Source organism: Pseudopodoces humilis, chromosome 9 (genome assembly GCF_049639895.1).
Source record: "Pseudopodoces humilis isolate 2021_Gansu_Grassland_sample_001 chromosome 9, ASM4963989v1, whole genome shotgun sequence".
NCBI lineage: Eukaryota > Metazoa > Chordata > Aves > Passeriformes > Paridae > Pseudopodoces > Pseudopodoces humilis.
In genome coordinates, this window is record NC_142208.1 from 10,312,284 (window position 1) to 10,888,999 (window position 576,716).

The 576,716-nt window shown below is 38.3% G+C and overlaps 1 protein-coding gene, 4 long non-coding RNA genes and 1 pseudogene across 6 annotated transcripts; all 6 read right to left on the reverse strand.

Moving 5' to 3' along the window:
- Positions 1-382: 382 nt before the first annotated feature.
- LOC148183764 (uncharacterized) lies at positions 383-22,645 on the reverse strand. 2 transcript variants are annotated; one of them, XR_015773236.1, is made up of 2 exons: positions 22,453-22,645; positions 383-1,264 (listed from the first exon to the last, which is right to left on the reverse strand). It is a non-coding gene; the product is annotated as an uncharacterized LOC148183764 (long non-coding RNA). The 2 variants fall into 2 exon arrangements; XR_015773235.1 differs by having other exon boundaries at positions 22,342-22,645.
- Positions 22,646-49,278: 26,633 nt separating this feature from the next.
- Positions 49,279-53,315, reverse strand: LOC148183765 (uncharacterized). Its single transcript, XR_015773241.1, has 3 exons — positions 53,123-53,315; positions 50,574-50,648; positions 49,279-49,765 (listed from the first exon to the last, which is right to left on the reverse strand). It is a non-coding gene; the product is annotated as an uncharacterized LOC148183765 (long non-coding RNA).
- A 9,090-nt stretch (positions 53,316-62,405) lies between these two features.
- Positions 62,406-81,572, reverse strand: LOC148183766 (uncharacterized). The gene is made up of 3 exons (XR_015773240.1): positions 81,442-81,572; positions 63,907-63,984; positions 62,406-63,422 (listed from the first exon to the last, which is right to left on the reverse strand). It is a non-coding gene; the product is annotated as an uncharacterized LOC148183766 (long non-coding RNA).
- An 11,436-nt stretch (positions 81,573-93,008) lies between these two features.
- On the reverse strand, positions 93,009-433,977 carry LOC102112051 (pro-neuregulin-3, membrane-bound isoform). The gene is made up of 9 exons (XM_005520469.2): positions 433,825-433,977; positions 293,645-293,774; positions 189,026-189,099; positions 155,689-155,715; positions 118,079-118,181; positions 112,901-113,027; positions 105,673-105,800; positions 98,463-98,633; positions 93,009-94,253 (listed from the first exon to the last, which is right to left on the reverse strand). The coding sequence occupies exons 4-9, from the start codon at positions 155,690-155,692 to the stop codon at positions 93,746-93,748; spliced, it is 1,041 nt and encodes a 346-aa protein (XP_005520526.2). The 5' UTR covers positions 155,693-155,715; positions 189,026-189,099; positions 293,645-293,774; positions 433,825-433,977; the 3' UTR covers positions 93,009-93,745.
- Positions 293,641-434,522, reverse strand: LOC148183767 (pro-neuregulin-3, membrane-bound isoform-like; annotated as a pseudogene).
- Positions 434,523-435,367: 845 nt separating this feature from the next.
- Positions 435,368-438,976, reverse strand: LOC148183768 (uncharacterized). Its single transcript, XR_015773286.1, has 3 exons — positions 438,778-438,976; positions 437,462-437,578; positions 435,368-435,646 (listed from the first exon to the last, which is right to left on the reverse strand). It is a non-coding gene; the product is annotated as an uncharacterized LOC148183768 (long non-coding RNA).
- Between the last annotated feature and the right edge of the window lie 137,740 nt (positions 438,977-576,716).

Genomic DNA, 576,716 nt, shown 5'->3' on the forward strand with positions numbered 1-576,716 from the left:
GTCCCTCTCAACTCTGGACACTACTGTCCTCAAACTTGCTCTCCAGAGCTGCTTTCATTTTTTACCTCATTAAACTGGCTGAATATGGCAGCACCAATATGAAAAAATTCTAACACAAGCTCCCATACAAGCTACTAACAGCTGCAGTAAAGGAAAAAAAGCCCAGATACAAGCAACATTCTGGTGTTAGCTTGTGTACAAACAATCAGGGGAAGCATAAATTCCACAACAACTGAAGAAATAAGTTAACCCCAGACTACATGACAGTGAAGGCTACTCAGATATCAAATGAAAACTTCCATGAAAACATGAACTACAAGTTCTCATCATATCTTCTGTTGTAAGAATTCAGCAAAGTTGGGAGGCAGTGAAAGCTGAAGACTGATGTAAAGAGGTTTATTGATCTCAGTGAAGTGTGAAGATTCACTGATACCCTCCTCATACAATATTTGGTTTTTGAAACAAATGGCTCAATGACAATTTCCCTTAGAGACACAGAATTGCACTAAAACTGCATGGTGTAGGGGATAGAATTTGCCAAGGTTTTCTATGATTTTTGCCATTTGTCAGCCATATCGTTTTGGTATCTACATCTTCAAGTGCTCATGAAAATAACTTGCATGTGAACTCGCCCCCTCTGCACGTAGTGTGTATGGGTGAGGGGGGTTTTACATGAAAGGAAAGAAAACCCCTCAGAGCAGCATCATGGTTTTGTTTTGCCTCTAGGCATAACACCCATTTTACCACACTGCTTCCTCATAAGACACTTACATCAGAAACTTTAGAAGTTGTTTCGGTCATGAATAGCTTTCACAGTATAGTCATGCTTACAAATTTTATAGAACTGCTGTGATCTGACTGCAGAATACATTTTTGATTAATCAGACCCAAGGCTTTAATAATGAAACAGCAGGTGGGGTAACTACAAAATTAAAACTCTTAACAGTCTCACAGAAATACAGTCATAAATATAAAAGAGTTGAAAACAGCTCATTTGCATTTTTGAAAAACACTCTCAACAACTTCGCATTTCTGTTCCCAGAAGAGGGCGATGTTTCTGCCAGCTGTGAGGTTCCTGCTGCCTTTCAGGGCTTTCAAGAGAAGGCACATCCCGTTTCACATGGCCGAGGGTTACCCTTCCCTTGGGAGGTAGCTGCTGCTTTTCTAGAAGCAATTTCTGGACCTGAACGATCTTATTCAGAGGCTGCAACACCCGCTTTGATCGGCTGCTGAACATCGGGTATTTCCCATTTGAGGAGAGTATCTGTAAGAAAATGGTAAAAGAGGTTTGTCATAACCTTGACATTTGAATGGTCACCTTTTGTTCCCATGAACATCTCTGAGCCAGTTCTGCTCTTTCAATTAGCAGCACTTCAAGATTTGGGATATACAGAGTTGTCTTTTTTTTTTTTTTTTTTTTAGCCATCTCCTCCATGTATTTTAAGGATTTGGTAAAAAAATAAAAATTAAGTCTGCAAATCCATCCTCACTATAATTTATACTGCTCAGGCTTAAACTGCCACCAGATTGACATTGTGTAACAGTAACTGACACCAATTAAACTGGGGGCTAAGAAGCTGTGCTAATGAGAACAGAATCAGTCTAGGTATTGCATCAATAAGATGTTTTCAAAACAGTGACTTTTTTATTTTCCTAGCTGAAGGAAAACTTCTGCTTCAAACAGTGATTGCAGAAACATTTCCAGGTCTAAACTGCTGCATCATAAATGAAGGTACTATGATTTATTCCTAGAATTTGTTCTCTTCTACCTTTTTCTCATTATATATAATACCAACCCTGAGAAAAATGCAAGCAGAGTCCAGAAAGGACTCTGTTTAATACTTTTTCCTTTATATAAGAATACCTACTACATATATATACACACATACATATAAATACCTTCTTCTCAGATCTCCTCATGAACTAATCAACTTTTAATGGAAGTTATTATTCAAAACCAAAATAACCTATTCTATTGACAGACTGTTAGTTGTATCCATAGCAGGGTTGAGTTTTACATATAGCAACTTTTTGCTTTTAGCCTCAGGGTTTCAGGAAAATAAACAAAAGCTTTTGGCAGCAAATTGTTCACAACACTGACATATAAGAGTTAAAAACCTAGAACATTAGACAGACAAGTCTCTTAAAAATAACAAAAGAAAATTTATTTGCTAAAGAAAGCTAAGTACTAAGAAGGAAACGTACTGAAGCAGAGACAATAAAAGGATAATAGAAAAGTTAGGCAGGGTGAAGAAACACTGTGAAGAGTGATGAGATTAGAGACAGGAAAGACTTGCCCCTGCTCTTCATAAGTATTCAGAACTGGGACCAAAGTCAGCATGGATCAGCTGATTCCATGCAATACAGCAGCAGAGGGAAAGATAAGTTCTTTAGGATATCTCAAGTACTCCTTCCATAATCCAATAAAAAAACCCCAAAACAATTCAAATTGAAAATAAAACCAAAATTAACTGAATCAAAACAGAAAACAGAAGGAGCTTCACATCAAAGGACCACAAAACCCACAGGCAATAGAGTCAACCTATGCACTTTCAGGAATCAAAAGCTAAGGATTTAGTGTGTTTACAAGGCTTGCTGTAATGCCATAAAACTGATGATCAGTGACTGACAGTTTGTCAAGGGCCTAGACATCCCTTGTTCTGAGAAATGGAAAAGCATGGGGGCAGTTGCCATGCCAAAATATTCCTTTTATGCTATTAGAAGGTTTATGTAATTGGTGGACTGTGAGTTTCTAAGAATTTTCTCTTAGAAGGGAAGAAGTTGAATTCTTTGCAGACTTATCCTAAAATATTCAGAATTAGAGGGATTGTATGTATGATTGACCAGACCAGCAAATAAAAACAGGCTGTCTCTTCTTTCAAGAGACAGAGCCACTGCATTGACCCTAAGATCCCTCTGGAAGTACCCAAAAACTCTGCATAGAGCATATGTGTCCCATCAGAATCCTGGTTTGTCTGTCCTCAGCCATTTCATCCCATAACTACTCATCTAGTGAGATTAAACAGATTCCCTCTACCTGCATCATACCAGTGCACTGCCCAACTGCAATTGCCCTGCCAAAGCAGATCCAGCTGTACACAGTCCAGAACCTCCCATGGAAAACACTTGTAAATTCTCTTAAAATGGGAGGAGACAATCAGGAAAGGAAGGGATAGTTAATAAAGTTTTGACTACTTTAATTGCAACATTCCTGCACAGGATAACTCATCCAGGAATCTCTCTAAATATGCCTGCAGGTAGTTAACACACCTGTATTAGCACAGGTATTAACACCTGTAATACCAGTAGATGCCATGGCAGGGTATGGGTTAGGCTTCACTAAGAGCAGTATATTGTGTATATATTACACAAGTGTTTACTCAGCTATTTCATATACTGGGATCACAAAAGTGGCTTTAATCTGATGTAAAGTAAAACTAGGTTCAGACAGCAAGTATCTTCAGGTGGGACTGAGGCTTGTGAAGGTACAGTTTGTGGTTTGTCAGGGGTGCAGCCAAGCAAAAGAATCTGCTAACAGAGGTGGAAAACAGAAATGCACCCAATTTTCCCATTTCATGCATTTTTAAGGAACTGAGAAGTTACATCTGAAGGATGTAAAAGGTTCTGCATAAAGAAGACCAAATGGATCCAAATCACTGTCTAAGTAGGAAAGTTAATTTCATTTTCAAGAATTCAGTTTAGTTCTAATGAGTTCTAGATGTGGAGATGGGAGAAGTGACTGCCAGATGGAATTTATTTCACAGTCTGAACTCTTTTCCAGAGAGCCACAGGATTCTTACCACAAGGGGAAAGAATATTAAGAAATAGAAGGGGTCTCATCTGTCCATTGTATTATATTCATTTAATGAAACTATTCTATTTTACTTTGAACCTGGAGCAGAATTCTGAAGGAGCTTTTGTTAAAAAATATTTAACAAATAAAAAAGTAAATGTGTATATTTACTCATAGAATAACCAGGATAGATTGTGTTTGAAGGTACAAACCAACAAAAGCCTGAGTAGAAATGTCCATGTAATCCATTGTTCAGCCTGTATCACTTCACCCTCATTCTTTCAATACTGTTGTACTCTTGGCCTCCTCAGAGACTGTGAATAACCACAACATTATTGATTAAAAGGATAAGCTAACTCCAATATGAGGAAGCAGGATGTAAACACCAACTCATTTATACAGATTATCCACGTGCTGGTAGCTGCCAATAGATTCTGATTATGCAGAAGTGACTGGGAACATTCTAAAGACCCCCCCTGGATCTGCATTACTGATGAGTCTCTGAGAAGTTCAGCTTTGGCAGAAAAAAGTCAGTCAACTTAAGTATTTCCTATGCTTCCTAAAGTAACAATCAACCTCATTTGGGAAGCTTCAGACCCGACTGTCAGAGGGTACAAAATGATACAGAGGAGCAGTGCCACAGGCACTTACATGTGGAGATGCCAGAGGAGACTGTACAAAATTGCAAGCAGCACTGCAAAATTTTTTGCCTCTTCACAGGAAGAGGGAACTCTGGCATTGAATGACAAAAGTATTTTTTCAAACTAACACAGAGAATCTATTACAGATCTGGAAATTAAATTCAGATCTCCTCTGGCCCTGAATCTAAACCTCTGTTGCTTCACGTGTTTGGTGTCTTTCAGGACAGCACATTTCCAGTGCCTCCACTTTCTATGTTAAAACAGGGATGTAGCCTAGAATAAAATCTTGAGTGCCTCATGTTCTATCAAAGGCTGTTGTTAATATAATTCCCTTATATCCAGATGGATACATCCTCATGAAATACACACAATGTGTTTATGTCACTACACTTCTCAAAGACAAACTGTATCCTTCTGGCTTCTCCAGAACATAAAAGGTATTTGTCAATATTACTTAAAACACAACACACACACACACACAAATGTTTGGTAACCACTGGCAGATTTACATGTCCAAGTGCTACCCTGGCAGCTGTAGCTGGGCCACAGGCCCAGAGAAAACAGCTACAGCATTCAAAGATACTGCTCTTGAAGTACTGAGAATGGTGTTCCACTTGTTCAAAGAGAGGAAAGATAATGGGAATTATATTTACTTCCCCGTAAGTAACTATTGCACTAAGTGTTCTGAGTGCAACAAGAGTGTAAAGGTCAAAAAAGATAATTGACTCAAGAGTAACAGCATTTCAATATTGTGCATTGCCAAGGCAACACCACAGCCTTCCAGTCACGATCACTCTTCACCCTTTGGCTCAACTGGATTTGGCACCACCACTTGCACAAAGTACATAAGAAAAAATGTGCCTGTGACCCTCAAGACCAATAGCTGTCATTTTTCAGAAGCAGACAGGCTTCTGTGCATATCACATTACAGATGCTGTAAAAATTTGACTGTATCCTGCAGCTGAATAGTCAAGCCTAATCACACATTTGACCTTTACAAATATACAAACAGGATGGCAGGAGAGATTGTTTTAATCAGATCTGAATGCATATGAGAGGCCAACATGAAACTTATGTGGATTATGCAATTTTGCTTCTATTTCAGCAGAAAGCAACAGAGATTCCTGTTGCAATTGCCACGAATCACAACAGCACTCAGATTATAATTTAAAACACAATTTATGAAACACACATAGACTTCCACTGGCAAAAAAAATAAATAGATTGACTTTTATAGATGTAACAGCACATGTCCTACTGCTGTGTGTCAACCAGAACTTCACAGGCTCACTGATCTTTACAGCACAGGGAGGGTACATTTGCAATTATTTCTGTTGTAAGATTTCTCCCTATCTCTGGATAGGGTGGGGAGCAGGAGCTCTGAAGCATGGTATAGAAAAAAAGCACACATTCTCAATACAGTGTAGTAACACAGAGAAAACAAAGTGTTTGTTGAGCTAGCTCTACCATCACAAACTGTGATCTCAGCCCTCAAAAAGCCTCCACCTACACGTTAGGAACCAGAATAGATGAGTACTGGATATGCTCGGGGTGACCATTGTGCAAGAAGGACAATGCTGAGAAGAGGAAACGAAATGAAGAGGAAGATGGCAAATGAAGATGGAAGATGCCCAGAAACAACCAATGAAATAAATAATTGAACCAGACAATGATTCTGTTGATTCCATGGTATCCAAGAGAATTATAACAAACCATTAAGGGTGGAAAGTAGTTCCCCAAGGGATGGACATAATTATGAGTATCACCGGGCAGTAACAAACTGAAGAACAACAGAGGACAGGATTAGCTTCTAGTCTTCAGGCTGATCTCTTGGCTGTGATGGAAAAGGCTGAAACACCATGTAGGTCAAAGCTGGAAAGGCAGCACATTTATGGGCTGGCAGGTCAGATAAGAGAAGTAAACTTATAATTACATTGAGTTAAATGTACATTGATATGTATACATAGTACAATGTATATTGTACTATATTAGGCTTTCACTTTCTTAATTTAATCAAGGCCCCACATGCCTACCTAAAATCTCCTACCATGTTCCTGGAGATACACCTTCCAGATTTTTTCTGTGGTTACCATAATGTGCAATATTCCCATGGGATCTCTGAAATTTGCATAAACCACACATCAGCTGTTGTTCCAGACCACACATGCTGATTTTACTGCTTTGCTTCTGCTTTTGATCAAGCTAAGTTCACTTTTTGACTCTTGCCTCATTTCTAATCCATTTTAATGATCCAATAGCACAAAGCCCAGTAATTATTTTTTTTTTCAGTCACACAGAAATGAAACTGTCTTCTGTAGAAACACTGTGTAAGTGGTACTAATATTCTTGGAAGCACAAATTTGAAATGTAATACATTTTTCTAAAACCACCATTTTGTTGAAAAGATGGCTTAAAGAATAAGGAGAACATAATTTCAAATGCAGGTTTAGGGAAATTTAACTTAAACACCTTTTAGGTATTTTGTTTGGTTTTATTTTATACTTTCCATATTGAAATACTGACTTATTCCAATAGTGGAAGAGGACATGTATTAGCTCTTTACTGTAGATACCATATGCATTGCATCTGAAATAAAATAAAAGGGGTTTAAGAGGATAAAAAGGAAACATACATTACACTGGGAAAAAGCCATTGATGGATAACTGTTATTGAACCAGAAAGAAATAACGAGGCCATGGCTAGCAAGTGAAAAAGATGGGTTTAAGAATGAACATTTAAAAGACAGCAACACGTTGCATCTGGATCCTTCTGTTCTTTCTCTGAGAATGGGAAAGACATAATAAACAAGGAAGGAGGAATTCAAGTATGTGAATCTAAGAAGAAACATGAAGTAAATTGCAGCCCGTGAGATGTGGTCTAATCAGGAAACTGACAGAACTGCTTAACTTCCCGAATACAGAAAGGATGGATTCCTATAGACAGAAAAGGGTGCAGAGATACACTGCAGAAGGAGGAGCAGCACATGGCAGAAGAAAGGAAAGATATGCATGCTGACTGCAGGAGCACTGCCAATTTGTACAGAATTGAAAGATACACGGTTGGAATATTATAGGAAATTGCAGTAGAGCTCCAGGGCAAGATAAGAAGCCAGACATGGCAATTTAAAGTAGGGGAAAAGAAAGAAAAGTTAGAACAACGATCAAGAAGGGTTTGGATAATGTACATCCCAGAGAGGATAAAGATTGCAGAATGATATTGAAAGAAAACATTTTTCCTGTGATTCTGAAAACACGGTCATAGCCACTTCCTGCTTGATATTAAAAAATGGCGTGTGCTTAGCAAAAGAGCAGGTAGCTGATCAAAATGTGATGAAAGCTAAGAGAGTTTGAAGACATACTTACAAGATGGCACTGCAAATTTATTTCATTCTCTTAAAGCAAATATTTTGGGCATATTTAAAATTGAGAGATTTGCCTGAATCAAATCCCTTTTAGGAAAAAATGCTCAGAATATTTACATTTCAATTGAATCAGCACTCAGGAGTGAAACAAAATAGAGAAAGCAGAAGGCAACCTCAGGAAAGGAACAAAGAATTGCAGGGAGTTTCTAGCTCTGAAAAAAAAAAAATAAAAATCCACGTTCTCTATGTTCTGTCAGTATTGGGAGATGGGACCTCAGACACTGAAGCACCAATGGCAAAGACAGAGGAGACCACAGAACAATAATGCTATTGGATAGAATCAGGATGCACAGTGGTGTTGGCAGGGGTTGTCTTCTCAAGTATGAGATGCATTCCTTCTCAAAAGGATCAAACCTGATTCTGAACTCACTCTGACACCAGGAAGATCAGCCTTCAGCCTAGGCAGTTCAGTCCCTATTAGCAGGGCCCAATTAATATTTTGCCACTTCCAGACTGATTTATAACCTGACAAGTTATTTGAGGATGCCTCAGTTTTATTTCTGAAGTTGGACTAACATTTCATTACTGAGTAGTTTTTCAGGCCTTCATTTGTTATTTTTCACCTCCCTTCAACACATTTAGCCAAAATAGGACAGCCTATATAAGAACAATAAGGAACTATCAGACAGGGAAAGCACCAGAGAACAAAGCTTCTCCATTACATTTCATCTACTCCACATATAAATTTCCCAGTTCATACGTGGTAACAAGATTTAGAATATCTGATATTTTGTTACTGGCAAAAACATACAGCAGCCCATTTACACAATTTTATTGTGGTAATATATTGCAATTTTAAGTTTGGACTTTGCTATCGAAGAGCAACAATGTCAAGTAAATATTTTAATTTAATAAAAATAGCATATATTTACTTTCTCGTCAAATCAAGAAAGCTTTTCCCTTCACATGTTAGCAAAACATTTGACTTAATTTTTTCTTGCCTATCATTCTGCAAAGCTATTTAAAAAACTGTCATCTGTGATCAGAATTGATGCTAGTTATATTCTTATGCCACAGTTGAAAAAGAAAAGCAAGTCTGGAGCAGTCCACCTACCAAGTTGCCTTGGAATCAGGAATCTTAAAAAGCCTGCAAGTTTCACCTTTCAAGGAGCGCTGAGAACAAGTGCCAGAACCCCCTAGTTTGTCATGTTCTGTTGCTTGTCAACCTGCCAGGCAGCTTGCCAAAGGCAGGAGAGCCTGCTCCAAACCCCACGGGGATCTGTCAGAGCCACACCTCATCTTTGCTGAAATGAAAATGTCTGCGCAAGCCATTCTGATTTCAGCAAGCCAGCAAATTCTACTGCACAGAGATTGGTCACCTGGAAAGAATGGACTATGTCTGAAGTTATCCTTTTCCATATTCCTATGAAGAAAGTATTCATGAGAATTTTCCTGGCCAGCCTTACTCAGTTGAAATCTGACAAGTCTTCCTCAGGTCACCTTCGGATATGGAAACCTGCACTACATTGTGAAAATGGATTCTTGTTTACAAATCTGTCTAAGCCAAACATCCTTTTCCTCCATCATAGTTTCCACTGAAGAAGCTCTGAAGGCTACCCAATTAACTCTGAAATTACTAAGACTGCAGGATTCGGCTCTTAAGAGGTCTTATCACTGCTATGAACGATGTACTAAGCTCACTGAGCTACATCAGTAATCATTCCGAGCTGGTTGGAGCCAGGGAATGCAACTGCAACCTCATAATGGAAGGCAGCTCCGAGGAGATGGGCAAAACCAGTGAGCTCAGGGAATATTGTAAAGAATGAGCATCAGTTATCAAAGCAAGCTGGAGTTACCTTGGTGCAAGGAACCTTTGGTTTTAGGGGCACTGCTGCACCAGTGGGCCACAGGTTGTGCAACAGCCTTTCCTGAGATAAGTGCTTGCTCTTTTCACAACCAGAAAGAAGAAATTGAATGAAATTGAGACCACCATAGAGAAAGGAGAAGTTTAGTTGATTTCTATGTCTTGAAAAACTAATGAAGTCTTGTATTTGAGAAAAAAGGACGTGAAGTTTATGAACTAAAACACACTTTGTTTTACAAAGAGGCTGTAATGGTGCAAAAAGTTATTCCATACTTCTGAGCTGGCACTAAGCATGTTAGATCTCTCAACTATTTAATAAAATTTATGGTTTCAGTACTCCTGAATAAACAGAGCTTCTGTTTTTCCATTACACTAACTACGATATACCCAAAATGCCAGCATCAGCATTCACCAAAATAGGATTTCCAAAAAAAAAAAAAAAAAAATATTTGAAAAACATAAATTTTTATGTTCTATAGAGAAATAAATGTTCATAGCAATTCCGAAGATATGTGACAGCATGAAGTGGAGTGGGTTGATGAAGAAACATTGCAATTATAAAACCCTGTAATCTGGAACAGGGATAGCTGATTCCTGTGATGGTGTAATTCTGCTGGTTTTAACATTACAGTATGTAGCTATGGTATCTGATTAGGTAATTTACATGGAGTGATTTGACAGGAATTTTAAAATATCCTTACTGCTTTATATATCTATTAGAAAGGGAACATTTCTATTTTTCTGCCTATGCAATGAGACAAGGAATCTTACATCTTTGAGAATATGAATACAGCAGACTAGAATTTAATTACAAAGTACTTGCTACAGAGCAGAGACTCAGGTGAGATTTTTCTTCAAAGTTGTCCAAAAAATTTCTTTATAAATTAGACGCATTCTTTTAAATGCCTAAATTTTATTAAATCAGTCCTCAGACTACATGAGATTTTCTGTTTGTTTAAAACTCTGGTCTCCAATTTCCATTTACTTTGGCCTTCCTTTAACACAACTATAATATCTTATTTTGTTTTTCCATTGCTGATTCTCCCGGACAATCTGCCAGAGCCTTACTTTTCTTTGTTTTACTTTGTGCTTTTCTCCAACCAATCTTACATGCACACAACTTTCACAAGTATTTCAAAACCTGCGTCTCACAGTTCTGCTATCTATTTCTGACTTTCTTCTTCAAACTAATATTTACCCTTTCTGTAGAAATATCTCCTCCAAGGTAGCACAGGTACTTTCAAAGGGTTGATGTCATCTACTTATGCACAGGTCTGCCTTATGCACTGCTTATAAATTCAGTGGGAAATTCAAGCAGAGAAGTTAGGATAGCAAGAATTATTTTTTCATTTCTCTATCAGCTGTTGCTCAACACCTTAGACCAGATTCCTAGATTTTAAACAAATCCTATCTAAAGGTACATTTACTCTAGCAAATTAAGCAGTGCCAGGAAAGAGATCACCAGTGTTAAGAGGCATTGAAACTTGTTTTGACCTTTGTATCTTTAAGTCCCAAATGCTTTTTGCATGTAGAAAATCACACCCCACTGAACAATTCCCTGGAGACAGCAGATAACAAGGATCGTTCCCAGAAAAAAAATGTGTCAATGTGAATTTTGCCCACCTGTTCCCTATGCTGGAGGGTAAAACTGTTCCATAATGCAGACATATTTTTTTCCATGCCAGCTGCCCTCACTGTCTGAAAACAGTCCAAAGCACATATAATTTAACTGTAGAGATGTAACCAGTAAGGCCACTAGTATTCGCTATCAATCCTGCCATTTTAAATGACTGTGGATTTTACTCAGGGGCAGGAGAGTGAGAAATACAAGAGTAATTTAGAATAAAATAGCTGAGTGTATCTTTAATTATTGAAACCTCAAGCAATGTCATTTGGGATCAATGAATGAGGGAGTTTGCATTGAACATCACATTAACTTCTCCAAGAACTTTATCTCCAGTGTTAATTTCTTTTATACAGTTTAACCACTGAAAGTTTATTTTAAAATGTTTACATATGGAACCAGGAGACAGCTACAAAGAGCAAACATGACTGAGGCATGTGAAACTTCCTACCTGAACTTTGCATGGGAATTTAGCATTCATGAGACAGCTGCAGTACATCTTTATTGCTGCTGGCATAGTGATAGCACTGTGCTATTTCACACTATTTCACGCAGCACTTCAGCAAGCCAGTATTCAGAGAGGTTGCAAGGATTCAGGTCAGGACTGTAAATACTATCTCCCAGGAGTTTCATGCTGAGCAGCTGACATTTCAGCAACTCCTCCCCTTCACCAACAGAGAGTTTAAATAATAAGCCCAGCAAATAAACCTTGCAAAACAACTCTGTCATTCGCTTACTTGATAAGAACTCGATGAAATACATAGATCTGATGAACACACACAGCCTTACAGGTGAGTGCATACAGGAAGAGTTTGACACCCTTGCTCTAAACCAGTAATATGCAGGCATGAAAAGATCTTAGAGCAAGTATATATTCCATGCTGGTTCTCCACAGCAGTTCCACAAGTGTTCAATACTAGACCTAGAAGGGTCAAACCCAATTATATACAACCCACTTTGCAATGTTTCAGAAAATTCAGGTTTTGAGTTTTTTGAAGCATTTAAGGCTTCCAAAATATTTTTCCAGTATTTGGTTGTATTAATAGCTGTACTGCCAGTTGTGAAAAGTGACCCATACTCCAGAATTTTGAACTGTGAAACTCCTGAACTGTGAAGAACCCTGGACTCCTTACAGGGCCCTTACCAAGATCCTTCTGCTGAATCACATCAGTCAGTGCAGTATCACCATTTTAAAATTTTGTCAGTAGAGGTAATTTATTTCCTTTCCCAAATCTAGCATCTCAAAAAGTATGGCCCCAGCTGCAGAAGAATCACATACCTGCATTTTATCTTTACGCAGTTTACATACCACACTATTGAAAAGTCAACTTTTCAATTGTTTTCAAAAAAAACAAGGAAATCCCTGCTCCTCTCTCATCACAATTAAAAGTTTCATCTTTTGCCCTCACAAAGGTTCTCGTATCATTCTTATTTCCATAACATTGAATAGTTCTCAAGTAATAAAAGAGATGCAACTATTTTCTGTTTACATACTACATTTAGCCTCACCTTTCCCCAAAATTAAAATCACAACTTCTGACTGCAGATGAAAAAAGAAAAAAAGAAACAGCTGCTTTTCCCTTAGACATCTTTGGCCAATGTCCAAAACCTACTGGCAGATTCAGGCAGATTCTTCCACCTCTAGCTGCATCCAAAACCCACCTTATTAATTCAAGAAGCATATGGTGAGAGATTCCTTCAGGAAAGACTATGGGGAGGAGGGTAACCCTGTCTGTTTAGATCCTTCCTTATCTAAACATTCATGTCAGGTTGAAGTAGTGCACTTTTTAAGCTACTTTGGTAACTGAGGCTGAAAAATAGCTAAGGCATTGTGAAAGAGGTGTGGACTAGCAATTCCTCATTTTTTACAATCTTGTACCGGTTTGGAGTACTCCCTCTATGAAATAAGTTCTCAGCATTGTGTAGTACCTTGCAGGTGACAGTCACAGAAAATGGACACACAGCTGTACACAATGGCACAGGTAAGAATCAGCTTGGACTTCCACCAAAGGTCACAGGAACTCAGGTGCAAAGCTGATGGAACCACGGGGGGAAATGTCACCAGCCTCCCTGGCTGATGTCCTCTCCATGACAGAGCCCAACTACTTATGGAGAAAAGCTCCCAATTAGCCCTTTGAAGACTCATAACACCATCTCAAATGAAGTTTTGAACCACACTCAGATCCCTATCTTTAAAAAACCTATTATTTCAGATCAATGAAACCCATAGGGAAATACCAAGCATAATACTAATTAAAACAGGAAAAACCCAAAGGAACTATCCTAGAAAGGACTGTGAAGAAAATACTTCATTTTTTTTCCATTCAAAAAGGGAATTGCCAATTTCAAATGAATACCAAAATAATTCCATGGAAGGCTTTAACTAGCTTTTGAATTTTTATTCATTTCTAATTGATAATCACTTAGTAGAGCAACAAAATTTACATCTACTACTACCTCTGTGAGAGAAACCCAGATAATTAACAATGGAGTGAACACATCATTTAAATGAGGAACTATGGAAAAAGAATTCTAAAATAATTAACAAGCCTGATCCTTGGAAAATTGGAACTGTTACGAGTCACTCGAAAGATAAGGTAACTATACATTATTTACATTAATCAATGACTAACAGTTCAATAAAACCTGCAGAAGGGGTAGTTTGTGAGAAAAGGCACCAACAAACAACCTGTTTGTGTTTATCTGAGTGATTCACTCCAAATTTGTTCACACCATGAAAATAAGGCCCTTTTGGATGGCAGAACCATGAACAATACCAACATTGTTCTCACAGTTTCAGGTGGTATAACAACCTAGTATTAACATAACTACCTAGGATGAAAACAAGATGTTTAAGAGCCTGAATCTACTAGTTATTTACAGTTTCCATCAGCAGCTACATAATTAAGATTAAAATAGCCCTCTGAGGGATTTCTAAAACTTTACAGCATAAATAGCTAAAAGAATTTTATGTTTAAACATATGCTAAAAGCAGGAAAAATTATAATCTGTTTGACTGAATGCCTGATCCTCAGTACATGTATACAAAATGTAGATCAGCTTTAAAGTCCAGCAAGGTACACATGTTCTACAGAAGTAGCATCCCAGAGATAGGAGACCGTATCAGCAGCTAGAACTAACCAGGAACAGAAGCACACAGGATAAATCAGCATGTCCTCAGGCTGCTGATTTTTCAGTGAATTAGAGAGAAACTTTCTATTCGTACATTTTGGGCTTTGGGCAGTTTGCCATTAAAAACAAAACCAGTGAATCAGTAAAATTTATGTCCCACAATCTGCATGATATTCATGCTAAATCTGTCCTCTCATCATGCCAGCTCCTCTAACACTGCTGCAGGTGTCAACTTTGTACATGACTGGCACAACTGAAGACAAACTGGAATTTTTTTCTGTTTTTGACACAGGATCCACTGATAGACAAGAAAAGCATTCAAACAGTAATTAAGTTCTGATTGCTTGACTTGCATAAAAAATATGAGAAACCATAAAAGCTAAACTTAGAATTTCATATTCCTTTTCTAACTAAATCTTTCACAGTGCCCTCATTATTCTGAACTCTTTTGAGCATAAACTAGCATGAGGGAAGAATTCCCTTTTGGTCAAACCCCTCCAAGCTAAAACTAATGCCTCATCCTGTTCCCACTTTCTCCACAATTTATGTCATTTATGAAGCTAGTCATTTACTCACACTGCACTTGCTACCTTGAGTTTGGGTTTTCTTGGCCTTTTAAACCCATGTAATGCTGACTTCATCACACATATCTAATTAATGATGCATTACCACAATCACCTCTCCACAGAAAACAATGTGGCACTTTCAGCTCTTGGGATTTTTGGAAGGTAGACAGATTTCTTCACCTTCCTTCTCATCTCTTCTGTGATTCAGCTTGAAGGGGCAGAACAAAGAGCAAGAGATGTTCTACTTGAGTATTGCTGTTCATCCTCTACTGGCTGGAGCTCTGCCTGCCAACCAACATGTTAACAAGTGTCCCCATCATTACAAGTGTAGTCATACCATTGCTTACATTAGTAGAGCATAAGGCACCAGATTCTGTTTATTTATATAGAACGTGCCACAGTAAGATGCCATTTCTTGTTTGGGATTTCTACAAGCTACTCTAAGAACATTTTTAACTTTTATTCCAATAACAAAGCATTTTTCATTCTTTCCTAAACAACTCGCTGTAGAAACAAAAGATTAAAGATTACTTTTTTCTTTGAAGCTAATATGTAGCAATGAATAAAGATACAAACAACTGTAGAAAGGAAATGTGCAGAGAGTAAAAGAGTAGAGGTGTTTGCCAAGAATATCAGCATGAAATAAGACTTCTAACACCAGTAGAATTCCAAGTCATATTCTCCTTCCAAAACTTACTACCAAATATAGTAAGTAGTAAGCAATGAAAATGCTGAGAAATGTCAAAACTTGAACACATTTTTGTCTCCATGTGGGCTTTTTGGTTTTTTTTTTTTTAATTGAAATCCATTACAACACTAGAATTCCTAGAAAATAAATTCTAGATTCCTAGAAAATAAGGTCAAAAAAACCAAAGGAAGAACTGCTCTCTTAGCCCATTAAATTTATTTCATCACCTGATTTAGGCCTGATACAGCTTAGCAAAGGAGAACCAGAAGTTTAGAAGTTGCGAGGGCTTTGTCAGATTTTTCAGCATCTGCCTCCTTCATATGCAATGATTACAAACAATTTAACCCAGGACTGCTATTTGAACTGGCTCTCCACTCTACTGGCTGTACACCACACTGTAACAAGATAAATTGCAAGCATCCTCCCACAATTAGCATTAGAAAATGGAAAATACCCATCCTCATCAATATTTGTACTATATCAGGAGGGAATTTTTAAATCACTGCCCTTTGAGCTATACCTATATTCCAAATTTTATTGTCAAATAGAGAGAAAGCAAGCCTGTGAGATCTTATTAAAATCAAGGATTGCTTTAGTCATACTATACAAATTGAATCTAGAAATGCAACCCATTCCATAAAGCTTGACACCGTAATTCCATCAATACTTGACACCAGAAGACAGAAAAAGTAAATCAAACCCCATGTCTAAAGCTAAATATTGCAGAGCATGTCAAATTAAAAAAAAAGCTGATTTTAATTGCTTCCATCTAAAAGAATTTTGCAAATGAGTACAGAAAAGTGACTTGTTTTATAATGATCTAGATGAAAATCAGCCAAAATAGCTTGACTACATATTAATCAAACTCATGTAAATGTTACATTGAATCATTTAGGTTGGAAGAAATGTGCAACCTTACAGAGCCCAACCATTAACCTGACACTAGGAGTCCACCACTAAACCATGTCCGTAAGTGCCATATCTTTTAAATGCCTCAAGGCTTTGGGGCCCAATCACTTCCTTGGGCAGTCTGTTCCAAGGACTGACAACCCTTTCTGTGAAGAAATTTTTCCTAATATCCACTCTAAACCTGGCCTGTTGCAGCTTGGGGCCATTTCCTCTTGTGCTGTCATTGTTACGGGGGAGAAGAGACCGCTCCCCACCTGCCTAGAGCCTCCTTGCAGGGAGTTAAAAGGTTCCTCCTGAGCCTCCTTTCCTCAACAACCCCAGTTCCCTCAGCTGCTCCTCTTCAGACCCTTACACCAACTTCATTGCCCTCCTCTGCCTCCTAATCTTAGATGTGCAAGATGAATGACAGAATTACTATTTGAAGAAAAACTAGCAGGTATCAAGTGATTAAATATAATGATGTTCATGTTAAATGAGCTTCTTTATTAAACCTCATGAATCAAAATAAATTGGCCAACACAAAAAAAATCTACCAGAAGACCTAATGAATTAATTAGGTTAGTGTGATCACTTAAGAGATGAATCAAGAATTAGTGCAGTAAATTAATGTTTAACAATATTTATTACTTCACTGAGCCCACAAAAAAGTTCAGAAGTAGGAATTAAAATCTAACAAATCAACAAATTTGTGATCCATGTGTGTCACTTCCAACTTATGATATTCTGTGATTCTATGAAATTTACCATGAAAATCATTATGCATGATCATTGATGAATTAGAGACACTCTGAAACATGGGGCAGTATTTTACAATCCTTTTCTGAAGCCACAAGACATCACACACATTCAGCTCTTCTAAGATTGCTTCTTAATAGTAACCTTTTGTTGTAGATTCCTCTACAACAGTGGAAAGAAACAGTTAATCACTTCCCTCTCAGTATCCTGACAATTATCAGAATTATAAGGTGGCTTTGGATGTAAATAACAAGGCTTATTAAATCAGCTTCCCAAATTCTCCATCTTGTGGAGTTAGGAATTTTATTACACCTCCCTCCAAAATTCAAAAAAAATATTCATATTTGTTAAATATGACAAATTTAACAAATTCTCTTTAGAAGCTATTGTGTTGGGAGGTCCTTACTAGGTAAGATACTCTGGTGCTTTATTTGCTGGCCATACTTATTTCTGAACTGCAACACTACTGAAACTGAAGGAACTGTTAATTCATGGTCTCAGATGAAATTGCTCTGCTTTACATTCCTAAATAATCACCCAGCCTCGAGCAGATAATTTTACCTGTGCAGTTCCAATACTGAGACAGCAAGTGCACAGAACTCCTTAGATCTATCTCAGTAAATAAGTCTTACAGTATCCACATTCTTAACTTCATCCCCAGCCTGGATACTCAACTCCTAACAATTTGATCAGCAGAGCTTTTGCTATTCTAACACAATGACCTGTTTACACTCATACATACAGTTGCCAAGATGCTTTTTAATAAACTCCCTTAGTTTAAAACTTACATTGGGCATTTTGCTCGCAGCAAAAACACTGCACAGCACCATCTACCAATGGAGTGACAAAAGACAACTCAAGGTGCTGCCAGTGATCAACAATCTCCTGTCTAGAGACATGCAGGGCCCTATTTCATTTCTGTTTATGCTAAATCTGTTTGGCAGCAGTTACAGTTATCACTCCCTGTACAGGGTAAATGCTAAAATGTGTATTCATTTTACCATTAGGTTACAATGATGAAAGGGATTCCTTAAAAGTAGCAGCAATTCCCACAGCTGCTTCTTCACTCCATTATATCAGGCTTATGACTGTAGCATTATTGACATCAAAATGGGCAATCAGACACTACCTTCTTCATCTACCAATAGTTGCTTTAATTAGGACTCAGTATATTAATAATAATTACCTGGTAATGATGTTCATCACCTATATGCCCTAATTTTCAAAGCAGTGCATACATACCACATTAAGCAATTAATTCTCAGAACAACTTTATGTGACTAGCAAATTCTATCTCCATTTAAAAGACAGGAGAGCTGTAGCTAAGTGATATTACCATGAAACATCATTTAGAATTAAGATTAGACCATGAATATGACAGTATACTCATGCTTTCATCTTCTGCCAATACAACACAGCTTTCAAGGTAAGATTTATAATGTAACTGTGCTAAAAGAGGTATAATTTGCAAGAAAAATAAAACAGAAAATTAACATATAATGTAGCTCAGAATATTATACTTTCAAATCATGATGGAAACCTTGCTTGGGCTATGTTTCAGCCTTTTACACAGCAGAAGCAAACCAACACCATGATTTCCCAAATATTCATTACAATAGTCACTCCCAATGTGACAAGTTACATGGAATCCACCACACTGAATTCAGTTTTCATTTTCACTCCTTAGTCATTCTAGTATTAGAGACCTAATTTCTACCCATATAAGGATTTTTAAGATATCTGAAAAAGAACACTGAAATATCTTCACTACTAGAAAATATGAACCTGTCCGGTGAATCTGTATTACCTGTGGGACACTTTGATGCTTTTTGGCTAGTTTAAAGGGAAGAGTGAGGCTAAGATAACTTAGTTACCATAGCAATACCCTTCCAGGAACAAGATTTTGTTGGAAGTTGTTCCAGGTTCTGCTTTTTTTTACCAGATGCTCCTCCAGCAGTGCCAGACTGAACAAATTTTGGTTTCGTAAGTGTCAAACATTTGACAGATGCTTCAGTATTTCTGCACTAGAATTGATGGCCCAGTTTAATCTCATCTTTTGCCTCTGTGTACAGGAGGCAAGCAGCTGGGATTAGCTCTATTTGTCATGTCTGTACCATGCAAAAGTAATTGACTTGCTGTAGTTTCTTGGTTCAGGATTGCCAGTTTCCCACCTGCTTCATTTGCAGGTAGATTCCCAGAGTCAGGTAAACCAAGACCTTTTTTTGTTGCCTTTTTTCCCCTCCTCTGATCCCAATATTATACAACATGCTTTAAAATTGAGCTCTATGATTTGTGCATCTCAAGCCACCACAAAGAAGTTCAGTGACTCTGAGCTTGAATCTCCTGTCACATATTCAGGCTTCCATAACCACTAACTCCAGCAATCTTCATTACCAGCTGTGACCATAACACTTCATTTTCTGCTGCAGTATTCCCGTAACCTTAAAATATTAAGAAAAATGCTTCTGGCTAGTCTTACTCACTAGGGAAAACATAAAGAAAAGGAAGCAGGAAACTGGACAGATATTTCTTCCACAAATTTCTTCACCTGTTAGCAATGATAGGCATATCTCTACAAAATTCCTCTTGAAACAAATAAGGTGTGGTGTTTGGTTGGCTTTTAGAGAAGAAAGCAGCCATAAGTTCTGTACCTTTAAGATCAATTCACCTTTTACTGCTTTACCTGACAGATTATTAAAAAGCAACAGTGCAAGCTAAATGATCGAAGCATGATATAAGCCCTGTTCTTCATGGAGTCACAAACACTGCTGGACAGGCTTTCTACTGCTCTTGTCTGCATGTTAGACACTTCTAACCCAGCTGTGCTGAGCAAGGTGACCACAGGATGGGAATTTACTGAAGACAGGTAACTGTCTTCAAAGACTTGTTGAACTTAGGTTATGAGCTTAGGCATAAGGTTATGGCTACAGTTCTTGTATTCCTTGTTTGGAGTCTCCAGCTGAAATAGCTGATCTCTTGCAGGAGAGGCTGACAATGCTCAAGCCTTTGGGAGGCCTTTTGCACTATGACCTTCACAGCTGTGTCCTCTCTTGACTGAAGTGAACTGTGCTTTAACAAGACTTCAGTCATATGATCTATAGCCAAGTACTGCATGACTGGGGCAAGTGCAGTACTACAGATCACTTCTAATGAAGTACCATGAAGAGATGCTACAGAAAAATCACAATTCATTTGAAAAGACATGGTTTTTCATACAAATTTTAATTTATAAATATAAATGTGGCTATATAACTGCAAATATGCCCACCCCAATAAATGAGAAAGAAGACAATGCCAGGTAGGTGACTATTAAAGAGAAGCAGTAAGCTGATGGACCTACATCTATAACATCATTCCTGAGCTTGCCAACACTTGCTGTCACCACATTTCCTTCTCTGAATCTCGCTAAAGCAATACTGGAGTGCCACAACACACCAGAAAACCAATTGGTCAGTAAGTCTGATTTGTGTCAATACCATCACCTTTCTCATCTCTTATTTTACCATCCTTCTCCAGAGCATTCAAATTGCAAATGATTGAAGAGGGAGAAGGAAGGGAGAAATTGGTTATGTGAAGAACAACTAAATCCTTTTTCTTTAGAATAGACAAAGGAAACATTTCACTTACACACAGATGGAAAACATTACAATGAAGGAAGTTATTTGGTGTAGATTTGTTTTTTTCCCCTGACAGGTAATCTGCACAACAGTTATAGACACTGTGATAAAATAGTTATCCAATGTAAAAATAAACTTCCATAACACTTTATTCCTAATTTTCTTTCTCACATTGAAGCAGGTTTATCACAGTGATATACAACAGTTGGAAGAAGACTTCATTATTTGAGTCATCAGGCAAACAATACAACAAAAAACAGAAACAAGAAACTCAGCAAGAGTTTCTCCTAATCAACATCTTGTAGCAACAACTCTAACCACAAGAGGAATACAGATTAAATCCCAGAAGCAAAGCCAACAGGAAATAGTGGCACAATTACTCCCTAGGTGGGCCTCAAAGGAGCCCTCTCCCAAGTCAAATGCACACCCCAATAAAACACTAGAGACGCTCCCAACACTCCTAGCTCAGCATGTCCTTTCCAAGACACTTTAGCTTGGAGCAGTCTCAAGTATGTGTGAAGAGCTGGGTGTCAGCTTAGTAACAGTCCATGCCTGATACAATCTGCACAACAGATGGTAGAAGACCCTAAAAGAGATTTTATGTATTGCCTAGAGACCTTAAAATACGATAAGTAGAAGAAATTGCAAGTTGGAGATTAACTAATGCTATTAAAATGGACAGTCATCCTAAGGGATAGTTTTGCACTGAAATTTTTAGCAGGTTTGTTTCTCTTTCAGCTGAAGCAAGAGCAAGCAAATCCCTGCCTGACATTAGGATAATTGGGACGTAGGAAAGTTTCATTAGAATGACAATCCAAGAGTGCTTTGTTAAAATACAAAACTCTATTTGCATATGCTGCTCATAACAGTATTGAACACGAACCAGATGTTACTTTCATATTCAAAATCTGGAGACTTTGTTTGAAGTAGCCACACATTAGGATAAAAGTTCACAAAACAAACCAAGAAACACAAAGAAAAATCCCCTCCACCACCTGACAAAAAAAATTAAAAAAGCTCCTATTTGGAATTCATGCTAGGCAAGACTTGCACTGAAATTATGTGGTATGGAGGTCTCGCTAGCATTAGTACCCAAAACTAGTGTTGGTACTGCAGAGAGAACCGAAGCAAGGAAAGATTACAAGGAATCACCCTTGGGTGCTCAAATCGCGGCCCTTCCTTCACCGCCCTGACCCGCGGGCGGCTCAGCGGGGTCAGCCGGACATTTCCCGATGCAGCAGCACTGCAGAGCCCCTCAGAGCCACCCAGTCCCAAGGCAGGGACGGCGGGAGCCCCGGCACAACAACAACCCGAGAAATCTCAGAACCCCCAGCCAAGACATCCCAGAAAGGAAAAACCGAACAAACCAAACCCACAGCAGCAAATTGGTTTTAATTCTACCCGTACGCACAGTGCTATTCCCGGGCAACACCTCCAACACTCCCAAGGCATTGCAAACTCGCAGCTATTACGAAGCTTCAATCATCCCTATTCACGAATTCTCATCGCTGCCGCTGCTCACCAGAGCTGGGCCCGCCGAGCATCGCGCATCACGCAGCTGGGAGAGCGCACGACGCCGTGGGAGCGCCGGCCTCCGAGCGGGCAGGGCAGTGCTGGGCTGGGCCGGGGCCGGGTCTCGGCTCGGCAGGGCAGGGCAGGGCAGGGCAGGGCAGGGCAGGGCAGGGCAGGGCAGGGCAGGGCAGGGCTCGGCTCGGCCCGGCCCGGGCCCCGCGCGGGCCCCACGGAACAGATCCCGCAGCCGCCACCAGTTCCGGCCCTGAGGGGGGAAAAGGCAGTGCCCGTCCCAGCGGCGTTTAAATAGGCCGCCGGCGTCACGTGACCCTGTCCGCCATTGCCGCCGTGCTGGCCGGGGCGCGGCTGCTGAGGGTCTCCTTGTCTCTGTAGTGGCAGAAAGCGCTGAAGGCACAAGGAGCCTCCTAAAGACTGCCAGGGTTTTAAGCTGGCCGCGGCAGCGTGTTTGGGGTGATCAGTACCAGCTCTCTGGCCCTCAGCCCTCCAGCACATGCTGGCAGCAGAGCTCTGGTTTCGTAGCGCTGCGTGGTGAAGTGGCGTTGTGTGAGATGATGGCGTGCATCCTCTGGAGGGGGATGAGCTACCTGGTATTCCGTCATGGAAAAGCCAAGCCAGCCCTTTTGTCAAAAGCTAAAGCATGTGCCAGAAGCTGACTGGCTGAAGGGTGACAAAACTACTCCATGTAAAAGAGCGGAGCTAGACCCACTCCAAAACTGAAGGCAAAGAGGGTCTCACTGACAAGCTCTACCCAGAAATCAAGTAGAGCTTGAAAACAGCTTAAGTTGTTATGAATAACCATCTGACCATAGAAGCTGATAGCATTCACCCATTAAATGTTCCTGTAAAATAGGAAATAACAAAGTACAGAACTCAATTTTTCTGCACCTCCCAGCATGCTGCCGCCAGGACTGCGCTCGGAACTGAAGGCACCAACAGGGTGCCTTCAAGGTTTCCTACCAGCAAAGTTTCCTTGGCACTTACATTTTTGATCTTCTGGCACCATTTCCCTTGAAGTAGAAGTCACCATGAAAGCATGTGGCATTTTTTAGGTATTAAAGGAACAGATTTAGGGCCAAGTGCAACAGAACTTACCTTTTAGGGCCTTTTCCCAATATTATGGCATCACTCAGTCACAAACCCTTTTATCTAACCTTGTCGATCCTTGAGTTCCCATACACACAATTGCACAGGCTCTCAAGTTTGGCTGCTCTGCGTGCACTCAGCCACCTGTGTGTGTCAGCACAGGTCTGCCTGGTGTCTGGGTTACGCTCAGAAACTCTGCCAGCGCCCACAGAGGCTTTTGCTGCCTGTTCTGTTTGCTGGGCAGATTCTGTGGCACACAGACTGCAATGGCACAGAGTCCAAAGGGGCTTCCTGACCCACAGGGTCCTGGCTGCAAAGATTTTTGTTAAAAATGCCAGAAATGTTTCTTCCAGACAAGTCCAAGCACCATCACACGATGGGGGAGACGCACTGCCTTTTGCCCAAATGTGCTGTATTTTCACACAAATGAAACAGTAATAATAGAGTCCTGGGGCTAATAACATCCCTATAAAAGCAGTGGCTTTCCTAAATAAAGGTCCCAGGTGAGCCTGCTGTAATATCATGACTCAGTCTGTAGAAAAGGGTAGAACACAAACCTTAATACCTGCTTGTGATCTGATGCAGATACAATTCCCATTTGGCTCCATATCTGTGCTTGGCTTTATGCTAAGTGGATTAGCAAAACACCAACCAAACACATCTGAATTTCATGCTCTTTGGTTTTTCTGTCAGCTTACTAACACAATTTCTCCAAAGAATTCAGATTTTCATCTTGTGTGAAAAACATAATACATCAAGTGCAGATTACTGTGTGTACCTTGCCAAAATCCTACCTGAAACTAAAGCCAAACTACAATGCTTCAGAGGTTAGTAGAAATACTATACTAAAGCCAAACAGAATATCAAACTAAATAAATAAAAAAAAATCTTCGTGATCTCTTATGGGTACCTTGGAAGAAACGTGGAGGCCTGAGATTAACATGGTGTAAACACAGTGCAAATGAACCATGTGATTTTGAGCCTTCTACTATAATTCTGCAGATACGCAAGTATAGCAGGAAACTAAACCTTAACAGACAGACTGAGGGAACAAAGGTTTTCTTAAGGATGGCATTGTTTATGAAAAAAGCTAATAACCCACTTCTCCTATACTTCCTTTCCACACCTTTATCTTTTAAATTAAGTTTCTTTAATTATATGCATCTGCTGGATTTGAATGCCCTTATTTATCCATCTCTCTAAATACAAACCATCAGGCCCATCTTCGTGACAACAGTTTCCCCAGACATTTTGGGGATGGTCCAGCCTGCCTAGCAGCACAGTAAGCCAGACCTGTCCCCTCAGAGTGAAGAGTGGCCCTCCAGTGTCCTCCTATCCTCTTACAATGAAAGGATGGATAAGGAGGGAGTCACTTGAATAGGACACCTTCATCCTACAGAACACACATGCAGGGAGCAGGTGATGGATGAGCCAGCACTCTGCAGATCAGTAGATGTCCCAGTCTCACGTCCTAGCACTTGGATGCCTTACAGAAGCACCAGTCTTAGGAACTTCTGGACACTGAGGTCTTCTAACCAAAAACTCTGCTATTCTACTGGTTTGTTCAACCACAGTTTAGGAAAGCACTGAGGGAATTTCATTTGAATGCCTGGGTTGACAACCTTTTCCACAGTAGACCTAACATTTGGCATACATTTCTCAGCTAGAAAATATGCTGCTGTTTCTAGAGGGTTTTTTAAACTATTCCTAAGCAATTTTTAAGTAGTTTATTTGTATTTGTGCTTAGAGTTCTTAAATCTTTGTGTGGAAATAGTATCTTCTTCCAGCAGCTTTGTGTTCAAACTACACAAAGGTTAGATTTGCTCACTATATTCAGAGAAAAGACGTTCAGCTGCTACAAGTTTGCTAATAAGAATTGACCGCTGGGCTGACATCTGAATGAATCAGTTTATTATATGAGATTGTTTTACTGGCACAAACATTAGTCAGAGATTACTTTCTTGTAATTTCCTGGTATGGAGGATGATTGATATCCAGTGTCATCTCACTTAAACTTCTGTTTTCCTTGCTCTCCCATGTTTGAGGGACTATATGTGGTATACTACAACAAAATCTGCTAATAGCTGACATTGGACCTATAGACTTCTTTTAATAGAATTATAAAAGCAAACTAATTGATATAACTTTAAAGAAACTCTCTATGGCAACATTTAAAAATTTTGAAGTATTCTTCTTTTGGATAACATGCTATCTTTAGAAGACCACATTTTTGGAGAGGAAGAAGAGAGAGCAGCCGTCAGACTTCAAAGCATTTCTAATATTTGGGATGAGGGATTGCATTAGGAAGCCTGATGATCATGAAATGCTTCATGAATATTGTTTCCTCTTTTCTTGTAATCCATGCTTGTTTCTTTCCAAAAGCTTTCCCTTCAGCTGTTTACAGTAACATAGTGGCACTGAAAGAAAAAGCTCAATTAGAGGTTGCCTATTCCTGAGTTGCTTTCATGTGTTTGTATTCGTCTTGGGAATTACTAAACACCTTTTTCCTCCCTTGCCTTGTTATTGTTATCTCTTTATTCTTCCTTCTGTTCTTTTTCTTACTAATTAGACACCTTTCACCTCCCACATTACAGAACTAAAGTGTTGTTTAACAGCATCTCATAATTCACTCTGGATGTGTTATATCCATGGCCATTCCATACATTTTGTAGAGTACCTGGGACAAGGTGAAGGGGCTCCCAGGCTCAGAAAGGATGTGCGAATTTTGGACGATGCTCCTTTTGCTCAGAAGGGCAGAATCAAAGGGATTGGCAGCATACAAAGGGGGCCATGCAGAGGCGAGGAACTGTTCTATGTGCCAGAAAAGGGATTAAAAAACAACTCCCAATGGTGCTCTTACTTTAGTCTTGTCAGGACTCAACTTTAGATCCTGCCAACCGTTTTAGGATAAGTGGGAGTCACAGTTGCTTCCTAGGCATTAGAGGAATTAATACAATCTTTAATAATCTATGCAAAAATAAGGCTCTGAGGTTTTATCCAGCACACATGCTAAACACTGAATCTGGATCAGGACTGATGTTTCAGAACTGTACATTAATCTGCTCTTCTGTAGGGTCATTGTTTTTAATACTTAGTGGGGTTTTGCAGCTCATTTAAAGAATAAACCTTTCTGATTGCTGTCTTTTTCTCCATTGCTTTTCTAATGCTGTGTTGTACCTCAGCCTTTCATTCAGGTAGCCTGGAGGTGAGTTTTTGAATGGCAGTTGCACACTTGGTTTTCTTTTAGGGTAACTCTGCAACCTTAATTGTGTCTGAAAGACTGAATTGGTTCCTGTGTGCTTTTTTAAGGTATCATACAGATTAGGAGTGGCTCTCATTTTTCATTCACTTGCTTCCCATTGGGAGAGCCTGCACAAATATTTTTTATTCATTGATGCTGAGATCATGTCTATGAGGAAAACAGGTGCTTCCTTGCACAATCCACTCTAATTTCAACTGACATAGTCTCCTCCCCGGGCATTTCATGAACTGGAGCCTCATGCAGTTAGAAGACACTTTGTCAAAGCAAGACAAAGAGTCATGCACACGCAAACACAAATATGTGGAAACTTTCAAGGATTTTGTAGAACCTAATAAAACCCCAAAATTAATTTAATATTAAAGACTCATTTGATAGATGGTAAGCGAAAAAAACCACAGGATGAAAATGATACCACAAAACACATTGTAGTGACACAGTCTTAGTAAGAACAGAATTCAGGTTTCTTAACCTGCTCCTTTAATTGAGAAATCAAGAAATCCCAGGGTTTGATGTGGATGCATCATTTTACATATACAAACCTTTTGAATTAAGTCTTCCTTAACTTACATCAATAAGTTCAACTTTGAATTGCTACCCTTAGGGGTATAGATTTAGGTTTGGAAGTATCTGCTTGCATTAGTTCGAGTGAGTGCTCCCTGGAAAGCAACATGAAAATCCCAGAGGAAAAAACATCCTCCACTGATTAGTCCCAGCTGCAGTGTAGGTGTGGGAACTCATGTGCATTTGTGAGCTTCAAAACCAGCATTTTCCTTCAATTCAGACTTCACCAGCTCACAATCTCTCCATGATCACTCCCTTAGACAAAAAGAGAAGTGCCATCAGACGCAGCCCAATTTCAAGTCAAAACAAATTAGTTCCCTCAAAGAACTGTAATACATGAGAATTAGCCTATGTAAACCACCCCATGAGCTTCCTCCCTTTCCCAAAATTAAACCTACCTCTTCACTCTGAATTTCTGTCTTAAATCACTTCCTCATCATTATTTTCACCATTTTCACTTCACAGTTCTTACAGCACTGACTTATTTTGCTGTCCGTCATGCCCAGGTGCTAGAGCTGCTCTATTGTACTGATGAAATGCTACTGGTGGTAGCCTGCCAATGAAACAGAATAGAGTGGACCTTTAAAATAATTCCTGGGACACTTCCAGGGATGAAACGGTATTTTATGGCTCTTTTTCCTGATATTACCTGCAAGCATATAGGTTGTCATGATTTTTCAGTAAAACCATTCGGGACTGGAAAATAAACTGAGACCCCAATTGCTCATCCCCCTGGAAAAATGAACAGTTCTGCTGGCTGAGTTGACTTCACTGGAATTCAGCCAAACAGAGAGAGATAAAAGGCTTTTATTCCTCTGCTAATAGTTCTGTCCACTTCTATCTTCATACTGCTTGAAGAAACAGAGAACTGCCTCACAGCAGTAGATTAGAACTAATGAAAGAAATGGAGAAAAATAAAAAAGGTTAAGAAGCAACAACTGAAAAATATAATTGTATTGATAATGAAAATAATTATGTTGATAATTGTACCTTGCACTGCTTTTTCACATTTTGTATTACCAACTTTACCTACACTTTAATCGGATTAATGATATCATCTACATATTTTAAATGCCAATAAGACTTTAATAAAATAGTCCCAGAGGAACTAATTGGTGGAAAAAAACTATCCACAGTTCATAGAACTACCAGAATACACTAAAGGTGCAAATGCCTTTAGCAAATGGAAATACACACTCAAGAGAGAAGCAAGGCAAATGAGTTAAAAAACCCAATTCCTTTTACAGAGAGAAATACATTTTTTAATGAACTGCAAATCTAAGTATTTCTAATCTTCTACAGCCTTTGTTGTCGAAGAGATCAGGTTCTGAAATCATGTCTGCTTTGCATTACAAATGCAAACAGTGCTTTCCAGTAGAGATAGTGCCAGGCAGTGCAGCTTCTCCCCCAGTCCTTGAGGATCGTCAGTGGAGGTGGCCAGCAGCAAAACCGGGGTCGCACATCCCTGGCATGGCTTGAGGAGGGACTGCGGTGCTGCTTCACCGCGGCACAGCCCAGGCCACACACTTCTCCCACACTACAGCAGCCTTAGTCTCAATAACTGAAGAAGCATTTTCTTGCAGATAAGAACAAATCTGAATTGCACAAACAGAATGAGGGAGCACTTTTATAGGAAGCAACAAATGAAAGAGTAGTCCAAAGTATCCAGGGTTTGTGGTGAGAAAGGAGGAGATGTTCTGTGCATAGTAAACGCTGGATTTATTGAAATTAATCCAAATCACTTGTGTGGGGAAGTGAGTTTAAATTGTGTTTCCATTTCTGTTCCCCAAAGGGTTTCAAATGGCTTTTTTAAAGGAAATGGCTTGACTTTGAATTTTCTTCCTAAAATCATTTGGTGTCAGATTTAGCTACTCATTACATATGAAATTCAAGATATGGAGGTCAGCTTCTAGTGGATGCCTCTCTGCAGCAGCAAGTGGGGTTCCTGAAGAGAAATAGAGCTTTATTAGAAGGATGGTGCTAGGAAATTTAGATTTTTGCTGATGGAAACAGAAAAATATATAGGATGTACTTCAAAACAAAGACATTCAAAAACTCTTTTTCCCTTTGTCATTAAAACATCATGCCAGATTCATAAAAATCCATTTTAGTTTATGCTTCTTACATTACTAAAAGGAAATAGTAGTTCTAAGCTTTATCACATGAGAGCTTGCATAAAAGAGAAATTTGACTTTGCCAGAGTAGCATCTTCTGTCTTCTCTGCATAATGCATTCAGTTCAGCTGCATGCTGCTCTTTCTCTTGGCAGTCAATATATGCAACAGTGTGTTTATGCAAGTTTGACCTTCCTGTTCTTCCCTGTCTCATTTCTGTTTGCAGGAGCACTGTGAGCTGATAAAGTGAAGCGCATTTTTAAGGACTCTCTATTTTGAAAAGCCTTGAAAAGAAGACATCTCTTTCTCTGACACAAAGCTGATATAAATAGACCAGACGTATTCCTTCCCAGCGCAATCATAAAGCAACAGTTAAAGCCCTTTGTTTGTTGTTCACGTGGGTGAATAGAGTCCAGTACACTTGTGCTGTGCCCAGCAAAGCCTTGGTGAAACACAAAGTAAGTTAATAAACCTGCCCTCCCTGCCAGCTGGACAACTGGTGGCTCTGTATGCACCTTAACCCTTGAACTTTTTAAGGACAACAGTTACCATAAACCCCTACAGAATTATAACCAAGGTTGGCTTGCTAATTTCCCTTCTTTTCCTCTTTAAAAGAAGAAAATAGTTGCTCTAAACACAGCTGATGCCATGCTCCCACATGTTTAGCCACCCTATGGCTCACTTGATTTTAATCTCATTTGATTTTATCAGAGTTTCAAATTATTTTTTCTTTAATCTACATCTGAATGTCCCTTTCCCCTAAGAAAGTTACTCCCATTAATTAACCCAAAAATTAGAATTAATTATTTCCACCAACTAACATTACTATAATATTGGTTTCACAGTTATCTTTTTAAAAGCATGTTCAGTGCAACTCAATTAAATAGCTAAATAAATAATAGGAAATTTTTCTTCTTAGTTTTGAGCCAAAAATCAGCTGATAATCAGTTATGAGAGGAAAGCCCAGCTGTAGCTTTTCTAAAAATCAACATGAAATAATGAGAAAGCTTTAATTTCCATGTTCACATAAATGTAGTTAAATGTTAATGTTTCCTAAAGACAAAAATACATTGAAAAAGATCACTTTCCCTGCAGAGTGACTCATAGGAATAAAAGGATTGGGCCATTTGATCAAATCAGCTGGTTTTCAAAATGTGTCATTTCTTTGAAATATATTTTGAAGATGGATGGAATAGTCCATACTACAAAAAATACAGGACATTACAAATGCCAAGGCCAGTTTTTCCTAAGTGGTTATTATTGATTTAATTGAACCTCCAAATCCAGCAGTGCTTGTTTCTTAACACTGTCATTTATGGGAACCTACTATCAGCAGCTTATGGCTTTGCTGTATTTTATATTAATATTTTGCATAAGCTTTACATATACCAGGAAAAACTCTTCTGTCATTTATCAGGAAGATTCTGGGGAGAAAGTTCGTAGGTTAATCTGCAACATAAGTAATTTAAACCTGTTTAATTGGGAAATTTAATATCCCTTCAGTTTGGAAAGTGAACTTAAAATATTGTGACATAAAAAAAGAAAAACAGCAAACAAAAAACCAACCAACCACCACCAAAAGACTCTTAGGGCATTAGTAAATTTTTCATCCACAGAGAGTCAGAGTGGTGCAGCAAAAAAGGCACTGAGGTCACACAATGAATGAGAAAGATGTAAAAAAATGTATTAAATAGCTAGCTACAGAGTGAGTGTAGGGCATGAGAAGAAAGAGCAAGAGCAGGGAATGATGCAGGAATCTTGTGGAAGAATAAAGCAAAGTGATTTAAATGGTGAGTTAAATGGTGAGTTAAATGGATGCAGTGATAATTTTGATATTCGCTAAACTCTTAGTAAATTCATTTTACATTATTTTCTTTGCCCTATCATAATAATGTCAGCAGTGCTATTTTCTATTCCACAGATTTGCTTTGTACAGGAAACACATTATATGCAGGCAGGTTTTAACAAATAGGTCAAAGAAAGTATAACAAAGTTAGAATCAACAAATGCTGTAATTATATTGTACTTTGAGAATAATAAATCACACTTAGAAATTCTTCAGCATATATATTTTATTTTTTCAACTCATGAATTTACTGTTCTTGCAGCACTCTGCTCACCAGGTTTTCTTTGTTAATGGAGAGTGTGAATAGGAAAAAAAAGAAGATAAAAAAGCATAGCTGAATTATTCATGCTAATGATTTCACACCTAAACATTATGTGAAAAACACTAACTATGCTGTTAAAATAAAAGGTAGCTTGACTTATTAAATGATTCTGAGAATGTTTCACCTGTGGAAAGGTTTTCTGTACATATTACTTGATGCAATATAATTGAATATTGTACAAGTTTAATTCCAAGGTCTTGGATATTAGAAGGCATTGGCAGGCAGTGGGTTTGCATTTATATTCCCTCAGGGGATGTGGACAGCCATGCAGAGATCCTTAAGGAGAAGGCAGCCTAATGACAGGTAATCTGCATCTCCCCTGGATAATTTTGGGAAACCTATAAGTCCACAAAAAGAACTGGAAAGTACTGGCTTGGAAGACCTGGCATGAGGTAGTGATTTAGAGGACCTGCACTTAAAATCCAGTGTGGGGCCCAGCCTCATAAGCACATGACCCACCTGAAACTGCATAAAACAAAACATGTGAATGGCAGTTTCACGTGAATGATCTTAATAACATCTATGAAAAGGTTTGTTCTAATTCTCATTGCATCTAATTCTCATTGATGAACGGGCTGAGAGCATAAAATCACCTCCAGAGAGGATGTCTATATCCAGCAGAGAGCATTTTGTGGAGTTTTTATGTTTGTCAAGACCTCTATGTTTCTTTTAACACAGCTCTTTCTACAGAAAAAGACATCCCTGCTCTGTTAGTGGTGGTGATCAAGATGTCCTGCATGTGCAGTCCTGCTCCCTGTTCCCAGTTCTTAAGACAGGGTGGCTACCATAGCTTGAGGCTGGAACAAATGAGAGGGTCCTTCCAGGTGGGATTTTGGTGTCTGCATGGCCCCACAGCTCCTCAGGAGCTCTTTCATACCGTGCAGTCAGGAGGCTGAAGCACTACTGCTGTCCTGATGGCAGCTGGAACCAAAGCAACACCACAGACTCAGGGCTGAAATGGATGCAATGCCGGTTCTGTGGTCTTTTTATCTTTCATGGTTCTGTTTTATCTTCTTTCCCTTTGCTGAATCCTGGAAAACAGCTCATATGGTGTCTTTTGGCTTTTTAGCAAAATGTTGTAGCTGAACTATTTTCAGCCTCAAAAAAATTTACGTTTTCAATGACAAATTTAAACTAATTGCTGGTTTTGCTGTTGCTTCAGAGTCTTGTTTTTTGTTTGATAGTTCAAATATTTATTTGTGAGTGCCACTCAGGAAGCAATTTAGCCCATCAGCTCTTCTACAGTTGAGTGCTGCAAATGTGGTTTTAAGCCAGAGGTTATCACCACAGAGTAAGTAACAAGCCTGAGTGGTGATTTGGCTCGGGCTGAGCTCTTCCTGGGATGTTGGCTCTTGCTCAAAGAGCAACAGTTTGGCATCCCATGAAAAGGGCAGCCTTATCTTACAACTACAGGACAGAGACATGTAGTTAGAACTCTACCTCTGTTTCAGGCCTGGAGACTGACTAACCTCCAAGTACAGGTAGAGAACTAAGACTACTGATGAGACTACTGAGACTACTGATGAGGCTTCTCATCTCTGTAGATAAAACTGTTTTTTACAACTCAGGTGGAATGGGAGAAAAAGAAAGTAAGAACTGGAAGAAAAGAAAATTTAGATTTAAAACAGAGCTTAGGTTAAAGGATGAGTTATATAGGCGAGTGACTGATTCTTCTGCTGCCTTACCATTTGACTCATCCTCTGTTGCAGACCATCACAGAACCTTCTGGGAACTTTGCTGGACATGTATGTGGGCATGGTGTTTGTGTGAGTTTTGGATCCATGCTCAAGAGCAAACCTTCAGCCTTTTAAGCCATTAAACTACAGCTTATGTTTCTGTATGCTAAAACCTGAAGACTGTTTTCCTTTAGTTGTTACTCAAACAGGCTGCCTCTCCTGGTGCTGGGAGCGTGCCTTAGTGAGAAACATCTGAGAGAAAATCAACTTGGTACTTAGATCACACACAGGGCTGAAGGACAGCAGGCTGAAGGCTACCAATGCGTAGCTATCTCACTGGAAAAATAAAATTACACCATTTAAACAAAGGAACTTCTAAAGGCTCCCCTGATTTATGGGAGATACACACGTATGTGCCATTTGAGTTTGGAAAAAAATTCCTTCAGTTGGAAGTCGGAGGAATTTAGCTCTTGCATTGAAAAATATAATCAATTTTGTTGTGATTGAAAATGAAAAAACATTTCCTCTTTAAATTTCATCTAGATCTTCTTGGTCATTATTTTATTTTAATAAAAAGTTCAATATGCATGAATAGAAAAGAAATAAGACTTGAAATTTAGTCTTTCTTCCTGCTAGGTTTAAAAGTGAAAAAAATTATATTTCCTCAGACAGACTCCAGGCCATTTTTTCTTTACCTCATTATGCATAGCATGTGTTTGTGTAAAGGAAAAAGAAATCCTGTCTGAGACATCTCAACTGAAATTTGGCATATAATTGGAAAGCTATGATTTATTTTTTTTAATTTTGACATCACAAAACGAGATGTATACATATTGTATCTGACATGAGAGAGACTAAGATGAGGCAGGCCTCACTGGGGCTTCCCATTCAACAATCTAGGAGAGGAAACAAAGGTGACTTCTGAGCTTCAGGCTGTAGGAGAGCGGTCCCATGGCAGCAGCTTAACTGCACTTGTGACAAAATGCAGAGCACAGGGTTGTTTTGCTAGAAAAGGGATTGATAATTCAGACTTTCATTACTTAAAGATAATATAGGAGGGGAAAGAACATAGAGGAGGGGGAAAAATGGTGAAAACACTAAGTGAAATTGAAGAATTTTTATATGGCAGGACAGGAATGAATTTTGTCCAGCGACAGAGACAGTGACTATAGCATCCTGCAAGAGGAGGGTAAGGCTCATGTAATCATCATGACCCAAATTTATCTTTCAGAGCCTGGGTTTTGTATTCTTCCCAGAACAATCTATAGCATGGCAGATGTATAGGTAGATCCAGGCAGTATCATCAGGAGCGCCTGAGGTACTTCTGCTGCAGCCTCAGTTCTGAGGAAGCATCCTGCGGCATGGGAGAGCTGTGCTGCAGTAGATGTGGAGCAGACAATAGACACATCAGAAATGCTCAGTAAATATGTAGTGAAGTAGCAGATCAGATCCTCTAGTTGTAGATCAGAAGCCTGAAAGCCTTTTGAACTCCAAAAGAAGAAAATAAGAGATGTTCTGTGATGTTTGCCACTCCTGCTTTTCTGAAGAAACACAGATCTCAAAACACACTGAGCCAGTGCAATCTCTTGTTATAAATGATCTACTCATGCAGGGCTCTGAGTGCAAGCCCAGATTTGGGAAAGACAAAGTGAGGCCTTGGTTATTCATAGAGCTCCAAGGAGGCTTTACAGACAGGCCTGCCTGCAGGATTTTGGGCCAGAGCTGGGTATTCTCTGAGCACATCTGTTCAATCCCCCTGGAGCTGGGACTCAGCTCTATTTGGGGAGAATGGAAGGCAATTAGCATTTTCATATCATCTTAAGTCAGGTCCTCAGAATTGATGGATGCTTGTCTGGGGACTCATATTCCTTGATAGAAGTTATTTTAATGAGGAAGAAAATACAAAAATTTGGTGAGGCCTAATCATTTGCCAAATAATCTGTTTACTTTCAGATGTGTGCAATAACCTTTGCAGTAGGTGCATATGAGAACATGACATTTTAGATTAAGAGGAGCATCATTGGGTTTAGCTGAAATGCCTTTTGGCAGGCAGTGAAATGAGTGGCTGCATATTTACATGCAAAATGTCATTTATATAAATCAAATCTTGAACACAAATACGTGGAGATATTGTTTTCTTGTTTGCAAAAGTTCATCATGATATTTTGTGTGTTCTTGAGTGTAAGGCATGAATTAATCATTTGAAACAGCATTCAGGAGTCATAGACAGTCACTGCTCCTATCTTGGGCAGCAGGTAGAGAAATGGCAAAATCTGTTCCCCAAGCCGAGGATTTTAAAATTTTGTGCCAGAATGTCTACTGTGTGAGAATGTCTTGCAGAGCAGAATCCTATGCACATAGGGACTCTAAGTTAGAAACAAGCTACTTAATACCTTAAAAAATAGCTGATCACTCCTGAGAGCTTAAAACAGAAAAGGAAAAAAAAAGGAATATCTTAAGTGAAAGAAAGTGATATAAGAAGTAATTAAGTACAGTGCTACTTAAATTCCTCATCTGAGATTAGACTTTCTGTTCTGTACAAATCTCTTAGGTTTAACACAGAGGGAAAGAGAGGAGATTCAAATCAGAGAAGGAGTAAAGAGGATATTTTTGAATGGTATGTGGATGCTTGAAGGTGAAGCTGGTGGCCTGGTGTTTACAAATCGTGAATTTTTAGTGGAGTGGACACTACTGACTCTGTTAGTTGACTCTTGACCTTTGATTTGATGCCTGCTCACTCTGAAAAGGTTTTAGTGCTGTTATTTGAGGAATATTCCATATGGGTTCCATGCCTGTGACAGCAGTTTCTACTCAGTTTAGCAGAACCTGAAATTTAGCAGTGTCTTCTTCATGTGAATATTTCAGGTTTTGTTTCTCCCTGAGTCATTCATTGAAAGTGGACTTCACCAAAGTACTGTGCACTACTGAGCACAGCAAGGTACAGAACAGGATCTCTTTTGTCTTATGTCTGTAATTTGGAAAGTCACCTGCAGGTTTCAGAGACAAACCACTGTTGAAATTTGTGGTTATCCTTAATGTAAATATAACCCTTTCAGATGACCATTGTAACACTTCTCTATCCTGAAGAGTATGAAAGGGAGGAAGACAGTCCCTTGGAATTAATCCTAAATTGAACTGACTAGTAAACTGTTATCAAGAAAAAGAAAAATTAGCTTTCCCCTTTCATGGAGGGAACTCTTAACTGCCCAAAAATAAGGTGGAATAAAATATTTTTGTGTCAAAATCTCTAGAAGTGACTGCAGTGACTACAATAAAAGTGGCTTGCTCTGTGGAACTCAGTTCTTTCAGTCTGAAATGTCTCAGGTGCTCAGATGATTTTAGACCAAGTTAGAGGCATTATCCTCCTAAAAATTGCTTCCTGTGAAATACTCAACAATTTCAAACTGGATCCAAAAACAACAGGAGATGTTTAATCCTCCCTGTCTCCTTAATGAGGAAAAATGGAGAACTTGGATGCATTTGAACAAGTGGAGAATGGTTACTACACTCTTAATTTCCATTCTCTGAGAAAGCCCACAGGCTTGATATGAGTGAGTTTCAATTGAATTTCCACAGTGGAGTCAGTTGTTATTTTGTCCATCTGACATACGGAGAGATTGTCTTGTCATGGTCGTTTCGTTCACAGACATCCACTCTTCACTCTGCTCCATTTGGTTTCACAAAATGTCTCGTTTCTGCAGGAAGGCTGGTTTTGCTTTTATTTCTTGAGCTGAATTGCCTCTTGCTGCCTTAAGCAATTTTACTTGGAGAAGCTGGGCACACAGGGATAAGGGATACCTCACTTTGCAGGATGCCTTCTTTGTACAAAAGATTCAAATCTGAGACTGGGTGATTTTTATGACACTTTTACATCTTTTTTTGTGTGCTGTTCTGTTAGCTACAATGTGATTTTATCAACAGATTGGGGTTCTCCCTGTGCTATGTTTTATGGGGAAAAGTCATAGCTTTCATAGACCCATCTGATACAGATAGGAAAAAGAAAAGTGTTTACTTGGGCCCATCACCTCTTTTCAGATCTGAAAAATAATTTGCATACTTTTAGGAAGAGTCCTAGCTATGCAGCTGTCTCTTATCACACACTGTTCCCTGCTTCAGAATATATGAACAAATGTATTTGGAGTGATGAATAATAAATAATCTTTATCTCAACACATTCTTTTAGTCCACAAAGTCTCGAGACACTTCACAAAAAGTAATAAACTTCCTATAAAGAATAAGGACCAATGTGCTGCCACCTCCACAAGGGGAAGTGGCATATCAAATATACACAGGCACTCTACAGAGGACAGATACACACTCTCACACAGAGCACTTGTGCGTTGAAGCATGCATAAAAGATAGGAAGAGTTTGCAGGGTTTTTCCTCATATCCACAAGCACCTGTCTGTTGATGAAAAGAAAACTGGAAATGAAAGATAACCAGCAACAAAGGTTGGATTATCGTGATTTCTAAATTGAAGTCTTAAGTAGATTTTAAAAATACAGTAACCCATATTTCAGGTGAACCTTAAAATAGAGTGGGACTGACCAGCTTGGCATTTGCCCAGAAGACCAATTGTGAGACACTTACCCATTGGGAAACCACTCAGTCCCTGTCAAACATCCGCATTTCTCGATATTAAGCAGCACAGGAGCTGCGGGAGGGCAATGCCCAAATAGGAAGGAACTGCATAAGCAGGGCTGTGGAGAAAAGCTGTGCTTTAGAGAACTGCCACCACTACCTTCTGCAGTACAGAAGTCAGCTGTGAAACCTGGCTGATTGCCCAAGCTGGTATTCCTTCAAGCAAGGCAGATTTTCTATTTTAAAGTAAGTGTCCCTTTCTTCCCATTTTCATGCTTTAAAAGCTTCCCTTTTAAAATCAGGGTTAAATCACAAACAAACAAATGCTAATAGAAAAGTTCACATGCATAACCCCTGCAGTGTATTTACCTATGTAAATAACATGTAATTTTCACTATTTAATTACTGTTTCATGTCCCATTTCCTGCTGTAGTCTATATTTAAATTGCATATTTACCTCCATCTACTTTCTCATCAATGTGTCTTGATATGAATATTCATGCCACCATTGAGTGGTTGATTACCTCTCTGCTAACCTTGAAAACACTTCCCTTGCAACACAGCAAACAGCCGGGTGCTGCGGTTGTATAACAGCAAAGAAAATAAAATACAATAAATAATGCTCAGGCTGTTTGGGATCAGACCATACTCTCCTTTGTTTTTTTCCTCAGCAGGTATTTTTTCCTCTTCTTATAAACTCAGCCAAGTTACTCCAGCCTATAATTCCCTGCATTATAACTCTGGAGACCAGGTTCCCATGGAAAAGGAGTGGTGCAAGTCAATAGGCAGTGCAGAATTCCTGCCCATGGTACAGCCTTTTCAGATGGGAGAGAAAAACAGTTTCTCTTGCAGCTGGGTGCACATTTCTTTTCAATCATGTGAAATTTGAAAGAGTGTTATTGTTGTAAATCAGAAATCAGTCTGGAGGAGTTATCTGAGGACAAAAGAAGGGAGCAAGACCAACAGAATTAAGCCTGATGAGGTAACATGAAACCAGTCTGAATTTGAACTAATATCCATTATGACTGGTTTCTATCATGAAAGTTTGATGTTCAACTTGTATTTCAAAACAAAGGCTTTTTTCTCTTTTTAGGTGAACAGAATTGAAGTGAACATTCATTTGGAAAATGAATGAAGAGACATTTTTTCAACACTTCTCTGTTTCATAACTCAAGATATAGGGAGAGAACAGTCTAATTTTCCCTGATTTCTTTTGCACTTTAGTCCCTAGGATGGGATGGGCCATGGCCGGGCAAAGCCTGTTTCCCCCTCACTGATTATGGAGAAAGTCTAGAGTCACTCTGAGCCTACCAAACACAGACAGGGTTTCTAGGTGTTTCCTGGGCTGGTGACTCTCCATATCCAGGACTATTACTTGTGACAGAAAGACAGACAGGTTTGCAGGTGGTGGAAAAGGGAATTATCTTCTGACAATGTCAGATTGACTTGACCACATGCAAAACAGTCTGTCACTCTTCTAACCCTCATTTACCTCCTTCTGAGCAAAACCTGCACACCTCAGGTTCCCCATCCTGCTCAGTTAATCTCCTTGAGGCTGGTTTAAGGATGCCTAGAAAGCAGCTGCTGTTCACCCTTGGAGCACTGAGCTCACAGCCAAGTAACCTGACCTGCTTTTTTTGTTTGAGAAGGACACATTACTTTAGTCTACACTGCTTATACCTTCACCTCTAGGGGTGTCTTCTCAGTATCTTCACACCTAAGGCATCATTCTCTGACAGCTTTGCAGTTATGACTCAGTGACTTCAGAAATTTCCAGCCTACAGAAGAGAGAGAACCGGTCTGAGGTATGAATTTACTTCTGTGAGAAGCCAGGGGGTGTCTCCTGCTGAGACACGATTTTATTTCATGGCCTCTGCTGGTTTATCACGCACTGTGGAGTGGTTAAGGAAGTGAGTTATAGCTGCTGAGATAATGCAACAAGTTTAGACTGATCTGGATCTACACCTAATTAATGTGCAGGGATTGAGAGTTTTCTGGACTCTGTTGTCTCTCCACTGTCTCCATTGCTGCCTGTAGAAGGCTCTTTGGATCTGCCCAGTGATGCAGTCCCACAGAGGCCAAATGTATTAATTCACATGAAGAACACAAATGGACACGATCAGCATGGCAAGATTTTGATATGGCAGCCTTTCTCTTGGGCCCTTCTCATCAGATTTGTTACAGCACTGGCTAAGGATTAGGCTAAAGGGTAGCCTCGCCCTTCCACACGTGGGGGTTTTGTGGAGGGAAGGGTGGACAAATGTGCCCTCACCATCAGCCCCTGTTGTTGAAAATCAGACCTTAATAACTTCGTTTTATGGACAGGTGAGAGCATTCTTTGCTGAGGTCCACTCCTTTCCCACACAGTACTTTTGAAAGAGTTCTACTGAGACATAAAAATGTAAAAATGCGATTGCTAAAGTTACTAAATAAGATCATTGTTACATAACATGCTGTCATTTTTTAATCTATGCAGGCTGCATCTTGCTCTTTTACACAGTTCAAAGTTGAGATGGGCAAACTTTAAGTAACTCTATAAGGAGCAGCAGGAAACTGTAAGATCCCATAACTGTTCTGAGCTTTAAATAAGTTTCATCTTTAATGATTCTGTTCTGCCTCCAAATAAACTGAAAAATGACTAGAATCTAAAGCTTATTTAGGAAGTTGCCATAGTAACAATTAACTACCTCTAAGCCCTTCAGCTTTATTTTATCTTTTTTCACTGAGTTGCCCTAAATTACTTGAATCCTGAATTTCTACAGTAATATATCCATGTCTTTGAACTAAATGACATGGTTTTGCTAGAACCCTCATTATGTGAATATTGATTGAATTTCTAATTGGGACTAGACATCATCTTGCTGACAGCACCACTGCAAGAAGCCATGTAAGACCAAGGAAGATGAACAGAAAAGAACAGAAAAAAAAAATAAGAATGTTTTTTCTCTAGGGAAGCAGCTGGGATGATCACATTGGGGAAACAGTGAATGAAGCAGAATTAACTGGAATGATTGAGTTTATATGGACAACAAACCTCCTCCAGATGCAGTGCTGTTTGTTTCAGCTATTATCTTCTTACACTCTATTAAATAAAAAAATATCAGAGGAACCCAAAGAGACTGATTTTGACCTGTGAATTAAATAGTTATTCATTACAATGCAAAGGGTCTATTAACTCTAATTATTATAATTGAGGTGCATTTTCCACCTGCTTTGTCCTGACACTGGCAGTCCTAATATTATAAATTGTTTCATGAAACATTGTGCCCTATATTTTCCTTTATTACTTTGTCTGTTGTCTTTTGACTTTATCCACAAAAACCAAGCATTTGCCCCCTATTTCTTAGATGGGACTCAAGTCTGTAGCATTAACATATGCTGCTGTTCTCATATTTGTTCTGCATTCACATATTTCAAATCACTCCTGCTTGTTTTCTGCATTGCCCTTATTTATTTATTGTTCCAGAAAAGAAGTTCATTTTCATCTTGTGGGATTTTTTTATCATGAAGACAGTGTGTTTCCCAAGTGAAAGTGGGAAAACAACCCTTATCCATGGCATTTTTCAAAAAGGAAGTAGTCTTTCTTACATCAGATAACTCCAAGCAGTAACTGATAAAAATTGAACTTTAAAGGAAGTGGAGGAAAATAATTCCAGGTTTCACTTGGTATGCCTTTACTAATGTCAGTCCTAAGGCAACAAGGAAAAAGCAGATGACTTTACTATTGCTTTGATGAAAACAATATTCATCTGGATTACCCTTAAACCTGTCCTGGGGTTTAATAATCACTTTAACTGCAGATAGCTTAAAAGAAATAGCTAAATTCTGGTTTCTTATTATTTTCTCCATGTCTGAAAAAAATCTCTGCAAGTCTGATGAATGCCTTTTTGATAATAGAAGAACAATATCCTAAAGCAAAGATGTTAGCTTCATTCCTATATCTGACAGGAAGAAACACAATCATGCAATGCAAATAAAATCTGGAACAAAACGGTAAGATATGGTCATTTCTGAACCAGAGAAAATGATTCAGCAGCCACAGATTTTTTTTGTCTGCACTGCATTTCTCAGAATTTTCATAATTTACATGACTAAGAGATGTTTGGCTGCTCAACCTTGTAATTCACAGGGAAATAGCATCTGGCTATTTAGACTATTATATTGACCTTGGAGAGTTTCCTGTACATATTTTTCTCCTGCAAAAATGCCTATTGCTATCACATAAAGCAAAATAGCAGTGACACCAGTCTTCAGAACATTATAGAGTATGAAGCAGATCTGGTTCCTGGACCATGTACTGTTCACACTCAGCATGGAGAAGACAGAATGGCAGAATAAAGGGAGTTTTCAGCCACAGCTACACTGTATCATGAAAGGTGCAAATTTGAACACTACGAAAAGGTATCTATCACCCTCACATGTTTAATCCAAATCATCCTTCTCCCTTATTAGTCAGCTACCAGTTTCTATTGTTTTGCTTAAAGTGTTCTAACAGGCTGTGGCTGCTAGGACAGGGGAGCTGGAGGTGGCTGACTGTGACACATCTGAATTACATGAATTACACGTAGGATGGATGAGTGGAAGAGGGAGAGCCCCCGGGGCCGGGGACAGTGTCAGTGTGGCACATACACAGTGGCTGTGGCCATTACTCACTGGCTAGCAGCAGGCTGCCTTATTGACAAGGGGTTGAACTGGACTGACAAGGCTAGAGAGTGCAAGCACTGTCTCCTCAGCAGGTGCTCAAGGAAATGTGGGGCTGGAAGTGGCTCTGAACAAGCTGACCCCATGTCAGCCAGCACGTGAGTGCCCACCCACTCTCAGCAGCACTGGGATAAACATCACTTCTACAGGCAGCTTCTGTGGGGGCAAATGAAATGGGAACAGCTGTAATACACACCTCGCTTATCCAGCAGCAATTTTCAGAAACTGTTTCTGATAGCACCTCCCCTTCTCCCTGTTTTTCTTCCCAGGATGGACAGGCTGTATTTTCTGAAAACATCTCACTTTGGAAGAACTTCTTACTACGTGCACTGACCTCAAAAGTAGCCACCACATCTTTAGGTCTTTTGGCCCTGGTTCCTGATGCCCTCTGATGCTCTGTTCTGCATCTCCTCTGCTCTTGCGGCTCGATGGGAGAGCTGTTTGCTGGTCCTTTCCTCTGAGACCTGTGTGGCAGCAGCACAGACGAGCATCACAGCCACAGAGACTTCCCACACCTTTTTTCAAGGAAGGCTGTGACAACTTGCATGAAGGGTCTGTCTCCCTCTGCCTGCCCTGTCTGCTCTGCCTTTCCTGGACAAGCTGCATGTGGCCTCCACAATGTGCCCCTTGCCATGTGTGATGCTCAACACAGAGCCTGAATGTACAAACATAACACATGGGGGTTTTTATACATATGCTTCATTTGTTCAACCTGTTTGATTCAGACACATTGATTCGTGCATTTACTTTCCTTGGAGATTTTAATACCAGATCATACATACAGAATGAGAGGAAAAGTAGCAATAGCATTGAAATTGGCCTCAAACAGATGTTAGTGAAGGTAGTCATGGTGTCTGCCTGGCATATGTCTTTGTTTCTTGGGTGATGTGAGTGGTAGAGAAATAGAGGAGAAAGAGAGAAGGATTGTAAACCTGAGGTGTATGTCTGGAAATGAAACAATTTTCTACATTCATTGCTTCTGTCTGGAGAGGAGACATCTTAAAACTATGAATTACACTCTGAACCTGAGGAGAAAGAGCTATACCTTTGATTTCTTGCAGAAATGTGCTGAGGTTTTTCTACAGTGAGCAGAAAGCAGAGTGCTTTCAAAAGTTAACTGGCCTCAGTTACAAAAGGAATCAGCTAGAGTCCAGCTGGAGCCTGGAGCTGAAAGGCAAAATGCTCTCTAAAAACCTAGTTTGTATCTTCAATGAAAATAGTCCATTTCTGACAAATGTACAGGTATTTTCCCTTGCTGTTTGTGAAAGTACATTTGCATTTTACTGAGGAAAGCATTTGTACTTACTAGACATGAGAGAGGCAGTAAAAGAATGACTGGTTGTCAAAAATCAAAAGGATGGTTAGGATCACTGAAGTACGGGCTTTCTCTCTCTTTTTTCCTTGCCTCTTGTTGCCATTACTTCTGCAGTTCTCAAATCCTAAAATAATGGGGTAATACCATAAACAGGTGCCTGGTATCTACACTGCAAAGATATTTTTGCTCTGTAGGTTTTATTATGAGTGACCAATATTTGTGAGCCTGCGAGCAAGTTTCTCTTCAATGTGATTTTGCAACCTATTTGAAAAATGAGGTGTTACAGTGGGAATAGACATATTCATGATTCATGAAAACTTTGGGCACAGATTCAGAAGAACACTTCTTAAATTTGGGCTGTATGCCACTCCCTGTTCAAATCCATTCAGACATATGCTTCAAGATCATAAAATTCAAAAGGAATTAAAAACCTGACAAAATACTTTCCTAAGAAGGCATTCTTTGGGAGTATCATGCTGAGGACCCTCAAAATAAAAATGCCTGTCTGTCACTTACTGTGATATTTGTAGTTTCACATCCCTCAAAACAATCTACAAGGTGTCCATAAGCTAAGGTCCATAGCTTTTGGAGCTGAACTTTAGTAACCAAATATTTAAAAACATTTTTAACATTAGTGGCAGGGCTCATGGGAATCAGAGGCATCTCAAATATTAAAAATTGATGAGAGGATATAGGCATTAATAGGTGCTTAAGAGCTTTGCCATGTCCAAGTATGAGTGTGAGGAATTGTGCTGCTAACAGGGCAGAGGAAGTTTGTTTTCATAGCAATTTGCTTGGAAATGGTATTTTTAAATAGAGTTCCTGGGCTGAATCAGTAAGTATTTGACTTGGTACCTAAAACTGCTTGCTTTAAGAGGGTACTTAATCTGCTTTTAACACCAAGGAATCTGAGTATTTTAACAGCCATTCTGCAAACTGCAGCCCGTTGCTTTCCCTCAGAGCTTGCAGCTCAGTACGCTGACATGGAGATAACGTGCTGCTCACGTGTACATCTCCATCATTTACCTGCATTTCCAAAGGCATCCCCAGCTGAAGCACATTATCATGCTGTGCTCATGAGTTAATGATCAGAGCTAGATTTGAAGGAGTCACTCCCACTTAGGCACAGCCTGGAGCGTTCCTTCAAAAATTCATTATAAGGATCTGCATGCCATTTTCCATGTGCTTTGAATCAAGGCTTGCACACATCTGAGCTCATCCCAGATCAGGGTCAAATAATATTGAGATGCTGACATTGTATCCCTGTGCACACTGTGCAAGTAGCTTAGTAATTTCTTGTTCATATTTTCTCATATATAGATTCCTATTCACATCCCTAGTGACTGTATATATTGGGCTAGATAGATTATCAGACTCCCCTGGGAGGACATGATTTATGTTGGTATGGATAGCCTTCCTCCAAGGCAACACTAGTTCCCAAGACATTACAGATATTAATCTCAAAAAGATGCTGCTCCTCTCCCTGGGGAATGTTGTTTTCCATACTGCTTTGCAGGGTAAACCCCACTGTCTGTTACAAGCAGGAAAGAAGCTCAAGGAAGAGAGTGAAAACTGATCCACTATGGGCTTGCTGGATTATTTTCTTTTTTTATGGCTTGCCTCCACAGTGGATGCTACCAACCTCAATTTAATTCAGTATTCTAATTTTCATTCTCTTAGTTACACACAGATGGTAAATAAATGCTTCCTAGTAATCAATTGAGTATACTGGAACTTGAACAACACCTGTTGCTAAATACAGATAAATAATAAATCAAAACTGATATAAGTCAGTAGAAAAAATATAGTGGCAAGATACTGTTTTTAACTACATAACAAACCAGATCCTAAATCACATTGTATATTTAGTTGTCTTGGACTACATTAAGGGAGCAGTTTGGAGACAGAAAGTTTCTCTCTTTTCCTGTTCTACCTCCCACAGTTCTCTATATTGGTGAATGACCCTTCATAACTTGGAATTTATACTAACAGCTGTGTGGCAGATAATCACTTAAAGAGGAAATGGAGGCTGGAAAATTTCCTAGAACAACAGAGGTAAAAAGATTTCCAGCTCAGCACACTCATGAGATCCTTATAATATAACTGGAAATCTTGGAAAAAATAAAGCAAAATCCAAAGCAGAGTATTGCTGCGGTTTTTGCTGAAAGGCAATTCACTTTAAAAAAATCACTTAGTGTTTATATTTAGCATTGCTTACCTAAGAACCCAACACTCCTTTCTGGTGTTGCCTTGCAAGGATATTATGGTTGTTATTGCAAGAAGTCCGGCAAAATTCTGCTGTTGAGTGTATTGCAGTTGATAATTGCTCCTTTATTCACAAACAATAATTATCTTAGTGTGCAAATATATTCATCATGGACCTCTCTCACCCCTCCTATTCATACTCCTTAGTATCAAATACAGCTTACAATTACATTTCTAACTCTCCCTGTTATAGAGCACTCCAGTTTCCTCTTTTTAAATTTGATTTTGGCAAGCTGACTGTACTTCAAACTCGTGTTCCTTTTGATGTTGTACACTCTACAAAATGGACCATTCAATAACATTTGTGTTTAGAAGGTTTCACAGTTTGCACAAAGTAATCCAGACAGAACAAAGAAGTAACCATCCAGAATTCTGATGGCACACTCATGAGTGGATTTTCCTCTGTGGGGAGGTTCATATTTCATACAAATTCAGAGGTTCCAGTAGTATTTGAGGTATCAGCAAATCAGAACAATGCCAAAAATCAATCAATTTCACAGAGAGTAACAACAGAACTGGAAGCAGCTCCCATAAGGCAGAAAAATTGGAGATAAAAACAGGGGAGTGAGATAATGTTAATTGGATCCTTGACATGTTACCATTTCCTGCTGAGCCAAGTTTCAGATAAGACATTTGAATGTGGATAAAATGTGATAAGCTAGTTTTGGATGAGTTATACAGAAATTACGTTTCCTCATCTACCTACATATCATTATGCCTTACCATTAAAAACAGTCTAGATGTATCTACAATTTAAATATTTGAGAGCTTACTACTGGTTGAAGTGTTACATAGCCTCAGATTTCTCACCTCTACCATAAGCTTCATGAGGAACCTGAAGAAGGAGCTGTTAAAAGCGACAGTGAGTTGTGTCATGCGTGTGAAGATATCTCTGTACAATGTTAAATACATCTCTGAAGTTCATCTTCTCCTGCCTAGAGAAATTCAGTGGTGAGAGGGAGGGGAATCTCATGAGAAATCATTCAGAGGATCTGATGTTGGATGAGAATCAAAGGAATCATCTGGAGATGAGTGCAATCATTTGTAAAAGATAACCGCTTTCTGTGAACACTTAAAACTTTGGAGAGAAACTACAGACATTCTAGATCAACGAGAACTTCTGTTCTGAACAGTAAGGACAGTGAAGGTCAGGGTGTGATTGCTTTCTAATACACCTTGGCCTGTAAACAATGGGCCTGGTGGGTCTTATGATCAAATGCTTTGGAAATGAATCGGTGGGTCTGTTGGAGCATGGATCCTAACTGAAGCAGGATTTTTGTTCTTGGTGTATGAAAGCATGAATATCCAGTGAATATTACTTATTCATTATCCTGCCTACTGGTTTTTAGCAGACTAGAAAAAAAAGTATTTTGAGGGCATCAAGGGCAAAAGTGAGATCAGAACCTATTATATATTATGGGATATCATAATGTATGAAAGCACAGCCTCCTTAAATCTCTTAAGGACTCCTAAATCTCTTAAAACTCAAAATGTTTTGTTTTACAAAACCTCTGTCTTTTCTCCCTAACTTTATTATCCTCATTCTCCTCAGATAGCCCAGTGATAGGGTAAAATAAAATATGATGCAATGACTAGAAGATTGATCAAAACAAGTGAAAAAATCAAATACAGAGCACTACTTTTTAAATTATGAGAGCTTTTAAACGTATTCTGCAAGAAGATGCAAAAGAGATTATTTGGTTCTTGGCTTTTCAGCTGTGACCAAGCTGAATATCATCCTCAAAACTTTGCTCCAAATCAGCCTCAGTTCATAAACTTGTTCACTGACAGGTGAAATGCTCTGGCCTCTCTTATGTAATAAGACTGGTTTGATATCCTATAGTCCCATTTTGGTCTTAAAATCTGTTAATATGTTTTCAACCATGTCAAGTGCAATAACTCTTCATACAAAATGGAATCTCTGTTGCCTTTATTCTCTCTGCAGTGGGTACTGTTAGCTACAATTTAGTTTGGCAAATGAAGAATCTAGGAGACTGACATATTAGTCCTTTTTAGACTGCTGTGTGTTAATTCCGAGAGACTGCCCTCTAGCCAGCCCTTGCATTTCGTTCGCTGTGTCTTGCATATAAATATTTTACTGTGCTCCACTATAAAACTTTGATGGAATTTGAACTGAGGAAGCACAGATGAGACAAGGATATTCAAGCTTATCTTTATAAAATAGAAATGGTTTTTATCCTGGCTCTCTTACTCAAGCACTTGGGAAGAAAGCGTACTTGGTGCTCTGAGTTTTGCAAGGAGAGAGGTTTTATATTCTCATATTAAACATGAAACACATGTTTGGATATTAAGGAAGATTGTTAAACTGTTTTGAGCCATAACTTTAGAAAGTCATACCTTCAGAGCATCTTTTCCACTGAAAAGACTGAAGTGTTTAGAGGGCAGGCTTTTGTATAAAATGATACTAATTTACTAAATGTCTCTGTGATAAGATTTTTCCCATTTCACAGGGAGCAGAACAGTGGAAGGAGATAGAAAAGAAGGTTTAGAAATAAATTAGTTATGAAATTCTGGGTATTTTGTTGATAGAAACAAATTATGAGCTCGTAGGTAGATAAATATACTCCAAGCTTGAAAGTATGGATTACTGAACTGGAAAATTGTATCTTGAATATAATGGCATAGCCCCTAAAAATAGCAAAAAGTATATTTGGAGTGTGGCGTTCCAGGAGTTTGAAAATTAACGACGAAGAAGTGATGTAATTGGGGACCAATATGTTTCAAGATATCAAAATGTGAGACATGTCAGGATTTTTCTAAGTAGAAACTGAAAAATGCTGCCTGCCTTGCAGTCACCATCTCTAAAATAGCCAATGCTATAAATAGCAATACAAGTTTATGTGCTGTCTCTCCCTTTCAGTAATGTTTTAATGCATCGGCCTTGACACCATACCCATACTTCTGTCATTTAACTTTGTTTTTTCCATTTCCAGAAACAAGATGCCTGTACTGCAAAATTTGCCCATAATAATCCCTTAAAACATGGTTTATTTTTTATCTTAAGAAAGAACTTTAAAAATTCAAGTCACTATACTTCCCAAACTGCTCCATGCTGTTAACATCCTCCTTTTGGCTTTACATCATATACAATAAGCGCTTCATTTGCCTAATGAAAAACATATTTAAACTAATGAGTACACAGTGTTTTTATTTACATATGCAATTAAAATTTACCACTATTAATAGCTGACGGAGGGGAAGAGAAAGTATGATTTATTCCAGTAAGTGCACACTCTTTCAAGAGGACAGCACTTCACAGGCAGTTTTAAAATTGTCAGCAGTGCAGAAAAAAACAGAATTCAGTGGTGTCCTTGTTCCTCTGGTCCATTTCTGAAGATGAAGCCATCAGCCTTTTCCCCCTTCTGAGGTGCACCAGAGTAACCATCCCCAGCTCACGTTTCTCCCGCATTCCTGCGGCTTCCTGGAGGAGTGTGGGTGGGTTCTCCCAGCCGTGGTTTATCCTGGGAGAGCAGAGCTGTGGGCACCAGTCAGAGCAGGAGCTCCTCAGAGCCTGGAGGGAGCTCGCCTGGGTGAAGGAGCACGCTGCTCTGCAGATCTGCAGGAGAGGAAAATAACACCAAATGTACACAGAGTGAGGCAGGAGAAACAGGGTCACTTGCTGCAAATTGCAGGAGAGTGAGAAACCTGGAGATGGGGCTGCCTGCAGCAGGCAGCGGCTATCTGACACTGACACAGTGAAATGAGATTAATCAAAAGGAGTCAGAGATACAGAGATCTTTAGCCCACCCCATTCTTCTTAGAAACAGAGTTCAAAGACAAGCATCAGACATCAGCTATCACAGCATGGACAAACATGGCAAAGGGTGCTAAATCTTCCACCTTTCTGCCGTTATCTCTCACAGATGTTACAGAGCCTGCCAGGGGAAAGCAGATTCCTGCTTCGAGCTGCACCATGTGCAAATGTGCTCTTGCTGAACAGCGCTGTTACTACGGCACACTCTGTTCTGGCAAGTGAGGATTTTATCTGCAACACTATAAAGGCACTCAGATTCAATCCATCTTTATTGATATGCACTGATATGCATTTTTCTAAACATTTTGTGAATAGTGTAATCAGAGCTGGGACATCAAAAATATTAGGAATATACATTAAAATAATCTTACTGCAGTTTTACAAGCAGCAATAATTTCACTTTGATTTGAAACTTTGGGTTGAGTTGCCCAGCTTTAATTTAAAGGAGGACATACAAAGAGACAGCAGAGAAAAGATGAAGCTTTAATAACAATATATGTCCTGAACAGTAGGATTTTTTTTTTATTTTTTTTAACTGGCATTCTTGATCAGAACCTTTTCAAGTGAAAAGAGAAACCACAGTTGAAAAATCCTGACTACAAAAGCATACCTGCTTATTGCAGCTGAATGTTGGTTCCCTTGCAGATGGCTGGCTGCAGTCACTCCGTATTTATGGGACGTGCTCCTGTGTGCAGGGAAAAAGGGCTGGCAGTGCTGGTACTAGGGCTGATCAAAGTGATCATTGCTACTTTTCTAACATAGACAGGCACATGCTGCAATGCAAAAATGGGTTGAAAAGATGTGGAAACTCCCAGTGGTAATGTCTAAAGAAAGGCTGTTCCTGTGGTGGCCTTCCCAGTGGATAGCTTTGAAAAAAGGCTGATACACAGAGATCTGCAGATGCATTTGCAGATCTGAAGCAGAGGTGAGTAATGACATTAGCAATAGATTTGCACTCACAGTCTTGGTGCAAATTGCTGGACATAAGCCTGGCTAAGCACTCCAGAGCCTTAGCTGGATCACACAGCACACCCTCTGTGTGCCCAAACACACTGTGTGGCTGCAGATTTAGTGCCTGTGACACCGGGGCTGGTACAAATGCTGTGTGGAAATGCGGGATTTTGTGCAGACACCTGTCAGTTGTGAAGTTCTTTTTAAAAGCTGAATCAGTTATTTACTACCTATGTTGTGCTGACTCTCGGCTCCGAGGTGCTGTTGCTGTTTACAGCACACAAGGAAACAAAAGGAGTATCCAACAATACCAAAAGGAGACTCACTTTTAGTTACACAGGCTGTAAGGAAACAGGCGAATGATGGAAAATAGGCAAGCAAATCTGTAACCACAGAGCAGAGGAATCACCAAGTGCTATGTGCATTATAAAGTCAACCCTCTCATTCACAATGCCACAAGACAGATTCAGGAGCCTGCACTTAGGTAACAACATCTCCTTTTCTTCCTCTTCTCTCTTTTTATTCATGGCCATAATGTACATGTTGGGGGAAGAAGGATCAAAAGGATGGCTATGTAAAAATGTAGTTTTTTACACACTGTACTGTGTAAAAGGTGAGGTAAAATCTCTGATTTGTCTCTTTCCAATGATGCAGTACCATGAGGCATGAGCAGGGTTTTCAGCACAACAGAGTCAATATTGCTGTGAAAGACTAAATTGTATTCTTTTCCACCTTCTGCTACATTAACAAAACTGCTTGCTAAGTTTTGATTCAAGGGCATTTGCAATTGCAGTAGCTGATGATGATGATGATGATGCATGAAGCAGAAAGAATATATGTTGATTTTTAAACTGGATTCAGTTGTTATAGTATGAATATTTTGAAATTATTATTTGCAAACTCTTAGGATTCATAGTGGAGCTCCCTAACTGTATTAATTATGGAATACCAAGATGTTGTTCTAAGAGAGTTAATTTTCCAACTAATCACCGCATTACAAGTGTGGTTATTAGATAGTTCTGGAATCTCTTGCCCCCTCCCCCGGCAATTAATTAGTATTTCAAAATTAAATAAATTGTAATGTTATGGTTAAGTGACTCAGGTTCTAGATGGCTGTAGGTGATACAGCTGTACTGACAGTCTGAGCTCTCAGGAGAAACATTAAAGAGCAGCTCAGTACATGGCTTATGTCTAATGATCATTGAGTTCCATGAAAACATATATGTACTGGTCTGAAGAAACACATCTTTTGAATTAGTATGAAGTGGCTTTCAAAGAGGAAAGAGCTACTCATTATTTAAGTTACAGCCCTGTCCTTCCTTTTCTTTAAGCTTCTGGATTCTTGTTAAGATTTCCCCCTCTACCCCCCAGAAATTCATTAATGGTTTTGCCTTTAAAATTCAGCCTAGTTTCACAAGACTCTTTTCCAAAACAACATGTAAAATATATTGCTGAAACGGAAGGATATTTCACACAAAAATAAACTGGCCAAATAATGTAGCTGTGCTGAATTATTCACAGCTATCTAGCAAGCATTGTTTGCAACAGAGCAACTAAGTAAACAGGATGGAAAATGAGTTTTGGCATGATTCTAGGAATTAGCATTCTCCATTTCTATGGTAACATTGATAAAAAGTTGTTACTAATAATAATGAAATACATGCAGAATAAAAACGAGCAAGCTAAATAGAAGACATCTATTGTAAGCTTAAGTGTTTTTCCCTTTTTACTGGGAAACACATGTACAAGCTTGCACACATCTCAACTTGGGTGCAGTGCAGATTATTGCATATATTATTAGCTCAGTTTGCCAGCAAGAAAGGACAGATGTTTGATGAATAGGTATGTGACCTAGGATAGCTGTAGGAAGACTATTAACACAGAAAAACCTATGAAGAGATTGTGTTTGTTTCACAGGCATTTTGTAGAATCAGATTCATTACCAACTACTAATGAATCCAGGATACATTAAAATTTTTGGCAGTTTTCTCTGACAAGAATGCCCAATGATAAAAAAAACCACAGAAAAAACTTTCTAAGATGAGAAAATTTGCCTAACACATTTATAGTCCTAGGTAGAAAATAATTTTCTTTACCTCCAGCTACTAATATAATGTATTATATAATTCTTATCAGTACACATATACATATTTATTTTTTTATTGTTTTATAGATCTGTATCTAGAAAAAAAAATAATTTTGCCTTACCAGGGTTTCGCAAATCTCAGTTGCAGTGGAAGGAAAATAATAAAAAAACATAATAAAAATCTTACTATCCCTTCCCTTAGCAGAAAACTTGTGAAGGTTCCTGATGACACAGAAGAGAGAAGTCTGATCCCATCATCAAATAAATCAAAATCCATTACAGGGAAACAAGGAAGAGCAGGAGGGATGAAGAATCATAAAACCTCATCTGCATGTTCAGCTTTGCCTCAAATACAATCTGAATGTGCAGCAAAGCTCTACCAGCTTTACATAAGCAGGGCTTCTCATTCATTTTCACAGGGTTCTGCATTTTTGAGTTCCAGAGAGAAGGAAAAAACCACTTTGAGTTGTCAAATATTTTCAGCTTCTGGGTGGAACTGAATGCCTGATCTGAAAGACAGATTTAACAAGTTTTCCAGGGCACACTCAAAAAATACAAATAATTTAGAGACACTGTGTGGGAGATGAAGTGTCTACGTGAACCAGCAGCAGCGAGAGCAGCCGGGGAAAGCATTGTCTAAATCATCTGGAGAAAAGAACAATACAACACATACTGCATGTATGCTAGGGGAGGTATAAACCGCTTTCTGCCAAAGTAAAATACATTTGGATCAAAGATGCAGTGTGAAACAGGACGAAAGCTGCTGAGAGCAGCTCCAGGCAGTGCTGTTAGTGAGTGAGTGTGTGTGTCAGCCTGTGCTGCCCAGGTGCCCTCTGCACCTCCCTGTGCTGGCTCATTTGGGGGCCAGACCCTCACTGTCACCTCAGGTCTATACCGGGGTTCACACTTGCACCCTGGATAATGGAGTTTGAAAACTCTGCCCACAGCAATTTTTTGTTTGATAGACTTAATCAGAGCTAGAAACAGGAGGCTCCTTTGAGAGTTCCAGCCAGGAGAGTGGCAGGGTTACTACTGTAGCTCCCTGTGAGAGCACCCTGCTTGCCTTGCACACCAGACATACCCCACAGCTGCTCAGCTCAAGGTAGAAAGTGAAACATTGCATAGTGTGCCCTCATTGGGCATAATTGCATAGAAGTCATGAGGTTATTTAATCCTGCTGGCTATTCAGATTGGTAGCTATTAGAAGGAATTGCATGACAGCATCTGATGTCATCCAAGTCACGCCAGGGTGGACCTGCACCAGGAGCACCGCTGGTCTGGACAGCCTGGAACAGTCAGGGCTCTGGAAAGAGGTTGTGAGCCCTCAGACCAGATTGGTTTGCTCTAACAAAAAGGGATGTATACACACCAGTGATAGCACAGCTTGGGGAGGAGCAAAGACCCCCACCTTGTTCCTTGCCTTTCTTGTCAAAGAGGTCTTGAGCCCAGCAGTTTTGACCTTAGAGATCAAGAAACATCAAAGACCAAAGCCACTGGAGACCAAATCATAACGTTGGGGTTGTTGGAGTCTTGATATTGTCCCTTGACTAATCTGTTTGATAAGTGCTTACTTTTCCAGTTGTTATCATTTAGATTGTCATGAGCTGCTTGACAAACAAGTGCCTGCTTGGAGTTTTGGAGGTTTGCCTGGTTTCTCACTCCAGCAGAGTAGTTCAGCAGTCATGGCTATCCCCCAGTTCCCTTATCACAGCAGCTGTGACAGTAAGGCATCAGAAAAGCTTTATTTCCTTCTGACCCCCATCATTGCAAAACCAGAGTTAACACAAGTGGTAAGAAAATGCTGGCAGCTCTGGGCTGCCTTGAGCTGGCCCTCCTGGCCAAGGCCTGTCAGGGGGTGCCAAAGATAAAACTTGAAGCAATAACAACTAATTAAACATGTTTAGTCAGAGCATCAGTCTCTGTCACTTCCCACCACACATCAGTGCCAGGTATTTAATTTCTCACATTTTCCCTGTGAAAGGAAACCTTTCCACTTTCTTTCCTGAGAATGCCATCTCCTAAGGAAGATGTTAGGAAAGGCTGAGGGCTGGGGAAATCATGGCAGTTAATATCTGAACTATTTGCAACCAGTATTACTAACAGGGTTAAGCTAATTTGGGGAATGAAGCACAAAGCAGAAATTACAATCTTTAATTTGCTCAGGGAAAACATTTCAAAAGACCATCCAAAATGCTCTTTGGTGAGGGATGTGGAACATCATTTAGATGCCACGTATGTCACACCAGTTATTTTGGAAATTCGAGCTGTAATTTTCTCTAGTCATAGCTGTACACAAATCAAGATAATTAAAAAATTATAATGCATAAGATATGGGTCTTTCAGGAATGAATAAAATGAATTTGAAAGGTAATTTTCATAAAAATTAAATAAAGAACAGATTAGAAGATGTGCAATCCATGAAATATTAAAAAGTTTCATTTAGGTACTTGCTATAGGACTTAAACTTCAAAAAATAATAAAAAAAGGTAATTTCAGAGATTGACTGGCCTCAGAGGGTGAGAGACAAACATTTGGATTATTAGTTCTGACAGATTTTTCATCTTGTTGTTTCTGCTTCATCCTTTTTCAAAATGCTAGTAATTTATTTTTTTTTACAAAATCTTTTAATACGTTCTTAGAATTCCTTATGAGGAGAGGTTTGTATTGAGTTCATTTACACCCTGAACATGAACAGACAGAATCTCCTCCCTTCCAGTATCACACTGTAAGTAATGCAGACTGAATTCACACAACAAGTCCTAGCTGGTGCCTTAACTGGTCAATATCCTTTGTGAATCTGGCTAATTAACAAAACCGAAGCCATATCGTAACCTCAGCACTACTTTTGTAAAGTTTTTTGAAAAAAAAAACAGATGAAAAGGATTGACACAAAAGGTAAGGCAGAATCTGACACACATCACTTCTGTGGTTTTTTTCCCCAGGACTTCTGAATTTGCTCCTCTGTACAAAATGACTGCTTTTGTCCCTGTTTGCACATCTGTCTCTATACATACTGATCTAGAAAAAGTGTTTCTATTTCTATAGATAATAGCCACACTTTAATGTTTTACTAGTACAATAATTTTTTTTCAGAGGAGCTCTGTTTATTCCAATTGTTTACCCTCCTAAGCACACCATTCTCAGGTGCTTCTTCCTAAATGCAGTTTTTTCATCACTTCTCAGCCATGCTTCTCTTGACATATGAACTCTTAAACCTCATGCATTAAAAAAGTTCTATTGTTACATCATTACTTTATTTATAAACATAGATTGAAATTGGTACAGAATTACCTTTTCTCTTCCTGTAACCCGTGCAGCCAGGTCTAGATTAATGCTGGAACTTCAGCACAGGAACACAGCCACAAATCCTAACATCCTAAGTATTTTCTCTTTTTAATCAATTTTGCCTTTAGCCAAAATTGAGGTAATGTAGAAATAAACCTGTCAGATGTAATTTCACTTCTCCAGTGCCTCCGCTGGAGAGCACAGAGCCGTGCTGTTCATCAGCGTGGGTAGAAGTGCTGCGAAGCCTCTAGCCAAAGTCCCTTTCTCAGTGTCTCTCTCCTTGCATGTTCTAATTTAAAAAGAGAGTATTAAACGAATCATTTAGATGTAGAACTCTTCCTCATATTCAGAGGGAAATATTTCATTGCTTAGCTCCCACGGCATCCTCTGGTCATCCCACGAAACACAGGTCCCAGAACGGGACATTTTTAAGCATGCGTTGATTCACTTTGCCAGAACAATTCTTTGCCATGATTGCTTCTCTCATGTAATTTATCTCTTCAACTAAAAATCAGAGTTATTCACCAGCTGAGATTTATTGAGCCTCACCTCTGCTGGAGCCAGCACTAGCAGAATTACAGAGAACCCTTCAGTAGTTAGAGGCCACTGTGTTAGCTGGAAACCCAGAGAGCTGGAATGGTGTGCCAAAGTTAGTCACTGGAGTGATTTATGAATAAAACCTGGGATTCAAGGAAGGGATAACTCTTATCAGGCTACTCACATGAGGAAAAAAAAAAAATCTGCTCTTCCAGGTGTATGTGTGACTTGATCTGACAGGGTTGTTTGCAGTCTGGCCTTTTTGTGTAAGAGCATCCGCAGGATCCCGATCCATGGGTGTCTGACTGTCACAGCCAGTGCTGCCTGCGGAGCCGCCCTGCCCTGGGCTGCCAGGGCAAGCACTGGTGCTCCTCACAGAGACTGCCCTTCATCTAAAATGAAGCAGAGGGGGACAGGCAAAAACCACTCCAAAAACATCGCAAACCTTTTAAACTGGCTTTGCCTTAAGCGCATACCTGGCAGTGATTTGTGGAAATGCTGAAGAGGCTGGTACCTCAGCGCAGTTCTCACTGCTGTACCTTGCACTTGGCACGTGCTTCCTGCACCTCACCAACAGCCCTCTCACACAGCTTAATCCTTATTCTGGCAGGTCTTACCTTGTGGATTTAGAGGACAGACATGTAGGATTTCTCAGTTAGGGCTATGTCATATGTACAGATTTTTTGAGGGGTCCCTTGTATCTCCTTTATGGGTGTAGTGCAAGGCAAAGATGCAGTGGCAACAACCAGAGTTTGGCCCAGTTAATTCACTCCTAAAAAAAACCAAGAAGCTTCAGAGTGCACTGAATGACAAGGAAATGTTTGTTTACTGGACTCAAGTCTGGAGATTTTTCCTTGGTGCAGACAATAGAAGCAGTTTTGTGGTGTGCCAGCCAAGAAGAACATCCATTTCTCAGCATGGCATCCAGCTAAACTAATCTTTGTTTTCCACAGGAGATGTTTTTTCAATAATTTCTACGAGCTAAAGGACTTCATTAAAAATCATGCAAGTGTTGATCCAGATGTTAAACATCTCTGTACAATGGGAAACTCTCTTGGAAAGCAGTAAAGAATAATGGGTCCATTGTTATCTGGTCTTGAGAAAAGAGAGCAATATTGCCTATTTATTAAATGTTACTATGTGGAGGAATTTATTTCATTGTGTGCATGCTGTTTGAAATACTTTTAATTATAATGGTTTTGTGTAATTAAAGTGTAGGTAAACACTCAATTTCAACCTATTATAGCACTGAAATTCATTATTGCTCCTTGTAGACTTTTCTTTAGTTATTTTTATATTAATTTTCTATCATTTTTAACCTTGGAAAATGATAATATTGTAAAAATAACTCTTAGGCTGATAAACACAAGCTCACAATGTTCAACGCCAGCAGAGACTCAAGGCTGAAGCCACGATTTCCTGCACACTGGACTGTGATGTGTCTGGCAGCCACCCACTACCAGTGGGATCCTTAGATGAAGGGCTCCTTCCCTTAAATAGAGAAGGTTGTCCACTAACCACATTAAAAGTCCCTGATCCTGTGCTGTAGGTTGCCTTTTCAGAAATTGGGGAGACCTTTCAGTGTGAGGATCTGGACATATTCACTCCTTGGAGCACAAGATTTTGTCTGAAGGTGCTTAAAAACCATAAGAGATGGCATGGTCAGAGCCCAAGATCTAGATTTGATACTGACTTTCATCTTCACTGCTTCTTTATTAAAAAAGCAGAAGAATAATATGTTTGAAAGTAATGAATGAGAAGATTAGGGGTCTGAACAAGTGCAAAGAAAACAAAACTTTCTGTAATTTGTAAAACTTGCCAGACTCTTATTCTAACAGGCAGTTTAAAAATGCTTATTAGCACAGGCAGAGAGAGACAGGAAGGAAAATGGTATAGATCTAGAAAGGCTATAGATGTAATTATGGTTGTCCTCAGAGTCTGACATGTTAGGCAATTTTGAAACAAATTCCTAATGGAAAACCTTTTAATGAAATATATTAATGAAATACACATTGATACTATTGTCGGGGTATAGGGAGAAATTTACTTAAAAGAATTACTTCCAAGCAAACAGTTTTTCCAATTTAATTTGGAGCTGCCTGAATTTGCTGAAAAGTACAAAATTGATTGATTTCTAAAGATCACATCTTGTGGAAAATGGCATTGTTCTGTCTGGGGAAGGAATTTGCCATAATTTCTGTCATGTTCTTGCAGGGCTTGGATCAATGCAACTTCCAGCAAGAGCCTTGACTCTGGCCCTTTTCCTGGAGAGGTCTCTGCAGACTGGGTCTGGTGAGGGGCAGTGCTCTCTCTCTCTCTCTCTCTAGCTGTGGGACAAAGCACATTTCAAATTTCTGTGCTTGATCTGGCCTTTTAGATTACTTTTTAAAGTATTTTTTAGGTGAAGGCAAGGAAAACATGGAAGAAAAAAAAAGTTCTGTTAGGTTTTGGGTTTGGGAAAGGATTCTTTGTTCTTTGTGGTTAGGCTGTCATCACTGTTAAACTTGAACCCTAAGCCACTTCTGATTCATGCATAATAAATGGTAACTGCTCATAACTATTAAAATCTAAAGGAAACACATTAACACTTCTCCCATGTCATGTCTAACAGGAAGAAATAGTGTTGGGAAGGCCTTCATGCATCTGCAGTGCCACAGTAGATTCAGGGAGCTGTATCACTCAAAAAACAACTCATGCAAATGCCATGAAATGACCACGACAGCCTTCAAAAGTGGCTGAGTGATGAACTCAGGTATCTGAACTCAAGCTATCAAACACCTCACTGATGACAAGACCCAGACAGAGGTTATTTATGTCAGTGGCAAGCTGTCAGCTCATTTCTGTGTCGCAGTAACAGGAGTTACCCTCCTGAGCACCATGGGAAAGAATAATTTTCCACCCCCCACTGTTAAAATGCAAACCCAAACCAGAAACCAAGCTGTGCCCTCTTTATACCTGCAGATCTGCCATGGAATTCTCACAGCTACCAGTAAAAAACTCTCTAAAAGTCCAACTGAATATTGAAAAGTGTTTTTCTGCAGATGACATAGATCCTGTAAGCAGTTAAAAAGCATTTGCTAGAACATGCATTTGCAGACAGTATTTGTATCTGCGTCTGCAAAAAGTTCTGAGCTATCAGAGGCATTCTTGATTATAGTTCTGCCCTCTGTAGTAGGAAGTGGGTATGTTACAAATTGCTAGGGTAGGGTTATAAATATTAGTCTTCAATACAACTCACTTCTATTTCAGGCTGCACACTTCCACATGTTAATTTTTAGCCTTCCAGCAGACATCCAGAGAAAGGCCCTGCCTTAGCTCATCAGCTGGGGCTGATATTTGATTTGCCTGCCAGTGCCCTACTGGCGCTTGTGGCTTTTTTTGTTATTACAATAGGCTTTCCAGTTCCTACAAAAAAAGAAAAAAAATTCACCTGACACATACTTTGAAAGAGAAAAGCACATTTGTTACTGTAAGAAATACAAAAAAAACCCTCCTCCACTTCAGACATATAAACTGAATTTCTATTAAAACATTTTCTTCACCTGACACAGGGAACTGCGGCCAGAAGGGATATTGATTGCTCTGTACGAATGCTCTAGTGTTGGCTTTAACAATACTGTCAGCCTGCTTCACCAATCATGCTAATACATTTAGCAAAGCCCCATCTGTAGTATGTCATTTACACAAGCACTACACATTCACTATTTTAAATTCTCATTCCATCACATTTATACAGTTACCTCCACAGTCCCCCTCACAGCACACATTGCCATATCCATTTGAATTTCTGAAGCAGGCAGAAAAAGCCTGAGGCAAGGATTTTAGTGGAGCCACACACACACCTCCCTATAAACTCCTTCCCCTGTTACTGGAAACCCAGCTTCACCCCTCCATCTCCAGCAGCCTTTAGACACAGGTTTTGCTGAGCAACAGAGCTCTGCCATTCCTGTTTTAGAACTGAATGTGTGGCTCATCAACTCTGCCAAGCCAACCCACGTCCAGAGCCAGTTCTTCGGTGAGGCCCTGGCCCCCCAGGTGAAGGGACACGGACCCTGCCCACCTCTCCTGCTGCCTCCTGTCCCTCCCACCCTGCAACCTTTTCTTCCTGTGCCACATGCCAGGAATGGTGACTGTTCCAGAGAATTATTGTCTCTGCACAATTCTTTCGGGAAGCATGTGTGTAATCAACATTTAAAGTGGGAATTATTTATAAAACAATCGTTGTGAGGGCTGAGGACTCTAATTATTCTGTGCAATTAGTCCCCAAGTAGCATGAGACTGCATTCCCTGGTGATCTGAGCTATGGAAACATTATGAGTGCCTGAGAGAAAATAGTTCTTGCTAAAAGAGGTTGGCTACAAAACGCAATCGCTTGGTAAAGGGAGGGAAAAGGACTGCAGGTAAAGGAGCAAGGAATTGGAAGTTATTTTTCCTATCTTATTTTGAATCCTCTGTCTCAAGGAGGATTCAAAAGAAGAATCAAGGAGAAGCAGACATCTGCCATGGGGTGAAGCAAGTGCTTTAGTTATGGCAGTCACAGATAAGAGCACAGAAACTGCTGTACAGCTGGACATCATCAAATCAGAGCAGGCTGGTTTCATGCCCTAAATACTGCTGCCATCTCCTCTTCAGTGGGCAGCCATTGGTTCACAGACTATTTTCCATCTTTCTCCATGTGAAAGATCCATTCCAAACATCTCAGCAAAGAAAGGGTTCATCTTGGAAAAGACTGCCTAAAATTTTGCTTGGGTTTTTAAATTAAAATATGCTCTCCTGCTCTACCTCAGTATTTATGACAAAACAACCATAAGATGAAGCATTTTTTTCCTAAGAAGTGAAGTCAAGAAATGGTAAATCCCAAATATGGCAAGGGGAATTTAGGAGTGCCATGAGAGCCACTAGCTCTGCGCCTTCTGGGATGACACAGTTTTCAGTGTAATGCCTGCCAGTCAAATGCATGGCATCTGCCCCCTGAGAGCAGGCCCAGCACAGCTCTTTGAATCCCTAATCCCTTCTCAAATCAATTCCTACTCTCCTGTTTGTTCTAATTTAAATTGGTGGCAGAAGTGAAGCATCTCCCCCTGGGACCTTGCCCCTCCCAGACTGTATCCCCACCACCAGAAACCCCAGCTAGGGGCTCAGAGAGCACCCAAAGGTGGTGCTTTCCACTGTTGGGATGATGAAGTGTCACAGATGAACCAAGTGAAATGTGGGTGGCTGTATGGGAAAATGTATTTTGTGTAAAGTGTAGATGCTTAGATGTGTTGCACCCTGTTGTTTTTAAATCTGTAATTTGAAAGAGTTGCTTGCATGCAGGATAGACAACACTGGCTCCCTGCACCATAGTCAAGGGAGACAAGAAAGGTTCAAAGGTTCTCTAAGGAATATTGGTCACTAGATGGGGAAAAATGTGTTTCCCAGAAGAATACTTCATTTGAATACCCTGAAAATGTTTAATTGACCTTGAGAGGAAGTAATACTGGAGTTAATTAGGATTGTATTAAAACTTAAATCCTGACAGTTTTGTCTGCTGCTTCTACTGTCAAGACTTTTATGTTTGAATTTACTTCCAAAAGCCTGCAGGTGATAGTCTGCACTTTGTCACAGTTCATAGGGTAGGTAGAAACTCAAAGAGAACCATGTCCTTGCAAGAATATTATTTTATCTGAAGTGTGACTAACAGGAAGGTCATATTCTACCCCCTTTCCTCCCCTCTCTTCCTTAAACACCTTATTTGCTGGAGCTACAGAGATTTAGAAAGAAAAATCAGGGCATCATATAATGATTCATAGCCAAGCACAGCAGAAGCATTAATCATTCACATCTTTAACTCTAAAAGCATATAAACTTCCAAGGATGATCAGTCAATGAGACGCATTTATATTTTAGCTGGAAATCGGATTTAGAAATGGAACATCCTGAACTTCTGACCAGAGAACAAAGTATATGAAATGCCACAGAGCCGTTTTCAAAGAGCCCAAACGCACGGCTTCTGCTCATGTAAAGAGGCAGCCTTTCATACAAGCAATCCTATTCTTTGCAATTCAGTTCATGGTTCAAGAAAATATCAGGAAAGATGAGCCAGAGGAGCAGACCAGAGCCAAGCACGCTGGGTCTGCCTGTCCCTCTTAACAAGAGAAGTAAGGGCGGGATGCTGACGCTTGACAGAAGAGTTGAAAACTTGGAAGAGACCTTGTATGATTCATTCTTCTGTCTGAATAGACCTTGGAGATCTTTCTGATGATTCTCACATATGTTTCTAGTGGGTCTACTGGAAATGCTGGAGGAGAATGCACTGAATGTAGGCTCTGTCCTGGGATATGCGGCAAAAAGAGAACATCCCTAGGAAAAAGAAAACCCAGCAGAGACAAATACCAAGTGCAAGTAATGAGCAGAGGACAGGACACGCTGTATGATTTTTTAATATGTATAGTAGCAATTTATAAATGAGTCTGGGTTTCACTGCCTGCAGGGGATGATGCAATGATAAAGGCAGGTGGCAACACTGGCACTGGAAATTCAACGTGTCCCTTCTCACATTCTGTATCTCCCTTTGTTTCTTCACAGGAGAAGGAAATGCCTTCATACTCTCCATATTCTCTTTAACAAAAGAACAACAATAATTTTAATCTGACAAAAGGAAAATCTTGACCCATAATACAGGCTGAATTTCTGGATAAATTAGAAACAATCAAAACTATTATATACTTATGGATTTCCCAACGATACAAAAGTCTGTAACTAGTACTAGGGGAGAGGGAAACAGAATAGGTGATAGCAAGACCATGTTAAAAAAAAAAAGTTAAAAAGAAAAGTTTAGAATCTCTTTATACCAGTAGGTTTCTGGTTTTAAAAAACCCCCCATTTTATAATGTGCCATTTGCATTATTTAGCTTTAAAAACAAAAAATATATTTAAGAACAAAAAATACATTATTTAGCTTTAAAAACATAAAAACATTTTATAACGTGCAATTTGCATTATTTAGCTTTAAAACCAAAAAATATCTTGAAAAAGCAATCTGTCTTTTTTCCTTCCTTCCTTCCTTCCCTTTCATGTTTACTGCATCAGTAAGTTAACATACCATGAGTCATATTTGAACTCTAAGCCTGTTGTACCTCTTTAGTTGTCACAACAGCAGCAGTATCTTCTGGGAACAAGGCTATAGGAAAAGGATAAAAGATCAGATGTATTATACTATTGATGTAACTTTTGCACAAGATACTAGAAATTGAACTAGGAACAATGAAATTTAAAACAAATTTGAAGAGGAGTAGCAGAGAAGTGGCTCAGAAGCCTTAGGAGCATATTACATTGTTGAAAGATTTTTGTTGGTACTCTCGAAGGGAAGATCTGGGAGAATTGATACCCCATGAACCGGGGGTAAGGTGAAGTCTGCATTATTTCTGAGCACTCCCCACTAGCCAGAAATCTTGCTTTGTTCCTGCAGCTCTGCATAGTGACAAACCCAGAGGGCAGCATCGCGGTAAAGCAGCCTCTTCCACACTCCAGAGATGTGCCCACTGCTTGGCATGCAGAGCGTGGGCCCCTCCCAGCCACGGACGCTTTAGCCACGCTGGCATTATCTTTGGAAAGCCAGCTTGCTTCTGTGACCGAGGGGAAACTCTTACAGGATAACAAAAAGCCACGAATTCAAGATAAGGACTGTTAGTGAGAAATCATGTGTTGAGGCTGAGAGCTGCCTTGGCAGCCCTGTCCTGCAGACGTGGCTGCTGGGGAGAGGTGATTCTGCTTTACATTTTACATAAAGCCACAATTCATCACTTTTCCTTCTGAGCTGCAGTTCATTTATCCCTGCGTGGTAACCTGTCATCTGTGCTCCTTTTTCATTTATAAGGAATGAGAATATGGTAAGATGGTAAATATACTGTCTTCTAGGATGTCACTCCATACTTATTAATAATACATGACATGTTAGCATTATTTAAAGGAAAACCAGAAATTTAGCATAACCTTTATCATAAATCTTGCTAGAAAAAAGGTCAGGATGGTTGGTGCCTGTAATGGTCAGGAGCCTCTAAGTAGCAAAGGAATTTAGGGCAAATTCTGCCATTTGAGGGAAAATAGCTAAAACAAAAAAAATCTTGATCTGACAGCATGTTATTAACAACAAAGCCTCTTGTTAAAAGTAGGTTTAGTGGCACAACTGTGCTTCAGGCTAAGGAAGCAGCTCTTTTCTATGGAAGAAGAGGTACACACCCTTTTTAGCTCAGAACCACAGACCAAACTGTAGGTCATTATTACTTTGTAGTACAGGGCATTTTAAACATCTCTGATAATATTAGGAATTCAAGTTTTTAAGATTCAGCCAATGACCTGCATTAGTGCCACTGGTAGCCATTAATTCAAATTAAAATTAACCCTGCTCAGACATTGGTGTAGCATTACAGGATGGCAAGAATTCCATTTATCAAACAAACTAAATCAAAACAAAGTGACATAAGAATTACTTCACCACTAGCATTTCATGTGCCTGAGAGGTGCACATTCAAATATCATTTTCTGCATTTATATGGAAATCAAGATAGCCTCCAACTGAACGGGTTATTGCATTCTGTTTTAATATACTGACCCTTGGCTTTCTGCTGTTATGAGCTTTGTCCCAGATAAGCCTGTGGTGATGGAAGTCTGCTCTAGAGGCAGAGAACACCTAAATGCCTCCACTCGGGTCAAAAAAAAGCTTCAGAAACTCTCAAAGCTCAGATTTCCATCAGAGAGAAGGTGGTTGAGGTACCTGTGCATGAGAGGAGGGATAGGAAAATAGTCTGGGAATACCCTGGGTGTCAAGGAGCCCTGCCAGGGGAGCCAGCAGCACTCCAGAATTCCCCTGGCATGGCAGGTCTGTGTCAGGCAGCCACAAGGCTCAGCTGATCCTCAGCCTCCTCTGCACAGCCACCTTTCTGCTGGCATTCAAAGGGAGTCCTTGTTGTGCCTGCCAAGAGAAATCTCCCTCGGACTGCTAAAAGCTCAGATGAGCTACTTCAAAAGAAAATGAGCGTTTGTTGTTCCCTCTCCAGCAAAAACATATCCTGGAAGCTCAGGTTTATTACAGACTCCCATGTTTGTGCTGCTAATAATACCCCTGGTGAATGGGCATTAACATGGGGAAAACCACGGGCAAAGCAGACAGAAACCCGAGCGCTGCGCTCAGGAGCGCTGCAATCAAGAGCTTCCTGTTGTCAGCAGGGATCTCTTGAGTGATTTTCATGAATTCTTGCTTGGAATTCATCAGTGTGTGGTGCCCTAGAGAGCACTAGGAGGGCTGTGTGCATGCTGGCACAGCAGAGCTGAGGAGGACAGGGAGCCCAGCCCTTCCCAGTTCACAGGTGACACGAGCCAAGAGGAGAGCGCAAGGAGCCCTTCAAACCCAAACTGCCTGAACAACTTGCTCCTTTAGCCTCACCCTAGAGGATCACAGATAGTGTCTTTAGTGAGTCTTAATGAGACTTATAAGTCTCGTTATCTTTTTAATTCCTCATTATTTTAGCTTCTTATTGCGATCCTGATCACTGCCATGATTTTTTAACCCATTAACCCACAGCTTTTCCTAATCCAGCCATGAAACAGAAGCCAGGCCCATCTCCTGGGGGTGCCCTCTCCGAGGCACACACACAGGGAACAATTCCTGTGCCCAAATGCGCTTAGAGGGGAGTCTCCAACGCAGGGAAGTTATTCTAGCATGTGGGAATATGCTTAACTTGTTTGAACATCATAGCTGAATACAGATTGTGGAGCCCTCAAGTTACAAATAAAGGATCTTCAGCATAAATCTTGGAATTTTTTCCTAAATCAGTTTACAAAGGAAACAATGCTGTGTGTGGCCCACAGGCAAGGATTCTCTCAGCTTTAGCAAAAGGTTACTGAATATTTCCTCCACCCCTATACACCTGCCTCTAGAAGATACCTGCCTGAGTCAGAGGAGAGTGCCAGCAGCACGCTGCCGGTGCACTGAAATTTGCTTTTATTTCTGACTGTTCAAATTGCATCTGCAGGAAGCAGCTGGACAAAAATAACTCGAGGTGTATGAGGCATTTGGAAATGAACTGACATGTTGATTAGTAAATCCTGCAGCCTGTGCCAACTGGGTTTTAATTTTTTTTTTTTTGCTAACATCTACAGTATTAATGAACTAAGTAGCAATTTCTCCCGTTGTTAACCTTCTCCTTGCAGCTACACAACACTGTGAATGCAGCTGCAGTTTGTGGGGTGTCCATACACAGCAGGACAGCTCCTGAAATGCTGTCACATCCCAGAAGGGCTTGAGACCTTCAGCAGCAGCCACATCACCTCAGGCTGTACCCACTTTTTAGCTCTTCCCACCACAGAACCCGAGGGGTGAGAGGGCAGAAGATCTCCATGTGAAAAACCAACCCTGTCTGTCAGTGCCTGGTGTGTCCTGCTCCCATCACTGACTGAGCAACACGAAGGAGTGAGGGGCAGATTGCCAAGCCACAGCTATGAAATCAAAAAGATGCTTCCCAGAGCATGCTACCCGTTATTTAATCCACTGTTTTGCTTCATAATGTAGGAATTTCACATGTGAGGGAATAATTTCTAGCGTTTAATGATTGCCTTCGTTCACCCACCCCACAGCTCTGGTTCCAGCCAGTGATATTTAGGGGGTTTTTTTGTGTGTCACTCCTATCCTGTTTCCTCAGCCCTAAAAAGGCTGAGTGGTAAAGGGAAATATGCCTATATGAGCTTTTATTATCTTTTTTTGCCTGGACAACATAATATAATTAAACCAGTAAATTATTACAGAAGCACATACCTGATTATAAAGCTCTTATGGGACAGTGAAATTAAATATCATTTGGATCTTCTTTACAATTACCTAGAGGAGAATCAGCAGGGAATTAGCAATGACTGATACCTGGCCTTTGCTTGGCTTTCCAGGGCAGGTTTTGAGTGCCTGGCAGTACGAGGGGTGAGTGCCTCCTTATCTAGGCTGCATTGGAGCCATATCAATTTTTAATTAGTGGGTATAAAAACCTGGTTTCCTGTGAGGTTGTTATCTTGGCTTGAAAGTGAATCAACACAAACTACATTTTAATACAACCTACTATAGAAGACCTGACAGTTTGTGCTGCTGTAATTAGAAGCTTCTAGTGCTTCCCACCCTCTTGAAAGAGCAGAGTTCCTTTCAGGAGGCATGCAGTCTTCTGTGTACAGCTCACATGGGCTGCAGAGTGCTGCTCTTTCAAAGCCTGAAAAATAACCAGGAAAGGTGGTTTTAAGCATGTGGCTGCACTACTGAGGAAATATATTAAGGGACCTGAACTCAACTTTAGCTATTAACAGTCCTCATCATATTTATGGTGTTACTGGCCTGTGAGGAGACAGAAAACTATGAATTTGTTTTTCTTATGAAATAATCTTTTGAAACTTTGGATTGTGAAGAATGCTGCTCCACGGGCACCTGGCTGCTATTTAATACAGGCACATCATCCTCTGCAGACTTTTAAAGTGAATCTACACTTGGAAAAAAAAAAAAAAATCTCAGGAGAGGAGACTCCTCATCTGTGATCAAAATTGTGAATGTCTGTACTGTGGGCACAACAAACTGACAAATGCACACTTGTATATACGAAAAACACATTAGCCAATATTTCTGCATGAGAGGGAGTCAGAGGCCTCAAATTTATAGCCAGGCATTAAATATAGAGAAGAGATTTCTTTCTCACCTGAAGCTATCTCTGACTGATTTACACCCTGAAGTATGAGCAATAGATTCTGCCTCATACTCTGCCATGCATTCTCTTCACTTATATCACTGAACTGCCACTACAAAACACATGGTGGAGGTTTTGCCTGGTGGAAGGAGAAGCCATCCCACTGCAGCTTTGAGCCTCAGCAAATCACAGTTGAATTTTAGAGGAGAAAAGAATTTGATGCCTGTGCAAGGTGATGCTTGTGGACATTTAGAGACTTCCCTCCCATGCTCCCCACAAAAGAAAAAGAATACACCTCAAAAGCCACTGAATACAGCATCAGGCTTATAGCTGCTCTGTTCAAAATTAATTCAGTATTAAGTCATGGGTGGAGAAATCCTCTGCTCACTGCTCTGGGTATGGAGGGAGCATCCTGCACCGGGTGGGGTTCATTGTCCTCCTCTGCAGATTCACATCCCTGAGCAGATCCCCCCGGTTCTACCCAGGCACCCAGGGGCTGATGGCACTGGGAGCACAGGAGAGCTGGGAAAGGGGACAACAGCCTCCTGCCTTGCTATTTCCCCAGGGAAAACCTTACATAATGGGAACAGCCCCGAGCTCCTGCTTCCAGCCCTTGCAGCAAGCGTGACATGGTTCCCCTGAAATAATCTGAACAGCATTTCCCTGGCACAGCAGTGCTGAGGACATTGTGACTGCAGCTCTGTGGCACCGTGCATCCCTGCTAATGTGCTCTCCTGCAAACAAAACCCACCCTCTCTGCTCCCAACATACCTGAAGAATCGGCTCATCCTTAGAAACGTGACCCACTGAGAGAACAGCTGAAAGCAATTCAGAGTTCTTTGTCATTTCAATTCAGTGGGTCATTCCTCTTACAGTCAAATGATGACATTTAATTTTCACGAGATTATGCAGTGCATGTTTGAATTGTGGGCACAGAGTAGTCAAAAACGGGGAAAGAAGACAATTTAATCTCTTTTTTTCCTCCTTTAGGTGTGTTTAAAATGAAACTCAGTTCATCAGTTGGGAGTCACTGCTGTGGTGAGTTAGACATAACAACTGATGATCAATTGTTGGTCTGTGACATTAAATGAACAAGAAAGGATACCTTCAACATGGAATATACATGCCATGAAACAAGTAAAAGCAAATAATAGGCATTTCTTGATAGCACCCTGGTCTTACCCAGAATAGAAAATGAAATTAGTCTTCAGTCACTTGGAAGAAATGCATTTTCTTTTCCAAAGGCATTCAAAATATTCCTGACACGCTTTTAAACCTGAATGTCTGTTAATACAAATAGGATGTTTCTTTCAGTTTAACAGTATCAAGACACTTTCCTTGTACTTAGGCAACACTGTCTTTAGTGAGAGCAGTTGAAAATACGATAAACAAGAGTATCAAGGAGAATTAACTAGTAAATAAAGTTTATCATTTATGTTTCAGAGGTTTTCAGTGTGACAGACTGCTTTATTTCTGTGCTTTGTTTCACTTTTCTGCCTTTCTTTTCAAGTGATGAAGAGGCAAAAACCAAATAAATATAGATTTTTTTTAAAAATAAAACTGCTGGAGTAGTCACATCTTTAGACAGCATATACCACAGTTGGAAAATTCATAAATAAAAGAAACATGAGATGACATGTAAAGAAATTCAACAAATATCTTCCATCTCAAAGTGCTCTGAAGCCTGATTTCTGCAAACCTAGCTTTGATACCTTTGCAGTTGTAGCCTTCCCTGATAATTGTATTTGACAGAAATTCCTTTAGAAGTCAAAATGAACCTACTACTAAGCACATTTTTCTACAAGGGGGACAAAAAAGCAGCTTTTACTAAACTATTCGTTTTTTTCTGCATATTTTCACTGAAGTGCCCCTCTCTCTCCATTTGCACAAGTATTCATAGCCTGTTTTTTGTTGTGCCATTTGGTCCCTGCCTGCTGCAGAAGGGAGGATTCTGCGTTTCCACTGCTGGAGTCACTCCAGATTTCAGCGCTCAGAGAACAAACACTGCACACACACCCACCTCGAGTTTGAAATGGTACCTTTAGCATTATCCACACAAACTGCAGCTCACATCCCACGGGGCTCCTTGCAGATAGCTGTCTGTGCAAGAGGCATCCTGAGCTTATTCTTGTTTAGGCTCCATCTTCCCTGCCTTAAAAACCTGGGGGTTGTACACTCATTATCGTCTGGAAGAGGTTGCAGACACCCATCATTAAAGATTCATTCCAGAAAAGCTTCAAAGGGAAGGAAAACTTCCCTGGTCTTTCTTTTCCCTAGCTGTACTGGCTCTCCTGATGGAATTTGAGAGAGCTTAGTTTATTCTGCTTCTGGATGCTCTGCCTACCATTTCTTTGATTCTCTGCAACAAATCTGCAGTCATAAAATGTTTGAAATCGGCCTCCAGCCAGAATCTGCCAAGGTTTTCCCAGGTGACTTTTCCTCTCCATTTAGTTGATATATACCAAACAACACTGCAAAGGCACACAAACACACCCACACCAAAACAAACAAACCCCAAACAAAAAACCAAACTAAAAATCCAAACCAAAGCAACAACAACAGAAAACCCAACCAACCAAACCCACCCTGCATTTTCTGTCACCGTGCCGTTTGAATGACAACACTGATCTTCAAAATGTGACATCAAATGGGTTTTCCCCCTTTTAAAATGAATGCTTTCCCATAGCCATATATAAACCACAAAACACAAACATACTTCACGCTTTTCCTGGGCCTTTCCTAAAAGTAGAGCTACCAAATCAGAGTTAAATTTTTGTTAGCAACCATTAAAAATACATGCATGAACAGCAATTTAAGCATGAATTGTAAGTATGAATTGCAAATCACCCATAAACAGGAAAATTTGAAAGTGAAATAGAATGCAGTAAGATTTAATTAAGGGCAAATTAAAGCATTGCCACCACTTTTAATACGATTCTTTGCTACCACTTTCTTTTGAAAAACAACTCGACTGCCAAACTGCTGAAATAATCCAACTGCTGAATAAATCCAATATTGAGGAGACATGCAGAGGCAAATTTTGCTGTGTTTTAACTTTTCTGTGCATGTTCTTTCCTTTTTTCTCCTGTTCCTCATCTCTGTTTCCTGACTTTGCTTTCCCTGCTCTCTAATATTCTCTCGTGCAGTTTTCCCAGCAGGCACTAAGTGCAATCCTGGGGCTGGAGAGCTTCCCAGGAGGAACTTCTGCTGAGAAAACTGAAGCTGTAGATCTCCAGGAGTTTCAGCAATCCCAGCAGTCTTTCTGTACAGCCTGAGATGTAACCTGTATGCATTCCTGAGCTGCAGTATTTCACTTACAGTCCTATAAAAAAACCAAACAATTTACCTTTTCTGGAAAGTAATCACTTCTTGTGAAAAGTAACATTTTCATTGGGCTTTGGCCACTCAAAGTGTTTAGAGGAAATCAGTGAATGTGTATACAACCCCATGTGGGCTAATGGGATGCTAAAAGCACACCTGACTGAAACCCCATCCTTGGGGCTTCAACATGCACATGTTTGAAAAATCTAGTCAAGTGTTTCAGGCTCTATTCCCTGGCTGCAGGGGCTCTATTTTCTGTGTGGTGAGTGCTAAAAATCTGTTTAAACAATTCATTAGCACCCCAGCAGATTTTCTATTAACTACTGAAATATAAACTTTGAACAGAAAACCATTCAGACAAGTAACCTAAAGTCCATCCTGGTTTTCAGAAGCATTCAGGCTTTTCTTTGATTTGTTTATTGGAAAGACAAGATTATTCTTCATCAGTGTGACTCAGTGATTTCCTGCTGAATGAAGCAGAAGAGGCAATCGTTCATACCCATTCAAGTTATGGTCCTGATAGGAAGAGTAGGTCCTCCCCAGCTTCCCACCTCCATAGGGAAGTGTATATAGCATCCATATAGGAATATCTCCAGTGTGCACCACCACTGCTGAGCCATGAGAATGCTAAGAAACACACAAGTTGAGCCTTTTTTATTGTTATTTTCAGTTTTCCCTAAAACAACTGTAGTGAAAAGAACCTCAACACCACTATGTCTTTTTTCAAAGTGTGCTACATGTTAGATATCCCAAGACACAAAAAGTTGTTTAGTGGACCCTCATTTTGCCATACTGTTAGTTATGAAAATTTATGGGAGAGGCTGCTCAGTCTTCTGTTCAGTCAGTAATTGTATTTAAACATTTAAAATGTCTAATAAATCAATCACCTTGAACTGCTGAAGAGCAGTAGCCACATTAAAAATTAATTTAAAATACTTTTTTCCCAACTGGAACTCCCACAGAGGACATTCAAAATATGAATTCCAAGAACATTATTTTGGGATGATTTTTGTTGGGTATCTGTGGAAATACAATTTTAAAGTACACAGGTAGTGTCATTTAGTGGTTTAGTGCATCTGTTCTTTGAAGTCTGAAAACCCGATGCTTTAAATCATTCTGCTCACAAACCGAGTGTTGTGCTGCTCACAAACCGAGTGTTGTGCTGCTCCCAACAGTGCCTGGAGTTTGTGTGTGGTTTCACCAGATTACACCAATTAATTGTGAGGCCTGGGGCACGCCAGGCACCTCAAGGGTCTGCCTGGGCAGCAGGAGCACCGCCGGTGCTGACCCAAAACAGATCCCTCACGCCTGCCAGCGTGCAAGAGAACTGCTTTATTTCCTTTGGTCTGTAAATGAAATAGAGCTACATGGTTTATTAGTGCCCACTGGGGGGATCTTTCTCAAGGCAAGCAGCCTCCATTTGATCTGACAGATTTCTGCTTGATTCTCTGCCTGTCAGGAGCCTCAAAACTTATGTTTGGGCATACTGGCTTCTGTATCCCTGCCTTTGCAAATGCTTCCCTTGGGCTTTGTGGAATTTGCCTTAGAAGACATTGCTCCAGCCAGTTTCTCTCCCAACAGTTTCACGTCACCTTTAAGAGCTCACACGTGGGCTGGAATCACTGAAACACTCAAGCAGAGTGGCCCTGAGAAATAAGTGAGGGTGGGCAGAAGGAGGAGGTCTGGCCAAACCAATAAGCCTCTTTTCTTAAAGGATACCAGAAGGCAGAGACTATTTGTGGTAACACAGAAGGAAATCAAGGTATTTCTGCTCTCCAATTCATTTATTCGATTTGTTAGGATTAAGTTTTACAAGTGTCTGCAGGCACTAACAATAAACATGGGTTTGTCAAACACTAACTTGTAGCAGTCCAATTTCCACCCCAAACAGGAGAAGAGACCTTGCAGGCAGGAAAACCCCAGCAGAATACGTGCTTTGATTATAATAAAGACTTTTGATACTCTGATATAACACAGAAAACATGGGCTAATGAAACCACTGAGAAATGAAGGCTGAATGGTAAAACAATGCTTTGCAATTATCAAGTTTTCATTTTTTAACTGGGGGAGACACTGGCTGAAGTCTTCCTTGATGGAAGGGAGCAAGGTGGCTCCAGAAAAAAAGCACCTGAGTAGAGAGATCTGTAACAGTCCTCAAATACTCACAGACTTACAGACAAAGTAGAAAATGGAAAACTTCTCTGCATGCCAAAGGAGAAGAAACCAAGTTAAGTCTTGCAGCAAAAGCATTAAAGGGTTAGAGTATGAAGTGAGTAGAAGGAGCTGTCCAGGGGAATTGCACAAGTTTTGAAGAGTTTGACAAGCACCTGTCCAAAGTCCTGCTTTTATTTTGGCTTCCTATTGTCCCTTTTCAGCCCTATTTCCTGAAGTTGCAGCACAGACTTCTTTCCTTAACCTAAGAAAGGGTGACTTCAAGTATGAGTGATGCTAAAAGTGACCAAAACCAGGTCAATTCTCAGCATCTTGGCAGTCCTTAACTAAACAATTCTAATTTGGCAGAATAATATTTATATGTCTTTGGGACTCCTATTTCACACACACACAAATGATTTTTATTACAGTCAACAATAGATTTGCTCTCAAAGGTTTCAGTGAATTTAGCATCTACAAAATCGCCCCTGTTAAAAATGCAGTATCTCTTTCCACAGCAACCTACAGAAGTAAATACTCTTATTCTTTAAGCAGGTTGATGAGAGAGAACATGCATGAACTATCCTGAAATTCTGCTGTGTTTGTGGGAGCTTAATATATGGCTACTGTATTAACAGGCTGAGACACATCACTTGTGTCTGATACAGCACTTGTTTACGATTCTCACTTCAGCTATTTGCAGTGGTGCTCAAACTCCCTGGGCTGATGTCCTGTAGAACATGCTAGGGGATAGCATGTCCCCTTCCATCTGCTCATTTTGACCACAAAATTAGATCACTTAAAACAAGGGTAATGATGAAATCTAGAAAGAAGCATGTTAGGACAATATGAATCAAGCAGAAGCAGAGGAGGTCAGCAATTCTCATAATAGCAAAAAAGTGAGTTCTTTCTTTAGGTACAAACACAGCACCAAACCACGCTCTCTCTCTGCTCAAAAAGCTGTTTGCTGTACCTCAGAAATCTGCCCTGCACTTGTCCTTCTCAATCTTGCCCATGACCACTAATTTGATGACTGCACTGCTGCAGAAATAACAAATGGGATTAGGATCTACCTTCCTCTGTGGGAAGCTCCCTCCACATCAGTCTTTCAGCAGACACTGGTTCCCATGCAGAAGGCCCAGGGCTCTGTGGAGCCCAGCTCTGGGCTGAGGAGAGGCTGGTGTGGCTGGTGGCAGAGCTGGGAGCTGCTGCCAGGGCACACACAGGATTATTTACTGCTGACAAAGCACTGGGACCCATCAGATGTGCTTCACTGCTGCTTGTGGTACTCCTGCAGTCTGCTGCCACAGTTATTTGCTACGTTGAGAAGGTTTGATTGTCCTCCTGCGTGGGAACAGAAGCCTGGGCTGCTCATTTCAGGACACAGAGGCAGGCACTGACTGGGGTCTGCCAAGCCTGGCTGCCATCCCCCTGCAGCCCATCCTCTGCAGCTCGTCTCTCCTCTCTCCAGAAAGTCACAGGTGCTGCTGCTTCAGCAATTGCCAAGCACACAGACACTCCAAAACACTCTCTCAGAACAATGGTGCCGCCACAAAAAGCCTGTTAAAGGTACCAAATGCTCTTTCTGAGCCTCATGGATAGCAGCACCCCGGTGGAAGGAGGGGCATCTCTTAAAGCCCACCTGCGGGGTCTGAAACAAAGGCAAGCAAGAGAGAGAGAGTATCAGTAATGAGGAGTAATAGAAATGGGATTCCAGTATGTGTTTTGAAACAGCAGCCACAGCAGGAGCACTCCTTTGATGCTGAAGCATATCAGCCCAAAGAATAAAATGGAAACTTGATTCAGTCTCTCCTACACACGTAAGGAATAAGAAGGCTGATTCAGGCAGAGCTCTGCTGCAGCAGCTGCTGTGACAGCAGGGCCAGGACAGGAGCCAGGTGCACAGGGACCCAGCATTGCTGCCACGCTGCCCTCACCAGCCCTGCTCACTCACAGGGCACGCAGAAGGGGAGACAGCACAACTCTGTGCACCAAAGAGAGGACCTGAGCTAGTGCAGGAAGCCTGATGAAATCCCCTCTGCTAACTTCAGGCTCCAAAATATCATCCCCATGTACCCTGTGATGGCAGAGAGTGCTGCTTTGATTTGGAGGAGCTCTTCTCAATGCAGAAACACATTTTAACAGCTGGCAAGCTACTTGTGTGAATCTGAAGAACCCAATACTCTGGGAAATGTCCCACTAATAATGAGAACAAGTACTGAGACCTCAGCAACCAATACATATGGCTCCAAAGAGCCAGAAAGGCCCTGGAAGACTTGGTACTGGGAAGATGCCATCACAGCTGGGGAAATGCCTTTTACAGACAGATGATCAGGATTGACACAAGTGTTCCTGCCCCACAGAGGAAAGAGAATACAGCTGTTAAATCTGTGCATGTCTTGGTCTCAGGGGGTCTCCCACATCTTTCAAGATGACAAAAACCTGCTTTTCAATATGAGAAATAAGGTAGGGGAGCCATTTCTTGTCCTCCTGTCCAAGAACCCTTCTAACCCCTTTATCTTTGCTTTCCCCACAGCCACAAAACTCTCCTGTCCACATCACTTTCAGTCCTGACTGTCACTAAGCTCAGTTTGTAAGACAAAGATAAATAAAAGGTTGTCTTTAGTTTCAAAGTAATGTTGTCCCATGCATCCTGAAACTCAATTGGAATTCTGTGTCCCTCCACAGTGTTTTGTGTGTTGCTGAGGGCCCTCCTTGTTACTTGTGGTTGCTGCTTCCTTGGGACTGCTGGGGCTGGGAATGATTTCCTTTCCCATGGTGGTTATTGCAAATTGACAAAAAATATCCTTGGCTTCCTTTCCCCAGTCTCCACCTGAATACAGATGAGGTGTAGCACTAGTCTTTGTCAAAAATCACCACACTTGGATTACAAATCTTCAAGTCTCACTCACATTCAGCTGAGAGCTGCTTGATTTTCCCCCACGTGCAGGGAAGTGTTTTTGGAAAATGTTTATTTAGGTTTTGCTATAATAATGTCAGGCAAACTGCTAACCCCCATCAAGAATCCAAGGCAAAACCTGAATTATTTGGGTAATTAGATATAAATTCCTTCAAGACTGATAAAACTGCTAGTACTGCTGCCTTTGATCAAGTTCCCAATTTTTTGCTAGCATTGTGAAGTTAAAAATAAGACTTTCTTTTGGTGGGGGGGAGGGAAGCAAAAAAAGAAAATAATCTGAAAACTAAAGCAAGAGGACTGCTTCCCAAACCAGGCATAATTTACCTTCAGTTTGACAGAAAGCACCCCCACCCAAAGTCTCTGGCTGGCTGGATTCACTACCTCTACAGGTAACTTCTTGTATTGTTTCTGGTTATTTTAGTTGCTTTTCATTTTTCTGCTCCTGAATCCTTCTTAAGACTTCACTACTTGTATCATAAATGGCCTATTATAGAGTACTTAAGAGAAAAATTCCGTATTTTTTCCCCCTTTACCTACCCCAAATACCCTAACCCCAATATGCTAACCATGAATCCTGTTCCTTATTATCTTCTTATTCCAGACAGAGAAGTTTACACATTGATTTCCAAACTGACTCTCATTTTGGTAATCTTGCCCAATACTGTTTTTTTTTTTGCAGAGCACAAATCAAACACCAGTCCACTCCACCATATATTGTTTGGGATTTTACATTGTCTAGATGAATTTATATTTTCCTTCAGAAACCTCCAATCCTTTCTTTTAGATTTTATTTTTAAAACTGTGTTTAAATTGTTTCTTAGGTTTTACAATCATGGATAAACTAATCACCAACTATCAGACTTCTGCACTCTCTGCTTTTATCACCAAATTTCATGCAAATACGTATTTGTAATACAAAATAGTAATTATTTTGAATTACACAAAGTTTAATCTAAGGAAAAATCCACATATTCTCCAGCAAAATACAGCAGAAGCAGCAGGGCAGATCATGCAGAGGCAGTGTCAGGGACCTCTGACATCTTTTTAATGAGCAGCTCCAGCATTAGTAGAAAGACCACATCCAGCTCTTGCTAATCAGTTGCTAAAGTAATGATGGTTTCAATCACCCTGATGAAGTTGATGACAATGATTAAGCTGGCTACTTAAAATGTCTTCTTGATTAAAGTGATATTTAATCCATAAATCATGAATTTCACTCCTGTTTGGTTTCATGATGCATCTTTCATGAAACTCAGCTGAGAACTTTTCTTCTCTGGTGACAAACCCCTTTGAGTTCTCCCCATTTAATTTCACAGGAATGGATTGAAGGAGGCTTTGCCCACCTAAGAAATCAGGTGTTAGACAATTAGCAAGGATTCAGCTAACACCTCTTCTTGCACACAACAGCAGCCCAACAGTTTTAGGCCTCTAAACACAAGAAGGAGAAATTCAGCCTCTGGCATTGTGAATTTTGGACCCTTGGGACTTCAAACATACAGTAAATCATAACCTTATTTTTCCATCATCTTCAACTAGATAAAGTATTTCTAGCACACAAAAGAAATCTAACAAATGCTGATAGTGACACTTCCTCTTCTCAAACATGCATGTGACTACCTCAGTGATAATCTAGGGGGAAAAAAGGAATACTGTTATGTTGGAGTATCCACAGCTCTGATAGTGCTGCTTGAAATTCTCTCTGTGCACTGTTACCCCTTCCCAGGATTTGTAAGACATTAGGAGAAGCAGTATATTTCATCAGAAGAGTGCTAAACTGTAAGGTTTCAAGTAAAACTGGTGTTGTAATTACTTCAGGTCACTGTAGCCATATAAAAATAGTAACTTATTGAGAAAAGGAATGAATAGCCCAGTACAGTAATATAATTAGTGATAGCTTTCTAAGAAAGGTTAATCCATTTAATTCATTGAGAGAAAAAGCTCTGTGCTAGAGAATTTAAACTACATTGGCTTAATTAACTGTATAGGAATAAGAAGGTAATTTGATGTGAAACCAGAAGTTATGTATCTATACCTTGGTGGTCTACATTTACAGTAAAATTATCACCAATCAACTTATAAGCACTGTTCAATTCAAACTAAGAAATCTTCCAGAGCAAGGCATACCCTACAGAGTTTCGGTCAAGAAGCCTGTGGTAAAATACAGGCTGCTAAGAGAAGAAAAGCACCAGATTTCCTGAAGACTTGGCCAAACCCAGAGCTATCTTTTTATTTTAAAGAAAGAAAATCCTGAATAGCTGTCATAGCTGTTATTCCTGGTATAAATCCCAACCCAGAATAGCAGCTCTGTTTTTAGAAGAACAGCAGCAACCTATCAAGCATGACATAGAGAAAGAAGTGGAGCAGGAGATGCCATAGGAGAAGCCCTGAGAAGGGCAACTGGCAACTTCATGTAGGACATTGGAGAGAAAAGCAGGGGACACACTGCAGCTGTAGGGATTTGTGTTATCTGTTGGGGGGAAAACCATATTTTCTCTATTCCCATCAGCCAGGTTCCCTGCACTGGAACATGTTCTGAAATAAGAGAAGTAATGGGAAGAGACTGTTACAAGAGAGAGACTCGGAGTGCAGCATGACAGGCACGTGTATGCCTGCAGCACCAGTGTGATGGGAGGATCAGCACCACCCCAGGCTACAGGAACTACTTTTAAGTTAGTTCCTAAAATTCAGTCCCTTAGCCTTCTCTGGCTTGACCTCAAGAGTAAAAAAGAAAAACAAGTAAAATAACTAATCTCTCAAACTAAAGAGCTTTTTTTTTTTTTTTTCCTTCCCTCCTCTAGTTTCTTTGATTCTTGAAAAATAAATCAGCTCTGCAGGAAAACACCATCTTTCCATTGGATTATTCATCCATCATTCCCAGCCCAAGCCACCTGTCTGAAGAGTTAGGAAGTACAGGTGTGGGTCAAGAACACTCAGGCACCACTAATCACAGCCTTCACCTGCAAATAGTCCCTCTCTGTTTTTTTCTCTCAGGTGATTATGCTGAGTTAAATTTATATTTGGAGCCACCTCTTTTTCTGGGAGATAATTATCAAGAAGTCTTATTCTCAGAGTAGATTCTCTCACCTAGTTCTGCAACCAGCTCCCCTTTACTGACCTGGAACTGTCCATCTGGCTTATACTCATCTCAATATGGAGCAGGTTCACAGGTTTTGTTCCCCAGGTCTTTGGCACATGGATATCCCAAAATATGTCTTCATCCTGAGACCCACACTTTCCCCAGGCCTTGCCTTCCTTCAATTCCTCTGCTATCCCCTGCCAGAGGCTCCCAAAATGCCAGATCCTTCTTTGCATCTCAGTAAATCTTATTGTAACAATGCTTATAAATAACAAAGAGAAAAGCACAAAGAGGGCAAACCCAGGATTTTGTGAGTGGTTGCTCTTTTGCTGCCTGCCCAACTCTGATTTCATCTCTCACTATACTGAAGGAGAAAAAGGAAAAAGAAACAAGCTCTTTGACTTAAGGTTAAAAAACATCCAGGACCTACAGACATAAGTGCACTATTTTAAGCAGTATTAAATTGGTAGCAAACATTATTTTGGGGAGGAGCACATGAACTAAATTAGTTTCATCATCTTTGCTTCAGCAGAGACATTTTGCAAGTAAGCAAGCACTTCACTGTGACCTGCTTGTGCAAGTCCTGAAAATAAAACATACTTACAAGTAAGACTTATTCTTATTTTGCATAGTACCAATAACATTTCTATAAGCATTTTGCTAGTAAGTAACTGCATAGCTTCCCATTAGCAGTAGGCATAACTTGAACTATAGCTTGAGAAGTAAATATTTTTAACAACTTACTATGGATCTGTGAAGGGTATTAAAAACGTTGAACAGATTTGAATTGAATTAAATTGAATTAAAAACATTTAACAGTAAACTTTTTGTTTTGCAGATGACAGCCTTAGCAAAGTGGTTTCAGGTATTAGGATACAGCTCATCACAAGGCATTCCTGATGCTGTGTGGCACCTGCTGCAGCCTTGCTTCAGAAAGCATTCTTAATTAATGTGTTTTTGGCAAAGGCAATACCATAAGAACATAAAATTTTAAGTAAGTATCAAACACGACTCTTAACAGGAATTCTGTGAGCTTCTCTCATCATTCTTATTTGTTATATTTGAAGTTGAACCCCTGAAAGTTCACTTTGCACCCAGGATGTTTTATGGGATAGTTGGGCAGCAGGCAGTGTCTATCATGGCATAAACTGTGCTCTAAATAAGCTTCATGTTTTTCCATTCTGGAAAGGAGCAGACAAAAATCTTACCCGTGTGTTTAGGAGAAATCTAAGGAGATTTTCTCTTAGCAAGCATGGAGATTTTCAAATCACCCATAGCTCTAAATAGCATAAATACCTTAATCCCTGCTCAGTCTAACAAACCAAGTTACTACACCACAGAATAAATAAAATACCTACTCTAGGAAATATTCAGCACAAAACAAAGGGAGAAAAACAAACAAACCCAAATGGGTTTAAAAAATCACATTTAGGAAAAAGCCTCCTACCACAACCATACCTCCAGAGCTGCCTCCTCCCAGCAGGACAGGACCCTTCTGGTGCAGGCACACCAGGAGAAGAAACCTGAAAGGTGGGGAGACAAAGGTTGTCCTCAGTGGTTCCAGCTGTGACTGCAAACCAGGTGAACAGCTCAACCCAACACAGGGGTAGGCTGCCCTTGGGTGGGAGCCTTATCTGGGGCAGCATTATACAACCACCCAAATCTGCCCTAGGCAAAAAGGAAAACCTTCTTCTTAACCCAGGGGACTTCAGCATCAAACTCACTCAAGTGACTGTGCCTCAAGGGTATGAGGTGCCTGGAAGAGCAGCTTTGAAAGTAAAATTCCTTTTTTTTTTTGCTGTTTTGTAACGTCAGTGTGCTCAGAAGCACTTGGACTAACACTGCTCATGTAAGGCAGATTGCACACAAAAATCATGCAGAAGCAGAAGCCAAGTATCAGATCCAGAGAGCTATTCTGAACCACACAGAAAAATAAAAGGAAAAGCCAACAGAAAAAGCCCAAGTGCAGCAGGAACATGGGGATCTGCAAGACAGCATTCAGGAGTGATGGGGGAGCAGAACTGAGCTGGAGGGGAGCTGGGGAGCACCCACAGCCCTGCACCTGCCTTCCCTTGGTTCAGGGAGCTCAGCTCACCGTGGGCAGAGCTGATGGTGTCAGGGACCCACAGAGCCTCGGGACTGAGGGGTCCCTGGCATCAGACGTTTTGGAAGCACTCAAGCAGAGAGGCTCCTTGAGATGTGGATGATGAAGAAGCTCATCATGGAGCGGTTCAACACAAACTTCTGGGGATGTGCTTGAAAACATGACGCTGGGCACAAGGGGAAGGGAGGGACATCCCTGCAGAGTGGCATGTGAGGCAGTGAGGAGGGGTGGGCACTGTATCCACTGTGGCAGCCCCTGGCTGGTTGTGGGTGTGTGACACTGAAATTCTGCCCCGTCCCCTTGGCTGATGCTGTGACACCTTCACTGTGCTCAGGTAAGATCCATTTTGCAAAGAACCTGTGCTTTATTTTTTTTGTTGCTGGGGCTCCAGGATGAAAGATGTTGCCATCTCTGCCTCTCTTCTCGGCTGATCCTCCTGGCAAATGTGTTATTTATAGTTTGGCCTTTCTACCTGGTTCATTCAGCCCAACGCTAACAGGGTTGCAGGTAAGACTGGAAGGCCTGACTTCAGCAGCAGAAAGCCTGGGTTTTCCTCTGTGTGCTGAGATGTCAGAGATCCCTGTACCTTGTTCTCCCCAACTCCAGCCCCCACTGCTCCTCCCACCAGAGGGGCTGAATGAAGAGAGCTGGTGTCTTCAGACGGGCCAGTCTCAACTCCCTTTGTGGCTTTGAGAACGGGTGAAACCTCCCCTTGGAGTGAGAGATGGCTGGAGACAGCAGGAACACACCACTTGAGCAGGCGAAAAAGACTGAATTCAGGAACGCTGTAAAACTAATTTGTGTCGCTAAATAGAAAAATGAATACTCTGTTCAGCTTCACTCACACATATGGTAAACCAGCCTGGGTGCAGGGAGTACAAAAACGAGTCAAAATACAGATTGATTCTGAAATAAGTTCTTTTTTTATCCTTTAGAACCATGGACAGGAATGTACAGCTCCACAAAAATGGAGGCCAAACATATCGAACCAAAACATTTCCTGGGATTCTGCGTGACAGTTTTTCTAAGGATATTTCCTTTCAACCACACTCAGTCTGAAAGCAGCTTCCATTTGCAGTTGAAGTAATAGTGGTACACATTGCACACTCCTTGAAACACAATCTTTGTCATAGGCACTATGATTATTTTTCTTCTCTTTTTATTTGTTTTTACTGGTGAAAAAATAAACACAGGTGAAAATGAACACCTTTTTTCCCCCCTACTTCAATGTGCTGACTATGTGATTAAGTGGATATTTTCTGCAGCTATTTAGATGAATCAACTTTAAGTTGGAGCATTCATTTCTGTGATCTAAAAGAAAGTTTGTGTATGTAGCTTTACATATATATATATACTCAGAAGTCCCAAATCCAACTCAAGTATTTATCAGTGATTTTATTGACAACAAAATCCATTTTGTTGAAATCAAATAGTTGTCTTATTTCAGTGAATGGTTCAAGACTTTTGGCTGCAAAAAGGTTTTCACAAGACTCTCAAAGCCCTATGCATTGAGAACACTGACTTTATGTTCACATTCGGTGCTGTTTCAGGCATATCTACAGATCAGTTTTAAGGTAAACATAATTTTATGTGAAATAGAAAAAAATCTAGTGACCAATAAAGGAAAGCATGAAATCAGGTATAACTTTAGAATAGAAGTTCATCTATATAAATGAAAAGCCTGATTGATTCTACTTGCTAAGTGCTGAGCAAAAAATCTGAGATACTGGATTTGTGACAATTAAGATTAGTACTGGGTACCAATCATTCCACTTTTATTTCTGGACATCTTAATGTCTTTGTTGACTAAATAGGGAGGACTGAAGAACTATTTAACCAGTAAATCAGGCACATGATTTGCAAAGGCAACTCTTCCCTTGCAGTTATTCCAACTATCCCAGCTGGATATTCACAGTGAACAAACCATGCTTCCATCACCTCTGTTCCATTTTTAAGTGCTTTTAGTGTAGGGATTTGCTCCAGGCCTCATCAGCAGCCAGTGAGCGAGGAGCGCAGGGCTCTGCCTGGTCTTCTCTCAGCTAATTAAGGAAGACAGGCAATGTGCTGGTGCCCAGATCCTACCCACAAGGATGGAAAGTTGCCCACGAGCTACAGCACCTTCCTAGAGCACAGCTGTTCCCACAGTGATGAGTTCTCTTTGCTCTCTGAAGCCACCTAGAGACAGCTTTACATTAATGGAAATGCAAAGCTACTCCACTGCTTACCAGAGAAACTGAAAAGAAAAGCAGCATTCTGTATGAGGTTAGACAGGAGCCTTATTTAAAAGGACTGTGATTTCCAGGGGGTTTTTCCAAGTTGCCCAAAAGCTTGGGAGAGTTTTTCTTTTTTAGCATCAGAGGCCTCCCCTACTGTAAACCTATTCCCTGCCTGAGGAAGGATCTGAGCTTGTGGGATGCTCCCTCAGCACCCAACCAGTGCCTGCAAGGCTTCAGGAGCCTTGACAGAAGGTGATGTGGGACTTGGTGCAGCCCCCATGGCCCTGGCAAGGGGGTGTCACTGCTGCCAGCGTCACAGAAACACCCATCAGGCAAATGAAACTGATGGAAGTTAAAGAGAGTGGCAAATGCTGTCCTGAGCTTTCTAAAAGTCTGCCCAAGATATTGCAAACCACAGACAACTTAAAACAGTTTATATATGTCACAGCCTGCAAATAAGTGTGACCAAACCATACAGAGTCATTTCAGCATCACCTGTCTGTGCAAATATTCATGGAATCAGCTGAAAAGGTTTTTGGTAATTAGCCCTTACTTATGCCACTGTCCCTTCTGCACAGAAGACAGAGCATATCTCCTGCCTTAGCTTTACTTAATGTTTTAGATGTTTTCAGGAAAAAGGGCTGTTGGAAGAAAGAGGGTTTCTTGGGAAAAGACAGAGATTGGACAAGAAAGCACATGGACAAACCCTGCTCAGAATAACTCTGCTCCCCCCACAGGCAGCTCAGAAATTTAGAGATGTCTCCTGACCTGCTTTGGAAAAAAAAAACACCATTGTTATCTGAAGTGAAAATGCAGACAAGCTGAATTTGCCTTCATGACTCTCTATATAACATCCAGAGAAGCAGCATGGAAATTACATATAAGAGTTAGCTTTGTTGAATAAAATTGATAATGTGAACGATCAGCCTGATCGTGCCAAGATCTGAATGCATACAATTGCTGCAGAACAAGCATGGAGAGTTTTGCTTGTGCTGTTTGCTCCCTGTGAGGATGGGGAGGCCCTGGCACAGGCTGCCCCATCCCTGGAAGTTTTCAAGCTCAGGTTGGATGGGGTTGGAGTAACCTGATCTATTTTAAAGTGTCCCTGCCCTTGGCAAGGGGAATGGAAATAGATACCTTCTAAGGTCTCTTCCAAACCAAACTATTCTGTGGTATATACATGATTTTGGACTGCAAGAGCCAGCTCTGATCTGTAGAATTGGAGTCAGAGCTGCAGCTGAGTGACCACAACTCTGGCAAAGACAGATCAGCAATGACAACTTTAAGACTTTGGAAGCAGCTTCACCTCTGCAATAATCAAGGAGAATATAAAGTGAAGTAAAAAAAAATGAGGTTAGTTGGAATCAAACTGCTTCAACGATGCTCTGAACTTACCCTGACAGGCAGAGATGTTTCTGCTTAAATTGCCCCAGCTCAGGTGGTGGGAACTAATGAATTAGGTCAAACCATGGGCCACAGCCTCAGAAATTGTAAATCAGCACTGCTGCTGGCACTCCATATAACCTGGCAATACCTGGGAGAACCCAGCCCATCAATTTTTAGCTCATATTATTTCATTTTGATTTAATGAGAGAAGCCTTCACAGAAGTCAGTGCTGACACCTGCCTTTCGGCACAGTCACTGGTGGAGGAGCTCAGACACCCTGTGGGTCACTTTTGGAAAGCAGCAGAGGTTAGCACTGCGCCTGGGGTTTATTACAGGCAGCTCAGCTGCTGAGCCACCACAAATATCCTCTTCTGGGAGCCTTCACGTTAACTGTGCTTGCAGTGAAACAGCTGCCACTCGTGCAACACCAGAGTCTGGCCTGGAAGTTTTATGTAGTCCAAATTTCTTATTTACCTTGACAACCCAAAGTTATCATTGATGCAGACAAAATATCCAGCTGTCTGTGGGCAATTTGAAAGAACTAACTTGAACGTGGTTAGCATAATTCAGGTCAGAAGGTCATCTAGTCCAACAGCCCTGCAACAAGCTGGGACACCTTCAACAAGATAGGAGAGAAACGTAAAACACAGACCTTAGCCATCCCCTGTTATCATTATGTAAAATAAAGATTCATTATTTAGGTTTCCAACATCTAATTTTAAAAAAAATAGTTAATGTAAAATACTAAAATGTAATGTAACAAAATAATGTAACAAAGTGACATAAAAATAGTTAACATGTATTTCAATGGTTTAAAAAAACTGCAGAAGAAATTTTACTTTTTTTTTTTTTTTTGGAAGTCTCTGCTCCCTAAATTCAGCATTTCAAAGGATTGCAGAATTTGGAAATCCCTAACTTAAAAAACAAACTAGTGCTGATGACCACACTTTCACTGAAATGAGAAAGATCTGAGAGAGAAACAAAAGGCAAGTTTCTCAGATGACACGATCTGGCCTGACACAAAATCCATCCCTCCTCACCCACGGAAGAAACTGTGCCACAGTCAGAGAAGCTCCCTACTCTATTCTCCAGTTGTTCCCAGTGTGTATTCCTGGGGTGCTGATGCTTGAACCACCTGCTGCTTTCCCCATCAAGAGCAGTGGAAGTCTAAGCTATTTCTTGAACACTGAAGTTCAGCAGATGGCTCCAGTCTTAATAGCAATTGGTTAAATTGTTGATAAAAACCAAACTATGTCAAGTATTCAAGTTTCTCTTCTTTTCTTTCTTGATATTCATTTATTCTTTCCTGGATGAGATCAGAGATAATCTAAAGCAAGAGAGTTTAACTTGAGTCAGAAAGCCAAAGTGAAGCCTGTACTGTGTTTCTGTCCTGCTTATGCTGAGGTATGCGATGCATAGGAGTGAATTTCATTAACATGTTATGAAAGAATCATCTTACTGTAAGCAAGGGAAACTCCAAGCCTGGGTTTCCTGAGAAAAGACATATGACTTATAAACCAGCCTCACTGAGTCTTCTTCATGTCCCTGATGCACCTTGATAACCTTCAACTGTGTATTTCAGAGAAGGCAAGGAACTATTTTTTATTTTAGAATATTAATTATTAGTAGTATTCTTTTATATTCCTCTATTTTTTTTTTTTGTATTTTTTTTTTGTTTCTAAATATTTACACAACTGGGAGCTTTTGTGCCATATTTCTTCAAAGCAAGACATACATTTTAAAATATTATCTGCCATATAACTCTTAATTTTATGGACTTTGGTGTTACTTATATTACATAATTTAACGTGATGCATATTAGAGACCTTAACCTTTGGAGACATTTTGGTAGTCAAGAGGCAGAAAGCTGCATCTGATGCTAGAGCTCAGGACATTGCAGATGACTTGTGGTCTTTGGTACACTAGAAGAGGTCTGGTCTGAAATCTCACAGTGCTCCCCAGTGCTGGCAGGGAGAATTCAGAGAGTGGCTGGCTCACAGCCTGGACATGTTGATAGTGGCACATATGAAGGAAGGGCAGGAAAGTGCCTTGCAGCACGGGCTGCAAAAATCCCTCTTCAAGGGAGAGATTTCCTGTCAGGTCAAACCCAAGCAGACAAATGTTAAGTGCGTTAAACTGTTTAAGGCCTTGAATTTATCCAGGGTCCCAAATGTCAGGCTGATACTCTTGATTCTGAGGGCAAGGTAAAACTGAAGGTGAATAAAGAAGCTGAATGGTTACAAATTCAGTGAATTCAGTGAATTCAGGTAGACCAAAGCAGGCATGGACAGCACAGAAGTGGCTCTTGCAATGCAGGGAATAAGGGCAGGGGCACATCAGTGAGTGCCATCACTACAGTGACGTGGTACAGACCGTGGCACCCCTCAAGGAAAGCAAAATTATAAATTGCATGTAGTCTCCTGATGGTGTGGAGAGAATGTATTATTAAAAGCTGTGGTACAATGACAGGATTTCCATGCTGCTGACATACATTTTATCCTATGGTGTATTTACATACTTCAGTCACAATAACCCTTCTCTGTTATAGCTATAAAATATTATATATCATTCCTTATATTAAAAAAAAATAGAATTATAGTTGGTCTTTCTGGATTTTTATTATTTGTCTGGGAAACCTTGCACAAGAACAGCCTCATGGGGTATTAGAAAATCACTCCTTGTTTACAGGAGTGTTGATCAAAGAGGAAACTGCTAAATCTTTTCAAGCAAGGAAGAGTCAGTGCAGGCTGTCAGTGAGGTGTGAGCACTCTGTCTCTGAAGCGCTGTAAACAGTGCTTTAATAACACAGAACCAAAACATAATTAGATTTGTTCCAAGGGATTGGGCAAGCAGGAAAAAATCGGAGATTTCTGCCCCTTTTCCTTTAATCAAACACTACCACTGTGGTCATTAATAAATTCAGGTAATTTACCTTTCCTAGCAGGTAAACAACTACTGGTTTTTACTACTGAGATGAAAGCACTCTTATCCCCTGCAGCAGACAGTGGATGACTGTTTCCTCCTCCACTGTGGCTTTTCTAGTTCTGGGCTACAGTGATGACTTTCCACTCTCTCTAAAACATTCTGTATTTTTTCCAAGAGACCATCAATTCCCACAGCACAATCCTCTGATTGCCATGGAATAAAAATTACAAAAAACCCCTCAAAACCCAAACAGAAGCCTACTTTATTAGTAATTTTACTGCTGTTGTAACTTTTTCATTCTATGTCATGTTTGAACTTTGCTATGGAAAACAGAAATCCTGCCTGATTTGAAAGTGCTAAGCCTAAAACTGAAAACTTGGCGTTGTTTTCCTGTAAGCAGACATCAAAACAAAGGAAGCACAACCTTGCAGCAATAATGCAGTACAAAACCCAAAAAAAGTTTGTATCACTTTACATTTTCAGCAAGATAAATAACTATATTATTCTATGAATAATTTAAATATAAAATTTAGATAAAATCTTGATCTCTTTAAGGAAATATAGCATTGCAGCTTTTGGACCACAAAAGAGGAGACTTTATGAATATGTGTCAGACAATACAGGTAATGGGTTCATTGACCTGTTGGGCTGCTGAAATAAAATTTTAAAAAAATTAAATCACAAAAGCTGAAAAATCTATACTAAATATTTACTTTTTCCCAATCTCCTTGAAGATAAACATTTTAAATTCATGGCAAGATAATAAATCACTTTATAAGCTCATTGTTTTCCCAAGGGGTAAAGAGTGTACGGGGAAATTTCATTTTATTGAAAGGCAATTGATATTAACACCACTTTAAAACCCAGTTTTTATTCCAGGTCTGCTCCTTCAAGCTTCAAATCTATTTACTGCAGGCAGGACTCTTTCAGAGTTCTTCTTTGGTAGTCATTTTCAGAATTTCTTATAAGAGTAAGAAACGTTCAAGTAATGTCCATAAGGAGACTACAGGAACCTGGGGACAAACTGGGAAAAGGAATCCAGATTTTCTCCCTGCTTACATGAGAAGCAGATGTGAATTACCTGCTAACATTTCAATTTGGGAGCATACTGAGCACATGCTTGGTCATAAGCACATGCCATCAACTCGTGGTTTTTTTCAGAATTTAAAGGTGAAGGATACTGCTGCATGGCTTTGGGATCAGCCACACTGCTGCTAGAGCCTGGCCAGGGACGCTCAGCCCAGTTCCAGATGGACCTGGAGCCCAATCCCTGGCTAAGGAGCCTCACTCCATGCTTTGCTGAGAGTGTTGTCGCTCTGCTGGGATGCTCAGAGGCGAAATAAATCAGAGTAGCAGTGCTCACGTCACACGGGAGACCGCTAGGCTTTGTGACCCCACACTGGACACCAGGTAGCAGGGATTTGGGATGTGATCCTCTCTTCATGTACACTGTCATTGCTGCACTGACTATACCAGCTGACAGCGTGGCCAGGCACCAAAGGCATTCTGAAGAGCTCTTGTTCCACAGAACCCTCTGTTGATCTAAACAACAAAAAAATTACAACGTTCGAGCTTTGGGCCTTGGGGTACTGAAGAGTTTTTCAATGGTAAACACTATGAAATGTGCCCATACTTACCTACATTTCCTATTTCAAATGCTGTTATTGTTCTACTGGTTTTTATTTTTTTTTTTAGGGCTATTTTGGATTGTTTCTGAAGAAATTCTAAAGAGAAATAAATTTTTAAAAAAGATCAGGATATACACCTCTCACAATTCTCCATGGTGTTGTGCTGGAGACACAGGCTTTCTCTCTGCTCAGTTCAGAGAAAGTTCAATTCATTTAGTCAGCTGCTCTCACAGTCTGCTTGAATGCAATGCTACGTGTGTAAATTTTCACACCAGACTACACCTGGAACTTCATAGGTCAGATAACATTTTTAATTATGATCCACGTAAACAACTGAGTTCAGAGCCTCTTCTAGGGGGATTACAGACTGTCTCCAAGGCTGGGAACAGGTGTACTTTTAGGAATGAATTGCATTTCTCAATGACTTGCATCCCTTCCAATCCACAAGTTCAGTGGGACCAGAAGTAAAGCAAACTTTGGCCTACCATGTCGGCTGTTCCAGTACGGCTTTCATTCGGATGCTTTACACAATTAATTGTCAGACCTCAGAGAAAATGTTGCCCCATTCACTGTAAAACAGGAAGGTCCACAGAGGAAAACAGCTGCATCAGAAAACCACACAAACAACATTAAGGCTGCCTAGTTGGATGCTTTCAACACTTTTTGTTTTCCTCTGCAAATAATGACAGTTTCAATAAGATCTGAAGCGATGCTCTGAACAAATAATACACTAGTCTGTCATTGGTTAATATTAACGTCTCTCTATTCAAACATGCTGAGAACTGAATAGAACAGTTAACATATAACAGTCACACATCCTTTGCTGAGTACAAGATCGTATCTCTAACATGAACCAAAGATATCCTCACCATTTCAGATCTTCAGCTACCATTCAGTAAAACATTTCATTCTCTTAAATACATTGCTCATCTCCTCTTTCTGGGTCTTTCGGGGGTGCTGCATGAACACATTCTCTCCCTAAAGGCATTGCTTATGACATGGTTCTTTCCTCAGCTGAAATCTTGCTGTGTGTTCCCATTACGTTGCCAGAGGTGAATTTGCAGATTGGGGAAGATCTTGCATCTGAATTGAAAAGATTTGATTTTTAAACATCAGTTTGAGCAGGATTCTGCATTGTATTGCAGAGAGACCATCTCGATGAAACTAATGGTGAACAATTCATTAATTGTGATCACCATTTGAAAATTGTTAAAACAGAGCTTTATATAGTACCCACTTTTCATATAATATGAAAATTCAGGTATGCTCACAGGGCTTATGGGCAGAGGCAAGCTCCCTTTGCTCATGTCCTGAGACAGGGGGGGGATGCAAATGGTGCTGACAGAAAACTCAAATGACGGTAGGGGAGCAAAGCTGAGCCCCAGCCAATGCACCCTGCACCTCAGAGGGTTTATCTGGTTTATCTGGGGCCATACCCACTGCAGTCAGCTCAGCTCATGCACAGTGAGGCTGTGCCCACCACCACATATGGCAGGAAAACGTCAGGGTGAGACCAAATCCCACGGGCATCCCACCTCACTGCTACAACAAAAGCTCTGTGTCTTTGCAGAAGGGAGTCTGAACAGCTCACACTCCGTCCTGGGGCATAAAACAATAGTTTGCCCTCAAATATGTTTCTGTTGAAAACACACAGCAAAGATTGCAGCCATAGAAAATTCTGTAAACAGGAAAATTTCATCAAGTTTATCTTTAAAAGAACCCCCCAAACCACAAAATCAACCCAAAATAAGACTTGCTGAATGAAGACTGTCAATAATAATTTTTTTTTACTGCCTTAACAAAAAAAATAAAAATGACATACACCTTCAGCATTTCTTTTCCAAATTTACTTGACAAAGGTTAAGATATTGCTTTATTCTGACTCAACATACAACAGCACTATGTGATTGATTGTGCTATTTTGGGAAGTCTTGAGACTTGTGAACTAGAAAGACTGGGGCACATTAACAAATCTAACAATTATTTTGCTTCAAAGGAATATTTAAATACATTCTGTATATACTCTATTTTTTAATTATTATTTTAATCAATCTCCAGGCACTAACCAGGGAAGGCTATTTAGCAATTATTTATTATAGTTGATTTTGTCCCCCCGAGAATAAGCAGATATTTTAACACTTATAAACCCAATAAGGTGTGTCACTGAACCCAATTCATTGCAAAATTTGCACATTTTGTTACAATTTATGGGGGGGGCGGGGGGAAGAGGGACTCAAAAGAAAGCTAATGCAAAAAGGGCTTATAATGTGATTAGGATGTGGCAACATCCTCTCTAAGGCCTTGATCCCCTGCAGGGAGTGACTTGGTGGAAACCATCTGCTCTTAGAAAGCTCCACTGGAGTCAGATCTCTGCATGCCTGTGGGTCTGCCCATACTGAACCATCTGCAGGGTTGAAGCTTTAAAGTTCACAAGCCTAAGCCATAGTTAATTAAAGTGACTGGAGAACTGAATGCAGGAACAAATTAGGCAGCGTGGACACTTACTGGCTGGATTTTGATCATACTGGATCTCCCTGACTCTTCTCTGAACAAGCCATAATAAAAAAATAAGTTTAAAAAAAATACACACACACTGAGAAGTGCTCCTTGAGAGCTTACAAATGCCTTTAAAGTGTAAAAGTTTAGAAATGTTGAGGGGCGCTAACAAACAACAGAGCTTATGTTTCCACTTAAAAAATCCAAACCAGAAACCAAAACCAAACCTGTTGTAATAGACATCTCTACATTTTCTCTTGCTCTTCCTCACTCTCCACCAAGGCAGCTCTGATAGGCAAAGCTCAGTAGAGGGAGCAGCTGTGGGCTCCTGACCACTGAATCTCTGTAGACCCCAACCCTGCTCCCACTCTTGGCCAATCCCAAAGCTCATAAATGATTCCACTGACTTTACTGGGGTGACTGACACATCGAATTAAGGTTGAGAGTCAAGCAGCTGCTCAATTCAGGGGCGTTGTCACCATTCCACAGCAGGTACCAGAGCTCAGAAGTACGTGTCTGTGTGCCTGCTTTTGTGGTGTGAACCAGGAATCGAGAGCAGAGGGGGAGAGGGGACTGGATCTGTGTTGGGCTCACAGGACGTGCTCCCCAGGCTCTGAATCCCTGCCCAGCAGCTCACTGCAGTGCTGCCCTGAAACCAGAAATGCATCTTAGAACGGTACTTGGCCTTTACTGAAAAAGAGATGCATAGCCTAAGCCTTCGGACAGCTGAACAGGACCGCGGTAAAATCCTCTGTAACTGAAACTGTGTAATCCTGCCTAGAAAGCATCTAAAAGCACGCTTCATCCCTCCTGGAACTTTTCCCTTAAAAAAATATTTTGTTAAAAAACACTATGATATGAGGGCGATTGACTATTTGGTTTCTTCTAAGTAGATGCTCTTAAATTAATGCATATAAATAATTTGTATTTAACTTCCTCCCTTCCTGTTTAGCAAAGCGTCGAATGCACAGACCTCTCGTTTCCCCTCCCACAACCCCCACACGGAGTCACTTGGTCAATACCGAGTCTCTTTGCATTTCACTTTTTAAGACAAACTGTGCCTCTCGCTCTGCCTTGGCCACGGGGCTCATGGGCAGGAAGGCCGTGTTCTCGCTCGCGCCGCTCTCCGCCTCCACGCTCGCCAGCTCAAAGTCCTCCGACCGCCGCGCGTCCGTCAGGATCCGGATCTGCTCCTGCACAGTTTCTAGCAATATTTTCACTTCGTGTTGTTCTGCTATTAGACAATTACTGACTGGGGAACTCACATTGACAAGTTCAGCAGAATAGGAGTTTTTGCACCATTTGATGCCTGTTACTTCAGGAACATTTTGCATCTGCATGCAGGCTTCGTCCAAGCCCACAGACGGGATGATGGGAACGGAGTTGGCCCTTGAAGAGGAATAGCCGACCAAGTCCTTCTGATCCACGTTATTAAAATATGGGGTTGTCTCTCTTGAAGGCAGTTGCATATTTATTGAAGTATTCTGAGGAGTTTTTAAACCACTGGATGAATACCTGGAAAGAGTAAAGAAGAGTTCTTGTTGTACATCAAGTGGTGAGATGCGACCAGAAGCGGGGACACTGTGTGAGATTCAGTGAACTGTGCCGAAGAGACACACACCATTTTCTCCTGAAATACAAGAGCACTTGGCCGTAGTGGGGCCCTGGGGAAAACAACAGGCTCTGGAGACTGGTTTTGATTCTCAGATCTGCCAGTGGCAAAGAACTGCTTTTTTCTCAGTCTCATTTCGCCCACCACGATATGAGAATAATGGAAATTTCTTTTTAAAACATTTCAGATATAGTTACAATGTATTATTAATTTTCTTCGAAAATAAATTTGGAATTCTATTTCCTCCATTTCTGACTGGGGAAAAGGATCGATATTTTCTTCAATGTCAGAACTCTCAGTCATATGGTTGTTTCAGGAAAACACTTTAAAAAGGTGCAGATAAAAAGAACATTAAACACTCATGGCTGTGTAGTCTTTATTTACATAGGAATGATTGTCTGTACTCCCCTTCAAACAAGCAAAGCATGTAAGTGCAGTGTACCTCTGAAAAAATATCCTTTTTCAATAGCCCATACTCATAAAGTTGGCCTGATTTGTTTTATTAGATTTCATCTGGAAATAGAGCTAATATATAGGACTTGAGCAAATGTCTGTGTTCTCTTGATACTGCAATACCATTAAAAAAAAAAAATCCTTTATCCTCCTCTAACACATATTATAACATGATTTTATTGATTGTGTGGCAACTTTGTGAATTTTTATCAACATTTCCATTTTGTTTCAAAGCCAAACTCTGCTTTGTTTATAAAAAATACTTTAAAAAAAAACAGAAATGAAAAGTGTAATAAATATAAAATAAACAATGACCAAAAAAATAAAGAAAAAAAGATGTTTCCCATCTGAAATTAGATGTTAGAAATTAGTACTTCTAGAAATATGGTGCTCTAGGAGTTACTGTATTACCAGTCATGATTGCTATGGACCACAGACATCACCTCAGTACCAGAACATAATTTATTTATAATCAGCTTATCACTATTTAATAAGGCAAGGTAATGGTGAATCTAATATGTTTTATCCATGGATGAGGACAGCAACACTTAGATCTGGTGTGGAAGCACTGACTTGAAGGGTATTATTCCAAAAGTTCCTTAAGCCTGCTGGCCCTCACTAGGAATATCCTTCTATTCACATGTGCCTCCTGTTTTTTGGCATCAGCAGAGAAAGAGCTAAGGAAGAGAAACTGAATCACGTGAAACCGCTGTAGTCCAGTATTGGCACAAACAGTGATTAACTGGGAAGGCTTCCTCTGGCCCCATGCTCCTGGTGAGGTGTCAGGCAGGAGGGAGCAGGAGACAACTTCAGGCTCGTTTCCAGCAGAGTGCCACTGACCTGTAATTAGCTGTGTGTGGTGGCACTGAGTTTGTCCAAGTGCTGCACACAGCCCCTGCCCAGGTGGAGCTCCGCACGGCACAGCACCGCTGCCATCCCCAGGAGGGGCAGCTGGGAGCTCTGTGCTAAGAGGGAAGGGCTGGGAACTCTGCTGCTGGGTGGGGGAAAGAGATACTGCTTTGGGAAGTGGCACCCAGGGGAATAATAGAGCAAGCAGCTTTTTGGGATGTGTGCTAGGACTTCCTGTCCGTGCTCTACAGCTGCAGCTGTTTTACATCTGAGGCTCAGCCTTGGCTGAGTGCACTGGCACTGTGCTCAGACACACCCATAGCCATTCCTGGGGGGCTCCCTACACCAGCTCTCAGGACTCTGGTCAGGGGTATTATTCCTGAGGGAGGACAATTAAAAAAAATAAATGAAAACAAAACAGTGCAGACCTTTGGGTTGTGCCCATTCTTGTTTCCTTTGCTTATATATAATTGTTCAAACGACTATAGCTGGAGAGATCGCATCAGTTGCATTAGTCCCTTTTTTGGTAATTCAGGCCCTAAATATATTCTGGGCTGCACCCTGAAAACAAAGGGAGTGAATGTTTTTAATGAATTTCACATGCAATGTAGGTATTATATGGATGATATATAAGCAAAAACAGGAAAAGACTGAATTAAAATGGGTTTGGTGAGAAAACAGTAATATTTGCCAGTTCCACAATAGAGATTCAATTATTCTTGGTATTTTGAAAAGTAGCTGTCAGCAGCAGTGACATGTAATGCAATGCCTGGCGTATTTCCATAATATTTTTTGAAATACAGATAGACATACCAATTTTATGCCAGAATTACATATTTCTGCCCCATGCTCACAGGGCTTTCAAAGGATGACTGAGGTTGAATTAAAGTGCATACACTGTGTGCAACAGGTGAGGTATTAAACTAGAAGGGATATTATATCTAAACCATGTGAGACTTGGCTTTTAGTTAATTACAAACTGATCCATGCTTCTGTGTGTGACACCAGACTGCTGCTGTTTTCAATAGACTGAGACTTAGAGCTATAATTGCAGAACCTTAATTACATTTTCCTATAATTAACTTTCCCAGAACCACAGTTCCTCCAAAGAAATATATCTGGGTTTTTATCTGAAAAATTATTTTGTCTGAATAAATTAATTCACGTGCATGTGTTTCAAAGTGCAGCTCTCTCTCCACCCTCTTCCTAAAACCAAGCAACAAAAGCAAACATTTATAAATATTCAATAGTAATTATGTTATACAGTGTGTAAGAGTCTAAATTAAAGAATGAAACTGAAAGAAGCACAATAATTTTATTGCCCCCATTAAAAATACACATCAAAGAGAGACAGAAGGGACTGAAACTGTAAATATGAAATGGGTCTTACTCAGCACAGTCCCAGCAGCTTTGCTGTAAGCCCTGTGGCTAAAGGTGTGCAGTGTACAAGGCTGCCAAGGTCCATTAAGACGGATGGGAATGATTGCAGTGGCTCTGGCAGGCTTTGGGGCAGCCCTGGAAGCGCTTACACTGATATACACACACCCCCATCCACACCTGGAGAGCTGACTGTGCCTCAGCCAGGCTGCTGGAGGATGAAGTTCAGAATGCACAGAATCAGGGAGACAAAGCACTTTGATTTGTGCATCCCAATGGGGAAAGATGGAGGTGAAAAAGGAGAAGAAAGGAAGCAGTGTGACTTCTGCAGGGGACAAGAGAAATTTTCGTCTGGGCTGGAAATCTGATGAGAACACCAACACTGTGAAACCAGCAGATATTCAGAGGGTGAACATCCTTTAATGCACAAAATATGGATGAAGTGCTTGAGTGGACTGAGGCCAGAAGGGGGCCCAGTCTGGTCCCAGTATCAAATTCTGCAGAACTGCAAATTTAAAATACAGGCCAGTACAAGCTGATACTTGTAAAACCACACACTGATCTCCTAGACATGAGTAAATACAATTACCCACAGCTTTGCTGTTTTGTACCTCACTCCTCAGCCTGGGAGGAGGCTGTGGCACTTCCCACAGCCTGCATCATATAACACTGCCAGCCTGCTCCTTTCTGCAAGGGCAGCAATTTCAGTAGGAAATTTTCACCAGGAATTATATGCACATATCACACAAATGAACAACAATACATTTACTGCAAGAGGAAATAAACATAAAAAATTATGAAATAATATAAATATAAATATAAATATAAATATAAATATAAATATAAATATAAATATAAATATAAATATAAATATAAATATAAATTTGAGGAAATAAATTTTTCCTCAGAAGAAGCAAATAGTAACAATGACACAAGTGTGAGTGAAACTTATGTAAAAGAAGTCACCAGACACACAACCCCACCAGTTTCACCTGTAAGTCAGAGAGAAGAGTTTCACTGTGACTTACAGGTGAAACTGGGTGGGGTTTTTATTCCATTTGAGATATATTTGAGATATATTTTTATATAAAATATGCTTGTAATATACTGGAAAGTCTCTGGAAATCTATAGGGATATGTAAATATTATGCAAAATATCTCAGCAATTGCAAAGGACTTCAAAGGCAGCTGCAGGTTCTCAGGAGCACTTCTGAAACCCAGACCTTATGTACAGCTGGAGCTCACAGTCAATGTTCTAATAAACTGAATTTAAAAAGGAAAGAAAAAACAGCCTATTTCTCGTGCATTTTCAAAACAAACCTATGTACGAAGCTATCCATAGAAAACCAGCTTTGCAATGTGTGTTATTTTATTTTAAAACCCACTATTTCAAAAGGCACTAGCTGGCTCCCTTCAGGTATGTCATTACTCACCCGTGACAAGGTATGGTGTCCTGGTCTGTGATCCTGGACTCTTCGAGCTGTTGATATGCTGGTCCTGTAATTCCATTGAACCTACCCCGAGGCAAGGGAGGAGTCCTCCGAAAGGCATTTCTATGGAGCATCCCACTTTTTTGTCCTGGGCTGCAGCATGAAGAGAGACTTCTAGGAACGACACCAAGAGTACAGTAAAAATTATCACACCAAAATCATAAAATTCTTCAAAGTAAAGGTTCAGGATTAATAATGCATGGATTACTATTCTTATAAGCTTTGCTGTGGCAGTCTATGATGTCAGCAGAAATTCTCTATGGAAATATAATAGTACAATCCACCATTAGCTGCTGTTTATGCCATTATTTAATACGTCACCTCTTTTCTAGGAATGAAAATAATTGCCCACTATATGAAATGTTTTCTTGCACTTGATGAAGGATGCTTCCCTTTTCTATGCTGCATATCATAATCCTGCTATAGAGAGTTGAATCCTCAGACAGCATAAACAAACAATGCAGCTCTCTCATACCCACAGCTGAATTCAAAATTAGATCCTAAACTGAAAGCCCAATATATCATCTATCAGCCTGCGAGGTGCTGCTTCCTGATACAAAACCATTAAATTGAGAAGCGTAAGTGAAGAATGTAAGTGAAGTTTATGAACTGCAGATTGAAGAAGCCATCTAAGCCAAGTTTCCTCCACTTGAACAGGATTTCTCTATTATTTTATTCCTGTTTTATTTACAGATTGCTTTGTTGTTTATTTACATTGATAAATTCTGTGCTTTTTCTTTATATGATATAACAGAAACTTGAACTTGATAAAAATAAGTCATAGTTTTCTACTTATTTTAGAAAATTTGTTTTGCAAATGTTTGTCTGGTGTTTTGGAAGGAGAATGGATTTTTTTTGTTTTGTTTTCATTTCATGCAGGAATGAAAAAAGTATCTAGAATCTACAGTTATGGTATATAAACCATAAATTTGCTAATGTAAAAATATGGGAACACAGAACTAAGGCAAGGCATAACCCATTTTTACTGCTAACAGGTCTCAGTACTGCATGGTGTGACTGAATATTCATTTCTCAGCTACTCATATTTCTCTTGGCATCTTCTGGGTCTCAGAAATGCGTGTGTTACCTCATATTCTCTTACATGTTTAATGATAACATAGGCTTTGTAGATGCCTTTTATTTTTGGCTGTGTGAATAATTCCAACTTGTGACAAAATTCAGCAATGCAAAAGACTTTTGATAAGTTTGCTTCTTTTTTGCTATTATAACGTGACTTAAAGGTAATCTGCATTTTTTACCTAGTGGGAACCTTAATTATAGTTAGGGCCACATCTACTCCCAGAGCAATTCTTTCTTGGAACATGTGCCTTAGACAAATTCTCTTTGAGTGTACATTTCCATTAAAATCAACCTTTCCCACCCAAAGTTAAAATAAGAAATAAATTCAACACTCTCTATCCTACTGCTCAGGCTAGCAGTGTTCCATCGCAGTCTAATCTGTTTTCTTCCACACCTTTACTTTTCTAGTGCTTTTTAATTGAAAAGACCAACAATCCATTGCAATAACATTCCTTCCAGGATTTCTGATGCTTCCTTAAAAAGATTTTTGCTTTGCTACTAAGGAGGCTGTGAAAAAACCTTTTTAAAAACCTGAAATACTGGCCTCTGTGTTCTGAAGGCTGAGTTCGACTTGCAAGTTACAGTTCACATTCTGTAAAATAACACTACCACATCACAAAGTAATTGACAATTTCTGCTCAGGAGAGCCTGAGATTAATACAGCAGGGGATCTCAAGAGGTGCAGGTGAATGAATAATTTGTGATGGATAATGAATTTTTTGGGTTTTTATTGACTTGAGCATAGTCATCAATGGAATCCAAAAGTAAAAAACAAACTTTTGATTGACTACAAATCTTTGAAGCTAGAAATTCTTATTGTTTAATTTGTGGTTGGTTTGATGCCCTTGAGCATTTTCCTTTTTGGATGAGAGTACATGATCTCCATATGCAAATTCACAAAAGCTCTATTTGTAATAGACATAATTTCAACACATACATCTATACCTAAGGTAATGGGTATAAACTGCAGAAATGCTGGGACCAAAGAGATCTGCAACCACAGAACAGCCAGCACTGACACAGCCTAAGCAACCAGTTTGTTGCTAATGTGAGGTTCTTACGCTTTCAATATTTCTGTCAGAAACAAACAAAACTGAGGGAAGAATGAACAAAAATCATTTGAGGTCATGGACAAGACAAATTCACTACAGATCAGGAAATACTCACAGACAGTGCAGCTGCAAGCTGCAGGATAACAGATGTTTCTCCAGGCACCAAAAAAAACCCTAAAAAATTCTGTTAAAAGTTCTATGGAGAAGGATCTCCACCACAAAGCTTTGCCTTTTACACAAACCTGGTATGAGTATAAGCAATGTAAATTTAATGTCCCTCTCAGACTATTGCTCATGTGAAAAAATCCTCCCTCTCAGGCAAACAATGATTTTTGGATTTCTTCAAGGAATTTATTTTCCTTTAGCCAACATTATGGTTTCTCCCTCTATGCACTCCAGTCTAACTGGGTAAAAGAAACCAGCCCACATAAGTGAGCCATTCAATAAAATAGACTGATACAGAAAGCTGCAGCAGAAATGTCCTCAAAATTTATCAATCAATTACTCCCGAATAAAAAAAAAATCAGAATACGCATGAAGTAGTTCACAAGCGATGCATAAACTAGGGAGAAATATATTTCTGATGAATTAATGTTTTGAAAAAAGCAGTTCAACCATCCTAAAGTTAATTAAGAACTTGGGATTCATTCTTGCCAGTTGTTTTCTGTGAGAATTTTCTTTTGGTTGAGCAACTGAATGAAAACAAAGTCTGATCCTACAGGTATTCTCCTCTTGGGGCACATACAAAACTCCCAAGTGCAGTTACCCATGTTCATGAAGAGAAGAGCAGCAGTGTTTTTACAGTAATTCTGGAATCCTTCTGAACTATTTTTGAATTAATTACACCCAGTAAATACATACCCAAATGAGAGAGCCAGCTGCCAGGCAGTGTCCTCTGATATTCCCTCAGAGCCACCTTTTTGGGCTGTTAGACAATCTACTGCTAACATTTGTAAGAATCAACTACCGAGACTTTCAGCCAATTTCAGCATTAATTAATACAGCCTACAGCTACAAATCTCCTCTTGGTTTCTGAAATGAGATCATTATTGATTCCTTCAAAATATTCTGGTATTTGGGAATAGTCTGCTTTGAGGCTACTCAGGGACTTTGGAGCTCTATGAAAACCCTTCAATGCTACCTTTGTCATCTGGTCACAATCCTGGTGATGGAACCATAGGGAAAGGGAACAGAGCATTTGAGCACTGAGTTTAATCATCTGCCATAACCTCAGCATATACTTCCTCCAGTGCATTGATCAACCTCCATCCCAAACTGATGATGATATCCAGGCTACTATTACAGAGAGTTGTTCTATACTGAAAGCTTTGAGACTTCAGTTTAAAATTATTTCTGATGAATATTCAGCTGGTATACGTGCCACCACACTCCTTCATTTTAAATAGGTCTTTTACTTCTGTAGTGCTTGCTCTCATGTGTTCATACAGCAGTCACACACCCTTTCCAGTCTCTTGAACTGAAGACTGACATAAGACAGCCTTCTAACACTTTCCATGGAACGTGACTCATTCACTCCTTGTTTTAGCTTGGGAGTGCAATTGGAGTCCATGGCAATTGGGAGGCCATTTGAACCAGGTGAGGTAACAGCGGTGCATTCTCACGCTATGCTGCCTTCCAGCTTTGTTCAATGGCACAAAGAAAGGCTGTCCCCAGTGCTGACTGACTCTTTAAGTGCTGCACTGGTGAAGGTCCTACCTTCTCAACACAAGTCCTTAATATCCCTCCCTTTTAACCACCTCTGTGCATCCTCATCAGAGTTTTTCTGCCTCTCCCAGCTTCCTCCCCTTAAAGGTGTTAGACACATATGGCAACAGTGACTGAGCTTGTGTGGAGATCTAACTCAGCCCCATCAAATATAAATACAATCATCAGTGCATATGTTGCAGTACCTGCTGTTGGTAAGATAGTAAACAATTTTTTGCCTTTTTTATATCTATCGCAAGAATCTTCTTCCCCCACATTTGTCCTAAAGTCTTGACTATTCAAATTTAGCATAGGTTCCTAGTTACTTTGATGAATTCTTCATCCTCCTAAATATTTGACACTTGCTAATCCATCATCTCATGTCACAGTTCCCATTTTAATAGATTTTTCTCCCAGACATGAAATTTTGTGAACTGGTTCTTTCAATTTTATTTTCTTGATCAAGATTAACCAAACCATCTTGAGAGCTTTGATTTCTGCATTTTACTTCCACTTTGACTACAGGAATGTCTATTTTCATACATGTGATTCTGTTCATATTTGACCTTTGTCCTCAAATAGTCATCCCAACTTTTTATTAAAAAATGAAATGTGTTAATTCAGGCTTACCCTAATTGCTTCAATTATGATCTCTGTCCCATCATCAGTTTTGCTTTTTCTTTGGGGAAATAGCAGATTCCTTACACCGTCTTCCTTTCAGGCTTCCTCTGCCTTTACATTCTTAGATGCTTTAGCTTATCTATGCTTGCTCTTTGAAATTCAATAGTTTTATTTTACAGAATAACTTTTATTTACTCTTTCCTCTACTGTAAAGTGAATCATTTACATTAGCATCATAAAGAGTGAAATGCTTACCAAATGAAAATAAAAAAGCTTTTCCATGTTTTTTGTGGTGTAAAAAGGTCATTAAAAATGAAAACACAAATTATTACTAATTTTAGGGTAAGTTTATCCTATTTTGGCATTTTTGTAAGACAATACAACTGCTCCAGGCTGAAAACTTCTGCATTTGGCTTTCACCATGGCATTCTCTGAAATGAATCCCTCTAAAATCAAGGATGACTGAATCCATGAATGAAAGTCACGATGACTAATTACCAAGAAAACTGCTATTCAATGGGCTCACAACTCAACCCATAATTAACAAAACTCTAATTTATTTCTATATATTGGAAAATAAGGCAGCATGGATTTCCTTCTTACCAAGATCAACAGATAATCCAAGACACATTTTTGAGCACATTACATACATTGCAGGAAGTTTACTGATTAAACACATTTGTTAATTTTGAATTCTGACAGTTCTAAGAGTTATTTTACATATGCAAGCAGAAGATGTAACTTCTACGATAACAGCACTGCACAATGCAGGCAAAATATTTTAGGATATTAATAATAACGCAGGGTAAATATTTTTTGAGATTAAATTTCAATTTTAAACCTAATCTCTGCATTAATTCTTTTTGTGTAGCTGAGGTTTGTTGAGACAGAAAATTGCTATTAGCCATAATCTGAGTGAAATAATTAGCTGGTCTCTGTTAGTCACATTTCAGCAACTCCAAATGATTCCCTACATTGACAGTCTTACTTCCAGGCCAAAATTTATTAGTTTCAGCACCTGAAACTGCCAGCTCCCGATTTTAAGAAATGATCACCCATCATCAGTGTCCTTGAAAACACCAGCAGACAAAACAGGTCTGGATGTAGAGCAAAGTATTTCCATAGCAAGCAGAAATAAAACAACAGAATTTAGAACAGCATAAAAGAGAGAACCTGCAGAGCTGATGTAATTTTTCCAGGCTCAGTCAGGTTTGGAATGAAATGAAGGGATATTTAGTATAAAATCCTCATTTGACCATTTGTCCACAGTGAACACTATTCAGAAAACAAATTAGGAAGCTCTCACATGGTGCATAAATTAAAGACAGTCTTGTACGTCTTAAACGTTCAAGTCTGTTGCATGTTTTATAAAACAAGGGCCTTGTATAATAAATCTTAAGCTTTAAAACGACAAAAGAATTCTTTATAAATTAACTAGTCATCCCACTTCTTAGTTCTGAAGCAAAGATGTTTCTTGGATTGTGCAATCACACTATTAAAAGGTAAGGGAATGTCTCTGAGTTCTTTTCCAAACTTCATGTTGTGACTAAATGGTGATAAAATTCTTCCCAGAACTTCTGTAGAAAGCATTCTAGGCAATGGTCCCATAGTTCATCTATGTTTAATAAAATTTTTAACCATGTTTTGAAAATTTCTGTGTAATAAGGAGAAATACCTAAGAAATGGATCTGATATGACAACTGACATCATATTGTTTTCATGCCAAATTAAAGGCTTAACTAAGGTAAAAGTAGAAAAGACCCAAATACCCCTTTCTGGCTTGTATGTGGTACTTGGTAGGTTAAGCAAATCACTTATTCAAATGAGAAAAACCACATAGATGGCTGAGAGAATGCACTGAAAGTGCACCAAGTACTACAGAAGCCAGATCATAACCTCATGCAATCTCAGACTTCTTTCTAAGTAGTTAAAAAAAAATAAAAAATTAATAAACAAGTCTACCACTTCAGATCATCCAGCTGAAAAAAATCCAAACTCATTTTTCTCAGCCTTTTTTCTCTCTCTCTGTGCACTGGACCAGATGTTACCACTGTCATTCCACCAACACTATTGTTTGCACCAGACTCCAGTTTGGTTTCTAGTCCTGTAATGAAGCACCTGCAATCTTTCTCATCCAAAAAAAGTTAGAAGCAAAATTCTAATCTGAATCTCATCCAGTGATGGGTGACATTTCTCTTTTTTTTTCCTCTTGGAAATGACCATCCAAACATTTTAAAGCCTCCTTTTCAAAGGCCACCATGTTTTCATAAACAAGTCATTATTCATTCCACATATCTTTTGTTAAGGGAAAGGGTGAAAAAGGCTGCAGGTTTGCAACCAAGTCTTTCTGAAGCAAATGAGTCATTAACTTCATGAACATGGATAAGTCTTGTTTTAAAGGCTGCTCCTCCTGCAGCTGTTGTACTGGCTGGGCTGTGCCCGCAGCTTGGGTGGCGCCTGTAAACGCTTCCCACGGGACTGGCGCAGAGGCAGGCAGTGAGCATCGCTATTACCTTTCCTGTCTGCAGCCAAGAACGTGCGTGGACAGCTGCTTAATAATCTGTCTGAGGCTCTGCTGGCACCAGGGCAGCCAGCAGCTCACCCAGCCCCAGCGCGCGATAACCTCGCGCACGTATCAGCAGTTCTGCACCCCCGCGCCGCGCCGCCCAGTCTCTCCCCAGACAGACTCTGCTCACCTGTGGTGCTTGATGGGCTGGGCTCCTCTGTCAGGAGACAAGGCCTCTGGGAAAGACTGAGGGCCTGAAAAACTAGACTCCATAACTTTGTGCAGAATAGGCCCCGGATGCCTATCTGGTTTTGAATACTGTAGCAGAGAGAATAAAATTAATTAATACTCACAAGACAAAGTACATTGTTGATGCTATTCACTCTGAATTCATATCAGAGCTGGGTAAGAAGTGCTCTAGCGCGTTTTTAAATCAAAATTAGGCATTGTAAATCGCACATTCATTCGGTATTGTTTACACAGCAGAAAGGGCTAGTAACCATTATCCCCATTACGTTCTGCACGTCAAAACGCTGGTATCAGCATTAGCACCAAAATTACAGACTGATCTGCCCATAATAATGATGCCTTTGACTGGAAGTCTGTTTTTGTGGCTGTCCGTGCAGAGACAGATCACAAAACACATCTCAGAGGACAGTCAGCAACTTCTCGGTCCTTTGGTGATTTCAGTCAAACACTGCATTCATCATCAGCATGTACAACTATGAAAACCAAACTGAAACAGCACCTGTGTCATCAGATAAGTAAGAAAAATATTTCAAACATATCCACAGAGCCAGATATCTTTCTGAACCAGCTTGAAACTTTTGACCTGGGAGTATCTGTGCTAGTAAGAACAGGGTAAACATAATTCTTCCTGTGGCAGGTATAGGCGTAGGGCAGTCTCTGGGCACAGAGTGAGACACAAAGGTCTGCAAAGCAGACACTAGACATGAAGAAGAACAGATTTGTCTTCTTGCTTTGTGATTCAACTGCAATTTCAAAAAAAAAAAAACCCACCAACCCAAAACCCAACAAAAAAGGTCTCTCAACCAGCGTGGAGCCATAAAGTTGAAGTATAGAAAAAGCTGCACTTGGGCTTGTAAGAAGATTCCATGTTATGTAGTGGTCACTGGGCAATATCTCCGAGATATGAGAGGTAAACTCACATTTCCACTCAAGTGTGAAAAATAAAGCACTTTTCAGATTTTTTTACATGGCATTACAAGCACCTGCACTAAAACTAATAGGTCTGTTTTCCTTTTGATTTGTATTTTTAGTACTGGACACCTAGATATCCATGCTATCTTGAAAACAGATTGGTATCATGGGAGCAATTACACGATTACATATTTTAGAAAGAAAATAAAAATTGAAATGTTTGAAAAAAAATCACAGTGGTGAAAATTGTCTTGTTATGATACAATAGCATAGAAATTCATGGAGAAGATAGTAGGCATTCCTTCAAAAGACAATTCTTCATAATTATTAGTTTTGTCTAACAAAAGATCAGTAACTGCTTAAAACAACAATTATTTTCTGACTCTGACTTTTTCTTATCTACATTTCTGTATACTTCAGCAAGATCAAAAAGGAAAGTCATACAAGAATATTCACTTTTAAAAATAGGTTACATGGACTTTAAGTACAGCCAGACTTCTTTAGACCAATTTCTATAGATAAAGTAACAGCTCTTCAGGTTTTTCTCCACTGCTCTTCTGCCTCTTTCTGTTGAGTGAAATACCCATGTTAAACAGGGTCAAAATCATTGCTTTCATGCTTCTGAAGGCAAAGCTGGGAGTGGCAATATGCAAAATGGTGCTGCATGCATGAAGTAAACACAACTGAAGTAATAAGAAGAAACATATTCCACTCCCATTTCTTTCAGTTACCATGATCTTAGATGTCACTTGTAAATGTTGTAGATAAAATATTCAGACAGAAATATGATTTTTAAGGTACTCGTGTCGGTGAAGGTTTTAAACTTTAATAGTTAGCCTGCCAGCTGCAGAAATGAAACTGGCTTTGATTTCTGACCTGAATAAATCAATTTGAGCTATGTAAAGAATGGCTTGCTAGTGCCAAGAAGCTATTTCTGTCCTTTCTTTGAGTTTGTTCATGATACAAAATTGAAGGCCTGAATGGCCTAAAAGTCCATGAGTATGAAGTGAATCACAAAGAACAGAGATAAGCTGTGCCTTTTGCTACATCCTTGCTTCAGGTGGATGTGGGCTGGAGTGGTGGTAAACAGAGCCTTAACTCTTCACAGCTGAGGAACACCAGGACCCCAGAAGCTGCTCTGGTGTCGATCATCAAACTTTAATGAAGGTCCAGCACCCAGCATCACTCAGACACAGCCTACAAAGGGCATTTTTTTCCCCTAACTGAACATTTTTCCCCTTTTCACATATGCCACTTAACACACAATTCCTGTAACAGTCATAACATTCATTATAATGAAAATGTGAATTACAGTTTAAATTGAGGTGTGAATATACAGGGAATTCTAACAGTGTAATTGAACATATCTGGATGTACTACATTATTCATACATTTTAATACATTTAAGCACGGGTTTATTCTCCTTTAGTTTAATTCCAAGAGCTACATCCCTTCTCTAAGATCACCTCTGGGGAAAAATACCATCATACTTCTGTGAAGAGCTTACAGCAGTATCAGTTGTTGCCCCCAGAAGTAGAATATGGGATCATTCCCCAGCAGGGCTCATCCTGCTGCTCTCACAGCTCACTTCTCACCTGGGCTGAGCTCCATGGATGCCTCTGACTGTTGTGAGCTGCTGAATATTCTCATGATGGAGAATAAGCTGTGAAACCCTTTCAAAGGCCAGTTCCAGTAGGGTGAAAGCATCACTGAAATCTTACCTGTATTCGGGTTTTTTAATGGTTTTATTGCCTTCTTTGTTAATTATTGGTTCTTTGAGAAATTACTGAAAAACACTGAGGCATATGGCTAAATAAATTAAAGAACAATGATAGATTTAAAAAAAATACTTTGCAAATTTCCAATTTTTCATTGTTTCAAGGAGAAAATAATCTATTACACGCAATTACTCAACTCTCTGACAATAAAAATTCCACCCCCTGCTAGTTAGTGCTAAGTGAATCTGTGAAGGCAGCCTGAGCCAGGAGACAAGAATTCAGCCTTTGTCACTGACCTGCTGCATTGCTGTGAGCACAATTCCTCTGCTGCACACCTTGAATCCCCGGCTCTGAAATGCAGGGCTCAGGGATGACCAAAGCCACTCGAATGCTGCAGGGCAGCTTGGCACTGTTGGCCTGGTGCTATGCAAACCAAAACACCCATCCCTCTCCTGGGCTTTACTTAGCTCTTCCCCCTCAGCAATTGCCCCAAAACAGTAAAAGGTCCAAAAATTCATGTGGCATTGGAAGGGAGGCGATGTGGGATCCCATTTCAAAAAGAGCTGAGAAGGCAGAGGGGTCAGCTGTAAATGACATTCAGAGAGGTTGCCTCAAGGAGGAAAAGAGCCAGTGATTTTTCTGGGGGCTCAGCTTGCTCAAAAGCTCACCAGGTGGTACATTTAACATCCTTACCCTTCCCCTATGCTCTCTATGTTTTGTTGCCAACACTGGCTCTAGACAGAGGGCAGTAAATTCAGGTTTGTCTATGCTGGCAGCTCTTCCTAAATAGTCATGTGATACAGAAATGGGAAATTTGCTCTTGATCTTAGCTGATAAATCAAATGGTAACTGAGGTAAAACCACAGAATAATCCTTTAAAAGATTTAAAGTATCTCTTGCTTGACATATATTAATTGCATTTCTATCACAGTGACTGAAAATATTTTATTTCCTACTACTATGAACAAAAGGCAACAAGATGCAAAAGGAGCATTTTTTGTCCCTCATTATAAGAATTTCAGAAACCTGTAGCTAGTGGTTGCAAGTCACTAGAAACAAGTGTAGTGAAAATGGAAACCACACAGTACAGCACGAAAAGCATATTAACCACCTCAGAGGGAAAGTGATGGGAAATTAATAGATCTCCTTGGTACCATGGGAGAAGGTATTAAAAACCACAAGGATGAAAAAGGCCACTTTAAAAAGCCATGCCAATTCTCAGAATCACTAAAGGAATGTTGAGGCTTCAGTTGACTCTTTTTATTTTTTTATTTTTTTATTTTTTTTCCATGACATATTTACCAAGTTGTGAGAATTTAAAAAGAAACCCTCTACTCTATGTGGAAAAAGCAGATAGGAATCAGGAGCCACCCCACCTCCTCCTTCATGGTGTGTGAGGGTGCACCAAGTACTTGTCTTTCTAGATAGGGAGAATGACAATTTCCTTCCTTTTGACTATGTGGAGACCTAACTGTTTGCAGCAGCCCTTTAAATATCTCTTGAAAGGAGGATGATCTCTTTGGGAAGGGGTACTTAATACTTGGGAAGCCCCAGGTTTAATGCATTAGGTGAAATTAATCTGAGTCTCCTGTGTACCTCAAAGATCCTGAATTAAAAGCTGGCACATCTATCTCTTCCTGGCTGAAGAATTATAGCAAGATTACCAATGCATTAGTCTTTAAATCCAAGAGGCAAGAAACCCTAGCAAGAATTTAAGTGTGTTGCTGCCAGGAATGTTTGGGAAAAGCAGTGGACTTGGAGGAGATTCAGGAAATCCTAGGAGCTGTGTTCAAACAGATATTTATGAATACCTCTTAAAGTACACAGTATTTTTCATCTAATTTGTACCTCTAGGAAAATAATGAAATTTGTACTGAGGATAAGACTTGTTACAGATGAGCACAATTACCAGTGATGAGCAGCAGGACTTCAGAGAGAACACAGCTGTCCTGACAAAATCCAACCCTTTATTTCACTTATATATGAGCAGAGGCAGGGAGTGGAGGACACGCAATACATTTGAGTGTGGGAGGAAAAATTACTTCACCGAGATTGGTCAAGCTCTTTATAGCCACAAACCACTTGAAACCCTGTCTGCTATACCCTGGGCCTTGGGAAATAAGTTAAACCTCCTTCTAAAGCAACATATTTGGAAAGATAGATGTACCTTTACTAAATATAGCAACCTCTCAGTCAAAAGGTGATGGTTCTTTCAGAATAGTCATCAAGAATAAGGAACCTTATGCAACTTTTCTCAGGTCTCCACAAAAGCATTCTCCTCTGGAGAAGAAGAAAGAGCTGTGTGAAAAGCCTGAAAGCATCACCAGGTCTATTCAAAAGAGACAAGAGAAAAATCCAGGATAATCTTCAAGGGAAAGACAGAAAGGTGACGTAAATGGGAAAACTCTCTTGCTTGTAGGGGGAGCACATGGAGTGGGAAAAGAAACAACTTCCAGGATTACCTAAACCAAAATGCCAGAGTGGGGGAGTAGTCTCAAAAAAAATAACTGTCCTCATTATTTAAGCTTATTTATTAGCTCCTGGTAATGAAGAGAAGTAGGATTTCTCCCCAGGCCCATGCAGTGGCAGCTGCAGATGGGGATAGCAGAGGGATCACATCCACCTGAGGCAGACAGCTTATCTCTGAAGGAGTCTCTCAGCCATTCCTACAAAATACCTTTCCAAAGTCCCTTTTCTACTGCCTCACCAAACCCCTGCCCTCCCCCCCAGACTCCAATCTGGCAAGTTTTGTAAATATTTCATGAGCTGCCTGCATGCATTCCTGCACTAAAATCTTCCTGATAATAGAAACCCTTATTACACTGTTACACTGCATCCTGCACAAGGTCATTCTGTTTTTCTTCCTTCCTATCTTCCCAAAGGGAGAATGCATTAATGGCAAGGAGAAAAGAGTTGTCTGCAAACAGCCACAAGAAGAAGAAAATGGTGTGTTAATTACCTGCACTCATAATGTCAGGCTGCACAGCATTAAAAACTGAAAAGCAAATTTGGATTAAAATAGTAAATATAATGATGGTGCTCAGTCACTACATCAAGAATCTATGTACTGCTATTTCAGCCACTATGGTTATGGCAAAAGAAAATGACAAAATATTGCACTGAATTACTGTGAGAAAATGGCAAGGAGCATATTCCTTGTGTTAACCAAGGCTTGTTTCACAGGCTGGAACAAAAGGATCATGAACTTCACCTGTCATTGCCATCATTACAACCAACAACACTCCCAACAGCTTTTTTTTTTTTTTGTGCTAGAAGTAATAGAAGGCTGAATGACTGAAAGTGAGAGAAAAAAATTGCACAAGGTTCCCCCAGCTTTGATTATGTCAATTGAGTGGAGCCATCTTCCTTCTTGAAAGAGTACATTTTTCCTGAATTACAAAGCCTATCATGAGCATATACAGGATGACCACAGTGGTATTCCTACAAAACAGAATTTTCAGTGAATACAAGCAACACTCTGACAGCCTCTGTGTCTTAGCAGGGAGGCTCTGCTTGCTCTAAATTGGTTAAAAGGGCTTATATTTATCTCTAAATTAACTGGATGTAAACTAGGAGTTAAGAAATCTTTGGTTAAGTGCGCATGAGTGCTCACTTTTGCTGAAGTCCCACTATTTTGATGGAATCTGGCAAATAAGGTAGTTATTCCTTTGAGCAGTACTAAGATACTTTTTTTTTTAAAAAAAAGAGTTAATAATTTAGAAAGGTTTTAATACATCTTTTATATTTTCCTATTATGTTGCTACCAGGATCCTCCTTCCAAAGGCTTTGTTCAAAGTAAAGACAGCACTAACTGTGTGTGACTGGGGGAAAGGGAATGACTTATACTGAAAATACCTTCCTAAAGAAAATACCAGGGCTAAATAAATGGGTTGTCTTCAAGTTCCTTATTTCAAACATGCTTTAAATATTTCATGATTGTGAGACTGTAATGACTTACATATAATTATATTCATAAAATTATTAAATATATTTCAAATATATTTTGAACAGACTAATTTCTTTCTGTAAACAAAAGTACCTTTAACTAAAGACCCAGAAAAATGAGACCATCTGCATGGTCTTCCCTTGGGCATTTGTTTACATGGGTAAATTTAGTTCTAGATTTTGAATTTACTCTGAATTAAATACTCTGTGACAAATCTCTATGTTTTTTTCATGCAGGATCATAAATTACTGGAAGGCATGACATCACGTTCAAGGACCCCCACTACACACAGAGACATATATGACCTCAGGTGCTGCTGGAAACTATAACAGTAATTCCCACTGCTGAATGCAGAGCTGGGGGGCTCAGCAAACTCTGCTACATGAACAAAATGCACCAGGATCCACTGAAATAACTTTATGAAAAAAATCCCAGATTTCCATTAAGAGGCCTGATAGAAAAAGCATTTTATGAAAGAGGTGAGAATTGTGGTTCCCATTGCTCAGATGTTAATAGCAGCATGACGATGTGCTGCCATCAGCAGCAGGAACTCAGCCAGGCTATTAAGTGCTGGAGCTGGCAGGATTACTTACATTTTGCAGCTGGACTTGGCTTTGTGCCATACACTCCGACTTTGCCATCATGCTGGAAGCATTTAGGCTGTAGGTTTTCCTATTCTGCGTTTCCTTCAGCTGTTCGTGAATTTGCTTTGTTTGTTTCCTGCAGAGAGAAATAAAACTCGTGTAAGAAAGAGCTCTCCTGATCTTCTGCTACAGCCATGATACTTTTATAGCCACATCTCCCTTTGTTCCAAACTTCACCGTGTTGGATGAGCCAGCTGAGCTAATTGACTAATGTGTGATACTTCAATGCAGCGGTTGTTTCCTGGCAAGGCTTAACAAAGGGGGGAAAAAACCCTCTCTCTTCTGTTTTAAAATACCTTCTATTCTCAGATTACTCTAAGAGTATGCTCCTTGTGCTAGTGCAGAGTTTTGTGAGATGATTCTATTGAGCATTTAACAATAGCTTGCAAGTCGGTCTGAATAATAAAAAAGCATTTTGCTCTGATTTGGAAAAGAGGTTTTGGCAAATAAAATGGGCATTAGCCCCTGCAGGCTACAAAAATTGATGAAGAATCAAAGATTTCTGCTGGCTGATTAGACTTGACCTATAACACATCTTGTGTAGAGCAGCTTCTGCTTATATGCTTAAACCTGGAAAAAATATCAGTATGGCCTCTGAGGCCGTGTTTTTGACTTAGACTATAATCCACCCTGTCAGAGCTAGGAACACCACAAGATGAATCCCTTGCATTATTCAGGAGATAACTATACTGCTAACAAAGACTTTGTGTTTCTGCCACACTGTATCGAGTGGGAGTGACAAACACTTTTTAAGTTCTGTACATGATAGAGGATACGAGACAGCAAACTTTAAATATTACTTTTATCTTGTGCAAAAAGTTATCTCAGCTGGGAAAAACTGTTAGCAAAATACCTTTAAGGACTTCTATCAGTTTCCTTTTTTTTTTTTTTTTTTTTTTGTGATAAGCTACATTATCTGGGACTATCAGTTTTAAACAATTATGAGCAAAAACTTCACAATACCATTTTAATTCTTTCCTTCCTTCCTTCCTTGCTTCCTTTCTGTCCCCAGAAGATGCATCTCCAGCAGTGAACCTACAATGGCCTTGGAAACAACCCAGTAATGTCAAGGACTCACCAGTAGCAGCATTTCATTCTGCCACCAGCAGGTTTTGGACAGCAACTGGTGCCAAGCCAAATTTCCAAAGGAAGTGATTTCTGGCAAATGTCAATAAGAGATAAAGAAAATATGGCCTTTCTATACTGAAAGTTAAATTTCAGCAAAGAAGCTTCAGCAGCATTTTGAAACATTTGTGGTAATTTGATTGTGGAAAGCCTTGTGACATCAGTAAGTTTGACAGGATCTTGGGTCAGGCAGTGAATTTGACACTGAATGAAGTATAAAATTAATTTTAATTTCTTATTCACAGAGGAATATGTGTCTACTCCTGGAAGGTATAAGAAAGCAGAAATGACTTGTGTATTCAGTGCAGTGAGAGAGAACAAGTTCCCTCAATATGAAAGTAAGTGGTGAGAAGTATCACAGTTCAAATATTCAATTTTAATAACATAGATATTAATAGTCTTTGAGTCCCTCAGTTTTGGTTCAGTATGACACAATGTAAGCATTTGCTTAAATTCAACAAATTGTAAGTACTTGCTTAAAAGCCTCTGTTACAGCTCGTTTCCTGAGTGTAGGTCATAAGCCATAACAAATCCAGGACTCTAAGTACCTCTTAGGCTTTCTACTTGCATCCTATTTTGAAGCAAATGGAAAAGAATGAATTTATATTGTAAGCATGTTATAAAGGAGTGGCATGTTTTAAGTATTGTCACCGAGGACAAGCTCATAATTAGTAAAATATGTGAATAGAGGTAGGTGAGGAAATAATTTCTCAAGCATAAAAAAACTTTCAAAATTTTCTTTAGCCAAACCTTGTAGAGTTAATACTGGAATAATCTGAATAGATATATAATCTGAAGGAATATAGTGTCAAATTAAATTAGTCAGTTGAGTCTGAAACATCTCTTTTAAAAATGTTTTAATGTTCATTAATTTTTGAATCCAATGAAACTGAATAATTTAATTTGTAAAATGTCTAAATGAGCTCTTCAGCTTCTCATAAAATTCCAGGGGAGATTCACAAAAGCAACTTTAGAGTTTTTATGTACAACTATTTTCTGACCAGCTAAATTACATACACAGAGGAAATTCCTATGTCCTACTGGAAAACCAGCCTCTTCCATGTTGGTCTCCAGAGAGGTTATGGAATATTCAGGAAATTTTTGCATGACTTCATATAAGTTATGAACAATGATAGTGAAACATGATCACAGCATCAGACTTTGGGAACCTCTCATATACATAAAAAATGACAATTTAATCAGGAAAATAACAAAACTGATTTTGGAATCTTTAGAAAAATAAATAGAATTATTTCTATGTATATAAACACGTGTAAGTAAACTGGAATATTCAGCTTCGCTACTGCAACTTTTAACACTACAATTGAAATTCCTGAAGGTAATTTGCTGAGAAAAACAATCCAATCATTAATTTGCTTTTATGTTCGTGCAACCTAACATTAATATCAGGTTTATGCATATTCATTTTGCAAAACTATAGGATGCACAGCTATAAAACTAGAAACCATTAATAATTCAAAGTTACTTGCTGATAAATAAATTTATTTTATAATTTTTGTTTTCAAAACAAATGGGCCTTATGTGTTCTACTATAACTATAACTAGAGTTATTTGGCAGTGAAGTGTTCTTACTTCAGCAAGAAATAAAGTCACTAGTCATTTGTAAAAGTGTAAGCTGTAAAGGGCAGCCCATTACTGTATTCTTCATCTGTTGCTAACACTTCCAGCACTTTCTTGATTAACCTAAAAGGAATAATTGGAAGGGCAGAGAGTTTAATTATAGTCCTAAACTTTCTCAGATTGAATTTATTTTAAAAAAGGACTTTTAATTCAATGGCATATAGGGAAGTGCCTGTTTCTAGCAGCTGATATTATGGAATTGTCAGACTAAGTAAGTGAGGGTTAGGATCTTCATGGAAACTTTTCTCTTAATGGATGCCCTCAGAGTTTCTATTTCTGTTAGCAATATTCTAAATTTCTTGTACGTCAAATGAAACCCCAAGATAACCCCCATGCAACAGGAATGCTTTGATAATTCTTAAGCACAGTCAGGGTACACATGCCTTAAAAAGAAGCTCCCAAAAACCTGCTGACTAAAAGCTAACATATGATAAGTGTTGGGGCACTTCAAATTTGTTGGGTTTTACACCCTTAAGACACTGACCAATGTTACATTTACAATTTTACCTGGCCCCCATGAGACCCAGCTGAGACACTTTTATTTCCTTTTTGGACAGCACCAGAAGGAGCCACAGCCAGGATGTTAGGGACTGAGCAGTCTCCTTACTCAATTCATACATTGTCTGAAGCCTCCTGACTGAACCAGGGGTGCTCATTTTCTCATAACTCTCCAAACTTCAGTTCCCAGAGTCTGGCACCAGCCCACTTCAACTCTTCTCAGTAACTGTTGTATTTATAATGCAGACAGACCCCAAACCCCTTGTCCTGTAAGTTCCTCTTTCAAGTGTTATTTCCAGTCATTATTTTCAGACATAACTCTCCTCACCTCCTCATCAAAGCCAGGGTGTTTTGGAGGCTGTTCCAACCCAGCTCTCACCACTCCCTACAGCAGGGCAAGACCAAGAGGGGCACTGAGAATAACAGAGGGGCTTTTTATTCACAGTGTGCTCAGACACTGATGGCATGTTCCTCCTCCTAACAATCCCATCCTGCCTTTTCTGAAACTCTCCTCATCAGTAAAACCCTCAAGCCTTCCCAGGAAGATTCTCACTCACTCTTTCTTCTAAGATCTGCAGATGTAAAATGCATAGTGACATTTCTAATGGCAGTGCCAAAGAGGCTGTCTCTGCTCACAAGTTACACTGCAGAGGAGTTTGCTGTACAGGGAGGAACTGTCCTGCCAGTCTGTCCTTCCCAGCTAGCACGACTGACACACTGGATGTCCAAAGAACAATTAAACAAAATCCCTCAAGACAATAGAGTAATTTAGAAAAAACGTGAACCAACTCAAATCTTCACTCATAACCTACCCCTGAAGTCTGAGGGGAAGAAAAAGGGGTAAAAAGGACCTGGTGACCTCCTTATCTTTCTTTTCTTTTTTCCCTCCCCCTGGATATAAATGTCAATTTAAATTTTTATTTCTAAATCAAATCCATTCCTCATTAAATTTCCTAGACATTAAAATAAATTCTAGAAAGGGGGATTCAGATAAACATCCAAACTTTTAAATAGTGCCAACTTTCACATTTTTGATGGTCAGCCACCCTGACTAGCCTCACACAGGTACCAGATACTTTTTTACATTGTGTTCTCTCATTAGCTCCAGGTGGAACAGGAATGAAGGATGACCACCACACAGAATATATTTATCGATACAGGAGCACTGACATGTGTGTCATGTAACTGCTATGAGTTTTTTGCAACTCAGATTACACACATAACAATAAATATTATAAATAAGTAAATATTATTACACACATAACAATAAATATTATAAAATAATATTAATTTGGGAAGATAAATATAGAGTGGACAGTATTTAACTTAAAAATAGTTTAGTCCAGATGATTTCACTGTACTTGGATAGGCCAAAGTGCTTCTGTGTTACAGATACTAATATGCACCTTCATCATGGGCTGCTGTATTAGCTACAGGTTACAGATATCTGCAGAGGACTTGTTTCTGCATTTCTAACCTTACTTTTGTTCTCAGCATGCAGAAATGGACATTCAGGGATACGAAATGAAATGCATAAAGGAGATGGTATGTTGAAGCTGTCATTTTCAGAAGAGTCAAGTGATTATTGCATGATAGTAAAAGACACAAAATTATTACTGTCAAATAAAAAAAAAAGAACTGGGAATGACACAATCTGTCCTTTCCTGATATCAGAAAATAGAAAGAAAAACACGTGTTGCTCCTGTTTATGTTTTGGGGTGGACTCAGTGTAGCCATGGGGAACTGTTGTGGCCAGACCAGAGACAGCAGCAACTTCAGAAGGAGGGCAGAAGCTGAAGAACCCTAAGGCTGTGAGAAAAGGACAGCAGCCAAACCCCAAGCAGAGCAGAGGAAGGCTCTTACTTTGTTTTGAAGTAGAAAGCTGCACAAAGCATGCCCACCACGACGATGCCAAAGACGATGCAGGCAATGGACAGCACCTGGCGCTGGTACACCTCCTCGCTCTCTGTGGGCAGCAAAGGGCACAGTTAGGAAAGCACAGCAAACAGCTCCTGCAAAAAGGGCATTGCAGCACCTCGTGGTTTCACTGATAATGGACAGATACGAGGGACTGGTCTGGGCCAGCTAATTCCTCCTCCTCAGAGCGGATGCTTCTCTGAACCTCTCCTCTAGGTGAGGTTCATGCACTTGTGGCCTCCTCGGGAAGTTTTAGAAAACGGCCCCAATACACTCTGAGAGATACATAATAAAGACAATCAGGACAGTTAAATCTTTTCTCTGCCCTACATGCTGGTTTTCAGCTTTTCTTAAACAAAAAAGAAATAAAATATTTTTTTCTTTCTAAAAAAGATTTTACCATCAATAGGATAAAGAGCTCTACAACCACAGCGTTTTTCTGGCTTAAGGAAAAAAGCCATCAGAGCTCTTGTAATATCCCACAAGAATCAGAGTTCTCCTTTAACTACCCCAAAAATGTAATTTTTTTTTTTTTATTTTTTATTTGGATGGTGATTACAATGCCTTACTCCCATGTCCTGGAGCTTATGCAAAACATGCCAGAATAAAAAATTAACTCAATGAACTGGCATGGAACCCAATGTCTATTTTACTAGGAAGCACCAGATATTGCTTTGTGTAAATAAGTGTTTATTTTTTAAAAAAAAACAAATTTTCTCTATAAATCTCATAATAGTCTAAGTAACTTTAAAACAGAAAGAGAATGAAAGTAAAAAAAAAGAAAAAAAGCTAAGTAAATAAGAGAAAACACTCATTCATGACAGCAGGCAGGAGCTGATAAGCAACTGGAGATCCACACATTCAATTCAACAGCTCCTTAAGTGCTATATTTTATGTTTATTCTTTCAGCCACTTTTCCAGTTCAAAGTGCTAAGATGCCAAACAGATTGCTGTTTTTTAAGACTGGTTCCTCCAAACATGCAGTATTTCCATCCACATATTCCAGGTGGAAAGCCAACACGTAGGATTATCAAGCACTGTGTGCCCACAAGGCTCCATTTCCTTCCCAGGCTGGAGCTCCCCACCGACGTGAGCACCAGGCACACATGCCAAGTATGTGGCAGCAGCTCCAAGGTTGTGACTCTCAGGTTCACAACAGGTAATTTGTGAATTGAGATAATTGCATGAAAACACCGAGGTAAATCTAGGCAAATCGCTGAAGACCATCTACAGTATCCTAATCAGTACTGATTATTAATTTTTCAAGAATGAATATCACAGTGCTGTTACTAAACATTTGGAATCTTAAACACAAGCATTTGTCTCTTGTAAGTCCTAGTTCTTTTTTTGTAAGCTATTAAAAATGAAATTACAGTATCAAATCTTGATTTTTTTAATTACTTGCCTACTTGCTTTCTCAAACACCACAGTGATCCAGAAGCCATTCCTAAGATACAAAATGTCCTCAGCTTCTGCTGACATTTCCTCATCATTTAAATATGAAATTATAAAAGTTGTACTTCTAAAACACTATCTTAAAAAGAAACAAATAGTCTTTTCACTTGTCTAAAATACAACTGGAAAAATTGTAATGCAGGAGGAAATCCTGTTTTGCACTAAAACTGATTCCTGTTCCTTTAGGCCTATTCCTCACTGGGAAGTAAAAAATCTGGATCTAGACAGTAAATCCTTATAGGTACTAAACTAAATGTTTGGGGTTTAATTTGTTTGCTATTAAAAGCAATTGTGCAAACACAGTTACCCACCTTCCATTTCCACAGTAATACACAAATCTAACAAATTTGAATTCCTACATTGATGTAATAACACTGCAACTCATTCAAATACTCTTCATTTCAGCAATTGTTAACCTGTTCTGCCTAAGTACTGATTTCAGCACCTACTGCCTAAGTCACAACCAAACCATATACAGTTATGAACTGCAGTTTCAATCAAACATTCCATATAAGTAACAATTAAAAAATCTGTTTATGAAAACAAACTCATTCAATTAATGTGTGCAAATAGGCTTAATTTTGATTTTCTTTCAACAGATGCCCTCAGTAAATACTTTATATTTTCTCTTGCTATTTGTTTTTGAGAAACTGTGAGTTTAATGCAGCTATGCTCTTTTGTTAGTCCTCAATAGTGATCACTGCCTTGTTAAAGATGATTTAGAATAAGCCTTACCAAGATAAAAGCAATTCAGAGACCAGACAATATTATCTTGCTGAAACAACTATGTGAAGATTTAAGTCTTTTGTGTAGTCAGATTAATCCCTGTCACCAGCTTTCAACACATGCTGATCAATATTTTCTTTCTTTTTTGTTTACTTTGTACAGTGCATATTTAAAGAAGTTCTTATTGATTAACTGCACTCCATTTCTCTAGACACCTTTGCTCATTTTTACATCTTTTAAATATTTATTTACGTATCGGATTCCACCATTTTTTTGTCTCCAACATCTTTAAATATAATCAGTTCTGCATTTTTTCATTCTCTAATCTTCCACACTGGCTTTATTTAAAATTCACCTTACTAACAGCAATGTAATCTGCCTTTCTCAGCAGGTCTCCTCATGGTTTGTTTGATTTAACCTCACTAATGTGCTGAGCACAGGTAGCACAGCTGAGATCCTCTCCAGACAAGGAGTATCAAAACCAGCCTGAATCTGGAGAAGGCTGTAGCCGAGCACGGCAAAGCACTTGGGCTCTCACATAACAGAAACCTGCAGAAATTCAAAGTGCAGAAAAGAGAAGAACTGCAAATTCCTTCTCCTTCACTCAAGGACTGGCATCAGCTGGTGCATGCACGTATTTACATACTGAAACTAACTTCCCAAGGTAAACTAAAGTGTGACTGAAATGATAAGTCTCTCTTTATTCACATATATTCATATATTCCTTGTGAAGTACATCGCCTCAATTACAGTCTGTTGAAATAAATACTCTCGGGAGAGGATTCCTCATTTAATGAGCAGCCAAGAAAATATTTCTGCTAAAAACCAAAATATAAACTGCCATGGATATTCCTAGATAATCCACTTGAGGATTAAGACTACAGAATGTGAATTTCACCAAGCATTCAAATTACAAAAAATACACAACCTCTACTGAGAAAAAATACAACCACAGTGCTGAAAAGTAACACAGCAAACTGTGTAGATGCAGACTATTTGTTTAATAGAAATGATGGAAAGAAAGGCCTTTTCAGAACATAAAGACAAGACAAACTCACACGGAACACGGTGCCTGTGGCAAGGCTGAGTTCACAAAGATAAATCCCCACTCACTTTGTGCCCCCTTACATGTGGAGCCCATTCTCAATTGTGCTACTGATTATTTCTTATTTTCCAACCTGCTACGAAATTTTTCTAAGCTTATCTCACTTGTTTGCTGCTATTATGAAACACAAGATGACTGCCACTAACCCATGGCTCAGAGCACAGTTAAATTTCATGTTCATTAGGAAAAAAAAGTACACGTTGTATTCTAGGGGGTTTGGGTATTTAAATTCCCTTGCTCTTTAAAATTTACTCTTACAGGCTGTACCCTTTTTGCTTTATACATGTGGAAAGACCTACTGAAGCATGAACATACATCTTTAGAGGATTAAAAAGTGTAGGGGAGAAACATTTTTCTCATGTCTCTTACTTCTAAAGGATATGGTAGGTTTTTTTTTGTTTTTTTTTATTGCACACAAGCTGAAATTGGCCTCTTCTTTGTGACTTTATTATAAAAGGAAGAATGCTGGTACAAGGTCCTTTAGTATGATTCTAACCATATTACTGAGGGGAAAAAAATGAGTTAATTGAAACTAATTATATAGGCTTTGTCAGCACCTAAATCCACATTATCATTACCAGCCATAATCACTGGATCCTCTGGTTCTATTGTGTGTTTTGTGTATTGTTGTGAGTTGAAATATCTTTGAAAGGGATTTCAAATATGAAGAACAGCATTGTGCATGTGACCTATACCAAACAATAACAAAACAAAAATAGTAACTTTCCCCCTTGTGCTTACTTCAATGGCTTTTGAATAAAATCTCAATATGGTCACAAGCATCACAGAGAATAATTATTGACTATTCAAACCAAGCCAACTGAGAAATTATGACATTTACCATACAAATGCATTACTTAACCTTTGCTCCATGAAGAAAAACTTCCCATGAAAATTAATAAATGTGGAGATTAATTTTTATGCTAGAATTTTTATTCCCAGCCCAAACAGCACAAACCTTAATGGCACTCAGCATCCCCTTACCTTCCTCACCCCTTTCTCCTAAAAGGACTCACTCTGCATTACTGCAAGTAACAACATGCTATAAATAAATATGGGAAACCCTTTATCTTGTCATTGGTATGCATGAAACCCAATAGCTTTCCATGTGCACAGAGCCAGCTTTTCCTCAATAGATTACAAGGCAGCATGCAGGCAAGGCTTTGGGGTTTTTTTTGTCCCCATGCAAAAATTGAGCCATGCAGAGGCAGCGAGCTGGGCACTGTGATCTTTGCTGTGGCCTCACTGCCACGCTTTTTGCATTTCCCTTCATGCCCTGCCCATGCCTTTCCTGCCACACCTCAATTCCACATCATACTGGAATATCCTGCAGAGCCAGTACCTCACTTCTGAAGTGAACCTCGATACTCAAACTCTCTTTGGTGTCCAGCAGCCTCAAAGTCCCACAGACAGCAATGGGGGATGATTACATGGAAACCTCATTCACAATATCAAGATTTTCAATAAAACATGGATTCCCACAAGTTAAAAGAGAGTAGTTAAAGCATGTTTCTCAATATACTCAGATTTATGTGTGAGAAGTACTGAACTATATACAGCATCCTAAATTTAATTCATGAAGAGAGTAAAAAAAGCCTGCATGTTCCACAAAATCTGTGATTGCCTCAGCATCAGACATTCCACTCTCCCAAGAGTTTTCTCTGTTCCTGCACTTGCAAAAACCTACTGTACAGATTCCCTGCCATATGCTGTGGCTTGTGCGAAGGCAGAGCGAAACACTTGAGATGCTACAAGGCACAGTTCACAAATTTCTTCTTTGACCTTGGCAAGGTCAAGACCCTTGTTCTTTCTGTAACCACAGGGATACTACCTCTCCCATTGCAGAGATTAACATGACAAAATGTAATGTAAACATATTAACCTTGAAAGGAATGAAGTCTTTGCAAATACATGAAATAGATAAACCCACCCCAGACAATCCTGTTCCAACATCTTTAAGAGCATATGGATTACTTCACATAAAATATCATGGTTTTTACTAAGTCTCAGCTACTTTTAAAATACACTGAGTTTTATTCCTTGAGACTTTCATCTGTCTGGGTAGAATTTCCCTTTTAAAAGGGATTCAAGACACTTAGGTCCCCAAATCAGAAGCAGAAGTTTTTATCTGCTATCATTTACAGAGAGGACGGAGTCAAGGTTAATTGCACAGATTCCCATCTCAGACTGGAAACAAAGCAAGCTGACTTCTGCTGGCAAAAGTTCATAAAACATTTCATGGTTTTCACAGTGATTCTCTCTTGGGAAGAACTGTTCGATAATTCTGATTATAACAAAGATGAACAAAATCATTTTCTTCTACAAGTGGAACGTCCACAGCACAAGGGTCTTAATGAAAGCAAAGCGAGACAGATGCAGCCTGCTGTATATTACAACTGCATGATATTTACATTGTTTGACTATTGGCATTTAACACTGGGGAGATCATTTCTGCACACACAGAAGACAGAAAAGAAAACACAGACAGTTCAACATGTCTGACAGACCTCATTTGAGTACATGATTCCACAGCATTGATGCTACATTGGCACTGGTTTTGCTTGGGATTAAAAATGGGGCAATGAATTAATCACCCCCCCAAGAACAAAAAAAAACCCAAACTGAAAAAAAAACCCCAAAAAACTACAAAATCTTATATAGGTCTTGTTTTGTCTATGGTTACAGCAGGAGTGAAGGTCCCAGTAGTCTTAGTAAGCACTACTGGTAATAAAGGGAAAATCTGATTAGCACTTTCAAACAGCAAGATCTTAATTCTGAAGGTAAATTAATTTTAACTTAGGTATTCTAAGAAACTATCTTTTCTGTTTATCTGCAGGGAACTTGGGATTTGTGCCAGCTACATCCAAACTCAAATCTAACAAACTCTCAAAGCCACTTTTAAGTACATTCACTGCAACATATTCATTAAATTTTAGGCTTGAAACAGCCCCACAGGAAGCGAAGGGATGAGAGGTAACTTTTTCCTTTTAAGAAAAATCCTTGTTACAAGTTCTTTTGTATTGACAGTTTACAAGTAAGACAAACCAATCCTATTACAAACTTTATCTATTTTCATTTTATTTCCAAGATGGATAAGGTCAGCCACTAACCAAATTCACTACCTAAATCTCATCAGTTCTCTGTGTGCAAGCTCTAATTTTCCTTACTGAACGATTCAGTTTTAGAATTTATTATAGCAATTCTAAGTTTTCCCAAGACTTTCTACTATTGCAAAAATATAGCAAGTATGCCAACCTGTAATACATTTTTATTATATACTAAATGAATTAAAGTTACATATGAACCTTTCTTTTTATCTTATTAATTTTTGATACAACCTGAATATACATGTTTTAACTTGAGCTTTCTAAGTATAAGAAAAAGATAAATATGAAGACCATTCTTCCTCCCTCCCTCCCTAAACTTAATTTTCAGTGTGGATATAAGGGAAAAAAACCTTATCTGGGTAATAGAGGCTGACAGCTAAAAATCTATGGTGATATTTTAGACAATGAGCACACTGAAAAAAAACTTATGATAAAAGGGTAAAGCTGTCTAAGATTGTGATCCTCTGGCAGTAATCTTCCTGCCTGATGGCTGCCTGCACTTTTGCTGATGTGTGGAAGGGATAAGCAGCTAAGAAACAGCCCCCTAAGGAGAAGGAGTCCCACAGGAGAGAAACTTGATAGCTGGTGGAGAGAAAAGAAACCACTAAAAGATCTGAAACATTTCATTTCTATTTTACATTAGGCCACTGCTGAGGACATTTCTACTAAAACATCAGGGCACTGAAGACATAGTATCATAGTAATAGGATGTGAAATGATGGGCCAAACAGCTAGGCCTAAAGAAGATGAACTCTTGCCCTAATCACACATGAAAGCTTGCAGATTTGAGATAGAAAGTTAAAGATTTATGCAAGATCCTCCTGGGCAACAAGGGCTGCACGTGGCTCTGTATGCTGTGGTACTCCAGCAGCTGAGTTGTAGCAGAGAAAAGCAATGAGCAGCTCTTGGAAGAAAAGGCAGGGAAGCAGCAGGGAAGCAGCAGACATTTTCAAAGAAACTCTTTTCCTTCCCCCCAAAACACCACATCATGTCTAAAATGGAGGGGGCTGGCACCCCACAGAGCACCATGGTTCTTTGTCATCTATTCAGTACAGAAGGGCATAGGCCAAAAATGACACTCCTCACTAAGCCAAGCATACCCAGCTCAGTTATAACTCTGTGAGCCATCAGCATTTAGCCCCATAAGCACCTACTGGTTTCTGAACACAAAGCTCTGCCCTTGCTACAAAAAATGAAAATTAAATAGTTTGAGGACAGCAAGAGGAATTAGACACCAGTGAATACAGACAGTCAAACCTTTCCAGCACAATGAGGCAGGACGCTTTGCCCCCTGTTCTTCCATTGGGAAGAAACTTTGGAGCCCAATATCCCCTCCCTCTGTGCTTTTGCTTTGTGTGTGTTCACCTTGCACAAGAGAGAGCCCTGATGTCAGTGCTGTGTGAGTGCTTTCCCATGGAATGAGGGGAGCAGGGAGAATCCACATGAACAGGACAGCACCAGCACCAGTGACTGAGGCAGCCACCAAAAAATGAATGGCAATGGAGCAATACCAAAGAAACCAACTGCAAAAGCACACTGAGAGAACATTTCAGAGGAACAGCAGGAGGGGTTTTAAACCTTTTCAGTGGTCTGCACAGTTAGGTGGTGCAAAGCCTCTTTATAGCACCCTTGCCTGCTAGCACCTCAGTACTGAGCCAGTAGCTAAAACTAATAGCTACTGGTTTTGGCTGGGACAGTTTTCTTCCTGGTAGCTGGTACAGTGCTGTATTTTGGATTCAGTAAGAGAATTATGTTGATAACACCCTGATGTTGCAGTTGTTGCTAAGCAGTGTACAACACTACTGAACTTACAGTTAAACCCATTTGTGTGCTAGGTACTGACACCTCTGAGTTAATATCTGAGACTTCATCTACTCGATCTACAATCAACTCTTTATATCATCTACTCCACTCTTTATGCCACTTTTGCTTACTGAAAATCACAGCTCCAAGCATCTCCAACTTCTACTACATGTCTTAGGGAGGCAAAAAGCTTCAAAGCATAAATAAACAAAAGCTTGAAGATTGAAAAATATTACAACTGCATGGTGATTTGTTTTTTAACAAATAATAAAAATAACATTTCTTCCAGAAGGATTTGGTTTTGGTGAAGTTTTTTTCCCAATGCTTAGGGTTCCACATACATTCTTTCAGGATATCAATTATTCAGCATGTCCTAGATGCCTTTCAAACCATAGATTTCCCACAGAAAGTGGATAATTCCATTATTCATGGAATTGGTAAGGCTGGAAGGGATCACTGGTGGGGTCACCTGGCCCAAGCTCCCTGCTGAAGCACAGGCACAGGATTGCCTCCAGCTGGTTCTCTTGCTCACTCTGACAGAACGTGTGAGCTCTACAATTCTGTATGAGAGCCTGAAGTATGTGTGGGAAATGGTGTAGTATCCTGCTCCACAATGATGACTCACTCCTTTTTCCCATCTTAATTTTTGGCTGCTTTTTGTCACTTCTCTGCATCTTCTCTAATTCTCTTACCTTCCCTTCTTGTCCTTATTTTTTATTCTAAATCTTATAACCACACACAGTTCTGCACTTTTAAAATGTCTCTGCTAACATATTTTTCCCCCCACCATCAGCATGAAAAATCTTCCAAAGTGAACTTCCATTCTGCCTTTATTCTTCTTGCACTATGACCTTCCATTTCTGCAAAATCCATGCTGAGCTGAGCTTTCCAGCTCTCCTGAGGCCCTTCTTCAGCCACGCTTAGTGCTGGCAACTGGAGGAACCAGGGGGAAGGATATTTAGATACAAACTTCCTGCTTGAGTTACTCTAGAGTTTATCAAGGTTCCTTTAGGATGTATACATATATACATGGATAAATCCAAAGACCATTAAGTGCAATAGGCCCTGGATAAGTGACATAATCATTTTCTATGTAACTCCATAAAGGTAGTTTCTGAGAAGTTTATTACATAAAAATATTATGGCTTTATAAAGCAATAGCATTCTTTAATTCTGCTTTAGTAATTACTTAGCTGATGAGGGTTGTTATTCCTAAAATCCTAGGCAATACTAACACATAATAACATCTTAATTTCCCAAATGATGTTTTACTTGATCTCAGCTTGCATTGCTCCTATCAACAAAGCCCTGTCACTGGAATTTCTTCCAATATCTTGCTCAATTGCTGGTATTGAACATTCCACTCAAATCTCAAGCTAACCTCAGAGCTGCCAAAGTGTATTTGACAGTTATTGCTGATGGCTACATTGTCAGGAGCTCGCAGCAAGTCAACCAATATCATAATTAAGTGCCATTTCTTTTGACTGCTACTGTTTTAACCAGGGTGCATTTATAGATTTTTTTATTTTTTTTTTAGAATGTGGTGAGAGCAGTGACAGGAAAATCACAGAAAATGATCGTTAATAACTTGCAACATATTTTGCTTTTCATACACTTAAAGAGAAATGTGATGTTCTGCCTGGAGGGCTCTGGAGGGTGAGGACTCAGAGGGCAAGGACAAGGGCTTTAGTCAGATGAAGAAAGATGTGACAAGGGACACTGTGTTCCCACTGAGGTACTACAGTTTCTGAAGAAGACTCTGCAGGCACAGGACTATGTATTTATGCAGTGCCTTCCTTTTGTTCCAAGCCTCACCTTCCCAGGAGCCAGTGCTCAGGGATGGATGTGACAAAGCGAGAGAGGCCGACAGAGTGCCCTTCACACGGAGCGGTGTGTCAGTCTGCGCTCCCCGTGAAGACACCTCCACTCACAGCTCCCAGCCACGGGGAGGACTGAAGGACTTTTGTGCACATTTCTTCTGCTGATTTTCCCTGCCTCCATGAGCCAGTGGCACTTTGAGACAGAGATCTGGTTCAGTGTGCTCTGTCCTCACCTCTACAGGCACACTGGCATCCCTCTCACCTCGTCACAAAAAAATCCCTTCACTCAGGTCCCCAGCACAGAAAGTGCACTTCTGCTCACCACAATGACTGCAACACTCAGGTCTAGGCTGGACAAATGATCAGAGAGAAAACCAGGCTGTGGTGGCAGAGAGAGAAAAGTAAATATGGTGTCTGTAAGCAGCTACACTCTTCCTTTAATCCTCCGGCGTTTCTGCCAAGGTGAGCGATGGCACGGAGCCGTTCATCCTGAGCGCTGGCAGGTGCCCAGAGTCTCCTAATGCCAGTAGCGGTGCCAGGATGATGCAGTGAAGCCCTCAGCCCACAGAACGTCTAGCAGTGCACTCCCAGCTCTCACCCACGAGGAGGGATCTGCCTCATGAGCTTGGCAGTGGCTGCAGGCTGGCAGCAGCTTCCAGAGCCGAGCTGCTCAAATGCCAGCTTGTCTGGGTGTGGGACTGCTGGCACTGCTGCCTGCGAGCCTCAGCACAGCCCTGTGCTGCAGAAGGACTACAGGAGGGCATTTCCAGCGACTGACACACTGCACGACAGCAATAACACACCCTAACTGTGCTCCCGGCTAAAAGAAAGTTTTATGGTGCTTGAGAACACAGGAATTACTCGTATTCCTCTTCCAGGCCTGCCAGCTGATGTATATGAAACCCAGTATATAGTCCAACTTCTCTGTACTAATATATTTAGGTGGATTTTAAACAAGTGTAAATTGCAGCTCAAAAGGATACAAACATATGTTTAAAGGCAAGCAGGTACATGCACAAGCTTTGTAAGCGTTGTACTACCCTTCAAGAGAAGATAAACTTTTGCCACTCTTTCCTTGACTAAAAATATACATTTTTTACTAACAGCATTTCAAATTTCAAAATCCCTTGCATGGGCTGATTTTTTTTTTTTTTTTTTAGCGAGTGAAGCACAGTAATTGTCAGAAAAAATCCATAGACTTGCTACTTCAAAAGGATTCATGGTTATATGGAACCATACAGTATAACATAATTTCTTATAGTCTACAGAATAATAAGAAATTAAACACAGCAATAGGAAAAGTATTGTCAGAATGACACACATAATGACTTTTAAGCTAAAAGTGACTTTCAAATAAAATAAATACCAAATTATCTCTGACTCTGAGGAGATTATTGAGAAATGGAGTCAGCAGCGCAGGGCAGAAGGATGAAACAAACTGTAATTGAAACAAGTTTCCCACTGGGTGTGAGGAAGAGCCTCTTCCCATGAGGACAGCTGGGTGGTGGGCCAGGCTGCCCAGTGAGCCATGCAGTGTCCATTCATGGATTCACAGTCACAGAACATTCTGAGTTGCAGAGGACCCACAAGGATCATGGAGCCCAAGTCCTGGCCCTGCAGAGGACCACCCCAAGAGTCACACCATGTGCCCAAGGACATTGTCCAAACGCTTCTTGAACTCAGCCAGCCTTGTTGCTGTGACCACTGGCCTGGGAGTCTGTTCCACTGTCCAGCCACCTCTGATATCCAACCTCAACCTGCCCTGGCACAGCTTCAGGCCGTTCCCTCGGCTCCTGTCAGTGTCACCCCAGAGCACAGATCAGTGCCTGTCCCTCCTCTTCCCCTCAGGAGAAAGCTGTACCTGCAGTGAGGTGTCCCCTCAGCCTCCTCTTCCCCAGGCTGAACAGACCAAGTGCCCTCAGCCACTCCTCACACGGCTTCCCCTCAGGGCCCTTCTCCATCCTCTGGCCTCCTTTGGACACCCTCCAGTAGTTTTATGTCTCTTTTATACTGTGGTGCCCAAATCTGCACACATCACACCAGTGCAGAGCAGAGCAGGACAATCACTGGAGGTTTTTGGCACTCAACCAATTGACTGTGGAGCTCCTGAATCATTTTCTTACTGCATGAAAGGGAACAGCTTTGCACAGTCACTCTGTGGCAAGCTGAAGGACAGATTACACCAATGTCAAATGTTTTCAACAAAAGCCTGTCTGGAGGCACCAGTAATAAACATGTCTACAAAGGCTGCCTGGGTGGGTTTTATGAGCCAGAAGCTGTCATACACAATAGTCATTCCAACAGCACAGGGCAGCTTCTGATGTGCTTTGTAACATTTCTGGTCATGATTTTTATCTAAAAAACTGCAAATGGAAATACCGTGCCAGAAGCAAGCACTACCTCTGGCTTATCACAACATTTTAACACAAAGCTCACTTTGCCAAGCAGTAATGGCCAAGTGTTTTCTGACTCAAGCTTTACATGACAGCCCTTTCTGCATCCCTCAGCCTCATGTCTTTTAAAAATATTCACATTACTCTCTGTGGCAGTCGTGATGGACAGCTCATAGCCATAGGTCCTGAGCCTTGAACAAACACTGCTGAAACACCACAGCTCTGAGTACAGCTTAATGAAAAGAATAAGCAGACTTGAAGAGGCTGAAGAGAACTCAAACAAAAGCAGCTGAATAGCAATAACTTGGCCTACTTGGGCTTGCCTGTGACCCAGTTTTCTTTCCTGCCTGGGCGAGACATATTTTGGAGAGCTCGGGTGGCACTGAGAGACCGAGGGCGGGCTGACGGCGAGGCAGGAGGCAACAGCTGCTGCACTGCCGTGGCACCAAAGCAAAAGGTGGAAGAACACAGAACAGACTGCACAAGACCCTGCCACTTCCAGTCCCAAGGCCGTGGACAAAGTGTGAGAGATCATGGAGATGTCTCTATTCCACACAAAAAGGCTTCTCTGCTGGCCAACCTGCTGCCTCTGGCTCTAAGTCGTTGTTCTCTCCCCAACATCAGAAGTTAATCATTTTATAATGAGTTACCTTCATATCTTTCCAGCAGCTTTAGATAGTTATGTCATCAAATCAGGAAAAATCCAGTTTGCAAAATTATGAAGGCATTTAGGTAAAATCTCTGCATATCTTAACTGTCTTTGAAGTTTTCCTTTGCCATCAGGTGTTGCAAAAGCCAAAGAAAACATACTGCAGTTCCACATTGCTCTTCATAAATCCTCTTTGACAGCTCCTATCTTTTTTGCCTCTCTGAGCAGGACTAGAGAGGAGATTCCTTCAGATGACCCCTTTCTAGTCATCATCTTAGGGGTATACATCTTATATCCACTCTAAGAAACAATCAGAAAACAACATGATTCTTCAAATTGCCTACATATTACTACCATCAATTTCACTTTTAACAATATTGTCAGAGAATGCAGAGGTGATATTCAAAAGTGGTAGCTATGAACTAAGATAAATGAACTTAATAAAACATTCCTAAGAAGTTAAAGATTTACGGATTCCTCAGTTGCTAGCAATAAATGAGACATCCTGTCTCAGCTTAGATTCTTTTCCTCTAAACCATTTTTGTTTATATATGTGATATATACCAGAAATATGTATAAATATATGTTTATGCTATGTTAATAATATGTGAACCCTATTCAAGAACCTTCCAGACTGACATTCCTCAACTCCCAATTATTCTCACTTGCAGTTTTTATTAAATCTTACTGGGTAATTCCCCCTTGTTTAGACTCATTTTTGACTTGGAAACACTTAAGAAGTACTTTTTTTATGGATTAATCTGCAAAATCCACCTGTGAGGAGTCTTGCACGGAGAAAATCACCAATTACTAGAAATAGTGGGACTGATTCTGGTCTATCTTGCAATATGCAAAAAAATTAAAGAGTCAGAGTAGAAACACAAGAACTGTCATTCACGTGTGAGGTGTCCTCTTATATTTTCTCAAATGGCTCTTATTGAACCAAAAATCAATTTCCAGGTATTCTTGACTGGCACAGGGAACATTAAATGTTCCAATAATGCAGAATTAGATCTTAGAAAAAACAGACAAGAGAATCAACTCCCACCTACGTGTTCCAATTAGGCAAAGCCTTCATTGATCATGCCTATTGGGAAACAACAGATTTCAGCCCAATAAGAGTATTTTCACAAATGCAGCTGCAATATTTGCCTAAAGGAGCTGTTTTCCCAGGCAGAGCCTTGTGATTCCTCCACCCAGACATTTTGCAAGGAATCAGAAATGCTGACCAGGATGCTCTATGAATATGCAGTGTTTTTATGCTCACCTGTTTCCTGCTCCATGTTTTATTGTTATCTGTCTCATAATGGAATTATGAGACATTCTAAAGTCATTCTTCCCCTAAGCTTTTTTGTTCATTTTTGACTGTGTTACAGTGAATGTTTTTGCTTCAGTGAATTCAAAAGCACAAGTCAGTCACTAGGAAATAATTTAGGGGTAACTCTTGCAGTACATTTGTAGCTTACTATCAGATTTATCCCATTTTTATATAAAGACCAGTATGTATGCTAAAAAAAAATGATACCCAAGACCTATTTATGTTAACCAAGGCCAAATCATTGAAAAGAATCCAAATTATTTTCAGTAGAATAATTGTATGAAACTGAGAACGATTTGCTCCGTAAGTTCTTTGACCAGCACAGAGAGGAGTTACTGGCCAAGTCTTCTCACTGAACTCCTTCTCATAGAAAAAAAAAAAAAAAAAAAAGCTTTAAATAGTTAAGAAATATGCAGGGATTTTTTGAAAGAGTCCTTAAGTTATATTCTGTGGATAAAAGCTAAACAAACTGTAGTGAAGGCTGTCATCATTTCCCTACCAGGCACAGAATAGCCACAACCCAGAAGTAGAAAAGGAACTTTGGAAATGCTTCTGAAATACTCTCTGAAAAATTAATTTCCAAAACATTTCAACTAACATCCAATAGCACAGAGATATGTGAAACACTCTCCAGATGCAAGATCAAAATTTACCCTGGATCAAACCCTAACCTTTTACACTTTCTGACTTGGTGTTGGGCTCACAACCAGGTAACTCTTCCAGGCTGTCTGGGAAAGGAAAGAGAACAGTGAAATCATCCCTCCCATCAGGGTGTTTTGAAAATCTGTGCAAATACTTATGAATCCTATTGCTACCTCAACTATCTTGTTTAAGTTCATGTGCTCTGTGTGTTGCAATTGCATACACATGCTAGCATTTCCCCCAAAGCTTCCAGAATGGTTAAAAAAAATTCAGATCTTGTTAATTAATCTTTAATATGAAATGGGTTGAAATAGAACAAGTTTGTGGCTGGCTAGGTACAAGTGATATAAAGCCCTCTCCCATGAATAATGGAGCAGAAACATCTGAGATAAAGAAAGTCTCAAAGTTTAAATATCTCTCTACAGGCATTTGGATTTGCTGCTTTTTTTTTTTTTTTTTTTTTTTTTTTTTTAATTACACTTCCAGAGCCTAAAAATAAACATTTTCATATACCAATTAAAAGACACATGTAAGTATTCCTCTACTTTAGGGAATTCGCTAGAGAGAGGGATGAAATGATTGTAAGATTAGAAGGAAGGATTTGAAGAAATGGAGAAGACTTGATTTCTCAGAGCTCCCCATATACATTCTGGCCACTTCTTACAATGCTGAAATGCAACAGACCTCTGCTTGCATCCTCAGTAAACTTCAGTTTTGATTTTAAAGAAGAGATGCTGAATAACATGCACACAACATGGACAAACATTACCTTGTCTTAAAGACTGACCGGATCTACCCAGTATGGGCTAAACCCCAGGATTTTTGCAGTAGGCATTATCAAGTTTTTATGAGCACACACACACACACCTCTCTGTCAGTCAAGTGCTCCTGCTCCTGTGAGCTAAACCTTCTCTGGCAATATTCCATGATTAATAATTAGAAGAGAGTATCCAGGAAGAAAGCTTATCCCTAGTACAATCAAAACAAGCAGTGCATTTCCTGAGAAAATAAATGGTCCAAAAAGCCACTGGGTTTTTCCAGAGGAATAAAATATTTTACTACCTCGAAAACCTCTGAGGTTTAGCAGAAATCCTACCTATGAGACCACGGAGATGCTGCTCTTAAGGACACTTTAAAAATCCCTCATAGTTTTGAAGCCATGTATATTTATCTTTCATTCAAACCTCTGGTTTCTGTGTATTAACCTATTTTCTTTTAAAAAAGGAATTAATAAACAACTGCAATAACTTCCAATATAGGGCTTATTTCTGAAGCTCATGGAAATTATAATCTATTTAGCTTTGCATTTAAGAATTCAATTAAATATTTTTGCTTGATTTGCAACAGAGCTGGATCATTTTGATATAGAAGTCATTTCAGGACACAAGGACCTTTTAAGAGCTATGAAGCCCTCATAGCCCAGAAACTTTTTTTGAGGTCAGAATTTGCTTTACTTCCTATCAATGATAATTTTTATTTATTATATAGGTGTATTCAGTATCAAAATACTGTCCCTAACCCAGTTCATTGTATGATTACAGTGGAAATCTTTACTGGCTGAAGAACTCTGTAATCTCATAAGATCTCTTCTAAAGAAACAAAACCATCTGCTCTTCCCTAACAGGCACAAACTACTCTTTTCATACCCTAAAAATTCACCAATGCAATCAAATGCAAAAAAGAAAAATAATTTTTTTTTTTTGTAAGATGCCATGAAATACAAGGAGTTTTACATATTCAAAAATATTCAGATATGAAACAAATCAAAAGCCTTTTTATGTTAATCAATTAGCCAAATGTCAGCAATAGCTCTGCTATTTAGCAGCTCATAGAAACTGCATTGAAAGAGAGAAAAAGATGTCTAAACAAATCCAGTCCTCCTCAGCCAAACTGTACCCTGTTAAAACTTCTCTACTGAAACATTTCAAGTCTATGGGAAATTATAAATATCACCATTAAATTAATTTATATATACATATGTATTTACATATCTGTAAAATAATGCCTAAGCACTGCTCTCTGGACCACTGAATATTCTTACATGCAACAAAATATTTTTTCTCCACAGAAAATCACAGTACTGAAAGAAAGATTTTAAAAAATTATAGTCATGTAACATAAAAGCTACTATGAAAAAAAATATTTTTTAGTCTAAATTGTAGAAAGTCTTAGCATGCAATAAAACACTGAACTGTCTAAGTGAAGTGCCAGGGGAGGAGAACCTTAGACAAATGCTACATTTGGGACATTTGGCTTTTTGTTGCTATTTCTGTGATGTTAACATAACATTTACAGCTTTTTATTCACCAATGAGCAGCAATTATCATTAATAAGCAAGTGAAATTATTTGGGAGATGCAGATAATCAATTTACCAGGTTTACCTGAAATGCATGGTAAACCACTTGGATTGTATCAAATAGCTTTTCTCTCTGTTAATTGAAAAAAAAAAAGTGAGCTCCCAATCCCAACCTCTATATTAACTGAAAAGAGGGTAAACCCAAGTTCATGTATTTTACTGAGAATTGCTCTTTACATATATTTAGAGATACTTGCTGTCTCATATCCTAATTATTTTTAACTTAGCAGTTACTGCACTCAGATAAGATATGCATCTCCTTCCTGTTTCTTTCTTTTTTTTTTAATGAAAATCCCTTTTCCAAATTGGATATTATTTTGTATGACCTTTTCAATATTTTTTTGAAGAGCAGGTTGATTAACTCAGATTGTGTCAAAATATTTGACTAAAGAAAAGAGTGAATTAACTTCAGTTGTATCAACTGAAGTAAAATTCAGTTTGTCTCAAAGTTTGCCCCTGCAACAGATTTTGCCTCTGCCAAGTCCATGACTTGGTTTACTCCCCATGCAGGTGAATATGTTAATGGCACATGATTAATAGAGCATCTCAGAGATAAATGCCACAAGACCAGCGATTCTCATCATCCTGCTGCTGCTCCACCTGAACACAGTAAGGAGGAACTCAGCTGATGAGCAGACAAAATTCAGTTCATGATTTAGGGAGCGCTGCTTTATACTGAGGACTTCAGTTAAGTAGTGCTTAAGCCATTATCCAGTTAGCTTCATGTAAGATATCATTCTGGTAGCATGAGCAGTGGCATCTGATTAGCTCTGATAATTTAAACACAAATCACTGATTTCTTTTCTAACAGCCAACTGGGCATAAGAGAATGCAACAGAGGAAGCGAGGATTTGAGATTATAAATAGAATACACACACACAAAAGGTAATTATGTTCTCTGAAATGTTTACTCAAGTGCTGCTAATGGTAGGAGCAATCTGGACACAGTGAGTGTCCAGATCACAGCCAGAGTAAACTGTTAACTCCACTGAATGGCAGATTTCAGTAGCTCTGATGTGATGAAATGGCTCAAGCCAAGTAACAAGTGAAAGATGTGCACTCTCTGGTTTGTGGAACTTTTCAGTAAGCCTGGGCAAGAGGTATCTATATTAATCCTATGAATAATGCATTTGATAAAGATCACAATATTTAAAGTTCTGTGGAAGGCACAGTGACAATAGTTAAAAAGTCAGAACTGATATTTATGTAAATTATTGTACCACACTGGGATACTACATCTTCAGTAAAAATTTGTACAGCAAACAAGCCTACCACTCCTCCCAAAAAATTTAAGATGTAAAACTTCAGTAAAAGCTCCAGAACTTTTCACTGTCAAGAAAAAAATAAACAAACAACCAAGAACTAGTGAAAGTATTAAGCTTTGACAGTTAAGATGAGATTTTTCAAGGAGCCTAATGAATGCTCCAGCTGCATTTTGGTTTAAGTTAAGTGGCTAATTTATGTTGTGCTTCTTTGTTAGCTGCTAGTGATGGGCAAGCCCAGCAGCACGGATGCAGAACGGCAGTAATGGACTTTGCATGACATGATTATTCACCAGTAAATGAGGCTGGGGACAGCCCAATACTGCTGTCACTTAAAGCTGTATTAAAGTGCTGACACGGGCATGTTTAACTAAACACTGAGATGGCAGCTCCCAGAGTGATCACTGGGACTGTGTGGTTAGGAATGGCAAGATTCAAACCACAAGAGATCTATTCAGCAGCAGAAACTCCAAATTCTGCCAACAGGCTTTTTGAAAAATTTCCTATTAGCTTCCTTTCAAATAATTATGTCTTGTCAGATGCTCTTGGGGTTCATTTCTTCCTTTACAAAGCAAACTGTTCTTACTCTTTGCAAGGCTTAACAGAAGAGACTGAGTACAAATGTCAAAGTCAGGCAGTAATTTCTCAGACACCTTGTTCCCACTTATGGCTAAGACTCTTCTGTGTTGAATAAAAATAATAAATGATAGGGAAAAAAAAAATGAAAGTGAACTGCAGGCACGGTCTGTGTTCCCAGATGATCAGATTCTTACTCAAAAACAAACAACCTGAGAGGAAAATACTGCACTCCTGCTATTACTGGATCAGTCTGGACCTTTTACTTCAGTTTGAGGTCAAGACAAATATATGTCTCTATATTTGCAGTGTCGAGCTTACATTGTCTGAACAACACCTAACACTTTGCACAATAAACTCTCCGGAGCATTAAACACGTATTGTGCTTAATGTCCTGGACTCTCACTCAGGCTCCCACATGCTACATAAAGCAAATAAACAGCTCTAAGGATCTAAAACATTTGAGGAAAAGCAGCAAGCAATACATTAGTCTCTCCACCTCAAGCTCAGTGGGTATTTGCTGGGGATGTACTTCACACAGATAGAGTTTCAAGTTCAGAGAAAGCTGACTAGAAGATAAAAGGTCCTGATAACCTTCAAAGCTCTGCATTGCTGTTGAAAAATGATCACTTCCCACAGAAGTCTCCAATGGATTAGCAGCTTTGTGGTGTGCAAGCCCTCCCCACGGCCTTTCATTATATTTCATAGTCACTTAAGCCTTTTCCTAATAAAAAGACAATGCCAAGGGTGAGATTATGAAATACCCCAAAGTTAAGTTGATAACAGTTTAATTAACCGTTGCTCCCTAACAACATTTCTGGCATGGTTCTGGCAATAAAAAGGAAAAGTGAATGTTGCAATTGCTTCCTTTGCTTTTCCCATGACACTGCCTTTCAGAGCATGCTGCAGAAGCTCTGCTTACATGACATGGTTGCTAAATTCAGTTTTACTCTGAGCACAAAGAATTCATTTTAACTTTGGGTTTGGTGTGGAGAAGGCTGTGTATGATCAGATTTTGTCTGCTGCTTTTTAATTAAAATAATAGGGGCAGGTCCTCAAAGGGAGGAAGCGAGCATAGCTCTGGGGAAGTATTTTCCAAGCCTTCCCTCAAAGTCAACAGCAAGAACTTCCTATTAAATCCACACTGTGCTTTCTGTAGAGATACACATCTCTGTACAGAGAAAGCTCATGGCACTTATAAGCAGGATTCATTCACTTACTCAAGACAATAAATGCAAATTCCTCTCCTGTAGTTATTCTTTTGGATGCTGCTTCATTCCTTCATGCTGCAAGCAATGGCTCCAAGTGCCAAGAGCCTTTCACCCTGCCAGTCACCAGTGATGGATAAGCAGATAAATGGTTTCCTAATACCTTCTCTATGATAGCTACTTCCACAGTGTTATATTTTTTATCTACTATATTTTTCCATAAGTAAACCAACTCTGATTCAACTTCAGCTTGGAAATTTTACTTTGGTAAGGGCTTGGGGTCAGTGCTTTATCATCTGCTGTTTTTGAAACAGGCAATGTGTGGCATCTACCAAAATCTACAAAACACCAGCTATTTTCTGTGGAAGAGATGAAGAGGAGGGATTATTTTTACATTTCCCCCTAAAATTGTACTGCTCTTATTGCTTTGAATTATATGACACAATGATCATGTCTGTTAAAACTCCATACATACTTCTAGTAGACTATCAGCACAATAATGCCTTAAACACTCAGAAATGAGGATACACTTAAGATTGTGTTAAATCAGAAGTACATGAGGGTATACAGGAGTCCTGTCAGTGCAAACCGGATTAACTGAATTAAATTAAAAAAGGGCATAATGTCACAGAAATTAAATAAGGAAAAAAGATGAGGTCATTTTCAAAAATAGAAATCTCAATAAAAATATGGACAAGGAACACTTGACCACATGAGAAGCAAAATTAATTAAGTCCCAGTGTGAAACTTTGCCGTGGTATGTTTACTAAGCAGCGTACAAAGCCATGAACTCTGAATCAGACATCCCGTATCACGCACAGAACAGCCAGAAAAAAACATTTCTCATGCCTGCAAAAGCAGCAGCTTGCAGCAGTAGTTCATGGCATCATAGGTCTCACCCACATTGGAACAACCTTCACTCCTCTCCTGATCCATAAGGCACATTTTATTGATGTTTCTCCCCAGACCAACACTCATTTTCTGACTCAGCTGCAGCACTTAGTGATTTGTCTCCTCAGCAAAACTCCTGGCTTCACTTTTGCCATGAGAACCATCATTCCCAGACTTGACTTTCAGGCTAACAACAGGAAACAGCTCCTTTTCCTCTACAGCAACAGCATCACAGTGTTTCATAGGATCACTGCTGCCTTTCCCAGCTGATTATGCTGTCTCCTAACCAACAACTGAACGTGTTTCACCTTGTTTTCTTGAAGAGGCACTGGACTTCCCCCTGCTTTTAACTTTACCTTTCCTGCCTACATCAGCTTCTTTCTTAAACGATTTGACATAAAAACATGGGTCAACAGGAGGGCTGACAGCATTTTACAACCCTGATCCACGGTTCCCCATGCTGAGCAAACAGCCCTGGGAAGCGATCCAGCAGACATGAGTGTTCTTCAGACACTACTTGTCTCCTCCCTAAAAAGCTGCAATTTAGCAGTAGGTGCAGATAGGCACAGCAGCAAAGAGAAGGGCTCAGACACTTCATACACAGTATTTTGGACAATAGAACATTATTTCTTCATTGCATTCATAACAAATGCTCTTGAAAACACCAAGTGCAACACTAACAGCTGAACATAAATGGCATTTGATTATTTTATAAAGGTTCCCCTGTGGTTTTGGACACAGCTTCAGTGTTTTATTTATCCCTACATAAGACAAGCTAGGCAGAACAGACCCTGATGTGTGTGGCAAGTGGGTGAGCAGCTCAGGCCAGGCCCCAAGCACAGCACTTGTGCCTCTTCAGGCAGGTGAGGAATACAAGCACTGCTGCCACAGCAGCTCTCACACACCGACTTTGCTTTCTCTAGTAATGGACTGTTTAAATGCTTCATCTCAGGAGCTGAGGTCTTCTGATTCAGTGACATTAAACTAATGAACTGCATCACTCCTTACCTCCGTGGTACTTTGGATTTTTAGAGTAGTAACAAACTTATTAACCAAGAATGATTAAATTTACAGTAAGAGACCAGAAACCTCTAGAACACTTCCTAGCAGTAGACAACCTGAAGTGGTTCATTTCTGCTTTCTGTTCCACAATGGTCCATATTAACAGCATTCTTAAGGAAAGGTACATTCATTTCATACATTGCTATAAATGTGCCTGGACAAAATGGGATGGATCATTACACAACATGTGATTAGATCAGTAAGTTAGATTGGAAGGAATTAGAAGTTGCGTGATTGTGCATAACACAAATGGAAAAAAAGAAAGTTATTTTAATTAAATGTGTGTGCACATGCTTTAGTGAAAATAGAAAACCAGAAAGGATTACAGAAATAAAGGAGGAAACTATGCCCTGTATAGCTGGTTTAAGTATTCACACAGACAAAAGGAATTTGCAAAACCAGTAATTTCCCATTTATAAATCTTGAGTTGTATTTTTGTTCATGGAACTTTGGATTTTAGAACTGATTCCTCTGAGATTTTCTGTCTTGAATTAAGATTTATTTTATCTCATACAGTAATGCATTTATATATTTAGCCACTTAACAATTTTTCATAAGATACAGGGGCATCCGTCAGCATTTATCTTTCAATCCCCCACAGTGTAAAACAAATCTTTGACAGACGTAATGATAAAAAGATGTGAATGCCAGATTACATAAAGAAATCACAATTACATTATTTCTTGGGAATTATTATTAGAACTGTAAGTTAGTATCCATTGCAGCACCTGGGACACAAAAATATGGTTTTCATATTTTTTTTAATCACTTATATTCATTTCAGATACAATACTGTCAACCTGTAAATGAGAATTATTACGTTACCTGAAATTACTTTTGTTCACTAACTATACAAACAGTTTCAAATCAGTTTGCAACCACAAATTTCATCGCACTGCACAAGAGAAATCTCACGTTAATATCCAGGAGCACAGCAGAATCCAATTCTTCAAAAAGACATAGATCTCTTCCTGGTTAAGAAAGCAAAATTATGGTCAAATTTTTTTGTTTCTTGCCATCACTCCTTCAGTAAATTCAAGCCCTCCTGCAACTCTGTTTCTGTTCTCAGCTGTGCTGCAGTAGCAGCTCACCTCTCCATGAGACCGGGGCAGTCACGGCTCTGCAGGGCAGCTCTGGCCTCTGACAGATCTGGGCTGCTCCAAACGAAATGGGTCAGGTATGATCAAAGATGGCAGAGGTATTTTACCAAATATTTCTAACAAGTTGCAGGGGGAAAAAAAAAAAAAATCAAAAAAAATACCACAGGCAATGAACCTGACAAACAGTGTTGTTGTTAAAAGCACAAAAGGTTACCTTTGGTTTCCAAAATGGAAAGATCCTCCGCGATTATATTTTTTCTGTTTGGCTAACTAAAAAAATCTCACATGGTTGCATTCAGGCTTCTTAGTGAATAAGAGAACATAATTCATAATCATTTGCTGAACAGAATGAAAAATAAAATTAATGAAAATTATTATGTCATTTTACATTCATGTTAGATGACAAAAAAAAGGTCAATATTCTCTAAAACACAAAGATAAGTAAGAGAGGAAAGTAAAAATAATAATCTAAAGAGGCATTTTAATTTATTTTAAAGTTATTAAAAGTTTCATAGAGTTCATGTATTTGGAATATATAATGCAAGAAAAGCAATTTTAATACAGACAATATTAGAAAGGAAAATGGTATAAGAGCATCCAAAAGTGCTTCTCATAGATTTTCACAACTGAGGTGGGAGTCACCTCAGTTTTTAATCCACTTTGAGTGTTCATGCTCCTCATTCAGATTATTGCAAAAGTATAAGTTAATAAAAGCACTTATGGAACAAAGTGTGTTTAAGTTGTTTAGTTAAATCCAAGCCTCATTTTGATGGCATTTTCTGATGTCTGTGACTCTTCTACCAAGACTCTTTGAAGAGGAGACTGCATTATGAGAGCTGCAGCAAACAGTTTCTGATTCTCTCATGCTAGACCCAAAGGATGTTAAAGAGTTGGATAAACTGCTGGTGAATGCTACGATTCCTCCTGTGACTGAATTCTGTTAAATGGTCAGAAAGAGGCACCACAGCAGGTTAAACACCATATTTCTGTAAACTGACAAGATTGTCAAACTGCTTTGCACATCTTTGTGGCCATTAGAAATCTCAGTACTTCCAGTTGTTCATTTACATTTTTGCCTAAATACAGAATTTAACGTGACACCAGGTACTAGGTGAGCAATTGTCAGTATCACAAACATACAGTAAATAAGCAAAGGTGTCTAGAACAGAATAACTTCCTGGCATTGCAGTTGGGATGATCTAATTTAAAACAATGGACTGCAACTCATTACTTTTAGAACTTGTTTTTCCACAAAGCTGATAAAATATCGTTCTCTAGACCTGGATAATTACAAAGCTGCAGAGGGAGGTTTATTTTAGAGTTACATCACATGCTTTTTCTAGCAGTAAAACGACATAAATAAATGAAGACTAGTATAGCTTCGACAGGACAAGAAAAATAGGACTCTCAAAACTAAGACTAAATTCTTTTTTACTTACTCAGAGCACAGCACTGTAAATAAGCGGAGAATTGAGTACCAATAAGCAATTATTTGTCTGAATCACAAAATATCAAGTAGCAGAAAACACATTATTCCAGAGTATTTCTAGAAAAATAACAAATTGAGCTATTTTATCTAAATATAAGGAAAATCCTTTACCACTAGAACCATCAATATTGGAACAAGTTGCCTGGGGAAGCCGTTCAGTCCTAGGTTTTTTAAGATTAATCTGGATAAAGCCCTGGCACCTGACTTGATCCTGCTCTGAGCCTCAGGTTAGAGACCTTCAGGTTCCAGCCTGAATCATGCAGGGGTTCTGGGACATCCATTTCACAAATACTTTTTAAATAAGTGGGAAACTCACAGGCACACCAACTACTGCTCTAGAGGACAGAAGTTTCAGACAGCAGGGAACATAAATAAAAAAGTGCATGTGGGAGTATAATAAGTGGCATAAAACAAACAAACAAACAAACAAAAAAGCTTTCAGAAAATTAATTAGCACCTCCTTGAAGGTAAAAAGGCAATAACTATAAATAAATAATCACAGATAAAAGATCTGAGAAAAGAATTGGAGAAAAAAGATTTGTATGCTAGTAAATAATATATTCTAGACCAAGAACCACTTCAAACTCATTGCACAGGGAGGCCAGTGCATGAAGACAGAGACAGCAAAGAGGGAAGGGATACTCTAAATTATTCTAACAAGTTTGTAGCTTGTTGCACTGCAGGGCCCTGCAGAATTAACTAAAAGACAGTTGGCAAAAAAAAACTCAGCATAAAATGAAGGCTCTCATTTATTACTGAATGGTAAAGGAGGTTCTAGGCTCTAGCATAAAAGAAATTAGAAGTTCTGAATAATAGATGCAGGTGTTCATATATGTCCTCATGAATAATTCAGAAAATTTAGCATTACAGACTTTCTTAAGGGAAAAAAGATAACATTGACACCAGAAGTAGCGGAGATACCAAAACAACCAGGGAGTGAGAGATGGCTGCAGAGCTGTGACAAACGATGGAAGGGGAAAGGAAAACACCCAGAGGAATAAAGAGCTAAAAATCTGTTCTCAAGAACAGTGACACCAGTAATGACATGGAGAGACAGACTCCTTTGAACAGCAGAGGACTTTGAAAGCAGGTTCATCAGCACAGCTCTGCTACCAACACGAGCATCCATATTTTTTAGACCACAGAGAGCAAAAAAAGGAAGGATAAGATGAAGGTATCAAAGTGACTGAGCAAGCAGTAAAGATGACAGAAGTAATCTTTATGAATGATTGATGAATGAAATGATTGATGGTACACACCTCGGCACCATTAAATGAGGAGTATAGAATGGGAGAAAAAGTAATGTTACATCAGGGGGGGTATTATGGGAAGATAATTCCCTGACAAGTGAATCATATGCTGCTATTTTCATGAATTTTTATTAGCATACTTTATTAAGAGAAGAAACTCTACAGATTTAAATTGAAGAAAGATTTAGGTAAATGGAACATATTTTGGGAACTGGGGAGGCAGAGAACGGGTTTCTTAAAAAGTGAACGGTTTTCCCACCACGTTCGTCACAGCTCCAAAAGGGGAACAGACTATGCCCTGTTTTTGCCAAACTAGCACCACCAGAACCAGGAATATGGGCTGTAAGTAAAAAAATCCAGTAAGTGGAGCACACTTCAATTCTGAATTCACAGGGTACTTGCCACAGTAAGAGTTCCACCTGCAAACTTACAGGTGATTCTGAATTTTCTTAGCAGAAAGACTGTTTGACTTTGGCTGCACATAGCTGAGCAGACTGAATGGGATGATTACCATACTGATTCATGGCCCACAGATGCTAAACCAAATCCACAAAGGTGTTGAGGCAATGAAACCATCAACAGAGCTGAAACATGGATACTAAAAACATGGTCTTAAAAAGTATAGAAAAAATTACAAATCACTTGAAAAAACAAGTCAATGTCACTGCATTACTCACACTTTTAGCAAAACAACTCCTGACATAAAAGTTGGATAATGCAACATCAGTGCCAAGGCCTACACTTGAATTGTCTTTCAGCTGTCCTCTATCCTCATCAGTTGCATCAGAGTCAAATAAGAACCTTTGACCCAATACAGACAAGTAAGACATTGGCCATCCAGTGTAGTTCTCACAAATCACCACTTGTACTCAGCAGAAAATAAATAATGGAATTTCCATATTTTTCCTGTGGTTTAAATGAATATTTTCCAGTTTTTTTTGGAACAAAAACTTGACTAGAACATGTGCTTGATTTTTTTTTTTTTAAAAAGCCACATGAGTACCTATTTAACTTCAAAGAAACAGTGTAATTTAGGACAATTACATCTACTTTTTCTCTCCAGTTCACCTTTAAGTAACTTTATAGAATAAATTTAAAGTGACTTGATTTTTTCTATAGGATTTCTATTGGATGCACTCACCTTCTCCCACCATTGGTCAGCCATCTTATTTCAAGACAGGATTCACTACTAATTGAAAGAATGAGATGCTCTGGTACCACCTCACCTTGAAAAGAAACTACATCAGGCAAAAGAAATCTTTAAAACACACCAGATAGATTCACAAGGAAAAACTGACTGAAATAAAATACTTGCTTGTTTTCCTAATTTTCTCTTCATCATTCATTAAACGAACACTCAACCAAGGACACTTTCTTGGTTTTGACTTAAGCACATTACCTGAAGTACAGAAGCATAAAAAAACCTTCATGCAGCAAAATTCAGCAGAAGTCACAGTCTCACACTCTCAACTGAGGGAGGCTGTTAAACTGAGTTTAATAAAGTCTTATATTGTTATGATACACTTCCTAGCAATGCACCATGTGCAACTATAACTACAGCTCAACAGTCTTAAAGGCTACTCTGCCAGTCCAATGTGCAAAATCTCCAGCACAGCTGGCTTTATATTCAGTGCATAGACTCTGCTTCACAGCCTCAAAGAAAAATATGGCACAGAAGACATCCAAACTTTTCCCATCAGCAGCAAATAGTCCTTGTCTTGAAAGCAAATTTAAATTATTTGAATGAGAGTAATGAGCACAGTGTAGAATAAACACAGAAAATGAAGTATCTGGTATTTTTCATTAATATGCCATGCATGTACGCATTATAGTGATAAATACATATTTTTTGGTTTTCTAAAGCTGATTAACTGTATTTAACACTGTATTCATTTCCTGAGCATTTATATTTCATGAGCTGGTGAAGTTAGTGTATATTGTGATTTCCATTTTTCAAATGCTGCATCACTTCTGGTACAGGAGAGGGCATTATGATAATAAACGAGTACAGCTCCAGTGTGAGCACGCTGTACTCTCCATTAAAGCTAAATAGAGCATTTTGTGATACCACTGATCTGCAGTCACTGCTGCAAACAGCAACACACTTAAACAGAGTAAGTTCATTGCTCAGTAGATTTATGAAACTAACACAAAAAGAAAGTCCACAGGGGTACATTAAAAAAAGAGAAAACAATCAGGAAGGTACAAAAGAGAAAAGGTAGGGAGAAGAAGAATGGAAGTTCAAGAGAGGAAACAAAGATACTCCTAGCTTTGCACAATTGCACCAAATTACTTGTACATACTCAATTTTGTAACTACTGTTGAGAGATATATCTGGGTTTTTAGATTTATTTAACTTCAAGCCGATCAGGAAAATAACATGCTCACTTCATATGTCAGTCTAGTCACACACTGGATCCTGATTTCAGGTTCTGTACAATATATTATAAAATATAGACTATTTTAGAAATAACAGATGTGATACCAAAATATCCACTGACCTCCAGTGTGTTTTAGTCAGAAACACAAGTAACACTCATTAAGTCCAACACGGCAATTCTCAAAGTATACAGTCAACTAACACTCTGAAAACACCCAAAGTCTTTGTAGGCACCAATTTTAAATACTCTTGGCTTGCATTGAGATACTGAAGTCTTTACAGCACTGAAGAACTTTATCTCACGGCACAGAGGACTGGCAAGAGCTGGAGGTGCACGAGGGAGGCCAGGCTTAGGCAGGCAGCCACCAGCACTGCCCTACAGAAATGCATCAGCTGCTTCACTCCGTGTTCCTTACATTCCTTAAAACCTTGAACTTTGGGTGGCTAAGGTCATTATTTCAATGAGGAAACAACTTACACACCTAGCAATTAACAGTAAGGTGTGGGAACCTACTAATAGAAGTATTAATGCTCTGAATGGCAAATAAACTGCTTTTTCTCTCACTTTCATCGCCTCTATAAACTGCTTGCCCTAATTAATTTTGTTGGGCTCTTCTCTGTTACTTTGTATTTCACTATTGAACAGTGAAATTATTATTAGTGTATTAGTATTAGTGAATACCCTAAATTGTTTTTGTTAATTCTGCTGAGAACTGATAAACTGTCCCATTTTATGCTCCTCCATTTCCAGGTTATTTTTTATATTTCCATTTTTATTTGAATGTGAAATGCAAAATTACCAAGAGATGTAAAAAAATAACCATAAAGTAATACTGTATTACAATAGAGTTTACTTGCTAAAGTAGGCATGGAGCAGTACATAATTAACTTAGCACAAAAATAAAAATCTTAATTAATATCGTAATTACAGGATGACTGATGCAACAGATATAAATGCAGTGAGTAAATTACATGAACATAGTCCAAAATGATCTGGAGCCATACTAAATGAAAATACCTCATGGTGATTTATTTAACCATTCAAAGAAGAATAATCAGCAGTGGTAAACAAAAAAGTTAATTTGTCATTTGAATGTAACGGTTTACAAGCAACTCCGAGATTATTTCCACTGTTATTAAGAACTGAGCATACAAGAACACCACCTGCACACTCATACACAGGATTTGTTTTTCCCTCTTCCTTTTGTGCTGCTCATGCTTGTGTCCCAGAGAATTGTTGGCTGGTAAGTCTGAAGCAATACTGGTAGATACCCTGTGCCACTGGACAGTGTTATTCATCAGAATCACGCTTGGAATGAGGATAAACGATGCTGATTGGAACAGGAAATGGGATCATGAGACAATTTTCAATTACAATAAAAATATCTTTATTAAAAGCCATCAGCCAGAGTAGGAATATTTCTGTGCTTCTCCGTGTGCCAATATCCTACAGCTCCTGCAAAAGAAGAGAAAAGGCAGTGCTGAAACAATATCTTAGTGCTCTACGCAGGACACTGCCAATTTTTCCACCCTGCTTACCCTTCTCCTCCGCTTCCAGCAATTACTGGCAGGACACCGACTCTACTCACTCTAGGCAGGACACAGAAGGACAGGGAAAGATTTAGTTCACTGTCAAAACCACTGATTTTTGTACAACTGTACTGTACATTACAATTGCACCACTGCCATGGAACATTTATTGAGATATTTACACTCTGCTTTCCAAATCCTTGCATCATTTACTGAATGAGACTTGGCATCTACGTAGCACCTCCAAGCAGCAGAAGGGCAAAGTAGCAGTGATTCACTGTGGCTGCATGAACATGGTACAGATCAGGTGTTTGGAGCCTCTCCTCCTGTGTCAAGATAACCTCAACACACAGTCAACAGCCTTCTACTAATAATAAATCCCCCCACACCCCAAACAACATCTCATGGACACGTCCAGATGGTACTCACTGCTTTGATGCCTCCTCCCAGTCCTCTCTCAAGTGGAAATACGAAGTGTCGCTGGCAGATCTTGTGGCAGCTGTCTGTAGCATCACCTTTGACACGTGGCTCTCACCTTTGCCCTGCTAGGCTTGTTTCAGCAGTGTACAAGTTACTGTCTACATATTTTTGCATCTGGTTAAACTGCAACTGAGCCCAAACAAAGGCCAAATCTCAACACTGCAAGTCATCTAATTGCATTAGCATACCGTCGTGGTGTCAGTTTTAACAATTCCTCAGGCTCAGCACAGCATTTACCTAAATACCATATTCAAAATGCAGGTTATGAGACTGACTGGGTAGAAGGTCACATTTAAATACACATCTGTCTGCTCAGTGTTGATGCCATCCAATTACCTGCATTTCATGATAAAAAGTATTTAACTCTGAGGCACACCAGCTGTGCAGGAACCAAGGGCACGTGCTCATCCCAAACCAAAATGTACACATAATATCTGTATGTAGAGCCAGGACCCAGCAAAGCCCCTCTGTGAGCAGATGAGATGTTGTGTCCTCAGCTGAAATTCAACCTGGAAGCACACACCCCTTCTCCCTGAGGTGCCAATGTTTTTGAAGCTGGCATGATGCAGAGGCTTGTACCTGGCACTAGGAGGTACATGGAAACTTACCCGGAGCCTTACACACAACATCCATTTTTGAGGCTTCAGAAATTCTCTTCTAGCCCACAGGTAACACTTGGACCTTGTTAGTGCCCCCTCAATCAGCACACAGTGGAAGTCAGTACACATTCACCACGGGAGTGACAGAATAACAGTCCTTACGTATCACTAGGGATGATGCACAACCCTTTTCACAGACTGATACACACCCCACCTAATGCAACTTTCTCCTCCTCCCAACCCAGACCCCAGCAAAACAGAGAAACCCAGACCAACCTTTTTACCAGGTTTTGTTTCTTAAATTTCCCTAAGTTTCATCCCAAATGATCAGGAGGTTCAGTTAGAGAGAACAGCAGAAACCAAATACTGGGGAAAGACACCAGAGTAAGTTAAATATATTAAAATTATTTTATCCAGCCAGTTCACGGAACTACTATTTTGATAAAGCATCACAATAAAGCAGTTAATGACACATGTAAGTTAACCACACAGTAGACCTTTTAAAAATAATGCAAGTTAATCCAACCCAGTTCACTGCCAATACAAAAAGTGCAGATAAATTGGAAAAAATGACATACCAAGAAAAATAAAGAAGGTAGCACCGAGCCATGGTAGATAGGTTACAAAACATTTAGGTAAAAATCTTCCCCTCTCAATTGAACTAGAACCATATGCCCTAAACTGAGCCAAGATGTGAGGCAGCCTGCAACTTATGCACCAGATGCATGCTGACTTTCATTTAGCAGATATGTTTTCTTAAACAGGTACAACCACTGGCAGAGCTTCCTGCAGCCCCCGAGGAGCCTCTGCTCCATCCACTGCTCTTACAGCGCTCAGGCATCAGCTGCTTCTGTAAAACCTCTCTCTTCTGCTGCTCATGTCTCTTTTCTCCAGAGATGATAAATGACTCTTCTTCCCAGCTAAGTGAATCCCATGGAAAGTGCTGAGGGTTTAAATCCATTTCATGCCTCAGGATGCTATTGTTATTTTGCAGCATACTTAAAAAGGACAGGTATTTCATAAGGCAAACTGAAAGATGAGGTCTCAAGAGCAAAGCCTTTAGTGAATTTGGAAAAGGTCCCGAGAGCTTTACTGAGTTTGAAAAGATAAAAACCAGAAGCAGGTAATGAAAATTTGAGGCAGGATGAAGAACAAAGGGATTCAAGGAGCAATGATGATGGTAAAAAAACATTCCAAGTACCAATGCCTACCACAATAGCCCTTCTTAGCTCTTCAGAAATTTACCAACAGAGTACAGATGATATATTTTAAATGCTTATTGATTAATAAAAATGTAATTATTAGAAAGATACGGTTTTGTAGTTCTGGGGATGATTGTGATCAGAATCTCCAATAAGATTTTGTGCAAACAGGAGCATAAAAGCAGTCAGTGTACCATATTATCAGAAAAAGATCTACCTGCTTTATACTATTAAAAATGAATACAGGGAAAACAGAACTTAATTTGTTTATTTTTTAACATATATAGTTTAGAACGCATACAGTTTTGCTCATGCAATAGAACATTCATCCTCTCTTCCAGCAAGTACTGGAGCATTACAGAGTTTATGACAGATTAAGAGTATGGTAACTAAGGCAAGGACCATCTTATTTATTGTCATTTTCTGGTTGCTGCTGCAAAACATTGAGTTTCAGAGGAAAGAGTCCAGGCTCACAGGTCTTGAACTGTGCACGGACTTTGCCTTTTTACTTCTGGAATACTGGAAAAAAACTAAGTTGTTGCACTATTGCTTATCCTGCCCATCAGCAAAACCACCTTTTGCAATTTGTAAAAATCAAAATGCACCAGTCACAGTGCATGACACAAGGTCGCAGAGTCAATCTGGTTACCTGGACCAGGTATTCCCAGAGTCTAAGGCATACATAATTTTAGCACAATGAGGAGGCAGTGAGAATAGGCACAGTGAAAATACAGCATGCACCATCTTCTCCAGTATTAACAGCAGCTCAGACTACAGAAAACTGAACACATTTCACATTGTAGTCGTTGCAAGGAGATATATAAAGTTTAATAGGATCCCATTCTTGACTTTATTACTCAGCTCAATTAAATGCTATTTAATGATTCAGCACTTACAAGTTATTATATACCATTCATACTCCATTGACTTCAGTGAAGCTCCTGATTTTTCCAGAAAAGATGAGTAGTTGTAAGGAAAAATACTAATTTTCTATTTAAGCCTGAAGAGTGAATAAATTAAAAGTAGTGACTACATATAACAACCAAGTACATTGGTTTTATGCAATTCACACATGGGGAGACTGAGATTGTCACATCAAAATTCTTTGCACCATTGATACTGGTTTAACTGGTAAACAGCCCAAGGATGAAGACTAGTTCATGTTATGTCTGTATTTCCATCAAAACTGCAGTGGCTTGGCTGTTGCACTTTATTGGAGCATTTTATTTTCAGCTGTATCCACCACAAATGACTTTTACAGCATAAAAGATCATCATTCTGGATCATCAGAGTAGGTGGTGTAGGCAAGTTGCTGACACAGTTGTGTTTGTTCATGTGTTGCAGCAGGTTATTCCAGTACTCACCTTGGTGTTTCATGCCTTAGCACACCCTAACTCTACCCATCCTCAGTGTAAGAAATGAGTTTAAAAGGCAACGCCTTTTCTGGGGCACTGGCTTGCAGCTCAGAACATCCACAGATGACTCTCAGGTAAGGATTTCACTCTGCAGCTGGGAGAACATGCACCAGGCCAGTCTCCACAGCAGCTCTCAGCTGCTGCCTGTTGCTCCAAAGTGCTCCATGTTTGCTGTCACAGATATTTGCCCTCAAAAACAAAACTTCCACCAGAAAAGTGAGCCGCTCAGTCCTGAAGTGCAGTTGGCCACTTAGGTAAAAAAAAGGATTAAAAAGCTGTAGATGCTTGTATCCACATTCTCTCTAATGCTAATGATATATCACTTAGTTTTTTCATTGTATAAAAGCTGATTATTTTGATAATTTGTTGCATTTTTTTTCTCACAATCTCTCTTCCTCGCATACGCATTACCAACCACAGCTTCCCATCGACACAGAATTGTTAATACAGCTCGTGTATTTTCAGTTTGTAAGAGCATGGTGACAACTTTCCCTTACTTTTGTGTTGGAAAAGTGAATGAAATTGTGTGTGTCCTGGCTGGTGAGCAGCAGAGCAGAGAAGCTGCACCGTGCTCTCCTGACACCGCTCTGCTCCCGTACCAGGAGAGGGGAGCACACAGCCAGCTCTGCACCCTCTCACACGGAACAAATGGTTTCTGTGCTACTGAAAGATTTCCCCCACAGAGCTGAGGAACCTAAATTCAGAATCTGAAGCACAGACAGATTAAAAGACCTTGCCCAAAGCCTGTCCGGGAGATTGCATCAGAGATGGATATTGAATACTGAATCAAGACACAAGACCTTTTTTTTTTTATGCGTTGATATACTAGAAAGTATAAACCATTTCCTTATCACCAGAAGTTTCATAAAGCTGGACCACTGATGACAATGCTTCAATCCACAACTTTAAGGACACAGTGTTCCTTGACACATACTTGGCTTTCATTTAATTCAGAAGGTGCTGCACATGAATACATCAGAACCATAAATTAATTGCTACATTTGCAACATTTTAAAACAGACGTGCCACATCAATATACCTGCCTTTGTCTCTGCTATCCATACAAAGAAACAGAGTAAATCAATATCAGCAGCAAGATTAAAGTAACAGGTGGTCAAGTTTTTGAATGCACAATATTGAATATTGCATGGAACACAAACCTGACAACAGCCAGATAGGGAAAAGGGATTTGAGACAATTTTAACACAAAATTCACTGTGGTACATAAACTGAATGCATAATTCTCGTGCCCAAAGTACTGTTTGTGAGAGAAAGCTCCAGCAGGAAGGAGATTTCAACAGGTAATGGAAAAGCAACAGACACTGTCTCTACTGAGCACTGGAATGGGCTGGCACAGGAGCTTGTGGGGGAAAACAGCACCAACTGCTTCACAACAGGATACACAAATTCATGTTCCCTAAGAGGACAGCAAAAGGACTGGCTATGTATATACACTTCATTGATCCCTGAGTGTCTAGCAAGAAAAAATAAAAGGAAATGACTACACTTATCTACCTGTCTTGGCAAATGTACACAAAAGCAGGTGTGTGGTTTCAGTGCACATTTCATCTGTCCCCTTGGACATACGACAGATGGTCCCACTGACATGAGCTTTTAGCTTTGTCTACCATGGAAGGAATTCAAGTTGCCCTGGTAATCCAAGTTGCCCTGGTAATCCAAGTTACATGGTTTACATGGTTTTCAAACAAAATTTATGGAAGGCAATGATGAAAATGGAATTTCTAAGGCAACTGAGGCCACAAATGCAATGAAAACATTAGAAAGAGTGTTCTACGGATTATGTACAATCAAAGCTAAGCTCAGCACCATCTCTGCATTGTTGTTTTCTCAAGCTAGAAAACACTCTTTGCAATAATTGCCATTATTTTCTACAGTACAGAAGTAAACTCATTGTAGAGGTTTTACAAGAGTGTTCCGAATTTGATGAGCATATTTTCACCTGAAATGTCTGTGCACAGGGTGGGGATTTCTACTTTTCTACGTGTACAGCAGTGATCCCATGCATGCTTACATTTCCTAAGCAAATCTTCATGACGACTAGAGGAGGATTTAAGAAGAACAAGCATTTCACTTTTGCATACGATTCCAGAACTTGCATTTTTCTAGCCCACAGGAAACAACTTCAAACCTCATTTTAGGCTGCTGTCAATATTTTCAGGCTCGAGACACAAGATTTCATTAATTTTTATGCCATCAGGATCTGTTCCAATATAAAACAAAAAAATCTGAGAGCTACTCATATGAGTGGACTACTCTGAGCCAAGATTTAAGGGACTGGCTTTAGTTCATGACTTAAAGAGATGCATTTAAAAAAAAAAAAAAGAGGAAACTGAAAGTCTCAATATAAAATTAAAATAATTCAGCTTTGCCTCTTGGGTAACACTTTCCTGCTTCTACAGAAAGGTTCACTCAAAGCATCCCATATATCTATACTCCTTATCCTCTTTTACCTATATGCTTGTCCTTCAACTTGTATGCCTCAAGACTGCTGCTCACAATTTAGGTTAAGCAGGAAAAGCAGGATATACACAGAGCTTTTCAAGTAACCATTTCCCAGCTTTGCTTGTCCACTAAGTCCGTGAAGACATTTGCATTGATTCCTCTGGCGCTTTTCAAGCCTCATACAAAGTGAAGTGAAACACAAAACTTCTGGACCTCATGAACCAATTCTCTAGAGAGAACAGTGCTCTAGGTATGGCACAAATCCAAAAGCAGAAAATCCCTGAAGCTGCTGACTATTCTCTCGTTACTGCAGCCTGCCATGCAGTTAATATTAATCACCATATTGGTTTCTTGACAATTTATACTTAACTGATCAACAAAATCCCCATGCTGTCACTTAAAATTGATAGGTTATAAAGCCCTTACTTTTAAAATCTAAAAAAATCGAATACAACTTAACATAGGGAAAGAGCACATTAAAAGTAACTGTTTTGGAACTTCAATAGGAATTTGCATGCTTTTTATTGTAGTGTTTTCAGTCATATTTAAAGGTTTGTGCAAGCTGTTCTTACACAAAGGACCACTAACTCTGTTAGGGATGGATCTCCTCAAGTCTGAAGATCACCAACTGAGAGGTGATCTGTTAAGCCTGTTATTCCATGAGGCTACAGACACAGAGCTGCAGCTGAGCCAGTAGAACATCATCTTTTCCTTTCCAAAGTTGTAAGAAGCAATTATTCACTCCTTTTTCAGCTTTTTCCTACCCGATTTAACTTTTCTCATAGAATGATGAATCTTTGACGCTTTTCTTAAAATTATTTCTCTGTTTTGAAAGAATTATCCTTAATAAGATGTTTCTTATTAAGCCTAGTTAAATTTAATATTGTAATTAACAACAAATTCTTAACAAAAGAAAAAAAAAATCTGATTTAAAACTTGCTTTCCTTTACATGAGAAAGTTAGTAACTCTACCCTAAAATCACATATAAAATACTATTCCTCAAGATGATATGGTCACATAACCTTTATGTTATGTTTCATTAAATACCAATGAAATACTAACACATCATTATGTAGGTTTTAAGCTCCGTAGAAGTGGACAAGAGAAAAATTAAACCTTCATATAATTTCAAATGTAATCAGTAAGTATAAAAGGAACCAAATTAAACCCAGTGGTGGAGGTCATGAGAGTCTTCCCATTAACTTCCATGTTCTTTGGACTAAGGAACCAAGATAAATATGAGCAAGTGAAAGGAAGAGAAGTTAAAACTTACCCATGAATTCAATTCCTAAATGGTCTGCTATACTCATGAAAGCATGTAAAAGAAAAAAAGAGAAAAGAGACAGAAATGTTAGAAACAGAGTGAAGTATAAATTAACCTTGATACAGCAGTGCTGCAGAGCAGTGTGGGGTCAGGGCCCACTGTGTGGGTACAGGTCCAAACCAAAGGCACAACCCTGCCCCAAAGGCAATCCTAAGGTGGGAATTTCGGGCACTCAGCCGTCAGACGCAGGGACGTGTATTTGGGGAAGGACAAGAACGCCTTTATATTTGACTTTATGTTCAAGCCAGCTACCTAAAGGGGTTTCATTTCCTGATACTCCTCTCTCAACATGCTAACCACTGTTCCTAGTTAGACAAGGTTCTTTCATTTTCTCTTCTCGTTCTCTCAGATGAATGGAAGGCTTTCGCTGAGTTTGGCATCTCTCACCACAGCTCAGCAAGAAAGAGAAGCCACGTTCCCAACTTGGCCATCAGACAGACAAGATGCAATAATTTCAAGACATCTCAAAGTAAAGCAAAAATTTTAATGCTTTTAGAATATTGACTGAATTACCACATGGACTTCTAAACATTTCAGGGCCCTTTATATCCATGATGAATTAGAGTTCTCCAAGAACAACACAGCAAAGCTAAAAGATTTTCCATAACCCAACAGTTAGTTTAAACACTTCATTTCACTGCCAGCTCTGGTACCTGTGATGAGATCATGGAATATTTGAGTTTCTGTTGAAAATGCTGGAAATTCTTCACCTTTTGCACCCTTTCAATCCACCCAGGAGAAGGCACTGAGCATCAGCTTGCTCAGCTCACTTAGCATACAAATCTATGCTAAACTCAGTATTTTATTTCCATGCAGAGGGCACAATATGCACTTCAAAAGCAAAGAACACAAGATGATGGTATATTGTATAAATACCTTATTAGCATGGTGTTAGGGGAGGCACATTATGCAAGTCTAGTGACAAATGAATCCTCCCTTTTGAAAATACATAACTCAAAACCATACATATATATGTGTTTTCCACAAAATGATCTTCTAAGCTGTATTCTGGGATTCAAATACAAATATCAGGTACAAACATCCCTTGTACGTTTGACAGAAATGTAAATTTTTATAAGAATGTAATTTTTATGAAAGCATGAGATCAGCTATATCAAAAGTGCATCAATCATACTATATTTACAGAGATCTGTAGCTTTTTTCCCTGTCTAATTTTCTGCACCTGTGAAACCTGCAAATGTTATCTATGTGCAATTCACACCTTTGCATTCTTCTGTAAATCAGATCAAAATGCAGTTGAAAAGTCCTTACTTTAAAAAACTACAGCAGAGATCAAAGCATCATAATGTGTTCTCCAAGGAACTAAGGATATTGACACATGGATGATCATGTAGCATCATCTTTTTAAGTCTATGTGGAACAGCTGGAAAAAAAAAAATTATCCTTCTTTCCTAACTTGGCTATACATCTTCTCTACGTTTTCCATTTGCAGCCTGCAGTTCTCCCTTTGAGTTGGCCAACATGGTTAAAAACCACTTCCTCAAAAAGTGGATATAAAATATACCTTTCCTTTAAAAAAATGAAAAAAAAAGCGTTTCAATTCATGTTCGAGAGGCTTACACATAAGTGAGAATCAAGGATATATGGAGCCTTCCTGGAAAACATGTTCAGCTGGAGAGGGTGGAAACATGTCAGGTGATTTATTTTAAATATCTCATGTGCCTGGAAAACAACGTCAGCAACCAGCAAAAGATATATTGCTGACAAAGCTGATTTCCCCAGATTACGATAAAAGTATGTCCAGAAGGATAAACCTTTACAATAGAATATGCAAGCTGCCAATCATTAAGTGCAGATCAACAAGCTCCTTGGGAACAGAAAACAAAGGAATGGTGACTCTGGCAGACGCAGCACGTGTTGGCACTGGCTATGACCGTCACTGGGCTGGCCCTTGGTGAGCAAGCTCCAGCTTTGGAGATGGGTTTGTCCCCCCATAAACAACAGCAAGGAACTCTCCCAGCAGGTCCATGTGAGAGACACAGGGCAGCAGGAAATATCCAGCAGGGTTGGGGTGGGTGGATGTGAGCTGTGGTGGTGACCTGAGACTGAAGCAAACACCAAAATGTGACGTCCTGACCCTGGCAATGCACGGTGTGACAAAGGACTGCTGTACAGCCGTGGTGCACGACTGATGCACTGCCTGCAGAGCACTTCCCTGGACACAGCAAGTGCACTGCCAAGTAATTCACCATCAAGAAATGGACTCTGGTAAAAAAATGCATGTGAGAGCTATAAATGTGCTGAAGCGTGGGCGCTGCTCCACAAGATGGGGTCATTAACCAAATAATGCGGCTCTATTTTACTTCTGTTGTGGTTTCTTCTTTCTGTCTGGTATTGCTATGTTCTTAGAAACCAATATATTTCTCAGATAGGAAGATTATTCACTTTTATTTTTTATTTTATCAGTATCTCTCCATTTTCATGTCAATGTGGGAAAAATAATGTGCCTTATGGTCCTTGCACTATGGTAATGTGTTGCTAGTATTAAAGCCCTTTTAATTTATACTGCCTAAATACATACACGCCTGTGAATACTCAATAAAGAGGAAAAGAGAAAATAAATTTGCAGTAACTAATGGATTAATTTATTAGTGCTTCACAAAACAACATACTGCCTTGTGTCTGGATTGTGGTTTGCTGCAGCTTTTTTCTTAGCCATATTAGCACCGTGAACAGAAATATAAACCCAACATGTAAATCTAACTGAAAAATCTTGGACATGAAAGTACCCATTTTAAACCTCTGCAGACATTTTAGTCTTTTCTAAGGACAAGCTGACTTTGTCATGAAGACAACTTTAGGAAATCGGAGCAACAGCAAAATATTTTCCTCTGCAAATGAAATTTATCATTTCAAATAAATTCGTAAGAGTTGTTAAATTGTCCTTGGTAGATGATTGTCTTGAACACAAAATGCAACATGATAATATGCTGGGAGAGCTCAAGTGCTGTGAACAGATTATCTGTCTAGAGGGAACAGGACTGAGTTTAACTTTTAAGTATTGGACCAGTAAAACTTGGTCTGAAATAAAGGAAAATCCATTCGTAAAGCAGCTAGATTAGGAGAATACCTAAAGATACAAACTGCTGTTCTCTTATCCATTGTGCTTTTTGATGTTTGGCAGCACACAGTTATCAGCCTATTTGTATATCTAATGAAGTGAAAACCATAATCAGTTATAGATGTATATATATACATATACCTGCAATTCTAGCATTTCTTTAAAGCATATTATTTTTGGTGCTTCATTTTGCATGCAAGCATAGAGTAATTGGAGAAGGGATTTCTCTGTTCAGTAGGAAGGGTTCATTGCTTCTGTCTTCTCTCATTGTGGGCAAACTGACCAAAGCTCTCAGTTTAATTGTTTTGTTGGGGTTTTTTTAATATCAAAAAGAAAAAGCAAAAGCATGTAATAATGTATTTTAAAAGTCTCAGTTATTAAAGAGCACAAAATCTGATTCTGTTTGCTTTAGAGAAATTCTAGTAATTTGTTTCTGTAATTAATTTACACAAAAGTACTCTTCAGAATGTTTGGTGGGGTTGGAAAACTGATTGAGACTGTTCAGGGCAATCAGAGAAATAAAATCAAAATCGTTCAACTACTGATTTTTGAAAATATCTTCACTGAAACACATGACAGAAACTTCCCTCCCTGAGACATTTAAAAATGGATCAAACTAAATCCTGGAAATCATCTTGAATCAGCTAATTCCTGGACCTTCCTTTTACCCTCTCTGATAAAGAGGACTACTAAAATTTTTCCAGATTAAAAATTTCCCTGGCAGCAGGTAGGCTGTTCACTACACATTGTACACTAACTGGTGTAACAGTAAATACACAGAATATTTTGGTAAATTGTCTATGTCTAGACACAATGATGGAAGTCATACATCCACACATTCCTTACAAGATACTTGGTCTGTGTTTGATGAAATATATAGAATATATTATATATGTAATATATATAATTCTATATTATATAATACTTAGATATAAAATATTCTATAATTATAGAAATTATAACAACTTAGAAACAAAGAAGGCAATAAATCCATAGAAATAACTTCACAATCTGCTATATTCTCAGTGTAAACAATGAGAGAACATTTACACTCCCAATTTCCATAGATGCAGTTAATTTTACTTTAAACCAAATTGAAGTCCTCAATGCACAAAAGTAAATATTGAAGACAAAATGTAAGGGGTAATTGCTTTATTCATTTATTTGTAAAGGAAAAAAAAATACAAAGGAGGGAAAAAACCCTAGGCTTGCTGTATTTGTGTGGCTGTGGAAAGATTATAACACAGCCTAAGGACAGGATCCCCTCACCCACTATCAATTCCATAACAAAGGAAAACTTGAAAAACATCCATCAAAACCTCTTGTTGTATAAATTACACACAGTGCTGAATAATGGAATAAAGAATTCATTTTCTTTTCCTTTGAATGACTAAAGCCTGTGGCTGTGATTTTCATTGCAAAAGTGGAAAGATTGTTTCTAGCTTCTGCAAATAAATAATAGCAATGCTCCCATCTTCAGGTTCAAGACAACTCAGAAATTTCAACTGTTTACCTCCCCTGCAGCATGCAGACTCAGAGGATTAAGCTTGTCTCTTTTCTATTAATTTTTAAGATCTCTTAAATTATCTCTGCAGCTAATAAACTAAATTACTTCTCTTTGAGGCACTAAGTTGGACATTAATTGAAAGAACTTAGTCTCACCAAGCAACATAAGCAATTTGTACTGATCTTCACAATACTGTAAATAGGTACTGATTAATTTTTCTACTATAGCTATAAATTCAGTAGAAGAAATAAACATGTCTACTTCAAATCAGTGAGTAGTCTATAGATATTATGATTTTAGACTTATTAAACACCTGCAGAATACATTTAAGAGTTTCAGGCCATTATTATTACAGGCCATGTATTTAAGAGATTCAGGCCAAAATGTTTATCATCAGATGTCAGACAAATGCAGCAGTTTTATATTTCTCTGAAAACCCATTGTTCTCAGCAATGAGATCAGAAAGTGGGTAGCTATTAAACGATGCTGTTATATGGAGACATATTTTTACTGATTTCCTTATCATTCAAAGATCAACACAAGTGCTCAACGCATACAAGGACTTTAATTCCTCCCAGAGTACCATCAAGTAAACAGGATCTCTGCACAAAACACTTTGTCTCCACTCAGACAACTGGGAGATGCTTTGTTACTTTATTTGCTAAAAACGTAATTCTGTTTCTCTGAAAAGTAGTAACTACATCAAATGTAAATGAAGCTGCCAAATAGACCTCATAGCTGATGGTGACAAGGTTATTTATGAGGTTTGCTCTAAATATATGTTGGAAATGATAAACCTGTGTGATCACTGTCAGATCAGCCTCCCCTGGCACAAGTCTGTAGTAAACATTGCACATTACAGTCTGGTTACTTGATTATTGACATCAGCATAAGCTACTATAACCAATGAGTCTGATAAATATTCCCAGAAAAATTAAGGTTTCTCTGATATTATGCAGTTTTGACAGATCAGTAAACCCATGTTAGCATTGTAATTGCAAAAACTGCAGTTTTTCTTTTGTGTTCCTGTTCCTGTTCCTCACATCTCATCTCCTCCATGCCTGCCTTTCCTGGCTCCACACACCACACCCGTTTTATATTCCCATCTAAAAGACCAACCCCACACACCAGTGGTTTTCTGACTGTGCTAAGGACTATGCAAAACCAAAACACCGATGTAGCTACGTGACCTACAATTTTGAACTCTTTTCCTGGGCTTCCACAGCAGATATGGCAATGACTGCATTTGTCCCACAGTCTCAGCTGCATGGTAGCTGATTGCAGCACAACTGAGGAACTGCTGGGAGAACTGGGCTATGGAGAAATAGATTCTTCTGTCCATCTGTGCCATTTCATTAACACAAAGGCTCCTGCAGAGCCCAGGCTTGTCCTGTGTGAAATCCTGGTCCAGCCTCTCAATGCTGCTCCAGGTCGGCGCAGTGGCATCACGCTGCCCCTGCAGATGGACCTGCCTTCACCTGCAGGAATGCTGATTAAATGCATTTATCTACGTTGAGCTTAGATGTTCTCAGTCATTAAGCACTTCCACTGAACTTCAGTAGCAATTGGCATGACTGGTGACTCAGAGTCCTTTGGAAATGCCAACCTCTACACTGGCAAAACTGGCCCTTCCCCAGCTCTTGTGTGACAAGGTCTCATAAAGCTAAACAGGAGAGGGAAGTGGAATCATATTTACTGTCAAAACCCGAAAGTACATTCATTACCTTCCAAAACATGTGATCTGGAAAGTTTTTGAAACCATGTGCATGAATTAGATTATTTATCTTGTCAAAGGTGTAAAAGATTTCACTTGACTGCAGTATTCTGTGGGTGAAACAATCCTGTTCTGGTTAAATAAGTGACACAAAATGTCTCTTAAGGTGGGATAAGCCTATGAGTTTCTTAGAAATTACTATAGGGATCTTCTCACTATTATTTCCAAATGGGTGTTTGGTAATATGGGTCTGTAAAATATAACCAGCCTCACAAAAAACATTAAATGAATTGCTAATAGCTCCCTCATCCTATGAATGTATGACATTTAATAAACATTTTTCACGCTAAATGTTACTTTATTCCTTCCACAGATCATTAAGCTGTCCTTCACTTGCCTACTACAAGAAAATGTTTCAGATGCAATCCTGTTTACTGCTCTCTAAAGGCACAGAAAATTTTGTAGGTTTTTGTCAATTTCTTAAAACTAATTACTTTCTTCGACTTCAGGATAAGGAATGTACATAATTTTGTGAAAAAAAAAACCCACAGCTTTATTCCCTAATGTTTCAAGTAATTTAGTTCTACTGCAGGCAAAAAACAAACAGTCAGAAGCAGAGTGCAGGTATTTACACCAAAATTTTACAATATTATCTGAAGGTTTTAAAAGCTGTGCATTGTACATCTCCAATGATAAGAAAGTTGACATATTTGATATCCATATGATCCACATATGATATCCATACTTTGTTGCCTAGATAGCTGGACTGAGTTTTGCAGCAAAGAACTCAAGAAACTCAGAGATATAGGACACACATCTTTTAAAAAGATTGTTTTTTATCTCTGTGGATTTGGGAATCTGCTTTTCTTTAGGAATCCAATTTTGACAATAACGACTATATTTGCTGTACACTTTCTTATGTTGCTTCATTTTAAGCAACTTAGGATGAAGAAAGAGAATTAAACTTACTCAAATTTCTCTGTGCATGTTTTTCACACATGGTGTAAGTGGCTGCATTACTGAACCTCATTTACAGCATCTCTGTGCTAGTGGCTCAGGAGACAATACAAGAGCATAAATTTTTCATCATAATTTTATCAATTTTTTATGAAATTTGCTGTCTTGCTGGGAAGCACTTCTGTGTGTCAGGAGTCTCTCAACCCACCTTCCTGAACCACCAGAAGTTTAACACCAAGATGTCAAATGCTCTTCCAAATTTTACTGAGTCCTTTCTCTAGGAAACCAGGCATGGGAGTGCCTTTATGCCTCAAATCCAGCTGCAGATAAGCAATCCACAAGTGTGGGGTGCTTAAAAGGGTTTGATTTAAAAGTGGTCATCCTCAGCTGTGTAAATCTGCCCTATTAGGTGAGGAAGAGCAGCATCACTCCTTTCAATTTCACAGGGACACATACTTAAAAGCCCTAAAGACTGCTGCAGTGAATTTTATCAGCAAACACAGCCTTTGTCTGACATCTCTTAAGATTCAAGGGAGGAAGTACAGAATGACAGTTCACAAAAATACTCCCATTACTGTGAAATTCTTCCATGCCTGAAAAATGTATAGCAGGGAACTGATGTGGTCCATCTCTCCTTTTTTCAATGCTAAGCCCCTCTAATAATTTTATAACTCAACTATAACACTGTGGTTTCTTTTGAAAAGCTGCTGCACATTTGCTTGCCATCACAGTGTGCAGGCCATGCACATACACAGCACAGCTTGCCCTGCATTTATGCTCTATGTGGTGTTAAACATTGCAGGGACAAAAGTTCAAGTATGTGTGTAAGTGCTAGAGAAACTACCTTTTTTTGGTTTATTTTTGTTAACTGGAAAATTTCTGTCAAGACATTTTGTGATTCCATGGAAACATTTTATTTAAAGCTGGTGAGTAAACACAGACTCCCTAGGTGCCATATAGTGTTTTCAGATTCATAAAAAGGCTCCTTGAAGGACAGACCATTTCAGTACTCAAATTTGAGCGCTCTCTCAAGTCACCTACCAGATGCCTTTGCCAATCTCAGTCCTTTGAGGCTGGTGCACTGCATGAGCAGTCCTAATAGAAATATATTGGCAATTGTCAGCTTGTTTTCGACATCAAATCCCAAACAGAAGATGGGAGCAGAAGAGCTCTGTTTTCCTCTAAGCTAAAATGCTTTCTTGACATCTGCAGATCATTTGTTCAAGCTAATCAATACAGAGGCAGGTCTGATGGGGAAGCACCGTGACTCGGACAAAGCTCTGCGGCTCACAGAGCGCTGTGTCGGAAATGCCAGGCTTCTGAAGTGAGATACTGAGATGAGTTATTTGTTGAGATGTGAAAGCTACAGAGCTGAGGTATCAAGGCACCAAGGAAAAGTCTCTTAGCTGGAGCTGTAACAGTTCAAATGGTGCAGCTTCTGTTTGACCGTGGGTGTTGGCACACACGTCCTGACAGCATCAGACCAACACGTGCTTCTGACCCCACAGAGAGTAAAAACAAATAATGTCCCATACCATGCAGTCATGCAAAAGTGGCTTTTTGCCATGCCTATCCTGCCTTGCTTATGGAAATATAGTCTGCTTAGAAGTCATTGGCTAATAATCTAAACAACCAAGTAGCAGCAAAAATGAACAGCGAGAAATTATTTTCCTCAGAGTCTAAGCATCTTGTGTAATTTTAGATGCAAACCATGAATTTATGACTTCAGATATGTAGGAAACAATGGGAAAGTTACTTAAGTGCTGATATGTTTGAACACTGTTAAGGGTTCAAATTCTTTACTACCATGAATACATTAGAACATTAACTACTATAAATACCTGTAACAAAGGTAGTCTGAAATCATTAATGTTGGGGATGAACAACATGACTCATCCATGAGAATTAAAACAGACTTTAGGGCTGTGATAAAAAGAATCATTAGCAGCTATCAGCAGCAATAAAAAATAGCATATTGGAACAAAAGCATATGATGTGCACACACCACCCAGAGTCACCTACAGCGAGAGCAGCAACATGAAAGCTGCTCTTTGCCCTCATTTGTATATGGTGATGCACTGCAATTAATTGTTAGGAATATGATGTGAGAATGGTGCCAAAGGGCCCCATCTATAGAAACACTAAACTCATGGAGTGTAGCTGCTCTCTCAGAGCTGTTCAAACAAACAAACTGCCTGTGCACAGACCAGATGCAAACCAGAACCAGCAGGATGGTGCCTTGTGCTGGTGCCTGCAGCACTGGCAGCAGCAGCCAGCCCTCAGGCCAGCTCAGCACCACTGCAGCACCCTGCAGCCAGAGCAGCACCGGACAAAAAAGGGACAGAATTCATTCCACAACCTTCATAAACACTAACCATTATTTAAATCCAGGCAAAGGGGCTTAGATGAACGTGCTACTTAAGACTTCACAGAAGACTGAAAGAGCTACTATGGCCTGTGAGATACCTCGGTAAAACCTGTGCTTCAGATGATCAAAGGGCACTTGTTTTCTTTCTTCTTGTTTCATCTCCATTTCGCAAACTTTAAGGCGCCTCAAAGAATTTAATAGTTCTCAATAAATCTCAGAGAACATTCCCCCATCAAAGATCTTTTTCCTTCCAGGTCTGAGACACTTTCTCTTACTCGGAATTAGATCTTAACAGTATTGAGGAATACAATATTTCCCTTAAACGACCTTTCTACTAGGGCATAAATTATTTTGACAAACAAAAACAGAGAAAAAGGAAGATCTATATTCTTTTCCACTACAACAAACTAGATGTGTCAGCAAGCAAATTAGTTTTGTAGGATAGGCTAGAAAATGGAACTAAAATAAAATAATGTTATAACTTGCTTAGATTTGTAGACTTTTTTTTTTTTTCATGGTTTGTTTCAAATCTTTGCTCAGAGAAAAGTTGTGAGCTGAAGTCACAACTTTTAACTCCTCTTTGGGCTATCCAACTTTTATAAACCATCAATGTGGAAAGAAGAGCTCTCCTTTTACATGCTTGGCTCCAGCTATGTACCTTCCCTCCATCATTGGTAGGGCCAGGGGTATGGAAATCACTTTTACATGAGAGGTAAATGAATTTTGAACCAAGGTATAAGAGGAAAACAAGTGAACACTACAACAGCTTCAACTTATGAAGTCTTTGGATAATGTGCTGCCCTCATGAAATAGGATTTCTCCCTTAAAATGTCCCACTGAGAAATGACACATGTATATGGTCACAAAGTAAGAATTATTGTATTTTGCATGTAAATTCCAATAAAATCTCTAAAAAACGCAACAAGCTATTTCTATCAGCAACACAGAATACTGTATTGAAAGGTCTTATCTTTTTAGCAAGTCAGAGAACCAAAGGTGTATGGGACCCAAAAAGAAGAAAATGCTTCCAAATTACAAGAGCAATACATAATGTATCAGCATTTCAGGAGGAAAACAAGAAATCTTGCTACCTATTTGTTAGATGCAACTGCATTGTGAATTCATTCATTTAGGAATACAGTTATGTTGACAATAAATGGGCTTGCATTTTATCTGCAAATATAGCCATCTAAACTGAGGCAAAAACTGGCAAGTGACCATGACAAGACCATGGCTACTGTGCTGGAATCCTCCATGAAAAAATCTGTTTTTTTGCAGTGGCATTATTACAGAGGAAACAGTCATAAAGGTGTGAAACACACTGTAATACGCTCACAAAGCTCAATATAATGAAGAGAAAAGAGACAACGACACACTTTTGCTGTGATTTATTCTTGAGGGTCAGAATTTCACGTTGGGAATAAGGTCAGTAGGAAAATTAACCTAAAAGATGGTGAAAAGGTGCCCAAGTTTAGCAGCACCATTTTCCAGTCTCTGCTCCAAACCCCACTGAAGCAGAATTGCTGCTGACCTGAGATGAAAACTATGATTTCACAGCAAGCTTTGGGAAGCTGAGTGTGCTAAACTCAAAAAACGAGTATCATCACTTTTCTTTTTTTAAATTTATTTAATTTTGCCTGGGTATGGTTTCAAAATCAGGAAGTCCAGCTGTCACCTCTTTCTTCTCTAGGCACACATCTATTTTACTGTGACATTGCTGGCAGTGCTGTGAAGGGGATGTAAAGGTGTTATAATCAGTAAGGAACACAAGTCCCCTGGCAATGGCATGGAGATGCCAGGCAGCCTAAACTTGGTGTTCAGTGAATAGATTCCACCTGCAACACTCTAATCAAATTCATTACTCAAATTGCCAAGACACTTTTGCTTTGGAACATGGCTGGGTCAGAAAACAGCAGAAAACAGCGTTCTAGAACATTCTACTGACTCAAATCCCCTCTTTCCTAGAATATTTAATGCAAGAGAATTATTGCTTTTCCAGGGGGCTGCAAGGCTCTAGCAAAGTATTATCTGTATTTTGTGGGACTCTGGCTGCAGATCTTCCCAGTCACTGTTGAAGTCATCACATTTACCAGAAGCAGTCCTTCTCCCTGGAATGCTGTACAGAACAACAATCTCATCCTGCTGCTTCCTCAGTCCATTAATTCAAATACTGTCTGAAATCTGTGTGAGACAAGGGACTGTATTGCTGCTTAAGCTGGCAACAGCAGCAGCAGAAACAGGTATTTACACTTCTGAGTAGCTTTATAAAGGATCAGAAAACACCTGGCATCAATGAAACAGTACTTCCTACTTTGCTAGGAAGTAAAACCATTACCTCTACCTAGTATGCAGATAAAGTGTTTTTTTTTTCTTCAGATATGTTTGTGAGGGATTCAGTAGCTTGTAATATCAGAGAACACTGTCAGCAGCAGCAACACTGCTCCCTCAAAGGAAAACAGTTGTCCATTGCAAACTGCTGTCCCCTCCTTTATTCTGCAGCATATAACTATGTGCACTGTAAGTATGTGCACTGCATATAACTAACTTCCAAGAATATTTTAAGCTGAGAAACCGCATCTCTCTATTTTTCATTTGCCAAATACCCTTCCCATTGAGGATTAGAGGTTTTCTTCCCTTAAATAAAACAGAAAAAAGAGCTTAAAAAGTGACTAAAAAAACCACTTTGGCACCCAAATACCTTTGTTTTACAAATGTAAAGGTACTGAGATCTTTTACAATGTTGAAGTCGCTTTTGAATTGGAAAGCAGACATCTTAGATTCATACCTCTTAAGAGCTCTTGAAAATTTTATTTCTTTGGGGTAACATCTAGATTTTGGGGACAAGTGATTCCTGCACCAAGGCTCACATTCCCTCGTTCAGCCAGACTGCAGCAGGAACACCTGCACGTAGCTACTGCTGCATGGAAGAACAGCCACGCATTAATTATCACAGCCTAAGAACACCTCGTGCTCTTGCAGCTGGTTCTTCCCTGACATTGCTGTTCCTGCTCCTGCCAGCCACTTCAGGTCAGCTTTCAGACATGTACATTTGCCCCAAAATATCCATTGTGCTGAGATATCTACTCCTGCTTTTGCCCAAAGGGCTGCATTAGCAGAAAGCTCGCAGGGCACCAACAGCAGGTGTCTCTACTCTCATGGGGGATTTCTTTGGAGATCCAGCAACTGCAGAAGGCCAAAGCCAGCTCATCTGAGCTGCCTGTATGATCATATTATGCTGCCCAGCTGAGGTCTTAAACCCATCTTAAGCTCCAAGGTGCAGAACCTGATTTTTCTAAGAATTTTCCTTGGGTTTTCAGTCTAAATTCATGCTGCATCAACTTAAACCCATTCAGTCTTGCACAAACACTATCTTTCAGCTTCAATCATTCTTATATTTCCTTTATATTTATCTGGTTGGCATATTTATAGACCCAATGACATCTCTGACATATTTCCCAGGTCATCATTCCATACAGCTGCAATTTCCTGACAGGCGTTGGAACATCTATCAATTACTGTACTGGATCAGCAATATTTCACTCAAAAAATAGCATTCAAATACTTTTAAAAAAAACTGATCACTGCTTCCACCACCACTTCCTACATTCCTATAAAATATGGCATCTTAAAAGAGCAAAAAATATATCATGTACCTATTTGGTGCTGCCAGAATCAGCAGACGCAAAACAAAAACCTCCATCCATTAAGCAGCATCAAGAAGGTAACAAGCTATGACTGGAGCCTTTGAGTCAGACTCCTCACAGGACAGGAGAACACAGGATCTGCCCTCAAAAGTGCAAGTTCACCCAAAGATGTCCAGCAAGGACTGTGCTGGCTGGCACAGCTGCTCGTCCCACTGCCAGTCCAGCTGTGAGCAAACTGTCACAAGGAAGCCAGAGATTTTCCTTAAATCCCTTATGCCTGTGAAGGAAATTTCTGCCCCACTAACTAGATTTTATCTTGAATTATAAACCAGAGAGAATGTACTAAAGGAAATGTGTTCCTGTCATATTTGTGTGACAGCTTACAGATAAAGTAAATCAAAACAGTTTAAAATCTAACTCCTTTCTATAACCAAGCTCTGCACCAAGCAACAATTTTTATAATAAAAATATTCTGGTTCAAGAAAGGAATATAAAATTCAAGACGGAGGTCTTAAGGCTGCACCTCTAAAAGCAACTTCTAAAAAATCACGTTGTGATAATTACAGGTTATGTACACACATAGTCATGCAAGAAATGCAGTCACACACTGTGCTTTTCTGTCTTTTGTGTAGGTGCTAAACACCACAGCACAGACATTATAACACAAATACTTTATTTCTAATGCTGTTTAAATTGCTTGGACAACTTACAATAGAAATTTTGACATCTCAGTGACTTCTCTTTCCTGTTCAGTCTGCAACTGCAGCAAGTTTAAATACATGCAGAGTTGGTAACATAGGAGTTGGTAAATACTTGCCTAACAATGGTCAGAGTAGCTGAAGAAATGCTTGCTGAGGAATTAACACAAGTTGAGGCCTGCAACATGAACCTTCTTTCTAGAAGATAATCTCAGCCAGTGGTAGAGTCATATATGAATCTCTAATAAGTTTCTGAAGACAGACAGATATGACAAATGCCATAAAAAAAGGCACAGAGCCCTAGTCTGCCTGACTTGCAGTCAATGTCACTGTGATGGAGCCTGATTAGCTGCTCTGCAATTGCACATTTTCATTTTCTTACAGCCCATTAGGCTGCTTTTAACAAAATTAAACACACTGCAGGGCAAAATAACCAAGTGAACCAAAACAAAACACTTACACTGTTTATAAACATTTTCTTAAGAAATTGCCGTTTTGAGGACAAATGTTTCCCTCTTGAGCAAACTCGAGACATTCTTCCCAGTTTCTGCCTTCTGACATCCCCAGGACTGGGATGGGGGAGAGCAAGCTATTTCTATGAAATGCATTCACCAAAAATACATCACATCTAATTGGACACTACTAAATAAAACACATGAAACCACAAAGGAAAACTAATCATAACAATAATAATACAAATCAAACTGCACCATGATGAGTCAGATGAATTAGATTAATTTGCATCAATCTCAGCTGAGTTAATGTTACAGGATGCTACAGCTTTGTATCCCATTCACTGCTTTTCTTGGGTTGTGGTAATTTCTGCTTTCTCTGCCCTTGGCCATTGAAGTCAGCCTGCTGTCTCTCTGTGTTCCCATTTATTTTTGTATCATTGGAACGTGGTTTCCCATTTTTTCACACATGTCAGCAGGAGAAAGCTGGCAGTGGCATTTTAAGCGTCTGCAAAAGTTTCAGTGTAGGGTGCTCTGCCCTGCCACCACCTCATCCTGCTTCAAGGGGGAGCAGCAAGCAGGTTCAACATGAGAATGGATGCCACACCTTGAGCCTGGCCTTGTCAGCCTCTGTCCCACTCTCACTGGGAATGCTAAGGAAGCAAAACCAGGAGAGACACAGCAGTGGGCAGCAGAAGGTGCTGGTAGCAGCAGATAAAGCACATCATTTGTGTGTGCTGGTCCTTCCCTTGAAGGGAGTGTTTAATGCAGCTGGAAAAGATGCTGTTTCTGATGGAAAGGTAAAATCCTTGCAGTTGTTCTGGATTGCAGTCTACAGTTAAATGGTGTATTTTAGTGCATCTTCATCTTAGAAAAATAGGTTGACTGCTTACACTTTTTTTCTCAAGTTATGCCATGAAGAAATATAATTTGCCTTTTAATAGAAATGTCAAGGACCCATTCCCTCCAATTTACTATATAGATTTTTAAATCCCATACAAAAAATGTTATAAGTTTAATTGGAAAAGACAGCATGACAGCATAATTTTATACAACTGGTTACAATTATTACAATAGCAGCTTCCACAGAGCTCTCAGTGATTTTTCAAGAGCATTTACAAGCATAAAGTGTGAGTTAGGGAAAAAAAATAGTAATTTGCTACAGCTGTGCAAAGTGTATTAAGGAAATCAATCAGCAGTGACACAGATATTGAGAAATGAGAGATGTTTTGCCCATCTGAGAGCACAACTGTAAGATCTGGTGACATTAATAAGTTTTTTTAAAATGGCCAGATTAAATAAAGCATTATATTTTAGCTCAGATATATGCCACATAAAAAAAAGGCAGACAAATGGGTTAGAAAACTATTTTGGTTGTTTTTTTCACGTAAGTGGAGAGTGAGATCAATACAACAAGAGTATGAGCCTAGGAAAAAATGATGACAAAAGGCACCTCTCTGGCAGCCACAGTGCTAGAGTTGTGAACAACTTCCTTCTGTTCAGACAAGAGAATTCGTTCTTTCTTTTGTAACCATAAGTGCATCAAAGATCTCCAAGTATTGCCAGCTTGTTTTCCTAACTGCTAATTTCACAGAACGCTCAGTTCTGGCTAAACCCTTGGGCCAAAACTAATGTTATTATATTCAACAGACAAAAAGCCTTTCTTCTAACAGATGATGCAGAATGGAAGACTAGAAAATCAAGCAAACTTATTTTCTAAAGAGCATATTGAACAGGATACTAAAAGGACCTTTGAGAGCATAAGGGCAATAAGAGAATAGAACACTTTACTTAATTGGACAATAATAAAAAAAGTTTATTAGGGAAGTTTAAGACACAGAGAAGTTTATGGAAGACAGCAACCCAGTTCTTTTACTGAAGTGATTTTATGTTGATGAAAGTTCTGCAGATTGATTATGCTCTAGATTTATTCTTTATTTACATTTGAAGATATTCTCATGAGCCAAAACACCCTCTTTGACCTTGAACTTCGTGCTTTTGTCATTAGATTTCTGACATACCCAAACCAGATCAGAATAATGCAATAAGGACAGGCTGTAAAGAAACTGGGCTGTGAATAATACATGTAAATTATGTTGGAAAGGGACCTGTGAGAGTTCCACCTGTGAGGGCGGAAGATGGACAAAATTGCTTTTCTTCTTTTGGGAGAGGGGTAGGCATACCAGTATTTATACAAGCAGGCAAATTAATTGGCTTTTGCTGAGCTCTGTGCTGCTGCAGCTAAACTGCTTCCACAACCTGACCTACATAATTTCAAATTTGCTTGGGTATTTCCTCATTCAGCCACAGGACAGCCCACCACACAGTGAACTGCAGAAATGATCCTGCAAAGTCATACAGCCCCACATGAAATAAATTTCTTGTGAGCAAATTAAAACTTCATAAAATACCTTTGCAGCACAAAATTATTCAGTCAAATCAGAAATTGCTGGATTAAAACTCATATAATACAGTCAGAAAACTGGTATAGTAATTTGAAAGAACTGCCAATGGCAATTAGCAATAAGCATCTAAGTTATAGGACAATGAATATCCTAGTGCTTGGCAGCAACACTTATATTTATACACTGCCAGTCTTTGTTATTTCTGCTGTACTCATTTCTCAGTCTCCTAATTTTCCTGGTACACTCAAACTAGGAGTAGCCTGTAAGTTATCCTGCCACATGAAAGACACAAGTTTATTTTACAGATGCCTACTCTGAAAATGCCCAAAAAGTAGCGACCACAATAGGTTTGATAGGAAAGAAGTCTCATGAAAGCAGAATTTCTAGATGGGCTTGGTTGAGCACTGGGCTCTGTCACATTTGCAGGATTTGCACTTAGAAACAGTCTCAATGCACATATGTAATTTGAGGACAGATTCCAGGAAAATTCTGTATAGTTTTGGGGGTCAAATGCTACTCCACAACTCTGAGTACATCTATAAAATCTTCCAGCAGCAGTCCCCCCTCTTGTGCCAGCCAGGTGCTGGAAAGGGAATCAGATACAAACAGCTGCTATCTCACCAAACAGTTTTCATCTCACCTTCCATCCATTACCAGCTTTCCAGTCCAGTGTTTGTTCTCAGATATCCTGTCCACTACCAAGATAACCAAACCAAGGCAACCACTAAAAATATCACTTGGGATTCAAAAGAGAGTTTTAGGGCTGGGAGGTCTTTCTCTATCTATGAAAATGTACAGCAGCCATTAATTTATTTCTGGGTGCTTCAGAGGCATTAAGAAGTTAATTTTCATACAAATAAAGTATAATTAAAAAAATAAATTACTTAAGGCATATAGGAGCCTAAATATTAATAAATATCGACAGATGCCAGAAATCCTCTAATAATTTTGCACTTTCTCTTTACTTTTTCCTTTTGCTTGTGAGATTTTGCATTCTTACAGAGCAGACACATTACTTTACATTCAAATACTGGTGCAGCTACTACTACCTAAGGCTTGAGAGATTTATGAAAAATAACACAAGTGCAAAATAAAAGAGTACATTTGGATGCATATCAAATGAAAGCTGCATCACTCAATCAAACTGCTGGACAACAGATTCCAGTCTACAGACAAATGTAAAACAAAATAAAATTCCTCAGTCAGACCAACTTCTTCAGAAAAATACATTACACATTTCCCAGTTTCTAGACATGGGTAATGCAGTACTTTTCTCCTTGACCACAGCATGCCACAGAATTTGTTTTCTAAGCCAACATGTGTTAAAGCAGAAAAGAATAGCCATTCTTCTGAACTGCAATCAATAAAGAAGTAGGAATTTTGTATCAGTCAGCTGTATAACTGTATCAGTCAGCCTGTGTAACAATAAAAAACAGATATGTATCAATGTCAGGATCTCAGCACATCCCACTCTGCACACAAAACATCCTCGGTTCATACACACAAGTCACTGTTGCAGGATGCACACCCTGCTGCTTCCCAGTCACTTCACTTATTCTGACATCTAATTTTTACTGTGTAAATACCACAATCTGCCCAAATGAAAACCCCTCTGTGTCTGCCTTTTTGTTGTGCACAAGACACCAAAATAAAGAATCAAAGCAGTCCCACTCAAACCCAACGACTTCAAGCACTTGCTTTTTAGTCTTTATTAATCAAAACCACTGAAATAAAAATAATGGTATAGAGGAGAGCTTTGAATTGAATTCACAATTGGAGATCTGTACCAAAAGCCAGCCTTGTCTGAACACAGCTCTCACTAACACCTCTGGCAGTAAATGGCATTAAAGTAAAGTGCATTTACCATGCACTGGGGAGGAGCAGATACAAATCTGGGCACCCTGTGGTCATCACCTCGGGATTAACATTCCAGGGCATTGATCAAGCTGCCGTGTCTATTCCAACTTTTCTTCCACTTCTAGCTTTCTATGGCCAGCAATTTAAGACACTCAGCAATCTCAGAGCATCCCAAAGTCCCTGCTCAGCAATGTGCCTGACCCCGGAGGCAGACCCTGAGCCCGAGGCAGCGATAGCAGGCAGGGCTCTGCAGACCTGAACACCAAGCTTGTTCACATCCATCACACTGAGAATCACTTTCCACCTGCTCCTCCTGGCCTCCCACCCCTGCTGCTCCACTGTCTCACACAATTAAACCCCCACAAAACTCATCTTCAAATGCAGTGTTTTTCTTGTATTCCCCGACTTGGCCTTGTGTTTTTTTGAGCCAACCATGTACTGCTGAAATATTTATCTACTCCTACCACACATAAGCTGCTTGTAAGGGATTTTGTGTAAAGAATAAAATAGGATGTGGTTAGGCAGTAATATTAATTTGTTCTCTGATCACATATTTTTCCAAACTCCATGCTCCTGAAGAATCTCTTAGCTAACACCTAGTACACAACTCCATTTACTACTTTTTAAACTTTCCTCTCGCTCTTGGCAATAACATTTCCTTTGCTGCTGCTTTTTCCTCTGCTCAGACAGGCCATCTGCCATCCTGCTCTCCAAACTATTTGTCAGCTCCAAGCTCTGTAGGCACTGAAGGATATTATAGGTGTGAATTATGTTCATATTGTTCTTCCTGTATTTTGGGTTGAGGACAGTACTATGTTGTAATGAGACACTGACTGTAGAGAAAAAGCAAAAGCCCACAGCAGTTAGGACAGAAGGTACATGTTGTAAATTTTCAATGTGCACTTCCTATCCCTTAAAACAAACTTACTCAAATTCTCCCCTGGCAATCAACTTTAAATGGTTTTCAGTCCATGGAAATGTTAGGGAAAGGATTCCAAGCTATGCACATTAGGTTTTCTCCCTAAAACTGACCAATTTTCCTTAAGCAAAGCAGAAAAGCTTTCTCAGTGAAAAATGTGTAGATGATACTGAGATTAACCAAACTGGAGAATCTCTGGAGTCATTTTAGTGGAGTAATTCTAAGGATTGAAGCTCTGACAGGCAACCTGTCAGCCAATTAAGGGTTGTTGAAAGTAATGCACACTGTAAATATGAGCTGGTCTTACTAAAAAATTTGGTTGATGTCAGCACATAAGAATTTATATATAAAAGATCAAAATGGGAAGAACTCAGCCTGGTTGTTCCAAACCACTTGATTTAGGGTTATGACTGTAAGGAAGGGAAGATCAAACCTCTTTTAATACCTTTTTACTTTTGACAACTCTAAACATCTTTTATTTTAAGGTTTGAATAAGTGTCATGCTCATCTTAGTAAATCTCATTCTGACTTTAAGCTTCAGGAATTTTCATTTTCATGACAAACTCAGCTGGGAAGCTAAAACATACAGGAGACTTCCAGGTCTTATTCTGGGCAAGCAAAGGCTCAATTAGAATTCATTTTAGCAAGTCTCTTCAGTTGAGCAAAAACTAATTGCACAGTACATAGAAAAAACTTTAAAACAATGACAGTGATGAAAAAAAATTCACACACAAGCAATTTTTATTTTTTTTAATCTCATCCACCTTATCCATCTTGAAGGTGCTATGCATGTAGAAAGATCTGGATTTTGCATAACATAAGAATAACAGGTTAACTATTAAAATTCTGCTGAGTTTTAGAAAGATTTTATAAATACTGAGCACTATTGACCCTAACAATATTGATCTGCCCTAACAGATACTGAAAAGTTCCCCTTTTCTAAGGAACAGACAGACATCGTCTATGACTCTGAGTCTTCACCAGTTTGTCTTATTGGAGCTTCCTAAATAGTTAGGAGACTAAATCTTTTCTACATATCACCTTATCTAAATTTGGTTTTTGCTTATTTGCCATATTCTAATTAGCCTCTGATAGAGCAGGAAAATACATCTCACCCATTTAATGTATAGGAAAGTTAAAGTTATCTTTATTCTTAGATATGCAGGGTGGTGACAAATCAGGTGGAGCCTTTGCTGCTTTCACAACAATTTCTGGTAAGAGCTTTCTGACTAACACAGGGCTGAGGAAAGCAGAAGTCCTGCAGGGAGAAATAGGTTACCCTGAATGTTCCTTGAAAGGCACAGAAAACAAGAACCAACTGAAATAGGTCATGATCTCCCCAAGCAGATGCATCTCTATATTTAGCAACCACTATTATAGTTGTTGACACCTTAGGAAAGTGTCCTTATCACCACCCCAACTGGGCCCAACTTGTCATCTTCTACTTAAAAATCCATGGAGTAACATTGCCCCTCAGAATCACACAATCACAAAATAGTTTGGAAAAGACCTTCAAGATCGAGTCCAAGCACTAACCAAGTACTGTCACTGCTACACCGTGTCCCCAAGTGCCACCTCCAGGTGTCTTTTTAATACCTCCAGGGATGGTGAATCCACCACTTCCCTGGACAGACTGCTCCAATGCCTGACCACCCTTCTGGTGAAGAAACTTTTCCCAATATCCAACCTAAACCTGCCCTGTTGCAAGATGCTGTTTCCTCTTGTGCTGCCACTTCTTACTCGGAAGTAGAGACCAACCCCACCTGTCTACAGCCTCCTTTCAGGATGTTGTAGAGAGTGGTAAGGTCTCTCCTGAGCTCCCTTTTCTCCAGGCTTTAGTTGCCAATGGCTATAAAATGAATAATAAATTACTGAGAATGGCATTGGTAAGTAGCATTTTTACTTGGAGTAGTCCAGACATCTACACATATGGCTTAACCCCGTTTCTTCTGAAATAAGTAATCTTTTCTCCAGAAGGGTACAGATCATATTTTAAGGCTTTAAAAGCATTTCAGTCTTTGAATATTTACTGAACATTAAACAAATCCTGACCACAAGGGTTGCCTAAAATGTGGAGACTGATAAATGACTGACAGCAAATTAATATGGCATTAATAGGAGACCAAACTGTGAAAGACAGCCAGATCACACTGGGACACAAAGTCTTCACAGAAACAAAAATACCTTTTGCTTTTATATATATTAACATATATACATATTTATATTTACAACTGCTAATCTCCACAGACCAACGAGCTCCTTCAAAAGGACACTCTTCCCCACCAGTGCCCTGCATTGTCTGCCAGATGCAGCTGGAGCCATTCAGGGGCAGCTCCTCCATCAGCAGGAGCCGAGCCCCTACATTAGAGCTGCTCAGCTTCTAGAAAAAGTCTTTTCAGAAGAACTCATTAAATCCAGAGTTAAAATGTACTTGGTCATCTTATGAAGAAAACTGAAAATTTGTGATGAAAACTACAAATTAATGCAAATAATTCAGCTGGATGCTTCAAATCTGCTCAATATATTTTATTTGAGTATTTTTCTTGAGAAACTATACCCATCAGTAGTCTTTTCAAGATTGAGACCTAAGTCAGTATCTTACATTTTGTAAACTCTAGCACCTTCTATAACACAGATGAGCATTAAGGCAAAATTCTGTGTTGTGCTCTGTCTATAAGGTAGGGCTATACTGTAAAAAAACACATTTCACTACAGTAGAAATTTCAAGTTTACTGACTCACCACTAGAGCTAGCTGGGAAATAGCAGAAAAAGCTTAGTCTTTCTCTCCCAGGGAAAAAAATCCACAAGCACAAACCCAAAAAAAGACACTGAATGACCCACTCCATTTTCTTTGCTGTGACTAGGCATTCACCTGTAAGAGAGCAAAATCAGGTCAAGGACTTGAACCTGTGTTTCACCTGTCATGGGCTGGTATTCTGTTCTCTGTTAATTCTGGGGTTTTTTTTCCCTGTACCAGATAAGGTTCCTTCTGAAAATGAAAAAGCTTTAACAATCAAAGCACTGCTGAGACGCATAAAACCAGACTGTATTGAAAATGCAACCTTTTCTTCAAGAAAAATTCAGTTTTACTAAAAGCAAACAAAAAAAGAATCCAAGTTAAATTTAGATGCTGCTTTTCACAAACAGCCCACACAGTGGATATTTTCTCCTGATATGCATCAGGTATTAACCTCTCCCTGTATCTTCAGAGATAATTGGAGCCAACTCCTTTGGAAGCAAAATGAAATGTAGACAGCTGTTCATTGTAAACATTTAAAGAACATTTTGGATACTAAATTAAACTGCAAATTATATTTTTTATTCCATTATGGAACAAAAGTAAACATTTTAGATAAAGAAGAAAGAGAAGCCTAAATAAGACAGACCAGACAGCCCACAAAAACCTATTTGTGATTAAGACATTTCATCTGGAAGACTGGAAACAGAGGACTCAAATTCTGGTTTCAGAGAGGGAGTAAAGGCCACACAGAGTGACAGTGTGGGAAGGAATCACAGCAAAGCACATGGCGAATTTTGAGTGATAGCAAAGACTAGCAGAAAGAGAAGACTCACTGTAAGAAATAGAATTCAGATGCTGAAGAAAAAAGCCCCTCACAAATGGGGAGGGACATAAAGGAGATATGTTGGGATGAAAGGTAAAAGATTAAAAAAACAAACAAACTGGTATTTTTGCAGCATATGTAGAACACTCAAATCTCCTCTTGCTAACTCAGCTGAGGTGTTAAAGTGGCTGGGGAAGACGAGGTCAAAGATGAGAATTACTTGCAGAAAGGCAATGGGCAGTGACAGGCAGGGCTTTGGCTGTTACTTGTTCTGTGTTTCAGTAATGTTTTTTTTTGTATGACCATCCAGAGCTGGATTATCATGCCTGTTACTCAGGCTGTGTGCAGAAATCACAGAAGAAACTTTGTTTCCCAGGCCCCTTATTAACTTGTGACTGGTGACGGCAGCAAACATTTCTACTTTTTCTCTACAGCAAACAGGTACTTGCAGTGAGAGCAAAGGGTCAGGAGCCCTGAGAGCAGGGTGCTCCCTGAAAAGGCTGGAAATGAATCTGGTCCTCCAAACAGTCTCATCAAGAATTGCCTCTTTGGGTCTGCTCTTTGGTTTGCTTCTGGGACAATACTGATCTGGTTTGTCTTCAAGAAATTCCTGCCATGAGCACATTTATCACTGAAGAAAATGAATGCCATGGCTGGCAATTTTGACTCCCTAATGGTTGATACAAAACCTACTGGAAAACAGTAGTCATACATGGCATAAAAGGACCTCCCATGAGGACAATTCAGTCTTGAAGGGCTCATTAACAAAAGTTTACCAGTCCCAGTGAGATCAAGATTCTATCATTTGATCTTTCTGATCCAGGAAAAAATAGCTACATAAATTACTGGGTTTGCACAGTAAAGTTTTAACCAGAAGCGGCTATTCCCTGTTGCTAAATGTGTTTCATGTTAGGCCTAAGAAATGTGCTGGGAAATGCCTTCAGGACACTCAGTGCTATTTTTATTCTTAGCAAAATATTATAACTTTGATGTGGTAATCAAACTCACAGTAAGTAATATTGACCCATAATGTTTTCAGTAAGATTACCCTTCTCGTAGGCAGGTATGTGCATACATACATTGCCCTCACAGAATCTGTACAGCAACACAGAGCACTCACTACTTTAATTCTGAATGATTCTTACTCCTCGTCTTCCTTCATGAGCAGAGGTTGTTCAAATTAGCTGAACCAACACTGATAGAAGCTCTAAGTGAAGTGAAAAGTCTAACAAAAATAATTGCCTTAATAAGCATCCTTTTAGAGGAGTAAGGACTTAATGCAAAGAGTGACGATCAGCTAAGAGCACAGAGGCTCTTCTGAGGTATTCAATTTGGGAAGATGATCAGCACACTCAGCAGAAATCCTCTTGGAAGAAGCTTTTGCTCTCATGGATGACCCTTAATGGTTTTACTCTCAAGACAGGGAGTGTGTGTAGCACTGAACCTCAGATTTGTGCTTCTGCAATGCAGAGTTCGTCTTCCTGCTGGTCACTGCTTATAAAACAGGACAGGACAGGTTACAGCACGAGGAGCCCCACAGCTCCAGGATTTACCTGCCCCCACACTACTGCATTTTTTACTAGAATCATTTTAACTCAGAACCACCCATAGGAGATGGCAAAACATTCACACTTTGAATATGTCTGTGTTAAATCTAAGACATAGGATTGACTGCCAGTAAGAGAAATCCATCTCTTTCCTCCAGGTATCCTTATTAGCTCCTGCAACAGGCAATGACATCTTAAAGGAACCTATGCCATGCCATCTCAGCCAACCATGAAGAATTTAACATCAGAAGTGTGATGCAACATGAAATAGTATTGCTAAAGTAAGATCCTGTTGGACAACTGAGTAGCTAATCTACAAAGACAAGAATTCAACAAAATGAATGCTTTTCAGCTAAATGTTTTGGGTAATTCTCCCATATGTCATTTCATGATGGCCCATTTTTCCTTATACTTTTCTCCCTGAGCATGAAGAACTATGGTCAATGCACTGCTGAATTCTCCTCTTAGGAGATCCGAAAATGTGATCTGACAAGGCAGTGATTGACTGCACCTCATCCATCCAGGCAAAACCAGGGAGGTCCTTCCGAAGGACCACAGGAGATTGACAGCAACAGTAACGTATCGTCAGCAGAAGAGTACACAAGTCAGAAAAGTTAGTTAGTGAGGGTAACAGGAGAAATTAGGGGCTTCCAGGGTGTCACAGAACATAGACTTCAGCTGTATTTGTACTTGCAGCTTTCCAGACACAAAATGGGCAGCAGCAGATTGAGGAAATGACAATGTGTCTGTAAGAGGGCTAGGAGGAGTTGCTGTTTCAGAGGCTCATCACTTCAGAAGGTGCTTGCTTCGGGAGAGCCGCACCGCCTCGCAGGGAGGCCCCGGGATGTTCCCGGCTGGCGGAAGAGCGGGAACAGCGATTCCCATCGCAGTCCTTATGTAACACTGTAACCTCCATCCACAGCCATCTGCTGGGGCCCTTGCGTAACCAGCCGTGGCCCAGACTCCGCCATCAGATGGTAAACTTCCCTAAAATACACGTGCAAAAATCACTACACAAAAACCTAGAAGTTCTTTAAGTAGACACAAGTCCCACATTTCACAGATGAATGGCAGTTTGGAAAGGCAGCCTTCAAACTTCTCTGCATGAGGTGGCTTTCATTTCCTTTCTGATTTACAGCAACTATGGTTTACAGGAAGACATGCTGATGAAAACTCCTTGTTGGCTGGGATTTGTATTGCTAGAGATCCCATTTTCTTTCTTCCTTGGGATTTCTACTGACTCCATATAAAATGAATTGTTCAATTTCATTATTATCCTTCCACAAACATGCAAATTTTAAAGAAGAATGAAACAAGTGGTTTTGAGGTTTGTTTAGAGATTTTTTTCCCCCGCTGTCAAAGATACTGCGTTTGCCCGATTCCAGCCTCTTTGTAAGAATGTCTACACAGATGCAGCCTGCACAAGCTGAATTCCAGAAGACCATCTATGGCCTAAAAGCCATGGCAAAACCAGACATAACTGAATACTTCAAATAAAAAAGTTTTGAAAATAAAAAAAATGGTGAGTAATCAGATGGCAACACATTCTTGTCTTCCAGGAGAAGAGATGAACAGAGAAGAATAAGGAACAAATGCTCCTTTAAAATAATAAAAGGATTTTGGTCAAATTCATATTGAATTTTTCTATTTTTCAAAAAAACCTACCTTTTTAATGTTATTTTAACTAATTCCTAAATAAAGATCTATATGAATATAGCAAAGGCTGACAAGTAATTTAGAACTGAAATATTAAATGGAAATAAACTGTAACCCACCCACCAATATTTTCAGAAAGAAAGACAGAGGGTGTGGGGAGCAGTTGTGCAAACCCACTGGTGGTTTGTTTGGTTTTTTTTTCTAAAAGGACTGGTAATTCAAAGAAAGTAGAGAAAAAACACCTGTTATTGCACACAAAAGTAATGAAAGCAATTCAGCTTAATATTTGGCAACAGCTCTCACACGAGCACACTTTTTTTTCTGTTTTGACTTGAGAAGAGCAATACAAATTTAGCATGAACTCACAATACTCTCTTCCCCATCAGACAAATGAGGATTCCCAATATCCTTGTGATTTGCAAAACCTATGTTACAGTACGGACAGAGAAAAGAAGACATTTAAAATAATTACTCAAAAACATCTATACTGGATATTCCGTACAAATCACTGTTACCTTGTCCATAGAATCAAGTATTATAAGGGGTTTCCAATGAATTTAAATTTTGCTTTTGGGATTGTAAGAAATAACATTATCAAAACTGGCAGTGATTTTCTTTGCCCATGGCATTAGTGGCAAATTTGTGACTTCAATGAATCTCTTTGACTTTAATGTTTCAGGACATCCTGATAACAAACACATTCACACTTCCAGTTATCACTGGTGAACAATTCTACTGAATCTTTGTTAGCGTCGCTCTTCTGGTTTGGAACATTCCATTCCAGTTCTGCAGAATAAAGCCTAAGTTCTTATTTTAAGGAAAAGAAAACAAAACCAGAAACCAGAGATCAAGAAGTTTCATACTATTTACAGAAAGTCAAATTTTACAGCTTCCATCCCACTCGAAAACACATCATCTTTTGTTGATCATATGCCAAGGTCTCTACACACCTGATCCAAGAGGAGGGAAAATGTCCCCCATTGCCCCAGGGATATATTTTCTCTATTATTTTACCTTGCTGATGTTTCATACTCCTCAGCCTGTCTCTCATTTGAGGCATCTTTTCTCACCTAAAGTCATTGAAACTTCTGGAGAGAATGTGTTACTTTTCCTCTTTATTATAATTTTAATTAAGGCGATTCCTTCCTTTCAATCCATGAATTCATCAGGACTAATCCAGGTTAATTTGTGATGCATTTGAGCTGGAGGAACCCCGGTTATACACCTTTATAAAGAGACTGCAGTTGAGAGAAATGTCAGATCCACCAGAGAGAGGCTAACAGATCTTCTACTAACTTGTCATTTTTGGGGACTTCTATGGACTGTAGTCACCACATCTGTAGCTCTTAAACCCTATTTTTACAAGCCAATAAAATACCACCTTTTGATTATTTCATTTTTGCAAAAGCTTAATATCCTAGAGCAATATTAATATTTCTGTGAACACACAGGTAGTGTGGCACTCTGCCATTAGTTTGATAAGACAGCATAAAATAACAGCCACTGTAAAAGAAGACTGATCTACAACCTCTCCCTTCATATGCTTTATCTGAATAAAAAAGTTTTGAACAGATTAAATAATTAATGCAGAGAGGCTTAAAACCTTTTCTTTTTAAGACTAAGTTAAGCCTCAAAATTCAGACTTAGATCTAGATTTCAAAAGTTCTTTCTAAGATTAAATAAGTCCCATGTTAAATCTGTTTAAGAAGGACTTGTCCTCCACAAAACTCAAGATATCCACCTCTGGGTAGTCTCCCACTCCTAACTGCCCCTATTTCCATGCAACCTTTGAACTATTTCCAGCAGCAAAATCTTCTTTTCTCCTATGTCTTCTAGAAATCAAAAAAGGAGGAAAAAAGCAAATTCAGAAGGAACTTTGAAAAATTCAGAAAGGTTAAGTAGAATTAACAAAAAAATTATTCAGGCCCTAGAAAATCAGTCATTCAGTAAGGGGGACAAGTTCCATTTTATGTATTCAAATTATTTGAAAATACATTTTAGAGGTATCTCACAATGGTGATGCTTTTTGTCCTCTGTTTAATAAAAGTCCATTTGCAAAACACTTTTGTGGTGTTCAGGGCCGTAGCACAGACTTCAAAGCCAACTCTGCTTAAGGCAGGAGGCTGAACTTCCTGAGTTCTCCAGACTTCTCTTTCAACATGAATTATCCTATGACCTGACATATGCAAAACTAGATAGGCGGAATAAACAATAAAATGAAGTTCCTAAGATTTTTGGTGATTTTCTTGGTGGGCTTTTTTTTTATTTTTTTGAGTATGTTAGTGGGGGTCTTGGGGCTTTGAATACATTTTTGGAATGACATTTTTTCATTTCATTTAACCTAGCTATAGTTGTTTTTCTTATCTACAGCCCCAGTCTTCCAGAAGAGGGAGTTTGATCCCTTGCTACAGAAAGAGGTAATCTAAGAATGAGCAACTGCAGGTTCCAGATATGACACTTGCAGGTTTCTCTTTGATGAGATTCAAAGAGAAACATGTGTACCATGTTGTCACAGGTTAAAGTGTTACAAGACCACAGGCTGTAGCTCACTCAGTAGGAAGAAGACTTTTGACATTTGAAAAAGCCAGTTTAACAAACCTGAGGCACAGCAACATGGAAACCAAGTAGAAAGAAAGGAAAAAAAAAATCAAAGTTGAAACAAAGCATTTTAATGAAGCATAAAATTGACACATTTTGGCCTAAGTTTTGTCTGGAAGCTGCAAAGTCTTGAAATTCTCCAAGCAGGGATGCCAAACAAACCCTGCTTCCAGTGGCTGGTTCACACTGATCACACTGGCTTATGAGTGAAGTATCATCAGATTACAGGAGAAAGAAATTAGGTGGTGGGGTTGACTGCAACAGCAGGAACATGGCTTGCTGTTTAAGATTTCCGCCCACTTTTATTCTTCCAGGAGACAATGCATTTATTCTGCAAAAAGGATTGGATAACATTCCCAAAATTTGATAGGAGATCCCTCTTTATTCAAGCTTCTGAGTCAAATGGGACAAATTGAATGTTGATATGGTAAGTACAAAATTAATACCAAACATTATAAAATTAAAATACACATTTTGCATAGAAAAGTAGCTTTCAGTGCTAAGAACAATATGCTTGTAGGTGAAATGGAGCAATTTGGTAAAATGAGGTAATGGGATAAACTCCTTTTCAATGCCTTGTTCCCCACTTTGGAATATGTCCACAGAACAGTCAAAGCCTTAAAGGTTTTACTTTGCCTCAGAATAAAAGCAGATTAAAAGAAATATCTGCAGCCCACATGCAACTTACCTTTCAGGACTCATTGGGCCAGGCAGGTCTACTCCAGAACATTATAAGGGATAGTACAGGAGTACATTTCTACAAACTATGTCGTAAATAAGTTCCCAATCTTTATTTTCTCCAATGCCACATAGGGCTACAGAAAAATATCTTGTGCATAAAGTTGTATTAAGGTTGTACTTAAAATGCTGAAAATGTAAGTACTCTACCATTGCTGTTAGCTGTATTTATAGAGGAGTTAGACCAGACAAAGAAAGCTGAAGTAACGTTCTAAATATACTCCTGTCCCTGTTCTTTTTGCCCCATTATTACTTCATCCATATAAAGGAGAAGATGACTGAGAGAGTGTTCAGGGAGGTCTGCAGTGTTTACATGGCTTACAGGTTTCCTCCTCTAGAGGGGCCTGTGAGCCTGGGTGGCTTTGCCATGCAGCCTTTTCCCCTTCTTAATTTGTAAGGTTCCCAAGTGTCTGAGGCTCCCACGGTTTAGGCAAGTTTCTCTCATATACCAAGATTACCAAACTTCTCAAACTACTTGTGCTTGGATTTTTTTGGATTCCTTTTTAACAACTTTCTCTCATAGCCAGAAAACCTTGTTAAGAGTAGAGATATTAAGGGAAGTGGATGGAAGCTGTTCCTGTGATGCTTAAAGGTCCAGTCAAAGTCTGAGCCTGGAGTGTTTTGATATTGGTCTGTGTGTGCTGTACATTTATTTTTCTTACGACTTTAATCCTATCTTTGAGCTGAAGGAAGGTAACAGGTGGTAGATCTGACTGCAAAAAGCCATGGATGCCAATTCAGGAACTCTGAAACACCATCAGGTAGTTTCAGGAGCGTTTCCTGAAAACAGAATCTTAAATACCTTAACCAGTTAGTTGAATTAAACTACATGTACATGATCTGGCATGCATTAATCCATATTAAGTATTACATAATTTGTATTAATATCTGTGATATAAAGTCAAGACCTGCCTAACATATATCTAGAATGAGGTAAGAAGCTGGTGTTAGAAATATTGCAGAGCCATAACACACTATTTTTCATGATGCAAATAATATGCAGATAATAGCTATGCTGAACAAGCTTGGTTTGTTTTAGCAGGCTATTTAAAAAAAACATTGTAAGAAGAGAAGGACCAAAAAAATCAAGATGCTTTGGCCCATGTACATAATTAACAATTTTATAACAAAATCATTGCTATTTACCACATGACTGGTGCAGATTCACTTCCCAGCCATGGCAAGGGTGTATTCTGAAAATACAACCTGTGGTATCACAGGCAAGGTAAGACAAAAACATTGCTGCAGTATTTCATGCATGCAAACTTCAAATGAGTTAGCTGGTGTATCATCAGCAGCAAATTCCCTACCAGAGCACCCTAAGCAATCCCATAAAACTCAAATGAGCTGGACTTGTTCATAAAGCTTGACTGACACCAGCCAGTGCTGGCTACGTGCAGCCTGGACACAGGAGCTCTCATCTCATTTTTCAGTTTTTGGAAATTTAGTGTTGCATCTTAAAAATTGTTTCCTTCTGAAGCCACCTCCAAATTCACCTTTCAGCCATTCTCTTTCTAATCCAAACACACTCAACCACAAACCTAAGTTTTGGCAGTGTAAATCCAGAGCCTTTGAAGATGATAATACTGCGCTTGACAACTGTGTCAAATACTTTTTACACTCCTCAGGTTGTGCAAATAACAAACATTCCTGCCACTGAGTGCTACTTATCAGTGTGGTATTATTTTTTTTTCTCTCTCCAGAAGGAAGATAACTACATTACTGACTTAACTCCAGAATAAAAGGTTGTCACTGTCCAGCTGCAGCAGAAAGTTCAATTATCTTCTTTCCAGGCTCAACATCCTTAGAACAAGTGCATGTGCACACACATACACAGAGATACATCACATTATGCCAACACACAGAAATGGACCCAAACTGGACCTGTCTTTTTCTCTTTTGAAAACAGTCAAAGCTCAAAGAGAAGTTAAATTTCAAAACTGACTAGAAATGTACCTAACTCATGTTAACCTTCTTCATTCAAACCAGAAGAGAGGCTCCTCCTGGGCCATGGGTGTGTCCAGTGGATCCATGACAATGTCCAGTCAAAGCCCCCTCTCCTTACATACTCTAAATAACATAATTTTGAAAGAAAACCTCAATAATGTTTTTTAAAAAAGCTGATGTTTTCAGAAGGTGTAAAAAGGATGTTTCAGCAGAACTTGGCTCACTGAGTATGATCATTTGCCTGAAAAGTGCTCTGGAAACAATAAAGCCAGAACTCAACTGGAGTAAGCATCTCCTACTAAAGAGAAGACCAACACAAAGAAAGAAACAACAATACTGTCTGCACCATGGGGCTTTTGGTCTTGTTAGATGCAGCTTAATCTGGGAGCCTTTTTGGGACTTTGTGTTGGTTGTATCTGCCTGGATTTAACCTCTGCTCTCGAGAGAGTAAAGCCAGAGTCCCCTGTGAAAAACAGGTCAGACAGGTACCACCCTGTCCTGTTGCTGATCAACTGTCCTTTCCCAGACTTTTAGGATACAAGCTACATTTTTCTTTGACATATAGTGACACATGCACATAAAACTTGGCTGGGGTAAAAGCTGCCTGCTCACTACAAGCTCTGCACTTTACCATTAATGGTCAAGCTAAGGGGAAAATAAACCAAACACAAAAGCAAACTGTAATGGGAGCTCCACGACACAGAGAACTACAAAGCAACAGGTGCCCTTGGAAACAGGTTTTCACATGGAAAAGCACAAGAAAATAAATTAAAAAGCACAAAGACTAGGAAAACAAGCATTGTTCTTCAAAAAAACAAAAGAAAAGAAATCTAATTTTAAAGAGCACCCAAAACCAGAAGACTTAATATGTTACAGTTCCAGGTATATGAACAAAACCAAGAGACTGGATATGACCCTTTGTTGTACGTCACTTCATTTAAAAATGTAAAATAAGCATAATTAAATTGATTCACCTTCAAAAAACTCATCTTGGATAATATTTTTTGACATTTTATTGGTCAAGAAAATTTAGAAAGGGAAACAGTGGAGTAGGAGAAGATATATGCAATGTTTTTCTGACATGTACTGGCCTGTGTACTAGAAAGTTACTTTGTCTCCACATTATTACCCAAAAGTACACCTCTGTTATTTATTACTTGTGAAAATAGACAACAAATCACTTGTCAAAGTGAATAATAATTAACTTTCATGTAAACTGATATAAAGTATTTCCAAGGAGATTATAATCTCTTCAGTGCCACACAATGTGCATTTATTTCCTTTTGAAGGAACCACTTTGCACTCTGTACAGGGCTTCCTTTTATATTATTTTATTTGCAGTTGAGTCAAAAGTAGAGAAACACAAATGCTTTGGCTCTAAGCAGGGACAGTATTATTCCAAAGCCTAAGGAATCACGTCCCCTGCTGGACTGCCCCGCTGGAGCAGCACGTGTGTTAGAAGAGCAGAGTCTGGACGATGCGGTTTTATCCTGCCAAGGAGAGCATCGCTGTTGTTAGCACACAGCTGCAGTGCCCATGGCACGGACTGACTGACTACAGGCAAAGGGTCATCTCACATGGCAAGAGCAGCCTCCAGCACGGATTGAAAAGAGAAGAAAAACATTTGACGTACTTGGATCTGACAAGATTGAGTCGGTTTTCGGCAAAAATTGGTCACAGCGGACTCCTTGGTAGCCCTCTTTGCACCTGAGAAAAAGGGGATAAATGACAAACATACGCATGCGGTAGTAAAAGGTTAATTTTAAGGTACCAAATCCACCCTGCCAACACTGCAAGGGACTCGCATACCTACAATATGCAAGTTATTTCGGCTATAATGGGGGCATGGTTATTACAGGAACACGACAGAAGCAGGTAAAATACTTTGTATTTCGAAATAAAAGTTCCCCTCCATCCTTTTGATTATTTTAGAAACTATGAAAGTAAACATCGTTTTAGCATAACCATTATTTTAAATATCAATTCAGTGAAACAACCAAAGGAAAAAAACCTGTATAAAATACACGCATTTGCAAATAAAATTATCTCTTTAGGTAACATAGCACTTTATAAAGCTTCCATACCACACAAATCATGAGACAGACAACTTATCTTTGGCTGTCTGAAAAAGCAGGGAACAGTTAGGTAGCCATTAATTTTAATACCAGTTTATACTGTGCTTAAAAGACAAAATGATAAACATCATCAGGCATTGTTTGCAAGCAGGAAGTTTCAGATGCCTGTGAGATTAGATTTTAAAGCACATAAACCAGAATAGCCTCCTGCCTCAACAAATGAGAACTGGCTTTGACTGAGATGGTAATACTATCATTTATCTTGAAGCCTTACTTTGAAGAAATTCCATTTACTGCTTTTGAACTGTTCTCAGAAGTCTCATTTCAACTAAGTGTATCAGAATCAGATCTTTAATTATTTATTCGTCAAGCAGTTTTTCAGAGGAAAGTGATGGACACTTTAATTATAAATGATAGCAACAGGGATTCCTTATCTCCCAAAGCTCTTGCACATCACATAAGCAATATGCTCAAATCAGCATCACCACCTTTCATTAGGGTTGACAACTGCAGCTTGAGTGATATGATAATGTCAGGAGAAGAAGTTATCTGCTCCTTCACAATGTTTTTACTCAGGCTTCCTCTAAATGTTGCCTTTTAATATGCTTTTGGTTTAATAAATTAATGGTTCAATGAGAAGTGCATCTCACCAGCATTGACTCAGGGATCAGCAAGAACATTAGTGAGAAAATATGTAAATTATGTTTCCATCAGACCTAAAAACGTAGTAAAATTCTACAGTAAGAAAAAGATTCAAAATCCCCATACATAATAATGTTTCAAAACCTCCCTTTTGGCCTTTATCCCTGATGGATATGATGGATATGAGGTACTACTTCAGCTTCCTCCCAGTACTCGCCTATCTAGAAAATAACTGACTTGAAAAAACTGCTCAGGTTTTATTTCATTCAGATCCCACGACAGTGGTCATAAGTTATTGGTCAAGGAAAAAATATTCTATTAACTAAAACTGTCCACTAGTCAGAAAAACTAAAGTAGTCCACATAGACACTGCTACATGCATCTTTTGCCTCTGATTATGAAACATCAGAAGCTGCCTCACATCAAAAAGAAACTCTTCTCCACGGTCTTGAGAGGAGTTGACAGACCTCATACCAAAGCTTAAGTATAACTTACGCTGGTGGGGATTCTTGCCTTTCTGTGAGCATTTTTTAATATCTTTTTGACAAACATTTGCACCTGTCTTGGCTATAAATACCATATTACAGACTTAAAACCCTCTATCCCAAACTGCTTGTCTTAAAAACATGTGAGGAGAGTCACAGATTGGTACCTCCTGGAAGAGCTGTGCCAAGTGCTCATCAGTGTGCAGACATTTTCACTTACCTGTACCTCTAACAAACATGCCACAAGGGGAATGTGTTTCTTTCAAAATTTAGTACAGAGGTGGATGATATATCAAAGAATAATCTTGTAACACCATACCCTTATGCTCAGGTAATACCTACTATGGTGAGGCTGCACCTTGAATCCTGGGTCCAGTTCTGTGGCCCTCAATACAAGAGGGACATTGAGGTGCTGGATCAAGTCCAGACAAGGGCAATGGAGCTGGTGAAGGGAGTGGAGCACAAATGAGGAGTGGCTGAGGGAACTGGGGTGGTTCACCCAGAGAAAAGGAGGCTCAGGAAAGACCTTACTGCTCCCTGCAAGTCCCTGAAAGGAACATGTAGTGAGGTGGGGGTTGGTCTCTTCTCCCAGGTAAGCAGTGGCAGGATGAGAGGGAATAGCCTCAAACTGCAGCAGGGTTTAGATCAGGTATTAGGAAAAAATTCTTCACTGAAATGGTGGTCAGACATTGGAACAGGCTGTGTGGGAAGTGGGGGAATCAGCATCCCTGGAGGTATTTAGAAGCTGTGTAGATGTGGTGCTGAGGGACGTGGTTTAGACATGGGTTTAGGTTAACAGCTGGACTTACTGATCCTAGAGGGCTTTTTCATATCAGTTATTCTATGACTTGATGGCCAAACATAGCTTGGTTTTTTTAAACTGCATTGTTTCTCAGCAGAGATAAAATTAAAGTCTTCTGGTTCCCTTAACAAATTCCTTTTAAAAATCTAATAATAGCAATAACTGCTCTGCCATCATGACACCCGAGTTCAAACTTTTGCATGTTAAGTCATTAAGCTTTGCAGAATATACATTTGACAGTTATAATGCTACAATAGGATGAAAGTTGATCATGTTGTGGCATCCCATAATCTTACCTAAAGCATCTGCCATGTGTCCTAAATAGGCAGATGTGATATGCACACATGCTGCTCATTGGTATCACACCTCTACGGAAGAAAGCACAATAACCCACTGCAGAAAACCCTATTAAAGCAGCACTGTTGTGACACATACAGAAGTTCTGGAAAGTCCAAATGAGGTCACTCAATATCACCATATGCAGTGTGAATGATCAAATACATACTTATGGATGCATTAAAAAAGCCATGAGTTATCAGAGAAACCTTGAGAAATGCTTAGGTGCAGCTCATGGTTTCAGAAATGATCACTTGATTCTGAAACAAACAAATGCTTATTAGAGATACCATAAAAAAAATATAGAAAAAGAAAAAACCACCTAGATAAGATATTGCTTATAGTGAAGCAAAAGCTCTGATCTGTGTGTGGGACCCCTGCAGCAAAGGCTGGAAAGGACAGCCTAATATCCCATGTGCACACCATGGCAAAGGGGTCTAAAAATGGTGTTAATTGCAGCCTCTGCAAAATAAATATGAAAAGGGAATTCTCTATTTTGCATTCAGATTTTCACCCAAATGAGTGTGTCTGTCTAGGCTCTAGACCAGAAATTTCAACAGGATTGTATCGTATAAGTGGAATTATTTAAACCCTTCTGATTAAACGGTATGAAAAGAGAAACACAGGTAAAGCTAATCTGCAGCTGCTAAAATGCTTGCAAACATATCCCTAACTGATAAGTGTTAAATCCAACTAAGATTACTTCATCATGTCTTCTTCACATCTTTTTTTGGCAATGTACTTTCCCAGATGATTTTTTAAGGTCACCAGTAAGAAACTGCATTGTGCACTGCACTTCATGAAGTCAGCCACAATGACCTCTGTGTGAAAACACACACACAGAAACACATCTCTCATTCCTCGTGAGAAGGCTTATCTTTTCCTTTCTACATAGGCACATTTGCAACTAAGTATTAAAAAGTAATTAAGGCATGAGACTTTATTCATTCTTTTATTCTTTATGCTAATGTTTAATAGTACTAATACATGTATGTTCTAGCCCAAGAGATCACAGACACTTTCCATGGACATCTCCCAGAACTGTTTCTTGTACAACCTTATGGAGCCAAGGGAAATTTCAAATAGATGGCTGTGTCACTCCTGAGACTAACACAGCACTTCAATTTCCTAGGTTTCAAGTTGGATACATTTTAAAAAGTAAAGTGAATGGGGGCAAGGATGGGGCAAATAGCACAATAAAGAAAGATAAAGAATAAAATAATAGATTTAAGACAGCAGAAAGGGAAGAAAGAGAACCTGCTGAGAAGACTTAGGGTAGGACATAAAACTAATGGCCAAGAAGATGATACTATCATGATTTACATTTTCCCCAAACACCTCCATATGGAGCTCCATGTCCCCATTAAGCCTAAATATTTACTTGTCAAGGGACAGCAAGGTAGAGAATGCAGGAGGGTAGCACCAGCAAACTGCAGAGGCTACAAAATATGGCAACATTATGAATCCACATCTCTTTCCTCCTTCTCTGTGATATCCATCCATCTGAAATGAAAGCAATTCCCCTTCTTCCCCAAGTGAGGTGATCACATTGCCTCTGACCCTGTGAAGAAATCTGCAGAAAGTAGCTTCTCTGCACAAAGTCTAGAATCTGGCAAACATATAATATATGAGTTCATCTGAAATGAAAATTTTGAAAATGACAGTTGGCATCTCAAGGACAGACTACAGCAGAAGAGAAAGCTATATATTCCTACACACCAGGGAAACAAGCATGTCCTAGGCCAAAGGTCATTTGTGACATTGAAAAAAAAAGAAGTCCTAATAGCGCAGTGCCCAAAAGGTTAACTTATATGAACCTATAATCTGATTCTAGTCTCATCAACAGGAGTAATCCAATTTGAAAGATGGAATTAATAGTACCTATGAAAAATGAAATTTAATTTTTGCAGTGAATCCAAATCAACACATGTTTCCTTCCCCTTGTAAAACTGCAAATTGGCAGTCTCAAAGAAGACATTAATTAGAATGATCCATCTCAGTGGATCAGTTGCAAATTATTTTCTCTTGACACCATTATATCCACTGTACTAACATTCAGATGCCAATATGAGAACATACTGCAGCTCTTATTTTTTCTCTATGAGAGAACTCCAGGATCATAATAAAAAAAAAATATTGTAATGGTCTATAAATTTCTATCAAGTATTTATTTTCACACAGAGAATGCAATACTCTTCATCCTGGGTCAGAGAGTCAGTTATACAATAAATCTATGATAGCAAACCATGACATTATATAGGCCATATATATATTTCAGCCACAGTCCAGCCTGAAATATGCTGTAGACAATGAAAAAGAATTCCTTTGCTCTGCACGTAAGCTAAATATGGATTTCTGTGCCTGCAGTGAGAATGACCTTAACTGGAATACACAGAAATTTTTATTTATTATTGGGATTGTTATTAGGTGAAGATTTTATTCACAAGGGAAGAAAATTTAATCTTAACAGTGAGGGTCAGACAGGATATCTTGTCATTTAACACACGCAGCCAGTGTAAGGAGAAAAGAAGCTTCCTTGGTTCCACAGATCAGGCCACCTAAACAGAGTGAGAACACCGTGCTCAAAGCCAGAGAGAAAATGAACCCTTCATAAAAATCAATAGTTTGCAGTCTGCTGGTCAGGCACCCACCTGAGGTGCAAGATTCACATTCAGTTTTTGGTGTGAAAATCAAGCATTAGAGACTTGAAGCCAGGCTTTCTATATTGCAGAAATGTCCTGATCCTTTGAGTGTTACCTATTCTGAGAAGGACTCCTTTCTTGAAGTTCTACCCCCTCAATGGTCTATGTTGTGCACAACACATAACCTACTAACTAAAACTAAACTAAATTCAATATGAACATAAAAAAAAATCACTACATTAAAGTAAAATGAATGCACGGCATGAAAAAGAACAAACTGGGGATCCAATAAGGAACTAGCTAAAGCCATGCTGCTTCTTGAGCATACTCATGAATCCCTTCAGATTTTCCAGGGAAAGCCTGAACAATAATCCAGAACACTCACCCTCCTATTTTCCTTTTTTTTTTCTTTCAATAAAGTTAATTTTAGATAATCCTCAGAACTGAGAGGCTACTTACTGTATAATAAAGGTTTCATACCAGGGTTTGAACATACTTAATATTGATGAGACCTTGCAATTTATTATGTGATTGAATTAAGATACGTATCTGTCTTTTCTTTTTCTTTCCTTAAAGAAATACTACAATTCTTACAATATGAACAGCATCAACTTCAAAAAGAAAACCAAAAACCCATTTGCCTGTCAGTTTTCTTGACAAATGTTGTAACTATTAAAAATAAGTAGAGCAAGTAACCAGAAAGGAAATTACGTTGAAAAAGTAGACAAAGAACAGTAAAAAAAGGGGAGATTTTAACATTATCTTTTGTAGAACCAGGCCACTTGAAACACTCTAACATCACAGAGAAATTACAGTCAGACTTTTAAAAATCATATTTATGATTGGTACCACTCCTCATATTTTTCAGTATGTAGACTGTCAGTGCAGCTCTCTAAAACCGGGAAGTGCTGTTCAGCTCTCGGAGTAGATGGCACAGAGACTAAAGGTCACAGCTACAAAACCCTGAGAAATTGCCTGGATTTAGATAATAAAGCTTTCTGCTAATTTGTTGACTCCAGTGTTTCAGGATCCTTTAGCCTTGGAGAAACTAAATGGGGACACTTTAGTAAATCCTCTGTAGGAACCACTGAACTAAATGAGGCTTTTAACATTTAAAAAGGAGTTATGTGGATTTGACTTCAATGTCTCATCCATAATTATGCTGGAACTACTGAATTATCATTCCTCTCCTGATACAGGTGGTTTGCCTTCATTATCTTTCCTAAAAGATAAGTCATAAAAAGAAATAAAAATTAACAAGATACGTTAGTAAAACCATTCAAGCCATCCAGACCTATGACAGCACCTGAACTAGTGATAATTTCCATCCCCTCAACAACAGACCATTTTGCTTTAATTTCAAGGTGTTCCCTTAGAAAAAAGAAAAAGAAAAAGAAAGTTTCATATTCTTAATCAATGCACATAGCCTAAGGAGAATTGTTACATAATGGTTCCAGACTACCAAATTCACTTGAAACACCGGTTAGGTTTCGTAAAAGATCTGTAAATATATTATTGATAGTTACTTGGTATCAAATTCATTTGTGGCACATCCACACGTAGATAAACATTTCACACTAATTCATGGGCTTTGTGCTTTTCAAGGGATAACAATTTTGCCATCTGCCTTCATCTCCTTAACAACAAACTTTCATCTGTAAACCACAAAAAGCATTAGAAACTGGGAGTAACATCTAATAAACCAAATGTTTAACCAACTAACTGAGCAATCATTTCTTTGCTGTTCTGAGTTTAACCAACCAGAAAAACTGAATAGCTTTGATTAAGTTTTTCCACAAGATATGTCTGTGATCAATGATTTACTATGGATGATAAATGAATATAGTCTTTCATTATGCATGGCATTCATCAGCCATGAGAAAGATTTTGACTAATTGGAAAGTGATTTCATATCATATTCAAAGCCCCACACAGCTATGGCATAGAGGAAAGCCACATTCAATACTTGAAATAAAAAGAAAATGAGACCCTGGCTTCATATTATGCCTGCCCAATATTACCAACTTTATAAATAAAAACCCTCCAAATCTCTTCCTGAAAACATTGGCCAGGGACTCGACTTAGGTAGAAAAATACCACCTAGGAATCAATAAAAAAGGACTAAAAGATGTAAGATTTATATTTGGTATCATGGTGTTTGGTGCTCTCCAGCAGGCCATTTGTTAAAGATGGCAATTATAACAGCAAATGAGGTAATTGTCAGGAGAGGTGAAAACTCACTCCTAAGTGGCTTAACAGGTTTGCTGGATGTGTCTTTTCCCACTTTCCTCCCCACAAATATTACAAGCCTAACATTAAAAACTTTTGCTTCCAGCTACTTAATAAAAGCAACGGCTCTGGACATTTTCAAAAACTGCCAAATCCATTTTTCCCTTTATTACATTGAATATTTCCCAATTCAAAAGAGAAAAAAATACTCAGAAAATTTAATTTTTTTTGTTTCAAGCCCTAGCTAGATGTACAATCTAGAAGAAACAAGCCAGAAGGATCCTTTGCTTATCATGGCAAAGGCATGCAAGATTTCCAACTTGGCCCTGCAGAATCAAGACCATTTTCCAAACTGCAGTAAAACTTTCTATTTAATTTTTTTGGACAAAATTTAAAATACACACAAGAATTCAGACACTTGCCTAGTAATAATATCTTCATTGAGTACTGCTTGTCACAGACTCCTCTCCTAAAAAAGCTCAAGGTCACATCAAGCCAGCGCTTACCTACAGAGACAGAGTGCCTCTGCCAGGAACTCAAAACCCCCCAGTAATTCAGTGAGCTATTTGCTTTGTACCTGTTTTTATACCTGGTTTGAAAAAAATAATTGGAGTCACTCGGAGGTGTCAGTTAAAATATCCTTAACTACTACCAGATGCTCTACACAAACGATGCCCTCTGACTTTATGGCAAGAGATAAACATGCTCTGCTACTGTATTTTCTATAGTCTGCACACATCGCATTTCAGAGATAAGAGCAATCTGACACGCAGTGTAATTGCCTACCAAAGTTCAAATACAGGAATGTTTTGCAGAATAACCCTTCCTTAGCATATTAAATATCATTTGGTACCCAGAGGAAGAACAGTTTCAAAATTCAAATGGGCCACTCTCTGGAGTGACTGGAAAATAAAAAATCTTAGTTTCCATGTTATACAGAAAGTTTTAGTCCTGTGCAGAATATTTTTTTTTTCTGAAGAGTGATATGTGTCATTAACATAAATTTAGCCATCTGAATGAGTTTCTTGTTTGACTTAACAGAACCTACACCATAAAAGAAGTACTAGTACTTAAAAAAAAAAGTACTATTTGACACTAGGGAGTCAAGTGGTTTTGTCCACAATGCAACTTTAAGTTTCACCAGCCAAAGCATTTGTAATTTAGTAGAGTTTGGACAGGTATGTTTCAGCCTATAGGGTATTAGCTGCAGGAAATACCTCTTAACTACAGATGGTACCTGACCCATCAGTGACATTATTATTTATTTGTGCAAAATGGAAACTTTTTTCCAATGGAAAACTAGAAATGTGGTTATTTTTTATATATAAGGTAAAATTATGCACAGTAAAGAGCAGCATTCACAAAAGGACCTACTACATTTGAATGAACAATTTTCATCTCTTCTCAATACTTTTTGTGAAAGTAGGCAGCTGCATGAGAAGCCACCCATGCTCTGTCTGCCACCACCTGCCAAGCCCAACAAAAAAGAAAACTTTAAGGATTGGAGTATTATGAAATAACAGCAACTCCAATAGGTAGCACAGATCTGACATGCTTTCTGCCAGAACATACTGGCCATACATACAAGGCTCTTGCCTGATTCCATTTTCAAAATAATGGCAGCAGAAAGCAACAATCAGGAAAGCCATTATGTCCCATTTAATATCATTTTGTGGACTAGAATTAGTCTCTGACAAGACAACTCTATGAAATTTGATGAATACATTTGCTTCTCTTGAATTCCTAATCATAAAGCAACTGAAGTGAACTCAGCCATGTGTTCCTGATAATTCTCTTCTGGATTCAGGTGAAAGAAAGGCAGCAGAGTTCACACTGCCTGTAGACAGTGCTACCAAATCCTTCCCATCACACACACACAAAAGGAGCAGAACAGGTCATTTTGATTGTATTATTCTGTTTCAAAGGACCTAATTTCTAAAGACTAAAACCTTTAGAAGGAAAAAAGCAGATGTTGCCAGCTCAGCAGCTCTGCTCCAGGAGCCACACCACTCTCCTCCTGTGTGACCTTCAGCCTGTTACTGAACAGCATCATCCTTCCCAGTGCTGCTGGAACAGCAGTGTCATAAGATCAGCACAGCCTTCCCTGTGGCTGGAATTTTGTGAGGTGAAATTACCAAGAGACATGCAATACTGATGGCAGTATAAACACTGAAGCCATTTGGGTAATAAAATAAATATACCTTTGTCATTTTCTGCAGAAAGCAGAAATCCTGTATTGTCAAGCTCACTTATTCATTATGTTTTTCTACAGAGAAAAAATATTTAGAATTTTTATAAAGTGAAGCTATGTTAATGAAACATGCATTAAACATTGATTACAAGGAAAATTAGGATATTCTAATTTTCTGGTTTAGACTGAGCTTCTAAAATATTAAAATACCAAGTAACAACAAAGCAAATCTTTCTATTTCCATCCTCTGTCATGCAGGATGTGAGCCCCTTTCTAGAAATGGGATATAAAGGCTCCTTGTGTTTTAGAGCACAGAATAGAAACATGCTGGCTTTGGCTGGAATAGAGTTCATTTTCTTTATAGTAGCTGCTACAGAGCTACATTTTGGATTTGTGCTGGAAGCAGTGTTGATAATACAGGGGTGTTTTCTCTTACTGCTGAGCAGCGCTTGCTCAGTGTAGCCAGGCCTTTTCTCACACTCCCCACCACTGAGGAGGCTGAGGGTCCACAGGGACTTGGGACAGCCAGGACAGCTGACCCCAAACTTCCTCAGGGACCACATGGTGCCATACTCAGCAACATAACAAAGCTGGGAGAAGAAGAAGGAAGAGGGTGACATTTGGAGTGATGATGCCTGTTTTCCCCAGCCATCTCCTGCTGGGCATGGCTGAACACCTGCCTGAGGATGGGAAGCAGTGAATGCATTCCTTGCTTGGCTTTGCTCACATGCAGGGCTTTTTCTTTCCCTGTTAAACTGCCTTTTCTTCCACTCACAAGTTTTCTCCCTCTTACCCTTTCAATTTCCATCCCCTCACTGGAGGAGAAGGGGCAGCTGCAAGTCTGGGGTTAAACCACAACAAACAAGTATGGAGGAAAGCCTTGTGCCAATGACCCCTGAGGCTGGATGGTGGCTGTCAGCCAAACCATGGATATGCCAAGGCCAGGATGGGTACATTATCCAGACATGCTCAGCTTCACCATCTAGCTTCAAGAGTTTTATTATTTTTCCTCCTTTGTTAAGGCCTTAATGCTAGTAGTGCCACAGAAATTCAGAGGAAAGGCTCTGCAAGTTGGTGTGGAGTAAATCTGCAGAGAAACAGGGGCTGCTGGAAGAAACCTGCTCCCTGCCACTCCACTGTTACTTTCCACCTGGGCAGACAAGGAGGAAAGTACTCAGCAAACCAGAAGAATTTTCAGGACTGCCTCTGGAACAGAGCACCCCAACAACAGAGCTGCAAACAGCACAGTGAGGGCTCCTGCAGGTACAATTGCCAGCTGGGTGCCCAAAAAGCACTTTAACAGCAGCAGTTCTGCATTTGACCCAGTCTTCAACTCGTCAAAGAGACAGCACTAGTGTCTTTATGACTTCCAGGTTAGCTACATTTCACTGTCAGGAAATTCACTGACTACACACCTCAGTCTCATCCCTCTACCTCTCCTGATACCTTGTTCAATTCTCTAAACATCTAAGAAACTAAAGCTTTTGTTGTTTCAGTGTAATGCTATAGTAGCTTATTCAAATGCTGTTGATATGTTTGTACTCTATGGCACAGAGGCAGACAGCTCAACAGAGATTTCTGCTCACAAATTTACTGCACTTTTTGGTAAAATTTGGCAGCCCAAGGTGTGTTCCATGATGCAGCAGTTGTTTTATTGGGATCAACTGAGTTAGCTAATCTAAGGTTACCTCGGGCATTTCTTCATTCCCTTTGTTACAGACTATTCTAAATAAAATATTGCCACCCTTGATATTTTCACACCATTGCTATTTACTGGCATTCCTCTCTTCATAACTGCACAGCTAAATAACTACATTTATAAAGAAACTGATTGTTCAAAAGTCAGACCAGCCCTGCAGTGAAACAGTTTATCACACTTTTGTGCATGGAATTGATATATGAACATATTTATACTATGACTGGAGTAATTACTCAATAAACTCATTATCATTATACGTTTACCTATGCCGCTAATGAGGCTTTTTTCCCCAGTTGTATGTAGTAAGTTCCTTTAAACGTCATTGCATAGATCAGGAAATAAAAAATGACCAGTCTTGCTTTTTCCAGTAATACCAAATAACCTTTTCCTTCTTGGTTGCCTTTACTATCTTTCACATTTATTAGAAAAGAGACACTCATTAATTTTATTTATTTTACCAACTCAGTGAGTTTCTAAACAGAAGAGAACAGCTCTGAAAAATATCTTCATTTTTTGCTTATTGCTGAAATATGCTGGCTCTTCCTTTTAGAAGTTCTTGCCCCTTTACTCCCCTCCACTACTTAGATGGTCTACATGGTAACTTTAATTTGGATTTTATCCTGCTAAGATGATTTATAGTATATTTTTCATACAAAACAATACTTACATTTTGAAAAATGGAAAAAAGCATAAAACCTGGTTTAGAGCTATGCTATTCCATTTTACAGAGAAAAGTAAGATTCTGTAACAAAATAATGCCTTATTACCACTTGATCCACTTGAAAAGCTGAAATCCATAGTTCTCCAGCCAAAATATGTTTCTACCAAGTGCTTAATGGGGAAGAAAACGTCTCAAAATATCTGGCTAATATTTTAAAGAAATTAATGTCGAGATAACCAGCATAAAGTGAGGGAAACCGTGTACTTGTTAGTTTAAAATACTCTTCAGTTACTTCATACACGGCTGAGTTCAAAATTCATAAAGAAAGAAACATTGACTGCACTTCAACTTGGTATTGCTTTTAATTTATTTTGTGCTAAATCTGTAAGCATTCACATGGGACTTACAGTGAAAGTAAGTTTCATTTGATTTGATATAAAACTTTTTAAATAGATCCTGATGCAATAGAGATTAATACAGCTGTGTTACCAACTTGAAGGTAGCACAATGACTAAATATCTCAAGCCTTAAAAATAACATTAAGGATGATACACACTGCTGTCCTTTTCTTTTATACATTTATTGAACTTCTTAAAGATTGCACTATTGATTTAAATCCTTGGGTTTTAAATCCATGGTCACATTAACTTGTTTCTATTATTCCTCCGAAGTTAAAAAACAAAAACAAAACCAAAATGAATGAAAGCAGATATCTCTGGGGCAAAAGTCCAGTTAAACACTGAGCTAGGAATTAGCATTTTAAAGTCTCAGGTTAACATGATCTAATGTAAAGCATAAAATTAATTACTTAGATTTGTTCATCACCATTTTGACACATCAGCTCCTGGCTTTATAATTTAACTTAACCTAATTACAAGCTAAATGTTGGAAAAAAACCCCCAACAAACAAAACCCAACCAACCAAGAAACTTAAACCCATCTTGGCTTCTAAATTAGGAAATTAACATTATTCCACTGATTTTAGAACATATTTCTTGCATTACAAAGCATATAGCTACTACACAAAATCAAAATAAATATACCTGCATTAATTTTAGCAGTTAGACAGGTAAAAATATTTTTTGTATTCCAAACATTGCTTTTCAAGCGTCTTAACCTTTGATGGCAATCATAAACCCAAGAAAATTGTTCATCTTCATCATCTATTGGTTATCTTATTGGTTTCATAAAAAATGGTTTTCCCAGATATTAAATATAAAATTATGCCTTATTTAAACAAACTCAATCTGCAAAGATTTACAATTTAATATAAAGGCTTCTGTCTCTAGAGCCGTATTACAGAAAATTAAATCCATCAATCCTGAAATTATTTTTTTTCCTTTGAAACTTCAAAATCTACTCGAGTCAGGGAAAAAAGCTTCAAGTAATTAGAAGAGTTTTGCATATCTATCACTGCTAATAACCTGAGTCCCAGAGTGCTGTGGAAGGGAATCAGTGAAGTAAATAAGTAATACGGGTGTGTCAGGGAAGAAATGCTTTCTTCAGCACCTTCCTGGTAGGCCCCAGGCCTTTCTCCCTCCACGTTCTGTAGTTTGCTTTCATCAGTTCTTGCAGTCTGGGAGAGAGAATCCCTGGTAGTAGGTTTGGAACTCTTCTTTCCCCAGCCTGTACTTGCAAACTGGATTTGTTCTTTTCCAAAATGCCAGCCCACCTCAGGAGCAGCACAGACTCTGAGGGTCACCATCAGGAGGGTCACCACCGTGAGGGTCACCATCAGGAGGGTCACCATCAGGAGGGTCACCATCATGAGGATCACCATCGTGAGGGTCACCACTGTGAGGATCACCATCATGAGGGTCACCATCGTGAGGGTCACCATCAGGAGGGTCACCATCAGGAGGGTCACCATCAGGAGGGTCACCATCAGGAGGGTCACCATCGTGAGGGTCACCTGGCCTCCACCGATGCTCTGCACCTCTCAAAGGCACGCACTCGGCAAAACGCCAGGTATGGAATCTCATCAACAGCATCAGTCTGGCACAGAAGGTGCTCTCAGGTGACCAAAGCCCTGCTGTGGCTGGGATGAGCAGAGGCCGAGATGACTGAGCTCCAAGACAAGGCTCAAGAGGGATTTTATTGATGTGCAGAAATGCCAGGGAGTGGGGGGAGACACCACAGAACACAGAAATAAACTCAGTGTTACCCAGTGAAAAGACAATGAAACCACACTGAAGAACACAGAAGACTCCATTTAAACACCTGTGGCTTACTTTGAGGGTGGCAAAACATTGTAACAGGTTGCCTGGACTATCATCATTTGAAATACGATGGACATAATTTGAAATATTCAAAACTCGGGTGGAAAGTCCTGAACAGCCTGAAGTAACTGATCTGCTTGAGAGGGGGTTGGACCAGATGATCTGTAGAGGTGTCTTCCTACCTTAACAATTATCTGATCAATGAAAAAAATAATTTCTCTGACAATTACAAGAGCTCCCACTGTAAAAAAAGACCAACCCCCACAGCAACCCCTTGTCACCCAACCCAGAACAAAATCTCCACAAATGAAATCAGTTCTAGAGAAACAACCTTTACTGAGGGCCAGTGTAATTCCTCAATCTCAGTATAATTGTTAACAATCATTCAGCATCATGAGATACAGATGAGAAAAAAAAAGATTTCCAAATCTGAAAAACACATCCTCTGCTTTGTAAGTGAAGTTCTCACATGATTCATGGAAATCAATCACAGAGGTTCCTTTACTTACTAAAGAAATCTAGGCTCTCTCTCTCTCTCTATATATATTATTTTCTCCCCTCCATGCCCCAGAGCTTGAGGAGGTCTGGTTTCACCACTGCTTTCAAAGTAACTCACCTTACTTAGAACCACAATAAAACAAATAAATTACATAAATGAAATGCAATGTATGAGCTGATTATATTAGTTCAATTTTTCCCCTTTTTTTATAAAAACTTTTGACCTTTTTATTTTGATTGATACAGTAAATTGCACCCTGAGGAGATAAAAAATAGGAAGCATAAGCTAAATCAGAGACAGAGACAAAGCAAAAGATTGCATACAGCTTAGAGAAAGCAATTTACAGCTAAGAAGAAGGTTGTAAAAAACAAGCATTTTTCTTGAGTCTAGCTGATGTGATCTGTACTAATTCACGACTAGAAAGCAACTACCCAACCCACCAGTACAATAAAAGCATAAAAACATTACACCTATTTTTTTAACCACCTCTGTAGGAGGCTTACTGAATTCTCCCTCAAGACACTTATTTCAACAATCACCCATAGCCCTTCTGCACGTTCCTGCTATCTGTATATGGAGCAGAGGATTTCAGAGGAAGGAGAGCCTTTGACAATTCATAAAAGGGAAGCAGTACTAGTTAGATTACAATGAAAGTACAGCAAAACCACTTCTGCAGTTCACTCTGTATGACTGAGCTTATCCAAGCCTTAGGCCTTCCTTGGGAAGAAGGAAAATGCACATAGGACAAAGGTTTCTCAGAGCAAGTGGAAATGAAAACAAGAATCAGTCTCGGGACTGCTCTTTTAATGTAGAGCCATAGCTTTTTTCACCTCCACCTCAGTGTCCAGCCAGTACCAACCATTATCTTAGTGAAACAGGGGGAATGAAATGCATTGCACAGCCACAGCCTTTCTACTGCTCCTGTATTCCCAGCAGGAAATACAGACTGCTCTCTGCTGTCTCCATTCACAGGAGGGGTCTGTGGATACATGTGCATAGTGTGTGGTGATGCCTGGGTTTTGGCTGGGCTCACACACCCTCCAGCTCACCCATCCACAGCAGGACTAAAAGGCCACTGGGATAAACTGCTCTTTTCTACCAAACTGAAGCAATCAAATGCTAACGCAATGCAAGCCTCACACGCTTTAAGCCCACGATCTGTTTTTTCACGCCCATCTCCCTACCAGACTTGTAAAACTTTTAAAACTCAAGCTGACTTCCAGCCACTGCAACTGAGACTACCAAACCACTCAGCACAACCTTGCATATCTTCAGGAGGATGAACAGCAGTGCTTGAAAAATACCTTTTGCACTCTAATCCCCTTATCTGATTTGCACTTACTCCTTCCTCCCCAGCTCACCACAAATGTTTAAGTAACCCCTAGATGTCCCAACTTCCACCTAACTCAATTTTAGGAGGACAATATTACCCCTTAAGCATTCTGCTCCACTTCAGATGCATCCACAAGAGCTACTTTCTGGTGGTGGGGTTTCAGTTAATTAAATCAGTGTTTCAGGACTTCGGGCCATCTGCTGAGACAATAAAATCTCCTTGGTGCAGCAGAGAGGAGCTGTGCCCAGCAGAGCTGTGTTTACCAGTGCAATGCCTCCTGAGTGAAACCAGTTCTTCCCTCTCAGCTTTCTTGACAAGCAGCCTGGCAAGACCTTCCTGAGAGGAAGCAGCTCAGGCCAAGAAACTCAGGCTGCTCTGAAGCAGAATTCAGTCTACGGCCACCTTTACCTTTTGGCACACCAAGAGTACCTTATTTAAGCTGCAAAGCCTGCATATCACAGGGGCAAATCTCTTTAGGTGTGATGAAGTCTAAAAATTAAAGCATACTGTGGACCCACACCTCTCATGGGAACATCAAGTTTTGGGAATCCAATAAAAATGCAGATATAGACAGCACCACCAGAGCTGTGGTCTAATTTGAATGCTTTCTCCTGCAGCCCATGCACTGTGCTGTGAGGCTGTGCACTTACACCACTCTCAATAATTGCAATAATTTCCTTATATGCTGCAGGGTGCATCAGGCTCCCTTCCTACTTGGTGTGAGACAGAGCCCTCTCCATAAGCCAAAGAACAAGTTCAAAAAAGAAAACTACAACTGTAGAGAGAACAAAAGACTCACTCTGTTTTTCTTCTCTTTTTATGCTAGCACTGTTCTAGCTGTTTGGCACTTTATTACTTTTGTTTGCTTGTTTGTGCACCTACTTGAGCTCTCAGTAAACACAGGTTTCACAACTATAAATAAAACATACATGAAATATGTTCCTGTCTACAGTTTCAACTCCCTTTGCACCTTCCTAATCTTCTGTATTTTATGCAGCCTATGTTCTGTAAACACAGATCCTGGGGCAGTTCAATACTCTTGTGGATGCTCCAGCAGAGGAGGACTGCTGTCATCCCTAACTATTTTAAAACTCTGAACAGATGTTTCACTGCACAACATAACAAATAACTTCAGACGAGTAAGATGAGATGATTTTTCCAAGACATTCATAAAATTCAATTTTTTTTTTTTTTTTAAATCCTGTAACCTGTTTAATCCTGTTCCAAAGCCAAAACCTGAATTTTTACAATAATGTGGATATTCTATAGCCCACCTGAATTTTTCATTGTCCCTAAAATACTATTCCTCTAGTGACAGAGCCTATTGGAATTACATAGTTGTCTTTTTAAATATAGAATAACACTGAAGGTCCCAAAAGGATGGCTTCAAAATTATTTATTCAAATCACAAAAGAAACAGCCTTTTTATGCATCTGAATTATTAGTCCTTATTTTTAGAGCTTTAATATGTGAAGATCAAGCAGTCAGTGGAACTGGCACTTGGCCTCAGAGGATGATCTTGTCACACTCTGAGCTTATTTTCTTGCTCTAAAGAAGCACACGACTACATGTAACTTTCAGTGTGAACTTTCAACAGAAGCACTCCCACATCAAAATTTAAGTGATTTTTGGAAATGCTGGATGAGTAACATCTCTTATATCTCAAAGTATTTCCTAATTATGAACTCCATCCCAACCCTCAACAGGACAAACTACAACTTCCCTGAGGGAAAAACAACTCCAAAACCCTCTCAAATTCTCAAAACTTGATGCAAATGTGTCCAGCACCCAGCTATCCTGAGAAGTGCATTGTACACATTTATATAGAGGGGAGCTTCCCACTGCTCCAGGGAAGATCCACAAGGCTCCTCCCAATAACAAAGCCTCAGTACAACCAAAGCCATACATCTAGGATTTACACTTAATCTAGGATCTAAGTGTATTTTAGGGCCTTAATCTAAGACTTAAGTGGATTGGACTTCACAGCTATTTCCTTACTTATTTCTGAATTTTCTTTGGATTGGACTTCACAGCTATTTCCTTACTTATTTCTGAATTTTCTCTGAGAAGAATAACCTCTGTTTTCTAATATTTATTATGCAATTGAGCAGGTAAACCAGAAAATTACCATCACTGTAGTCTAAGTTCAGCCACTTCCTAGTGTTTAATCAGTAATCTTTTCCTTAAATGGAAAAAAAAAAAAGGTCATGTTTACGTGTTTTAAATTAAATACTAAGTGTATTGATTGAAAATGGACCAAAATAACGCTACCAGACCTGAAATACACAAATTTAAACTACACAAAGGATTTTAGGTCATGTGAACTAACTCAGTGAAGCTGGTTTCAGTGTGAATACATGGGTATAGAAGCTCAGAAGTGCAACTATTTTGGGGCTAATTTAGAGAATTTCACAGAACACCTTGAAAGGAAATAACAATAAGCCCAGACAATATTGAAAAGATTCCCAAGAATGCTACAACTTTTTTTATAGAGCCTTTTATTTACAAAACCTGGGTTTTTTTGAGAATGCTGTCATCACTTTTTTCATCTTTTGTTAACAGAGAGATTTTCCTTGCTGCATGTAATTTAAATTAACATATTTGCTCTGCTGTATGTAATTTAAATTAAAACATCGCATGTCATAAGGTTCATGCTACTGTGGCTTCCAGGATATCAGAGGCCCAAGAATAAGTATCAACATATTTTCTTCATAAAGGCTGATATCCAGAAATAAGCTACAGCCCATTACTTATCAGACATACACAGAAAGACAGTAAGAATATTAAAATATAAATACATGGAATGAGGGTGGAAAGCACAATCAAACACTGGAATGCCATTTTCAGCAGTGATTGGCCACAAGTTGCACAGTTGGCTTTCTAAAACAGTAATTAAAAAAGAAAATGAAAAATGCTTGCAGCATGCTGAGTGATATCCTTATCCTGGGCTAGGAACCATCTTGAACAGTTCCAGGAGATCACGTGCCAAGAACAGCTGGATAGGAACCAGCCACCCAAACACTTCCAGTAATTCAAGCATGCATTCATATATTTTCGTTGCTTTTTAAAATATTTATTCATATCTTAAATGAAAAAAAAAAAAAAAAATCATGTCACAGACAGCTGGATTCCTCCCTCCCTCCACCCCAAATTTACATCATTGAAAGATTTGCTGCTCTTTATTTTTTTTCAAATGAAATATGGATACACAAAAGTGTGAATTTAGCACATAGAGGAAGTTATCTAAGCAAAAAATAATGATGGGAGGCCTCCCTCTTCCAGATAAATCCAGGAATAACTTAATGATGCTGCTTTTTTCTTGTTCTGATTTCAATTAATCCTATCATCTGCTAGGAGCCACTCTCAGAGCAGCAATCCCCTTGTTCATTAACTCCCAAAAGACCATCATCACCTTAGGCAGAATGAGACTCTGCTCTCTGTCTCTTGCTAACCTGGAATACGAGTGGAAAACGCAACACAGAGCGATTCTCCATTGCTACTCTAAAATTATCACTTGTCTATAAAGAAAACATACTTTATCATTTACTTCCTAATTTAGGAATGACAGTCATATTTTAAAATGCTTTCTGAGAAAAAAATAGCCTCAACAACAAATCCTTTTACATGCTTCACGGTTTTCTTACAAACCATTTCAATCATAAGTCTCCAACTCAGGAGCTCCACCTACACATTGGGCTGGAGAACATCCTCTCAATCTTTTCCCCAGGCCAATTATGAATTATTGAAATTCTTGCTCTATAAGAATTTGTAGAGAGACACAAAATAAGACAACAGCGAACAGGCTGATTTGTGGATTCCTGAAGTCTGGAGTTACCAGTCTGGATAGAAGAAGACAAAGAAAAGAATCACCTCACTGGCAAATGCTGCTGGCTGAAGGACTGATGTGGTCACCAGAGCCAGCGTCTCCTTTTCTCCTTTCCAGCACTGATTTTCTTGATTAAACTACTAGAACACCAGTTTTGCCTGTATCAGTGCTTTCATTCAGCCTCAGTTTTTTCTCCCAAGTTGTGCAACAGTATAACAGCCCCAATTATTTAAATAACACAAGTACCTCAATGAAGAGGATACAACCTTTACATCAATACAATTTCCAGATGGATGTACAGGCCAAGAAAAGAAACTGTGTGCCTAGCTTGAATTCTATTCCCTTAAAAGATCTGGTAGATATGTCCTCAATTCTGACATTAGTAAGAGACAGAAAACAAAATGTTGCATTTATACTTGTCTCTGAGCATCTTGTCAATTGCTTACTGTAAAAAAAAAAACAAACTAAATACCACTTGTCTGAATGAAAGGAAAGCAGAAGTAGGAAGCTCATTTGGGAAAAATAAAATTTCTCTATCACAGTGCTGTATTACTGGAGGCAAATTAAACGAAAACCAAATGCAAATCAAACTGGCAGTAATGGAAGACTGACACCCAGTAATCAGGAGAATCCCCTTTTCCAAGGGTTCCCTAGAAATTCACCACAGACCCAGAGCAGCTGAGCCTCCTGTGCATTGCAGCAGGGCTCTGCATGCCTGGGTGTGATGAGAATTACATGGTAACTGCACCAAACACAGGCTGCACAGTTAATATTAGTTTTATCCATGGCAAAAGCAACACCATTTTCACTAGCAGTTCTAGCAGGAATTTAAACTGGCTGTCATATATACTTATGTATATTCATATATGCATATATATACACACATACTCTCTGCAATTTGAAAGCACATAACTCTTGCAAATATCTCATAAGGACTGGAAAAAGGAGAAAAATTCCTTGTGTAAATGACTAACATGTCTCTGGCTTGCCAGCCAACAACATGGTTGTAAATGATTTAGACTTCCGCAATTTTGCAGAAGTTGTGTAGGTTTACATACACAACATCCATAAAAAAACCCCAAAACCACTGAACTGAGAAATACTACCCTATCATTGTATTCAATTAAACATAAAAATACTTCATCCTGCAGTCTTTCTTCTTGAAGAAAACATTTTATAAGGAGAAAGCGCTCACAATTTACTCTGCAAAACAAAATTGGCAACAACCTCCCCTCACTATCTTTTGTTAAATAAACTATAGGTTCAAACAAGAAACCACCATGATGGAACTGTGCTTAATTGATTTCTCTAAGGCTGGTGCTAGAGCGCTAACCATAGTTTACTTATAAGAAAATGAAACTATGACATTTGGTAGAAGCAGTGTTCCACTGAACATGCTCACAGCCTTTTGGGAAAAGGCAGGGAGGGAGAGACTTCCCGGCAAGTAATGGGAGTTTCATGTCGGTCAAGCCACCCCGAGATTCACCTCATGGTGCTTGTTTCACTGTTTTTAATTTTCCAAAAGATTACTTCCCATCAGCTCCCACAAACATAAGGGAAATAAAGGATTTCATGATGTCGAATCCACGTCACTACACATGGATTGATTTAATTTTGGCATCTCTGCACCATGACACTGCTAAAAAGCAACAGTGACTTCAGGATAATTAATTAATCCAAAGAAATGCATGAATAACTTCCTTCTTCACTGACAACAAGCAGACCCACAGAAATTTAGAACGTCTAAAACACCCTCAGTTTCAATCTGAAACAAATATTTGGCAATGATACAAAAGCTATAAATATTTGATTGTTTTGCCCTTTCTGCTTTTATCAGTTTCTATTGATTACCGCTTGGACGTGTCAATAAAACACACCGCTGATTTGATGGGGGCTGTGACACTTGTGTGGTTTTATCATGAGATGTTATTCCATATGCAGCACATGCAGGGATACAACAGCAGCTAATTGAAAAAGACAGCAATGCCTGGAAAGTCACCCACGTGGAATTGGTTAATGCCCTTTCTGCAGCTGAGAACCACAGGACCATGGCAGTGTACTTCTCTAAAACTCCCACCACGTTCAGCATTAGCAGGAAAGCATGGGTAAAGGGAAAAATGTAATTCCCTGTGGGCAGAAAGGGCTGTAATCATGCAAAGGATAGATTTTACAGTCACAGCAACAATATCCTGAAGTGAGAACGAATATCCCACTCTATTGTCCATGTACGTGAGAAGAAAAAGAATGTGCTCAGATGAAATGAGTATTCAGCCTTCTTTATATATCAATGTTATTAACAGATTCAGAAGCTGCATTTTTTGGAGAGAAGATTTGGCATCCTTGGCAGAATAATCCCTTTCAATATTACAAATCTATTTAATAAAGTTACTGTTTATCTGGATTTCTACAAAGCATTTTACATAATAGCACCTGACATACTTAGTAAAACTTTCCTTATGTGGAAGTAACTACTCATGTATTAGCTTGATTAAGAAGTGCCTCAGACTTTTGTGAGTAAAATCACTCAGGTGTTCTGCCTGCCTGGCTGACTATTACTTCTTGAGCTTGTCTGGGGAAAGAAACAACCTCTTGTGTCTACAAGGCACTTTAAAAATAAATAAATAAAAATAATACTCAAAATTTTGATGATGAAAAACAGTCATGGCATGGGAGAATTAAAGCAGGTGTCTTCGAAGGAAACTGGAGCTAGGAAATTATTAAAAAAATAAATTCTAATAGAGTAATAAGATTTTAATAAATTTAAATTCTGAATAAAATTCAATTCTGATTAATGAACCCTTTTATACCTCTGAAGGAGAAAACAATACCATTAAAAAGCCTGCTCTCCACATTGGAACGACTATACTGAAATAAGAAAGAAATAATTTGCATAAAATCATGTAGGCAATAATAGGCAAAAACTACAAGTTTTTCTTTCCAGTACGCTTCTCTAAGTTCTGTACTGCACAAATTCATAAAAGGTTTACAAGACAGAATAATTACGTTTTATAGCAATGTTGGAAATAATCTATTGCTATATAAAATCAAACAAGTCTCACTGCAGTTTAGCTGGCATTGTTTACAGTTACACAAACATTTAAAAGACATTTACTTGATGCATTTTATTCCAGTTCTAGATTACTCTTCTCACACTTAGTTTCCCATCCAGGAAAAACTGCTGCCAGAACTCATGCCAGAATTAGTCTTTCAGACTGGGTTTATGGAAATGGCTGAAAATGACTTGTTCATTATCACACTCTGATGACATTACAGAAAATAGGCACTAAAGGGTTATAATTGAAGTTTTAGTTGTCAATGCCCTTAGACAAGAATTTTACAGAGACAAAAACTGTCACCAACTACCTCCAAAGCAGCTGATGCCATAAAGTAAATCTTAGCCTGAAAGTCAAATCTAATATGGAGAAATTTCAAGAGGGAGTCAAAGACTCAAAAAGTCTAATCTGTTAATAAGAAAAGCCACTCATGAGAGTCGATCACTACGGATCTGTCATGTCAATTAAAGCTGAAAACATACTTAACCACTGTGAAATAATCCCATATCTTCAAAATAAATTGCTTTCCTGAGTGAATATAAATTCCAAGAGAAGACTAATTTAAGATGATTTACTTTAGGATCCCTAGCAGACTGATATTTTCTCTGTGTTTTTGGTAAATTCAGTCCTGTTGAAAAACAGAAGGAAAAGGTTAATGCTCACATGTCAGATGACAGATTAAATCAGCTTTGCATCAAATGGCAAAAAGAGTGGTTCTGTGACATTTTACAGTCCAGAGAAGGAAAAGTTTGAAAAATCAGCTTGACTGAGAGCAGTGGAACTGGGAGAGGGAAGGCTAGGCACGTGAGGAGACATGAACCTTAGCAGATAACAGGAATTGTTAATAAAAAGAAAGAAAATTGTGCTTGAATCTCTTTCTTGGGGAAAGAAAATGAAGTGGTGGAAAACATGTAAGAAGGAGAAATGATAGTATGAGGAAATAAAATTTGAACTTTAATGAAATAAGGAGAAAAAGGAATCCACTGCAACACACAAAGGCAGCGAGAATCAATGAGAAGTCGATTTTCCAATATTTGTAACTGAAGATAGAACCCATTCTTTTAGCTGAGAAGTATTGAGGACCAAACTCATTAAAAATAAAAATAATCATAAAGTCCTACATTAGTTCCACAGCTGTGACCTCTGAACAGAGACAGCAAAACCTAAGCAGAAAAAAATCTTCCATGAAATAGCTTGTTTTGTGTTCAGAAAGAGCTGTGTTTAGGAATCAATAAAAGCACAAGTTTTGTGAATGCAGATGGATCCCACCTCCACCAGAACACGAAGTGCTGCGAGATCAGTGCTTCAGCCACAAGTGTCTCCCCGAATCACAGAATGGGTGAGCCTGGGAGGGACCCCAGTGGCACATCCCAGAGCTCAGGAATCTTCATGGATGCACGTTCCTTGTTCCTTCCACTGGGATGCAAAATAACTCAATTTCCAGGGGGCACAAAATCCATTTTCAAAAGTGAGAGTTTAAGACCACCTGGTGCAGAAGGCTTTTTCCTTCCTACCCATTACACACAATAGAGCTCAAGATTTTGATGCAAAAATAGAAAAAGAAAAAGAAAATACAAAAAAGAATAGCCTGGCTCCTACAGAGCCCATGTTGTTGCTTGGCTAAATTTGCCACTGAGGAATTTCTATGCCCTTTAATAATCCAAACAGGTACAGAAAGATGGACATGTGAGAGAATAGGGTTTTGTCAAGGTTTATTTCCTTTCTCACTGACATTCAATAAAATGAAAAAGTGACATACTGGATTAAATGTCCTAATTGTATTGTGTGGCTATGACTAGTTTGGATTAAACATAAGGATATAACAAAACAAGATATGCCCCATGCAAATGGACCCATCTTACATCTTATTTTTGTTATGAAAACTCAAGAAAGTAATTATAGAAGATTTGGAAAATGTACTTTATAGTTCTCCAAATCCTTCTTATTTACAATCTCATAGTCTGAGTAAGCAATACCTTAAAGAGCAATATTGCCAGTCCTGCCAGTGGTTTGTTGTTTTGTTTTGGTTTTTTTTGTTTTGTTTTTTTAGCTTCAAGTAATAGAGAGTTCAAAATTTCTAAAAAAATAAATAAAACCAGCTCTAACTTTTAATTTTGTGGTTTGCATTAACTGACATCATCACTGATATTATTAACCTCTCACTGCATTTCTGTTGGCAAAAACCAACACTCATGTATAGCTGTCCTCAATCCCATATGGATAAAAAGAGAAAAGGTTCTTAACTGAAGATGTGGTGACACTGACTGGAATATTTCAACAAATTTGAATACAGTTTCCACATCTGTATCACCCTAACAGGAAAATATAAGTTGGCTGCAAATACAGTTGATCAAATACAACTGTACTCAGCAGAAAATTTTGCAAAATATTCATCATTTAAATCCTACTTGATCCCGAGAAAAGGAGAAAAGCAGAATGAGTCTACTGCAAAACTGATCCAAATACCTCCACAGGGAACAAGCAGTTAATAGAAGAAGAACAATGGTACACACATCATATAGAAACACTGCCAGGATTCTGTGCCTGAGCCCACTCCAGCCAACTCAAGGAACAAAACACTGAAGCAACTGCAGGACTGAGAGAGCAGCACGTCTTATTTGGCCAGACTGTGAACAAAATAATCTAACACTGATGTCTTTCCATGCAACCTTCTGTGACTAAGAGCCTGAACCATCAGCATTTACAAGCAAAACAGGTGTTTTTTTGCTCTGCGAGCAATGTCATTAAGATTTCAGCCTTGACCCCTCCATTGTTGAATGAATAAAGGGCAGATCATTTTAAAATGGAAAGACAAAGTGAATGAAGTAAAAACAAAGTAAATCTTTAATTAGGTAAGTCCTCTTGTGTTGCCTGGTTTGGGCAAAAGCACTAGACCATATGTTTCAAGTGTCTAAATCTGCCTTCAGGTTTTAGATAAATATGTCTCTGTGGGACTGTTTCTGTCAACCACAACATTTTTTTTATGGTTTAGAATTTGCTTGCTGGCAGCCACCTGCTAATAACACCACTACAAATTAGTAGGGTGCTTGGGAATTTGGACACAGATTAAAAAGTAATTGAGAGGGTGGACTAAATCACATCTAGAAACCATTGTATCCACTTCAAGCTACCTCCTTCTTGTTTTGGAAATAATTTCTCTTCAGGACATTCAAGCCATCAATTACTGAGTGGAAACATGGGCTGTTTTCAGTCCTGTAACTGAGCAGTTAGCAAACTCCATTTGCAATTCCCACTCCATCACCATGGCCACACGCCGTTTGTTCCAGGCATGCATAGATACTGTACCAACCTCAGGGGTGAGGATTACCAGGAACATCAAGCCATAATAAATTCTGATCTCTTCCCGTCACTGCAATGCCACAGCCCATCTAGAAGATGTAGAAATCTCACCATGACAGGATGCTCAGATAACCATGGCTGAGCACAACACAGGACCTCATCTGCCCCTGGAGACCCGAGATGCTCCCCATAAAAGTCTGTCTCTCCTGGCTGAAGTCTCTTTTCATTAGCTCCTTCCAGCTACTGCACTCCTTTCAAATCTGTTTTGACTTGTTCAGCCTTGCACTCGGGCAGGGAGCAGCACTAAGCAAAGGCACCATCACCTCACTGGGATTTACAGCTCCCAGCACTCAGGCAGTGTCCTCTCCCAAACCTCAGGCAGAGACACCCTGTGCACATGTTCGTGCTTTGCCTTGGATCCTCCCAAGCCTCGTTTCTCACACAGCAGCTATGTCAGGGACTGTGAACACCTGACAGAAAAGGAACTGTGAGACCTGTGGACTATTGATGTCCACATCAATAAATGTGGACATTTATTGTCCACAGTTAAAAAAAAACCAACTTATTTTTTTCTTAGTAAAAAGCACAGTTAAAAAAATCAGAGAGCTTTGGGTCTTTTGTCTTAATAGTATTCCAAGAAATATAGTGGCTTTGTAAATAACTGAAAAGGGCACCTTCCACAGTATTCAAGTTTCGTACAACTGCTACTAAGTGACTGTACTTTGAAAAACAGCTCCTTTAAAGTTCAGCAAGCACCTCAGAAACCTACAAAGTTTGATGCTCTGGGTTTTTTTATCTCTTTTTTTTTTTTTTTTTTTCTGTTAAAATCTAAAGGGTTTATCCTCCTGTAATAGGTAATAATGAAAAAGAATTCTTTAAAGGTCAGCAGGAAATGGTCTGTTTTTACAGAGCCAATGAAATGTAGCAGGTTTTTTATAGCCATTGATTTTTGAGGACTTAGGTAGCTATGGATAATATTTATTTTTAGCCATATTTATGTAATCATTTGTGTAACACCTGCCCACAATAAGGAGAAAAAACCCCACTGTTTCAGCAGTTTATATGCTTTTAATGTTTGGACACAGTCTATCTGGGACAAAGCCAGTGGTTACAGCAGCTTATACAGCACTAGGGTTTATTTTAGCAGCTCAATACTGCCCTGTGGTGCAGCAACCCTAAAAGAACAGAAGGAACAGAGACCATGGCTGTGTGTGACCATCCCTCATCCCTGCTGACGGTGATAGTGCTGCAATGACGAGCCCTGATGAGACCAGCTTCCTTAAAGCACAGCGTTACAACATTGCAGAATCTACACTTCCATCTAGAATTTACTTTTACCACTTCCACCATGACAACTAACAAATCTGAGAGCAGCAAAGTGCAGTTTGCTGAAGCAGAAGCCAAGTCCTCCACCCTGACATTGGCAGGAAATGGAGGGCACACCTCAGTTTGATTTGCTCTGCCTCCACTACAGAGGGCATTTATCACTTCCAGAAGGGGTAGGAACCCCTTGGTTCTGCTAAGAAGTGATCCCAATTCAATGTTTTTTCATCACTGTGTACACTGGACTTCCTCTATGATTTTTCATCTGCATTTACTCTTTTTCACATTTGGGGTCTTTGTATACCCAAACACATCTGAAAAAGCAAACCTTACTTCTCAGAAGAGAGCATTTGGGTTACTTTTTGTTTAACTTGGGAGAAAGAAATGCATCTCCGATAACTTTGACAAATTATTTTCAGGGAAAAGACAATTTATAATTGACACACAAAGAGCAGAGCTAAATACATGGATAAAAATGGGAGCTCCACCTTACTGAAATACAGACAGACACATGGGTCATATTTAATGACACAACTAAACTAGATGTAAATGACCATTTAAGAATAGTCTTTCCGATATCAGAATATTTTATCTCGGACCCTAAAGATCAAAATTGGGGTTTTGAAGCTCAGATCCCAGACCTTGATTGAATTGTGTTCCACCTGGGAAGTTTTAGAGGGAGTCAGAAACATGCTTTCATCTTCACACAATAGCATCAGAGAGACAAAGAAAGAAAATTTTGAATGCTGAAGTTCATTTCTATTATAAATCCTTGCACACAAAGGCTTATTCTTTGCTAATTATTGCCTTAGCTATGATGAAATGAATTCATTTGTAGTAGTAAAAAAATATTTTGGTAACACGACATGATTAACATTTAACTCCTCAGATCAGTAAACAGTGAAAATTGGTGCTAGAGTTTAAGTGGGTACTTAACTGAAAAGTAAATGAATACAGAACTTTCTCACTGCAGTACAACACACATTTCACTGCATTTGCACCATCATTATTCTTCAAAATACTGACATTAACAGCCATGCAAATGACACCATCATTTTCTGTCCCTTTACTGCTCTTTTCCTACATGATTTTCCTTGAATTGATAAATTAAACTTACAAATTCTGTAGAAACTTTCACTAAGAATGTCAAAGATCTTTACAAAGTGAATTCATCAAATAACCAGAGCATCACTGGGAGGTATTTTATGAAAGACTATAGAAAAATATGAATGCAAATCTGGAATACATATAAAAGGAATAAATTCAAATGTCATGATGAAAATTTTACTTCGTAATTTGGGTGTAATTGAGCCTGAAAATTGGTGAGGACATAAAAATAGAAGGGCTTTAGTGGGGGCTTCTTTTTCAAAAAGTAATTTACTTTTTAAAAAGTAATCCTTTATTTCAGCCACAGTACAAAATGAGAGAAAAATAAGGAAAAACAGGGCACTGGGAAAAGTCATTTCCATTCTTTATGTGATGGTCTTAAAGTAATCAGCAAAATCTATATCTTGAATAAAATGATCCCTGGGTACTTTGAGCTGTGTAGCTGATTATGGACTCTGCTTTACTGTTCACTTATTTACCTTTCTCTAAATCCTTGCAAGGACTGGCTGTGCCTGTAGCTCCCCTACAGCAACACAAAGTGGGGAGAGCTCCTCCAAAGGCAGTGACTTTGGGTGTATTTGGGACAGCAGCTGCACCTCAAGGCAGCCTAAGCATTTGGCATTCTGTCAAGGATAAACAGCAATCATTTAATTAATCAATTAAATGATTAATTTAATTAAGAGGCCTCATACCCATACTCATTACTTTAAGTACTGACCTGTCCAGAAAGCTGAAGTGGAAGAAACACACCTACCCCAGCTGCAAGCACAGAATACAAGGAGGCATGGAAGACATTCCATTATTTTATTTATAATACTGGAAAATGAAAATTGCTAATTAACTTCTCAAATATTCCCGCAAGTGTTGATATTTAATATGCAACTTTGCCACAAACACCTGCTGGTTCAACATGAAAAAATAAGGCTTGCTAATTCTCAAGTTCAGCATAGAAAATTAAGATAACTTCATTTATTTTTTTTTTTTTTCAAATTATATATTGAGAGGTATGAAAAAGAAATGGACAAGTTTATGCTATTTTTTATTATTTCTTTTTTCTAATAATGCTAGGTTATTACTGTAAGGATACAGCAGAAGTTTTCCCTATGAGCAGAAAGGAATCAAACTTGAAGGAAACCTATAGAATCTATAGTTCACCTTCTCTACATCATTATCTGGAAAGTTTATGTGGCTGCACAATTGACCAGGTAATGGGTTAAATGTGCACCACAAAGATACTTCTGTCTCAAATGATAAATCAAAAGTTTTCTTTTGCTTCTAAGGTGGAGTCTATGGTAGATCAAACCAAACTTGACAAATTTCTCATCACAGATATTGGCAAAATATTTAACAAAAGCATTACAGTGTGAGAGGCCACATTTAAAAAAAAAAAACTCAGCAAAATGTGTTAACTTCAAGCCTGTGAATCCAAGAGAATTAGTTGTTTTCTTTAAGTGACTTCCTTTGATCAGGACCTAAAACCCAAATCCCAGCCCATAGCTTTGAAATGTGCCCATGGTAGACTTGCCTTTAACTCTGTTTGCTGTGCATATCACACACACACACACCTTTCTAACTTTTCTTTATTTTGGCTGAGAGCAAATGATCAAAATTATTCCAGAAGAACAGACTGCACAACACTGTTATTCTGGGCAAGACAGAATGAAGTGTGTATCACTACACAGAAACCTTGTTTCAGCTAGCGTTATCCATTTTCAAAAATATGTTTCTGATTCATCAAGCGCTAATTATCTACTCCCCAAACCAAAACTATTTAGAATCACATTCATTTCATGAGTGAGTTTGTGAGTCACCATCACTCCTCCTGCTTTTCTAGGCACAGGAAAGCTACATCCAAAACATATTTACACTCTGCTGAGCAAGAAAATCATTGATGGAAAGCCATAAAAAAAGTGGGGTCTCCTGTACTTCAGCACTGTACTTCACAAGCAAACATGTTATTTAGAAAGATCTGACTAGATGTGCTTGCCCAAAAGGCTGCAATAAGAGACAAACTTCTTCAGAACAATAAAGCAAGTTTTTATTTCTCTCTTGTTTAGCCCCTCTCTCATTTAGCATCATTTCCGCTCTGCAAGGCGGGGGTGTGGGGAGCAGGGCATGTTGGACCTGCCACTGTGATCTACTCTCAGATATGGTAATATCTGAAACAGCAAGAAGAAAACTTGGGTTGCAATTCTACTTCAAAAACCCTGAAAGTGCAGAAATAATTTATTTATGTTGCAGAACTACTACCCACACACCCTTCCCCAGCTACAAATTTTGGCTGCCACAGAAACCCTGTCTCGCCCAGTGCTCTGAAACTCAACAGTGGCACCCAGCGGCTGCTCTTCATCACATCCAAGTACCTACAATACACCAGGGAGGTTGTGAAGCACTTAAAAGCAAATTTTTGTTTAAATATATATACAAATTATTCTCATAAAAAAGGCTCTGCTATCTCTGCCCCCATTTTATTAGAGTTAATTTTCTCATTTCAGTTTTCAATTTACTTTGTGCTCTATTTTCTTTTGCTTCTTTAGGTTTTTCTTATTTATTTTTTTAGATTTTTTTTTATACTACATCCTTTTAATCAGCTGGGCATTATTCTAACAGCCCTTCTCTTCTCTGTACAACAGTAGGTGCTGATTAAGCTTTCTCCCCGTTTCAGAATGTTTTAGATTGTTTAAATGTCTCTAGTCAAAACATCAGAGTACTAGAAGCAAATTCTGCATTTTAAAAATCAAATAGTAACATAAAAGCTCAGTAATACAGAGATTGATTTAATGTATTAAAATAAGAAAAAAAAATAAAGAGGGAGGGATGCTAAACCCTTTTTTAATATTTAAAAAAAAAAAATATGCCAGATCTTTCCTAGAATCCAAAGTTAAATTTTTGTCCATAGGAGTTTGCAGATAAGGCAGCAAAGTATGGGTCTTAAAATAAGACAATAAATATATATGAAGTATATATATATATGTATAAAGTATATATAAAATAAATATATATAAAATATATATCTGCACAAAGATGATGTACACATCACCAGTCTGAGCTTATTAAGTTGCATTTAGATGTGTATTTGTTCTAGAGTTTAAAAATTTACCATCATGCTTGAGAACAAGCTTTAAGCCCAGAACCCAACATGTCAGATGACAACAGTGCACACATCAAGGAAAATCTCTACTGACAACCCCAGCTCTGAATTTACAGTACAAATTTGCATTTATTACTTCCATATGAAGATGCCAGGCATACTTTTGCTTCTCTTGCTTTGTATCTGATTTCCTGAAATACCCTGTGGTTGTTGTGAAAAAACTCTTGCATTTAGAGGAGGACACAGTAAAATATCTTGTCATCATCATTAGTATTGTAACAGGACATTGGGAAGGGCTCTGGAAAGCTGCTGAGGAACATAAAGTGGTGCTTGGGGGTGTGAGAGAGAACTCTTTCTTCCCTAAATTTTACAGGGCATAAGAAGCTGCCCACAGTTTTAGCTGTGCAGGGCAGTACAGTCCCCTGAGCAACAGAAATGGCCTGCTTGCAGAAAGCAGACAATTCACCTGCCTGTTCTTCAGGAGGTCAGTGGCCAAAGCCTTTCCCCTGGAAGCTGTACTTCAGTGATAACCACACAAGAAAATAAAAATTGACCAAGGTTTCCATGGACACTGAGTGAAAGGAAACAGTGCCTTGGTGACAGAGCCATTTCTTCACCGAGCTTTCTCAGTCTCACTGCAGGTATTGAATGAGGGAAGCACCACACTATCAAAAAGCAAAGAATAATGGATTTACCTTCACTATAAATATTCAACTTCTCTGCTGCACTACCTGCTCCAGCATACCCCACAAAACCTGACCAGTGAGCAAGGTGCAGCAGGTCAGAGCTCCGAGAACACCCCACTCTATTCCAAGTATGCATAAGGACACAGTAACAACTTATCATAATATTAAAAATACACAGCCATATATAGGACAGCAATCTAAGGAAACACAGAGCAAGTGTGGTTTATGTAACTACCAAATGTTTTGGACATATGGTAAAATACTGGGCAAATACCTATCCATTTAAAAAATATTTTCCTGGAAAAAGATGCCTCTAAATCCATTGTAACCCCTTCAAGCATATACTAATTTTAGTCAGAACTTCTGCACTGGGTGGAACACTTATTACAGAATAAAAACAGCCACAAGAACCAAAACACCAGAAATCAAAGATGATGTAGAACCTGGGGAGCTGAGACCTAAAATTACAGACTTTCTGGTCTAAGTTTGTATCATGCTAACTGGCCAGCATTTCTGCCTGCTAAATCAGTATTTGTCTAATGCAGATGGCTGAGCAAAAACTGTGTTATTCCAAGAAGTCCTCAATTTTAGGTGTTAAATATCACAGAACAACAAAAGAAATTATTCCAGGCCCCAAGCAAAAAATATTCCATTTTTGACTGAGAATCTTAAATAAGTGTTTTGAGTTTAAATGCTTCATTTAATCCAAATCCTAGCACGCAGTGGTGGTATAGCTCTTATGTATGATCTGAGAAGATGCTTTTCAGGACATAAAAATTCACCTCCAGATTGACACTGGCTTTGTAGTCCCTTCCTACTTCGAATCACACCTATTTGCAGTGAAATCCTGGTAATTATTTCAATATCAGGAAAGGTGAAGCTTGGATTCTTCTCCATCCTCTATTTCCAGTGCTCCACCTCGTCCTAGCTGAGGACTAAGCCTTTATTCTTCTCTGAAAACATCATGTTTCAAAGGGGTTCATCAGGCTTCTTTTGCAATAGGTGCCACCCTTCCAGAAGCTGGCATCTACCCTGGAAAGTGTAAACTCACGTTCATGTTAAAAAGGAAAAAACATTAATTTTCAGATATGTTTTCCATATATGGCTCTGCTGAATCAAATAGTCCCTGTACTTCAGATCTCTTCTGCAACCTCTGGCTCCTTACACTGGAATACTGAAAACCCCAGCACACACCAGCAACCCCTGCCCTGGGTTTTCATGGGGCTGACAGGGTTTGGCTGGGTGAGGTGGTACAGAGAGATTCACTTAGCCAAAGGTTTGGAAAATTAGAGAAAAAGAATCATCTTCAGTGTTTCTTTACTGTCCATAGTAGCTCTGAGGTGTAACCAAAATTCAGTGATGTAGGTCCTTCCTGCCCTAAAATTATGCAGCAGCTGTTTTCCAGATGCTGTTATTTGGAAAATCCTATGCATTTGGAATAATTATTCCAAATATTGATAGGAGTTATTTGCTACGATTATAACAAAAAAAAAGAGAAATATTATTATTACTAGATATTTTTCCTTGAAAAAGCTACATCACTACTGCCTTTTGAAAGGCACGAAAACAACTCTTTACAAACACCTCTGTGTAGCAGGCTTGTGGACTAGGCTAACCTAACCTAAAGGAACTTAGCACACAGTTCCCATTGAGAGGCTGTGGATTTTTCTGAGAAGCCAGCTCCTAAACTAGCATGATCCACATTGCATTTGTAAAGATACATACAGATCTATGATTTTCTTAAATAATAAGTGTTGACATCACAATCTCATTCAAATAATCAAATTTAATTTAGCTCTTGCTTTGCACCAAGGCATATATAAAGAAACCCTCCATCTGTCACTGCAGGAATGACTTCTCTCCCTAAAATACCTTACATATCCACAGAAAACCAGGCCTAAATAATGATTCACTGCTAGATTAACTGCACAAAAGCCTGCTTTAGTATCTGCATGTAAGTACTCAAAATACATCAAAAAGTCCAGTGTGCATTTATAGGATTCCCAAAGGCATCCTGTTGGAAGTGGAAAATGCCTCCTATTAAAGCACTCCCCTTTCCAATTAAGGAGCAAATGCAAAATTCAGTAGGTGTCCAAGAATTTAGAGAGTACAAATAGAAGTGCTGTTTTCTGTTATGCTGATCAGTGGACAGCTGTGGCATAACCTGCTTGTTAGAAGAGAAATATCTTGCCCAAATGAACAGATCTCACACCTAATCTCTTGTACCACATGCACCAGCCTATTAGTGGGCAAATTATGGGCAAATGCAGGCAGCAGCTCAAACACTACTGTGTGCTTAGCAAAGCCATGCCTTCCAGTAGCTGCATTTAACAATGAGTTACAGAGATCCCAGACACCAACTGTTTGCTCAGTTAAAGCCTCATTTTGTTTCCATGCTGGTTTTACTGTACCTCAGAATGACTCGAGCTCTGGAAAATGTGATCCAGCCCATTCTTTCTCAGGCACAGCATCCACTAGGGACAATTCCAGCAGATGAAGAGACAGGTGAAAATATTAGTGGGATGAGAAGAAAGCAACACCAAACCTCCAAAATCTGATGATGCTCTCACTCAGGCTTGTCTCTCCTCCAAAAAAGATGACTCAAAAGCACCACAGTATTTGTTTTTGTCATGATTGTTAGAAGTCTTATAACTGAACAAAGCATAGAGAGAGCACACAGCATTGTGGCAATCGTGGATCTACTCATCTGCTTTCCTAGCTACTGTTTCTTCCTGCACTGTGTCCGTCACTGGATGGCTGAGGACAGTGCCAGCAGCCTCAAGGAAAGGATAAATGGGCTGCACAAAGCTCTGATCAGCTCCTCCTTGCCTTGCCCTGTCAGCACAACTCCTGAGACAAACCAGCTGTGCACAGTAAGACATCACTCCTCAGAAATGCCAGCATGGATCTTTCATGAGCACTAAATTCACTTGCAAAAGGGAAAGTCTTTAAGGCTCCCATGATGTAACTTTGCCTGTTGAAGATGTTGATTCAATATGATGGAAATGTTTCACACATTTGCATTCATATCATATCCTTAATGGCTCCAAAGAGTTATTTAATGTCAATTAAATGCTATTATAGTGTCAAAGGGAGTTCATTTTCAATAGGTATTATTCTTCCTTAATACTCTGTTGCAGTAGTTCTACACTTTTATTTCAATAATGGTACAGTGATGTTAACTGTCTACAAATGAACTGAAATAATGAACAAGAAAATTTTGTTCCCAAAGCAAATTATACTGGCACTTGTCTCCCCAGTCTAAAACAGTCTTTTTATTTTCCAGTGCTGAACAAACCATGAGGATTAGCTATGTAAGAAAATGCAATAATATATGAACTACAGTCTGAGTAGGTCCTCTTCCTCCTCATGTAATCACAATCTGAGGATGCATTTCTTCTTTTCTGGCTTCTACAGTTAGTTGCTAAGGATAAACTCATTCCTTTTTGCCTTTTTATTTATCAGTGCTTCCTTTTCCTACCCTTCATCTGGTTTTAGACTCTCTCTCTCATTGTAAGGATTCCTCATGTATCTTCCTAGCTGTTTCTTGCTTCCTGCTCTAATTAACAAGTCACAAGGACAGTTTTCCTCCCATTAATTGGAAGCCCAGGATTTTATATCACACTCAGATGCATTTTTTTGAGCTAAATCTAGTGTAATACCTCTTTCAGTCACTCCTTGCACTGAGACTCTCTAACAGACATGTGCTCTGCATAAATTTATTGAATTAAATTTGCATTTTTTGTCAGCTTTGTCTCAACAGCAGGACCCTGCTATAGGCCAGTACTTGCTTAGCAGTCTCCAATGCACCGTGAGTTTACTTTATCATTTATTTATAAATGCTTTCAGATTCGTCTCACATCTGTTCCATATGAATTGGCACAAAAATGACTGACCCTGTGCTGCAACAAACATGATTGAAAAGCATGAAGTTCTTTCCAGGTTACATCTGGTCTGATAGATGAAGGTTAGATTGACAGAGATGAGAGAACAAGACTGAGCATTTCTCTTCTATAAGCCCTAGGAAAAAAACAAAACCTGTTTAAGTGAGAATTTCACAATTTGCCATCCTCTGTCACTGCTAAGAGACATGTTTCAAATACATTGTCAAATACATCCTCCTTGTTTCATGTTTAGATGCACGTGCTTACCACAGAAATGCAGTTCTGGAGGGTGGCAGGGGAGCAGTTACAGGGAAAGGGTGGAGAGGGTCGGTTTTGCAGCAGAACTCCTCACCCACAGCACAACACCCCTCAGCATTGTGTTTTCCAGCAGAAATCACCATGCTTGGCAGGAGAGGAAAACTGAAAACAAAGCCTCACACTGACATACCACACTTCTTCTAAGCTGCAGGTTAATTAACCTCAAAGCTTGTGATTATCCTCTCTCTGGTGTCTTAGAGCTGCTGGTACCTCTTCTGCCTCAGGAATGTCACATATTTGAGGCTTCACAATATATGTGAGCTATTTTGATGGGGTCTATTCTAATTAAGTCACAAGCAATTATATAAAGTCTAATTACGTAACCAGGGTAGTCACTGTGTTCAGAGTTTGATATATTTTCCCAAATATTTTGTCCAAAAGTAACTTGCATTCCCAGGAACTTGCTCTCAGAATTTTGTACAAGACTTGGTGAAGGCTGTGCTGTTTTCCAGCAGCCCATATTCCCAGTCTCTGACTGAACTTACAAGATAGTTTTTGTCTCTGTTGCTTTCCAGCTTTTCTCTTAGCCTAGTACCTTGACTTCTACCCTTTTACTAGTGTAGTTACTAACAAAGGGTTTTAACAGTGCTTTATGCTGAAAAAAGCATAAATGGTGGCTGGATTGCTCAGTATCTTGAAGACAACCTGTGTTTGCCTGAAAACATCCCCAGTCATAGCATGTTCAATCACAGCAATATATAATTTCCCAGATGACTCAAACTGTAACATGAACACATTCCTCAACACTATGACATAGTAAAACAAAGACAAATTCAACTTAGAAAAAAACTATATGAAATTAAAGTGATAGGTATTTGTAAAAGTAACTGTGGAACTCAGTTTCAGACACAAAACTGATGAAAAGGAAATAAATCAGGAGGTCACTCTAAAATATTTATGCAGGAAGAAATGCCACAGCATTTTGTATTTGGACTTGCAAACAGAGAGAGGGTGCCATTTTCCAGAGGTGACTAAGAATATTAAGTATTAAGCGGTGATTATGGATACAGAAAGACTGCTCACAGTATAGCATGCAGCTAGAAAAATGTCCAAAATTTGAAATATACAGGATTAACAGTGACTATTTCAAGTATAATTTCACTAATTAAAAAAATGTCTTACTGACGCTTCTCAAGCAGATCAGGATATACCAAGGTGACCTAAAAGCTCACTTCTCTTTGGCCAATTATTCCTAAATGTGGTGCTGGGTCTCACAAATGTGCACACAGTAACTGGCTCTGTATCTCACAACCTGGACATGCTGGCTGCTACTTTATCATAATAATTATAAAATTCATGGCAAATATTTTAAATGACGAGAACTGTGATCTGCCTTATGCCTTGCAGAGAGATTTAGCAGAAATTAGGGTTTATTTTAAGCAGCAAAAAACATAGGTAAGTTAGTTGACCAAAATGAATATTTAATTTTGACATCTTTCATGCTCCTTTTAAAGTGTTTATGTTATTAAATATTTGGATTAACACCTTGGCTTTCCCTTTCTTTATTTTCATAATGAATTCCAAAAGTTCTCATTTAATTATCATGTACTACAAAAGTGACAACAGTAACATTACCAAGTAGTTTTTCCCAAGCTGAACAAAAGAAGCCTAACACTGTTTCTGGAACTAGAGAAACATTTTTTTCTCCTAACAATTCAGATTTCATTTCTCTGTAAAGATCCAGACACAGGAAAGTTAGACCACAGTAAAGAGGGAACCCTCATAAGCTTCAGCTTTAAAAGTAGCTTTCTCCATTTATATTTTTTTAATTTTTTTTTAATCTAGCTTGCTGTCAACCATCTGACAGCCAAGCACTCTCAGTGCTTCCCTATTCTTCCTGTGTCAGTGGCAAAAATGTTCTATTAATATAAAAATGAAACCGGGAAGTAGGCTCTAATGCAGGCTGCCTTTGCACAGCTCTGTCAAGAGAACAGAGGAGCAGAACAATCTTCTGTGCAGTCACAAACCACATGAAATAACTAAGAAAAACCTCCTCAGAAGAGCACAAAGGGATTTGCTGAATAAAGACAGCAGCCATGCTGCTTCCCTGACATTTTATGAAAAGATGACCTCTCTGAAAATTTCAGATCTTTCCTATGAACAAGCACAATTGTTCCAACCAGAATCTGAAAAGTCATGATTGCAAAAAGGGATAAAGACAAAAGGTTTTAACTAGCTGAGTCTGTATTTAATGCCTTAAAATACTTTTAGCAAATATATCATTCTGGCTCTTTGAGTCTTCACTAGGAAAAAAAAAAAAACACATTTTACAAAGCACACATAGGCACAATACCAAGCTTATTGCAAAGAAATACTTTTATTTTAATAAACTCACTGTATGTGTTCAAAACAACTCCTTAAGTGAATTTTCCAAAATTACAACTGAAATTCTACAAAGTTTGCTTATTTTCCCATATGCTGAAGTACACTCTCACCTTTTCCTGCTGTCCATCTTTTTGAAAACAGCAGTAATCATAGAACTGTGGAATGGTTCAGGTTTGAAAGGGACTTTAAAGACCATCAGTTCCATTCTCTGCCCAGCCTGTATTTGTGTTGGGGTTCCCCTGGTGCTCATGGAGGACCTTGCCCTTGTTGGAATTCCTGAGGTTTGCACAGGCCCACCTCTCCAGCCCCCTGTGGATGGCATTCCTTCCCTCCCATGCCATGTGCATCAGCACAGAGCCCAGAAGGATCTGCTCCATGATCTTTGATGGGCACAGAGCTGAGGCTGACTGGCCTGGAATTTCTCTAGTTATCCTTCTTTCCCCTTTTAAAAATGGGGGTTAATCATACACCATAATCACACAACTGGCCTTTCAAAACATAAGCTTTTCAAGAGCTCCTTTAAGCCACTGCTTACCTCAAAGCACACTTGCTAAGTCCTACCAAACTGGGTCAAACTCTTGGGATTTGGTACTACAGAACACAGTGCTGAAGAATCACCAAGAAAGGTGATTCCGTTGTTTTTATTCACTTACTGCCAGAAGCTCAGGTTTCTGATGTATGGAGCATATGTTATTTTAATTTAAACTTATTACTACTGAATATCTGCTGCAATGTTAATATTTTATTGTAGTACACAGAGATCTCCAAATATCTCAGGTCAACGTGACTCAGAAGGCTCGAGGAAAGTGGAAAAAAAACTCTGCCAAGAATCATAACAAGGGTGTCAGCATCTGTTGTTCTACTTGGTTTCCCATAGCAATATTTCATTATAAGATTGCAAATTACTCATGCATATGCTTTCTTCCCTATTATGGGCCTCAATTTTATGAAAGCCTCTCTAATTTTGAATGAGCAGGTTACCTTTTATATTTAATGCAAAATGAATGACCCTTAGAGAATTAATCTCCTGTAGCTCAAATCTCTTTTAGCCATACAAATTGACAGTAATATTATTTCAGGAATATTTCTGATTTTATTCTTGTGAAAGGCAATACCAAGGAAAAATCCAAAGGAACTGACAAGCAGTATGTATAAAGCACAGGCAAAAGGAATACTGAAGAAAACAACAACCCACTAGTAATGAAACACATTGACACAGCATATAGACATAGAATTCAAAAGTAAGGTCATGGACACATCTACTACATTTTGGTGAGAAGAAAGAACTTTGTTGCAATGTCTTTGAGGCAGCCACTAACAAATAGGATGAAAAAAAAAAATATTTAAAGAGTAACTTAACCTTTAAAGGGTAGGCTTGACTGTACTTTGTTTTAAAGCATGTGCCACATTTCAACATCACAGAAAGAGCTTCTCTACTAGACCTGGTACATCAAAATGTTCAAAGCTCTTAAAAAAATCTTGTTTCCTTTGATTTTCACATTTAAAAGTATAACCGATGCAGAATACCTATGCCACTAATTATCCAATGTGTATTTTTTGCATATTTTTGTAAGTTGAGACTGTTGGTTGAGCATCCTTTAAATGCAGAGGAGGAGGCAAGGTTGTTTGTGTGTGTGAAAATGCATCCATCAGTAGGATTGTTACAGTGTCTCTGGAGCATCAACTTTTTAGTTCCCCCTGAATTTGTACTGTGCTCCTAAAAACAAGGCTTTGTTCCAAGATTTGACTCCCTGAGGCCGTTTCAGTGTTAAACAAGAAATGTGTGTTCATGTCCGTACCACACACTATACAGATCTGTATGGCTGAAACTTACAGCAATTCCTCCCTGGAGTTTCTGCTTTAGTGTTTTTCTTCTCTCTCTAGCATGAACATCTCGGAATCAGTTTGTATTACAAGGCAGTAGATGAGTACTCAGAACAAACAAGAGCTCCAGTTCCAACCAGGCATGGAAGTCTGGAGCACTGAGGGACAGCAGGCTCACCCACCTGCAGCACTGAGCCCAGCGAGGAATTCAGAATCTCAACATTACAGGACAGAGGCAATGTTCTTTATGAAGTTACTGTCTGAATGCCTGAACCACTAGGATTCTTCTAGAAATGCAAATGGGCACTTCTGTGCAAAGACTACACTCTGCACAGCCTGTGAGTTATCTCTTCATAAGTTGTCTTCACTGGTAAGATTTGGGCTGGCTCAGCCACACAGGGTTTTCATGAGGATAAGCACAACAGAGACTGATGAACACAATGGTGAGACTAAGGTGACCAGGTAAAAAAAATTCTGCTTTTTCTATGGTTGATGCTGTTTTGGACCGCTGCCTAAACTCAGGGAAAACAGGAACATAAAAAAATTTGGAGCTTGCATTTCTTTGTGCCTTTGCTTTCTGAACTTCAAATGGCATAGCTCTTCCTCACTTTTGTTCTGAAGCAGTGAGGAAGCATTTCTAGGGCACTAAAAGCATATTCAAGTGCTGACATAAGCTGAGTGTTCCACATTGACATGTGGGGGCTTGGAGAGTATCAGGCTAAAGCTCTTCTGCGTCTGGAGGGACTGATTCCAGCAGCAAGGTTGTATCCCGTGTTCACTGCCTTAGTCCTAGAGGGACCTTCCAGATGCATTCCTGAAACTGCCAGGGCACTCGGGATAGAGGGAGACTGCTCTGCCAGCACAACTAATGGATTATATATTAATCAATTAGAACCTTTATAGGATAGGTAATTATCAGGACCTTCAAGAAGACACTAGAACATCCTCAACATCTGGAGTCATGGACTTGCATAGCCTGATACAGCTCCTGCAGGTGAATCAAATTTAACTTTAATGTTAAATTTGTTAATGTCTTTAACTATGAACCACAAATGGGCTAAGAACTACCCAAGACTTTTGTTTTCCTTTCCATGGAATTGCTATACTTCTGTCTAGAAAGACAATAAATTAATCTAATCAGGACACAAATATAATACAATTTTAAGTGCTTTTGCAAATAATCTTTCTCCAGTAATAAGCAGTAATCATCTGCTACAATTATGTATAGCTAGAAATATTAAATATAAATGTGTAATGTCAATGTTTAATTTTGTCTGTTCCTTTTGTAAAACATGCAGAAAGATTAATATTTTAGAGAACTCATAGTGTAGATACATGGCAGAAACACTCTTAAATTGTCAGATTAATGCAGAAGAAAATCAGACTCTCATATTCTGGTCTTTTTTCTTTCACATTCTTTTTATTTGGGTTTAAGCAGCAGTGTGACGTTTCTGTTCCACCTACCTGTCATCTTTCAAGCTGATTTTTAAATCCATTAACCGATTAGTCAAAGTAAATGGTAGCCTGAATAGTAATTTAAGCCCAGTGTAATATAATTTGGAGAATACAGAGTTTTTTTTAAATGTGAGTTCATGGAAGCGTATATGTCTCTCATACATACTAAAACAGGCATAAGCATTTTAAATTCTGAGGCTAGTTTTACATATTAATTTAGTCCGAGTCAGAAATCATTAGGGAAGTTATACGCTCCAAAAATAGATTTTAGGTAAGTAACATAAAAAATGCATTTATCAACTAAAAATATCCAAACATCTCAACTGTATTAAAATTTTAAGATGGGCAGATGTTTGATTTTGGGGCATAACTTTTCAAGACACAAAACAAGCATGCAAATAATGCACAACATCTTCAAGACATCGTTGACATGATCCTTGGATGGAGACACCACACACAACCCAGTGCTCCCTGGGATCTTTCTGCAAACCTGAGGTGGCCACATCAGTGGCTGCCTGAATCCTTTAGGAGATGCTGGACTGCAGTAATTTTAAGTTTCTGGCCATATGGAAGTCAAGATATAAGCAAAATTTATTTTAATAACAGTTTCAAGTGGAGAAAATTTTTTTTTATCCCTGTACAAACTCAGGGCAGTGCAAACAAAACACACGTCGGGTGTTTTATTTTTCAGCCACACAGCCCTTGGTGGGCTCCTGTGCCCATGGATTGCTTCACCCCTGCACAGAGCCTCTCTCAGGCTCTCTCCACCAGGATGAGGGGTTCTTTATAAAGAACATCTACTAGCCAGGGACATTAGACAGCACCAGAGATGAGATTTTAGGAGCATTCGCAAAATCTGCTTTGGCAGCCTTGTGAATTCTGGAAGCAGAACCAGAAAAACACAGGACTAAAATTTTTTGCTACTTCTAACTTCTTCATAAGGCCTCTCTTCAGAGGCCTCAATCTAAACTGCAAAATAAACTTAAACTGCAACTATTTCCCTTTGGATCAGGACATTGGCCTAAATACAAGAGGAACTATGCTGTAAAATTTGGTTTAAAGCTAATTCTAAAAAAAACAAAAGATGGTAATAAAATACCCCCCAAACTATTTTTTAGGCTGCATGAGTGACATATATTTACTCCACACACAGAAGCAACATTTACTAATACCCCTCCAAAGAATACTGTGCCTAATTTTTTTTTTTTCAATTTTGTAATAGTCATTGATTTGTATTAGAAACAGTTTTATTTTAGTCTTTAGAAATTGTATTGAGATCCTCCCAGCAGTAGAACAGTTGTCTCCCAAAAGAGAAATAAATGAGTGTCTTGTATAATGTTTTATACAACATTGGAACATATGGTTTTTAAGAAAGATATCTAATTTTGTGTAAAAAACTGGTAATTTCAGCCACTGGTCTCTGAGGCTCTAATACAACTATGATACTCTGAACTGTATTTCAGTCAATCACAAAAACTCAGAAATAGAGTAAAGCAAACAGTGGAGATTTAATAGCCAAGGGAAGCATGAAAGATAAAGAATTGCAAGGAACAAAGGATAACACTTGAGCCATGATGCCAGAGGAGACTTCTGACAAAAACAGAGAAGAGATTTTGTGTAAAGTCTTTTCCAAGTATCCTGCAGAGTTGCTCTATAGATTTTATAGAGAGGTCCTGCACTAGGGGATTCCTAATCCCTATCATCATCTTTACTAGAAGAGGTAAGAATACTCATCGGGATTCTTCTGTCAAATGAGTCCTCAAGTGGTCTATTTCTTCCTAAGATACCAATTGTAAAGAGAGTGCTGTTTTTTTCCACTGTAAGATTGTTGGAATCTCCAATCTAGATATTTTAAGAGCTCTGCTGAATAGATTCAGTTTTGAGCCGTAAGTGGATAAGAAAGGTCAAGTATGTCAGATGCAAGATATTTTAATGTCATAAAATAAGTAACAGCTCAGAAACGGTTTCACTAAAAGAATGATTAAATTACTACAACAGCTAGATTCTCAAAGTCCTTAGCAGAATGTTGGAGACAAATGCATTTATTTGGTAACACACACTAATATTCATATTCTACTAATCACAAATATTTCCCACGAAAATCTTCAAGGGGATGTATGTAAGGATGTAAACCTGCAATCCTGAGACACTGCTAGAATGGGGGCTGACAAAGGAATAAAAGCTTTATGCTACACATTGCTGAGCTCAGATGGGCACAGCCATGACCTGGGCTGTCTCACAAAGGCTTCCCTTTACCCAACATGGAAAAGTTCTCACAACAAACAATGCTCCACTGATATAATGCCACTGGAAAAGGCACCAAAATCCAGGTGATAATATGGCCCACAGGAAACTTGTGAGGAATCAGAAACTCTTCTCATTTCAGCAAACTGCAAGTGGTGTCTTGCACATCTCTAGCTGGAACCACAAATCAACCAGGAGACTGCAGAGACTCACACCACTCTTGCAAAAAAGCCCAGGAGAAAATGCCACTGAGGAGAGGTTTGTGCCCCAGTCACTGTCCTGCTGCTGCAGCTTTCTGTGCCACCCAAGAGCCTGAGCCGGCTCCTGAGCACACGCTCTTCGCAGCAGAAGCACAACTGTGATGGCAAATGGGGCCCAGCCAGCCAGACTTCTACTACCTGAAATATGAAGAGTTAATTTGCATCTTCCCAAATTGCTTTTGAGGTAAATCAATCTTTCTCCCTATTTTAATCTCACTTTGAAGCTAAAGTTCCTGAAAGAAACATGCCCACAGTAAATGTCTACTACAAAAAAGTACATAAATATCTGTCAGCTTCATCCAAACAGTCCTGCCTGGCTTTTTACTTACTGCTTCCTCAACTCAGCAAGACAATTACAGAAGTCACAAAGAAAATTTATACTATAGCTTTATAAATTACAGTACTCTCAAAGTCAGTTTAACTTTATCTGTGTGGACTTCCACATGTAGGTGCAGGAGATATCCACAGTGAGAGATCCATCTGATCCACCCTTCAAAGGAAGGTTTGAGTCCAGTGTTTTAAGAAGGTATCTGCTGTGTTTTGAGATGCTACAGAGATATTTCCATTTTCATGGATCATTAAGAGTGCTCATGGAGCACAGCACTGGGACTTTCTGCCTGAGCCCGAACATTTGCTACTTAGCTGTTCTTCCCAGATGATTACTGTTATTAGCTCTTGCAGGATGTATGATTGTCTATTTTAGTTGTGACCTGTAGTGGATCTAACTCTGTGTCCTGCAATATGATAGCTGTTAAAATGACTCCCTTACACTGCTCCACTGAATATCACTAATTGATTTTAGATGTGATGATCATAAGCTGTCAGACTCTTCCCTCTAGAGGTCTGACTGATTTAACAGCAGAATGACCAGGCTACAACAGATTCAATTTTTTCATAAGCTGATTAAGAAAACCTATATTATAAATAAAGTAGCATCTTCCACAGCAACAATATATATAAAAATGGTAAATAAATTTGTCAATTACTTCTTCACCTATTAAAAAATACTACTGCATAAAGCCTTAACACAAATCGAGAAGAAAAACAAACCAAAATCAACTCCCAAATCATGTCTCACTGCTATTGCTTTTCAGGGAGTTATGGACTAATCTTAGTGCTAACATGAGCTAACACTAGAATTGTGTAATGCTGACAACCATAATCAATGAACATTCTGTCACTGAAAAAGAGAAAATAGGATCATGAAAGAAATTAAAGGTAAAAAAAGAATCTGTGACTAATCACCAGAAATACATTGCTATACATTGTTTAGTACCAGAAAAGGATCATCATGAGTGATCGATGTTATACCTGATATTTGGGTAACTGCCTTAAAATATTAAACACAAGAAAATTTTCTTACTCTTCATTTTTGTTTTCTTTTTGATGGTGGATCTTCTCCTAATATCCAAACATCTGAGCTAGTGCAAACAGACAATTTCTTTCCATCCCACACACAGCCTTCTCAGAGAACAATCAATCACTTCACAAGATTATTCTGCATTTTTAAAGTTCTGCTCATATCCTATGAGGTCTCCTCTTCTATACAACAAGAAAAATGTAATCCTTTAAAATTTCCTTCCTTGGTTTAAATTGACTGTTGGTGTTTCAATGGAATTTATTCAACTATCAGATTTTATCTTTTTAAAATGGGCTCAAAATCTGGACAAAACCTTCCAGCTAAATAATGCACACCAGACTTTTGATGGTGTATCCTTGGAAGACAATTACTCCAGTTTACAACTTTGTTAACATTATTAACTTATTTAGGAGAGTCAGACATAAAACATAAAGAACCATTTTGCTACTCAGCACTGCTTACACTTCAGAGTTTATCCTGCAATTACAGCATTTTGTATTTTCAGGGACTGCCCTTTCAATCTGTCAGAATTACTACCCCATACCCAAAATGTTTACAACTCCTTCCATATTGGCATCATTCACAAATGCTAAGCTCCACTATTGCCATAAAAATAAGCCACTAGAACTAGATCAGGATGCTAATCTGGGTACAAAAGAAAACTGCTGACAATTACTCCTTGACATTAATTTCCAGAGGTGTGTCTCCTTCCTCATGTTTCATCTTGAGACATACCCTAATTTGCTTAAGAAAAGCACACACATCCCCTATCAAGACTCAGGTACTGAAACATAGGTTCTTCCAAGTTATTCTTTAAATCATATAAATATATAAATCATATAAAAGAGTTAATCAACTTTCCCAAAAGCATAATTGTACCAAAGCCTCACCAAAAGAGCTGACAGCAACGGTGCTGCTATCAGGACTACGATGTTCAACTCAATAAAGGTAAAATTTTTTAATGCTAATAAAGAAATCCACTACAAGCAAACTGGTTTTCAGCATTCATTACATCTGTATGAGCTACTGTCCTTTTTAGCAGAGAAAGTAAGCATGAATGAGAGAATACTTCTCAAATATTGCTCATTACCTGTATTTTACAGGCATTTTAAGAACAGATACGTATTATATACATCTCCAGCTATAAACTGGGCAGTCTTTTTTTATCAGCTGAAAGTTATACTTAATTTATTTTGGCTAAATGTTACATTTCTGTCAATTAAAATGACAAAGATGACAATGGACAAGATTCCTGTGGGTGCCAGGGATGGATATAATAGTACATCAATGGTAAATGTAAAAATGGAAATAAAACTACATTTGGCATGCTTCATGGTCCCATTAAAATAACTTCCCCCTCCACTAATAGGCACCTCAGTCCAAGTTTGTCCTTTTAAAGGAATCATCCCAGCATGTCTGTACAAGCCAGGTTTTCACTTACCACTTCTAATAAAATCCACCAACCAAAATAAAACTTGTGAGTGTCCTTTTGCCTTGAATTTCTTCACATTCCACAGGCAGACAACCAAATCTGACTCCAGATGGCTGCATAGATGTCACACAGTGCAAGAATAAACACAGAGATGAGCAAGGAAGGATGAAACCTCAGAAAACCTTTTTTGTGACTCCACAGTCTTTTAATTATACAACACAAAAGTAAAAAGGATGATATGCTGAAGACCATTTCAAAATGTTACTGGAATATTTGGTGAGGTTATTGCTCAGTTCTAGCTGTGATTTATTAGTCTTGAGCTATCTTCTGCATTCTCCATAAGCAACACAAATTACAACAGTGACTTGAATCAAGTATAATAGGTTTTTCAGATCTATTTTCAGCCTTCAAGGACCAAATATATGTGATGGATAAAGCCCCAGCTAAATGTGTACTCCCACTGCATCAATATAGGTACAGGAGTCACCTGAGAACTGAAATACTAAATAAAGAATGCAAACTCTACAGGACTGAGTTTGTTTTGCACAGTGTTCTATTGTTGCCATTATTAGTCGCCTGTCTGGCATTATCCTGTGCCTTCTCAATTAATTTATTGCTTACTGTGCACCTATGCAGATAGCCTGGCATTTGAAGAAGAGGAAAAGTCACACTATTTCACATGAGAAAAGGTAAAGGATCTCAAAGAACACCTTTTGGTGAAGAACTCTGTGAGCCCTTGGACCAAACAAGCACTCAGCCCTGATGGCTGCAGAATCTGTATCCTGCTCCACACAACTCCTTCCAGCCTGAACAGCAGCTCTGGAGTCAACAGACTGCAAAGAATGTCTAAGGAATGTTAAAAGTCCCCTATGGTTCAGGGGAAGTCTGAGGAAGAGGAAATGTCTAAATTTCTAATTAGAATTGTTCCTAACTCGCCCAGATCTTTACAGGCTGTAAGCTCAGTGATCCAGCCTCTTCCTCTGCTGCCTGTGGAAGAATTCCTCCAGCTAACAGATCAATTCTGTCCTTACTTCCTGGGTAAGAAGAAGTTATGATTTCTGGTGGAAAAGAAAAATTAATCAGAATTTCACTAACGTTAAAGTATGATGTATTTCACAGTAAAATTTGCTAGAATACATTTATGCAAAACTTCATAAACCCCTCAGATGCTACGCTTTTATTCAATTCTCTCCATCAAGCCATATTTACTCTCACCAAGAGTGTTTGTTCCAAAGTAAAGCACTTGATATCCTGATCTCCTAAGCATATGCTAGGTGGATGAAAAGTACCATGTGGCTAAAAAAAGCCTGCATGCAACACTTCTTCCACTTCAATGAGAGACGGGCAGCCTACCAAAAAATTCTGAAAATCTTTTCACAAAGAAGGACAATTTTTGTACAGAATTCTGAAGATAAAAATAGCAGATTAGGAGTATGTTTATACAGCAAAACACTCTGCTTAAGGATCCTTGTAGCAGATGAGGTCCACAGCACAGCACAGGGGCTATGCAGTATGAAATGGTTCTCCTGGTAACATGTCCAGGAACATGAAAGGCACAGGCATTTCCAAAATGGGTCCCACATGCACTGGCATGAAGAGTTCAATGATCCTCTACAAAATCATGTGTGAAAAGAATTGAGATGTCTCATGAATTCTGTGAAATGAAATCCATGTCTTGGACCTGTGGGTCGAAATAAGCATTTAGAGAGCACAAGGCTCCAAACACCCTGATCCCCTGGAGCGCAGCGGGAGAGAGCAGGAGCACTGTGCACATCTCCTCCCCAACTGCCCATAAAAACTGAGGTGGGTTTTACATGGCAGGAACAATGAGAGCAGAGAACCTCACACTGACTTGGCAGAGAAAGGGGTCAGAGATGCCCCCTTTCTGCTGTATTTTTTTTTTTTTAAGCACACAGTATTTTAATTCAACAAAACTCCCTGCTATCCTCCCTAAAGTGCAAAATTACAAATGGTGACGCCAAGCTAATCTTTGTGAACATTTAAAATGGGAATTTATAACAAGACAAATAGTTCAGAACACTCCAAATGTATACCATATATGAACAGAAAGAAAAGAATAGTTCCCTTGTCAACAGCGTGAAACATAGTGGATGAGATCAGGATTATGGCTGTCAAAACCTGTCAACAGCATTTAGAATTTTCTGTGTTCCACTGCATATATCTCTGTGTATCACTGCAAATCCAAATAACATCCTCAATGACTGGAGACCAGATCAGGATTTACAAATGTCAAAAAATGCTTTTTGCCCTGATCATAAGGAAAAGTTTATAAACTATGTATTAAATAAGAACAAATTACTGCAACGCTTTATAATTTCTAAATTCAGAATTTTATAAAAATTTGAACCAGAAATTATAAAAGGAAGGTCTCCTATTTCTTCTCTACTGTCGAAGTCAAAAGAAAATTGCATGTAGGAAAGGAGCATGTACCTGCAGCTAATGAACAACCTGCCTTGCAATGATGATAGAGTTGATACAAAATTGTCTGTCAGTTTTGCAAGACTATAATAATTTGGATCTCTAAGCAGCTTTCAGGACACAGCTTTTTGCACAGCATTTCTGTCTTTTCTCAGGAGAATGACATACACAGTTTTGAGATAAAATTTTGGGTTTGGATCACATCTTCCAATCTTTTCTGACACTGTACAATGCCTCAGAAATAGTCTCAGAAATCAATGGCTTTCATGAGCATTTTAGTCACTGCTGAAGGACTAACAGCTCCTGTGTGATCAATGCCTAACATTTCCAGCAGGACTGTGAGAGCTGAAATGAATTCTTAGCCAAAAAGTATTAATGTTAATAAGAAAACAATAATTTCTCATTTCTTTATCCATTAATAACTAAATCCTACATACGTGACACTGAAAATAGGCAGCAAACATTTATCATCCCTTGCCTTAGCACTGCCCTTCCCAGCACATGTTCTCTGTCTCTGTCCTGCTCTTTATACCATCACTTCATTATACAAGAAAATGCAGTGAAGTAAAGACTCTTGTCTGGCCTTATGAGAGGTACTTTCCTACTCTGAACTTAGGAGAGGTAGTTTTACATTGGCAGACACTTTTCACTCGAGAAGAGGAAAAAAAACAAAAAAAAAATCACTATTTTGATGGAGAACATCTCTCTCTCCCGAGGCCAAAGAAAATGCTTTCCTCTGCTGAGTGAAAAAGCTGATCCAGGAATGCTCAGGCCACTGCCAGTGAGTTTAAAAAATCAGTTACTTTGACACATAGAGGTCTATTAACTGAAAAAAGCTCAAGCTGGCTCTAACCTTGGGAAGGGACACAGCACATTTATTACAGTTCTCATAAGGAAGGACTAATGTTAACTGTGTGTGCTGCCACGTGATCAGGCAGGTTGATTACAAGGGAGGAACACTTCATTCAGAACAGGAAGGCAGTTACAAGTACAATAAAACAGTCAATAATTCTCAGCATTGTTACCAGTCCTGTGATTTTGAAGGAAACACACTGCAGGACAGCATAGATTACATACAAAGTTTGTTATGCTGGAAAAACAGAAGTTTCTAGAAAGTTGGAGATAGCTTTTTCAGGAAAAAAAAATAAATCTGCTTTCATTTCATATAGGAAGACATAATATGTTTGCCACTTAACAGAGCTTTAGTAGGTCTTCCAGAAACCCACACATTGGTGAATGAATTGTGAAGGAAACATTGAATTCATCGGAACGTTTCTTGAGAGCACAAGCTGAATATACCTGGCTAATAACAGCTATGGAAACAGAAGCCTTATGCACAAAAAGGTAACCAATAACTCATTGCAGATGAAACAGCAACATCTCAAGCCAAAAAGCCTGAGATTTATGATGCTTGTAGTGGGCTGACCTTGGCTGGTGCTCATCAAGTTGTTCTATCACTCATCTCCTCAGCAGGAGGTGAAGAGGAGGGAGAAGATGGAAAAAAGTCAATTTATTTTCTACTTCCCATCAATGAGGGATGTCCAGCCACTTCCTGGCAAATAGAGCTTCACTAGGCATTGCAGTCATTACAAAAGACAAATGTAATAATGAGTGTCCCTGCCCCCCTTTCTCTTATTGCTAAGGAGACATCACAATGACATGGAATATTCCTTTGGTCAGCTGGATCTGCTGTCCTGGCTGTGGCCCCTGCCAAGATTTTCCCACCTCCAGCCCACAGGCAAGGGGGGAATGGTGAAGACAGAGTTGCTGCAGTGCCAGAGCCAAAACACTGGGTATGAACAGCACCTTTCTAGGTAGCAACACAGCACAGCTCAGGGAGGAAAATGAGCTCCAGCTCAGCCAGACCCAAGACAGTGGCAGGAAACAAGACTGCTTTGGCTGATGGTTTCTCTCTTTCCCCAGCAAACCCCAAACACCTGCACTTCTACCTGTGTTACAGGTGACATTTTCTTGTGTCTCCTTCATTCTGTTTGCAGGACTTGGGCTACTTGGAAGGAACCAAGTGATGATTTCACATGTAAAAAGCTGTGGAAATCTCAAATTGTATATTTGAGAGATAGAATCTGTATGTAAAAATGGCATTTTCACAGACAGCTGCTCATCTGATACACAGCAATATTTTGTTACTTAAAAACAAAGCAAACACTTTTCCACTCTTTAGAGAAAAATTATTTCTCTGAACAAAACGCTCTCAAGTTTCACCAGGATTCTGAAATGAAATGAGATTGCGTTTTTCTATATAATTAATTGTAACACATAAGCCTAAATTATTTAGAAAGTTTCATGCACCTTTACAATTCATAAATATATTCCATACTTGTTTCAAGAACTGTTATAACAAGCACTGTTAATTTCTCTATTTTGATTAACAACTGTGAGGAAGATTAAAAAGCTTGTTTTTTTTTTTCCCAGGCACTTTATTCCCAGGCACAATTCTACTTACTCAAGTAAGCTGCAGCACTTGAATAAAGTGGAGATTTATATCCCAGGTTTCACAAGAGGAAAAATTGGAAGCGTCTCACTCTTTGCATATGTTTAGCAGGTTTCATTCTGATGTATTCTAATATATGATTCTGTTTTGTGTATGTTTGTACCTATACACTTATATAAATGTTTGTATATATACACACCAATTGTCACTGCTGCTTATTGTAATTTTACCTCTTTATTAATCAAAATTAATTGGAAAATATCCGCATAAATCCAACATAGAAATGTTACTGCTACATATGCTGTTATCTAAGATTTTTGTATTGTAACTTACTGCAACATTTTTTAGTGCTGCAACTTCATAAAGGAATCAAAGAGAGAATGCTGGGGCAGAACCCGGCAATTCAACAACTCAACAATATTTAAATTTACTATGAACCTATTATTTCTGAGGAGATTACTTGTTTTATCTATTTCACTCCCAACAACACCTTTGTTTGAACCATTAAGAAATATATTTAAGTGACAAAATTCTTCTACAGTTTCAGGAATCTGCTTGCTTTCAAAATGAAGTAATTGAATCTGATTTCCATTGTACAGTGGTTCAGACTGGGGAAAAGCAAAGTGTTTTACAAATAAAACACTTCAACAGCAGAGAACTGAAAAAATAAAACAAAATATAACTGAGTAATCATTTTCAAATACAAGTTCAAAATGAAAAAAAGTCACCATTCAGTACCTTTCAGGGACTGCAAACTTCTTATGAATACAAATCCATGGCAACTTTAAAGGTCTAAGAATATGAATTAAATTATTTACTTTTCTTCTTTTTTTTTTTTTTTTTCAACTTTTTCTTTTTTAATATTTAAGAACAGCCAGAAAGAATAGAGAAACTTTGCACAAATCCCTTTTGGCCTCAGCTTTCATTAGCAGGAGGGGTTTGTTGGTTTTTCTAACACTCTGCAGTGCAGACAACTGCTGCTCTGGTGGACCTGCAGTGCATTTGCTCAGCCTTTAATATGGACAATTGCAAAAAAACCACTTATTTTCTAGAGCCTTCCTGCCCTAACACACTCCCTCATGCTTCCTGGCAATGCCATTTAGCCAGCACCAGGCTGGAGCAACACTGTAAATAGAATGAATGTTTTAAGCTGCCAAGCAGCTGGTCCCTTACAGACACAGGTAATATGGGCCATTTGGGAATAATGTGGGTCGTGCCCTCAGGAGTGAAAATACCCCTGCACCTCCTCTCAGCAGCAGGAACATCACAGCTTCAAACTTCATTCCCTTCATGCACAAGAATTGCCTCACACCTGTTTAATGCAAAAGACAGCTGGTTCCTCTGGTAAATTTTTTTTGCTATCCTCAATAAGCAGGCTGCAAAAACTTCATGTCTGTGTTATAGATACATATATTGATGGCTTTGCGCAAATATTAAAATGAATGTTATGTGTATAAGAATGGAAATTTTTGTTGTATTAATATAATTTTCTTTATTTCTGTTATTGATTAAACTTAGAAATAGTGGTATAATACATATATGTTAAGCTATGACATAGTATTAAACAAAAACTACTTTTGTCTGTATAACCCAAAGACTGAAAAAGATAGCTGGAGACCCTTTTTTTTTTCTTTTGTAAACTATCTTATCCAGATGAAGACAGCAGTGACCAGAGCTCTGGGGGGAGGAATTTATTGCATTTCTGGTATCAGGGAATGTAAATCTCGATGGTGCCAAGAAGATTGATCTATTGGGAAGGGGGCAAGAGAAAATTAAACAGAAGAACACCAAAGATCCTAAGAAGAATGTATGAATATGTATGAGAATTTATGGATATGTAGTAGGGTTCTGTTTTTAAGAGACAATCCTTTGTTAGTAAGGTGTGCTCTCTTAGCTGAATGCAGAGACACCCAGCCATATCTGTATACTTTACTTTATTTTTTTCTCCTAACTGGCTTTTTTATTAAACTTTTAAATTCTATAAAAATTATGTGAACCTCGTTTTTCATATCTGCAAGGACTCCAATTCCAGTTACTGAAAAAAACTCAGAAAACTTGGATGAGAGTGCACCATAACATCATATCTGTTGAGTGATTCATCCTGAGATGTTCCTTTTTCACTTTCATTCTCTCACATCTGTGATGATTAAATAAAAAAATAAAAAAAAAAAAAAATCTGTACTATTATTTAACTACCCTGACCTTTTCTTATAAGAGTTTTTTTTTAGCTTTATTCTATAACTTTTGTGCATTCCATACCTGGATTCTCCATAATACAATTAATAGTAAGATATATAAAATGGAGGAGAAGAAACCTTAGATAAATCATATGAAATAGAATGTAATGAACAAGTCAGTGCTGTATTTTTCCCAGATCAATACTGTGACCCACCAGTTTCACTAATTTCCATACCATTTCACTTGCAGTTTTACAGGAAAATAAAAATTACTTTCAGTAACAAACATGATGTAAGATTCAGAATTCAGCATGGAAACAGCAAAACAACAAAACTAGATTACAAACCATTCAAAAATTGCTTGTACATGAAGATAGTACACTAAGAGACTGGGCATCAAACTCTCAATTCCTGAATCCATATGATGTAAAAGCATAACATTTTTAAAGTCCCAGCGTACCAAAAAGCTCAAAAAAAACTGAACTCCCCAAGAGAAGTGGGTAGAGACAAGTATTTCAAAAGATTCAGTATTTCAGAAAAAAATATTCAGAAGTCAGGATTCAAAGGAAATTATAAAGCAGAACTCCTAAAATTTTGGAAAAGAATGCATCAGAAATTATGGTACATAGATCAAAAACAAAGGAAAATTATTAAAAAAGGGAAAAATTCTGATGGGCAGCTATCTCACAGGAATCCTTTGAATCATTTCCTGATATGACTAAACTTCCGGGCACACATGCCCTATCCTCCAAAAGGTTTTTGAAAAAGTGCTTTCAATTAATGAAGTCCACTTTCTCAGCAGCCTTATATCATTTCACAGCTGAAAACAAAATGCACCAAAAACTGCATCAGGGTGGGTGGTACTTTTATCTCTTACCAGGTTGTAAAATGAGGGGGAAAAAAGACAATACAGACCAAGTGAAGATTATGACCTGAAATATTCTGAATCCATTTTACAATACAAGTTTTTAATTTCTTATGTAGCTTATTGCAGCTTCTCTCCTCAATTAACAGTACAAAACATAAATACATTGCCCAGAAATGCAGTATTTATTAGTCAATGTTGGCCATAGCTATGCTGAAGCATTGCAAGCTAATTCCAAAGCATCCCCAGAGTGGGACCTGTGCCTGTCTGGCTCAGTGAAAGGTTTTCACTCACCCAAACCTTTCAAGCAGTTTTAAATGGGCATCCTGTAAAATCACATACTTTCATATCATTAGAAAAATAAGAATGCTTCTTTTTCTATTAGGATGTGGTTCTTGCTTCTAACTTATATAGGTCAGGACAAAATAATGAAACATTATTCAGGGAAAAAGTTATTTTGAGTAGGTTATTTAAAGGTCTCAGAATCTTACTTTCCTTTCCCCTTCCCATCTCAGAAGCCTATATAATTGATGTATGACACTAGAGTACATTTTTTTACAATAGGAAGAATTAAAAATTGTAAAAAAAACCCCAAAACTTTTTCCATGTGCTAAGATATTTACAGACATTGATCAGAGCTTTAAACAAATATGGCCTCAAAAGGCAAGAGACTGCTGGTGACAATTGAAGACAAAACCATCAAAAACAAGTCGTCATCGACTTTCTTTCCATCTTTCCTCCTCCCTTCCGTGCCCCAACACCTCAGCTGAATGCTGTAAAGCTGATGGCATACACCTACTTCTCTGGGGAAATGCAATGATGCACTGTTCCAGTTTCATCACAGTAATGAAGCAAACCCCTGCTAATTGGAAACGTAGGAAAGAGAGGATGAAACTGGGAGTGGCACTGCATAAAACACACATAAGTGTTTTATGGTCATCTCTGTTAAAAAAAAAAATAGATAAAGAATGAGCTGACAAAAAGTCCATTTGCCAACTGCTTGATTTTAATGAAAATATCAGAGAAAAGTTATAATGCAAAAATGATGGAGAATAAAATGTTTCATATTCAAGGAAAAAAAAATCTGGTGAGATAAAAAGGACTACTCCATCTGGAACCTGTGCTACTCTAAAATAAACCATAAAATTTAGCTATTACTCATTCTGAGCTCACAGGCATTGAGTTTTGTTTGATATTAAAGTGATAATAATAACTGAGTTTTCCAGAGATACTGGAAAACATATTATGCAATGGTGGCTCAGAGCATTTCAACAGTGTGTAATGTAAGGGTAGCTAATTTAAGCTTCCCATAAGAGTTTCCATGAATGGAAAGCATTTTGTTGAAGGCTAAAACTTTACTGTTTACTATATTTGCTGAAAAATACATGACAAATATTTTGGGATTAAAAAAAGAGAAATGACAAGATTTAATCAGAGGAGGGAAGGAGGATTCATAACTCAGTACTCACAACATTCAGACCAACAGACCATACAACAGGTCAAGAATTAAAGTAAATAGTTCCTTGCATAAAGGGGAGAATAATTTAACTTGATATCTAACTGTGTACTTGCATTTCCCTCTACAGAAATGATTTTATACAAGCAAAGAAGCTTTTTGAACAAGTACTGTTGTGTTGTTTTGTACTTAGTGAAAGCACGATCCCTAATAACATTGTACAAGCAAATCTAACCACAACCCATAAAAGAAGTGGCATCTTTTTTTTTTCTGCAAATCAGTTGAAGAAATCTTGCTTTTAGGTGTGTTAAGACATGACACTATTAACTGAGAACCAAAACAAAAACTGGAAGTGAAGCCAGCACTGGAAAGAAATCATAGTTTTCTATTTTTATTCTATTCGAATGATGTGAAATGAGTAGGTATATCACCTTTCTGTTCTTGAACAGGCCTTTAAATAGACTTTTTAGGAATGTTTATAGTTGACAAATGTGGCAGGGGAATTTTTTTGGGGGTCTTAAACTTCAAATGATGTTTCCTAGCCATTCAATTTCTATAAAGGTAGAAATGCAAGAGCACAGTGGTCAGCTACAAGAAGTATTTGTTGTAGTTCAATACTTCTCCTCAAAACTTTTTATTCTCATTCATTAAACAAGAAAGCTGTGGCATTTTCCCAAGTTACTTGCTCTGAATGGTAACTGATGGGTGTTTCACACTTCTGCTCAAGGTGAACATTCTTAATGTCCACTGAATGTAAATACTCAAAAATCATTTCCACAAATTAATGGATTATTATTCATTTGGCCTATCAGTCTGGAACGAATGTAGCATTCTTCCAAATCCTGCACAATCTGTAGAGCAGCCAGTCAAAAAGACAGCAGGACTGTAATATTTTCCTTACTGAACACTGTATCATACAGCTGGCAGGTCAAACTGGGACTTCTCTGGCTTCTGTACAAAAGCATTCTGTGCTGATAGTATATAGTTCCTTTGGCTTGCAAAAAAAATACTAAACATTAGCCAAAATGAAAAAAAAACCTACTGTCAATGTTTCATACTAATGAACCAAATTACATGCAGGTTGTGAAATGATTATTCAAAATGGGAATATTTGCAAACAGGAGTTGTACATAAGAAGGGATCCATAATGCCACAAGGTAAGGCTCTTTCTAATTCCAAAGAGAGCACTCCATCAATTTACTGGTAACAAAGTTTGGGTATTTAAATTTTTGTTATTGTTACTGGTTTCCTTCTCTCCTGACCTCCTCAGAACAACCTATTCTCTTCTTCTGACTTTTGGAGTACCTACACAGTATTGCCTTCATTTCCCCCTTGTCCCTTCTTCCCTACAAACATGATTTAACACTGAACCATCTTCCTCCTTTACACTCTCCTCTTCCAAAAGTCCAGCATTCCTAAGGGTTTCTCTAAATAATGACTCAGCCATCTCTGGTGACCATGAAGCCTTAGCTAAAAGAAACTCACCATAAATTATTACCTACAGTGTGCCATCAGCAATGACCCCTCTAATCCAATGCATAACAGACAAGCATCATTAACTGAGGGATTATTTAATTAATCCTGAACTGGAGCTGGTGATAAATTCCCTTATATCCAGTTGGGCTGATATTCTGCATAGAGAGACATCTAAGAGGAACACATTTTGAAAAACAAGTTGTGTTTACTCATTTTTTGGTTTCTTTTCCTTTTTTGAACTCTGCATTAAGATTCTTTTACTTTCCTCCCAGAGCAAGCAACAACACAAATAATGTATATCTAATCTTGCACTGAGCCTTTTACCCTGCAGGAAGATTGTCTCGAAATATTTTCCTTACCCTTCCAATCTAACTCCACATAATCCTTTTGAAAAATTCCCCAGAGTTTTGACTTGGTGTGCGGCATGAATAACAACTCATGTGGTGTATTAATATATCCAGGAAAAAAATAAAGTCTACTCCTGATTGTCTTCAATATTCAGAAACAATAATTTTCCAAATGAATAAAATAAGCAAGAGGGGGAAATGAGAAAAATGTAAGAGAATAAAATAACTTTGGAACCTACAGCAACAACCTTAAAATCCGTCTTAAATATTAGCTGCTCTTCCACGTGAGACTAACGTAAAGATTAATAGTCTGAATATTATTTTACAAGTCTCACACAAGCCCATTGACTTCACTGGAGTCATGTGCACCAGAGCAAGACAGAACACAGTCAGTCTCATTATAAATACATACTGTAACATGCCCTGAAGTAAAAAGCTATGCTGTGGGAATGCATTAAGAAATAATGTACAAAAAAAAAAAATCTCAAATATTTAAAAAATAAGTATTCAGTGGTCTTTCCGTCTGAGCATTTCTTTCTGTGTTTTTAGACTTCTTTTTGAGTGGTCAGAGAGTCTGAGGTAAAGCAATTAAATGCAATCCAGGTGCAAACTCTGTAACTGAAAACAGAAGTAATGGTAATTTAAAATGCTGCAGTGAAGCACTGAAGTCTGATCTTTACTGTTAACAAAGTAATTATAGCAGGGCTAACCGTAGGTTTAAAATTTCATAGCTGTAATGAAGAAGTCACAAGTTAAAAAAATGCCTGACTTATACAAGTTTACTTTGCCTACAAGCTAAATGAGATTTAGAATATATTTATACACACAGGTATATATATGTGTACACAAACACACACATATATATATATTTCACCTCAGATTTAAGAAAGCCTGTATGTGCACACACATACTGACACAAACAGCCAAGCTGACCTCTAAGGAGTGCTTGCATGGAAAGAGATCTGAAATTAAAGAAATGCTTCTAATACATAAACACAGGGCATCAATGAAAAGTGTTTTCTGTTTCTAAGGTAGCAGAAAAGAAATCAGATTAAAGGCTGATTCAATGCGGGTGCAGGTGGGAGGAAGAAGCATTGAGATTGGAAAACACTAGTATGAATTTATAGGCAATTGAAGTCTTCTACAAGTGTTTTTTTCTTTTTCCTGGAAAAACATCTATAATGCAGACAGCATTTGTCAAATGGTAATTTTACAGATGAGTAAAATAACCAATTCAAAAGAGGCTATATATAAAATTATCAGAATAGTGCTGCTCTAACTCACCTTTTATTGTAAACCTCAGATTTTTTTCTACATTACTGGAACCCACCCCCTCATCTACTTCTCCAATCTACAAAGTGCCATTTAGCATCATACCACACTCTTAATAAAACTTACTTATCATTAAAACCGTGAAATAATCCTAAACTAAGTTCATCAAGTAGATTTCTTCACCCGAAAGCTGTAGGCTTGTTCAGTAATTTTTTTGTCTAACAATTTTAATGAATAGTTTCAATACCTATTTATAATTTTTGCATGAAAAGTACATATACATAGCACCTTAATTTTCTAAGTTGAAATTATATAGGACATGGTGGAACTTCCAGCTTGCTTCTCTGATTGCAGCATTCTGACAGTAATCACTGGGTTTTCACATGCAAATCAGGGTGCCAATCTTACAAACCAGCTTTCCACGGGCATTAAGATCCACATGGATACTTTTGGGCACAGCTGTATGGATCGCATGCAAAGAGCATGAATGGAACCAAAATCAAAAAAAAAAAAAGTCCCCCACAATTTTTAAAATATATATTACTGTAAGTACACATTTCATATCTGGTCTATTTCTAACATCCTTGTTTCTGTATGGAGAAGAATAACCAGAACTAATGGTCACACATTATAGTATTTTGAGGAGTTTATTTTATCATTCCCCTAATCCTCTGTTCCAAAAAGATGTCATAGTACTGAACTATTTTAATAGAAAAAGGAAAATTTACTCTTCGGTTTAATAGGAAAAAACAAAAAAACCCAAGCAAACCCAAAACATAAGGACAGTCCCAGACTGAATTGCAGGACAATGCTGATAAAAAGGCACACTTTTTAAACCAAGACAAAAGCACTGCATTTTCCTTTCAGTGAAAACTTGGAATGAAAGTTGCATGCCTTGTGGAAAACATTTGTTAGCCCATTTACTTGGATGGGGGAGACCTGCCCATTTTGACAGTGGGTGGACTTTGTTTATTCTGTAGGTGACCAAAGTTGAATTGGTGATTTAAAAATGTGGCCAAGTGCCAAACAAACACCTGCTTCAATTTCAGCCTCAGACCTGTCCACAGATTTCTGTCAGCATCTTTATCTCAGTGGAAGTTTCCTTTTTCTCAGTAACAGATAAAGGTCAGATAAGTGCAATATTTACAAGCTAACAGAGCACTCTGAGGCAATTTGGAGCCAGAAACACTACATGACTACTTCAGTGTCATCTTTCTGCAATTTCACTTCCAAGCTCAGTTTTACCACTTTAAGACTGTTCTTAAAGTTAGAATTTCAAGTAGCACAATCAGGCCAGTCACTTCTGAAGTTAAGTGCAAAAAATGCAAGGTGGTCTAGTTATTCTACCATAATTTTTAGTATATAGCAGAAGCTGGCCATTTGTCACTTACATTCTACCTGATATTCAATGGAAGCGAACAAAAAATATGCAGCAATTACTTCTTGTTCACTAAGGGAGAAAATAAGAGTCTCATCCATTTCAGTTACATGGATTGGATTTCTTGATATATGCTCTATCTTATTTTCCTTTATACGTCTTCTGACCTGTGAATCCAGAGAGACCAAGTAAAGAAACTGAAGTAACAAGAACAAAGGGTTGTTGTGTTAAGAAATTAGAAGGTTGTTCTGACCTTTAATTAAGTATCTGAGAGGATGGGAAAAAAAACAAAAACAAAGTAATTTTAGTTTTCAATAAAACCCTCAAAACACAAATGAGATTACCGAGAGGTCAGGAGCAGTAAACTTGATTTGCTCTTCCCAGGTAGGAGCATTGACATTTGCACCTCAAAGCCAGCTAAATCAGGTGTTGGTTTCCCTTGGCCGGTACAAAGAACATTAGGGACTTTTTATCTGGTCGTGTTTTGTAGCCACAGTTAAGAACACAGGAGCAGATGTGGCAGATTTGGGTACACTCACACCAGCTGTAATCACAAGAACTGAAGAATGTACGTGTCCTGCTGGAGACAACATGTACTGATGAAGTGTAAGGATGCAATGAGCTTGAGGATAATTCCATTGCTACATAAATCCTAAAACTGCCTGGGCTGGAAGGGACCCTCAAGATCATCTTGTTCCAACACCCCTACCATGGACAGGGACACATTTCACTACACCAGGCTGCTGAGAGCTCCATCCAAGCTGGCCTTAAACATCTTCATACCACTAAGAAGAAAATACATTCCTGCAGACTTCCCTCAGCTGATGAATACCATTCTAGAGCCTTTCTTTCTCAATGGGAACTACAAATTAGTGTACTTGAATAAAAATCAGATCTAAAGTACTAGGGGTAGTTTTTGAATTCTACATTCACCAAGTTAGTTAAGTTTAGCCACCCTGTTCCCCTGTGACAATTTAAACAACAAATGGAACAGTCACATTTTGCTCCCATACACTTTCACCATAGCATTATCATGAAGATCTCATGAGATGCCAAGTTTCTCCCAGTGTTAGGAAAAAAAGAGGCAACACTGGGCACTGAGTGGCCAATAAATGTCAGTGACCAATAAATGACAGATAAAATAAATATAGATGAAGAGGAAGAAATTCGAGTGGGGATTTTTTTTTTAATATATCAGTAGTTGTTCAGAAATGTAAACTAAAAGTTAGGAACTTTCAGGAAAACAACACAGAACTCATTTTTCTATTGTCTAAATCCATGGTCTGTCCACATCAATGCTGCCTGTCATGTTGGTCCCCTATCTCAAAACAGGACACAGCAGAGCTAGATTTGTAGAAGGGAAACCGAAGGTGGACAAAGTTGAAAGAACTTCTATACAAAAAGCATCCCTACATAAAGCAAAAAAAAAACCCCACTTCAGTCTCTTTCCAGAAAGACATAGCTCAGGGGAGAAATAACAAACACCTATAAAAACACAGTCCTCAAGGTCAAGGTGATAAAAATTGATTCTTCACTCTGTCTTCCAAAATAAGGAGCAGGAGGCATCAACTGAAACTAACAGGAAAGAGCTTCAAAACCAGATGATGTGACTCATCACCCAGCAAAGGGCTGATCTGTGAACTTCCTTGCTAATGGATGTTTAGAGAGGCAAAGGTTATATCTAGATTTAAGGAAGACTGAACACATTTGAGAAGAAGGATGTTGTTAAAGATTAATAAGTACACAGAAACTACATCCAGCCCTGCAGCACTTCATGTAAAGAGCAGCTGAAAAGGTAAAACAGATACTTCAGCCACTTTTCACAGCCATCACTGTACACAGAATCAGGGTTTAAATGGACCTCCAGACTGACCTGCTGGTCACCCTGATGCTATGTTGGATATAAAACTGTAGTATTCCAATAAAAGTGTAACATCCTCTCGTGCTATTAAAGGAAACTTAGCAAACCAAAAAACTGCTGTGTTTAATGTAGAATAGAATGGTAAACCGAACAGCTTGATAAAGCTCCAGCTGCAAAAGTATTTGGAAATGTTAACTCTTTGCCGTGTATTTAAAAATTTTATATTGCTCTACTACTCCCCAGCCATTCTAAACGTAGAATTTTAGGGCCATTACTACATAGCTGAAGTACTTAGGAAAAAGCTACAGATTTGCTCTTAATTTTTTGTAAGCAACATCTGGCCAATCTCTCATCACACTCCTGTATTCTGTACTTTTTGGTGGATATTTATTTCAGTTCTCTACATAAAATACCACAGAATCTATCAGCTCCTATTACATATTGCTTTTTTCTCTGTGATCGTATGTACAGTCTACATCCAGATCTTGCAATCTATCCAGGTAAGAAGCTACAGGGAGATGTTGGGATGATGGGATGGACAGGGAAGGTGCAACACAAAATAACATTTTCCAGTGAATTTTCTATGACCACATACTGTACATACTTCTAACTTGCAGAGCAAAAATCAATAGTCTTTATAAATTACTGATAAAGGTAAAACTTGATTTTCAAAAAAACAAATAAAGATAGATGGAATATTAAATCTCAAAACAATGGGTTGGGGTTTTTTTACAGGTTTTTATTTGGGTTTTGCTTTTTGTTTTTTTTAAAATCCATTATTTTTTTGGAGGAGGAATGAAGGCACACAGAGAAATATCTCCCCCAAACCCATGTCTTCTGGCAGAGGACACTAAGATGGATCATATTCCATCTGCCTGTCCATACCTCAAGTATTTTACATCTCAATAACTGCGAGACTGAATTCTGAAAAATATTCTACAGAAGATGAAGCAGTTTTTTAATGTTTTGGGGGTTTTTTCCCCTCATTTTTTTGTTGCTATTTTCTCTACCTAACACTATCGGGCATATGACAGCTGGAAACATCATGTTTTAGCCAGGAATACACATCTTGAAAGCAGATGGTAAATAAGCTTACTGCAGAGTCATAACAGACTGATAGAAATAATCATGTCAGCAAAGCTACCTCAGAGCCAGATAAACAAAAGAAATATTTTTATGGCAAAGTTTACAACTGAGAACATTTTCTTCGCATTACACTCCAGATCCTACAGCAGTGATAAAAGCGAGACATGCACACATTTGATAGTGTTTTTTGAGCAGATTGTGCCTGAGGCAGACAGGCCCACGGAGCTGAAGAGGAGGAACGAGCAGGACGGTGGCTGCACCCAGAGACCTTCCCAAGACCTTGGAAAAGCACAAGTGGATGTCTCTGCCTGGAGAAGCCCCTGCTCAGGCCAGGACAAGAGCTGTCCCTGCATGTGGCTGTGAAACACTTGCACACTGGTTAAATGCTGCTCTGTTGGGAAGGTAGAATTAGAAAGAAATTATAAATACGGCTCTTTAGCCAGAAAGGCTACGGAAGAAATACAAATGAAAGCACGGTTTGAATAATTCAAAGAAACCGGGCTGGTATGCCAGAACACATTCTTTCCTGCAATAAAACCAAGCTAAGACCCCTCTCCCCAGCCTTATAAGGAAAGGTCTGAAGGACCCTGAGATAACTAAAAATATGCAAAAAGCAGCGATTTCTATAGGTCGCACACAAATGTTACTGTATTAGTATACTTAGAAAGATTGGTTAGTAAAGGAATAGAATATTCAAATGTATAGATTATATAAGTAATTGTAAAAGAGAACTCTCTCTCTTGCTGCTCTCTTACTATGCTCTCTTGGCTCTCTCTCTTAGCCCTCTTGGTCTCTCTTCTGGCTCTCTTGGTTCTCTTAGTCTCTCTTAACTCTTGGCTCTCTCTTAGCCCTCTTGGCTCTCTTGCTACGCTCTCTCTCTCTTTTTTCCCGGCTCTCTCACTTCTGTTCTGTTACTCTCTTTCTTAGCAATCTTAAGTCTTGAGCTCATGTATTCATATTTTACCCCCTTTTGTATTGTTCTCTCCGAGCCTGCTTTGAGCTCTATCTGCTGGCTCATAGCAGGCTCTCTCTCTCTCTCTCCCACGCCCTGAAATAAACTTCTAACACCTAACTCGACTATAGAGGTCTTTGCCGTGTCTCAGACCGTCCCCAGAAAGCGTCTGCTACACTGCTCCCTGCTCCATCCCCATCCCTGAGCACCCTCAGTGCAGAGCCACTGCAGGAGCTCCTCCTGCAAAGGCCTCCACAGCCCAAATGCCCAAATTGTTACAGCGCACAGGAAGGAACGCCTGCCTCAGATCAGTAAGGCTCTGACAAACTGAATGTGCTTTACATATCAATTTTAATGCTCTTCTCTCAGCAGAAAAAAAATGTAACAATGCTTTTAAGATACCAGCTGATGATTAAGATTAAAGAGCTCCTCAGAAGGCTGTAAGGTTACTCTCTGTGTTAAAGAGGATCTGTCTGCCTACTTAAAGTACTCTCAAAAGTGGAAAAATTCAGACAAAGCTTTTCACACTCTCAGAGAGATTTATCTGTGCATCTCAGATAAATGAAGAGCTTGGTTTTTGTTAGCTGGAAATTTGAAATTCGTTTAGTGCAGCATTTGCCCATGGATCATTTGTTACAATTATGCTACTTAATGTATTCTAATAGGATTCATCTTCCCAAGGCATCTGAGTTGTTTACAAATAGCCTACATAACATGATGACAAATAATACATGTTTATGGAAAAAAATTTCATATTTCAGTTCAAGATACCTTATTATAACCTTATTAAAAACATCCCAAAAAGTCAAATTAATACACCACAGAAAGATGTTCTATTTAAATTAATCCACATTGGCGATACCTGCTGGAGATAAGTTTTTCAATGTTGAAACTATAAAGCACTAACTAGACAAGTAAAAGTGTTTTTACCTATGAGCCACTACAAACAATTAACAACACAGAAAAATGAAACCACAGAAAGTCCCTTTACTTCCAAGCTTTAGTAATTTTCATAACTTGCAAATGCTAAAAAAGCTTCTAAACAAAGGACTTTCTCCTGAAGCTCTTCTGAATCTTATTCGCTCCACCTTTTTTTTTTTTTTTTCCAACCTGATGGAAAACAATTTGGCTTTTGAGCTAAGATGGGGTTTTTTGTTATTCAACATGAGAAATGTACAGTTTACTTTCAGGGGAAAAAAGGAAAGAGTAACAGATGACTAACAAAGAAATGGCAAGATGGGAATGATAATAAAATATATAGAAATATACCAGGCCTATGACACAGGGCTGACTTTGACAGCATGGCAGACAGATGCAAAGTGAATTTGCCAGAACTACACAGAAGCTACTGCAACAAAAATGATGAAATCTATGCAATTAAAACAAGGAAAACTCAGAAAACATTAGCTCAAAAGAGCTACCTTTTCTTTTTCTTTTTAATTGCAATTTCTTACTTTAGACCCTGATATAATGAAATTAGTTTGGCTGAAAGCCACCAAATATTCAGATTGCTGCAGCACCTCATCTCTAAGGCTGAAAGAGCTAAAAGCCTAATTTCAAGGAAAACCCCTTTCTGTTTTCCAGCTACACAGTGGGAGGGTGTAGGTATGACTGTCCTCCACAGTGCAGCGTGACAGGATGAGAGACAAGGGATACAAGTTGGAATGTGGGCAATTCCAGATAGATACATGGGAATTTTGTTCCCCTTGAGGCCACCAACACACTGGAACAATTTGCCCAGAGGCACCATGGAGTTTTCATTTCTAGAGATATTCCACAGTCAGCTGGTCATGATCCTTTCAAATCTTAAGTTTTAAGAAAAAATCCAAACCAAACCAAGCCTGTCTGTGTTCAAGAAATGTTTGAACCACACTCTAGGGCACAGAGCAAGACTCTTGGAGAATCCTGTGTAGGATCAGGAGTTAGACTTGATGATTCTGATCATCTGGGTCCCTTCCAACTCAGCATATTCAAAAGAAAAACCAACCCACTTAAAAAACTAACATATTCTCGAGGACTGAAATGCTTAACCTCCAGCATTTTAGCAGGTGCTCACCAGTAACAACACGGTGTACTTGGAATTTAATTCCAGTGGATGGTTACAAACTTCCAGCTGTTCAGGTATGTGTTAGAAAGCAAACCAAGGCAAGGTGATAACACAATTTAGGTTACTAATAACACTGGACAAGCAGTGACAACCAGTCAATAAATCATAACAGCATGAACACATCTTTCTTCCTATGTTTTCCTAGGAAATTACTGTCAGCTTTCTCAAAGACATATCTTTGAGACAAAGAAAGTTTCTTCCTGCCATTTAAAAGAGGAGATGTGATGAATTAACTGATTCCCAAGTCTCTGCAACCATCTTGCAAACTGTGAGGATGGCACTGCTTAGCCAGGCTGGAGTTTCTGTTGCCACCTCGTTTGTTTGCTCTGTCTCAGCATTAGAATCATGGAAATCTGGAAATCCAGTGAGCCACAGAACCACACCTACCCCCTGCTCCACTAAACTGTGTGCTGGGTTTTGGAGGAAATGTTGTCTATCAGAATGAGTGGGAATCCAACGCCAAAACAAACTCTCTCACAGAAACCTCAAGCATATGGACCAGCAGTTTACATCACCCATTTCAACAGGATTCCTTAGAGAAAAAAAAAAAACCCAAACAACCCACAATCGACATGCAGAATTCCATATGGACACTAATAAAGCAGCAGAAGACATAGTTACTCTGGCTTGTGTTTAAACAAGGATATTGTATTATAAACAGCTTTCAGCATCAAGTCAAATAAAACAAAAGCTCAGACCTTAATATTTATTAAATTTGTTATACTTTTTTCCTAAGTTTTTCATTAAAATATGAAAAAAAGAAAGAAAACATACTTTTTTAGACAAAGGAACATTTGCCATATGCATTTTTAAGAATACCCAAGTTACCTAATATATTTTACCAAAAAACCCTGAAGTACTCACATGAATGGGTTAAAAACCAAGTTATACACTTCTATCACTTTCCAAAGAGTTATGCTTGCTTGGCATGAAAAAATAGCAATTACCTAGAATGAAATTCTCTCTTGGTAAGCTCTCTAAAAAGCTGATATTAACCTCCTCTCCTTTACATTACACAGAATTGCACATCTACATTAAAAACCAAAACTCCCCAAAAATAACCAACAAAAACAAAAAAAAACCTAAACAAAACAAACCCAAAAACAAACCTCAAAGAAACCCCACTGAGGAAACAAACAAGTGTTTCAAAGTATATGAGCAAGACTAATATTAAACAGTGATCACAGTTCATTTACAGCCATAGGTACAGAAATGCTTTAAAGAGCTTTTTTTTCTGTCTTACTGGATATGTAAAAAATTCAAAAGGATGTTTTAGCTTTTATGAGGAATATAAAACAGCAACCGCTAGTTTTGCATGCTTGTCTAAATGTAAATGTAATGGCATGAAACTATTACTGTTATGCATTCAAAGCCATTTTCTAAACCATCCCAACTGCCAAATCAATCAGTGTATTATTAATGTGTCATGTGTGATGTTTTTGAAAGGCTAAATATATCAAAAAAGTCTAAATTACTCTATTTTACTGTTCATGTTTTTATTATATATAATAGGTTTCAAGCTATTTCTAAGTATGAAAGTAAAGCTCTTTCAAGAAACACAACAAAGATGCTCTATATCTAAAGTTGCTGGAGTTGGTATGAATCTTGCATTTCAAGAAGTGAAAAAATGAAAAGCTGTCAGGTTAATTCCCTGCTGGTCAACCTTGCAGCCCCTGCCCACTGATTCACCTGAAGTTCCTTCAAGTGCCCAAGACTAAGCAGATACTAAGTATTGTCAAAGCTGAAAAATCCTTTTCCTTGTGTAAAAAAGGACTTTTCCAGTGATTGGATTATTCACTCAGCATATGATAAAAATTCAACAAGGAAAATATAGTTACTAAAATGCAATTATTTTTTGCTGGCTGAATATCATGAATTGCCTTGCTCACATTTTGCACTCAGCAGTCATTACTGGAAAGTTGTTATTTTATAATTATGACTTTAATATTGTAATTCAACATACTTGAAATACTTATTTCCTGCAATCTGATTCTTACATCTTATTGCTTTTGTACCAAATATACATCTGAAGAGTAGTATTAGATATGATAAATACATTTTTAAAAAGCAATTATATATATCTCATTGTCAAAACCAGTCACTGACTCTGTTATAAGATTCAACACAGTAAAAGCAAAAAAATTGGCACAAACTAATTAGAGTAGATGACATTTACAAAAAGAAAATAATTGTATGAAGACCTCAAGAAAGAAATTAACAAAATCATCCCATCCTTGATAGGCTGATAGACTTATCTAGGATAAAAGGAAGACATCGAAGAATTTAAGCTGGGACCACACAGTGTGATTCCACTCAATTGAGCTTACAATTATTGCCAAATGATTCTTTTCTGCTGAAGATAAAAATGATCTAATGGTATTGGCAAAACAACAGTCAGAAGGTTAAAAACGTAAAGAAAAAAATCAGTCAGATTCTTCTTATATGTATTATTGACAAAAGTAAAACCCCATGTCATGGCTTGTCAAGTTATTCGGCTATTTCTCAATACAGAAAGATTTACATACGAATACAGCTCTACAGAATAGGAGGAGGTTTGAGTGCACAGGTAATGAATTTTTTTTCTTTCTGCATTTTCCCACAAACCTGAAGATATGTGAATTAAAACACTACAAGTGACAAGCCAGTTTGGCAGCCTTTGCACGAGGGATTAAAAGTGACTCACGTGGTATTTCCGTCAGATGTACCTGAACACTTTACAGGCATTATTAAAATGCAAATTATTACATGTGAAATTCATGGCCCTGCTGGGAAAATATCAAGCTTGCAAACATAATCTATTGTTGCACTGCAGTAGCATCAAAAACCCCAAGTTATGTGACAAGAAGTACAAGTCAGGACTTAGAAAGAACAACCTGACCAGCCCTCCCTTCCTTCCTTTTCCTTCCTTCCTTTTCCTCCCTCCCTCCCTCCCTCCCTCCCTCCCTCTTTTTGGAAATGGTCTCTTTTGTAGGATTCCTTGAATATACTGATATTGCAATAACAAAAGTGAAACTGGATAAAAATGAAGCTTGATTAGTAAACGTAAGTATGGCTGGTTTCTTCTGCTTGAGTTTGGTCAAATATTCTTCTTATATTTACAGGTCAAAGCAATAGAAAGTGATTCTTCAAGCATCTGAAATTCTAGATGTTGTCCTAGAAGATTCAGAATCTTATTTCCAACCCACCTCAAGCAAACCTGGAGTCAGCCTCTTGTGCCTTAAGCTACACAGCAAGCTGGGGTACAGAACAACCACAACTCCCAGTGTTGCTTTTGGAATATTTTAATTTTATGGGTTATATTGATCCATCCTTAGTTTATTTAGCATAGATTTCAGACTGGTGTCACAACAGAGTAAGCAGAGCACTAATGGTAATAATGGCACAAATTCTTTAAATTTATGTAACGATAAGTACCAAGTAGGATTTTTAAATTTCATTACAAGCCATACAAAAATGACATCATCATCACTTAAAAACCTCAAATTATCTGTGGTCAAGGTGAAACAAAGGAAAGGAACTTGTAGAGTTCTTAAATCTAAACTATGAAATCTATGCTTTTCCCAACACCATGCCTATACTATTCTTAATTAATTTATGCACAAGAAAATGATTGTGATGCAGTAGCAATTCCTCCCAAAAAGATGGTTCTTTAAATAATAATTTATCTTGCCATAATTTATCAAATGAAGTACCTTAGTTTTCATGCATATTTTGACACTGTACTTCGTTCCCCTTTTTTCCACAGGGAAAAAAGAATGCAGAAAAATAGATGTTTGCTCTGTTTCCCTTATGTGGGAGCAAAATTCTCTTATCAAGAGCTGATTTACCTCAGGGCAACCTCTCAGATGGCCTAAATTCTGGATATTTGTCTCAGATACTCATTCTGTGTTTCCTGAAGGGCTTCTGGATTGAGGAGTGCTGACACAAGCTCCTTTAAAGGAAAACCTCTAATACTGACAAGCAAGTCAACAATTCTTTCTGTTTACCATCTCAAGCACCCAACTCCTCTGAGGCTTACCCTGCACTCCAAAGCAATTCTTGCCCAGATTTCAGGGCCTGGCTATACATTGCTTTAAAGCCCTTCTCGATGGCCCTCTGTGTGTGATTTAATGTCAATTTAATGACAGCAACTTTAGCAGGTGACACATTCCAGAGCTTAGCAGCTGCACTGAACAGCCAAGCAGCTTTTTAAGTGAGAACTGCATGGCTTTTAACTACAAAATTCAGCACATTTTGACTACACTTAGAGACTTAGGTTTCCAATATGTGGGATACAAACCTCCTTTTGAAAATGCACAACTGGGAATGCAGGTAGAAACCTCTCTTCTTTAGGGCAAGATAAAAAGATAAAGGTTTTACAAAGTGACCAAGCACCATGGCAAAGGCATTTGGACAGTGTGGTGTAATCTGCACCCCTCAGTCACCAAAATTCCACCAAAAGGGTCATAAGAAACCTGATTTTAACCTTAATAATGCCTGCTTTGAAGAGACATTGAACAAGATGTCTCTGACGTGAGAATGCCACGGAAGTTTTCCTAAGATCTTCCCAGTGAAAAAGTAAATACACAAAGCATCTCAAGCTGTGCTTCAAGTACAAACAATAAAAGATTTTGATCATAATTCCAGTAAATATCGGTATTTTCCAGAGCTTTATTTTAAGCTACAGATCATATACTAAAACACTTTCTGTTTGGAATGGAGATGTGCCCAATACTCCCTTGAAATGCTTTTCAAATCTGCTCAATGCCAGCCCTGCCACTCTCACTGAGCTGGCTGTAATTAAACAGACAATGTAATAGCTGTCACTATTGTACACAAAGCATCCGCTTGGAACCATACTAATAGAAAAAGCAGAACTCTATGTTCCAAACTGACCAGAAAACAGAATGTTTTATACTCTGCCATCTCCCAAAGTAATCGACATGTTAATTTTAAAAGAAAGTCAAATTCCTTCCCAAAGTAACATAGATGCTTTAAAAAAGAAAAAATTCCCAACCACTAAAGAACCAATCCTCTGATCAAATCTGTTTAATTTTTTTTTCTTTTTCTTTTTTTTTTCTTTTCTATTGCATGCTCCTAAGGTCTCTAATTCTATTTTTTTAATAGTGCTTCAGAAGTACAAGGTTCTGTTATTTCTACTTTGGTACTTCGAAAATGTAAGCATTTCTTTTCACTAAATCTGTCTTCTAAAAGCAAACTAATCTGTTGGCCTGTCAATGACCATGGAAATGCATTAGGGAAAAAAAAATTAAATGAAAAAAAATATGCTAATAGACAGCTTACATGTCTTTTAGAATCAAATAATTCTATGCCTTTGGCATTTAGCTTTCTTAATGTAAGATTTTAATAAATATTTCATAAGTAGAGAATTCCTATTCACACACAGAAGAAGTATTACTGTTTAATTTTGCATTTTTCAAAGGCAAAAGAAGCCTGCCAAGAGCTGGTTAGGCAACAGACTCAGAGCCCTCCTCTTCCTCACAATGGCACTGGGGAATATTAATTCTTCTGGTCACTTTGTGTCCATGCTTGTATTCTTTCATCATGGCCAGAGCTGCCTGACAGTGCTTTGCTTTGTTTGTGGAACTAAGTATTAGAAGCAAGATGCTCCCCATTAAAAACTGCAACACCACTTGTTTTTGCAGCCCTCTAGTAGCAAAGCAGCATTGGAAATTTGAGCAAGAAAGCAACTAGAAAGCAAAGTGGCATTTCACTGAAAGAATCAAAAAGGCCAGCTCACATAAACTACTGCCACTCACCACAGGATTTTCAAACAGCAGCCACAGGCCCACCCTGATTTTTGTTGTTTCATCAGAGACCACCTACTCAAGACCAGATCAGTTTACAAGGAGTTTTTTCATTATATTTATTTTCTTATTACTATTTTAGCCCCCATATGAGGAACTCATGTATAATTCATTCCCTTTCACTGAGGGAGTACTTAATCCCAGTCCTGTAGTTATCTTAAAAACTGTAAACCACAACCCTGATTGGCACAAGGATGCAGAGTTCTGTTCAGATTAACTAAAAAATAAAAAAAAATCAGTGGTGTTTACAATATAATTTTTAATAACTATAAAAAATGGCTTGAAATAGCTGAATAACTGAACAAAATAGTCATTATAAAAATCAAAGGAAATTAAAAACACTGCAGTGCTAAATGTCAAAGTGCATGGAGGAGAACAAAGTAGCAGGTAGCTAACTGAAATATCTATTATTACCCTTCAGGAAAGGAAGAGTTCCCAGCTATTTGCTTTGTTCAGTGCAGAGTTACATTGATATACAATGAACTTTAGGGGTAATTCGATTTTCTTTAACAATGCAAACAAAAAAGCCGGTGAACATTAATGTCCCCCCTTCCAGAAAGGTAAATAAATGTGTGGTACTCAGTTTCTCCACAGAGAACACCGCCCAAGGGCACAGTGCTGAGCACATCTGTGATCCCAGACCACAGGGAAGGGCGACAATCACCTGAACAAAATTCACTCCTGACAAAGGATCAAACAGAACTTCACAACCAAAGCCTCCAAGTTAAGCACCATGAGCTGCACTTGGTGTGTCCAGGCTTTGTGCTCCCTGCCCAGAGGAGCCAGCAGAGCCCAGCACACAGAATCAGAGAGATTAAATCACTCCAGGGGTGGAAGGCCTGGCTGAGCCAGCGGCACATTCAGCACATCAGGCTTGGGAAGGATCAGTATCCTCAGAACCTGTGTGCATGGCATCTGGACCTCCTCCCCTCAACTCCAGCTCAAAACTCTGGTACTTCCCAAATGGGCTCAGAATTGAAATGGGCTATCCTTTCCTTCCTAAATTAATCACAGAATTACCAGGCTGGAAGAAAAGATATCTGTGAAATTATCACCTCTGTATTTTAAACTCCCTCAAATACTAAATACAGGCCCAATGTCACTGTAAGGAGGAATTATCCCCGAACTAGGGACAAACCAGATCCAATTGTGGACACTACAGCTCCAGAAGAACCTCCCAGAACATTAACATTACTGCCATATGTGACATCAAAAGATACGCAATATCAGCCAAGTTTTCTAAACTAAGATTCCTGTATCCTTTTTAGATCTAATTTATACACTGACAACTAATTAATCTGCAGCAAACCTTAGACATTAAGCAATGCAAAGGAGCACAGAAACATGTACAGAGGTCAGATAACCTGAAAGAAGACTTAATATGATTTTTTTGTCTTTTGGGTGACAGACACCATATTTCTCCTATGGAACATTTACGGAGACCTGCACATATAAAAAGTGGAAATAGTTTTCTAGAATGCAGATCTGAAAAAAGCTTTAAATAATAGAGGAAAGGCATTAAATCTAAAAGCAGAGAGGAAAAGAGAGAAAAACATTGCTTCCAAGAGCAATTTGGAACAAGGTATCTTTAGAACTCATTGGTTAGAGGCTTTGATGGCCCTAAATAATCCTTAACCCGCAAAGCTAGACAAGAATAAAACTTCACTAAACTTCCAAGTGAAAATATATCCTAATCTAATTATTCCTGGTGCGTTCATAGAATTCTTAGGCAGCCTTGAGCTTAAAATATTTTGTGTTTGTGGCAGCAGATGGGCTCTATTTCTTGATAAGTTTGGTTTGGATGAAAGATAATGTCTAAAACTAGAACATTACAACACATACCTTTAAATGTAAAAATATAAGATGACCTTCTGTGTATCATGTCTGCACAATACACTGTCAAAGTTGTTTAAAAAAAAAGATGCAGAATGCAGGGAATAGGGTAAAAATCATATGCAAACCAAAGGCACACTTCTTTCTTAACACTTATAAAAGATACACACATTAATTTGGATATTCTGTGTCCACAGCAAGAGGTAACTTTCTATAGCATAAAACTTTGGCAAAAATCCATTTAGAGATACTATAGGTTTTCACAGCAATTAAAAAAATGGCAATATATGCAAAATTTTTGCAAAACACATTTTTATTTTAAATCAGAAGTCAATATAATACTGCTGATACATATAAATTATGTAAGTGAACATGATTCTTGCAGTATACTAATAAATATCATTCGTAATTCTGCTCAAAAAGCAGAAAGTACCAATAAAACCTATCCCCAAACTGTATCACCTCCAAAAAGAGGAAATTATCTGTGTGCAAAAACATTACCTACATGCTCTTGCTTTTCTTCATGTGGCAGAAGGATAGCTTTCAGGCTGTAGAGTTGTCAAAAATTTAATTTGTGACTGAAAACTAAATTAATTCCTGAAGAGGCTGCGGGGAAGACGTACAGGCTGTAGAAGATAGTGGCTGTTAAACACTACAGAATTCTTGAGTTTCTGGAACGATCCTACACACTGGAAAAGTTAGATGTGCTGTCTATCACATCCTGCTTCCCTGTGGCATAATTTTTTGCTCCCTGTAACCAAGTTACATGGAGCTCTAACAGCAAATCAAACTTCTTGCTATTCACAGCGTAAAATAAAATAAAAATCTCCACAATGACTGGCAATGCTAAAGCTACAAGAAACAAATGCCCCCAGGCAAGAAAGTCACAGCTCATTTTTTACCAGCAAAGAACAAGCTAATAGTGTCTAAAAGGAAGCCAACAGTCCATCAGAATTGCTGTTCTCAGCAGATGAGCGTGCTCACATCCATGGCTGGGCAGCTGCCCCTGAGACACACTGAATTTTACCATAATCAGCACACACAAGCTTGATTTTAATCCATTAAAAAATGCAAGGCTGCTGCACAACAGTAGCAGTGTCCTTGCCACATGGTTCATCAGAGGAATAAATTGAGTCAACTTTGGTAATAAAATGCAAAGTGTGAAGTAAAAGTTACAATTTACTGATATTTATTGCTTAGCATACCTTCTTCTTGAAGCAAAAATGGTTTGGTTTAGCGTTAATGGTGTGCTCAGCAGAATTTCAACAGGGTACTTTTGGCTTTAGGAACTTGAATCAGGCAGTCCTCACTATGTTCAGATTTGAGTAAGAATGTGACCACATGAGCCACTGTCCCTCAGAAACAGCCCCAGGCCACACAGCTCATGCTGCTAATGTAAATGTGCATCTTCATCCAGTTCTGTTAAATCATCATCCAACCTTTGCTCAATTCACCCTCAGCAATTTCAAGCCAGCTTGGCTGATTTTGAACAGATAGGATTTTTCACACAGTGCTCCACATCATCTTAATAACCACAACCTCTGAGCAAGGAGGTTTTTCACCTCAGATGTTTTCAAAAAATCTGCATGATCGAGCCCTAAGTAACTAAGAAAGAAAAAAAAATCAAACCTTCAGACATTCACTGAACCCTAATCTGGGCAACAACTCCAACTCAGTAGTTCAGACCCCATGAGCTCATAACCTGAGGTGATGGTAAGCCCTTTGGCAGTCACACTGAAACACAGAACACTGAAGGGGAGGTTTGCTCCCTTTGACCTGAATCAAACACAGGCACTGAAAAAAACCTGATTGTTTGAAATACATCAGCACAGGAAACATCACAGTCAAATCACAGCAACAAAATCTTGGAGGAAAGGCTGTGCTGACAGGGTGAAGCTCTGAAAGGCAAGGAGAAGACATCAGCCTCAGTGCCACTGCTGGATCCAGCGCTTTCCACTGCCTAGGAGCAGTAAAGCAAAGTGCAGAGCAGAGGATGGCAGGCACTGAAAGCCCTGCAGATCTCCAGCAGGAGAGAGAGGGAGTGCATGCTCCGCGCTGTTAATGAAGCTGGGTGTTGATCCCTCCCTTAAGTAAGCAGAAGAAATCAATGGAACTGAATTCTGTAGCTATTTCTGTGCTCCCAGCAATGAATCTGCTTGTGCTAAGGGCTTTCACATGGGGGATTACTAGAATTAAAACAGAAACCTTTTATTCATGAAATAAGTGGATAAGTGTTGAAATTATAACAGAAACCTTCAAGGTTGAGACCTAATAGTATGTCTGGAAGGAGCCCTTATCTTTTACAGTGTGAACTAAGTCTAAATTAAAATTATTCTATAGCTCAGGCAGCCCAAATCAAGTACCAAAGAGAATTGATTCCTCCTCCTAGTTGCAGTAATTCAGATCAATGCCAGTGGATAAAAGCCCAAACATGCTTTCTAATGAATAAAGCACCATGGGCCAGGAGGACTGAAATGCATCAGGTCTGACACCTCAGCCTCTGATGAAAGGGTGGATTCTTGCACAAGATATTCTCTTGACCCTTCACATCACTTGTACATGGCTGAAAATACAAGGCACCTAACCTATTATTTCATCTCCAGAATTGTTTGTGTGCTCTGAAAGAGAGGCAGGTACTTTCCCAGCAGAGGCAAATTACCAGGCAGCAATAGATACAATACTGCAAAGACACACAACAAACTGGCACACAGGCAAGAACCCTACAGAGAAAATAATAGTTTTGGGTCTAAAAGCCTCAGAAGACCATCAGGGTTTTGCACCAAAGAACAGCAACAGGAAACTAACTGTTCTGTAGCCTTGAACTCTTATTTGGCAGAGGAGGCTGGCTTATAGGTTACAAATTACACATTACACACTTACAACAATTTATTAAAATTTGCCTACAAAATAATGAATGTAAATTCTTAAACTCTCCTGCCTATCCAAACAGCAGGTTCAAGCTCAGCCCCTTACAAACTGCATCATTTGCCTCTCTCATACAGTGTGTACTACACAGGCTGGAAACCAGGGCTGAGGTATTCCAGGGATTAAAGAAAACCTCTGATCATCAGACAGAGCTCTCAGCCACCATGGGTGACAATTTATCACTTCTGCTGGTAAGGGAACGCAGAGGAGCGTTCTGGTAAAATGCTGTGTACATCAATAAAGAGTCAAAACAGAAATGTGTGTGATTCAAGTGCTGTTCAGCACACAGGGAAAGCTCTCCAGAATGGAAATTTCCACGTGTGTCAGTGCCTGCAGCTTCAGGTACATTTGGGAATTATTATTTTTTCCTTAATGGAAGAAAGACAAACAAAACCTACATGTGTGATACAGACCATTGAAAAATATGATTTGTTACTCATTTTTTTTTGTTTAGCTCAGACATTTCTACTGCTGACCTAACAGGACAGTCACAGCCTGATTATATGATGACAGAAATATGGATGGACATTTACTTGCCTTTAAGGGAGCTTTTTTTCCAGAAAGTTAAGCAAAAATAAATGTAGAATATGCATAAGCTCACACACAGATTTATTTTTTTTTAAATATATTTGTTGTGTTGTACACAGGAACAAAAAAATTCCAGAAGTAGATTAGGATGACTAAAACTTTAGTACAGGAAATAACCCAAAAGATTTCCTCTCTTAGTATTTCACATAATTGACTTCTTTCAGTAGTACATCCAAGCAAGAGTTGTTTGTGCAATAACAACCATGGTCAAAACTCAGGCACAGGTTCATAATCAACACTTGAAGTCCATTTTCTATGTACACTTTACTTAAGTTAAAAGAAAAAATATGTCAAGAAATCTTTCCAGCAGAAACACCCATAATTACATGCAGTGGCAACATACCTGGTTATCACACAGAGCACGATCAACAAAATAGTGCCTTTTCAAAATAGAGAGGAAAGCCCCACTACTGAACTGGCCAACAAAATGAGAGAGGAAAAAAGAATTTTAAAAAACATGGGAATATTTTCCACATTAAAAGGCCTCATCCCTTGATTATGTCATATCCTCCAATGTCTAACTGAATTCACAAAAGTCAATTCTGTGGAGAAGAAAGAAAAAAAAAAAATATGTAGACCAAACTCTTGACAAAGATATTTAAAGATTCTTGCTGAACACAGCCTAGGAAGAAGACAGTGGTGAGATTAAGATCATTCCAATTGCTTCAAACAGGTGTGGGATAAGGCGGAGAGTGAACACGGAGCATTCCCCAGACCTGATCTTTGGCCAAAAGGAAGAGATGTGACAACAGCTATGGACATAAAACTCCTACAGATGTAAAACCCCACGATTAAATTGTGGAGGATTTGGGGATTTCGACTGTCACCTGCTATCCCTGGAGCACATAAATATACTCACATAACCTAAGTTAAATCTTACAATTTCTTTGAGACAAGCTAGAACTAACTTTGTTAGTATAGTTAACTTCGAATTAAATGTTGACTAAATGTCATCATGTGGTGATGACACTGACAGAAATGCAAAAATATTTCAATTTCTAAAAAAAAAAACCCTCAAAATTAGGAACAAATTGAAACAATAAATCCACTTTATTAAGCCGATATGTTCTTTTCATAGTAAATCTAATTATATGTGTAACTGCAGCCACCATTGTCACAGAGTGTAATTCACTTAAAAAGAAAAAAATAATAATGCTTTTAAATTTTGACCCTGAATCATGAACAAGTAAGTTGTTTCTCTTTAATGAATGGTGCTACTAAAAGCAGAGGTGTATTTTCCTGAAGTGAACACAGTCTTTTCAAAGGTGGCTGCCACAGGTCTGGCCAGATGCAGCTGTCCTGGCATTGCCAGAGCAAGAAAGTGAACACCAAAACATCAGAAGTTGTATTTATTTCACAGGGAACCGCTGCTCCTTTATGAGTTTCCTCTGGGAGATTCACCTGATCAAATACACTCAAATCACACGTGATGGAACTGAGCAGCAAGGCAGAAATTTTGTATTAATGCTCCCTTTCTTCTTTCAAAAAAGACTGGGTAAGATGTGGGAATCAGTATCTCTTAGATAGAAATTCCTATTCTTTCATCTTTTCAGTGAATATTATGCATAAGATTGATTTTTACATAAATATTCAGCTGCTCTGGACACTCTCTGCATTAGAGTGGCAATATATATTTCCATCTGTTGACTCAAAGGACACCAAACTTTTGCAAATTGTGATTAAAGTAGATTTATAATCCTATCCATTTCTTTCCCCCAAAAAAAGAAAAAGGGAACCCTCCCTCCTCCAAGCTAAACCTCCAGTAACAAAAAGTAACAAAAAAGCTTTGGCAAAGTGGCAAGATGTTATAGACCTGCATTCCTCTGCAAACCTCGACTCTGATATTTCTTCCATCACTCATGTAAAGGAAAAAAATGAAATTTAATCCTATCAAATAATTAAGACCTATGGCTTCCTAAAGTACCTTATGCAGAGGGGATTATGCTGGACATCATGAGTAAATACTCTTCTGCAAAATAACATATTTGTTGCAAAGCCAGGAAGCTGTGCAGGGCTCTAAGAAATTCCTTCTTTCCATGTAAACAGCATCAAGGGGCTGGACTCTGCCTTTATGAAAAGACTCTCCAATGCTCCAACATAAAAGGACTCTGGGGAGGTGTTGGATTCAGTCAAGTACAGAAGTGCACAACTACCTTTAAACACATTTTATTTTCAGTGATACAGAACAAGCCACCTGTAGGAACTTACACAAATAATCAAATGATTTGCATTTTCCATTTTTCTTGAATACTTGCCCTGTAAACATCAGATGATCTCATTTATCATACTGAGACATCTTAGATAGCTGAATAATTGCTGGACTATAGAACTGAAATTTCTAAAATTCACTTTGGATTATTAGGAGTTAGAACTCAATTTCAAGTAAATGCTGCTTTCGAATTTACTAGCACGTCTTTCTGTTTCTTTTTTTGAAACCCCAGTAGTATTTCACAAAGAATGAGTAATAGTAAGAGGTTAAATTAGCAATAAAGGCTAGATTTCTTTAGGAGCCAGAGCAGGAAATAAAACCCAGGAGTCCAATGTGCTCATCAGTACTCAGTGTGTCAGACTGCTCAAAGAATAACAAGGGGAAAAAAATCAAAGTAAATGTAAATTGCTTTGCCTCAAATTAGATACACATACTGTATTTTTTTCCAAGACAGGAAACAGAAAAAATACAGAAGTTTCTTTTCAACAAACTAGACAGCACTACCCCTGGATTACACTATCTCACTGCACTCCTCTCCACAAGTGTTTTCTACACAGACACAACTCTATCAGAAATAACAGCTGAATGTAATGTCAAATGTTTGATCCCAGTTTTCTTTCGCTACATAATATACCAGGTGAAATACATATACACACTCAGAAATCTATAGTAAGTAACTTTACATCTTGTATCAAATAATTACTGAACATGAAAATACAACACTGAGAGAGGTTTTATAATTTTGAGGTTCAGAGGGGAATTTGTTCCATTTTAAAATACTCAATAAATACTAAATACTAAAATGCTAAATAAATACTAAATACTAAAATACTAAATAAATACTAAATACTAAAATAAAGTATTTCATATTACTATTCCCACCAGGAGCACCAAGAAGAGTCCTAATTCTCACATGGGCATCTCATTCTTTGTGCTCACTTTGCTTCTTTTCCTGAAGAAAAATTATCATCTATAATTTGTCTGTAAGAACCTAAAACTAATCTCAATACCTTACATGGAAAGCTGCTCAATGGGAGTCTCCCCCTGCTCCTATTTTAAACACTGGGTTTGAAATTACGCAAAAATTAAAAATTGTGTCCCCTTTTCTTGTTATTTGCAATAGGTTTTTCATGACCAAAATCTTGTCTAGGCTTCTTTTGACCTAAAAGTCATAGATTAAACAACTAATAGGTAAAATCAGCTTAGATGCACTGCATCTACCTTGCTAATTGACCAAGATCTGGATTAGAGATTGAGAATGCAATGGTCCCTTGTTATCCTCTCACAGCATTTGGCTTTAAAGCCAGATTACCTGATGTGTATCTCAAGGAACAGCATTGATACCAATCTATTACAAGGTTTAGTTATGTTTCCCTGGGAGATTCAGGTAGGGCTGTTAAGGAAATAGAGTTGAGAAGCATTAATGCAATATGATTTTGGAATTAGTAATTGAAACTAAATAATAGCAATTTATACGAAAGAATTATTTAATTTTACAAGCATAACAAAAATAGTAGAAAATCTCTTTAGGCAAAGGGAGAATTCACTTGACTGCAGAAGAAAGGACAGAACAGACTGTACAAGTTCCCCAGAAAAACTCTGCTGCCAAGGAAAAGCTGCAAACTGTTTTTGACACCTCATAACACTTCCCTCATACCTCTACTTTTTACAACAAATGATTTTTCCAGTCTCTGGAGACTGGAATATTGAACAGGGTCAAGCCTATTTGCACGGCAATCTTTCTCTCCCAAACCAGAAACCTGATGTGTGATTCTTCCACAATTTCAGAAGGCAGAGAGAGTTCTACAATGCATTTATGGAAATAATAAATTTCCTAATAAAAAAATCCCCTTTTAATGCTTGTAGGGGAAAGCCACAGCACGCACTGGCCATGAGTGCTGAGCTTTGTGCACACATGAACACGTGTGCACAAAGAGACTCATCCTGCTTATGAAAGAGATTGAACTTGTTCATGGCCTGAAAACCAGCTAGTGTTAGCTCAACATTTCATTTCTTCATGAAGACAGTGAACTTTTCTTTTTTTAAACCTACTGAAAACATTCCTTCGTTCTCATGTAGAAGGTTCAATTCAATGGAATTTACATAAATGGGTAAACTTGTTCCCTGCTGTAGTGTGAAACCCAGCCAAATCATCCCTACTGTTCAACCCTCAATTTTTAATTTTTTTTTTTGTGTCAATGAAGAGCAAGTAATCCTACAATCTGTAGAGAGGTTTTGCAAGTGTATTTTCATTAGTATCCACATTTTGTATGAACAATTGCTAGCTATGTCAATTTTTAAGGTAAAATCTGAGAGATAAAATGCAAAAAAAGGATGTAAATACCTATCTATAAAACATATTCATGCCCAGCCTCCCAATATTCTGGTTAAATTGATATGCAATTTCCACCTCTGTTTCTTTTTACTTTTAAAAGAAGAGCATGAAGTTCATCCTTTTCTAAAGTTCAGTATATCCATGTGTTAACACAGGTAATTCCCAATGGACCTGAGATTTTATTAGCAGCTGTTTAAATACTTACTCAACAAACTGCATGTAACTTGCTGAAGTGCTCTCTATCTGGTGATTGGATTTTTGTCTCTCAGTCACTCTATTAATTGCAGGAAATTACTGCAGTTATGAAGATTAATGAAAAAAGAGGGTTAGAAACTTCCTGGCATCAGACATGTATGGCTGTGTATCACATTGAGCCTTAGAAATTATTTGACAAGGAGAGATAACAAAAGTTAACGTGCATAGGACACGAGAGGGCTGCTTGGGAAGGGTAGAAAAATCATACATTTGCCATCAACATGTACAAAATTACCTTCCAAACCACGTTTGTTAATACCACTGCCGAGAGAAGATGGAATGCTTCTCAATATTTACGAAAAAGTGTCGGAAAAAACATCACTCACAGAAACCTGAAGGCTGTTTTCATATGTAGAAATTCAGCAAAATGCAAATACTAACTTTGTGTCCCATGGTTTTTAAGGCACATTGATGGTATTTTTCTAAGTACAAATATTAAAAGTTACAAAGATACAAAACTAACAGGACACTAAATGAAACAGGAAAGGATATAATTTTTGTTATTTCAACCTCGTTTTTTAAAGTCTCTTTTGTTACAATTAACATTATATTCTTTTTAAATACAGATTCTAAACTAAACCCAAGCTAAATTTTAAATACACAAGATTACATTGATGTGGATATTGTTAGCCAATTGATAAAAGATACTGGAAAAGTGATCATAAAATCAATAATATAAAAAGAAAATTCACTTCAGGGTTTGAAAATTCCTCCCTAAAATTTCTACTTTGTTTCACCACTTATTTATCTGTTCTTTGTTTCATAAATAACATGCTTGGTAAAGAGGTACCTTGTTTTATCCTAGCAAGGAAGATGGGAAGAATTTAGCAGCAGAAACTACATTCTAGGATTATCACACTGTTAAGTTGGAAAAATCAGCTCACAGTAAAATTACATAAGCTTTATCCTGCTCTGTAAAGATACAATTTTCAAAAATGTGCACATGAAGTTCTTGAAAGGACTTTTTCAGTGACAGAAGCAAGAGGTCACAGGATCCCATTAGAGGTACAACCACACAATCGCTTTATAGGTAGAATTCCAGGGTATGATGGATGCATCTTTGTCTCTCTGTTTTGAACTTCATTACAAAGTCAGGAAGAGACACTGAACCCTCCAGTGAGTTTATGACTGATTTGTTTCATTTGGGCAGATTTGTGTCTCAGAAAAGAAATTATGCTAACTTCTCGGTTGGATAGAATTGCTGCAAAAATCAGATAAATGGAAATAACTTGCATTCATTTTCATTCTGGTTTCATTCAAATCTGAAATTCTGTGAAAAAAATTCATACTGATGAGGTGTTTTATAATATATAAATAATCATACAGTACAAAACTAAGATCCCCATTATTAACCCAGAAAGCCCTATTTACCTATATGATTTCACCAAGACCCCCTTGTCCTGCTAACCAGCCAGTCCTTTGGAGATCCTGAACCCCTGCCACAAATGTTCCTCACTGGTTTAACATGAATAAAAATCTATTGATTCCATCATTCCATTGAGCTGCTGCCACTGAACTCAACAACCTGTTGTAGGGGCTGGATTCTCTGGAAACTGCAGTAGCTGCAGGTAGGTGTGACAGCCCTGATGGTGACACACATCAGCTGGTTTCCTCCCTGATTTTATTTACAAGCTGGATAGAGACCCCAAGTCCTTCCAGCCAGCCACAAGTACCACAGGTTTTTCCCACTTAATCTTCCAGTCAGCTGGGAACTCCCCAGTTAATCAGGATTGCTGATAAATTTGAAAACTTTTGTCTTACTTAATTGCTTTATGTCACTATGGGTATCTTGAAAACAGAATTTATGGGGTGAGCAAATAGCTTACAATGGTGCTACAATTTAGAGCACATGCAGAAATCTTGCTCAGTTTCAGATCTCTGTGGATGTGATTCAGACATTAAATTAATTCCAGTCAGAACCAAACACTGGATACTCAGAGAAGACTTTCAGTCTAAGCCAAGTGACTAAAGCATTTCAAACCGTGTGATGACCATCTGGAAACACAGGCAAAAGCAATTCAAACTTATTCAATATTGTCCTAAAAATAAGGTTTGAAGTTAAACTCAAGGTATCAATGGGGTGGATTTTCAAGCTCCTTTACTTTCATGCTCAAACTGAAACTGTAGTAAGTTTATAACTGTAATAAAGTTTACCTTCTCAACAGAAATGCTCTACTTAACTCATTCAAACAAGGCATGAAACACTATCATAAACTAATAATTATGGCAAAAATCAAGGCTAAATACTTGTAAAACTGTGGCCTACAATAAAGTTCTCTGTGCTACTTGATTTCCCTCTTCAGTGCCTTTTGGGCACCACCATCCTGACACCTTTTCAGGGCTAAACCAGACAATTTTACAAATGCTGCCCAGACCCACAAGCTTCAAAACAAAACAAGGACATCCAATGCAAATTCTAAAGTCAGCTGCCAAAAAGCTTTGCAAAATGATAAACTATGAAGAAAGTTGCTTTATTCTCTGAGCAGATATTCCCAATCAGGAGCAGGTCAGCTTATTATACTCAACCAGTATACTGGTTGTACAGGCTGTTCTGTACAGCCAGTATCATTCCTGGAAACACCTATGAGAGTTTTATGGATATCTGTTGCTTTCTTTTTCATCCTGCAATAAAGATCTGTGTGCAGGTCATGTTTTACTGCTTCAGGGATATCTGTTTTCTTATTGATTGAAAATTAAAATGGTAATTTATGCTTCCATACTGGACCACTGCAATGTTTTATTTCATTGATTTTGTGGCAGTTCTTTGCATGCATTTAACAGCTTATGTGAAACCCTGACAGCAAGGTCATTTCAAACAAACCACTCCCAATTCTGCTCCCTTCAGCTCCCCACAACACCAAATCATTAGCTTCTAATTCAATTTTATACATTTGGGGGTTTTATAATCTTTAAAAGTTCTTAAATATCAAGTCAAAATTTCTCTTTGTCCTCTGGTGAGTGCCCTGCTTCCCTCATACACCCAAGCCCAGCAAAGCTTTTCTTTAAAGGATTTCCCCATTGATTGAGTGATATTTTTTTCCCTTCTAAGCTTTTAGCTGCTGTTAACCTTGTATGTCAGGCCAACAATTTGTTACAATAAGGCTGACAAACTTTCAGCTTTTAACTTCACTCTCAGAGCTCATTTATTTGATCTAATGTAAGCTTAATTACCTGAGTTGCTAATTCTGCTAAAAAAAACCCTAAAAAACCCACAACACCAACCCTGAAATATTGTACCTGCCATGAAAAATCTTCCAGAAGTACACTGTGATAGCCTGATAATTGACAAGGCTTTGATTCTTCTGAGCTGTACTGATTTTGGACTCACAGGACCAAGATTAAATTATTATCATTCCAATAGCACAGAGGCTTGGACAAAACCACCTAGGAAAATAAAAGCATGAGTGTGGATAGTAAATAGCACGTGTGGAGTGAGCACATGGAACTGTCTGCAGGAGGTTCACCTAAGTCAGGAGGAGCTTCTCTCAGCCCCTGTGTTCAGAAAGCAGCTGTGTGACACATTAATGCACACACACACACACAGACACACACACACACAGACACTGCACTTTGCCAGCAATCCTTCACTGGATGTGTTTTAGCATTTTTCCTATTGCTATGAAAAAGTGTAATATTAAAACATTTGCCATATGCATAACCTGAACCGCTGGAAAAGCTAATCTTTCTTCATGTTAAGACATTCAGTAATTACTGAGATTATGTCACTTTGCTGCAGCATTTGGTGTCCAAAATTTAGGAATTACTTCTCACATAAGGAGCTCTGGAAAGAGAAAGTGTGATAAAGAGTAATTGGATCACTTTTGGATGGCTGTAGAGCTAATAGATGAAATTTTCTTCAACATATGAGATCTTGGTTGCTGTTCCACATATGCATTTCAGAAAAGGGAAGTGCTCTTACGTGCAATATATTTTAATACATTGCTTTTCATTGGCCATTTATTGTTTGTCACTTACTGTTTCTTTATGCTATCTACATAAATGCTAAACCAGCAGAAACTCATTGCTATGTATCAAATTTCTCCATCTCAAAATACAGCACCCAATCTTTGAAAGCTTGTAAATACTATAAGATTTAACAGCAGATCATGGAAATTGCCCTCCTTGACTCTTTCTGTCTTTGCTGCAGTTTGTCAGTTCCTGGACTTGTAAAAACTTTAATAAATATCATCCATCCCATTGGATCATTCATACTGTGAAGTCCACTCAAGTGAAATTTTTCTCATGGTTTCAGGAGATCAGGGGACACAATACAGACAAATGTGCTGAATCATTGTTTTGGTTCCTCATTCCTGAAGATAAACTTTCCTTATCTGTTTTGGACTAGGATTTTGTATAGGATTTGTATAGGATTGCTGCTCAGATAGTACATGCTGTTTTAACAGCAATAAAGTAATTATGTTTATTCAGGAGGGCATATCAACAAAGAGATGATATCTTGAGACTTCATTAATGGGAGTCTAAAAAGACAAGAGTCCAAAGAACATCCTCAAAATGCATTTTCAGCTGGATGGCCCTTTGCAGCTCTGCAGGAGTCTCTGTCCTGTACACAGCAAGCTTCTCTCCAGTGAAATGACTGAAAATAAAAATACTATTTGCTTTTACTTTAACAATTGCTCTTGCACATGAAGTGGATTTGAGTTTTCTATAAAATATGTCAGTCAATTCCTCTCTCCATGGACTTCCAAGAAAGTCAATATCATCGTTAAATTTAAGACTAATATATTTAACTATATTTTAAATAATTGATATATTTAATGTGTTTATGTAACAGCATTTACAGTTTTCTGTTCCATATATGTTCTTCAATTCATGCTTTCAGTTACTGGCTTGAGCCAATATTTATGGATCATAGTCCTAATTGTTATTTCAAGTCTTTTTCTGAAATGACATCTAAACTAAAGACTTTGTACACTGATGTGGAATTGTGCATTTGTGCAAAAATCAAGGGCAGTACTTTGAAATTCCTTTGCAGATACAAATCTAGGTTAAAACATAGAATCATATGCAATATCTTAAATTAAAAAGGGAAGAGAAATAGGTGAGGAGATAAGTTCATTAATTCATCATGATTTGTCACAGAGAATATAAAGAGCTATTATCTTGGTTTAATTACAATAAAACCCAAAAAGGCCATTTGCAAGTAATGAATAGTTGCAGTAGTAATTAGTAAGTGTTGACAGCAGCAGAAAGCAAGTTTTTCATAAATATTGGGTTGTACTGGTTTATGTGCCTGGTTTTATAATAGGCACCAGCACTCAGTAGTTACTGATAGATCTGCTCATGGCTGCAGAATTCCAGCCTCATTGCTGCATCACAACTCCGCGTGTGAGGTGAAACATTCCATGCAGAGAACTGGGGAATGTGGAATCCTGGTGTGGTGCTTGAGCTGAACAAAGTACTCATGCAAAGTACAGCAAACCCCAGTGGGGATAATGGAATACAAGTTTGAGGGTGTTCTCAGCCCTACTGACCCAGGACTAACCAGCAGTGGTGAGCAATACATGCACTGGTCAGCAAAACCATTTTAGATAGACCGATCTCAATTATAACAAAAAAAACCTGGGAAAAACCCCCTCAGGCTTAAAAGAGGCCATAAGTACGCCATTTCCCTGGTTTTGTTTGTTTGTTCTGAAGATCAGATCCTGAAAGAGACAAATGCAAAGGCAGAAAATTGATTTGGTGTTTGTTTATATGCATAAAAGATGCTTTTTTTTCCTTGATCGTAGCTAAGACAACGAAATGGCAATCACAAAGGATTCAGTTCCACCAGGAGGTAAAAGAAGATAATACCTGTAAACAGAAGCATCTGTAAAATCTGAAGTCAAGAGACAACACATTCCTCAGTCACCAAGATTTACATCTGACCTTGCTGGTTTGACAGACTGGTTTGTAAGACTAGGAAAAGGGAACTAACAGATAAATGGGAGCAGGCTACAAGACCAACTCCCAAAATATTAGTGTCCAAGATAAGACTGCGGGCAAAATTTCAGCGTGTGATACATGTACATACAGAATCTGTTCCATTAAAAGCCACTTCTCATTATTTATTTAGCTATTGCTGTGATTAGATTGTATTTAAGACTCTGAACAGGCTCAGATTAATGTAACAGAGTATCAGAGGAAACTGCAATCACTGCAGCAACCTGCAGTGTAGCGTGCACATTCCACCTCGTGTGACAGCAGAGACCAGACAGCTCCCCCAGCAGACCTGCACAGCCACCAGTCCTTCATAATCAACATCCAAGGCAAAGATCTACCTCATAACCATTTATCAGGTCGAACTGCGGATTATAAACTTGGCTATCAAAAAATATATTGGATGGTGACTCCTAATTTTGTCCATCAGACAAAACTGAAATGCTTTTTGGTCATCCATTTTCAACATTATTGTGTTGATTGATAAGCCCACTTTACAAAGTTACTGGAGATGTGTGTTTGAGAGGTAATAATACAAAATATTCTCATATACAAAATATGCCAGCTGTTATGGCATAAAAATATTCTTAGCACACAGAGAAGTCAAGGATAGGCTGAAGTGCATGGAGATCTCTGACTGTGACAGTGTTTTCTTGATCTACAAATTCCCTGAAATCAAGATGTCCCCATGGCAAGTGCAAACTTCTGCCAGAAGGGGTTCAAAGTCTCAGATTTACTGCAGCCTAAATACCAAGGCAGGCAAAAAGGCAAAACAACTGTTTAAAATGAACTTTGACTCTGCATTCAAAGAGGACAGACAGAAAGTGTAAATGTCATCTGGTCAATAATCATTAGAGGTTAAAAGCTGTTGCCTATTTTAGGAGCAGATGACTATTTCTGAAAAGTTCATTTTAAGTCACTGCTAAAAAGAAAGAAGCAGAACAGTGAGGTTTAATACATGTCACAGATTCTTCTAACAGATATCCCAGGAATGTACCTCTGGATTTTGACAAAAGATCAAGAATTCTCCAGCACAATGAAACACAGCACAGTGTCAACTCCAGAAACTCCTTTGAAGAAAATATACTTTCATTTTTACACTTGTACTCCTTTAAAAAAGAAATAACAATCAAGTACCTAATTATTATAAAGCATAACACAGTTCCTACTAGCTACATACAAACTGCCTAATCGTTTTAGGACTCATAATTGTAAATTTTTATATGACTACTAGACCTCCCTGATATTCCAGCTAAGCATAAATTGAAAGGAGAATAGCACTCTCATATCCATATTTTTGGATGATAATAAAGATATTTATTGACACTTTTGTGTTAGAGAAATATAATGAAAACTAACAACTATGCTCTAAGGATGATGCTAAAGAAAAATATGTCAAACCCTTATTCACCACAAAACACTAATAATGCACTAAAAAGACTTGCAAAAGCGTGTCAGTAATTAATATGAAAACTAAATCAGTAAATTATAATACAAGCTTCTAAGTGACTGAGAACCCACTCAAGTCAGTTTTTTAAACAGCTCTAGCTGTTTAAAACACTTAGTCTATAAAGGCCACATTCTACATTTTATTTACAAAGGGGAAAAAAGTTTATTTTTCACATATTACTTTCCTGTTTACAGCAATGTCAACAGATTAAGTTGGTGAAAACAACTGGTGGGTACTACATCTTGCTTGTTTTTACTACAGGGAATAGCTGCATTTCAAGGCAAGCAATGCTGGAAAAGCTTATCTGGAATTCTGCCCACTTACAGACACTAAAGCTTTCCTGGCTACTCTGCAAACATTTTCTAGTAAAAGGCTGAGATTGTAGTTTTTCTTCTCTACTACATAATTATGAAACTCTGATCCTTTAGGGAACAATGATTCATCGGGCATGAACCCATGTTTTCTTCCAAATGATGTAAGCTCATTCTGTCATGAAATGCTAAAGTTCTCTATACATCTAAAAACTGTATCCCAGAATTACCATGATAATTCTTTTCAGGTTACACCACCTAATCCCTAAGCAAAAATAAATTATAGCAATAACAGGATACAATTTAATAGAAGACCCTTAATCATCCCCCTTTGATCACAGTCAATTTTATCCATTTCTGCTTTCCCCTGTAATGCTTTTGAACTATTGGGGCCTTTCAGTAACTATACACAGAGCAAAAAAATTGCAAGGTATTTGTAATTATGGAAAGGGGACAAAAAGTGAAAAGTGTTCACAGGGGGAAAATAAATAAAGAAATAAATAAAAATTGCTTAGGTAAAGAAATAATCCCTCAAAGTTTCCAGAAGAAAATCCAAGATTTTCTAGCTTTTGATTAAACCACCACAATAAAACCTTTTCTATATAAGAATCTGACATTCTGAAGAGACCTGTGTGTGCATTTAAAATTTAGATCCTCTATATAATTTACCTCCTTGCTAAGTAACAATGAATTTTCCAATTTGTTACTTCTGCAAAAGTCTGACATTTGCTATCATGGAATAGGTAAGATTGACCCTTTTCATACACAGATATAAAGGCATATATATATATATATATATATATATATATATATATATATATATATATATAACTTTGCTATTTTAAACAAACATACACATTGTTTCATTCCTTAGAGCTACACTGTCTTCACTTACCATATTATTTTTTTCTCAGTTATTTGCTTTGCAATTATATTTTCAGAGAGCCTAAACATTTTTCATATGCAGGACAAAGATCAGCAGCTAATCTCCAGCATAATTTCATAATCATGGAGCTCAGCAAATGATTAAACAATATAACCCCTGCCTAAGAATTTCTGTCAGATTGTGGTTATTTTCATGTCAGCTTTCTCATGCTTGGACAGCCTGTTAGCCTGACAGGAAATGATCAGGAGATAACTGGGGAAACACAGCTTTTGCACCCATCAGAGCTTCAAGCCCACAGTAGAAGCACTTTGTTTGACAGAGGGGCAGTAGTGGAAATCTGGATTAATTCTCTTTGCTGGAGGAAATGCTTTTGTTCAACAAGGACTTTCACCAAGAGAGGAGTAGAACACTGTTCCCTGCTATGCAACATGAACTCAGGAGAGTTCATGAGAGTATTTGGGGTGAAACTGGGTTACAGTGATCATTTTCCCAAAAAGACCTTGGGGACATGATGGTTCTCAGGATACACTGACAGGATCTAGTTCAGAAAGGGATTTAACTGAACAAATAATTAAAAGATTAAGAGCAACCCTGTTTATGCTGTGGTGAGCCTCAGATTACTGCTAGACATCTATGACAAAATGCCAGACAAGCAAGCCAAAATGAACATTTAAACAGAATGAATGCACTTGGGATGACTGAGACAGATCTGTGATCTGAGTGGTTTCATAAAATGTGTGGTGTGATTATGGATTATTGAAAATAACTGTGGGAAGACAAAATACAGAACAGAGCAATTTATCTTTGAAAACCATGAAAAAAACTAACAGATGCAGCTACAGACACAGCAGTGTCTTCCTTCTATCTAACCCAACAAAACACAACACTTGGGATAATTCTGTAACAATATTTTTTAAAAAATATAAAAGTTTAATTCCAGTTCTGTCAATATGCAGCATCTAGTTTTCTGATTCATGTTTACATCATGAGCAAATCAAGATACACAAAGAAAGCAAGTCACTCTGGACAAGAGCAGAATCCTCTTGATTCAGCAATAAGATTTACTAGAAATTTCATCCCAGCAAGTATTATAGTTATCCATTACGCATAATGAATTAACTTTGTACTTTATTTAAAATTCATACAGTCTATTTTTTGCTAACATGTTGCACATACTGCCACCATCTCGTCCATTTTCTACTATTAGGAAATATTCTACTGTTCACTACTTGCAAAAATGAGATGGATATAAAAATCTTTAGTGCAGTGTACCAAACATTTCCAGTGTTGTAAATCATTATTATTCAAACACAGAGTGCTCAGGGATTTACAAGAGTGAGCATTTTAAAACCACTGCTACCAGAACTTGCTAGTTCTTTCCAAAAGAGAGCATCTTTGCTTCTTACTTTGGGATGTTTTTACTACAACTGTACATACAAAAATAAAACCACATCAATTTTTAGTTGTTGCTGCTATTTTCTCCCTTAATTTCAGGAAATTCATGGGTTTTGATGTAAGTTTTTTTTGCTAAGTTAGAAACTCCTGGTTTCAGGAGAATTTTAAAGTTCCAATGTACAGAGGTAAACCCTCAGCCCCACTCCTAAAAACAAATAATAAACCTAGCAGTATTAACTTACCATCTCTACAGACACCCATGAGACAAACATCTCTTTCCCAAATGGAATGATCAAAATGACCAAAGTAACAGAGAAAAGCAAAACTACAACAGTCCTTCTTGACAACATCTTGTATGATTTGAACCAACACTGCAGCATGGGAATCATGTTCTGCTTTCTCAGTCCATTTTGGCAAAGCCTTTGTGCATCACACATGATCAGGATCTCACACTGGCACTGCCAGAGCTGCTACAACATCAAGTTCTGCTGCTGCTGCTTCCTAATAGGAACTGATTTAGTGCACAGAGCTGATAGCTTTTGTAACATGTTGGATGCTTTACAAAACAAAAGGATCATTGTTCTAAATAAGACAAAATCATGTAGATCCTGGACAATGCAGCAACATGAAGTCCCAATCATTTCTGCACTGGTTTTGAGTTAGCAAGTCACACGGAAACAGCGGCAATTTAGCATGGAAGTAGCACCACATATTCATGAACAGCATTCCTTTCCATGTAATTTTCCTCAGTCCACAAAGACTTTGATGGTGCTTAAATGGAAAAACCTCTATATTGAAGCAGCTGGTCTCATGTAATTGTTGCTGACTTATTAATCCATCAAATTATGATTTTATTTTCCCATGTTCTGTCTATATTAACTCATCAAAGATCTCATTCTCCATCTCTTCCTCCAGTCCTCAAAGACAATCAGCACACCGTCACCCTGCTGCCGTGACCTCAGCCACCAACCACAGCCTTACGTTGATATGTTACCCACCTTAGGAATTTATTAAGATGATGTTTGAAATAAACTTTTCCTATTGAAGGGAGTGGGGAGGGTGAAAGTCTGTTTCAAGCTTTTGCTAGTATTTCCCTAATAAGATTAGTAAAAAACTCAATTTTTAGCATTTGGTTATTCTCACAAGCTCTCCTGGGAGCTCCAGTCACGGTGATAAATTTAAGCAGAAAGCTGAAAATTCCTCCAGAAGGTAATCCATTGGGAATGTCCCACCCAGGACAGCCATCATGGGAGAACCTTACACTGCCCTCCTTCTGATTTCTGATGGGATTGGAGCCCAAAAGTCAGAGCCTCACTGTTACCTGAGCAGTGTTAGAAAGGACCTAAAGACAGAAGAGAAATGGAAAGGAATGGACACAAAGAGGAAGGGCAGAATTAAAGGGCAGCCTGGTGCAAGTGCAGCTCCCACACAAAGTTCCATTCTGCAGCCTCAAAGAGTCTGCCAGAGTGATCCCATCAACTTCAGCCCCCTGTCACTTTAGCTACTGTATTTGTTAGTCTAGATTTTACTTTTCAGAATAGCCAAAAAAAAAAAAAAAAAAAAAAAAAGAGAAAAAAAACCTGGCCTGTCTGTAAGGATCTTCCTGAGACCAGCAACATCAAGTTGAGGATTTATTTAATTTCTTCATGATTTTTTCCCCTGTCCTCAATAAACTTTTAATAAAATCTAGAATACAGAAAAGTATGAGTCTCCAGTTTGTTTTTTTTTTGTAAGATGCTTGAAAAAAATAAATTTTCCTTATGGAGTCAGGATAAAGCATCATAAGATAGGAAAGGTTCAGACAAAATGCTTGCTGCAAAGATTGTACACATTCACCAGAAGGCCAAGTACTGCTGTTTTCTAAGAAATATGCAGCACCTGATGCAAAGTTTATAAACTTTTATAGCTTTATAGCAGATTCTTACCTGCCAGGAGAAGTTCCACAGATAACCTCTAACTTTTCATTCCCCAATCAAATATCCTTTGTGTTTAATTAATTGACAAGGCATCATTATATAGGATATATGACGATATTATAAAGACCTTCAGCGCTTGGAGTTGGACCTCAGATTTGTTTGCTGATCCAAGTGAGAGTGCAGGTATTACCCTAAGCTTTTCAAAGTGGCTTCTTCACCAGCACAGTTCTTGTGAAAAGTGTGGTTTTCGACCTAACAAAGCAGCTGATGAGGCACAAACACAGCCCAAAAGGCATTTCATGACAAGCTCCTGGTATTATCTCTGAGGAGACTTTATCTAAATCTGCTTCTTATTATATACTGTCGGCAGGTTGCCTAAAGAGTTCACCCCTCTGCACTGGAATAACTTCAAGGAATGAGTTTAAAATTCAAACCCTGCAGTAACGGGTACAGGATAAGAACCAGAATATTTATCTGTTCCATACAATATTTATCTGTTCACATAAAACAGTTTACCTGTCTGTGTAATGTCAGATGCCCCACTTTACACAACATTACAGGATCCACACATTTTTGCCTCACTTCCCCTCTTCCTATCTGAAATAGCAGGAAGGCCTTTCTTAGCAGTAAAGGATAGAGGAAGCAGGTGGTTGGTTTTGTTTGTTCTCATTTAGATGGATCTAGAGTGCTGGTGGATTAAAGTTCTGGTATTTAGCATTTTGATATAGTTGGCATATATTTCTATTTAAAGGACTCAATTGTCCAGAGCTTATTTCTTGTTCTAGTGAATTTTTTTTCCCCATCTTCTGGGAGAATGTCTGCAGATAGGATTAGATTGGAAATGCTATTGCTTTCAGTGTACTTAAGACACTGGCAGGGATGAGAATTTAAATGAGAGATTTCAGATGTCTGCATTATGCACTTCACAAATTCCTTCTTGCCTAAGGGAGGTAAGAACAACAACAAACCTAACTCATTTCCAAGTTAATTTAAAAGCAGAGTTTGATGGCAGAATATTTGCATATGTTAGCTTCAAGACAGATGCAATATATGCCATCAATGTTTGCACCCACACATTTTAAGGTATGGTTTCTTTTTCTACAAATTCTTTGTGTGTGCTGTAAAAGCCACACAAACCTTTTGCCCCTGGGATCTTGGAAATAAAGGGAGAAAACCCCCTAATTCTTATAATTTGACAGAACATTCCTTTGCAGTGGAAGGACTTAACCAATTTGTGGGTTTTCCAATTTTCAGGATGTACCTCTTCATCTTGTATTTAGTTTCAGACAGCATGTGCTGAGTAACAGCTTTTTGTATGTGTCACAACTTTATTTTCCTTTAGAATTAGGAAACAGGAGACAGTTTAGAGGAAATTTATTCAATCAACAGATCAACTTTCTTAATAGAAGTTTGTATTTTATATAGAATGGATTTGACTCATCTCTACAAGTGCAGATGTGCTACCACAACCAGGATGCCTTGCTAAACACTGATGGCAAGATACAGCTTCAGAAACACATGTAGGCACAAGAAAAGGTGGTGATGAAACTGAAAGGTTCCACCAGATTTAAGTATTCTTGATATTGAGACATGGGAATAAAGGTTAGCACACCACTGGTTCCTGATCTCCCACTTAAGTGGCAAATGAAGAAATCCAAGCATTATTAGCAGCCTTGAGGAAAAGCCATCTCAGCAGCTGAGCTGGCAACTACATTTCTCACTTCTCCCCACCAAAATTCCAGGTTATAGCCCAACTCTTGATTCAACCAGCTGAAGGGATCTTGCCAAATCCAAAGGGAGCTGCATTTGGCCTCTTTCTCTTCCAGAACTCCAGGAAGAGATGACAGTTTACTTAAAGCTTCCAGAAATATTTTTGTTTCACTCACATTACTGGTTGTTCTAAAAAAGGATACATCTCTCTTATGTCTGGGAAGTAACTCTGTACATACATAAATGAAAGAATTAACACTGCTTAATTTGATGCTATTATCTCTGAACTACAGATGCATGGCTTTAAAAAAATGAAATGTAAGCAGGGGGATGTGCTAAGCCTATAACTATGTTTTCCCATATTTTACATTAACTGAAAATGGATTTACATTAGTCTTCAGTATTCTAGGAAAGAGAAATTAATTCCGTGTCTTTTTAGTAGGGCATGCTGACACAGGTTTAGAACACCCATTTTCTTAAGCATCAACATTAACTTTGAATGCACATCTACACTATTTCTCCTTTATTTCCTCAAACTCCTTCAAAAATATTAATTTGAATAAGCACTTCAAACAAGACGAAATGGAACTAAGGTTTTTATGTTGCTTTCATGGATATTCGCTTAAATTGAATGAATCACAGGTGAGCTCTTAAATTGGAGTGTAATTTAATTATTTGGGCATGCATTTTACCTGTACAGTAGTATGACTTTTACCGTATTGTTTCCACTGGAAAAATGCATCTTCACCATAACATTAAGCAGGTGCATAAATTTCATGACTTCAAAAGATGGAAATGGAGCCAGGAAATCCCAGTTGTTAGTAATCCATTTTTTTTTCAAAGGAAAAGCATTAGAATATATAGCCTAAGGTGCTCAACAGAAAGCAAATAAATCCTGAAATACTATGAATTCAGGATATAGAAACTTAAAACTATCATTAAACACAAAGCTTTCTTTCATTCTGTATTTCTTCTTATTGCTAAATTAATTTATCCTCCCACAAACAATAAAACTAACACAAAACTCTTTTCAGAAGATGTTTTAGAGGGATAAATGAATAACAGATGTTTAGCCAGTGACCTCTGGTGAGCAGAGCTGTGTGAAGAAATGATACCACTTGAAGGGCGACAACTGAAATAAACACTGGTTTAACACAGTAGCCCAAAACTGAAACATGTGAAGGGTGAACTTCTGCAAACACATCAAGGAAAATATCTGTCAGGACATTTGATATGAACACTATTATACTGCTGCCTTAAAACCCTTAATTCTGCAGCTATTTGAAAGTAACTGGATTTCACAGGACTTTTAAATTGGTGTATGTATTCTGCAAGCTGAAAGTATTTTCTACCATAGAAGTTGCAGCAGAAGATGCATGCAACAATCTAGGGGAAAATCTGTAAATAAAAAGCACTGTAAAATGGAGTGTTGATACTGTCAAAATTAATCAATAATTAAAGTACTTTGACAAGAAGATTTCTCAAGAGCCTCTATCTTCTGAATGTAAAATTATGGAAGCATGAATCAGATGTTCTTGTGTTTCATGTGAATATCATATAATGTGTTCCTGCACTGTTGCATCTGGGGAGGATGTTAAAAGACTTAATTTACATTTAAAAAACTGTTTGTTATTTATTGAATTCTTATACCATCACATCAGACTTGAAGGGGCTTAATTTCAGCAGACTGTTAGAAAAAGAATAGGGATAACTGAAAAAGTACTGATTTTATATAGGTGAAATTTGTTATTTGGACCAGCTAATTTAGTTTTTATTCCAGATAACTGCATCCAATTAAAAGAAGGCAAGGCTTCTATGTCAACTGCAAAAAAATTCAGACCAAATGACAGAAATTATCTAAGACTGGAGAATATGAAAAGGGTTAAGATACCTAGATTAGGTAACAAATGAGTCCTAAAGATATCTTGGACTTTACACCATTTCACTTTGAGGTTTATAAACCATTTTTCTTCACAGTTCATATCTGAAAAGGTTTAAAACAACAAGGTATGTGACAACAAAGCCATGCAACCTCTTCCTGTTACTTCAAGGGGCAAGAGGTTGAAAGAGAGCACACAGAAATGCTTTGGGTTTGGGGAGTGTTTCTAGTTTGGTCTTTGTTTGGGGATATTTTCATTTGCTTGTTTTGTGAAGGAGAAGAAATATCTAAAATTATACAGGAAAAGCATGATGGCTTCCAATAAAAAATGACAGAGGTAGTCACATTGTAGATGATATTAGTATTACTTAAGGGAGTGAAGGTTTTAATTTGTCTATTGCAAGTGCTACCTGTAGTAAATGAACATGGGTGAGGTGATGCTGCCCTGGGAATGTTCCCTCCCTGTAACACCTCTTGGCCAGAATTCCAGCTTCCTGACCTCTTACAGGCTGATTTTGGAAAAGGAGGAACCAGGCACAACACTTTAGGCGAGCCAGTCATTGCACTTGAGCTAAAGAAGCAATCACAGTGCTGAAGGCCTGTGAGAGCACTGCTGAATAAAAAGGTGGTGGAGGAATAACACCTTATAGATACCTGGGGTATCTATATTAAAGTTACTGAACAACAGCTTAGAGATACCTAACTTGGTATTTCAGCTTTGCTTCAGGCTTTCCAAAGTAAACATGAAAGTAAAGGTGGAGGCATTCCAGAAGACGGTGCATGCAACTACACAAATATCATTAGATATGTGCTCCAGCAATGCTCATAAGACAATAAGTTTCAAAACAGGAGCTCTGTTGACTGCCCTTGACATTGAAAATATCCTAAATTCCAAGCACAGCCTTCTTCCTCCTTTAAAAGTTTGTAGCTGTATGTGATATTTTCATCTTAACGCAGTGGATTATTTGGATGAAACTATGCCTGGAATATTATGACATGAGTAAAATTTTTTAATGTATTCAATGCTATTCAATAGCGAATCATTTCCTGGGCTTGCATTCTGGAAAAGTGTCAGCATAATACAAGATGGGGGAATGCACAAAATGGAGTAGCTGGTATTTTAAAACACCTAGGTCAGACTGTCAAAGCCTGGAAAACAAGCCATGTAACTAAATCAGGGAAATTATATTCTTAGCTTTTTAGATTTTTAACTTATGGTTAAGTGCACATATCATATGCCACGCTCAGAATTTTTCTAAAGTCCCATCTGTTTGATCCCTTTCTCCTGCTTTTACTGACAGCAAGGGCTATGCCTGGATTACAGTTACTATTATGCAGAAGATTCACAATAAAACCTGACAGTATATAAACATTTATCCAAACTGGATTTTCATTAAATGGGGATTCAATCCTTCTGCTCCCATGACAGATTTTAAACAAAGCTGAGAAAATGCTGGTATAATTTTTTAATCAACAAAATGTAAAAATGGAAAATTTTTGCATAAATATGAGCAAGATCACCAAGCTCAGAATTCACCAGAACAGCATGTATGAACCAAAAACAGACTGTCCAAATCTGAAAACTCTGGGATTGTAACCACAGTAGCACACTTCAGATGCTGATGCATAACCTGCTGTAATTTGGTCAACTGGCAAAGAAGTTTTGTTTACTGTACATTTGTGAGTCCATTCTTTCATTCCCCATTCATTCCCCAGAAACTTATTCAGGCTTTCTGTTGCTTGAAGGACAGGAAGACAGGATGAAAGGAATATCTCATCCAACATACTCAAATCTATAAAGAGTACATCAGAGTTCATCACCAAAGCTGAGACTTCCTGAGCATACACAACAGTCTTAATGGCTTCTTTCAAAGGAGAAATTTAAAAGAAATTTAAAATCCTCCCCTGAAAAGTTTTAGCCACTTACTCAACACCAGCGTTTTCCAGTTCCAAATGGGTTATCTAAAGAAAATGCGGGGACTAAAAAAGAAAAAAATAATGTAGAAAGTCACAAAAAAAGCCCAAAAACCACAACTCCACAAGCCAAACTCATAAAAGCAAAAAAAAAACCAAACCAAACCAAAAATTACTTGCGATGGGGTTTTTTAAATAAAATTGTACAAAGAAAACCTGAACAAAAAAGACCTGAGGTCTTTTTAAAGCCTGGATTACGTAATACCCCATTAAAGACTGATGTGTCAGAGTTGACTGTGTGCTTGATTTGTTTTGTGTAAATTAAAAATTAAGGCACCCTCACCATTCAGCTTCAATTCTCAAGGTGGCAACATTGAAAAAATTTAAGCATATGGAGAAGCTAAATATGAAGTTTCCCTACCGATGACCTACCCTATCCTTAAAATGAGCTCATGTTAAACCATTCACAAAAATAAACACTGAAGTCACAGCTTTAAAATAGCACAAAACATCCAGTGGATCTTGTTTGTTACCTAACCACGTGGGAGAACTCTTGCCAGTTTACATCCCAGGCAATTTTTCACCAAGAGACAGTGAGTAAAATGTAGAAGTTTGACTAAAAAATTGAATTTTAGAATTTGAATTAAGTTTAGAACAAAAAGAATTAAATTAAAAAAAAAAAAAATTAAAATCCTGTGACTTCAGGATACTCCTCTGTAGGTGAACAGGATTGGAAGATCCACAATCAGGGCTCCTTCTGACCTCCTCATTTCCTGTGTTCCCAGTGGTCTCCTGCAACACAGCCTCCCCTCTGCCCTTGGCCAAGGAGTGTGCCTTAGTCCCTCTCCCCACAGTTGTGGGTTCAAAGCAGGCAGGGCAGGAACTCCACAAAACAGGAAGGAGCCAGAGCCAGTGCTCCAGGACATCCCAGCGCCAGTGTCACCACTGAGAGCAGAAGGCAGAGGATGGACACGTGTCAACTTCCCAACAACAGCATGATGGGGTTTATAACTCTGAAAGGTGCTTGAGCTGCCAGCTGAGCCTGTTGGCATTGCCAGGATGGGTCATGAGGATACAGAAGAGGTCCAAAGTGTAACTCAAATATTTGTTAATTGCTACCATATCTCTCTTTTTGTCCCTTTATAATTAGCGTATTCATCCTTAGACGTGCACACGAAACTGCACAACTCTCTAAGAATATCATCCTCTAATACCCTTCAAACCTGACCAAGTGGGATGAAACTTTTTTGCTCATTCAGGGTCCTCTGTCTGCAGCTGTTCCACATGGCAAATTCCCATCTCAGTAAATTGGTGCTCTGCTCCCAGAACAGATGCAAAATCACTCTCACAGTGAGAATGTACAATGCGGCGTGATTCTAAGAATGAAGTACCATTTTAAGTCTTCATAATTCTGTATTCAAACCATTCTTTTTGATCGCAATGGGAATTCCATAACCCTAGTAAAAAAATTGCTCTTTACTAGTTAGAGGACAATTACAGTCTATCAGAATTGCATTTTTCTAAATGTGTACATTCTGGCTGTTATTTCTGAGCACTGTTATAGGCTACAGACAGAAAAACACCTGCATCCCACTCATTACAGCACTGACCCTGACAAAGACACACGCAGTCTACTGAGGCACAGATATAGCATTTAAGGGTCAAATTTAAAGGTTTCTCTCCATTAATGACAAACCTATCAGTATAAAAGTGATTCTGTACAAGTTGCTGCTTGCAGTGTCGAAGATGCTTGAAGGTCCTTACAAAACTAAACAAAGTACTACAACTAATCACTCTTTAAATGTGAAAATGTATCTTCTTTTGCTATATGAAAACTGTTGCCTTTCACAGGTCTTTTGGTGTTGTACCCTTCCCAAGTACCCACCATAAAAAAAGATGCTTAATTCCCAGAGAATGTGCCAGTGCCTGGAACTTGTATAAGCAACAGAACCCTCAAATACATGGGAGCCAAGAGAGTCCCAGAGGTACTGGTGCTCCCCTACGGAGGGATAACACAGGGAAGGTGATGGAAAAGATTCATTCTGCTGGAAAGAACGGAAAGTCAACACTCTGGCTCATTGGGTGGAAAACTTCTAACCATTTTGCAGTGCATCATAGACTGCACTGTCAGAATCATAGGAAATAAATGAGAATCTGACAAAGACAATAGGAAAGATCCTGAAAGTCAAGCAAACCAACAACAAAAAAAAAATACAACAACCAAATGCATCTTTTAAGAGATATCTCCTGCAAATTTTTTAAAATGTAATCCACAGTTTACAAAACCAGTCTGTTTAAAGAGATTAGCTAATAATTTATTAGCCAATTTAAAAATTCTCATATACATCCATTTTTCTCTGCTATTTTATAGCATTTTTGTTCTGCTTGAATATTCTGAAAATGAAAAATACTTAAATAATTGAGTGATATAATTCCCTTAACAGCTCATGAAATTTTTAAGAAAGACAAAAAAACCTCAAGTGCTTTGAGAAAAAAAAAAAATACCAGTGTACTGTTATGATGGAAGTAGAAAAAGACATTAATATTCCACAATAAATGAATCATAATATTTAATTTAGGCATGCCGTACAAAAGCATAAAGAAGAGAAATGATCACTGAACCATAGACAACAACTGAATGTGAAAAGTCACCAGTATTGTATAAAAAAGTGAAAATCTCCGAAATATTCTTCTGATAATAAGCAGAATTTCATCAATCTTTAAATTCATTAATTTCCATTTTTAAGCCATGTGACTTTGCAACTTTTTTCTTTTCTACTTTTATTGGGACTTAGCAGCTCAAATTCCAAATCCTTCAGGAAATCTTCTGTCCTCTGACACTTTTTATTATTTATGTTAGAATTCTCCACACATTTAGATCTTCAGATCAGAACTTGGGCACATGAGTGTCTCAGATACACCTTTTGTATGCCATGCACAGTATCTTATGAGTAAATTACATCACAAGCAGTGCAAAATGAAAATCCATTCTTCTGTTTAAAAGATTGCTTAAATAATTTGGGGGTCTGGTGGGTATGTGTGTTAAAATCCTCATCTTTAGGAAGATATTGCAGAATTCCTTCTCCATATGACTCCTTTTTACTGGCCTCTATGACATACTACTACTACTAATAATAACAATAATAGATCTGGGTTTCTTTTCTGGTATTCTTTACAATACACTCAAGATGGCCTTGCATAATAGCAGAAGTTCAGGGGTATAAAAGTGTACAACAGCTATAGAGCAGATTCAAATGGCTATCTTAGTCCATTTTACCTTTCAGTAATTAAACTTAAAAAACCTCTAATTCTTAAAACTACTAGCCTTTCCTCTCTCTCAATTAACAGTACATACAGCTATTTTCTAATACTCTAGCTGGAGTGCCCAAAATAAAGGAATGCTTCTGGTATGTAGGGATGTATAGGACTTTAATATGTAAAAAAGGCAACAAAATGAAACATTAATCCTTGCATGTTTGTATGATTAGAAAATATAATATTGAAGATTTTTCTTATCTATGGAAAGATCAAAATGTTGCTTCTTGTATTTACATATTTCTACATATGATTATCACAGACTATTAAAAAAAAGCCACCAGCTGTGAGGCATGCAGTCGAGTGAGAGAAAAACATTCCACTGCTCTCCAGCATTCTGAGTGTTTATGGTTTTTTCTTTTAATGCTTCCTCCCTCAGCCAGAAGACTTGTCTGGCACTTGCTGGCAGGTGACTTACCGGCAGTGTTTGTGGGATCCCGTTAGGGTTTCGATCACAAAGCATTCCCCTTCGTTGAGACAATATGCAAGGTCCTTGTCTTTGCATGGCTTAAAGTGCTCAGATCGCTCCGTGGAATACGTTGTAGTGTCTGAGGAGACAGCAAGGAAAGGAGAGAAATGCTGTAAGGATAAATATTGGATGTTCCTACAGTACATGTCAAATAAATTTGATCATCCTGGTCTCAGTAACATCAAACCCAGAGGAAAAGAAATGAAAAGCACAGGGAATGTGAACCTCTGTTTGACTGCAGCATTATTTGCAATCAGGTTTCTTAGAAGAGTCACAAGAAACACCTGCAGAAAAGCAAACCAGACTGGAGCAAAGTTGGAGTATAGTCTCAACCACTTCCAATTCCCAAGGTTTCCCTGCTAAAATGTAACAACACTTACTTTGTGTCCTTTAACCAGAACAATATTTCCATATTTACTACAACAAAATATGGTTCAAAATAAGATACAATTTTTTTTTCATAAAAACCAAGCAAAAGTAGTTAATGCAGTGTAAATTTTAAAAAGAATACAAAAATAAAACCCACTACAGTGAAAGAGAAAAGCCAAATACCCAAGGCCAGCACTAATTTGATTTACCAGTCACAAAAAACCAGCCTAAGAATCAAACACAAGCAATGTACCAGAGATTGTGTCATTTCACAATCACCTGTAGGTGTATATAAATCCACTCCATAAACACAGTTAAAGGCCTAACAGCCTACAGATTACAGGCAGAACTGTTGGCTGCACCTTTGGAATATTTAATTAGATAATTAGATTTGGAATAGACTGACAGTATGTCAGGGTGAACTATCATTCCTGTCTTTTAATAAATCTCTTTAACCTTTCCAATCCAGTTAGATTAATCAACAATAAAGTGAAATTTTCAGAGGAAGATGCCTGACTGACACATATTTTAATTTTCTTCACTACGACAAGGTTTTTGTCTAATGAAGTGTGATTTTCAAAATAGACTATGATTCCCACAGAGCCATAGTTTAATCTTCATATTCAATCTTAATTCAAAAAGTTTAAATTCCTAATCACTTTGCAGGACCAGATATATACTGAAATAGTAAGAGAACATTTCACTGTATGCCATACAGCCTATCACAAAATATTAAGTTGTCTGCTATCAAATAAATTAAGCAGTGCTTAATAGACATAGAACCTTGCAAACTCAAAGTTTTGCAAACACTTTAACCTGGCTTTGCTCATAACTCCATACAAGGTAAATATCCACCAAACTGACACCAAAGTTGAAAACCAAAATACCGAATCACAAGACAACTGTAACTAGAGTACTGCAAGAAAATTCAGATAATCCCAAACAGTTGTCCAAGTAACTTTTTTTGTTCTCAGGATATTAAGAAAAAACCCACCTCTACAAGTTTTCCTTATATGCAGACTAAATGACAGAAGATGAATAAAACACATTTGAAAATAATAAGAAAATCCACACCCTATTCTTTGTATGCAACACTTTTTTTATTTTTCCTCTCCAGAGAGCAAATGTTGTAGTTTAGTGTTCTCAGTGGAGAGAAGAAAAAATCCTGGGAATAAACTCTAACAGTCTTACCTCAAATGTTTTTACAGATTCAGAACAAAAGGCCATGCCACTGTCCCCAGTAGCAGCACTTAGAAAAAAGATGCAGGCTAAATAGAAACTATGTTTTTAATGATTGCAAGCAAACCCTGAACTGAAATGTATCAAGTTGAATTTTGGAGACAATACAAGATGTTATATAGATGCAAACAGTGACTAGCATCTCACTGTTGACATGTCAAGAATGATCAGCTTTAATGTAAAAAAAAAAAATAATCCTCACATAGAAAAGAGGTATCCCAGGTACTTTTTAAAGTCAGTTTTACCCAGGACCACTAAAATGACCATTTAAAACTTAATTAGGCAAAAAAAATAACTATAAACCTGAGTAACCAGTTATAACTGGTAACATTATTTGGAAGCATTCCTGATAAGTACAAAATGTAAGTAAAACTGTTTAATGAGCAGAAACTCAGCTTGATCCAGCTTTAGGGAACAGAACACTTGTATTTGTCAGCCTGCTCTGCAGAAACAATCTGTGCAAACACCTTTATGAAGGCAGCTGCAATACCCAGAGCAAAGGAATGGGAAGTGTTCCCAAAGGACAAGGGCAAAAGGAGGGAGATCGGCACCATCACAGAGCTGGGGCAGTGACGCAGTGAATTCTCAGAGCACGGCTTTTGAAGTGCAGGAGACTCCTCTTCTACCATAATTAAATCAAGAACACCTTGTCAAGGTCAGCATTTTAAAGTTTTAGATTGAATATATTCTTTAGAAGTTTTGTTCTGCTTTATTTTAATTATTCCTCTATTTAATATTAATCAACCCTTGTGTTTTATTTATAAATGTGCGTAAGTTGCAGTACTTCATTTTCTCCACTTGGACACAATCTCGAGTCTCAAGCTTTTCTTTTGTGTTTGGTCCCTCACCTTTCAAATTAAGTACAACAGTTGTAGGCAATGATGCTAGCAGCTCCTTATGGCAGCCTTGGACTGCACCCTTCATGTTGAAAACTACTCAAGAGTTGGTAATTGGGGTTTTTTGTTTGTTTGTTGTTTTTTTTTTTTAATAAATAATCTCATTAAAAGTCACTTTTCAATTGGAGTCTTTTGTGGTTTGGAATATTTGAGCAAGTCTAAGCAGATTGAGGCACAGGAACACTGTGTAGAGCTGAGCTGTGCACAGATCTCCCGGCTGCAGAGATCAGGTGCTGGAGCTCAAAGGTCATCCACCAAAATTCCAAAGCTGGGCCACTAACTGACATCCTCAGTATCCCTGGGGCTGCTGGGTACTTCCTGCTGGAGATAACTCACATATCCCACACATGAGTTTCATGAAAGTCACAATCCTGCTCTTATTTTATGTTGCATTCACAAACTCTGCTACAGCTTCATTAAATATTGATAAAAACAAAACCTAAAAACTGGTTCTAAACATAACTGCAGAAAGTACAAACCAACAGAAAACACTGTAGAGACTATAGTTTTCCTGATTCTTTATCTAATAAAAAATAAATCCTATTGTCTCTTGTTTTATTTTACGCCTAACCAAATACTGAATTGACTTTTCCATGGTGGAATTGTCCTTCATAGCTTCAGAAGCCTGGTAAATAAACAACATTGTATTGTGATGTTTGACCCTTTTACTATTTTTTAAAAGAATTAATAAAACCTAGGAATTCAAAAAATTTAATAATCCAGCTCCTTAATTTATTTTTAGTGTTTGAATGTGGTTACAGTCCCAAACATTTATGAGCAACAGAGGGGAATTTCTGCGAAGCATTCAGATGTCCCTGAATTCAGAGCGTATTCCTTAAGGTATTTTTTCATTTTTTTAACTGCCATGTGTCCAGGTGTTTCATGCAAAAGCAGCGGGGTATATTGATTTCTGCTGGAATCCTTCCAACTAAGTTGGAATAAAAAAAAATATTTATAGGCATTCTTATTCTTTTCTCTTGCCTTACTGTATCAGCAAAGGTTTATGCATGACTCCCATATTCCAAAAATGGATGTATCACTGCCAACTCCCAGTTACTGTTTAATCAAATTAATTCCATTCACATTTCAAAGAAAGGCTTCAGAACTCTTACTTATAAACATGGAGTTGGTTTCTAAAAAAATTCAGTCTTTGGGACTGTTGAAAAAAATCAGTAGGAAGAATACAGATACTATTTTATTTCGTTTAGGTTTAAAACAGTCTAAAAAACTGTTATGAAGTTGTGTTCTTGTCTCATTAATAGATGTTATCGTATTTATACCAGTGCAGGATGGCTCATTATAGCTGATTTTCTGTGTGATCTTCAAGGCATGATATGGTTAGAAATAGCAAAATAGAAATGCTATTTGCTCCCTCAAGGCTACCACATTCAGTGTTTCCAGTAGTATGCCCTGATACTGATAAACCTGTAACCTCCAGGGAAAAATACAGGAAAAGAAAGCATGCAAGATTTAAAATATCCTGGGAAGCAGCAGCATTCAGAGCAGCTGCTTCTGCACAGATTGCAGCAGCAGCCATTCCCATCCATCACATCTGTCCTGCAGCATTCCAGCTTCAGAAATGGATTTTGCTGCTTACATCTGGAACAAAGCAAGTTTCCTCTGCTAGCTTTAAATGAAACCCACACTCCATGGCCCTCGCACTGTAAACAATTTTTTTCCAGGCAGACAACATTAGCTGCTGTAAGGAGAAAAATGACCCAGGAGAACAAGAGATGGGAAGGCCTTGTATGACTTTTGTGACCAGCAGACAGGCACCCAAACTCTGCAGCTACAGAGTCATTAACACAGGTAAGACAAATGCTTGGTGCATTTCCACCAAGGAATATTAAGACATGATTTATTTTAACACCAGAGCTCACACACTGAAAGACTTTTCAAAATGCTGCATATTATATTTATACCCATATACCACTGGGTATTACCAGCTTTACAGATTCAGTACCAACATGCAAACTGGCTTTTCCTTTATCTTTTTATCCATTTATAACTGATCATTCCCCATAGAACCAGCACTTACCGAGGCACTAAAAAAATCAAGATGCTTATTTTAAATCCTTCTTCCCATTTCTAAATGCATTGCAAAAAATTAGCCAGATACAAGTTACTGAATTTCCTCTGAAAATACAACTCTAGTTGTCAAAAAAATACCTTCTCAAGAAATCCCTACAACAAAATAATATATTTTTGATAACATATTCTTGTATCACTACTGCATTCCACAAAGAAGGCAGTCTAAAAAGTCAGTTAATAGCATATAGGGAGTTAAATTTTGTGTTCAGTGAAGTCAGTGCTAAAATATTTACAATGATTCAGTATAAGCAGAGTTCCCTGAAGTTCCTATAGGGTCATCTAGTGCTTCTCTCCTGATATCTCAGAATTATGTGTGGTAGCCCTAACTAGAAAGAGTCTTGAACAAAAAAAAATATGAATCTTACACACAGAATAGCTTATAAGTGATTTTGTTTACTCACCTACTGAACCTTAAAAACATAGAACCTAAAATTTTTATTGCTGTGCTTTCAGATGTGTCATGGTTTAGGAAGGGTATTTCCCTGTTCAGTGCTTGCCCTGTTCCCTCTCCAGTTAGAAACACAAAAGGCAAAAATCACAGGTCATGATAAGAGAGATTTGCTGGAAACAGTAGGAGAAAAGGAGAAAAGAAAGGGAACAGTACCAACAAGACTGATAACAAAATGTACCCAAAATAGGGAGATTTACATGTGAGATGTTCACCTAGGAAGATATTCATTAAGGTAGAAGGAAGGGAAAACACAAATATTTAGTATTTATTTTGATTTAGCCTTAGCTGATGGCAGCTCTTTCTTAAGTTGTTGATATTTACAAAGGAAACATCTAGACATAGCCATTTTTAATGTAAAGCAGAGATCTTTGCTTCATCAGTGCTACCTGAACAATAGCTGGCATTAGCCATGGACCTGCTGGAATAATTAAATTTAAAAATTCTAGTAAGAAATGATGAAAATTAAAAAAAGGAAAAAAAAAAAAAAAAGAAAACTTCAGGTTTATAAAATAATAACAGGCTTCTTGTTCTGAACTTACTTGAACTCTTTTGCATGTATTTATATATTATTAAAGCCAAAAGCTTAATTAAGAATAGAAAAAGGTTTTTTTTTGCATTTAGAGAGGCAGTTTTGTATAAACAAACAACAGAGTTCTGGATGGGGATTATTCAAAAAGCTACCCCTTAACCATTTCTGTGCCAGAGAAAAATTTATTTAATCCAATAACAGATTAGAAGCTTTGATCACATCATGATATAAAGCAAAGTTGTGCTATGGATAAGGGACTCACTGAAGCTTTTCTGTGATCTATTCTAGCTTATAGACTATTATTAAAATATTATTAAAATATTATAATATTTTATATTATATTATCTATATAATATAATTAAATATTTTCTATTATCCTTCAGATTTAAAGGAACAAATCAGTATAATCTAGCAACAAATTGACAAGGCAGCCAGTGCATGGAAACAAAGTCATTTACAGGTGCTGCCCTCCCATCAACCTGGGGGGAGCTGGAATTGTCATCAGAGACAGCCCCGGTGTCTTCCCTTTGCATTTCACTCTGAGGATTACATAAGAAAGCTCATGTGATACCAACTCAACCAGCACATTCCTCTGAAACATTTCTCTGTCCCTCCAAACCAGCACACCCTCAAACAAACTGCTTTTCTCACCAGAGCACAGCATCACACGCACAACTGCAGAGAAAACACAAAATGCTTCCTGAAGAAGATATTAGAGACAATCATCTCTCCAAAAATCACACATGCTCCCCTGTCAGCAACTCCTAAATTAATTCTTTAAGTGTGACCTTGATGTTCATATTGTCTAAATGTTTCTGCAGCTTGAAATCACTGTACAAGAATTATCTTGAAAAACATATGGAAGCATCTTCCAGTTACTAATGCGTTTTTAGAAAATATCATGTGTTATTTACTTTATGCAAAGAAATTTGAAATCTAAAATTAGCCCCTTACTTTCATGACTTAAGAAAAAAAATTAAACTAACCAAGCCTTAGTTCTAAAGGGAATGCACAAAAAGATGCCCACCTAATGCTCTGTCACAACAAACTCAAAAGCAGAGAAGGAAATAATGCCAGTATCGCTTTGAAACGTAATATGTAATCACATCTGTCAGAACTTAAGTACTGAACCCTAAACACCACTGAAATTCATCTCTGTATGGGCAATTTGCACATCAGGGCCTGCATTCTCCTGTGCTGCTCAGACTGAAGCCAGGGAAAGCTGAACAAATGGGAAATGACTCAGGAGTGAGCCCTGTGAGACACAAAACGTCAGAAATTCGGTGTCTAGGAGCCAAAGAAACAGAAGTGGCTAAGACTCTGAAAGGTTTTAGAGTTCAAAGTGAAGAATTATTCCAAAACTGAGTTATGACAGTTCTGATAGGCTCTCTAGGTGCAAGTGCTTTTGTCAATCAAATGCATTCACTTAGCCTTCAGTGGGACTTATTAATTAACCTAGAAGAAGCTGATAGAGGAAATCAGTGGAGATGCAGCACTTAGAGATTGTGCCAGAAGCGGATCCATCACCCACACCAGGGCTTCTCTCTTCTTTGACCCCTGCAGTCCCACCCACCCCTGCTCCTGACATCTCTGGAGACATCAAAAGAGACTGGATGGCACCAGTGCACCAGAAAAGGGGCATTCTCTTGAGGATATAAAAATGGCTCTAGGAAATGATCTCAAATAGATGGAGAAACTGAAATACTGTTAAATTAAGTGACTCTGGAGCATAAAAGCAAAACAGTAAATTAATTTAAAAAACAAAATAAAATCTTTTTTAATATTTTTAAAAAATATTTTTCAAGAGGTGCAAGCAAAATTTAGGAGGGACACCCTGAAACAGAAATTTTTGTGTAGGTTAAAAGAGGCTAGAAGAAAAGAGGTATAGCACACATCTGTGATATCTGCAATCACCAGCACTCTAAAATAATAAAAAGAATAAAAAAAGAACAAGCAAAATTTTACCTTTGAAATCTAGTGAATCAAATCAAGAAAAAGAAAATACAAAAAACTAAATGACCTAAATAATTCAGTACTGCTACAACATGAGTACAAAAGTGGTGTTACAATTATCGTTAAACGTAGTAAAAAGCCCAATTACCAGTCCTCCAAATCTTTTTATTTCTTATATCACAGCTGTCTTCTTTCTCCCTCTGCCTGTGAAACACTGAGTGGGGGTGGGAGTTTAGATGCAAGGACCAGAGGAGAGTAAGAGAATGACAGAAATCTTAGATCTGGAAGGCAAATATCTCTGTTTAGAACATACAGGGGATTTAGCTTGCCCAGCTCTTGCTAAAGAAACGCTACAATTGATAAAGTCTCATCACTAATGGTAGCTGGCAAGTGTCCTCGCTGAGCAGCAACACCTTGTCAATCCCAGATCTGTAACAATCTGTATCTGCACATCTTTACACACTATGGTATGGGACAGTTCTTCTGGAAACAGAGTACTGCGTCATTTTATACATTTATACAGTGCTGACAAGGCTGGGCTGCCTGGGCCTGATCTATGCTCTGAGGTTTATAGTTTTTCTGGATCATTTACCATTTCCTTAAAGTTGTACAGGGACTACCCAGCACTGTGTTTTCAATGTTTAATAAATCACTTCTTACAGCCACCGTCAAGGTACTGTAGGCTTAGAGGGAGATACCTAATGGGATGAAGAAATTCTTCTAGTTATATGGGGAAACACTTAATGCTTTAATGCAAAAATACTAATTATCAAAAAGATGAGAGAAGGTTGTCTGACTGGCAGTGATGCTCTTTCTCCAAGGAATTGAAATAGGTCAAACAGTACATTGACTAGAAACAAGGGAAATAAAAAAAGCTATTTTAACTCTAAGCTTCTGCATATTTCCAAGGCATGCAATCTAAAATTTATTCATTACTTCATTTATAATTCTGACATCCTTGTTGTGTGGACATGCAAAGACAGGCTATGAAACATTAACATTAATCTCCACATCTCCTTTCATAAAGAAACCCATATATTCTACATTATGCTCTATTTTTTAAATCTCATTTCCTCACTTTATTTCTTTTAATTCAGTCTTCCAGAACAGAAAGGAGATGGGCATGAGAAAGCAAAGTGTCTTTGCAACAGCTCCCTCATTCTGCACTGCTCTGTCCTTGTGTATGGATTACCTCACAGGATTTCTTTTATTCTCTTTCTCAGGTAAGGAGAACAATTTCCCATCTGTTTTTGACGTGGCACTGTCAGTTCACACACTGCAAATCCCCTTGTCTTTACTACCAGCACACAGCAACAAACTGCTCAGCTTTATTGGCCGGCATTTTCCAGTGCCAGTAATTAGGTAAATCACATACAGCTTTTTAATTTACACACACACTGCTTCAGCACAGCCAAGAGTCAGTCAACCGTGGTAAGGAAGCGCTAGATAATGAGGTTCTCAGTGGGCTGCTACAGCTTCAGAAATCAGACTGGAGTCAACAAAACCCAGGTTGGGCTGAGTTTGACCAGAGACGTCCAAGGTAAATACTCTGCAATATTTCGCAGAATAATACAAACATGATTTTTTCTATTTCAGGAATTCTTGGCCTTTGACTTGCATTCAAATCACACATCCCCCCTCTGATGTTCAATTTAACACAGAATTATGAGTTTGACATTCTTGTCATCCATCTAAGTCATCACCTATTAAGTAAAATAGATTTTGATGCTGCATTTCCTGCAACTGAAAATATTATGTTGGTACAAAAGTTTAAAAATTGAAACTTCTTGGCTGGTTGCTTAATATTAAAGAAGACACAGCCTTAAAGCAACAAATGAGTACACATTTTCTTGTTAGTGGTAAAGCAAGGAGCAAAGGGAAGACAAGGAGTGTGGGACTGTAAGACAGGTGCTTTCATGAAGACAGAGTATAATGCTCTCTGAAATTTCTCTTGGGACCATCACCAGTACAAGCACTATTCTGTTGGGGCTCCTGGTTTTCACCTCAGTCTTCACAAGCCACAACACTGTAAAGCTGAATTTGGAAGCACATAAATGCTCCTACATCCAATGTGCTCTACAGTTCTAATTTTATAACCTGTCACCATACTCACCCTGAGCAAAGTATCATAGCATCTTTCATGTTACCAACTAAGTGCTTGATTACAGAGTTTCAGGAGATGTAATTATTAGTTAAAATCTGCATCTCCCATTTCAGTGTATTTAATTCATTCGTTTTAGCATCAAATTAAAAGTTAATATGTATTTTCTTCCCATGTGGAGGTTGTTTAGAGGATGGCTCACTGGCAGGTAAGGGAAACATGCACACAGCTCTTTTATATAATGCCACCAAGAAGATTATGAAGCATCAGAAACTTAACTAACACCAAAGCTAGCCACAAAAAGGAAGTCTAACCTATTTGTCTTCCACATTTAATAATCTCTACAGCAGTTATGTCCTTCCACAACCATCAAGAGAGTACATATAATTCAGTCTTTTAATAGCGACAACAAGCTAGTAAATAAGTCATTGTCCCTCTTCTCTATGTCTTTCAAGTTCTTCCAACTCCGAGACCTGAGCACCAGTAGCACACAAAGCACTCAAGCCTTAGCATCTGCATTTATTCAGTGACTCATAAAAATATCTAACACCCCACCATCTACCCCTTTTCCAGTAGTTCCCTCCTTGTTGCACACACCGAGCCTAAAGCACTGCACGCACGCAGCAAGGCAAAGTCAGCACTGACTGCCACTGAGCTCTGGTCACCATCAGCCACAGAACTCCCCTGTCACTGCCAGGCACCTCTGGGCTGACACAGCGGCACCCTGACGTGCATCTCACCAGCAATTCCAGCTGCCACAGCTTTCTGGACATTGTAGCACTCCTCCTTAATCATTTCTGAGTGACTGAAGCATCACTGCAGGCAAGCAGTAAACATACCCTGCTTTTTTCAGTAAAATCCGCTAGTTTTGGTGTGAGTTATGGTTTCTTGGTTTTACATAACTGAATCAGCCTGTACAGTGCATCCTTCAACAAAATAGTTGTGAAAGCTATGATTAATAACATTCCAGTAATTACTTAATTCCACTGAAAATCATGAAGAAAAAAACTCATCCTTGGTAACTAAGAATTTAAAACTCCTCAAAAACACTCAGGTTAATTTTCTATTCATTAATAACTAAAAGTTTGTAGTTCTTATGCTTTGCCTTCCCATCTTTAAACTTTTTTTAGGAAAACTATCATATATGCTTTTAAACTAGAGCTTACAAAAAACCAAACCAATGCAGAAAATCCTACCAACCCTCTAATTTTATGTACCTGAGAAAGCAGTGTAATTGGGGGATAAATAAATTCAATGGTCAGTTTTCCCCTCCAATGCTGCACAAACTCATGAGGTCTGCAGGGTGGGCTTCTGGCAGTGTAAATTCAATGTTACACAAACCTCAATCTCCACACTTTAAGTTACAACAAAAACAGCATGACAGAACAAAGCCACCACTACTTGACTGTTAAAAAGGATAAAGGCAATGTTAAAATAGCATCCACAAATTTGGGCTGTAGCAACATTTTATGATATTCGCTATTTTCCCCTCTTTCACATTAGGAAAGTAGAAGAATGAAACATCTGTAGCAGCTTTTCTTCTTGCTCTGAGAAGCAATAAGATGCTTTCTCACCCTTCAGTCCTCTCCACTCCACAATTAATTGATTTAGATAATACAGACTAAGCACAATTGTAGCATTCATCTTGCAAAAAAACTAGCCTCGAAATAGAAAACACTCCTCAGCTTCCCTGAATCAAATCCATGTTAACCTAAGTTATCTACCAGTGTTAGGTAGCAGAGAACATGAAATTTCACATACTGAAGTTGCATCCTTGTTTCATTACTCAGATAAAGCCAGTATATAATTGAAACTGAAATATCTCCTACCTTTACCCATGAGAAATTTGGGCAATATCACAAGCACTTTGTGGCTGACTGTACCGGTTTGATGGTCGCAAAGCAGTCAGCTTTGCACTGCTAAACAAAACAGCTTGAGGTTCAACAAATCAGCAGTGTTGGCATCTGATATAGCTCAAGTAAGGGGGAGGAGAGTCATTGCGAGATGTCACTGACAACTTCATTTCCACTTCTGTGCAAATTAAATGTAGGCTGGGGCACAGAAATGGAACATAATTAGACATAAAAAGTAGGACTGCAGGCTCTGGTTGACTGAAGATACTAGTACAGAAAAGAAAAAGCCAATTAAACCAGTAGTTTAACTCACAAACTGCAGCATTAACAATCCTAATAGAACTACAAAACAACAACCACAGAAGTCCAGTTCTGGAAATGCAACACTGAGCACCTCCAATGGCAGCCTAATTCCATTTTAAAATCTCTCCACTGGAAAATGCATCACATACGCTGCTCTAGTGCCACCACATTGGAGAAAAACACATATACAAGCAACAGATGTGATCACTGAAATATGAGAGTACAATATGAGCAATTAACAACTGGGTGAGAAAAGATAACAGGAAAACTGCATTATCCTCTTCTGACGGCTTCTAATTTTTAAAGCAGCTATAAACAACAACTGAATAGCTGTTCTAACTTAGACCACTTATGCATCTTTCAACCTGCTAACCAGAATAATAAGCACACTATTTCACAATCATTATTTTGTTAGGCCATTTTAATGACATTTTATAACTAGTAGGAGATTTATTGTCTACTCAGAAGCTGCCCACTAGGCAGCAAACTTATCACTACTGCAGCTGCCTCTGAATTTGTCATGTTACAAAGCTGACTCAGACAGTGATTTCGTGCCAGAAGATCTTTGGCAGCAGCAGCAGTAAAAATCCTAGTAATATCCTCTGGAAAGCACAACTGCTACTCTTGGAAGGGTGGAAGAGACCAAGAAAAGAAATCAGCTGATAAATCAGATAAGCTAGTTTCAAAATGCTTCAGTAATCACTGTCAGAAGTTCACAGGAGATGAACCCTATCACTAATAAATTCTTCTAAAAGATCCCATTTCAGGTTTGTGCAAAGAAGTTCAGGCAGAAATACTCTTTACAGTATTTTGCCCCCTCCTATTCCAATGAATGGTTAGTTTCTCCAGTCATATTGCTTTTTAAATTATTCTCATGTAATGTTGCCCAGGTCATACCAATATGTACATATATACTTAAATATGTGAGGCTTTAAATAATGGGCTAAGTGGATTGCAACAGTGGTTCTTGACACAAATAGTTCATCCAGTTTATCCAGGTTCAATTTCAGTGCTTAACTGGGAGAGCCACGAGACAATTGTCTGCTCACATGGAGATGTACTTGCTTCTTAGCCATTCCTAAAAAACCATAAAGATCATTTCCTTTACAATCTACCCTACTGTTCTCCTAAATAAATCTTCCCAGAGCAAAGATTGCTTTATTGGTACAAGTTCTGACAAAGGATACCAGGAAAGGAAGTAGAATGAGGACCTGAGTAAAAAAATAAGGAAGGAAGAATAAAACAATCAATCCATCAGGTGCTAAAGCATAATTTCTCCAAATACAAATTACATAGGCTGGGGTCAAAAAATACAAGGCAGGAGAAGGAAAGTGAAAAAAAACCAACTAACAAACAAAAATGCTAGAAATTCAGGATATCGAGAAAGTTCAACAAAATCTCACACAAACAGCTTCAGGTCCCTTCAGGACAAACACTGAGAATTACAAAAAAAAACCCCTAATAGCTATCTCTACGTAAGACTACATTTTACATAGCTGAGATGTAACTTGGATGAACTCAAGGCTGAAGAAGTACCACTCATTAAACAGTGAGGTACTTTGAGTTCATATATAGCAGGTATGGTATGTTGCTAATAATCTGGTAATTATTTACTTATTTTATCTATTAATTTCACAATTCAGTTGGAACTTTTATTTAACCTGCTTTAAACTGGGGTTTAAGCATAATACTGCTTCTTTTCCACTTAGACCAACATTAAACCAAAGTTACTGACATCACTTCTTAAAAAGGGGAAAGCCCCTAACATCTAACCAAACATCTAAGCCTGGTTTGGAAGAACTCATTCAGATTGAAATTACAAGATAGCTCCTTTTGAATCTGGGATATTTTTTTTGATTTTTTTTTTTTTTCTTTAAAAGAGTTATTTTTACACTGCTTCAGCTTTCAATTTGTTTTTGCCAACAGTAAATTTAGACTGAGTGCTCTAAAAAGCAATGGAAAATGTGTGATGGTTTGGACCTAATTAAATTCTGAGCAGAAGCATGGAAAACTTGGGGGCAGGGGAAAGCACACAATCAGAAGTTCTCTACCATACAAAGTGGAAATCCTTGGCTTCAGTCATGGCTAGGCTGAATTAGCCATATTTTGCACAGGGAAAGGCCTCATAAATTAAAAGGTTATTTAAACAGATCCCATGCCAGCACCCTTGAATAGGCACTGGCACATAGAAGAAAGACATACACCCACCATCTAGGAGAAGGAGAGAGTCAGAATTTCTTTCCTTGAAGCTGATCTCATTTTTGCTGCAACAGCGTCTGTGGAGCACTGGAGGTTGGAGTGAGCTAGAACAAGCTAGAACAATTTTCAGACTATCTAGTTTGCATAAGCAATAAGGTTGGCATCTGGTGGCTCTAAAAATAAATATAATTCAAAAAAAAAATCAGTCCTGAGATGGTAGAATTAATGCTTGACATCCCTTTTGGCAGCTTGTATCTCTCCATTTGCCAGCTACTCTTATTTTCTTGCTATTTTCTCCAGTTGAGTATGCTTCATGGTTATTCAGAAGATTTATGTATTTTCTTATGCTACTGCCTTAGTAATGTCAAACATTCAAGATGATACTTTCTGCTAGCTAATTCTCTTCCCACTAGATGACAAGGACTTCAAAGACAGAACGAACATCTTGAGTCTTTATTATCCAGCTTCCCACTTGCGCACACACTGCACGCGGAGTTTGTCTGAGGCGGCAGCTTGGTAGCAAAGCAAGACACAGAGCACATCAGCAGATGAGCTGCCTGGGTTCAGCATCAAACAAAGGCAGCAGCACACCCTGCCACACACTTCATCATAAGGCTGGCAGCCTTATCTCTGAGCACACGCAAGACATGGTATTGCTGAAAATCTCGGCGTGTTTTCGTGGTATATCGAAGTTCACATCAGAGGGAAGCGGCTTTTGAGTACTGAGATCTATACTGCACCTGAACTGACTATCAGAAATGAAAAACTTACAGAACCACCAAAAGCCAGCGTGGAAGCAAGCCAGGACTTTCAGACATCCACTATGGATGGATAAAGTCTCAGACAAGCCCACAGATCTGTTCCGCACACCATGGCTATTTAAACGTCTGAACAGTGCTAATATCTGGGATATTCCAAGAAACAAATACACATCCCCAAATCCATGTATTGTATCCATAATTATCGTAGCACAGCCAATTAGTGCTGCTAATGATTGTGTCAGAAAATAAACAGATCACTGCATTTTTCCATGCCAACACAACTGTAGATGCATCACGAGGCCATGGGTCTGGAAAACCTCCCTTCACACATTCAGAGACTGCAGTGCCCTTCCACGTGCAGCAGTGCACTGTAACCACTTCTGCTGATTCTCCCAGGCTCTCATTTCATCCCAGCATTATCAAACAGATGCGAGACTTCTGAGGAGACTGAACAACCAGGCAAACAGCTGAGAGCTTGTACATTTATAAAACTTTGGCTGAAATTCAGCCTTCCGACAGCTGCAGCCATGTTCGTGACATCTTGAAAAAACTGAACTTCGCTCCTATGAAGACTTTGCTTTTGTGTGCAAGTTTTTGCTGCCCTATTTTAGGATACAGGAAGGATTCAACACTTCACATCTCTCTCTCTCTCTCTCTCTCAGGGTTAAGCTTAATTTTTAATGAATTGTAATTAAGAACCGAAACCCCACCCTCTGTCCACCCCCGCAGAGCTTATAACTCCAGCATCCATCTCTTCTATTCCCTTCCCTCCCTCTTCAGCACTGGAGGCAGAATGTACAGAGAGTGGGACCCTCCCATCTCTTCACAAAATTAGACAGATGAATACACTGGGAGCACATCAGGAAGCAATTCAGATTACGGCATTATTTCAAAAGCTGTGTACTTTGAGTATTCCTTGAAATGCCAGAAGAAATCTGAGGATCTGTAATTTTTTCAGTTTTCATATCTGGGACACATTTTACATAGAGGGAGAACTTTCAAGGGCTGAGGGTTTAGTGTTCTGAGCTATCCTAAAAATCAGAGTGTAGCAAAAACCAGGACAGAATCTGCCCCAAAACCAAGAACAATTAGAAGTCTCACTTCGTAGATGTTAATATTCTCCATATTGCTGTGAGCTATATTTGATATTATTTGTCTAGCATCAGAGCTATGCAGAGTACTTCACAAAATGCAGGAAATAGAGATTTACTCTTAGGAAATTTGTCTCATGAGTTTTAAGAAAAAACACACCATGTAAAAGGTCACAAACTGCAGAACTACTAAGGTAACCTTCCTCCCTGATTGTTATTCAAATTTCCTTACAGCTGGCTTTCAGTAAAGGCTTTATGGCTGAAGAATTAGATATGCACTCATTGCAAACATCTAGGCTTTCAGTACAATGTTGGTAACCATGACATAGCAATGATTTTGAGAAAAATAACAACACCAGAACAAACAACAACTTCCCCCCACTCCACTTTATTTTTTCCTGTAGATCCACAAAAGGCCTTACAAACTTCTCCCTCTCCTCAGCTTTTAATTCCACTATTTCCACACTGCTTGGATCTGGGCTTGTTGGCAGAGATGTACTTCCCAATCCCATTCGGAGCTGGTTGTCTAGTTTTGCAGATATACTTCATTGCTCTACTTTCATTACTGAGTCTCCTCCTCATATAATTATGGTGTACAGGAGCCTGTACATACACAAACACTGCTCAGTTTCACCAGGACAGAGGCCAGAGCTAATAATATGCATGGGTTGTAGGCAAAACATGCTGGAAAAAATGTAGACTGGTGAGTGCTCCTATCTGTGTCTGGTTGTTTATGGAAGCAGGCAGATGCACCAGGGATAACTTTTGCCGATTCTGTGCAGGATTTGTGCTTGTTAAGATGATGCCATTAATCTGATAAGCTTATCATTCACCTGGTTTTAAATCAAAATGCAGTCCTGTACATGTATGCATGCACATACGTGGCTACACAGATGCACTCTGGCTTGCTTGTTTATAAATATATCACTTTTTTGGTGTAAGATTTATGGGGTGGATTGCTGGTAAACAACTTGGGCATCTCATTTCAGTTTTATCTGGGGAGAGGCTATAACATGAAAAAGACTAAGATATTATTCTCTGCTTCAGCAAGTCTCTTAAAACTCTAATATATATCAGCTCCCTCCCCCTGGAGCTTTGGGTACCTCTGGTGACACTGGCATTTCAACAACCCCAGTTCACTTTGACAGAGGTACTAGAGAAAACAGTAGAGCTACTTCGTTATTTTCAAACCCAGCAATAAACATGAGATGTTAAAGGCTTCAGCACATTAGTTACTGATCTCAAATCTTTTTAATGATCTGAAACATTTTAAGATCCACTGTTTGTCTCAGATAGAATATTCTCTGTGTTTATTTACTATGATCTAAAATATCATATCCAAGCAATGTTGATAGCAGTTAAGATTCTCGACTTGTTCCAGTTTAAGCAGAGGATGCAAACCTCCCCTAGGTTAGCACTACAGAAGTTTTATTCCACTAGATGCCAATTTCATTAGATATTCAGGGGAAAAGCATCTTGAATTTCCTGTATCACGACAGCTCATTGACTGATACACTACAGGACTATGAAAGGAATGGAAAACAGAAAGAGCAAAATCCCTCTATTCAGCCCAGGAAAATCCCATACTTTAGAAAAGTATGAATATAAACACTATAGTTTTATGGTGTTTTTTCTGCCTTCCATCTCCATCTTCACTTTGCCCTGGTTCTGTGGAAAGCCTTCAAAATGGTAAAGATAGAATATGACATTTGAACACATCTTTTACAGAGACTTCTATCTCTCCAAACTTGAAACTAAACTTTTGCCAACCCAAAGGCATAGAAAAAAGCCCACAAGGCAGGGGTGTGGGAGAAGAAAGTGCAGCCTATTTTTGAAGAGCAGTTTTCCAAAAGCACCCTCTTTGCTCAAACAGGATCACTTTTGAACAGACACAGCACTGACAGTGGCTTCTGGCAACCCCCAGCACAAGTAATATGAAATCACAACAAAAGTAATTGTCTGGGGCTTTTTTTCCCTTTCTTCAAGAAAGTACACAGGGACAAACCTTGTCCTGAAAACAAAGGAATCTAAGACAAAGAGAAAAGGATCATTTATCAGCCTTTGACAGAAATACAAGTAAGCCACAGAGAAACAAAGTGATCCACTGGATGGGATTCACACTGTTTACAGTAGAGCCAGGAAATAAACCAAATCTGCTTGAACCATTCTACATCCACTGTCTCAAATTTAATTTTCATTTTGACCAAAGTTTTCATTTGGCCAAAAGGTTTCATTTCACTTCTAATGAGGATGTGCACCCAAAACACCAGACTTAGATGTAGTTAGCAGCTTATAAAGTGCAAATGTAACGAATCAGCTGTTTCTCATGCTAAATCACAAAGTCACAGGATCGAAGTTGGAAGGGACCTCGGGAGGTTAGCTAGTCCAGCATCCTTCTCAAAGCTGGGTCAAATTCTGAATTTAGATTGAGTTGCTCAAGGCTATGTGTTGAGAAGCCTAGAAAAGCTCCAAGGACCTGTGTCTTCAATATGAAATTTAAATTAAATGTGTCAAGAAGAAAATATCCTGAAGAGATATCCTATCACTTACCTTTTGAAGAAAGCAAGCATGGTAATTCTGATCATAAATAATGCTATTTCATATTACCTCTTTAAAATACCTGACCTGGCTTAGGTGTGCAGCAAGTGAGGGCAAGCAGGGGGCAAAAAGGCAACACAGAACTTCAAATTATAAAACCAATCTGTCTTCAGGTCTGACTATTTTTAATTCAAATTTAATGTAATGACAAACTGTGTTTAAAATACAAAAACAACCAAACATTCTCCAGCAAAAACCAACGTGCTCTTCGACAGAGACAGATGCTCTGTGCCAAGTGTGCACATGAGTGCCTCTTGTCCCATTATGCCCCAAAACCACTTTAGGATACAATATAACCAGCCATTCTGTTTGGAAGCATCTGGAAAAGCAACTAGCCAAAATAATAACTAGGGCACAGAGTACTGTAAGGAATTATTATGAAAAAAACAGCTTATTTAACTCAAAATACTTTAAGCCTACCTATGCTCATTTAACATATTCAAGATGATGTACTCTGCAATATTTTGTAAGACAAAGCTTTTCTGCTACAAGACCTGCATCCATATTCTTTCTTCCCTTCTATTAAAAAAAGAAATTAAATAAATATTTTAAGAAACTTCTTTTCTAAGAAGTACAGTCTTGAAATAACTCACTCTAATGGTGGTGGACTGTAAATCTTAAAACAAATGACACATTTACTTCTGACAACACTCTCTAGCAATCATTGTCATTTATGTCTTTTAAAGAGCACACGATGTTGCCTGTGTAAACATTATTTTTTTTCCTCTGATTGGTTTCAATAAAGTAATTTTTCCAGGCAGAACATTTGAATTACCATACATTGAAAAGCAGAATGTCTTATACACATCTGGTTTGGATTTGTGAAGTAGCTTGTTGTTCATATATTTTCAGCTGTGTGGAATAAAATTGTGTTGATGAAGCAGTAAATATTTTTTATTGAACACAATGAAAGATGAATTCTGAGAACAGTCCACTGTTAATTACTACAGGTACTCTGCCAAATATTTACTTCAAAAATCATCAACAAACCAAGCTACCAAAGCAGAATAGACATTTGCTCAGTGACCCACGGGGTTCAAGCACAGAACCCAGAATCTTGCTGCACATCAGACAGCCTTTTTAGTTACCATCTGCAACAGGAACATCATATTGCTTTTTTTGGCTTCTGTCAGTCTAGCCTTTAGGCATCTGAAATGAAATCTATCCCTGATTTCCTTTAGACATACACTGGAAGGTGTGCTGACTGGCCTTGGCCTCTGTTGAGGCCCCAGTTTACAGAGTTACAAAACAGCTCTGCCAAATCTCTAGGTACCAAGTGCTTTGTAATTCAGCTAGAAGCAAAGCAACCAATATAGCCACTTGCCCACAAACCTCAACCTCTAGCTCAAGAAAAAAATAATAAATTGAAACACTAGATATGCAACAAGGTTATAGGATAATAAAAGAGATGGTTGGGGAAAAAAATAAGAAAAAACAAAACAAAAAAACCCTCAGATTCTTAAATGCTTTTCAGCAATCCAAAAAAAGGAACATTTTCTTGCTTCTCCTTTCAACCAGCTGGCATGCTGTCTTCTCCAGACAATGCAGAAGCCCTGGTTTCCTTTTTTGTATCTCTGTTATCTGTCTTCACATTCTGCATATCATGGAGGTCAGAATCTCTCCCAGACTGTCCTCACTGCTGAGCTTTCGAAGACTGCTGCTCATCAGTCTGGTCTTGATTTCACCTGCTGACTCATCCGTATACACTCACCTCAAGGTGTCTAGAAACGACACTTCGTTACACGGAGCAATTAACCTGATTCACTCTGGGAAAGCTTACAGTTCAATCTTTAATAAAGCATCACATCCACAGAAAAGGTTACCTGCATGAACAGGACTGCTGTTCATACCTAAAACTTGCACTTCAGCAAGAGCAGCCAAGTGTTTCTGCATCCTCTGCTGGCCTGGATTACAGAGGCTGTCAGCCTCCAAAACCCCCCACAGGAGCCCCCCAGGTGTCCCCTCAAATTAAGAGCACAAACATTGGAGAATTACCCACTGTCTGAAAAACATTCACGTGGAAAGCTGCTGGACTGCACATCTGAAACAGAGGTTATTGTTTAGGAACTTAAGTCAGCACATGTTCGTTAAAACGTTCTCATTTTAAAAATAAAATCACGTGACATTCTATTCCAATGCATCTGTAGAGTCAGTGATTCATCTAATCAGTTTGCTCTTGTGAAGTCTGATTTACTGAGTTGCTCCAAGTGCAAGTACCTCTTTTTGTTTTACTGAATTATTTCATGGCAGTGGCATGAGGAGATAATAAAAATTTTTCTTCTGTTCAAAGGTAGAGCTCCTGAAAGTGTCATTTGTGTTAGGCCATGACCTAACTTTCATTGATCCACCACCAACACTGAAATCTTAACCCTGAAAGGTCTCTGGATTTGGGGAACAGTGTGTTAATATTGGCATTCTGGGAAAGGGATGAAGAAAAATCTATATCAGTGTTCCTAAAAATAACTAGCTAGTTCCTGACCTAGCAGTCTGCCTTTGTACAAGCAATGTTCAGGGAAGTTATGAACAACAAAAATATAATTAACTTATATTAATATTCATATTTAGATTGCATTTACTGCTTTGACACTGTCACCTCTTCATCAGTTTGCTGCCTGTGGATTCAGGCATGCAAGGTTTGCAGGTCTGCAGCATCTCCACCCAGACCACTCACAGGTTTGAAGACTCAGGGGAAGACGAACAGATTAAACTTTTCCATGGCTGGGTCCAGCCTACAGACGATGTGCTCCCACTGCAGTGAGTTCTAAACTAATTAGCACATGATCTGCTGGCAACTTCTACTCTCAGAAGCACGAAGCTCTGGTCAGCTAAGTGTGAAACTGTTCTCAGTTCTCAAACTGTACTCAGTTATCAGGTTATTGCAGCCAGTGATGAGCTGCTGTGGTTAAGAGCAAGCTGTAAATGCAAACTAGTTGAATTCATTCTCATTTGCCATGAGAAAATGGCAGGACTGATTTCAATCAGCACTTTTAGATGCAGGCTGTTTACATGACATACCTACAATTTCTAATGACGACCCAGCATTTTAGCACACAGCCCTCTTTCCCTTCTCATCAAGAGTTTTAATGTAAAAAAAGATTAAAAAGAGCAAGAGCTGTGCGAGGTTTGTGATTTATTCAAGGCTGCCAAGCAAATCACAGTGAGAAGTGCAGTTATTTCATGCAACACCCAGCCACTGAATTAGCGGGGTTAAGATCCCACATTTCAGCATGGTATCCATTCATGAATTATATTCTTTATGTTTGGTTAGAAACAACGAGAGGAAAAAACCCACAACACTGGGGGGGGGAAAAAAAAAGTAAAATTTGCCATGGAAATACACTTCAAAGCTTCCCAGCCTGTCCCAGTTTTCAAAGATATATATTCTGCAAGACTGCTCCCATGATGCAGTTGGCTTTAATGGTAAATTAATGTCAAGGCATCTGAATGACTTGACACAATACATTTTATTCTAACTAGGGTTTAAATGACAAGTAAATAGTAGGGCCTGCCCTTATTTTAATGGAACAATTACATAATGAAAATCTTTCAACTTCACATTCCTCAACAACTACGGCTTCTTCCCGTAATAACAGAATTTTTATGCAAAATATTTTAAAAACTCACTTTTCCAGAAATTAAATTACTCCTCATGAAATAAAAGCAATAAAATTATGCCAACCATAATTTAATGAAATGACAGACAATTGTATCAGTCCGTAATAGAAGTGCATGTCTGCAGGCAAGTGATACTCAGTTCAAACTTGCTGGTTTAGCGTAATACCCTAACAAAATGCTGTATGTCAAAATCACTGATTTTTCTTGTCTGGATTTTTTGCAAAGTTGATATTTTAGAACAATTTTTGTACTTGGTTTCATATTGGAGCAATTCAGATAAAGTATCAGTCTTCCTATGAAAGGAGCACCTAAAAGCATTATGCAAAAGCAATCTACCCCACGAGCACTAGACAGCAACCCAGATCACATTTTTTTAAATCTACAACGTCAATTGACATTTATGTCAACAGCTGACAATAATGTCAACAGTTCCAAGTCAGTCAATATACAAAAGTAGGTTTTGGAAAGCACCCAGGATACCTAAATTTTATTTCCACTACTCAAAAGATTTTCTTTTTTCTTTTCCTTTTGAAAAGCCTGGACCAAGTCTTTACTAAAGTAAGTGAACTTACAAGTCAATTTCTCTCACTACACATGACTGAACTTTCAAATTTTTTAGGGTACAAAACTTGGTCAAAAAAGGGATTCAGGCATATATTTTTAATGGTTAAGCACTTCATAATGATCCTTTCCTAGGAGCTGCACACACAACTGAAAACAAAGCAGAATTCTGTACCACCTACTCGGAGATAGCAAACATCCAAGTAGCTCCTTCACACTGGAGGGAAGGTTTCCCAGAACACCAGTGTGAGAACCTTCTTTTGAGCTTCTTTAGACTGTTTTATACCCATTTTACAGATGAGATTTAATTTTGGCCAGCCAGACTTGCAGGTGTGTACTGCAGACCCCAACACTGGTTCCAGGCATCCCTAACAGCGGTCAGGAGCTGGCGGCCAGTCCCGTGTCACTGCATGGGGACCTGAGACCACTGCCAGTGCTCCCCCAGCAGCCTCAGCAGGGCTGGCTCTGCACCAGGACATCTTCCTGCACACCCACAGCCACAGAGCATCTGCTGCTTTATGACCCTGCAGCACCCATCCCGGGCATGCCCAGCACTGCTCCTGAGCCTACAGACAGGGCACTCTGCGCAAAACAAAGCATCACGATACAGATCAAATTAGGAACCTTGAAGTGAGAAACCCCATGAAATCCAGACATTATCTGTAGCCTTAAATGCCCCTTTAGAAACACAGGACTGTGATTATTCTATATCTCTTAAATATATATAGATATATAGATATATATATATATATGTGCACATGAGGACTCTCACTGACTTAATTCTGGACCCTCATCTGAAAGCTCCTTTGCATGAGTAAGATCCAAATAAATGTGTAAGTCCATAAATAAATTCAGCAGATAGTGTAACTAAAATAGACTTTGCATTAGTCAAATAACTTCATTAGGATCTAAGATTTGTTGTTCACATCCCTTAACTCAAGTTACATATAATCAGCTGGGAAAATATCATTAAGGAAAAGCTGGCCTCTCTTTTGTCTTAAAAAGCTTTTTACACAAAAAACAAATGGATAAAAGAAGAGTCATGGCTTCCTGATATGTACTATCAAAACCAAAAATAAATAAACCAAGAAATTGCTGAAAAGCTATGTAAAAAAAATTAAAATAAAAATCAGACTACTATTTACTCAAAAAATGTTTAGTGGCTGGACACATATTTGGTAATACCTAACTAGTTGCTTAGGAAGAAGACAAGATAGAAGGCTGGTTAAAGAAATCACAAACCTATTTTCAAAGGAATGACTAATTTCTTTCCCAGAGTTTTACCACTTGTAAAATCAAATACTATTTTGATTTACTACTATTTACTACTAAGTTTTAAGCCAGTCTGTCCCCAGATTTTACTACTTCAGTGCACTGAAAATATATCTGAGCACTGTAAAATTTGCCTGTTTGCAAAATAGACATCTACATGTTTTACAGCCTCTTTCTCCTCCACAGGACCTGCACCTCTCCACACAGCATCTCCCTCGATCAGAAGCATTCACTCCACAATTTCACGTTTGCTGTGCAGCTCAGTGTCCTTAGCTTTCCCCTCAATGCTTTGGACATGAACTTGCAGGCACTGTCCTTTCCTGCTGAGAGCTGGTTAGAAAAGACCATTTCTTGTCTTTTGTTACAAAAGCCTGGCCTCAGTGATCCACACACACGGACACCACTGCTCAGCTCCGCATGTTTGGGAACACAGCCAAACAGCTGAAGGGGCAGAAAGAAAAACCCACAAACATCAGCGCCTGCAAAACTCAGCAGCTATTCATTGCTCAGCAGCACAGGGCGTTCCAACACCAGTGAGCTTCTCCTGCACACAGCTATTCACCCAAATATTGATGCAGAGCTCCCCTCTGTTTTTCAGGGGACTTTCTAAACCCTACAGGAAAGTTCCCTGAGTTAGCAGAGCCAGTGCCTCTCCAGCTGCTGTGCTCATTTCCCAGCACTCCCACAACAATGGACAAGGACAGGATAGGATAGCAGGAGCCTCATGAGAAAGGTCACATGCAAATGCTCAATAGGTAATAATAACATAGTAACAGGGGTGAAAAAGTAATGGTCAAATTCCTTTGACTTAGCTTCTCCACATAACCTATGGACAGGAAAGGAATCTGATGGTTTATAACATATATGTAATCAGTGGAAATAAACTGATAGCTTTATGGGCAAAACAGAGCTGCAGTCAATGCCATAAAAATGCAGCTGTGACTCTGAATTTTGAGACCAAGTCATTAACGTTGGGAAGCCCAGACTCCTGCTTAAACAGGGCCAGCTTTGAACTTCAACAGGTTGCTCAAGAGTTTGCTTGAGCACATCTCAGACTTACAAGTGAGCAAGAATCCACAACCTCCTTGACAACCTGCTTCAATGCTTAGTTACCTTTAGAGTAAAGATATTTTCCTTATATTCCATCATAGCCTCCTTGTTAACATTTCTAACCAGCGTATCTTGTTCTGCTGTGCACATCTGCCAGAGGTCTGTCCATCACACACAGAGAATCCATTTGTCCTTGCTGATTTTCATCAGATTTCTGTTGGTCCATTCCTTCAGCCAGACTAGTTCCCAAAGAAGAACAGTGACAAAGGTAATTTCAAAGGACACACAGATAGTAGGATAAATATGATAGAGAGAAGAATCTATATAACTTCTGAATACTATGGGGTTTGGGGCAGTTTTGTTGAGATTTTTTTCATCCCTCCCAATAGTTTGCAGTAAGTTTTTTCCTCTACCTCATCACAGCAATACTCTCAGGAAAGAGCATCTAAAATAAGCATGTATGTGTGTGGCACAGCTACCTTACAATAATACTGTTGCTAGTTAACTGAATCTAAAAAAAAACCAAAAAACCTGCTTTCAAAATTTAGACCTATTTAATTTACTTACCAGAATATACACAATGAAAACTTAGAGACACTTTTTAATATATCCATTTTGACAATTAATGGGATACTCTGTTTCACTTATTTTCCACTTTATTCTCTTCAGCTGAGGTCATTATTAATTTTTTTCAGCAATTAAAAAATCCATTAGCAAACTATTCCTTCAAACTCCTAAGTGAAATAAATTCAAGTCCAAGTATGTTTTTCAATACTCCTCAAAGTATTTTTTTCAGATGCTAGCGAGTATAAATGTTTGCCTATATTTTCACTTTTATCCTATGCAGGGACTACATAGTGTAAGGAATACAAGTACTTTTGTACTATTTATGGAGTATACAAATGGAGCTGCATGGAAGTGGGGAAAAAAAACAAGGCTAGAGATGATCAGTGAGTAGTGTGTGATGAACAGTCAGCTTGAAAAAGCTGCAGTCTGACTGTTCTTTCCAAAGACCTGCAGGTATTCTTTGAGCTGTCTGTGTTTACCTAGAAAGAACTCATCCAAACCCAGAAAAATCTTTGCCTTTGAAGTTGCAGAGAGGCCAAAAAGTAGCATTTCATTTGCTTTTCATCCAAGCTACTGACTTGAGAATTACAAGTAGGAGGAAAACTTTTCATTTTCATAGGAAACTAACGCTGCCCTCAGATGTACTGAAAATATGCCACACTATGCTGTTCTTACCAAATTGATTTTGCAATCATCAGGATGAATCCATGTGTTCTTGAACACCAGAAAGCATCACATGTGGCTCCAGGAGCAGCTCTGGCTAACGTGCCACAGTGACCAGCAAACCTGGGAGAACTGGGCTGCCAGGAGGTACCTGCTGGTTCTGTCCAAGACTTGTGGAGACCCCATCTCTAGAGCCAGGTGTTTGAATAATATCTAAAAGCATTATTTCTTCATAATTTTGGCCTCTTCCAGTCTACACACAAAGGGATATTAAAAAAAAAGTTAATTTAAAATAAGCATCAAGTCAATGGACATTTTGTACACGAAATTTTGGGTTTTCTTCTTAGCATCTGTTACAAAATTAACAGATCAGATGTAATTTCATTCTCAACCACAACATTATACTTGTTTTTTAATACACTCAGATAACATTGAACTCGTAATGTTTCTCTATATTTAACAGTACTTACTCCATTTAGGCTTTTTCTCATGTAATTCCCTGAATTTATTTATTCCAGTTTTATAATGCATAGGCATATCTCCTCTGAACATTTAATAATAAGCATAAATTCACATACAGTAAGAGAACCTATTTTATAAAAAAATACAGTCTACTTAAAGGAACAATGATTTATTACTCAATAGTATAACTGGAGATATTTCAGAGGATATTTATTATCATGCATTTGCTGTGAGTGCTCCTGTAGCTCTGCAACAGCAGATGCCAGTGGCTTGCTGAGTCCTGCTGGGAGGAGTCACTGAGCTCCCTGGAATGGGTTTCCCTTTCTCCCTTCACACACACAGAACTTTCAGTAAAAGGAATGATATAATAAGAACAAAGCACTCTGGAGAACATCAGAGAAGGATCTCTGAGACAGAGATGGCAGATAGCCATGCTGCAACCAGAATATCTTAAAGGAAAAATGAACAAAGTGAGTCCGTAGTTAAAAAGGAAGAGATATTCCTTTCCCTCAGTAGCCAATCTTTAATTATTGGACACAGTCATTTATTGCTGGATGAGACTTACAGGCTTGTGCTGTGTTGTTAGTTTTCTATATAAACTTTTCATCTCTACTACAACTGGAGCTACAGTTCAGGAGTAACCTCTAGGACAATAAAGCAACCTCTTAAAAAAGTGCAGTCCCTGCTGTCTACACACACACACACACTTACAACCTTTTCTTCAACAAGAAGTGGGAAGCAGAGACAGCTGCCCCCACTGTCAACCAAGAAGATACTGAATTACTGTTCTGAAATCACGACAGCAGCTAAAATATGTTGCTGAGCCTTCTGAAGTTACGCCACCTTCTTAAATTATCTCTTCCCCATCGTTCTGCTTGGCAGCAAACCCCAGCAATGTAAGTTGAAGCAGCACCCAGGGCCCCTCACCACAGAATGTTTAAATTTCTACCAATGATCACAAGCAGCCAATATATAAATCCTAAATCACACAACAAAGAAATAAAAGGAATAAGAACCATATACTGACGTCCTTAAATTCTAAAAATATCAGAATAATGAATTCTAACCTTTGTTATAGTCCCACTACAGTAGTTCCTTTGCTTTCATTTTGTTATTTCAGTACATCTATGAATAAAGCAGTTCCTTTATTCACACTCTTCACTTAATAAAAAAGGAAGGGCAGCTTTGTGTCTTGCCCAAGGTCTTGAAGGCAGTTTCTGAAGAGACCTATGGCTCTGTCCAAATGCCTTTTTTCCTTTCAATTCTGTACATTTCATCCTTATGGAAAGGCAGTCACTACATATATTAACTGAGACTCAAAACAGGCTATGGGAGGCACTAAAACTTACGAGAAGAAGACAGGTAAAGTCTAATCATACAATTTAAGAACGTGCCAAGCAGTATACTAATGCATTTAACTTAGTAACACCCAGAGACATAAGATAGATATATATATATAGATAGATAGATATAGATATATATATATAAGCTCTGAAACATCTGCTTAGCAAAGTCACTGCCTCCTGTAAACCCCATCTGGACTGCTGTGGAGATGATCATATTGTAACACAGTGGATGCTACCATTAAAGGAGCTGATAAGAAATACATAAAGCCTTCCTGCTTTCATGATGAGAACATTCATAAGTCTCCTGTGATACTCTTCTGGCATCTTTCTAATCTTTGTAAATACAGTCAGAGCTGCACCTGAATCTGCTGTTGGTTGCAGATGTGAGCACCATGTTTAGAAAAGCAGGTGATGTACATGAGCCATTTCTCCTGTAGCTTATCTCAAAACAGACATAAAAATCAGACTTCCACCATGAAACACACAAGACACAACCCTCATTTTCACGTGGCAGAAATCTTCAATCTATTGTTATTGTCGCAATGAGGAAAAAAAACCTGTTGATATACTACAGTCAACAAGATTGCACTTTTTCCTGAAAATGTCAGTGTTGTTAAAAGCCGACACGTCTAAGAGGGCTGAAGAGTTCCCTGTTTACCCATCGAAATCTACACCACAAGAACTACAGCTGGCAGTCAAGATAGTACCTCTGCTCAAAGAAGGCGTTTATACACATAATATATGCAGTGAGGATAGGGTTCTGAGGGAACAGACTGCACACAGGTTACTGAACACTACTGTAATGCTGCACAGAAGCTGAACTCAACCTTATGCCTGGTGAGCATTCCGATCCCTTAAAGTATTGCAGGCAAAATTTAGAATAGGTAAATTTAATAGGTAAAATCATTGTCCCACCCCTTCAAGGATTCTAACTCTCACAATTTCTCAATGCCGCGTTTTCAGAAAAAAATGCATCCTGTGTATGTATTTTGTGTTTCCTTCATGAAATTCTAATCCTTTTTGTTCCATTCTAACACCCTCTCACATATATCCATCTTGTAGGGTGGGGTATGTGTAATTCTGCACACTTTTAAAGTTATTCCTTTTATTTCTTCTGCTGGTAAGAATTAATGGCTGCTGTCTACCTGAGTATCTCCACAGAGATACAGAGCCTCAGTGCCTCATCCTAGAGAAACTGAGCTATTATGGTCTGGACAAATGGTCCTTGTGGCAGGGGTGGGAACTGACCAAGCATGGGAAATCGCTCCTCAAAGTGGGGGGCCCAGGGACTGACATTCAGACCAACACTATTTAATGTTTTCATCATCCATGACCTGGATGATGGGATCAAATATATCCTGTTGAAGTTTGCCCATGACGCCAAACTGAAGGGGAAGTGGACACTTGGAAGGGCAAGTCACCCTGCAGGAACAGACATGTTATTCCTGCTGGAAGAATGGACTAACAAGAATCTTTAAGGAGTTCAAATGGACAAGCATGAGGCCTTGAACCTGGGAAAAACACAGTCCAGGTGTGCTGCACAGGCTGGAATCTAGCCCAGAAGAGCTCAGTGGGGAGAGACCTGGGGTGCAACAAGGTGAATGTGAGTGAACACTGTGCTGCTGCAAAGCCAGGCAACAGGAGGCTGGGCTGCAGTACCAGCACAGACACACAAGTCATCACCCCCTTCTACTCATCAGCACTTACCAGGCCACACCAGCAGTACTGTGTTCAGTTTTGGATCCTTCTAGCCAAAAAAGATGTGGGCAAGATGAAGGGGGTCCAAAGAACAGCCACAAAGAGGATCAAAGGACTGGGAAGCTGACACACGAAAAGAGGTTGGGAAAACTGGGCTTGTCCGGCCTTGATAAAAGAAGGCTTAGGGCTGACCTTATCACTACATTCCAGTGTTTAAAGGATGGCTACAAGGAAGATGGAAACTTCTTGCTTACAAACAATCAGAGGGAAAAAGTGAGGAGCATGGGGTACAAGTTTGTCCTGGGGAGATTCCAAAAGGAACATTTTTCACAATAAGAGCAATCATCCATTTGAATAATCTGCATGAAGTGGTAGATACCCCAGCACAGGACACTTTCAAGAATTGGCTGGACAGAGTTCTGGTCCATCTTGTCTAGACTCTGCTTTTGTCAAGAAACATTGGACCAGATGATCCTTGAGGTCCCTTCTAATCTGGTGTTCTATAATTAAAGGCAAGTAAATACTTCTGCTAAGTACTGGTCTCCATTGGGAACACAAGTCCCTATCTGTTCCAAATTCTTAACTTCAACTCCAAACCTTCTCTGATGATCTGAAATGCCTCAATGAGACTTAATTAATAATTTTGGGGTTTTTAACACCAATGGTTCAATGACAGATATTTAATGTGCAGTGAACACACTTCCATGTCATAGGGCTGTGTGCAAAAACTGCATGCAAAGATTTCTTCTTCCAACAGAGAAGATTTCATACTTCTTCCAACTTCTTCCTGACACACTGGTGTTTGATGCAGAGCCTGAGGGTACCAAATTTAATTTCATTTCCTAAAATATCTAGAAATACATTGCATATTGCTTCTCTCCTTTACAAGGAAGACAAGATCTGCGCTGGCTAGCTTCAGATGCTTCCACTTGTGTGTAATCAATATAAACGACCACACTAGTAATTCATTACAACTGCAGTTCTGGGACAGGCGTCCATGTTTCAAGATACTGGAAGTGTGTTATCAAAACATCTAAAAAGTTTTCTCCCCAAACTGCTCTGACCTTGGCCAAGGAAGGACTGTTGAATACACAGTCCCCACACACACTTTGCCCATTCCAATCTACTGACCTTGACTACATGTCATAAGAACATCATACACCAATTACACAAGATGCAAGGGGTTAATTAACATTAAATATATGCTATTAAGCAACAGAATGCATGTCAGAATCCATATAAATACTTAATCTGAAGAATTACTTAGAAAGTACATTTCTGTGGTAGTAAATAATTAATCCTCTCTGATCAATACAGAAATGACAGTAATTAGAGAAAATAAGACAGCACTGAAACCATTAAGACACTTTTTTGAAGCTGGAATGTTTTTGGTGCAGTTATGTTCTTTGTTTACTGTAAAGTTATTCCAACAGGGACAGAAAACCTCATCTTTTGGAGTGTTAAAACAGTCCAATGTTTATCTTAAGCTACTCTTCCAGAACTTGTGCAATTTGAAAAAAAAATGCAGTAAATTTCCTACAATTTGTGCAACCCCTTACATCCTAGGCTAGCATTCTCCATTACTATAGATCACCACAGTTTAAAATATCTGTGCTTTTGCCAGTGTCACAAAATGAATATTTTTCTTTTTATTCCTTAGAACTGTACAGCAATCTGTTTAGCTGGCGCCTCATTGTTTATAATTTCTACTTGCAACAAATAAGATGCACGTAAGCAAACTGTTTCAGCCCAAATGAAAACAAAACCAAAAAATGTTACCAGTGAAACAGTATTCATCAGCTGTCAGACTGATGTGTGAAGCTGAGTTAGTATTTGAAATACCAGTCTGTGCAAATAAAGGAGTGTTCTGATCCCCTCACCATGGTATTTTCTGTAAATACCAATTTACATGCTGAAACTACGCAGCAACAAAAGATGTAGTTAAGCTTTTCTCTTAAAGTTTGCATAAACATGCCAGCAAACTAAATACAAATGCTAAGTCTGTTATTACAAGTATAGCCTTTAAAAACAAAATATAAATCCTTTAAATTTTCCCTGAAAGTATTTGTGCATATAAAGAATGATTTCATCTTAGTCCAGCGAAGTTTAAGAGCATTCAAACTGCAGTTAAGTTCCAGCATATAATGAGAAAGAGAACTTAAGATATCAAGCTGGGTAAGCAACAGGACACTAGAATCAGTGTATAGAGAAACCAATGTCATAGTATTAAAAGGTAAACCATTTTAAAAAAATCTGAGAAAATTTTAGTCCATTTTGAGATCTCACCCTTGTGTTCCCACTGTGTGAATTTCAGTTCCCTAGCTACAAAATTAAGTGCTTATAATGCCACAAAAATTTAAATTTGGACTTAAGATTCCTTTGGTGTACAAAGCAAACAAAAGGCAGCGTGTTGTGCACATCCTACATAGCAAGGCAATTTGAGATCCAATATTACATTTACGTTTGAAATTTAGGAGCTAGTCCAGCAATATTCTGACACCTGAGGATACTGAGACAGCCAATGATTTAAGTGCATTTTTAAGGGGAAAACCAGCAAAACCCAAGCCTCATTCAAATCTAATGCACATTTGTAGAATACACTTAGAGGGAAGAAAACAGTATCTGTTAACATATAGCAATTAACTAAAATAAACCTTTATTTTTTAATCACACTATATATATAATATATATTTATATGTATAGTTATATATTTAATATATATAATATATAGTGTGATTAAAAAAGGAAGGTTTATTCTAGTTAATTGCTATATGTTAACAGAAGCCATACATGATTTTTACAGGATAGTCTTTGGAATTGTGGGTATCAACAGCCAAAATTATCAAAATTATATCAAAATTATTCTGAAGCAGTAGAGAATCTGAATTTGAAGTAACAGTTATGTGCTTCAATACCATGATGTAATCTGCATATTTTTCCAAGTGGAAAATAAATAGAAGATGATAACTACAAAAAAACTTGAGCCAAAGACTGCACTGTTCTTTGTGTGGAACACCATAGGAAAAGACCACAAAACTGCATGTTTCTACTACCATTACTGTATTTGCCAACATAGCTCTTACAGAGGTGTAATATTAACACAGTGCAAAGAGAGCTGTGAAAATATCTGCAGAGTAACCAGCACCAGAGATGTCAATGATAAAATAAAGAATTTCAATGCAGACTGTTATGGAAAATAAGAATTAAGCAGAAAAATAGAAAGACTGGTTTAAATAGCAATGGAGAGAAAGTGGGCAGATAACATGCATGTCTGAATTGTAGGTCTCTGTAGGTACAGGGCTTTCTTCAGCAAATCTCCAAAAACAGGGTTTGGGATCCTATTGGTTCACTAGCACATGTGATACTCAATTCATCCAGCAACACCCAAGATAAACAGCACGATGGAAAGGCAGCAGCACAAAAATGAAACATCTCATATGGAAGTATTTTCCTCAGTCAAACACCACCATATCATCCAGAAGGTTTCATAATGGAAATCTCCCTCCAAAAAATCCCCTCCAGCCTTACTCCCCTGCATAGATACAATGCTTTACCCTCCTGAAGTACTGCAGTGCTATCCACCTTTCCAGCATGGAGACATTGCCACTTTTACACTATGCACCACTAAAAGGCATCTCTTTCCTAACACTGGAAAATCCCCTGTATTTTTTAACAACAAATTTATGCAAAGGGAAAATCAATGGCTACAAACACAACTTAACTATACTAAAGCACAGTAAGCGGGACCAAGAATCCCTCCTTTTCCAGCACCTGCTTTCTTCACGCAGATTTCCCCCCTCCTCTGGCAGTACAGGGGAATCGATTTGATTTTTACTGCTGCTGTTCAATTAAAAGTCTAGCAATGCAAGTTATTCAAGTTGCATTAATTAATTACTACCCTGTACACGCTATATTCTTTGTTTCCAGTACAGTTGTGCAGCTCTGCTTACTCGTTGAACCCATCTATCTACAATTACTGTTCATTTGAGGCAGGACATGAAAAGGTTCAGCTTCCCTGCTCGGCAGATTTTCCTGTTTACTTTTCCTGTGGTTGCTGCAGGGATTCAGAGCTCTCACCCCTCTGGCTCAGAAGTTCTGGGAGAGCAGTGTCGAAGCAGCAGAAAAGGCAAATGCGGGTGAAGGAGCGGCAGCAGCAGCGCAGGGACACAGTCACACTCTGCCTGTTGTGACCCAGCAGAAAGAACAGCACAGAGCAGGTGACAAATGAGAGGAGCCTGTGCTGCCAGTGTAACCCAAGACATATCTGCTGAAAACACAAAACACAGCAAGAGTGGTGTTGTCTGTGAGATATGGCTCCTCCAGAAAAAGGTCAATACTGATGAGGATGGAGATACAGGGGCAGCACAATACAGGGGGATATCTGCCTCCACACTATCAGCACTGACAATCTGACAGGGGCCAGTGAGGGGTGGCTTTATCAAAAGCAGGCAGATTGATTCAAAATCACCTGGAAAATAGAAATTTTTTTCACGCTAACAATGTTATTCTAATCTCTGAAGTGACTCTTAGGACATTTGTGCTTTTACTGTATTGCTGAACTAAAAGCAATTTGAATTGCTTTTAATCTTGTCATTCCACTAACACATTTAAACACAAATTTTAAAAATATCTGGGTCAAAAAGAACCATGTTTTGTTAACCACACTATGTTAAAATAAAAGCTTTCATAGGTGAATAGCAAAGGGAAAATGCCCAAAAATGGTTGAAATATGCAAACCTGGGTCTCAGTGTAAGGTTCAAAAATTTGATTAGAACAATCTCAGTTACAGGTAGGAAGTATATATATTCATCCTGTTCAAGTGATTACTTTTGTATTTTCAAGTACATGCCAACACAACAAAAAAACCCCAACAATCTACTAATATTACTAAATTGCAAATCTCCCCAGTTGTTGTTCCAGCAATGTAATAGGTGTTAAAACATAATTAGGAATATATATTGCCTTCTCTTCTGCGGGATTGCCCACAGTGCTGTAGTGTATTTACAGATAACTGTAAGCTGAAAGGATTTCAGTCAGACATTCATAAGAATAAGACCTGGAAAGAAGCACCAGAGGACAATAAATGCACTTTTCGCCCAAGAAATTCAACAACACTCGCATTATTTTTGATAAATGTTTGTCTACATTTTTTTTTTCAGACAGACATTATTGTGCTGTTGTTACCACTGTAAAGGACTAGGCTCCCACAGAGCTGTTCCCCAGCTTGTTTCTCTCCTCTCTATCTGAAGACAGACACACAACTTTGCATTTGTCCCTGGTTCAACTGCACTTCACTTCTCTTCAACCATTTCTCTAAGGTGTCTTTACCCTTTAGAATTGCAGTCCTCTTTTCTACCATCAGCCCTGCTATTGGATGCAACAAATAATACTGGAGCCTGGTTAGATCTCTAATTTTAGTACTACTTTAATTTTGATAACAACTTAAGAACTGTGCTACAGTGTTTTTAATCAGTCTCATACCCACCTGCAAGTCATTTTATCCATACCACACTGACTACTTTGGTTACTTCAACTAGAACACTCTCTCCAAACAGAAGTAGGAGTTAAAAATAGGAAAAATAATTAATTACTTTGACACAGTATCATCAGATGGATCTCTTCAGAAAAAATTGCTGTGTTAAGGGAAATCAGGATGACAAATGTTAGGTGATTAGTGCTCCTTGGACTACTTATCCCAGCACTCTGGTCTGCATGCGTTTTCTATGTAATAAAAACAGTAACCTCTCTCTTGAGTTTAAAGTACAGTAGTTAAAAAAATAAAAGTAAATAAAAACTACAATCTGTTTCTAGAACAATCTTCTTTCCTATCCTGAAAGTGAGCACATACGAATGACAACAACAGTGAGGTCAGCTTTAATGTATCTTTGACTTCTCCCGTTTATATCTGTGTACCTGTTTTGTATTTTACACTTTATCTACATGCAGTTTTATTTTCAAAGTATGAAATTCTCTGCAGGTGCTTGTGAGTGAGGTGGAGCTCGCAGCTCTGCAGGAGTTCCTGCCCATAACTGAGCAGGGTGAAGTTGGAGAGGAGCACTGCAAACACTTCTCGCTCAAGGCAAGAGCAGAAACTCCAGCAGAACGATGCTGCGAGTAATTCAAGGGAATGGAGGATGCTTCTGCCTCCCTGAACCGAAGGAAGGGCTTCACACAGCTCTGTGTGTCAAACGAGCTACAAACAGGGACTTGTGCTGTTAAACAGCCAACAGAACCTTCTCCTCCTGCAAGTCTGTTCCCCTGACCCTCCAAGTCACACCTTCAATCTTGCACCTTCTCCTCCATTCGAGTGGGAATGTCTGAGACCAACTGGAAACCTCACTGACAGAAGAAATGTGCTTTTTCCTTATACCAGAAAGACTTTGCTGCTGTGCCTGCATGGGTGTCTCAAATAACACAGGCACCACGTTCATTCTCATCTCATTGGTCTGTCACTCCACATGTCCCTCTGATAAAGGAAAAGCAAAGTAAAGAAACGTGGCTCCCCTAAAACAGAATAATCTTTTGCTTCCCTACAATGCTATGCTTTTTTCCTTATAAGCCCATTTTATCAGCTATCACTACTGTATTTCTTTGCAGTGGAATTCTGAGCAGTGCAGATCCTCCATTTGTCTCTGCACCTGAAAATTCAGGGAAAATTTTCCCACATTAAAAAAAACCAAACCACCACATAAAAAATGAAATGCAGGTAAGTATTTTAACCTGCAGTATATAAATCTTATTTTTCTAGTGCTTGCTCTGTTCATATTTTTTTAAAAAAAGAAAATAAACAGACTCTTTCTACATAATCTCATGTATCATTCAGAAGGCAGCACTTCTATACAGGAACAGTACATTTGTCCTCTAATGATAGGACTTCTTTATACTCACAAATGACATCAGATCAGTGACATGATTTTGCCACAAATATTCCATTTGGCTCTGAGCTAGATTTTTGAATTGTCTCTGTGTCACCCCCTGAGAAGGGTTAACAGGGGAAGTAAAATTGAAACCCACTGGCTCAGAAGCAAGAACTAAAATACCCCAACACACACATGTTAATAAAATCAAACTGAGTAATCATTTATTGCTGCTGAAATATGCCCAAGGTCAAGATCAAAAAGAATTTAGAAAACAGGAAGCTTAACCAATTCTCTAAGCTTCAGGCTTGGAATGAATCTGTAACTTGGAGAATGCATTATGCAGTACTTGTTTGCATCAAATGAGAATATGACACCTCATCTGCAGCCTTATTATCTTAACATTATATTGTATAAATTGAATTAACAGAAATTACTCTGCAGATCTCTTTGAAAATCAGCTTTTTTTTCCACCCTGTCCCCTTTGAGAAGCGTCAAAACACTTTCTTAAAGACAACTAGAAAACTCAATATTCAAGGGGAAAAAAACCAAAGAACCAAAAACCAACAACAAAAAAACCCTCTGCAGGTGCCTAATAAGCATTTCAATTCAATGGCAACCTTTTGCTTTTTTAAACACAGAACACCCAAACTTCTTCTCATAAGTGTTGAAACACAACCTTCTAAAGCTTTTTAAAAAGCATTCTCCACTGTCCTTCCTCCCCATCAAAACCCAGTATAATTTAATGAAACATTAAGGCTCTAGGGGAATGGCTTTTCCTGAGTGTAACAGAAGTACAATTTGCAACCAGCTCTAACAAAATACAGTAATCTCTTCCCTCCTGTTGGCACTGTAATAGCAACAAAGCAAAACATGGCTTTTGTAACCAGACAGCAAATATAGCTTGTCAAAAATCTACTCATCTCTCTTCCTTTCAAAGAAACATCAGCTTCACAAATCATCTGTTATTACAAAAATTAAATGCTTGTTTGGCCAGAAAAATGCTCTATTTGATACATCAAATGTGCTGTTGTGTTACTACTGCTTCTGCTTTGTTATACTTATTACTATTTATCATGTGAATTCACTCACCTGAATTGACACCAACACTCAACACGAGCTCAGGACTCATTTAGTGAAAGCTGATAATTAACAGTGCTGCTTGCATACAAGTTCAAGAATATGCATCCAGCACTTGCCACAGAATTGACATAAATACATCATCTTTAGATAAACACTTGCAGGAGAAAGCCTAGTGATCAATTAAGACAAGTAAATTAGCATCTAAAATTCACTGTACAACCCGCATTTTATGAAGACGTAAACCCCTTGGAAAGGCAAAAAAGGAGTGTAACATCCAGCAGCAGCTGGCAAGCTGTGATGTACAATACTGAGAGTGCTTCACCTCCACAGACTGTCTGAGCAGACTCCAAATCTCACTTTGTGTCAAAACAGAAAAAAAAAAAAAAAGGTTAAATCAGACAAGTCTTTATAGAACAGCAAAATTACAGACTAATATAGAACAGCATCAGTCCTGGTGAGGGATCTGGGAGGAATATTTGAGTTCCCTATTGCAGGCACATTGAGAATCAAACATTAAATCTTCCAGGCTATATGATTTATTACTTCAAACCATGCAAACCCACGGAAAGGAACAGACTTCCTGGTTTCTCATTATCTGTAATTTCCTCACCACTGCAGAGAAGCCAGCAGACAAAGAGCCTATTGCATTGTTGAACAAAAATGTGAGGGGTTAGGTAAGAACTGTAGATGACTTAAACCCAACTTCATTATTTCAAGCACCTCATCAAGTAAAACAAACCACATACCAGTTTCACAAGTGATAAAAAAGTAGAAGGGAGTCTCACCAATGCCAACAAATAATAATATACCACAAAGACTGAGGAGAGCAGAATTAAATCCCTCTGCAAAAAAAGAAACTGAACACAGAGAAAATGGATGAAATTACAAAACTGAAGGACGTGATGAAAAGGACACATTAACAGCTGGAGACAAAGGAAAGATATCTGTGCCTGTGGCCATGTCAGTAATCAGCTCAAACAAGGCTGAACCACACCTGAGCTGTATCCAAAGGCAGCTTTTCCCTTCAGAGGTAGACAATAACTCTCAGTGTGGTTCTTGGAGCTGTGGCATTGCTAAAAAATACATGGAAAACTGAGAAAACAAAGACTTTGAGAAGACTTTTTTTTTTGTTGTTTTAGTTTTTTTATAAACCAGCTCTTTAAATCGGTACTCAGCTCTCCTCAGGGCAAGACTTAACCATGTCTAACTGAAAAGAAATGGTAAAGTGCTTTACCCACAACAGCATTTATGAGTTTTTCAGCAGAGGATTAGCAGCAACAAAAGCAAGAGCCAGGAACAGAAATAAAGGTGTAGCCAATGCCCAAGCAAATACTGGCATCAACCATTTCTGCAGTATTCTGGTAAAGGGGACCAACAATTGATATATTTGCATTTAGAAAGAGATGAATGTTTCTGTGAGCATTCTTTCTGTAAGAAAGAATTTTGAAGCAATATGGGCTTCTTTGGCCCAATTCCTAATCTTTTGCCTAAGAAACATTCTCCTCTAAAAATTATGTACCTGTGGTAAGGAGACATTCACTTTTTTCCCCTCAAGTTCCAAACATAACTTGTCAGTAAATAGTTATTTCAGCACACATTATTCAGCTCCATGTCTTAGAGCAATTGAGGAAATTCACTATCATTACATAAAATCCTTTCACAGCTATTCATGACTACACAGCACTGGAGAAAAGTCAAAAGATCATGATGAATCATCTCTGCTATCACAACAAACAACATAAAGAACTCTGTACAAGTTGTTTAGAGACAAAAAAAGCAAATATCTGAATACAAATTTAAAATATCCCATTATATCAATTCCTATGGCATTCCATCTTGCAGAAAACAGTATCTGTGGCCCGATTCTACCAGTTATTATTGTAGTTTAAAATACACAAACAAGCTCAAAAAAAATTAATCAGTACAAAGAAATGAAAGCATAATTATTTATTAACCTTATAAATTGTTTAAAAAATTTTTCTGCCTCCATCCTTCACAGCAAAGAGCAAAGAGCAGGAGCCATGCCTATAACACAATCTTAATCTGCAGCCCATGCCACACCTCACTGGCAATTTTAATGGGAGCTATACTCAGATTTTCATCGATGAAATATGCAAAGAGAGTGCATTTAATTCTCTAAGTTCAGACTTAACCACATGCATATGTTTGAATTTAGTATTTTGCTATGTGAAGATACCGTTCTTCAGTATCTTCAAAAACCACCAAAATTTTATTTATTTACTCAGAGCTTTTTTTCCTCTCAGTTTGGTGTTTATCTATTTTAAGTCCTGTTACTTCATTATTTTTTCTTTGCTCCTTCCTGCTTACCTTCTCAAACACAAGCTGAATAAGGCATTTATCATAGGATTTTGAACCTGAGCCAAATTGACATCTCAGTATTTATACTAAAACCACAGAAAATTTCCACATCATTTGAATTAATATTTCACAAATTGGATGACTTGGCAGTTCTTACTGCTGCAGCTTTAGCTCCGTATCACAGTGAAAACTGAGATACTGAATGACAACTTCCAATTATTAATTCTTTGTACTTAATAAATTTTACATTAGCCTTTTCTGTCCATATCAGCAAGTCATCACTGGATTACATGTAATATCATTGAGAATCTTCTTTAGAACATATATACAGAAATTACATCATGTGAACATGATACTTCCCAAAGAAGTATCTACCAACTGCAAAGATTTATGTTTGCAGTACAAATGAACATTCTTCTTCTGTGTCTGAGCTCTTCTAACAGGTATCTTCAGGGCTTGGTTCCAAATGCTTCCAGCTTGATAACTTGTTTTAGATCCTACTACACAGTCCTGCTCTGAAGCTAAGGTGTGTCCTGTGTTGATGCTCAAGAACTCACCTGAAAGATTCTAACACAGTTTAAGGCAGTTCCCTGTATTTATTCTAGGTTTTTTCCACCTCCATTTTTGCCTTTTCAATCTCACTTTTATTCTTCCATACACTTTAATTAAACTCACTGAGCTTTTGAAGTTTTCTGTTAAATAAAGGCATATCTTGCACACCAGGTGGGCAATTACAAGCACTCACTGCTCTGGGCTGCTGGTGAATTTTTCAAATTAACTCACCTAGCTCTTAGAAGAGTAGAAACACATCATTAGACAACATTCATATTCAAAGGAGGCATTAGGAAAAGTGAGACAATTGCATTTCACTTATTTTTAAGATGTAAACAAAACTGATGATACAGCCACTTATGAGGGAACAAGGAGAAGAGGCAAATACCAGTAAGATATGTGAAAGAAATTCTCAGGACTGCAGGATTTTGACTGTTACATTTAAAGACTTCTTTCCCATTTCTTGGCAGAATTTTTTGGCAACACTATGACAGAGTCAAACGCGTCACTACCAAACCCAGGTAACTCAAATGAAACCACTATTTTGAGTTAGATATTTTTATTTACACTCTGCATATTATGAGAGCATTTAACTACTATTGCATAGGTAATAAATCAGGAATAAACCAACCAAATAATAACAAATACTGTATAATATCAGGCATTCATTGGATCAACATGACAGGCAGAAAATCTGCTTGAATAGGCTTCACTAAACAACATTAAACTGCGAGCTGCTTATTTACAGTTTGTCCAAGCAAAAGAAAGTATTTGCAGCATTTTTCTTTACATGTCTTATTAAACCCAGTATAAATCTATTGATATTGAGCATTGACCAGCACACAACTGATACAGCTTCTGGAACAGAGACAAAATTCATGGCAATTCACACAAGCACAGTCATTAAATCTGTTTCTTTACCCCTGCCAGACTGATCAGACCATGCATAAGAATGCTAGAAACCAAGTGCAGAAGTCCAGAGCCATGGCAACGGACATCCCTGGACAAGCTCCCAAAACACACCAGGAAGTGGTAGAAGTTGACCATGATATAAGCATATTGCAGCTCCTGAGCTCCACAATCCTGCACAGATGTACATTTCTGCTGAGACTGGACAGGGACATGCAGATCTCAGCTAAACAACTCGTCTGTTGGCTGCTCTGAACGACCACTTTCAAACTCAAATGAATACACAACTTTCCAGGATGTGTGCAATATAAGGATATTTTACTATGGGGAATTCAGCCAAAGAAGAAGACAGAAGATGGGAAAGTAATAAATTAACCCACCCAGCTGTACAGAACTCAAGAAGCAGAAGAGGGACAAGATAATAAAGCAGCGATTTAAAAAAGGTGCTGTTCCCCATCTGCACCTCTGGAGATCTGCTCAGCCTTGTTACTGGGTGAAGACACAAATTGGCAAGAGAACCAAAGGTGTGCAAATCAGAGTCCACTCAGACCATCCAAAGTCCTGTCCTTGGAAACAGCTTCTCAAGTGGCATGGCAGAACTTTCTGGCTTCCCCTCCTGTTGCCTTCAGAGATATATGATGATCAACACTGATTGCAAAGACAAATTTGGCTTTTAATGGCAATCAACCCGAGTTATAACTGGCTGCTCTAAATTAAGTAGAGTGACACAGTAGAGCCCTAGTTTCTCCACACACACTGACTTTTATTAACAGTGTTACATCCTTTAAATGGAGAGCAGTCTTTCTCAAGCTACTTCTGATATTTTAAATACCTCTCACACTGTGAACAAATTTACTTACCAATGCTCTCAAAGCAGTTCTCTAAATCTCAGATCACTAAATGAAGCAGTCATTCAAGCAGCTTATCTCATTAATCACAAGGAGGCAAAGATCTTATGATTTACAGTCAAACCCAAAACTGATTTTCTCTCAAAGGCCAAAGCAATTCACTTGAACATCCTTAAAAGAAACATAAGAATGAGAGAGAGTTCATGATTGCTTCAGACAAACCTAGTGGCATTCAAATTATTGTATTTGGCTCATATAACTGCATATTTTTTTCTTTTCCAACATCTCCTGAATTGGAAAATTAAAGAACAAGTCTTATCAGAGTATAGATTATTAGTGTGTTTTGTGATTCTCCTGGTTGAATACACCTCTCCCATGTCCATCTCCCACATTTTGTTTTTTCCTTTAAAATGGCTTCCATACATGCAAGAAAGTCTCCAAAAAAAACCCCAAAATTTACAGAAAATCTGTTTGATCTTATTAGTGTGTATTTGGTCTATGTAGGCAGCATCATGAACAGCCAACAAGATAAATACCAAAAGACTAGAACTTATACTAGTGCCATCTGTAATCTCCCTGCTACATCATCTTTTCAGCTACATTGTTTCATCTTGAATGTTTATCACAAACCTTTCTAATCCCTGTCTTTCTATATGGTTTCTTTGAGTTTCCTAGATACTGAATTTATGGTAAAAAAATAAAACATGGATCTCTGAAGTTGCTGTTTGTTTTGTCAAGGAATATGGAACTTACAGTCCCACTGTTGTTGACAGAATCAGGTTCTCTATGGCTTTTCTACATGGAACTCTCATTGTAAATGTGTAATGGTGTAAATATGAGTTCCAGAAATTGGTGACAAGTTCAAAACTGTATCTACAAATCATTCCACACCTACTAATAATTTCCTGGCAGACACATGCCCAGAGTTAAATTCTAAAAATTATGTGATCAGTTAAAAGATCTGTAGACCTTTTGCATCACTGAATTCTCTCAAGAGAAATATGATGATACTCAAAACACCTTTTTTTTGCTCATGCCATCTAGATTACCTTCAACATCTATTATGTGATCTGGATTACTTTGAATACCAATCCTGATACATTTCAAAAGAAGTTAACTTGCCTTTGCTGCATACCCTCATCTGAGTAAAAGAAAAAAAACCTAATGTAATATTTAAAAGGTAATAAACACAAAATCTCATAAGAATGTGTTAACTGGGATATAGATGATTCATGATCCTCTAAAACTATATTATACTCTATATCACATGTGATTTACAGCAAGTATTTCTAAATTAAAATGCGTTGTTTCTTAACATTTGTCTCTTGGAAATCCTACCTAGAAATGGCAACACCAATCAATATTTTACAATATAATGCATAATAATAATAAAAGTCTTCTAAACTAACATATAGAAAAATTGAAATTTCAAATTACTTTTCAAAAGGGAGTTTAATAAGTTAGGAGTCACATGATTTTTGTGAAATAGGCACATTCGTAAAATGTGCACATTCACAAAATGTGGTTTTAAACCACTGGCTATCCAGCCATTGTTAGCTGTAACAACAGGCTTATTTCCCCCTTTCAGACCAGCAACAGCAGCTTGTACCACATTTCAGATGGGGGTTCTTGTAAGCCAACTTCCCTATAAGCTTTGCTGAACCTTTTCATTCCCAGACTTGGTGACTGTAAAGTAACATAAACATTCCCATGGGAACTTTTGGAAGCTACACTGATACGTGCTGAATTTCCCCAAGCTGACAAAGGGTGATGAGTCACCTCAGCATTAATCCTGAAATCACTGAAGTGGAGCAAGTGTCCTCAAGGGAAGGGTGAGGCAACACAGGGACACTCCAATCCCAGAGCTGGGCTGAATTTCTGCCATCAGAGGTTTATGTGCGTGTACCCGTGGGGGCACACACGTACAGACATCAAATCACTTGTGGTAGCAGAAAGGTGTCATTTCAACAGTGTTTCTTACTACATTCAGAGTGTGAAATTTCATTGATTCACAAAAGAAGTAAGGAATTCATGGATCATGCCAAATGGATTGGTTTATTTTTAATCAGCTCTAGTCAGAGCCCAAACTCAAACCTAATTATTTCCTGCTTGATTTTCTAAAATTCTTGCTCAGCATGTACATCAGCGCTTCATTCTTAGTTTCAATTCTAATCCTTTTTGTTCTATTTCAGAAGTAAGTGTTAATACAATTTTAGCATTGCTTTCCTAATGATTGAAGCCACTGATTCCAAAGAAGGACTAAATTACTGAAGTCTGCTAGGCATATTTCTATTTTATGTGAAAAAACTTCTGGGAAATACTTTTCCTTGTGACTTACCTCACACATTCCAAGATTTAGAATTTGCAACCCTTATCCATTATATCTAAGCACAACAAATTCAAGAGGGTCTCGACAGTGACCACAGAAAAATGTTTAGGTGACATGTCTGGAATAATGAACCCAGAACCAACGCACTTTAAGGGACAAAAAAGTGGGAAAACACACAGCATTTTACAATTACAAGCTCTCTTCAGTGGAACTTGATTCTGGAAGCCTCACTTGTGAGATGAGATCAAGGGTAGAAACTACTCCCACTGCAAGACAGAATGGAGAGGTCACTTAGTCTTGAAGGCACCTTCGTACAAAGATTTGAAGCTTTAGAGATTAGGAATTTTATAATTCTGGAAATAAAGGATATATTTGTCACTAAATAACTAAAAAAATCACTGCTGAAATGAGTTCTCATGGGGACATTACGAAGAGCAAATCATCCCTGAAAATTTCCTCCAGCTCTTTCTCTTAATAGATTTCAAAAGAGACTCAAAACAAGCATGTCTAAAAAGAAGCCAAATATTACCTGGAAGCAGCTTAAAGGTTTCTCACAGAGAACATGCAAAAGGCCAGAGAAAACCCTTTCCCTCATATTTACTGCAGAATTTAGAGACTTAAAATACTTATGCTGCTTTGATGAAGCATGTAATACAAAACTTTCATCTAGCTATAGTCTTTAGGCTACACACTGTGGCAAGATTAAAAGAAAGGTCGTCTGGATGAAAATGGATTCCTTTTGCTTGCAGCCATATTTATTATATCATTCATTATAGTGAATGAAAGCTAGAACATATTGACATTTCTGGTAGAAACCTTCAAAAAAAAGAGCTGAAGAAAATGGAGACTTTTCACTCTATTAGCTGAGGACAGCACACAGAGAAACAAGAAATCTTTACTAAAGCAGAACATAATGAAGCAATTTTAAGGTATTAACTTTGCACCAGAACAATATTCCTTGTTGTGCAAGAAATCCAAGGTGGGCTTGCTCCTTCTCTCACTTAAGATAAACAAGATCCTGCAAATTAATGAAGCAAAATCAGAGTGTGAGATGGAGATCCGTACACTTCTTCATAACTAGGTAGGAGCAAATTATTCTATCTGAACCCACCAGGACTGATGGTTTCACAAGCTGCCTTTCCTAAAAATTACAATTGAAATTGATTCTTCCTCAGTTAAACAAAGTCAGTTCTACTCCTTTTGAGCAACTGAGCTCTCTTGCATGGCAGATGACATGAAACTACAGGAGCAGGTGGTGCACTGAGGAGGCAGCACACTCAACTGTAAAGTAATTGAAAATCCAGCAATACTGCTGCACAAGGTAATTGAAAGACACAAACAGCTTTGATCTAATATTGCCATTATCTAATATTGCAAACATCCATCTCTCAATCACATACACGGTTGTTTTCAGATCATAAAAACAATTTAAATATAATTATAATGAATGTTCAAGTCTTCTAACTTAATAAGGCTATATCTGGCTTTACTACATCAAATTTCTTTTAATGTTTTATTATATAAAAGCAATTAGGAAACTACAAGCAATACAGTAGGGGGAAAATTTTTTATCAGAAAAGATGTATTTTGTTAGAAGCCTTTTTACGGTAACACCACTCATAACTCTTGTATTGAGCAACACCTGCCTTGGCCAACTTTTAGGATAATCACTTTTGCTTGATAATAACAGGAGCGAGACAATGATCATGGAATATTTTGAATTTTGAGTACTTACGTTACAAGCCCTCAAACTGAGCACAAAGAAGTTATCAGCAAAGCTGTAGGGTAAGAGATCCTTCACCATAAAAACAAGGAAAACAGCTCTACTCATCAAGCCTGACACACAGGCGAGGGATGACACGGACACTGAAGAGGAATGCACAGGGATTGGCTGGAATGGTCTTCCTAACTAACCCATAACTCCAGGCTTAAAATGTATTGAGCATTAAAAAAGTCCCTTGGTCCAACAGGGTGTTATGTTGAAAAGAACCCCAAGAAATCCAGTGCACATGAATGCAGAAATGCCCGTGCCCACAGACAGAGCTTCTGGGATGACCACAGCCATTGCTCAAGCTTTGCCCTCTGACTTTTCCCTTTGGCCTTGGTGTGATGGTGCCAGAGGCCATTTAACACGATCTCTCACTTTCAGACACTGCCACTCCACTCCTGTAACTGAGGGGATTTTCCTCTGCATGTGTCCCCTCTTCAGGCAAATGAGCAGCTCTGGCTGAAAAGTCCATCCCAGTGTCACAGACCTTAGCAGATAGGGACACAACAAAATTGAGCACTCTTTGCTTTAACCCTCTTCCTCAGCCATGCAATGCAGTGCCCCATCTAACCACAGCCAGGACACACTCAACATCCCACATCAGACATCTTCCTGGGGCTGTGCTTACCTCAGAGCAGCAGGATTTTGGCAGGCTGACATCCTGTGCCCAGGACTGACACACAAGCTGGTTCTGACCTGAAATGGGACTGACAAAGCACAGTAGACAATGTGACCCTACTGGCAAGTCCAACTGGCTTCCTTGTTGATGAGAAACAATTGAAATTCAAGCTGAATTGGATTTAACAGCCACTTAAAACCTAGGCTGCCAAGAACCTCAACACTTTCTGCTGTAAAGCAGACACTGAGTGAAAGGAGGAAAGTTTTATTACTCTAAAAGCCACTAAACACTAACTCAAGGGTCAGGCCAGAGCAGATTTTGCAAAAACTAATCCCAGTCTTCGAAGTTGAAGAAGCAAAGAAGCTCCTACTGCTTGAGCAGGCTGTGGGATATGCCAGGTGGCTTCTCCATGAGAAGGAGACAAAGGAGCACCGCTCCTGATCTAAAAGGCATGGTCAATGTGCAAGAGAGACCCAAATGACAGACATTGCTACTATCTGTGGAGGCTTTGAGGAAAAGAGGAATAGAAAATGTAAGAGGCTATTGTATAAATGATTTCCCTGATCCCTGCCTCTCTCTATGACTCTCTTCCTCTAATAAAATATACACATTTCAATACTGGACAGAATTACCTCTACATGTGTTTCTTTCATCAGCCTGGCACACACTGTAAGATAATAAGGAGAATGAATACATTTTCCTCCTGCCAGATGTGATCTGCAGTCAGAAACACCCCAGCTATAAATGAGTTCTACCAGCTCCACAGGAATCCTTTATTTTATTTTTAAGTGACTTAAATAATCTAAAAATTATTTGCATCCACAAATTTTCAATCACTGAATGGTTGGAGGCTAATTGGAGAATTATCTTTCCAGCAGGGAAGTATTCACACTTATTTTGCATGGCAGGTTCTGCTCACTGTTAAAGTAATGTTTGCTTATTTGTTCTAACAAAGTATGTTAATAAATGAATGGGGTTTGAAAGAGGAAATAAAACCCCTTGGAAACAGAATCCTTCCAGTGGTGCACTTACATCCTCATGGTATCAAATCCTTACAGCTGAAGCATTAGGACACATTCAGTTTGCCATGCCTACAAATAACCCTGTCCTCCTCCCCACAACCTTCAGACACACACAGACCTGGAGATTTTTTAAATATGCTTTCTTAGTTTTGTCCCAGGCAGACATTTTTACTCTTTGCAAACATTCTCTTATTACTCATTCATATTGGCAAAACTTTGGCTTCTTTGATTGAAACTCCATGAGGATAATATGCTGTGGTTCTAAGTCACCGGATTTGTCAAGTGAAACAAAAATTGCAGCCAAAAAAGCATTAATTCCATCTAAGTTTCAGCAGAACCCATCAAGGGTGGCAAGATCTTGCCCAGGTCACATTTTTAGATCTCCAGTTCCTAACACAGCAGCTGTAGCTGCATGGAATTTGCTACAGACACAAAGCTTCTTAGCCATGACTTGAGTGGGAATTACCCCAACAGAGAGCCTGAAACTGCTTTGCCAAGCTGTACTTGAAACCTGAGGCAGGTAATGTTTACACTTACACTTGTCAGCAGCACAGACAGACCCTCAGGATCTCATTAGCCACTGCATTTTAACAACACAAAACAGAATCCCCCACCAAACAAACAAACAAACCCCCCCCAACCCCACGGTGTAAGGTATTAATCTCTAAGTCAGACTTCAAAGACTAACTCAGAAAAGCATTCCATTTTATCTTTTGAGATCATTTCAGAGAGCTTGGCTTCACTCTCTGCCCAAGAAAGAGCTTTATGTGATCTAAGATGGCATAGTTTAATAGGAAAAAATGACAGAATTCATCTCATGTACCTTCTCTCATAAAAGTAGATCAAAAATTGTGAGGAAGCTGATCACACTGGGGAATTGCAAGACTTTAAATAAGGTAACATTTGGTCAAATTAAACCTTATTTTAAATAAGGTAACATTTAGTAAACAGAAATGCATAAAGAACATGGACAACATTGAAGCAGAGTACAAGGAAAAAATTTGATACTGACAAAAATTATCTCAGAACATAATGATGAGGAACTGTTGTGCTTGTCTGAAGTCACAGCTATTAGTAGCACTGTTAATTGCATGAAAGGTCTTGAACACTCAGGTCAGGACAGGTGCATTTAGAGCTGAATGGGGTGGATGCCTCATTGCTCTGGACATGTGGGAGAGCTGGTAGATTTTCTGTCCCTCTGTTCTGGACCAGAAGAAAGTATTTAGAACACAACAAACATGAGACAGGCCCACAGTGCAGCTCTGCACAAAGATTTGCTAAAGCTTCATACAGTATCTGGCAAAACACACACTGCCTACTAGAGTCAGACTGACTAGAAGCAGTCAAAAATCACATGCATTCTCAGACTGTGATTCAATTAATGCTTTCAATAACACGATTATTAAAAAATATGTACAGGGATATCAATATTAGCCATCACAAACTTTGTATCAGCACTTTTACAACTCGATTCATGCAACATGCATCAATCCTCAGGTACTGTTGTGTCTACTTGCTTTCTTTATGACACTATCTTAATGAAAGGTTATACCTTATTATGTAGAAAAAAATAATGATCAGAAGGAGTAAAACTTCAGGTAAGTTTCACTCAGTGAACTAGAGACAAGATTATGAGTGGATTTGCTTTGTGAATAGTTTGTAATCCAGTGCCTGACTACACTGCTTGCTGCCTCCTGCAACCACACCACATGGCAGAAAAACACAGTATTTTTTTTCAGTGGCCAAAAGCAGGCATTGCTGCTTTCACATATACTTGTTAAGACAGCATTTAAGTAGGAATATCTAGGCTATGCCAACACAATAAACGACCTTGTTTTTCATGGATGCTTTGTACCAACAGCTAAACTATTAACCTACAGAGCGACAAACCAGAATTTGATGGAATTTTAAATATTGTTTGTACATAGAAACTCTGCAATGATTTTAAAACAAAGTAAAAGAAAATACTGAAGGGCTTCCATTAGACTCAGCAATTCACAGTACATAATGCACTCTCCATTCCAGAAAAAATTAACCTTTTTAACAGTTATTTTAATTATATTCACTTTTCTATTGAGTTTAGGAAGAAATAGATGTGCCATGGCTTCTACTGTAAAATGAAAAAAAAAATCAGTTTATCTGTTTGTAGTATAGATGAAAACAAATCAAAATTAATGATGCCTAAAGGCTATTGCCTATTTTCTGCTTTACTACAAAAGGCCTTAGAAATCAGCAGGGTCCATAAATCACTTGACTGTTCTGCAAATCTTGTTACTACACTTATAATTTCTTGCCCCTCTTTGGGGTTTAAGAATCTGCTTATCACTGCTAATGCTTTGCATACGTTACAGACATAAGACTGTGCGAGACAAGAAACCACAGGCAGTAAAAAGAAAATTCCCTTCGGGCTGTACCTGCTCATTGTCTAAAGTTAGTAACGCTATTTAGTTGTTCCTTGCTTTTATGAAGAGTAAAGTTTTGCTTCTCCACCACTTTCCAGGTTCTCATTTAAAAATCAATGAGACTTCAAAAGAAATGAATACATTTTCTTGAAGGTGTGCACAGTTCTTCCAGAGCATGGATCAAAGCTGGAGTAAATTTCTATAAACACTTCTCATTATTTTTGGAGCAGTCACCAACTCTTTCAAGCATGCTTTTCCTTCCTAATTTGCCCTAAACTAAGACATGGGGATTTCTAATTGGCCAGTAGGATATGTCAGTAGATCCAATTTCTGTGGTTTCACAGACAAATTTACCTCCTTTTTTTCAGGTAAATGTTTATGCAACAGCAGTCTGTCATCAGCCCCCGCTCCCCACTTTTTAATTGTAAATGCATACATTGCAAATCAAAGACACTCAAGTTTTGAGCTAATCAGACTGCACTACAAATAAGCATTTCAAGAGTATAAATTAAGGCCAGTACTTCCCTAATACATGTTCCCAAAGACTACTGCTTCACAGTTTTGTTCCCATTAAGTGAGGCCACAGAAGAGAAAGACATCAATGTGCAGCGGTAAGTCGAACAGTCAAAGGGATCAAACTCCAGTTAAGATGTCCAGTCAAGATTAATACCAATTGCACAAAAATCGATCATTCTAGGACAGTGAAAAATATGACAGCATATCTCAGGTTACTGGATTGATAGGAGTTGTAGATAAAACCTTGCCCTTTTTCATTTATAAATAAGGCTAGACACGATATTCTTAACGTACTTGCATATGCATACCTTGTACACAATCCAAAACAGTCAGAGAGAGAATGCAGACTAGTCATCCAGGTAAAATTCCTCTGCACAAAAAAATTCAATGGCTCCAATAATTTCTTCACATAAGGCAGCTGATTGTAACTTCAGAAAGCAATGCCAAGTGGCTAACAGGAAGATCAAAGCATATTACTGTCTGCATTGAGAAGATTACACTTAGACTAAAAGCAATACAGACAATGACTGATGCAAGATTAATCCATTTTCTTTCGGAACTGAGCAGTTTGGACATTAAAGTATTTGGACAATTTTACATTAGAACCCTATATCACAACCAGCAGTCTCAGTTCTAACATTTATGGTCCTTCCTTTCCTTAGTTCAGAAAAATACTTCTAAATGAATGGATGTAGTAGTATTGCATAGCTAAAAATAAATTTGTAGCAGAATTAGTTAATTGCTTTTTTCACTCTTATACCACTGTCTCAGGACATACAGGGTGGAACCAAATTCTCTCTCCTTTTCCCACACAAAATAGGAAGCAGATTGTCATCTGTTGGTCCAGATTTGTACCGCTCTGCCTAAAAAACAGATTAATTTTCTAGAAAAGAATCAGGTTTGGCACATCTGTGAACAGGAATTCTTATCCCAGCCATAGAAAACTGGCCAATAAGCACTGCACTTGCTGGTACTTGCACACATTTTTAACACAAGCACTAAAGCCAAAAAACCCAAAAACTAAAGCTTTAAATAACAGGCTTTCCAGAAGATGGGCAGCTAAGCAGGGAAGGTCAGAGGTTCCTGCAGTTTCATACCGAAAGCACTGAAAGAAAGGTGAAAGATACCTGAAAAACATGAAATTGCCCAAAACTTCCAATATGAAAAGCTTGTTCTTGCATCTCTGGCAGGTTCAAAAACCACACACCCTCATGTTGCTGGTGATTTTGGTCTCCTCAGGGCTGAGCCCCTTGTGATCCTCTCTCAAATGGGAGTTTCCCTTATCTCAGTTCTGTTTCAAGAAGGATTCTCCAAAGGCTTGTTTGCTTCTTGTTTCTTGTGTTTATTAATAAATACCAAAAGTCTTGGCGGGTCTTCCCTGGACTTCCTGCTCAAGTTCAACCCATCATCACTTGGCTCCAGTTGGCTTGAAAAGCACAAAATGGCCTCAAACTGTGCAGCTTTTTTATCTTTATACTTATTCTCACCCAATTAACTATAGACACGTGAATTATTTTTCTCAGTGACCCAATGACCCAAAACCTGGGTGCTGCACTGTGGCATTCTCTATCCAATCACTTACTATTACCCAAAAACCTCTAGAAGAAGAAGATGAACCCTAAACCCTCCATCTCATCTTCTGTTTTCTAAACGAGCTTAAACTCTAAACTTTAACTTTTTCACTCAGTGACTTAAGAAAACTCTAATCTACACACACTTTTAGTTTTTCTATTTAACTTTAACAGTTGTTTTCATGGCGTTACATGAAATTAAATGCTTTCTTGGATGTCAGAGCTAGGCATCAGAGATAAGGGCACGCACTCTGTGCCTCAGACTCCAACACCCTCATATAAGCTCATTTCTATGTCTTAATAGAATTCTTAACCTCCTTTTTTCTAAAGCTCAACTGTAAATATTTCTGTGTTTCATTGTGATGTGATGGAATGAAACCTCACAGAGAAAGTAACAATATTCTTGCTCCATAAAACATGGTTTGGAAACTGTGCTGAAGGAGATTCTGTAAATGCACGCAGGCTGCCTATTCTAACCAACTGAAGACAGTACAATTCACACATAATTGCCTAGCTCATTACATCAAATCTTGTAAATATTTTATTACACTGCTTTACAGAAAATGCTCTTTGAATCTGCCACTGCTGCACATTCTACACCTACTCAGCCATTACACTGGAAAGAGGTGAGTGCCATCATCCACAGCAGAGAACACGGTATCGAAGCAGTACAGCAAAAAAAAAGCAAGTAACTACACAGAATTTATACTGGCTAGTTTCTCTGCATGACAGCCCAGAAATTTAAGTATGTCTCATTAAAGTTTTGCTTGTCAGTAGTTCATTCCTTTAGCAGAAGCCCTGCCCCACAAAAGGATGTGTAAAAATGGGCAACAGATATAGCATGGAAGCAGCTATAGCAGAAGCCTGCTACAGCACCCATACGTTTTGGGTGGAAAAATAATACTTTATTGGGATTTTGCCTAAAAACACCAGCAATTCCATTGCACACAGTAAATAACACTCTCAGCTTCCTTGGTTCCTGAAGCCTCCTATAGAAAGCAAACTACAAATGAGACGTTGCCCAGAGATAATCCTTTTGTGTTTGATTTCAGGCCACTCACTATAGTATGAGGCAGTCAGAATTTATACCAGACTATCTTTGCACACTTCATTCACAACCTCACTTCATTAACTTGACTTCTCCCCCACTTCTCCTCCCAGTTAGCTAAAAAGCTATTAAAAATTTGTAGCTAAAAATGATGAAGGTGTTCCCCTTCTATGCACACCGAATGACAGAATCTGTTGGAAAAGGACAACTGCCAGGTTTGTCAAGAACCACTGACCGCAATGCTGTGCTTGTGTTAACTAGTAAGGGAAGCTTGGGTGGGTTTAATTTGTAACCAGTCAAGTCACAGTAGAACAATGAGAATTAAAACCAAATCTTAAAAGCACCTTTACCCCATCCCTCTTCTTCCCAGGCTTGACTTCATTCCCGGTCCTCGACCTCCTCCCCTCAGCAATGCAGGGAAATGCCACCTCTGAATTCCACCCACTGCCAAAACCTTGGCATGCAAACCCATTTCACAGCTGAAAAAGCCAATATTTCAGGTTTCATTTCCATTTACTAACAAATTGTTTGTACTGCTTACATGTAAAACACTGCTATAATTTTTACGTGTTTTAAATATAGAACTGGTCTTTCAAAATGAGTATTTGTGGAAAAATATTAAAGGTAATAAGTAGCTGTGATATTCAAAATGAGGACAGAGCTATGAAACTAAATCAAGGATCCAGGCATCCATCTTTCTTAAAAGCACAATTTTTTCAGTTAATAAGTAAGATGTATCCCTGTAAAGAAGAGCTATACATTAAACCACTAAACCCTTTAGAATAAAAACAAACAAACAAAACCCACCATCTATGTTAAGTATACAATCATTACTGCTCACAAGATAAAGAATCTACAAGCTGAAAAGTTACCTCCTCACTTACTACTGGAAAAGAGATTGGGTTTTGGTTTATTGAATCAATGACAGTGGGTACTACAAGAAGATCTAGCATATTTACTAAGATAATTTCTGAATATACTGAATAAAAATTCTTATTCTTAGTTAGACTTTATTCCCTGAAAATGACTGGTATACTTCCATGAGCCAGCATCTTACCTGTTCTCTTTGGACAGATTGATTAATGGGAATAATACCTGGAAGAAAAAAATTCCCAGTAGCAGAAATAACTGAACAGCACAGCTGGTATTGTTGGAGAGATTGCACAAGAACTTTCATTTCAAACCAAATCCCAAAGCACATATTTGGTGCTACTGCTTGATTATTTCCTTGATTTGAGATGCATTTTTCATGCATTTTGATGTTTTTGTGACTGAAGTGCGACCATATTTTTAGCACCACTATTTGTGGCACAGAAACCCTGTTTATGGCAGACATTTAAATTTGCCATCACTGTGGATGATGTTTAAGCTATTACATGTGATCACTTAACATCACCCAACCAGTGGTGAGCAAGACATGGAAAATTGTTCTACCTTTCTCATGTTCCCATAGGTTTTTCTAACTATGCACCTTGGTAACTAATGGAACAGCCAGTCCACACGTTTATTACCAAAACACAAGACTGTTATTTAAGTAAAATGTTTTGAACTGGGAATATTAAGTTTCATAAGTTCTGTTATGGTCATAATATTAACTGTGAATTTATAAAATATGAAAATGTAGAGACCACCCACCTATATCATCCAGCACTGTATCCGTCTTCCTTCTTTAGGATAAGGAATAAAAAGCTCCTCCATTTTCTACAGTCCCTTGTAACAGGCCATTTACATCCACATATATATTATATATTCTCATAAGAACTTTGGGGGTACTTTTATGACTATAAATAGAGAAAGGATTATTTTAATGAGGAAATCATAGGCACATCAATGGAGCTCAGAAAGACATGATAAAAACAGCTGAACTCTGGATGAGGGTACAGAGAGTATATATATAAGTTTCAGCAGCACAGGCCAACTTGGACTATGGGAGTTGATGGAATTTGGGATTTTGATGAAAAATTAATTCTAAATTAAGAACCTGATTTGCTGTATTTTTTTTGGCATTGACAGCTCCACAAAAGTGATGCTTCTTTTCAGTGACAGGTTTTTGTTTGTTTTTTTTAATTAATGCAAGAAAGTTGGATGACCTTTTTCACTCGTGTCTAAGCTGTTACATAAGCAGTCGACTCATTACCAGAGAAAACCATCTCATAGACACTGAGATCTGAACCATCACTTAAACACAGTCTGATCTGAACCATCACTTAAGCACAGTCTGAGTGCTGCAGAACACAGTTCACTTCATACAGGCAGCACCTCAGATTTCAATCTGAGCTGTTCCTCGTGGTGTCCAAAGTCCTGCACAGCTCCTCCAGCGTGTGCTCGATAGCACAGGCACTGCTTTAGATCATGATAAAATCTCTCCATCATAAACAAGAAGTAACACTAACAAGTACTTGCTAGCACTGAATCACCTCTCTTTATTGCAATGTTTCTCTTTATTGCAGTATCATTTTAATTAGCGCTTACAAGACAGGCCTGTGAGGTCTGGTGAAGCGTGGGGCACACACGATGGGTTCTTAAGGCATCCATTTCTGTCTGTTTAATAATTATGGTGATGTGCAGAACACTAGCCAGGATATTAGACATTCATTAGGATGTTATCTTTGCACTCTAGGAGGGATTTTATATTCTCATATTACTTAAATATATGCTGTGGAGTTAACCAATTTTAAATACTCATAAACACAGGGAAGATTAGGTTTTATCTGTGTTTGAGTTTCATAAGCTTACACTGTTTGAAAAACTCCAAACTCTGCATAAAACTTGTGCTTTTTATTGATGCTCTCTGTCCTTGCTTGATCCCCCAAAATCTCCCCCCCAAACACAGCTAGCGTTCAAACCACCAGTTCAAATACAGGAGAGTGGAGAAGGATAAATCATTATACAACTGAATTTCTTATGTAAACTCTGAATCCTAGGAAAAAACATAGACACCAAAACACCAATCAGTTTCTGTCACTGTGGATAATAAAAGCAGATCTTACAAAAGCTTTTGCTGGTAGGAGAGGCTCCATAATTTATTCCCAACAGTATTTTAATTTAGGCAACCTCAAACAAAACAAGAAGCACAGAAGGAATTGCAATTCTGAAATGTTTTTCTCCAAGTGTTTCCCAGGATTACTCTGCTTTAACTACCCTTGCTGAAGGTTGTACCTTACATCAAAACCAGCTCTTAGTTTGCCAGTTCCAGCCTCTAAAGCCTTTCCAATTACTCATTTCCCGACTTCTCAACTATCACAGAGGAATAAAGAGGGCTGAAAAGAGCATGAAAGAAAAAAGGAGAGGACAGAGAAATTCAGTTGTTGTCAAAACTACTTTCCCAAAATGAGAACATTAGTACAGCACTGTATCAGACATATTTTTGTAGCTTCTCATTAGAAGTTTTAACGTAAGCAAGTTTTCAAAAAGATCTTAAAAAGAATATTTATAAAACCATTGATCAGTTTTTCTGCTTAAAGCACTCATATTTTTATAGTAGCCTATTCAAAGAAAATCTTGAATCACACAGAGTGAAACTTGTATTGCAAACATTTTTCAGATTTTAAATCTCACTTAAGCAAAATAAATTTTAAATTCACACCCTGATGATAAAGAAAAATGAACATGACCAAAAAATTTGTTACGCATCATATTTTTCTCTACAAGCATAGGCAATTTGCTCTGCTCAGGATTAAATGTATACCTGAAAAATTTTCACATCTGAAGAAGCTACTTTCAGAAAAATAGAAGGGCATGAACTTCTTATAGGAAAATGTAAAAACATTCTATTTTCTCTCTAAACCCAAAAAACATTGGAACCTTACTTTTTTTGAACAAAGGATAGCTTTTCTCTAGCATTCAGTTCCCCTGAAGATATGATTTTATCCCTATTACACAGCATTTTATATAGAAATGGACATTCTTTAAATTCAGAAAAAGCTGCAGAGAATAAACTGCAGCTCAAAGATAAAATCTATATATTTCCCAGGATTACTCCATTCCAAGTACTTTAGCCAAGGGGTGCATATTAGCTTAAAAGCTAGCCCCTAGTTTGCAAGCTTGATCCACACATTTCCATTTACTTTTCCCCAACTTCCAGGTGTCCATGCACAAAATTGTATCCCTGACCAACATGCGAGAGTTCTCTCTTACTGTGAATTATATAAAGCTATGTTACAAACATGTTAACACAGTTGTGCTGAAGCAGGAAGGGAACATCTTTATCCACAGCCACAAAGGGTGGTACAAATGCTGATCATGAATGGCAGCAGCGGTCACACACCTCGATCATATTTAAACTGGGCAGAAGCCACAGGAAGAATCCCAGAGATGAAAGACTCTGGTCTTCCATCCAGAGAAAGTTAAAGCAGCTGCACAGCTTTCACCAACACCACACAGAGATTCAGGCTCTGTACAGAAAATTTCTTCACTGTTTTAGATACTTTGAGAAAGGGTACTATGGTAATATTTTAGTATTTATGAAGAACTGAACACAATAAAGAGATTAAAATATTTTCCTAGAAGTTTATTAAGTTTTATAAATGCCAACACCCACAAGTTTCTATATTTTATAAACATCAATATTTATCCATCATCATTGGAATAATTCCATTTTAGTGACCTCATGAGCCACATTTAGCTGATGTGCACAAGTTGCAAGCTCCATGCACCACCAGCCAGCAGGACACACTAAATCCCCTATTTTCCTAGCCTGCTATCAAAAGCAAGCCTGCAGGAGCTCTGCAATGTCCCCTCAGCCACATCTGACATTTTAACAGCTTCTCTGCTCCTGGCACAAAGCCAGAGCAAAGGGACTGCTAAGGCAGAACACAAGCATCAGTCTTAGTCACATCTGGAACCTTGGTAGCAAAGCCAGGGGCAGCAGCTTCCTCTGCTCAGGCATCACACTCACATATCCATGCTGAGTGTTCTCCTCACTGCTACTGCCAGGGAACACAGTCTGCTTCTGGAACAATCTACAGCTCCTAAATGGCACTGGATTACATGGCTTGCACCAAATACTTGCTTTTTCCTGCTACCATCTCTCATGCACTGTAACCCCCACCCCCAGCTCATGACCATATTCACACTTTACATACAAAGACTCAACATCTGCCGTTACAACAACTTATTCAGACCTCATTTCAGCATAAAAGATCCACAAGGAAAGAAGATTGAAGGACAAATAAAGCATCATAAAACGTAGTCTGTGGGTCAGTGCATGGGCACAGCTATAACAAGAGAATAAATCACAATACCACAACACAAAGTAGCACTTTTTTACAACAGGATCCACACACTGCTCTTCTTTCCTACTGAAGCTGCAATGGAGCCAGGGCTGCTACAGCAGCTCCAACACCAGCAGTAATCTCACAGGTACTTTTAAATCACCAAGTTCACCTCTCTGAGGGTGAAAGAACGCAGCTCACATTGCCTATCCCTAGAGTCAGGACTTGGAGTCACCAGCATCCATAGTCAAGCAATTTCCAACTTTTCCTTCAGAGGCAGCAACTGCCCCACACCTGCCCTGCCCTCAGCTGTTCTCTATCTCCTGGCACCTCCCCCAGGCTGCCCCCAAGGCCGAGGAAAAAGTTAATTAAAGTCATTAAAAGCTTCAGCTGTGACAGATCCTCGCTACAAATGTTCACATATTTAAACACCCCAAGTACTTATTGAGGTTCCAGGAGAAATCCCTTTGAGCACAGGCAGGGATTTAAATTTGGAATAGGTGACTTATCCTTCAAGGTTACACCCTACAGTTAGAGAGCAAATGGGAAGGAAATATAATATATCTGCATAATAATACTTTATTCATTATACTGGCTGAAACACATCAATGCCTTCCTTCCTTCCTAGAGGCTTAGTGTGTTCTTACACACCCAAGTAGGCAGGAAAAGCTGTGTCAGTGAGGAGAAGGTACTCCATGCTCAGCCTTCTTGCACCAAAAAAAAGAAAATGGATATAATTATTAAAGCTTCCATCTCAATAGATATCCTGGAGAAGAACCTACAGAGCAAAGCTTTGATAAGTCTCACTGACTACTCATGTTTTCAGCACATTTTGAACGTAGAAACAATGCCCTGAAGAGAAGATGTGTTCAGAGGGAAAGTATAGGAAAGAAGCAGCAGCAAGTGCCCATGTGCTTCCTGCAGGGATTAATTCCCTGTGAGGAATGCTGGCAGTGCTCTGGGGGGATTTCAGGACAGGCCATCCTTGCCCAACAACATCCTCACTGTGCTGGGAGAACAAAGCACTTCTTACCACTTACTGCACTCCCCAGGACAGATACACAACTTCATGGGACTCACTCAGAGCAAATAAATGCCAATAAACTAAAAAAATTGCATAAATGAATAATTAAAAATAACACATTAGGACCAAATTGTGGATTATTTAGTAAACAATTTTACAAATACCTAAATGTTTTCATCTAAACAAACAATTTGAATATAAGCTTTCATTTTAAATCATATGAGTCCACCACATTGTCCTGGGGTGACTTTCACATCCATGAAGTTGGAGACAAATTTCAAAAGGAATATATGTATCTGTAGGCAGCATTTGATTTTCTCTTTATAATTAATCAGTTAACAAATTTAATATATTCCTCGCCTCTATATTTATAGCCAAAAATTTAAATTACATAGTTAAGATATTCTTGCTCATCAGAAACAAGCAGGATTAAAAGATTTTTACTGCAGACAAGCTAACAAATTCAAAAGATCATGTTGTTTTGCTAAGTATTGGGGGGACTTTTAAATTTATACGCAAATATTTCTTTAAAGAAAATTGATTTAACCTTCTCTCAAGACTCACGATATTCTGTAAAAAAAATACTAAATGGGTTTAACAGCCAATCTGATTGTTTTCCAGGTTGCCAGAATACCAAAGCTGCAAATGCACAATAATGTTTTGGGAGTTTTTCAAGTAAAAGGGAAAAGTATTGTAGAGCCTTCATGTTAATGCTCTGACCTGCCTGGTCTCAGGAACCATTCTATCTTCAAGTATGTTTAGAATTTTTAGATTTTTTTCTCACTGCATATCATGTCCTTTACAGAGTACAATATCTGGGGACTTTAATGCTCTTACACCCTTCAATCCCTTGAAAAATAGGATGAGCTCCTTTTTAAAGTTCCACAAAGGGACATCCTTGGAACAGTCATCGAGAGAATTTGCTTCCTTTCTGCTTCCAATCACCAGATCATATCACTCCTCACAGAAGAGGGGAAAAAAAAACAAACAAAAAAAAAAAGATATGAGGACTTTAAGATACTGCCCTCATAAATAGTCTGCTAGGCTCTGTAAGCTTGCAAGTTTCTAACGTGAAATTCTGCCAGTGAGTTTGCTGGAGTAAAGGATTTAAATTTTATTCTGCTGTTCTTTACTTCAATGATAAATAAGATCCAACAATTAATGACTATTTGTGTGCTGCCCATCAAAAAAGTTACATGGATCAAAGGTGAGCAAATATGTCATACCCTAAATGTGTTCAACAGAGGTGGGGGAAGGAAGTAAGGAAAACAATGAGCAAAGATATTAACATATAATCAAATTTTTATCATCAGTCAGGATTATTTATGTACTCACGTTAAATTGAGTTCTACCAGAGTTCGAGAAAATTAAACTTCAGAAATGTACACAATCTTGGCTGTAGCAATCTTCAAAAATTAATAACAGTTTCAAATTAATTTTCATATTTCCAGATTTCTATATTCATACAAGTATTGGAATTAATTTATTCACCAGAAGTTCTAATATTTAGTCATTAAGTAGTTGATTAATTCTGGCACAGCAGTTTTCACCTGGTCTGATTTCATTTAAAGTTATGTGTCTGACTCATGTTTATCAAGTACATAACAGTTAATGTTGCAAGTGGTACAACTACACATTAGTAATGTGACTGGTTACAAAATCTGTAGGACAATTAGTCTTTATATATTTCAAAACCATTAAGCACTCCTACATTTAAACTAGATGTTACCATTTGTAAACTATATAGTTCTTTGGTCTGTACTTCCCATGTCAGCTCAGTAAATTAATTAAAAAAATTCAGGGCAATCAAAAATCTAAAATAATCTGGAAGCAAAAAGTCCTGCTGAAAGTGCAACAATATATTAAATGGGTGTGGTTTTTCTCCAAGGAATCAAATTGTGAAAATGCTGCTTTGCCAAAGTTCAGGCAGGATTTTTTTTGTCATCTCTGACAGAATCAGCAAACGTAGCTCTGCCTTCAGCATTTGGTGTTTGCATGAACCTCCTGACAAAGAGTAGGGAAATGTCAGCTGAGCACTGAAATAACTGTTACATTTCAGCCTTATTAATACCAGTATTTTCCACACCTTTTCAGAGCACATGACAGAAAACCCATTCACGTCAGAAGGTGAGAGTATTAAACATATGTTTCTTTATAAAAATATGTACTAATGAACAAAACAATAGAGGTAAAGTACACTAACTATACCTACAATCTGGAAACACTGAGATATAACAGACACAAAAATATAACCTGTAGAAACAGAAATATAATTTGGGAGTAAAAGCTTATGCAAGTAAGTGTTTTTGTAATGAAATAGCAGTTTACAAGAAGGAGCTAAAGCAGAGAGATGCAGTGAACTTTAGGATGTGTTCAGCAAACAAACTCTGCAGTTTTAACAAGCAAAGTGAAGTTTTGAAACCTTTTCTGCTTCCAGACACAACTTTGTTCCCCAGTTAGAAAGAGAAATAAGAAGTGCACTCTTGCAATATCCACATGGTCTGCATTGTAGGCAGCTGTGTACATGAAGTTCCACAGCTATGAACACACCATTCCAACAGCACAAGGAGGGAGAGCATCTGCACACCCTCAACAACGTTTGAAACCACAGATTTTTCTCCTGTCCAAAGTCATGGGTTCACGTTCATCTGTGCCTGTAATGGACATGTACCTCTGAACTGAACTTATTCAACTTTCTGAAACAGGAGAATATTTTAAAAAATACTTTAGGTTACCTAAATAGAACAAGTTGTAGAATGTTTTACCATACAGAAGACTTGCCAAGAAAATGTTAGCAGAGAAATATGAAACTGCTTTAAGTATAACATTTGATAACAAGAGCTGCAATTACTAAGCAAGGACATCAAAGACAAAACACATACACTCCAAAAGAGTTTAAATGTAATTTACTCCTTCAAAAAGATACAGCTTCATGCAATGTAATGTAATTAGATTCCTACCAATTATAGCATTAAAAGATTAATAGTAAAATACAAAACATATATAGGAATGGGAACACGTAGGACACAACAGGAACTTTTTTTTCATTTCCCCAGAAATACCATTTTTTATTTATGTTAATCATTTAAGAGGTAAACAGAAAAAAAAAAAAAAAAAGACAAGCTGGGGCTATAAGATTGAGATTTTCTACTTCATCACTTCTTTTTGTTTCTGTCATGCTATCTTCCTGATTTCAAAACCTGTTTCTCAAGGTTATCTTCCAGCCCTTGCTCTTTCTCAGTCCCATCTTCCTCTTCTCTAACTTGATTTAATTTAATTCAATTTAAGGAAATTCTTCCTTAAATTAAATAATGCTGTTTGGCTTTACAGGTTACAGGCTATTGCAGCAGATTTTACAATTTTAAACAAATCATAGAGGGAATGCTGGCAGAACTTTCCTGTAGTGGATACAGGGGAGACTGAGCTAAAACGAAAGCAAATAAATGAAATCCAAGCCCTAGGAGTCTCTACTACAGCATTTTTCCATTCATAGGCAAAATGGAAGACAACATTAATTAATGACTTTCCTTCTTCATATATCACATTACACTTCAATTAAAGATAGATTTTGAAGTTTGTGGCTTGACAGTGGAGTAAATCTGGCTTTGAATTTGACAGCATTGGATCAAAATCAATACAGTCATACAGGATAAAAATGCTGATCCAGCACAGGCTCCGCCTGCTCACTCAGAATCGCTCCGAGCATTCATAGAGTAATTTCCTACCAACCACTTTTCTGCTGAATAAGGTGTCTCAGTGACACTTCTACAAGGAGACGTCACAGAATGGATCTTATGACTAACCAAGGTGACAAGAACTCCACAACACAGATCCCTTCTTCTGTGATCTGCCAGATTATTTGATTTCCCGCTTGATCACACTGGGATCACCTTTGTACAGTACTGCATGACTGAATGACACAGAGCAGCCTGTGCCCAGGTTAGACAGAAACACAAATGCTTGTGGGGTAAGAAAGCATCCAGGTCTTCAGGGGCCAGGAGTGCAAATGAACTGTGACTGTGGGTTAGGAGCACAGCTGGTTCCAAGAGCTGGATGAGCTCCTTATTGTCTCATTACTGACAGCTCCCTCTTTTAGGTAAAGTTCCCAGCAACTCCTGCACCCTCTACCCTGGAGGACCTGAGCTATCAAATCCAAATCTTAGCATGCCTTAATTCCCCCCTCTCTGGCAGTGGGCTCAAGGGTTGTGTGCTTCAAGGTACAGGAGCACAAATGAGCCCAGTGGCTCTTGCTCTTTGAACGAGCTCAAGAAATACTGAACTAAAAGCTGTATCTGTAACAACCCCAAAAGGACACCACGTTTGCATTGCCCCACAAAGAAACAAGACACAAGAATGGCCAAATCTGCACAAAAATAAGCAAGAAACTTAAAAAGTAAATTTACTTGAGAGAGAATCTGAATAAAATTTTAAGTGCTGGAATATGAAACTTCATTTTGAGAGCACCAACACTATGGAAACTGAACAATGTAGAAAGTATGAATTTTGCTTTTAAATTGCTTTCTACTATGTCAGCTTATAAACACTTCTAATTTAAAGCTTGGCAACATAATTTACTTTTATATGGTTTTCCTATCATCTGTCTCCAAATAAATACCTCAAATAATGTATAAGCAGTTTTACCTAGAATAAAAGTCTGTAACATTAGAATAATAAATCCATAATAGTGTTACAACATGAAAGTGGCATTTAGTAAATGCAACCAGAAAACAGAATGTGATTCAGTAAGAATTAATATCCTTAACTGATGCACAATGAAAACACATTTTCCATCAAACCTGTTTAATGCAGCCTGTTTTCTCCAGCACACCAAGGCAGCAGAGGCAGCTGGGATCCTGTGGGGACAGAGCCCACAAAGCCATTATGCATTTTTGCCTACCCATACTCCAGCATAAGGAATTAAAAATACTGATATACTGTTTTCTCCCTTGATTTTTTTTTTTTTTCATTCTTATAAAGGTGATCAAATGCCTTAAAAATGTGCAGCTTCTGCTTCCCTGAGTTCCACTTTCTCCCCTGACTAGGCAGAAGACAGAGGATGGCCTCTGGAGGAAGACAGACCTGGGGAAGGGCTGGGAGGGATTTCAAGTTGGTGAAACAAACTCTGCCTTTGGTGCCTGGCCAGTGGGAATTCCTAGTGCTCAATTAGGGAGCTCGAGGCCCTTGTTCTATCTCAGCTGTGCAAGAAACCCCTTTGGGGTCTGTTTTGCATTTAGGGTCAGTAAAGAGAGTTTTGTTTTAAGACTGAGAGCAGAACTGTTCATAAACAGCTGTTCATAAAGATAAGTAAAAATGCAAAACTCAAGATTATCATACCCTTGTGGGGCTGGTCTTAAGATCCAGGCTTTGAAGAAAATCTGAAGTGGGTTCCAGAAATTCCTAGTTTGGGTTTAGGTCTCTCTTTAATCTCCATGGTCTGTAACCTGTGTTTTACAGATTAAATTAAATGCATGTCAAGAAAAAAAAACAAAACAAAATTATACCTCTCACACCATTCAATTTCTTTCCTCACTATACATGGACAAATAATGCTCCATGTAATAGATATTACATAAGAGGCAATACATTTCAATAAAGCAAATGGATACATTTTTGAAGATCAGGTACAAGATTGGCCTTATTTCACTTAAATCTTCAAAGAAGCAAAGAAATTATTCTTCACAAGGTAGTAATACGCCTGACATGCAATGAAAAAGTGCTGAATTATTTAATGAAATATGATGAAAATTTCATATAAGACATCAATTAATTCCTTGCTTTCTAAACATAAAAAAAGATTATAACTTAAAGCTCAAAGTGATTTTAAGCAGTACCTTTCCTGAATTCTTCTCTCTTCCCCATGAAAAAAGTGTGTGCCTTTTTCCAAACAAAAGGAAGCACCAATCATATTTTCAAAAGACACTTACTGGGAAATACAAGTTGGTGGGAAATGTTTTAGTTTGTTATACTATTACAGGGTCAGGTTCTGAGTCTAGGATCTGGATGTCAACAAACCCAATTCTTCCTCATCAGCACTTTGGATTTCTAGTTCTAGTCTGAAGCAGAGTATCTTATCAAAATCCAGACCAAAACAAATAGGTAAGAGAATTAAGAATAATGTATTTGAACTTCAAACATATATAATATTTTTAAATTAAACATTTTTTAGAGACTCTGATAGCCTATTCTAGAAAACACAGCAGTGTGAGGTGACCCACAGCACTAAAGCATTTGGTAATTTCATTCCTCTTCAAGAAAGCATACAAACATGTGTTTAATCACAGCTCATCTTACTGCATTCATCTGGATGTAATCATTAACCATAAACACGTGCTTAGATGCCTCACTGGCAAGGGATGAGATTACTCACACTCCTACGGTTAGTTTTGTGTTTCTGTGCTGTAGTGGCCTCTTGGCAGGCTGAGCTGTGATGCCCTGCGCCCTGCCTTCCTGCCCACTCCTCAGCAACTTGTGGGGTGGGATATGTCAAACCATGTTTGCACCACGTTCTCCAGTGAGACTTGGCCAAAACTCTTGTAAAAACTACAGCTGGTGAGTCGAGCCAGTTCCAAGAAACTTTCTAACACCGAAATTAATTCTTTTTTCAGTAAAACCGCTGTTAAAGTTAACAGTTATTGCCAAGTTCACTTGTTAGGTGCAAAGATTAAAGTCCAGCTATTAACAAGCCTAAATCAGTGGTGGTGAAGGCTGCAGGACCACACTTTTTGGTATATACAAAGACAATCTTCTGTAAAATATCGAGCTTATTTTTGCACAGAGCCTCAAGCTATGGTACTGGAGATGCATTCTGTGTGTCAGCTCTCCCTCTCTTTAACATACCGTATTTATGGCCCTCATGACTGCAATGTCTAACTGCCTTCCTAGAAATTGGAAGATAAAAGTAACCCAGACAGAGCTCACAGCAACAAGCTGAAATCCATTTCCAGGGAATTAAATTCAGTTCAGAACACGTATCAAGTATCAAGCCCTTCTTCTTGGAATAAAAGCTATGCTACGAAAGGCCCAAACAAATTCCTTCCAAATCACCCACAATTTCAAACGTAGTCATGTCAGATTGTTCAAACCAGTAAAAAACTGGTAGCCAGCACTGAGACAAGCATATGAGCACTTTAAGAAAATAGGATCTGTGAAACTAACAGAGATCAACACTGTAACCCAGCTGGTTTGTGCCACTCACAGAGCAGTGCACTGAGCATGTAAGTCACTTGTCACAGCTGTTCTTGCACTGGACTGAACCACTGCTCCTATCTGGATTGCTGCACTGGATTGCCATGCTACACTGTCAGGATGGGTTTTTTTCACATCTGGGCAAAGAAACTGCCTTTGATAAATGCTTGTTATGAAAGAGCATCACTTGTCCCAAGGAACAAAAGCTCTGGACTATATCCATCACTTGGAAGACTTCACCTACTGCCAGCCATTCTTCTGTCACAGTTCCTGAAAAATCCTCTACCTGCCTCATAATATTCCTGCAATTAAAGCACCTGCATTTTGCAGTCTCAAAGCACAAAACAAGAATTTAAGTATGTACCTTAAAATATAATGCATCTCAAGTAGCTGATTTACTTACACTGAACTGAAAATATTTTTTAGCATCTACACTGACATGACTGGTTTTGTTCCTGTAGTTAACATCATTCCCAAAATCCATTCTATTTTTTACAGAGCAAACTAACTTGAAAAGGGATATTCAAGTAAAAACAAGGTAGCAATTCAGAATTAGATTTGCCATTTAGCTGTTTCTCACCATTTAAGAAATATACAAAACCAAATTGCCAGTTTTTGTCTGCACGATTCTTTAGTCAGCTGAATTCCAGCCAGACTTACAGAGAAAAAACTCAGGCATCTGCATGGTTACATGTTATGTTTTTCCAGATAAACCCTGTGATAATAATAATAAAATATTTTTGTAACACTAAAATCAGTAAGAGGTATTAGTTAAATATTTTCAGATTCTTTGGCCCATAAGGTGTGAGGATGCAAACATTCAGTTAAAATCAGGGAACAAGACGAACCAAAAAAGCAGGAGAGGGGGGAACAAATCAACACACAGACCTCCTCCCACCCCCAAATTTTGAGGCAGTGATACAATAACTTTTGAAGTCCTAAAGCTGAGAAAAAATTATTTCATCCCTACTCTGGGCAGTATATTGTCTATATTTAAACTTGGTTTTAAAAATAACTGAAATGGTTCGCACATGTCACAGGATTACATTTTTACTTTCCAGTTCCAGCGGTTGCTCTGGTGGCCCAGCCCCTTTGGCAATTCCAGCAGGGAGACAGAGCAATGGACAAACACACACAGAACTGCAGCATCTTTTTGGATCTTTCACATCTCAGACTTTTAAGGAACTTTACTATCATGGTGAAACGTGAATTGCTTTTAGCTTTGTTGTATTTAGCACTGCCATTGTTTGTAAATAGGATCTCAGGAGAGAGCAAGATGTCTTAGGTTCTAAAAGTAAAGGAAGGATTTAATTGAGGAAAGGGGGAATAGTGTCTCTGAATGCTTGTAGGTCACAGAAAGGAGGGAGTACAATTTAAATGCAGAGGCAGACTCCTGCCAGGGGGGGAACTGCTACCGAAAGAAGTCTTATGCATGTGGTGAACACTACAAAATAATAACGAGGTTGATTCTGTTTGTGCTGCTAAAAAGAGATTAAAAACATTCATGACCTTAACTATTTATTTCAAATTAGTCTGTGAGAGGACAGCTGTGGCACTGCTTCCCAACAGTACCTTTCAAGATTGGCAAAAAGTGCACTATCCAAAATTCCTGCTTCTGAATTTTTGGGTGGAAATAAATCTTGTTTCATAGATGCCTTAACCTCCCTAAAAATCAAAAATTACTTTATATTGAAATAAGTGTGATAATTTGCAATAAATTTAAGCATTTCAACAACTTAGTAAAGAATTTAATTATTTTTTTAAAACAAGCTGAAACAGCCTGTATCTACTGATAAGGAGGCGAATTATTTATTGTAAATTTTAAGATCTAGAATGAATCTAATGTAATTTGTCATTACCAATATTTTTTATGAACCTGTCAGGAACAGAAGATATGTTTTTTTCCACTGAGTTCATGAAACAAAAATATTTGCTAACGTTTGGGACAAAAATAAGACAAGCAGATAAATTCACTAGCATAAAATAATAGCTCTGTGACTCCAGGCATACTTAAGAGATTTTAAAGCCTTAAACTGAATCACAGATTGATCATCACGAAAATTAAAGACAGTTTACTTTGACAAGCATCACAATTCCTATAAAATACTTCTTCTGATTTCTAATTTTCTAAATAAATTTGCTGTATTTGCTGCCATACAGACAACCAATATTTCAATTGAAAATCTACAGGTTCCTCCACATCAGTCCAAACTTATTTCTAAAAGCTACTAAAAATCTAGGGAAGAAATTGTAAAGGCTGGCTTATAGGACTAGAAATCCAGAAAAGAGTCAGCTCTGTCTTGTAAGTAGAAAAGTGAGTCCTGGTTGTCCCTGTCAAAGGTTGGACTCGATCTTGGAGGACTTTTCCAACCTTAATAATTCTATGATTCTGGGATAAGCACTAATTCTGAAGCAGCTGTTAGGTGGCAAAGGGAATGTATGGTGCAGTTTTCAACTTCCATTCCAGATAAGAAGACTAAGGGGGAAAAACTAGGTGTGTTTCGCATGTTTTTTAAAAAATTAATGTTTCAGGGGAATAAAAAAAATAATTTTAATATAAAGCTGCAACTGCACAGCAAGAAAAAAAGACTTTGATGGGGGTAGGTAAATAACTGGAAATCACAGGAAGTTTGGACAGAGGAAGGGAAGCACCCAACACAAAAACAAGCCCTCTGATAAAGGGTGCATGTTGGAAAAAGACAATACTCATACTTCTTTTCATTAACAATTAATCCTCACCTTTCCAGAGCAGCCCACACCCCCCATCCCCAGGAGCACTATCCCCAGTGCACTGTGCTGGCTGGTTTCTTCTGTCTTACAGCTTGAGATTTAGTAGGCTGATTGCTTCATGTCATCTCCTGCATTTTTTAACAAAGCACACAGATCCTCACAGAATACTGATAGCATTTGTGGTACACATCTGTTTTTAAGAGACAGAACAGCTATCTGTCAGTCACACTGCATCTGCCTCTACCTCCATTCACAATGTTGCTACTTCCAAATGCTTTTCTTGTGTTTTCTTTTTCCTGTTGTTTAAAACTGCAAGTGATGAAACAGCACTGCACATTTCAGACATCTCTTCTAACACAGTGGGACAACAAAGCATGTGTCTCTTCATGATGACAATCCCAAATGGAATGCAGCCCCAGGTTCAGGTAAGATGCTTTTCTAGTACATCTACATAATATCTCTGCCTCCACGATCCTTCACTTCAGTCAAACAAACAAACTCCTTTGGCATGTAAAATAAAAGCCTTGCTCCAGCCTTTTGGCCTTTCTTATCAAATAATCCAGAAAGACAGGACATGAAGTATTCACCAGAATTATTCTAGTCTGGCTGACTTTGATGAGCAGTGAAACTCAAACTTCTAAATAGGATGTATGATGTTCTTTTCGTTTAACTCCAACTATTAATTCTGTTTACTTGATAAATAGGGCCATTCGGAGGTCCACTGCAGGCTCTGTTATATGTTTTATTCATTCTTCAGTGATACCCCAAAGCACTGAATGTGGAGGGAAGGAGGGGCGGACCTTGCCAGTGAAGGGAGTCCTACAAACTTTATTTTCCTCTCAAGCATCAATACTTGTGAATAAAGAAAAGGACACACAATGACCATAATTTACTTTGCAGCCTCTGCCCTTATTTTCTAACATATTTTTTTCCACAACAGATCAAGCACCAAGATGCTGAAACCTTCATCCCTCTCATTTCATGAACAAACTTTCAAAAAATGTGGTTTGCTTTCAAATTAGATACCACATTCTTACTAATTAGCTGCTTTATTCAACTCATGCTTCTGTATGAGGTGCTCTCAGTCTACAAGAGGAAGATCTTTGTTCATGATAAGAATAAAAACAGGAGACTTTGATCTCCAGCTAGTAGTCACAAGCATCGGACTGTGCCTGCATGGAGAGCAATTACTCAGAAGCAGCTGCTATCAAGTTCTTTTGTTTCTCTAAATAAAAGCCTTCATGGGTAGAATCAGCAAACTACAACTGATAAACAGGACACAAACAATTTCCCCTGAAATACTTGAGGTTTATAGTCTAAACAATTCCTGGATAATTTGACAGCCAACATATATAAAAAAGCAAAGCTACAGAAAAGCAATGATGACTTTTTTCCTTTACATTTGAATTCCATCATCTTTAAGTACAAAGGAAGGATTTAAAATGTTATGTAAGTTTGTGCTGGCTGAAACACTTTATACAAAATGCAAACACCTAAAGAAAACAAGCCTGTCAAAATCTTAAAAGCAGATAAAGATACAAGACTGATTACCCGCACAGAAGAAATATTGAATTTTTATATTTATCTGGGGATAAATTTATATATATATATATATATATATATATATATATATATATATATATATATATATACACCTTTTCTAACATCAAAAACATTCCCAGGGCACTATCTCTGGCTGAACCATGAACTCCACCTGGTAGCACCGGGTGCCACAGCAGCAGATGTGCAAACAATTACAAAAGTAAACTCAGAATAAAAGTGGTGCCACAGGGATTGAAACCCCATTTTCTCTCAGTAGAGGGAATTATAAAGAGTCTTTATTGGATGAAGTAACACATGACTCTACTTTGTGTGCAATCCTTCCCTTTTCCTAGTGCTTCAAGTGTTTCCCACTCAGGAAAACAGGTTAGAAGGGTAAGTCTATCAGAATGTTAATTCACAGGAATTCCTGTGAGGAAGGACCTGGTATCTCATTGTTTACACAAAGTAATGGAAATGTGTGAAACTATTTATGAGATTCAACTTTTAATTCAGTCTGTAAAGGTATTAGCTAACCTGAATAATGAAATAATTTTTAGAAACTAAAAAGAAGTTAAGGTAAGACTGGGAAACTGTAAAAGAGCTATTTCCTCCAGAGCTGAGAGATCACTATAAGTAATTTTCTTTGGTTAAATAATTACAAGAAAACAAAACCACAACAACAAAACAAGAGAACATATGTTTAACTTTCAGGTGCAGAAAAAAGGCAGATTAATTTGGCATGACAGAAACATAAATCTCAGGAAAAGCACAATTTACTTGATAATTCTATTATTCCAGTTGACAGAGCTTTTGAACATGAAAATAGTTCTTAACAGGTTTGCAAATCTCTGAGAAATTATTCAAATAAAGGGAAAGAAGGCTATGTAAATCTTTCAAGTCACCTCTCTTGGAGAAGTTTTTGCTCTTTATCTTTTAATATGGTAAATTATACTTGGCACGATGACCTGTTTTAGAATTAGTTTTTTATAGCATAAATTCAATCTTCTGTGCTACCTTGTACAGTACATGACACTGGAAGTGCAGTCAAAATTCAGGTCTCCGAATGACTTTTTCACTTAAAAATGTCTTTCAGCTCAGATGATTGGGAACACAAATATGTGCTCTCCATCACTTTGCTGTATTAAACATTGATCTTTAATGCTGGTGTCAGCACTATTGCAGTTTTACTGCTTGCTTATTTCTTTTGTATGCAAATCTTCAGAATAATTCAAAATAATTCTTCAGAAGCTATCACGTTGCTTGAAAAAGTCTCCAGCAGATATTAATTGTGTTTATCCTGACTTGGCATGTTTTGTGAAGACTTGAAGGTGGCAGGTATTGCCTTAACAGTTCAGACTAAAAATTCAGAGTGCTTTAAAACAGATGCAACTTCACCAACGCTGTCCTGTGTTAGACACTGCAGAGGGTAGCAGACAAAGCTATGAAGAAAATGCAGCATTTTGAGTGAACAGATATTTTTCTTGAAGTCACCAGTCACCAGCCTGATTCTGTAGCTTGATTATAAATGTCTGTGCTTGTCATCAAGTCTGGCCTGGCAATATGAACCTTGGCTGGCACGCAGAAATATCCCCCCCTCCCACAAGCAGACAGTCCCATTGCTGTCTTCATGGGTTTTTAAAACAGGTGATCCACTTCTAGAGTTGTAATTTTTGGCTCATCTCTTCAAGGCCTACCTCTACACAAGACAGGTGAGACACCAGTGTCCTGTGGAACTGAGCTGGAACTACTTCAAATGGATTTGTGAGACTCTAGAGATCCTTCATGTTCTACTGATAAATCACAGTTTAAGTAAGTATCTACTTTTTAAAATACTGCCACTGCTCATGGAATATTTCCCATGTCAACACAGCCCTATTCTTTCCCCCAGTTCATTCTGGCAACCCTGGCAGTGCCAGTGCCCCTCCTGAGCTGCTCCTGATGGCATTCACTCCCAAAGTGTTACTCAGAAAGCATGCACGGGAATTGCTAACCCACCGCTGAAACGCAAAAATCTCTCAGGTGAAACAAAGCAATTACTTAGGAGCGCCCAACTCACTCAATTTATCAAAGCTAATTATTTTTAGTATTAACTGATGTTTCACAAGGTAATCCATAGATCTTTCAGAGGTGTAATTAAAACTGGAGCTCTGAGCCGGGTGAGAATATCAAGGCCGTGCCCTGCCCTTATCCCTGTGCTTTCTAGGCAAGCAAGCAGCCCCACAGAAATGCAGTAACACACTGAATCTATGATTCTATGATTTTCTAAAGGCTAGATCGATAGCCTCTTGAATCCATTCACAGTTTGCTTATCCCAAAGAAAATTAGATACAGTTAGAAAAACAAACAAGAATTTTCGGCGTATTTACTTCCATCAGTAAGGGAGGTCATTCCTGGCAAGGTTTCCACAGGAGCCACCACTGTCAAAGATGGAAGGGAAAGGTGTTGGTTGGGCTCCCTCCCTGCCAAACTGGAACGAGCCACACTCCCATTCCCAGCCCTGCTGGCCTCCTCACTGATGCTCTGCTGAGAGCCTGCCTGGAGCTGCACCCAGAGGAAGGGCTACAGCTGCCTCATGAGCACCTACAAACATAAACTCACAATGAGGGTGGGGTTTTCTTGGTGTGGAGAAGGTTTATCCTGCCAGTAAAGAATGATCAACAGCCAAGTACTAGATTGAGAACCCACAGCTGATCTGAGCAGAGAGCAAGAGATTAGCGTGGTGCTCAATATTTCCCAGCTGGACTGGGGTATTACACACATTAGCTTTTGTTGTTCAATACTACTAAAGCCCATGCAGCATTATATTATTTCTGATTTGTTGTATCTAAGCTTGAGCACAGTTTCTGATAATAAAAGGACAAGTCACTAATCTCTGCATCACACAGTTGCTATCACCTGACAATTTTATATTCATACTTTATTGATTCCTGTGAAAGAAATATTCTCTGCTGATTTTTAAATTACATACACACAAGAAATGGCTCAGCCTTATCTCTGCCTTTGGCAAAAGTACCAAGATTTTTTTTTTTAAGAATAGTAAGATAGTACAAAGCAGCGTGCTGACAATGTGATTTAGCTGTGCTTAAAACCAGAGAGTAAATCCGGTTTATGACAAAATTGAAATAATAAGTTCATCTTATCTACTAGCATAAAGAGAGAGAGAAACCACAGTACTGGAAGGATCCAATTTTGGAGAATGCTGCTTACTTAAGATTTTATTATTTCTTAAAGACATACTCTTGCTTTGCTCTGTCATCAACACTTCAAAAAAAAGTCAATCTTCTATATTAAGCGTGTGCCCGTGTGTCTCAAGAACAAATGAAAAAAAAAGCAGAAGTTGTTATCTGCGAAGCACTAACTTCCTCTGTTACATCAACACCGTGTGAGATATCAAGAAAACAGCACTGAAACCATTTGACCATTGTGACAGAGAAGAGAATCCAGCCACATGCAATACAGTATTTTTCTACAGAAATACAGAAAAAAAATCTATTTCCTGTAAATGGCCTGTATCTTTGTTAGTATCTCCACATCTCCCGGAAGACAGATTTCAAACCACCCCTCAGTACCACAACAGTCAAGTTTCCCAATAAGCTTACAAGTGAAATATCCAGAATTTAAAAACCCCCAAGCACTCCAGCTGCTTTCCATCAGTGTGCTGGAAAACACTGCACGAATGTGCCCCAGCACAGATTTCAGCATCAGCTAATAGCTCCTCGTGCATCCTTCTCCTGATTTCCTTTTCATATGTTCTTCTGACAGAAACAGGCACAATATCCTCTGGGCACACAGGCACTTCCAGGACTGTTAAAGGATTCAGCCCTGTCAACCTTCCTCTGCAATTATTCTATAAATTTCTTTATCATCATCCAGCGATCAAGCACTCCAAGGAACAACCCTTTTACTGTAGGTCATACATTAATATCCAGATCCTATTTCTAATTACTGTGACGGTAATCCAATGTATAATTCATACAGTGAAGACACAAGAGTCTGGCCAAGGCAGTGGTACTCGTTCCCTTGCTGATTCAGAATTACCTCCAGAGTGGGTCTTTCATTTGTGCTCATCAAGAGTCGGTGAAGTTCAGGGCCAAATCAATGAAAAAACATGTCCAGCCTCTACAGTCTGGGCAGAAATAGCCACATCAATACAGAAAATCAATTCATTTTTCTGTAGTTGCATAGGATTAGTGTCAAGGAAGACAAGACACATTTGACTTTTAAAATAAGTTTAGAAAAGGACCAAAGAACCACCTATAAATCTATCATTTATGAAAAAAAAAAAAATAGCATGTCTCCACTCAGAGCTAAGCTCTTCTAAGTACTAGACAATACTCATTTTTAGAGATACTTTACTTGACAATCTCAGACCTCTTCACTTTTATTACTTCAATGTAATTTTTGTTACTACGACCATATAAAATGCAAAACAATTTCCATACCATCCCTGTTTACTGAAAGCAACAGCAATCAATACCCTTCTGCCTTACAGACATTCCAGTCAACCCTGCTTGCAACCCAGAAGTTAAAACAGCATTCACAGAACACAGATCACCTCATGTGACCTGATGTAAACACAGGACACTGTGTGTAAGGGGGGGACATGACTGAGGCTGTGCCTGCTCCCAGCACACGGAACCTTCTGGCTCATCAGCCCCTCTGCCAGCCAGCTCAAAGCCCAGCACTTCTCAGGAATGAACTTCCAGGTGATTTAGGGAGTCCCTCCTGCCACCAAGCCTGCTGTTTGTAGTGCTCTTTTTCCATGGGACCTCTCTGAAGCATTGCTTAAGCAGGAGAGAGGAAGCTGGAAGCTTTCCAGTGGAAAAAGGTAACCAGTGCAACTACTGCTAATGTACACGTCTGTAAAAAGTGACACTCTGGCTGAATTAAGCAGCCCTGCTCATCTGGCTAGGAAACACTAAGGAGAATTTTTGGTGTGGCAAGGAAAAAACACTGGAATGTGTTTGGAATGTAATGGAAGGAGAAAAATACTCTTCAGCCTTTAGATGTCCCCATTTCAGCAAGAAGTTCTTCACTTTACTCGACTCCATTCTAGCCACACAGTAGAATATTACATCTACAAGACTGAACAGTAAAGAACAAGCAGCATGTGGCAACAAGGCTTAAGTGACTGAAGAGATGGCAGATGCCACACCCCAGGCTGGGCTGTGAATGGAACACACCAGCACAAACGTCCTGGACTTTCTGAGCTCACACACAGCACAACCCTTTTGGGCATCACGAGGGCAGAAATGAGGCTCTGTCCATCCAGGCTTCTTCCTAATTATTGAATAACTGACTGCCATAGGATATCACATTTCAATTAGCTGCAATGTCTGTCGGGTTGGATTTTTTTCTTTCCCTCCACAGCAAAGTTCCAAGGTCCTTCACTTTTCTCCCCACCACATTGCAAACTCAGTTTGAAATTTTCTTTTCAGGTATTTCTCACACACACATCCCAAATCCTCCCCTCCATTCACCCCTTCCACAAGCAGATTATTTTAATTAATATTTACTTTATACTATGACACAGTCACCCTGTAGAGTATCTATTTTGTGAACATTACTGGGAAAAAAAGCATATATGTTAACTGGAGGATCTTAATTAGCTCTATTTTTTAGAAGGACTATATCCAGTACTCTAGCCAAAGATGTGAACAGCAGTTGCCACTGAAACCCTCCATTTCTGGAAATTCTGCTTGATGATCTTTTAAAGTATCTAAATTATATATATACATGTACCATGGGATCATAAAATACTAAATACATTAGAAAGTATGCTATAATTCTAATTTGAGATTATAGCAAAATATATGTAATTTGTTCTAATGTGCTTTACTGCACCTTGGAGGTGTGACCTGTTACACAATTTGAACTATGCAGTCCAAAAGCAAAATGGACTAATCTGATGTGTTGCCTTTTTTTTTACAAATGTTTCATACACCTAAAAAAAACCCCACCAAAACACCAATATTGGTGTTAAGAATTTCTCACAGTGTTAGCAGAATGTCACGAGTTTTGTCATCCTGCACTGCAATGGGAGATATTGTTATTTAGTCACATTGCAGCTCCCAGAATAACCTGGTCATGTGCTTGCTAAGAAGAATAAGCAAAGCAGACTTTGTAACAAAGGAGGTGTTCTTTCATTTCACCAAATTCAGTGATAACATGAACTAGATTCAGGCAGTCAGAAGACTACAACAAATGCAGAAAAAGGTGAGTTGAGTCAGCAGGCTGTGGTAGACACTGACTGGACAGGACAATAATTAGTTTAATGCAGGGGCTTAAAAGGCTTATGGAAACAAGGGAGAGAAGATTAAAAAAGACATGGTCCTAACCTGAAGACAAGAAGCAACACAAGGACCCAAGAAACCATGTAACACAACACAACCCTCAAGATCTGATAACCTCACTTAATTGTAGGTTAGTTTGTGATTTGTAGTAGACTTTTGAATTAATGTAGGTATTCCGCAACTGGTGATCAAGTCGTACATTAAATGCATTTGTGTTTTGAAGCATCACAGTAAACTGAAATAGCTCTTTGCCCTCTCTGGAGTTGTTTCCTTGTCCACAGCCTTAAAACCAAGTAGTGAGGGGGTTGAAAGCACTTTGACAGCCAGCTGGCCAGACTGACAAGTGCAGTGCCCCTGGCTGATGTGCAGTGTGTAAATGCCCATGCATTACGGGGTAATAATGCACTGATTGCACACACCCGTTCCCATTCTCAGCAAGCAACACACCTCATAATATAGACAATGCTGCTTTGTGTTCAAAAGATTTTCATGTAGGTTCACCCCTAGATTCAACCCTGGGCAAAGAATATAAAAGGCAACCTTCAAATAAGTCAGTGTAGCTTGGCTGAAATAAACCCAAAGACCTAGTTTTGAACATTAACAGTAAAATTACACCAGAAATACCAGCAAAAGATATTTTATCACCATTCTCCACTTAAAGAAAAATAACAGAAATTACAGATGTCTAACACTCATAATAGGAAAGCAAGAATTTCATTTTTAGCACTGGGAAATAAAATGTATTTATTCACTACTCCTTTTACATTTTAAAGAAACTACATAATAGCCATCTCCTCAGTTTTCTTCTTACTTGCTCACAGCATCTTTTGAATAAGATCTAAGATCAGCAACCCATAGGCAGCTATTCCCAGCAATTTCAGAACAATTTTTAAAATTGTTGTAGGATGGTCATGAAGCACAGCATTCACAAAATACCTTTCCAACAATTTTCCTCTAATCAGTAAATGTAATCAACAGAATTCCAATTAATTTGTATTTAGTGTAGGGTTTTGTTTGTTGAAGAAACTATTCTCCTAAGCTCCTCATCTCATTATTCTCAGAAAGGGCTTGTAGCTTCAATATTTAATGTCAGGGAGAAAGAGATGGAGTTATAAAATAACCACCACTTTATTAGTCATTCCATGAGTATTTGAAAGGAAGACATAGAAACGTACATGGTGAATTATGAACAGAACAACTGTATTGCATCCCCTGCATTAGAATGGTTTTTGCTGTAACAACAAGTTTGTTTTCACCTCTGGCAAGCACACTTCAAAACTGGCTGGGATCAAAGATAGAAGTGTGTATAGCAGTGCTATCTTGTCTTTCCAGTCTCCCACAGGTAACAACAACACACAACAAATACTAAACCTTTCTAATATTTTCATTTTTATTGAAATAAAATAATAGGCTTCAAAAACCTTATCATATTGCTTAAAAAGATAATAAATAACAAAAAAAAAAAAAAGAAGACAAGTATGTGTTTCAGGTTAAATTTCTAGAAATATAAAACCAACACATTGTATAGCCTTTCCTATTTTAACTATTTTACCTTTCTGACCAGCTGATGCATTTTGAATGAATGCTGAACGTTTTCTGGAAAGGTTACAGATGCTCCACAGACTATGAATAAAAAAGACAATTGCATTCTACAAAGCCACTGATGCACAAATGGTCAAAACAATTCTCAATAAAGTGAAGCTACAGCAACTCTTCCAAGGAAATCCCATTGTTGTTGTTATTATCAGCATGCCTTAAAAACTAGCACTAGGGGAGCTCTAGGAAGGGCAACCTGCACCTACTTTTTATCCACAGAAAATCTTTCTAAATGTTGTGACACTGAGGAGTGAGGCTGACTCAAGGGATGGTTTATGCATGGAGCACAGGGCCAAATTATTTGTGTGTGAAGTCTATCAAAACTCAGGTCATCCAAGATTTGTACAAATGTTACTACTCAAAGTCAACTAAATCTTTTCAGAAAAATTTAAGATGTGATGAAACAATTGACTGTAGATGCATCAGCTAAGTAAAATGGCTTTGAGAATAACAATATTTATTTAGATTGATAGCAGTAGGCTTGAAAGGTATATGGTCCAATTACTGCCTACTCAATTTATGCAGCTGTAACTCTTGCCCACATTTTAACTTGGCACATACAAAATCCAAAATTCAGTGTTTTCACTGGTAGCAAACATTTTACCAGATGGTTACTTAATCAAATGTATTTCCTTGGTAATGCAGAAACTTTGAACTACAAGCATATTTTTAAAACATTGATGTATTTATAAATCTAAAAGCAGTTTGAGCTCTTTTTATAAATGTATGAAGTCCTATACATGTATAATAAATACTTGAAGAGAATTCCCAATTTCAAAGACAGTAGATGTAGTACATTTTGGTTTAGAACTTCTCCCTCTGCACTGGAGGATTTGCAAGTCTGAGAACATTAGAAAGAAGTAGTTTTCATTCTGTTGTCATTCGAACACAACTGAGAACGTAAGGATTGTCTATGGACCTCATTTCAATATGTAGAGCTTGGGAACACGAAGATCAACACAATTTTTACACCAGAGAAGTTCATCAGGGAAAGCATGAAACTCCATGCAGTAACCTGCCAGCCATAAAGCCTTCTGCTTACTGCTGGCTTACACCACAGTCAGCTTCCATCCTAAAAGCCTCAAATGTAGGACTGGAAATTAATTTTTAGCTGAATACTCCAGGTGGACCTTCTCTGACAGAGTCTGATCCAGTCAAAAGAACTGAACTCATCCATCTCATTAGGTTTGTCTGACACAGCTCACACTGGGACACTGAAAAGCTGAAAAACATAAGGCTCATCATAAAAATCACCAGGCTGCCAAGACAAAGGATTTGCCATGTCCAGACACGTCCATTTATTTGTAATAGCTTCTCAGAGCTTTTTAAAGTGATTTTCTTCTCTACAGAGCTCAGAATCATCATATACTCGAAGGACAGGAATAGAGTGGATTATCAGTGAAGCTACTATGATGCACATTATCCGTACATAATTTTGGTTTTTTTTTTTTTCAAATCTAGGATTCTCTGTGCAGTGTGATTAATTAAACAGAGACAAGCTCTACTCTACTCTAAAAAGGCATGACTTCATAGGATGGATATGTATCAATGCATTTGTCCCACCAGGTTAAAATTTGTCCTTTTATTTCTGTCATGCACTCTATCTTTAGTTATTGAGAAAAAGGCATAGAAAAAAAGGGGTTTAGAAACCCTGATTTCCATACAGGACCAGTGAAGGCTAATTACACAGACAGGGATAAGCAGCATCACTTGGACTCTGTGTGTCAGTTTGATAAGACATAGCTCAGAAAAAACAGGAACCACCCAACAACAACGAACTAAAAGCATTAATGCTCTTTCTAACAGTGTCAGCAGGTTTCAAGTCACAGTTTGAAAGCATGAAACCCATATTAAACAGAATTTGTACACTTGCTTGCCACAACAGAGCCTTAAGTCAACCTCCAACACATTCTTTATTGTGCTCTAGGAAGGAAATCTAATTTTCCATTTCAGTCTGCATATCAATACTATCTTCCTGTGATAAGCCCAGGTCCCTTATTCCCATGCCATATGGCAAATCAAATTCACAACTGAAAGTCAAGCAATCACAATCGACTGACTGTAGGCAGACTTTAAAATAGGAAATTCCTGCTTTCCTATACAAGCCTCTGCATTCTCTCTGCTAAAATATTTATTAATTTGAGCTAATATTAATTATTAATTTAGCTCCAAATGTGTTTGTTTTCCAGCAACAGTAGAGCTTCAGTTTAAACTGTATACTGTAAATGATTTATTGATCAAATTCTTGTTCTCTTTACAAACATCTTCATTGATATGACAAAAACAGAAGTTCAGAAAATCCTTTAGGATGCCAAACTTTGAAACAGCTTCCTTTAACTACTTACTTTTCATCATGTTGTCTGAAATAAGAATACAGAAACAATTTACAGGTACATTAAGCCAAGGAAATTGTTCTTCTCAACAACTGAATTAAAAGCTATATTATAATATTCAAGACAGACTTTTTGAATGCCCTTTGTTTACCTTAAAATTGTATATAAAAAAGGATAACGTACATTTAACTATTCTGCTTTGTGTCTTCATTCTCTCTTTTTCATGGAAGCAGAGAAACAGGACAACTCTGCAGGAACAGGCAGCAAATGTTTCTTTCATCTTTATGTTTCTCTGTCTGCTCTCTCCTCTTCCTCTGTGTGCCAGTAGACATTTGTATCCATAACAGAATACACAGGGAGACAATATTTTTTTTTTGTGGGTGTCAATATTTACTGCTCTCACCAAATGATATAGCTTTACTTACAAATTACTTACAAATATTGATGATGGAAAGTAGAGAATAACTATTTTCCTCTTTGCTTGTGAATGCACAAACTTTCACTTTTTCTTTAGTAAACTCCCTTATCTCAACCTTTGAGCTGTCTTCAATCTTATTTTCTCTTCCCTGTCCAGCTCTGAAGGCTTGGTGAGCACCTGGCATCCAGCCAAGGTCAACCAACCACATTCCCTAACTCCCAGATATCACTATTACTGATACTGCTGTTCTTTATAGCAAGGGAGAATTTAAAAGACATCTGGTACAGATCAAAAATATTTTTCTAAGAGATTTACAAAAACGTAACTTTAATATTACCAGTTATGGCACGGACATGTGCAATGAATACCTAGGTTTGGTCATTCACTCCAAGTTAAAATGCTCTATTCCCCCATAACTGTTATTTCCCTCTAAATGTGCCTGAATTTCTTTCAATTTGCCAATGTGGATGACAGTCAGATATAGAAGAGGTCTATGTTTTCAAGGTCTTTAGGTTTCTAGAAGCAGTTGGAAGAATCCTATGCCTGCAAGGTACCATCTCCATAGCAGGCACACACCAAAACAGTTTGAGCACTAGAAACTTGTGCTTGGAAGCACAACTGACTGAACATGACTGAGTCAGGGCATGGAGATAAATATAATTTTTCCACTGAGATATTAAGTTGTATTTTTGAATACAAGTCTCTCAATTTGTTATGTTAATAGTACAAATCTCACTATTTTCCTGATGGTAAATTACAGTCAAACATCTCTCAGTTTCAATTTCATTCTAATGATATGTCTGTGGCCATACAAAGCAATTATTCTGGTTTCCTCGGAGCTGTGTCCAGCCCTTTCTTATCTTTGCAGCATACTGAATGATAAATGCTGTATTTACCAAATGTTAATATGGAAATTAGAGGGAGAATCTTTGAGAGCTGAAAGGGAATACGAATATTAAAGTCTGATGATTCTGTGCAGGAAGCTAAATCATTAGGCCTTAAGAGCTAATGGCCTTAGGAACACAAAACAGCTCATTTATGCATTAAAGATGCAATGTATTTACATTTTTCCAGTTCATGAGTTTTATGATGATTTCCTTGCCTGCACTTTGTCTCCTTTATAGTCTGTACAAAATGGACATGTTTTTCACATTTGGGTAAGTATGAAAAAGAAAACATACTAGCATGAAAAAAACACCACATATTTTGGTTGTATAGAAAATCTGAATTTGACAAATTTGTTTTAAAGTATTTTTATGACAAATCCTACTTCTGTAAACTAAAGGGATGAAGTGATATCATGCTGAGCTGTCCTTTCTTCATACAAATGTTTCAAATGTTTCAAAATGCAATGCAAAATGATGTCCCACTTTGTTGTGATTTTCTGTGAAGGTTTTTAAAATAACAAATTACAACTTTTTTTTCAGTATTCTTTTTAAAAGTTGGCTTTTCTCTTTTTCCTCTTCAAAGCATTTGAGTGCTTTGATGGCAGAGGCAGGACAGAAGGCTTAAAAATATCACACTATTTCAATGGTGAGTTACTAATGCATTTACAGTGAGTATAAATGCAAATCTGGCAGCAACAATTGCACAGAATTCAATATGGGGATGTTCAAAATTACATCTGTTACATAGGACATATGAGGAGTTCACCTGAATTTTAGTCAGCTACATTGATTGGGTTTTTTTTCTAAAAATTCAGAGTTGTTTTTCTAGATGACAGGTCGTCATTTGAAAAAACAGCATTCTTACACACAGAAAAAATATCCATCGCCTTCAAACAGTGGTGGTACTCCAGAAAATTTCATAGGTTATTTTAAGGACTTGTAGGAGATAAAGCTCTGGGTTTTTTCCTTGGGCTTAAAGCATTGTCACAGTTTACCATATGTTATTTCATAAATGCATTATCATTAGAAAAGAGAGCTTTAAGTGCAAAAATACATGGCTTATCCACAGATAAAATGGAATGAAACTCAATGGAAGAGCTAATGACTTCCCCAAATGCATTTAAACCAGCTACAATTGCACTGGCAATTTAGGGAGGTTGCATTAAGAAAGATTTATTACTATGAACTGATCATATCACCAGGAATTTCCTGTGGACTCCATCTCTATGTACATTGAACAGGATGGTCTGAGGAGAAATTAACAACTGCAATAATGTTTCTAAAATTGTTTCCTTTTAGCTCATTATTCCAGCTGCTCAACACTTTCTAAAATTTCAGCTTTCTAAATGTAATTTCAACAAACTGAGTGCAAAAAACAAACAGACCTATTGTTTGACTAGTAGTAGAGTTAAAAGAGAATAAAAAGACATGAACAAAGTAGAAAAAAAACAATTCCCTCCCACGTTTGCTTTTAAGAAGAGAAAACACCTCTGTCTTTAAAGAAGTATGGAGATTTAAATCTGAAAGGCGATAACACTACATAGGAATTAAGTTTTGGAGGAAATGGCTGTCTAGTCAATGCTAGGGCTGCTGATCTGAAAACTCAGCAAATTTTCAACACATTATTCACTGTGCTGATGATACAATCAGCTCTGAGGACACTGTTGCAGTTTCTGAAGCTGGATACCTTTACAGGTAACTGGAGGTGATGAGATTCAGCAGCAAAGGGAAAGATGATCATTGTTTTTAAAGGACATTGTGTTGTATCTCATGAGGGTAAATACAGGCTCCTGGCAGCTGATGAAAGAAATACAAATTGATCATGGCAAGGGAAAAATCTTCTCAGCCAAGATTTGTAGATCTGCAGCTGCTCCACTATATAACCAATAAAAAATCAAGGCATTCACCAAGATGAAAGGAGGAAACACCCTGCTAGTTAACTTCAACTAAAAATTCTAGAGTTTTATGCTTTTAGTAGAGAACTTTAAATTACTGAATATACCCTCAGTTCAGTTACCCTCCTGCCACAGAAGACAATGTCACAGAAACAGTACTCAACTCTCTTTGCACTCAAACTCTCTTTGCACTCAAACTCTCTTTGCACACAAACTCAACTTTGCACCGCCCTTGTGTCATGTTGTAGTTCCCAAACGTGATTCTTATTTGTGTAAGCAAACTGTAATTGTTTTCTTTTCCCTTTCAACGGGAATAGAATTAGACCCAAAGCCACTCAATTATATATGTTCCCCATGCCTCACTTTTCCACTAACCACTTGTGATGACCTGCCAGTGTGCAAGTGCCCCATTTGTGCCTGAAGCAATTTCAGATCATACGAATCCTGCACAGCAGCAACTTAAGACTTGCAAGAGAAAGCTTGCTGCTTACATTATTTTAACTTTTCCACAGAAGAGGTCATGTAGCAGTTAAATCTTGCAATGATTCTGCAGGCAGCCAAAGGATGGATCTCTCCACATAAAACAGATCTAGCCTTCTAGCAAATAATTATTTTTTTTTTGTGCCAAATACAAATATAGAATCCCTTTTTTCCACACTACAGGTATGTCTCTGAAAAGCCCTATTACTTGCTTCACTGTTGGCAATAGAGAAGAAAGTCCATTATTAGTGGCTCCCAAAATGCTGTTAACAAGACTGGAATATTCATGCAAATAATTTTCATTTCTGAAAATATTTTTACTCAATTAAGAGTATTTTCCCATTTAGTTCCCCTGATGGCAAAAGTCACCAGTAAAAGATGGAACCAGCCAAGGAAGAAGCAATTGCTTCTCTCTTGCTGCAGACAACAAATTGGAGCCAGTCAAGTTTCCACTGAAGCATCAGACTGCTGACATAAAGAACAGCACTGTTAACTACTGATTCTTGTCAATCATGAGACAACTCTTCCTGAAAAAGAGTTTGAGGCTTCACTTTATTAAAGCACAGAAATGCTACAGGAGTGTTTAGAAAGGTACACAGTGTTAGGCTTGGAATGATATGCAGATTTATTTTTATCTGAAATATGTAAGTGAACAGTCCATGATGAGAGAATCAAATTTCACAGCTAATAGGTTCACCGATTACGATGAATTGTCGGTATTTAGTTAAAACACCTCCACTCAGCCAAGAATGTCATTATTTCTGATGGAAGTTGGAACATTTCATTGCACATTGTCTCAGTTGTCATCACATCTTTGGCACAGTAATTTCTTCTCTTAAATCAACTCTGTTTGCACTGGAATTCTGTTGTGCATGTAAAAATCTTGGAAAATATACAGAAGTGTTAACCTGAAAAATTTGGTTCTGCCATTTTAAGAAGCCATAAGGGACAATTCCTTAAAAAACTTCCCTTTTCCAGACATCTGGTGGTGTCTGGCAGGTAAGCTTCATTTATTAGGCAGCTCCTGCTGTCACGATCTTCCAATAGGTTTCAAACAAATGCACGACTAACATAAAACATTTTCATCTATACAAATCCTACAAAAATTACTCAGAATGGCTATTTTTTATTAAATATTTGTATATTTGTGAAATATCTATGCCAACTTTGTTTATCTGATGGCAACACTAAACACTAAAATTGAAGATGGCATAAAAATCTTTGGTTTAACTACAAAAACAATTCCCAGAGACAGCAAGTTAGTGTGATTGGTCTTTGAAAAAATTTTAATCCCCATTTTTAGCATGTTTTTGCCTAATAGCAGCAACTGAGAAATTTCAAATGCTATGTATTATTTGAATCATTGCAATATGACAGATACTAGGCCAGGTTGTACAGTATGAACCCTGACACTGCTTCCCAGAAAGCACCCCCTATAAAACCATGCAGACTTTAAAATTTCCTGTCCAGCTAATGTGGACTGGAGAACAAAGGTGCTTTCTCCTCTGGTATGGTTCTATACTAATGTGTGCGCTAGCATGAGAAAGGTGTACTCCAAATAACATGCTGGAGAACAATAAAGTAGGAATTTCTGTTCTGTAACAGTGGTAAAATCAGTTTTCTGGCTTTCATTCCTGTTGTCAGAGGATATACCTGTTTGCAAATCAGAACTGTTAATAAGATTTATCTCTCACCTGGTTTAAGGTCAAAACACACTCACAGTGGCCAACAATTCCATAAAGTAGTTGTAATTCATTTTCATATCCAAGCTCCTCACTTGCTCACTTTCAAACTGAAATAAACCTGCTGAAACAAACATGAACATCCATGGCCACAACTCCTTTTCTAAAAGAGATTAAATCTGCACCTGGAACTGAGAATTTCATACTGTAAAATGGCAGGTGATCAATGCCTGAAGTCCATGTGAGAGAAAGGTGCAGTACTGAAAGTGCACTGGGATTTGAAGAAGGATGTGCAGGATGAAAAAAGCACAAAAGTCTCCTCTTCTTGCCACATAATCCTCATAAATCTAACCCTGCATTCACATGTTCTTGCAGATGGCTCTCCTGCATCCATTGACAGATACTCTCGTGAGTGTGGATTAGCCAGCCCACTTTAAGATACAAGATCTGTACATACTTATCACAACTATTAAATGGAATCAAATAGTGCATCAGGATGGCTAAATAAAACAAGTAAATTGATGCGGAATAAGATTCAATTCAATTTTTTTTTAATGTAAATTGTATATTAAAATATATATGGAAAAAGTAAAAAAAAAAAAATGAGGAGGCTACAATAACTCATTGTAGAACTGGAGAATTACAATTTTCTAATCTAAAATAGGCTATCTTTCATTTAAATTAGAAGATCAGAGATGAGAATTATTAGAATGTTCTTTCTAAACATTTACAGGCCGGCCGCAGATGAGGACTGTGTTTTTCATTCACGCCGTCACACTGGGGAAAAAACCAAACACTTTAACATTGCCGTCGTAACTCCTGAGCATTTGTCTGTTTGGTTTATTAAGTTAGAAGTTACTGTCTGTGATATAACCAAACAAATAGCTACTGAAGTTGGAACAGCTCTTTCAATTAGCATTGTCATACAAACAAGAACATTTGCGCTGTGAATGAGTAAGTGGCTGGTGCAGGCAAGAGGAGCGGCTGCTGTCTGGGGGAGACTGAAGAACGACTGCGACATTAGGATGCCGTGCCTGATGCCAGCTCCCCCCACTCACACACCCTGCTCGGAGACTGCATTGCGTACGCTTTCACAGATCAGCCAAACACTGTCAGCCGCCAGCGAGGGAAGGATGACAGGATGACTGGCGTGCTGCGAGCGGCTGGCTCCTTTCCCTCCCCACAGCGGCAGCACCAGGAGCAGGGAAGCTGGGCCTGGAGGGCTGCACACGCTGCCCCAGGCCTCCTGCTCAGCCCCGGCAGCCAGCCCCACCAACCCCAGCACTGGGACACCCTGTGGGCTCACTCCTTCCCCACGGACACAAGGAGGGAGGCCGTGACATTAGCTCCGTGCTGGACAGGGCAGGCAGCCTGGGGGCCCTGGCAGGAACATCAGCACCCGAGGTTCCTCAGGAGTGCCCAGGCGGGGATGCCCAGCCGTCTGTGGCACCCAGAGAAAGCTGTGCTGCCGGGCAGGTCACAGCCAGCCTGTGAGGACTGCCCAACCTGCCGGAGCTTTAACGTCAGGGGGAAAGCAGGGTGGTTATTCTTGAAGGGTGAGTACAGTCTTCCCTTCTTTGAGTCCCAGAGTGTTAAAGAGACTTCCCGGTCTGACCATTCCCGAGTCCCTCTGGCAGTCCCGCTCCAGACTCACACTGCCAAGAGGTCCCCAGTGGCCTCCCTGCACTCCCCCAGTCACACAGAGCAGGCTTCCTCTCCTCTTCTACCCCAGTCCTCCCACAGCAGAGCCTAAAATATCCTTGTTCCATAGAGCAAATTATTCACAGTGCAGGAACGGAGAAAGAGCTGGAGCTGGTGCCTCTGAGGAGGGATCCCAGCAAAGGAACCCCTGGGCTTTTATCTCCTCCCAGTCCAAGCAGGCCAAAGTCTTGCTCTTCTTCCCGAGTCCTGAGCTGTGTCACTCACCTGGCTGTGCCACAGGCCCCTGTGCTTTTTGTCATGCAAAGGGTGACAGTTCTTCTTGCCTTGGGCTCCCAGAGCTCCACCTGCAGCTTGCAGGCAGAGCCACCTGCACCAAATGTATCCCTTAAAGAAGTGGTAAGCATATGCACTAAAATCCCACACAAACAATAGTGGAAAACCATAAAATCTCCACCAGGCATAGTTTTAGAACTGCCTGTAAGCTGGAATACAAAACCTACTTTTGGGTGCATCCAGGGAAACAGCCTTGATAATTAGATTACTGATTTATGAGAGATCAAATTTGAAGTTGGCGTAATTTAGAACCTCCAGCTAGGATATTTTAGGTGACTTAGTGAGCAAATGAAACCAGATCTGATTATAAGGCAGTAACACTGGACAACCTGTGCAAGAATGGTGGTGTTTTCTAATGCCATGCCTCAGAGCACTGTACATTTACTTGCAGCAATAATGGGACCACATTTTCTCTTCTTATTGTCTGTACTATCATCATGCTGGGGTGGTCCCAGAAACTTGTGGACTTGTCCACAAACTGGTCCCACTCATTTGTAAGCTATTAAATACAATGAAATTTTTCATAAGATCCTGTTATTATTGAGTTTCTTACTAAAGGCTAGGTTCACAGCATAAATTCATGTACCTAATTGACCTCAACAACTTTCATGCTATTCAGATTCTTCTAATGTGCATGGAAAGTAGCTTTCTGCCCAAACAATTTTACTGTCTTTATACTGCTTTTCTCCTTGGAATTTCTAAAGGCTCAGTAGAATCCAATTCACCTTAATAGCATGTGAAGGAACAAAGACCACTATCTGTAAGCTTTAGAAGCTTGATGATTCAGTTTGGTTTGAAGTTGAACTTTTTTGCTTCATTCTGTTTTCAATCCCTTTTCTTTTGTTTTTGTTTTGATTTGCAGCAATAGGAAAATTAGCACTGATACATTTGCAAATGCTATTTTCTTAGACTAGATTCTAGATTGGTCTTATAAGGATAAGACAAGCACAGAACAATCCTAAATCTTTTCCAAAGGAAATGAATATATTTGCAACAGCAAATGTAATTCAACATATTTTGTTAAGTCTTGGGGCTATTTTCCTATAACATCTTGTTTGTCAGCAACACATGCAAAACTCCAGTGGCACAGCTTTGAATCTCTTTGTAAATAATGACACTGAGGAAAAGCAACTACACTGAGTTTCAATGAAAGTAGACTTTGCTTATCAGAGAGGAAAAAAAAGGGAAAAAAAGTTTTTGTTCCACTTATGTGAGTTTTTGTTCCACTTATGTGAGAATCCATGAGAGAAGCAGGAGTCTGTGTTAAGACTGTGCAAATGCAAAGTTTTCATTAATGTGATTATATCCCTCACTAGGAGGAGAAACCTGGTCATTTAAGAGAAGCCAATTCGTGTTTTTCACTGGAGACTGTACAAAGCCCACGTGGCATCTGCCCACTGCTCTGCGTGACTTCTGGAACATTTCAAATCATTGTCCTGAACAGCCTACTGAAGTGAGCACAGTCATTGGATTGAACACTAACTTCCACTTCTTTAGCAAACTGTGGAGTGTAAAACCACACACTACCAATTAGTGACAACAGATGTGACAAAAATTTCAAGAAATCTTACAAGAAGTGGCCTTTAGATAATAAAAATGGTTTGAAATATCTGAGTCAGATATAACAGATGACTTTTCTGCACCCCTTTTCTGCCCACTTGTTGTGTATGCATTACTGAGCTGCCATCAGTAATTCAATTTGTACATACAAGAACAAAAATATTAAAAATACTAATTATTAACAAATTCCCTGCTCTAAAGCTCAGGTCTTCTTTCCACATGCTAAAAAATTACTTAAGAGTATATCCTTCAGGAACTGTTCTTCCTGCCTAAAAAAAATGTTCTTGTGCTTTCAACAAAGAAATTCTAGTGCATTTTCCAGTCAGGTGTCTAATGGGCACATGGACACAGAAAGCAAATTCTGCAAGGCATGGAACCGACTCATCCTATCCACCACATCTTCCTGCACTAAACTTCACAGGTAATGGGATAAGTAAACCTCTGGATGCAAAACTCATGAAAGAGCATGTTCTCCTTTTCCTGAACAGAATGTGTATGTACCTGGGTCTCCCTTATTAATACCAGGTTGATATAACTCTGTCTGTACAAACACAGGCTGTTAGCTCTAGCTGCAAATATTCTTACTAGCTGGAAGAGTCTGGCCTAGTGCAAGAAAAGCTGTTTATTGTTTCTTCACCTAGCCTGGCAGCTCTGCCAAATTACTTGCACTCAAGGTATCTGCAGATAGGTGTGAAAGCAATTACAGAGATACCTAGTCTATTCTGGTCTTTTCTCTCCTCAAAATTTATCCATTTCAAAAACCTAAGTAAAGGCTTGGAACAAGTAATATTCTGGGCTTCAAAACACATCTCATTTTCCCTATCAGTAACACAGAAGTTGCAAGAAATCTGGTGCTCCTCAGGAATAGCAACAGATAAAACTGTAATTTTTTGCCACATTTCATCCCATCATTATTTCTTTCTCAAGAATGACAAGAAGAAAGGGATTTCCTTCTGGTTTGTCAGAAGATTGCTTCTTGCAGTTGGTAGAAAACCAGCAGATATTTTGTTAAAAACACTTGGTGCAGAGTAGACCTGAGTACCATATGGTTTATTGCAAAAGATTCTCTCTGACACATCCTCCTCAAATGTCAGTATTGTTATTCTGTGGCAGGGATCAATAATCCCTGTGTGGAGGGAGATACCTTCCCAGTGAGGCCCAGGTGCTTAAGAATCTATGATTAGCTGCAAGGAGAACAAGGACTGGACAAAGCTGTTCCGGCAGATTTGGAATCCAATACTGAAAACTCCCCTAGAAGCAGCTGCCAGCCCTTTAATGAAACTCACAGCAGTGACTCCTGAGCTGAGACACTGCAGAGTGCCTCCATACCCACAGAGAGTACAGCTGCCACAGCTGTGAAGCATCATTAAGTTCCTCCTGCAAGTCCTCACCCAGATTTTAGAGAACCCATAAGAAGTTTCTGAATCTGAACATGAAAATGGGGTGTCTGTAGCACTGCTGGACACCTGATAACCTTGAAGTGAACATGACTGCTGTATTATGGGAGAGAAGATTCTCCTCATCACACCTGTCTTTCTTGACAGAAACAACAGAAATAATCTTCTAATGAAGATTATCTTCTCTTCAGCTATATTTTCTTACTTGCAAATGAGGATAGGGTAATTCCAAACATCACAACTAAACAACACTGACTGCAAAATCCAAATACTTCCAAATGCTTCAGATGTCAGTTTTCCTCCTCAGCCTACATACCCTGGAGGTATATTTTTTTCATGTATTTCTTAACAAATATTTTTCGCTACAAAAAATTAGTTTGATTAAATTAACTCCTTTATGGTATAAGGTTGGTTTGGTAAATAGCTTGCTTCTACATTTTCAAAGTAGAGCTAGACCACATGAATTCTGAACTTAATTCAAACTTCAAAGCCTTTCACATTTTAAGGAAAAAGAAGAATAGTTTAAATTTAAATAAGAAATGTGAAATATATATTCACACAAGCAAACACACCAACTGCATTTCAAAGACCATTATTTTTTCTTTATAATGTTCAGGAATATAAATTTTTCAGGATTGACCCTTCATGAGAATACAATTTCCTGAAACATCGAGAATTCACTTTCTGAAGTGAGAATGCCATTCCTTACTCAACTCATACTAATAGAAGTTAATATCGAAATACAATCACGATTGTCAGTAACATGTGAATGTTAACTTTTATGTGGCTGGTGATAGCTATAAACATTTAAATACTTATCTTCTTCAGTGCCTCTGAAAAGCAGTACTTGTCCTGGTTTATAACTCTATAAATTTGAAATTATACCCCCCTATATTTAACATTGACTGTTAGCTTGTATTTCTGCATGCACTTTTCTGTGTAACAGTCCAAGGAAAAATGAATGCTTTGTGCAGGCATCACCTTACTCACCTTGCTATGAAAAACAAACAAACAAAAAACAAATCCACAAAAAACCAAAAGCACACCTGTTTTCCTGTGCAAACACCACGGTGAGTTCTTTCAGGAATCAATTGTCATCAAAAAATGAGAAACAAATCCTTTAAATGCTTTTCAAATTGTCAGAGATTTTGGTTTAAATCTATCAGTTATTTCTTTGTTGTATACATTGAATCAGTTTTGGCTTTCAAGATTTACCTTGCATGAATATGTGTCACCTGCTATAATATGCAGATTCAGTATAATAAGCCTGAAACACATTAACAGGAGCATGACAGTATTGGTGTTACCCTGCCTTCTGCAGAGTAAGTTTGCAGAATTCCACACAAATTTACACAAATGTATGACCCAAAGGCGGAGGTTTATCCTTATTGTTGGCTATCACAACAGGAATCCTTTAAAAAGCAATTTAGGAATACAAGGAGTTTGTGCACATGCAGGCACTCATTTCCTTCCTTATCTGCCATGAAGAAAGGCACCTTGGGATGGGAGGGACAGAGCTCCTTTCCAGCAGAACGTGCATCACCACACGCTCAGGAAGGGCCAGGGAGGAGCTCTGCAAAGAGCTGAGCAGATGCTCACAGAGGAGACCAATGTGTCTGCTGCAAACACCAGCACAAAGTTCACTTGTCCTTGAGAGGCAGCCAGATCCCAGCATAAACCCCAGAGTACAGGGAAGGAAGACAAAAGGAACGCTCTCTTCACATCTGTGTATTGAATTACTTTGTTTCACATCTAAATAATAAAATAAGCCCTGAAAATTATCGCTCTCTTGATTAATATTGTCCTCCATTTCTCCTGTAAATGAAATGAGACATTTCATCTCGTAAAGACAAATTAGATGAAGCAATTCCTGCTCTACCATCACGCCATGAACCTTAAAACCCTTTGCATGCAACAATTATATTGTCTCCTAGATCAGTGAGACTAGTGAAAATGATCTAGTAATGTCTTCAGTAATACTTCCTTTAACTGACAATCATGTCATAAAAAAACATTTGAGTAAATCAATAACCAGTCTAAACAAAACAAAAACAGCCACAGTAAAATATTCAAGATTACTATTATGAGGGAAAATATTTTAAAATAACACCTGACTGATATTTCTCTGACTCCACACTGCATTAGAATTGGCAAAGCACTCACAAGAAACACAGGATGACCTCAGGAACCTTGGGGAATTAAGAAGAGAAATTTGCCTGCTCAAGCTAGTGCTTGACATTCAAAAATAAACTCCTGAAACATAACCAGTGTGCAAGAGTTCAGCCAACTAATGGGTTTCAACTAGACAAAATCGGGCCATCTTTATGGTGAGATTGACAGCTTTGGCTCCACGCTTCATCTTTTAAATGCCACCTACACCTCAGCTGGGGCAGGCACATCAATAGCACCATTGATTTTTTTCTCACTTCAGTGAAATTACTCATTTTCTGCACTTGCAATGTTACTGCAAAATAAAGCAACTATTTGAACACTTGAGAGCTCAGTCCACTTTACGGTGCATGCCTTGGCTACACCTCTGTGTGGCTAAAGCGTTAATGATATCTGTGCACGGCTCCTTTCCTTGTCTCCTAATGAAATTACCCTTCAGGAAAACCCCAATATGACAAATAACAATCATCTTTTTAAATTGAGGAAAACATTTCTGATTGACTGATTTTTTTTCTTTTTTACTTTCTGAGCATCTTCTTTAAACAGTAGAGGAAACATTGGATAAAAAAAAAAAATAGTATGTGGGGTTTTAGGTTAATTTTGTTTGCATGTTTAAAAGTTGGGCTGGAATCTCCAAGGCATTTTGTAAAGCACAGTTCATATCAGTACAGCTTCTTCTTGTGTGCCTTCCATAACACAAGCAAAATAAGTTTTAAATAATTTCTTCTTTGGTCTTACTAGATGACAGGAATCTCTAAGTCATACTTAAAACAGTAAGTAATAACTTAGGATTCCAAAATCAGTAACAGTTTTTTAGGAATAATCTTTATCTTATCTGCGGTGCTTAATTGCTAAAATATGACTGATCCTTAACAACTGCATCTGCATTAAATTCAACTCTCCTGTGAGCCACAGGTCAACCTCACTTCTGCCTTTTCTTACAAGAAGAAATAAAATTGTCATTCCTTATTATTACAACATTTGGACTCTACCACAGGCATCTTCCATAGACTTTTTATGATGTTTTTGATGAATAAACTTTGCAGACTAATTTTACACAGGACCAATATATTCATAATTGTCAAAACTGTTGATATTGAAAGCTTATACTGTACACAATAAAGAATAAATGCCCTAGCAATGTCTGTTGAACCATTATCTTAATTTATATTTTGTTTGAAATAATACCTTCTGAATTCTTTTTTCTTTTTCTTTTTTTTGTTAGCCAGGAGTTTTTTAGATCACTGTCAAATCCAAAATGGACATTTACTAAATGCAAGCAGGCCACAGATAAAGCCAGAACATTTTGCAGAAAAAGAAAAATTGAATCAAGCTGCACAGAAATAAGTGGGTTTATCAGCTCTCACAACAATTGCAAAGAAGAAATTGTCTAACATGTATGACCTCAAAAAGAAAATTAATTTATAAAGGCTTTACACATTTTTACATGGTACAAAACTTGCCCCCTAAAGCTAACAGTAACAGTTTGAAGTGAATTGCAGGATATAATAGTAGCCTTTAAAATCACAGAGAATTTTTCAAATGCTGCCTTCGGAAATAATACCTTGTAAATATAATTACTTACAGCTGGAATACCTCAAGTTCACAGAGATTTTTTTTGATTTTTTTTAAATTTGCATCTATTAATTTTGCTTGAGTCACCATTAACATGACAGCATTCCTTCTTTCTTGGGTTTGCAGAACAGACCTCCCTTAGTATCAGAGCACATGCTGCTCTCGGGGACAGCAATCCTTCATGGGGACCTGGAGTTCTGGCTGCTCCAGAGCAGATGGAGGAGTCAGCTCCATTCTCTCTCTCACCTGATCTCTGCCTCAAGGAAAACTTCCCAGCCTGTATGGCTGCTTACATCAGAAGGTCTTTTCATGTCTTTGAAATTACTCTTAAACTCTCTATATTGAGAAATGGACAATTAACAATCTCGTATAACAATTCTTAGGTTATTTCAATCTTTCTTTCCAAAAGCAAACTGTATTCCAGACTGATTTCAGCATGAGGCTTTTTCAATACTTCCATCCAAACCCTTTCCCTTATTAGACTGCTTGTCCTGTTAACTGTTTACAAATCACCTGCACTGAAGGCATCCTTTGCTGTACATTCCCATCCCAGCAGTGAGAAAAGCCCACCCAAGCCTTTCTAGACCTTACTGACATTTCAGTTATTTACACAATGCAAAGGTAGTTATTAAGATTTAGTCAGGAGACAAATTGCTGGCTATATACATGCAGATTTCTGCAAGCTATATACAAAGAGATTTCTGTCTGTATAAATACGAGGGATTTATTTGTTCCAAAAGCTTGCAAATCTTGATTACCCTGACTCTGCCACAGAGGCTGGACATGTGTGAGGATTTGTAGTCTATCCTCAGTAAACAGAAAGCTAACAAAAGCAGCTCAGACAAGATCTTTTATTTGATGGCAGAGAAGTAATCTTGGCTGCAACACAATGTATACAATCTCGAATCACTACAGGGATCTTATCACCCCACTCCTTTCATCATCTGCATGTTTTAACTGCAGCCAGCCTGTAACCCTCTTCCTCCCTCCTCCTCTGCAGTGTCCTGTCATCTTACAGCGCACACAGCCAGCGCCGCTGTTTGACAAAGGCACGGCCAGATCTCTCACTCATCTCTGCCTCCTCAAACAAGCTGTGGAAATCATCCCTCTAAATCCTCCCTGATCTCCTTGTGGTGATCTCACTTCCAGAGCTGTTCAAACATATGGGCAGCAATCAGGCCATATCCAACCTCACATTCACCAGGAATGTTTTGAACAGCTCAGTGTCCCCTTTCTGCCTGTCATTTCGATTTATACATATGCTTGCCTGTAATTTCAATCTATACATGTCATTCCCTTGAGGAATTATTACCCTGCTGAAGTGGAAATTCATATCTGTATACATTAGAAAAATAATACTGCGACAGTAAATGTGAAAATCCCTGCATGATAAATCCTCCATGTCGCTTGCAAGAAACACCGTAACTCATAGAACAAAACGAAAATATATTACGTAGAAGCAAGAAAGTACCTATAAAATTAGAAGGGAGATTCTCAGATTTCAGGTGCTTTCATTAAGGAACAATGTTTCATTGCTAATTGAAGTAAACAGATATATAGTATTTTTTAAGCATTTCTGAGAAATTTTCATTGTATGATCAAGACACTTGAAAACACATTTAATGAAATATACCTTGTAGAAAAGTGATTTCTGGTTTGGTCACTTCTAGAAGCTGCAGCAGTTGCCCTAGTTAACTTCCACTAACTTTACTGCCAGTCAGTGAGATCTGCATGACAAAATTTGTAGAGAAAACCATAGTGCTGACAGAGAAGAGTAATTAGTGACTGAAACCAAGTTAGGCAGGAGCCTTATGCTGTCACTATTCAAGCTGAAGGGATATTTACACAGGATCTCTATCAGAGAATGAATGCACACACCAAGAATTATTGCTGTATTTCCCAGTGAACACATACAAGAGACACATCATGGATTACACATATAAGGAAAGCTTTCGAGAGAGCAGGAGCTTCAAAAGAATAGAGCAGAAATGAAGTTTATTTGTTACAGTAAAAGTCAACACTGCATGCAAGATACCTTAGACCCACTACTTTTTTCCTGATTTTATTGGGAAACACTGCCAGTGGGTAAAGAAATAGTGAACATAAGGCCTGAATTCTGAACACAGGATTTTAAGACCTGATTAAAAGAGAATTAAAGTATTTCTATGAGGAAAAGAATTCTGTTAGCTTTGCTGAAATGACAGCTGGCCAGATAGACTGATAGATAAAAAGAATACATAAAAGTATACATATATATATATATATATATAGTACAAATATATATACTTGTATTTATATGTAGCTATATATATGCAGACTGCAAACAGTCAAAAACATTCAGAGATCTACTCTATATTTCATATATGAATATACATGTTTATTTATAGACAATGAAAAGTTAGTCCTGATAAGCAGTTCTGTTTATTCTTTTATGCCGACTATTAGCCTAATTTCAATTACAGCTTGAAATATAAACTATATAGCAGCAAAAAGAATAAATGTGGTTTAAGGCAAAACCAAGTACTCAGAGTTATCCTAAAAATACTTCACCCACTGTCCCACCAACATGGCAATTTGTTTGTGTTGTACCATGGACTCCTCATTGGACATTTGTGAATTTATGAGAATACAAAAGCCTGCTTGTAACTCATGAACAATGGTGAATATTATTTTTTTTACACTGCCATTTGCATTTATTCTTATGGCTTGTAATTTCTGTGAGCATCTAAATTTACTCTGTATTTCCTATACAGGTAGGAATTGCCAAGCTAACCTTATCTGCTTCTACAGGTTTTAATATTCACATTTCTGGTGTCATATGACAACTTCTATCTATTTTCAAGCTGCATACTGTTTTTTTTATCTTATCTGCATGTGTGATACAGATTCATTTTACCTTCCAAACAGAAGCAATATAAACTTGTCTTCCTCATATATATGGATACTCAAATAGAGGCAAGATAGCTTCAAGTGCTGGTAGTGTCATTAAATTCAGCTATGTTATCAAGAGCAGATGTTCAGAATACAAGGATCCCTAATGTCTCTGGGTTTTTTTTTCCAACAAAATGTGTTTTGTTTTCCTTAAATTACAAAATGAAACTCCAAGGTATATAGTGATAAATGTTTCAAACCCTAAATACTGCAGGGTTAAAGGTGCCCCAGACAATGTGAAACTTCTCGATTTGTCATCATTTGTTGTGATATCTCTAATCACACTATGTGTGCATTAATTGGATTCAGCAAAAAAACTCGAGCTTTTAGTGTTCCAAAAGACTGAACAAATGGATTAGTATGAAAAAATTTGCACCACAAAAAAAAAAAATAGATAAAGGAATAAATACATCTATTTTTATTTCCTTTTGTTTAGCCCAATAAGGGGATTTAAATGATATTTGTTAACAAGAATTATAGCAGGATCCCAGACAGTTAACTCTGAGAAAACAATCTCAAAGGAATATTCCAGACAAACAAGAAGATATAAAATAAATATATTCCCTTTAGCTACATAGGAAGAACATATGCAACACATTCTACACCAACTCCAGTTCTGTCAAATTACTGCTATGCCACAACTTCCAGCCTATGTTCTAATTTAAAACCACATGAAAAAAAAAAAATACCAGTGACTTGTGTCTTATTGAGATCTTTTCAACAAAAGTTCACACCTAGGCTTTTTATCATACAGTTCATTTAACTAATAATTCCTTTACAGAAAGCATGAGAATAAAAGGTTTGATGTAACCCTAGGCCTAGAAATGCTAATTTTTAATTTCACACTAAGTCAAGTGAGTGGGGAAACAAAAAAATTTACTCTAGCTAACCTAAAGAAGTACAAGTAACCCTCTCCCAAGCTGCTTTGGAGGAGACAGGAGATGAGGAGCTCTCCCAGCTGCAGGAATTGCATCTCCCTATGGCAGGAGCGCACCTGCACTGCTGCCGGGGTCCTGCCCCGCTGGCTGCAGCCTGCACGGGAGCAAAGCCTTGCGGGGCACTTGGCCATTGCATTTCAGTCCCCATGCCTGCATTTCATCTGATTATCACAGGGCAGCCCTCGAACTGCCGGCTGGAGGGAGCTGCGGGCCGGCCTGGAGTAATGCGCTTGACACAGATGTAAAAACATCGCTTCGCCACGCACAAGAGAAATGATGTTTGCTTGTTTTCCTGGGCAGATGAAGGACAGCTTGAATGATTCATTCCTAAACGGGCAAACAAAAGTGGGGGTCTGAATTGAATTGCAACATAATTTCCTTTAAAAGCTTGTTGGGAACATCCAGCTACACTGTATTGTGGCAAGGACTGCCAGCAGGACAAACACTACGTGCGAGTGCTGGAAGTATAAACACACTGATCTGATGTTGAAGATGGGGAAAAGCGCAAGCAATAACAAATTTCTGGTTTTGTAGTGTCAATTGAACCCTTTGTAAGTACAATTGCTTTGCAGCAGCAACACTGGACTCCCTGAAGCCACCCTCAAGACTTTGATAATTCACTAAGTAATTATGCTCACAAATTAGAAAAAAGTATGGTAGCAGCATAGTATAATTTCTGTTTTAGGACTAACCCATGTTCAGAGCACATCTGCACATTGTATGTCTCGTTCAGTGTTCAGAAACCATATTGTACAGGAGAAAAATAGCTAATTTACCCAGCTCTTTTCAAATCAGATTTCATACTGAAAATTCTGAAAAGCACTGAACTCCTCCAGCTCCCACAGACTTCAATGATGCCTGAAACGCAGAAGAATTGTCATCATCTCTGTAACTTTAACTGTAACTATACAGATTAGGATCTCCATATTTGAACTTTTTCATGCAGATAAATGAAGAGGCTGTTTACAAAGCAAGGCTGATACAGGAAAAACCTTCAAAATTAGTGTTCATTCAGCAAGAGAAGTAAATGTTATGTCTACCTTGCACAGATGAATAAATCTACTTATGTCAATAAACACTAATGAAATGAATGGAACTAACATTGATTTCAGGGCAGCCAGGACATTGGTCAGTGTATTTACTCTGAACAAAACTGTATAAACACATTAATTGACTGCAACGAGAGGGATTCAGAAAGATACAATATAAATTCAACTGGCATTTTTTTTAAACCAATGTTTTTGACAGAAGCCACATTAATTTTTAAAATAATTTTAAATTCTATATTTTGAATCAAATCAATAAACTATTATTACCAAGTTCATTTTTATGAAAATCAAACTATACTTTACTCATTAAAAACACAGGTGCTTCAGTTCATTCGTATGAACTGAAGAGTTCACTCTTCATCTAAAGAGGGAAAATGTAAAGCTAGCACTTGTGCAGTTCTAGGAGCCTAAAACTCCTTTCCTCCTGTGCACTGGGGAAAACCAAGGATTTCTTTGCTTCCAAAAGGATTTCTGAACTGGAGCATATTGTTGTGAAATCAGAAATTGAGGTGTTCAAGTCATCATTAGCCTTTGCTGGGGAAACAGGAGCAAAATCGGGAATACAAGTTGATAAATTTAGGATTGAAAATGATTGTCTCAAAACTGACGTGGAGCAGCTTGAAACTCTGCTGGCTGCAATGGAGCACAGAGAGAAACTGGTGGAGAAACTGGCTCCTGTTTCAGACACTCTGTGGCTCTGCAAGTCACTACACTGCACAGACCACGAGCCTTGGGACAGAGATGTTTGGCACAGTGACGATGATGATAAAACCATGAAGAACCCTGACCCAAATGTGAGGTTAAGAAACCAGAAAGACCCAGAATTATCACTTCAGTAGCAGTAAAAATATCAAGTTCAGTACAAATAGCAGTGACAGAACTTCCTAAATGGAGACTTCATATAAAATATATTTTATATACACATTTTATACATATAAAATAGGTATTTTAAGCTTCTTAGAAAAGGCAAGTCAATCTTACATCCAAGAACAGTGACAAGAAACAAAAGACATATATTAACCATTGAGAAATCATAAAGAACTGTCATCAGACAATTTCTTAAGCTGAAATGTAAATATAAATGTTCAAATTAAAATTATCACGATGTATAGGGAAAATTTTCAACAGAATCCTTTGTCTGAAGTGTAAGTTCTAATTATAGCCATTTGTACATCCATCTAAACTGTAAGAATTAATAATATTTATTTTAAAATTTAAAGAAGACCTGGGAAGACCTCAGCTTAGTCATTTTCAGCCATGGTGCCAGTGTGATTCAAAGTCCATTTTTTACAGATTTATCAGAGAGACACTGACAACGGACAACTTTGAAGTCTATTACTTAAGCAAGTTACCTACACAATCATTAAAGACATTTCTACTAAGATGGTTCATGCTTTCAAAAATTAAGGGCAGTCAACCCTGCCAAATTCTATTACATACTTTTCCATTTTAAATGATTTAATGATTAATTATGAAATCCAGATCACTAAATATTATCTAAATATATTTGTCTTGAAGTTTCAAAGCCATGTGTTTCAGCTGTTATCCTGTGTGCAGAAGCATTGTGAATTAGACTGGAGTTTAAGCCAATGTAATTGTTCCATCAGACAGGACTAACAGGAGCATTTGTTACTGAAGTTACCAGTGCTGTTGCAGCTGACCTCTGAGTTCATCAAGATCATCTGAGTTCAGTGGCCATGCAGTGGCTGCTGTACCTGAATTACTGAAATTCTTGTAAGGAAAATGAAAAGCATGAAGGAGGGGAACAGCTACCGAGTATGAATCAGGATTTCTGAATTGACTCCATCTGATATTTCCATTCCCCTCTCCCTACAAAGTGTGGTGTAAGAATAAAGTGAACTTGAGAAAGAACACAGTTGAATGTTTCTGTGGGAGCCTGCAAAGAAAACATACAGATTAATACAATGATTTCATTTATTGAGTAGTTTTGGCATAATTACAGCTATATTAAGACTGTCATAGTGAGGCATCAACAGTGCCATCATAATGCCTACATAAAAGGTGACTCATCAGAGCCCTGAAATTCAAGTGAAACACTTACTGTCACTCAAAATGCTTTAGGAAATGAAAGCCAATTTTTGCAGCCTAACAGGCTAACTCACTATGCTATTTTAATTATTTTTCATTCAGATAGAATTTTTTCTTGGCACATAGAACCAATGCATCAAGGAGAAATTTCTTTTGAAAAACCACACATCAAGCTAGTATCAATTGAGGATGCAAGAGTAAAAACAGAAAACAAAAAAAAAAGAGAAGAGAGATGTCATCTGAGATACTAAATACCAAAGATTTACAGGAACAAAGGAAAGAAGGAGAACCTGTAAGCCTTTAAATTTATACGTACTCAATAACTGGGCATGCTTTTCAGGGACTGTGTCTGATAGAGAATTATGCAAAAATTACTTCAAAGCCTGTAAGAAAGTAAACTCACCAGCCATTCAAACCCCCACCCTGTAACATTGCAACAGATAATTAGTAGTCCATAAGCATAAAATCTGGGGGAAAAAAAATCAACACATTTCCTTATTTAGTGCAGAACATAATGTGTATCATATCTGTGAACATCCAGAGATCTGGGAGAAAAATACAGTGACTTCCAACTCAGTGGGACGTGACTTTGCCAGGGAGTGATCTCCAGCTCAACAACAGAAGCCTCAGCAGCACTTCCCTCCTCCTTGCACCTCACTGCACTCCAGGAAAGCACTGGTATCCACTCTGGGTACTCTTTATGGAGACTCCAGGTGATTCTGCCTTGTTCTCACGCTGGCTGACAGAATTTTCAGGTACACATTCACCTCATAGAGCAGAAAAGCACAGGGAGATAGTCTTTCAGCTGACAGGGGAAAAAAAAAATCCCAAAGTGCTTTTTTAACAAAAAAACCCATACATTTTAACAATCATGTTCAGTCTATTTCCAATTTTCTTTACTGTTGGATAATGTGTATCATTAAAACTTCTAATGAAACACAGGAAAATCACATTCCTATTCCTGCCGTAGGTGGGATTGGCTAGGTAAATATAGGTAGAAAGAGATTCCATCACAAACACATACATTTACATATCATTTCAGCTTTGAATCAGCCTAAGAATAGAATAATTTTGAGAACTGCACTAAGGTTTTGTGTATTTCATTTTGATACCACAAAACGTGTTATGAGAAAACCAATGAAAACCCATTGAGCTTTGGGGAAATACACACATTCTTTACAGGCTCTCCAGCATTATGTTTAACTGAATATAAAAATTCTCCTTCAATGAAAAATTAAGTTTTTTCAGTTCTTGTGCATTTAAAAAGTAGTGTAATCCATAGGATTTAATCTATAAAATTGTACTGCCTAAGTACAGACATAATATAGCCAAATGTTCCATTAAACAAAAGTGGCTCACTTTCTTTCAATTACCAAAATCTGAAAAAATACTAAATTTCAAAGTAATGTATTTTTATTTCAACAAAAATTTCCACTTTCCAATCAGTTCTTGAGAACATAATTTACAGTAATTTACAGTATTATCATACACTAGAGTTTACTTTCTTTCACATGACCTAAAACATTTTGTCTGACTGTAATTTTCCATACATACACTTAATGTGCTTAACAGTTTGTCAAGGTCAGTAACACAGTATCACCTCAGATGCTTTTTGAAATTATTCCTCATGATCCCTGTATTATGAAAAAATACAAGGGAAAATAAATGGCTGAAAATTGTGACACATAACGAGTAACTGAGAAGCTGCTGACCATCAGTTTGCTTGTTTGAGAAGTACTGAGGTAAACTGGAATGAAGTAGCTGCTATAGTGGACAAATAATGGTGATTAATATCCTATCCATAGCAAAGATTTTCAATGGAGAGTTTGTTACTGAAGTTTTGTCCCAAGAGCCCAGTCCTTCTGAGTGGTTCTCATCATGACCCCTCCTCAGGACATTTCATATCAAACAGCACAGACTCTTCTGCTCGGATGGGAACACAGCATGGAACTCCAGCTGTGCATGGGAATCAACAGCAGAGCAGCTATTCCTCCTTTGGGTGGCTAGGTACCTCCAGATAGAGGGTTTTATAAACATTAAACTTGTGAGATTTTCATTCCAGTTACACTATTAATAATGTAGGAATGTAACCTACATAGTAACCACTTCATGCAAAGCCTCCTTCCTCTAAGCAACATCCCAGGATTAGACTGCGCTAGCCTACTCTAAAAATAAAGTCACCCATCATGTGGCCTTGCACCAGCTATGAGTAATCTGTTTTCTTCCATCTCCAGCTTTCCACTAAAATGGCAGTTTGGAACACAAGTCTTTGCCTGAGCAGAAAATAAAATAGATGTTGAGTGAGTGAGACTGAGCCTGGGAAAACTGCTTGCATTGCATTAAGGGCTGGCTTACAATCACACCTAAATGCAGTTCCATGGGACCACCTCTTCCCAATTCTATGGCAAAATACAGTAAAGAGAGATTTTTATTTTTTTTTTAAGTTATGTAACAACAACCCCAAATAAAGCATTCACAAACTCACTTATATTGTAAAAGTACAAAAAGCTTCAAGCAATAAAATAGCATAGAGCTCTTAATTAGTTTTCAAGGGTTACATTTTGTCACCATGAAACAGGACAGAAGCAGGGAAGCAGAAAGGGCAGAATGCTCCCCAGAGGACTATGCAAGGGTGTGAACAAAAATTTAGTCTCCAGAGCTCATGCTCTGCAACCTGTACTCCAACATTAATCTAAAAGGAAGCACACAGTGACAAAATACAACCATTCTGACAGATGAAAATGAAGGCATGGATCAGAAAATTTGGCATTTTACAGATGATTCTAATAATAGATCTAACAGACCAAGAATGACAAAAGAAATTAAATATTTTTGAAAGTATATATATTTTGACTTCCAGGATTAAAAACCAAAAAACAAACCCCTTTTGACAGCAAAGGCCAGGGAATTTTTTTTCTTTAGTTGTGGATATTTCTTGTACTTTTATTAATTATGGGACTCTGAGGACTTAATTAGTGTAAGTTAGAATTAATTCTCATCTTCTTTCTCTTTGTGCATAAGCAGAGGAGATGTCTCTGAATATGTACTGACAGGTGGATAGATTACAAAAGACTGTTCTCCAAAAAGCAAATGCTGCTTTATGCCCCTAGTACTCATCTCTGAAAAATACCTTCAGTCCAAAGAAAACTGACAGAAACTACCCACAGTATCTGTTTTTTTACCTGGGAAGAGTTTGATGATTTGCTAAATAGAGTATTTTCCATTTTTCAAGGATTTTCCTTTCTCCTTAATCCCTCATTCAAACAGAAACACACAGAGCAGTCAAATTCACCAGAACAATGGCCATTTTTGGTTGGCTAAGCCTAAAAGAATTATCTTCTTTTGTAGATGATGAGGAAAATCCAGATGAGTGCTATCCATTACAGATCTTCATGTGTAAATGTAATTCACCCATAAGCAAACTTATTGATGCAAAAAATCTTAAAGTGTGTGTGAGATTTATTCTCACCTTACCTTAAGAGAAAAAAAAGGCAGCCAGACAACTGCTTACTAAAGCACATTTAGAAGAAATTATGAACTCAAAAATCATTTCCAAAAGTGACATGAAGAAAGAGAGATCTGACCTAAGGTGTGCTATCTCAGATTTGCATCAAAGCTCCCCATGGGCTGCCATAAGCTGGTACAATTCACACATCTGGGGCTGGGAATTTCAGCTAACACTGACTGCAGCAGCAGTGCAAGGGCTGTTTCTAGGAAGGGATGAGTTATGTGTTTGCCTTATGTCAGCCATTATGGCCAACTGTGGCTCTTCAGAAAAGAAATACCTTCGTGACAATCAAGAGCTAAGCTATCTGGAGCACAGATTTTTATATGACTTTCACAAAAATTAGAAGTGAAAGAATAAAAGTTGAACATTAAAATGCCATGAGTATCAGTTTCCTGAAAATCTATGAATGTACTCTAGTTTACTTTTATAAAATGTATATATTATATATTATACATTATATATATTATAAACTATTATTATATTCTATTCTATATATAATAAACTCATAGAGATATTAAAAATTATGTAAGTGGAAAGAAGGCAGGTTTGTACTTATTTCCTTCTCTGATTCCAGCTGACCTCTTGGTTTTTGTAAAGAAACAGCAACCACAAACTTCATGTGTGTGCATTCCAAAAGCATAAAGGACTCCTATAAATGTAGGTTCCCTTGGAAGTCATACAAACAAGCAAGCAAGAAAACAAAAGGAACAGTTTTATGATGTAAAATATTTTCCCTTCTGTTTGAAGGTAGCAAGACACAGCTAAAAAGGTCAAACCCCATGTTTCAGAATCTGGAATTAAAGCCATAAATGGTAACAGCCAGGATCAGAGAAGAGGGGTGGACATATAAACTCAAAGATTCTGTGATGACAAAGGGAGAATAAGCAAAAGGATTATTGTCTCTCACCTCTGAAACTAACTCTGAAATGGGCTATTTGTATATGGAAAGACTCCAGCCAAGGAAATGATGTACATTATTCCAGAAAGCCTGAATATACCTTTGAAAATTTTAAAAAAATCTTTTTTTACATCATTTTAACTGCTAGGTCAGTTTGAGGACATCCCAAATGATTTAAAACATTCCTCTGTCTCATCCCTCATCTTCTAGTTACCTGCCACCTCATGTATTTGCCTCAAACACTGAGGACTTGCTTTTGTGTTCGAATTAACATTTTTAAGCAACAAGAGGCATTAGATTCCTCGAACCAACACCTACTGTGTACACATCAACATCTCAACTAGTCTACTAGACTTTCTTTTTTGTCAGTGAAGAGACCTAGGGGAGCATACAGGATAATTCACCTCAACTTTTAGACAGAGCTGAGATTAAAAGCTTCAGACAGAAGTGACAGAAAATGAAGCACGTGAAAACTGCAGTCATCACACATTCATCATACTTCAGTCACCCCTCTCAGTCCATTTACTTCTAAAGTCCATTTACCTTCTTTGTCCCCCTTCCCCACAGCTGGATGCAGTCTCAGCCTGAACTTTCTCAATAGTCTCATGTTGCCACAACAGATACACAGCAGATGTTTTTCCATATCTAAATCTGTTTTTCTGCATTATGAATCATTAAGGTCCGAAGAAAAATGGTAGTTTCTTTGAAATGTAGAGTTCTCCAGACTAATATCTGAATTCCCTCCTCTAGGAATCATGAAAATAAGCCATAATTGTACATTTTATTAAAATATAAAGCTGCAATTACCTATGGTGGCTTCTAAATGCTCCCTCCCGAAGCAGAAGTGCTCTTGCACCCCACTGTCCAGCAGTGGCCACGGTCACTGACCACAAAGCCAAACCTTTCCCATGTGTCTCTGCTACTATCCCCACTTTGCCTACATAGCCCTATTTCTTCTGGAATCTTGGATCATGAAGGTTACTCTATACAGCATATTTATTCTGACTAAATTGTAGAAATCTGACATGCAGAGAGAGTGAACAGCAGCCTTGACAGTGATTGAATGTAACTGCTTTGAAGCTACACCAGATTTAGACTGACTGTATCTTAAATTATTTGGGAATGCGCTGTACAAAATTGGTATTTTTTTCTTCGTATTCATCTACACAAGCACATTTTAAAAACAAATCTGCAATTTTCTGACACAGTATAGTAATAACCTGATTCTCTGAATATCATTAAAGAAAGTCTTCCTTTTACAAAATTGCTTAAGATTACTGAAATGTAGCCTTTGTGATTGGTCAGTAAACTTCAGATCAGTAAACACACACATGCCTTTGCCTCCAGTGCATATATTCCATTTTAAGAGCTGTGTTCATCCCATCTACAAATATGATTTTAGTGTAAGCAGTCACATTTTATTTTTTCACTTTAAAAATGCCCAGAGATTATCTCTAATGTTTATGCTTTGATTTGCTTGGATTAAAGGCTATATGAGAAAGTCAGAGACAAACATTTCCTACAATTCTCTGTAAAAACTATATTACAGTTGGATATTTGATGCACCAAATTATCTTGACTGGGAACCTACTAAAAAGAAAAAAATCCTTGCACTGCATTTTTCTTTAAATTGAATTAATTTCTGTTCTACACACTTAGTTAAAATTAATCACAAATCAAAATGTGGTGCCAATTAGTTTGCATTTCACTAGCTGTATCACTGACTTTATGTGGAGAGGTGTTTTTTCACTACTCCTTAGTTGTTCACTGCAGAGGCAGGACTCAAGCAGAGTGGCCACCATTCTTTTAGTATTTGTAAGTGGCTCTCCTGGCCCTCTAAATAACCACTATGTGATTTTACTTTATGAGCTTCAACATTATTGTCACAACCAGAATAAAAGAATTTTCAAACACTAAATTAAGTGTACTGCACACAGGATGACCTGTGGGACATGTGCAGTAAGGTGACGAAGCTGATGTCTCCAAGTAGAGATTTTCCTGCACAACAGAAACACAAGAGTTCAATTATTTGTATAATATGCTGACAGCCTTTGAAAATTACTTAAGCACTCCAGAAAACCTTAAAAATACCTACTGTTCTTGTATTTCTTCCCCACTGAGACTTAGGAAATATTCCCAGAGCTCCAACTCCAGGGCTTTAGGCTGATTAAGACAGGCAAGTTTATAAAATAGATGTGAAGTATTTTGTTGCCACTTAAAATATAAAGCTGGAGTTGGAGAGCTGCACCAGTACATGAGAAACCTGGGATGGATCAAGCAAGTGCCAGTGTACAGACCCCTGAGAATTGTTGTTCCTGGGACAAGAAAAGTTGTGTAATGCGTGTGAAGTGTGGCACAGCTCAGTGACAGCACAGACAGGGGCAGGAACAGCCACTTCACCTGATCTGCTACAAACCTGTGCCCTCAGGAGAAGCAGGTGAAGAAGCAGCTCAAGGCAGAGCCTTTGTGATGTGCAAAGGGAACCAGGGGAGAGCCTGCACACACAACTGACAGCATGAGCAGCGCTAACACATGGGGAAGGCATCACTCTGAGCTAATTACTAATTACAACAACTGTGTTGTTGGCCCATTCTGACTTGTGAATAAAAAAAAGGGCCAGATTAAATCCATCTGACTTTATGACTTTGGATAAAGGAGTTTCAGTGTGTTTGTAACAAATAAGAGCACCTAGCAAAACCTTAGCTATGCTTGTATAACCTCAAATTTAAAAAGCAGTCTATTATACATGGAAAATATTTCAGAGCTTTCAAAGTATTATTTTACAAAAAAGAAGAAACACTTAAGAAAAAAGAATTATGAAACCATGAGAAAGTTAATAAGAAAATGTGAAAGCCTTCTACTTGTAATTCAAAATAAATTAGAACTTTCTTACTGCACCTTCTCAGTATGGTGTTCCTAGCACTTCAGTTAGGCAAGGCATTTAGGGCTGAAAACCTAAGACTGCAGGAGACACAGGTAATTATTTTGGTATTATCCTTAATTTTCCCAACAATCATTGCCAGAAAGAGAAATGCAAGTAAAGGGCTTTTTTTATTCTCATTACAAACTCTACCATTCTGAGGCAATATCAAAATTTTAATGACTCATATATTCTGTGAATGAGCATAATGAACACCACCACTCCGACACTTTCAATGTTCTGTAATTTGATTTGTTGGCAATTCCTATTCTCTCCTGTTTACAACCTGCAGGAAACAGGTGAAATATCTAGTCAGTCAAAACAGTGAATATTTATAAGACTCAACTTTATGGATTCATTTTACCTCTCCAGTATAGTGGAGAGCTTTACCTTATTATGCATTTTGAGAAACCATTATGCACATGCCCAAGCAACAGCAATCATTCCGAGAGCAGCCCTATTATGAGGTGAAATACCTTCAGGGGAGAACTTTGCCAGATGTTTAGCAAGTCTCCCAAAAGTTTAAACTTTTCCACTTTCTAAAGTAGACACACAAGTGCTAATGCCCCTTGCTTGGTGCAGGGCTAAAATGAATTTTTACATTTGCGGCTCCTGTCGGCTGTCTCAAGGACACAAGGGGAAAGCTGGGGGATGCTCCTGGGCTGTGGATGAAGCAGCTGCAATGGGAAGGTGCCCAGCAGTGTCATATGGCAGAGGGCCCAGTCTGTCCCTTCACGTGCCACCAGCTCAGGCTGCCCCTTGGCAGTGTGGTCACATTGTCCGGATGACCCTGCTGTCCCTCAGCTAAGGACAGACACCCACTCCTTTGGTGGCAAGAGATGCTCCCCACATAATTCATGCCTGACTCTGCTGGGATGCAATGGCTGGACCTTGTCTCTCCATCAATTACCCCAGCTCTGCCCTTTGCTCTGCCACAAAACGAGGGACACCTTTGAAAAAGGTTCCCGGAATTGAAATCATTGACAGAGTATAAAATTAATATTTTAGGGCTCTTAATTCCCTTTTTCAATCCATTACATGGAAAAGCCTCTAAGTTTGTAACAAACAGACTTAAGTCCATATGTTTACAGTCTAAACTTTCAGCAAATAAACAGACACATATCACACTCTGGGTCAGGAAACTTCTACACACAACAATTATCTTAGAATTACTGCTCAGGCAACATGCTGCACCTCCAGCAGTAAACACAGAGCTCTCCAGTCCCTGCACAGAGCACAAAGTAGCAACAGGAGATCTCCTCACCATCTCTTTTCTTTCAAACTGGAAAAAAAAAAAAAGAAATGGAAATTGCTGGGTAGGGTGGTTTAGTCTCTGTCCTCCAGTGCTCTCTGTTGCAAATGCTGCCTTGTTGATAATTACTCCTTCCTACTAGTTTATATTTAAATCCATCCACCTATTTGCATTTCACCTACTTGGGGACAGAAACAAACCGTTATTGCAAAGCTTGCTCTCCTTCACCTGCATCCAGACCTCTCAACCCAGTCACTTTTGATATTTCAGATTTGCACAGCTTTCATATGAGAAGATTTTTCTATGGCTTGATATCTTAGACAAAAAATAATTTTAAAAACAAACTAAGTTTTATATGTATTTTAAATATTCATGAAACAATTAGAATCCTGCTTTCCAAAGACGCCTTTATAATCTTAGTAGCAGTTTCAAACTGTTTTATTCCCTCTAACTTACACAATCACCTGAAATGTCACCAAATTTTAAAACTATCTTTGTAATTTTTTTTCAAGTGCTATTTGAAACAACAAAAACAGGCCTCAGCGAGGAAGAAGATGCAAGCACACACATTAAGGATGAGATCAACTCGATACATTTCATATACATGAAAAATTAATACAAGATGAATGGTGAACACTGAATAAGTGGCTTTTTGCACAAAGACTTCCATGTCATATTTCTGCCTGGTGACAGAAATCTATTAACAAAATTAAGTAACAACCTTCTAAGTTTATGAAATATTAATATATCACGGAATAAAAGAAAATAGGCTTCAGAAAAAACAAAAATAACTCACCTATGTTGAATGTGAGAATTCATATGTATTTTATTGTGAAATACCAGAATGTGGTTCAGTGGTTTAAACAGAAATGTGTCTGGCAAGGGGGAAATGGTGCCAACCCAGACAGAGGATGTCAGACTGAAGAAAAGTTTTTCTTTTTAAAAAGGTCATGAAACAACAAGGACAGTTGAGTGAACTGGTTGAATCCAATCTTCCTTTGACAGAGAAGCACCCAAATTCATGTTGAAGAAGTCACTGCAAGATAAAGCATGAATTGCATTGGATGTATAAAGATGTACTTGGCCAAACTGTGCTACATGTGGACATCTGAGCCACTGCAAAGGAGGTCAGCTTAGATGGAAAGAACCTTCCCCTTCCAGTTTAACACTCTCAAGTTCAGAAAACAGTCCAGAATTTAGGACAGCTCTGCATGACAGCACAGGGAGCTATCAAGAAACAGAAGTCCATTACCAATGGTTTGGTTTTGAGGATCAGCAGGATAAGTACCAGCAAACAAATACCTATTGCAAGGATATTAATGTACTTCTCTCACTGGTTAAAAAATTACTTGAAAACAATTCTTGTCTCATAACTATCTATCTATCTATCTATCTATCTATCTATCTATCTATCTATCTATCTATCTATTATTCTATTCTATTCTATTCTATTCTATTCTATTCTATTCTATTCTATTCTATTCTATTCTATCCTATCCTATCCTATCCTATCCTATCCTTCCATCCTTTCTTTATGTCAGTTCCAGGTCAAAATATAACACTCCACACTGAGTGGCAGGGAAAACAGGGCTTTCCCTCTGGTGTTCAAGACCTGGTATCCCAGGCTCATTAAAACTCACCAGAAATGTACGATGTGTTAAAGAAGTAATTGAAAATAAATATTATACTTATTTGAAATTACAAACCACTTCACACTGTTAATTACTTCAGCAAGCTGTGTACTTTTACACTTGCAATCACTCATGGAGATGAGATTACTGCTAAGGCAGACTCAAAATAAATATACATGCTAATAGATGCCAAAAAAATATTAAAAATTAAAAAGAATGTTTTCCTCAAACATCTTGAAGATATTGATTTGTGAAGAAAGAAAACATTCCTATAAACTTCTGGGATTAGTAAGGAATAAGAGTAATTTCCCACACAGAGCAACATATTAAAATCTACAAATGAATATTAGAAAAAGGGTTGTTTTTTTTTAAATACAGGAAAAATTAAACACATGAAACATTACTTAGATAATGGCAGGACAATGTGATTATCACATGATTAAAATGGGTCACTATTGGATAAAATTTCTCTGTGACTTATTAGTGATAGCCACCCTTTCTTTACAACTGGATAAAACAAAAATAAACATGTCAAGGATGGATTCTCAACAAACCTTTCAAGAGTGTCTTCCCTTAAATAAGAGTAGAAGAACATCTTCAGGTCTATGAAGGTCTTAGGACACAAAAGCAGGTTTTTTTGAGCTTCAGCAGGCACATTTTCATCTGTTTACATGAACTCCAGCACCTGAAATCTTTATGTCAAGATTACAGGTAATATGGTTAAAAGCAATTTCACAACCTTTGCAATCATGTCTTGATGACACCTAAAGGGTTCTTGCAATTAAAAATACAACTTCCCCAAAAGTCACTATGATTTATGGGCTAAGTGATTTGACTGTCTCTGGAAAACTTTTAGAGCATGGATTATAAGATTATATATTTTGATCCAGTAAGAAAGAATTGTGAGATGAATTTTTAATGTCTCTCTATGCAGGGCATGGAGATGAAGAGGATATTCCTTCCTACACCTGCTTCTCTGATTTCTTATGCCAGTCACAGAACAATTCTACAAGGTCTCCATAAAAAGGTACAGAGGAGATGCTGCTGTTGCCTGCATTTGAGATTGATTATTCCTCAGCTTTTCTACCTCTGTAATTCAGGGAGTGTTGGAATGAGAACTCCTGTAAAGATGTTTTCAGAATATGTAAGGTCTTTTCTGCTTTCAAGTGTGTGACACATCAGCACTGTGTAAGTGGTAATATTCACCTAATATTTCCATCCATGTCTGGGTCTTTAGCAAGGTAGGAAAACCTTCAGTTCAGTAAAAATACTTCCATTGTTTGTTTGCTTTCCCCAAGTAAACAAAGTAGTATCCCACTGGGAGGGTCAAAAAGAATGTGACACCTGTTTTACTGTTTCAGAAGATAACCATAATACTACTGAATGTGTACAGTAATGACCTTGGATATGGTTGATGCCAACTTTATTAGGGCTATTTATTATATTAAATATTTATTATTTATCTCTGTGACAGATACAGCAGTAGCTCACATCGAGAGACCACGGCTGCAGCAATGCCCAAGTTATTATTTGAGCAAGGTTCATTTACACCTGCAGAAATCTGCTATAAGCCAACTGTGCATAGCATTCTTTCAGTGACAAAAAATATCAACAAATGGTGCTATCATCTTCCTGGATGTTGGTAATATAAAATGTTATAAATTGCATATGAAATGCTGTTGCCCTTTTCAGGTTTTTTTTCCCTTTTTCTATTAATGCTTGCTAACAATGGTAAGAAAGCATAAGAACATGGAAAAACAAACTACAGGGAGCTCTTACAACAGCAAATATTCAAAGATTGGAACTTTTTATTACTATGATTTTAAGTTGTTCTGGGCTTCGAAGTTATTACTCATTCAGAAATTCCCACTGAAATATAGTGGTTTTGGTTTCACTAAATTATTACCCAATTTCAGAAGCTGGACCTAAATTATTACATACAAAAATCTGCAACACTATTACAGAGTAGCCCCCACAGATATTTTAACAATAATTTTGCCAGTTTTTATGGAAGAATTTCTCTTCCTGCCCTGAAATCACTGTTTGAATAACTGAAGTTTTTTACACAGCATTCTCCAGGCAGAAGACAAGACTCTCACTACAGCCTGCTGACCTCCCTTGCTCAGCTTAAAGGATTTCCCAGCAGCAACAAACCTATTACTTTTTCAGAGTTCCCAGCACTTCCTGACTTCCAGACCGAGGTAACAAACACAGCACTTGGCAGTGACTTCATCGTGAATTTTATTCAAAAACTGCTCCTAGGTTGAGAATTCAGAGAAATTAAGGATCTAATAGAGAAACATTTTAAACAATTCCTCTGCAAAAGCACCCTCCTATTTTGGGAACCCAGCTCCAAGAGTTTAGAATAACTGGGGAACAAGAAGCCAAACTAAAAGCATGGCGACAAAGTCATCAATGTGTTGGGTCGGATGGAGCTCACTGCTCTTGTCCAGCACCACTCACTGCAGTTAGAGAGGCTGAAACGAGAGAGGAACCTCCCACTGAAGAAGTGCTCTTGCCACAGCGGGACAGGGGACTGCACCCTGAGCACCAGCACTGCTCCTTGAAGCAAGAGTTCTAGTGAGGGAATCCAACCTGAAAGGGAACTTAAAAATCAAGTTTAAATCAGTAATCTACTATTAACCCCAGCCACTCACAGCTGCAGTGTTCGGCAGCAACACACCCCGCTTGACTCGCCTTGGCAGCTAGAAAGTGACCGGGTTTGTAGCGTTTTCTGTTAATTACATGAAAATTATTAATTATTCTTTAACATTTCCCCTGAGACTGGTAGTTTTCAGGTGATATGTAATAAATGAATCATTCTGGTTAGCTAAAACATCTCAATTGTTCATTCCAACTTGGCAAGCTCTGCATTAACACCAGCGCACAACCCCGTAAAATTCAACCACCGTGGCAAGTGGCAACTCCAGATGCACACTCAACACTGTAATTAAGTCATACAACAAGGAAGTTCAGCTATCTGTATTTCCTCTCGAATATTCTACACCAACTGCAGTGCTGTTTAAATTCTTTCTGATTTATGTTATCCTTTGTTGGGCACGTATAATGCAATTTGAACTACCCTGTAATTGAAACAGGAGTGTCCCATACTGCCACGAGGAGAAACGAGCTCTTGGCTGCAGCAGGGGATTGCAGGGAGCTCTGCTCAACAGAGGAGAAGCCTGTTCTTGTCCTGTATTCCTGCCTGAGTACAGCTGAAGGGAACTGGCATTTCACCTGCTCACAGATGAAGCACCAGGCTCCTGCTGCTGCTACCGATTCATCACTCTTAAAATTATCTACACAGGGAAACAGAGTTCTGCCTAGAGCAGGGGGATGACACGTCTCCTCTCTGACCACTTTGAGAGATAATAAAGAACCAAAGGATGGATGGATGGATGGATGGATGGATGGATGGATGGATGGATGATGGATGGATGGACGATGGATGGATGCATGGATGCATGGATGCATGGATATTGCACATATGTATTTCCTTTCACCATAAAGGGCATGGATTTGATTTGGTTCATGTCACTCACTGACAAAAATCAAAATTTAATATAGTCAGCAACATCAGTGGTGAGATGCATGTTCCAAAGACAAAAACCAGCAAAAGTACACACAACAGGGTGTAAGTGAAGAGGTAATTCCTTCCTAGAGGACATTATTTTAGACATGGAAAATGCATTTTAAATGTACCAACACAATTCAAACTATCTGTACCAGATATCTGCACAGCATTTACTCTAGAAGTTATCCTGTAGATTCTTTCAATGTAATTTGGCACAGCTCAAGACAAGAGAAAAATGGCATAAAAATATTGAGTAGGGTTCTCATTAAAAAATTCAACTTAACTTCAAGCACAGCTAACAATCTTTAGCTGTTACATTTACATGCAAAATAGTGAATTGCAACATGAAGAATAATTTTTAATTTGATGAAGAATTTTATGAAGATTTTAAAGTATATTTGAAAAAAGATTATTCCCCTTTATTTGATACATCATACAGTGATAATGAACAGTAAGAGACACATGCACCTTCAGCACACATTTAAAATATTAATTGCAAAGCACGGCATATTTGGCAACTCTTTCACTGCTGCTTCCACTCAAGTGTAAAACAAGATTACTGTGAATTCTGATGTGCTATAGTCTTTCCACCTCAGGCAATGATCTTAAACCTCATTAGCTGAGTAGGTCTGTGTGGGATCAGGACTGAAAATGTGCAAAGAGTCAAGATTCAAACCTGGAGGATATTTGTACGTGAGAAGAATCCAAGCACACAAATAGAATATTCATCTGCACATCTCCAATCCTCTCATTAGATACAAGAACCTGCACTTTCTTTCAAACACCAGAACACCATGCTGAGGCTGTTCCCCCAAGACTTCTAGAAATCAATTGTTCTGGTTTTCATTTTTGGGTCTATTAAACATGATTTTACATGATGGATACATACATTGACTTTGTACACCATTTGTTCACTCTAAAGCACTCTCCCTTTTTCTGCACTGATGTGTGATGGAATTAAGTGAATAATGCAAAGGCAAAGCCATAAATGAGCTGGACTGGAGATTCTCTCAGAGTATTATTAATCAGACAAGACTTCCTATCCACTACTAAAATCAGATTACCAGGAGTTAACTAACAGCTGTTTCCCACGTCAGCTTTACCATGATTTTGTCCAGAACAGCTGTCACTTTACCTCACCTGTCCTTAACCTAATCACCACATTTATGGGGTTTTAATATAAGCAGTCATTCAGAAGACTTTTGAACCCATGTACAATACCTTATTTGATTAAAAATCCACACTACTGATTCAGAAAGCTCCTTTTCCAGAGATAGAATATTCTTTTTTGGTGCAAGCTACCTAGACCTGCAATTCAAAATCATCTAACTTTAGATCAAATTATTTAACACATTAGTTGCTTATTTTTCAAAATCAAGGAATTTTCATTTTTTCTTTAGAACATACAGGTTCTCTTTTTTTCTCAATTTATAAAAAATTAAAATTTTTAGCCTTCCTTCCAGCATTCTCTGCCAAATTTAGCTATGATTAGACCTATTCCATTTTTAGAATTTCACTGCTGCCAAACAGTTTGTAACAAAAACTACAGCAATTCATACTTGTTCCTTTTTAGTTACACTCCGATATCATTTAGCACTTGTCCACTGCCTAACATGCTGTGCTCTCAGCTTTTGCATTTTTATCTATTTATGTTCATCCTCATTACTCCCTTGTTGATTAACTTCCCTTTTTAATCATATTTTTTTAATCCAAAGTAGTTCTCTTTCACAATTAATGAGTTGTATTCTTTGGCATCTAATGAATCAGACTTGCACAGTCCCAATTATCATTGGTATTCTTGTTTCAGCATTTCCTCCCACTCCATTCTCTCCCAACCGCTTTCAAATTCCCATACATATATTTATATATTAAAGTGAGAAGTATGCCATGTTTACTCTGTGACACTGGCTACACTGTGTTTCTGCATATCAAACAAAACTATCATAACCACTTTTAGTTCAGTGATCACTTTTAGTTCAGTGATCAGTGACACACTGTGACACTGGCACAGCAAAATGAGGATCCATGCAAGCTGAGGAAGATGTTTTCCATAAAACACTAACTAAAGACTTCACACAATCTTAATACCTGTGACCTCATCAGTTCTTTCCTCATTCCCAAAAGGAATCAATATGTCAGGAAGTGTGCTACATTTATTCTGCTCATCTTCCAAGGCAGGATATGGGGGAGAAGAAAATCATGTGGTCCATGAGAAATAATGCCCAATTTGAAAGGCAGGCTGAGGAAAAAGGCTCCCCAGGAACAAACTGCTGAGCTGAATTAGAAACAGCTTTTCATGTTTTGAGAGCTGAGATAAAATAACAAATATGTTTCTTGGAAACTCTCCCAATGCGTGCTTTAGGTGCAAAGTTTGGATTCTTAGCAGTGAATTCTCTCAGCCTTCCTTTGTTTTCAATGTGGAAAAAAATATTGAAAAAGACAGGGAAAAAATAAACAAAAGCAACTAGACAGGAAAGTTTTACTAAAGTAATTGTTCTTCACGTTTTCATGGAGGCACAGATACGCAAATATATCGCACAGGATTGTCTGAGATGGAAGGGGCCCAGAGGGATCATCAAGTCCAGCTCTCAGGGCCCCCAGGGATCAAACCCACAAGCTTGGTGTTATTGGCAGCATGCTCTGACCAGCTGGGCTAATCTTGAGGTCACTGCAAGGGACCACTTTTAATCTGCAATCAGGAAAAGCACATTATTAGTGACCTAAGTTTCCCAAAAGTTTATCTTAGGTTCTGTATTCCTCAGCTGGTAGATCTTGCTTTGCACATCCTTAAAATCTAAGTGTATGTTCTGTGAGCAGAGGCTGCACCTCAGTGATGAGGAAAATAAAATGTGTGTGGAGAGATCAGCAATCAATGAGTTAATTTTGCAAATGTTATGTTGAAATGGATTAATAATGCCATAACTCCAAAATAATGCACACACCTATTCGCCCTTCTATGTATAAAGCTTTTAAAAAATCACTGCTGAAAAGAAAATTTGGTACCCTTGAAAAATGTTATTGTGCATATGGTAATAATAGTTTTCCCAAAAGTTGATAAAATACTGATTTAATTATGCAGGTTCTTATACATCAGTAACTTGCATGTGAGTAAGATCTCTGCATAATAAGACACATACATAATATACATCGATAATGCACAATTATAATTGAATGCTTGTAATTATTTTCAGGATCAAAGCCCTTATTAAAAATTCAAATTTAAGTGTTATAATGGTAGTAGTCATGATGGCCTTGCATGTGGATGTAATGAAATTAAGCCCTGTAATAAGTGGGATGTTTTGCATATACAATTAGATAATCTTAAAAATGATCAGTGTAGCACTGACAAGTGCTAAAAGAGATTAAATTGTGATATTACTAACATTTAGTAGGGAAATAAGCAAAATAATAAAACCCAATCCCTGGTATTTCTCAGAGACGTGGTGAAACTATCAAATGACCAAAGTGATAGAAAACCTGAAGGCAGGGGGCAGATCATGGGCACTCCACCTGCCTAAACTGAAACTTGGAGCCAAGAGGAACTGCTTGTCCTCATTCCCTGCACTCTGCAGATTTCTCATGTTGTTGCTACACTCAGAAATTATTTAACAGGTTTTCTTTCAATATTGCTAGGTCAGCATTAAGGTAACTGAATAACTACGGCTCTGTGGAAGCAGGGGTGTGCTTATTAAAAAGTATTTCCAGTGCAGAAGATTGAGACTAACACATATTCTCAACTGATGTGTTACAGAAAACCTGCAAAGGGAAGTTATACACAGCCTGAACTCAGTGTCAGTAATCCAGAAGGCAAAAATATGTCAAAGCATTTGAGCTGTGGTATCACTGACGCACCACCCTGTCCCTGTTGAGAACCTGGCCTTCCATGTCCTATTTAAATCACATGTTCCTCAGCAGCACGGCTCTGAGATGCTCAGAGTGCGCTAAATTTAAAGAGCACTTCTGCTGCAAAGAAGCTCCAGACGTGTTTCTCTGTTCCTAGGGATAAAGCTTCCCAAACTCTTATTTCATTTTAACTGAGACAGCAACGATGCCTAGTTTGTGCTTAAGGCCAAATACACTTGTACTAGTACTATCAGCAGATTAATCATTGAATTGCTTTAAAAATAACAAACTATTTCTAGCATTAAAATGCTATAATAGGTGTCTACCATCAGCAGAGCCACAGCTGAAATTGCAGTAGCAGAGGGATGTAGAGATGACACAAAAGACTTCAGCCTGTGCTTTCAGCCTGATGCTCAGAGCAGGCTCGTGCTGCAGGAAGCCCAGGGCATGTCCACAGGCACTGGAAGCACCTGGAGCATCCCCCAGGCTGTGGGGGTCAAAAGGCAGGGATGGCTGAAAGCCCTTCTGCATTAGAAACCAGGGAAGAGATTTGAAATCTGGGACTGTAAGAACTCATAGAGACACAGGGAAGAAACTACTGACACAAATACCACCAATGTTTAGATTTGCTTTCTGCCTTAGTAATAAAGATTAATACTTGCTTTTGTGGAAAACAAAGCTTAAAGACACTTAGAGCTACCACTTGAATATAAGCAGTTTGCTTAAGAAGATTATACATTGCAATTTGTTTTAAAATGTCAAGCATGCATAAGAACATAAACCTATAAACTAAACTAGGTCCACCACGGAGAACTGAAGAATTGTTTCTATATAAGATGCACATTGTAACATCCAGCCAGATCTTAGGAATTTATGTTTACTACCTAGTTCCTGATGTATTTCAAAGAGGATCCAGCATCAGTATCAGGAAACAAATGAAAGTGCAAATGAAATGACATTGTAAAACCTACAGAAATCATTGCAAATTCCACCTGTATTTATACAACTTGTCAGGTTCAGCACTGCTAACACTGTGTCACTGCTGCATTCTCCTAAAGGCATGGCAGCACAGCAAGTGCTTCTTTTAACAAGAGCAGTCTAGAGCTTTTGTTTGGTTATCAGGTAAAGCTCTCGATCATTATTACTTAGATAAAAACTTTAAAAGTGTATAATTGATTATTTTTGTAGGATAAAATGGCTTGGTAGTTTCCTGTAATAACTCGCCCATGCATTACTTTCTTGAATCTATAAAAATTGTGTCTAGGTAATTTTTCCTGTAGCTTTCTTTTAAATATTACTCATTCAACCCACACATTTGGTTTCTTCATAAATTTCTTAATCCTGTCCAGTGAAGAGAAACAGCTTCCACAGCTAGCCCTTGCCAAGGGGGGAAGGAAACCAAAAGACATTTTTGTTGTACTCTTCACGTGTTCTGAATGTTTTTCACCTTAAAAAGCATGGCTTAAAACAAATTAATTAATTAATGCTTGTTCCTACATTGGTGGTGAAAATATTGGAACTGAAATATTGGATTTTACTTATTTTGTGTCATTAACTTTTGAAGCAAATAACTGTCCCCCAGTGAATACTCAACAGATATGACAGCTACAGCTAGGAAACAAAGAGCTTAAATTAGATTATAACTATGGGAACACCAGTAGATTCAAAACGAGGGCTGAGGCTCTCTCACAAACAGTTCTGCATTACCAACAGCTACACACTTCTTTTAACTCTATCAATCTGTAAAAATAAAGCCATTTCATACCATGACTGCTGTTTCTTTGGAAATGACAATGGAAATGTGCTTTGTAATTCTCAGCTAACAGTAAAATTCAAGGCAACTACTAGCTTTAAGTTCAAATAATAGCAAAATGCAGAAGAGATTAAGGAAATGAAATGAAAAAAAATAATATAAGCACAGTTTTATTTAGCATCTAGAGAGGGTAGGAAACATGAGGAGAAGTAGGCTCCTTTTCTTCAGGCTCTGTTTATCTGGGTATTGATTAGCGTGTGTTCTGTCTGCTCAGACATGCTGGGAACATTTTCCTTCACATTGTGCAGTCCAGAAAGGAGCTACTGAAGTGGAATTCGAAGATTAATCAGTGTGTTAATTGAGGTTATCTAGATAATGACAGATGGGAAGAACATACTAAGCAAGTCACTGTGGCAGTCATACTCATCTGTTAAAACCAAAATTAATGGATAAACAAACTTAAGTTCACTTGTTCATTGATTTTTATCCAGCTGCAGCGGACTATAAAAGAGCTATCGGGGAAAGTTATCCATTAGCTGTCAACTCAGAATGCCTAAAGAAGCAATTGCTAATCCTCCAGTGATATCTCACTAAATCCTAATCTCTACAAATTGTTCTTGGAAGAAGCATTAAACTGGTCATCAAACCAGGTTTTTAATGCTTCTTAAAGCTTACTCAACCTGTAACCCTTAAGAGATCATACAAAGCACTGAAATATTCAAAAGCAGATAAAGGAATTAAATCAGATGGATATTGTCAACTGCACGTCTACACCCCCCTGCAGTTTTGTGTGCTGTGAAATAAAAACAAAACAGGGAAATTCACCATTATAAATACTAAAATAAAAAATCCTAGCATTCATACTAATCAAGATACTACTTTTGTTTCTGGTACAACCTCCTATTATAAAAGTGTATAAAACACTTATTAAAGTGGTGGAGATAGATTCATTAAAATTTCAGTACTCATATCATTCCAAATAAACACTAAACAAAAACACATTCTTTTTCTCAACTTATTAAAATCTTGATTGTCTCATCTAGAATTACATGATGCAACCACTAAAATGGTTTTAAAGCCACACCAGTATGAAGGTGATATAAATTAACAGGTTCTAAGACTAAGCATTTTAGAAAAGGAGAAAACAGTGATGGGGCTTGGAAAAAATAGCGAATAAGGATATTTATTTCATTAAATAACTGCAAAATTATTAAAATCTCTCTCAAATGTAGGTTAAAGGAAGCAAATAATTTTGTTTCCCAGTGCCACAGAAGTGGTTCACTTGAAGATTTTGGATTAGAGTTCTGGAGAGAGCATAGAGATAAAAATCACTGACTGCAGATAGTAATCCAAAAACCTCAGTTTTTCACTTGGGACAGGCACAAGTTATGGTGTGTAAACAAAAATAGTCACAGCAAGAGAAAAAAAATGGCTGGCAGACAAAATCAACAAGACAACCCAAAATAAAATTAAAAAAAAAACTAAAAAAAATGCAAATTGATGCAAAGGGATCATTTGTTCTATCTGTGCACCTTACAAAGAACAAAAGGAGACTCAGACATTAGGAAAACTTCCAAACTTTCAATAGGTAAGGAGTGCAAAACACTAGAACAGAATGGCCTTTGTGGAAGCAAAGGGAAGCTGGAAGTCACACACTTCTGTGTGTGAAATGCAGTCTTAAGTCAGACCAGCTCTGAAAAGAACGTTTTATGTCTATAAAAGGCAGCTGAGGATGAAGGTTACACAGTAAAAAATATCTAAGTGGGCACACAGATTGGTTGGCAAAAATAATTTTTCAACACACAACATTATAGACCCAAGCTTATCAAATTAAATTAACATTTTACCAGCATTCTGCATTTTTAGAGACCATTCTGGGCAAATTAAGGAAGTTTTGAAATGTGATTCCTTTGTTAAGGAAGTTTTCAAAGGCATATACTACAGGTTAAAATGTCACAGAATTCTTCACAAATTTGAAAAGAACTTTTATTTAGGTTGTGTCTACTGTTTGGTGAAGTAGCTCAAGAGCTAAAGATAGGCAAGTGTTTGTAACAAAGAAAAGGAATGGAGGTAAAATCCAGATAATATTTTTGGCAGTGATGAGTGGAACTGAACAGGGCTCTGGGATAGATGTTACAGGAACCAGTGAATTCTCTCACTGATGTACAGCGGGAGTTTTACTGCATGTGACCTCTGGAAAAACAAATGCACTCATCCATAAAGGAATATGCTCTACAACTGCAAATTAAAAAGGATCTCAGTATCATCATGAACAGAATATGGTGCTACCTAACATAAAATAAGATGTTCTATTTTTCAAACAGAAATAGCTGTATTGTCCTTTTAAATACAATATTGTTCTATCTTCTCCTAAATGTTGAGAAATATTAAGAAAATGCAAAAGGCTCTTTCTTTCAAATGGCTTTGTTCTTCATTTAATTACCTGCTCAGGGGAATGAAGTGACTACAAATTAACTGATCAAAATAAAGCTTAGTTATCTAGGGAACAAAGGCAACCTACTGTATTTCTTAAAGCTCTTTCACAGTGCATTTAAATATTTATTTGAATAATAATTTCTGGAAATTCGCAAGAACATCAAATTCAGAGGTAGAAAGTGTCAAAAAGGTGCTAAATCACAAAAAGAAATACTCTGGGAAGTTTAAATAATTCTTGAGGAAGCAGAAGAGACTCATAAAGCCCAGACATATTTTTAACTGAAAAATGGACCTCTTTTAAAATTGTGGATCAGCGAAGACATCTGTCATTGAGAATACATGTTCCCTCCACCCAAATTTATTATTCTATTAGAATTTCAGAGTACCAGATAATGATCTAAAGTGAAGAGAGGCAATCTTTAAAAACAGCTGTGTAACTGTTAAAAAATACAACCTTTTTTTGGTTAAAAATAGAGACCTATACCCACAAACACAAATCTCCAAAGTGAGAGTGCAGTGGCACGTGTATCCCGAAGAAATCACATACAACCAGGTGAATCAGAGTGAATTAAGGACCCATATGTTGAGGGGAGGACAGAATGGTTTAGCCTCCTGTCTGAGGAGGTGTCTGTGATGTCTGGGGCCCACATAAGACATCCAGCAGCTGCAACCCCAATGTTGTAAAGTGTTGTAAAGGAAAGGAAGCACAAAAGTGGCAAAATGCAGGAAACCATATCAGAGCATCACTGGCAATCTCTCCAAATGAAGATCTTGAAGGAAAAAAAGTCAGGAAACTGATTCTGCATCAGACTGTCCTGACTGCTCGTCAGCCAGTGAACTGGTTGTTTATTTGGAGCTGCAGCTCTCCTGAGGTCGTGGTGAGGCACAAGGAACTGGAAGGAACCATGAAGAATAAGGACTCACTTATTGGAAGGGCTGACAACACAAATTCATCTCCCTGAGCACCATGCAGTGCTTTGGAAAATGCCATCTTTAGGCAGAATGGCATACCAAGAATGTAAATTAAGGAATTTCAACATAGAATTAGTATCACCATAAGAAAATACAAATTTCTAGGGATGGTTTTCAAATAGTTTATCCCAATGTACAACAGAAAACAGACTCTTATCGTGTGAGATTATTTAAAAATTAGTCACTTAAATGCAGTGATCATGGGAAAAGTCTATCAGACGGGAACTTGAACATTGTTAAAGGTGAAATTTTCAAACTCTTCCTCACAAAATCAGAAATGACTCAGAAGAGAATGGATAACTTGACAACTTTCCACCTGATTGATGCAAGCAAATACAGCAAATTTTACTCCTCTGTGGCCACTTAAAAGATCACAGAACACAGTAAATGAAAAAATGTGATTGTGTTCTTGTCGTCTATTATTTTGTCGTTTCCAGCAGCAACAGCTGCTCCTTGGAACAGCGAGAAAAGGATATCAGGCAATCAGTCTTGACTCAGTTCTCACAGAAAAACAGAAGCTAATTCAAAACATGAGAGTATGATGCAGCTCAGTTATGACAGAAAAGGGGGATGACAAGAAAAGCAACAGCCATTTCAGACAACAGTTAAAGCTTTTTCAAAGGATTTGGGAAGCTGGAAAAAAAGAAAAAGGAAGGAAATTAAATGGAAGGGGGAAAGCCTAAGAGTATAAAATATAAGCATTTCAAATAACATTGTAATATAACCCAGCAGGATATGGAGTTCTTCCTCTCCCTGAAAGCAAGAGAACACAACAGGGGAAGACAGCAAGTGAAATGACAATGCATCCTTTCTCAAATAAAATCTACCCTGAGCAAATGACTCAGAAAACCAAGAGAATTTTAAAAGCTATTAGGTAAAGGCAATAAATTTATTGTATTTAAGTATATCAGTAACAGGAAGGTTATGAAAGAATCAGAATGTTCTACTAAAAGATCAGGCATCAATTATGGATACTGCAGATAAATTACTTCTGTGCATTGATCTTTACTGCAGAACGTGATGGAGAAACATCTACTATAAACTTCATATTTCCAGTAGGAACCACTTATAGAGAAAATGAAGCACTTATAGAAAAGAAGCATCATGGAAAGATTCTAGAAGATTACTTTCTAAAGCTTATTGCAAATAACAGGGCACTTGCCAAAAAATAAATTATAATCTGACAAAAAAACCCCCAAAACCATAACAAACAAATAATCAGAAACGTATGTGAAACTATGCCTCTGACTCTCACAAAGGTGGGCCAAGATACCCCAAATATTTCTATCTCCAAAGAGTTTCACAAAATTTTCTTACAGTAGAAAAGAGCCATAAGTTTTATTTTTTGATCAGAATCAAGTTATTATCTGCTTAATAGGAAATAAGTATCAAATTTATGTTTTGCAGTTGCCTAAATCATTTTTCATCCTAATCAGCAAGTGGCAGAGAAATTAAAACCGAGGAGAGACACCTAGAACTTGTCAGGAAACAAACAAAACACGATGCCATTCCAGGAGAATCCCTGGGAGAAATACCACAGGATCCTGTGCTGAAGAGCACAACAGGAATTGCTCCCAAACTGTATCACCTGCTTGTGGGCACAGCACATCATCGTGGGGCAATTTCCTTCTCAGCTCTTCAATAATTCACTTGCTGGCAGGAGCCTTATCATAATAAATTAGGCCTAAGAGAAAGCACGCTAAATATTCACAATACAAACAGTTCCACTGGCTTTTCCAATCTCCTGAGCTTCTAAATCTGTCTCTCTCATTTCCTCTCAGCATAAGACCTCTGCTCCTAGCTGTGCTGTCCTGCTCTCTGGGTATTTCTGGAAGAGCTTAACTCAACAGCAGCAATGGAAGAATCAGCACAGAGCACTGAAAATGGCATTCACAATTCCACTGCATCAGCAAAGCACAGCACCATAGCATACATTAAAAAAAAAGGAAATGAGGAAAGACATACCCTCAAATAATACATCACTTGGGAATAGCTGTTACAGGTCCCTATGTAAAAGGTTCCACAGAACCCATCAATGAAACTTCTATATAATTATAAAGGCCTATGCTTTGAGAAGCTAAGATTTGAAAATACAGCAGAATATTTTAGATTTCACATCTCATGCAAGTGGAAGTCCAGCCCTACAGTTAATTTTTAGGATGTGCAGTACGAAATCCTCCTTTGATCACATCCTGATTTCCTGTAAAATCTCCAAATATACCATGTGCTGGTTTTCTTACAGAACTATCTGAAGATCTACAAATCACCTTTCCTGTGATGCCCTCCCAAGTGACTATCCACACTAGTCACACAATCAACTGCTCAGCTCTATGAGAAGCCAGGCATTTGGTAAAGTTGCCCATGATTTACAGAAAGAGTACCTGGGACTTTGAAACATTGACAAAACCCTCCTACACAAACACCAGCCCACCTGTTTGGAATGAAACACTATTCAGCACAACTGTTGCAGACTGGGAGAGTTTCAGTGTGTCCCACACCTGGCCACTTGCAGGCTGGTGAAGGTGGGGCACACACCATATACTCTGGTCATAAAAAGGATGCCAGCCTCATTGTTAACATCACAGATCTATTCAGTTGTTACACCTCCTTGTTTCCAATCCATTTCATTATCCTATTTGCAACTGAAATATTCCCAGCTCTCCATTCCAAACAGCAGATTGTGCCACTTAATGGCAATTAAATGCCCTCAAGGCATTAAAAAGGCTATTATCAAAACATGTTTTTCAAGCACCGGTGTAAATCATTTCATACAGGCTTTGAAATTCATAATGAGCGAGTCTTCAATGAGAACGTGCATGTTGGGATTGTGTTAATACAATATTTATCCTCAGTAATAACAAGTGATATGAAACTTTTCTCTGAAATACTGAGTACATGAGCGTTTTAAGATGTTAAGCAGTTTCTTGCCCACTACTAGTAAGTTTCTCTGCTACATTGTTTTTAAACCCCAAACCACACAGCAGGAAAAATAAGCAAATAAAACACTTAGAAAGCATACGTATTTACACTTGAAACCCAAGCATATCAATTCAAGTTATGAAAAACATTTCAGCTAACTTAAAAAACAACAAACAACTCAAACTCTGTTGACTCTGGAGTCTTACTATTGGAAGGACGTCGAAAGAGACACAGTAAAAATCCATTTTCCAATTTTTCTCCAGTTGTGTTGGCTGGTTTATTACAATACCTCTCCCGTAAAACTTCTCATTCTCCATCTGAGATTCCCTCTAATAAATGCATTTGTATTGTTAGATTTTTTCTTTTCTAGAGATCAGCATAGTTACACTTCATAAAAGTCAACTATGAGCAAATGCAGAACAACAGACTAGGCTAAGCAAGTCACTCCTTTGTAACTGTTTATTTTAAATGTTAGCTAGAGCCCACTTATTCTCACTTATCTCATTGGGTTTGGATTTGGATTAGGATCCCACCTACTCAGAGAGCATTTTGACTCTATCTATAGAAGACTACACCATACTGAGAGTGTTTCTTCCTTTTGATGTGAGATATGGCAACAATAACACTTTGGTTCTAAAATATAACAAGACAGTAATATAAGACATAGTAGTTACTAAAATTCCCAGTGACAAGTGATTATAAAGTTAAGCTAAAAAGATTTAAATGGGGTTGTCATAATGGCAGGCTTTGGCCTAATGAGTGTCCCAAATTCAAACCTGATTCCACTCACTGCAGGACAAAAATAAAGAATTACTAACTAGAGTAAGTGGCTTGCTAGGGTGTCTCACAGACAGCCCTGCCCTTCTGTCAGAGACAGCCCTGTCATATGGGGACAGCTCTTGGCTATATTTGGAGATATATTTTTATATCAGCCAAAAAAATAGAAGTTTCTGTCCCTTCCTCTTTAGTATTTAAGTCCAATAGATTTCACTGTAAGTGAATTATTAGAAATTATCAGACACTCAAGCAACAGAACAACCAAGGATATCAGGTACTTTCTGAAATTTAAAACAAGACTTGTGAAGTATATTTCCTTCTTATTTTTTGCATATTCATTAATACACACCTCACTTCTCATCTGTATGTCTTTACCACATCTTATTTCACAAATAAGAAAACCTTATTTCACTTATTTCACAAATAAGAAAACCTGAGCTTGAGGAAGAGGAAGGGACCACTACTCATCTCCTAACTTCCACTAACCAATAGTCTCAAATCTCCTACTGTCATTGAGGTTGTAACAACTTTTTGGGATGAACAGCAGACCAATAAGCAAGCTGGGCTAGTGAGAAAGAAGTCATTCTGCAGCAGCTGACTGTCAGAAAAGCTCTACACTGCTAAAGCCACTTTTTTTTCTGGTGGAAGGGGAAGGTGAGGGTGATTTTGTTGAGCTGTAGCAGCAAAGGGCAGAGCTGCAGAGCAGGCGGCGCGGCGCGGTTTATTCACGCCTGAGCGCTGTCTTCAGAGAAGGATCTCCACCTACGCACCCGGAGATTGCTTTTTCTGTACCCGGTGGGAAAAGTTACTGTGTTATGTAATGCATGAAATCATTACACAAAGTAACCAACAGAAAGGTGAAACGCCGGTGGATCTCTGCTCTTACATGTGGGGTTTGGGGTTTGCTGGGGTATTTTTTACGTCAGCTCACTTCCCATAGCAACCACTGAAATGGCATGTCACATATATTTAATTTAATACCTCCTGATTGCCTTCATTTATGTTTTGATTATCCCAACCTCTGTTTAGGCGGAGTTGAACTGAACTTCAGAAGAAGTTCATTATGTTTGGACTCTAAATTCCTCTCAATGAAGAGTTCTCATGTGAAACATTCAATCTAGTGCCTGTGGTCTATCCTCCTTCTTGCTGTGATTCTTACAGAATTGCCGACCAGCCTAAAGCTCCCACTGACTACTCAGTTACACATGAGTTCCTCAGATTCTAATTCTACTCCACCACACAAAAATATCAAAAACTTGTTGTTAAGTAGTATTTGTTAGGAAAAAAAAAGTCCAAGAGTCTACGCTGCCATATAGATTGCATTCGTAAACAGGATTCAAAATGTGAAAAAAATATTAAGAGAGCGTTACAATATTAAGGGGTGGTAGGAAAGTAATATTTAATTAAATAATTCAAATGTAATGTATCTAATCAATTAGATACAATCTCACAGTATCTTCTTAAAAGCATTTTTTTAAAAAAATAAGCTCCCTAATAAACCCACACCGCTTTTAAGCAGCCAAAATTCTCAGAGTGTGCAAATAAAACATCTCACAAGAGTTATTAACATTTAAATCACCTAACATACCTCATTCTCACTGTAGGACTCTACCCACCACCATCTCTTTAGTAAGGAATTTTATCATTACACCTGCCCAATACATTGTCCAATACATAAATTTGTTTTCTACAGGTGTATCACTGACCAGTCAAGTACTCGGTTAAAATCAGGGTTAAATGTATTTTAATTATTGTAAAATTTAAATAAATATTTGTTCATGATTCTAAATCATGCACTGTAAACAAACCAGGAATGAGGAGCTCAGTAGCTCCTCAATCTGTGTGTGTTCAGCTCATATTTACAGATCCACCTTACAGCAGCAAAGCTGTGGCTGGCTACAAATCCCCTACATCTGCCAAGGTGACAGAGGACAGCTTTCCAAATGTATGCAAACACAAGGTGCAATCAAGCCTTGTAGTGCACCCAAATACTGAAATCCAGGAGGTGCAAGCAATCTTTTCAGCCACCTCTAAACTAACAATTCAAGTATCAAACTCTTCTCTTAAACATATCACACACTAGCATTTCAGCTTCACACATTCAGATTAAATCCAGCCATCCAAGAACTAAAACCTGAAAGAATTCCCTATTGCAGGCAGATACTTCTAAACCAAATTTAAAATATTAAGTTACTATTGATGCTTTTCATTTATGACTAAGTAGGGCTGTGTAAAGAATGTGCTGCAGATATGAAAAGGTATTAGAAGCACTTCTTTCTTTCTGTGTGTTTGGAGGGAACAAGGCAGGGTAGCTGATATAAACTGTTCTGATTTCCACCCTGTATTTTTCTGACTAACATTCTTTTAAGGATGAAAACTAATTACAACCAACTTTATTACACTGAGATATAGCTTATAAATAAGCAGCTGACCCTGTGAAATGTGTGGTATGCTCTATTATATAATAAGTAATAAAATAAAGATTGAAATCTAAAAGCAAAAGAAACACCATGTGCTTAAGGAAAAAGTCATTGCTGTATCTATTTATGCATTACATTTAAGCTTTCTAGTCCTTACCAAAAAAAAAAAAAACAACAAACAAAAAAAAAAACCCTGAGGGGATGGAACTTTTACCACTATGACATTATGTATCTGGGCCAGAACTCAGGCTAAAGACTAATGTGGTTTAGCTACTGATGAAATAATTATAAAAGTACCTCTACCCTTCTAAATCAGGAGCAGACACTCATGAGAATAATCTCCTCAGTTAAGTTCCTGAACCCACTGCCCACTGAATCCTGGCAGAGCAAAGCCTGGCAGGAAAATCACCGCACCAGTTCAGTGCAGTTTATCTCTGGGTTTCCAACCTCCCTCTTCTCTTTTCTGAATTCACTCACAGATTAAACAAGAAAATTAATTTTCTCTCCACACAACACTACTTCTAAAAAAAACCCAAACTAACAAAGCAACTGCTTTGGAAGACAACCACTGGATTGTTTTTAGCAAGTATTACAGAATCAATTCCTAGTCAAAGCTTCTGGGCTAGCTTAGTACTACTGCAATAACCCACTCACCACCATAGTGTAATTCACCAGGGGAGAGGAAACAAAGATTCCCCACATATTTTTTGATATTCAGTGGTATTACTCAGCCACTGAGAAGGGCAGTTAGCTACAGCTCTGGGGCACCCTGAGCACACTGCTGGAAATGCTGTTTTCCTATGCACTGAACTGGAGGACACAAGTAACCATTAGCCTTGCAGAACCCAGCACACTTTTCCAGGCTAGCAACACTTCTCAGGGCTTGGGTTTGTTAAAGCCTTGATTACAGTCAGAAGCAGCACAGCAAATTCAGGCTGAACATTTTCAACCTTCCTTGTCAACCACTTGTCACTGCAGTAGAAGTAGACCACCAGCACCCTTCTGGGAGGGTGGAACACACCTTATCTCAATCCCTGCCTTCCAAGGTCTGACATCAGTGAGAATACTCAGCTCTGGAAAAGAGGCTATTTGCTATTAATCCTAATTTAATGGTTTGCTGTTGCACAGTGCTATAGCCCCTCTATCTGGTAACAGCCAGCAAGCAAGGTTCAATTCTTGCTGAAGTAGAATCTTGAACTTTGACAGGAATGACACTGTGAAAAGAACAATGTGAAGTTCATTTCATAATTTTGGTTTCAGAAAATTACTAGATCTTAAAATACATCTTACCATCTCTAATGTTTTAGAAAGCATTTTCTATCTACAATCTTCATGAAAAAGTCAATTTTAGCATATATCTAGCTGAGAACATAATACAGAGAAAAACTACAAAACCAGAGATATTCTCAAGAATAATGAAAAACAAAAATCAGGAAAAAGAATAGTTTAAAAGTGACATGTAATAAGATCCATGACTCACGTGTCTTGTCACAGTCTACAGCTAAGCAACTACAGTCCTCCAGAACACAAAGATTTTACTACAGAAGTCATTTCAGGAAAATGCTAAACAGGATAATGGTGCATTTTTCAAGGCAGTGCTAAGAATACACACAGACACAAGAAGAAAATGCTCTAATGGAAACTCAGTTCTAATAAGCACATTTAAATAATGGTGGCAGCTTTTAAAAAGCTGAAGTACATTTACTTACAGAGGCATGTTTTGTAAGCACTCACACTGCAAGACAGACTAACACATTTAATCACACAGATGTTCACATAAATTGGCCATGATTCTGCAGATCCATAACTCTACAAAACAGAATATGCATCACTAGCACATCCTAAACTGGGCCTATAATGTATGCAAAACTTGGCCATACAGCAATCTCATTATAAAAAACGAAAGACCATAAACTTCTTCAGCACAGCATCTACACAGAATACTATCAGGATATTTTTTCCTCAATGCTTTACTTTAAGAGTTACCAAATGCCTCTGTGAAAGGTCTGAATTTTCATACAAGATGAAAACACTAATTAATCTTTCTGCAAAGAGCACCTGCAATGTTGCACTGCTAACGTGCATCTTTCCTATGACAGGAAAATACAAGTGGCAGGCGGGGATGGGACACAACTGTAGGGCCCTTAGAGTTGCCAAGAGATTAATTCAAATTTTAAAAGAAAAAGAAAAGCCATAAACCCAAAAACCAACAAACAAAAAGATGTTGAAGTAAAAAGAGGAGACTCTGCAGGTTTCTGGGTTGATTTTACAGGGGTCAAAGCAGAATTCAGGTATTCCAAACCAAAGTTTCACTTTATCTTTTTACCCAGTTATGTTTTTATTGGACAGTGAGCCTCTTCCATTCTACCTGAGCTTTCCCCAAATGTTTAACTCCTGCAAAAATAAAAAAAATAAAATCACTCTGAGGAGAAAATATAAATCAATTTGGACTTCAAAATTGGTTGCTCAACATGATATGAAGTGAATTATCTTTGAAGCTGAATAGTTTATCTTCCACAGTCAGCAGTCAACATATCCACACCAAAAAAAAAACCCAGAAAGGAATCAGGAGTAATGTGTTGTAAAAAAGACCTGAAAGTCATGGAATCCTCTTATTTAAATGATACATGAGAAACACAACTTTGAAAAGCCAAAACACTGGCCTTAGAGGACAGAAAAGATGGAATACTGGAAGAATTATTTTATCTGTATTTTTAAACATTGCTAGAGTAATATTGAGTATATTTAAAAACAGAAACAAACCATTGAAACAGTTAGCAATAAGCATTTAGTTAATATATTTTCCTCCACTACCTCCAAATTTCACCAGGAAGAGTTGATCCAACTAGACGTTTCTTCCATGAAAAAGACATGGAAATTCCTATTTTAATTTTCCTCGTGGTTGCTTTATTCAGTTTTTTCCTCTTGAAGGCATTCTACCAAGGGACCCTAGAACCTGTGTGACAGAAAGTAGAAACCCACTCAAAAAGCACTTGTGTGCATTTACTTTCTCTGTGCTACTCAGGAGCCACCTGAACGTTCATCCTCTGTCTTGTCCAGGTTTGAAATGCCCTCTCTCCACCCTCACAGGGAGCTCCTGTCCTCCAGTGAAGATACTCAGTGGAGTAGCTTGAGATTAGCCATGAGGGGGAAGGTAAAAGTGAGAAAGCACAGTTAGGAGCTGTCCACCTTGGAAATTCAGCTGAGCCATGACAAAACACAGCCCCAGTTTTGATCTGAAGCACAGCTGTCCCATTAAATGACACTTCCAACCCTCACCATATTGAGCCAAGAACTGAGTCCCTTGGAGGAAGAAAACATCTCCAGAAAGGATTTCATTGTTTTCCTTTGTCAACAAAGGATTTCATTGTTTCTACTGTGTTTTGTCTACTCTAGTAATGCAAAATAATAATAAAAAAGTACTTAATAGTAAAAGTGACTACAAACTCCTTCCACAGAGCAGAAGCTGAAAGAGACTTCCAAAATAAAGCAGATGCACTTCAGCTTGGCATTCAGTGCAATTAGCTCCAGTGAAACCTCTGGGTTTCCTTTCGGAACCACACTGACTGGACTGGCGTCAGAACCAAAGCAGCCAAAGGCTGGTCCCGGGGTTACTACAGGCTTTGAGATCCCAATCCTCCTCAAAAACTGGCACTGTGCAAATGCACAAATCCATGCTTGAATTTTGTGTGTGCACACACGTGTGCACAGTATTGCAAAGTTGTTCAAACACAAAGAAGCTGGGAAAGAAACCACCAGGCTCAGAGACAAATAAGCCTCTGCTTTTAAAGGATTTATTTATATATGCTTGTGACCAAGTCATCCCACATGATTTTACTAGGCACTTTTTCTTGTGCAGCTTGTTTCCAAAACAATCGCAGGAGAAATCAACAAAACCAAACACTGGTAGTTTCAGGTACTTCCTGAAAACCATATGGGCTATGAAACTCAAAGTCAAGGCCAAATCCCCAGAAATCCATGTGTTTACTGGGCTTTGCATTCAAAGCAATGAGTCATATGATAAATGCACTGTGCAACACTAGACACAATACTGTAGAGACAGGTCTTTTGCTTTAATTTTTAATTTCCATTTTCTGTGGGTTTATATAAACCGTCAACATTACTTTAGCATAATCCTTTGCGATGAATCAATACTCTAATTTAATAATGGCATTCCGTTGTCAACATACAATATATCACATAATGTCCTTGAATAGATGCAAAAAAAATATGCCAAATAAAATGAAAGGCTTTGCTTTCCTCAGTGATCACAGGTTTAATCAATGTAATGAAAAACTCTACAGCCCCCCAGATGACTTTCCTTCAGGGTTAAAAATCAGCATGGAATAATTTTAGCCATGTCCCTCCCACTCATGGTGCCAGTGCTGTGCAAGCTCTTCTAGGTCACAGGATCCCAACAATCACGTTAATGAAAGGAAGAGAGAAGAAATATATCTGAACAGAATCGATGTACATATCTGAGTGGGTCTTGTTTGAATATTCCACCTCTTTATGAATTCAGCAATAGCTGCTCTAGTCCCTAACTATAAAGAAGATTAAAAATGGGAAACGGAATTCAGTCTGGTGTCCTCCAACTTAATTGAAACAGATGAAGCAAGTTACACATATACATATGTATGTATATATATATGTATGTATATGTATATATATATAGCTGTAAAATATGAAAAATAAAATAAATTACAGTAACTTTTACTACAGTGATGTGCCTACACATCTGCATTCGTTATCTTTACCTCGATGGCAGCCTTCTGTCAACAAGTATCTAAGATGGGAAACACAATGTAATCATGTCTGTGGTATTGACTGAAGGTATCTGAATAGAAAATAAGTGAGAATGAAGAAGAAGCAAACTCTCTTAAAACTCCCAGTTGTTTGCCTCAGTATATTTTTTTTTTTCAATTCAACAGCTTTTGGAGCATTTAAAATTGGTAGATAAGTGGCATATTAATCTCAGTTAATGCCAAGGGCACGTGCTCCGCAGTCACGTGTGCTTCCCTCGATTCAATGACAGCTCACGCTCGTCGTGCCAAGTGTTCGTGGTCCATGTCACTTGCTGGCAGAATGCTTCAGAGCTCTGGGAAGAAGAGTAGGTCTGGTTTTACTACGGTTTGGCACCTCCCACAACACCCTCCAGTTGGTGAAAACCCCGCAGTTCCATCTAAGTGTCATCCTTAATGTGAAAAAGATACTTGAGTCAGTGCAAAATAAAACAAAGAGCTTTTACCAAAATGTCAGAGCTGGTAGCAGTGCATCTGCCAGATGCTTGTTACTTGAACCCATGCTGCGCATAACAAAGAGTCAGAGATATGACGAGGATAAATGACTGGACCAAAAAAATCTTTAGCAGGAAATCAAAGTCTACTCAGACTCCCAAAAAAAAGGGTTGCAATTGGACTTCACAAGATATATTGATTAAGTGTTCTGTAACATCTCTTTTCTTGGTTACTATGCATCAGTTGAGCCCCACCTGCCTCACCTCAGTTCTCTGCATTAGCCTTTAGCCATATGAACACGAGAGAAACCACAGTGCTATTTCATAGCTGAATTCACACAGGAATTCTTTTAAGTACAGTATCTCAATTCGAGGATAATAACATTACTGAAGGACCCAGAATACCATGAAAAATGCATATTGGAAAAATCAGGGCATGACTCTTTAGAAATGAAACCAATGGCTTGATAAAAATAAAACCTCACTAGCATGTTCCAGTCTGTTGGTTGATTTCTCTGATCTACAGGCTGGACTATCCCTCTGAATCAGTAACTGACTTTTACACAGAGCACTGGATGAAGAGGCTTAGGCTGAACAGGCATAATCCATACGTGATCATGGAAAACACACCAGACACAAGATACAGAGAGAGATTTGATGAGTAAGTGGCTTTTGCTTAGTCAGAACCTGAAGGATCTTCATCAAGAACTTTCAAAACAGCTAACAGATAGCTTGACTTTGAGTGAAACACAACCAAGAATTATTGTCATTATGCACACCCACAAAAAAGAGAGATTTCACAACATCTCCTCAGATGAATACACACACCGAGAAAAGGCTTTACCAACACTTATTCAGGTGGGCAATCATCTGGCTTCCCGCAGAAATAGCTCCTGATTTGCCTTCCATCTTCCTAAGTCCTGTTTTGAGCCCGTTTCAACATGTTAAAACAATTAAATAAACTACAACACAAACCAGTATAAATAAAGATAGCTGCTTCTTTTCTTAAAACCTGTGAAATGCTAAATAACCTATGACTCCCACCCACATATGTGCCTTGCCAAGCCAGAGGATGACACAAGGGCGTACACTATTTTGAAGACTGGCCCATGAGATTCATCCTGTCAGATCTGTATTCACAAACTACAGCAGGATCCATGACTTTCATTTCAATAGCAGCTGGAACGACGGGCGCAGAAGGAACATGCAGCTCAACCTGGGAAATTAGGATGAATTTGTTTTTAAGTAAAATTCCCTTTCTTACTGAGAGCTATTAGTGGCAGATGCAGATACTTGCTGTGGGGTCACACCATGTCAGCAGTTCACAGCACAAAGACTGCATTTCTCCTTTCTCTCCCCTCAGCGGATACTGCAGCCTCAAAGAATTTTTCATGTATCCTTAGAGATGCTTATATGTATCAGGAGAGTACAGCTGTAGGCTTTCAAAAAATGTCCATATGCCCTACAAATTCAAATCCTTTTTTATGTAATCTATTTAATCTTCCATTAATGATAAGCTCTGCTATCAATGTGCCCAAACAGGGTCAATTTCTGCTGGATTTGCACTTCTTGCATTTCCATCCTATAACTGAGCTGCATTTAACGAAGGGAAACACCCTGCTGTAAAACTGTAAAAGGTATTAGCAGCCTCCCTAAAACAAAAAACAGTTAGAAAGCTTTGCAACTGCCAGGAACATTTCAAGATTGTCCTTTTTTTCCTTCTTCCTTTGTGTGTCTTGCATGGAGGAGAGTCCTGCCAGCTGAACATTATTTATTAATCAGGATATTCCTGCCTTCTATACCTTGTAAGGAGACAGCCTACAGGGGCGGAAATTGCTGTGGACTTCTCTTACATATCCAACGAGACAGAAAGGGGAGAAAGGAAGAGATTGCAAGGGAGCATTTAGATCCCACCTGGCAAGCTCAGGCAAATACACACAGATCACAGCAGTCTGAAGAACCATGTAGTATATCTTGTTCACACAAAAATTAAAAATAAACGTATGAGTTGAGAATCTGGTTTCATTTGCTGTTTTGTTTTTTAAGAAGTGCCCTACACAGGTCCCTACACCTGAGTGAAACAGGTTGTGTTGAGCTCCACAAATGATTTTCCTTCTGGTAACTTCCAACTACCTTAGGCTGTAGCTACAGAACGTGCAGGCTTGGACACACCTGTAAGGGCTGCTTCTCCCTCAATTACTGTGGCAGACACAGGCAAAACGAGTTACTGCCTCCTTAGCTCTTCTGATTTAGTGATAGTTTCATTCGTAATCATTCCCAGCCATCCGCCACCTGCACACCCACCCACACACACACACACATCCAGTTTGCTGCTCTTCTCCCAATTTTGTCAATTCAAAAGATCAGCTTGCACTGCCTATCCTCCCTGTCCCAGCGCTTATCAACAGAGAGATTTAACAGACAAAATAAAGTTCATGTTGCTTTCCGACAAAATCCTCCAGCAGAATACCCCTACAACAGCATACAAAAGGGGAGCCCCGGGCTGTAAAAGGGCTTCAATTGAACTGACGTTCCCAGCAGCAGCAACTAAGAGTTAATGGAGGACACCCGGCTTTCCACTTCCTCTACTGCATCCAAGAAAGCGCAGAAGAATACTATAATGCAGTGTAACTGAGCGTTTCACTGAATAGCACCGCACAGAAGTTCTTTCGTCAAAGAATTGCATTTGTCCTAAGTAACCTTTATGAGAAGCCGAAAGTTGATGCACCCAGACCAAATGGATTTTCAGCTTTAGCCCGAATCCTTAGGTTTGCGCTTGGGAGGGTGGGAAGAACCAGCCACCAAGCATCAATCGGAGAACTAGCCCCCTCCTCTGCTTAAAAAAAAAATAGTCACGGCAACACGGCGCCGTGGCTACACACGGGAGCCGGCAAAGCGCTAGGATGGGTCCGCACACCCGCGGGGTGCCCCGCGCTCCCTCCCGGCGGAGCTGGCAGCAGCTCCTTCAGGAGCCTGACACTGGGACGGGGAGAGCATCCCTGCGGAGCTCGCCCTCGTTTCGAGGCAGACGGGTGTGCGGGAAACCAAACTCCGTCCCCAGCAGAGAGCACATGCACAATCCAGCCCGCACCTGCTGAAGACCACGCTCTCCACACTGCCCCTCACGGAGAGGGGTCATCACCGGTCCCTCTCGCTCAGACACCTCCCAGCATCTCCTAAGTACCTTTCGCGGAGCAGCCTAGAAGGGGAAAAGCGGGAGGGAGTCTGCAGCCTTCCTAAAACCACAGTGAAAAGCAGTCTGCTCAAATGGCTGCTCCTGCCTCAACATCCATCACACAGGCAGGGAACTTGCCGGGGGTAAAAGGGGGCGCAAGCAGGGAAGGGAGAAAGAAGCGCAAACTTCGGAGCTCTCCGGCCTCCCGCAGGGCAGCAAACCGCACGGGAAGGACGCGGCGCCCACCTCCGACCGACGCATCGCCCCGGCCCGACCCCGCCGGCGCTCGGCCAGCGCCGGGTCCGGACGGGGCGAGGCGCGCACCGGGCGGCCCGAGGGCGCGGGGCGGCCGGCGACACTTACGGGTTTTGGGGGTCGTGCTGGCCTCCGGCGTGGTGGTGGTGGACTCCTGGAAGGGAGACAAGGTCCAGGACGGCGCCGAGTCGTGGACGTAGATCTTGTAGGAGGAGGTAGCGTGTGCCGCAGTGGGCCAGGCGGGCAGCGGCGGGGTGCTGGGGGCGGCGGGCGGCGGCCGGGCTCCGCGGCCGGCGGTGCCGGGGGGGGCGCTGGCGGGCGGTGCCGTGTGCGGCGACACGGGGTGCCTGGCCGCGGTGGGCCGCGGGCCGCCCCGCGCAGGGCCGCGGGTGCCGGGGGGCCGCGGGGGAGCCCGGCTCATGGTGGTGAGGCGGGGGCTGACACGGCTGGGCGGCCGCGGCGTGGCGGCGGCGGTGGTCTCCGCGCCGCGGGGGGGGGCGGTGGGCTTGGAGAGGAAGAAGGGGTCCTGCCCCACGCCCTTGGCGTCCATCAGCTCGGTGGGGACGTACTCCTTGACGGAGCCCACCACGATCCACTTGAGCAGCATGAGGCTGAGCCCCAGACCGATGAAGCCGATGAAGAGGGGTACCACGCACAGCCACGTCTGCTGCCGGTTCCAGACGATGCAGTCGCTGCAGCGCAGCTCCCGCGGCGGCCCCCCGGCCCCATCCCCCCCCCGGCCCCCCCCCCGGCCCCGCCGCCTCCGCCGCCCCGGGCGCCGCGGCGCCGGCAGCCCCCTCGCTCATCCTAGGGGCCGCCCGCAGCGCCGCCGCGGCCCCGGGGCATCAGCGCGCCGCGGCTGCCGGCGGCATGCGGCGGAGGAGAGCGGAGGGGAGCGCGGCGCGGTGCGGAGCGGGCGGCGGGAGCGCCCCGCTCAGTCACGCCGCCGGCACGGCATGCCCCGCGCCGCGCCGCGCCGCCCCGCGCAGCCTCCCGCGGCCGCGGAGTCAGCGGGGCGGCCGCGCCATCCGCCGGGCGCCCGCCTCAAGCGCTGCTCGCTGCAGCCTCGTCGCTCTTCTTCTCGTCCCTCCGCTATAAGGCTTTTCTTTTCTTTTCCTTTTCTCTCTTTTTTTTTTTTTAATTTTTTTTTTTTTTCCGGGTAGTAAGTCGCAGGGATCAGCCTCCTCGGTTTATTTATTTTTTTATCCCAAGCGTGCGGCTCCGGCGACGGGCAGGTACATTCCTTCACATTCACGCACCTTCTCGCCTTTCCTCTCCCCTCGGGGCTTGGGGGATCCTTTCTTTCCTTCTTTCTTTCCTTCCTTCCCTCCCCCGCCCGCTCGGCTCCTGCCTATGCCCGGCCGCGGCGCAGCAGCATCCCTCGGCGGCTCCGCGGGGAGGCGGCGGCGCGGCGCACCCGCCACTCCGCGGCCCCGCGGCCACCCCGCGGCCGGCGCCGGGCCAGGGAGGCCGATCCGCGGGCGGGGCCCGGGGCAGGAGGCACGGCTCGGCGCGGCTCCGCGCTGCTCCTCCGCGCCCGCGCTAAGTCCGGCCCGGCATCGAAACTCCGGCGAGGATTCCCGGGGGAAAAAAAAAAAAAAAAAAAAAAAGCAAAAGGAAAAAAAATTAAATAATCCACACACACGCAAAAATAAAAATTAAGATGAAACCCTGGAGGGGAGCGGCAACGACCCAGTCGGCAAAAAAATATACGGATCCGGCAAGTAGATGGGCACGCAAAGGCAGCTCCTGCCAAGCTTGCAGCTTCGGCTCGATTGTGTATTCCTCTGGCAGCGCCGCGGAGGCAGGCGAGCGCGCACCGAGCAAGGCGCCTCCCACCAAAGCCTAATGGTGGTTTCTTAATGCGCACAAGATAAATAAATGATCCAGGCAAACCCCTCGGGAGGGTGTATGGTACGGCAAACGGAGCCTAGGAAAGAAAGGAAAGGAAGGAAAAAGCAAAGAAAAAGAAAAGAGAAAGGGGCGGGGGTGCGGGGCGGGGGCGAAGCTCCCGAGCCCATCCTGTGGTAGCGTTCCAATGGGCTGGTGCTGCATGGCAGGAAAGACCTGTGTGCAGGGAGGGGCAGGAGACACCTCCGCAGGGAGCACCGCCACGGCCGGGGCTCAGGACAGCGGCTCTCCCCCCTCGGTGCCATCCGACAGCTATCGACTGGCAGCACTTTGTTGCTCTTGCTTCTAAGGGGATTCGCTAAAGAAAACAAAAACAAAACAAGGCACAACAACACACCTGCAGCTAAAGGACATTTCTTTCAGCATCTGGGGAGAAACTGATGGCACAGCCGCGTGCTGAGGTTGCCAGATAAGTTTTGATACCTTAACTACTCTGGCTTATTTGGTCTACACCGAAGTTGAAGTCCCAAGTGCAATGTAGTCAACAATGGGTGCTTTCACTTTTTGGACAAACATTTCACCAGCTAGGGTGGTCACTGAAGGATTAACAGCAGTTTGCCAAAGGTGGCTTAATCTCCATTTCCAAAATTTTAGAAAATACTCTGTAGAATTATACAGGTACAGATGTTTTTAACCCTATTTTCTGACCTGTTAGCTTATTGGTGTCCATTTCTGGTATTGATGCATAGGTATCATTTCCATAGTCATGTATTTAAGGGTATTGGTATTTCTACAGGGTAAGTGAGCAGAAAAGTTCAAAACAATCTGTGAAATGCATTTGTTCTGTGTATAAAAAGACAAATAGAGAAAATAAAATATTGCAACTGAAACATACATGCTTGATTTTTTTTTTCTCCAGAATGAATGTTAATACCATTTAAATTATTAATGTTACATTAACTAGATATCTAGATTATTGTCACTTCAAGAACTCCATCTGGAGTTTGGCAGCTCCTCTAAGATAGTTCTGTGCTAACAGCCATCAAGAAAATGTGTGGAAGTGGCTTATCAGGTAAGTGTACAATGTAAACACTTGAAAAAATCCCCCCACTTTGACATTCGAAAACATGAATTTAGGGATTTCTACTAATTTAGTGAAGAGGAAAAAGGATTCAGAGAAAGCACTTAGAAAGAACCACAAATGGATGCTAAATAAGGCAAACAAATGAGAATGATGGGGAAATCTTGCAAATCCAGAGAATTTTTTCACTGATTTTATATAAGTCTGGAACCAGGTGCGTTCAGTCATGAGTGCCTATCCTACAAAGTTCTCACCTTCCTTTTAAGCTTGGAATACCTTTGTCCTGCTATGTGCTTTGTGTTGTCTGTACAAGTGTCCTTTGGCTCCTGCCTCTTCCATAACCATATTGCAGTTCACTAAGCCCAGTATGAATCACTCTGTCCTCATCCTCAAATAATTAGTCCGTGCTTCTTGGAAGAACAAAAATGTTTCACAACACTTACAAGACACAGAGCTTTGATTTTTCTCACGACTATGTCCTGAACTCTCAGAATTTCAGAAGTCTCAACTGCACTTCTTCCCCCACTAAGATTTTCAAGCTATCAGCTCCTAAATTTTGCAGTGGTTCTAATGGAAGACATCAGGATGTGATACCATTAAGATCACTCAAGTGTAGCCATTTCATTGTTTAATATTGGAAGACTTCCTGTGTTATTAGTAAAGATTTTCAGGCTTCTTTTCTTACAATTTTTCAATCTTATTGAAGATTGATGAACTATTCTTGAAATTGATTATGGAATGCTTTCCATGTGCCTTACTTAAATGAATTACTTAAAAACAGGCATTACCCTGATAAGTTAATCATGATCTTACCAATGACTATTAGCTTCTTGAAGAAAATTCTTCGGTCTAAAAATATGAAATGGATCTTGATACAAGAAGCTTCCCTTAACCTCATGGTAAATGCAAATGTATTCCAAATAGGTTATCCTACAGTTAAAAAAAAAGAAAAAGTCATTCATCTAGACAGACACCTTAATGAAGGCAATACATGAAAATGTCTTCCTGTAATAACTTAGTCATGAGTTAAAATGTTATGATGTATACAAAAACACAGTCTCTGAATGCTTTTAGGTTATTTCTCTGTCCTTAAAAATTAATATTCAAATCATAATCAGTTTCTCAAATCAGCCCACTCTTGTTAAACTGAATCTGTTCCATGCATTAATTCTAATTTACGTAGGTATTTGGTAGCTCTCATTTGCAGTTCTTCCTACTCATTTTGTATCATAGCCCAACTCCTTTACTTTTTCTGGAAATATGTTTATCACGATCAGAAAACAATATGCAATTTATTTTTCTTGACTTTTCTTCATAATATGCAAAGAAATCTGTAGTGTCTCCTTGAGGACATCTGTGACTGGAGTGGATTAAAATTACTTATCTGTGATGGAGTCAGCAGTGGTATTTTCTTCAGGGCTGGTGAGACACAGCATGTAACAGGTATGCCATTTGTGCATGTATCACTTGGTTTGTCACTGGGGGTTCCACTCTGGCTGCCAGTAGGTATGGCCCAGCTAATGGCTGTGCTACAAGGGTGCTGCTCCTGCTTGGCTTCACACCAGCCTACAGCCATTATTTCAAATAATGAACTGTAATGGGTGTGTTAGGGGACTTAGATTACTGCTTAACTCTTATCATGGAGCCAGATCCAGAAACCTCGGCATAGCTATCCTCAGAAGAGCCAACAAAAGAAGCAGAAATTCAAATTTGGAAAACTAGAGCCATGAAATGGAGCTACATCCATTTCAGCATGTAAACAATATGCACACGGGATGCCTATATCCCAATCCTGCATACACACACAGTTAAAAGCCTTGCTTTCCTCCCCAGCTTTACAAAACCCTGAAGGCATTCCTTGTTATCATGTAAGTATCGTCTGTGGTTTTGAGCAACAAAACCTGCACAGTAACTTTGCTTTATGGTGTAATCAGCCCCTGAGAGCATCACCAGCCTTGAATTTGTGAGTTGCTCCAGCACCCGCCTCACCTGCTGTGTTCTGGTACTTCAGCAGGTGGATATGGTGAAGAAAACAGAATTTCCCAAAGGATGCCTGAATTGGGGTTGGTTATATAAATAGGTTTCCAAACTGCTTCCCAAACTAGGGCATTTGAATATTCTTTACTTACTTCTTCCTCTTAGCTTTCATCCCCAGCTCAGCAACATCATACAGATCCCTAGTGGTCAACCATCATCATCAGGCAGGGAAAGCCTTGCTTTTGTCTGAGCTCAGCATGTAACTGTATTCCCTTTTCCAGGTGAAAAGCACAGCCAGCATTCCAGTGGTGCCATTAACCAGTGCTCAGAACCAGAGTGCTCCTCCCCATGCTGATTGCTAAAACAGCCATTAGGCAAGACAGACCAAGCTTTACTCAGTTATCGTGCTGTGGGGGGATTTGGGCTAGGGACCTGTTTGTAATGTGGTACCTGAAGTATTCCTCTGAATTCTGACCCAGGCTGTTAAGGGTTCCCCCTGCACACAGATGCAACAAGTGAGAAAAGCACTGCAGAGCTCCACAGCACAGCAGCCATGTGAGATGTGAGCAGGCTGCTCGTTTGCATTATGTCAGTCTCAGGCAGGTGTGAGGTGAGTGACACTTAATTTTGGGTTAAGGAGAAGAGCCTGCTCTCCTTCACTGCAATATAAACTCTGAATAACAACCTCATGGCTAAATTAATTGGGTAAAGTAGACCTATCCTGTCACATAGTGCAAGTGTACTGGTTCCTCCTCAAGAACCAGCAGTCCCAGGTTACTCAAGTGATGTGTAGCAAATTTGCAAATGCCAAGGCTGCCACTAAATATTTAGAATTACACTTGAATGTGCACTAATGAATATATACAATTTAAATATTTATCTTGGCATGGTTTGTAATGATGAAATGAAATATGATGTGATATCAATGAAAAACCCGACACCCCATGTTCTACAAAACATGTTTCAGTCAGGAAATATTAGTAAAGTGAATACTTTCCTTGGAGGAGTTTATTGCTGTATAACCGAAATCCTAAATGCCTCACTCACTTTTCATCAAACCAAATTTTTAATATTCTCTGCTTTTAACTGACAGTAAATTCTAAGGATTTCAGTGGGATAAATTCTGTTTGGCAAGTACTTTTTAAATTTTGATTTTAGTTGTATTGTATCAGTCCTTTAAGAACACAGTTATGATTTCAGACTGAGAAATATAGTGACTAGCCTTAACAATGCCCTTGACATACTGAAGCCACTGCAGCAGAAGAGAAATGAATATGTTACTCTTCCAGCCTTTATAACCCCTGAGATTTTTATCAAGAACATCAATTTAGGATGCCAGAGAAAGAAATAATTGAAAGCAAACATGAAAATGCCTTTAAAAGGGCTTGCTCCAAAGTGTGATGGAGTCAGCAGAAATCTTTCAGTATCCTGCTTTCTACCTTGGACTAAGCCCTAAATCAAAATTCACATCTTTCCAAGATCTATGACAAAATGGTGACAACAGCAAGTGGGAAAGCCTGTGAAGCATTAATAGACAAGGAAGTTAAAAATGTTTACTGTTATGACTTATTTCCAAACATTTCCTGAAAATCTACACTTTTTCCATCCCAGTAAGGACACCTGATCCCACTTATGAAAAGTGAATATATATCATACTTCAGACTTTGTGATCTTTCCTTTTTTCAGTTGGACATTGCTGTCCCATGTAACTTCTACCCAGTGCAATGAGCACTGCTTTCCACATGTTATTTGCTGCATATTTTGGATGTCAGATTCCAACAGCTTCAGGAGGTTCAGCAGTTTTGCAGGAACCTCTTCAAAGCTGCCCTGAATGTCCAGAAAAGCAACAGGTACAAAACAGGTAGAAAAAGCCAAGGGGAGCAATCTCTTTATCCTTCCACATAAAACAAAGGGAATTAATTCTGTCAAACTTTATGGATATAATTTTGTGGCATCCATCCTTACAGTTATATTTGAGTGACCCTTTGAAGTAAAAAAAACCCACAGGAATTCATAATTCTCATAGCTTAATAAGGAAGAAAAGTTGGATCTTTCATCTTTAAAGCTTTCAGACATCCATGAAATCAGTCAAATTTTCCAAGCGCTTCAACTCTTTGTGGATTTCAACTATGAAGGAAAAACATGTGTTTTTTCCTTTAACAGAAGAGTCAGAATAAAACTTTTTTTCTTGGTGCCCTGTGTAACTCTGAGGAACTTTTCTCTAACTAGCAACACCAACATAAAGAGTTATGGAAAATAAATCAGATGAGAATTCTGGGTTTATCGCTGCTGTGCATTTATGAATGCATTTTTGTATGACTTATGCATGCATGTGTAAGTCTATGGGACCTGATAAGATGCCCTGAGAGTCCTGAAGAAATTGGCTGTTGTAGTTGCCAAGCCACTCTTGCTGGTATTTGAAAAATCACAGCGGTCAGGTAAAGTTCCTGGTGACTGGAAAAATGGAAACCCATTTTTAATATGGGCAAAAAGGAGAACTCTGGGAACTACTGCCCTGCCAAGCCTCATCTCTGTGCCTGAGAAAATTATGGAACAGATCCTCCTAGAAGTTATGCTAAGGCACATGGACAGGGAAGTGATCCAGGACAGCTTCACTGAGAGCACGTCTGCCCTGAAATGAGGGATGGACCATGTCTCCTGTGAGGAAAGGCTGAGAGACTGGTTCAGTCTGGAGAAGACTCCAGGGAGACCTCACTGCAGCCTTTCAGCACTGAAAATGGGCCTGTTCAAAAGATGGGAAAAGACCTTTTAGCAGGCCCTGCTGTGATAGGACAAGGAGGAATGGTTTTAAACCGAAAGAGAGTAGCTTTAGACTGGACCTAAGGAAGAAATTGCTTACACTGAGGATGGTGAGGCACTGCAAGAGGGTGCCCAGAGAGGTGTGGGATGCTGCACTCCTGGAACAGTGGGGCTGAATGGGGATCTGAACAACCTAATTGAAGGTGTCCCTGCTCACTGCAGGGGAATTGGAACAAATGACCCTTAAATGTCCCTTCCAACACAACCATTCTATGATTCTGTGATTTTAATTAACTGCACATGGACAGATACCAGGGGTGGGACAATAAGAAGTAAAGCAATGCCCAGAGCAAGACAGCTCTTTTCAAAGAGAACAAGCAATGGAAAATTAATTGATAAATATCTATATTTAATACTGTGTTTAAAGAAAAAATGGAAAAAAATTTAAGAATGTACTCTGTAAATTTTAGGATTTTGAAACCTATAGGGTTATCAACAGCCAAACTTGCAACTCTACCAGGTTGAAAAGGAAATTTAAAAAAAAAAAGAAAGAACTAGGATTAAACCTTAAACTAATTAATTGACAATGTACAAGTCTATCCTTCCACTTATGGACACTGTAAGTGTTAACATTTATTTGTCCAATGGAAAACTAGAGATGTATTAGGTAACCTAAAATCCCAGTCAGTAATTCTAAGTCATAGTGATCTGTTTCTTTGTGCACTATGACTACATTGATTCACAGATTTTGTCATGGTGGTTATTCTCTACAGCTCAATAATCAGGGATTTAATATTTAATTCGCAATATCATACCAGTAACAATATACCTTGCTCACTCTGATGTTTTAATAATGGTAAGCATGATAAACAAATAGATACAAGGTTTATTGAAAGAGTTTGTTTTCTTTTGTAGTTTTCTTGTTGCTGTTTTTTTTACCAGACCAGCTGAGATAGTTGATTAAAGAAAACAAATTTTCAGTCACACAAGGCTTTATTTTAAACCCTTTCTCGACCAAATTAAATTTCTGAAGGGAGAGCAGCAAAGCTTTCAGAAATGTGTGTGTATGTATATAAAAATAGACATGTATCAGTGTGTAAATGTAGATCTATTTGAGAAGGAAGATGTTAAAGCTGTGGAGTAAACAGAATATGTGAATATGTCCCTTGGCTGTGGAACTTTGTCCCATTTGGTACCAAAGCAGACACCAATCAGCTGCTAAGAGATTCCACAGCTCAGTTTTGCATACAAATATACATATGCAAATATTCCTGGGTCTCAAAGAAACATAATGCAGAACAACCTTTTTGAATCCTATTTTAAGGTTGAATTAAACATCCATGGCCCACCAGGAGATTCTGGCAGTCAGAAATTGAAGCACATCTCTCACCATCAGCTGGGATGCATGGAGGAGTCCTAAGCAAGAAAGCCATAAAATGATTTTTTTGAGAACAAAAGCATGTAAGCTCCCAATCTCAAACTGGGACCAGAATTTTTGTTTCTCTTTTTTTTTGCAAATAGAAGATTTTTATTTAAAACAGCTGTCATCAAAGGCTAAGTGGCTAAAATTCATAGATTTCTCAGCTACTTGTTCTACACAGCCATTCACATTTCCCTTCATCTCTTTTGGGAAATTGAACCTTTTTAAGGAGAAACCTCTCTGGTCAATCAGAGAATCTCTCTATAATCAGACAATCAAGCTCAGCAGAATGGTAAATCTGTACTCAGAGGTCAGAAATTAAGATTTCAAACTTTATAGCTCCCTCATCATCCAAACCTGTGGTCAGGGAATTATGAGAGACCCCAAGGTCTCTCACAAGCTGCTCTCTTCTGCTATTTCTTCATTTCCTCTATTTCTACCCTAGAATGTAGTGCAGCATAACAGCATCCACAATGCAGCAAAATATTTTTCAAACCAGAGTGCTTTAAATCTTCATTTTCATTGTTTATCTGGACATCTTATATAATGCATCTGTGTCAAAAGTGCTGCAGAGCATCTGTTTCCATTAAAATCACCAGTCAATTGCATTAACTTAATTTCTAAATAATGAACTTAATTTCTCTAATTGTAAAAGCCCGGGTGTAGTTTCTACCCTCCCTCTGAAGGCAAGGAAAGATCAGCCTATAGATTTCATTACTTCTGCACTCTTGAGGATATGCCCTAGAATCAGATGTTCTACACAGAGCCCTCAAATTCAGCCTCCATTCCTCAGCCCTGCTGTGCAAGCTGAGCTGCACTGACATCTACAAGAAATTTTCCCAAGCAGCTGGTGACAAACAGCTTTCTAGTAGAAAATTGCCCCTAAAAATAAATATGCTGAATCTGTAGATTCAAAAGTATACGTAGGCAAATACAGAAAGAACAGAAAATCTCTAACCTTTGGCCTCAGAAAACCTACTGCATCTCACAAACACAGGGATATCCTAGTTTTTGTAAATTTATCTTTCACTGGTTTTACAGAAACTGTCCTTAAATACTGAGCTGTCTTTCTATTCTATAATAAGGAAGCTTTTAATGATTAAGGATCCTTTTGATTAAGCAGTGATATAATTTTAATTACTTCCCCACCATGGTCTCACTATTAATTCTTAGGAGGTAACATACAAAAGGGTGTCTGGCCTCTGGTCCTTGCTTTATCTCTTACTTGTTCATCCTAAAAGCTTCTTTTGATTGAGGGAGAGAAAAATCAGGCAGGCAAACATGTACAAATAGCTGCACACAGTCTGATTCCCTCCACTTGCTTACACGCAAGTGAGATAAAAATTACTTCTAAGATAAAAAGCACTTTTCATCTTGAGACCCCATTTCCTTTCACATAAAACTTTCCAAAAATATGTTACTTTTGAGATGTGTGTGATTTCAACACTAGCAATGCCAGCTGAAGTGGGAACTTTAAAAGAAATGTTAAGCTCAATCAGTTTGATCATTAAAGTTATGCAAATGGAAAAACACATTCCTGTCTTTTAAGCTTTCCTACATTTTAGTTGCAATCATAAGATTCAAGAAGTGAGGATGGTGCTTAAATGTCAGAAACTTGACAGCATCTTAGCACAGTTCCAGCTGTGGTCAATAGTAGAGCTTCTCTGTATTTCAACACCAAGATGATTTTACTCACAAGCTTCACAGAGCAACTGAGAACTGGCTCAAGTTTAAACGTGAAGCTGTAGAGATTACTTGTCTGTAGGAGCAGGCAGCAGATTTCCCTGCATACTACCAGCTCAGGAAGTTCTGTAGCAAAATGTACAAACCCAAAACAGTGCTTGTAAGACTGACTTGTACTGCACATCACATGATGTCAGTGTTAGCACATGTTAGTGGTCCTCGCTGTCCTGCAGCACAGATGCCATGTTCTCGTCAGGAGGGTGTGGTGCTGCAGCAGTGTCCCCCAGGAGGTTCATCTCTGAGGCAGCTGCCATGCAGCATTCATTACCTGCCCATTTCACATGTACGAAGAATAAGTCGTTTAAATAGTGCAGAAACTCTTCAGGGAGTGCTCAGGCCCTGTGCTGGCAGACATCCCCCTTAAGGCCAGCAGAAGTGTTCCTGCTTAAGCTGAGTACTTCCCTGAGTTGTGGCATGGGGGGTTCCTTCCCCAAGACATTCCAGGCTTTTACTTACTGAAGCAAAAATATTTTTAATTAAAAATTATTTTCTTCATTAAAAGCCAGTAGGATAAAGGTTGATGAAATACATTTCTCTTGTCCTATCATCTTATTCCAAAGAGATTTTTAGTTTGGCAATTTCTGTGTCTACTTTATTTTTTTAAAACCTACATAAGCAAATAAAAAATAAAAAAAACAATGAAAAATGTTTTGAACTAATTATAAACAGGATAATTCTGAAGAACATATTTTGAAATCATTGCTCCAACATATGACCTATGGCAGTGCAGTTATTTAGCTTCATGTTCTATACCTAGTCTATTGAAATTTAAGTGATCTTTCTTTTTAATATACAATATTCTATATTCTTTTTATCAAGCTGCTATGAAGTTTGCAATTTGGTCAAATAAATCAGATTAAAAGACAGATCTACTGTAAGAGCCAGATATTGACATGCCAACACAATCTGAATTACCTATTAGCTCACAAGTGGCCATGCTCGCTATTTTTATAAAATAAAAAGAGACTTGGATTATTCAGTTTTAAATGTAAAGTCTGAGAATCCTGAGGTGCATTGAGAAGATAAATCTATGGCCAAGGTAGCTGAAAACCAAAACCAAGTAGAAAGATTTTTTTTTTGCTCTTTTAAGAACAGATTAAAACTGAGAGCAAGAGAAATTGCAACCTCCTTTTTTTTTTTTTTTTCCCTGAAGCTATGCAGATCAGTTTTTATATTAAAATACTGTACAATATACTCCTGTATAATAAAGAGCTTGCATTTTTATTCTAATTTGTTTTCCTTCAGGTTCAGAATTACCAGCAAAGAAAATTGCTCTAATTGCAATGCTTTGCATACAAATAGTGATTATAGCTTAGTGGATTGTTAGGACACGACACTGCACAACTTATTAGATCAGACTGAGTGAAGCATACACCCTACCAATTTTTAAAAATGTAGATAAAGCAAGTTAAGCTCTCTCAGAAAATCTAAATATTTATGACCCAAAAATTATGAGTGTCAACGTGCCAGGCATATTACATGATCCCTGATTCAGAACTTTGAAATAATCATAGGGAAAAGCTTCCACAATATAGGATGTCATTAAAACCCAATAGCAGCAAAATCAATTTTAATTAGATCCCAAGAAATGAATATGTAGAGACCAAAAGCCTTTCTTCAATATATTAATATAGTTTTTTTTAACTTGGTTAGTTTTATGGAATTCATCAAAGCGATGCTGAGTGACTGAAAAGGTGCACATGAAAGCACTGAGATAGTGAATTGCATACAGAGGTATTTCTACATTTCCAGTTATTTATTTTTATTCTAATGAATACTCTCATAGAGAATGCAAATATCTGGAGGACAGCACAGCTCTCTAAGGCTGTACATTCAGAATGAAGTATCTCAACCTACTACTTATGACCGAATTATAATCTTCCATAAGAAAACAGAGTTGGGCACTTCATGTACTAGAAATTGTCATTTTTTAACGTTTCCTTAGATTGTAGTTACAGTATATATACTGGATTTTACAGATTATTAGTATTATAGCAGAAATTACCAGAGTTCTGTCCCATTATTTAAATCCAAGCACCATTTTTCTAAAACTAAATTACAGTGCATGTTTCCTAAAGTGCAAAACACATATCTAGCTACTGGCAGAAATTTTAATTGGCATGTTTGAGGTTTGTTTTTTTTCCTCTGAAGTTTAAATTTCTGGTTTATAGTAAAAAAAAAATGCTTTTCTGTTGTTGTATGCCAGTGATGACAGGATAATGGATTAGGTCAGGCAGTCAGTGTGTGGAGGAGCAGGTGAGGTGATGAGACAAGCAATCTCTTCCACCACTTTTTGCATTTCTTGTATCCTGCAAAGCAGTTTAGGCTGAAATATTTCCTAGTTTGTAGACTACAATTATTATGTGCTTTGTTCAGGTACGGTTATCTTCACTTGTTTATAATTCCCGACAGTAATAAAAGACTCCAGGAAGTTAACGTGAAAAGCTTGAAGCAAGATGCAGCTGAAAATCACCTTGAATGCTTTCCAATAGTCACACCTTTCCTGCCAAGCTCTGTTTCATCACACAGCTGCAGCCTGGATGCTCTCACGAACCACTCATACTACATGTCTAGCTCAAGGCAAGGAAGCCTGCATATTTAACATTTTGGTATCTGTACAACTTGTGGAAAACTCAGGTTTCCAATAGCACTGTAGAAAGCACACTGTGTTTTAAGGAAAGGTGGAAATAAGTGCATGGAATTTGTGCATTTTGGCACAGGTAATAGCTTTTTTTTAAAAAAAAACAAATCTGCAAATTGCGACATTCTCTCACTATCTGGAATAAAATGGAAGTTCTTTCCTGTAAAAATGATGGTATTGGAACTGTAATATCTAGTCAACCAAATCTCAGCTCTCAGCTGAGTTAAATCAGTCTTTTTGCACTGGTTGCATGGCATACTAACCATAAAAGCAGTGCTGTTGCCAAATACATCATGTGTGCTCTGAGGAATGCAACTGAAACAAAAGACAAATGAAACTGTAACTTTTTGGGGACAAGAATAAATTTTATAATTAATATTTGTTAAAATCTTATTTGTTTTGAATGTGGGTCAGCTGTTTTGTTTTTTTTTTTCTTAAAAGAAAAAGTAAATTTGTGGATTAATCAGGATTTCAGTGAAACTCTGTACCAATGACATGGGAATCCTCTTCATCAAAGCTCACAGGCAGTCTATGAATGTGTCCACAAAATATGATGTGAATGTGTCCACACAGCTCAAAGACACAGCACACCAAGACTCCCCTGTTAGCAGAAGGAGGTTTTTGCTATTTAAGTGGGCGAGCAATCATTAGGAAAGAAAAATTAAATGGAAGCAGCCTAATGAGAGAAGAATGCTCTGAAATTCAGTAGCCAATATTGCACAGCTGATCTCTTGGCTTGCACAGCAGACCGATACTCTAAAATAAAAAGACATAGGTAGGAAAAGAAGATGATGACAGATTTGAGTTTCCTATTCTTTTATAGTTTACTTTTGACACTGTGTGGCTAAATTTCTGACTAATAACACTTTTTCTTTTTTTTTCTTTAAATTTAACCTCATGCTGAAAAGCCTTGATGATGGTGGTGAATAAGAGCTGCTTCTTTGAGAAACAGCACAATTGAAAAATAGGGCTGCAGAAACTCTTTTCTAGGACTTACCATGAGTTTGGAAAAATCCAGATGAGGTACCTTTCCTAGTAACATGCAAAAGTCATTCTGGAAAGTTCCAGAACACAGGAAGGTCTGTCCCAGTACATATTACTTGAGGAGCTGTAGTGGGGTTCACATCAGCAGCTCTGCTGCAGACATGTAGAGTATTATTACTGCAGTGCTGTTTGTAGAATGATTCCAGGGCTGGGCAGTGACTAGAATGTAACATGGAAACAGTTTTCTTGATTTCATTGTAATTGGTCCCAGGCTTAGAATAAAACTCAAGCTTATGTACTTAATTTACCTAATTGCCTTGCTGTATGAGGCCTCTGTACTTAAATTGTTAGCATATCATCCTGACAGGCTGTAAACTATAGCTTTATATCAGCAAATAAATGTAAAAGTATTGATGTACAGTCTGCCACTGCGGGACACTGTGTAATTTACACATCCATTATGCAGCCACAAACACATAGATCCATATCTTCCCGAGCAGCTCTATCCAAGCTGTCTAGATTTTAGCCATTTATTCTTAAATCACTTGTGCTAGCATTGTTTTAACACACTAAGAAGACGTGTTTGATAGAGCAATCCTAAAAGTCATCTAACTGTACCTCGTATCCAGGTTGCATCTAACGCTGAAGGAATTTGTTTGACAGAAATTCACTCTTTAAGAAGACATTTACTGTTTTCCTTCCTCTCCCTCTCTTTTCCCCTTTTCCTTTCTGTATTTTTTGGCTGGTTAGCTGCTTTTTAAGTGTCTGGCCTGCAGCATGTGCTACAGAACAGAATAATTACTTTTTAGGACACTCTGTGGATACAGTCCAACCCAGAATCATTCACAGGGTTTGTTTAACCATTTTGCAATACATGGTACACATGGAAAAATCTGTTGCTATTTGATCAAGAAGCTTTGACCTGATCATTGTATGTCTGCAATCACACATCTCTGAGATGTTCCACCCAGAATTAATCCTCTTCCCACTCCCATATCATCCCTACCCCTAAAACAGGCTTTTAACAGGAAGTCTCAAATGAAGAAGTGAATGTCAGTGAATTCAGACAATGAATAAACAAACAGGATAACCTGGAATAATCATTATTTGTCCTGAAGAGAATGAAAGTTCCATCAACTTTGAATTAAAATTGGAAAGTAAATTTCATTCTAAAGGAGGAGTTGGTTCTAATATAGTACAGTTTTATTCTTGGCTAAGGCCTTTTACTTCCAGGACTGCCAACAGTTTCCCTGCAGTGGCTCTGCAACTGCACTTCCCAGCTTTTACTTTGAGACTTTCTGTCTCCAGGCAACCTCACTAACATGGCCAGGACTGTCACACAAGCCAACCCAAGGCTTGGTGTCCTCCACAGAGCTTAACCCACTGGCAGAAATATTGCAGAATTCAGTTCACAGCTCAGTCCTCTGACAGCTTCCACATTTCCTGTGTCCCTGACGCTGCAGTGGAAGGGCAGATGCCTGATGGATGGCTCCTGGTCCAGGGTGCTGCCCATAGCTCAAATCCTCTCTTCAGCTTTGTGCCCCTCAGCACAGAGCAGGCAGTGAGGCTGAGGAGGGTCTGGGGCACAGCTCTGACGTGGAATGGCTGAGGGAACCGAGGGTGTTCAGCCTGGACCAAAGGAGGCTTGGGGGTCACCTTGTCACTCTCTGCAGCTCCCTGAAAGGAGGCTGCAGCCAGGTGGGGACCAGTCTCTTCTCGCAGATAACAAGGAACAGAAGAAAGGAAATTGGCCTTAAGTCATTTAGGGGACATTTAGGTTGGATCTTAGAAAAATTCCTCACTGAAAGAGTGGTCAGGCATTGGAACAGACTGCTCAGGGAACTGGCGGAGCCACCAGCCCCGGAGGTATTTGAAGGACATGTAGACGTGGTACTTCGGGATATGGTCTAGTGGTGGGCTCAGTAGTGTAAGGTTAATGATTGGATCAAGTATCTTCTATTTCTATGACTTTTCATTTGGTGTATAAGGCCAAAAAGGCCTCAAGAACTCAAGGTGAAACTGTTGTGCACAGCTTTTGTATTACACAAAATTTCTTCTGTACAGTCACTTGTCTATCTTGGCTGGACCTTCAGGCTTTTCTTTGACAAGAATAATTATTCAGAGTTTATTCACTAGAACAATATCGGAACCCTTTGTAAGACACTGCTCTCCAGTCACCATATTAATCAGAATAACATTACTGCAGCTATTATTATTATTATTATTATTATTATTATTATTATTATTATTATTATTATTATTACTACTGCATTTCATAAGATTCACATACCCCTTTCCCCTCAGTTTTATAGAAAACTAGGACTCATTCAGTGGGTTTTCTTTTTCTTTTTACACTTGCTATGCTTCTTTTCAGGATTATAATAGATCTTGGACTTTGGGAACTTCCTAAACACTGTTCTTGCTTGGTCATAGATAGGACAGCAATAGTCTAAATGCAGGTGTAATTGTCTTTTTAAAAAAATGAGATATGAGAGTGAACATAATTTTGGTACCATTTCAGCAGGCCAAGATTCAGCCTTAAATGTTCTAGTCACTAATTTCTGCTTTGATGACATGATTATTACCTAAATGTAGGAGAAAGCAACAGCATTTTTATACAACGTGGGTGTTTTCACCTGCTACATGTAGGAAAAAAAAGCCCACAGCTTGAAGCACATCAGAGTAGCAATGGTAATTAGGTATTGGCATATCATCCAAGAAAGGAAAAAAAAAACAAAAAAGAGCTTGAAAAGTGATACAGCTTAATAAGGGTTTAGTATCCTAGAGCTACGCGAAAAGTTCTCAAAGGGAAATGTAAATTGTGAATGAGGAACACTTGTGATTCTTACAAGGGATAACCAGTAAGAAACACAGGGAATAAGAGCAAATGATCCCATTTAAGTCTGTGTAAGGAATAGGATCACACATCTGTATGCAGGCCTTCAAGCAGTCAGTTTCTCACGAATGCCAATTGCCATATCACACATGGCACCTTCCTGCAGAAGTTATGGCTGTTAATCTCATCTAAAGTATACCTGCAGTGACAGCATCTACCAGGAAATTTGCACAGAAATGAGAGAGTATTGCTTTCTGAATCCATTTAAGACCCCAAAACATTCTGGAACAAATTTTTCATTGAAAGTCCTTTACTATTGTAAATTTTTTGCAAGCAGTGTTTCATATGTTTTATAGCCAATGCTTCCAAAGCGTAATAAAACCATGTTACTAATTATGATCAGAACCAGCACAGCATTCCAGATAGATAAAATGCTTCTAAAATCTTAGAAGACTGCGGCAGCCACCTGCATTTATGTATTTGGTTTCTGAAATGAGCTGACAGTTCGACTGACAGAAAATCAGGGTACACCAAATCAGAATACAAATATATTGTATATTTCTGGAAATCTGAAAAGATCAAGAACAGGTTTAGAACAGTTTGTACAGCTGAGACTGTCTTGTGTCCATCAGAGTCAAACACTGAGAGGGTCAGCAGAGCTTAGACCAGGCTCACCAGCAGGCTTCTGCTTGTTCCTATTCTTAGAGCCAGCTGCTCTGAGCTACCTCACTTGCAGCCATGTAATTATTTTTGGAGTCTGGAATTTCCAGCCTTTTTGTTTCTGCATTCAAGTACAACCTCCCAGACAAACTCGCCCTACAATTCTAATTGGACCTGGAAGAAAATGTAAAGATTTGAGCATTTGTTTCAAATTGGAAGGCAACCAAATTTTTGAAAGCTTCCTTAAAATGGAATAGCTTTTTTTTTCCTAACAGATTGAAATGCTGGATGACATGTTAAAGAGAATTATTGAATAGACCCTCTTGAGCACAATTTTTTATTCATTAGGGGCTTTTTCCCTTGTTCAACAAAAATGATTTCCAGATTAGGACATTACATAAGTAAATTTCATATATGGATGGAATTGCTCTTTGCTTCCTTGATATTTCACCATACAAAGATACAGGGAGTTCACATTCTGCAGCTGAGTTACGTTACAACAACACAGATGGAACTTTAGATGTAAAGCCATATTTTTAGCCAAAGCACAGTTGAAGCAATGTCATCTGATGCAGTTAGAGACATATAGAGAGGCACTTGCAGTAATACACATTTATCACTTTTAGTGAATGGCTGATACACAGCACCCTGTGTACCCTCTCCTTCAGAAGGGCAATAATTGAAAACATATTTTTTTTCCCTTGTACAGGAAAGAATGGAGCATTCTATTCCCATATGTGGTCTGATACTTGTGCCTCATTTGGCTAACACTCAAGCTGCTCCTGCAGTTTTCCCTCTGTGAGTACCTGTGTGAAAACTGATCTTTGCATGGGCACTTGTGTAATTGGCCCAGGGTGAAACCTCTGGTCATTTCTCTCAGAGAAAGCAGGTATTCATTGTAAGAATTGTGAAATTCCACCTCCAGAGCACAGGTGTGAATTTCCATACATTTGCAACTGTCAGAAGGAATGCTCAATGTCTTCATGGTAACATGATCATTTCCAACAGCAAAATCCTGTCATTTCATGAAGGATCTGAGCTGGAATCAGAACCATTTACCTTGATCACAAAGTATTGCTGTGATGTTGCTCAGGTATGAGAGGCTTTATTATTTCTGGCATATTGCATATCTGATCTTAAAAATCAGAAAAAATATTATTAAAATGGGAATTTGAAAGCACTGGAAGCATTTGGAATTTAAAAGAACTAAGAAATGCAGAGGGTTTAGTGCAGTTCTCTGATAGTCAAAGCTCTCAGTTCCTAAACTTTAATGTCCTATGCAGACACATAAGTGAGGTGCTGGAAAAAACTTTCTGGAAGGATAAATACACACCACTCCAACAATTTGACCAAGTCATAGCTTGCAAATATACATAAGGGCAGCAGCAGCAGCCCCTTGTCAATGTAGGTGTCACTGGTTTTAGAAGATTAAGAAGCTGTTGGGAGCAGCTCTTCAGTCCTCCCCTGTTAGAGAATATTGCTGTTACTGCTCTTTGAAGAGCAAAGGAAAATCTAAGAAATCTTTTAAATGTTGGAGGCCTTGGAGCCTCTTCTTGAAAAATGCTGAATTTTGTCGTGCTTTGTACTCCTGGTAAAGAGGATTCAGATCTTGGCAACAGGTTAGGGAGCACTACTCCTAGTGAAAAAAACAAAGAGAGAATAAGCCAAGGAGGGAGCACAGGAAGGAACAGCTTCCTAGAAAGCCTGTGGCTGTAAGGAAAGGGAAGGTGCCATGGAATGGCCAAAGGACAGCTGCTTTTAACCTTAAGGACAATAAGCAGCCATCACAAGCTAGTCAGTGTTTTCTGAGGCACTTCACCTTTAGACAGGAAAACATGAATTTCTTTTCTCTGCAAAGTTTCATACTTCATAGTAAGAAGTCTCCAATAGTATTTTATAAACTGTTAAAGCAAAGAAACTGAGAAACAGCTTTTTGAAGGCTGTTTTTCTTGCCTTCCTCCCCAGCTGGAAAAAAAAATGAGCAGATAGCAGCCACACGAGACTGGAGAGTGTGGGTGGATGGTCAGGGTACAGAATGTTAGATTACTCAGCAGTTTAGTTGGCTCTGATATGTACCCATGACTACATCTTGAGTCCTCCCCAGAAAAAGCATTTAATCCATCTCAGAAAAGAGAGAAAGTTAATTATTGAATAAATGATAGAGCCCCACCTACTGTTGTTTTATTGCATACAATTCTAGATATGCACACACACTTCATGCAGATGCAATTCATTAGTGCATGTGTGGGCATTTCTATTCTATGAGCCCTAATTATGGATTATAATCCATGTGGGTGTGTTTTGCATACACACACAACTGTGGATTTTGCAGTTAAAATCTAGAAATACAGGTGGATTTCTTTCCATCCCTCCTCTATGTCAGGCTTCCCTGCTTCATATGAGCATGCACACATACCAAAAGCTCCCCAGGGAAAGATTAAAATTTTTCAAAACGCTTTGAAAATCTTTTGGTCAGCAGCTGACAGAATGAATGCTCATTTTGTTAACACTGGTTTTGGGGATCACTGAGCTTCTATCACCCATCACCATCCTTACCAGATTAGCTGGCATATTTTCCACCCAGATTCTCTCTGCTCATGTGTAAAGGAAAGAAAGTACCCCAGCAATGTGAACATCCCTTGAAGTGGCACATTTGTTATTCAAATAGAAAAGTATAAATGCACTGTGCATGAAGGATAAGGGTTGCATTATTCTCATTTTAAGGAAATCAAACCAGAGGACAGTGGGAGTGAGGGAAGTACTCCTCAGACATTAAATGTCTCGTCCAGACCACCACCTCTCCAACACATTCCCTGCTCATAAATAATGCAGCACAGACGTTGACTCCCAGCACACTCAAGGATTTAAAAAGTTTCACCTGTCTCCTTGTCATTGCTGTGCTTTTACTTTAGTTTCACGTGAACTGATATTCCCATTGCAAAGGGAATTCTTAAAAGAACTTTTCTGAAATCCCATGTCCAGAGTGGGAGGCATATTTTGAAAACACTGAAATTCATTCTTGTAAGGTGTAGCAGCCACGAGTTGGCATTACATTTTGCAGGTAACGTCTTGTTTTTCAAATGTTACCAGTTACTACAAGTTTACAGACTGGTGTGATTTTAAAATAGCAGAATTGTGTCAAAACTACAAGGTAAAAAGACCTTGTGCAAGCAAAGCGAATTGAAATAAGTAATGAAATGTGACAGCTGCAGAAAAGGACTGATTCATTTATCACATTGAGATTGGCAACAAGCTTTAAAACCCTGTTGTTAGCTGGCAGCAATTGTTCTGTTCTGTCAGTTTAATAGGTGATAAGCCAAAAAGGTTGCAGGAAACCCTCCATATTACACGACACTCATCTCCACAATTTCACAGTAGTGTTTTTGATAGTAATTTTAAACAAAGCTCCACAAAATACGGTTGTCAGTGTCTTCATAAAACTAAATAAATATTTATTTTTTAATTTGAATATGAGCTTCTTCGAATGAAGTATACACATTTCTCTAACCTCAGATTTTGCCTCTTATTTTTTAAGCTGTAATATTTGCTGGCAGTAGCTGATACATTTTACCTGCCCCCTCAAAAAGACTAAAACATTTGAAACTGGCAAGTAAAGGATGTCATCATAACTATTGATTGTTTCTTGTTTAAGTTATACAACATTTTTTAGTACAAGCCAATGAAATTATTAATATAGTATTAATAGTCTTATACAATATATTTAAATACTTCTAAATATGAATGTTTATAAAATATAATGTGTTTTTATAGTAAACATTGATAACTTACAAATGAGAGGGGACACCTTGTTCTTCATACTACAAAGCACTCTAACCTCAAAATTTATAAATTTTTTCAAAATAAAAACATATTGAAGAAGAGACAAGTTGTTTCTGGAATATTTGGAGCATATCCTTGAACAACATGACATTATGCACAGACTAAAAGTCTAGCATTTCTAAGTTCTTCTGTAGAAGTACATTTTTTTAGGATGCATTTAAACCATGCATGCAATGCATTTAAAGTTTGTTTGATACTAGGACAAGAGTGCATTCAACAATCTCTTTTCTCTCTAGGGACAAAGGTGAGGCTGCAGAGATGTGGCAGCAGAATATTTTGCTGAGTACAAGTGTGAAAATCCAGTGCAAAAGAGACAGGAACCTAAAATGGTTACAAGCAATTTTGGCAAGTTAATATCAATGCAGTTTATGTATACATAAACATACAGGAAGCCAGACCATGTTGTCTATGGGGTTTCTGTAGCACTGGCTGAAAGAACTTATGACACATATTTCTTATTATTAAATTGTTAAAATAACTTACTGGGGAAAAAAAAACACCCTAATGCTAAATCTGATATTTAATGCAATATTTTGCTAAATAGTTGAAAATTTAGGCTGCTGAATAACTCAGTGTTAAAACTTGTCTCTGCTTTCTAGATCTGCTTTTAAAACATAACCCCTCATCTGAACATGAAGGCTGTAAATTTTACCATCTCACCTAGGTTCCTGCTTTGTCTTGTTCTCTAAAAGGGCAGGGCTTCCTGAGAGGGACTGTGTCTAGAGGGCAGGAAATAAAGCATTATTTGGAGTCAGGATGAGCAGGAGATAGGCACTTTCTAAGTGAGTGGGGGTACCCCTGCTACTAGCTTTGCACAGTGCTCACCATTCTGTCCTTACAGATTAATACACACCAAACAGATATCGAAGCTGGTGAAGCATAACTATTTTTTAAACTTCTGTATTGCTAAGTGTACAGTCCACATGATCCTCATTGCCAGTTAGGACCTTGTGTGAATATCAATTTTCATATCACATGGGAGTGTGAAGAATGAAATTTTCTCTAGACAGATCAAATGACTAGGATTAAATGTGAAGGGCCAGACATTTGGAATAACTGTCAGCTTCTCAGAATCTGGCAGCATTACACCACCTGAGAGTCTGGCCTAAGGTATATATTAATCTGTTTGAAGTGGTTCAAGCATTCTGGTTGTATCTTCTAATAGCAGCTTTGAAAATGTGTTGCAGACCTGAAAGTATTTTAATATTATGTATATTTTTTCTCTCATATAACAGATAGGAGAAAAGAATTGGGGAATATCTGAATTACTGAAACTCATATTCCAACCCTGATACTACCTTATGGATATCAAGAAGGAGGATGCTCTCCAGTAATACTCACATGGACTTCAGCTTCAGGCACAGAAGTAGTTTTGACTATCACACATTCAGAGCAGTCAAATAATTTATCACAGCAAATTGTGAAGTGAAATTGGAGACTACAGATAAAAGGCACACAGGTTGGAGAGACGTATATTTACACTTTATTTATAATGAATTCTTTTTAGAAACTTAAAGCTAGCGTATCTGTATCAGTCAGGTTCTTTCTCTCACGTACAAGATTTTGCTGCTATCTTCAAGTAGAATTGAGCCCTAAGAGAAAGGCAGCTTTAATGGTGTATGAATTCTAAATAAAGCAAAGTAAGAGCATATCGGCACAGATCAATGCTGCAGACTGTGGGAACAGATTTGTGGTTGTAGTTTTGTCTGCATCTTTATTTTCCCAGTATATCAGTGGCATCAGTGGAAGAGATTTCAGATTGACTTCACAAGCCTACACATTTTCCAAGTCCAGCAAGGAAGGCTCCTTGAATAAGTAAACTCCTTGAGAGGAGTGAGAGCAACTAAAACCTCCAGAAAAACTGGAAAAAAAATTTACCTCATCTCACCTCTGTCAGCAGGGTTGTGTGCCAAAAAGAGAAAAAAGTGGGGAAGGCTTTATACTGACTGCTGTTGCCACTTAAGTAGAATTTCTTCCCTCTCTTCAAAAAATAAAATTATTATGGACATAATTATGTGTACTGTTTCTCTCCACTAGCACAGACTTGACCATCACATGCCTGAGAAATAAATGGCTGACTGAAATGAATGGGCTGTGGCTGAAATAGAACTGACTTCCATGAAGCCTTCAGCTACTGCACACTTTCAGCCACAACTGCTACACATTTGCAAATTTGCAAGTATCTGAAAACACGAATCTTAAAACTATCTTTTAATTAATCCAACCTTTTTTTAATAGCAAGAGACATATTAACCTTGATGTTCTTGTCTATAATTTAACAAATTATATGTGGTTTACCACAGTTCAGTTTCACATTCTCTGTGGAACTATCATGTTTTAATTAGCTGAACTCCTACGAAAGAACTGGATAAACTCTGTGTCTTAAACTTATATATATTAAAAAATGTTCAGATTGGTAAATTTGATATGAAAATGCTATTATGGGCTCAGGATGGTTATTAAATCAAGGCAATCCTTCTCAACTTAGCAGCTGGTATTCTTTCAAAACATTGCAATTCTTATTTCACTGGTGTTATTTTTAAAAAGTATGTATTTCCATATTTTTTTTTAGTATATCTTTTGCAACTTTCCAATTTTAACATTGCCTTTCCTCTCTTTGTGACTAGAAATTTATTATTTTATATTCTCCTTGGGGCTACTAATACAGTGGGCACTCATTCCTACCTGTAGCACAATTATGTTTGTAGAAAAATCCAATATAAAAGGGAAAAAATTGAATAATATAAGGATTTGGATTTTCTTATTTTATGTTGAAGAAGTCAAATTCAGTCTTCTACTTTTTCTGCTAAAACCACATGATTTTTCTTCACTTATTTTCCTCAACACAATTTTCCACAGCAATTTCTCAGCAGTCACTTAAAAACAAGCCTTTGCAACAACACTACAATATTAAAAAAAAACCCCAAAATCAAGAAATATAGAACCCTTCAAACCATCAATAAAGTTGCAATCATGAAATTAAAACCTTTCAGTACATCTCAGAAAATAATTCTGTGCATAAATGCAAATACCAGGCTTCTGCCCAAGGAAAGAGACATCCATTTGGCTTCCATTCCCAAAATATGAATATAGCACAAATTTAATCTTCCAAGACAGAAATATGAATGTTTTGGACAAAAAAAAAATGTGTATAGTTATTACAAGTGTCAGTAAATATGCTGAAATGCTGTTTAAGAAATACTCTTATTTAGTATAAGTTCTTCCTTGGTAGAGGAAATATATTTTTGCATTTGAAAATGTTCAAAGTAATTTTGACAAAAGGGTGCAAGAACATTTATCTTATACGTGGAAAGATCTTATGTTATACATGGAAAAGCCCAAGGTGTCAACCATGATGGGCAAAAGTAGTGCTTCTCTTACCTTCATTTTTATTACAAAAATGCACAGCACTGTCTAGTGAGCATAAAATCTCACTGAATTAAATTAAAAGTATTGTCTTTTTTTCTACTTCAGTATTGCCTCATTATTTTTTGTTTAGTTTTAAGAAAAAAAGAAGTTTAAAATAAGATTAAATCAGTGCTGTAATACTGCATAACATGGGGCAGACCTCAAATTAGAAAAAAAAGTCCAATTCTATCCAAGGAAATGTGTATTTTAAGAACTAAGACTGAATCAACTGATTTCAATAGTATAACAGCTCTCAGGGCTACTTAAGCAGTGTGATATCAGGGGATAAATCAATTCAGATTTCACAGAAAGTGTTTCCATAGTAAGGGAAGGATTAGGAGGTAGAAAAACCCGTCCCTTGTTTGCTCATACAGCTGTTTAGGAGACACGAATGGCACACTTATGGCCCAGAGTGGTTCTCTCCATTGTAAGGAAGGACAGGAAAAACCCTGAAAGGAAGGGCATGTGAGACTTGATAAAAAAACCTTTTTTATCTGACCAAAGCTCTACAGAAAAGCTGGTCCCACTGACATTGACCAAAGTGCCTGTGGGTGATGCAATTTGCATTTACTGTTGGGTAATCAAAAACCCCAACCCAAACTAACACAAAGCTGAGGTGTGCACAGCTAACTTCTGCCTCTCAGATGCAGCCTCTGCTGGCTGTTTAATCACTGAGCACCAACAGCAATGTGCTCTTTCCCCCCTGCAAGCACAGACACCTCTGGCCACGCTCTGGAGCTCTGTGACACACAGCCTGGCGTTAAGGCAAGGTTCCTTGTGCTTTCCCCACACCTTGCAGAGGCTCTGGCAGTAGCATCAGGCTGGTTGTGGTGTGCAGTGCGGAAAACAGGGAATATTCAGAGGTTTAATCCCCTTTTCAGTCAAAATACTAAAATCTCATCCTTTCACAAAGGCACAAAGTGAATTTTGAGCAAGAAAATCCATCTCTGCCTGTATTCTCTTGTCCTGCTAGGAAAATAACTGAGGTGTCTGTATTGACAGGCTCTGCATTCAAAATGATACTTGTGGAAAACAATTCATTATCTTCCCAGAAATCCTGGTCAAGTATCTGTTCTAAGAGAGCTTGATTAAGCCACAGAGAGTAGGAGATGGATATGCTCCAGAAAGGTGGCAACAAGTTTCAGCAACAAAAGACAGCAAATAGATGGGAAAAGTATGAAGTGAGGAAGGAATACAGGGACAGGGGAGAAGAGCTCGTATTTTTGTTTGCAGGAGAGCAGAGTGGGAATTCAATCATCAGAAAAGAAAGGAATCTTAGTAAAAGAATAGCTCTATCAGGAAAACTTCATGTCATTTCACCAGTGTCAGCTTCATTCTGCAGTGGTTACCCACTTCTTTATAACAATGCCATCAAGATTTGTGTATTTTCCGAGGACAAATATCCTTCTTTCCTTCCCCCAAAACAATGAATTTGCAAAAGAGTTTTAATGCAAATCAGCCTCTTTATTTTTTTTTTTTTTTAAATAAACTCTACTGAAGACAATAGAAAATAATAAATTGAATACATCAGTTTTCTTGTAAGCACATTTTTTCTTGCACTGTGCTTTTAAAGCTGGAAAATCCAGAACATGGGACATGGGAGTATTTTAGTCCACAATCAATCCATCATGCTGGCCTACTTTTAGGCAAACGTGTCTTAAGAAAAGAGAAAAGAACATGAAAGGGAGGTAAAAGCGGCAGAGTGTAATATCTTGTAGTGTGTGAATAGTCCAGCCACTGAACTTTGTATGCCCACACAGAAAAGAAGAGGTGAGCTTGTAGGAAAATGTTTCATTTATATTCTTGATAACGAATCACACTGGTTTACCATACATAGCTGCAGATTGCACTTCCACTTTGAGCAATAAAAAATGGTTTCAGGAAAGGTGAATGGAAAATTCCTCTTCTGTAAATAGATTTCACAGGTGAAATAATATAAAAAGAGATAGATTTCCCATGAAGACCAACATACTGCAGCATTAACTAAGACTGTCTAGTCTCTGCAGGATCTTAGCAGCAGCACACAGAGAAAATCCCTATCAGCAATTTTTATTTGCCTTTCACCCCCTACCAGCTCTAATAACACCTGCTAAACTTATTTGCACACTCTGCTATAAGAAATAAAAAAAAAAAAAATGCTGTCTTGAATGCTGTTTATGAAATGTCATCTGGAACACAATATCCTTTGTGATATAACAAAGTAAAATAGCCTTTCAAGGAAGGCACCACCTTCAAGATTAGGACAGTACTCCCATTCCTCATGACAAGTGTTATAAGAGCATCTCCTGACATCAGTCTGTATTTGTGTTGTTCACAAGTATATTAATTGTTTTTTGAACCCTCTCTAGCTCCCCATGAGCCTTGGGGTCCCATCCCACCTGTTCTTCCACTTGCTTCCACCAACATGTGCTTCCTCCCTAACAGCAGCACCTCTTGCTCATTTCCTCAGTTTGTGAAAGCTGTTCATTTTGTTCAAAGGTACAGGAATAAAAGAAGGAGAAAAGCCAGCAATCCCTCCAAATCCAGAGATCCTGTAGCTATGGAAAAGTGTGGGAAAAGCAAAGAGAGAAGTAGCTGAGAGACTGATCTTCATGAATCTGGAGATTCTCAATGCATTTACTTTCCTTTTCACCAGGGAATTGTCCTTTGCCCTTACTCCTTGTCACACCACATCCTACCTGGCCTACCTTGCATCAGAAGCTTCCTGGTGGGATTACTTAGATCAGTGACCAAAAAAACCCCAAGTGTCAATGGAATTAAATCAACTGCCAGAGACAGATTTTTGGCAAGAGGTGAAGTTGGGTGACTGTTACTCATCACAATTAGAGAATCTAAAATTACCATGTTAGTAATCAGCCAACTGCTTATTTGTCACTCTGTCTCCGAAATTACACATCTGACACACATGGTGCCATTTCAGGAAATGACATCAAAACCATGTAGGCCTTCTTATATAATTATGATTCTTAGTAGAGGGGAGCAGCTGCCCCAGTAATTACTTGTGTCCCCTGTTTTCATAAGCACCCACCTTTCTATAAGCATACATTCAGCCTGGATTTATAAAAAATTATACCATCATATAAAATGTTGTAGATACACACTGATTTTAAATACCATAACACGGCAGTTAAAGGAGATTGCCTGAGAGTTTACGTGGTTTATTTACTTTTACTTGCAAATTAATTCTGATTTTCTGCACTCCTGATACGTTAGATGAGAGTGGAAAAGTAGGACAAATCCTTATGACAAAAAAAATGCTAAGCTTGAGGGGAGAAATACAAAATTAAAGAAAATATGACAGACCTTTGAATCAGCATCCTTCCACTCTTGCTGCCATATATTGAGTTGGGGGAATTTCTTGAAAGGTAGCCTTGTTTCGCTGCAAGTTGCTTTTTCAAGTGTGAGCAATTAAGGTACTATAAACAGAAAATCTGTTTGGGGCTGATGGACTTGTGGTCCCTTCTGGTATGTGCTGAGATACATCCTAGAAAAGAAACTTCAGTTTCAGCAGATCTGAATATTCTGGATCCAAGCCCACTGATAAATCTCTCTGTTTACAAGGCAGCTAAGGAGATTATGTCTGTCTTTTATACCTGCCTAGAAATGCTGGTCTCATACACCACAGAACAATCCATGCACATCTCCACCCTAAGAACTTGATTAGTGTTTATACAGACATGACAAGGCACTGGTGATCGTACACCAGCTGACACAGCTCACACAGAGACACCCCATGAAATCAGCTTCTCCATTTATGTAATAATTTCCCCCCCACGAAAAAAAAAAAACAGAGAGACTTTAATACCTCAAATAATGCAGTGATGTCTTTTGTGGTGGAACAAAGGAAATAGGTTGATTGGCTGCAAAATGAAGGGCTCACAATGATCAGTTGAGCCAACAGTAGATAAACAAAGAATATGTAATCAACTGCAAATGCTTTTTAGAAAACAAAGTTCATTGAAGAACAAACAAACAAAGAAACACACCATACCCTCCACAATGTGTGTTTAATTATGTGGATCTTTAGAATCCTGATGGAAAATTCCATTTAGCTCCTAAAATACATATAGCTTATCCTTACTAAATATTTATTCAGGGTTTAAATATAGTGCTCTTACTTAGATGAAAAGAGATTTTTTATCTCTCTTGAAAAGATACAATAGAAAGCAGAAAATAATCCCAAACCCAGGAAATGTTTATTAAAGTTGTTGTAGCTGGTGAATAACTTCAGGTGTTTTGGATGAGTACTTATTTTCTATAATAATTATGCTCTGGTAGGAAGGAGGAACATGCAGTATCAGCATTGTGATATTCTTTCATTGCTTGGAAAGCCAAACCCCACACTTTGCACTGTGTTTAATTGCAGTATAGTAATAGCTATAGTTTATTTATATCCTCTTTAGCTAATTTGGTAGCTGAACAGTCAGTATTTTGTAGTCCTCTTTCTGAATCTTTGTCTTATGCTACTTCCATATACTCTAGGACAGTGCTGATGGAAACCTCATTAAGGACTAGATCCTGGATGAGGAGAACCCTGTCTATTCAATGAGATAAACAAATCAGTGAAGTTGTTTCCTTGAAAATCTCATAAAAACCTGGTTCACTGACTACAGAACATGGGCTGTGTAGTTCCTTGTTGTGCAGATACTCTGGCTTCAGCAATTCTCTTAAAGAAAAAGATACAGAAAAAGGCAAGTATGGGACCCCTCTTTGTTTGCACTGCTTAACTCTTGCTTTCATTCTCTTCAGCCTCTTTGGGACAGCTAAAGCTCTCCCTGAGACAATATCCTGGGCGAGCTTTAATGGATACCTGAGTACTTATATTCAGTATTATTTCTGCTTGCTGTGTGAAATCAGCCTGGTGCAAGGCCTGCATCAGTGGTTGCAGTCTGCTCTCGTGGTTTGGGAGTCAGTCAGTTTGCACAGCCCGCCTTGGAGCCAGAGCTCGCTTTCCAACCATTTTTTATTTAACATTAACGATTAAAGCATGCTCCTGAAACACTTAAAAAACCTCAAAACAAACAGCAAGAATCAAAGCCCCAAATCTATTCCCTGATGACAGCTGTCTAAAGTCATAGCACGTTTTGAAGTCAGTGTATCCCCGAGATGCTCACACCCTTTGCATGCCATTTGTATTCACAGGTGTTAATCTGCTCTGAGCTGGGCATCTCACTGAGCAAGTACCTCCAAGTGCTTATTGTTTCAAGACTGCTGACTCATTGCTTCCTCTGTCTGATAAACTAAACCCCAGCCTCACAAATTGCTTAAAATATTAAAAACCCCACCATTAGAAAAGATGCAACATAACCCTGTAGCATTTCTGAGCCTAATAAATGTCTGTTACAGGGACTGAAAATTAAAGACATAAAGCTTTCAGGAGAATTCTAGGAAGTGCAGGGATAGGCTGCAGCTTTTCTGAATGAATGCACCTGGGGCACATGCCCACATGAGTGATCAAAGTTCAGTGAGGCTTTTTGTGTCTTTGCATTTTCCTGTCTATCTCTTCCCTAATCCTTTTTAACTTTTCTGGACATTGATTCACAGGTGAAAATGCTGAAGCTGAACAAAAACTCAGTTTTGATAAGAGGAAGCAGAACAGACTGAACTGCTTTGTTGGGAGCAAGAGAGGATTACAGTGGATTTTGTTACGCTGTTCTTTCCCCCAAAAACTGCTGGGCCTGTGTTCCAGTGTAAGACCGATATAGAAATAAGAGATTTGGGGAACACAATTTGCTTTCAAACACTGTCAGAAAAACTGTTTTGGAAGGAATGGGATTGGGAAGTAGAGGACTTATGTAATGCTTCCGTCTGCCTTGCTCCCACCACTGCAGACATTAATTTTGCTTCTTTGCATCTTTGATATGAATTAAAATAAGCAAACAAACAAACTTCATTCCATTTCTGAAAATAAGGAACTTTCAGTTGGATTTTACTTGTCCATCTGTCCATAATTATATGGCTATCAGCAATATTTATATTTATGAAGCTCTAGTGCACTAAAAAGCACAACACAGAGCACTTCAAAGGCACTCAGTAGAGTGGAAATAAACAAACATGTTCAGACTAAAACACTGTATGTTTTTCACTGGAGCATTTATTTCAATCTACAGTTGCATACAATTTCTCAGAATCTTCCTGAAATTTTTTGTATGAACTGAAAGGGTTACACAGCTTCTCTTAGATAACATTATACCTGAATTCTATAAACAAATATTAGTGTTAGGTTTGCACCTGTTCTAAAAACTCAAATGGATATAACTAATTTTATGGCTTTTGCCATGGTTCTTGGAAAGAGCAGGAAAAGAGAGCTGTTCTGGCTTTATGCTACTCCTTAAAGCAGCAGAGGAGCAGCCTGCAATAGCCAGCAACAGAGAAAACCATCATGGTGTGTGTGATAGATGCTCACTCTGTCTTGATACCTTCTTCATCCTGCATCAGAGCTGAAACTCCCTCTAGCATATTTTCTGATTATTATAGTGCCTCAAGTTTGTTTAAACACATACCACAAAAAGCTGCATAGCCACAGATGCTACAAACTCTTAGGTAAAAAAGCAGACCTAAAACAGCCTTTCTAAATTGCTAAATTCTAAAATCTGCACTTTTTTCCTCATCAGATGTCACCTTCTTACCTGGATATCATGTTTATATCACACAAATTCAGGGTTTCATTTTAAGAGCTCTGAAATCAGATATCCTGGACAGTCTGTCAGTATTTCCACACTGCAACATACCAAATTAATCCAGATTTTTCTCTTTGAGTTTCTTCCTGTGTAAGACAGCCAATTTCTTTGTGGCACAACATTCAAAATTTTAATGGGTAAATCCTTCTCATCTGACATGAATTTTGGATATCAAGGAAAAGGTTCAGAAATTGATCCAAAATAATTATCTGTCAATTATTATGTAAGCATTTTTCCAAATGTTGTATTGTTTTATACAATTATGTTTGCTCTCTCTTATTCCTGTAAATGTCTGACTCCCTCCAAACAATTTCGTTAACTTCTGTTTAAAGTATGTTTCATTTGTAGAGTTATTGTCTTTAAATGGTTATGTATCATTCAACATAAAGTCATTTCTGTTTCAGGTGGCAATAGCCCTTTATGTGTTTCATAGGAAGGAAAATAATGAAAGGTGGTTGAAGAGAGCTGTAGCATCAAGCACAAAGGTTTAGTCAAAGTATCTGCAGTATTAGCTCTAATATTTATCTGCTCTTTTCTCTGCCAGATACTGAAATAATGACTGCCTGAAAACCACATCTAACCACCTTGGGATTTCCAGTTATATCTGAGGACCTATGGCTCCCTAATAAAGCAAAATATAACTATTTTGCCTACTGTACAAACTGTGCCCCAGAGTGCTCTAAGTTAAATGATACAATAGTGGTGATAAAAACCTGAAAGTAAAAAGAAAGGATAATACTTTTTGAGCAAAATATATATTTTAGGGGACTTCTAAAGGCAGAGAGGTGTCACAAAGTTATCCCAAATGTCAAGGATTCTCATGGCTGCAAGTGCAAGGTGGTAAATAGGAAAATAAATGAATGTCAGTAGGAAATAACCAGGCCAAACAGAGGTAAGAGTGGTGACAGGTGTTCCCAAAAATAGTTGTGCTCTATTTTGACATGCAGAGCAAAGAAACTACACTAAACATAGGCACATTGCCTTTCACTAACAGTTTTATTCATGCTGCATCTTTAGAAAGCTCAGATTTTTTAAAAGAACATTGACATTTCAATGTGTGAAGTACATTGTGCCATCTCTGTGTATCTGGATTTTCAGGGCACAATAAACTGATGAAGAAGGTTAATGGAGACTGCCAAAATAAGCTTTTGTAAACTTCAGCAGGGAATTTCTTGGTACAGGGACACCAGCACACACAGTCATAGACATGCACACAAAAGCACAGCAGAACAGGAAAGGGGACAAAAATGAAACTAAACCCTAAAGACAGAAATCTCTGTGCATCTTAGAGGGTGGAATGATGCTAAGGGCTGCTCTGAAGTCGATGAAATAGGGTAGTAAATGCGTTCATCAGTAGGAGGGAAGATGGCAGTAGCGCTGAGCAGAGTGAATTCCTTTCTTGGGCAGATTGAACCATTATTGAAAATGGTCGAGGTTATCACTAAGTAAAAGGTGTTAGAAGGGAGAGAGACAGCTATTGTGTTTCCCTCACATAACAGGGCATAACATATGCCTCTGCCATCTGCTCTGCCCCTGTTTGCAGCTGAGGTCAACTTCTTACTCATTATCAATGGTGTAATCAATCACCAATCTCTAATTTCAATCCCTTCTTGAGCAGAATGAACAGAATACTGTCAGGTGCTATGTTAGTATTGCTTTTACTAGCACATTATCTCCAACTATTGCAGATCTTAAAAATATTTATAACTGTGACGCTGTTCCCAGAGGAGATGCTCAGAGCCAAGCAAAGAGAGGGCAAACCCTGTGCAGGCAGCTATTCCCCAAATGCCAGTGCTCAGGACATCCTCTGAAGTCACTGTAAGATGCACAGGGAGGTAAATCCCTGCACCCACTAATAATAATATTATGCATAGCGTTTCACCAAGAGTTTTCAGCAGTCCTGGTTCCCAGAAGTTTGCAAGCACTAGCAATTTGCAATCAGGAAAACCATTTGAATATGTAAAAGGAACATACAGAAGAAGTAATTCACAGCAGTGTAGTACAAAAGTACTGTGTCAGTCACAAGAAGCTGGAACAATGAGGCAAGACTAGAATGCACAGAGAAAAGAGCATAGATGCAATATGCCTGTGATCCTGTCTTTTTTCTAACAGCAAGAGAGGTGGTGCAGGGGCAGGAACAGGAAGAGCCAGTAGCATCCTATCCATGAGTCATGAAAGACATTGGAGAAGAAACTGAGAGAAGGATTTTGGCTTTAAGAAATGAAGAATGATCTACCTGTGGCATGGCATTGCTGTATGTAATATTAACTATGTTGTCATACGTTTTGTTCTCTATGTTTATAACTCTAGGATTGCAAAAGGACATTCCTTTATCTTTTAATCTTGTCTAGTGACCATGCTGCCTGTGAATGACATATGTCATCCATGTGGCCTGTCATTCCTGGCCTGCTTGTGCTGGCCAGGAGCACTGGCACACTGCTGCAGGTTTGGTATATATAAATATAATGATTAGGAATGAATAGTATTTAAGCAACTTAATACTACAATATTAAATTTATTTATCATGTCAAGAACTTGTCAACACATTTGAGCTGAATCAATATTACATTTCTTACATCATTACATTTGATAAAACACTAAATATCTTTCAAACTTAAAAATGAAAATCATGCATATGTACATCTAAAACTACAAAATGAAAATTATACTGTGCAGGGGACATTGTAAGATTTATAAAACATTACAACACAATAAAAATGTATCACAGTATTAGTTTTTGACTCAAGCATCTGATGTCTTATTTCAATGTACAATTTGTTTTCAATAAACTTCCTGAAAATGTTCATTAAACATGCAAACTATCTGCAACATAGTAAGTCTGTAATTTGGACAAACTCCAGAATACCTGCAGAGTGTTAGTCTTGATTTATGCAACACAGAAAGAGACAGAAATTATTGCAATGCCTTTGTAACTCACTTGTTTCTGCCAAAGAATGGAAGTACTGAATTCCTACAGATAATACCTAAAGAAGAAAATTATTTAACAGGTAGATATTGGTCTTCTTTGCATGTGGGATGAGAATTATTACAAGTTGGAAAGCTGTGCATGCCAGTAATCATTTGCCGTTCCAACTCACATTTCAAGTCAACATTCCTATGGATGCTGCTTTTCTTACACGTTTACTCATGGAAATAAGATAGTAGCTGCATTTCTTTTTAACTTCAGAATCAATTAAAACTGAAAGACATTCAGCATACCACGCTTCGATATTCCATTGATCTACCATCATTGCTCTAATATAATTGAAACTGTGACAGTTGAGCTGCTTTCCTTTATAAGGGGGATGGACACTGGAAGCTAAACCAGCCCCAAAACTCAGAATAGTTAAACTAGGGGGATGGAAAAAGAAAAATGAAAGAAAACATTATGAGATCCAAGGAATGCATGATGAGCAAGAAGCAAAGGTGAGAACAATTAACATGTAAATTAAAAATAAAAAATAAACCCCAAAATATATGTCTAAGATTTAGGACATAGAGAATTTGGGGGAGTGAAAATAATTTCTTGTCCCATTTTCTGTACTTAAGGTTCATAATTTTTCATCAGATTAAAAAGATGAACATCTACACTTAGATAAAAAGGATGAAAATTTTTGTTTTCAGTTCATTCATATGACAAGAGAACAGACTCATGATAAAAGGCTGATTAACCCCTTAAATGAAAAGCTATATAAGCACCACAGAGATGAAGTTCTAGGGTAACCACACAGCAGCACTTCCTCCTTATTGTGGTTGTGAATGAACGTCACACCAAAGACAAGTGGAACTTTGTCACTTTATACCCTCCTGTATTTACAACCAGCTCAGAACTCATAAAATTGATGATGAATATTTTTGTTCCTTTCCCTTATTCTCACAAAAAATCTTTAAGGCAGGACACTTTATGGATACAGTTATTATTGGGGTTGAAGAAAATCACTTTTTGTCCAAGCTTCCATAATTCCCTGAAGAATCCACGGGCCTGGTATCCCTATGAAACTTAGCATGCTCATGAGAAAATGTATCAAGTCTGGACACAGTCAAGATTTCAAGCCTAAGGACAACTTTTAAAAGGAGTTTGCATTCTGGCACTGGGAATTGTCTCCCACTTTTTCTGAAAATCACATATCTGTAGTACAGATTAATCACACAGCACAGATCACAGTTAACTTCTAGGGGCCTTCAATAGAGTCAGATCTCTGCAGTTTTAGAGCTCACAAACTAACAGAAACAAACATTGTCCTGACTGAGGAACGTGAACAGAGGAGATGGAAAACAGTTGTGAGAGTGTGTTACAGAGGCTGGGTATTTTACTGCTGAATACAGAGAAACCAGATGCATTTTGCAGATTTCTGAGTGCCAGTTTGAAATCTTAGCTGATGAATGATTCTGTCACTGGTATTAACAGATAATACTCTGGGATGTATAACCCTGTTAACACCACCAAACTTCAGCATTAAGCCAGTATTGCAGGGAACAGGAAAAGGGGGTGTGTTAATGAACCCTCCTTTTTATGCTTCACAAGTTCCCAAACTGAAAATCAATAGCAAACAGATTATGAATCAGACTTGAATATAATTTCATATGTTGAGGCAGGTGGGCATGTTCCAAGGAAATACAATGTTCTGTAAATGGATAGCTGAGAACCTTGAAAGATTCCTTGTTGGCTATTGGGATCTAAATGTAAAAATGTACATTTTCTGAAGTTTTCAAGCTATGATTGGAGGAAAATGTAGGAGAAAGGCAATAGGTTATGTTTAGAGCTGAAAGAAATAATGTCTGCATCATAAAGCTTTAATATTCAAAGTTACCCAGTTTTACATTAAAAGCCCCTGACTAGTCCTCACTATTGTAACTTCCTATTTTCACACTTTCAAGTTCTCCATAATGTTTTGTCTCATGCTATTATCTCCAAGGGACTTTGATGAGGTTATTAGAGCAGTGGGTGAGCTGGAGTTGTACAGACACAAACTACTGTAAAGCAGCAATACAGAACCGTCACTAAGTCACACAAATTTATAGCTCAGGGAGCCATAACTGAGGGAAGAGAAACAATAAAATGTGGTTATGCTCAACCATCTGGGTATACTTTCCTACACAATCAACTCAAATTTTAATAGAAAACTGCATACAATTAAATTATGACATTTAGTAATGTACAAGGTTTGGTTTGACGATTCAGGGAGCAGCAAGGCTTTACACAATATCATGAATTTCTTTTCTATTAAATGAAAATGCCATTTTTGCTTTCTCTGCATAGCTTTTGGTAATTTTTGTCTTACAGGGTGCTATTTTACCAGACTAATTATTGAAAATGTCTTTTAAGACAAGATAGAACACCCTTCTCCTCTTGTGTGCCAAAATGATAACAATGTGTACATAGATTCCTGCTTCGTTGATTCCTGTAATTTGCTGGTGCAAACTCAATTTCTTGCTATGTTTTCCACACATTATTGTAACTGTCTTCTTATGCTCTTTTACTCCAAGCCAGGTCAGAAAGAAGAAGAGTAAGAAATGACACTAGATCAGCTTTTTAAAGGAACTACTTGCAACCCACAAGATTTACAGGGCAGCAGCTAGTAACAAAATAAACATATTTTTGTTATGGTTAGAGACCAATGAGCAGAAAAACCTGATGGGATAGACTTCTATTACACTGGATCTGGAAGTGGTACAGCTGCAAATCTGACAGAAGTTCTTTTTGCAGATACTGGAAGCTCCTTTTGAAGGCTGGGAATAGAAATACTGAGGTGGTTGGCAGAGGGGGAGAAAAGCAAAACTAGTAATTTGAGAGGATTTTGCTTAAAGTATGCACTTATTTGGACTGAATCATTCGACCCCTGGAGTTCACTAAACTATTGGACAGCTCTCTCTGTAGTTTTAAGACCAGGACTACGTGAGCTAAGCAGGGAATCATGGGAATCTCAAAAGTTAGTGCCTTATCATTTGAATTGAGATGTGAAAGACGTGAAAGGAATGAGAAATTCTAGGTGACCACAACTGACCTGGCTGTTCTTATTGTCTGGTTACAAAACCAGCACTTCCTTCTGAGACTAAATATGGGCAAACTTTGGCTCTCCATCCCCTCTCAGGGTCCCTCTCCTCTTTCATGGTAGCACAGCAATTGTATGTGTTATTTATTTCTACAATGAACTTATGTGATTGGTAACTTGCTTTTCACTAACAGGGGATTATAAAAAATGTAGATTTAACGCCGTTGCTTAGGAAAACAGAGAATTTACACAAAGACTCTTGTATTGAATATTGAAAGTTGTGGAGTATGTAAGTCACCTCTGGTGGTTAAAGTGTTCAGGGTTTTAACCTGATTAGTGAATTCAGAACTCATGTTAGAAAAGTATTTTCTTCTAAAAGGTAATTTCTTACAACATCACATTCCCAACACTTCTCCTGAAGAATCAAATCTGTTGCTGTAGCTCAGTACCTTTTGTAACCACAGCCATAGCTTAAGTTCTGCAGCTGCACTTGAATGCATGAACAGCTTCAAATTTGTTTAGCAGCCCATTCAACCTTTAAGAATGCAAAAAGCTCTTTCTGCTTCTCTCATACCTTCTAACTAGCGCACCATAAGCATCTCATCTTACCAACAGCATCACCACAAGATAAAAATGGTAAAACATTTTATATTATTTACATGAATTTCAAGCGAATTCTCAAGTTTCCATGGCAAAACACATTCATCTGGTGTTTTTCACAATATTAATTAATTTATTCAAAATCCCTATCAGAAATTCGATGTACATGAGAACAGAAAATTCGAACAGATCTAAATGCACTAAATTCCCATGAAAACAATCTTATATCACTTCCATCTTGACACACTCCTATGTAAAACTCATGGATAATTATCTCAACAGAAGAGCTTAAAAAGTGAATGACCCACTCTGCTTCTTCTAAGAAGCCAAATTAATGGATTTGAATAATGTGGGTATAACAGACATCAAACAAGCTCATTATTCAACATTCTTCTGCAACAAAATTCTCTCATTTATATTCCCAGGTTTTAGATTTTGGTCTACAAAGTTGGTTGGGGCAGGAAATTTCAGGTGTCACAAAGTTCCCCATGGCATGGGGCTGCAGGCAGTGGGACTGCAAACCTCCTGCTGGATCCATGTCACTACCAACAGTGGAACTGCAGAGTTCCACACCGAGGAGCACTTGAAACTTCAGCTCACCGCTGATGGCACCAGCCAGATCTGTCACAAGGATTAATTATTTGTTTGGAACAGATTATGCTGCTTTGTTGAAATCCTCTTCAAGGTGGGGGAATAAGGAGAAGGCCACCCTGTTCTTTGAGTGCAGCATGCTCAGGCAGATGGGACTATACATATGGATGAAATAATTAAGATTCAATGTGTAAATGCACTACGCATTCTGCCCTCATTGCAATTAAGAGATTTTACTTTAGGCTACGGAAGTATACTCCTACAAAACCCAACCCAAAATAACTACAAAGAACTTTCTATATGTTAAGCTAAAAAAACATTCTCAAGAGGAAAGTAAGGCATGATATGCCATAACTGTTTTTCAGCACAGTAATAGCAGAAACATAAAGGTGTTACTCCAAAACAGGATTTATGAATTAGTTTCACTCATGTTTATATATTGATCTGTATGTTGTGTAACACTCTACCTTCAATAAAAACAACCATTTTAAGTTTTCTTTTAAGAAAAAACTATCTTGTAAGAGTCAGAATATTCAAGGAAACTGAAGTAATAGAAATTGGAACACCAGCTGGGCTACAACACATTTTCTGGAGGAAAAGCATAATAGTGATCTTTAGTATTTTCAACTATGCTAATGATACTGAAGGGTTTGCTGACAAATGTTAATGAATGAATTTAACCTTTAACCCAAGTATAGACATTAAAATCATATTCTGAAAACTTTCCTAGATCAACACTCTGGACCCTAATTACTCAGTAGCTATTCTAGACGATCTTCAATTTTAATCTCTTTATAATAAAGGCCAAACATGTTTTATCTGCTACTTTACCTTAATTGAGATTTCCAATCAATTGTATTAATTTGCCAGTAAATGTAATATTTTCTCTAAACTACAGATTTGGGATTGATATATTTAATTATGATATTTTTGACCACATATTCCCTCGAGCCTTTCAAAACCAGGATGAAAACGTATTTTTCATCAACGTGATAGTGTTAAATGACCAATATACATTGTTAAAGGTTCTCAATCCATGATAGAGCCTCATGCAAAATTGGGGTTTTCTGCAGGCATAAAACCAAATGAAGATAGACAGAGGACACATTCTTGAAAAGTTAAGAGCACTTTCATAGAGGTTCTTCAATTCCCTATCGGATCTTTATAACCGACTGTGGTTTTGGAGAAAAATATCATTAAATATGTGGTTTTATAAGCTTAAAATGTATCCTATTCTGTGATAGTAGCTAATTACTTTAAATATAAATATTTGTTTTGGCAATAACAGGAAAACATCTGCCTTCGCCTAGCACTAAATTGACAAGTAACACTTTAGAACTGATGCACCACTAGCTCTGATTCTGGTCAGGAGGAGGGATTAAATGCAAATGAGATGTAAGTTTCTGGAGTACAGTCTTATTCTAACAGTGTTCCTTCTGCTTCTAATCAGTCAGAAATTACAGCTCTACTTACAGGAAATTACATCCATCATTTCAAGTTAATATACATTAAATGAATGATAGAGATTCAATCCAAACAAGATGTCTGAGATTCTGTTCCTGTTTCTCCTTCTGGATAACATATATTTGATTTGACTATGCATTTAAAAGTTGAGCTCTCATCTGTCACTCATCCTGACAACCCTTCACTGATACTCTGTTCTGAGATTAATAAAAGCTCTGAAGGCTCCTTAACCCCAGAGCGAAGAGACAAAGATGGCAATGGACTCAGCCAGCTGCCAGCAGAAAATTCTTCGATGTCCTTGCTAAAACGGGAACCAAAGATTCTCACATGAACACTCCAGAAAAGGTAACTGTCTTTGAATGACTTTCAAAATCAGATCAGCAATTTCCAATTTTATAGTCTGTTGAAAAGGTATTAGCAGGTATATTCTCTGTTGTGGTATATATGATGAACTGTTGTATTTCTAAGGTACATTCACATAATCAGAGAGGCCAAACTCCAACTGAATGAGAATATAGAAGATGTTTAGAAAGATGATGATTGAAAAATCTGATCTCTCCTTTATACCACTCAAAAGACCATAAACTCATGGCAGTTACATCTTTCCTCCCTCTCTGGTCCAACAGTTGCATATGTTGAAAGGTGGAGAAGGTGACAATTAGGGTCGGAGTATTTTATGGCCCTGTAATCTGTGCAAACCTCTGGGCTGCAGATGGAACCGGTTCATACATAGCCAACTGCTTCACTGGGAAATTGTGGAGATGTCTTGTCTGGATTACTGTATATGGAAATTTGGACACTATTTTAGAATGTGAGAGAAGCAGAAAGCCTCATGAAGCAAATGAAAGAGTTTGGCCTCATAGCAAATGAAAATATTCCAACCACTAACATATCTAATCTTCATCTTAAAATATATGGGGTTTTTTTGGAAGGAAAGACTTTTTTCCCCTGAATATTCTGTTCTATAAGAGGGTTCAGGGCTTTGAGTCAAGTCATATGAGCTCATGAATTCTTAGGGAAAAAGAGCATAATACTAAACTTTTAGGTTGTGCACTGGCTTGTGTAAATGCCATTCAAAAGGGTCTAACATTTCTCTGTGTATTTTTAAAAACCTAGAACATGTAGCTTTAGCAGGGGCAGCTCTGGTTTTACAAGTCTCCATTTGGAATCTTGTCATTATCATTATTAGTCTGGGCCCTTCTTTTAGAAGACTTTTCTTCACATATTGCACAAATGCTAATAAAAATTACTTATTAAAATAAATGCTAAAAAGACTGCCTCTAAGAGTTGGCCAAAGTGGTTTAAGTAAAGATTTTTCAAATGAATAATGCTTTTTAAGCCAGACATAAGAGAATCATTAGGAAATATCAATTTAACCAGTCCAGGGTGCACTCTCTTTTCAGTTGATACACGAAGGAGACCTAAGCTGAAAATCTGTTTCCATCAATTAAATTTCAGGTACATGGAAACATTTGGAATGTTTTGTTTTCACTGTGTCAAGGAAAGAAAAAGATCCAGAAAGCTCAATACTGCCAGAAAAAAAAAAAAAAAAATGTTTCTGGACTATCTTCTTCAATTTCTAATCAATGCAGTGCTGTAATCTTCAAGATTACTTTTGAAGAGAATGCCAAAAGACCTCATTCAGCTTTTAATGACAGTATCATTGTATGTGAAGTTGTACCATATTTCCATCTGTTTCTTGTGTGCTGACTGCCTTCGGGAAGTGTGGGAGGAGCATGTGATTTAAGAATTATTACAATTGTTAAATATAGAAGAAAAATTTTTCAAAGTCTCTGATGGGAGATGGAGCTAAAATTCCTTTCAAACTCTCACCAGTAAGACTTTAAAAAAAAAATTCCCAAGGGCATACTACTGGCTTTGCTTTTGCCTGTATACCTACTTAGAATATGAAGAGAGGGAAGAAGAAATTAAATCAAGAGCATGAAAAAACTTATTCAACATGAAAATTTTAAATGTGCTGTGTCTCAGATGACAACACTCCACAGGACAGAACCTGTGTCACACCAGACACCTCCAAGTGGATGCTGCAGTTTGAGTGATACTTTGTGTGTGCAAGGAAGAAATATGCAAACCAAAAACCTCCATGAAATTAAGAAAATAGAGGAAGAAATATGTCACATAAGTTGTTCCCAGTCTCCCATTAAATTATGTGAGATTAATTCATAAAAATGTTCCAAACCTTTAACATAATTGAGCATAGAATCTTTTATGCTTTGATTGCATACAAAATTTGGTTGCAGAAATTCAGCAGACTTGGTAAAGCAGCAACAAAATTCAGATACTCAGAAAAATGAGGTATCTGAACTAATGTAAAGTTACCTGCTTCATGGGAACAGTTTATATAAAAACATTACAAATACATGGGATAGCATGGATGTGAAAATAAACAATAAATTAGATTTTGAAGGTTAATGTGTCCTTTGAATAAATGGCGGAATTTGGGTGATCCCTTCTGTTCTGGTTTGCACTGGTAGTGATATCTCACAGTTATGATGATAGATAAGCTTGCTAAGGGAGCAATCATCCATGTAAATTTGTCTGACAACAACAAGAATCAAGAAGAGGGAGGCAAAGCAAGCTTCTACTTTCAATGGAGAATAAATATGGTGTTAGAGTAGTGCATTTGTCAATACCAGGCACAAAGAATGCAATATTTAAAAACTCAAAGCACTAAATGTAGCAGTCCTTCATCACACAGAAATCCTGTTGAGGACAATGCAAGTCTTGCTTGATGAAAGGCTGACAAATCTGCCCCAGGGACCTGATAAAACAAAGAGTGGTTATTTCTGCTTATTTCATACTGTCACACTTAAGCATAAATGGGTGAATTTCAAGCACAGCAGGAGGGCAATAGAAAAACCATGGCTTAAGCAAATTGCTAAGCAACATTTCAGTGCCTACAAGTCTCACTTACAAACTTCTGCTAGACCAACAAATAGAGCAATACTGGAGAAGAATTCTTAAAAGCCACCAGGACTTTGGTAAATTCTTAAACCTTTAAGTCAGGAGATAAGACAACAAGTTTATTGGCACCACTAATTCGAGGACTTCTTTAAGCAGCTCTCTGCAGCTTGAGTCACTATGAGAGCTGGAAGTTCTGCTGCTTGTAATACAAGTAATACAGTATTAATGATGAAAGCAACACCATAAATATTGTTTGTATTAATAATGCAGGTAACAGGCTAACTATTGTCTCTCTAATTTACAATGCAAGCACTACTTGAGGATATTCAGTTCACTGTCAAGATGATGACAGCTGCTTTTTGCTGATTCTTTAATTCTAAACTAGAAATATCAATATTTATTTTCGATCAAGTTTTAATCTGCTTTTAGAAATACCGTGAAATCAACAGATTTAAGGATAGTTGTTTTCCTGACTTTGTTTTCTGGGGCCAAATCATGAATACTCTTAGGATTAAGATGAGGAGGTTTTGTGTTGTTTGTTTTTTGGATTTTTAAATAAAAACTCCTTAAAGTAATTATTGAGTTAAGTAATTTACGTACAAAACTAAAATTTCAATAAGAATGTATTCATGTACTACTTTATAAAATCACCTATCAATATTACATCTTAATACCTCAAACACGATTAGTACACATTTTGTTAAACTACTATCTGAAACAGAAAAACAGCATTTTCAACTTCAGATAAAAAGCTACAGTGGTGGGGATCAAATGGCTTGTCCAGGACTGCAGAGAAAATCTGTGGTGCAAGCAGGAAAGCCCTGACTCCTACACCAGTGCCTTCATGGCAGCATCCTAATTCCTTCCAAATAAAAAAGAAGAGAAATTTCCAGGTCCATGTATGTGACACAAATGTACTCGTGCAGTGGGTGCAAAGCTGGAAGTTTTGCTGATATTTTTATACTCAAAAAAATATTTGCATATTTCATCAGAGATGGTCTTTATTATATTCAGATCTAGTGACAGTAACAAATCCCAATAAGTGCAGTGGTAAGCTTTGAAATACTTACACATGGGTATCAAAATAATTCCAAAAAAAGGCCAAAGTTTCTGTATCAGAAAAGCACATTTAGTATTATGCAAATCCTACCACTACTGCCTTTCTTTACAGCACATGCCTTGTTCAAAAGCAGGGAAAGCAGGGACTAAGGCCAAGTCAGGATGCATGTGCTCCAAATACGTTTCTCTAGCTAAAAAATAAAAGCTTCTTATGACTAGATTACATAATGCTTCATCATAAATCCTCATAAACACTTCAGTCACCTTTTCTTCAAATGGCTTTATGCCACTGGTTTGACAATTACTGCTTTTGCACTTTTGCACAATATTAACAAAGCACAAGGTCAAAACTGTCTCCTGAACAGCTCCATAAATTACTAGTGATCTTGAAATTCATGGAGAACACCAAAAAACCCTCTTAGGACACTCAGGGATACGAATCTCACCATATTTCCTTCCCAGAACCTCTTCACTCTGCTGCTAACTTGGTTGCAAGCAGAAGTGAGGAGAATTCAGGTTGGATGTGACCTCAGCAGGTCCTGGAATGTTTGTTCCTGCTGAGAGCAGCTGAGATTTGCTCAGCAGCCACAAGGTGCCAAAGCCTTCCCTCATTTTCACAGTTACCAGGAACAGACAAAGCAATCACAAACCTCGTAGCTGAACTTGGTGCCTTCCCTATCACCAGCGCCGCACCTTCATGCAAACATCTGCAGACATACACCATGTATCTCTCAGTTTAAACTTTGAATAAACTTAGGTAAGTACGGATGCAACAAAAAGATTTTAATGTTAGTTTCTTCTGACTTTTAATGTTATACATTTGTTCACCTTTGATAGCAGATTGTATGGTTCTTTTTATTCTGCAGCAGAAATGCAAACAGACAGTGAGGAGCAGACAAGGTTCCAACTATTCATGTGCTAGTTACATTACAAACAAATCCTGATATTTTCAAAAAGGGTGGTTCTGAGTGTGGATACTGTAAACCTATTGGGGAAAAACCATAATTACTGCAAAATAATTTTAGATATTATTATAAACCTATAAGTGCTATTTTGGTAAACACTGCTTCCTTTTAGATTAATGGTGCATTTGTACAATATGTGGAATTCATGAATCATATATAATAATGGGAAAGGCTTATTTGACTTCTATGGTATGTATTTCTGTTTAGTCAGCAAGAAAATGATTCAGATGTTAAATGATGAATGATTGCTCTATCTACAGTCCCATGTTCTTTTACAGACTCCTTCAGCAGCTAATATTTCTGAAATTCTTAAAACACTTCTAAGACAGTTTATTTTTGCTGGTAGGTATTGGAGCTGTATTTTCCACCTGGAATCATCTTTCATTTGGTAGCACTTTTTCAACCCAGCTTGAATGAAGGTAAGAAACGTGCTTTCTATACAGCACTGTGGTCAGAAAGACAGCCACACTTTCCATGTTTAAAGTTCTCTGTAAAACTGTCATGTAGCTTCATATACCTGTCCTGCTGTAGTCACCCTAGGACAATACCTTAATAGACCTTAAGCAGAGTGGGAGGACCAGCTAAGTCTGACCTCCAAGGACCAGTTAAATGCTGCAATAAGCAAAATTATATTTTAGCCTCCCCAGGAAAGACCAGCACCCTCTGCAGTGACTCTTGTTTAAGGTACCAAACATGGAACACATCTCATGCTGGGCTTCCCTACATCAGGCTGGTAACTTAAGCCTGAAATTGTTCAAGTTAACTGTGGATTTTTTAACATTTACCAACTGCAATATTTTGTCAAAGTTACCAAGTCAAACTTGACATACTTTAAAAGATCATTCTGTATTGAAAGTTAATGACTGATAACTACTGTGAAGCACTGTTTTAATTTGATAGCATAACATGCTGAAAAATGGTGGCTTTCACTTAGGAAAAAAAATAATTTGAAGGTTAAGAGCTCTCATCATCTACCTATATTGGCAGAAAATGATTATCATATTATTTCTACTCAAAGTGAAAAAAATAACATTGTGAATTCCAAATCACAAGAGTGTTGCATGATGTTTTTTTAATAAAAACAGCTTCTCATTTCAGTATGGAATTGTTTCTGCTGGCTAAGCAGGTGGTGTTGGAGAGCAGGCTCTTACCTTTAATTCACCACTATTCATGCCTAAAAGGTGATGCATGACATCCATAGCCCTGACAGAATTTGAACTATAGGAAACTTTAGCCAGTTATGCTGACATTAATCAGCTAAATCTGGCTTTGAACATCCCTTAAAGGAGCACAGTAGGAGTGGAATGAGGGCTGGAATGGGTCTGACCTAACAGAGGCCACTGCCTGTGGAGGGCGTTTGTCACTGGTGGTGTGACGGTGCTGCCTGTGATTTGCTCTGGGGCAGTGGTTTTCCTCTCCGGAAAAAGATGCCCCACACACAAAGAATCTCTTACCTTTGTACAACACCAAGTAGGGCCTCTCATTGCAAATCCTGTGCAAAGCAGCTCTGAATTTTATTTACATGCATTATTGCCTGCAGGCGCCACAGGACCCCAAAACAGTAATAAGATATGCACAGAGGATATAGGAGAGTCCTGTTTATAATCCAACTTAAAAGGAGTTAAAGTGAGATGAAGAAGAAGAATCAGAATCAGCTGACACTTTTTTAATACATGGATGACATGGTTATCTCTAAAGAGTGGTGTGATAATCTGGCACCCATTATGTAAGAGTAGAGATTTGAATTTTTAGGGGGATTTGAATATTAGCTTAAGGAAAAAAAAAAAACCTAAAGGAACAAACAAATTCCCAGGCTTTATGCAAATTAAACAAATTTCATATATTACAATAACTTAACAAAGTGTTCCTTGTACCAATCATCTGGTCTTCAGGACTAATAGGACTTCAGGAGAATTAAAACAGGCAAGTGAAACACACACAGGGCTAAATGATAACACTAAACTAGAAAAAAAAAAAAAATCAGTATTACAATTGCAGAAATAGTTATCTAGTCACTGCACAGAAAAACTCTATTTGTCCACTGAGTGTATTTCGCCTCATAGTTCCTAAGACAGAAGAGAGTCACAGAACTTACTGCATTTGTTTCACAATAATTCTTCTGATTTGGCATATAAGTGGTTGAAATGTATCTAAAAATTATTCAATCTGTTTAAACTGCAGGGAAAATCATTCCATCATGCTAAGAACTAACAAGCTACAAAGGAAAAAGATGCACAGTAATGACAGAAAGTGACCATATTACTCTTTGTAATAATGCTTTGTGCTGAGTGTTCATTTGATTGGACTTAAGCCAAATTGGAAGGCATCCTTATATATATAAATTTTATACTTCCCAGAACATCTTCAGATAACTTTATATTGATTTAAAGTAGAATAATTTTCATTTTAGCATGCTTAATTTAAAAATTCTGAAAATACTTTCAGAGTTACTTTCAGAACTATGTTCCTGTCTTTAATTTATCTTCCAGGTACCAAACACAACTGAAGCGTGAATGAATTAGGCACTAATTCCCTAGTTAGGAATGTTCAAAACTGACAATTTTGGTTATATTTACACAGCCATCCTGCTGTTGGACACCAGGGTTTCTGTGTTCCCATCTTGTTAGACCTCAGACTGCCCCTCAGAATCACATTTTAATTTGGAATAAATTTCTAAGATTGTCGAGCTTAAAACTTCCAAGTCCACCACTAAACAGTGCCCCTAAGTGACACACCCACAAGTCTTTTAAATGCCTCCAGGGCTGTTATGTGCCAAAATTACATCTGAACATAAATAACCTGACTCTTGTGAATGATACCACCATGTCAACTTGAAGGCTGTAAATTATATTATTGAGAACAGGAGAATATTTCCCACTGTGGGCCCACTGACAAGAGAGGTCAGCACAGCTTACATGCTTAGAAACTAAAAATACATTTTGTTCAGCAGAATCTGAAGGCATATTAGAGAGAATATGATGATAGAAAAAGGAAAATTAATGAGAGCTAAATAACCTACTGATTACTGTACTTTCAACCATATTCATCTGGATTTATACAAGGGCAGGTTCGGTTGCATGATGCTTAGATGGTGTGAGAGCTAGAATAACCTGGTTTTATGTTATGAATATTTGGCTCAGTAAAACATTCATTATGCTGGTTTGTTTGATTTTCAACACTCTTGTCTGGCCCAGCAAGAGATGAACTTGAAGGGAATGACCATAACCAGCAAGTCCAGCTTTGGGCTCTCTGACATCGGGTCCGTTCTGTGTATGCTGCTGGAGCTACACTGGTTTGCTTGGGTTTACTCTCAACTCTGACAACACAGCCAGGCAGACACAGGCTTTGTGCTTTCCAAGGTGTGAAAATTGCTCCCAAACTTCTCAGGGCATATGTTATTTCCTGCAGGAAAACATAAAAGGTAAAAAAACACAAATGTTTTCTTATTCAATGTAAAGCTCTGCCCTTGTATGCAGAATTAAGCTCCCATATGTTTTCCTTTCTGAAGTATCTTTTTCTTTATGGCAATAATACCAGAAACAAAATAAGAGATAAAGTTAAGAATGTTGTCACTATCCAAACGAATATGAAATTTCATAAATATTATGGCTTGTGCTATAGCACTTCAAAAATACTTTAAACAGATGGGCTAGTGAGACTGCCATTCATGTTTTAGCAGTCAAGAGGCATGTTTAAACTGCTGGTTGAAACACAATATAAAGCACATTCCACACATAGTGTCAGAAAAAAAGACTTCTTTGCTAAGAAATCACAATTTTTTTTTTTTAAAAAAAAGCTAATTGGATGGCATATTTTATATTACTGTAATTTCTTGATAAGAGAGCGGTGGTGCAAGAAAAGAAATACTGCTATACTCTAGAAGTAAAAGAAGCAAAAAAGAAAAGAATCTTGTTTCTCCAAATAAAGTATCACAGTATTTTTCAAACAACTGTCTGGATGAAAAGCTGAAAATTGAAAGTTTTGTATATTTCTCTACACCAAAAAAGCACAATAACATCCCTAGAAAACAGCTAGGGGAAAGATATTTTCTTCAAGTGACAGCAGTCTAATGGAGATAAAGAATGAGGATAAGAATTTTAATCCATATTTTAATGAAGATAAAGGTGATGGATAAAGGAAGAGGAGAAGGAGGGATGTGTTCTGTATCTTTCCCTACTGTTTGAGGTAGTCTCTTACAGGAAGGACATTAGTTAACCTCAATGGTCACGCTCCAGAATTTCACTATATAACAAATTCCCCAAAGTAATCTGCTCTATATCATCATCTTTTAAGTGCTAAAAATTAATCATTTTAAAATATCCTATAGGTCACTTTGATTTTCTAGTGAAGATTTCTGTTCATTTATAAGCTCCACAATGATGAAACACAAAGGTAACAAAATACGAACAAAACCATTATCTGTAGCCTTATATCATGATACAGAATTCAGTTTTACTTTTAACACTCAAATCTAAAGGAATCCTTTTGCACAGGGCACAGAAGTATCCTAGTGTGGGTTATGGGAGGGAACAGAGGAGGCAGAGAGGCAGAGCTGCCTCTGAGAAGGAAAAACTACTGTTGGGAACTACTTTCTGCATTTAGAAAAACCAAACATAATGTCAGTTCTTCCACTCCCAGTAGGTGAAACGGGGAAAGCCAAGTTTGTATGTTGTTCCTTGAAGCCCTATAAGAGATAAGGAGTTGTGAAGCTGTAGCCTTACGCTCCACCTATCTCCACAAGGGTGTAAACTGAGCTTAGATAATGTCTCCCACAGGACTTGGTAATCATTCCTGCTTGGGTCCATTATCTGAGCAGGAAAACACATCTCTTCAGTCTCAATAATGAACAATAGCTTAGAGTCAGATTCTAATCTTACAGGCTGGCATCAAGTGTTAACAGATGATTCTAGGACTCAAGTATATTCACTGGCTATGTAACTCACTTTTTTGTTGAGTCAAAACAAATGGAAGTGAATGCATCTCTCCCAGCTGCATGTGGAAACACTCTTAGGAGCTTGGAGCACTTGGATTCCTTTGCCTTCCCCTTTCCATATCTGATCCTTATTCTGTAATAGAGTGATAAACAAAATGAAAAGCAGAGAATTTGCATCACTTACTAGAAAGTGATCTCTGCTCAATTAATTTGAGACAGTCAAGACCAATTATTCTAGAAACAAAACTAATGCATAGAAAATACAAGTGATTTGTCAGTGTGTTTGTCAGTGGCGTAAGGGGCCACTCACCATCCCTTATTTAAATTACTTCCCTCAGTTGTAGGATATTATTTAATCAAGCCTTTGTGGGGTCTATTGCTTGCTTTTATATGCTTTGAGTAGACTAATTTTTGGAATTTTTTGCATTTTCAGGCAACAGATATGTAAGAGCAGTACTTGAACTCCAATGCAGCAATGAGGTGTTGGATATCCTGTCATTTGTTCTCAGACCTACCGCTCATACTGTGCTGTGCTGCCCATATGAACAGGATCAAATGAGGGTATGAGAGAAAAACCTGTGAAAATAGCTGTGAAATAGATGGATCAGAAGTAGATTTAGGCTTATTTTTCATTTTTAACCACACTTTCTTTTGTTGCAGATTCAGTCACAGGGAATTCTTCCCCTTCTCCCCAAGCCCAATAAGCCAGAATCTCTACAGGAATCATTGAAGTGCAGCTCTTATTTTTCCCACTAATGGCTATGCTGGACTATATCAGAAGGAGAAAAACTCCATAAAACACCATTCAGGAAGAAATTTAAAAATAGAAATTCTAACTCTCAAAGGTTATGACTGACAGAGAGCAGAGATGGATGATGCAGGCAGAGGGGATAGTAGCAGCCATAACTCTAACTTTGCTGCCATTAATGTTTATGTTGCGTATGAAGTGGTTTACCAACATCCTGATGGACTGGCATAATGTGCAAGCACACAATTTATTTCTTCATGCAGCAGCTATGGGAGAACACAACCACAAATGGAAGTTTCAGCAGAGACAGTTTCAAATAGAGAGATTTATCTTGACAAGTAGAGAACTGCAATAAAAGATGTATTATTTGGTGGAATAATTGGTGAATGCATTATCCTGTCAACATTTAACTGTTACAATCAACTTAAATAATCAAAGCTGCCCTCGAGGTTTTATTGTTTTACATTAGTTTGAGAATAATTTATAATTTTACTCACATTTGCATCAATGTAAATGGGACTAATAAGTTAAATCTCAAAGTTATGTGAAACAAGAGATGTAAAGCACATCTTTATGTGCCTACTCTGCAGGCCCTGCATTCTCATACAGGCTGCACTTCAAACCAGCAGATGACACGAAAATGCTTGGGCTTGCTACCTATGCTGCATGGGCTATCCATGCTCACAATGACCCTGTGATAATGACTTTGCTAATTAGGGAGTGCTCGTAGTAATCTTTGGTCCTTCTCTCACCCAGAGTCACTCTGGAAGGTGGCTTGCTGTGGCTGGCTCGCTCACCTCTTTGCAGACATGTTATTAACATCTCTTTGTGACCTATCCAGCTCTGTATGCTTCATTAGTCTGTTTGTTCCACTCAGGCATAAACTGCTGATTTTTGGATTAGCTGCTTTTGTCTGTTAATCTGCCCTTGACTCATAGACTGAAATGTTTTAGCAGTGGAATTCTGAAGCATTTCAACAGTTGTTTCTGAACCACTTAGTGAGTGCCTTTAGAAAAACCTGCATGCTTTGCTGAGACCTGGGGGGTATTCCTAGACTCTCTGTGTGTGCACCAAGTAGTACACAATATGTATAAATGCTATGCTTAGACAGAGGCAAATTCAGCCTAAAGTGGTGTTCTCAGGTAATTATGTGGATCTCAAATTGAAAGCAATAGCATGAGATCTTTTGACTTTACAGAATCGAGAAAAGCTCTGGCTGCAGTTGTCAGAATTCCCTGCATGAAAAAAACCCCACACCAAGTGACTGATGTGTTGGTACAAGCTCTTGCCCTGTTTTCAGCAGCAAATTCCAGCTGGTGGGGGATTCTGCCTTGCTCATCCTTTGACTAGTGGGGCCACACAAGAGTCCCACAGAAATGAGGAAAATAAGGTTTAGCTATAACTTTATTGCAGAAAGATGGGGAAATTAGCATGTAGAATAGTGAAGACAAGAGGGTGCTACCTACACTATGATTTTGATGCCAGTCAAGCTGATGGCATCTGCATCATCACTGGGGAAAGAGAGAGAGAGAGATCAAGAATCCATGCAAGCTTTGAGGCTCACTGGGGGCAGGTACACACAGCTGTATATTTAAAGTGTGTTCAGCACAGCTACCAGGACAGCAGTGTGTGGCACACCACGTGGCATGTCCTCAATGACAGATCAGGCAAATCAAGGAAAACACCACGGGTTTGACTGGATATCATCAATAGTTTGATTTATTGTGTTTTGTGTCAGAATGTCCAAGTGGGAGAGAAAAATATGCATTTAAATATATTGGTGATGGTTTAATTGCTGAAACTTGCTACTCCATCCCTGCTCAGTTGTAATAATGGTCAGGGCATGGAGCATTACTTGAAGAATTAATGGCCACCTGAGGTTAACAGCCCACAGCTAAACCTTGAGCCTTCAGCTTTCTCAGATAGTCATTAATCCCCAGGAATTGTCCTGTGACTCCATCATTACTTCTAATTTAAAAAGAGTATTTTCTCCTTTTAATTTTCTTTTCACAAAATGAAAGCACTCAATTAGACTTTGTCATTAAATCACATCTGCATTGATTACCTAGGAAAAAATAACGAGAGCAAAATTAAATTTGCCTATTTAATCATTGAAACCTGATTAAATATTTGTTATAAACATTTAATTGCAATTAAGGTCGCATAAAAAATGCATATTAGGCAAAGGAGAGTATACAATTCAAAGATGTAACATGTCTGGACTCACTGCTTCTACTTACTTCCCCTAATCCTTGCTGAACAATGCACTAAAACTTCACAGATTCTTTTCAGCATCACAGGACTATTAATAGATAACAGTAGCCAGGGAAATACACAAATGTTTTGGTGATCTGATAGTGAAACCAGTTTCAATCACACTGATGAAGATATTATTAAAAAAAACACATTATGACATAATTACTTTAGTTTTTATAGGCTAAATAAAGAATGAAAGAAAGAACCTAGGTAAGATTTCAGACAGTGATCTAAATCCTCCAACTTTCTCTCAAGAAGTTGGCGGTCATCAGAAAAACCCCCATTTTTGTCCATGTTCTCTGGTGGGATTCCATAGGATTCCAAATGCATCTAGAGATGCACGGTGCTGTGATTCAATGAGTCTGTGGCTCTGTCCCTTTGCAGCCTCAGAGAGGGCACTGCACCCTACAGCGCTGTGTGCTGAAACACCGGGGTCTGAGTTAAAGTGAAATCAGCTCACTCAAGTTGTGATTTCATACTGAACTCCAGCAGCAAGTCCAAAGCTAGTTCACAGGGGTATTTGTCACCTTAGCTTTCTCTGCTGCAGAAAGGCCATGCTGACACACAGATACATTAACAGTTAGGTGTTAAGGGAGTTAGGTGTCCTTCCTTTTGTGGTTGGGAGAAGGGAATTGCCATCACCCAGACGGAGCTGCTGCTGCTTCTTCTTTCTTCGTTTGTGGACAGACTTTGGCGCCCAAGGTGGGGCCTGAGGGCACTGAGAGGAAAAGGGCAAAAAAGGCATAACAGTTCTTAAATAACCTAATTTTTTTGCACTGGATATAGGAACCTTGTTAGGTGGAACCATGTGGTCCAGCTTACCCAGGTTTTGGTGGCACGTGGTCATGGCTACACTTCTCCCATTTGCAGGTCCTATAACTAAGGCTACTGTAGCTATTTTCCAGTTTGTTTTGTGGGTTGATGAGATGAGGAATTCATGGATGTTTAACTTCCTCTGAAAGGTGGGCTCATGGATTCAGAGCTATCACACACTATGGTTTTGGGGTTGCTTTAATAATGGTACCTACTGGGAGAAAATGACACCAGGGGAAATTTTCTCCTAACCCTTCACCCTATTCCTTGGGCCTACCCCACCAGTTTTCAAAGGGTTAAAATCTTCTCTAAATGCTAATGATATCATACAGTGGCTGGTGTTGCTGATGTGCCTGTTCTGTTAAGCATTCAGGGGAGATTGACTGGGATAACCACCCTGACACTTATTCAAGAGACTAGGGGTGCTGCCCAGAGCCTGGCACAGCCCCAGAGACAGGGGGTGCTGCTCTAGAGCCTGGCACATCCCCAGAGACAGGGTGTGCTGCTCTAGAGCCTGGCACATCCCCAGAGACAGGGGGTACTGCCCCAGAGCCTGGCACAGCCCCAGAGACAGGGGGTGCTGCCCCAGAGCCTGGCACAGCCCAAGAGACAGGGGGTGCTGCTCTAGAGCCTGCCCCTGCCCCACAGCCCACCTCAGAAATTAACCACCCAGAGTGGGTGGGGGTTCTGGTAAAGGAGATACGTGAGATGAGCCAGAAGATAGAGTGCATTTCCTCAGCTGCTGAGAAACCCTCCCCCTGCCTCAAAGAGGTGCTGCAGTGGAACCCACAGACGTTACAACCGTCCAGGTTCCAGCTGAACCACAAAGGCAGTCACAGCCAGCAGCTGTTGCCCCTGTGGAAACGAGGAAGTCTAAGATGAAATCACAGCACCCTGTTGATAAGGATAAGAAAGGAGGGCCCTCACAACCCACAGGGGAGCCAGAAGTTGAAATCATTACAGAGTCTCTGACATATGACAGTCTCCGTAAGTTACAAAAAGACATTGTGAGGCGGGGGCGTGAGGCTTATACAACCTGGTTACTTCGGGTCTGGGACCTTATGGGTACGGGCGTGCAGCTGGATGGTGGTGAGGCAAGGAATGTGGGATCCTTGACCCAGGACTCAGGTGTGAATCAGGTATTCGTCAGGGAGCAAGGGCCCCTTTCCCTCTGGGAGCGGCTTTTGATGAGTGTAAGAGAGAGGTTTGTCCACAGAGAGAGAATGGAAGAGCACTATCATAGAAGGGAATGGAAAACCATTGAGGAAGGGATCCAACAGCTGAGAGAAGTGGTGGTATTAGGGGTCCTTTTTGGGAGGGGTGATAATGACCCCAACAAAGTCAGGTGCACTGGGCAGATGTTGTGGAGTCTGGCAAATCTAGGGCCACGTGACTACACCACCTATATTGTGACGATTAACGCTGATAACAGCCGAGAGACGGTGGGTTCTGTTGCCAACAAGCTCAGAAATTTTGAGAGTATGATCAATGGCCCAATGCAGGTTCTGCTGTGATTAAGAGCCTCCAAGAGGAGATAAGGCAAATGAGGGAGGAGATGAGGAAGAGCAGTTCCCATATGGCAGCAGTGCAAGTCACAAGTCCCAAACTCCAAGCCCAGCGTCCCCCAGCTAGAGAGAGAGGGTACACCTCACGAACTGAGCTGTGGTTCTTTCTACGTGACCATGGGGAAGACGTGGGAAAGTGGGATGGGAAACTCACTTCTGCCCTGGCAGCACGAGTGCGTCAACTCAGGCAGGGAACCAGTAACCAGAAAAGTTCCACTAAAGGAAGGTGGCCTCAACCTCCCATGACCAAACTGCCAGATATTATAGAAAGAAGGATGATCTGTCAGATCCCCTTGAAGGAACCTCTAGCATGTATGCCCAGGGAGGAGAGGATGACCAGTGCTAGAGGGGCCCTGCCTCTAGCCAGGAAAAGGCACAGGAAAACCAGGTCTTTTGGAGGGTGTTGATCCGATGGCCTGGCACATCAGAGCCACAAAAATACGAAGCTTTAGTTGATACTGGTGCACAGTGTACCCTAATGCCATCAGGACATGTGGGGGCAGAACCTGTTTCCATTGCTGGGGTGACGGGGGGATCGCAGCAGTTGACTCTGTTGGAAGCCGAGGTGAGCCTGACTGGGAAGGAGTGGCAGAAACATCCCATTGTGACTGGCCCAGAGGCCCCGTGTATTCTGGGCATGGACTTCCTTCGAAATGGCTATTACAAAGACCCAAAGGGACTCAGGTGGGCTTTTGGAATAGCTGCTGTGGAGGCAGAGGACATTAAGCAATTGAACAGCTTACCTGGACTATCAGAGAACCCATCTGCAGTAGGACTCCTGAAGGTGGAAGAACAGCGAGTACCGATTGCCACCTCGACAGTGCACCGCCGGCAGTATAGGACAAATTGAGATGCTGTGATCCCCATCCACAAGATGATCAGAGAGCTGGAGAGCCAAGGGGTGGTCAGCAAAACCCACTCACCCTTCAACAGCCCCATCTGGTCTGTGCGCAAGTCTGACAGAGAATGGAGATTGACTGTGGACTATCGTGCATTAAATGAAGTGACTCCACTGCTGAGTGCTGCCATGCCGGACCAGGGACCAGGTTGCACCTGGTGGGTGATGCAAAAGGATGGAGAGACCCAGTGCATACCCCAAGGGACCTCGTTTTAAGGTGAACTACCCAAGACACTGTGCTTGTATCTGTATCTGCATGTACATATGTATATAGTTAAAGTAGTGGGTGTTTGTATATAATTTCAAGGTTTAAAATAGATGTAACATTTTGGTATGGGAAAAAAATTGGGGTGGGTAATGTTGGGAATTAGGTGTCTTTCCTTTTGTTCCTTCTCACCTATGGAATTTTTACCCATCAGTGGTGGGGAAATCTGACTGCTGGTACTTGCTTGAGAAACACAAAGAGTTGGCTGGGCTCAGGGGGGAAGGGGGCAGGAAAAAGGGAGGGCAGGGGAAGCTGGGGACTGGATGATTTCTTCAGCTTCAGAGTGGAACACTCACTGGGAGCTGTTACGGCTGGGAAAAAGGAATTAGCCATCACCCAGATGGAGCTGCTGCTTCTTCTCCTTCTTCCCTCTTCTTTGGTGGCCTCGCACCCCCTGTCCTGCCAGGACGTGTGGCAGTGCCAGGCACCGCCGCGGAGCTGCTGATCCACCTCAGCCACCAGCCCAGGATCTCAGCTCATCCCTGCTGATACACCTCAGCCACCAGCCCAGGATCTCAGCTCATCCCTGCTGATACACCTCAGCCACCAGCCCAGGATCTCAGCTCATTCCTGCTGTTCCAGCCGGCTGTTCCTTAGAGCCCTGCAGGAGCACCGGGACTGACTGCCCGAGGGGTTTGTGAAACAAAGCCTCTCCTCCATCCCTTCCCGTCTCAGCCGAGAAAGCTGTCACTGGGTCCCTGGTTCTGTTTTCTTGCTAATGCTGTAGTTATTGTTGTTTGTGTACCTTGTTATAAATACTAGTAAAGAACTGTTATTCCTATCCCCAGATCTCTGCCTGAGAGCCCCTTGATTTCAAATTATAATAATTTGGAAGGAGGGGATCTACACTTTTGTTCCGAGTGGGGCTCCTGCCCTCCCTAGCAGACACCTGTCTTCCAAAACAAGGACACAGAGGAAAAACCTACTTCAAAGTTTTGAATAATCACAGTATGTAAGTATTGACCACCTTTTTTCTTTCTGTATGACTTTGTGCTTGTGCTATCATGCCCAGGTGGACAACCCAGCGACTGGCTCCTCAGAGCTGGAGAACTGAGCCTGCAAACCAGGCTGGGACCCACAGACAAAGGACTTTGGGTCCTTTTTTTTGGCTGCTATAGGTCATGAATAAGCAACCTGATTTTCTCTGAGAGAGTTTCATTCCTCCACTATATGCCAAATACCCCACGCCCCCTTCCCTCCCAGTCACAATATTACCAATTTCCTCCAAGTCCCATCTCCCCTGCTGGATTAAGTGAACAAGTCTATGCAATGAATCTGAAGTGAAGAAGATCTTAACAAGATTCCTCTCCACTATATAGGAAATGATCTCTACTGGTTTGGGTTTTTTTGTACACAAATGATCACAGAAATTTATATACCAATATATTTGAGCAGACTAATTGAAAATATCAATAAATGTTTAAAGATTTTTTTTGCCTCCCTGTCTCATTTCAGCTTCTCTAATATGAAAGCAGATGGAGCAGCACAAAACCAACATCTGATCCAAAAATAGACCTAAAAATTTTCAGGTTTTCTGAATGTTTCATTGCTCCTTCCAAGTCTTTTTCCAAAATCTCACTGCTTGCTTTTAAAGTATCTATATTCAGACTGTAGAAATCATACCAAAGGACTCCTCTTTTTAGCACCTTTTATTTAATCCCAACAATAATATGAATTATTTCAGTAAGAAGGCTGACATATTTGGTCACTTTCATGACTGTGCTATTAAACTAAGTATCTCAGAATAATTTTAGCAGGAACATTCTTAATGCAATTTCATGCATTCTTTGTGCTGTCAATAAATTGACCACAAAAGGTATTTCAGCCACGAGACACTGGATGGTGTTAGTGAAGTAACAGGGAGGTTATCTGGAGATATAACCAGCTTGCAGCTGCCAGATGGTGTTGAACAGAACAAACTGCTAGGCAGAGCTGCTGAATTTTTACCAGGTAGGTGCCCCATTATAGAGAGTGATTTTATATATTCAGATGGCATAGGGGGATGATAAATGCATATTTGAGCCAATAAAAAAAATTTGAATAATCAGCATGTTCTTTGTGCTGTCTTTCAGACACTAAATTATAAATTATACATGTAGAAACATATTCCCCCAAAAATCCCCATCCAGTAAAAGCAAAAAACCCTATTGAAAAAAACTCTAACAAAAATACCTCTACATAGCCCAACATAATAAAGGCTGTTGTAATGCCTACATGTATTTAATAGGAATAAAAGACTTCAACATTTGCAGTTCTTAAGTAAATATAACATTTTGTAGACTGAATTATGGATTCCAGTTTCATTTTACAACACTGAAAACCTATTAAGGATACGATTCAATAGACATCACATGAAAAAAAAAACACTAATCAAGACTATGGGTTTGTTCATTTTTCAAAAAAAAAAAAAAGGAATGGCTGCCATAATTAAAATTATGGGATTCATTTTTAGATGCAGTGGGTGGAGTGAAGTGAACCAAGGCAAAACAAAAACCCAAACCTCCAAATCTTACTCTTGAAGAGAGAACGGGGGAAACTTTCACGGGCACATATGGTCTCATCTGAAAGAGCACTTCCCACACTGACTTCCCACTAGTACTTTATGAAACATTGGTTCAAAACTGATTCAAAAGAAGGATGACCTAGTGAGTCACTGGTATCATTTAAGGAAACCTAAGAAATACCTTCAAGACCTCCTGCCCTACTGTTTGATCTCATCCCATTTATAAGACCACAGTCCAAGATTGCATATATTTATTCAAATACATGAGTAGATTTTTAAAAAAAATATTATATATGGAAAGAACTCTTTTCACATTTATTATGGAAGCAGCTGAGAACTCTTTATTCTCCTGTCTTTGCAAGTAAAACCATAATAATTTCTAGGCTTATCACTGCCACCTTCTGAAACCCTGAAATGCTATAGTTTCATCATAATTACCAAAGCCTATTTACACATTACTAACACAGCAAGTGTTTACTCTAAACAGAGTTCCTCCTTGTTAAAACCAAGTTTACTAAACTGTGCATGCTTTTAGTTTTTACCACAGAGCGGGGTTAGAGGGAAGGTCTTGCAATTTAACATGATCAGCCATTTGTGAAGGGCACATATTTCTTAAACTTCCCCATTAATCATTATTCTGTAAATAGATGAGGCCCGATGTGTGTTTAAAATGAAATTTACACATTAAACCACTCAAGATGATCTTTAATTTCTTTAATAAATTAATTCAGTGATAATGAAGGGTGAAAGACTGACTGAATCAGTCATTAATTTAACCTTGCCCTCTTGAGAAGATCAGTGAGCTTCCACTTCTCACAAGGGTATGTCAGGGGAACAAGTCATTCTGTAACAACTCAGTGAAATGTATAAACATGGTAGCACTTAGAAAATGCATTAGCAAGAAATTTACTGAACCATCTTCAGGTTATTAGAACAACTAATTAATTAGCCTTCCTAATACCATATGGACATCATCCACAAATATTTCAGAGACTCAAATTTGAAACTATTTTAACAATTATAATTTTAAAAATGACTCTAAGCAAATTATGCTTTTCAAGAGGAAATGCAAGAGCTCCAAGCAGGCTCAACCTATGTAAATAAAACAGTATGTATACCAGTTTCTTGTAGAAGGTTTTGGAAAAAACAAAAACCCCAAACAGAAACCTCAAGGTAACATAATAATAAATATAATACCAGCCTGACCAAAAAGAAAGAAAACAAGCAGCAGTAGGACAGTATGCCCAGTTGGAGAAACCTTCACTTACAATATAAATTCAGTTTCAATTCCAGTCCATCCTAGCCCTTTTTTTTTTTTTTTTTAATTATCTCATCTTGTAGACTTTGATTTCTACTAGAAACCAGTAAAAAGCCATTCTAGAGAATACACAGAGCACTTCAAACATTTGGCTGTATTTTCCAGGACAGGCTGGATTGCTGAATGTTTGGGTGTTGCAAGGCACTTATTATTTTGTCTTCTATGATAGTTTTCCAGAGTACACTGAAAGGCAATGTTATTGCACAATTCCCTAGGAACTGAGTTCCCAGTACTGGCAACAAAATATTATTTGTACAGATAATTCAGCGTATGCAACTACAAGAAGGTAAAATTTCTTAAACTCAATATCATCTCAGGCTAAAGTAAAAGCAATGTGAACCTAAAGCAAGAAATCAAGTGATAGTCACAATCCTCCTGCTGAATATCATTTCTGTGGCAATGGCCTACACATTTGCTTAAATTCTATTTTGGCACAGGAAACATCTAAAATACATTCTTTTCAAAAAGGTGCTATACTTTTGCTTTTCAGTATTGAAAGATATGTTTGGCTTGATTTTTTTCCTGATTATTTTTTTTTCCTCAACTACTCTTTTGCCTTCAGGTGAGAAATATAAAGGCAAGCATCTATTAAAAAAGCTGCACAGGAAACAACAGCATATGCTGTGTACCAACAAGCACTAAATGATTCTCTATAACCACTGGAAATAAAGTTCAGTCATGTTCTTTGCATAGAACAACTTGCTATTATCTAATCACGATGGTACATCAAATCAGGAACAGAAAGGCCCAGGTATCTACAGAGACATACAGAAATGAATTTCAGTTTTTAAAATAAGCCCTGAAAAACTCATTTTCCTAGTATTGTCCCCAAAAGAAGACAACTGAAAAGAATGGCACCCCAGCTCATTTTTATGACAGAGACAAAAGTTTATTGGACATTTTTATCAGAAATCTAAATGCAGTCAGATTTATGTAGAGCAGTCATGAAGCCAGTTGCAGTTTGTTTTAAATGGAGATACATCTGCACTATACAGCTAAGATCAAGCAGCCCCTGCAAATATAAGATATTACAGCCATTTTGTCAGAATGACTTTCTCAATCCACAGTAGAGCCAGGAAAGAAACATAAAAGGAATCAATAATGAGAAGAGGCAGATTCTGTAAGAAGGTCTGGGTTAAGATTATGTTAACATCAGATTAAGCATTTTGTAGCTCTTCTTATTAAGAACTGAAATTTAATGTAAATTTTAATGTTTCATTGGAAAACTAGAGATTAGCACCTGAAAAAAAACAACTTTGAAATCATAAATTAGATTCCTCAATCTTCTAATGTATACAGAAAAAAACCAAATATATGTTAATTTTAAACTATCTGGTTAAACTGTTAGTAAACTTATGATTACTTGTGTACATAATTTATGGTACACATGCATTATTTTGGAATCATATAAAATCTGCTATTGGTGTAATATAAGATAAAATAGTTCACTGTAAGTTACTGCCAAAGAGCTCATTTTTTCAATCCTTAGATGGCTCTGGATCTCTATTCCTTCCTTAGTGGCTTCATGAATATCAGGGTGAAGGGGTGTTTGTCTTTTTATAAGAGGGAAAAATTAACCCTATTAATCTCAATACTTTAAGATCAGCACTTACTCAAGTGCTTCACTCCTAGGACTTAAGTGAAGAAAAAGCAATCTCAGTTTACTTCCTGCTGGAGTGCACATAAACAACATTTATCACAATAAGCACTATCTTGCCCACATACTCGGCCGCTATCTCAGCTCATCTCCTTCACTCTCAGTGAAAAATCCTTTCATACCCTGATTTCATTGAAATAAGATTTATTTTCCTCTCAGTTTTCCTTACTCATTTTTCTGACATATTTACATGTCTTGTGTGCTTTTTCTCTGCTGTGTTTTGGGATATTTTTGACTAAGACTCAGTTGCACCAGTGCAGCACGTTAAGGGAGGAAAATGGAAATTAAATGTATGCAAGCAACTACAGATGAATAAAACAGTGAGGGTTATTGGTGTTACCTGATTCTGCCTTGACTGAAAGATTCCAGTTCCACACAAAATTTGATTGCTGATGAGAGACCTGATTTTGCATTATGTGAGGGGCTGATGGGGCCCTGGTGACTTTGCACAGCTTTAGGGGAAGTTAATAGAAATTGCTGGGTATTCGGTGCTACAGGAGGAAAAGCAACAATTTGCAGGCTGCCTAAATATAGATTTAAGAGTCTGACATCCTGAAACCAAGATAGAGGTCAACTTTGGTCATTTTTTAATAGTGTGCTTTTCCACAGTGTTCAGTACTACATATACTGAAAAAAATCTGTTTTCCTCCTTTCATCTCCCTCTTTTACAACATGTTTTTTTCATAAGAGCTGCAAGCAGAATTATTAATATTCAAAACTGGTTCACTGAGCACTGTGTGAGAGCTTCCTCCAACAGCATTGTAACTCGTTATTTAGTAACCTCAGCTCTCATGATAACTGAGATGTCTGTGGTCGCAGATGAGATGTCTACAGCCCTGAACTTTCAAACTACATGCAAGTGCAAAGTAAATGTGGTGAGTTTTCAGTGCAATTCAGCTAAATCATTATACAGCCACAAGTCCCGGTCCTCCCAGCCTTAACCTAAGGTGACTTAAATTTCCACCACAGCCAGGATTGATTTTCTGGAAAAACAATGCACAGCAGCCAGGAATGCTGTTGCTCCAATTGGTATCAAATTTATATATTACTTTTTTTTAAAAAAAAAAAGTAAATTATGCCTTAGAAATAAGTTTATCCAAGAGTAAACCAGGACTCAGGATTTTTTTTTACTTCTGGCATGATATACCAAGAAAGTTTAATGCAATGAGACATTCATCTCTGTTTTGTCTTCTAGGCAATATGAATTTACAGTGGATTGCAGAATTCCTCTTTGAAATATGTGTGGTGCTGTACATCACACCCACCACAGGGCACCTCACAGTAGAGTGGGTGTGCAGGAAGGAATTCTCTTGCTCCACTCAGGCTGAGCCTGCTAGGGGTTTGCACAGCTCCTAAGGTATGTTTTCTAATAGATCCTTTAACATTACGCTTTGAAAAATAAACACACAAATTATCAGGAAATCGTAAGTGTAATCCAAAAACATTTGAAAAAGCTTAAAGAATATAGTCATATTGTAAAGAGGAATGTCCCATTCAGTGATAGACACAGCAGAAGAAACACTGTGGTCACTAAGGAGTTCCTGAGAGCAGCCACCTAAATAATGTTTCTGTTGAAAATTGCCAAAGGTAGATGAGGCTCAGGTACTTTCCTATTCAACTTTCTTTCCAATTTTCTTACCTTCCTATTCCTATTTTCTCCACAAACAAGTTCTCTTAACAAAGCCATATCCTAACGATCTACACAAGCAGCCCAGTAGGAGGAGTGATTTAATTCCCTACGCTGCCTCAAATAAAGCTGCTTATTGTAGTTGAAATGTTCCTGACAGGTAAGATGGGGCTAGAGCTCATTTTCCTGCTAGTAATCCTTTGTTTGGACACAACATGACCCAGCCCTGCGCACAAACACTCTGCAATTGGATCAGTTCATTCCTGGGGACTGGTGGATACAGAATTCTGAATGGAGTGTTAGCAATTTCAAGGGGAAATAAAGGATGAAAATACTTGGACAGTCTTACAAAATAATGAAGTCTGTGGGCTCAGAAATAGTTGGGATGCTATCTACCACTTACTTGAAGATAACAGCCATACTCCAAGTATGGAATTGTGTCTCTATTCCAGTGTATTGAACATCAGCTTCACAGATTGCCCTGTACCTCACATGAAAAAGAATATTCTTCTGCTTTCCAATAGCAGGCTGCTGCTGTTATTCTTACTGCAATCCTGTCTACAATACATGAAAACTCAAAAGGATGGAAAGAATGGAAAGAACTTGGCCACACCGCTTCATTGTTCCCCTCTTGCCTTTGGTACAATTCAGAGTTCAAACACTTATGAAAACCTTATTGAAATCACTCTGCAGGTCCCCTGAAAACTATGTCTAACCTCTGAGAGATTCCAGTCTGGTAAAAGTTAGCATATCACAGTCATAACTTGGAGTATCCTAGTCAGCCAAAGGTATTTGTCACCTGATAGATTTTGTAGGCATGATATCACAGATAGGATTAACTCTGAAAAGGTCTGTTGAAAGAAATAGAAATAAAGTTCTGGTAGGGAAGAAATGGCAGGGCTATGATCTATGTAACAAAATACTGCCAGTAAAAGAAGCCAATATTACAACAGTCATCTAGAACTCTAGTACAGACAGTACTAGAGACTGGACACAGCAAATTATTAGTGTTATCCTGCAGAAGCAGAAAATCTGGACTTGGAATTAGTGAATATTATTCTACCTTCTCTGTATTATTTTAGCATTCTCCAAGGCATGTGTAACGTGCCATCCTACCATGAAAAGAAACAAATGTCAAAAGTAGAAATTATGAAGAGATTTACAGTGTGGCAGCCAACACATCCCTATCCTAACAACATGGGATGGAGCTAACAGGGCACTGGTGCCTGCTATGTGGAATTACTGAAAATCTGCTGTGACAGCAGACCTCGTGGGCTGTAAAATCCCAAAACAATGACAAATCAGCTATGATAAGGACAGAAGAGTGACCACGATTGATAATGCACGGGAGATCACTGACAGCTCTTGGCAGGACAGTCTTTGTACTATGGACTAACAATAAACCAGATCACAGGAGATCCAAGAAACTGCCAGCCTGGAAAACAAAGAGCCTCTGGCTTCTCACCATCATCCTGTGCAACCAAACACAAGCTAGTAACTGCTATTGATGTGAATGATGGGACCATGAATGAAAGGTCTTGCCCAAAGCTGGGCTGAACACTGCTGACACTGGACAAACTCAATTTTCCCCTCACCAAAAGAGGCTGTCTGGTTTGCTTCCTAAATTTTTTTCTCTTCAACCTTTCCTTACAATCCTGTTTCTTTTAGCTGCAGTTGTTTTCATATTTTTGCCTACTACGTCTGCAACTGCTTTACTTTGTGATGAATGTAGACTTAGGACAATTTTCCAACTGAGAATTAACAAGGGTTAAACAGCCATATTATTTAATATTTTACCAATTTTACAAATTATAATTTTGTTTATGCATCTCAGAATGATTTTGGTCATCTTTTTCTTGTGGCTGACATGTAACCAGACCTTTGTTGTTCAAAAAATTACGCAGGAAGTTATACTCGATTTTACATTTGTACAGTTGATTATTGCGGTCTGTAACTTCACATTCATCAATCACAAAATTGCCTAAATTAAAAAAAAAATTAAATAAAAACAAAAAACCAACGTTTCTTCACTTTATTGATCCTTGGGAATTATTTGTAGATTTAAAAGTCCTTCCCTGCTGTATGATCGAAGAACATTTTAGATCCTAGTCAAATCTCTGCTGAAATTTCTTAGTATGCTCTTGAAATCTGATAGAAAGAGAGTGATAGCAATTCTGATTAGTTAGTCTCCCAAACATTTTCATCATAGCAATGTATCCTATATCCCTAACTGATATATTTATGTGTTTCAATTGAAACATGGCTTTTTGGCTTGGGAAGTTTTACTTCATTTTCCATCACACAGGTGCCATTCCATAGTCTTGATAGCCCTTTTCATCCTTATTTACTCCTCTCTCCAAGCTTTTATATATATATATGTTTATTTTGAGTTGAGAACAGTAACTCTATAAAGCATACAAGATGTGATCACATCATGAATTTACTAAGTAAAACAACGAGATCTATTTTATTCTATATAGGAAATCTAAGAGATATTGAAAAGTTCTAAGACTTCACCACTGCTAAGACCTGAGCTGTCTGTGAAAAACTTAGGCTCTCACATCTAATTTTAATTGTCATCTCAGAACCTATCCTTTTATATGCAAATTTCATGTTAATTTTTCCCCATGTGGAGAAACTATGTGGGTTGTGTAAAGCTAACGGCAGCTGAATGATCTCAGAATTAGGAGATTTTCTGTTGAATTTTACGGTGCCAGCCATCCACAACTGCTCTTGGGCTGGTTATAGTGGCCCAAGATGAAAAATGTAGTGCATAATAAGTGCTTAATACAGAGCCACGGTCCAAATACTACAACAGACCATGCTCCACCTCGATCTCATCCATTTCTAGACTTCTCTGATCATAAATCTTTTACTTTCAAAAGGGGCAAGGTGCAGAAGAAATACATCAAAGATAAGATAAATGTAAGTTTTCAAATGGAATTAGGAACCTAAACATACAGATTCATTAAAATAGGTTTTCCACAGCAACTGAGGGTGATTTTGAAAATTCTGTTGAGAGATCTTCAAGCCTTTTAAAATCTGATCCTATCTGAGGACACAGTGAAAACAGAACATCAACTAAACTTTCCTCCAGTCTTAGATCTTATTATTCAGATCATATTCTGAATAATACTTCTTCCTGAGTGTATGACTACCAGAAACTATTCTGCCTTTAAAGACAACAGGTTGTATTTCTGTACATTGTTTTGTGTACTGAGATGAGAAGTAAAAAAACATGGCCAAATTAGGTTGGAAAATCCAGAACATCATGCACAAAACTGTTCATCAGAACTTAGCATCTGCCAGCATGAAAAATCATACATGATTAATTTATTTTTATGAATCTATATCATCCTGTAAAACTGCACAGCTTGCCTGCTTCAGCATATTGAGGCCTCAGGGAGGTGAAGCGCAGTAGTCATCCTTCACAATCAAAGTGTGTTTAACAAGATTGTTAAGGGAATTCTCTTAACATCCCCTCAGTAGCTGCATGGGCAACTGGGCAGCTAGTGAGCCATGGGCATGTTTTTACAGTGCCTGCCCCTGCCATCGCCATCCTGCCCAACATCTGCACTTAACACTTGACATGTTTCCCCTTTCCGTGCCACAGGAACGGATTACACAATATCAGCCTTGGAAACCTCTGTTATCTAGTTTCACTGAGGTGAGAGTGAGACCAAACCTGGTATGTTTTGCCTTATAGAAGCAGCAAAAACAATTGGGAGAAAAATAAAATATGATCCTTTAAAATAGTTGTTCAATATTTCACATTCATTCTGCTAACTTTACAGAAATGTCCTAAAATATGCATTAAAAAAAAAATCTCCAAAGACCAAAACACATCCCAAACGACAAAATTCTTGCAATAGACACTATTGTCCTTGGAGCACAATCCACTCTGTAATTTTAAGTTAAGAAAAATTGAAAAATGTGAAAAGGAAAGAATATGCTAGGTTGGGTTTTGAGCTGATATCTCTTCCTAGCTTTATCCTCTTTGTTATCCTGAAGATAATTTCTTTCCCTTCCCCTGCATGGAATCTGATATTCTCAAGAAGGAACTTCAGAAGAGACGACGAAGTGTTAAAAGATTAAGGCATCATGCGAGAGCACAATACAAGAGTCAAATCTAGTGATAAAAGAGGGGCGTTGTACAAAACAGAAAAAACAAATGAATAAAGATTTATCTGGCGTTCTGTAGGTGTTGAGGAGCGTGCCGAGGGTCACAGTGAGCGCTGTCGTGCCGGGGATGGCGCTCCGGGGCTTGCGGGCTCCGCTGGTGCCGCTACAGCGGGCTGCCCGCAGCTCATCCCGCACTGCGGGGCTCCACCTGCGCCGGGAAATAACACACAAAATGCAAAAAAAGGGACGCTGAAACGGCTCTTTTCACCATACGGGCAAGTTGGCACAGAGAATGAAAACAGCACTATTCAGAGAAAGAAGCAGGCAGGCAAGCAAGCAGGTAATAACAGAGGGAAAAGGATCAGTGAGTACGCAGACTAGCCTAGTAAGCAAAATGCAAGCCAGATCATCTGGCTTTTGCTAAGTAATATGCAAATAAAATAAAATGATTATTCAGCTTTTAGAGAGAGACAGAGCAAGATTAGCAAGACACTTATTTCTGATTTTGAATTTAGGCTTAATTTATCTCTCCATATCTTCTTTTTTCCATTTCCAGTGCAATAACATAATGCCTTTTGTTACTCTGTTACCCCTTTCTGCATGTGTTTGATGGATGGCAAACAGTATTATCAGCAGAAAAATGCAAAATGGAAACTCAGCAGAGAGAAGATGTATTTGGCCATGAAAAAGACATTGAGGAATCTGAGGACTCACAGCTTTGTCATAGACTTATTTATACATTTCTGAGCACGTCTAAGCAGCTCATCACAGAGCAGTGCAGAGTCTTAAGCTAGAATGTCCACATCAAGTGTGCAGTAAATTCTAGCTCCTGTGCCCAACACAACAAATCTGTTTTAAAGCATCTCTCTGGGCAGAATTAATGAGTTAAGCCCTGTCAGTGTTACAGGACCCAGCCAGCGGCAGTTTTAAGCCATTCAAGTTGCTCTCAGAGCTAAGGTGAAGTCCTGTCTACATCAGTACCTCAGATCTGTTCATGTTTCTCTTCCTACCCATAAAGCAAGAACATTTCTTCTTTCACCTCGTTCAGTATGTTTTCGATTCAGTCTGTTTAATCTGGCACAATTGATACCTTTTTGGAAGGCTGTCTTCTCCAGATCCTATGTGGCAATGACATGACTGCAGTTGGGTTCAGCTGAGGCTTTTAAATCATAGATTTAAAGAAAGGCAAGAGAAAGAAAATTATGTAAATATTTTAAAGGTGGGTGGAGGTGGCTCCCTTTGCTTAGATTTGCTAGCAAGATGGCCACATTTAAAATTATAATTTACACATATCTATAACACAGATGTAAGGGAGTAAAAGTTGAAGTTTGTGGCATAATAGATGATTATTTTGGAAATAATGTTTGGAAAGTGAGGATGTAAAGGCAACTTTGCTCATGGTAGCATGAGCCTAACACTGGCATTTATGTGGTGTTTGTGGCACTTAAAAGCAAATTCCATTGCTTCCCTCTAAAAATCCCAATTTTATTTTTTTAGTAAATGCTATGGAATAACGAGGACACATGAAGCAATGTTAGCAGTTGTACTTCAGACAATCACAGACTCACAGAACAGTTAACTTTGGAAAAGACCTCTATGATTATTGAGTCAAGACATTTTGCTTAATGAAAAATCCCTGATGAAGGTAAGTTAATTGGACACTGCTGAAAGAGAAGTGAGAACTGAACCTACTCCTCATTTCACTACTTACACATCAGAGGCTCCAGCCAAAACCTACCTCACATAACTTGGAAACCAGAAAGAACACAAGGTCCCAGCTTTCTGTTTTACAAAACTTTGTACATGAGCCTTTTCCAACACACAAATCCTTTTGATTTCAGTCCACCCAAGCTTTCTGTACAGCTTTTCTCCCACGCTAATTCTTCTATTTCTTATATTTTCCTGAGACATTTTATTATCTTCAAATATTTTTCCTAAGTTTTGTCAGATTAGCTGCCCACACTTGGAATGCCTTCATTGTCTTCATCTGCCAAGAATTCTTTCCCTGTACCAAGCCATTAGAGCCAGGACTCTTCTTCCCCTCAGTGCCTCTTAAATTATCAAAACACACTTTTAGCATTTTCCAGATACTTCTCCTGGGCCTCAGCCTGTGTCTTGCCTAATACAGATCCCAGCTGTCTTGAGGCAGAGAACGTGTTTTACCCACCTAAAAAGCCTCGTAAGTTTGCAGCTTTTGTAAATGCTTGCTATGTAATATGATGCAGATGCATTGGAGCTCAGCTGGCCAAACAAATCACAAATCACAAGATAACAATCACTAATCACTAACTGCACATTTTGGTCTGTGCAAAACAGAATAGAAAGGTTCAGTGACTCGGGACTCGAAGAAACAGGTAGAGTTCAGTGGGAGACAATAAAAAGCCCAGCCAAGTCAGAATAACGCTAGACTGAGGGGAAGAAAAATTTATACCAACACCTTAGGATTCTAAAAAATTCTGAGCCTAGGGCTAGTACCAGTTAGGCAGGATCAACAGCATTTCATTCAAGCACAGTAAGCTGTCTTTCAAATTTTATATTACTTAATATAGGCATACCAGAAAATGGTACTTCCCAAGGTGATCCAGAATTATTTAAAGCTACAACAATTATATTTGTGAGTGTTAGACTCTTACTTGTGATGTTCCACTTAAGCTTCTCTATGATTTCAAAGATAAAAACAATTTCCTAAAACATCTACCTTGGGTTTGAGCTCCATCAGTGTGGAGGATGGGGAAGGAGCAGACATACTAACACTTCAGAAGTATTTTAGGATTCTCACTAAACCCCACTGAACTATCATAAGAGAAAATCTAGGAAGATTCTAGGAAGTTTCTTGCAGAGACTTATGTGTGTTGCAGTACAGTTTCATCCCTTAGATAAAATTGCTACCATTATTCATACAATATTTGCTAAATTAGGTGTGCATTTCTGTAAGCATTGTTTTTTCCAGGGATGCTCCATATACATCCCTGACTGCCAGTTACAGTCCCTCTTGAGAGAAATGAAGCTATGAATAATAGAGACAAACAGAGTCTCTAGAAAGTGGCATAAAATGAAAATAAACATTAATAATCTTTAACCTCACGCTGATTCATTGACTCACACAAATCAGCACTTTGGGATTTGGTCCCTGTTACAGAGAGGGAACTCAGGGTATTAAGTCTTTAATCATAAAGGCACTTAAGAACTTATCTTTAGCACTGGCATCAGAGTAAGGCCATGGCAGTGAGCTGGCAGCTGATGCACCAAAGCATCGTTCTGCACCTGGGGCTGGGCATTTGTGGTGGGTCACTGTGTGCTGCTGCCATGGCACTGCTGCTCATTTCCATCTCTTATGTGTAAAGGCTTTGGGAGGGTAGAGAGGGAAGTCACACACAGCACAGCACACAAAAACCTTCCACTTAGCCAGGAAGGGGAAGTGTGCTGGAGTAGAAGCTGGGATAAGACAGGAAAGGCACCACTTTCTTAGCGCCATCCAGCTGAGAGGGCAAAGGGAGCTGAGAGCAGGGAGCTGAGTGCACAGGCTGCAGCCTGGATCAGTCATCTGGAAAAATATCATGGGAAGACAACATACCACTTAATCCTTTCCTAAGAGTAAAGTTTGGAATTGGTTAATGGTGAGTACTGGATCTGGTCATTTTCCTACCCTGCAGCTCTCCCACTATTGGGAAGAGCTCTCTATTAGATTCCAGATCTATGAGACAATAAGGGTTTATTACTGCTTTGATCTTTCTATTATTGTATAATTTACATATTCATCAAAATATTTTAAGCTCCCTGTCTGCCTGTGTTCACTTCTGTGTATTCATCCATGACAGATTTTTTTTATTGTTTTTGAAAACACAGATTTTTTTTTTTGTTCTGTGTAGTTGTTATCAAAATTGCAATGAAAGTTAAAAAAGAAGTAAACTTTATTTCCAAACAGCCAATACCTTTATCTGTGTGATTTAACACCATTTTTATAGAAACAAAAGCCAGTCTACTACTGTGGTTTACCCCTCTGGCTCAAACACCATTCATGAGCATCAACACTGTAGGAAAATATTTTACTCACCATTACCTTTGAGAGGCCTCCCACTCTTCACAGAATATTCTCTACAGTGCTGTTGAGTCAAATCTATTTTGCCCTGAAAAATCTCAATTTTCAAGATGCAACACTTCAGTGATCACACACTTAGAAGTACTCAGTCTTTAGATGGTGTGATGCCAATGAGGGGAGCGGCACCAGATGCTCAGAGCCCTCAGTACCGCTGAGTAGAGCTCATAGGATGGCAGCACATAGCTACTAATACTCCACAAATATTGTTTGGTGATACTTGAGGTAGAGGATGAAACACGTCTAAAACTCCTATTTATAAGCAGGGGAGTGAAGACAACAAATTAAATAGGCTGTAATTTGGGTGTTTATTTATTTCCTCCTAGGCTGAGCCTTTAAGGAATATGAAATTGATATTTAATTGAGTAGCGTCTTCAAAGATAAGTAAGTAAAAAATGTGTTTGGCCAGAAAATTACTTCAGTTCCTTGCCAAGATCTTTTTTTTGAAAAAAATGTAATGTTTCTAAATTTTGAATTGATTCTTGGACTATTACAGTAATCCCAATTTTAAAAGTCTGCTAGTGCATCAAGTCAGGGATATAATTGTATTTGAGGCTGAATAAACTGTAAAATCCTGACCACTGGATAGCAGAATGGATTTAGCCATGTGTTAGAAAACATCTGGAAAATAGTTTAAAAGTTCTGGATTTCAAGTCCAGCCTCTGAATGCAAAAAGAACTGTGGCAACAATGGTTTTCTGGAGAATTTTCCTCTTCATAGTGCTAATATGAAACTCCCACCAGGACCAATTGCCATAATTTCAAATCGGTAACTTCTATATTTTAATTTAAAATTAGTTCATTAGGAAGAGAGGTGAAGCAGTTTCAGTCTCTTTCCAAAGTTCAGTTCTTCCATCTCAGTGCTTTAGTAACCAGCTCTGGCTAGGGACTCCTGCCCGTGCTACAAGGGATTGTTTGGAACAGACCATTGTCTATATTGTCCTGAGACAGTTCAACTGCAATCAACACATCAATCCTCGGAAACCTCCTCCAAAGACATTCCTCCTGTCCCCACAGTACAAGGAAAATTTTCAGGGCATTCATTTATAGACATTTTTGGCTAAAGGTAAACAAATATGATTTAGAAATTCTAATCCTTCCATATCAGAGCAGCCCTTTAAAGCTTATGATTTTAAACTCAAGCTTGGGAGGGAGGCAGACAGAGGAAGGTGTGAGGAAAAAAAACCCCACAAATATTGCTTTCTGCTATTTTGTGATTAATTTCAAATAAAGCCTCTCTCCAATTTTCCAAAGCTGCCTCCCTTTACAGTATAAACCATATAAATATATAAAAATGTGAAATTTGTTATAATGCATGTTTAATAAATAACCACTGCTGAAACTTAATCTTTGAGGCTATTCTATCTATTTATAATTAATTTAGGAGCTGTTTTTTTGTGTACTTCCATTATAAAGTTAATCTGCTATAACCACAGAGATAAGTGTCATGGTCGTCACAGTAAAAATAAAATTAATTTTTTAACAATCCTTTATTTTTACCACAGTTTTTCCTATCACTGACATGCATGTGATGCTAAGAAGGCTGACATAACAGTTGATATGTGGTTATGATGAATTACATTTCCTCCTAAGTAGCTGGAAATGTGACATGTAAGAACTAGGAAGGTCTGAATGAGGAAAGAATCACAGCTGTTCTATAAAATAAATATCACTGAAGCCGTATTTTTAAATCTACAATTTCTTTGCTCTTCTAAAGGAGATACCACAGCCAAAGATTCATTAGAAATTTCATCAGTCCCAAGTGGAATTCACTCATGAATATCAGCATTCTCTCTTACATAGCATGTGATCTCCTTATTACTCAGGAAAGTAGAAAAGCAAAATACCTCCTTTTGAGCATATTTACATAAATACAGAGGAACTTTACACAGAACAACATATGACACCAATTTAGGTAAGCAAAGGCCACCAAAGTCCCATAAAGTTTTATTGCAGGATTGATTTTGTATGTATATCTATTAATATGCTGAACATATCACAGCATTTGGCTTCAGTACGGACTGAAAAAATAGGAAAGGCCAACAAGAACGAGGGAAGCTTAGCATGAGAATTGCTATGGAAAAAATAAGGGAAGAGCAAACAAGCCAAATTGGAGTATTCTGAACACTTTTTGAAAGGTTATTCCTTTCAATTAGAATTTTTCCAGACAAAATATACTAGACTCTGACCAAGAAATCCTTGAAGTCCTAGGGAACAAAGGTAAGTTAAATTAAAAAAAATTGTGATCTGCATAAATTTTCAAATGTAAATACAGGAAGCAAGCATACCTTTGAAGTATAATTATGACAATGAAATTTTAAAAAATGCAATTAACGTAGAATGTTGTCATGAGGTCTGATCTGCCTTTAGTCAGACCCTGTGTGTATTTCTGGAGAATAATGACAAGGGCTTGAAATACCCTTAGGCCACCACTGCAGCTTTATCCATCAGTGCAGCAGCACAGCTTTGTACCATTGTGCTTGTGCTGAAGGTCACCTGGACCTCCCCCAGCCCTTAGGGCAGAGCTGATGACAGCTCTTCCAGCAATGCCAGGCTCTCTGATGGAAACAAAATTTAAAAGGGAAACCTTTTCCTTTGGAGTAACCACCATCTGCACTACTGAGGATTTTATCTTGGAGACCCATACTATTCATGTTTTCTATCTGCTGTGTTGAACTCAACAGACCACTACAAGGTTCAGCGCAGGGTTTTTGGCAGTAGGTCCTTTATTTTTAGCTGTCAGTGCTGATAGACATCTGTGTCTCCTCTAGTTTGCCTCCCTGCCTGCTACATTCATTTCAGTTAATATAACATTCATTAAAGTAAGCACTAATCAACAGCTGAACAGGACTTGCTGGATACCCTAGCCATAACTTGCATAAAACAGGTGTTGAGCATCATTAAGAAAAAGCAAAAGCAAAAAATTGGAAGCTACTTTCAAACTCTCTCTACCCTCAGAAATCTCAGGAGAGGTTGACTGCAAAGCCCATTTCCCGAAAGCTGCTGCAGGTCCAGATTTCCTGAGTTTGGTTCTTGAATTCATTCCAGGTGATCCCACTAATCTGGATGGATTTACTCAAGGTTGGCTGATGCTGCCTTGAAGATGTGATCTCATGGCTGCTTCGCATTCATCAACGTCCACAAACAAAAGGGACAGTGCTGCCTTCATTTTTACCTCCTATGGGCTGTCTAAAAAATTTATCCTTCTGTTATTCCCACCTGCTCAGCCACCCCAAGCCAAATCCTGTTCATTTTCACAAGCCACGCTCTGGAAATTAGTTCAAAGCACCCACATCAACTACAATCCTTCAGGAGCCACCAGAGGAGGCTCTTAACAGCATGAGGAGCCAGTCCTCCTTGAAACATTTTGTGTGATAAAATTTGGTCTTTTGTTCTTCATTTGCACTGGAGAGCACTAGTTACCAGTTCTAGATACTTAGATGAAAGAGGAATGACAAAATCTGACAAGTGTTTCCTTGTATCTTAAGCCACATTCTTTGGAGTATTGTGATACTTAACTGGACTTCATTATTACCTCACTATTGCTCAGAAAAATAACATAAAATCATTAAATAAATTTCTGTTCACTTTAAACAATAGTCCATTTCTTCTCATACTGCTTTGCATTTTGATCTATCAAAATTACCTGGTAAATGTTTTGCCCATATTAGAGGTGAGCAACATTAAAAATTGTCTGATGTTATGCTGAAAGCCCACAAAATCTTTTCAGCTGAAAACTACAAATCCCCAGAATAGCAGTATATATTTTGTGCAAAGAGAAAACAGTGGATACGACAGGTTTATTGGATTTTAGGTTTTATTGTTTTTTTCTTTTATTTTTTTATTATTATTATCTTTTATTGCTGTTCTCAGCAATTTACTTTACTGGTCATGAGACAATATCCAAAGGTCATGATTACTTCGGGCTGGATATGATAAAAATGGCCTCATGAAAGATTTCCTGCTCTATAGCTGCTTAAATTATTTTATTGATTGGCTAATAGTTTATTAAAAATAACAAAACAATTCTACCAATGCTATCACTTAGAAATATTCATTGCATGGAAAACTTAAAATTAAATTGAAGTATATTATAAATCAGAGAGAAATATAGACAAACTTTAATGAACTTCTGGGTACAATTAAGAATTTTAGTTAAGTCTGACTATTTTTATCAAAAGGGGAAAAAAACTGAAGGAAGAATTATAGAGCATTTCTCAAAATCTCCCTTTAACTGACAGTCCAAAAGAAATTCCTGGGCAAAGCAAATTTGACATCAAGGCCACCCTTCCCCTGAGGCATTTTGAGCCTTTCTCTCTGACACTCTCCAGTCAGAAACTGAGCAAGAAAAGAGCTTTATTCCCTGAGACATTCACTTGCAACACAGGATACAAAACTTCCAGACCTTCTGAGACATGGTTATTACTTCCAAAAGCAGGCAGAGAATCCACAGAAGGCTGACCATGAGCAGCTGAAACATTAGCAGAGAACAAGATTTTCTTTTGAGAAGTGAGAACTGAACCAGAGTGCATGTAAACCATATTACTTCGAGTATGCAAAATGTGAACACTACTCCTAGTAGTTCTCAAAAACCTCTTCCAGCAGGTTTTTGAGTAACATTTCTTTCGCTTTTGAGTGCAAGACAAAATATTCCCTTGTGTTTGTGGTTTTGTTTGGTTTTTCTTTTAAAGCAGAATGATCAATTCAACTCCCAAATTACTGTTCTGGCATCAAGCACGTGAGCATTTTTCCCTAATTGGAAATTATATTTATATTATTATAGGTATTGTTTGCCTGCCCAAATGATTGTCAACTATTTGTACAGCCTTACTCGCAGCCTGGAGTGAGTTTGTATTTGTTGTCCCAGAAATAAACTGTTGAAGTGCTAAGAAGACAGAGAAGGCCATCTGCTGAAGCACACATGATGCTTGCACCAAAGTGTGCAAAAATACCCCAGAGCTGCAAAAAGGCAATTTCACTGCTGCTTCAGAGGTGTTTAAGCCCTTTGCTTCCCAGGAAGATCTCTCATCAACATTTCCTGGCTTTACACTCATGACTTCTTTTACCTTTCAGTTTATGCAGTCTACTGTGAGCTTCAGTCTGAGACAATAGCACCTTTTAAAGATGCAATTTTAAAGAGTCAAAGAAAATGAAAGGAAGAACAACTGAGAAAAATTAGTCTTGTTGCTGTATTTTGTAGCTTAGTTGCTGAAATCACTCTGTGTTGACTAACAAGTTAAGCCTTAATGAACATATTTTGAGGGAAATAAAAGTCTAATAACATTTAGTCCTTGGGAGGATTATAAACAACCAATGCTAATTTTTGTCATTCTATGACACCTAATATTTAAAAATATTTTGACTTCATGAACTCCTTTATCAAGATTAATAGGACTGATTTTTTCATATCCTTAATCTGTTCAACATTTCATTGGTTCACAGGCCAATAAATTCCTTTTCTCTGCTAATTTCCTTAAATCACTTTTGCCTTGAGATCCTAAGTGTGATTTTTTTCTTTTTTGTAAATAAATTCCATTTCCATACCAGAAACTTGAAAAAACCCAGGACAAATGAGAAGAAAGCTTTTATCCTTTTCTTAAAAGACTGAATTTAATATGTTAGGAACATCAGAATTACCATCTGAATAATGACAATAAATGATCTGCATTTTCAGATTCATTAGATAATTAGATAATTTAATTCAGATTCAGATAAATTAGGTGGAAATTTATTATTCCAAGAGATATTATAAAGAAAAGGAAAAGGACATTAAGGAGAGTGTGATTGGCTTTACTCATTCCCCTGATGTACTTATATCTCAGGATAAGCCATTTTACCCTTTTGGGATAACAAGAAGAAGGCGAGAAAAATTCACTAAGCATCACTCGTATGTACAGATAAGCAAATAGTCTATTGGGAAAGGGTACAGTTTTAGGGCAATTAATCTAATAAAGGGTATTGATACCTGGAGATATTACACAAAAATAGAAAAGGAAAGATGCATCAGGAATGGGAAACTTGGGAGTTTTCTTCTCACAGCTCAATTCTCAACTAAGGTCACACAGCATATCTCATTCACTTGCATGGTTTCATTCTGTAATGCATTATTTAATTTTGCAGGCAGATAAATCAACTTATTTTGTCTCCTAGAGGTATGGAGAAGTGGATAAATTTGGCATTGCTCCACATAAAAGTAAACTTAGACTCTTTCCCACACTGCTGTATTTACTAACTCCAATGACTTAGAGTTTGCAGGCTGGTCTGCTCAGCCCGAGAGACACTGCTGGAATCCTGCCCTTTCTTACCACTACAGTCCCATTTTCTTATACAGGTTTCTAGGAATTTACTTGCAGTAGCCAGAAAAGCTGTGATACTACTCCTATAGTAGATACTTTACGCAATTTTAGTTTCACACCTTCATAAATCTGAAAACAAGTGCAAGAGCAGTTATAGCAGAACCCATCTCGTATAGTTCCAATTCTCAGCTAGTTTGATAACACCTTTGAAACACCTGGGTGTTCAACATTTTAGCTACCTCCTTCAACTTCTGGCTGAGTTCAGTTTCATGTCATTTAGGTTTCTAATCAGCAGTTTATTTTTTTAGCTGTCAATGGCTGCCTGCTAAGGTTTTTTATCAGTGCAGAAACTGTTAAACACTAAAGCATCACTGCAACTCAGATCTTCCTAAACCTAAAAATACTTAGTGAGGGAAGAATTAGTTTGGTTTCTTTTAAGCAATGCGGAATTTGCTGAACTAAAATGTTATCCTGGCTCTTTAAAAAAAGCTTGATCATTTTCCCTCAGGTTTAATGTATATGTAATCAGAAAATAATTGTTTCCTTACACAAATTCCAGCTCAAAACGGGAGCTAAGTTATTTGCAGACAAATAAAAAGACAAGGCCATAGAAAAATCCTGGAGCATGCAGAGAAAACAAACTCAGGCAAGCATATGGGTCCTGACATGGGTGCAGAGGGGAAACATATGGCTACGCTCGCAGAAGATATTCACTGCATCCTGACATGTTTCGAGTAGAAAAAGGAAAGCAGTTTGAAAACAAGCTGTGCATTTTGTTGCACACAGAGGCCTCCTTCCCTACAATACTTAATATTAAATTATATTACTGCAAATTAAGTGTCGACGACAAGGAAAATTCTAGAAATAGAGCTCTATGCACTTCTGTCATCTATGTATGGAACAGAGTAGGCCAGATGTCCGCTGGCACCAAGTGACCAACTCCAGGGAAAGCAGCAGATCATTTCTGGTTGGAAAACAGAAGACAGTTCTCCCCTCAGTTTGCCAGAAGGCAGTGATGGGGGGAACATTGTTTGAATGCTGCCAGAATCTCCAGCTTGCTCCCTGGACAGTTGCACTGATTAGAAACACCGATATACATGGAATATACTCAGAGAATTTTTTTAACTTTTAATGAGATTTAAGGCATGTGCTGCTGTTTCAATGGCTATCTTTTTCTGAATAAACAAATAAGTCTCTTCAAAACTCTATTTGTGTGACTATTACATCCTCTGGGGACTCTGTTATCCAAGGTGTTATTTCAGTACCTAACTCAAATGAAACATCATCAATAAATAAAACATAGTTTTACTAATATTTCAAATTGGATATCTTTGACATCTGTTTAAATCAATTTATATTCAAGTCAGAATTCACAGTATTTCTGTGACATCTTTTTGCTTTAATTCTAAGAATTTCAGATAAATTAATTAACGGGAATTCCACAATAATCTCTCCCAGATACATTATTTTCATTTTGCAGATGTTAGATTAGGGCACCAAGAGTAAAAAATATGACTAAAGTCTAGTGAAATCCATTAAAGAGAAAAGATAATAATTCGTATTCCCCAAATTTCAGGCTAAATGTTCAGTTGAATACAGTTTTTTATTGGGTTTTGCATCTTTCTGAATATAGGATAGAAGATCCTTAATTAAATGCTTAAAACTCAGACTGTTTGGGTATCAGACAGTTTCTCTTCCAGCATGCATTACTTGAAATGTCTTCATATTCCCTGGAAAAGACAAAGTCTGTTTGTACAAATATTTATCAGGTTACATCATGCACAAACGCAGCAATTAAAAAAATTGCAAACTGCTCTATTTAAATATTTTAACCTCACAATAATTCATTGATATAATTAACATTAAAAAATCAGAGCAATACATTACACTAGTGTTACTATTATTATTTCTACTCCTTCATTTCAGAGAATTAATTATATCCAGTATCTGCCTGCCATTATGAACTTGTCAAAAGTTTCAGGAGGCAAATCAAATTGTCCTTTTTAATAATACAAAATCATCAAGTCTCTAACGTTCCAACAGTAACTGCTGCTGTGTAACAGAGGTAAATAGAGCTTTTTGAAACTGGCTGCGTATTTCCCCCTCAGCCATAATTTTTGGAGTGTGCTGATGTGGTCCTTCACAGCAGAGGGCTTGGGGACAGCTGTGCCCCTGCAGATGCAAACCCCACATGCCCTTCTGGCCAGAGGAGCTACACAGCTGCCTCCAGGGTGCTGTGCCAGGGGAACACAGCTGGAAACAGACTTTTTCTTCCTGCATCCAGGAAGATTGCAAGGAAATCGTAAGTTTGGGATTTTTATGTGAAGTCACTTCCAAATACAGAAGTCCACAATTAAGAGGAGACATGAGACCTTGGGGTCATCCCCCAAGCTAACAGAACTCAGTGGAAAAAAATGCAGGTGTTCATAGGATTGGCTCTATTGACCCATTTGACAGCAGACAAATTCCGACACTCCTCCCTGAAAGTACCTGTTGAAAAGGCACTGTTATTTGAGGCTTTCTTCAGGAGAGAATTATCTAGCCCAAAGTTATTATGTGCTCCTACAGGCTTCTAGGGTTTAGTTAAAAAACCAATTTTCTTACCAACTACTCTAATTTAGAGCACACAAGCAATTGTGCGAACAATTTTATACCTAAACTAGTAGTGATTCTGAGATATATGACTTTATCTGGACTTTAACCTACTTGCAACAAGAGAACTTGGCCTTTTATATGGCTGAAATTTTGTTTGAGATCACTATCCATGTGATCCACTATACCCTTACACTTCCAGGGAAGAATTTGTGTGGATTAGAGAGCAATATGAAGTTAGTTTTATTTGATTAATTCAAATCAATGAAACTTCAGATACAAATCTAGTTTGCAAAGAAATTGGACACCATTTATGTTTTAAGACCCTGCCTTGATGCTTTTCATTAGACCCTGTGCTGGTGTTTTTCATTAGAGTAGTATAAATGTAGAGTTGTTGCACTTTACCCAGATTTATGAGAGTGTCACAGAGCTCAACTTATTACAATTAACATTCCAATTACATTTCTAGAAGTATTTTAGAAAGGCCATTTAGAATGCTTTGACAGGAATTTGATGCACAGTTCACTACCACAGCAAATCACACTTGGAAAGAGAGTTGGAAATTGTACACGCTTTGAATCTTGCATAATGATTTTGGCTGAGCAGTCACAATGGTTACCTTCCAGAAAATTCAAGAACAAATTGTCAATGTATGTTCCAGCAGCTTTCCCTCTCTCTAAGTGGAAAATACAACTCAGCAGACAGAAAGTGGCATGTATGTAATTGTACTCACATGCACTTCAACCACACAGCAATCTCCACTGATGTACTCTCCTTACACAGCTCATTTGCAGCCGTGATTGAAAATAATGAAGAGCTAACACACACAAAACCCTTTAGAATGCTCTATACCTTATCCTTTATGTTGGGCACTTAAATTTGATCTACTGGCTATTATCCCTAATTATGCCTCCGGAGTTCAAGGGAGGCTGGCACACCCTGAAGCGCGCCACTGACCCACGCTGAGCTCTGCCTTCAGCTCAGCTCTGCTGCCGAGCCCTGGGCCCCAGCTGGAGAAACAGAACTGAGAACTGGGACAGGCTTGGAGGAATGGGGGAAGCTGTGGCCCAAGGCCAAGGTGGACAGGCTGCCTGTGCCCTGGGCTGGGCAGAGACAGGGGCCTCACCTGGGGGCAGGGGGCTGCAAGTGCGTTACAGACATGGAATCACAGACTTCTCAAGCTGGAGATGACACCTAAGATTGAGTCCAAGTGCTAACCCAACTCTGCTGGTTTTGAACACCTGCATGTTTTTTGAGCACTTGAGGCAAAAAAGAGCAGATTGCAGTTTTTTGGCAGAAAGTGAGCAGATTATAGCCCCAAGAAGGATGAGTGAAAAAGCAACGTGGGTTTAGACCTTGCAAGAAACCAATGATTTCAAGGAGGGAAAAGCAGCTGAACAAACAGGGAGGACAGCTCACAAGGCATGGAAGCTGGAACTTGTGACTTCTAATAGCAGGAGAAATACTCCCACTCTTCCCTCGTATCTGAAGGCAAACGATCAATTCAGCTCTTGGCAGTTAATACCCAAGGAAAGGGAAGAGAACAAATTTCATGAAAGGAGGCTGAAAGGACATCTCAGTTTGTAATGACCACCCTCTCTTCTCAGCTATCACTTGAGCTTCCAGCTCCAGAATTTTGTATTTTTGTCAGCTGCCCCCTTTACTGAGCTGTCAGTACTGGATTTCCTTTCAGTTAGCAACCAAATCTTAAAAACCCTGCATAATTTTAGAGAGTCTAATAACATTATGCTATTGTACACAGAACACCTGGAAAATCCTTCATGCACCCAGCTACTTCCCAGATTGAGTGTTTAAAGGATTTCCCAGCTCATCCATGACTTCCCTTTCAGGTACTGATGGCAGCTGCTGCCTGCAAAATTTGACATTTTCACATGTGCCTTTGATTACCTTCCTTATTGTTCTAGTTTCGTTTTTCCTGTTTTTCACTATATGTGCTTCCAAGATGATCTTCTACTTCATAATGTGAAAGGATTTTACCAAGTTTCCAGAATTTGCCTTAAAGCCAAATCTTAATTGGAATCATACCAATGAATTGGCCTGATACATTGCATCATGTGCCTGACATGCAGGGATCATTCCTTTCTCTGGAGTTAACTCTTGGCTGGCATGAGTGAGTGCCACTGAGGATAGCAGCACTACACCAATTTCCAGTTCTTAAATGGTGCATAAGTTAAAAATAATACAGTCATCTACTTAGAGCAATACAAAAACGCTGATTGTCCAGACTGAATATTTTATCTTACTCCATTCTGAGCTGGGATTCACAGACCCTTGATGAACCATGTTCTTAGAACTTAAGTGGCTCACCTCCCCTCACCTCACCACATTATGCATATGGAGCCAAGAAAGCATCTATTCTTACACATTAGTGGAAAGTCTGAATGGATGTAAATATTACATAATATAACTCACTTTGAAATCAGGATGTATTTCAGGGGAAATGCCATTCACAGAGATTCTCTAATTGCCTCAGAGAGTTGAAAGATTGCCCTGTGGATTTCCCCACTAAAAACCTTTGAGTATTTCCTATGATCTGCTGCTTCATTTATTCATGAAAAACTTAGGAATACTAGGAAAGATCAGTACCAAAATTAGTTTTAAATTAGACAACAACAAGACAGACTTATAGACTGTATTTAACCTCACCCCAAGAGTTTTACTGCATGGTTAAGAAGAGCACCTCCATGATGAGGGAAGGGACTGTCTCTGAAGCACTCTGTCACGTCCTCCCGCTTTTGTGCCTTGCCAGGACGGAATCTGGACCTTTTCCATGGCTTTTTGTGCAACTTTCATCTTTGTAAAGACATAAACAAGAGTGGAGCTTTATTCCTAGCCACTCCTATCATACTGTGAAGTAACACCTCAGGCATGCAGTTCCCCCATGCTCTTGTGGCCTTATTCCACCAGGAATTCCAGTGACTGCTGCTGCAGGTCCCGTGCCCTGGCTCTGCTCTGGGACTTGGCAAGAGACCCCACTGAAATCAATGGCCAAATTATTCTTTCATCTGAAGCTCCATATGGCAATATCCAACTGATTGCCAAAAAGAGAAATTATTCACAGCTATTAGCAACATTTTCTCACATAATTTTTTTTTTTTCAGTTGAAATGCCTTGTCTTTTTTATTCTTTTAGCTCCCTATAAAATTGTAATGATACCAAAGTTACAGTGAAAATCCACAAAGGTGTAACATCCAAAAGGTAATTATACTTTCCTTAGAAACTACAATTCACAAATAAACATAATTTGAATGAAGCACCGAGAAATCAAGGTCTCTTTGATTAATCTATTTATATTTAGAAGTCTGACTGATGTGTTATTTTTTGAATGTCAAAACTTTTTTTATATTAAGGTGAAAATACATGCATATACAAGCAGCATTCATTATCTCTGGATAATCAGCACAGGAAGAGACCCTGAATGTCAAATTCATCTGTGAAATTAAGAGAGAAAGTTCCAATGAGAGAGCAAAACAAATCAGATGTGACAGAACATGACTGACACCTGACCACGTGCTGATGGGAGCATATCTCAGTAGCAAACAAAAACATCATAAAAGTGCAGCACAATGTGGAAAGAAAGGAAAGGAAGACTTTATGTGCTTTGCTAACAAGAAGAAATAATTTTTTGAATACAGAAGCCAGAGAGAAATGGGTTGAGCCATCCATTATTCAAACAACGACCAGCCCAGTCTTCTTAGGGATGGCTTTATGAATACACCAACAGTGTCTGCATTGCTCCTGCTTGTCTTGAAATGCAACTTGCCATAAGTTCGAGTCTTTACCAGGGGTGTTAAGAGCCCAAATCTGAATTCTGCTTCTAATAACAACGACACAGGAGATTTAGGGGAAATGCCTGGCAAAAATCTCATAGAAACTGAAGTCCATCAGACTGGCAGCATGAAAAAAATGTCAGGAAGTTATTGCCACATTTAAAATAAGCTAAGACTGCTCTTTCTCTAGTTTAAGCCATATTTTTTTATAGGTTTGTATAATAATAATAACAATAACAATAATAATAATAACAACAATAATATTAATAGTAATAAAATAAATGTTGTGGCAATATAAACATTTGTGCACTATTTCTAAAAGAATATACTCTTTTAAATAAATAAATAATAAATAAATTATTAAATAATTAAAGAAATAATAAATAAATAATAAATATATGTAATAAAATAAAATTCTATTTGATTATAGATTTAATAATGAAGTAATAAAGTTTTATCTTTATTCACTAAAATTAATTAATTACTGTGAATGTATATTGAATGTATATTTCACAGTACTTAAATAAGTATTGAAGAATAAAATTACTATGTGATCAGTCTGTGATATTAGGGTTTTGGGGTTCTGAGTGAAGGAATTTGTTTTTCACAAAGTTCTGCAAAACCATAGTGCAACAGCAGGGTTGTAGTTTAGAGAAGAAACAGATAGGAACAAATAAGTTTTTTCATATGGAGAAAAGCTTTATGAAGGATCTGAGAAATGCCTGTAAATATTGAATTGGTTTGCAGTTTCAGTTTTTGTAACTGCAAATGTCCCAGAAGTTATAAGCTAAATCAATGTTTATTTGCACATGTTATCTATATTGCTGGCACTGCAGTAAATAATCTTATAACAAATGCACTTACATGACCCTCTTTTTCATGTCTACAACACAGGGAAATAAAGACTCAAGAAAGAAAATGTGCTAATCTTTTCATATTGTGACATGCACGCAACAATAACCATAGGCAGAATAAAATCCAAATCCATAATGCATGCTCACATCACAGTAGGACATAGACAAAATCCAACAGCATAAATTAATTTAATACCATGTCGCTGCTTCATTATGCACTAACAAATAAAATTTTAAAAACCATAAAACAGAATAGTTTACCCTGTTAAAAATATAAAAACAAACCACCAAACATAAAAAAAGTTTATATTTTTGTCTTAAGGCTCTTTTTTTTTAATGCTGTACTAAAAATTGTGGGAACAGATATTTTAAAACATATCCTCCTCAGAGACAGTGGTGAAAAAGCAGTTGAATGAATGGGGGTTTGGGGGCAGGGCAGGCAGAAGAAAGGGAAAGGAATCCCAGCAGGTCACTCCATTCCAAAACCTTTGGATAAGCATGAAGCCTCATGAACGACAAAATAAATAAAGCTCAGCTCAATCCCTCTGTAAGTGTTGAACATCCTCCTAAATTGAAAAGCTGTATTAGATTTTAATACCCTTCACTTTGGAGAGAGTTCAACAATACCAAGACACAAACAAAATAATTTTCAGCAATGAGAACCTTCATGATGTGCAGGTGTAACAAGTGATGCTATTTGACTTGCATAAGTCTACAGGTCATGTTGAAATCTAGTACTGAAGATTTTTATACCAGAAAGATATCAAAGAAAGTCACAGCACTTTTTTTTTGCAATTGCCAACAATAGATTATTTCAGCTTGAAATGCAAAAGTAACATAACTCTATATCCTTTCCATTTATGCTCCTACTTACCAAGAAATTATTACAGTTCTCTGTATATTCTTTTTCTCTTATGTATAAATGCAGAAATTTAAACAAACATCTTCTTCTCTATTTTAAATTTGATGCTACAGGACCTTGTAGATTCGCCTTCTATGTTTGTAAGTACTTTAAAATGAAATTTGTTTTCATCCATAAATGTGCATGAGCAAAACACATGCTGGTCCTATCAATTCCTTGAATCTCACCATAAAAGACATTTATATGTCTTCATTAAGGATCTTTTTCCTAAAATTTGCCGTGTTATCAATGAGGAGAACTATCAAATTTATTCCAGTAACAAACTCATTTTTGGTCTATAAAGAGTATTGTTTGTGTTCAATAGTCCATCCTTTCCACACCTAAGTTTCCTTTTTACCTCTTTTCTCAGTTCTAAAATATTAGGCATTCATTTGCTCAAAGGAATTTTTTTCAGCTGCTTTTTCTCAAATCGTGTTCCTTATGGAAGTGTGGCCTACATTTCTCTCCTAGATGTATGCACTTACATTTCTCTGTGCTAAGGTACAGTTAATTCTTTAATTAAATATTTCTTTCCCAGATGGCTGAACTCATATCTAGGGGATAGTTACAGCCCAAGATACACAGCAGCAGCTCTCCTCCTGCACAGGAAAAATTCTCATGCGAAAAAATTCCCCCCTGAATATAACAGGAGCACAAAGAGCTGCTCCAAATTCCACTGATTTCAGCATGAAATGGATTCAGCTCAGGAGACCTAAAGAGAACAACACAATTTCAATTCTCTGGGTATCATAAGGGGAGTGGGAGGGGGGGGAAGTACCGCTAATGACAGTGTGGGAGTAGAGCAATTGTTTCCACAACTCTCAAATCAAAACTCACTAAATTATGTTTCAGACTGGGAAAAGCCTGAAACTGTAATGCAGAAAAGAGAGGCTTAATTTTATGTATCCAGGTCTTATCAAAACAACAGGAAGAAATTCTAAACATGAAAACTCAAACCACGCTTCGGGCCCAAAAATCCCTTAAAAAAAAATCTAACAGATGGTTTTCATGGTGGAAATGATCTTTTGGGTTTATTACTATTGTGCTGTGAGGTTCTGGCTATGATGTACCTGATGTACATTTCTTTGTGTGAAGCCTGACAAATCCTCTGGATTACCTGCATGCAAGTTAATATACTGGATAGTTTTAGAACTTGCATATTCATTTTCTCTACAAGTCTTTGACAGAGCCCCTTTGTTTTGTTTGATTCCTTATATAACTACACTTAGAAGAAGGCACAAGTGGTGGAATATCAGGTTTAATCAAGCCTGCTGTTTCCAAATCTTCTTGGCTAGAGTGCTTTGGTCTAGTGCAACCTCCTTCCTTTTCCCATTCCTTCCACACTCCACAGTCTGAGAAACTGTAAAAGCATGCAAGAAATTATGATACACAGCAATGCTGTTTGCCAACATATATTTGGAGATGAAGTAGCAATTTAAAACAATAACTGAAATTATACTGCAAGAAAATGTAATTAGACACAGCTACAGAAAGAGCACAACCTCTAAAAATGTTACAGACACAGGAATATTGTGATTTGGGCATAATGGGGCATGGCTGAGGCAGATGTATACATCTCTAGAGACGATTTGTAGTAGAAGAGATTCCAGCTCTATTTTCCCCAAAACTCAAAAAAACCCTCCATAAATCACTTCCCAGTGTTCACACTGTACAAAAACGTGTGGCATATGTACCATCCTATTTGATTGCTTCAGAAACCAAACAAGAAAAATAATTGATATATTCTTTTCCTCCCTCAATTAAAAAAAAATATCCAGGGGTTTTTCTCAGATTAGAAAATCTAATCACCCCCCTGACTAAATCAAACACATCTTAAAGGGCAAACAACTTCACCCTATCCACCCCCACTACAAGCTTCCCTTTTTAATAATCATTCATCCCATGATAGTTTAAGACTGTGTGTGCTGTAGATGATTTACCTGTACTTTAGGGCTTTCATTCTGCTCACAGTTGAAGCAGCCACAGTAACCTCACTGACTGAGCAAAGGACAGATCCTACTGGTGCTTGCTCTCCAGTCCCCTGCTATACCTAACTCTGTCAAATGAGGGAGATTCTAACAGGCTCTTGAAATTCCTGTGAGAGACAGTGATTTTTCCTGTGATTCGTAGGTATGAAGGAGCTAAATGCCAATTTGCCACACAATGAGAGAAGTATGCTTTCAGAAGGGGCAAAGAAGCCACGCATTCCTCCACTCCACTTCTGGCCAAACACCACTTCCCCAGCACCGGGAAACCAGCCCTTGTGCACCCACCTTGATGTGAAACAGAGAAGAAGCTACTAATTGCACACAGGTATTCAAACAAGCCCAGCTCCTGCACTTAATCCATTCCTTGCAGAGCTTTAGGGAGTTCTAGGATGAGATGTGGCCACTTGCTTGCTGATCACGACTGAAAATGAGCAGGGCTGCCATGCTTAAGCCCCATTCCCCAAAGTGACAGCAGTTCTCACTTATTCAGAACAATTCCTGGTAGACACGGGTATCTTAGAAATAGCTAGGAGCACTATGTGGAAAATAAGGGAGTCCTTGTTAGGCCTATTCTTAGAGGTAAAGGTGAAGTAGTTAAAATATACAACCACCCATTCATAACAAAAAATATTTTCTCCCTCAGTGAGGATGAAAATTGGATTCAATAGCAAAGCAATTTAAAGTGAATTTCCCACTTTGCAAAGTTTATATGGCACGCAGCAGATTATCTTCTGTCTGCAGGTACAACAATTAAATCCACTGAATAAAATTAAACTATCCGGGGTATGCAGATGAGTTCTGTTGCTGTTTCTCCACCAATATATTTAATGAGGAATTGTGTCCAGTGTTGTGAGAACAAAGGACATTTTTACATTAATTCTTGTCAGCCTTTTTTATTTGATAGACTTTTCTTCATCACTCTGGGGATTTATTTGATTTAGTATAATGAATAAAAGAACTAAGTTATTAAGTCTGATATCCAAACCACTACAGTGACTGCTGAAGAAATTATTTACTCTGTAATATCAAGGAAATAATTTATTCCCTCAAGCATAAATATATTTTCTTTCTTTTTTTTTGGTACATTTAAAAATAAATTTTCAATGCAATCATCACTTGCTAAGGGAACAAGAATTTAAGAGTAAAAAAAATAAATTTGAGAGATTATTTAAATAGACATGGAAATAATAAGATGCCTTTGCTCTCTACACATTGAAAATAAAAATTTAAGGAAAACACAAAAGACAGTTTAAAAACAACAGTTAAGAAATAATCTACAAGAAATATCTTTTTCAGAATTTTCTTTTCTCTTTAGGGAACTAGTTTATGGAATTAGGCATTAAGATATGTTAAAACCCCAAAATCCAGGAAAAAAACTCAACTAAAATATGCTGCAAAGGACTGTAGTCCTACAACTTGCTTTGGTTAGATTTCTGATTTTGATAATGAGCTGCACTGTGTCAATGGAGTTAAAGAGTATTCTGGCATTCCACAGGACCTAAATATTGTATTTCAAATTAAAATGAAGTGTGGAACATAGTGTTCCACATCCCTCCTTTCTCCTCCTGATCATTGATCAGTCGACCTGTTTTCTCTGATTTAGGTTCTGTTCTGCAAATCCCCCTCTGATTTGAATCTAAAATGGGTCACTCAAGGAAAGAATGACAACAGCACAGTACCATGAGCCTTCATTCAATATCTGCATTGAAAAAACGATTCCTACACACGTAGTAATTTGAATTTAAGATTTCACTAAAAAGGTGATTTCTTGAATTTTAATAAAACATAGCACAATTTGATTTTAACATATGCCTTACATATAAATTCAGAAATACTGACAGACTACTTTGGAAGTCTGAAGATCACAGTATAGAGTTTTTTTTTTTAGTTCTATCCTTTTCATCACAAAATTCCTAGCCCGGATGATTGTAAGATGCAAACAACTGCCTGTTCTCTATTCTCTTTAAATAAATTAAAGCAAATGATTCATTAACAAATGAAAGGAGAAGTGTGTCATTCTTGCTACTATGAAACACACAGCTACTCATTCTTTCTCGCACAGACACACAGAGCCCTGTACGTGGTGATGAATTTTGGCTCCACTTGAGGCAAACTGCAGGAGATGTGGCTGGTTACACCTCTGCAGCACCTGGAGCTTCAGTGTGGGCATGGTTAAGGATAAAGCACTTCTGGGAATCAGCAAAGAGCCCGTGCAGTGTGCAGGGATAACTCTGAAGGGATTATTCAGAAGGTCAGAGGCACACAGGTGATGCTGAAGGCATCAGGAGACACAAACACACAAAGAGCACCATCTACGATTCCTTCTGTACAGAGCCATGCAATGAGGTCTCTGAATGCTCATCATCTGCAGAAAAAACATTCATTTCTTGCTATATTCAGCAGGAAAACTCCCTCTTGGGAAGACAGTGGAGATCACTTTGGAAGCCTGAGCAGAAACACAGTAACTATGCAAAATTATTTTTCTCTACGACTGCTTAGGCACAAAGCTGACAACTGAAGTATAACTGACACAAAGTTCCACTTCAAAGAATGACTTAAAATTACTTTTTTTGCCCAAGAAATATCAGCCTTTCAGCCAGGTAGCTCTGTTCTCACAGGAGGATCTCAGGGGATTCCTTCATAGCTCCCTTTTTTACAGGGACACGCTTTCCTACTCTGCAGCCCAGGTGATGTGGGTGATGACATCGAACAAGCACCACAGAGAAGCTTTTACCTAGGATGTTTTTATGCAAAATTTATATAAACTCTTGGCAGGCAATTCCTGAATCAGGCAGTAATTTGCAAAAGAGAAAGGGGTGCAGTGTTTGCTAAAGAAGTGTTTGACAATGACTGGACAAGACAATATGCCTGGAATGAGTTAATATGATGGATTCTCATATCCAGGGAGCAACAAAGTCTGCTAACAATATTTAACATTTTCTCTCAAAATTTTTATACTTTTTTTTTCCCAAATTGTGTCTATTTACAATTTACACATAAATTTGACTCAACCACACAAAAATCACTGATGAACTCACACTAATGAAAACATTACAAGATCATTCGATTGAAATCAATTAAATTCCTACAATTTACTGACAATAGCTACCATTCATCCAATGTCAAATAATATGGTGATCTGTAGGGGATCTCTGTTTCCCTAATTAATAGGCATTAATTAAATTACTTCAACTAAGTTCACACTGTAAATACTCAAGTTTAAGAGCTACAGCCAATTCTCTCAGGATTAGTTGGGCAGACTCCCCTGGAAAAACCTGACATTTTTTGGTAATTATGTAGTCTCCTTTCTTCAGCTTGTACTAAAAAATGCCATCAGACTTAAAAGTTCTTGTACCACTTCATCACATTTTTAGCTGGTTCAAAGGTCCATCATTAAAGAATGACAGAGGAACTCCTAAGGTATTCTAATCTGTTCCCAGGGTTATACCTGCTCCTGTATTGCCTCACTTTGTAGTGTGACACTTTTCCTTTCTTACTTTGCCCTTGGCTGAATACAAATTCAAAGTCATTTCCTTCTCTTCTTGCAGATGGACAGAAATATCAATGCATTTCAGCTGTCTTCTGAATTTACATTGATGAGTAAAATAGAACTTAAAAAAAAACCAAACCAACAAAACAACAAAGGAACCTAACCCCAAAGTAAGCAAAAGTGAAATATGAAGGCTGCCAGCCTTTACTTGGAGTCCTGAAGCATTTCACTATGAAAATTGGAAATTACACCCTTTGTGCATCTGGTCCAGAGCTCTCTTTTAGTTCTCTCTGTGGCCATAGGTAAGGAAATCAGGAACGAGCCTGGAAAGAGTGAAGGCTTAAAGGAGTTTGCACAGGAATTGGTAAAGATTCCTTTACAAATTTGGATACTCTTTTGAGTCTGTAAAATAGGTTCAGCAAATGGTAAAGCCACAGTCTGGAAAGCACTTAGTGGAGAAAACTCCTGGACTATTGCATCATGATTTCAACTTTGGTTCAGTAAGGACTGCACCCCCGAAGTTGTATATATCTTTATATCTAAATACAGACTTGAGGGAGAAGAGATAAATTGCCCAGTGTCTGAAAAATCCCCACATGAATTCTGCCTGGCTAAACAAAAATTACCTGTGAATTCTTTGAAATGTACATTCTATTCATGTTACTCTGTACATGCTAAAAATACTTTTTAGCAAAGTAAGCTTAATCTAAATAAAAAGTAAGCCAAACTGCTGCATAGAATGCAATGTTTCAATAAAATTCATTCCCACTGTACTGTTCCCAATCATATTTAAAATTCTTTCCAAAATTACTTGTTAAAGATTTTTCTCTTAAAAAAATAGATTTTTAACACTCAGTATTTTACATGCTGAAAAGATATTTTATAGTTTTGACAGTGTCAAAGATATTTGTACATAATTATATTGTATAAAAATGCACTTCTTTGGCGCAGTATACAACTTTGAATATGTCAGAGCAGAGAAAATGTAGCAGACACTATTTAAATAGTTGCATTCAAATAAAGCTTTGCAGAGCAAATATGAAAATACGGAACTTCTTAGTCCTTCTTTACTTTCCAGAGGAATTGTAACAGATACAGAGTAACATTTTCTACTTATTATGAAAAGTAGAAAACAAGGCACTACCTAACAAGGCCTGTGTGATACTGATGGTAAAACAAAACTTTTTACCATGTATCCATAAAATTTAGTAGGAGACAGAAAGAAAAGTTCCTACTTTGCTCATGTACTCCCAGCACTAGACCAGATTCAACTATATTTTTAACTTATTTTTAATATTCTCCTTGGTAAACCAATGGTCATTCTTACTTATAGCATTTATTTCACCCTAATTCTGGTATATTTTTAATAAATGGGTAAAATAAATATCCTTAGTTGGACAATATTACTGCCAACAGGAGCCAAATGTAGCACTGAAGTTACTTAGGAATATATTGCCTGATCCTGCAGCTGTTGAAGTTAATAGCAAGATTCCCACTAGATTTTCACAGAAACAGGATTTTACTCCAAAGTTCCTGGCAGGTCATCAAAATGCTTGAATTAACCAGCTTATTCTCTTAGGGAAGCTCCCTGGGGGTTTGGAGCTCATTTTGTGAGCTGCATGCATGCAATTGCTCTTTGGGTAATACAAGCTGGCCATGCAAACTCCACGAGCAAACTTGAACAGAGTGCAATTCCACCTGCATCCAAAACCAGCTTCAGTCATCACATACCCACAAATGCTCCACTTATCATACCAATAATAATTTGTGACCAGTGTGGAAAATTACTCCATCTAAATGCAGAAAATATTAAATACAAATTTACATCTCTCAGAAGTTCAGCTTATTCACTCGTTTTCACTTAAAAAGTAAAAAAATGCCAGTGTATTCATCCTCTCTGATCAGTACAGTGTTTTCCAGTGCAATTCCTACCACTGAGTAGCTGTTTTCAAGGAGATACTCAACATAAATACTGTAGATCACCAAGATATCACATATATGCACAACACAGAGGTGCTAAGAGAAAAGCCTTTGCCTCCCTTTCCCCACAACATCCACAGTGGAATTCATAATCCAGTTTTTACCACACATAAAAATTGTTTCACTTTCAAAGGAGCATAACCTATGGGTGGCAACACATCTATTCCAGAGATTTCACTTCTGTGGATATTGGCAGGAAAAATAACTATTTTCTTCAATTCTTAAGGGAGAACACCAATATTAGAGAGGTGCACAAAAATAAATAGAAGACATACAAGGCTTACATGGACATACAAGTGCTAAGGTGGTGCTTACAAGTGTCATTGTGTGCTCCCCCTCATCTCTGCTTGTTGGATGTGGTTGTGGAAGGGCTGCTGGGACAGCTGAAGAGAAGTAGGATTATTCTTGTTAGTAAGATCTGTACAGTTTTAACAATGTTTCTTGTGTGAGAACTGGAGAAGGTAAAAAGGCAGGTTTCAATCTAATTCTAACTCTGCCAAAACAAGGTGCTAACATAAGCAATGTGACCTTTATTAAATTACAGCAGTTTGTTATATATTTGCACAATGTACTAAAATGCCAAATACCACTGTCACCCACTTAGTACACATGCTCCTGGAAAGACTAGCATGCTACTGTGCCTCATTCCTCATGTCACTGTGGAAGAAAACATCAGAAAAAAATCAAGTGTTACAGGATTTTGTAGTAAAATTTATATCTATTTTTCTGTTAATAAATCATAAGAGCATAGTATCTCAAAAGGTGTGTCACCCTGTACTTCCAGGTGGGTTAGAGCAAAATTATTAGTCCTTGATCAGCAGGATCTCTGCTTTTTAGCCTAATTTATAAAAAGTCTTTTTCAGTAGATGCCGAAGGATTTTAAGGCAGTACAATTTCTCTTTAAAACATGACAGAAAAAAATCAACTTTATAATTGCAGCCTCACCAAGGGTAACAGTTCTTCTTTCCATAGAAAGAGGATTCCTCTTTATGAGGAGCACTGTTTAATTCCAGTCATACTACCTATAGCTATCTGACATACTTTCAGCTAAGTAATTTCACTTCTAAACCTTACCAAACTGTCCCACAGCCAAGAGTTGATTTAAAGTCAAATCTTGAAATGAAGGTGGTTTACATCTGCTTACCCAGGGTATGGAGGTGAAGAAACTGAAACTGTTTTTATGGTCAGAATCAGTTCAAGTAATCAGGTGTTTTTAAAAGAACAACTGAACTAACATTGTTTGGCCCCATTTCCTCCCAACTTTGTCTCTTTTTTTCCCTCCCTGCAGAACTGACTTGCTGGTGCTCCTTTGCCTGTTACATGCCCACACACATGATAGTTCCAGCATTTGTGCCATATGCAGCACTCTCTGTACAGAATCGAGCTATGAGGCCTAAAAAAGTTCCTCCTTTGCTATTCACATCTGACACTGAGTTAAAAAAAAAGACCCAGACTTTGTTTTGGATGGAAGACAAGGACCTGAGTTTACAGAGCAGAGAAGACAACTGTTGCCAGCACATATGATTAAAAGTCAGAGCAGCTCCTATTCCAGCACGGTTCTGGGTGACAGCAAACATTTCTGCCAAAGCAGGGCAGAGCCCGAGGGGGACAGGACAGACAGACACCACATTTTGTGTGCACCTTCTGCTAAAGCACAGCAATTTAAAGTTTATTTGAAAGTGTCAACTACCAATACCAAGTGTACATACACTTAAACCATAACTCCAAAACTATTTCAGTGTTTCTCAGTCTGCCAATAAATCACCTTCAAGGTAGATGTAACACTGCAAATCAGAGACATGGATAAGTATTATGTAAACAGAGCTGAATGATCTCTAACTTATTCCTGAATTAAACAATGCAGGTGTTTGAAACCAAAGCTGTGAAACTCTTCACAGCCTGAAGGCAGAAAAAAATTAGTAAGTTCATTTCATCTTTAGTTTAAAGCTTGTTTAATTCTATGTACTTGGGTAGGGTTGAGTTCAGCTTCTTCCAGGCAGATGGTAACAACCACCGCCCCCCCGCAAAGGAGATATGTACATAAATCCACTGACTTCTCACCCACCAGGAAACGTTTGAGAGATAAAGGACTTATTTCATAAAGGAAAAGCCACATTTATTAAATAATCTGTTGGAATAACTTTGTTTAAGAACAGTAAGAAACAGATACAGGCATTCCAGTTGAAAACCATTATTCCCATGAACAATATGTGGAAAAATGCAACAAATGCCATACAAAATATAATAGACATAATATTAGCTTAATATTGTCTCTTTGAAAAGGTAGCTGATTACGAGGCAGGCATTATGAATCTGAATTTTAGTAATGATTTTTATAGAATTGCACACAAACATTAGTTATGGTAGATGAGGAGTAGCTTTAAAGAGCTATAGATAATGTTGCTTAATGAAAATATAAGGGATAGGGATAAAAAAAAAAAATCAGTCTGCAAGGAGGTTACCAGTTCTTGAAGGACTGATATGAAGATTGATATTTTACATATTGAAATGTATGTGACATTAACTAACATGAGGTAGGAATTCATTAATGACAGCCATTATTGACATAAAATGTGGTGTTTTAAAAACCAATGCGGATTATGACTTTACAAAGATAGTCTGATTGGCTTTTGGAAGAGAAAAAACAGAAATGGGATTAATATGAAGGTACTAATTTCTGTTAGTAAGTGGGAAGCTCATATTTGGGGATGATGTGGGATGAAAAGCTCACATGTGCTAATTGATAGTCAAATACAAGTTTGAAAAAAGAAGACATTAAGAAGCTGAGAAAATCAACAGCATCAGTCAAAGTGCACCTGTGATATTGCATGAAGTGTATGGTCAAGAGACAAGAATTTATATCAGAGAACAGAAGAGCTTAACCTACTTTGTATAGTAAACATAAAACATCAGAGGAGATGGAATTTCTGCCTGTAAATAAATCAGATGGGTAAACTCTGGGGAGAGCACTATTTTATGGATATTACCAACTTAAAGCAGTAGCAAATGATGTGGTAAAAACATCAAAATGTTCAGTTTGGTATTTAAGAAAGGCATATCATTAAACTGCCACCAAAGACTCTCCAGTGTCTCCAGGTGCATCAAGCAAGGGAAAAACCTAAAATTTAATCAAGTACTAATAATTAGTGAATCTTGCATGTACAACTTAGCTATCAGTCTTCAAAGATATCTAATAAATATTAATCCTCCCATAAAGCTGCCCAGCCTAAAACTCTCGTGTAGAAAAACTATATGGAACATTTCTAACTCCAAGGGGGGCATGAGAAGAGGGTTTAAGCACAATAATGTTTTGAGTACTAGTTAAATTTATTTTTATGTTATTAAAAGTAGAGCCCAGAAAAGTCACAACAATGCCATCTAAGTATAAATCATGGTTTCCTATTACATACACCATGAAGTTTTACTGCTTTTTATCACAAATAAAGTGCTCAGGCAATAGAGATTTCAACGGGCAAGAAAACTTAATAAACATTTTCTTCTCTTATTTTCTTGTCAAAACACAGAGACAATTAAAAAGCATGCTCATAATATTTCAAATACTCTAGTTGCCTCTGAATTGATTCATCTGGTGTTTACCCAACAAGAACTAGAAAAAAAATCTGATAAAACCCAAATCCAAATAATCACCCTTCTCAACTATACCCAAATGTTTTAGTTCTAGGCATATATTGATAACGCTGATCCAATAACTTGGATGACAAAGAACAAAAATCATGTTGACACCAGGGGAAGGCGCAGCTTTTTTAAAGGAATAAACGCTTATATCTGATGCAGTAAATTTTCCCTCAAAAGATTAAAGATTATTCTGCTATTCTGCTGTATGATGCTGTTTTGATGGAAGCTGGAGCCCTGGCTAATCACTAGTTATAAAGAGATCAAAGAATTTTTTATATGTAAGCCATGCACATAATCCCAAAATTTAAATGATGGTTAAAGGTAGTTGTATATAGTTTATCCATAGTAAATCAAAATAAATAAAGGATGAACAAAGGTAATTTATTCTTTTAAGCTGTGTTAAATTCAGATTGTGAGAGATGTCAACAAGCTACCCTAAATTATTGTATTTTTAAGTAGCTATGTATATTTATCCATCCTACAGCTATATTTCATCTTACGTATATAATTTAAATCTTTAAGACCTTGTATAAAAAAGCAGTCAAAACTATCAACATCTGCAGTAACCTATAAAGGAAACAGAGAAAAATTCAGATCCTTTCCACAAAAATCTTTGACCTCTACACTCTCTCATGAAAGGGCTGATTTAGAGACTGACATAATTTGAAAAGGCGAACCATATTTAAATGCTAATATATTTTCATTTCAAGAACTGGTGTTGGCCTACTACTACTTGCATTTAGCCATTGGTGGCATTCTGCTGCAGGACAATGAATAAGCAACCTACAAGTTTGATTTAATTTGTTAACCTATAATAACCAAAACAACTGCTTGATCTGAAATTGTGTTTAAGATCAGCGATGGAAGACAGAAGTAGTTTTGCTTTCATTAACCAGAACTCCTCTGCTCTTTCCTGCCAATGGCTAAATCAGGAAATATTTCAGAGCTACAAAATATTACAGGATCACAACGTTCTTCCTGCTACCTATTGGTGATAAACTTATATTGAGCTGTGAGGGTTATTCAGCCTTCAGCCCCCAAAGAAATTTGACCTGACCATAATATTTAACAAACAGGTATTTATTAGGATACTCAGTTCTGGGACTAAAAAGTAATTATTCTGAGACCTATTTACTACTTCTTTTCTTGACTGGCATGCTAAGCCTCTGAGGAAAACCAGCAACAGCCTCAAACCTCTCAGGGGCACACCAAACCTGGGCAGGTGTTCTTGCACCCTGTGCTGCTGCTGTCAGGCTGGAGCTTTCTTGTGGCAGGTTGTTGCTCCACGTGCCACTTAGAGAGAGGAAAGGGGTCTGCAATGGACAGAGAAATGAGGGTGGTGGTGCCTTTGGAGGCAAAGCTGTATCTCAGTGCCTCTGCCCATCTCTACTGAGCTCCATTTCCAGCACTGCTCTGGCTGATGGTGGGACATGACCCAGGTTCTCAGCTTTTACTCTACAGCAGAACTAATCCAATTCCTCTCTCCCAGAAAAACAGTGCAGCTACTGCAGAAACATTTGTGGCTCCAACCTTCCCAGATTGTCCTGACAAAACATGTATTTTCAGAACCTGACTGCTAGATTAGTTAACATAGTTAAATTTATATCCCCACATTTCAAAAGTATTTCTATTTTTAGTATATTGGCATTTTTTAATCTCTGCTAGTGGGTTTTGAAACATAATGTCTCATTTGAATACATTAGCATATCAGTACCACAAGGTCATTTCAGAATGCAGGAGAAGAAAGCAGTTTTACTTGTTATTTTCCAAGAAAAATGGGAGAAGCAAGAGAGTAAATAGCCTACTATTTTGTTAAAAAGATCCCAAAAAACAAAACCACAAAAAAAAATCCAAAGCAAAACAAGCAAAAAAAAAAAAAAAAAGACCCAGAAACAATTCAAACAATGCATTCAAGAGTCATTTGATATACCTGTGTCATGGATAGCTTTGGTCTAAACTGTTCTGGATCCTTTTGCTTTTACAGATATTAAAAACACCCAAATATTATTTTTCATATGTAAACATCACAGAAGTTCTATGATGACAAATACAACAAAATGAAAAGGACTCACAGTATTTTACTCATTGTTGCTAAGCAACTCTCCATTTGTAGACCATTAAATTTCTGGTCAGTATGAGTAGCAGAGCAATCAAAAAACCCCAAAACAAAAGGAGCAGCCTGTTCAATGCCTCTGCTCAGCTGAGAGTGCACCATGGTTACTGGACTGGGCTTGCTTTGACAATCATTGCACTCAGGAAAATCTTTAACCTACAGAGGTACCATGACAGAGCTCATTAGAGTCTCCTGACTTTGTCAATTCAAAAACAGTCTACCAGAGATGAGTAATCCAAGAAGGATGATTTTTTTTCATTAAAAGATTCAATTAAATATTTATCTGCAGTAAACCGGCGGATTTGAAATTTCAAAAATTATTCACTGCATATACTATAATCCAAAACAGAAACTCATGGCATTTTGTATTACAGCTATCCAACGAATTCCAGAAATTCAATGGAAGGCTAACAATTAGAGACATCGTGGCATTAATTCTGAATTTGTTTTGTTCATAAGGGAAACAATAACTTTAAAATTTGCCAAGGAATTTGGTTTTGAACTTGGTTGCTCTGATTATGCATCTAGATCCATGGCTATAGTTTGAGTCATCCATCCAAAGTATGTTTGAGAACACACAAACCTGAACAGGAAATGGACCAGTAGAAAATAGAAAGGTCATCATCAAATTATAATTCTTTTTGATGTTATCAAATTCCTTCATCTTTCATTTGCTTTCATTATTCTTCAAAGAGACTTAAAAAATTACTCCTCCCTTTTTGATCAGTACAGCAATCAGAAAGTCTACAAGTTAATATTTTCCACTAATATATTGAGAAATTAAGGTGAAAACTAATTTAGGAAGCACAAGGGTTTTTCTTAAATTATAGGATATTTCAGAGGGTACTTACTCTGCTTCTTGAACTTTTGACTGAGCAAAAAAGCATTTATTTGCACTTTATAAGGCATTCATGTATCCAATTAAGATGTAGCAAAAGCTACAGAAGTTTGTGAAAGAATCTGAAGAAATGATTTGAGGATTCAAATGAGGTTTTCTTTCACTTTTTGGTTGTGGAGGAAAAACAATATAAGTATGGCTCTTTAGGGAAATAGAAACACCTGTGTATGCTTTGACCATTTAAAGCACAAAGCTTAACGTTTCCATTTTTTTAAACTTCCTTATTCCTCCTTATCACCAGATGAGCCCTACTCCTTCTGACAATGAGAAGAGCTGTCACTGCTGGACACAAAATGATTCACACAGACACAGCTCGAAGTGTGCTGAAAGAAGAAGAAGGTTTATTCTGTCCTTTCAGTATTTATAGATTTTCGACCATGACCAGGGATTGGATAGTCAGCTCACCACCTTCCCAACCACACTGGCCATGAGAGACTTCCATCAAAAGGCATGTCTTTAATGGAATGTATAAACACCTGTGTTTATAGTTACTTTCCTGGGAAAGTGGCTAGAAATTATGAAAAGAGTATCAAAAAGCCTGATTCTCAGGGCGACAAAGAGCAGCTTTCCAGACTTCTGTCCATGGAGATGTCTACTGAAGTACGCTAAGTGGAGTGGATTATTCCCTCTCCTTGCTCTACTGGCCATGCTCCTGTTCCCACAGCCCAGCTTGCTGCCAGGGCATTTTCCCTGCCCACATCCCACTTGCAGCCCTGCAGGACCTCCGTGGCCTTTTCCACAGGGCTGATCCCCAGCTGGTGCCCAGCCTGCCCTGCTGGCTCCTCCTTCCTGGGCCAGGACTGTGCCCATGTCCCTGCTGAGCTCCGTGCTGCCCATCACACCACTCCCATCATTCTGCCCATCACACCATCCCCATCATTCTGCCCATCACACCACTCCCATCATTCTGCCCATCACACCACTCCCTTCATTCTGCCCGTCACACCACTCCCATCATTCTGCCCATCACACCACTCCCATCATTCTGCCCGTCACACCATCCCCATCATTCTGCCCATCACACCACTCCCATCATTCTGCCCATCACACCATCCCCATCATTCTGCCCATCACACCACTCCCATCATTCTGCCCGTCACACCACTCCCATCATTCTGCCCATCACACCACTCCCATCATTCTGCCCATCACACCACTCCCATCATTCTGCCCATCACACCACTCCCATCATTCTGCCCATCACACCATCCCCATCATTCTGCCCATCACACCATCCCCATCATTCTGCCCATCACACCATCCCCATCATTCTGCCCATCAGGCCATTCCCATCGTGCTGCCCATCACACCATTCCCATCGTGCAGACTGCAGCACCCCAGAGAGAAGGGAGCATCCTTCATGTGACTGAATGAAAAATATCAGTAGCACTTTTTTTAAGCTGTTGGCTTGGACATTTGAGCACTGAGAAACACTACAGGTTCACAATTATTAATTATTTCTTTTTCATGTGCTTTTACTTTTACCTGCTCTAAATAATTTTATGCTCATGTATACAGCAATTATTTTTCTCTCACAAGGAAGAAAAATTAACATTGAAATTACTTCAAAAAGCTATTAACCAGTAAAGCTGTTTGAGCTACTATGACTGCAGCAAATTAGTAGAAATGAAACACCATAAGATATGAATTGGACTTATTTTTAAAGAAGAATATTTAATTGAACCAAGTTGAATATATGAAGACTACCTTTTATCTGACAGTGTGCATGGCTCTAATCTATTGATATTTATGAAAAACCTTCTCTTGTTACTATTTTTGTAATGAAGAGAATTATCTCAACAAAGTATAGCCAGTTATCATCCTATACTCCAGGCCCAAAAAGAGGTTACTTAAAAAACCTTTAATTAAGAAAAAGAAGGCAATTCATGAAGATGTTAATAGTCATTTTCATATCAGCAACTTTCAGTTAGTAAAAGAGATTTTTTTTTGTCAAAAGCTAACAGAATCCACAAGTCCAGAAGCAAAGTGTTGGCAGCAATTATTTCAGCAGGGAATTACTAACAATGTTACATAAAATCTTCTCAAGGGAAATGCAAACTCATGCTACATTATTTTAAAGTTTTAATGTGTTTCTTAGAACTAGAATTTAGTAGTTTAAGTATGGAACATTGACGTAATTACTAACACATGCAGTTGTTACTATAACTAAATACAAAGAACAAAAACTTACAGGGTGTAGCAATTGATTGAAGGTATTTTAGCAAGTTTTTCAAAGACACCAAGCTGTGTGGTGCAGCTGACACACTGGAGAGAAGGAATGCTATCCACAGGGACCTTGACAGGCTTGAGAGGTGGACCCACACAAACCTCATGAAGTTCAACAAGGCAAGACAAGGTCCTGCACCTGGGTCAGGGCAATCCCAAGCACGGAGACAGGTTGGGCTGGATTGCAAAGGAGAGAAGGGATAGAGAGCAGCCCTTGGTAGAATGTCTCCAAGGTGTTGGCTGACAAAAAGTTCAACATGACCTGGCAGTGTGTGCTTGCAGCCCACAAAGCCAATTTTGTCCTGGGCTGCAGCCAAAGCAGACTAGTATTTAATTCTTGTTTTGTTGTTTGTTTTTTTTAACTAAAAGGACACAGAAGGGAAAAGTACATTATCAGAACACTGGAAAATGTGAACAGAAATTCAAATATTTTAGCAAACAAACCTTTCTGTGAGCACAGCCTTAATACCAGAAAGTTTCAAGTCATATGAAAATGTGCAGTTCAAGTGGAGTGGAAACTATAAAATAGATCTCAGCTCTCATATGTCTATCTATATCTATATGTGTATACATGAACACATTATCTGTCCTAGTGTGTGGGACTGTTGTCACACACAATTACACTATTTCAGCATGGCATTTACTCCCAAAGTTGATACGCTTCTTACTTTCTCTGAATTGAGAATTATTAATTCCTGTGACATTATTCACCACAACATCTCAAAGTGTTTTATAAGCATCATTGGACAGATGGGGATGCTGAGACAGAATCGTGAAGCAGCTTTCACAAGGTCATGCAGCAAGACTCCAGTAAAACCAAGAACAAATGTCATGGTCTTACCACCTATCTGTGAGACACACAGATGTACAAGTATTACATCCTTCATCATTCCTCCTGCCTGAGATTTAAAAATAAAGATTCTTTTAGAGGTTTATGTTTACCTTCACAAGATATATATTTTTTATAGTCCTTCATACATTAAAGATTTTAAGTTTATCCTACCTTTTGGTTCTGTTCTGAATTGAATATTATAGAAAATATTTCCCATTTTATTCTTATTGCTTGGAAAATTAGCTCTGGGAACAGAGACTGAAACCTACAAACTGATGGAAAACACAAGTTCTTATGACAGATCAGAGGAGATTTCTCAGCAGCCTGGCAGAGCTGGAGGAATACTGGATCAAAGACAAAGAACAGTATCTAACTGAGATAGCAGCATTGTTTTGCAGAATATGTTTCCAGGTGTCTGACAACCTCTATCCCTGCCCGTGCAAGAACATACAGGGGGTGGACAGAACAAAAAGCATGTTTACATGTTTACATTTGATGGCCTCTGGCTTCTGTGTGCAGTCTCTCCCTGGCATTTGTTTGTGACCCATGGCAACCTCAGATCACCCACAGTAATCTCCAAGGAAAACAAGGACAGGTGTCCCTGGAATTTCTGCATACAAGCACTTCATGGACCTCTAGTTTTACCACTGAGCTCCCTTAGGTTGATGTAATCCTTAAACTCAAACCCCACCAGCAAACCTCACTCATGTATGGATCTTTTTAGCTTCTCCTGGGGAATTTATCCCATCATTGATCTTTCAACATTTAAAATAGCTTCTCTAAGAATTCACAGCAGTAGCTATTTCACATATTTTTATCAATTTCTCTACTGCCTCTAAAGACGTACTCACCTTTCTTGCAAGCATGATTTTCCTGTAGCTTCTAGATAGTAGGGCAGACTACCTATTTTTGCAGTAACTCCATATAGGGATGAGAGACATGGTAATAAGTTGATTAATATTAATCTGGTTTACTCCTGAAGAAAATGAGAAAATATTGAGTTTTAGAAATTTCTTTCTAATTAAGTTTTATCTCTTATGGGTCATTAGTTTCCAACTATTTCTGGAGTTTCAGCTCTTTATACACATTTTTTGGAAAGCAAGTTATAAAAGTCCATCATATAACCCAGAATAAGTAGCCAGTCCATGACAAATACTTTTGGTATCACTTCATGAAGGTCAGTTCACCATAGGTGCATGTGTTTCTCTGCTTGATGCCCCAGCTATCCAATCTTCAAAATACATGAGTGTGTTCAATCAAGCCTGATTAGCTTCTTCCCTTTGATTCAAGTTTCTGTGGTGCCCATAAATTCTGTAGATACAGACAGACTTAAATTCTAGTAAGATAAATTCAATTTCCCTTCATCGAGAAATATATTAAAACAAAATACAGTGAATAAAGAAGTGAGAGGAACATGGAGAAATGAAACTAAAAATACAGCTCTCCATGAATCTGAAATTAAATTAAATGTGCAGGGACAAACTGGGACTTGCCTTATGGTAAGCAGAAAGCAGATCAAGGTTACAGAAGCCATTAGTCTCCCATAGAGATCTCCTCTTTTCTTTATTCCAGTGAGACCTTTGCTATGTGATATCTCAAAGACACAGCATGAAAACTTGAACTAAAGATTAGTTTTCTAACTCAGCACTAACAAGTGCATATTTATATATTCCCAAGTGGGAAAATACCTCAGTGCCTTTGAGCAGTCATGAGAGCCACAGACATTGCCCTCTTTGGAACCTTTGAACACCCTGAAGCAGAGAAAAAAATTTCAGTATACTTAAGATAAAGTACAACATTAATGACTGGCTGCATATCTGGGAGTTCTAAAATATAACATTGCTTACATGTTGAATTCTTGCTCTGTAAATATTCTGCTACAGTACAATAAATAATTTCCAGTTGCACTGGAGCCTAAAGTGATTGAAATATTTATATAGTCGCAGAGTTAGAGGAATTATTCTGTAGCGAAAGATTTAATTATCTTGAGAAAGGTTCCCAAAATGGAATGGTTTGAAAAATCATCTTTTTAAATCCATTTTAGAAATACTATTAAAATCTTGATTAAAGAAAAGACAAAGATTATTGTGACAAGTTAAAGCCCCCACCAAGATGTGGATTTGTTTAGATACAAATATTGTGCAATGAGTAATTGCAAAGCTAAGACAAATTACGCTTTCTTCTTCATAGAAGATTCTAGTGCATGAGCAGATTGAGCATATTTGCATGTTTAATATAATCTCCTCTGCTCCTCACTTCAATGCATTCTGATGTGGCCATTATTAATTACTATCTCCACAAACTCCATTTAACCTCCCCCAGCTCATAAGAGTCATGAAAAGACTATCATCTTTTAGAACTCTCTGAATTTCTACATATCCATTTTACTTTCCCGACATCTCCCACACATATGAATTATTTTAATTTTTCTAAACAATTTTTAGCAGAATGATGAAAAGAAATGTGAGACAAAAGAACTGTAATGTTCCAAAGACTAAGTATTTAAGTATTTCTAGAATTGCACTAAACTACAATTAGATATATTCTTTCCTAGCTTATTGGCAATCAAGAAAATAGGTATACAATGTGCACACCAAAGTATCCTTAAGTGCCCAAAGCACAATTCAGAATAATCCATGTAAAGGGCAAAATGTCTTTTTAGTTAAGAGACAGATTCATCTCAGATACAAGCAGGTTTCATAATAATTTAATGACTTCATAGAGATTCTTAGTTAGTTAGTTAGTTTCCACTGGTTATGTACCTTTATGACAAGGAAACTCATGTAGTATTCTGAGGGGCAATTCTGTACCAGTTTTAGACTGGATTTGTTAGCAATGGCACAGATGGGAGACTGTTTTCTGAGAGAGAATGATCAAGACAGCTGTCACAGTAGAAATAGAAAACAAAAAAATTTGAATAGAAATAACAAGGTACACAATGCTATGAATAGTGTTTACCTTAATGTGCATGATACTCTGCACAGCTTCACAGCCTCACCTTTCCTGCGAAGATAGCACCACTTAGAATTTGGTACCTTAATAATTAATGTTTACACAAATTCTTGCAAGATATCTAGAATCTCCCGTGCATAGGTGAATAAGGAAAACATTTCTCAAATACAAATAAACACACCTTCAGTGCTGAAAACCAAAAAGAGCAGCAAAATACAAATTAAACTGGGGGATCTCGCTCTCTCTGCACTGTTTTTGCCCAGAGAGTTTTGATGTTAAGCGGGTTTCACACACATCCACTTGCCAGAGTCACTGTGGGCAGATGTTCCCTGTTGGACTGGTTTACACGAGGTATTAAGATCAAAGACTGCCAACAGGAACGGTCTCTCCCACCAGATCCTCTCTACAAACATGAAGAAAGCAGATAAGAGCCATCTGTTATTTTGCCAGTACAGATGTTAGTTTGTTTTATAAGACCTTTGCTGCATATCCACTTCAACTGGGATAAACTTCACTTTGTTTACTCTGGGAACAAGGAGCAGTGTGTACATTCTGAAAGGCAGCTAACAGCCCACTAATGGAACTATAACTTCTTATGGTGAGACAGAATGGCAGGAAGTACAGTTCCAAAAACAATACTAAAATTAAGAACCAGTCAAAAAATGAGACTTGGCAAAAACTTGTGTCACTTTTGCCAAGAATTTGATTAAATGTTTGCTCGAAAACTTGGTGTGTTAAATTTTGAATATAGCCTGATTAGCAAGAATATTCAGGGGATCTCTCAGCTACATGGATATTCCTTTTATTTCCATTTTCCCTTGTTTCTCCTTCCATTATATTTTCTTAAAATTAGTTTTGCAATAAAAGTCTTACAGCTCCTCTGTTCCTTGTTATATACTAACCCAATCATCCTCCCTATTTTAACCAAGGCTTCTGCTTTGAGCCTTGGCTTTCTGTTAGGAATTCTATCCCATTTTAATGTCACATGTTTTTATCTCCCCAGTCAGAACTGGGGAGATAAAAATTCAAAAGAAAAACAATTAACACAAAGTCCTACCTACAGAAGCAGAACAATTTGTTCATCCTTAATCTCTCAAACTGATGTTATGATTTGGTCTCGGTAGTAAAACTGGGATAAATTCTAATATTCTAATAAGAGCCTAAAATATGTATATATAGTTGCATGAAAAATATACAAAATTTTTTTGCTTGTAGCCTAAGACAATTAAACCCAATTTTAAGAATACTTTCTTAATACCAGTCTAATAATTTTCAGTTGTTTTTTTCTTTTTTCATACTACTAGAGTAACACAAGTTCTTTCAAATACAATATTTTGAAGTGCAACAAAAGCATTTCACCTCATATTGGCAAAAACGTACCAATGGGCACATTCCTTATTGAAGGCCCACTAACCATTTGAAGAACAGGCAGGAAGATCAGAAACACCACATCACACCATCAAGACGAATGCCTCTCTAGGAAGAGTTTTTCTCTAGGAGGCACATGTCAATTCTGAGCCTCAACTCTGCTCTGTCTTTACATGCCATGTGAATTCTCCTGAAATACAGCTGCAGCTTTACTCTGGGACAGCAGACAGACATTGCAGTGCAAATAGACTGCACATATGACACCACTATAAGATGCAGAGACTAAAGTTTAATTTCTGCCTTGATTTTCAAAGCAGAAAAAAAGTATTTTTTTCCCCCTCTCCTAAAATTTAATTTGCTGTGCACCTTCTATCTCATTTCTTGCATAGTTTCATAGCCCACCACTCAGGAACTCTCATGCTGGTTGATTGTGAGACTAATAAACATTCCAGCTCTGTTTATCTGCCAGGTACTTACAGAAGATCCTTTAGCTGAGCCAAAACTTATATTTCTTTCTTTGTGGTTTCCTTACTGCACCATAGATCAATCTCACACATCCAGAAATCTTCAAGGGACTTTGATTTCACAAATTATGAGTCCTTTCCTTTTACATCGCTATTAGTGACATTTCAAAGTGTCTTTTCTGACAACAAACTTAATACTTACAGAAATTTTGGCAGAACACAGACTTTTGTTATATCAGCCAGAGACAATCATTGCACATACCTGAGACCATTATGTGCCATTCCACCTTTCCTTAGGTCTAACCAATCAAAGGATCAATATGGAACCACAAAACACCAAAGCCAGCACATCAGTAATCTAAAAGACACTCTATTAAGTATCATATTTTCATTTTCTGGTTGGGCAGATTGAGACAAAGCAAGTTTTTCACTTGGTAGATGTGCTGTACATGAGCTGTGAACCCTGCTCTCTGTAAGACATTGTCACATGATGCAAATCCTCTTCTATTCCAGATGAAGAAGCACAAGTTAACCTTTGATAAAAATTTAATAACAAAATCATGCACATTCCAATAATTACATTATTCTAATTTTCCTGCAGTATTCATACTGAAAATAATGCAGTAACATTTAGAAAGTTGTGTGAAAGACCAGTTGTCACATTAATATACACTTGTGCCTTGCTAGCTTTTGAAAGATGCATCTCTTCTGCCTGTTGTCATAGTACTGAAAATAATTAGCTGATAATGACTAGATGTGGCAACTCCAGGACATATAACATTTCCATTTAACCATCTATAAATAGAGTTGTTAAAAGTAAGTAATTACTCCTGAGTGATTGTCACTTAGCACATGCGAGTCAGGTTTCAGAAATACTGAAAGATCTTGTTTCTACAAATGCCTGGTCCAACAAGATTTTAAATGGTGTTCTCCAACATAATTAAAGTACAAAGACAAGGATATTTGTTATTCCAGTTGATATATCTGGTGGCTAGTAAAGTAAACTTTGTAAGCCAATAAAAGTATCAGCTGCAAAACTGTCCTTTCTTGAAAGGGAAGTAAAGCAAAAGAAAAAGAAAGAAAGCTGGGAAACCTTTCAGATGTTGTTTGCATTTCTCTGGGCAATCACAGCTCTCCAACAACTCTGCCCATGTCCCCAGTCCTTTGGGGATTGCATTTAATGAACTATTAGATCTGCTCTGCCGCCAGACTGCTGAGAAATTCTCACAGAGAAGTGCATTGATGCATTTTGCTGTCTTGCAGAGATTATCTGGTACATATCCCAGTCCAGAAAAAGGGGAAAAGAATGACAAGTTGAGCACCACCATCATCAACCTGATATTTAGGCTAGAGCATAGTCCTAAATTAAAGAATTTAGTCCAATACTGTGAAGAAATATAGGAAAGTATAAATACAAGCCATCAATTTTTCAAAGGTCTTTGTTATTAAGGATTCCTCATCTTTACAGAAAAATTGAGGAACTTCTCCCCTTTTCATTTCCTCTCAGTTTTTCTCAGCCGAGATATACCAGTGAGTACCATTCACTGAAGAAAAAGGCACAGGGACAGACTGGCTAAATGACACTTGGGCAGTAACAAACTCCTTCCCACACATCAGCACACTTAGTGTAGTAATGATCAGTGAGGTTCAGCAGTCCAGAGAATACATCTGAAAATTATAAAAAGTACTGAGTTTTAGGTTCTACACTGCCACAGTTCCTCCTTTTTGGGTAATAGCTGCACCTATTGTTTTCACTTCTAAGTAGGAGAGAAAATAGTTTTCTGCCTTCAGAAAGTCCTGCACATGTACAGTGGAAGCTGATATCCTGTTCAGTTGCATTTGCTAACTGAGAAGGTTTTTTGTGGTGATAGTCCCTCCTTTTCTTCTTCTCACTAAAAAGAAAAGATTATTTCCTGAAGTTGAGAGAGTGCTTTAGTGATTAGTTCAAGAAACAGAACACTGAGTAATTTCAGAAACAAAGAATGATGACTTTTCATATCAGAAAAAGTGCAGCTTTAATTTTTGATGGAAAACTAAGTAAACATTTCTATTTCCTGAAGAAAGATGACAGTGGTAGATATGATAAGCGAGGACTAAGGAATTAATAGTCCAAAATAAATCTGATCTATGATCCAAGTCCTTGCCATTCTCCAGCATTAAACATTTAAGATGTTGTATTCAGTCATCTGCACAATTTTCTTTTCCAGATACAGGGAAATGCAACTGTGCTGCTCTAATATTTGAGCAGATTCTAAACAATTCTTGGTTTTAATCCATCTGAGGTTTATGGATTAGAATTTATGCAGCTATATAATATTATTTCATGCTATGAGTATCCTGAGATGTGGAATTATGTTTGCTGAGAGGACTAGGTAAACTGAGATGACCAAAGACAACCTATAACTCATATTTCTGTCTCTGCTGCAAGTTCTTCTGTGTGTTTACTTGGTAATTCCAGGGCCACCCCTGGGGATGAAGTATCTCATTTCCACAGCAGGATTGGCAGCTGTACAGCTGGTGTTACAAACAACACTTAGATCAACAATCACTCCAGAAGTGATTAGACTCAAGTACAGACATGCCTCACAGTAATTCTGATTTTTTTTTTTTTTGTTAAATAACAAAAGACTAGGAGACAATCTGAAGTCAGATGACAGAAACCTAAGGAGTCAGAAAACAGAAGAGATGTGACCCCTGATTAGTGTTTACTGGGCACATGAGAATCCTATAAAAAGATTATGCTGGCATTACTGAAAAGCTTCCTGAGAGAGGAAAAATAAATTGTAGTTAAGCTCTATTATATTTTCAGTGGCATCCGAACATGCACAAAACAGATCATGACCAATTTATGTTCGTCACCAGAAACCACAGAAGAAATAAAGCACCCTTGAACACTTTCTTTTTTGTACAATCTTGATGTAGTTTTGTTAAAATTATATACAAAAAAGCTATTTATTTTTTCATAGATGTTCAGATATATGTAAAATAGATGCATTATAAAATATACATGAAACATGAGTCTATGAGTACACAAAAAATTCTGAAAAAAAAGTGCAAACAGCCCCCAGAATGTAAGTCCTGATTTCTCTATATTTGTCTTTAGTGATATGCTGCAAAACTTTCCCTCTTCATATTTACCAGGAAATCTCTAGCCATTCTTACAAATATTCAGAGCCCACTCAAACATCAAGGGCTAAATGCTTCCACTCTTTATAGAGTGAATTTCAGGAATGCTTTCAGTGAAGCAATTTGTGACTTACCTTGGTAAATAACTAGTGTTTGTCCATCTGTACTTTTTCCATTTTTTTTTTTTTTTCCTTAACTGGTGTTGAACTTTCTGTCTGCTTTAGGAACTTTCACCAGCTGGAAGAATTGAGAATGTGCTAATTAAGAGAAACTGACCTCAGGAAGAGCAAACATAAAATGTACACATATTGAATAAAAAAAAATGCCATTTGAAAATCTTATCCAATATGTGATTCCTTCAAGTAACCATGGTTTGTTTCAATGCTTTTGGATGAGTGAAAGATTAAAGATTGCTTACTTTTTTCATCACAGAATATACTAGATACAGTCTTATTCTTACATGGAAAAAAACCCCAAAACCTCCAAAGAAGTCTTCCAGCAAGGTCACATCTCTCAATGCTGCCTAGCCTAATATAAAGGAGGTGTGAAAAAATGAAGCTTCTCTTCTAGCTCTAGGACTGATCTGCTGTATATTGGCAAGAAGTGAATTCATTGCAGTGCTGAATCTTTTTACCTCTTTTACTTCACACAGATTGCAAATTCCTTTAAGTGGACATTGTTTCCTCCTGTACCTAATACACAGGTTTAGATAAAGGTTTCATGCACTTCTGCAATGTGAGAAATAAAGAGAAACATAGCAAATAATAAATTTGGTGAGCATACTCACAATTAATTTTAAACTGAGGGCCCTTAGGCACTTATAGGAAGGTACAGGCATCATAATGAGTTTTAAACCTAGGTCAGGTTTACTTACAAGCACCAATACTTTACACCACAAGAATATCTATCAAAGTTAATGGAATTTCTGTCAGGAAAACACAACGGTCATATGAAAAGTAAGACCTTGTCTTGTAAGACTGTCAGCACAACCAAACTCTTTATGCATTTAGGTTTTTTTTGGTTTTTTTTTTTAATTTCTTCCCAGGATGAATTAATTATTAATGATGTATCTGTATGAATAAGCTGTTCTAGGTCAGCCTAATAAGATATGTCAAAATGGCTTGTTAAATATTAAAAAGGCACTCAAAGCTCTGTTCACTCCAGGGCTATATGTATACAGACTACCTGGTTTTGTTGCCATTTCTATTTTTAAGAGCCACTAGTGCCCTTTTCCAGTTACTCTAGCAAGATATTTATCTATCATATTAAATATCTAGAAACTAGAACTAAAATCTCAAGTATCCTGAAGCAGAAATAAAGACAGAAGGACAAAGACAAATGCTATTGAAGCCAAATGTACATTGTTTTCTGTTATAACCAGAGAGGAAAATAAGCCTACCAGTTGGCTTCAGAGTGCTGGGGTCTGGAGAATGCTGAAGTTTGCTGAGGACTGAATTTTCACATTTTGTGACAAGTGACACTCAGCAGCTGTGGCATGTCACCTTCTCTGCCCTCACACATACACACCTGTTGTTCCCAAACTCCAAAGCATGATACAGGTGCCTGTATCATACAAATCCTTACCCTACTCACAATCTTCATAGACTTCTGTGTTACCTCTGCCTTGAGGAACTAAATATTTTAGATAGAGATCATTCTCAGTTTCAATCAAGTGGTGCTGAATCACTGGCTCCCCCCAGTACACTGAATAGAAGGGAACAGAGAATTCCATCTTCCCTAAGGAGAGAAGGATCACAACACTGACACAATTTTTCTACTGTTTAGCAGCCAGCAAAGGCTTTTCTGGCATGGTATCAGAATTAAAGGAATAATCTTACACTATTTTAAGAATGCAATACAAAATGTTAATCATTGTCAGCTCCTAGAAGATCTTGTTATGCAACACAGACACAGTATCTGCCAAAATTAATAAAATGGGTGAATATCCAGTCAAATTCTGGAGTATCTAAAGCCCAGAATGCCTGGAGTTGGAAGATATCTTACAGATCATCAAATTCCAGCACAGTAGTTGAGTTCACATTAGAACTATTTCTCTGTGGCTTTTCCTACTGCTAGAATTCTGGAAAAATTACAAATTATGGCCAATTATTATTCTGTTGTTCTTCCAAATTCATGTGCTTTAAACAGTAGAGATGGTTTAACACAAAAGTAAACTTACAGCAGATGACTGTTCTTTCAGTGTCCTAGTGAATAAGGGCAAATAAAGAAAAATCTTTTAGGTGTTGGATGAAAGTTTCTCTGGAAGCCAGAGCCCAAGATATAGATATTTTCTATATCCTCCCTAAGCCCTGAAATCAGACTTGATGCTCAGACCTTCCCTATGCATAGGTCTTCTCCTGCTCATCTGTTTTACACAGGGTAAATCTTCGCAATATGTGCAAGGCATGAATTAGAAAAAGAAAAAAATAGTCAAACAAATCCTATAGTTTATATGAATTTATATGATTTAACTCTGCTTCCCTTACCTGCCTTTTATCCTCTGTCCCCCAAATAATGGGAAGGAGGAGGAAAGACTTTCCCATAAGTCCTGAAAACATGACATTTTTTCAACTGTTCAATTAAAATTTTAAACCAGAACTTTTGAAAGCTCCAGCCAGTGGAAAAATCTTAAGAAGCCATTTTCTATGAAGATCAAATTTCTGTTCAAAATCTGCAACAAACTCGAGTGAGGAGAGCTACAGTGAGGTTGCCAGGCTGACAGATGAAAATGTACCCTGACAATTTGTCCTGGCCATGAGAGACAGCTCGGTGCTTCTCAAGTTCGGTGTTTAAATCCTCAGTAATCTCCTGCCAAAGCAAGAGAGGAGATGAAGTTTCAATTTATACCAAAGCTGTGAAAATAACACTGAAAATTTTAGCATCAGAGGTAGGGAAAATCCATGGCATGGGTCAAAAAATCACCCACCTCCTCAGTTTCTGGCTACCCCTGCACCTGCTTGGAGGATCATTGGCTCCATTATTCCATCACCTGCTTTCTTTTGTCCCACTCAATCAGTCCCCAGCTTCCTTTCAATATTCAAGGTATCATTTTTCTGTACTACTACACAGGACCAGACCTAAGCACTTTTCAAATGGAAACCAGGCAAAAATATTTTCCCAGAGTGGGGGGGAAAGTGCTTTCTCTTAATTCCATTACATATAGTTCTGATTTTGCAGAAATCATCTTCACTTCTAGATACCACAGAATCTAATCCTAGGAAAAGCAACAAACAAGAATAGAAAAAACAAAACAATCAAAAATCCTGTTTGAAACACTGCAGCATGTTGAGAACACATTTTGAAGACAACAGTGGCCAAGAGCTTCCCTATTTTCCGTTCCACGGGCTTGGACCACATGTGCACCAAGATTCTACACTAGTATTTGCAGAATTCCTCTACCCCTTTTCAATTTTATTCAACAAAGCCTTTTATTCTGTTTTGTATTTCCTCTGAAGAACACAAATTAAATTGTCTGCTGGAACATTAGAGCAGTTGATTTCACGTTACAAACATGTTATCTGAGTGATGGATAGAATGGAATTTCAAGACATCTTAAAGGCCTATAAATGTGTTTGGACAGTCACTCAGCTACATCCCTCACCTAAGAAAGGAATATTTACTGACTTGTAATTGCAACATTTGAAAGAAATTTTTAAAATTAATTTTGACAGTGCATTTTTGGTCTTTTTCTTATTTACATTCCACTTTTACTTTTTCTATTCATTTTCAACAACTGTCCATTTTTCTCCAGTCCTACCTACATTTTTCACTCTTTCTCTCACATTTACCTCATCATCTACTCTAATGAAACATACACATTTTCTTCTCTTTACCAAAATGGTTGGATCTGAATTCATAAAGTGTTTAAAAAGATATAGGATTGCTTTTGGTGGTTAGGGACACATTACACCAGCCATAAAGCATATCTAAATCAATACACTTCCACATATCAGAACAGCATGTGGCAGTACAGCATTATGAAATTTATAATTGCATCAGATCCGTGATTTCCCAATAGCTCTGCCTCTACAATAACTAATTTTAAGCTAGAAGTCCCACTGGCGACCTACAAAAGAAAGAGAAAAAGTGGGACATTTCACTGAGGAATGCTAAGCTGATGCTGCAAGGACTATGCTCCATATTGTAGAGTGATTTATTGTACTTTTTTGTTACAAAAAATTGAAATTAATGACTTAATGAACATTTATAATCTGACCTTTGCAGATAATTTTAAGGGGTTTATTGTCTTTTTTTTTCCCTTATCATTTACAAAAATAACCCTAGTCTGATACACAGAACAGAACAAGGAACAGAAGATAGTAGAATATTATAAATATAAGAAAATAAAACACATTATTTAAATAATAACAAATAAATTATATATATATAAATAAAATATATATATTTAAAGATAAATAATTCTCTGACAGCATGGAACCTCTAAATATGGACCTAAGCACAGCATGCTTTAATTTTTAAGGTTACTTCAGAATTCAGTCTGAAGTGCACAGGGAGAACAAAGGCTCCATAACAGATTCCTGCCATAAATAAGCACCAAATTTCCTTTCCCCAAGAGGGAAGGGCACGATCATTCAAAAGGTAAATGAGCAGTCATAAAGAGAAAGTTGGGATAATTTCTGGCAGCTATAAGAATAAAAAAAGTACATGGTTAAACATTCCATTCTGTATTCTGAATCACAACATTAAATTAGTTAGAGGAAAAAAAACTTTCAACATTATTTAGTTATAGGCAAATTGTTCACAGAGGTATCGTATCCTGTCACACCTGCCTACAATAAAACACATGAAATACACTCCACTGCAGTTGTAGAGCTAGTTATAATTTGTGGCTATATATTAAATTATAAAAATAGTTATGTGTGACCATCCTTCAGGAAAAAAATAAATTAAAAAACCACAGCTGGTGGCTGGTGTCCCCCTGCCCTGTGGAAGCCACCTTGCCACAGCCAGCACAGCGCGGTGGCAGCCTGGGAAGGACTCCCTGGGCCTCCCCAACCCCAGGAGCCTGCACAGGTCTGTGCTGTCCTCCTCTGGTCCTCACTATAAACATGGGGGTGTTCAGAGGCACAGCAGCCCAAGGTCCCCATCTGGGAAGAGACATGGACCCACGATCCAGCTTGGCTTGCTTTGAGTACCCCATGCATCAGCAGGAAAGCTGGAGCAGCAGCGACTGACCTGGTGCTGGCACCTGGAACTCACAGGGTGGACTTCACTCTCAAACTCCAGGAAAGCTGGCAGTCAGAAATGCTGGCACAAAGAGGTCCTGTGGGCCTCAGGAGCCAGTGATCCTGGGTCCATTCACTCCATGGTACAAACTGAAACATGAATGCCCCTGAGCTGGTTTTGGCCGGGGCAGGGTTAATTTAATTCACAGTGGCTGATGTGGAGCCGAGTTTTAGATTTGTGCTGAACACAGAGTTAATAATACAGAGTGTTTTTGTTGCTGTGCAGGGCTTGCACAGAGCCAAGGCCTTTTCTGCTTTTTGTCCTGCCACGCTGGTGAGGAGCCTGGGGGTGCCTGGGAGGGGGCACAGCTGGGACAGGTGACCCAGACTGACCAAAGGGATATTCCAGACATCATGCTCTGTAGATAAAGTGGGGGGAAGAACACTGAGCCAGAATTCAGCTCCTAATGTCCCTGTCACAGGACCATTCACGGTGTTCCTAAAGACAGACAGCTTTTAACCCCTGCCAAACATTTAGCACAAATGTTACAGCGTTGCTTTTAAAGTACAAGAACTGCAGAACGTTAAGTTTGTTAAAACTCCAAGGGTGGACTTATCATCTAGAGCACAACTATCACATTATACCAGAGAAACCAGAGGAACACAATTCTACAGACTGGGGAGAAGAAAGAAATTAAACCAGGTCCATTACAGAGATTACCACAGGTTAAATTTTGTTACAGGAGTTTATGAAATTACTCATACACTCCTTCTTACTAAGAGGAATCAGGTTTGCTTCCATGGCAAAACATTATATAAAAAGCTCCTATTCTTGTAATATTTCCCTCCCATATATTTATGAAGCTATTAAAAACACCACTAATTATTTGCTATTAAGAATGAGCTAATTAGGTCTTGCACAGTGTGAAAGAGATACAAAGTATGTAACTCATGTTTCATTAAAAAAATTGCAAACAAATGAAAACAGAGTTCCAAGAAAAATTAAAGAGCTGACAAACCAACTATGCTTTGATGACAAGCTAAATTACAAACTTACAAAGAATATAAATACCAATAACTAAATTAAAACAACTCAAATCTATCATATTTGACTTTTGCAAATGAAGCAGTTGAACAACCTGCAGGGAAACAACTCAATTACATAACATTTATTTAAAAAATACCCTGTTCTACCACCCTTGTGATTCTATTTAAATCAAGGAATTATAATTACAGAATTTATAAAAAATAATAATCTAGCAATTACTGTTGGTTTACTTTGTTAAAATTTATAATTGAGGTTTAAAAGGACAAAATTATTTGAATAGAATAAGACTGCCTGGAGTAAAATATTTTTAATTGATAAATAAATTGTTTTGAAACAAACCCCTCTACATTTGTAGAACCAAATTTCACCAGGAACCTTGAGAAAGATGTTATGTAGACATGGAAGCCACAAGTGGATTTTTGTTTGTTTTAGTTTAGATGAGCATATTTCTCTTTCCAGTTCCATTTTTAAGAATAACAACTTTTATATAAGGACTTGAAGTAGTCTCTTGTGAGTCACCTTGTGTCTTAGCCAACATTCATGCTGTTAGAAATCATCTTTGCAGTGTTTTGGAGGACAAGAGACATTTTTAAAGCTCACCATGTTCCGCTTTGACTACAATACATTCTTCAGATTGGTACAAATGCAAAAAAAAATACATCTTTGATATGGTCCCTGTTTGCTGATTAGTTATTTATCCTTCACATGTAAAAAGTTGAAGCTAATAAGGAATCTGCAGGATCAGTGGTCTGAGGGATATTAGGGCCAGAACAGAAGCAAGGTTTGGGCTCCCGTCCTTCAGATATCTAACAAAAACCTGCCCCACTAGGAACTCCATCTAACAATTCTTACTTATTCAACATTTTCTTACAAGCAGATTTTAATCAATGATTGTTTTTTAATGCACTGCTAATGTCTGAACGCTCAAGGACATACTTAGCACTTCTATAAGGAAAATGAAACTCAATAAATAAATAAATGTAGTAATAGAAAACCATTGCCTTCCCTATGTTCAAAACCTGAGCTGTTAATGCTTTCACACTCTGATCCCTGAGCATATAGTGAGTTCCATGACTTAGATTTTTCCAAACTACACAGATAAAGCCTAAACATGCCAGAATTTTAATAAGGCAGCTTTGTATTAAAAAAATGTCTTTGCTGAAAAGATATACTTTTTTTTCTCATATTCTATAAGTTATATCACAACTGGATATTGAATACGTAACTTTATAGAGGATAACTTAGAAACATAATTATAGATATTCCAAAACATGTAGGCCTGTACCCTAACAGCTTAGCTGAAACACCTAAAGGCACAACAAATAGTTATTAAACACCAAACCAAACTAGTCATGCAGTAGTATGCAAAAGTTCTCACAGGTCAAGAATAAAGGAAAAACAGCTGATTTTTGTATCCAATTCTATACATGCTTGTACATATAGATGTATGCATTAGGCTTTCCTCCTGACAACAGTAAAAACACATGCCTCTACTTCAAAGAGCTTCTGGTGGGAACAGCATTGCTTCTATGCTGAGTATAGAAAAAGAATGCAATGCTAAGTAAAATCCATCACATGAAATGAACACAGGGCATCTTTTCAAGGCTAATGGAGAGTGCTCACAGTCAAGGAGAAACCTTCAAAATACTGTTCTTCTAAAGTCAGAAAATATGAAGGTGATAAACACTATCTCCACAAAAGTTTTTTTCTTAATTAACATTAATTTGCTGTTCAAGATAGAACAGCACTTTAAAGTTCAATCATCTGCTGAGATGCAAGAAAAAACGTCCAAATAAGGAGAAAAATGGTACTGAATCTGAAGGACACATAGCCAAGATTTTCTTGATGAAGTTTATCTGTTCTTCCATTGAATATCTACAAAGTTATCCTCACCAGAAGGTGAAGGAAGAATTAATTCTTTTCTGATGTTTAGCTAACCAGAGATTGGTTAATCTGATGTTGATTATCAGACTGATCAGAGGAAATCCTGTGGTTCCAATCCTATGAGGTTTCTCAGTAATAGCCATGCCAAGGTTTTGATTTTACCATGACAAAACACATGAACTGAATTCAACAGTACCTCTTTTACTGCAATTGGTAATATGTTTGATTATTTTTGTTAGCAATTGTGCTGCAAAAATCACACTAAGTCAGGCTAAGCTATGAATTAATTAAGGTTTTTGGTACAGAATACATGCCTAAAGGCTTGCAGTTCCAAATGTCACTGTATTCATTTTATTAGAAACACTTTTTCAGAGGAATAAATCTGTTTTTCAGCCTGCACAATTGATGTCAGTGTTATATAAAGGTAAATACTTCTGGTGTGAACATCTGATAAAGAAACACATTAGTAAAACACGATACGTCATTGCCATTGTACCATCTGTCAGGTAGTGTGTAATTATGGCAACAGCATTCTTTGCAAACCCTTGGATAAAAAGAGTGGATCTGGCAAGGATGGTGAAATACAGGCAGCTTCAGCCTGTAACCATTAAGTCAGTGACAGCTTTGAAATTCATTCATGCCCATTTCTACAACTCCAGCATTGTGCCAGTTACAAGCAATAGCTTTTTAAATGATAATGTAATTATACAAGCTCAGAACTCTAAGTGATGGTCAGAAGCCAAAATTAAATTTTAAAGTCTCTTTCTTTCAAAAAGCTCTATATGGAGGAAAAAGAGGGTTCAAATATCACCACTATGACAAACAAGATATCATCAGCCATGATCCATACAACATGTTGAGGGACAAATCTGCACTTTAATGTATACGCATATGTGTGTCTAGATATAGTCAAATGCAAATAGATATGCATATGCTTAGCTGATCAAACATAGATAAACAAGTGACTCATACAAAAATATATATGCAAAGACATCATCACATAACTCCAAAATCTGATGTGATATTCACTTGGTATGTCATTTTGTTGATAGATTTAAATTTATTAATAAGTTTAAAAAATTAATGCAGAAAATATTACGTTCTCACATTAACTTTTTAGTATTAGGGACTGAGCATAGACTTGAAAATATAAATGTTGCTTTAATCAGAAGTGGAAAAAATACTGTTCCTGAAAGTTTTCAATCACCAGTTAAAGGTGATTTATGGAAATACAAACAGTATCCACGCTACAGGGAAATAATGCCAAGGAATTTGACAGAGTACTTAGTTATAAACTAAGATGTCCTGTTTAAACCATCACCTTCATTACATTTATATGTGAACAGAACTGAACCACGTATTCCAACCAGCTGAACTGGAAGTGTCAAATCTCAGCAGAGTTTAGATTCCAGAGGGTTAAAGTTACGTTCTTTTTTTTTTTTTTTTTTTTTTTTTCTTACAATCCTTTCAGAGGATGGTTCAGGTTGCAAATAAAAGCATTTGAAGCCAATTATTTAATTATTTGACCTGGACATATTTTTACAGGTTACTTTCCTCCCTATGTATTGTAGCACAAGGAGTATTTTAGTCTTTGTACCTGTGTACATATAAAAATTATGAGGAAACTTTATCTATTGATAGCTAATAAGTGCTAAATCTCAGTCTGTAAAATAGGCAGATATGTAAAAGTCACCGAAGTACTCACAATGGCTGTGAGTGGACATCATTAATCCATCCCTTTACCTTTCTAAGAGATCAAGTGGATTCCTGAATCTTGTCCAAACTACAATCATTAATGATTACCCTGTTCAAGCACAACTGCACAAGATTTTTATGAGAGTAAATTGCTGGGACAGCCTTAGTTCAAAATTCAGCCTTAAACTGGGGAATCAGTGCTATTGAAAGCAACTGCTTTATTTATTATTTATCAGGAGTCAGGTTTAAATGCCATAAATTGAACATCTTTTCCTATCAGATATTTCACAAGGCAGTAGATGTCCATGAATCCTACAAGAGTAAAGATGGTTTTGCTGAAGGGTTGTGGGGTCAGGCTTTTTCTTTTTTTGCAGAAAGGATTTTTTCCTTTTTTTTAATCATTATTTTGGTCTCTTTTTTGTTCTTTGGGAGGATTGTGGTAGGTTTTTTTTCTGTTTTGGTTTTTGGTAGAGAATTGCTTCAGGTGATAGAAAATAGCAGTATATGAACATTATTAACTTTCATGCACTCTAAATCTAGGAAAAAATCGATATTGCATAATTAGTTATAACTAAAAATGTTGCTAAAGTGCTTGAAAGCTCCTGCTAGGAAAGTGTCATCCACTTCTAATCAAAAAAGCTACCCTCACACCTATTCATTTTTAACCTTTTTTAATTTCACAAGACCCTACATAAATCAGCGAAATATAAACAAATATTTCAGAATGGCCAGTGAATACTGCATGAGTACTGCAGGTTTCCTTACAAGAGACAGCATTTATTCTCTGCATTCAGAGTGGCCCATCACTCCTAATTTTGACTCAAAATTTGGTTCAGCCTCTTATCACTGGGCTGAAATAACTGGAGCCTGGACATCATTAAATCTCAGTGAAACAAGCAGTGCAATTCAACACATTTGCCAAAGGTTCTCCACATGCAAGAGACCACTGTTGTATTTTGTATTTTGTTTGAACAGCTTCCCACTGCAAACTCTGGTTCTGAATGATTTTTTTTTTCCTGTTGGACAGTATTTAGGCATAAAACTCCCTAATAAAATGATCAAGAAACTCAACTTTCCATAGGGAAAAAAAAATAATTTAAAAGTTTCCTTTAAAGTATTAATTCTGTTATAAATGAATGGAAGTCTGGTCTCACACCTTTACTTTGGACTTGCACTATTCCATCATACAATATACCAAAATATTCTAAATAATCAAATTGATATCAAACTTGCATTGTATGAGTGTTATTTAGAAAAGCTGAAGTCAAGAAGAGAAAAGTGACTCTGCCCTAGATCCATCTGCAGTAGACTGCTGAAAGAGCAGCTTGGAGAGGCACCTATAACAAGAATTTCATTTGCTAAACCTGGACTTCAAGGGGTTTCAGTTTAAATTTACTGCAATCATGAACAAGAAAAATGTTCATATCCCATCAAGAGCATCCCAACTTTAGCTTCTTTGGTGCAATCTATACAATGTCTCTGCAGATATATCTTTGAATTTGATAGTAACATGTGTGGCTCTCTGCTGGATCTATAACTTTGGCATCCAGGCTCATTACTGATCTCCTGAGCCATCCGGTCTTCCTCAGTCGTGAAAATGTAATAAATTGCTTTTTTTCCCCTAGTGTATTTAGCACTCATGAAAACTGACAGATTGACAGCTGGGAGGCTGAAGTATTCTGTTTAAATCACACAGAAAAGTAAAGAAGCAGCAATGACAGACTAAGGAACCAAAACTGAATTAACCCTTTGCTTAAGCAGCCAGCTGAAGACAGAATGGCAAGGACTCAATCAATGGCCTATGACAACAGAGATCTTATTTGGTGATGGCAGATAAAAAATGAAATAAACCCTCCAATAAACAATCTGGCACATGATTGTATTTGTGTATTCAGGTGCCCAGCAAAATGCCTGGCCAGTTTCCAGTAAAATTATGTATAAAATCTTAATATTTGGCACATCAGCTCATTCAGAAAGTAAAACTTATCAGTTGCACTGTAAGTTCAGGGTACTTACCCTGCAGAGTAAGTTGAATGGCAAGAATATAAAGGGAAAATAAATACTACTGGGAAATTTTCACATTTTACCCATTTTTGTGTTTTTTAAAAACAGCTTTCAGGCCATCTAAGACCTACTGCCTAAAAATTCAATATTCAGCCATCTCACAGATCATTAAAAAAAGTTGGATTTTGTAGAATATTTACAAGACTATCTCTTTTGCTAACATCTATTTGCCAAAATTTATGAAAAAATCTTGCCTCAGCTTTCAGCACCAAGATGTAGTAATGAGTCTGAAACAGCAGAGTCTACCTGTTTATCTTCTATTGTAGAAAAAAAAAAAAGAAAATCTAAGCAGGGAAAGGACTTTCTTTAATAAATTTTCTGCAAAATTTAGAGGCCTTCAACAAATCCATTCATTCACACAAACTAATAAGAACTAGATGAGTGAAACTTTTGCACATTAGCAAAGGACTGCTGTGATTTAAGCATTAGAAGCAAATCCTCTGGGGTCTGACTCTAGTGGTCTATTTTATATGTTATGTCCACATAACATTTCCCCCGTGGAAGACAATGAGCCTGAAAATTTGCTAAAAACATCCCAGCCAGTCCCATTAATGTACCTGACTCATCACACGTGTCCTGAAAACTGGCTGTAGTCACCAAAAGTGAAAGGTCCTGTGCCAGCAAGGACACAGGCACAGAATATGCCTCAAGTAGTTACTGAGCCTGGGAATTGGAGCTGCCTACTCTACTCCCATTAAAAAATGGACTCCAGGACCTATGAGGTCCTCTATGAGACATCTCAGGAATGTTACATTAAATGCTACATTAAAACAATATTATATATATTAATATATAACTAAATATATATATTAATATATATTAATATACAATTAAAACATACAATGCTACATTAAAACAAGGATCTGAAGATGCCTCTAGTGTCTGAACTTATTTATTTATTACCAAATAGACCCCCTGGGACATACCTTTAATCAGTGCTGCTCTACAAGAGGGCCTCAGAACAAAACTAACTTTGAATGGCTACAGAAGGATGTAGAAATGTCACTGAAAATAATTTTTTTAAGATATTCCAAAAACAAACTCCATGACAGTGACAAGGATAGCAAATCAAACACTTTTTACACAATGGGCTGGTAAGTTAACCATCAGCTTCAAGAACAGTAACATATGTCACTGAGTCTGAAAAATACATGGTTTTCCACAGTCCCTTTTCACATCCTGCACAGCAGAAATATGCAAAGGGCTATTGAGATTCAGAGAATAGTTTTGAAGTCATTTTCATCTTTATTACAACTGTAAAATCATAGTTGTGATCACATTTACTTATCAAAAAAGTATGACCAAATTTATAAGAACCATGAAGTATTATTCCCTGAAATAATATAAGGTAATTTTCAGAACTGCAGTTCCGAACTTGAAGTTATAATTACAGCAAAGCAGAGAATATCTATCCATGTCTATCTATCTATCCATCCACCTATCTCTATCTGTCTTTAAATAGAGCACAAGAAAAATATCCTGGTTTTCAGGTTCACTAGAAGATGCTGAGATCTGCTTAACAAAAATTTAAAAACTAAGAATTTCTTTCACCAGAAGGAATTTGAACTGTAAAGATACATCACAGAATTGTCAACACAGGTGACCAGGTGAATATTTTTCATATTCTCCCATCTCCTCCCATACTGTGAATAGGCCCAACCACTTGTCCTGCACCAGCAGGCACCACTCATGTTCTGCAGGAGCACAGATTTCACTGACAAAAGGCCTTCCCTTGAGAATGAGTGAGTCTTTGGGTGCTGATGTGCACACCCACTTAAGATAACAATTCAATGCATGGGTCACTGAGGCCACTTGTCTCACACTGCTCCTTCTTTATCCCTCCTTCCATGAATATCTAACATAAGAACATGATCAAAACCACCAAAGTTTGCCCAACATTTTTTTTTATATTAAGTTTGACAGAAAATGGCAAAAGAAGCCTTAGTGCTAGTTTTTGTAACAGTAAACCACAGACCCAAGAGATTGGTTTGAGCAAGACATGGATAACTATTAATAAAATGAACTTCAAAGTTTCAAAGATTGAAAGGGAAATCTGACTGTCCCACAGAATTTAACTCCTTTTTTCTCATATTGCATTGTTTGAGCTACAACCCTACAGCAGCAAAGTCCAGTGGCCTTAACCAGCCCCAACATCTTGACGGTTCCAGGGATGAGCTGTGGTCACGGGCACCAGGGAAGCTCCACACAGCTCTGGTTTTTCCTTTTCCAGGAGCACATTTCCTGCTTTGCTGTGCAGTGTTTCCCACTGGGGAGCTGAACACGTGTGCCAGACTCCTCCGCTCAGGGCTGCTCGGGGACGCGCTCCCTGCGCGGATCATTTCCAGCGGAGAGATGTTCCTTCCCTTCTGTTACACTTTCATTTCTCAGGTGGGTGGCAAAAGCAGATGTTACCACACATGTATAAATAAGGTCTCCTCTTTCTCACATTATTCTGAAAGAAACAGGGTGTTATCCTGATGGTTTGATTCAATCTGCAGATTTCATAAACATAAGTTTACCCACGTGCATTCATATTCAACCACATCTGTATAACTTTAAATACATATGGCAATGGTACATACATATATAATATGAAAATGGATAAATATGCTTGCATAGGCCAACATATATAATTTTCTAGACTGAGCCAAGTCCAAAGCTTAATGTGCTACCTGTTTCAGTGTATTTAGTATTCTGGGTGGCATAATCTATTTTATGCATACGTAATCCATGCGGAAAAAATTAGACATCTCTGCAATACATGATGGAGAAACTGATCTAGCATCACCTGTTTGCTCTTTCAACTACAATGCCACCTACTTTATGCATTTGAGAAAAGCTCAGGGAAACCTGAATGACAAGTAGGTGCTGAAGACCAACCACAGAGAACACCCTTGACAGTAAGGTTTCAGTACAGTGATTTTTTATATTCTAGCAAGTTCACTGCTGTCACTGGGATTGCCTCCTGCAATGTAATCAAAGATCAACCCAAAAAATTAATCCCCTAATTTCCTTCAGGTCTCTGATCTCTTTCTCCTTCAGTAACCAAGGATTAGAGCTACCAAAATGTGGTGGGATCAGAATGCAGGAGCAGGGGAATGTCTGAAGCAGCACACCTCTCCTTCCCAGGGCAGGTGCAGCCTCTCCTTGCACTGCGAGGACAACACACGTGGTAGTGTGCCACGAAATTCCTTCCACGTCTGCCACTTCTCACTCTGTGTGCCACTGCAGCTGACAAAGGAACCAGCCAGCAGAGCAACACCCACCACAGCACAGATATGATAAAGTGCAAAAACCCCTATTCAGTGTATCTGTATTAATGAAACCATTTTTTAGAGTTCTTTGCCAAAAATCTTCATAAATTACTGCACCAGTCTCAAGAAAACAAAATAAGAAATCTAAGCTTTATAAAGCATAGGCTATTAATTACGAAAATTGTTGTGGCTAGATATGGTCCCGGGTTTTAGAATTAATTTTTTTAAAAAATTAATAAAAGCACAAATCAAATCTGCCCTTACAACCAAAAAACATTAGAAATTACTAATAGACCTTTAAATATGTAATCAGCAGTTGCATAAGTAAAAAGCAGTGGAAAAGCATTGTGCTTATATTATCTTCTGTATTAAGCTTATGTCCTTCCATGATAAAATGCAGCAGTTGTGATTTACTAAATGTCAGCTTAAAGCATTGCTTAGGGTTTTTTGTTGTTGTTGTTTGTTCTTTAGAGTTCAAAGTCTTCTGTAATAGAAAGAAATAAAAATCACTTGAAATGCTTTAAAAACAAAAGAAAATTCAATTGGAATGCCTAGCAACTACAAATGAAAATTACATATAATTCAAAACTGGCATTTGTATTACTTGTGTTATTGTAATGAAAATAATACACTTTTTTTTTAAGAGATACAAAAAATTAATGAAGTTGAGTCCTATAGTTTTGTCAGTAGCATATGCTGAAAAAGAGAAAGCGAAAGATCAAGATCACTAATTAGCAATGATTATTTAATTTGTAGGAGAAGGGAGTACAACACCACCAGCTGCATGTCAAATGTGCATAAAGGATGAAAATGTAAAAGCAATCACACATTCCAAAGGGTAGGCAAAGACACTCTTTTTCCAGACTTTTAAATAGCATTTGTTGTGGTGGTAAGGAACCTGATGTGGCATTTAACAACACTTTACAGAGAATATTCCAGTCTGAGTTTGTTTGAATGACCAGAGCACTGCTATTGGCACACTGAACACAGTTCTATCCATTCATCAAGTCATCCACATTTGGTTTTTCTCTAATCATAAAAAGAATATTGCAAAGGGATTGCAATACAGTTTACTGTCATCAACTAACCTTCAGCTTGATCAACATAATTATTTTGAAAATGGAAAAAATACTTCAATGTGAAAAACACAATAACTGAGATTCCCCCTCATAAACCCCAGCAATAGACTGAGAGAGAAGAGACTAAGGGCTAACTGCCTCTCGAACCACTTTATAAAGAACACTTCATCAGGATGAATATATTTTCAGTCAAAACAGACTTGTTTAGTCTATTGCAATGATTTTTTTTTTTGTTGTTTAAAAATGGTATTTTAAAAAACATATTTAAACATTTTCCTCTATATCTTGATATATAGAATTTTTCAGAGGCACTCTTTGTTCTCTGTCCTTGCCATTCTTACATACAAAGATGACTTTTGCATCCAATACCAGTCAGAATTTCTCAAAAACAAGGTCAAAACATGCAGAAGTTGTTTCTAACAGAAAGATGAGTGTTGAAGGGAATAGAATATGATAAAGTCAGCTTTTGTTCTATCCCAAGGAGCCATCAATAAAGGTGGGAAATAGAAAGTGACTTCACAAATTCTCTCTACCACGTTTTCTGTCATCAATCAGTTAGGAAATGATATTAAATCTCTTTTATGAGTAGATTCTTTCCCACAATAATGAAGACCCTGGCTTTTACTACTCCAGATAGAGGTAATTCATTTGACTGTAATTTGGTTTAGGTTTTACTTTTGGTTGCTGTAGAATTTCCTTGATAATAAAGAATAAACTGGACATTTGTGGGTAAAATATTAATTTTACATAACCAACAAGATGATCTACCTTCTCAGCACTTGCAGACATACACAAAGTTGACACTCCACAGGCTGGGTAGGGTTTTGCTTTCAGAGGATAATGTGCATATGCACATCTGGAAGCTCTGGCTTAATCAGCAGATTCTTTGCTATTTAAGGATTTCATATTTTTATTTGTTAAAGAATTAGAAGTTGCAACACTGAATTACGTAGTGTATATGATGCTTTTGAATGGAGTTTTAAAACAGTCAGGAGAATCCTCAAATCATGAAGGAAATAAAACAAATATTTATCATTTTCTTATTATACATCCTGTAACAAAGCTACCTTACAAGAAATGTGATACTAGCACAAACTAACAGAAGAGTTGAACCAAAAATCACTTCAAACCTTTTCATTGTAATGATTCCTGTATCTCTTTTTAAGTAGCTGTAGAACCTTCACCACTCAAGTGACAGGTAGGCCCTGAATCCATAGAATAATTTCCACATTTATCAGGGGGCTTAGCAAAGAATTTATTCCTTTTCTTCTACACAATAGAAATCTGCAAATATCACCAGTCTCAACTGGCTTTCACAATTCGGTTGCCCACATATCTGGCAAATATTGCCTGCAAAAACAAATGTGAGTGTCTGTTCTGGTGTCTGATGCAGCACTCTCCTATCTCCATTTATTTCATTCTGATAGAGTCCAGCTGTGTAAATCAGCAACCCAGAGCACACACAAGGAGCAGAGCACATGGCAACACCTTTACATCAGCAGAGAACATCTTGTTTCCCATGATGGACTGTCCTAGATTTTATTAGCAAATGCTTACACTTTTTCTCCACATATGTAAAATTTCACCTTTCTGATGTACTGATTTGAAAACACCCTGGTTTTTCACTGGGTTCATTATACTGCAGGGGAAAAAAAATATGTTCAGTACCTTTTCGTGCATTTTTAGTAATCATGTTAAATTAATAAGATTACTATTTATTTTTAAATGGATTCTTTGGCATTACGTGGCTGAGGTTTTATCTGTTTGGGTAATTTTCCACACAAAGGTAATCTCCCACTTTATTATCACATGTATTAAAATAAGCATCCCAGAAATCTAAATGAAACCTCAGAGCACTTACATGAATATGAAAGTGATATAGTAGAATATTGTCAGAGGAACGTAAAAATCAAAATCAATTTCTGGTTCTGCTACAACCCAATATCTCCATCTCTCTTTCCAGCCTCTCCTTTCATGTCTCTTGTCTATTTAGTCTGTAAGCTTTATCTGCCATTTTGAGCATCATTAATGATTTCAGTGTAAGCTCTGCTTTAACCACAACAAATGATATCAATAAAGATTATTTTGTTCAAACTAGAAGATAGCTTTACATTAAGAGATTCCATCTCTATTTATTATCCTTTTGAACTTAATACTACTGAAATTGTGAAGGAAAATATTACCTGGTCACAAAAATTGTTAAAATATTTCCTAGTATTTCTAGGTGAAAAGACCTGAAGCTTAAAGCATTTCCCACATACCTAGGATTATTTTATTCCAAATTAGTACTTAGCTGGGCATTTTTTGCTCCATGCAGGTTCTGTTTACTCTGTTGTGATTTTAGAGAGCAACAAGGTTCTGGAAACATTAATTTACAAAACTAAGCTAAGTTCACCTGATGCATCTGAACTGCATGAAGTTGTTTGTTGCAGTAATTAAATATATTGTTTAGGACTGAGTTTAAAGGATTCCTGAAAAGTAGTCTAAAAACTAATGATAATTTTTGTAAGCAAATAATAATGACAAATATTTCAGAGATCTCTTTGTACAAGAGACTTTCCCAAGTTCTTTAAACAATGCTTGGTGTCATGCTAGACTTCTACTAATTCTTTACACACAAAACTGATCTTCAAAATCTGATAGTCAATAGGTTCTTTAGGAAAAAAAGAAGGATAAAATAATTAACTAAAACAAGTGAAATCTTCATGATCCACAGCATGAGAGGAAATAGGTGTAGGTGGTGTGGACTATTAAAATTAATAATTTTCCTGAAAATTCTTTTTGGTGAGGAGGGAAGGGGACAGACACACAGATATGGACAGACATAACATGACCCAAACCTGAAATTCTCAGATCATAAACTTGGTTGTATGAATTTGCCAGCATTCCCACTGGACCTGGCAGTGCTACACATCTAGGGCTCCAAGTCAAAATGACTCAGCTGAGCAGATATTGGGCAAACATGCCCAGCATGGTTATGAGCCTGTGCTGGGCCTCCTCTGCCAACTTAGTGACTCTGCAACTTGTTTCATTTCCATGCTATATGTGCAAGCACAGGAAAAAGTACAGTTAATATCTTTTTGAACAATGTCTATGATTTAATAACTTTAGAATATAAAATATACTCTTAATTCTCATTAAAGGATTTTCAGTACTGGATTCTAATTTTTTTTTTTCCTATCTTGGTAAAATAATGAATTAAGTAAGTATGTTCAGTTTTACACATAAGCTGTTTTCCGAGTAAAATTTCTATTTTTTGGCTCATCTATTTAATTAATCAGAATACATTGAGTAATGCATCAAAGAAATATTAAGAAGAAAAGGATTTTTTTCCTAAGCAGCAATAAGCAAAATAAGCCCATAAATCCATGCCTTGTTCTTCTGAATCTCACTGAAGTCTCTGGTTTGCACTATTTTATTTTATGATCCATTTTTGAAGAGTACTTTGACTCATTCACTGTATTGCTAAACATTACATAGAATTATTGAGTAAAATAAAGGAGCATTTAACCCATAAATGTAAGTGAAAACATCACATATTTTAATTGTAGTATTTTAATTTTAATTTAATTCTTTAACTGAAAGGTCCTATCTTCTGTGGAATTAGGCAGCTCTGTGAAAGGAACCTTTATTCACTTTCCTATGTTAGTTGTAGGAAAGCAGCATTTTCCTTAGGTTTGCCCTGGGAGATGTACCATACAACAAGAAATGTCCCTTTTGTTAGAAGCAGACATAATTTAGACAAAGTAACCTGAGAAATGAATCTGGTAAACTGAAACAAAGGATTTAATTTTGACCATAGTATTCATTAGTATAGAGTTTCAGTGTAATATTCATTAATTTCCTTGCCTGAAGACAGTTCCTTGAATTTCAGGACCTCAGCTGAAGTTTGAAGAGAGTTCAGGTACGTAGCACAACCCCTCACTTTTATGAGCTCTCCAAGTCATTCTTGATAACCAAACAAAACTGAGTTAAGTAGGGCTCCTTAGCCTTCTGCAAACATAATCACCTACCCTCTCTTAAAAATCTAATTACTGACAAAGAAAAGTCAATCTGCTGCAATGGCAGCATGGCATGCTCTGTTTGAAACTTCTTCTAATACAACTTTTCATCCTTAGCTCCACCAGTTTTTTCAGCAATAAAATGAGTTATTGGAAGACCTTTTTCTTTCACATTAGGCACATTATGGTGTATTGCCCAAAATATATATGTTTATTATTAAAACTGATATATTAATAACCATGATGAAAATAAGAAAAACTTATATTTAAAACTCTCCTCATTGTTATTTCATTCCTTTCTTTCTCTTCCCTTTATATCCTAGAAGGACAATGTGTGAATCCTCCCACTTACAGCTCCCAGTGGTTGCCTTACCATTTTGCAGCACTAAACAATGTGCAATAAGGAACATTTTATTCTGGTCAGGGGCACGGCCAAAACATTTTTCCATTCCCATGTGATGACCCACATAAAGAAGTTGAGTCATGCCTTTCCAAGATTCTTTCTGACAGGGAATTTTCACAATGAGAAAGATCAGCTTTTGGAATCATCTCCTCTGGATGGTGACCCAGGACACTTGAGATTTGGGTAGACAGGGTGTTGGGCCATCTTGCCTAGACCCTAATTTTGCCAGGAAAACGTTGAAGCAGCTGATCCTTGAGGCCTCTTCCAGCCTGATAGCCTATCATTGAAAATTAAGAGGGAGAAAAAGAGCCAAAGTACTTCAAAGTTTTAAGAAAAAGACAATAAAAACATCATAATCAGACCTGATGAGAGCTGTTAGGGTTTTCTCTAGGTTCATCCTGGAGGTGCAGACACCACGACCATTTTACATGGCTGTGCAGTAGATCCCAGCTCCTAGCAGGCTGATGCTGTTGATGTTCTAAGACTTACAGACAAATGCCTATTCTGTGGAAAGCTTAAAAACTTGTTGCCTTTGTTTGCTGCGAATGTCACCTTCCTTCAGATACAGGCAGGAGTGAAACCAAGTGTTGCTAGCAGCAGCCTGGCTAATGCATAGGGCAGTCACACAGTTACTCAATACAGAAAAAAATATTAAAAAGGTGAAGCATCACCTCTTCTGCATTTAAACCAGATCTGAAAGTTATGGAAATGACAGACAAAAACATCGGGAAAGAGGCCAAGAAATGGGGTAATAGGAATTCTCTGTCACAGCCAGTTCCATCACCAAACTTTCCAGAACACAAGCAGTCTATCAGTCAAATTGTCATTGGGGCTGTTCTGACCTCAAGTTCCAGATGCAGAATGAAAATTTACAGAAGTACAGGGAACATAAATGTTTTACACAATAGTACATTGTAAGGATCTCTACCAATTCACACCAAATGAAGTTCCTACAAAAGATAATACCTGTGTCATCCATATACCAAGCTAATTCTTCTAGCAATATAGTCATGTTTTTTCTTCTAACCTCTTTTCCCTTTGAAATCACCTGACCTAATTTGAATCCTGTTATATTCCAGGGCAACTCTTAGCAATGCAGATTTTGTAGAGTGGTTACTAATTGAAAGAGCTTGAGTCCAGGTCCATAAATTCTTTGTGCACCACCTTTGTGCATCTAATCATCTTATGTTGTTCCTATATAGCATAAATAAATTCAGGAAAACCAGAAGTTCTTCTACAATATTCTCCCTGCATTTCCAAACATGTTTTTATTTTTGATAAACCCATGCAGAACTGTTTTATGTCATAGACATTCATACCCACAAACTGAAAGAGAGGTTATAATTACAAAGGGATTGGACCTAATATACAAAAGAAGCATTACAACACTAATTGACTGCTTACCAGTGCCCTGAAATTGCTAACTGACTGGTAAAGCACTAATTTTTTAACCTAACTCATTAGGTAGGAAACTCATGTCTAGGAAATGACCCTGAATAAATATTAGTATCCATTTGGAAAAGGTCAGATACTTTGGTTTTTTATCATTACATTCTAACTGCTTATTTATAAACCATTGAATTTCAAAGGTAGGTTAGTCTTAATGCACTATCTGGCAAAAAAATATTTACTACAGTATCCTAATTCTCAAATATATAAAAGAAAAAATATTCCATACTCTTTTAAGCAGGAGCAGCATGACTTCACATTATTTCTCAGACTAGCATGAAAATCACTGGATGTCTTTCACTCCAAATCAAAGGGAAGAGCTTTCACATTAGGTCCATTCTTGCTTCTAAACCATAAACAGACAAACTCTCTGCTGCTTTAATTCCACTGGCTTCGAATAACAGGCAGTTGTGGGCTGCATCCCAAACAAAAGGGGATAGTTAAAAGTGTTTTCAAATTAGCAAGTCAAATGAAAAAAAAATCACTTAAGTTCTGCTTTTAAAATTTTTAGACTGAGTACATTCAGGCTGTGCAGACATAGAGGGAGAAGAGGCCAAACCTCCTTACTTCATATCAGCTATGAAAAACATCAAATTTCCAATGAAACATGGATTTTACCTCATCAGCATTTTGCAGCACAGGGAATAAGTTGTACAAATCATCAACATCACAAGAGCATATCTTGGTATTTCCTTCTCTTTTTTACATCCCTGAATTTCCACATTATTTCCTTCAGCAGGAGAAACTGCTACAAAAATTACTCAAAGACTTCCCACCCTCTTTATCAAAATTATGGGATAATCTAGCAAATATTTTCAGTCAGTTTTTTTGCCTGCTTTAGAAAATAAATTGGTTTTATTGCTTAGGTGTGCAGCACAGGATTGCATCAAACTGTTGAGAAAAGTGTATGAGAGCTTTTTCAACAAAAGACACAAAAGAGAATTGAGGAATTAGAAACAGTATGAAGCCTTATCATGGAGATTGTGGAGAAAAGTCCTGCCTACAGCAACCAATTACTGATGTTAGACTCACCTGTTTTCCATTAACATCACTGATACCAGCAGTAGCGAAATGCCTCTTTCTGCCAACCAAAAGACACTGCTTCTATAATCCAAGATTTATGCAGGATTTATACAGGAAACTCCTGGTTGGGGCATATTCCTTCAGACAGTGTACAATGGTTTCAAGTACCACACAGGAAATGCAGACCAATTTTTTAATCTGGCTATTTACAAACAATCATGCAGAAAAAGCTTTATTATCCCCCAGGATATGCTTTGCTTAGAGTTTGAAAACCAAATTTCTTGGCCTAACTACAATAGGGAGATTTACTCACCTACTATCTGTAAAGCCACAGTTCTAGAAGATAAATATCTTCCAAAATTATGTAAAAATATAAATTGTCATATCAAAAATGACAACAGGAAAATAAAAAGCACTCATGCATTACAACCTACTTTGTTATAGGCCTTCTGTGTTGGGATAGACACTCTCTCAAAACCACTGAGACATGACCTTTGATGCTCCTCTCCCTTTAGCTGCAGGACACTTCAAGTTCCAAGACATCAATTTAGCTGCTGGAGGGTTTGCAGTTGTGTTGGCTGAGATTTTCCTTCAGAAATTACTCTAGAGGGGAAAAAAGACAAACGGGCATTGTCATCCCTTCAGAAGATTTCAGGTGCTCCATATAATTTCCAGGCAGTGCCTAATCTCAGTGCTCTAATGAAATTGTAAGTATTTTGACTTTGGGATTTTCCCAGATCTTCTGATTTAGCAAGCTGGGTGCAGTTGGTTTAATTCCACCCCACAACCCAGACCCCATGCTACCCTACTCTACAGAGTTCCTATGAGTGCATTTCCGCATCAAACTACCAGGCTATGCCTTTTTGTACCAAACTGTAAATATCCCAGTCTCCAAGATCCTTCCCCTGGGAGACTCAAAGGCAAAGCTTTGTTTCAAGCAGAAGTTTGTGTGTGAAATCTGCATGTGAAAGCTGTGATGCCAGTGGCCAGCAGAAACTTCCCAGGCTGGCACGTGGTGAAATAAGGCTTTTCTCCCAGTCCCAGCGTTTGAGAGACAGACAGAAGGATGGAGGGGGACAGAGGAGGGGGACAGAGGGTGCAGTGCTGTGCCCTCACCCCACAGGGGGACTCTGCCCATCACCTCTGTCCAAGCAAGAGCACAAGAGCTGGTGCCAGGCACAGCTCGGTCTGACTCAGCTTGAGCTCTGTCTCTTCAATATCTCGTCACATTTAGTGCTGGGACTGACTGGGGATTTCTCGCTGTGAAAACCTAGCCTTGTCCAGGGTTTATTGGCACATCCCCTGGTGGAATGCTGTGCCAAGAAATACACAGCCAGAGTGCTGTGCTTTTTTTTTTTTCATAGGCAGAAATAAGTGATAGCTCTTGGAAACCTGAGAAAAGTTAATTATACGTTTCTGTTTTGTACCTTACAGTATTAGTAAGCAATAGAAATTCTGATCAGTACAAAACCTGAAGAATTTTTTTTTTCTCATGTTCTTCAATAATTTTACAAGCTATTTTTCCATGCTTTAGAGAGTGAGTCTTATTCCATTATCTAATCCATGTCTACTAATTATTCAAATTGCTTTAAACAATAAAATTTGATCTAAAATCTTTTCTTCATTTGCAACCAAGTAAAGTTTGATAAGAACAGACAGTTTGGCAGTGCCTGTAAATCCTTGTGGAGCAAGGAAATTAACATCTTGGCACTCAGCTCATCAGTAATGATGTGCCTGATTTCATGGAAAAAAGACAACAAATTCATTTCCATACCTCAATAATGCTTCTCTTTTGCTTTAGCCTAATTAACTCACTGAAGGATGAAAGCTGAACTTTTTTTAGGCATACCTGGTTCCTAGAATGTGCAATAGGGTGGAAAAATGATAAATCTGAAGCTTTGTGATAAGAACAAGGCAAAAAGCATTTGTATGCTAAGAATAAATTCCTTGCAGTCTCATTTGTAGCTGAAAAGGCAACAAAATAGCTAGAAGTACTTAAAGGGTTATTTTAAATTTGTGACTAATTCAGCACTGATAATTTGCATGAGCTGTGGCCTGCTGCTCATTGCAGCTCGTACTATTTCAGGAGAGATTCACAAGAAAGGGAGAGGAACATCCCAGACAAAGCTGTGAAAAGCCATCTAATATTTGTTCTCCTCATTGGTTGCTCTAATGCAGGGATGCCCACCACTATTAAGTGAAATAAAGGGAAAATTATGTTGCTTGCAATACGATTCTATGTATTTTCTTCTATGCATTTATTCTCTTCCAAGAGTATATTACAGCAATATTTAACTCTTCCCCAGGCATCCTTGGATAATCTAAGCCCTACATCTTTTTTTGTGCATTTTTTTTTTTCTATATCCCCTCTCTTACTGGTGAGATAAATTGGGATAAGGTTTTGCTATCAAGTCCAAGATAAATAACCATCCAACATTTTTACATGTATGTAGTTTTGTTTTCTAAAATAGTATTCTGGAAATGAAAAGCATGATATTTACTATTTTCACTTTTGAAGTGAAAATGCAAGATATGACCAGAGATGTTCAACACATTCCATCTAATCTGCTCAAAATTTCTAAAATTTTAATATTAGTATTTCAAAGAAACTCACTGACTTTTCACACAAAACCTTTTCTTTTTCTTAACTTCCTCCTTCTTAATTTGAAACATGGAAACATGAACATTTCTATATCTGGAGGATCCTGACATGTGCAGAACCATGGTGAAAATGAAAAAAACAAAACAAAACCAAAAAACAGAAGAAGTCTAAATGGTTTGCTGGTTTATTTTAAAAATGCCTAAATGGGGAAATCGTGTTCCCAGCTGTTGCAAGTGTGTTGAGTTTTAGTCAAATAAAGGTTTGTTTGGTGAAGAGTAATTTCCCATCTCTTAGGAAAATACCCAACAGACCATAAAAATATGAAAAAAAGAAATTACTTCTGTTTAAACACACAAAGAACACCTGACAACACACCTTACTCACCACTTGGGACACTCTGAACTTGTTTTGAACTGAATTAAAAAAAAGTTACATGTCTAGGAGCAGTTTTTAAACTTATTTTTATGTATTTGGGTAGTATTTTCCCAGTTGCATACTAAAAGTGGCATTTAAAATGTTTATAATTTCGTTGAGAGATAGATGTTCCCCTAATGGCCTGCACATGAAATCAACACAGTTTACAAAGAGCTGTGCAAGGAACATCGCTCAGGAGCAACATGACCTGAGAAACCTGCCTGGAAATCTTGTTCATATACTACAGAATGTTAAAGGAAGCAAGTTCCCTGAATTTAAAAAAAAAAAAAAAAAAAAAAACTTCTAATAAAATTTGGAAAATTGGGACAAAACATTGAAATATCACACACGAGGACTGTGGAAATGTAATGTCTAATTATAACTTAATTTTAGAAATATTTACTTGAACCTCATCCCCATTATCTAGGTCTTGTTTTGATTAATTTCTAAAGGTTTGAAGCAACCTTTTCCCTTCCTGTAGTCCCTAGAATTTCATACCATACCTATAATATGCCATTTTCAGAGGTGGTTAATTTTAAATGTTAATTTCTTTTCAAGAGTCACTTTCAAAATCAGATCACACATTTATGTATCTAAATTTTAAGCACCTAACCTTAGATACCTGATTTTGAATATTCAGGGATTAATCTTCACATGAATGAAATTGAATTCACATTTTGTGGCTGGAATCAATTACTCTTTAACATCCTTAAAATGCTGGCATGCTAATACAGTAAAAACTAGAAAGAAAAATTATCCAAAAGAACCTATTTGAAAGGAGTGGTGCCTTTGACCAAGCCAGAGACTGCATTATACTTATGGGCACTTTATTTCTGTAACACCAGAGGTAGCACCAACCTACAGGCAAGTTCATTAATCTCCCCAGCTCCAAGGAAATGGAATGTCATGCACTGCAATGTATTCTTTATTGCTATTCCTGCATAGCTTTTCCATTAAGTTCTTTGTTAAAGATAAAACTGAGAAAAGTTTAGATGGGACTTTAAAAATTTCAAAGCTATAGGCTCACGAATATTCTTCTCTCAAGATCACCCACAGTCTGTCCAGCTCTACAATTTATAGGGCATGAATATAAAACATGGTTATTATAAAAGTTTTGCACTATCTCCGTAGATATCAGTGCAGAGATAGGACAATTATATGTATCTACCTTATACTGGCAACAAAAGAACCCCTAAATTAATAAGACTTGCTTTAAAATGTTAATATGCCATTATTTAATGGCAGATACAACATACTGAATGTTTAATCAATTTCCTTATTAATTTTAATCTGTCTTCCCAGATTCATAGTTGTCATTAATTTGGATTCCTGGTCACAAGAAGTCAGAAAATCAGTAAAAATAATATCACTGATGATCTCTTTGAGGCAGAAAAAGGTCCCTAAATTTGAAGAAGTTCATGCATTTAAAACAAGCATGGATCAGTATTGATAGAAACACAAAGTCAGACTCAGGCGTTCTCAAGACAAAAATCTTTAGAAGTGCGATAACTTAATTACACTTGACTTAATAACCACAACCTCAACCCAATACAATTCTAATAGTTAAGATGCTTGACAGCAGCAGTTTTGGTATGAAAAAGCTTATTAGTTTAGATAGAAGCACAGAGGAACAATCAGATTTCATAGGGTAGATGTAGAATATATTCCTCTATTATTCTCTATTGTACAATGGGGGCATGTCCACGATAAGAATATTAGAAATATCCTCCATAAAAAAGAAATCACATGCAGTACTACTTATTTGTGTTCTCTGCCGTGTTTTTCTTCATGTTTACGAAGAACCTCCTATTCTGCCTTGAATCTCAGTTTTCTTACTGAATATTTCAAGTCCTCACTTTGTTCTTCAAAGAGAAACCCACCTGATGCTGTACCTTTTACATCCACTCACACTTTCATGCCAGCTCAGTTTTCCAGGTCTCTTTCCAATACTTGTGAAGCATCACAGAAGAGCTGAACAGTAAGCATTATTTAGCACAAAGCTTGGGCTGTTTTGTCAATGGGCCTCATTGAATTTTACCAAGACAAACCACCATCACTTGCCTCATAAGGAAACAGCAACGCAGAAATGCCATGTGACTTTACCAACTTCATACAGTAAATCAAGGATACAACACTTCTGACCATCAGCCATACTGTCTCAGCATCGAATCCCATTGCAGATTGCTTATTATCTGTGTTGTTCCCATTAAAATTTGTGAAATAAATCTGGGACATGTATCAACAAGTTCCATCAAACTGATGGATATTCCTAAGTAATTAGAGAGTCTTGCATTTTCCACTGCCCTTCAGTCTGCAAAATGTTCAATATGGGTTGCTTCAGTCTAATTTTCTCTTTTTCTAAATGGTGGAATGCCTGCAGTCTTCATAAAGTGCAAGTAATGTGATCCTTCAGGCCCAGAAAATTCAACATGAAAGCTAAATAAGCAGTCTGGCTTGGGTGACACAACTACAAATGGAGCTGAAGAACCAGTGTAGGAATTGTCCTTCTGAGAACAAGTTACGGAAGGTGCTCCTATGAATAGAGTTATCAGCATTAATTAAAATTGTGGTTGATTCCCAGCTTACATGCCACTTCTGTAGTGTTTATTTCACATTGACTAGCACAGGTCAGAAATAACCAACCTATGCTTTGCAACTAAACTTATATCTGCCTATAATGCTTGCCACGTTTAATATTAATGGAGATTTGGGAGGGGCTTGGGTTTGTTATCTGTGGTTTCCTTCCTAAACCTCTGACAGGGAGAAAATTGGCTTATAGCCTTCTAACAGAGACAGACATTTTCCAACAACATTATTTATTTTCAAATTTGTCTTTTAATCAATTTTTTTCAAATCATCAGTTAAAAAAATCATTATTCAGAAATTGGGTTGCTCATGGAGAAACTACATTTGCCCAAAGCCCAATACACATATAACATAATTTGTGATCAACAGCACAAACCTCAACATGAGTTTCACATTTTCTGTCCATATAATTCTAGCAGCAAGAATTTATGTTTCTGACCACCTAGAGCTTGCAGATACATTTGCTGCAATTTTAAAGTTTCCTTTGTTATTTCATGTAGAATCACCAGAAGGCTCTTGCTAACTCTTAAAGTACTGAAAGAATCCTAATAATTTATAATACAATCAGTGACCATAAAGTAAACTATTTCTTTATGACCATAAGGTTTATTTGAGAAAAACAGACTTTCTTCTTCCTGAAGCTATGTCAAAGTTTTAAAGCTTCAACCTGATGAATTCCAGTTTTATGTGGACACCATTATACCTACAACCTTGCCTCAGATTTAGTCATTATCTACTGATATAAAGCACGTATACTAGATTAAGGAAAGTATTTTTTGATAAGCATAGTCCTTAGATATATAATTGAGACATGCTTTTGCTTCTCCAAGAGAAAAGATACATGAATTAATTACTTGCAAAATTACATACATTACATCAAGATTCTGTTTGACCTGGATAATATATTATTTTTTTTTAATCAGAAATTCATATAATAGTTGTTTCGAAAATTTTATTATAGCATAGCATGCTTGATTAACTTGTGGTTTAGGAGGAAGGAAAGGGATTAGAAAGTGAAAACAAAATTCTCAATAAAAAATATGGGATTATCCTCAGTGGAAGAAGAAATCACAACAAAATATCAGCAAAATTAGCAAAAGTATGCTAATAAATATCTGATCTGAAAACTCTATGACTTTTCAGTTCTGTGCAGCTGTAAATAATTCACCTCTTAGAAGCTCTTGAACTAAGGGATGTGCATGACCAAGTTTCAGGGCAGCTCCCTGCATATGATGTGTGCCACAGAATATTTGCCTAGAGGTGTTATTCCACTTCAAAAGTGGCAACAACTAAAAGGTAATTTTCCATGTATAACAGTGACAGAGAGTTTCAGACCTTGTCTAGAAGAGACACTGTTTTAGTGGCAGAATGAATGTATCTATACATGAAATGTGCATGGATGTATTCTTGCCTTAAGTCTTCAACTCTGTTCCTGTGATCACAATCACACATGCCAGGAGATTTTGCTGATCACATTCCCCTGATCACAGTTCCAAAGAAAAAAGTTCTCTCAAAAGATCTAGAAATTGGTAAAAAATGAATGCTCACTGAAACCAGTGCTTATAAAATTAATGAAATTTTGTCACTGCCTTCAGGGACTTCACTTAGTCATTTCTGTTTGGAAAAAGAGTTTGTCTAATATCCAGAGTATCCTGTAACCATAATGAATTCATACAAAAATAAATTTATTTTTTAGATATACACAACAATCTCATTATGATGAAAAATTCACAGTATATTATAGATTTCCTAACACATTTTGGATAATAAGCAGGATATCAAGGGACATCTGTTGCTAATGTCATAATAAATGAAAAATCTTGGCCTCGTTTAAGTTATTAGTATAAAATCTACTTTATTTACTACTAAGCATCTTAACAGAAACACTAAACTGTGAGCCCACGCACCTGTGCCCCCACTGTAAAACAAAAATATCTAGGAGCTATATGAAAGTGTTTTCCAAGAATTTTCTACTACAGAGTAAATGGTATGTCTCAGTAAATTTTCCAGGTCCTGGAGAGCTGTTATATTGGCATCCCATGGATCAAATTGTTCATTTTAATGATGTAAAATGCTGGCAATGACTTTCACATAAATGGTCTCCATGAATTTGAATTGTGGGATTGAGGCCTACTACTATAGATTGGTAAATTAATTTTCTCCTAATGCTAGAAATGCTCTCCTACTTATCATTACTAAATAAATCCAATACTTCAGTCATTAAGAATTCCACACTGGAAACAGCTGGACTTTCTAGATTTAAACCAGGGAATAAATTCACTAGCAAAGGTCTATAAAATAAGGTCCTAAGTCTCTGAAGGATTTTAGAACCAATCAATCAGTTCCTTATAAAGGAAACAGTATAATATTTTATATATCAAATTAGCTGTAGCCCAAAGAAAAAGGATTTCTTTCTCCTCCCTCTCTCTCTCTCTCTCTTTTTTTTTTTTTTTTAATTTTCATTTCTCAAGGCTTAGAGTGTTACAAAATAAGAAGCAATTTCTGCTGTGTTTTCAAGGAATGGAAT

Coding starts and splice junctions, on each gene's coding strand:
- LOC102112051 (XM_005520469.2), bottom strand. Junction 105,801..112,900: donor GCCAAGTCCAGCTGCAAAAT/GTAAGTAATCCT, acceptor TCTCTGCTACAG/TATTCAAAACCAGATAGGCA. Junction 98,634..105,672: donor CAGCCCATCAAGCACCACAG/GTGAGCAGAGTC, acceptor TGTCGTTCCTAG/AAGTCTCTCTTCATGCTGCA.